At 44.7% G+C, this 576,716-nt stretch overlaps 4 protein-coding genes and 1 long non-coding RNA gene across 15 annotated transcripts; 4 read left to right on the plus strand and 1 right to left on the minus strand.

Annotated features, from left to right (window-relative positions):
- The first annotated feature begins 60,964 nt into the window (after positions 1-60,964).
- On the plus strand, positions 60,965-239,899 carry PIK3CB (phosphatidylinositol-4,5-bisphosphate 3-kinase catalytic subunit beta). Of its 4 annotated transcripts, none has more exons than XM_073674434.1 (24): positions 60,965-61,101; positions 111,557-111,690; positions 167,801-167,982; positions 169,579-169,804; positions 179,629-179,852; positions 180,307-180,489; positions 182,531-182,698; positions 186,668-186,751; positions 187,183-187,431; positions 190,829-190,925; positions 191,009-191,139; positions 193,179-193,232; positions 200,412-200,600; positions 206,830-206,951; positions 207,879-208,022; positions 213,360-213,459; positions 214,750-214,928; positions 218,132-218,241; positions 228,941-229,019; positions 231,980-232,147; positions 232,261-232,384; positions 233,841-233,986; positions 234,235-234,367; positions 237,036-239,897. In XM_073674434.1, exons 3-24 carry the CDS (start codon positions 167,836-167,838, stop codon positions 237,171-237,173), a joined length of 3,195 nt encoding a protein of 1,064 aa, XP_073530535.1. In that variant the 5' UTR covers positions 60,965-61,101; positions 111,557-111,690; positions 167,801-167,835; the 3' UTR covers positions 237,174-239,897. The 4 variants fall into 4 exon arrangements, with proteins under 4 accessions (XP_073530535.1, XP_073530534.1, XP_073530537.1 ...); XM_073674433.1 differs by having other exon boundaries at positions 61,101-61,232; XM_073674435.1 differs by lacking the exon at positions 60,965-61,101 and adding an exon at positions 64,150-64,170.
- A 9,587-nt stretch (positions 239,900-249,486) lies between these two features.
- LOC141258013 (uncharacterized) lies at positions 249,487-264,811 on the minus strand. Its single transcript, XR_012318164.1, has 3 exons — positions 264,679-264,811; positions 257,528-257,706; positions 249,487-252,451 (listed from the first exon to the last, which is right to left on the minus strand). It is a non-coding gene; the product is annotated as an uncharacterized lncRNA (long non-coding RNA).
- A 264-nt stretch (positions 264,812-265,075) lies between these two features.
- Positions 265,076-328,577, plus strand: LOC141258014 (vesicle-associated membrane protein 1-like). Of its 3 annotated transcripts, none has more exons than XM_073673006.1 (5): positions 265,076-265,349; positions 305,724-305,793; positions 321,507-321,665; positions 326,840-326,891; positions 328,401-328,577. In XM_073673006.1, coding segments are annotated over exons 1-5 (300 nt in total). In that variant the 5' UTR covers positions 265,076-265,347; the 3' UTR covers positions 328,418-328,577. The 3 variants fall into 3 exon arrangements, with proteins under 3 accessions (XP_073529107.1, XP_073529109.1, XP_073529108.1); XM_073673008.1 differs by lacking the exon at positions 265,076-265,349 and adding an exon at positions 267,666-267,768; XM_073673007.1 differs by lacking the exon at positions 265,076-265,349 and adding an exon at positions 298,249-298,489.
- A 20,642-nt stretch (positions 328,578-349,219) lies between these two features.
- Positions 349,220-422,152, plus strand: PER2 (period circadian regulator 2). Of its 3 annotated transcripts, none has more exons than XM_073674438.1 (23): positions 349,220-349,288; positions 362,218-362,880; positions 374,950-375,042; positions 375,185-375,339; positions 376,796-376,917; positions 380,235-380,436; positions 385,762-385,813; positions 395,371-395,513; positions 395,987-396,065; positions 396,151-396,257; positions 399,780-399,933; positions 400,028-400,136; positions 402,096-402,224; positions 403,583-403,673; positions 407,621-407,759; positions 408,599-408,696; positions 408,911-409,279; positions 411,441-411,653; positions 411,777-412,624; positions 412,724-412,907; positions 413,028-413,217; positions 413,967-414,117; positions 420,803-422,152. In XM_073674438.1, exons 2-23 carry the CDS (start codon positions 362,264-362,266, stop codon positions 420,899-420,901), a joined length of 4,344 nt encoding a protein of 1,447 aa, XP_073530539.1. In that variant the 5' UTR covers positions 349,220-349,288; positions 362,218-362,263; the 3' UTR covers positions 420,902-422,152. The 3 variants fall into 3 exon arrangements, with proteins under 3 accessions (XP_073530539.1, XP_073530538.1, XP_073530540.1); XM_073674437.1 differs by having other exon boundaries at positions 349,223-349,370; XM_073674439.1 differs by having other exon boundaries at positions 349,223-349,370; positions 375,188-375,339.
- Positions 422,153-511,965: 89,813 nt separating this feature from the next.
- LOC141258016 (transcription cofactor HES-6-like) lies at positions 511,966-553,648 on the plus strand. Of its 4 annotated transcripts, none has more exons than XM_073673009.1 (4): positions 511,966-512,171; positions 536,610-536,705; positions 551,786-551,864; positions 552,958-553,648. In XM_073673009.1, the coding sequence occupies exons 1-4, from the start codon at positions 512,085-512,087 to the stop codon at positions 553,272-553,274; spliced, it is 579 nt and encodes a 192-aa protein (XP_073529110.1). In that variant the 5' UTR covers positions 511,966-512,084; the 3' UTR covers positions 553,275-553,648. The 4 variants fall into 4 exon arrangements, with proteins under 4 accessions (XP_073529110.1, XP_073529111.1, XP_073529113.1 ...); XM_073673010.1 differs by having other exon boundaries at positions 551,789-551,864; XM_073673012.1 differs by lacking the exon at positions 511,966-512,171 and adding an exon at positions 531,293-531,567 and having other exon boundaries at positions 551,789-551,864.
- Positions 553,649-576,716: the final 23,068 nt, after the last annotated feature.

The following is a 576,716-nucleotide window of genomic DNA, read 5'->3' on the forward strand; positions in this document are numbered from 1 at the left end:
AGTGGGCCCCACATAGTCCTCCATACAGAATAGTGGGCCCCACATAGTCCTCCATACAGTATAATGGGCCCCACATAGTTCTCCATAAGTATAATGGGCCCCACATAGTCCTCCATACAGTATAATGGGCCCCACATAGTCCTCCATACAGTATAATGAGCCCCACATAGTCCTCCATACAGAATAATGGCCCCACATAGTCCTCCATACAGTATAATGGGCACCACATAGTCCTCCATACAGAATAATGGGCCCCACATAGTCCTCCATACAGAATAATGGGACCTACATAGTCCTACATACAGTATAATGGGCCCACATAGTCCTCCATACAGTATAATGGGCACCACATAGTCCTCCATACAGAATAATGGGCCCCACATAGTCCTCCATACAGAATAATGGGACCTACATAGTCCTACATACAGTATAATGGGCCCACATAGTCCTCCATACAGTATAATGGGCACCACATAGTCCTCCATACTGTATAATGGGACCTACATAGTCCTCCATAGAGAATAATGGCCCCACATGGGGGAGCGGCAGTGCCGGTGTCACGGGTCAAACATAATCACCCTGCGGGCCAGAGTTTGACTTAAATAAACAGAACAGAGATGTGGAATAATAAATAAACATCTCCCCTAAGGCTTTCTTTTTAAAAGATAGAATTGACGTAATCAATGAATTTCAGGATATTGTTAGAATTAACAAATATTAAATAGTAGAAGCTCTTTCTTGATACATCAGTGCTGCCCTATTTTATAAAAAAAAGTTTGTGCATCCTGAATTCATTTATTTTTAAATCCATCTGTAAAAGGTACGCCTTCACTGCCCCACACTCATAATAGGAAGATATGGCAGGCACTCAGCAGTACCTAAATGTTTGGTGGTCAGTGGTAGAGGAGATACAGGTAATGACAAATGCCACGGTACTCATAGAGATCCAAGTGATATGTGTATTTATTAATGCAGCATGCGTCTGTACAGAAGAGGGTCAACGTTTCAGTCAGCAAACCTTTTTCTCGGCCAGGGAATGATGTCAGACAGGTTAGCACTGCAGAAATGCTGCATTAATTAATATGCATGTCACTTGGATCTCTATGAGTGCCATGGCATCTGTCATTACCTGCCCCCAGTGGTGTAAACTACATCCGATGGGCCCCGATGCAAGACTTGGACTGGGCTCCCCCCTCCATTCTGATATATATATCCCCCATCTTGGTATGTGTCCCTTATCCTGGGATCCATCCTAATTATATATTAGGCGGAGCGGAGCGGGCCCTGGGGCAGGTGTTAGGGCAGATGGTGATGCTGGGCATTGTAGTGCAGAAGAGATGGCGCAGCAGGAGTAACTGACAGAGACAGGAGATTCACTTCAGTACCTTTACTGGTGCAGATGTCAGGTACGGTCCAGGGTACTCAGTAGGAAGGGTGCACTTCAGGACTCTCCCTCCTGGTCCATTTCTCCCTCTCTCTAAGCTCCTGGCCAGCCTGCAACTGGGCCTAGCTTATGTGTGGTGTTGTTCTCTCACCTGTCGCTTGGTAGTAGGACCTTTCTCTTGCAACCACTATCCCTGGATGCTGTTGCCTTCGTGGTTCCTAGTCCTGGAAAGGGTTTAGCTTTAGGTCAACCAGGGATCTGTAATGCTTCTGGTATGCCGGTAATCCCTACTGGGTGTAGAGGACCCTGTAGGCGCGGACCCGGTGTCCGGTTTGTATTCTGGGGTGAGCCTGTGATGCTCCTCTGCCCCCTCAACTCCTTTCTCCTCTCCTCTTTGCCTCTGGCCACACTCGGGGCCCTCAGAACACAGCAGCTCACGTGCTGCTTATTCACTCGTCTAAGTGCCAGCACACTGTCTCTCAGACTGAACTAACTAACTGGCTGCCTAACTCCACCCTCCATATATATATCCCTAACCGGGCTCCCTCTGGTGGTCTGAGGTGGATGGGTGGAGGTGTTTGTTTGTAGTGAGGGCCTCTTGTGGAGAAGTCCGTCCATGCACCCTTTTGGGTCCTGTGGTACCTGTAGTAGTAGGGTGCCACAATTATACTGTATGGAGCACTGTGTGGGGCCATTATACTGCATGGAGGACTATGTGGGACCCATTATTCTGTATGGAGGACTATGTGGGACCATTATACTGTATAGGGGACTATGTGGGGCCATTATACTGTATGGAGCACTGTGTGGGGCCATTATACTGTATTGAGGACTATGTGGGGCCCATTATTCTGTATGGAGGACTATGTGGGGCCATTATACTGTATGGCGGACTATGTGTGGCCATTATACCATATGGAGCACTGTGTGGGGCCATTATACTGTATAGTGGACTATGTGGACCCCATTATACTATATTGAGTGCTATGTAAGCCTATTATACAGTATGGAGCACTATGTGGACTTATTATACTGTATGGTTATTTGAAGTTTGCCGTAAGGCAACTCAACCCTAACTAAAGATTATATAATGATTGAAATATAACCTTTATTTATTTATTTTACCTTAATAACTAATGTGCAAAGTTAAAAACACAAGTTGTGCTGGTCATTGCTAGAAATATTCTTCTTTTTCTGAGTACGGAGTCAACTCTGTGTTATAGTAATCAAAGTCAATATCAGTAATTAATAGGAGCCTCTCAGCAAAAGATCACTGATGTTATTATGGGGGTACAGATGCTGATGAGCAATTCATGCCAGTTGCTCTGTATCTGTTCATTTTCTTAAAAAGTCGACCTATCCTTCAACAGGTAACCTCAATCCATAAAAACAGTAACTGGCATTACTTATATATGTCATCATGTGGATTTATTCTGCCAGTATAGCTCTGGTAATAAGTGACTGACCAATTGATTACTAAATGATCTAATTACCCCCACTGTTCTGAATACACTTGCTGGAGTTCCTCCCTATTTAGTTCACAAGATCGCAAGTCAACTCAGTGCATGGTGTGGACACGGACCAGCACATATTGATTAATATAAACCAATTACCAAACATTGCTGTTAAAATTAAGCAGCAGCTAATTTCTGCCTCGAAAATTATCTTTCAAATTTATGGAACTCAGAACCCGGGAAACTATATTTTCTGCTCGTAGAGAAGAGCTGGGTACAAAATCAGATAGACAATCTATCATATGTCCTGCGAGGAGAAAAATGTCAGATTCAACCTCAGAAAACACATTCGAAAAATCACTAAAACATTCAGGCAAACTTTTAGGGGAAACTAGCAATGAATTTATAGACGGATAAAAAAAATCAGGTAACAATCTAAGTTTTATTACGTAATAACTCATAGTGTCCATGTGATTATTTTTGGCTAGCCATGGCATAGCCAAAAATCAAACTCTTGCTCTCAGCCAAAGCAATCCAGCCTGGTTCATTATACACAAAACAGCGTGGCCACAAAGAAGGCATCTACTGACTGAGGACTATTCTGGGAAAACTGGAGCTGGGGTAAATGCCCTGGTAGACGGTGTCCATGACATAGAGATAGATAGACAAAACCAGAGGAACAATTTGCAACTTTTCCAAAAAGTCACAAACTCCTTATTTTATGGGGAACTTGATGGCTTATGGTTCCTATGTGACCAGAGGTGCGGCAGCAGCTGCATTTAGGCCTGAACAGTATCGGGCAGCTGAAGATGTTCAACAAAGTCTTAAACTAATCGGGCAGGACCTTGTATTTAATTGCCCACTATTTGCAAGCAATAAGTTAAGTTATTCCGCAGTGGTATGGTCAACTGAGAACATGCTTCCACAGTCAGCAGTGGTATGGTCACCTGAGAACATGCTTCCACAGTCAGCAGTGGTATGGTCACCTGAGAACATGCTTCCACAGTCAGCAGTTGTATGGTCACCTGAGAACATGCTTCCACAGTCAGCAGTGGTATGGTCACCTGAGAACATGCTTCCACAGTCAGCAGTGGTATGGTCACCTGAGAACATGCTTCCACAGTCAGCAGTGGTATGGTCACCTGAGAACATGCTTCCCCAGTCAGCAGTGGTATGGCCACCTGAGAACATGCTTCCACAGTCAGCAGTGGTATGGTCACCTGAGAACATGCTTCCACAGTCAGCAGTGGTATGGCCACCTGAGAACATGCTTCCACAGTCAGCAGTGGTATGGTCACCTGAGAACATGCTTCCCCAGTCAGCAGTGGTATGGTCACCTGAGAACATGCTTCCACAGTCAGCAGTGGTATGGTCACCTGAGAACATGCTTCCACAGTCAGCAGTGGTATGGTCACCTGAGAACATGCTTTCACAATCAGCAGTGGTATGGTCACCTGAGAACATACTTCCACAATCAGCAGTGGTATGGTCACCTGAGAACATGCTTCCACAGTCAAACATGGAGCAGATCACTCTATTTCCAAGAATGTTTTCACCCTAGGACTTCTATACTGCACTGCAAGGGCTCCCAGGCTGTATCTGCAGAATAGTCACTAACTGGTGATTAGCTGAATAAAGAAACCAAAATCGGAGTCAGAGCCACAGAATAATTAGTCAATGAAAAAGTCTAAGAGCAAAATTGGGGAAAACAAGCCCAGAATCCAGGAGAAGCAGGTAGAACAAAAAGACAAACAATGTGTTAAAAAGTTTGGGGTTTAAAAAAAAAAGTATGGGAATCAAATGGTTAATTCAGAATAGTAGTAAATAATAGCCACTGATTGGCAGCTTTTCGCCTATGCACTGGGTACACAGAAAGCGGCCAATCAGTGGTGGGGGCAGGGATATACAGGGCTCATGAATATGGAAGACTACCTGGCAGCAGGCTTACAAATCCTCCAGTGATAATCTCCTGCTAATAAAACCTCAGCAAGCAGCCCAGAAAGTGATACATTGCTGGAATCAGTGTCTCTGCCCCTACATCACGCTGCTTTCAGACAGGATAGGAAACACCTGGTGACTTCCGATATCGGGAAATATCAGATCGGATTGGATCGGACCGATACCCAAAAAATATCGGATATCGCCGATTCCGATACCGGAAACCAATGCAAGTCAATGGGACACAAATATCGGAATAAAAATAAACCCTTTCTTTCCTTGTAGGTTAATTCTACATGAAGTAAAACAACTAAGAATAATGTAGAATGTATTACATGAAAAGCGGCAATTCAGCAGCGGCATACACCGGTACCCGACAATTTAGAACAGAAAGAATAGAGCTTCACACATAGATTAGATAGATAGAAACATGTCAGTCACATATATATGAAGTACAGTGACAGTGTTGCTTACTGTACTTGTCATTTAGTGTAAAGGATTTATTAAAAAAAATAACAGTGTTTTCATGCACCGTCTCTTTAAAAATGCCGGCCGGCAATTCAGCAGCGGTACCCGACAATTTATAACAAAAAGAATAGAGCATCACACATAGATTAGATACATAGAAACATGTCAGTCACATATATAAGAAGTACAGTGATAGTGTTGATTACTGTACTTGTCATTTAGTGTTAAAATAAAGGATTTATTAAAAAAAAAATTGGCGTGGGGTTCCCCGTAATTTTAGTCTCTAGCGGAGGTTAAGCAGCTGGTGGTTGGGGGCAGCCCGTTCCTGCCTGCTGTACCTGGCTGGACACAAAAATAGGGCGAAGGCCACGTCAAATTTTTGGTGAAAAATTCAATAAATTAGAAAAAAAAAAAAAAACATTTAGGGACTGCATCTTTATTAACCCCTCCACGTGAGGGGTTAATAAAGATGCAGTCCCTAAATTATTATTATTTTTTATTATTTTTTAATACATTTTTCCCAAAAATTTTGACGTGGGCTTCGCCATAATTTTGTATGCCAGCCAGGTACAGCATCCAGGAACGGGCTGCCCCCAACCACCAGCTGCCTATATGTACCTGGCCGGACACAACAATATAGGGAAGCCCTTTTTTTTTAATTATTTCATGAATTTCATGAAATAATTTAAAAAAAAAATACGTGGGGCTTCGCCCTATTTTTGTTTCCAGCCAGGTACAACTAGGCAGCTGGGGGCTGGAATCTGCAGCGCAGGGAGGCCCAAGCTTTCTGCCCCCCCCCCCCCCGCTGCAAATTGCAGTCCGGAGCCACCCCAGAAAATGGCGCGTTCATAGAAGCGCCATCTTCTGGCTCTGTACCCAACTCATCCAGGTCCCTGGTGCGGTGGCTCACTGGGTAATAAAGGGGTTAGGGCCAGCTTGGCATTATCAGCTGGCCCTAAGCCCGAAATTCATGGGGTCATGCCAATATTAGACATGACCGCCATGAATTTCTAGTAAAGTATTTAAAAAAACACAACACCCAGAATAAAGTCCTTTAATTGAAATAAACACACAATTTTTTAATGTTCTAAATTAAACCATACTTACCATCACGCCCATTCCAGCTGAAGCCAATGTCTTCTGCAATAAAAGTAAAATAATAAAGCAACATCATCCTTACCTTTCCATGGTTCCCACGACAGCTTCGGCTCTGCTACATTGACATGACAGGCTGGACCGCAGCAGAACGCTGCCATCCAGCTTGCCATGCCGCAGATACTGAGAAGCGCAGGCATGCTTGGCTCCTCAGTGTCTCGCTGTGACAGCATAAAGATGAGCCGAGGTCATGTCCAATGAACTCAGCTCACTTCATGCACGTCACTGACAGCGTGGGAAAATTCTCCTGCACTCAGCGCTTCAGCAGGAGAATTCTCCCACGCTGGGATGGCATTGAGATGACAGGCTGGATCGCAGCTGAGCGCAGGCATGCTTGCGCTCTGCAGTGTCTCTGAAGGATGGCATGCTGGATGGCAGCGCTCAGCTGTGATCCAGCCTGTCATCGCAATGCCATCCCAGCGTGGGAGAATTCTCCTGCTGAAGCGCTGAGTGCAGTAGAATTTTCCCACGCTGTCAGTGACGTGCACGAGGTGAGCCGAGTTCATTGGACATGACCTTGGCTCATCTTTATGCCGTCACAGCGAGACACTGAGGAGAGCAAGCATGCCTGCGCTTCTCAGTGTGTGTGGCATGGCAAGCTGGATGGCAGCATTCTGCTGCGGTCCAGCCTGTCATGTCAATGTAGCAGAGCTGAAGCTGTCGTGGGAACCATGGAAAGGTAAGGATGATGTTGCTTTATTATTTTACTTTTATTGCAGAAGACACTGGCTTCAGCTGGAATGGGCGTGATGGTAAGTATGGTTTAATTTAGAACAATAAAGGATTGTGTCTTTATTTCAATTAAAGGACTTTATTCTGGGTGTTTGTGTTTGTTTTTTTTAACTTTGACTATGGAGTTAGTAATGGGGGTGTCTTACAGACGCCTCTCCATTACTAACCTGGGCTTGATGTCAGCTGGCATTATAAGCTGACATCAACCCCAGCCCTATTACCCCACTGCCACCGCTACAGGGCAGTGGGAAGAGCGAGGCTAAGTGCCAGAATTGGCGCATCCTATGGATGCGCCATTTCTGGGGCAGCTGACGGCTGGTGATTCTAGCCTGGGAGTGGGCCAATATTCATGGCACCCTTCCTGGGCTATTAATATCAGCCCCCAGCTGTCTGCCTAGCCTTTGCTAGCTATTAAAATAGGGGGGACCCCACGTCATTTTTTTTTGGGGGGTCCCCCATTTTAATAGCTAGTAAAGGCTAGGTATTCAGCTGGGGGCTGATATTAGTAGCCTGGGAAGCTCCGTGGGTATTACTCCCTTCCCAGGCTTCAAACATCTGCCCCAGCCGTCTGCTTAACCTCCGCTAGAGCCTAAAATTACGGGGAACCCCACGCCAATTTATTTTTTAATAAATCCTTTATTTTAACACTAAATGACAAGTACAGTAATCAACACTATCACTGTACTTATTATATATGCGACTGATATGTTTCTATCTATCTAATCTATGTGTGATGCTCTATTCTTTCTATTCTAAATTGTCGGGTACCGCTGCTGAATTGCCGGCCGGCTTTTTTAAAGAGACGGTGCATGAAAACACTATTATTATTTTTTTTAATAAATCCTTTAACACTAAATGACAAGTACAGTAAGCTGAGCACTGCCATCCAGCTTGTCATCCTTCAGAGACACTGCAGAGCGCAGGCATTATGGGAACTTCCGATTCCGGTATTCTATATTCTAAAAGTATCGGAACTCAGTATCGGAACTCCGATACCGCGAATATCGGTCGATACCCGATATTTCTGTATCGGCATGCTCAACACTACTGGTGACAGATTCCCTTGTATCCGCAAACTTAGACACAATGCATTCACAGTTATGTTACTGTTTATAGAATGTAGAAGGATATGGCCATGTCTCATTCTAATCAGCCGTTTAAATCCTTGCTTTCATTGCAAGATTTATACTACTGTAGACTGTTTGTTCCCAGAACATGTAGAAAATCCTTCAGATGAGAAAACAAAGGGGTTGCAGGGTTGGAACAGGTTTGGTAAATTATATCTAGCACCAGGTTAAAAATTGCATTAGAAACGTGCTGATTTATAACTAGACAACATTTATGACGGCCGCTCTGTGCTGGTAACTGGTGGATTTTATATCGCCTGTTGATATACTGTCAGATGTTTATTTGCAGCAGCAGCTTGTTTTTGCTTGTGGTCTTTCCCACACATTAATGATAATTATTTAGAAACCCAGAAAAAAACAATATAAAAATACACATTGCACTTTGTGATGGACCTTTGTGTTTTTTTGCACAAATAACCACATTTTTATGGGTGGAAACATAAAAAAATGACAATGGATACACGCAATGTTTCTTTTTTTGCACAGATGTAACAGAAACAATGATTGCCTGGGGTAAGAAGAAGAAGAAGAAGAACTCAGTCACTTCTAAAATGTCCAAAAATAAAGTCTATTCTTTATATAATGAATCAATATATAATTGTCCTGTAAAATTTCATTGTTTGTGTTCACGACCCCATTCAATGGGAACTGTTATTATTTTCTTTCCACAGCCCTGATACAGATATACAGAACAGACCAAAAGTTTGGACACACCTACTCATTTAAAGATTTTTCTGTATTTTCATGGCTATGAAAATTGTACATTCACACTGAAGGCATCAAAACTATGAATTACCACATGTGGAATTATATACTTAACAAAAAAGTGTGAAACAACTGAAAATATGTCTTATATTCTAGGTTCTTCAAAGTAGCCACCTTTTGCTTTGATGACTGCTTTGCACACTCTTGGCATTCTCTTGATGAGCTTCAAGAGGTAGTCACCGGAAATGGTTTTCACTTCACAGGTGTGCCCTGTCAGGTTTAATAAGTGGGATTTCTTGCCTTATAAATGGGGTTGGGACCATCAGTTGTGTTGTGCAGAAGTATGGTGGATACACAGCTGATAGCCCTACTGAATAGACTGTTAGAATTTGTATCATGGCAAGAAAAAAGCAGCTAAATAAAGAAAAACGAGTGGCCATCATTACTTTAAGAAATGAAGGTCAGTCAGTCCGAAAAATTGGGCAAACTTTGAAAGTGTCCCAAGTGCAGTTGCAAAAACCATCAAGCGCTACAAAGAAACTGGCTCACATGAGGACCGCCCCAGGAAAGGAAGACCAAGAGTCACCTCTGCTTCTGAGGATAAGTTTATCCGAGTCACCAGCCTCAGAAATCGCAGGTTAGCAGCAGCTCAGATTAGAGACCAGGTCAATGCCACACAGAGTTCTAGCAGCAGACACATCTCTACAACAACTGTTAAGAGGAGACTTTGTGCAGCAGGCCTTCATGGTAAAATAGCTGCTAGGAAACCACTGCTAAGGACAGGCAACGAGCAGAAGAAACTTGTTTGGGCTAAAGAACACAAGGAATGGACTTTAGACCAGTGGAAATCTGTGCTTTGGTCTGATGAGTCCAAATTTGAGATCTTTGGTTCCAACCACCGTGTCTTTGTGTGACGCAGAAAAGGTGAGCGGGTGGACTCTACATGCCTGGTTCCCACCGTGAAGCATGGAGGAGGAGGTGTGATGGTGTGGGGGGGCTTTGCTGGTGACACTGTTGGGCATTTATTCAAAATTGAAGGCATACTGAACCAGCATGGCTACCACAGCATCTTGCAGCGGCATGCAATTCCACCCGGTTTGCGTTTAGTTGGACCATCATTTATTTTTCAACAGGACAGTGACCCGAAACACACCTCCAGGCTGTTTAAGGGCTATTTGACCAAGAGGGAGAGTGATGGGGTGCTACGCCAGATGACCTGGCCTCCACAGTCACCAGACCTGAACCCAATCGAGATGGTTGGGGTGAGCTGGACTGCAGAGTGAAGGCAAAAGGGCCAACAAGTGCTAAGCATCTTTGGGAACTCCTTTAAGATTGTTGGAAGACCATTTCTGGTGACTACCTCTTGAAGCTCATCAAGAGAATGCCAAGAGCGTGCAAAGCAGTCATCAAAGCAAAAGGTGGCTACTGTGAAGAACCTAGAATATAAGACATATTTTCAGTTGTTTCACACTTTTTTGTTAAGTATATAATTCCACATGTGTCAATTCATAGTTTTGATGCCTTCAGTGTGAATGTACAATTTTCATAGTCATGAAAATACAGAAAAATCTTTAAATGAGAAGGTGTGTCCAAACTTTTGGTCTGTACTGTACTCACTTAGGAATAAACCATAGCAAATCACAGTACCGGACAAACAGATGAGATTTTGAAGACATTTTCTGCATATAATATGACTTGATTTGTGGATTTTTATACCTACAGACTTTCGATTCTTTGCAGATTTATTGCAGACTTCACTGGCTTCAAAGGTTGAAAAAAAAGTTGTTGCAGATTTAGTTGTGAACAGTTTGGATTATTCAAGGGAATAACGTCTGAGCTTCAGTTCTCGTGAAATTTATTCCAACATAATAGCGCGAAATGACAAAGTAAAAGCTGACGTTTCGGCCACTGTGTGGCTTTGATCACTGTGTCACTAGAATAAATGAGAACAATCAAAATAAATACAAAAATTCATACATTATTTACAAGAAAAGTACATATTTTATGAACACATGTCAAATCATCATTTACAGTAGAGGAAGATCTAAAATAATCTATGTTCATCAGGTCAACTACCTCTCGGTAATCAGAGAGCAGTTCAAAGGTAGAAAGAAACTATATGTAGATTGTTGTATAAAGGATTTAATTTAATTTAAAGTAGGTGATGGTACCTGTTAGGTCTTGTACCACAGTAATCATAAGGATCCCCCTATAGTTGCAAGGAGGTCTTGGGAACACAAAGAGGAGTAATCAGGTCCCAGGTATAAATTAAAGTACCTTCTTGCGGAGTGGGTTCCTGTTCAATTATGACAATATAAACGCTAAGGTCCACTTGACCTAATCTAAAATTGTGTAAAAAACGTTCAGTCATACCACTGTGCCAAATGAATGGCCTGTTCCTCATCACAAGTATGCAATATGTGGTATATGGACACCTATATGATAGAGAATTTGAAAATAAAATGAACATCCTATTTTACCTTATGGTAGTATTAGTAAAAGGAAAACGATTCCCAGGTACTGGTCCCTACTTTGCTATAGAGAGTATTGTCAAAGTTGAGACACAACTTACTTCAACCCTTAGCAGCACGGACTTCACAAACTTAAAAACAAGGGTAGAAACGACTCTAGCAACACACAAAAGGATCCTACAGGAGTGAAAACGTACCAAGTTCCAGAGAGATACAGAAGATTATCTAACAAATAAGGTATATTGATGGGAGGACCCGACTCCAAGACGTCCATGGTACAAACCACGCAGTCCAGCAAGAATTCATCACCTGCAGGAGGCTCTTCACCGGGATCCGGAAGCGACTTTGGAATGACATCCAATCAGAGATCCATTTTTTTAGGACTGAACAGACACCAATCAGGCGGTCAAGGAGGAAGAGATTCGGATCGACATATGATCACCAGATCACAGGTAGGAGTCCAAACCTAGTTGTTAATATTTCAGATTATTCTCTTTCTCCTCTTGAACTTACGGTACTAACAAGGGTTTATCATTTTGCCCTACACGCAGATGGGATCCTTTTCAGTTAGAAAAAGATCTACAGGGTTTCTATCGGAATGTGAGACTTAAAATACATTTTGAACAAAAGACACAAGTCAGGAGTGGTATTCAAGGCTTAATGCTAATCGAGATCCTGGGCCTATAATTACACTGGAATCATTGGGTCTTAGAAACCCTAGCAATTTTATTCCCCCAAAAACGTATCATGCGGTCGAAACATTTATTAACGTACTTGATAGAGACAACAAACAAGTTATACACGAACAGCGTATTGGTTTACTCCCAGTTCGTAACAGTTTGACACCTTTAGAGAAACAGGCCCTATTATCACTAAAAAGTAATAAAAACATTACAATAAAACCAGGCGACAAGGGTGGAGCCATAGTTGTCATGAATACAAACCAATATGTGAAGGAGCAGGGGCGGACACAGACTGTAGTGGGCCCCTGTGCAAGAATTTTTTGGGGGCCCCCTGCCCTTTATAGGGGGCATGAAGGCCCCCCCCCCGTGCATCTCTCACCCCCCGTGCATCTCTGATTCCCCCCACTCCTAGTTAATTAATTGTATTTAAAAAAAATAAAACTTGTTATACTTACCCCCAGGGCCGGCTCCAGGTTTTTGTGGGCCCTGGGCGACAGAGTTTCAGTGGGCCCCTTTAACACATACCATGATTCATGATGCACAGATACCACAGAGAAATATATATATAATGCAAGGACAAGGATTTCACTTACTACATGACATGAGCGATATCTATTGTAAATTCTACAATAGCTCAGAAACCGGCGAATCCTCACAGCGCACAGTGCAGACCGAACAGTATAGTCTTTCATACAGTATTATGGGCACCATATAATGCTCCATACAGGATACTGACGCCCTTATAATGCTCCATACAGGATACTGGTCCCCATATAAAGCTCCATACAGGATAATGGTCCCCATATAACACTGCATACAGAATACTGACCCCCATAAAATGCTCCATACAGAATACTGACCCCCATATAACGCTCAATACAGAATACTGACCCCCATATAACGCTCCATACAGAATATTGGCTCCCATATAACGCTCCATGCAGGCTGTGCCCCCCTTATAATGCCCCATTACACGAGCGATATCTATTGTAAATTCTACAACAGCTCAGAAACCGGCGAATCCTCACAGCGCACAGTGCAGACCAGACAGTATTGTCCTCCATACAGTATTATTGGCACCATAAAATGCTCCATACAGGATACTGACCCCCTTATAATGCTCCATACAGGATATTGGTCCCCATATAATGCTCCATACAGGATACTGGTCCCCATATAACGCTCCATACAGGATACTGTCCCCCATATAACACTCCATACAGAATATTGGCCCCCCTGTAACGCTCCATGCTGGCTGTTCCCCCCTTATAATGCCCCATGCAGGATGACACCCCCCTTTTAATGCCCTATGCAGGATGTCACCTCTACCCCCCATAAAATGCCCCATGCAGGATGTCACCCCCCCAATATAATGCCCCTTGCAGGATGTCACTTCCCCCCTTTTCAATGCCCCATGCAGTATGTCAGACCACCCCCTCCCTTATAATGCCCCATGCAGGAGGTAACCCCCCCTCCTTATAATGCCCCATGCAGTATGTCACACACACACCCTCCTTATAATGCCCCATGCAGGATGTCAATTCCCCCCTCCCCCACTTATAATGCCCCATGCAGGATGTCAATTCCCCCCTCCCCCTCTTATAATGCCCCATGCAGGATGTCACCCCCCCATATAATGCCCCATGCAGTATGTCACTTCCCCCCTTCCCCTCTTATAATGCCCCATGCAGGATGTCACCTCTCCCCCCATATAATGCCCCATGCAGGATGTCACGCCCACTCTCCCCCCACCATATAATGCCCCATGCGGTATGTCACCCCCCCATATAATGCCCCATGCAGTATATCACACCCCCCATATAATGGCCCATGCGGTATGTCACCCCCCCATATAATGCCCCATGCAGGACGTCACACCCTCTCTCCCCCCACCATATAATGCATCATGCAGGACGTCACACCCACTCTCCCCCCACAATATAATGCCCCATGCCCCCATACATAAAAAAAAAAATCAAATACTCACCTCGCTTCACACCTGATGCTGATCCGGACTCCAGCATCGCCCGCGTCTTCCCGCTGTGACAGCTCAGGAGAGATCGCGCACGCTGTAAACATATCACTGCGCCCTCTGACCTGAGACGTCACAGTCAGAGGACGCGGAAGACGCTGCGGAGGCACGGGGAGGGGTAAGTATTGTGCCGGCGCCGTCACATGACCGGAGATGTCCCTGCGCTCAGCATGGGGCCGGGGGTCCATGCTGAGCGCAGCAACATCTCCGGTCATGTGACGGCGGGGGGTCCTGCGGGGGGACCCCATGAGAAGACGCACAAGATGGGGGCCCCAACGGGGCTCCGAGGGGGCCCCGACAGCCAGGGCTCCATGCTGGAGTCAGGGCAGTCATGCCCTGATGGCGGCCCTGCTGGAGGCTGGAGGGGCCCCCTCTCCCTCGGGGCCCCCGTTCAATGAACCGGCTGCACAGGCGGTAGGTCCGCCCCTGTGAAGGAGATTAGGCGACAACTAGCAGACAACAAGACCTATAAAAAAAAATCTATAGACCCAGTCAATAATATATGCAAAAAAATCTGTATAATTCTTGAGAAATATTGGCAGCAAAAAATTATAGATAAAAAGACCGAGACCCTTTTGTTCAATGAACATACAATAACACCAATCCTATATATCTTACCCAAGATACATAAAGATCTGCATAATCCACCTGGCCGCCCCATAGTGGCCTCAACGGATTCGATTTTGAATCCATTATCTATTTTTCTTGAGAAAATTTCAACACCCTATACTCGCCAGACTAGATAATTTATTCTGGACACAGGTGACTTCCTAAAAAAACTAGAAATGGTTGGTCAAATACCACCAGATAGTATACTTTGCACATTAGATGTCAATAGCTTATATACATCTATTTCACATGACAAAGGTTTGGAAGTGGTATCTCATACCCTTAATGGGTCAAATCTGGACAAGTTCAAAGAACTCTGTGAGGAATTACTAAACTTAGTTCTAAGGGAGAATTATTTTCTCTTTGAGGACGAGTTTTTTGTACAGACCTGTGGCACAGCCATGGGCTCGAATGTAGCCCCAGCATACGCAAATCTCTACATGGATCGTTTTGAGAAAGACTTCAGCTATTCTAATTCTCTATTTCAAAAATATGCCATTGCATGGTATCGGTACATTGACAACATTTTCTGTATTTGGCTAGGGAACGAGATGAGTCTATTAGGTTTCTTTAATACTATTAACACAGTCAGTCCCGAACTCACCTTCACATTAAATCATGATACCAAGGAAGTTACTTTCCTTGACACCAAAGTACAAAGACTTATATGGCCAATTAACGACTGATATCTACAATAAACCAACAGACTGCAATGGTTTGCTTTTGTATGGGAGTTGTCACCCGAAGGCTACCAAAAATAGCCTGCCACATTCACAATTTAAGAGAGTGACATGTATTGTATCCAACACTACGGTTAGGGACATCAGACTTAGAGAAATGTCCAGCAAATTTCAAACTAGGGATTATCCGGAGAAATTATTTAGAGATGAACTGTCTAGAGCATTAACAAATACAGAAGCACCTATGGACAGGCCAACACGTTTAGAGAAACTACCCTTTGTACATTGCTTTCACCCAACAATACCGAAAATACATAATGTGATTCATAAACATTGACCTTTACTAACCAAAGCTTACCCGAATATTCAAATATTTAAAAATCCACCGCTCATGTGTACAAGACGACCAAGAAATATCAAAGATCAGTTGGTGAGGGCTGATCTAGGCCCTCAAAAACAAATATCTACCCGGACACTTACAGGACAATGTAGGAGAGGAACCTTCCCGTGCCTGGGCTGCATGAGCTGTTCAAATGTAATTAAGGGCAATGAAATCATTCACCCACGCACCGGTAAATCATATCCCATTTGAGACTTCTATACGTGTGAGACCAATTTTGTGGTTTATCTCATTAAATGCCCTTGTGGCCTATTATATATAGGGGAAACCACACAATCAATAAGAGATAGGGTTTCGAGCCATAAGTCCACAATTAGGTGTGAAAAGACTTGGTTGCCACTTCCGCATCATTTTAGAGAAGCAAAACATAATGTGGCACAATTGAGATTTCAAGTAATAGAAAGGGTCCCTAGACCTCATAGGGGGGGCAATCATATCAAGCTTTTAAAGCAACGTGAAACTTTCTGGATTTATACTTTGGATACTTTGTATCCTAAAGGCTTGAATAGGGAAATTGAGTGGCTAACATAATTTGTTCTTTTCTCAGATTCATTGATTCTAATATACAAGGTGTCGGGTACTATCCCTTCTAACATGGTAAAGTACAGTCGTATAAATGGGGGGAGGGGCGATTTTATACATTACTCTGATTACTTTGGTTTGGACTCCTACCTGTGTGTGAGCGTGATTTATCTTGTTTATATGAATATGATCTTATAATACATTGTTGAATTATATGGAGATGGAAATGTATACTTTTATCCATAATGGTGGATAAGATTGGATTTGGTTGCAATCTTTTTTATATATACCGGCAATGTACATTCTTAGCTATATTGTAGGTGGTGGTGCCCTTTATTCCATATATCTACTCTTATAGGATTATACATTTTCACCGGTGACTGATTAACATATGTATATACCATCACTTGATGTAGAACAAGATTGACACACGGTATAGCTAGTCTGTCTTATTGTTCTTGTGTCAGATGACTCTATTTCACCCAATGAGTTCTTCTCTTCCTCTTTTTTCCCCTCTTCCCCTTTATTATACTCCAGCGCTTATCTCCTAGGGCTCAATGATCTCCATGACAACCAACTATATCCCCATAGTCTCTGGCCTAGTACATAGCATGGAGCACGCATGCGCAGTGAGAAGTGTCACAGCATCTCCATGGCATAGGAGATGACATAGGAGCAATGCTTCATTAGAGACAGGGCATCGCGATGTCTGCGCAAGCGCCGGCATCTGACGCCACTTCCGGTCACATGACCGGCAGGTCCTTTATTATGGAGCGCTGCTCCACAGTACATACCGCACACCGCCAGGACACGGACCATGCCAGCTACAGACACAGTAATAAGCCGTCTACATTCATGGAGAAATAAGATAAGTTAACTTCATTACCATTCTTATGTACTTTATAATCGGATTTCTTCTACTTTACCAACAGATCTATGCTTTCTTTTGAAACTTTGACAATACTCTCTATAGCAAAGTAGGGACCAGTACCTGGGAATCTTTTTCCTTTTACTAATACTACCATAAGGTAAAATAGGATGTTCATTTATGCACAGATATTGCTGATGATGGCACATATATAGAAAATAAGACATATCTTTTCAAATTCTCTATAATATAGGTGTCCATATACCACATATTGCATACTTGTGATGAGGAACAGGCCATTCATTTGGCACAGTGTTATGACTTAACCTTTTTTACACAATTGTAGATTAGGTCAAGTGGACCTTAGCATTTATATTGTCATAATTGAACAGGAACCCACTCCTCCAGGACGTACCATAATTTATACCTGGGACCTGATTACTCCTCTTTGTGTTCCCAAGACCTCCTTGCAACTATAGGTGGATCCTTATGATTACTGTGGTACAAGACCTAACAGGTACCATCACCTACTTTAAATTAAATTAAATTAAATTAAATCCGTTATACAACAATCTACATATAGTTTCTTTCTACCTTTGAACTGCTCTCTGATTACCGAGAGGTAGTTGACCTGATGAACATAGAGTATGTCACATCTCTCTCTACTGTAAATGATCATTTGACATGTTTTCATAAAATATGTACTTTTCGTGTAAATAACATATGAATTTTTGTATTTATTTTGATTGTTCTCATCTATTCTAGTGACACTGTGATCAAAGCCACATAGTGGCCGAAACGTCAGCTTTTACTTTGTCATTTCGTGCTATTATATTGGAATAAATTTCACTTGAAGCAGAGTTATTCAATACCGAGTAACAGTGATTACTACTACTGACATATAAGTGGACCATTTGATCTGTTCACGAGCACCGGAATAAACATTATTGAGTGCTAGCCATTCACCATATTATATTGAGCTTCAGTTCTCGGCAGCAGCTGCTACACAGTACGCGGAGCTGTGCTCTGTGGCTCTATACATCTAGCTGCCACTGGAGCTGATAACAGCTGATCGTGGTGGTGCCACAATCCTAATTATAGGTCACCAATATCTTTAGCCTGGACAACCCCTTTAAACTGTGACAAGTTGTATGACCATGCGCCCATCACATGACAAGAGAAGTTTCTTATCTAATGGAAGTAACCAATGAAGGTTCCTATTGAATGACAGCAAGCAGAGATCTGGAAAACTGTAACCAATTGATAGGAAAAGTATGTCAGAAAATAATGTACCTTTCCATATACAAAGAAGAAGCTTTATGTTCAATATTCACACAGAATTTAGCCAAAGCTTTTTGTTATTATTAGTGTTGAGCCACCCCCGTAGTGTTCGAGTTCGGTTCGGTTCGTCGAACACCCGTGTGTTCGCCGAACTGTTCGTCGAACACCTTCGAACACCGTTAAAACCAATGGCAGGCAAACAAAAACACATAGAAACACATAGAAAACACCTTCAAAGGTGTCCAAAAGCTGACAAACTGCTCAGAAGACACAACTAACACATGGAAAAGTGACAAGTACATATAGTCATGCAAAAATAAAAGAGGTGGAGGAGTAAAAGGAGGGGGAGACACAGATATAGGCATGTCATGCCCTTCTAAAATCCAAAAAGTGAGAAGCCGACACGACCAGTCCGCTCCTGCCCGTGCCACCTCCGTGTCGCCGGGTTTGTGCCAGAGCCGCGGTGAACCCTGATGGCCAGCCCCCCTCTCCCAATACTGGTGCCTGTCCGCTGGTGGGTCGAGCGAGCCCCCCTGTGGTGGAGGCAGCTCTAAGCTTTTTAATTTAAATTGTCTCTCTAATTTGAATGAATACACTTTAAATCCATTTACAAGGATCTATTGGAGGGCAAGTCTCATGCCAGCAGCCGCGTAATTCCAGCTCCAGTAGCGCCCACTAAAGCTGCTGCAGTTAAAAAGCTTTTATAAGGATCGAGCTCGGCTGTCCACCGCAAGGCATCCTACTGCCAGTCCCAGCCCCTATGCCTTGGGGTGCCTCCTGATGCTCTTCACTAAGTATCCCATGGTCCCGAAGCATTTCCTTTGAAAAAATTAAGTGTCCAAACTACAGGTGGTGTAGCTTGCTTAACAGCCGGGATAATCCGCTGACTAGCAGACACTGCTACTAGGCACAAAGTATTTCCTGGGCTAGATGCAGTTAAAAATTTGTAATTAGATACTCTCGTTGGATGCTGAGAAAGCATTCCATAGAGTCTCCTGGCACGCCATATATGATTCTCTTAAAAAGCTTGGGGTAGGGGTCTAGGGGACCCTTTTATAGCCAAAATCACGGCCCTGTATCACAATACGTCACCTAGGCTGAAGATAAATGGAACTGTAGCACCCTGAGGGCTCGGTTGCTACAGACGTATTGCACCTCACCCAGAGGTGTGATATCTCACTCTCAGGTAAGGATGGAGTGTGGATCAGGACCCGACACCTGCATGCATTACACCACATTGCCGTGGGGCAGGGCGACCAATATGCCCCTGAGATGGGCACGACAGTCCCTGTCCCTGGCTGGAGTGGGGGGAGGGAACACTGAGGAAGGGGAACCCGGTAGTGCAGGAGCAGGGAGGAAGCAGTTCCTGGGTGCATTGAGAAGGGAGTATAAAAGGTGGGCACCATCTTAGTTCAGTGCAGAGAAGTCTGAGCAGAAGTGGCAGGGAGCAGGGGCTCTGCATGAGCTCTGCTCCGGAGGCGGGCCTAGTAACAGAGGCCCAGGCCTGGAAGAGGGAGAAGGAAGGAAGAGGAGCGGAGAAGGCTCCAGGAACGAGGAATGAAGGGATCCCAGGGGTGCGGACGGGCGAGTCGCCACCGCACGCCCGAATCCACCTGCGTGGAGGGGTCAGGCCAAAGGGGGAGACCGGTCCCCGAACTAGTGGAGGCAGGAAACGACCCTCAGCTAGAAACCGGAGGCTCTGACATTTTATGTGGCGCAGCCCCTCGCTACACCCGCTAGGAAGGCACCACATAGGGTCAGGGAAACTGGCGCCAAGTTTACCAAGAGGAGGCCCGAGGCAGCCGGACAGAAGTGTTGGTAAGAAAGGCCAGACAAAGGACACACAAAGGGGGTCCTGTGAAGTGCTCCAAAGTTATCTGGGAGTTGTCTGAGCCCCTCACCTGGTGAGCACAGTACGACGTGGGCAGCCGTTACCTGCAGACGTGGTCTGGATAATAAGAACTGTGAGTAAAGGCCCTGGACTGCATCACTGACTCCGTGTCGTTACTGCTGCTGCCCTGCACCCCCATCCTCCGCATACACTGCCCTGAGGCTATACTCCTCCCGTGGGGAGTTATGCTACGCTCTGCTGCACCCACAACACCAGCCTCAGCGGTCTGCCCTGTAGCGGCGGTTCACTCTGACCGCAATCCACGGGTGGCGTAGTCGTACATTTAAACATCAAAACCACATAAATAGTTCTGCCACTGGTTTGACCACCCTGAGCCACGGAACCGGGTCGCCGCCACGAAGACTACAACCACCAGCATCCACCAAAAAGGGTCCGGCTCCGGGTGTCCCAAGGCCCAGGGGGTGCGTCAGAACATTTTCATCACCTTTCACAATCACCAATGGGACAAGGCAGGGATGTCCTCTGTCCCCTCTCTTATACATCCTAGTGACGGAGCACCTGCTCTCATCAATTCGCCATAACCCCAATATTAGGTGGATTGAGGTGGGAGGCACCGAATACAAGTGCTCTCTATTTGCTGATGATGTCCTAGTATATATCACTCAATCACATATATCCATCCATGCTGTTATGGCTGAAATAGATCACTTTGTTACATGGTCAAATTTTAAAATCAATGCAGCGAAGTCTGAGGCCCTCGATGTCTCCCTCCCCAAATCCATATAGGATTCCATCCAGTCCAACTTTCCCTTTGCCTGTCCCTCACAGGGTATCAAATACTTAGGAATTCCTATTCATAGAGACCTCTCCCATCTATGTTATCTTAATTTTGGGCCCTTTATTGAACAACTCCATACAGACCACGGTTGGCAAGTTAGAACTGTAAGATTCACTACGTGAACCGCTGGTGTTTTGTGGAAAAGCACATGTACACCGCGTTCCAAATTATTATGCAAAAAGTGTTTAGGAGTGATAAGGGAAGAATTTGTTTGTTTGTCAGTTAAACTCATTGATGGTGATGTGTGTCAGGGCTCTTTATATCACTGTAAGCAATTGCAGACACCTGTGCTAATTAGTTTGGCAGGTGTGTCCAATGAAAGGCAAGACTACTTAAGAAGGCTCTCTCACATTATTAAGCAGCCTACATTTTCTGCCAAAATGGGAAAGAAAAAGGATGTGTCGGCTGCTGAGAAGCAACAAATTGTGGAGTGTTTAGGTCAAGGCATGACTACAATCAACATTGTGCGATGATCAGGATGAAGTGTCTTGGCAATCAAGAAGTATGTAGCTGATTCACAGTACACATGTGTGCGTGCTGATAAGGGCAAATTGAGGACTCTTTCCTACAGGCAATTACGTCAGGTTGAAAGAGCAGCGGCAAAAAAGCCTTGTCATAGCAGCAGACAAGTTTTTGAAGCTGCTTGTGCCTCCAACGTCCCCCGAACAACAAGATGCAGGGTCCTTCAGAGGTTTGCAGCTGTGCATACGCCATCCTGTCGACCTCCTCTATCCACTTCACACAAGCAGAAACGGCTCCAGTGGGCCAAACATTACATGAAGACTGATTTCAAAACAGTTTTGTTCATGGATGAGTGCCGTGCAGCGCTCGATGGTCCAGATGGATGGAGTGGAGGATGGCTGGTTGATGGACACCCCACGCAAACACGGCTACAGCGCCAACAAGGAGGAGGTGGAGTAATGTTTTGGGCTGGAATCATGGGGAGAGAGATTGTCGGCCCCTTTAGGATCCCTGAAGGCGCCAAAGATGAACTCCATAATGTATGTGGATTTTCTCAAACAGCACTTCCTGCCATGGTTCAAGAAGAAGAACCGTGTATTTCACAGCAAGATCATTTTTCTGCATGATAATGCACCATCTCATGCTGCACATAAAACATCTGCATCTCTGGCTGATATGGGCATAAAAGGGGACAAACTTATGGTGTGACCCCCATGCTCCCCTGACCTCTACCCCATTCAGAACCTTTGGAGCATCATTAAAAGGAGTGTCTATGATGGCGGGAGGCAGTTCACATCTAAGCAACAGCTCTGGGAGGGTATTCTGTCCTCATGCAAAACAATTGAAGCAGAAACCATCCAAAACCTGACAAATTCAATGGACGAGAGAGTTCAGAAGCTCCTTTCGAACAAGGGGTCCTATGTGAAAATGTAACATCACCTAGAATAAAGTTTTGAGTTGAAAACTGTTTGATTTCAGTTTCTAACAACCTGCTAATGCTTATAATTTCAAAAATGACCATTTTTTTGGTCTTTATTAAAATGAAAAGGTTGATCGAAAAGTTTGGGGGATCTAAGAGTGTGGCAACCCAGTAGTCATGATTACTTCGAATTCTGACAATATGAGGGTCATGCTGCAGGTAGTGCAGCAAGAAGGCACTTATGTGTCTTGCGCATCTCGGAGCCCCAAAATTATTTTCCGGGCTAGATGCAGCTAAAAATTATTTTTAATTTTAAATCTGGTGAAGCTTTAGTATAGATGGCCTAATAGGATCAGTGCTGCACACTGCTACAAAGCCCAAATTATTTTCCAGTCAAGATACAGATAAACATGATTAGTAATTTGAAAGCTTAAAACGGTTGGTAGGGTGATTTTAACCAATCATCAAGCTTTTACTCTCCCCAGGATGACACAGGGGTAGAAAAGTCGTTTCGGATCCATGATTTGTTCATCTTTATGAACGTGAGTCTGTCTACATTATCAGTGGAGAGCCACGTGCGCTTATCTGTCAGCACACCACCAGCAGCGCTGAACACACGTTCAGACAGAACGCTGGCTGCGGGGCATGACAAGATCTCCAAGGCGTAAGTGGCTAGCTCCGGCCATTTATCCAGATTGGAAGCCCAAAAAGAGCAAAGGTCCAGTGACACAGTCGTGGCTTCAATGTTTACTTGGAGATACTTCTGTACCATCGTCTCTAGGCGTTGACTATGTGTCAGACTTCTTGTCTCCTGTGGCCTTGCAAAGGATGGGCTAAAAAAGTGGTGAAATGATTCCGCAAAATTGATGTTACCAGCAGATACTGTGGTTCTGTTACGGTTTGAGTGCTGAACACTTGACGGTCCCACGGTTGGCAAGTTGGAACTGTGAGATTCACTACGTGCACCACTGGTATTTTGTGGAAAAGCACATGTAAGATTCTGCAACAGTCTCTGCTGATACTCCTGCATGCGTGCATCCCTTTCTATGGCAGGAATAATTTCTGCAAATTTACTTTTGTACCGGGGATCTAACAGTGTGGCAACCCAGTAGTCAGGATTATTTCTAATTCTCACAATTCGAGGGTCATGTTGCAGGTAGTGCAGCAAGAAGGCACTCATGTGTGTTGCGCATCCAGGAGCACCAAGTCCCTGTTGTGTTGGTGGCGAGGTAACAATCATGCTTCCTTCCTCTGTCCTCTCCCCCCAACCTCGCACAACAGAAATGTGATCAAGGTCTCCCTCATCTGATGAGTCTTCCATCAGTTCGTCCTCCACTTCTTCCTGGGCTCCTGCACCTTCCTCACTAGTTTGGCTGCTACCATGCGCCCTGGTAAAACCATCTCCCCCACCCTCACATGCCTGCCGCCTTGGTGCTGCCGACCGTCTGGACCTTGCAGATGTTAGCCCTTCCGCATACAACTCCTCCTCCTCTACTTCCTCCACCTCCTCTTGTGCCACCACCTGACTCCGAATTCTGTTTAACATGTGCTCCAGCATGTAAATCACCGGAATAGTCATGCTGATAATGGCATCGTCAGCACTAAACATCTTCGTCGCCATTTCAAAACTGTGCAGAAGGGTGCATAGGTCCCTGATCTGAGACCACTCCTCCAGCGTGATTTGCCCCACCTCTGAATCTCGTTGGCCCAGGCTATACGTCAGAACGTATTGCACCAGGGCTTGTCGGTGCTGCCACAGTCGCTGCAACATGTGCAGAGTTGAATTCCACCGGGTAGGCACATCGCATTTTAGCCGGTGAAGTGGCAGGCCCAACGACTTCTGTAGAGATGTAAGTCGCTGAGCTGCGGGATGCGAACGGCGGAAGTGAGCACACAGCGACCGTGCCCTCTGCAGAAGGCCATCTAGTCTGGGATAGTGGGCTAAAAATTGCTGGACAACCAGGTTCAACACGTGAGCCATACAAGGCACGTGTGTGACATTGCCCCGGCGAAGGGCCGCACCCAGGTTTGCAGCATTGTCGCACACGGCCTTCCCTGGTTTCAGGTCCAGTGGAGACAACCATTCATGAAATTGGTTCTCCAGAGCTGACCACAACTCCTCAGCTGTGTGACTCACATTTCCCAGACATTTCAATGTAAAAACCGCCTGATGACGTTGAGCCCTACTGCCAGCATAGTAAGGAGGTGTGCAGGATCCCTTCTGCGCAGTTAGAAAGCTTGTGGCATGACCAGACAGGCTTTGGGTGCAGGTGGAAGACCGAGAGGAGGTTGAAGAGGCAGAAGCAGTGGAGGAACTTTGACATAAAGAGGATTGACGCACAACTCGTGGGGACGGCAAGACTTGGACAGCAGCCCCTTGTCCTGCTGTCACCATAGTTACCCAGTGCCCAGTCAGCGACATGTAACGCCCCTGTCCATGCCTACTCGTCCAAGTGTCTGTGGTGAAATGCACCCTGTCACACACAGAGTTTCTCAAAGAAGCGGTGATGTTGTGTGCGACATGCTGGTGGAGCGCAGGCTCACCTTTCTTTGAGAAGTAGTGCCGACTGGGCATCTGGTACTGGGGCACTGCGACGGACATAAGGTCTCGAAAATCCTCTGTGTCCACCAGGCGGAAAGGCAGCATTTCTGTAGCCAAGAGCTTGCAGATGGTGAAATTCAACCTCTTAGCTTTCTCATGGCTAGGAGGAAATGGTCTTTTACTTGTCCACATCTGAGGGACCGAGGGCTGGCTATTGTGCTTAGACGGGGTTGATAAGGGTGTCCCCGGCAAACTGCCGGTCTGTGAGGAAGATGCAGGCGGACATGTTAGGTTGCCTTGATCCAAAGGTGGTGCTATCGATGTCGGACAGCGCTCAACACCAGCTGGTGTTCCCACCTCCAAAGAAAATGATGACCTGCCAATCACGCTGGCTGTTGCGGGTAAAGAGGTGGCAGGTCTGCGCCCCAAAACAGGTGTGACTGCTGTCCCCCCAGTCACAGAGGATGAAGAGGCCGCGGATGCACAAGATATGGCAGACGGTGGTTGGCCCGGCCGGCTAGGCCGCATTGTAGCACACTGAGCTTCCCACTGCAACTTATGCTTCATGTCCATGTGCCGGTTCATGCATGAAGTACTCAAACTATGTATTTTTTGGCCTCTACTTAGCTTTTGCTGACAAATGTTACAGATAACACGAGTTGGGTCATCTTTATCGATCTGAAAAAATGCCCAGGCTATGCAAGGCTTAGCACCCATGCGACCTGAAGAGCCACCACGACTTGTGGTGAGAGGCAGAGTTGTGTGTGAGGATGCAGTTGTTGACGTGCTTCCAGTACTACGTCTCTGTCCAGGAAGGCGCAACCTGACCTCGTCGTCACTAGCATCTTCCTCCACCTCCTCTGCTGACCTCATCTCTTGGCTGACTGTGGGTTGACAGTAAGTGGGATCTCCAACCTCATCATCATCACCCTGTGCGTTATCACACCCGTCGTCCTCAGAGCCAACCTGTTCCTGCCCTGACAAAAAACTAAAGTTGTCGCTCCAATCAGGTATTTGAGTCTTATCATCGTCTTCCTCATTGTCTCCACCAACAGGAGTTACAGTTTGGGAATGAGGGTCTACATTATGGTCAGAACCTTCTGCGTCTGGTCCTGGATCCGACTCATAAAGATTCTGGGCATCAGTGCAGATCATTTCCTCGTCTGGATTCACAGAAGCGCTGGAGTCGACCTCTGATTCCCAGGCTATAGTATGAGTAAGCAGCTCTGCAGACTCAACCATCTGTTCTACCTCATACTCAGACGGGCAGCTGGAGATTTGGGAGCTGTGAGGAAGCAAGTGCGATTGGGGTGACACCTTTGAGGACTGGAGTATTTGTGATGTTGAAGTTGATGTGGAGGAGAGCCCACTTAAAGGAGCACTTGATATCCGTTGAAGCACCTGCTGTTTTTGTGCCTCATCTGGAATTTGTAGCGATTGGCGTGGCCGTAAGAAAGGGATCTTATCACATTGTCCGCTAAAAGAAGTAGACATTTTAGTTTGGCTGGAAGATGGTCTTTCTTCTGCAGATGTTACTGTTGCTTTAACACCTACCCCACGGACACAACCTTTTTTCCCCTTCCCAACACGCCTATTCCCCTTTCCACCAGCAGCAGGCCTTTTTCCACTCATTTTGGTGGTTAACTAATTCACAACTCTGGAGTTGTTTGCACAAAAAAACAATGGATGGTAACCGAGCAGAGCTGAGTGGCCAAACTGTGGTATTAGGCCAAAACTATTGGCTGGGTTAGATGCAGAAAAAAATTATTTTGAATTTGCAACCTGATGGAGGTCAGTATAGATGGACTAATAGAACAAGTCCCACACACAGCTAGAAGGCCAAATATTTTTTCAGAGGTAGATGCAGAAAAAAATATATTCAGTTTGCAACCTGATGGAGGTCAGTATAGATGGACTAACAGAGAAAGTCCCACACACTACTAGAAGGCCAAATATTTTTTCAGAGCTAGATGCAGGAAAAAATTATATTCAGTTTGCAACCTGATGGAGATCTGTATAGATGGATTAATAGAACAAGACCCACACACAGCTAGAAGCCCAATATTTTTTCAGAGGTAGATGCAGAAAAAAATATATTCAGTTTGCAACCTGATGGAGGTCAGTATAGATGGACTAATAGAATGATGCTATGCCCAAAAGATTTTACTTCACTAGGTGCAGTAAAAAAATTGGTATTCTATACACAGGTGGTATATCTTGCAACACAGATAGGCTACTCCACTGACTAACACACTCTGCAATAGGCCAAAAAGGATTAGCTTTGCTAGATTCAGCCAAATGCTGTGAAAAAAACTTGCACAGCACTGGCACAGACCTGCCTGGCAAAAACTGATAGGAACTGATGTAACCTAGTCCTGAAAAGGACTCCAATTACAATTAGTCTTTACTCCCACAACCTATCTATTTAAGAGCACAGACCTCCCTGATAAAAGTCGTAGGAAATGCTGTAACCTAGTCCTTAAAAGGACTGCAATCACAACTATTCCCTACTCCCAAGCTATCTGTATATTTGTGCGAAAATTGGCTTGAAATTAACAAGGTATAGCGCACACAGCAACAGCGGTGCCGTCTAACACGCAGCTGCAGCAGTGAGAAAATGGTGGCGACGGGGAAAATGGCTTGGTCTTATAGGGCAAGGACATGTGACATACACTGCCAATCACACATGCCCTTGCTTGTGTGAAAAAAAGCACTTCGCTCCGTGTGTGCGCTGCTGATAGGCTGACAGATTGCACCTCCCCACTGTAAATGCGGGAAAGAGAAAAAAAAATGGAGATCTTCATTGTTCCTGCAGAGATCCATCCCCTGCCCCTCCCCCCACCCCGCTGTACACTCAAACTGCGTATTAACATTAATTTTCATCATTACTGAGAAAAAATCCAGTTATGATTTTGGTGCACGAACAGTTATCGAACATAACCTCGAACAGCCGAATTTTTCTCAAATCGTTCGTGTTCGCCGAACGGCTCGAACACCGCCCAAAACAGCTTGAATTTGAGATTGGCGAACAGTTCGAGTAGAACAACGCTCATCTCTAGTTATTATTGTTTGAGTAAATCAAATAATATAAATACCGTAGGAAATACAGAAAAATGGCAGCTCATCTCTCAATCCTCAATCTCTTTCTTTCTGCTTTTTTTTGTCTCATATTATAGTTTAGAATATCAAGAAAGAAGTGAATTCTTCTCCAAGGAGATCTGCCGTTTCTTCCTCCTCCAGTAAATGTATCAAAATTGATCGCACTTTAGCCAATTTATGCCATATTTACTCCTGAAATGCAGCCTAGCCCCTGACCGGAGTAACATTTCTGCCTGTTGTAAGATCCACCGTGCACCTCTTAATGAATTAGGCGCATATTAAGCCCCCATATGTAGAACAGGCAAGAAAGCTTGTAAAAAAACTTCAACATGACGTTTCAAGGATGGAGCGAGACTGCCATCTACTGGCCAGATACAGTCAAGCGGAACCAAAATATGCAAGGGAAGTTGCAGGGAGAGCAGGTTCAGACGCTGAACCCGATCAGGTGACTTCCAGGAAGGAGTTCCGGGAGATAGGAGGCCAGCGCGCCAAACCTGAGGGGTCTTTGGCGCCAAGCAGCAGAAAGGAACACATGTGCTCCCTGCGTCCTGAGAAACCCCGCGTGACAGGCCAAATCCAGAGGCCTGAGAGGTGCTCCAGCTGGGCACCGGTAAAAGAGCTCCGGATCCCTCACAGTTGTGACCCGAGTGCTGTGCCTGCTGAGGAGACTAGGAACCTGATCGCGGTGCTGAGTGAGTTCGCGGAACCCGACGTCGCCCGCCCACAGACGAGGCCTGGACCCCCCTATCCAAGGCTCGAGAGACTGCCTCCAACGGCCAAGCAGAGAGGAGTTGAGCGGAGGCAGAGGAGCTGCATACGTGAGCAGGGCCGTCACTTCCACTGTTCACCCACGGTACCAGGGACAATTGGGTTTAGGTACTCAGGTTGGGAGGGGAACGGTTGGGGCTAAAGTAGCACAACGTGATTTAATTGAATTTATCCGGAAGAGACTCACGGCCTAGCGAGAATAACCGGTGACCCCCGCTAGGGCCAAATGCACAGTTAAAGAACTTGTGTGGTGTCTCCCATGGTTGAGGGCATCACCTTACTTTGAGAGACTGCGCCTTACTTTGAGAAATTTCGTATTTTTCTGATATTTCAAACCACTGTTCATTACCCTTGTTGCTAATCCCTTGTTTCAGTATACCTGTTGTATAAAACTGTTTACAATCATCTCTGACTGTTCTCGCCTTGTGTCTCTGTGCGTTGCATTCCGGCACCTGCATTACATTTACACATTACTGTAGACTAATGTCGGGCACACCAGTATCAATGGGATCGGCCGACAATGTATGGGGGGTCCCGGACAATAGATTGTCAGGGAAGTTAAAGATCCATCATGTCCAATCTCGGACTGCCAGAACTATAGATCGCTGGAGATGCTTGTAAGTCGGCACTAGACATGTCAGATGGTTGCTTTCTCATGGAGAACACAGGAGCGCTGGGCCGGACTATCGAGCCTGTGTATAGTAGAGCCGCCTGACAGCCATCTAATGTGTATGGCTGGTTGTACTCCAGTGCGCCCTTCATTAAGACTAGCATGTACAATGCCCGCGGTGTACACAATGTGAGGATTCACACGTCTGCACTCACATAGAATGACTGCAGACTTGTGGCTTAAGACCGGACAACCTCTTCAATGGAGTTCAAAAATACCTGGGAAACATCAGAAAAACAACAGCCAAAAGAATGCTGGAGGCAAAAAATGCCACAAAAACTCTTAGAAGAACACCAAAAGAAGTGGAAAAAAAGAGATTTTTTAGGTATACAAACTCCAGAGAGAAGAAGCGTTTTCTGAGCGACTTATGATTGCATCTTTTTTTGACATTTAAAAATGGCCTTGGGGTGTGTTCACACTGAAGTTGTTTTGCTGTGTCTTCCCAACTGAAAGTCCCAAAGGGTATGTGTACATAACATCTTTAAGACATCATCAGAACTGCTAAGGTTTTCCTAGGCGAAGTCACTTCAGGAAAAAGCCGGCAGTCTTTTTCCTGAAGCAATCTCGCTGGCGGTTTTGCTGTAGTTTTTGCAGCCGGCGTCTTTTTTTCTGTTGTTTAAACCATAACTAGGGAGCGGCTTTGAAGAATGATCACTTACTTCATATAAGCGCTTCATTGTTTCCAAACCCCAAACCGATTACATTACTGTGCACATGTTCAGTCAAAACAGTCAGTTTTTACAAAACCTCCTGTGTGAATACCCCCATACTAGTGTGTCAGCCAGATGTCCACTACAAGTCAAAGATGCAATATAAAAGCACACTACAAGCAATACTTTGTGGCATATAGGTGTGTTTTTTTTGTCAGGTGTATTCTTATAAGGTCCTCTTTATACAACTTGAAAACTACATGATAAAAAGGTTTGAATAAGGCCGGGTTCACATTAGCGTATCACATCGGATGCGATATGCTAATGACAGTCAGCTCCTGCTGTGCTGCGAGTGGGACCTGAGTGTTAGTGCTCTGTGCTCCTATTCTCTCGCATGAGAGGATCGCAGCACAGGTTCCTGGTTTCTGTGGGAATCGCACTGCACTCGGATGATATCTGAGTGCAGTGCAATATTTCACACGCACCCATAGACTGTCCAATGTGCGGATGAAATCTGTTTTCACATGCCGAATCAGCATGAGAAAATAATTGCAGATGTGAACTGCACCATAGGGTAACGTTGGGGGCGAGTGCAATGTGATTTTTTTAATCGGATTGCACTCATCCGATTGCATCGCAAGTGGGAGCGAGGCCAAAGGCTGGGGCCATACAGCGACTTTGGCTGCGACAAAAATCACACGACCAGCTGTATCATCAAGTCACAAAAAAAATCAAACTTAGGGCAGGTGCAGATGACTGTAAACTCTCTCATCCGAGAGAATCAGGTCAATTATGCAAATGAAACTATAATCAGAGTGTGATCCGATTTTCTTGGATGAGGAGAAGATGGAGAAAAAAATTCTCCATCATCTCCATTATGCGAGTCCAATAATAAAGATGTCATCCGAGTGCAGTTTGATGTTTTCCACAGATTCATTGACTTGCATGGCTGAGCGCAATCCGAATCAGATCAAACTTGGGCATGCTGCGACTTTTTCCTCAAACAGACTCTGTATAAGGCCCCATAGTCCAACATTGATCCCAGTGTGTTCTGATGTTTTGTCGGATCGCACTGGGACCGAAAATATGGTCGTCTGCACCTGCCATTAGTCATATTACTGATAGGGAATCTAGATTGTGAGCCCCGATGGGGACAGCGATGATAATGTATGTAAAGCGCTGCGGAATATGTTAGCGCTATATAAAAATAAAGATTATTATTATTATTTTCTTTAGATTTGCTTGTCGCGGTCTTGGTCCCCTTTAAGCTGCAATGTGTCACCATTCTCCTGCATTATGCTGCTAAGTTACTAATAACACCACCAACTTTTCTCATCACAGTTTGGGAACCAAAATTCCTGACTTTTTGACGGGAAGAAACATTCCAATTATATTGACAATTTTTTCTCATAGGTCCCTGATTCATCGCATGGTTTTTGCCAGAATCCGGACATAAAACTGTTTGAAATTTTGCATAACTCGTAGCCAACTTTTTGTAACGTGATATTTTTCCACCAGTCCCAGACGGCTCTGACAAGCGCAGTCATTAAATTCTTCATTATTTTACATCTAAATAAAGGTTTAGTATATAATGGGATAAATGGGATTGTCCAAAATGACCTAGAGATGTAATCCTAATATGATTTTAGTTTACTAGGATACTTTTATATCAAAAGTATCTAATCTAGAGACTTTACCCTGGGGATTCGCAGCTCCATCTCACGTACTGAATTTGGAAAGAGTTTAATGTATTGGCCGCTCACCAGTGCTGTGCGTGAAGGGGCTGGCTCACACCTGATCAGTGCTGTGCGTGAAGGGGCTGGCTCACACCTGATCAGTGCTGTGCGTGAAGGTGCTGGCTCACACCTGATCAGTGCTGTGCGTGAAGGGGCTGGCTCACACCTGATCAGTGCTGTGCGTGAAGGGGCTGGCTCACACCTGATCAGTGCTGTGCGTGAAGGGGCTGGCTCACACCTGATCAGTGCTGTGTGTGAAGGGGCTGGCTCACACCTGATCAGTGCTGTGCGTGAAGGGGCTAGCTCACACCTGATCAGTGCTGTGCATGAAGGGGCTGGCTCACACCTGATCAGTGCTGTGTGTGAAGGGGCTGGCTCACACCTGATCAGTGCTGTGTGTGAAGGGGCTGGCTCACACCTGATCAGTGCTGTGCGTGAAGGGGCTGGCTCACACCTGATCAGTGCTGTGCGTGAAGGGGCTGGCTCACACCTGATCAGTGCTGTGTGTGAAGGGGCTGGCTCATACCTGATCAGTGCTGTGTGTGAAGGGGCTGGCTCACACCTGATCAGTGCTGTGCATGAAGGGGCTGGCTCACACCTGATCAGTGCTGTGTGTGAAGGGGCTGGCTCACACCTGATCAGTGCTGTGCATGAAGGGGCTGGCTCACACCTGATCAGTGCTGTGTGTGAAGGGGCTGGCTCACACCTGATCAGTGCTGTGTGTGAAGGGGCTGGCTCACACCTGATCAGTGCTGTGTGTGAAGGGGCTGGCTCACACCTGATCAGTGCTGTGTGTGAAGGGGCTGGCTCACACCTGATCAGTGCTGTGCGTGAAGGGGCTGGCTCACACCTGATCAGTGCTGTGCGTGAAGGGGCTGGCTCACACCTGATCAATGCTGTGCGTGAAGGGGCTGGCTCACACCTGATCAGTGCTGTGTGTGAAGGGGCTGGCTCACACCTGATCAGTGCTGTGTGTGAAGGGGCTGGCTCACACCTGATCAGTGCTGTGCGTGAAGGGGCTGGCTCACACCTGATCAGTGCTGTGCGTGAAGGGACTGGCTCACACCTGATCAGTGCTGTGCGTGAAGGGGCTGGCTCACACCTGATCAGTGCTGTGCGTGAAGGGGCTGGCTCACACCTGATCAGTGCTGTGCGTGAAGGGGCTAGCTCACACCTGATCAGTGCTGTGCATGAAGGGGCTGGCTCACACCTGATCAGTGCTGTGCATGAAGGGGCTGGCTCACACCTGATCAGTGCTGTGCGTGAAGGGGCTGGCTCACACCTGATCAGTGCTGTGTGTGAAGGGGCTGGCTCACACCTGATCAGTGCTGTGCGTGAAGGGGCTGGCTCACACCTGATCAGTGCTGTGCGTGAAGGGGCTGGCTCACACCTGATCAGTGCTGTGTGTGAAGGGGCTGGCTCACACCTGATCAGTGCTGTGTGTGAAGGGGCTGGCTCACACCTGATCAGTGCTGTGCGTGAAGGGGCTGGCTCACACCTGATCAGTGCTGTGTGTGAAGGGGCTGGCTCACACCTGATCAGTGCTGTGTGTGAAGGGGCTGGCTCACACCTGATCAGTGCTGTGCGTGAAGGGGCTGGCTCACACCTGATCAGTGCTGTGCGTGAAGGGGCTGGCTCACACCTGATCAATGCTGTGCGTGAAGGGGCTGGCTCACACCTGATCAGTGCTGTGTGTGAAGGGGCTGGCTCACACCTGATCAGTGCTGTGTGTGAAGGGGCTGGCTCACACCTGATCAGTGCTGTGTGTGAAGGGGCTGGCTCACACCTGATCAGTGCTGTGTGTGAAGGGGCTGGCTCACACCTGATCAGTGCTGTGCGTGAAGGGGCTAGCTCACACCTGATCAGTGCTGTGTGTGAAGGGGCTGGCTCACACCTGATCAGTGCTGTGCGTGAAGGGGCTGGCTCACACCTGATCAGTGCTGTGTGTGAAGGGGCTGGCTCACACCTGATCAGTGCTGTGCGTGAAGGGGCTGGCTCACACCTGATCAGTGCTGTGCATGAAGGGGCTGAGTCACACCTGATCAGTGCTGTGCGTGAAGGGGCTAGCTCACACCTGATCAGTGCTGTGTGTGAAGGGGCTGGCTCACACCTGATCAGTGCTGTGTGTGAAGGGGCTGGCTCACACCTGATCAGTGCTGTGTGTGAAGGGGCTGGCTCACACCTGATCAGTGCTGTGTGTGAAGGGGCTGGCTCACACCTGATCAGTGCTGTGCGTGAAGGGGCTAGCTCACACCTGATCAGTGCTGTGTGTGAAGGGGCTGGCTCACACCTGATCAGTGCTGTGCGTGAAGGGGCTGGCTCACACCTGATCAGTGTGTGACATACAAAAGTAGTGCAGTTGCTTTAAAAGCATTCAGCAACTATTACAAGTATCACAAGCACATGAGACAGGAAGTGTTGTGCTCCAGAAGCATCCAGAAACTAGAGGGGTTAACACAGTCACAGGAGAAGGGGAGTCTTTTAGCAGAGCCCCAGGTAGATTGTGGGGAAGTTGTTTACTGTATGGCTGGAGCCGAAGAGAAAGGTGTTGTGTATGTTCTGCATCTGACATAAGCGCCCCTGCACGTGAAAAGGATTCAAGTCAGGAGTGAAGCTAAGCACAGGTCAGGTAGAGTTCCTGAACTAATAGTGCAGAGTATTGTCAGGCAGAAAGATAAGGACTGGAAGAAATGGTGTCACAGGGATCATCTCCCTCAGCAATCCCTCCCCCATCTCCTCCATCTCACTGTGCTGTAAAGAATGCTGTGTTCATTAATGTGTCTTTGCATTAGAACTGTGCTATCCTGTACTACTGGGAAGACTGTGAGCTGCTGTGCTGCTAAGGAAACTGTACTCTTTGTCACTGTAGCCTATTGCTTATAAGACTTAACTTGCACTGGCTGTGCGGCTTCTTATTAAATGCTACAGTTCTACCGTTTATGAGAACTCTTGTCAAGTGTGTCTGGTCAGCAAGTGAAGCAACCTACGTGTCTGTGCCTGAGGGTCAATACCCCTGTGTGCCTCAGAGAAGCTGCAGCATATGGTCTATGGTCACCCTGAGTAACGGTTCCCCCGGGATTCCAAAGAATTCATGTAATCTGTGTCGCCCCTATCTGAACCTAGCGGCGTGCCTGTAACATTGGTGGCCCATACGGGGAATCCTGAGCGGGACTGGACCGTTAACCTGCTCGGCTTAGATAAATCAGGGAGACAGTCCTCTCTAACACCACAAATCACCATAAGGAAAGAATTCAAGATCCTGGGACAGATTGGAGAGTGTGAACAGAAAGTGAGACTATCTTATAGGAACTTGTTGCACCAGATCGATGCAGGCTTACAGAAAGGCTACCAGCCAGATGAGATCATTAAGGGGGTGGTGAAAGCGATCAGCCCAGGACTGAACCTCCGTAGTATGCTAGAAATGAAAAGTCAATTGACCTTGCAACACCTGAAGATGATTTTAAAAGGGAACTATAAAGAAGAGAGTACTTCAGAATTGTTCCTCTGACTCATTAACCTCTCGCAGAAAAATAATGAATCACGCCAAAATTTCTTGTTCAGAACAATTGAACTGAAGGATAGACTGTTGTTTGCATCCAGAGATGTAGAAGCAGAAGAGAAGTTTGATGCTGGACTAGTCCAGAAGAAGTTCTTGATATCATTGGGAACGGGATTAATCAGCAAAGATATCAAGTTGCAGCTGAAACAGTACCTAGAAGATCCTGGCATTTTGGACAAAGTCCTAATTGAAAAAAAAATGAATGAGGCCGCTAGTTTGGAGTCAGAGAGCGAACATAAGTTAGAGAAAGGCTCTGCTCCTAAAATCACCAAAATGAGTCAGCTGAAGTTGGAGACCCCCGGTGGCCAGTCCGAAGATCATCATAGAGACTCTCCAGTGCCACCTCTGAGAGGGAACCTTAAATCACCAACAAACGAGAGGCCTGCCAGCGCTGACTGGGAGGAAGTAATAGGAGAACTGCGAGCCGAGTTGATTGAGGTGAAAAAGTTGATTTGTTCCAGGCCAGAACCTTTATCCCTCAGACCCAGGAGTGGGATCCAAAACAGAAGATACCGGGCTTGTGAAGCGTGCCGTTCATCAAATCAAAGTACAGTGTGTGTCTCCTGTCTAACATGTGGTGAGGAAGGACATTATGCCAAGGAATGGCAATGGTCACGGTCGTTTGGGTTAAAAGACAGGAGGTTACCAGTGCGGGGCGACTGGTAACCGAGACACGGAGGAGGCCCCAGTAGCAAATCCAAATCTCACTAAACCTCAGAACGGTGCATGGGGTAAAATGACTGTGTCAGTACTATCCCCAAGTGTGTTCCCGTCTACATCAGCTGCAAGGGAGACAGGGGCATCAGCTACTTAATGCCCAGTGTGGAGGTCAAATGATGTACTCCTGGGAGGAGGATTCCTCAGTCAGTAAAGATAGCCTCATCAGCCTAATCGGTGAAAGGTGCTTTATACAGTGCCAGCTAGATGAACTCCTAGTAAAAGCACTGTGGGACACAGGAGCCCAAATGAGCCTTTTAAATGGAGAATGGAGAAGGCGCTATCTGCCACACACTTGCCTTCGGTCAATAAAAGAACTCTTGGGACCAGTGGAACCATCAACCAGACCGAAATCCCTTTCATAGGCTGAGTGGAAGTGACTTTCCAACTAAGGGCCACGAAGAACAGCAACACGATCAAGCTTTTGGTAGAACAGGGGAGCACTTGAGTAGGAGTATAAAAAGAGGAACTATCTTGGGAGAGACAGACAGTCTAAGAGGAGAAGGAGTGGGAGCAGGAGCTCTATAGGAGCTGTACTTTCAGGGTGCAGCTGCTCACTACCGCAACTGTATCGCCAAAAAGGTGGCCGAATAGGATTCAGGGGACTGCATGTTGCCCGCCAAAATCTGAGACTACTGGCTTGGGACACTGGTTGCGATGCGCAGGGCAGGAGGGTGAGAGCCAGCGCAGGAAGACGACCGGACATTATTGTCGATGTTGAGCACTTTAACAGCTGACGAGAAGAAGACTGGAAGACTTCTCTGTCAAAAGTGGTACATGCCTATAACTGTACAAAGAGCGATGCAACGGGTTACTCACCTTTCTTCCTATTGTATGGACGACTGCCAATCGAAATCATGTTCGATACTCCGTATCAGAGACTTACAGAACGTATCCGGAGTACGTTCGGAAATGGAAGGAAAGGATGGCAGAGGCATACAACATAGCGTCCAAAGTGGTTACGCAAGGACAGAGCAAGAGTAAGGAGTACTATGATCAAAAATGTTATGGAGCAGAATTGGCACTGGGAAGGCGGGTGCTGGTCAAGAACGTACATAAGAAAGGAGGTCCAGAAAAACTTTGTTCGTATTGGGAAGACAAGGTGTATGTGGTCGTAAGGAGGAAAGCTGATGACAGCCCAGTGTATGAAATCCGATTGGAAACGAGACAAGAATTCCAGAATTGTCCATCGGAATTTACTGCTACCCTGTGATCATCTCCCCACCACAACAAGATTTCCCATAAGTAGACCGACATCGTCTGAGATGGACTAAGGGACCACCACAGACTGAAACTCTGGAGGTGGATAGTGATCTTGAAAGTTCCGATGGAGAAGAACACACCATTGTATTTCTCGGACCAGCAAGGAGAGGGATGTACCATCCCCAGGAGAATGAACTAAGTCCTGAGGAGTACCAAGGAGTACTGATGAAGTCCAATTCAGATCTGATGATCGAACACCAGACCCTGAAGAGACCGACACTCAAGAGGAGCGGAATTACCAGACTATGCGGAAACAAGCGACTCAGGAGAAGTACAGGAACTTACAGAGGCAGCTCCAAGAGCATCTGAGGAAGCATGGGAAATGAGTGCGACGGAAGAAACTTCTATGACCAAAGAACCCGTGGTCTCTGAGGAACAACCCACCAGGAGGATGTCGACTCGAGAAGTGAGGAGGTCCTTGATGCTGACGTATGAGACACTTGGTGAACCGAGTCAAGTGCCAAGGACTGTCGACTGGAAACAGGTATCTCTGCCTGTGGACCAGGTAAGCCCACTTGAGTGGTATTCACCACCAAGAGGCAGCATGGAAGATGTTGCCTGGTGGGAAGACTTGTTTTCATGCTTTGATTTTCCTTAAAAGACTTTGTAGAAACAAAGAACTGTTAAAGCATAGAGAGAGATAGCTGGTTGAAGACGTATGAAAAGCTCCAGCTGAAGAGATGTTTTAATTGTGTTAATTGTTTATTTATTACAGGCATCCTACAAGAAAAAGGTTGTAAGATTAGGTTATTATCAATGTTTATGAACGTTATACCAATTTCACAATGCCAGTTTGTATATAAAGTTATACAACTTTCACCACTGTCTCAGAATTGGTCAGATTGACCAATTAAGACGAATGTCGAGGACAACATTCAAATAGGAGGGAAGAGTGTGACATGCAGAAGTAGTGCTATTGCAGAGTGTGACATGCAGAAGTAGTGCTATTGCAGAGTGTGACATGCAGAAGTAGTGCTGTTGCTTTAAAAGCATTCAGCAACTATTGCAAGTAACACAAGCACATGAGAAGTGTTGTGCTCCAGAAGCATCCAGCAACTAGAGGGGTTAACACAGTCACAGGAGAAGGGGAGTGTTTTAGCAGAGTCCCAGGGGGATTGTGGGGAAGTTGTTTACTGTCTGGCGGGAGCCGAAGAGAAAGGTGGTGTGTGTGTTCTGTATCTCACAGAAGCGCCCCTGCAAGTGAAAAGGATTCAAGTCAGGTGTGAAGCTAAGCACAGGTCAGGTAGAGTTCCTGAACTAGCAGTGCAGAGTATTGTCAGGCAGAAAGATAAGAACTGGAAGAAATAGTGTCACAGGAATCATCTCCCTCAGCAACCCCCCCCCCCCGCCCCTTCTCCATCTCACTGTGCTGTAAAGAATGCTGTGTTCATTAATGTGCCTTTGCATTAGAACTGTGCTGTCCTGTACTACTGGGAAGACTGTGAGCTGCTGTGCTGCTAAGGAAACTGTACTGTTTGTCACTGGAGCCTGTTGCTCATAAGACTTAACTTGCACTGGCTGTGCGGCTTCTTATTAAATGCTACTGTTCTACCGTTTATGAGGACTCTTGTCAAGTGTGTCTGGTCAGCAAGTGAAACAACCTACATGTCTGTGCCTGAGGATCAATACCCCTGTATGCCTGAGAGAAGCTGCAGCACATGGTCTATGGTCGCCCTGAGTAACGATTCCCCCAGGACTCCAAAGAATTCATGTAACCTGCCTCGCCCCTATCTGAACCTAGCGGCGTGTGTGTAACAAGTGCTGTGTGTGAAGGAGCTGGCTGACACCTGATCAGTGCTGTGTGTGAAGGGGCTGGCTCACTGCTCATTTCAATAGACAAGACCCTTTCTATGCATGGGCGGTGACACATCACACATCTGTCATTTATGTTATGTTACAGGGGTCCAGGCTTGAGACAAAAGGCTGAAGTCGCTTTCTTTGACTTCAGACTGCTGATCGCCCGGTATTGGCGGTGCAATTTGCATACTTGCTGCCATGTACCAACTACATGCGTTTGGCTTCTGTCACTAGTGAATAGAGAGAAGCTGGACACGTCTCATCAGCACGTGAGTACAAGTATAGCGATCGCACGCATGCAGTCATGTGACCACCCACTCGAAGCAGCAATGTTGGCGCGCACCTGCATGTAGTCACATGACTGCCCACTTGTAGCAGCAATGTTGGTGCGCACCTGCATGCAGTCATGTGACCAACTACTCGTAGCAGCAATGCCGGTGAATAGTGACAGTGTGCCCACCTGCATGATATCATGGTTTGGCAGTCATATAGACTGACTGTAGACTTTTGTCCCAAACTGAGATGACCCCTATAATATCAGTTTTTTTCTAATTATTTTACTGATGTCTTCTTGGTTTTTGAGGTTGATGACATAAATCTATTTTGATGTAAGAACAGCTGTGAAAACACGAGTTGGGAATAAAGATGTGACAGAATTCATCAGGAATGTCCTTTGTAGACTCAGAGTTGGAAGATGAAGAATCTGCTCTGCTCGCCAACGTTTACCGATATTTTGGAAACAAACATATTTACAGCCCTGAAGACACAAAATGTTTCCCTTTTCTTGGTTATATCAGGTCCACAAAAGGCACGTTTGTGACTTGGATGTTGAAGGTAGTGTCCACTCTAAAATTAAAAGTCTGCAGTCACTCTGCTGCGAGGGTTTGCCGTTGTCTGTCCCGGGATCAGCGGTGAAGTATGCGATATGTATAGTCCCGGCCTGGACCTGTTTAGTCGGCATGGCATCGCTCAACACACTTGTATTGAGAAAGGCCAAGCCCACTAGACGGGTTCTGCCCGGTAGTATACATATTGTATACTTCACCGCTGGTCCCGGGGCAGACAACGGCAAACCCTCGCAGCACACAGTGCCGACACTGGGAGGATTCACAAGTCTTCAGTCACACAGAGTGACTGTAGACTTTTCATTTTAGATCTGCAACCCCTTTAAGCCCAACCATCAAGTGTAGGCAGGGCCGGTTTTAGACAAAGTGGGGCCCTAGGCAAAAGTTTAAAGTGGGGCCCCAAATGCTCACATATTGCACCATCACACAGAAACATTTTGGTTGTATTTATAATGCACCCCCCATAGTCCGCCATATTGTATGATGCACACCCCATAGTCCTCCATTTAGTATAATGCACTCCCCATAGTCCCCCATATTGTATAATACACACCCCATAGTTCTCTATATGGTATAATGCACACCCCATAATCCTCCATATTGTATAATACTTGTTTAGTATATTGCACCCCATAGTCCTCCATGTAGTATATTGCACTCCCCAAAGTCTTTCATATAGTATAATGCTTGATAGAGTATAATGCAGCCCCCGCCAAAGTATAATGCAGCCCCCCGCCAGAGTATAGTGAAGCCCCCAGCAGAGTACAATGCAGCCACTCCCGCAGAGTATAATGTTGCCACCCCCCAGAGTATAATGCAGCCACCCCCCAGAGTATAATGCAGCCACCCCCCAGAGTATAATGCAGCCACCCCATAGAGTATAATGCAAGCCCCCATAGAGTATAATGTAGCCCCCATATAGTATAATGCAGCCCCCCATATAGTATAATGGAGCCTCCCATAGAGTATAATGCAGCCTCCCCCATATAGTATAATGCAGCATCCCCCATAGTATAATGCAGGCCCCCCATATAGTATTACGCAGCCTTCCCCATAGTATAATGCAGGCTCCCATATAGTATAATGCAGCCTACCATATAGTATAATGCAGCCTCCCACACAGTATAATGCAGCCCCCCCATATAGTATAATGCAGGCCCTCCCATAGTATAATGCAGCCCCCATATAGTATAATGCAGGCCCCCATAGAGTATAATACAGCCCCCACATATAGTATAATGCAGGCCCCCCATATAGTATAATGCAGGCCACCTATAGTATAAAGAAGCCCCCATATAGTATAATGCTGCCTCCCATAGAGTATAATGCAGTCCCCCCCATATAGTATAATGCAGTTTCCCCCATATAGTATAATACAGGTCCCATAGAGTATAATGCAGGCCCCCCCCCACCCAGAGTATAATACAGACCCCCATATAGTATAGGGCAGCCCCCCCCCCAGTCCTGCAGTATTATAGAAACCGTGTACTTAGTGATTTACAAAAAAAATAAATACATACTCACCTCTCCTCGTTTCCCCGCTGCCCCGGTGTTCGCAGCACGTCTCTGCAGCTCCACTGCCGGCACAGTGTAGAACGTCATCGCGCCCGCTGCAAGAAGCGGGGGAATGATGGGAGAGGGAGCGTCACATGACGCTCTCTCCTCCATCATTGCTTTCAGCAGTAACGGCATCATAGATGCCGATACAGTTGATTGTGTGATGCGGAAGGAGGGGAGGCAGGCCAGGGCTGGTGTCTGGCCTCCCTGACTCACGGGCAGCGTGCCACTGGTTGGGGGCCCCTGGGGGTGTGGGGGCCCTAGGCAGATGTCTAGTCTGCCTGCCCCTAACACCGGCCCTGAGTGTAGGTAAACATATCCATGTCCAGCTGACACTACAGAGGGGTGTAACCCTCAGGCTATGTGCACACGATGCGTATTTCATGCGTATTTTGTGCGGAAAATTCCGCAGCGTAAACGCATGAATTACGCATGTTAGCCTTCTGCCATGGTCCCCTATGGCATTCCGCAATTGTAATGCCCACGATGCGGAATTTTCCGCAGCGTTTTGTTGTGCGGAAAATTCCGCAGCATGTCAATTCTTTGTGCGTTTACGCATGCGGAATTGCCATCTACAATGCAGTAGAAAACGCAAGGCAATTCCGCATGTGCAAAACGCGCGAATTACGCGCGAAAAACGCATGCCAAATTCCGCATGCGTTTTCCAGGAAAAAGGACATGCGGAAATGAAGCGGAAATTTCCGCTTCAAATACGCATCGTGTGCACTTAGCCTTAATGTTTTGTTTGATTGCCATATTTTGGTTACTTTCTTAGAAGACATGATTTAGCTTTACTTTCAAATCAAACTAAACGAGGTCTGCAGGGACAGTCTGTTCTTAGGCCCTGTTCACACTGTGTTTCTGAAGTGTATCCAGGGGTTCTGTCTGAATCCTCTTAAAAACGGGATTCAGACGAACAGGGCCATAGAATACAATGACACGATTGGAGTACCGTCAGCTCGCGGTGTCAGGGTATCTGGTGTGCAGAGACCAGTGCTGCCCTCAGTCACTTGTGCTGGTCTCTGAACACTAGGTACTCTGACACCGTGCTGATAGTGCGCTCTCCTCTGTGTTGCAGGCTCATTACTGCTGATTTGAGCTGGCAACACAGAGCGTGCGCAGTGATTGTGCACATTGTACAATGACAGTGCGCCGGGACACAGCAGGGACTAGTCCTGCAACTGAAAGGGGCGTCACTGCTTACGCTTCATTTCAGGGAGGAGGTAGAGGCTGTGACAGTGACCGCAGCATCTGTCCCCTGCTCTGATGACACTTCATTTGAGTATCCCAGGATGCACTGAGATTCTCAAAGTGTCATCACACCAGAAGTAGGAAAAAAATCCACTAGCTGTTAGATAATGGAGTTAGGGAAACATAGGGAATTTTTAATGCAAGTACACTGTGTTCCAAATTATTATGCAAATAATATTTTCTCAGATTTTCCCAAATTACCTATATGAATTGCAGTCATTGTAATTTTCCAGTCAAATAACTATTAGAGTACAATTGAAAGGTTTTTTTACAAACTGCCTATGATAACAGTATATTTTTAAAAAAATGAAAAACTCAAACTGCACTCAAAATGCATGTTCCAAATTATTATGCACAGCAGAGTTTTCAATCTTTTCATTTTAATAAAGAACAAAAAAATGGTCATTTTTGAAATTCTAAGCATTAGCAGGTTATTACAAACTGAAATCAAACAGTTTTCAACTCAAAACTTTATTCTAGGTGATGTTACATTTGCACATAGGACCGCTTGTTCGAAAGGAGCTTCTGAACTCTCTCATCCATTGAATTTGTCAGGTTTTGGATGGTTTCTGCTTCAATTGTTTTGCATGAGGACAGAATACCCTCCCAGAGCTGTTGCTTAGATGTGAACTGCCTCCCGCCATCATAGACACTCCTTTTGATGATGCTCCAGAGGTTCTCAATGGGGTTGAGGTCAGGGGAGCATGGGTGCCACACCATAAGTTTGTCCCCTTTTATGCCCATAGCAGCCAGAGATGCAGATGTGTTATGTGCAGCATGAGACGGGGCATTATCATGCATGAAAATGATCTTGCTGCGGAATGCACGGTTCTTCTTCTTGAACCATGGAAGGAAGTGCTGTTTGAGAAACTCAACATACATTATGGAGTTCATCTTTACCCCTTCAGGGATCCTAAAAGGGCCGACAATCTCTCTCCCCATGATTCCAGCCCAAAACATTACTCCACCTCCTCCTTGTTAGCGCCGTAGCCGTGTTTGCATGGGGTGTCCATCAACCAGCCATCCTCCACTCCATCCATCTGGACCATCGAGATCATTTCATGCATGATTACGGATGTTACGGATGACATCCGACGACTGAACGAGAAAAAATGTCAGAAATTTAAAAACAACCTGAGCAAATCAGAAATAACTGCTATGAAACACCTACAACAAAATAAATAAATTGTTATTCGGCCAGCAGACAAAGGGGGCGGTATAGTGATCCTAGACCAAGAGTACTACCACAAAGAATCATTAAGACTCCTAAGCGACTCCCGAACCTATCAAACCATCCCCTCCAATCCAACCAAAACCTACCAAGATGAACTAAAAGCCCTAGCAAAAAAGGGACTAAGTGCAGGGTTCGTCAACAAGAATGAGTATGAATATATAAACATCCAATATCCCAGATTACCCAAAATACATAAAGATCTAGAAAAAAACCCAGGGAGACCAATCATCTCCGGAATACAGTGCCTCACAGCTAATCTTTCAAGACTAGTGGATCACCACCTGCAAGACCTAGTACCTACCCTACCCTCTCATCTGAAAGATAGCAAACATGCCATTCAGATATTAAATGAAATTCCATGGCAAAACCACTATATTCTGGGCACAATGGATATAACCTCCCTATATACCAATATCCAACACAAGAAAGGATGCGAGGCCTCCCGCCATTTCCTCCAACAGAAGATGTCCCCAGAACAAAGCATGTTCATTACTGAATGTATGCACTTCATTCTCACACACAACTACTTCCTATACAAGGGGGACTACTACTCCCAGCAATGAGGCACCGCCATGGGAACCAGGTTCGCGCCTAGTTATGCCAACCTATACGTGGGGGAATGGGAATCCATTGCCATCCACCCAGGGGGCACTCTACACGCGAACCTGGTCCTATGGCGCAGATTCATAGATGACATACTCTTTATTTGGTCAGGAGACCAGCCCTCCCTAGAAGAATTCTTACAGCAAATAAACACCAACAACTTACAATTCACATACACCACCAGTACTACAACAGTTAACTTTCTAGACCTCAATATTTACATTGAGGATAACCAGATCCGAACCCGCACCTACTGTAAACCCACAGACGCTAATGGATATATCCCATTAGACAGCTGTCATCTTCCCAATTGGCTTCTCAACGTCCCCTGCAGCCATTTCCTACAATTGCACAGAAACTGCTCAAAGAACCTCGACTTTAAGGAAGAAGCTGACCAACTCAGTAAAAAAATTCTTGGAAAAAGGGTATAATGCCCAATTTCTTAGTGACACAGTGAACAAAGTAGCAACCATACCATGAGAAAATCTCCTAAATGTACTCACTAAGAACAAACCCAAACAGGATAAATATAATCTGAATATCCCCATCATTACACCATACTGTTCTCTCTTCAGGAGAATTGTAGAGAAACACTGGAACATACTAAAAGATGATAAAATAATTGGGGACCAGATGGCTAACAGACCAAATTTTATATTTAAAAAGGCACGAAATTTGGGGTCAATTATAGCACCCACCATAAAAAATCATCAATTGAACAACCAACCACATACCCCATTCCATCAGAAAATCAAGGGGTTCTTCCCATGCAAAAAATGTAAAATGTGTAGAACAACATTAACACGAAAACAAAATAACGTTAGCCATCACGAAGAGTCATACCCCATTACGGACTTCATAACATGTACCACCACAGGAGTAATTTACCGCTTGATATGCCCATGCAAAAAGATGTACGTGGGAAGGACCAAACGACCCATGAATATCAGGATAAATGAACAACTATGGAATATCAAGAATAAATATACAGGCCACCCACTCTCCAAGCATTTTCTGGAGAAACACAATGGATCCACCCATGGGATCCAGGTAACAGGCATCCAGACTGTACAAACACACTGGAGATCAGGAGATTTTATTAAAACAATGTCAAAAATAGAAAGCCAGTGGATCTTTAAGCTAAATACTCTAAAGCCCCCGTCTCACATAGCGTGATCGCTAGCGAGATCGCTGCTGTGTCACGGTTTTGGTGACACAACAGTGACCTCACCAGCGATGTCGCTATGTGTGACACTTTGCAGCGATCAGGCCCCTGCTGTGAGGTCGCTGATCGCTGCAAAGTGTCCTGGACCATTTTTTGGTCGTTGCCCTCCCGCTGGTCAGCATACATCACTGTGTGTGACCAGCGGGAGCAGCGATCAGGCTGGTAACCATGATAAACATCGGGTTACTAGGGGCACACGCTGTTCATCATGGTTATGAGCCTGCTAAAGTGAGCGGTAACCTCCCGCTCACCGTAGCAGAGTGGTAACCATGATAAACAACGGGTTACTAGGTGCGCGTGTGCCCCTAGTAACCCGCTGTTTATCATGGTTACCAGCCTGCTCCAGCTTCAGCAGGCTGGTAACCAGCAGCAGGACATCGTGGAAAGATTCTTTCCACGATGTCGCTGCTCCCTGATCGTTGGTGAGCCTGCCTGTTTGACAGCTCACCAGCGACCACATAGCGACGCAGCAACGATCCCTGACAGGTCGTATCGTTGTCGGGATCGTTGCAGCGTCGCTAAGTGTGACGGGGCCTTTAGACCAAGGGGACTAAATAGCGAAATTGAGCTATTTGCCTTTAATGACTGACAGGTGGAATACAAGCATCATATCTCCATAGGGTATATAAGGACACTATGGAGCTAGATAGGACCATCCCTGAAGAAGACAGCAGTGGCTGTTGAAACGCATTGGAAAGTGTCCCTATCCTAGCTCAGCTATCGCAAATGAGCCTCCGCCGCCACGTCACACAGGTCCTCGCGCGCTCTCTGCAGGAAGCGCGAACTCACCACTACCCGGAACTACGCGAGACAGCGGCAGTCACCGCCCGGGACTTCGCTCTTGCTCCCGCCTCTGGAAAATCCGCCCGCCTCCCACCTGTGAGTAATTCTGGGGCTTCAGCCCTCAGCAGGAACTCACCTATCACCGCAGGAACTGTATCACCAAGGCTCCACGCTGCCCTCCCTGGACCAGTACCAGGCATCACAGCCGGAGCTCTCACCCTTAATAGATTTACTTGCCTCTCTAGAAACGGTGACTATTATCTGGACTCTGCACCGCCCGCCCCCCTGGACCACCCTACCTAGCATCGCTGCCAGAACGCACCAGGCACCGCTGCCAATACCTACGGTCCCCCCTATCAGGCATCACTGCCAGTACCCTCGTCTCTTACGGAGCCAATCAAGGCACCGGAACAAACAACAAGAATCTAAAGCACAAAACCTGTGCCACCAAAACTCCCCACCAGGCTACTCTCAGGTACCAGCACCCTAAGTACATTACTACTAGCTCCCTATTGACCACTACACTAACGACCTGACCGAACCTAGGCACATACCCTGTACTTTTAACCAGCTGGTACATCTGGAGACCACCCAGGACTCTCCTGGACACTCCAGCAAACCAAGGAACCGAACTTCCTAAACAGTGATCAAACCAATCCCTACCTAAGCCAATCCACAGGTAAAGCACCCCTCCCCTTAAAACCTAGGAACTTGGCTCTTCACTCCATCTAATCCCTACTATACTACATTACCCTCTAAAGCAGGGGTCTCAAACTCAGCTGGGCATATGGGCCGCACACGGAAAAACATTTAATTTGGGGGGCCGCATTATTTGCATGACAAAGTGACATTTTTAGTGATACCATTTTATTTTCTATACAACTTTTGAACTGGTCCTCCCCTCCAGGTCCCCCATATTGCAGACATGGTCTCCCCTCCAGGTCCCCCATATTGCAGACATGGTCTCCCATCCAGGTCCCCCATATTGCAGACATGGTCTCCCATCCAGGTCCCCCATATTGCAGACATGGTCTCCCATCCAGGTCCCCCATATTGCAGACATGGTCCCCCATCCAGGTCCCCCATATTCCACTCCAGGTCCCCCATATTGCAGACATGGTCCCCCATCCAGGTCCCCCATATTGCAGACATGGTCCCCCATCCAGGTCTCCCATATTGCAGACATGGTCCCCCATGTTGCAGACATGTCCCCCATCCAGGTCCCCCCCCCATAGTGCGCACAGGGCAGCCCCCCCCATACTGCGCACAAGGTCCCCGTCCCCCCATACTGCGCACAAGGACCCCGTCCCCCCATACTGCGCACAGGGTCCCCGTCCCCCCATACTGCGCACAGGGTCCCCGTCCCCCCATACTGCGCACAGGGTCCCCGTCCCCTCCCATACTGCGCTCAGGGTCCCCGTCTCCCCCCCCATACTGCGCTCAGGGTGCCCGTCCCCCCCATACTGTCCTCAGGGTGCCCACCCCCCCATACTGCGCTCAGGGTCCCCGTCCCCCCCCATACTGCGCTCAGGGCCCCCGTCCCCCCCCATACTGCACTCAGGGTCCCCCCCCTCCCATACTGCGCTCAGGGTCGCCGTTCCCCCATACAGCGCTCAGGGTCACCACCCCGCCCATACTGCGCTCAGGGTCACCACCCCCCCCATACTGCGCTCAGGGTCCCAGTCCCCCCCCATACTGCGCTCAGGGTCCCCGCCCCCCCCCATACTGCGCTCAGGGTCCCCGTCCCCCCACATACTGCGCTCAGGGTCCCCGTCTCCCCATACTGTGCTCAGGGTCCCCGTCCCCCCCATACTGTGCTCAGGGTACCCGTCCCCCCCATACAGCGCTCAGGGTCCCCCCCCATACAGCGCTGAGGGTCCCCGTCCCCCCCATACTGCGCTCAGGGTCACTGCCCCCCCATACTGCGCTCAGGGTCCCCCCCCATACTGCGCTCAGGGTCCCCGTCCCCCCATACTGCGCTCAGGGTCCCCGTCCCCCCCATACTGCGCACAGGGCCGCGTCCCCCCCATACTGCGAACAGGGTCCCCGTCTCCCCATACTGCGCACAAGGACCCTGTCCCCCCATACTGCGCACAGGGTCCCCGTCCCCCCCATACTGCGCTCAGGGTCCCCGTCTCCCCATACTGCGCACAAGGACCCTGCCCCCCCATGCTGCGCTCAGAGTCTCCGTCCCCCCATACAGCGCTCAGGGTCCCCGTCCCCCCATACTGCGCTCAGGGTCCCCGTCCCCCCATACTGCGCTCAGGGTCCCCGTCCCCCCATACTGAGCACAGGTCCCCTGTGGTGTATTTCACATGACAGAGAAAAAAAAAAAAGATTCTCACCTGTCCTCCGTTCCTTCGGCGTCCTTTCTGCACCTGTGGCCCGCAGGCTCAGACCCCATAACGATCGCGGCTCTCTCCAGCAGCCACCGACATCAGCGCTGTAATGCAGAGTATTTTCGCGCAGAGACCGGCTCTCTGCACAGCAATACCAATGTCAGCCGCCGGCCTATCAGAGGCCAGCAGCTGACATCTGCGCATAGCAGTGACGTCATACTCCGCTGCGCTGGGACGCCAATGTCAGCTGCTGGCCTCTGATAGGCCGGCGGGTGACACTGGTATTGCTGTGCAGAGAGCCGGTCTCTGCGCGGCAATACACTGCACTACAGCGCTGATGTCGGCGGCTGCTGGAGAGAGCTGCGATAGTTACGGGGTCTGTGCCTGCGGGCCGCAAGAAGCAGCCGGAGGGGCCGCATGTGGCCTGCGTGTTTGGGACCCCTGCCCTAAATTATGTATAGGATGTGGTAGATGATGGATAGATATCCCCACCAAATATCATCGGAGATACTGACGCTCGGTCCAGCGGTGAAGCAGGGGAAATACATTTTTGTTTATTCAATCATGCTGACGTCGCCCCCTGCAGTCTGCCGCCCTAGGCACCCGCTCTAAGGTGCCCAGGGGTAAATACAGCCCTGAGTTACGCCCCATTTCCTTAATCTGTGACCCCGTGTCCCTCGTGCAGCGACCTGTCCTGTCAGGATGATGTTCCCGTCAATCACATGGCTGCAGATGCAGCATTCCACAGCCAGCCAATCAGAGCACTCGCTCACCGACTTATGCAAATGAGCTGGTGGCAAAACCAACAACTTTTCAACAAATTTGCCCTAAATATTCAGCAGGGGCGGGACAATTTGCCCGCAGGGGCGGGGGTCACTGTCAGCAGGGGCGGGGTCACTGCCAGCAGGTCTCTTTAGATATTTTTTTTTAAGTCTCCCTAAGTTAGAAGTTTCTGCCATCACGGGCATATAAATAGAGCTGAGGTTTACCTGTATAATCGGGTGCAGTGCAGAGATCATGGTAGTGTCATAAAGAAAGCATCTGCCAGCGAGCCAGATATCTATCAGAATATAGATAGGATAGATAGGCGGCAGATCGGAGAGTTCTCCTATGTGGCTTGCCCACCACATATGTAGCTGGCAGGACATTGCCAGGGACTCCAAGACATGAAGTGGTCTCGGCCGAAGCACAATTTTTTCCTACAGGTTTGGTGGCTCAGAGCTTAGTGACGGGCGCGGCTCTGGGTTGTGGGTTCAAATCCCACCGTGGCCCCATCCACACAGTATTATAGGCTCGTGCTGCTTTTCTCCCATCTGTTGAATATTAATTCACAGGCTAAATAAATTCAAAGCAGGATTCAGTCATATGCGCTGACAGTGACATTGACTATAATGGTGAAGGTAGAGTCAATGGTCCTATCTGCACCATTATAGTAAATGGCCCTGTCGGCGCATATGCACGTATCCTGTCCGGGGGGTTCGGACGCAAGCCCGAGTGAACGTGGTGAAGAACGCAGTGGGAACGGCCCTAAGGCTATATGGACCGTGATTTCCAGTCCGACTGTGAATCTCCGGACCCCACACTCCACATCCTCAGGCACATATGAAGCTGTTGGGTTCGGGTGAGGAGACTCGCAGCCAGTCCGGAAAATGCATTATGTACCCAGACCATAAAACACAGGCTTGGAATGAATCCTCAGTATAATTATTACTCTCTTCCATTACATTGTTGTTCTTGTTTTTGAGAAGGATTGTCCTGGTAGTATGTGTGAGGGAATAGGCCCCGACAGTCCCTCAGGTATAGACAGCACCTCCATGCTGTGGACAGAAAACTACCTTGTGATATTACAAAATGTATCAACAGAGACAATTGGTGGATACACGGCACCACCCCGGAAGAGTAAATGCGGTACCCGTTATAACCTAACCGGGTGTCCTTGCAAAACACATGGAGACAGGTCTATTTTTTCTGGCAGCACAGATGACAATGGCCAATACAAGTCTATGGGTCCGTGATAAACACGTACAGCTCATGGATGGAGTTAGTGTACCATCAGTGTGCTGTACAGGTTTAACCCCTTTATGACGTCTGCCGTAATAGTACGCCACACATCACAACCCCCTGTTTAGCGTGGGCTCTGGTGCTGAGCCCGCACTTTTCCGGGCACATGTTAGTTGATCTATACAGCTGACATTTTCCCGCAACAGCCGCGGGTGGAATCGCGATCCACCCGCGGCTGTTAACTTGTTAAATGCCGCTGTCAATCTCTGACAGAGGATTTAACTCACACTTATCGGAAACGCATTGTTGGCTCCACCCATCAGCGACCCCATCACATGATTGCAGGTCGCCGATGTTTTGGCATGATAACCCGGGGTTTGCATGAGACCCCTGCGGTTGTCATTCCCAGATTGCTATGAGTGCCACCCAGCAGTCGGCGCTCATAGCCAGTGAGCAATTCTGCTACACACAGTTGATCTGATGATCGCCTGTGTGTAGTAAAGGAGAACAGACAACTGCAGATTCTAGTCTCCCATGGAGACATTGAATCATGCAAAAGGTAAAAAAAAGTAGAAAAGTTTAAATCACCACCCTTTCACCCTATTCAAAAGAAAACAATAAAAAAAACAAATATACACATATTTGGTATCGCCGCGTTCAGAACCGCCCGATATATCAATGTAAAAAAAGAATTAATCTGATCGGTAAACAGCGTAACAAGAAAAAAATTAAAACCCCCAGAATTAATTTTTTTTGGTCACCGCAACATTTAAATGAAATGCAATAACGGGCGATCAAAACATCGGATCTACCCCAAAATAGTATCAATAAAAACGTCAGCTCGGAGCGTAAAAACTAAGCCCTCACTCTGCCCCAGATCCTGAAAAATGGAGACGCTACGGGTCTCGGAAAATGGCGCCATTTTTTTGTTAACAAACTTTGGATTTTTTTTCACCACTTACATAAAAAAGAACCTGTACATGTTTGGTGTCTACGAACTCGTAATGACCGGGAGAATAATAATGACAGGTCAGTTTTAGCATTTAGTGAACATGGTAAACATAACCCTAAAAAACAACTGTGGAATTGCACTTTTTTTTGCAATTTCACCGCACTTGGAATTTTTTTCCCGTTTTAAAGTACACGATATGGTAAAACCAATGGTGTCATTCAAAAGTACAACTCGTCCCGCAAAAAATAAGCCTTCATACGGCCATATTGACCGAAAAACAAAATAAGTTTGGCTCTGGGAAGAAGGGGAGCAAAAAAACGAAAAACGCAAAATCAGAAAATGGCCTGGCCATTAAGGGGATAACATTGTGAAGTATAGGAGAAGCTTTGTCATTTCTTTATCCATACTGGAAAAACAATGATGACTACAATGATCGTAAAAACGGAGACACGGATGAATAACACGGATGGCACCAGTCCCGTTATTTCACGTATGTCTTTAAACACTAATGTGTGAAGGGGGTCTAGCGCCAAAATATATATATATATATATATATTTATATTTATTTTTTATTATTATTATTGCCTAAGGCCTCCTTCACACATCAGTGTTTAAACATGGACGTGAATTAACGGGACTGGTGCCATTCGAGATGTCTATACACACACGGGCCCCTGTGCTTTTATCGGTGGAAGTGGCCTCTGTGAGCACCAATGATATGTCTGCCCCTGTGTATATTATATACCCTAGATCAGGGGTCTCAAACTCAGCTGGGCATATGGGCTGCACACGGAAAAACATTTAATTTGGGGGGCCGCATTATTTGCATGACAAAGTGACATTTTTAGTGATACCATTTCATTTTCTACACACCTTTTGAACTAGTCCTCATCTTGCAGACATGGTCTCCCCGCCAGGTCCTCCATATTGCAGACATGGTCTCCCCTCCAGGTCCCCCATATTGCAGTCATGGTCTCCCCTCCAGGTCCCCCATATTGCAGACATGGTCTCCCATCCAGGTCCCCCATATTGCAGACATGGTCTCCCATCCAGGTCCCCCATATTGCAGACATGGTCTCTCATCCCGGTCCCCCATATTGCAGACATGGTCTCCCATCCAGGTCCCCCATATTGCAGACATGGTTTCACATCCAGGTCCCCCATATTGCAGACGTGGTCTCCCATCCAGGTCCCCCATATTGCAGACATGGTCTCCCATCCAGGTCCCCCATATTGCAGACATGGTCTCCCATCCAGGTCCCCAATATTGCAGACATGGTCTCCCATCCAGGTCCCCAATATTGCAGACATGGTCTCCCATCCAGGTCCCCCATATTGCAGACATGGTCTCCCATCCAGGTCCCCCATATTGCAGACATGGTCTCCCATCCAGGTCCCCCATATTGCAGACATGGTCCCCCATATTGCAGACATGGTGCCCCCTCCAGGTCCCCCATATTGCAGACATGGTCCCCCATCCAGGTCCCCCATATTGCAGACATGGTCCCCCATCCAAGTCCCCCATATTGCAGACATGGTCCCCCATCCTGGTCCTAATCTTGCAGACATGTCCCCCATCCAGGTCCCCATGTTGCAGATATGTCCCCCATCCAGGTTCCCCCCCCCATAGTGCGCACAAATGGCAGCCCCCCCATACTGCGCACAGGGTCCCCGTCCCCCAATACTGCGCACAAGGACCCTGTCCCCCCATACTGCGCACAGGGTCCCCGTCCCCCCCCATACTGCGCACAGGGTCCACGTCCCACCCCCATACTGCGCTCAGGGTCGCCCCTCATACTGCGCTCAGGGTCATCGCCCCCCATACTGCGCTCAGGGTCATCGCCCCCCCCATACTGTGCTCAGGGTCCCGGTCCCCCCCCATACTGCGCTCAGGGTCCCCCCCCCATAATGCGCTCAGGGTCCCCGTCCCCTCATACTGCGCTCATGGTCCCCGTCCCCCCATACAGCGCTCAGGGTCCCCATCCCCCCATACAGCGCTCAGGGTCCCCGTCCCCCCATACTGCGCTCAGGGTCCCCGTCTCCCCATACTGCGCTCAGGGTCCCCCGTCCCCCCATACTGCGCTCAGGTTCCCTGTCCCCCCATACTGCGCACAGTGCCCCCCCCCCCATACTGAGCACAGGTCCCCTGTGGTGTATTTCACATGACAGAGAAAAAAAAAAAAAGATTCTCACCTGTCCTCCGTTCCCTCGGCGTCCTTTCTGCACCTGTGGCCCGCAGGCACAGACCCCATAACTATCGCAGCTCTCTCCAGCAGCTGCCGACATCAGCGCTGTAATGCAGTGTATTGCCGCGCAGAGACCGGCTCTCTGCACAGCAACACCAGTGTCAGCCGCCGGCCTATCAGAGGCCAGCAACTGACATCTGCGCATAGCAGTGACGTCATACTCCGCTGCGCTGGGACGCCAATGTCAGCTGCTGGCCTCTGATAGGCCGGCGGGTGACACTGGTATTGCTGTGCAGAGAGCCGATCTCTGCGCGGCATTACCTGTACACTCACACTATACACTGTATACTATGTACAGAGCTAATGACATGGTAATATTAGTATTGTGTTTTTTTTTATTGATCAGTATTGTAGTATTCGGTCACTATGTGGTGGCAATATGTGGTCTGGTCACGGTGTGGAAATATTTGTTCATTGTATGTGGTATTATTCGGACACTATGTGGTGGTAATATCTGGTCCGGCCATGGTGTGACAGTATTTGTCTCTTGTATGTGATATTATTGGTCATTTTAAAAAATGTACGTGATACATTCCCTTAAAGAAAAATAAATAAAAATATACCTAAAAAGAGTATTGGATATTTTAAGAAATATTTAATAGGTTAGAGTAGAGTAGGGCCCAGCCAAAAGAGTCTACCTTGTCGTGGTGGCGGCTTAAAAAATCTTTTGGCCAGAACCAAAGCTGCTAGCTATGTATGTGATATGGTGTTCCATAGGAACTATTAATGTGTGATTGGTGCAGAAGTGGAGTTTTTCCAAGAATGGGTGGTGGGACTGTGGAAGGTTCGAGGGGAGGAGGCAGAGCTGGGGTGGAGCCTGTGCGGAGTCTTAAGGGGGCCTGAAAATTTTGTTAGTAATGGGCCCCGAAATTCCTGATGGCAGCCCTGTGTGCAAGAACATGGTCTGATCATACGACGGGGTCGGGGGGGGGGGGGGGGTAGCAAAAGGGTATACAGACATTACAGCAGGGGGTCGCAGCTGATTCTTTTTGTGAGGTAAAACATTTTCCGTCTTATTTTTAAACAAAGTTTTACCTCAAAGAATTATTTGTGATCACTGCTGTAATGTCTGTATAGTTTTTTTTCTCCTCCCCTGCCCAGGAGATGTGGTATGATCAGACCATGTTCCTGCACAGTCAGACACAGCCATTACACAGTACACAGCAGGGGCACATTTATAAGATTATCTCAGCACAGGAACATTTTATTTAAAACACATCCAATTGTGGAAGTTATTATTATTCCAAAATCTATTGATTAAAATTAACTTTTGTTAGTAGGAGACCCCCTTTAAATACTTGACACCTTTTAAAAGCCTGAAGCGTTTATAAGGATCTTAAAAGCCTGAACAAATGATGAGCAACAAATGAAAAACAAGTGGGTTTTACACAAAAATGAACATGTTAATTTCTTAGCAGTTTTTTTTATGTTTTCAGAACAAAAAAAGCTCCGAATAAGATGCAGTGTGAACACATCCTTTGGCTATGTGCACAGGACTTCTTTTAAACTCAGGCAACCCCAAGTTTGTTTTTTTAAGCAGAACATGCTTCAATTTTTTTTCTGAAACATCTTTTAGGTCTTTTTTTTGTCGTTTTTCAAGCATTTAGTCCCCTTTGGAATGTTTTCTGATGGTTTTTGTGACAATTTCTTTTACTGTCCATGTCTGCTCATTTTTGTGTTTTTTCACTTCTGCGTTTTTTTAAGCAAAAATTATGTCAAAATGCAAAAAGAAAAGAGACGTCCGGGAATCTTTTGAGCTTTCCCATTGACTTGTATTGTATAGTGCAGCTTGTCTTCCCAGCGGAAAATGACAGAGGAATGAACATGTCACTTCTTTTATCCACTTGGTGTTTTAAGAAACCTGAAAAGGTTAAAAGACGTTCAAAAGCCTGAACTTGTACACAGCAAGTCGCTTCTGTATAGAAATGCATATGGTACCTACAAGAATGTGGAGTATACGAAGCCCAATAATATGGACGAATAATTGCATGAAAAAATACTACTCCTGTCTGTCATGAGTAATTTTAGTATACTTGTTGATAAATTTTTTATCCGATTTTTTGTGGATCTCATTGGGGTTCATATACTCCACACTCTTGTAGGTACCATGTATTATTCAGCAGTTCCCTATATTTAATCTTGTTGGGATCATGATTCCCTTAACTATTCGTTGTATCCATGTTTGGATATCTAGCTATCTACTATATATAAATAAAAATGTAAATGTTCGTTTGTTCGAAATCTTAAATCTCCGAAAGTTCTTCACAGATTGCATTGAAATTTTGACACAACGTTGCATTCGAATACACGCATGTTTTTATATACAGTGGTGGCCAAAAGTATTGGTACCCCTGCAATTCTGTCAGATAATACTCAGTTTCTTCCTGAAAATGATTGCAATCACAAATTCTTTGGTATTATTATCTTCATTTAATTTGCTTGCAAGGAAAAAAACACAAAAGAGAATGAAGCAAAAATCAAATCATTGATCATTTCACACAAAACTCCAAAAATGGGCCAGACAAAAGTATTGGCACCCTCAGCCTAATACTTGGTTGCACAACCTTTTGCCAAAATAACTGCGAACAACCGCTTCCGGTAACCATCAATGAGTTTCTTACAATGCTCTGCTGGAATTGTAGACCATTCTTCTTTGGCAAACTGCTCCGGGTCCCTGATATTTGAAGGGTGCCTTCTCCAAACTGCCATTTTGAGATCTCTCCACAGGTGTTCTATGGGATTCAGGTCTGGACTAATTGCTGGCCACCTTAGAAGTCTCCAGTGCTTTCTTTCAAACCATTTTATAGTGCTTTTGGAAGTGTGTTTTGGGTCATTGTCCTGCTGGAAGACCCATGACCTCTGAGGGAGACCCAGCTTTCTCACACTGGGCCCTACATTATGCTGCAAACTTTGTTGGTAGTCTTCAGACTTCATAATGCCATGCACACGGTCAAGCAGTCCTGTGCCAGAGGCAGCAAAGCAACCCCAAAACATCAGGGAACCTCCGCCATGTTTGACTGTAGGGACCTTGTTCTTTTCTTTGAATGCCTCTTTTTTTTTCCTGTACACTCTATGTTGATGCTTTTTGCCAAAAAGCTCTACTTTTGTCTCATCTGACCAGAGAACATTCTTCCAAAACGTTTTAGGCTTTCTCAGGTAAGTTTTTGGCAAACTCCAGCCTGGCTTTTTTATGTCTCGGGGTAAGAAGTGGGGTCTTCCTGGGTATCCTACCATACAGTCCCTTTTCATTCAGATGCCGACGGATAGTACGGTTGACACTGTTGTACCCTCGGACTACAGGGCAGCTTGAACTTGTTTGGATGTTAGTAGAGGTTCTTTAACCACCATCCACACAATCTTGCGTTGAAATCTCTCGTCAATTTTTCTTTTCCGTCCACATCTAGGGAGGTTAGCCACAGTGCCATGGGCTTTAAACTTCTTGATGACACTGCGCACGGAAGACACAGGAACATTCTGGTCTTTGGAGATGGACTTGTAGCCTTGAGATTGCTCATGCTTCCTCACAATTTGGTTTCTCAAGTCCTCAGACAGTTCTTTGGTCTTCTTTCTTTTCTCCATGCTTAATGTGGTACACACAAGGACACAGGACAGAGGTTGAGTCCACTTTAATCCATGTTAACTGGCTGCAAGTGTGATTTAGTTATTGCCAACACCTGTTAGGTGCCACAGTTAAGTTACAGGTGCTGTTAATTACATGAATTAGAGAAGCATCACATGATTTATCAAACAGTGCCAATACTTTTGTCCACCCCCTTATTTAGGTTTGGTGTGGAATTGTATCCAATTTGGCTTTAGGACAATTCTTTTTGTGTTTTTTCATTGAACACAAATTAAATGAAGATAATAATACCAAAGAATTTGTGATTACAATCATTTTCAGGAAGAAACTGAGTATTATCTGACAGAATTGCAGGGGTGCCAATACTTTTGGCCACCACTGTACCTACTATGTTTTTATATACCAGCTGTTGGACGTAAAAGCAACAGAGAGAGGGGGGTGTTATGAGCTCAGTCCCAGGCTGACTCTCCCCGGCCGCCCGGCATCCCCCCCCCCATAGTGACATCTCATTCATAAACCCTTCTCCCTCTCCTTCATTTGCCCCAGCAGCTCCCTGTGCTCTGCTCCTTTCGTGTCCCCCGTGGGGGTTGGAGGGAAGGGGAATGAGGAGACAGTCTGTTTGAGGCCGAAAGACGCTGCTGCACATCACCACCACCGCCTGAGAGGCGGCCACCTCTGCTCTACGGCACCGCTGCTGCTGCTGCTTCTTCTCCGCCAGGTGGGTCTTATTTCTGACTACACAACAACATTCGGGGGAGGGAAAGGAGACTGCACGGAGAGGCGCAGGTTGCGGCCTCCACTCTGGGCGCTGAGCTGGGCCCGAGCCTCGAAGCAGTGGGTGGATAGAGAGTGAGTGCAAATCTCACTGCGCCACCGGTGGGAGCAGCGTTGTGATCTGGCCGGTACCGGCCCGGGACATCTCAAGCGGATCACCACCTCCTACTCTGCTGCCTGCCTTCATCTCTGTGCACCCTCCTGTCACATTCCCTCTGTACTAGGGAACTGCATAACTAGCAATCCCTGACATGACTGTCTCCATTGTGACACCTGAGAGCAAGTACCGACCTCTTTAGTGACCTATGCAGAGTACAGACCTGAAGGGGTCACAGGGTACAGGCCGCCACTATGACTGCCTGATGGGCACAACTAACAATAGCCCCAGCATTGCCATATCTGATATATATCTATATAAATAAAAATGTAAGTATATATTATATATATATAATCTATATAAATAAAAATGAGCGTTGCATTCGAATACACCTACTACTATGTTTTTATATACCAGCTGTTGGACGTAAATGCAACACACGCTATACCCAAGCTTTGCAACGGCACGCGGCTTGCAGTAAAACAATTAATGAGCAATGTCGGTGAAGCAACAATCTTGACAGGACCTTTCAAAGGTGAAGATGTCCTCATTCCTCCCATTCCTATGATTCCAACGGATATGCCATTTCAATTTAAGAGATTGCAATTCCCAATTCGATTGGCGTTTGCAATCATCATCAACAAAGCTCAGGGCCAATCTTTAGAATTGTGCGGTTTACATCTAGCCACAAATTGCTTCTCACATGGACAATTATATGTAGCGTATGCTAGAATCGGCAAACCAGACAATCTCTGTATCTACACAGACAATGGAACAACAAAAAATATTGTATACCAACAAGCATTGTGAAATTACATATTTTAGAAATGTGCGCTCTCTCTTTCCTTTCTTTTCCATTTAACCAGACTGAGCCACAGCAACACATGGCCGGGTACAGCTGGTTATTTATAGAAATTCTCATGCTCATTCTTTTGAGAGTTTCCAATAACTTTTTCAAAAAGTTTTCGCGGCAGAACCGTTTGAAGAGGATACTGAAGGAAACCGCTCTAAACTAGGTGCCATCCAATCAAGAAGCTGCAAAAAAAGAAAACTCTTGAGGAAAAAAAAACTCCAAAATCTTTCCAGGAAAAAAAGTTTCATTAAAGGTAATCTGACAGTAGGATGAACCCTTCTAAGTCATCTATATGGGCATGTGGGTCATAGGAAGCTGAATAACATACCTTGATTATCAGAGATCCGATCTTATTCCAGAGAATTACACATTTTTCTTAATATGTAAATGAGCTAAGATCTATGGGCCGAACATAGATCTCCCCGAGAATCTGCCTCCAGAGCTTATTATAAATGAAAGGGAATGTTACCAGTGTGAGACAGGTAATGACTGACAGTCTGCTCTACGTGTCTCACCCTGGTAACACCCCCTTTCATTTATAGTAATCTCTAGGGGAAGATTTTCAGGGAGATCTATGTCCGGCCCAAAGATCATTACAGCTCATTTAGATATAAAAACATGGCTGTCTCAGGAATAAGACATTGTATCGCAGATATTAAGGTGTCATGTTATTCCACTTCCTATGACCTCTTAGGAGGGTTTATCCTACTGAAAGATTCCCTTTAAGAAGCTTCTGCTTGAAAAACTCATGGTTTTTGAGTTCCTGAAAGAAAAAACCCTCAGTGTGAACACAGCACAAAGTTTCTTTTTCTAGGAGTACTTAGAGCAGAAACTCATCAAATCCTTCTCAAAAACTAAAAAACAAACTCTTTAAAAACTTGGGCGTTCCTCTCTGAAAACAATCAGCATGCCTACACATCAGGGTGTGTTCACACTGTCTTTTGCAGTTTCTAAGCAGGATTTTAAAAAGTTTTTGCTTAAAAAAAAGAAAGAAAAAATAAGCTATAAAAATCACCACAAAACAAACCTTCATTACTACCCACATATATCACCCTGCCCAGGTCCAGAGAAGCTCTCCGCCTTCCCATAGCTGCTGAGCAGAGGGGTCACTGACCACCTCCATACAGAACGGGAAATCCCTGGCTGTTATAACCTGCTATGATAATGATAGCGAGGAGAGGTATAAAGTCATCACACTAGTCTGGAAGCACTGACGCCACTGAGTAATCGGCTCCGGGACTTTATCTCCCCAGAACTTCTCCTATTCCGCCCTCACACCCATCATCAGCACCGGATACACAGAGGTGTCTCTACAACACGGGCCGGTGAGGGCGGCAGGAAGAGGAGCCGCGGCGGAGCAGGAAGAAGTCAGCAAGACGGGTGAGAAGAAAGGGGGAGGAGCGGGAGCGCGCGTCTGAGAGCACGGCGGGGGCGCGCAGGGTGAGCGAAGAGGGCGGCGCGCGGCGCGGGGACGCGCTTAGGCACTTGAGCTCCAGTCTCCGCAGCTGCCGGTAAGTGCACGGCCGGGGGGTCCGCAGTCCGGGGCTCCCGGGCTCCATGTGTGGTGTCACTCTCCCGGGAGTGTTGTGTGGTCCCCGCCCCTCATGTGGCTCCGGGTCCGGCTGCCGCTCACTTCTGGCTGCACCGCTGTGAGTGCGGGGTAAGAGCCTTCACAGCTGCCCCTGCCCCCTCCATGCCACAGCCGGGAAGCGCCGCTCCTAGCTGCTGGGACTTGTTGTCCGCGTCTGTGCAGCGCTCGTCTGCCCTCACTCTGGGCACGATCGGGATGTTTCCCCCAGCAGCTGTGGATCTGTCCGCACACTCCGCATTCCTGCGTCCTCCGCGCACTGCCGGCTCCACAGCGCTCTGCGACCCCTGATCGCTGATCATCCGGACCGTCTGCACGATTGTATCTGCTGCCTGGTGGCTCCATCAGGAACAGTGTACATGGCTGCACATCGGGGGTACGCCGGGCTGTTATGTCCATAGTGCTCCCTGCACGCTGGGTGCTTCTGACCGGGGTATAGGCAGAGGGGGGCGAGTGCCAGGGGGCATCAATACGCCACTTTGCCTTGGCCACTGTCTTTGGGCACAGCTAACCCATCCTGTGCCCCAGGAAAGATAAAGCTGGCGATGATTTCTATCTCAAGGCAGACCACCTTAGCTGGAAGGGCAGATCCCTTAGTGTGGAGGGCAGACCCCCCTAGTGTATAGGGCACTCCGTCTCCCGAGTGGTGCCATGACTCTGCTTGTTTGGTGGGAGCTTAGTTACCTCTCTAGTCTGACTGATCACATACCCTCTTATTCTATGAAGCAGATGTGGCAGGACACCGCCAGCCTGTGTATAGGGCCCTGCAGCCGCTCCTGCGTATACAGAGGGCCCTTCTGGCATTCTTTTCTGTTTGTCCTGTTCAGGTCACTTTCAGAGACTGCCCCTGTATAAGGACAGTATATGGGCCCTATGTAGCCAAATAGTTCTGTCTTTGACAGAGCTGCTTTGGAGGTGGACGTGGCCCTTGACCTCTTGGGCCCCCATGCGGTTGCCCCAATGATATTTCTGCCTCTGGCTCAGGGATGGTTTTTTAGGAGATCATTTTCTCTGTTAGTTTTAGGGACAAACTGAATTTGCGGCTAAAGTGGATCCGGTCACTTATTGATAGAAACCGGAGACGGGGCCCCGTTATTATGGGATTTGTCTCACTTCTGTTTTCCACATCATGCAGAACTTTTTCCTCCGTTATAATTGACCCATAACGACACAGACAACAGACCCCGTAATAATCAATGGGACCCCTCTACTTTCCTTTGTATCTGTTAGAACACTGGTTCATTTTGGGATGAATTTCATTTCTCTGCTCAGAAAATGGAACAAACAGAATTCCCAAATACACATGTGAACAGAGCCTTACTCTGCTGCATTATTCCTATAATATAAAAGAATTCAGTGTGGTATATGTGTATAATAGGAGCCTATAGGCAGCATATGGCTGTGTATATAGGCGGCACACACTGCACCTGCTGTCAGAGGTAAGAAAACCCACCCAGTGCCAGACCACCAATGGAAATCAAACAATGTTTGAGCTTAAGGACTCTCAGACGGCAGTGATTTTTTTTCACATGAACAGGCCGATATCTATCTGATCTTTGGTCAGTTTTTACCATCAGTTTGGGGGGATACTTTTGCGTCTCTGAAGGTTTCTTAAGCTACTTATAATAGACAAACCTGAAAATCAGACAGCGCTCCGATGTGACGAGGATGGCGGCAGTGCTGGCCAGATTTTCCATGGACTCATAGACTTGTATTACAGCATATGGATCTTTGCAGTTCTCAAAAAAAAAAAAGAAAAATCTCACATGTGAACAGCTACGTAGAACACTTACCCAATATAGATTAAGGCCTTATCCACACGTTCAGTATTTGTAAGCCAAAATCAGGAGTGGAACAATCAGAGGAAAAGTATAATAGAAACTCGTCACCACTTCTGTATTTATCACCCACTCCTGGTTTTGACTTACAGATACTGAGGTAAAATACTGACCAAATACTGAACGTGTGAATGTGGCCTATGAGTAAAAATCGTGGATAGAACTCGTATGTGAAAAACAGAATAAGGCCTAAGGGGGCTTTCACATTGTGTTTAGTGGGTCCCATCGGGGCTTACGTCTGAACCCACCCCCCAAAATGGGATTCGGACATATGCGCCGATGAGACCATAGATTATAATGGTGCTGGCGGAGCTAACATGCTCTCTGACAGGCCTAATTTTCGGGCATATACACCTACTGGAGGCTGACACCTACATGCTGACTACCACATCTGAGTGTCCACCTCCAGTAGGTGTATATGCCCGAAAATTAAACTTGTCACAGAGCACATTAGCTCTGCCAGCACCATTATAATCTATGGTCCCATCGGTGCATGTGTCCGAATCCTGATCAGCTGCTGGGACCATGATACATAATACACCGGCTTCCTTACAGCCCTGCAGGACGCCCTGGTCTAGTTATGAATCTTTAGTGGGGAGACGATGGCTCGTATCACTGTATCCGCGTCTAATAATTGCAGCCATATTAGTCATCTGTGTCACCCGCTTTCACAGACACCTTGACACTTATGGGAGGTTAGATTTCGTTGTTTTTCTAGTAACCTATATTTTCTGTTCGTTTGGAAAGCATTGGATTTTCAGCTGCCATATCATCAGTCCTGCTCCGCTCCCGCACAGGGAATAATGGTCGGCCATTGTTCTGTGCCTAGCAGGATCCTGGCAGCGTAACACAGGATGAGGTGGTGTTACCAGGGCTGCTGGTCTTCCTCTCTTTCTCCGCTCACTCCTGCAGTCATACTTCCTCTTCACACTTCTTCTTTTCAGTACATGAGTCTTGGTGTTCTGATCGGAGAGAAGTCCCTGTATACAGTGCTGGGAGGCGCTGAAGGAAATCCACCACAGTGTAAGATCTTCTCACTCCTAGTTGCTTTAGACACTTCTTTTTATATATCTTAAGGTGAATTTGCCTTCTACTATATGATGGCGTGAAGTTCAAGCCTTAATGCGGATACTTTCTCCTTGTCGTTACACATTAGAACGTCGCTCCTGAGCATGTACTGTACAAAGTAGGTAAAGAGTGAGAAGCAATATTCCCTTTCCTTCTACAGTAGCAAACTCCAGATGTTTAATTATTCTCATTAGATTAAATGGGTAAAACTGCAACGTGCTTGTAAAAATTAGCAAATTTAAATGTTGCTAAAAGTCTTCATTGTCAAGAACAGAGGGATTTTTAATTGTATTGTTTAGTGCTCCTTGCCTGGATTATTGGCCACCGCTGCAGTCTAGCAGAGGTAGTTGGTTTCCTAGGCAAGGAGTGCAATGCTTAAAGGAGTTGTCCGGCTTTAGGCTACAAGTCTGCAGTCGCTCTGTGTGACTGCAGACTTGTGAATCCTTACATCGCGCACACTGCACGCTGTGAGGATTCTCGGGCGCCGACAGCAGGTATGTGGTTTGCATACTACCAGCCACATTCCGACTAGACTGTATCCGACCTCGTTCTGTACAATTGCATTGAGCACTGCTGTGCCCACCCAGTCAGCTCTTGACCACATGTATGCAAATCACATATTCACAGAGGTTTTTTTTAATTTTTTTTTTTTATAGAACTTATTACCTGAGAAATATAAGAATTTATGTAAACAGACATGTCCAGACAACATACTCGGTCAGGAGCCTTTATACTCGCATTTTCATTTTCCTCTCGTTTACTCTTACAGGCTTATTTTTACACGTCTCAACATTGAAATTGCAACACCATGATGGAAAATTCATGGGTTTATGGAAATCACAGGATGCATAGACATGTTAATGATGTGCAAATGGTGAAAACATGGAAATATTGCACTTGAGCAATGCAAATCACCAAGATCCGACCAATGACATCCAAGATGTGCTCAATGGGAGACAAGACCGGAGACACTGTAGGCCATGGTAACACGTTTAGGTCACACAGGCTGCTCACAGCCGTACGAGCAACATGTAGCCTCGCATTCTTATGTGGAAAAATGGCCGCATAATGGTTCTACTAAATCACTGTAAAGCTGAGATGTGGTTTTTTTTTTGCAACACCATAATCCCAGGAGTGGGACCGATTGGGCCGGAGACTGCGTCCTATCTCCTACTATCGTTATGTCCAAGACAAAAGCGTGGTTCATCGCTGATGAGGATAGACCTCCCTTGTCGTCTTGTATAACCAAGGAATACCCAATTATGAAAATGAGAATAATAAGCACAAATTACCAAATATAATAAACTTTATTAAAATCATTGGCTTAAAACATAAAATGACATTAAACACAATTAAAAGCCTTGAAGGCTGGGCAGCAGACAGGAGTTATATTGCATAATGGAAAAATCAAAAAGAAAAGGTCAGAAAGAACAAATTCTAAAACGTACCACATGATTATTAGTTTTGTATAATTGCAATAAATAATTATTAATAATGATAGTGCAAAGTGCAACTGACTAGCAATAAAATATTAATACAACCAACTGGATGTAAAAGTCTCGAAGATATAGAAAATAAGGATTACTGACCCTGCATAGTGTAAAGATCTTCCTATTGCCCAAACCACGCACCCCAACGCGCGTTTCGATAGGCGATAGCCTTTGTTCCATTGATCACCTGTAGCTGGACATTGGGCTTGTAGCCCAGTGTTGTATAAATGCCTTCTGAAGGTTTGTGTGGACGCCTTAGAATCGGAATTTGACGTCCAATTTCACTTGAAGTACAGAATGGATTAATGATGGAACCAGCGGTATTTACACTTTCCAAAGTATCCTTGGTGGCCGATGTATCTGTATCTGTGTAGCCAGTGCTGAGCCTGCTCTTGTGCTGAAAGACTGAAATGATATCGTGCTGTGTTAGCGTCTTCTTACAGACCACATGAGAGAATGAGGCAGGGATCCGAATATGACTTCCTGAAGCGCTGCTGCTTTATTCAATTGTATCTTTTAAAGAAGAGGAGCCATATTTCAACACCACACCAAGCTGCGTGTTGCTCGTGCTACTTTGAGCAGCCTGCATTGTCTCAATGTGCTGCCATGACCTCCAGTGGCTCATGTTGGACTTGTGTTCCATCACATCTGGCACGTCACTGGTCCGCAGTTATAACGGGAGCTGCCAGCAGTGGATCTTGATGATTTCCATGTCCAAGTGCATCTAGTGTAGCATAACTTTCCTCAGACAACCATTAAATCATTGATGGCAGCCCAGACGTGTAAGTGCGGGGATATCTGCACCTGGTGATCATGCTTCCCTTTTTTTCATCATTTGCATATCATTACCATGTCTATCCAGCCTGTGATTTCCATAAGTCCACGACTTCTTCTTGGTGTTCCAATTTTCATGTTGAGGAGGGTATAATATTGTGCCCATTATATAGCAGTGCTGCCATTGGTTTCACCATGATAATAGCGGTCACACAATGTAACACCTTGGTAAACATCCCATAAGTAGGACAATAACTGGCGCATTTAGTTCTAACCGTGTACACAAGTACCCGGCGCTTAGGAGATTAATGGTCGCTTATCTTTGCTCAGCTTGCATGGATAATTTGTTTCATGGATGATGGAAAGGTCCTGTGCCAACTACTTGCATAATACGGACAGGTGGTAGCTATCAGTGTGCTAGCAGCCGTCATGGCTGGCACTGAGTACTACATTATTTTTGGTTTATGTCCTATAGCCTGTATTTTTCAGACTTTTTGATTATAAAAAATAAATTACTTGGAAGACGACACAACTTTTTCATGAAATGCCCATTCAGACTGCCGGTTGGATGGTGTGACTATCCCAATCACATCCTTTCTAAATTAAACCTTATGAAAGATACTTGATGTGATGCACATTCCTGGCGTAATAGGAAGAGCCGGGGTGTCAGATTCAGAACTATGGGCATTCCCAAAACAAGAACATGCACTGCTTTATAAACTCAGCAGGTACTGCAGCGTCTGAAAGACGTCGTGTGAATCAGGGCCGTGGAGTCGGAATCTGTGTCCATTTTGGTGACGTCGGTATAAAATGGACTGACTCAGACTCCTAAAATATATAATAAATTGGGTACAGTAGTTCAGTGCAGTTTGTGGGGAATATTTTTTTCATAAGAATTTGGGAAAGTTATGAAATGTCCTATTCCTGATCTAAGGGTCTAGACTTTTAGCTGAGATGAATCTGTGCTACAGTAAATTTATCACTTAAACATGAGCAATGTATGAGGGAGTCGGAGTCGTGGAGTCGGAGTCATGGAAATTGAGGAGGCTGAGTCGGAGATTTGGCTTACCGACTCCACAGCCCTGGTGTGAACATCCCTTTACTTCACTTTGTGACCTGATAGTCATAAAATTATAGAAGGGAGATGTCATTTAAAGAAACAGAGTGAGTGAGCGAGTGACTGTTCGGGTCCCCATTGACTTCTATGGGGTTCAGGTAGAGTTTTGGTAACTGAACTTTGGACTAAAGTTCAGATAAACCCGAACATCCACAGGTCCGTTCATCCCTATTGGCAAAATCCTGGTGATGATGAACTTGTTACATGGCATGGAACATGGATTTGCCCCTTGCACAAAGCCATATGACTTATTGGCTCAAGTTACAGTCGGAGAATTTTGGTTATAAAAACTACTCCTGAAAGCAGGGCTGTGGAGTCGGTGAGAGATGGAGTCTGTATAAAATGGACCGACTCCTAAAATATATAATACATTGGGTTCTGTTGTTCAGTGCTGGATGTGCTGTAAATGTTCTCATAAGAATTTGGGAAAGTTATGAAATGTTCTATTCCTGATCTAAGGATCTCGGCTTTTAGTGGAGATGAATCTGTGCTGCACTTTATGTACATGCTCAGTAGTGAGTCAGGGCTGTGGAGTCGGAAGTCAAGGAAATTGAGGAGTTGGGGTTTGGCTTACCGACTCCACAGCCCTACTCTGAAACTGTTGTCGGAGAATGTACCTGTGCACCCCATGGTACCCAGCAGGGTCCGGTAGAAGCATAGTTTGTGTAGTTTATGTTAGGGAGCATTACCGCCCTTGTGTACAAGCTATGCACACAACACTGTGAAATGTGTAAAGGATGTTGTGAGGCTGGAGGCCATAAATGGGGTTTGTGCACAGCCTTACAGTCACCGACCTATGATATCTACAGTAAATATTGGCTTAGGACGTACACCAGTGCAATGGTCTCCATACTTCTTGTACGCTGTCATTGTTCTGCGGCTGTATTCTGGGTGCGCTGAGGATCTGGTAAATAAGTAAGTAAACAGAACGGGTATATTGATATAGGCATGTATTCCTGTGTGCGCGATGCTTCCAATGTACAGTGTATTGTCAGTGTAGTCAGAAGAACAGCCACAGTCAGGGCTCAGACATCGCTGATTTTTCTCAGATCCGTGTTTGGTCAGTGTGTCTGTTTTTACTATCAGTGTTTCATAATTTATTTTTCTTATGAGTAAGGGTATGTGCACACGGTCAAGAGATGTTGCGGTTTTAAGCTGCGTATTTATGCAGCGTCAAACCCGCACCGTCCAGATGTTATAGCATAGTGGATGGGATCTCTAGAAATACCATGTCCACTATGCGTGCATCTAAGGCTGATGATCACCTGCGGAAATTGGCATGCAGTGTGTCTTTCAGGACCGCAGCATGTCAATTTCTTTTGCAGAGTCGCTAGTCTCCGCAACAGAAATTTGACCACTAGAAGAAATTTTTTTCAATCTTCCCCAGTTGAACAAACCTGAAAATAGACCTGCGCATGAATACAAACGAAACCATAGACTTGCATTGGCAAGGTAATTTGTTACTTTGATCAGTCATGTCTCTGTGATTTGGTGTGGACTCGGTCATCAAGAAAAGAGGAAACCAAGCTTGTGTGAACAAGGCCTAAAAATGAACTGCCTAAATGAGCTGCTGAAGTTTTGAACGAAACGTGCGTTGGGGCGGTGGGTACACCTCAACTTTCAGTTGCACACTGATGTAAGTACACCATTGGTTATCAAGATCTCTCCAGTTGAAATGTATTGGGGAAAGTAAACGCTTGTTATTAGAGTATATCAGAAGTGCTTTCTGAACTACATGTGCAATGTACGGTGTTCACATGCTGCTTTTACTGAATTAGGTGTTCCCTACATCCATGCTTAGCAGCCTCTTAGTTATTATTGATTTATATGTACTATTTTAAATGACTTAATAAAAATTTGTATTTTTAAAAGGGTATATACTCTAAGGGTCTTTTTTTACCCCCTTCTTGTGATTTGGCAATGGATGACTGTGACGGGACTGATGGATATTGAGGCTTCCATATAGACCAGGGTTGCCCCATAGTCCTGCAGTCTCAGCTATGGGAGTCATCTCCCGCAGGTGCCAGCTTGGCATGTTCTTAGGTTCTGGGCGTCAGGTGGGTAACAACAAACCCTACTGTTTTGGGCCGTGCTTTTAGATACGGTTCTAGGCACAGAAAACTGAACTTTTCCCTAGAAGGCTATAAAGCCAGTAGAGCAGGCAGCTGTGTCATAGCCGGTATGTGCATGTTTCAGCAGAACATGCCTTTCATCTGCATGTTGAAACGTCTATGTCCATGGACTGTGCGGATGTGATCTCTTCGTTAGCTCATTGTCAGCTCTGCGTGCCCACTGTCTTTGCACTTGTAACTTGAAGATTATGGGCCCTGAATAATATGGCAGGGTTGTACCTGCAGCAGACAGTGTGTGCATGTATCATCTGTGTAACGGCCGCTTCCTGAATCTCGCAATATCTGTAATGTCTCTGGCAGGAAGAGAGCAAAGGCATTTGGCAATATAGTTGATAGGGGACATGTTATGGTTTCAGCTGCACCTATGGTTCATCAGGGGAATAGTAGTCAGATTGTTATTTCACCTCGAGCTGCTGACTGTTGTACAGCGATGATGTTATCGGGGAAGATTGTTAAAAGCTGCAAATTCCTCACATTCCAGTTTGCGCTGCCAGGTCCTGTGTAAAGAAACCACAGAGAAGCGTCTCCTGCGCCCAGATTAGCGTGGAGCTGCTGACGTGACCATGTTATTGTTTGTCTGCCGCGTGCTTTGTGAGCCGCTAATGTTCCCGTCAAAACAGTCACCATATCGGAATCTGTCGGAAAGTCTGATCCAGCCAAGCATTGTGGTTCCTTATACTAACACCGCAACAAAATGTGAACATGGCCAAAGGATCTGCACGATAATTAATAAGGCTGGGGCTACACAGCGACTGGCCACAACACAGGTCGCCTGGCCAAAGATCTCTGTACATCACAGCATAATGCAAGCGAATTGGGTCACATTACCGTGACAAGGCAGTCGCAAAGAGTTGGAACGAAAGAGGCCATGTAGCCCTAATGTTAAGGAAGAGTCAGGCAGCTGTATAAATCGGATGAGGATCGCAACGTAATGCTCCGACTGGCCATCGGCTCTCCCAACCACAGTGTGACACCATGTATCTCTCTCTATGCAGCTGTCACACGTGGCTCGGGAGAGCTGATGGCCAGTCCGAGCATTACGTTACGATCCCCGTTCGAGTTATAAGACCATCTATCTGACTCTTGCCTTAATGAAATCCATGAGTGCCAGCCATGTCTAGCTGCATTGTGGGTTTGGCCTAAACGGCATTATGGAGGGGATGTGAATAGACTTTGGGTATGGTCAAGCTAAGTTTTTTGTGTTTTTCACTTATTGAATTGTTTTTTGTTGGGAATACCTCCCAGCTTTGAAAAATGATAGCGGCACTCCTAGTGCTGCTCTTGTAGTACACCACTCCAAGTGACTTAAAAAAATCACAACTGATGAATCGGGCCCTTTGTTTTTCTATCTCCATTAGACGCCAATGGCACATGTACGGGTTGCCTGCTGCTATGCCCATCCATACTAGGTAACAATGAGAGTTGTGCTGTAGTTGGAACACCAGGATTGTATTCGACTCCAATTTGCTTGACTTCGTATTGCTTTTTTGGCAGAACAATTCTTGACATTCTCCTCTGAGTCGTCCATAAGTTCCCCTTTGCTGGATGTGTGATCAAGCCATTCTCCGCACGCTCTTGGTACCATTGGACAAGGTTGGCAGTCTTTGAAATAAGCTCCACTGCTAGTCTAGCATTGATGACCGTGCCTCGTTCGAAGGGCTGTAATAACCACAAGGCCAGTGCCTAAGGCAGCGCATTGCAGGGGGCGTCTCCAGTCGACAGTCACTCTTTTTTTTTTTCTCCTACCTCTTCTCTTGCTTCCAGCTGGTCTATCAAGTGAAACCAGAGTCTTAATCGGGGGAAGGATTGGGAGTAAAACATGGTCTGCAGCTTCAGAGGAAGCCGCTCAATGCACCGATCTCTTGTCATGGCCGACCGATGCTACGCACTGTCCTGGCACCAACGTACAAATACTTCACATTAGCTAATTGCTATGCAGCCCCGCAGCCATTATCACCCAGCTTTCTGAGGGTCCCAACAACTCAAGACACTTATCACTTAATAGTATTTTTTCCCATTTTCAGACCATTTTCTGAGGGAGCGATCTACTTCTCTCAATCCACGTCCCCGGCAGTCCTGGAAGACATTGTCAGTAGCTAGTATGGCCCTAGTCTTGTTGGTCCCTCGGGGGTGGTGCTCCAGTAGAGGGGGCCGCAGCGGAGTCACCAGGGAGCAGCTGCTGCTGAGTTCAGGTGTAGTTCTTCATAGTGCTCCATGTTCTGAGCCTCCTTCTCCTGATACTTTGCACATTGTAGGAACATTATACATTGTAGTTTTTTAATGTGCAATTTCTTTCATACTCCACTTGTCTCTGTGTCTGGGAAAACTGGGTGCAAGGAACATAGCCAAACAATTCCAGCACCTAGAAATGTCACCACCCTGCTTTCCTGCAGTCCACATGAAAAACCCTCCATTTTAAATGAGTGTAATGCACCATTACATATACTTCATCATAAAACTGCAGCCCTCATATTACTGCTATAGAAGCACACAACGTGACCTCTCGCTGCTAGCAATTATCATTGCCCCTCCGGAGCTAAATGCTTTAGAATAGATAAACTCGCTGTAATCCAGACGCTCAGGGCTATAAGGCTGTATTCACACCGAGGTTGGATCCTTCACTAAGAGGCTCATTCACACCTTCCATCGTTTTCACCAGAAGGGAAAGCCGACTATGCAGAACTATCGGGGCTAGTGACTCCAACGTGTCCGCCATGAGACAGATCATTTGTATGAATTTAGTTCTGTTCCATAACGGAACTGGGAATTAAAATTCTGACCCTAGTGAAGCAAGCCTTAGGCCTTAATTTTTTTCTTTCTTGTTTTTGCATACGAAGACAAAAAGTGACATTGTTTTCACCATTGTGCTGGATCTGTTTTTCCGCTCCGTGTAGCATCCATTTTTCTCATACGAAAAAAGTTTCCAAGCGTCTCCTATCCAGTAGGCCTCAGCCAGGTGTCCATGTAGCATGTACTTGTTCTATCCATTTTCTTTCATGGGTAGAACATGTACTCATAATAATTTATGGAGCTGTTCACATGTCCGTGTTTTTTCACAGAACCATGTGTCCATGCAAATCTCACAGCGACAGGTTCGTTTTACTACTGTATCATGGATGAAAAGGGCCAGTACAAGTCTATGGGTCTGTAATAAACACGTACAGCAGAAGGATGGCATCAGAGTTCAGTCTGTGTGCTTCTGTGATTGACATTGCAAAGTATAGAAGAAGCTTTGTAATTTATTTATCCATCTGTGAAAAACACTGATGGTAAAAGCGGACACACGGACCGTACACTGATGACACACTGATGATAAAAATAGACATACAGATCCAACACTGATGGTAAAAATGGACATCGCACCAACACTGATGATACACTGATTTCAAGAGTACCATGTTTTTCATGTACGTGTTTAAATACGTCCGTGTGAATGAGGCCTTGAAACAGTGAACAAATGGACATCACATAATTACATCCAAATGCTCTAGGTTGTTTTGCACTGATTCATTATCTAGCATTGTCAACTAACCTGCAACACAGATCAAAAGCAGATAGAACTACTTTTTTTTTTTTTTAACGTGTGAACCCTGGGTAATCCCCCAAAAAAAGTCATATGAAGAGCTCCATAGACTATAATGGGTATATGTTCCATCTGTGAAATCCGATTAAGGCCTAATTCAGTATGTTGGCGTTCTGTAGTAAAAGGGTGGTATTGTCACTGTGTAGTGATGTTATCCGTTCACAGTATAGCAGTTGCTATTTATTAGTTTTGGTATTTAGTAACAATGTTATTTAATCACAGTTTGTCGGAATTATTTAGTAACTATTTAAAGTGGTTGTCTAATAAAAACAAGTTATAACGTGTCTGTACAATAGGTGATAACTTGCTGATCGGTGGAGGACCGACTTCTGGGACCTGCACTGATCAGTAGTGAACAGTCTGTGCATGGGGGTCTAAGTTTTCTGGACCTCTGCATTTGCCTTTTTACAGTTGTTCAAAAATTAGCAATAATTGGCAAGAGTAAATAGCCCTTTGTGGGGTGAATTCCAGCTCAGTACCTAGGGCAGTGCAAGCTGTAAATTACCCCTGCTCGTTCACAGTCACAGCGACTGCTTCATGTTCACATTCTATTGTAGATCCTCGCTGACTCTGATCCTCGCTGACTCTGATCCTCGCTGACTCTGATCCTCGCTGACTCTGATCCTCGCTGACTCTGATCCACGCTGACTCTGATCCACACAGAACTTGCTCATTTTATTTTCTGCTGCACTCCAGGGTCGCTTGTCTAAATATCATGCAGGGAAGAAGATCACATCATGAAACGGCAGGTGTCACGAATCTGGTGGCCATGCAGTGTGTATGTACATGTACATCTACTTTCTCCTCTAGGAGAGACTAAGAAATACACTATCCAAATTTTTATGAATGTAATGTATCAGTGTCTTGTGCTTTTTGTATACACTTGACTGGACTTAGCCATGACACAAATAAAAATATTTATACAGAGACCAGTAAACCACACCAAAGAGTTTTGGAATCCTATTAAGGGGCAGTTTAATTTTGGTCATTTATGTGATAGAGATATGGCAGAAATGTTTTCTAGGTTGTACCTTTGTTAATAATATTCTGTGCCTCTTGACATTTAAGAGTGGTTTTCAGTGCCCTTGTCATGAAATATTGACCGTTTCGAAAGGGGTAATTGGAAAAATGGGCTGAGAAGAGGTGGTTAAAGTCACTTGGTCAGTCCTGTGAAAAGCTTGTGCATTGGCCCTTCTGCTGGAGGTTAATTGGTAGCTTTTCTCTTGTCTGTGGTGCAGTGGCCCTTTTGGAGGTCAGTCGGTGGCTTTCCTCTTCTCTGGGCTGCAGTGGCCCTTCTGGAGGTTAGTCGGTGGTATTCCTCTTGTCTGTAGTGCAGTGTCCCTTCTGGAAGTAATTTGGTTGCTTTCCTCTTGCGTGTGGTGCAATGCCCCTTCTGGAGGTCAGTCAGTGGCTTTTCTCTTGTCTGTTGTGCGGTGGCCCTTCTGGAGGTCAATCAGTGGCTTTTCTCTTGTCTGTGGTGCAGTGGCCCTTCTGGAGGTCAGTTGATGGCTTTCCTCTTGTCTGTGGTGCAGTGGCCCTTCTGGAGGTCAGTCGGTGGCTTTCCTCTTGTCTGTGAAGCAGTGGCCCTTCTGGAGGTCAACCGGTGGTTTTTCTCTTGTGTGTGGTGCAGTGGCCCTCCTGGAGGTTAGTCGGTGGTATTCCTCTTGTCTGTGGTGCAGTGTCTCTTCTGAAAGTAATTTGGTTGCTTTCCTCTTCTCTGTGGTGCAGGGGCCCTTCTGGAGGTCAGTCGGTGGCTTTCCTCTTCTCTGTGGGGCGGGGGCCCTTCTGGAGGTCAGTCAGTGACTTTTCTCTTCTCTGTGGTGGTCCTTCTGGAGGTCAGGCGGTGGCTTTTCTTCTCTCTGTGGTACAGTGGCCCTTCTGGAGGTCAGTTGGTGGCTTTTCTCTTGTTGCTGGTGCCGAGCCTTTCTACCGGGATCACTACTAAGAGGAGAGTTGTTGACTTACTGGTTTGTTAAATTATTTAGTGGAGGAGTGGCATACAACACCACAGGGACTGTACACTGGTGGTCATTTTGCTCCTTTTTCTTCTTCCTTCCATTAGCCCTGCTCAGGGCACAGCTATATGGGTGCTCAGTGCTTTGGTGCCTGAGGGAGCCGTGATATCCCTCTTGTTACCTTGCTTGATGGGACAGGGCAGGTGTTTGCAGACCTGTGGACAGGACGTGGGACTGAGGTTTAGGATTGTTACTGTTGTACAATTTCCACTTCTCTGTTCCAGCAGCTGAAAAGACAACTTGGCTTTTTTAATAGCCTCTCCCTCCACTGACCTTTGTCAGCGCTGTCACCTGCTCCGCCTGCTGCCCCTAGCGTCTGTCACACTGACCTAGGACGGCTCTGTCTGCCATACTTTATTTGGCATCAGAAGCTTTAAGTATTACCACAATGCCATCAGATGATCCTTCAGTGACAAAGTACAAGGATGAGGAGCAATAGCTTCTCCCGATTCAGGTGAAGATGGCATACTCGCCTCTTCTTACTAAGTGCTCAGATATCATGTGAATTATAGAAGTTCTCGTTTTTATGTATATTTGTGACTTTATATATTGTCATATTTTATGTTTATTTTAATTAGTGTACAATTGACTGGCAAAACCACAAACTTGATGTTCCTGCTGTTGTAAGAAAATTAGCTTTTGTATAAAGGCCCAGTAGAGATGGATCCACTTCTGTCGAATGGTTCAAAAACATGCACCAAGAACTGTTTTGTGAGAAACCTCCCTAATGGCTCCAGGCTTGTATGGATGAAAGCCCCATGCTGTGTCACCATAGGGGCATAGTCCCCCTACATTGAAATAGATGGTAGTCCTGGAATCCTGTGGGAGCGCTCCTCTAACCCCAGGGCCACTAATCATCTGACTTTTATTGCAGATTTGATTGACAGGACATAAACATATTGTAGGGAAAGCCCTTGGGTTCACAATAAAAGATCTGCATATATCAATCTAACGATCACTGCCGAAAGTGGAAGCCATTAGATATCAAAAGTCTGATAGTGAACAAGCCTGATAGGTCGCAAAGACCTAGATATCTAAGTCTTTGCGACCTATCAGGCTTGTTCACTATCAGTTTCTCAATTTGTGGTTAATAAACTTTTTGGGCAACACCAACCCCAGCCTCCTAGACACTGATCAGAGAGGTGACTGTTCTCCTTCACTGTAAATCTCCTGTTTAAGAAGGGCCACAAGTTCTCAATAGGATTTAGGTCAGGTGAGGAAGGGGCCGTGTCATTAAGGCTTTTACTGGCAGCCAAGCAGTGAAGACTTTGATGCATGTGATGGAGCATTGTCCTGCATCAAAATCATGGTTTTCTTGAAAGATGCAGTGATAGAACAAATTGTCTTTTAAAACTGAGTCCATCGTCAACCCGAAAAGGCCCAACAATCTTATCTTTAATAACTTTAACACCAGCCAATATCAGTACTCCACCTCAACCATGCTGGTGTCTGAGTGGAAGTGGAGGTCTGTGCCCTTTACTGATCTGGTCCATCAAGAGTCACTCTCATATCATCAGTCAAAAAAACCTTTGAAAAACCTGTCTTCAGATACTTCTTGGCTCAGTACTGATGTTTCATCGTCTGTGTCTTGCTCAGTGGTGGTCGGTTTCAGCCTCCTCACCTCGGCCATGTCTCTGAGCACTGAACACCTTGTACTCCTGTGTCTTGCTCCGTGGTGGTCAGGTTCAGCCTTCCTCACCTCGGCCATGTCTCTGAGCACTGAACACCTTGTACTCCTGTGTCTTGCTCAGTAGTGGTCAGTTTCAGCCTCCCTTACCTCGGCCATGTCTCTGAGCACTGAACGCCTTGTACTTCTGTGTCTTGCTCAGTGGTGGTTAGGTTTGAGCCTCCTTACCTCGGCGATGTCTCTGAGCACTAAACACCTTGTACTTCTGTGTCTTGCTCCGTGGTGGTCAGGTTCAGCCTTCCTTACCTCGGCCATGTCTCTGAGCACTGAACACCTTGTACTTCTGTGTCTTGCTCAGTGGTGGTCGGGCTCAGCTTCCTTACCTCGGTCATGTCTCTGAGCACTGAACACCTTGTACTTCTGTGTCTTGCTCAGTGGTGGTCGGGCTCAGCCTTCCTTACTTCGGCCATGTCTCTGAGCACTGAACACCTTGTACTTCTGTGTCTTGCTCAGTGGTGGTCGGGCTCAGCTTCCTTACCTCGGCCATGTCTCTGAGCACTGAACACCTTGTACTTCTGTGTCTTGCTCCGTGGTGGTCAGGTTCAGCCTTCCTCACCTCGGCCATGTCTCTGAGCACTGAACGCCTTGTACTTCTGTGTCTTGCTCAGTGGTGGTTGGGCTCAGCCTTCCTTACCTCGGCCATGTCTCTGAGCACTGAACGCCTTGTACTTCTGTGTCTTGCTCAGTGGTGGTTGGGCTCAGCCTTCCTTACCTCGGCCATGTCTCGGAGCACTGAACACCTTGTACTTCTGTGTCTTGCTCAGTGGTGGTCGGGCTCAGCTTCCTTACCTCGGCCGTGTCTCTGAGCACTGAACGCCTTGTACTTCTGTGTCTTGCTCAGTGGTGGTTGGGCTCAGCCTTCCTTACCTCGGCCATGTCTCTGAGCACTGAACACCTTGTACTTCTGTGTCTTGCTCAGTGGTGGTCGGGTTCAGCCTTCCTTACCTCGGCCATGTCTCTGAGCACTGAACACTTTGTACTTCTGGGCTGCAGTTAGAGAATATGACAGTACTGGAGGATAATGGCTTCCTTTTCGCTTCACGTTCGATCTTTCTCAAACCTTCAGCAGTTATTGTTCATCTTTGTTCTCAACACATTTTTTGTGACAATGTTTTACTTTTCAGAGTCGGGTAAATTTTCTTTTTGGACCATTTTGCCTGAGGAAAACAAGCTGCCCAATAATTCTGCACACCTTGACAAGTGGGGTTGGGTTACACAAATACACATCACCTGATCTGCTTCAGCCAATAAGCATTCAAGGTTATATAGCTTGGAGTTGAAAATGTGTATAAAAATGATGATATGGTCATAATTCCTAATAATTGTGCACACAATGTATATTAGTTAGGTCTGGATGGGTCCATCTTGGATATCCGGTGTCATTTAGATACATTTGGTAATTTGTTCTGATTTGGGACAGTCCGCAGTCTGTGATAATAACAGGAAATGTGGGTTTTGGTAGTTTATAAGGTAGATGTTGGTAATATATTTCACAATGGAATTATTGGAATACACATGATTTTCCCCATTGGTTTGTAACCACAGCATATTTCCTACGACCTCCTCCTCCTGAACTCTGTGGGAAATAGGATGTGCCTAGGTTTTGTACGTGAATTCCCTTTGTCCTCCATCTCTGTGGGGTTAGATCAGATAGAAGCAGAATTTATGGTTTGTTCGTAACTGTGAACATGGTTGGATCGGGGTCATGAGAAGACCGGGTTTATCAAGATTATTAACCAGTCACAAGCAACCCCAACTAGTTTGTGCCATATATTACACAGTTCTTTGTAGTCCAAAATGTACAATGTCTGTCCATTGAGATAGAGAGAGAAATCTGGAGCATCTCATAAGGTTTATAAAAGATCAGAGGGGCATACGTTCCTGGAGGAAAGATACTGGAGATGTTCCTTCTGCAAGCAACCATTTTATTATGTGTACCCTGCTCTATAGAAGATAACTGCACCAACCCTAGTTGCTGTACCCCCTACTTTTATTGCCCACACTTTGAGCATACACATTGTTTGACAGCTGAGGCTCACGTCACATTTTATGCGTCAGGTTAAAAGGGTCATACAGGTTCCCTCCCTCCCCCCACCTGCCGCTGCCCTGCGATGATCTCTGAGTCGTCACAGACCGCTCATGCCGGCTATTCTCCTGCTTCCTGTGATTGCAGCGGCTCAGCCTAATTTAGCGGGGAGCCAGCTGCCAATCAGAATTTTTCCCTATATAGGACTAGTTAGCTGAGCACCTCCATACATTTTGGGCTTTGGATGTTAGTCCGAATTCACACAGGAATTTTACATTTAATTATGATAGTGCCGAGTCAATTCTCTTCATGTCACATTTGCAATCAAAATGAATTTTGGCGTGATTCCCCATCAACACAGCAGAGCGGAAAAGATGGAAATGCTCTCACGATGTAATGTCACAAGAAGCAGGAGCGGCGCAGGCAGGTAGTTGGTCTAGTTCTTAGCGCTATAGAAAAAATTAAAAAGAAAAGTCCAGGATAACCCCTTTAAGGGTGCATTTACACATATGTGTGAAATCTCCAATTGCAATCCATTTTTTTTTTTGTAAATCAGACAGCACTCAGACCCATATTGTGTGGAATTGGGTATGAATTCCCAATGAACCGGACAGGAGCACGATGCCTACTGATGGCACATGCATCCCAGTAGGTATCTGTAGATGTGATGTCATTGACCCTATTCACCTTATGATGCGGAAGTGAGTGGAGCCCTTTAAGCCTGGACTTGGCCTGCCGACAGCCTGTTTTTAGGTATCGTTGGTTTAAGGGCTCGTTATTGGTAATTTTGTTTGTACGTTGCTGACCCCTGGATCGTTTACTGACTCTGACTCGCTTCTACTTGACCCCTGGCTTGCTGTGGCTTGTTGTGACACTGATCTTGTTAGCTTGTTCATCAGACTTGTACTGGAGCACCAAAAGAAGACATCGGCTGACCTCACGTAGGCTACCCTTGCTTGCTTGACTATGCTATCTCTACCACTACCAAATAGGACCCCCAATCTAGACTTCTCCATGCTCTTTAAGTCCATACTTCCATAAGGGATTTCAGTGATGAGGTGATTATGCTTAGTGCCCAATGTACCCTACTCAAGGATCCGCCACCATGTCAGGTAGCTCAGCAATCCACCCATCCTCTTCACTTCGCCAATGACCTACGACTCTCATATTTCCTTCTGATATCCGCTCCCTATCGTCTGCCGGACTTATCCTCACCTACACCAATTTGTGCAACTCCCGGCCCGAACCTAAAGACTCCTCACATTGCTTTAAAAATGTGTTACTTTAAGGAGGCCTTTGCCAAGTAGTAGCCATTGTCCATCACCTATGCAAAACCTGACTCTGACTTGGTCACAAATCCCTCCACCCTTCTGTCGTCACGTAGCAGCCCTGGTCACATCGCTCTGTGATGGCTCAGATACTGACTGGGTGATGGGTTTAGGCAGCTGTATCCATGTTCTCTGTGCCAACACATGGAGCTGGTCGCTTGGGCAAAAGCAACAAGTCAAATCCCTTTTGTGTCCTCCCAATCCATTAAGATTGTAAGCTCTTCTGGTGAGAAGGAACTTCTCTCATCATTGTTTCTTTGGTTTGATTTTGTTACTTTAGCTCCACAAAAAAAAATGATTACTGTTGGATGTAATTGTTCTTTGCTTTCTATTGTGTATGATTGGTTGTACGGGATTGCCTCCTTTATTCTCTGACTAGCTTGTCTGTGACTAGACCGGTCTTGTATAGATTATTTTATTTTGATCCCATGAGGTTTTTTTCAGATTCGCCTTGGTTTTTCTCATGGCCACAAACAGGAAACAACAAAGTGGTTCTTCAATCTAAACATTTGTCTTACTTATTTTAGAGCTCTATATCTGGCAGCTGAAGGTCCTCTGTTCCTTCTTGTGGCCTTAGACAGAGACTATGGCGTGGGTTATTTTACAATGCGCCCTGTAGGCATCTCATTTTACATGTAAATCTGTACTTTGTATAATGTGATGATCATGAGATTGCTGAAACTCTTAGGGAGAAATATTACAGCTTTCCACTTTTTGGAACGTGGGTTCCCAAATGCTTTAAAGTAACAGAGCAGGTTCTCTCCCTTTCCTGGCTCCCCTCTGCTTGGATCTCGTCAACAGCTGATTACTGAGCTCCACAGCTGTGCCGAGGTAGATGTGACGTTACCGCCGAACAGCAGTTTTGGTCGCAGTTGCGACCAGGGCTGTGGAGTCGGGAGTCAGTGGCCATTTTGGTGCAGTCTGTATAAAATGGATTGGCTCCAACTCCTAAAATATATAATAAATTGGTAAAGTAGTTAAATGCAGGATGTGCTGTAAATGTTTTCAGAAGAATTTGGGAAAGTTATGAAATGTTCTATAAATGTCTGTTCTCTTCCTGATCTAAGGATCTTGGCTTTTAGTTGAGATGAATCTGTGCTGCACTTTATGTACACGCTCAGTGGTGAGGAGTCGGGAGTCAGGTAAATTGAGGAGTCGGTGGTTTGGTTTACCACCTCCACAGGTCTGGTCATGACGTCACTTTTACCTCAGCATAGCCGCTGAGCTCAGTGATCGTCTACAGCGGTGATGTGCACTGTCGACGTGACCTCACCACTGCAGCCAAAACACAGAGACCCAAACAGTGATGGGGAGCTCTGGCCCTGGACCTGGGATGGGTGAGTACCTGCTCTGTTATGTTAGAATGTCTGGGGTCCACCTTCCTGAAACCTCTTTAGTAGATGGAGATCTTTGTGTTTGGATAGAGATCTCTTTTATAAGGTCCATAGCAGCCATTTACAGTGATGAAAATGATTTGAAACCCTCCAAGGGGATTGACTGATGGCCACGGACTTGGCTCCTGAGATCTCTGAACAGCTGGTTATGTGGAAGGAACTTACATACCTGATTTTCCTTCGCTGCGCAATGCCCTGGGTATAATCGGACACTTTTCTTACTTACTTTTTACTTAACGTGGCAATTGCCCTAATGGTAACATCTATCAGCACCTTGGGTGCCAACGTTTGGGACTAATTGTAATGACACTGGTTCTGTGATCCCTTATCAGAGTAGTTTGGCCGCATTGCTTGTGCACCTTCTCCACTGTGACCGGTGCAGGCACAGAGCCTTTATACCTATATACATGCAATGAGTCCATTCCCCAGAAAGACTAGTCGCGTCGCCCCTTTCATTGTTGAGTACCGTTACATCATATTGTATGGCAGAAATAATTTCCATATGACCACAATGCATCTTTGGCATTACACACAGCACAGGAATCTGCTGCTATTGACTGTAAGAATTTGTGGGTCAGACGCCCTGCACGAGAGAAGCATGTAAAGAGGGTCCATCTATTCACTGCATTGTCCGGGCTGCAGCCGGCTGGCAGGAGGACAGGATGGCACAGACTCGGCACCATGCAAAGTGCCCGGCACCTGCCATTAAGTCTTGTCTTTCACGCTTTCTTCTCCAAGCAGATGTTCAGCTCATCTATCAGATCTTACCTAATATTTTTCATAGAACTTGCTGCTTTTTTTTCTTTTTAGTTATCTTCAAGAGCCTAGAAAAACATAGCCCCTGGTTATTGAAGTCTAGCAGTTTGTGTGCCAGTCTAGATAAAGGGTACTCCAAAGTCACCAAGAAGCTTGTACGTTTTATTAAATTTAGCTCATCTTTCAGCTGCTGATGAGCGCCACTGTAAGGAACGTACGCCACTATTTATTATGCATTGCTTATATTGCGCCATTAATTCCACAGCGCTTTACAGACATTATCATCGCTGTCCCCATTGGGGCTCACAATCTACATTCCCTATCAGTATGTCTTTGGAGTGTGGGAGGAAACCGGAGAACCCGGAGGAAACCCACGCAAACATGGGGAGAACATACAAACTCCTTGCAGATGTTGTCCTTGCACAGTTCTCTAAATTTACTCCAATTTTGTGGCATAACTTAAGCTGAATTTCTTGGCTGTACCTGGCCATGCCCCTTAGACCTGATTAGCCTGACATCCATGTAAGATGTCTCTGTAATCCTTCATGAAGGTTACCTGCCTATTATTATTGTTTGTTAATATGAGAATTATGCAGTTGTTCTGACCATAGCTTTTCAATGTAAATACACCCGCATAATCAGGTCTATGAGATCTGTTTAATAGTATATGCATTTGCATTATGAGATCTGGTGAAATATATTTTCCTATTACACAATTTCAGGTCTTAGGTATTTAATTCTTTTCCTTTTTTCTGTATCATTCCCTCCCAACATTGCCTGGTTTTGCCCAAATATTGTAGTATACAGCTACCTGCCAAGAAGAGTGCAGTGATCCAGCAACAACATGTATGTATTGTGAGAATACACAGTCTACAGGGCAGGGGGACTGATGGGAAATCTAGTGGAGGACATTACTAAGCATATTGCCCCAGACTTTGTGTTTTGGGAACATGCCTACCTATGCTGAGAAGAGGTGTGACATGGACATCAATTATTAAAGTCTTATTACTATCTCCACGTTCAATGGCTGAGATAGGAATAATGTCGTCCAGGTGCCAGACACAAGAGGTGGCGTTACAGAAGCCGCCGAGCGTGGCGGTACTACATTACTTTTGTAGTTCCCATGGCTGTTCTGTATCCCCACCTCCCATGGTTAATGCCTGGGCAGAGTTATTCCCATCTCAGTAGGGAAATATCTGGTTCAGTAAATTGTTGCATTTAGTTACACGCTCAGTGGCTCCATCGGGGCATACGTCCGAACCTCCCCACAAAATGGGATGCGGACATATGCATCGAAGGGGCCATAGACTATAATGGTGCCGGCAGAGCAAGTGTGCCTTGCATCATTTTCGGGCGTATACGCATACTGGAGGCGGACACTTTCAGAGGGAAAGCAAAGAAAAATGTTGGCTACCTGCACAGGGTGGGTATAGTACAGTCAAATTGTGTCAAGTATCTTAATTCCAGTAAAGTAAGTCCCAAAAAAGTAATTGACCTCATAAGTATCCCAAATATAGTATATACAGTGTGAAAATACCAAACATAAAGAGAAACAATAATAATATTACCACAGAAATCCTTCTTATACATGCGTTTCGCATTTACTGCTTCATCTGGCGTTGGGAATAAAAAAAATTGTAAGGTTCTTAGTAAAGGGGAGGGAAAAAAGTGCAAAAATGAAAATTGGCCCAGTAATCGACTAGCAAGTTGCTCCAAATTATCATGCCCTATGTAATCCGATTTTAACCATCTTTTCTGATATTGTTGGGGAAACCTGACCCAGTGTGCCAGAATCGTGTCTGAACACCATGATATCAATTATTCCTTACAGGTTTGTTTATATGATGGCAACAGACGACTTCTTACCGTCACAATGGACAGCATTACTCGTGTCTTGTTATCTGAATCTGATGATTTGTGACTCCTGTTTCTTAAGATGGGTGCCAGCAGCTGGCATCAGGCGTCGGAGCTGCTTGCAGTCAGATTTCTGTGCCAATGTTTAGTTTTTAAACAAAATGTAGATGATTTGTTTTCTCCAAAACTGAAAATGGGGAAATGACAGCTAAAAACATTGTGGAGATTGCTTTTGTTTCGCGTGTGTCTGTGTTGATATGTGACAACACTGAAAAGTGTAAATGGAAGAATTTGCGCCTCTTCCGTGTTTTGGAGCCACTCCTGGTCTTGACTTAGTTATCAAAGCAAAATAGTGATCTAAATACTGACGACTTAAAGGGAGTCTGTCTCCCAAACTGACGGTATAAACAAAGTACGTAGCCTTGTAGGGGATATAACCCCTATAAAAATCACACCTTTTGTGATCTAATCGCTGTCTCCATCCTACAGAAACTGAAGTTTAATCAAAGATGCTAATTAGGATGTTCGATGCACCGTTCTTCCACTGGTTTTGCTTTGCATGTCCCTGTCTCCATCACTGGTGATTGACGGTCCTGACTTGCCTGACATATTGTCACCACTGGGGGCGCATGCGAAACCAGTAAGCAGAACAGTGCACAGAGCCTCTTTATGGTGCTTGGTTCACCCAAGAGGCTCAGTGCACCATTCTGCTCACTGGTTTCGCATGCCCCCTCAGTGGTGACAGCACTGGCTTCCCTTGGCTTTCTCTGCAGACCAAGCTCAGTTCAGGCAAGTCAGGACAGTTAATAATCACCAGTGATACAGGAAGGGATATGTAAAATCAGTGATCAGACTGGTACACAGAGCCTCTTTATGGTGCTTGGTTCACCCAAGAGGCTCTGCAGCGTTCTGCTCACTGGTTTCGCATGCCCCCTCAGTGGTGACAGCACTGGCTTCTCTGGGCTTTCACAGCAGACCGAGCTCAGTCGAGGCAAGTCAGGATCATCAATCACCAGTGATACTAGAGGTGACTTGAAAAACCAGTGAGCAGAAGCTTCTCTATGGTGCTTGGTTAACCAAAAAGGCTCAGTGCACCATTTTGCTGACTGGTTTCACATGCCCCTCAGTGGTGACAGAACTGGCTTCTTTGGGCTTTCTCAGCAGACCAAGCTCCGTCCAGGCAAGTCAGGAGGGGACATGGAAGACCAGTGAGCTGAACGGTGCACTGAGCCTCTTGGGTGAACCAAAGGTGCACCATAATTGGCATATTTGATTGAGCTTCAGTAGATCGGAGGAAGCGATTAAGACACAAAGATGACATTCTTATAGGTGATATATCCTCTACAACTCTATGTGCATGGCTTATTACAGATTTCAAAGCGTTTTTTTTTGTTTGCCAGGTGATTGCCGACATGTTTGCGCAAACCAATTCAGCTCGTCTAAATGGACCTTTTAGATTCCAAGCAGATTTAAGGAAATTGTAGCGTGCGCTATTGGGTGCTATATTATTGAGGTGTTTTCTCCTATAAGCATGTCCTCTAGAATAGAGCGTCTCCCTAACACTGTGCAGCCATGTAATGACTCCACACAGAACTAAGAGCGGACATGGCTTTGTACTACTGTGACCACCGTCAGGCTCTGTGCACATGGCGCTGCTGGGGGTACACAAAGCGTACACTGCACACATGGTTCTGCGTTAGACCAGGCTCACAATAATCCGGTGCTTTCCACTGAGACTTCCGTCTGGGTTTCTGTCGGAATCCCTGAAAATCTGTATTCCGACATGAGCCCCGATAGAGCAATTCACTTGAATGACTCTGACATCACTGTGGCCACTGTCTGCCCACCGACCGGTCAGTATTAAACTTTTTCAGACGTACATAAAACTTGGTTTACCACATTTTTGTGCACGTTTAAAAAATCCGAATATTGCCAAGATGGAAGCCAGAAAGTGTCCACAGTGACCCCGTCAGGCTCATTCATGGTATTGGCACTGTTGCGGCTCCCGCTGGAGTACAGTGTTTCACGGATTCCAAACATACTGTTACATTGTGTTCGATGGAGTGCATTGTATTATTGTTAACCTAGCCTACCACTGCTATAGGTGTGCCGCCATGACACTGTATAGAATTGTTACCTGTCATTTTAATCCTGTCTGTGCTGATAATGAGACTGCTGAAAACTCGTCTATTCAGAACAGGAAGTGTCAGGCTAGTATTAGGCCATTGTGAAAAATTCGAACTTTTTCAACTGTTTCCTATATATAGTGAAATGGAAAATTAAGAAACATGTTACCAAATGAAAAAAAAATACATCTATCATAAAAAAATGATTTATACAATAAGTTATCTTTGATGGCAATTTCCAGGTTTAGATGGACGAATTGCAAACCTGGTTGCCATTTTTACTAATTGCATCATCCAGAAATTGAACTTTTTAATCTGCCGTGCAGCACAATTTCTAAGGTGTGGAGAAAACCCCCCTGGACCCTGAATTAAGAGATAATTAAAAGGAGTATTAAAGAGTAACTGCTGGTTTATTTTATGTGTTTTTTTTCATATATCAATAGTACACATGAAAATATTTTACTTTCTCTTGCTACTTTCTCCTCTGGGATTGATTATTCATTCGGAAAATTTTCAGATCATGGGTAAAAAAATTTTCAGTGAAAACAGATTCTCCCATTACTGAGATAGCAGATGGCAGTTGGTGCTCATGAAGTTCTATGGAGAACTGTACCTGTTGTTCCAGGAGAACTGTGTCTGCCTCTAGCTCCTTCCCGTCCTCCTCTCTCCATAAAATTTTAAAGAGAATTTTTCATCAGGTTTTTGCAGCATGATGTAGGGACAGAGATCCTGATTCCAATAATGTGTCACTTGCTGCTCTGCATGCTGTTACTTTGATAAAATCACTGTTTCTCTGCTGCAGTTCTTTGAATTCTGAGCCCTGTTTAACCCCGCCCACACCACTGAGTGGCTGCTTTTTTGTGTACACTGTGCATAGGCAGAAAGCAGCTAATTAGTGGTGGTTATATAGACTACATGGCATGAGATAAGTAGTCCTATAGTAATAATAATCCTGATGAAACACTGATATTATTAAATCAACAACAAGCAGCCCAGTAAGTGACACATCGCTGGAATCAGGGTCTCAGCCCCTACATTACGCTGCTCTCAGATTACATAGCAAAACCCTGCTGACAGATTCCCATTAAAATCCGATCTCAGGAATGTGAAAATCTGTCATCACTAAATACAGTTTGTGGCCATGAAGTGAGAGTGAAAGTTCAGTACAGCAGGAGAAAGAAGCCGATTTCTCTAAGATATATTAAGGCTATGTTCACACATCATGGTTTTTTCAGCATTCATTTTCTGCAGCAAAACCTGATCTCTTGCCAGGAGGTTGTTCAGGATTTTTGTTGCTGTTTTCTTGTTTTTTTTGTTTTTGGGGGGTGAGTTTTTTTCACTGTCCTTTTGTCTGTATGTACATGCAGAACAAGGTTCAGTGAAAAAAAAAATCTCATTCTGGTTCAGGCACAAAAAGCGCTGAAAGCTTGACACCTGCGTTTTTTTTCACCGCCCATGACTTCCAAAACGCTGAAAGAAGTGGCATGCTCTATTTTGCAAAACAAACCATGCAAATCACAAAATCCTGAACAAAAAAACCCCATGATGTGCGCATGAGATTTCTGGAATCTCATAGACTTTTCTGGTACTGCAAAACCCAGCTGAAAAATTGCATAAAAAAAATTGCTGAAAAAACCATAATGTGTGAACATAGCCTAAGCATGCAATTGATTTGTGAAATAAACACTAAAATGACAGTAACCATTTAAAAATGTTAATTCTGGTTCATGCAATTAGTGTGTGTGTGTTTATTCTGCCATTCTATAACAATACAAATGTGTTACTGGCGACTTATAATGAGATAAATGGGGTGTCCTGAAGGAATATAGGGGGGGCTGCATCTCCCATGCTCTGATCACTAGATCTATATACTATACACACACGCCTAATGGATGGAGGAAAAGAAGCTGGGCAATGGTTTCATACATGGTACATCCATTACCGTTGACAGCTGACGGCTCGTACACGCTGAGTGCTATGAGGAGACGCCGCTTCCTTTACAGAACTAGGACTACCAGTATTGCCAGTCATTATGGATGTCCTTGGACTCTGACCAGAGCGTAAGATGTTTTTCTTCTGTTCAGTCAGCGCTCTCTTCCTGCTGTATACACCCTGCGGGGTGAGATCTCATCTACCGACATTGGTTATTCACTATATTATCATCCAACTGATGTATGTGAATGGGTACAAGCAGGGCTGTGGCGTCAGTCAGTATAAAATGGACCGACTCCAACAATATATAATAATTGGGTACAGTAGTTCAGTGCAGTTTGTGGGGAATATTTTTTCATAAGAATTTGGGAAAGTTATGAAATGTCCAATAAATGTCTGTCCTATTCCTGATCTAAGGGTCTAGACTTTTAGCTGAGATGAATCTGTGCTACAGTAAATTTATCACATGAGCCATGTATGAGGGGGTCAGAGGTTTGGCTTACTGACTACACAGCCCTGGGTACAAAGTACTAAGCATTGGATTGATCATCATGTACAGGTGCATCTCACTAAATTAGAATATCATCAAAAAGTTAATTTATTTCAATACAAAAAGTGAAACTCATATTATATAGAGTCATTACAAACAGAGTGATCTATTTAAAGTGTTTATTTCTGGTAATGTTGATAATTATGGCTTACAGCCAATGAAAACCAGGGGAGGAGTCCTGAGGAGATAATTTGCATATTCCCACTGCATTTTGGGGTAAGTGAAGAGTCTCCGCGAGCTCAAAGAACACTGGATTTTGGCTGTTGGAGCTGAAAAGAGGACATCGGTAAACCAGCTTTTTTTTAAGCTTTTTTCACTGTTTTCAGAACATTAACAATAAGAACATGGAAGAGTCCAGGAGCCATTTGGTGAGCTGCATATCCTGCTACATGTTCACAGACTTGCCAGTGGAAAAGCCAAACTTCACATGCCAGAAATGCAAGCTTGTGTCCCTGTTGGAGGAAAAGTTGCGAAATCTAGAAGAGAGGTTCACTACCTTGAAAATCATTAAGGAAGGTGAAGAGTTCTTAGACAGAGCAGAATTATCTCTTCATGATTCAGAAAGAGAAGAAATTCGAACTGCACCTGATGAAACAGAGGAATGGAAGCATGTGACCCACAGAAGCAGGAGGATCGAGAGGCAGTCAGCACCCATACTGCTCAGGAACCAGTACCAGGCTCTCACGCAGGAGAACCATGAAGAAATACAGCAAAATAAGACTTTGCCAGCAATGAATAACCTTGTAAGCCCTCAGAATCCTCCTGGATGGAAAAAGAAGAATGTTGTGAAGAAAAAACGGAGAGTGGTGGTCATGGGGGATTCCCTGTTAAGAGGAACAGAGGCCGCTATCTGCAGACCAGACATAACCTCAAGAGAAATGTGCTGTCTTCCAGGAGCAAAAATTAAAGATGTGTCTGACAGGATATCAAGACTCTTCAGACCTACAGATCACTACCCATTCCTGCTAATACATGTGGGGACAAATGACACCGCAAGAAAGGACCTGGAAACCATCTGCAGTGACTTTGAAGACTTAGGCAAGAAAGTGAAAGAATTGGGAGCGCAGGTGGTCTTCTCATCCATCCTCCCAGTGGATGGCCATGGAACAATGAGGTGGAATAAGATTCTACAGGTGAACAACTGGCTACGTCGATGGTGCCGTCAACAAGGATTTGGATTTCTGGATCACGGAATGAATTACCTATACGATGGACTACTTGCTAGAGATGGGGTGCACCTTACGAAGACTGGAAAACATGTATTTGGAAGTCGCCTTGCTACACTCATCAGAAGAGCTTTAAACTAGAACAATGTGGGAAGGGAAGCAAAAGGCCAGAAAAAGCCATACAGCTGACAAATACTATTGAGATCTCTGCTACTGGAAGTGGAAAGAAAGAACAAAGACAAAACAATTTAAATAATAAAAATATGGGAGGAAGAGAAACCAATCACAAACTAAAATGTTTTTATACAAATGCACAAAGCATGGGCAACAAACAAGGAGAATTGGAACTACTAATGCAGGAAAAGGAATATGATGTCATTGGAATCACTGAAACTTGGTGGGACGATACACATGATTGGAATAAAAGGCTAAAAGGATACAACTTATTTGCAAGAAACAGACTTGATAAACGAGGAGGAGGTGTTGCATTGTATGTTAGAAAAGCGTATATCTGCACAGAGATTGAAGCTTCAAAGACTGGGAGTTCTGTGGAAACTGTTTGGGTAAGAATACAAGGAGAGAACAACGGAAAGGACACCATTGTAGGCATTTACTACAGGCCACCTGGGCAAGCTGAAGATATGGATGAACTCTTTATGTATCAAATGACCAAGTTCTCCAAAAAATATGACGTAGTGGTCATGGGAGATTTCAACTATCCAGACATTTGTTGGGAATCTCTCTCAAGTAAAACTAACAGGTCAAGCAAATTCTTATCCTCTCTTGCTGACAACTTTATCTTCCAAAAGGTAGGGGAGAAAACAAGGGGATCTGCTACTTTGGATCTAATCCTTATAAACAGGGAGGAAATGGTTGAGGAGGTAAAGGTGGCTGGGACCCTAGGAGGCAGCGATCATGCTATTATAGAATTTTGGATAACTAGAGGAGGAAGACATGTGAAGACTCAGACTTCAAGGTTAGATTTTAGAAAGGCAGATTTTAAGAGACTCAGAAAGAGAATAGGAGGGATCCAATGGCTGGATGTCCTTAAGGACAAAAATGTCCAGGAAGGATGGGAAATTTTTAAAAATGAGATTCTCAAAGCACAATCGTTAACAATCCCGAAAAGTAGGAAGAATGGGAAGCATTTAAGGAAACCAGGATGGATGAACACAGAACTTAAACACATGCTAAAAAGAAAGAAAGAAATGTTTATTAAATGGAAAGAGGGAGGCATATCTAAAGAAGATTATAATGCAGTCTGCAGATCCTGCAGGGCACGTATCAGGTTAGCTAAAGCTGACAATGAATTAAGGCTTGCAAGAGATGCCAAAAGCAATAAAAAAGGATTTTGGGGGTATGTCAAAAGTAAAAGAAAAGTCAAAGATGCTATAGGATTTTTACAGGATGAAAATGGAGAAATGGTAAGAGAGGATGTTGAGAAGGCCGAACTTTTTAATTCCTATTTTGCATCTGTTTTCTCTCAGAAAGAAAATGTAACATCAACTGATCTTCACTGTCCTTTTAAAGGAATAGAGGAATCCAAGTTATCTGTAAACAGAAAGATTGTGAGGGAATATTTAGCTAACATAAATGAGTTCAACTCTCCAGGTCCAGATGAATTACACCCCAGAGTACTGAAGGAGATCGTAGAAGAAATTTTAGAACCACTCTCCATAATCTTTGAAAATTCTTGGAGAACAGGAGAAGTCCCAGAAGACTGGAGAAGAGCAAATGTTGTTCCTATCTTCAAAAAGGGTAAGAAGGTGGACCCAGGGAACTATAGGCCGGTGAGTCTGACTTCTATACCAGGAAAGATCTTTGAACAAATTATTAAACAACATGTATGTAAGTACATGGATAAGAATGAAGTGATTAACCAGAGTCAGCATGGGTTTGTAACTAACAAGTCATGTCAGACTAACTTAATTTCCTTCTATGACAGAATCACTGACTGGGTGGATCAGGGAATTGCTGTAGATATAGTATATCTTGACTTCAGCAAAGCATTTGACAAAGTATCTCACACCATCCTTATTGAAAAAATGACCAAGTATGCAATGGACCAGGCAACTGTTAGGTGGATTCATAACTGGCTTAGTGATCGGACTCAAAGGGTGGTTGTAAATGGCTTCACATCCAGCTGGATGAATGTCTCAAGTGGGGTACCACAGGGCTCCGTCCTGGGACCTGTATTGTTCAACATCTTTATCAATGATTTAGATGAAGGAATTGAGGGTAAACTGATTAAATTTGCTGATGACACAAAGCTAGGTGGGATAGCTAATACTAGAGAAGAGAGAGAGAGGATTCAAAAAGACCTAAATAAACTGGAGCAGTGGGCAGCAACCAACAGAATGGTTTTTAACAGGGAAAAATGCAAAGTACTACATCTGGGCAATAAAAATGAAAAAAGCATATACAGAATGGGAGGAATAGAGCTAAGCAACAGTACATGTGAAAAAGACTTAGGTATACTAATAGATCATAGACTGAACATGAGTCAACAGTGTGATGCAGCAGCAAAAAAGGCAAATACAATTCTGGGATGTATTAACAGAAGCATACAGTCTAGATCACGTGAAGTCATTATCGGTCTTTACTCCTCTTTGGTCAGACCTCAGCTGGAATACTGTGTACAGTTTTGGGCACCACATTTTAAAAAAGACATAGACAAACTGGAGCAAGTTCAGAGAAGAGCGACCAGAATGGTGACTGGTCTGCAAACCATGTCCTATGAGGAACGGTTGCAGGATTTGGGAATGTTTAGCTTGCAAAAAAGAAGACTGAGAGGAGACTTAATAGCTGTCTACAAATATGTCAAGGGCTGTCACATTGTAGAAGGATCATCTTTATTCTCATTTGCACAAGGAAAGACTAGAAGCAATGGGATGAAACTAAATGGGAGGAGACACAGATTAGATATTAGAAAAAACTTTTTGACAGTTAGGGTGATTAATGAGTGGAACAGGCTGCCACGAAAGGTGGTGAGTTCCCCTTCAATGGACGTCTTCAAACAGAGGCTGGACAGACATCTGTCTGAGATGATCTAGTGAATCCTGCTTTGAGCAGGGGGTTGGACCAGATGACCCAGGAGGTCCCTTCCAACTCTACCATTCTATGATTCTATGATTCTATGAAAACATAAAAGTCATTATCTCAGTAAATTAGAATACTTTATAACAGCTTGAAAAATGTTTTTAAAATCTGAAATGTTGGCCTACTGAAATGTATGTTCAGTAAATGCACTCAATACTTGGTTGGGCTCCTTATGCATCAATTACTGCATCAATGCGGCGTGGCATGGAGGCGATCAGCCTGTGGCACTGCTGAGGTTTTATGGAAGCCCAGGTTGCTTTGATAGCAGCCTTCAGCTCGTCTGCATTGTTGGGTCTGGTGTCTCTCATCTTCCTCTTGACAATACCCTATAGATTCTCTATGGCAGAGGTCCCCAACCGCCGGTCCGCGGACCAGGACCGGGCCGTTGGGGTTTTTCAGCCGGTCCGCGGCGCCGCTGACCAGGGCCGGCGTCAGCACCCGGGCAAATGCCGGGGCTCTGAGCAGGCAGAGGGGCCCACTGGCGGTCGCGCACCCCGCTGGGCTATGGGCGGAGGAGAGCGGTGTCAGCGCCCGCCCTTCTCCGCCGCTTGCTCAGGGCCCCGGCAGCCCGATACTTACCTCTCCCCGTGCCTCCGCAGATCAGCTGTCTTCCTGCTCTGCGCTCCCTGTGACGTCTCAGGTCAGAGGGCGCGGTGACGTCTTTACACCGCGCCCTCCCCTGAGCCGTCACAGGGAGCGCTGAGCGGGAAGAAACGACAACGCTGGAGTTCGGAGCCGAGCGGCGGGCAGCAGGTGAGGAGAAGGGAGGTGAGTATTTGATTTTTTTTTTTTTTTTTAATGTATGGAGGCATGGGGCAGTATAAAGAGGGGAGGGGGGGCATCCTGCTTGGGGCATTATAAAGAGGAGGGGTGACAGCCTGCATGGGGCATTATAAGGTGGGGAACAGCCTGCTTGGGGCATTATAAAGAGGGGGGGATTCCTGCTTGGGGCATTATAATGAGGAGGGGTGACAGCCTGCATGGGGCATTATAAGGTGGGGACCAGCCTGCATGGGGCATTATAAAGAGGGGGGGATTCCTGCTTGGGGCATTATAATGAGGAGGGGTGACAGCCTGCATGGGGCATTATAAGGTGGGGACCAGCCTGCATGGGGCATTATAAGGTGGGGAACAACCTGCACGGGGCATTATAAAGAGAGGGGGGGGACATCCTGCATGGGGCATTATAAAGAGGAGGGGTGACAGCCTGCATGGGGCAGTATAAAGAGGAGTTGTGACAGCCTGCATGGGGCAGTATAAAGAGGAGGGGTGACAGCCTGCATGGAGCTTTATAAAGAGGAGGGGTGACAGCCTGCATGGGGCATTATAAAGAGGGGGGGTGACAGCCTGCATGGGGCAGTATAAAGAGGAGGGGTGACAGCCTGCATGGGGCAGTATAAAGAGGAGGGGTGACAGCCTGCATGGGGCATTATAAAGAGGGGGGGCAGCCTGTATGGGGCATTATGTGGGGGGTAACAGCCTGCATGGAGCATTAAAAGGGGGGGGCCTGTATGGGGCATTATGTGGGGGGGAACAGCCTGCATGGAGCATTATAAGGGGGGGGGGGGGCAGACTGTATGGGGCATTATGTGGGGGTAACAGCCTGCATGGAGCATTAAAAGGGAGGGGCCTGTATGGGGCATTATGTGGGGGGTAACAGCCTGCATGGAGCATTATAAGGGGGGGACAGCCTGTATGGGGCATTATGTGGGGGGTAACAGCCTGCATGCAGCATTATATGGGGACCGGTATCCTGTATGGAGCGTTATATGGGGGCCAGTATCCTGTATGGAGCGTTATATGGGGGCCAGTATTCTGTATGGAGCCTTATATGGGGGCCAGTATTCCGTATGGGGTCTTATATGGGGGCCAGTATTCCGTATGGGGCCTTATATGGGGGCAAGTATTCCGTATGGGGCCTTATATGGGGGCAAGTATTCCGTATGGGGCCTTATATGGGGGCAAGTATTCCGTATGGGGCCTTATATGGGGGCCAGTATTCTGTATGAAGCGTTATATGGGGGCCAGTATTCCGTATGAAGCGTTATATGGGGGCCAGTATTCCGTATGGAGCCTTATATGGGGGCCACTATTCTGTGTGGAGCGATTCACCGGTTTCTGAGCTATTGTGGAATTTACAATAGATATCACTCATGAAGTGAAATCTTTGCATTGTACTATATATATATATTTCTCCGCCGTATCTCTGCATCATGAATCGTGGTATGTGTTAAAGGGGCCCACTGAGACTCTTTCGCCCGGGGCCCAGAAAAACCTGGAGCCGGCCCTGCCGCTGACAGCTAGCTCCGCAGCCCTGCGCCTGGTCAGAACTCGCTCTGTGTGGATTTATAATGTTTTCTGCCATAGCCGTGACAGCTCGCAGCTCCCGGCAGAGAACATTATGCAGGACGGGGTGGGGCGTCGGGCGGGTCTTAGTGACGCAGCCCTCCACAGCACAGCATGGTACCTGTTGTACGTCACGGGGCGGGTCTTAGTGACGCGGCCCTCCTGCACAGCATGGTGTGTTCCTGACGGGGTGGGGCGGCAGGCTCTCCTCACTGACACGCCCCCGGCAGAACATGTTATGTGGGGCGTGCTGGGGCAGCAGACTGGCTTCAGTGACTCGGCTCCCGGTACCGGTGTTCAGTGTGTAGCGCTGCTAAGCAGCAGCGCTGTATACACTGACGCTCAATGTACAATGCTGCTACTTAGCAGCGCTGTACACCGAGGTCCCGCCAGCATCCTCCCCATACAGCTCCACCCCTCCATAACCCCACCCCCATATGACCAAAGCCCCGCCCCCACCCCCACCGGGCCATGGAAAACTGGTCTTGCTTAAAGCCGGTCCCTGGTGCAAAAAAGGTTGGGGACCTCTGCTCTATGGGGTTAAGGTCAGGTGAGTTCGCTGGCCAACCAAGCCAGAGATACTGTTGTTTGTAAACCAGGTATTGGTACTTTTTGCAGTGTGGACAGGTGCCAAGTCCTGCTGGAGAATGACATTTCCATCTCCTAAAAGCTTGTCAGCAGAGGGAAGCATGAAGTGCTCTAAAATTTCCTGGTAGACTGCTGCGCTGACTTTGGTCTTGATAAAACACAGTGGACCTACACCAGCAGATGACATGGCTCCCCAAACCTTCACTGATTGTGGAAACTTCACACTAGACCTCAAGCAGCTTGGATTGTGGCCTCTCCACTCTTCCTCCAGACTCTGGGACCTTGTGGAGTGTGTCAGTGACAGCCTTCTGGACATCTGTCAAGTCTGCAGTCTTCCCGATGATTGTGGAGCCTACTGAAACAGACTTAAGCCCCCGTCTCACATAGCGAGATCGCTAGCGAGATCGCTGCTGTGTCACGGTTTTCGTGACGCAACAGCGACCTCACCAGCGATGTCCCTATGTGTGACACTTTGCAGCGATCAGGCCCCTGCTGTGAGGTTTCTGATCGCTGCAAAGTGTCCTGGACCATTTTTTGGTCGTTGCCCTCCCGCTGGTCAGCGCACACCGCTGTGTGTGACCAGCGGGAGCAGCGATCAGGCTGGTAACTATGGTAAACATCGGGTTACTAGGGGCACACGCGTACTTAGTAACCCGCTGTTTATCATGGTTACGAGCCTGCTAAAGTGAGCGGTAACCTCCCGCTCACTGTAGCAGAGTGGTAACCATGATAAACAACGGGTTACTAGGAGTGCGTGTGCCCCTAGTAACCCGATGTTTACCGTAGTTACCAGCCTGCTCCTGCTTCAGCAGGCTGGTAACCAGGAGCAGGACATCGTGGAAAGATTCTTTCCACGATGTCGCTGCTCCCCTGATCGCTGGTGAGCCTGCCTGTTTGACAGCTCACCAGCGACCACATAGCGATGCAGCAACGATCCCTGACAGGTCATATCGTTGTCGGGATCGTTGCAGCGTCGCTAAGTGTGACGGGGCCTTAAGGGACCTTTTTAAAAGCTTAGGAAGCCTTTGCAGGTGTTTTTTGTTAATTATTCTAATTTACTGAGATAATGACTTTTGTGTTTTCTTTGGCTGTAAGCCATAATCATCAACATTAACAGAAATAATCACTTGAAATAGATCACTCTGTAACGACTCTGTATAATATACAGGTTTCACTTTTTGTATTGAAGAACTGAAATAAATTAACTTTTTGATGATATTCTAATTTAGCGAGATGCACCTGTACATGGCACAGAACAATGCACTGGAATGCCCATTCATTCTGCCAGCATTTCAAGGGGTTGTCCACTTTTAGGCTATGTGCACACGATGCGGATTTGGTGCGTTTTTTGTGTGTTTTTTTTCCGTGCGGAAATGCAGCAGAAACATATTGCACATCTTATCCCATGACTTCCTATGACATTTTGCAAGTTCTATGCACAAGGTCAGGATTTTTTCTGCACGGATTTTTGGTGTGGAAAAAAACACAGCATGTCCATTCTTCGTGCGTTTCCGTATGCGGATTTGCCTATATGATGCATTGGAAAAATGCATGGCAAATCCACAAGTAAAAACGCTTAAACGCGTGTAAAATCCGCATGCGTTTTTTTCTGCCAAGGACATGCAGAAATGCTCCGGAAAATTTCTGCATCATGGGCACATAGCCTTAAAAGGGTTTTCCCACGAAAGAAATTTCATTTTAATCAATAGATCTTGGAATAATAATAATTTCCACAATTGGATGTGTTTAAATAAGATATTCCTGTACTGAGATAATCTTATAAATGTGCCCCTGCTGTGTACTGTGTAATGGCTGTGTCTGACCATACAGGAACATGGTCTGATCATACCACATCTCCTGGGCAGGGGAGGAAGCAAAAGAGTATACAGACATTACAGTATGGGATCGCAGCTGATTTTTTTTCTGAGGTAAAACATTTCTCTACCTGTTTTTAAACAATGTTTTACTTCAAAGAAAGAATCAGCTGTGTTCCCGTGCTGTAATGTCTGTATATTCTCTTATGTCCTCCCCTGCCCAGGAGATGTGGTATGATCAGACCATGTTCCTGCACGGTCAGACACAGCCATTACACAGTACACAGCAGGGGCACATTTATAGGATTATCTCAGCACAGGAACATTTTATTTAAACACATCCAATTGTGGATGTTATTATTATTCCAAGATCTATTGATTAAAATTAACTTTTATTCGTGGGAAAATCCCTTTAAGGATAAATCTGTGACAGATTTTTAAACAAAAAAAGTTAAAGGAGCCGATATTGACTCATGCAGTCACATTCATTATAGACCTTTGCCGTTTTCAGCACAGAATCCTGGAGTTTATCTTTGACAGCCATGAAATGACAGAGGAGAAAAGCCTTTCCCAAGTAGTGCGAGCTGTGCCAAATGTATAATGTAATAGCGCCAGGAAACTTGTGCCAAATGAATTCCCCAGCACTAATAATGTGCGCGGTTGTTTCCAGCTTCTAGATTTATTTATTTTCCTGCTTACGGTATATAGCGCCATTAATTTCCACAGACCTCCTCATCACTGTCCCCATCAAGGCAGACCGTTACGATTCCCTACAGAATGCTCTTTGGAGCGTTAGATCTCATCATCTCTGTTACACACAATTTATTCTGGCACTTTAGGTTTGTGCAGTTTCTTAAATTCTGAATGCAAACCTGAAGACTGAGCCGCATCCCCTGAGGTTGTCCAGATTTCCATACCATAAAACCTAATGGACATGGTATAGCGGCAGCTCCTGCCTGGGACATGACAACCTCTCCCATCCTCAATGGCAGGAAGTGCTTCCAACTTCTGTGCCATGCTTCTTTTATGAATTTTCCTGCCTGGAAATTGTTGATTTTCTAGTCTTTTTGACATTGTAGATTATCCATTGGGCCAGTTTCATAGCAAGAGTTTTTTTTTTTTTTCCTATATCAACATATACTGTGTATATATATATATATAGTGGTGGTGACATCACTCCCTTGGTGTGTTCAGCGTTGAGGAAGTCATCACTAGTGTCGTGAATGATTGATGTCGTGTTGGGCATGACAATCGATATAAAGTGCAATAAGTGACAATTGTCTGTGATATATTCTGAATATGTACCTTTAAAGGTTTTGGAACAGGTGGTGATGTCACTACCCAACCTGACACCACTGATGACATCACTGATGACATCAGAAGGGGTGCCAACTTTTAGAATCAAGCACTAGGTCTTGGACCAGGTGGTGATGTCACTACCCAACCGGACACCGCTGATGACATCAGAAGCAATGCCAACTGTTATAATTGAGCACTTGACTTGCGGCCACCAGATCGCTGTGGCACCTGCACCTGGGAGCAGCAGAGATCCAGATGAAAACTTTTGGTGACATCTTTGGGATGTTGGCCTTATTTACTGGGTTAGGGGGTTCTTTGTAATTGACAAATGCATGAGTTGATGTAAGTGAGGTGAAGACAATGTCAATCGCGTCCCCTTTAAGTGGAGTGAGTGGCTTAAATTGTTGTGCAGTTGGTGATGTCAGAAGGCGTGCTAGCGCTTCGAATTGTCTGTACTTGTAAAATTCCTTGATGACATCACACAATGGCACAGCTGTTGACCCAGGGATGACAGCATCTTCTTAAAGGGAATCTGTCAGCAGGTTTTTGCTATGTAATCTTAAGATAGCATGCTGTAGGGGTTAAGACACAGATTTCATGGATGCCTCTCTTATCAAGCTCTGTGGTTTTGTTTGCTTATAGTGATGGTTTTAGCACTAGGAGCTTATCAATGCTGGGACACAGCAACATGCTAGTCCGACACGCCCCCTCCTTTGATAGGCAGCTCACTGTCTATAGACATTGTATATACAGAGCCTGGTGTGGGCGGGGTTAGCTTTCTTAGCTCTGATTCATTGCTAAATCGAAACTTTTTGTGTCAGAACGGCTGCACCCAGTAACCTAAGTGATACATCATTGGATTCAGCTTCTCTTTGCCTACATCAGGCTGCTCTCAGATGAGGGAGCAAAAACCTGCTGACAGATTCCCTTTAAAGGTCCGCTCTAGCTTGCTACTCTCCCTGACAGTCTGCCGTTATACATAGGTTATCATAGATATGATTGAATGGTACTTGGCGTGTGTTCAGCATAGATCACCACGTGATTGCACCGTATATAGGGGGGAAATGTTCCAGTGAACAGACCTTGCATTGTTGGCTGGGCACATCATGTCTGCTCTTCAGTCACATGCTATTTGCTTTGAATACCACACAGATTTGCACTAATATACTGAAAGAATACCCTAATATTGTATATTTTTCCTTTATGTAATAGATGTTTGCAGAAGAGATTGACTTGTCCATCACTATCAGCCGGTAGGGCCTCTCCTCCTGCTGCTAACAAATCTCTTATTATTGAATACCTCATCCGTCCCCCAAAATATTTCTAGACTCTTCCATCCAAGAGGCGAGGGTGCAGTTAAGGCATTTCATGATGTGAGAGTGGAGCTGGGACCCCCGCCTAGTGAAGTCCAGAGACAGAATATCCATTTTTACAACAACAAAAAATGCAGAAGACCCTGAAAATGTTTTTTTTTTCCAGAAGTTAAGAATACATTTTGTGTAACGCCCCGAATGTGCAGACCGCACCTATTTGCTGATGACTATTGCTCATGTTTTAACAGTTTACTACAGAATGTTCTGTATATTTACACATATGAGCAAATATATCGGCACAGTAAATTAGAGCGGTAACTGTGCAGGGAAAAAAATCTATAATAGTCTTTATCTAAGGAAACTTCAGGCCAACCTGTATTGTCCCCTTCAGCAGAATTCTGCAGAGACAGGTCCATTACATTGGGGCCCTGCGGGTACGTACACGTCTGCTTCCTATATAACCCACCTGAAAAAGCGCTTAATAACCACACACAGAATGAATATAAGCACTGCAACAATAAAGCCACGCACTGTCCATACCTCGCGTTTTGGAGCTTCTTTTAACCTCTTCACGTTTGTAAAGTCGCTAAGAGTAGTGACCCGACCATTCTCCAGGCAGCTTCTGCTCGTTATTTCATACATGCGAGGAAGACAACCCCAAAAACAACCACAAAGATGCTGGCGTCTAAAAGATGTCATGCGCACACACACTAAAGCCACATTCACACCTTCAGTATTTGGTCAGTATTTTCCATCAGTATTTGTAAGCCAAGACCAGGAGTGGGTGATAAATACAGAAGTGGTGACGTGTTTCTATTATACTTTTCCTCTGATTGTTCCACTCCTGGTTTTAGATTAGATACTGATGTAAAAACTGACCAAATACTGATCATGTGAACGTGGCCTGGGAGGGGTTTTCAGGGCTTGAGCTAAATTTCTGCAGTCACTCTGCAAATCCTGGCAGTGTGTGGAATAATGCTGGAAAAAGTGGGTGGTCCCATAATCGGCAGTGGAAGTGGATACGAATTTAGGTGGCACATGACTGCCAGTCTGGAGGTCACACACTGCCGATCACGTGGCAAAGCTTCTAGGGTAAAATACTTCCATAATGCAGCATTAATTCATAAGAAAAATCTGTGTATGAAAGCTAAACTCCTTTTTAAATCTTGATTTTGATTCTTTGAACACATACCTTAGGGTTTACAGCATTGGAGGTCAGCATCTGCTTTATAATTATTATTATTTATTATTATTATTATTATTTCATTGTATTTTTTTTTTTTTACTTTTGCACACAACCGTATTACATATCTGTACTAGCGTGTTCATAAATTTCTCTGGGCCCTTATTGTACACCATACATGACAAACTCTGGCCGTCAACACCAGAACCACCACCTCTATGTGGGGCCATTATACTGTATAGAGGACTATGTGAGGCCCATTATACTGTATGGAGGACTACTTGGGGCCATTGTACTGTATGGAGGACTACGTGGGGCCATTATACTGTATAGAGGACTATGTGAGGCCCATTATACTGTATGTAGGACTACGTGGGGCCATTATACTGTATGGAGGACTACGTGGGGCCATTATACTGTATAGAGGACTATGTGAGGCCCATTATTCTGTATGGAGGGCTATGTGGGGCCCATTATTCTGTATGGAGGGCTATGTGGGGCCCATTATTCTGTATGGAGGGCTATGTGGGGCCCATTGCACTGTATACTGATTAGCCCGAGACTTTGTCCAAGTTTTTAATTTTGGCCCTTTGTTGGTTTGAGTTTGACATCCCTGTTGTACACCCATGTGCCCCTAATTTCATACAGAGACAGCTTTTTTTCACCCTTCCATCCTGCATTATGGAAGTATTCTACCCTGGAAGCAATCACCAGGAGAACATTTGCCACTGACTGGCACCATATGGCCTTGCACAGAGGGCCTATGGAGTCACTGTACAGGTGACCATACAGGATCCATATACATGGCTTTGGGATGAACTCTCTTGGCAAGACTTAGTCAAAAAGCCTAGAAATTTGTTACCGCCAAATATTTTGTGGATTGATTTCTAGTAATGTTCGTGAAACTTGCTGCCTCTAAAAACTTTTTTACCTTTTTTTTTTTTTAACTTATTATTATTTTTTTTTTTTTAAAGAATACTAACCTTACCAATCCCTCATCGCTGCCTGGGCCCCTGGTGGTCCCTGTTCTTGATAACTGGACCATATGGGTAACCACTTATACTCTATTTACTGAGGATACCATTTCAACATTGCCTGGCATCCTGCACCATCATCGCTGCAGTCAGTCATTGACTGCAGTGGTCACATGTCCAAACAGGACCGGATGTACTTGTTCTCTGCTTCCTGCTCCGTTCAGATGAACATGTGGTCAATCATTAGCCACAGGGGGTGACACAGCGGGACCTATACAAGGTGTTGGAAGAAGAGTGACTGGTGATCAGCAAGCCAAGTATACTTTGTTCAAGTATTTTATAGCATTCTGGATAGTTTTTAAACAAAAATATTAAGGCATGGACAACTCATTTAATGCCTCACATCTAAAAAAAACCCCCAAAACCCTTCTATCCTGGTGTATTGGCTTTCCACGTGAAGTATTTTGTCTTACACTGATAGGAACTTTACAAGCCCAAGTCAGACTGTGGCTACAGTCAAGTAGATGGAGAGGCATAAAAGTATATGCAAGTGGAGAGCGGCTCTACAATGCTGACACTTGGTATTGCAGACCTGTTGATTGGACGTTGCCAGATGCTTCATTTTTATTTTTTATATATAGTCCTTGGTGGACACGTGTTGGCTGCGCAGATCCACATAGCAAATATAATCCGACAAGAACAGAGCGGCGTCTGTAACATGACGGCTTTAGAATAGGTAATGTGACCATTTGTTTCTTGATCTTTACAGTATGAAAAAAGTAGGTCAGAAAGACTAGTGCCCACAAAGCGTAGTAGACTGTAAAGCTGCAAAGTCTTGGTCTGGTCATAACATTCTATGATTCTATCGTTGGAGGGGACCTCCAGGGTCATCGTGTCCAACCCCCTGCTCAGTGCAGGATTCGCTAAACCATCTCAATGGAATCATAGAATGTTATCGTTGGAGGGGACCTCCAGGGTCATCGTGTCCAACCGCCTGCTCAGTGCAGGATTCGCTAAACCATCTCAATGGAATCATAGAATGTTATCGTTGGAGGGGACCTCCATGGTCATCGTGTCCAACCCCCTGCTCAATGCTGGATTCGCTAAACCATTTCCACCGTCAAAGGCTTATGATGAGCTATTAGACTAAGGCCCATATACTGTCTTGCATTAGGGCTCTTTTCTGTCTTTGCCCGCCAGTACTAAAGATGATAAAGTGCCTTTAATCAATGGGTATAATTGAGTTTAATGGGCCAGTTTGTGCTCTGATTTTATTCTTGCTGCTCCCCGGAGTATTCCATTTTTTCTTCATTATTTTATAACTCCGCCATACGGTTCTAGACATACAGGCCCTTTTATCTACTGCTGATTTTTCTGGTCTTTATTAAGGGGCGTGACTCATGGGGTAAATATGCAGAACAGCCTAAAGATACTCCCCCAGAGAATCCCATGAGCCACGCCCCCTTAGTAAAGGCCATAAAAGTTGGTGCTAAATAGGAAAGGTTCAGATCTCTGGAACCATATGACGGATTCTAAAAAAGAAAAATGCAGAATACTCAGGGGAGCAGTGTGAATGAAATAAGGGTATAAACTGACCACTGTTGATCTAGTTACTGGTCCACTTTAAGTAAAAAAATAAAAAATTGTCCCAAGAGGTGTCGAATTCCATCAATGTGGATCCGTTCAGAGATGGTAACAATTTTTTAAAATCTCCCTCAACCTGTAAAAAGTGGCAATTGGGGATAATGAGAAGTCTTTAAGCTAGGACTCATTCAGACATCGGTCTGAGCATGGATTGCAATGGCTGCAGATCTTCAGACTGGAGCATGACCACTTCATATATCTCTATGAGGCTATCATGCTCGGGTCAGAAGACCCTCGGCCAGTCTGTGCTTGGATCGATTTGCATGGACGTCTGCATGAGCCCCAAGAGTTATTGCCAGATGCCTGTGGAGCAGGATAGGTTTTCTACTGAAATCTGACAAATGGTGGTTGAGTATGCCACTAATGAGAGGAGGAAAGACTATTTTCAACATGTGAAAAAGATGAATATCTTAGCGTAGAAATGGTTGAAAAAACCCTCTAAATCTGAGGCTAGACTGCCATATGCAGCAGTTGAGGCTGTGTATGTACGCGGTGTTGTGTGCTGGCTCCCGGCCTACACTCATGTACTGTACTTAGCGTATTGATCATTTTACAGGTCTATTGGGAATTGAGGGATGAAAGATTCCAATCAATGCTGTACGTTCTAATAGCAAGTCATTTGGGCTCTTCAATAAAACAAGCCTCAGTGTTCACTGTGCAAGTAATGGAGCGGAAGCATTTGTACCAGAAGATCGTCCACCCATCAGCTGTTTATTATCCAGCAGGGAGACGCTGTGCGGAGCCCCGGGAAACATGACTTCATTACCAATCCTCCACGTTGTTGATGCTTGTGTCACGGAGCCATTAAGAAACAATTAATGGGCTTTTAGTTAATAGCGGGCTTTAAATCTGCTTTGTGTGGACTCGTTGAATGTTAAATAGTGGATCTGGTCATTTCTGTGCATTTTACTCTGTATCGTGCACTATTGGTATGTAATACAGAATCGAGCAGTCGGTGCCTCATTCTTATTATAAGGCTATGTTCACACATTGAGTTTTTGCTGCGTTTTATTTTTGCAGCAAAACCTGATCTCTTGCCAGGAGGTTTGTTCAGGATTTTTCTTTCTTTTTTGCTTGTTTTTTGGTGCGTTTTTCTCACTGTCCTTTTGTCTGTTTTATGCATGTACATAAAGTGGAAAAAAAATAAAAAATCTCATTCTGGTTTTGGCACAAAAAAGGCTGAAAAATCTGACACCTGCGTTTTTGGTGCTTTTTTTTATCAGCGTTTTTTTCACCACCCATTACTTCCAATGGCTGAAAAAACGCTGAAAGAAGTGACAGGCTCTATTTTACAAAAAAACATTCAAAGCTCAAAATCCTAAACAAAAAAACCCATAATGTGTGCATGAGATTTCTGAAGACTTTGCTGGTACTGTAAAACGCAGCTGAAAATTTGCATAAAAAAACTCTGAAAAAACAAGATGTGTGAACATAGCCTTACTGACATGAATGGTCTAATCTAATGCACTTTACAAAAATGAGAGATTATTAGAAATAATTGACCGCTTCTAAAAATTTGAAATCGACATCTTCCGCTAATCAATTTATTACCGCTAATTTGCAATGCAAAGGATGCAATGTTTATGCAACCAAATTTGTCGCAGCATGTCCTGTGTGCACATACCTTTATATAATACTAATACTATCTGAGTGATGGTAAATTCTTTTAAAGAGGACTGCCGGTAAGATGCATTTATCACCTAACCGTTCAGTGGGAGATTATTTCTAGATCTGTAGGTGTCTCAGCATTGGGACTTCCACTGAACTTCAGACCGGTGGGCTCCGATCCTCAATTCCTCCTTAGATTTTGGATCAGGCTGGCCAACTTTTATTTATTTAATTATTTTTTTTCAGAACTTCTTATCATAAAATCACAGACTTGCAATATTTTTTTATGGACACATTGGAAAACCACAATAAATCATTATGATTACACTGCTATACAGTGATTTTGGTGCCAACGATGTCTGAATGGTTTTATGTTAAAGAGGTTGTCCACTACTTGCCGAGCTTTCTGTCTTCTGATTTAAATAGGAGGTGGATGTGTAGTTCCCTGCGGCGGCCACTACAAGTAAACGGCCAGTTCGGCAAGTGAGCACTTGTAGCCGCTGCTGCCAACACCAGCTGATCGGCGGGGGTGCCGACTGCTCAGACATTGATGGTCCATCCTAAGGATAGGCCATCAATGTAAAAGTAGTGGACAACCTCTTTAGGTTTATGGTGCTGATTAAGAATATGACATTGGTTTTGCCAGATTAGCTCTAGTTTTTGAGATATTTAATCGTTAATTACAGTAGAATTCTGCCTTCACAAAGTGGCTTTTATAGCATTGTAAACCTACAAATTGAAATGCAAAATAATTATATGGGATATTTCATTACCTAAGACACTGTTAGAGTCAAAAGACCAAAAGTTATTGCATTTGTTTTGTTATCACGCACAAGTTGCATTGGGGGAATGCATTATTTTCTTGGATGAAATTATCTCAAAAACTAGAACCAATTCAGCAAAAGTAATGGAATTTTTTAATTTACTCTCAAAATACCCTAAATCCATTCAAAAAACCTTGGCAACTGAAATAAAATATTTTTAATTGTAGACCTGTGTTTTAAGTGATAGAATTACAGCCCATAATTCTGATAAAACATCAGCTGCATTTACAGTAAAATGAGAATTACAAAATAATCTGTAGGAGTTTCTTCATCTTCAAAAAACATCTCTTACGCCTTAATTTTTTCTAACAGATGGGGCAAAAAAGTGCCTTATTTTTATGGATTGTCCTGTAATTTCTGGATGGTTGGTGCCCATGTCTGGGACCAGGGATAGGATAACCTTGAACAGATAGACGATTCTTTATGCGCCATGTTGGATTCTTCTTTATTTAGGAACCGTAGAAGTAAATGTCACCATTTATTGATTTTTTAATAATTCCATTCACAGATTGCTGTTTAAACTGTGTGAATTTGGGAAAATGTGACCTCAATCCACAACGTGCAGCATTCGTTGCATTTAGTCACACATTTCTAAAAATAAACTGCCTGTGCGCAAAGATTTTTGTATTTCCGAGAACTTCAAGAAAAAAAAAGAACGGGCATATCTGACCTTAGACAACCAAGGACGTGTAATGAAAAAGCAGTTCTGTTTAGCTTTTTCCTTTTTTTAACTAATTTACTACTACTGTGCCTCATTACTGTGACATTGTAGACATACTACTAAATTCTTTACTAAAAAACAGTGACTATAAAAACTTGGGCCTTGACGTTTTGTATATCTCCATTCATAATCTACTTTCTCCACATAGTCACACATTTACCTCAGCGGTTTGGGGTGAAAAACCACAAAAATGTTGACAACCGCATGAACGTCTATATGACTAAGTAGTGTTTGACTTTAGCAGTATAACAATAGCTTAAAAGTATAATTTAAACCAGAACAATTCAATCCCAAAAAATAGATCCATAAAAGAAACTGCATATTGTAGAATCCTCTATTACTCCATCAAAAGGAATCAGTCATGTAGTTCATTCAAAGACGAGCCAGGCAATACCTTTACATGGCCAGTCTGTTCCTCCATTACTGAGAAATCAGTATTTGAATTAATATGGATAGGGCATCAATGTAAAAGTAGTGGACAACTTGTTTAAATGCATAAACCACACCATCCACTGCAAAAAAATAATAGATAAAAGTTTAAGAGACACTCTGGGGTTATCCAGGACTATTTTTTTTTACAATGGAGAAGAAACAATGGAGAGATATTCTGCCTTAGATACCAGTAGATGAAACCAGGAGACCAAGGATATTTCTTTGCGGTTTATGGTTCCATCTATCAGTATTTCCTGATTTCATCTACTGGTATCTTCAGCAGTGCTGTGATCCCCATCTCTCCATTGTTTTTTCTCCTTGCAGGTCTGCTGACATTTTCAAGCCGGTTGAGTTGTTGTGTTTCGCACAACTCCATTAGGTAATTCCCAGCTCCCTGATCCCCCTACTCAGTGTATAAGACCCTTTTGCGCTATTGTTTTTCCAGCTTTTCTTCACTTATTTTTTTACTATAGGCCTACGGATCATTGCTAATGACCTGCCTGTTGTTCCCAGCACCGGCTAAGAGTGCTCCCTAACCGCTCCTGCTGGAGATTCTGCTGCTTCACGCCGACAGAGCAGCTCTTCTTCTTCCGGGCTGTTCTGTTGACGGGTGTGACTGATCGACAGCCGGCTCCCCGCAGATAGGCAGCTTTATTGTCGCCATGTTATCCCCAGCGTTCATGCAGGAAGGAGCTACGTTAGGGAAAATTGCCATTAACTCCCAAGTCTTGGTGTCACGCTCCCTTTAAAAGTCTCTTTTTACTCCCAGTACAGGTTGTAATGCAATTAATGAATTTTTGTTATGCTCTTGTTAATTAATGTTTTATATGTCCCAAGGTGAAGTGTTTATTGATATAGTGAAATACAGTAAATTTATGTCACCTGATGAGGAAGATGGGGTTATTTTGGTTTTAGCAAGTAGTTGTTAGTTTCTGTATAAAGAACATATCTAACATTTTTCAATATACATTTCCTCACAATTCCATAAAGGGGTTTTCCCACAAAGAGAGTAAGATTTTAATCAATAGATCTTAGAAAATTGTGAAGTTCCATGATTGTTGTGTTAAAGAAAATAAATAATGTTCCTGTGCTGAGATAATGTTATAAATGTGCCCCTGCTGTGTACTGTGTAATGGCTGTGTATGACCATACAGGAACATGGTCTGATCATACCACAGCTCCTGGGCAGGGGAGGAAGCAAAAGAGAGAATACAGTCATTACAGCAGGGGGTCACAGCTGATTCTTTCTGTGAGGTAAAACATTGTTTAAAAACAGGCAGAGAAATGTTTTACCTCACAGAAAGGATCACAGCTGATTCTATGATGTAATGTCTGTATACTCGTGTCCTCCCCCGCCCAGGAGCTGTGGTATGATCAGTCCATGTTCCTGCACGGTCAGACACAGCCATTACACAGTACACAGCATGGGCACATTTATAAGATTATCTCAGCACAGGAACATTTTATTTTTAAACACATCCAATTGTGGAACTTATTATTATTCCATGATGTGCTGATTAAAATGTACTTTACTTGTGTAATAACCCCTTTAAGGTGGATAAAAATCTAGTCGCCAAGCTGCTCGGCTCATTAGGCAACGTTCTCAAAACAAGCATTTACAGAGTTTTTGATGTTGCAGATTTTTTGCAGCATTTCTGCACCGCAGGTAAATTAGGTTACTTGCATTTTTTCAGGTTTTTCATTCATTGTTATCTCTTTTTGATACTTCCTGGTATTCAGCTTTGAAAAAACTTTGATCCAGTCATGTACAGATTACGTGCATTTTTTTACCTGCGGATTTTCTACATTTAATGCAAATCTATGGGGAAAATCTGCACATTAAAACTCTGTGTGCAAGCAAGGTAAATTGTCTTGTTGCAGATTTCAAAAATGTACTGAAGGGCAATTTACGCTGAGTAAAAAAAAAAGCGTAGTGGGCAAGAGATTTCTATAAATCCCATCCATTTTGCTGGAACCTTTAAGGGCATGTGCACACGTTCAGTATGTGCAGCAGAAAACGCTGATGTGTTGGTAGGAAATAAATAGCAGAAAATGCATGCATTATTGACTCGTTTTTTGCATGCATTTATGATGCTTTTTTCCCATTCATTAGTATAGGTGAAATCTGCAGCAAAAAATGCTGAAAGAATTGACATGCTGCAGATTTATATCTTAAGACTGTGTTTTTTTGTGCCAGTAGTATGCTTAAAAAAGACCTATGGCAGGTCGAGGCGTCGCATCTATAGCTGAATAAAGAGGTTTCACTGATGTATTTTATCATGTGGACTCCTTGGGATTTCTCTGCCAGTGCGTCTATACTTGCACTGTCTGAATTTTTCTATTTATATGTGTTTTTTTTGCGCATCAAAGCAGTGTCAAAACTCATTGTGGGAGCGGAACCATACAGTGAAGTAGTCATCTGTTAATTAATTAATGGACTGTAATCCGAAATCTTGCAAGCGATACTTGATACAGAGAGCATATTCCAAAATTGTGTTCCATTTCCTTATACAAAGAAGGTAATCGCTGAAACTGGAATAATTATCTGCTTTATGTTTTAAATGGCATCTGTCACCAGGTCTTTGCTACCTAATATGAAAGCAGCAAAATGTAGGGGCAAAAATCCTGATTCTAGTGATGTATAACTTACTGGGCTGCGTTCTGTAGTTTTGATAAAAATCATTGTTTTATCAGCAGGAAATTTTCATGAGAGGACTACTTGGCAAGCTGCCAGGTAGCCCAACCACGCCCCCACCACTGATTGCATAAGCAGAAAGCTGCCACAGTGTACACAGAGAGCAGCCAATCAGTGATGTGGGCGGGGTTATACAGAGCTCAGCATTCAGAGAACTGCAGCAGAGAAAACAGTTTTTAATACTTTACTGGGTGCTGTAGTTTTTAAGTGATACATCATTGGAGTCAGGGTCTCTGCCCCTACATTAGGCTGCTCTCAAATAGGGTAGGAAAAAACCTGGTGACAGATTCCCTTTAAGCATCAAACCACAAGGGAGGGTTGGATCTTTTTCATGGGAGACACTACCAATGTGCTTAACATATGGCGCTTACTCTGCTATAAACTATAGAGAGTACAATGGCGAGGAATTGTGAGTGGGCATCACTGGATCAGGCACTTATTGAATATCCTAAAGTCTTTAATGCATTTTTTTACTGGAAAATCTCCTTTAGAGAACTGGTGCTGCTCTCCAGTTGAAATTTCTGTGCTTATCCTGTTCTTTTTTATATATTTTTTTCTATGTTGTCATTAGACCATTTTCATTAATTATTGTTTATTGACCGTCTATTATGTCCGTACCTGATGTTCCTAAATTCTTCCAGGAACTGACTAATTTGAGTATGTTCTGCCTGTAGTACAGACATGAATTCCAGTAGTTCCATAACCTGCGCTTGAAAAGTCACATTGCCTTAACCATTTGCTTGCACTCTGGGAGACGGTGGAGAAAATGGACTGAAATGACCGATTACCCTTGTATTTGTAAACCTGCACGTCATTGCCTATTGTAGGCAGGTCACTCCTGTATAAGCATGTATGCTTTCCTTCCTCCCAGAGCCCGATAACGTTCCTGCTGATACCATCCGGACCTGGGCTTGCTGCTATGCCTAGCTGACCACAAGACATGTTGAGAAGAATGGAGACCAAGAGTGAGATGTCCTGAAGAGAAGCCGGAAACAAATGCAAACTGTAAGTCTGATTATTCACACCATAATGTTATTATGTGATGCGGAGGGTTAATATCGACATTGATTCATACTGCCAGTAGACGGGAACTGTGTCTTGGCTGAATAGTCCAAAGGCGGGCCCCGGGCTAGTCCAAAGGCGGGCCCCGGGCTAGTCCAAAGGCGGGCCCCGGGCTAGTCCAAAGGCGGGCCCCGGGCTAGTCCCCGTTCTAGAGTAATTGCGCAGCCAGTGTCTGATGCTGCCTGCGGTTCTGGCAGCATGAATCTGATGACTGGTTCCCGTAAAGGAATGTTATGCTGATAGAGGGAGGCTCCTGATGAAGACCCTTCTTGCGGATGATGCGTTGCTGCATTTTGAGCCTTTATAATCTGTTGGTGTCCAATAACTGTAATGTCGTCAGTTTTCTCTGAAATGCTTTAATTTCAGTCTTCCTATTGCTCATCTGCATTGAAATCCACTTCACAAATTCCCATGATGCAGTTTTGATGGTCAGATCACACTATGGATTTTTGATGTATTAATGAGATTTCCTAGAATCTCATTACAATGCTGCTGTAGTATCCATTAGATTTTCTGCCTGGACAGTCAGCCATGTATAAGCCTGATGGGCATATATGATTACATGCCTGGCATCCCTGTAATACATAGATGCATCTGGCTGATTGGTTCGGGGGCCTAAATGGGGACGCCCCTCCGTGATGATATGCTGCAATCGGTCATGGACAAGGGTTGCCTTCAGACTATGGTTTTAGATAAATCGCCATCTATATACTAGATGGCGATTTACAGCCCTCTTCTATAATATGCTGCACTTGGCCAGTGCAGAGGGGGCTCTCCATGAGACCGCCCAGGCTGGACTGTACATGCATAGGGTAGGGCTGCTCTTGTTTTCATTGTATTTGACCATGGCACAAAGGAGTGCAGTGCAGGAGACTGCTGCCCGATCAGGTATCACTTACAATTGAATAAAGCCATTCACATGGAGGGTGTTTTTCATGCAGATTTTTGTGCTTATTCAACACCAAAATCCGTGTGAAAATTCTTCAATATTAAACATGTCGCATATTGAAGCAGATTCTGCCTGGAGACCCTGGTAGGTAATGTATCCTGATTAGAGATTCTCATACCAGTTCAAAATAAAAATCCGCAGCATAACCCAAGGATCAGCCTCTGATTTCTGCCATAGTTCCCACTTTTCTCAGGGTTGATATTCACATTATTTTCTTTTCTCCAATAGGCTAGTCGTGAAGAAGCATGCAAAGGCAGTATGTCAGCCCAAACTGACAGTGCACCCTAAGCACACCTCACTGGTGGCTGACGGTGTACCCTAAGCACACCTCACTGGTGGCTGACGGTGTACCCTAAGCACACCTCACTGGTGACTGACGGTGTACCCTAAGCAAACCTCACTGGTGGCTGACGGTGTACCCTAAGCACACCTCACTGGTGACTGACGGTGTACCCTAAGCACACCTCACTGGTGACTGACGGTGTACCCTAAGCACACCTCACTGGTGACTGACGGTGTACCCTAAGCACACCTCACTGGTGACTGACGGTGTACCCTAAGCACACCTCACTGGTGACTGACGGTGTACCCTAAGCGCACCTCACTGGTGACTGACGGTGTACCCTAAGCGCACCTCACTGGTGACTGGCAGCTTGGCCTGCCTGAGCTTCTTTCTTACACACAGCACTAACTCCAACCAGCGCTGTCCATCACCAGTGAAGGAGGAGGGGGCATACAAAACCAGTCGGCAGCTTAGTGCACTTAGATCTCGGCCACAACAAGGGTGCACTGAGCTTGCAAACTAGGATATTTTACTTAAAGGGAACCTGTCACGTCCTAGTTGCTATGTACACTGCCCCCATTGCTTTGTTAGTGATGCAATGTGCATCACTAACAAGCTTTTTTAATTAAAATCGGTGGTAGTATGATTTTATAACATTATATATACTTTGTCCTACCTGCTCGTATTCAGTCATAGGGGTGTGATCCTGCTATTCAGACAGGGGCGGCGCCGCATATATTCACTGCTGACGTCGCCCATGTATTTCAATACTGCTCCTGGCAAGGTTGCGTCTAGATTGGAAGGGATTACCGAGACCCTCACTCCAGCAACTCCGATCTCGTCTCTTCAGCAGTGAAGCGTCTAGATCAGAGGCTAAAGTGAGGAGCACAAAAAATCACCTCTGATCTAGACACAAACTTGCCGGGAGCAATATTCAAATACGTGGGCAGCGCCAGTAGTGAGTGAGTGTGAGAATCACACCCCTATGACTGAATACAGCAGGTAGGACAAAGTATATATAATGTTATAAAATCATTATACTACCACCGATTTTAATGAAAAAAGCTTGTTAGTGATGCACATTTCATCACTATCACTAACAAAGCAATGGGGGCAGTGTACATAGCAACTAGGACGTGACAGGTTCCCTTTAACTTCAGTTTCTTCAGAAGGGAGGCAACAATTAGAGCATTAAAGGGATGATTTTATAAGGGCTTTATACCCTACAACGCTATGTGCTTAGTGTACACTTTTGGGCTGACGGACTCATTGTAACACCTTTTCACACCTCAATCATTCATTCTTTCCCTCCCTCCCAGTGTCTGGTTATAAGAAAACACTGAACACTTTGTTACAGTGGAACAGGATTGGGGATGTTCGCATGAAGCATTTGGTGTATGATTGCAGTTCCAGCATCTAATTCCGGTTGGCAGTTGTCCTTTTTCAGAAAATCTCAGCACCAAGACGCAGTTTTTATTTATTATTACTTATGCTTTGCTTATACGCGCTGATGAATACTGGCGCTCATCATATTCCATTATCATCGCTGTCACCATTGGGGCTCACAATCTAGATTCCCTATCAGTATATCTTTGGAGTGTGGGAGAAAACCCATGCAAACCCAGGGAGAAGATACAAACTCCTTGCAGATGGTGTCCTTGGTGGGATTTGAACCCAGGACCCCAGGGCTGCAAAGCAACAATGCTAACCACTGAGCCACTGTGCCCCTATAAGAAAAATCAAACTGCACTGTAATCATCCTGCCGTGTCCAGCAACTGCTCCGGTATCTTATAATAGCTGCAGCTCTGACATCACATTGACAGTGTCAGCCAATCAGTGAGCTCAACGGTTCTGCCTGTGAAGCTATAACACCCCGCTCAGAGCTGCACTCACTGATTGGCTTCAGCACAGCAGCCAATATTGGATAACGGGAGCAGCGGCCGAGACTTGGCAGTGGACCTGGTGAGGGGGCCTCAAATTTTGTTTGTTTTTTTTCTTTATATGAGAAACTTTAATCCACACGTGACTGTATCAATAAATTTTTGTCCAAGCCAAATACCAGGAAGTATCAAAAACAAAGCAGCTTTATTTAAATCATGACATACCAAAAAGAGACAAAAACACAGCTTCAAAAAACAGGGCATCCTCCAGGCTATCCCCTTTTCAGTAGTTAAAGCAGAACTTCCACCCACGCACCATCCCCCTGTAGTCAGAGCAGGAACATCTCCCCCCCAGTAGTCAGAGCAGGAACATCTCCCCCCAGTAGTTAGAGCAGGAACATACCCCCCCCCACCCAGTAAACATCCCCCCCCCCCAGTAGTCACAATAGTCAAAGCAGGAACATCCCCCCCCCCCAGTATTCAGAGCAAGGACATTCCCCCCCCCCCCAGTAGTCAGAGCTGGAACCCCCCCCCCAGTAGTCAGAGCAGGAACATTCTTTCCCCCCAAGTAGTCAGAGCAGGAACATTCTTTCCCCCCAAGTAGTCAGAGCAGGAACACCCCCCACCCCAGTAGTCAGAGCAGGAACACCCCCCCCCCCAGTAGTCACAGTAGTCAGAGCAGGAACACCCCCCAGTAGTCAAAGCAGGAACATCCCCCCCCCCAGTAGTCAGAGCAGGAACATCCCCCCCAGTAGTCAGAGCTGGAACACCCCCCCCCCCCAGAAGTCAGAGCAGGAACATCCCCCCCCCCAGTAGTCAGAGCAGGAACACCCCCCCCCCCAGTAGTCAGAGCTGGAACCCCCCCCCCCAGTAGTCAGAGCAGGAACACTCTTTCCCCCCAAGTAGTCAGAGCAGGAACACCCCCCCCAGTAGTCAGAGCAGGAACACCCCCCCCCAGTAGTCAGAGCAGGAACACCCCCCCCCCAGTAGTCAGAGCAGGAACACCCCCCCCCAGTAGTCAGAGCAGGAACACCCCCCCACCCCAGTAGTCAGAGCAGGAACACCCCCCCCCCAGTAGTCACAGTAGTCAGAGCAGGAACACCCCCCAGTAGTCAAAGCAGGAACATCCCCCCCCCCCCCCCCAGTAGTCAGAGCAGGAACATCCCCCCCCCAGTAGTCAGAGCTGGAACATCCCCCCCCCCAGTAGTCAGAGCAGGAACATCCCCCCCCCCAGTAGTCAGAGCAGGAACACCCCCCCCCCCCCAGTAGTCACAGTAGTCAGAGCAGGAACACCCCCCAGTAGTCAAAGCAGGAACATCCCCCCCCCCCAGTAGTCAGAGCAGGAACATCCCCCCCCCCCCAGTAGTCAGAGCTGGAACATCCCCCCCCCCAGTAGTCAGAGCAGGAACACCCCCCCCCCAGTAGTCACAGTAGTCAGAGCAGGAACACCCCCCAGTAGTCAAAGCAGGAACATCCCCCCCCCCAGTAGTCAGAGCAGGAACATCCCCCCCCCAGTAGTCACAGTAGTCAGAGCAGGAACACCCCCCAGTAGTCAAAGCAGGAACATCCCCCCCCCCAGTAGTCAGAGCAGGAACATCCCCCCCCCCCCCCAGTAGTCAGAGCAGGAACATCCCCCCCCCCCCCCAGTAGTCAGAGCAGGAACATCCCCCCCCCCCCCAGTAGTCAGAGCTGGAACATCCCCCCCCCCAGTAGTCAGAGCAGGAACACCCCCCCCCCAGTAGTCACAGTAGTCAGAGCAGGAACACCCCCCAGTAGTCAAATCAGGAACATCCCCCCCCCCAGTAGTCAGAGCAGGAACATCCCCCCCCCCCCAGTAGTCAGAGCTGGAACATCCCCCCCCCCCAGTAGTCAGAGCAGGAACACCCCCCCCCCCCCAGTAGTCAGAGCAGGAACACCCCCCCCCAGTAGTCTGAACAGGAACACCCCCCCCACCCAGTAAACATCCCCCCCAGTAGTCACAGTAGTCAAAGCAGGAAAATCCCCCCCCCCCAGTATTCAGAGCAAGGACATTCCCCCCCCCCAGTAGTCAGAGCTGGAAACCCCCCCCCCCCCCAGTAGTCAGAGCAGGAACATTCTTTCCCCCCCAGTAGTCAGAGCTGGAACATTCTTTCCCCCCCAGTAGTCAGAGCTGGAACATTCTTTCCCCCCCAGTAGTCAGAGCAGGAACACCCCCCCCCCAGTAGTCAGAGCAGGAACACCCCCCCCCCCCCCTCCCAGTAGTCAGAGCTGGAACATCTCCCCCCAGTAGTCAGAGCAGGAACACCCCCCCCCCAGTAGTCAGAGCAGGAACACCCCCCCCCAGTAGTCAGAGCAGGAATATCCTCTCCCCCCCCCAGTAGTCAGAGCTGGAACATCCTCCCCCCCCCCCCCCCAGTAGTCAGAGCTGGAACATCCTCCCCCCCCCAGTAGTCAGAGCTGGAACATCTCCCCCCCCCCCAGTAGTCAGAGCTGGAACATCTCCCCCCCCCAGTAGTCAGAGCAGGAACACCCCCCCCCCAGTAGTCAGAGCAGGAACACACGCCCCCCCAGTAGTCAGAGCATTGACAGTAGAAATTATTTTCTGTCTGCTTTCATAGTCGAGCTCATAGCTAGTTGCCCCCAGTTATAACAGGACAACTTTTCTCTTGCTATTATATAGCACTGTGCACTTACAATTGCTCATTTTGCCTTTGCCCAGTGAGCTCTTCTCCATTAGGTCTATGACATCATGTGATTAAAAGTTGATTAGCTGATTCCTTCTAAGCTCTGTATAGAAACAGGAGGTCTCTTTTCTCTGCATGAGTCAGCGTTAGAACTACAATTCTAGTCACTGCAATGTCCCTGGCAGGGGGAGGCGGGAGCATCTGGGTCAGGAGGTGAAGAGAGGGATGATAAATGCAGGGACAAGAGACTTCCTGTTCTACATAGAGCAGAGAAAAGAGAAGAATTATCTGGGTAGAAAGGCAAAATGAGCAATTGTAAGTACACGGCGCTATATAATATGATGATTGCAAGATATTAAGAGGATAAATACTGTGATGGGAGGAGGAGGAGTGCTTCTTTAACTGCTGTATATGCAACGTGCTTTGATATTTGCTTAAAAATACATGGAGAGAGCGGAAGCTGGCCACCAGGGATGATTTTCTGGTCACCTTGATGGTGTGTTTTGTCCAGCTCTGCCATGGATCGATGCATATATTACTGAAGTGGTTTTGAGAATTCCATTCAAAGTTAATTAGGGTGAGAAGGGCTTGTGCCGAGCTTCTGGGAGATGTTACGTTCAGGCGACTCTGTGTAATTACGCTTTACTTTCACTGCGCCTGCTGGGAAAACAAATCATCTGTGCCCATTACATCAGTGACGCTGCAGGAGAAAGGCTCAGCTCCGCATTTAAAATGTGAACTTGATAACTCCGTTGTGTTGGAAACTCTAGAACCCTCCTCCATATTGCTCTATGAAGCTACGCCGCCATTCACTGCTCATCATCTCATGGTCCATGATTGCTTAATTTCTGTAGACCGGAATCACCTTTACCACTTCTCTGCTCTATAAATCAAAATTGTTAGATCTGGTTTGGCTCCATCACAGAACGCCCCCCTTCTCCTTTGTGGCTGGTAGGATTTGAATGGTCGCACATGACACATTGGAAAAGATAGCCGAGCTTGGCACTGTATGAGGTTATCTTCGTCAGGCTCATTCCCGCTCTTGGTGCACATGACAGTATAGAATGTCTAGGAACCATTCAATTCACAAGGTCTGTAACTTGCCATCCACCTTCACTGGCTCGTTCCTTTTCATCGGCATTCTGCCAGCACTATAGCTGCAGGAATTTCCTTTGTTACTAGCTATTGTCCGATGTTCTGCCTTCCCTGGACTGAAACCCATCTATCTGTATTCTGTTTGACAGACAAGTGAACAGGACAAGAGACAAAATCTTGCCACCTGTTCTGATAATCGTTCTGTGTCTCTGCTGCTGTAAGTACTTTCAGAACAAGGGATCCAGAACTGCCGGGGCCGTGCCTCTTGTTCCAGGGGGAAGACGGACTGCGAGCACAGGAGTCAGGTGACTGGGAAGCTGGGGGTGTGTCCAAAGCCAGATCTCAGGAGTCAGGTGACCAGGGAGCTGGGGGCGTGTCTAGGAAGAGGGAGAAAAAGGAGTTTTGCGCGGGAAAGCGGAGAGTTGACAGTTGGAGTCCAGCCCGACTAGAGGGAGAAGAGACACCGGGTCCGTGGAGCCGAGCAAGTGAGGTGCAGTGTTATGGACTAGGGGCTCAGCGGGTCAAACCGGAGACCGCCAGCTGCCGCCAGAAGACTGAGCGTTGTTTAGGCGGGGAAGCCAGAAGAAAACAACACCCGCATCAGCCTTCAACTGCCTTGTGGGGAACAAGAGTCAGCTAAGTGTAAAACTGCCAATTACAACCGTTACAACTGACAACAGAAAGTGGGAAACACATTAGACAGAAGGAAGATACATAGTGGTCGGCATCTTGGTGTGAAGATTTAAAGGGAATCTGTCAGTAGGATGAACCCTCCTAAGCCTTCTTTATGGGCATGTAGGTCACAGGAAGCTGAATAACATGATACTGTGATATCTGCCATCCAATGTCTTATTCCAGAGAAAGCCACATTTTTCTTAATATGTAAATGAGCTGTTGAGATCTATGTCCGGCCGATAGATCTTCTCAAGAATCTGCCTCCAGAGCTTATTATAATTGAAAGGGAATGTTACCAGTGTAGATCAGGAGAGCCGACCGTCAGTCATTACATGTCTCACACAGGTAACGCCTCTTTCATTTAAAAGAATCTCTGGAGACAGATTCTCTCAGGGAGATCTATGTCCGGCCCATAGATCTTAACAACTCATTTACATATAAAAAACATGTATTTCTCTGGAATAAAACATTGTATCGCAGATATGAAGGTATCATGTTATTCAGCTTCCTCTGACCTACATGCCCATATAGACGGCTTAGGAGGGTTGATCCTACTGACAGATTCCCTTTTAATATGTGGAAATAAAGTATTTTACAGTTTTGTTAGACTCCTCTGATGGAAAATGCAAGGACTATGTTTGTTGAATTGACAGTGATCATTTAGGTAAAAAAAAATAACTCCATATTCATGTTGACTGTGCCATTTCTGATATCCCCTGGTCTGATTTGGTGATGAGTGATGCTGAACCTGTATTTTCTTCATTTTATCATAAAAACTGGGTGTGCAGCTTCTAGAAGTGATATATGGAGAGGAGAACATAGAAGTAGCGTTATGTAATGCCCGCAGGACGGCTGCCAGCTCTGAGCACTCACAGGTATGCTGGGGAGCGTGTCGGCTCATGTCTCCTCCATGCACATCCCGGGGACGTCCTGCATTCTTCTCACTGCCGGGAGAACCTCGGCATATATGGAGAGCTCAGCCGCAGGCTCTCCTAGTAGGGGTGTATGTAAAATATAGCTTTATTTCCATAAGACAGAGAGGATCCTCCGTACAAGTACTAAACCTGCAAGGGGCAAGTATTGTGATTATTGGGGTGTCACAACTTAATTTATATTGAAGGGACAGATATGATCATTCTTCTTTTCACTGACCTCTCCATTCCCAAGTTTGTGCTGTTTATGTATGGGGAAAAAACTGGAGCTATGCATAAGCTGGCATTAAAAAAAAAAATTATCAATAGACTTGTATACATACACCAGTGTCTTGGTGTTCTCCAACCGCTTTGGCCTCGGAACACCCCTGGCGAATATACAGTATATAAAAAATAAACACCGTGTCCCCAGAATGAATGTGTGTGTGCGTATTTACACATACATACATACATACATACATACATACATGCATGCATAGTCATTCTAGGTGTGTGTATAATGTATGTATGTGTGCATATATAATGTATACATATAGAGTCATTCTAGGTGTGTGGGTGTATATAATGTATGTATGTGTGCATATATAATATATACATACATGCATACATACATACATACATACATACATAGTCATTCTAAGGGTGTGTATGTATACTATGTATGTTTGTATGCATGTTTGCATATATAATATACACACATACATAGTCAACCTAGGTGTGTGTGTGTATAATGTACCATATGTAAGTGTGCATAAATAATGTGCGTGTATATATTTACATACATACATATGTAGTCATTCTAGGTCTGTGTGTGTATGTAATGTATGTATGTGTGCATACAGTACAGACCAAAAGTTTGGACACACCTTCTCATTTAAAATTTTTTCAGTATTTTCATAACTTTGAAAATTGTACATTCACACTGAAGGCATCAAAACTATGAATTAACACATGTGGAATTATATACTTAACAAAAAAGTGTGAAACAACTGAAAATATGTCTTATATTCTAGGTTCTTCAAAGTAGCCACCTTTTGCTTTGATGACTGCTTTGCACACTCCTGGCATTCTCTTGATGAGCTTCAAGAGGTAGTCACCGGAAATGGTTTTCACTTCACAGGTGTGCCCTGTCAGGTTCAATAAGTGGGATTTCTTGCCTTATAAATGGGGTTGGGACCATCAGTTGTGTTTGTGCAGAAGTCAGGTGGATACACAGCTGATGGTCCTACAGAATAGACTGTTAGAATTTGTATTATGGCAAGAAAAAAGCAGCTAAGTAAAGAAAAACGAGTGGCCATCATTACTTTAAGAAATGATGGTCAGTCAGTCTGAAAAATTGGGCAAACTTTGAACGTGTCCCCAAGTGCAGTTGCAAAAACCATCAAGCGCTACAAAGAAACTGGCTCACATGAGGACCGCCCCAGGAAAGGAAGACCAAGAGTCACCTCTGCTTCTGAGGATAAGTTTATCCGCTTCACCAGCCTCAGAAATCGCAGGTTAACAGCAGCTCAGATTAGAGACCAGGTCAATGCCACACAGAGTTCTAGCAGCAGACACATCTCTACAACAACTGTTAAGAGGAGACTTTGTGCAGCAGGCCTTCATGGTAAAATAGCTGCTAGGAAACCACTGCTAAGGACAGGCAACAAGCAGAAGAGACTTGTTTGTGCTAAAGAACACAAGGAATGGACATTAGACCAGTGGAAATCTGTGCTTTGGTCTGATGAGTCCAAATTTGAGATCTTTGGTTCCAACCACCGTGTCTTTGTGCGACGCAGAAAAGGTAAACGGATGGACTCTACATGCCTGGTTCCCACCGTGAAGCATGGAGGAGGAGGTGTGATGGTGTGGGGGTGCTTTGCTGGTGACACTGTTGGGGATTTATTCAAAATTGAAGGTATACTGAACCAGCATGGCTACCACAGCATCTCGCAGCGGCATGCTATTCCATCCGGTTTGCGTTTAGTTGGACTATCATTTATTTTTCAACAGGACAATGACCCCAAACACACCTCCAGGCTGTGTAAGGGCTATTTGACCAAGAAGGAGAGTGATGGGGTGCTACGCCAGATGACCTGGCCTCAACAGTCACCAGACCTGAACCCAATCGAGATGGTTTGGGGTGAGCTGGACCGCAGAGTGAAGGCAAATGGGCCAACAAGTGCTAAGCATCTCTGGGAACTCCTTCAAGATTGTTGGAAGACCATTTCCGGTGACTACCTCTTTAAGCTCATCAAGAGAATGCAAAGCAGTCATTAAAGCAAAAGGTGGCTACTTTGAAGAACCTAGAATATAAGACATATTTTCAGTTGTTTCACACTTTTTTGTTAAGTATATAATTCCACATGTGTTATTTCATAGTTTTGATGCCTTCAGTGTGAATGTACAATTTTCATAGTCATGAAAATACAGAAAAATCTTTAAATGAGAAGGTGTGTCCAAACTTTTGGTCTGTACTGTATATAATACATACATATATTATACACATTTGCATGTTTATATATGTGCATTCCCTGCGATGACGGAAAAAACCCAAACATTGATTGGACTCGCTTGGTTGCTCCTGTGCAGCCCAGTGCTGTGCCCGTTCTCATGCTGGATGACGCTGGCACTCCATTGATATTGTGATGCCGGTATCCTCTTGGAGAACACATGAGAGAACGAGGCAGGGAGCCGGATAGGACTTCCTGAAGCACAGCTGCTTTATTCATTTGTGTCTGTGTTTTAAAGAAACCGAGGTAATTGAATAAATGAGGGACCTTGCTGGAAGCCATGAGAGGCCCATTGCTTGGTGCCCTGCACTGCCACCTCCATTTGTAACTGGAATGTTGTGCCATTCATTGATTTTTTTCAATGGAATTATGGAAGGGAAAATGATCCTCATTATATGGTGCATTGCCCTGAAGAAACCGCTGCAGTCTTGTAATGTGTTGATGTTTCAGCACAAAATCATCCAGGATCCGCTAAAGTTTTTTCTTCAAGGAGTGCTGTAAAGAAATCCTTCATTTTCTTTCTTCCATTTTTTTTTTGCATAGAAACCTCTATACAGGGTGGGCCATTTATATGGATACACCTAAATTAAATGGGAATGGTTGGTGATATCAACTTTCTGTTTGTGGCACATTAGTATATGGGAGGGGGAAAACTTTTCCAGATGGGTGGTGACCATGGCGGCCATTTTGAAGTCGGCCATTTTAGGTTCAACTTTATTTTTTTCAATGGGAAGAGGGTCATGTGACACATCAAACTTATTGAGAATTTCATAAGAAAAACAATGGTGTGCTTGGTTTTAACGTAACTTTTATTCTTTCATTAGTTTTTTACAAGTTTATGACCACTTATAAAATGTGTTCAAAGTGCTGCCCATTGTGTTGGATTGTCAATGCAACTCTCTTCTCCCACTCTTCACACACTGATAGCAACACTGCAGAAGAAATGCTAGCACAGGCTTCCAGTATCCGTTGTTTCAGATGCTGCACACAGTTATTACATATATCAAACTGAAATATCTGTTGCAAAAACACCAATTTTAAGAAAACATTAAGCTTAAGATTAATAGGGGTGCCCAAACTTTTTCATATAACTGTAAATTTGGCTGGAATAGTTTGCAGGCACCAGGTCTCATTACAGAGCCCTTGAGGTAACAAAACCGTAGAAACCCCCACAAGTGACCCCATTTTGGAAATCAGACCCCTTAAGGAATTCATCTAGGGGTGTACTGAGCATTTTTAGCCTACAGGTGATTGATGAAACTTTTTACATTTTTTTTTAGATGTGAAAACAAAAAAAATTAATTTTTTTCCACTACAATACTGTTTTAGAACCAAATTTATAATTTACACGAGGGGTAGGAGGAGAAAATGGACCCCATAGTTTGTTATGCAATTTTTACTGAACGTGGCAGTACCCGATATGTGGTTGTTCACTAGTGTTTGAGCTCACGGCAGGGTCGGGTGGGAAGGAGCGATACTTGGCTTTTAGAAAGCAGATTCTGTTTGAATAGATTGTGTCCGAGCCCCTAAGGTGCCAGAACAGCAGAATCCCCCCCTCCCCCCACCATATTAGAAACTTCACTGCCTAAGTAATTCATCTAGGGATGTAGTGAGTATTTTGAACCCATAGGTGCCTCACAGAATTTTATAACATTGGGACGTGGAAATATAACATTCTAGTGGTAAAAATATTTTTTTTTTATTTGTTGCAAATTTGTCCATTACACAAGGGTTAATTATGTGAAACTGGATCCCATAATTTATTGTGCAATTTCGAACACTGGAGGGGTGGAGGGGGTAGGTCAGTATGTCATCATAAACCACTGTTTGGCCCAAGGCTGCCCGCTATCGCGCTTCTCTGCACTTACAGTAGAACCGTTAGCTTGTGTTATTTGGAGACACCCAGGTATAGAGGGTTTTAAGTGTTGGAACAAAGAAGAAAAGATTGCTGTATATGCTGATGACCTATTATTATTCATTAATAACTCTGATAGCTCTATTCCAAACATAATGAACACAATTGAGAGATTTGGGACTGTTTCGGGCCTGACAATAAACTGCTCTAAATCCTCTCTTCTACCTTTGGATTTCAGGAGTATTTCAATTTGGGAGAGTCTGTCCTACATTCCAGTAGTTCAGAAATTTCAGTATCTGGGGATTTACATTACTAATAAAACACAGGAGATTATTCCATTAAATCTAAATCCACTAGTTATTAAAATGAGGAACAAAGTGTGTATATGGGAAAAACTTCCTCTGTTAGGCTGTGTGCCCACTATGCGTTTTTCAAGCGTTTTTGCCCCGAAATTTCCACAGCGAAAACGCTTGGTAATACGTGCCCCATGGTCTCCAATGATAATCCCCATGTGCTGTGCACATGCTGCGGAAATTTCCGCTGCTTATTATCATTTCGGAAAAATCCGCAGCAATTCCATTATTTTTGCGGAAACGCGGTGTAATTGCCGCCATTGAATCTCTTAATATCACTACATGTGCACATGCAATATTAAGCGATTCAATGTGCGGATGGTACCCGGGTCTGGAGAAGAGGAGACTCTCATCCCGACCCGGGTACCATAGTACCTGTAAAATAAAAAAGAATTTAAAATGAAAAAAAAAACAAAAACATTATACTCACCTTCTGATGGCCCGCGGTCTTCTCTCCGGTGGCTCGCGATGGTGTAAAAGGACCTTCCATTACGTCATTTAGTCATGTGACAGGTCATGCAACCGCTAACCTATCACATGACTTAATGACATCACGGAAGGTCCTTTTACACCACCGAGAGCTGCCCAAGACACCGGACGCACCAGAGAGAAGACCGCGGGACATCAGAAGGTGAGTATAATGGTTTGCTTTGGTTTTTTTTTTACCATTTTTATTCTTTTTTTAGCTATTAACTTGGTCACTCTATATAAATCCATGCCACTTTGGACTCCATTTGGCATCTGCTATGGTGGTCTCCATCTTTTTAGGCGTGCACAGATCTGTGGTCGCCCACACTTGTGCACTAAAAAATGCACCTAAAATGATGGGACAGACAAGTTCAAAGTGACACCATACCCACCATATCCTGGGGACCTCAAGGTACCATGGCCACAATTGGCACGTGCGATTACGATCGCGGTGGCTCAGATCCTGCCATAGGGGGTCTTTTAACCACTTAGATACCGCTGTCGGTATTTAAGAGGTTAATCGGCCCTGATTGGTAACTAGACAGTCCGGGGTCGAATCCGCAGGTTGTCAGCTGTCATGTACAGCTGTCACCCGCGGGAAATGTGCCTGTGGAGGAGTGAGGCGCTATTCACTTATTCCTGACCACCGTTTTAATGCGTATTGTTAGTCGTTAAGATGTTAATGAATATTAAATTTATTTTTTTAGAATAACAATCAACCTGTTGTTATACACTTCTATACAGATATTATCTTATATCCAAATATTCTTGTCCATGGGTTCTTAGATCACCAGGATCCCTTCTCAGGGAGAAGCAGGGACTATATTCCGAAATGTCAGCATTTAAATACACGGGTAATGGCGCTCCATCACTGCAGCCGTGGGTTTTTATGACTACTGTTTTGTACCCAATACCAATACTTTATGGCGACTCAGAGCCGTTTCTGCTTAGTAAACTTTCTGTATATTTGGCTTTTTCTGTGTTTTGTAAATATATAACATACCATTCACTGGTCATTACTTGTGACTAATCTGTTATATTAGGGGGCACAATGTTCTTGTACCACATCTGTACGTTATATAATGTGACCCTCATGGACAGTTAATCATTCGCTAAAGGGTTTTCAGCTTAATTTACTGTATCAACACTCCTTATTTGCAGTGTTTCAGCCATTATTGTATTCCAAGAAGTCACGTAATGTAAAGTGTAGCTCCAACTATTCATGTTCACTGCGACATACAGTACAGACCAAAAGTTTGGACACACCTTCTCATTTAAAGATTTTTCTGTATTTTCATGACTATGAAAATTGTACATTCACACTGAAGGCATCAAAACTATGAATTAACACATGTGGAATTATATACTTAACAAAAAAGTGTGAAACAACTGAAAATATGTCTTAAATTCTAGGTTCTTCAAAGTAGCCACCTTTTGCTTTGATGACTGCTTTGTACACTCTTGGCATTCTCTTGATGAGCTTCAAGAGGTAGTCACCGGAAATGGTTCTCACTTCACAGGTGTGCCCTGTCAGGTTTAATAAGTGGGATTTCTTGCCTTATAAATGGGGTTGGGACCATCAGTTGTGTTGTGCAGAAGTCTTGTGGATACACAGCTGATAGTCCTACTGAATAGACTGTTAGCTGCTTTTTTCTTGCCATAATACAAATTCTAACAGTCTATTCAGTTGGACTATCAGCTGTGTATCCACCAGACTTCTGCACAACACAACTGATGGTCCCAACCCCATTTATAAGGCAAGAAATCCCACTTATAAAACCGCCGGAGCGGAGGACAAGGCAGAGCAGAGCGGAACCGTAGGTGCGGTGGACAAGGCAGAGCAAAGCGAAACCGCAGTTGCGGTGAGCAAGCAGAGTGGAGCAAAACCGCAGGTGCGGTGAACAAGGCAGAGCAGAGAGGAACCGCCGGAGCGGTAGGCTAGGCAGAGCAGAGGGGAAGCGCCGGAGCGGTGAGCAAGCAGAGCAGAACTAAACTGCAGGTGCGGTGAACAAGGCAGAGCAGAGAGGAACCGCCGGAGCGGTGGGCTAGGCAGAGCAGAACAGGTCTGACGGTGCAGGCAGAGAGGACAAGGCTCTGTTCACATGGAACAGACTGAAAGATACAGGAAGATGGCTAGAACACAGGAGATAGATACGGAGAAAGGGAAAAAGGGACAAGCAAAACCAGATACACACAAGGTACTTACAATGAAGTAGCGAGTGGACACAAAACTCACAAACCGAAGTACAGAGACTATGAGTAGGAGTTAGGTGCTAGTTCAGACACTGCAGGAAAAGGGAGGGTGCGGACATAGAGATAAAACAGGTAACAGGCTAAGAGACAGTTCAGACAGGAACTGATACTGCAACAAGATACAGGAACGAGCCTGGGTATACGGCCCCCAGGGTGGCGGAAATGGACTAGAAGTCACAGATACAGGTAACAGACCTGGGTATATGCCCCCAGGGTGGCAGAACAGACTAAAAGTCAGAGATACAGGTAAAAGGCCTTGGTATACGGCCCCCAGGGTAGCAGAAACAGACAAGATACAGGACAGGACCTGGCAATTCAGTTGCAAATACAAACTGAGTGAAGGTGTTGCTCAGGCTCCTCCTTCTGGGTGGAGGGGGTTTAAATATCCAGTGACTCACAGAAATAGGCTGGAGACGCATTAGAGGTGCGCCTACAGCAGCTATAAGAATCAGGAAGTAACCGAGCCGCCACCCTAAGCAGTCAGTCAAGAGACATGCACACAGCATGAACTGCAGCAAGCTTTGCAGGCTGGACTGATGGGTAAGATTGCTGTCTTGCATGGTGGGAGGTAGTGCACTATGCAAGCACGCCGCCAGAGATGTTACAATTATTTTTCCATCTTTAAGGCCTTTACTGGCAGCCGAGCAGTGAAGACTTTGATGCTGTGATGGAGCTTTGTCCTGCATAAAAATCATGGTTGTCTTGAAAGATGCAGACTTGTTCCTGTACCACTGCTTAAAGAAAATGTCTTCTAAAACTGGCAGTAGGCATGGTAGATGATTTTTGACTCCATATTCAACCCAAAAATGTCCAACAAGCTCATCTTTAATAATTCCAGTCCATTTGTAGTACCCCACCTCCACCTTGCTGGCGTCTGAGTGAAAGTGGAGGTCTGTGCCTGTTATTGATCCAACCTCAGGCCCATTCATCTGCTCCATTAAGAATCACTTTCATCTCATCACTCCATAAAACCTTTGAAACACCTGTCTTCAGATATTTCTTGGCCCAGTCTTGACATTTCACCTGTGTCTTGCTCAGTGGTGGTTGGCTTTCAGCCTCGTTACCTCGGCCATATCTCTGAGCACTGAACACCTTGTACTTCTGTGTCTTGCTCAGTGGTGGTCAGGTTCGACCTCCCTCAGGCTGCGTGCCCACGTTGCGTATTACAAGCGTATATGCTGCGGAATTTCCGCAGCGTAAACGCTTGTAAAACGCATGTATATCCGGACCCCATGGTCCCCAATGGCATTCCGCAATGTCAATGCCCATGCTGCAGATTTTTCCGCAGCGTATATGCTGCGGTCAAAAATCCGCAGCATGTTCATTAATTTTGCGGAAGCGCAGCGGAATCAATGTGCGGATAGTACCCAAGTCTGGATGAGAGGAGACTCTCATCCAGACCTGGGTACAAAAGAACCTGTAAAAAAAGAAAAAATAAAGTTTATACTTATCTTCTGATGTTTTCCCGGTGTTTTCCCGCCGTCACGCTGTTGTGTGAAGGACCTGCCACGTCATTGAGTCGTGACCCATCACATGACTCAATGACGTCACCGCAGGTCCTGCACACAACAGCGTGAGCCGCTCAAGACTCCGGACGGGGCAGAGAATGCATCGGAAAGTGAGTATAAACTTTATTTTTTTATTTTTTACCATTCTGATTCTTTTTTTTTAACTATTACTTGGTCACACTATATAAATCCATGCCGGTTGCATGGATTTATATAGTGTGAACAAGTTGTCAAGCACTTTCCAAGTGATGCTTAAATCACTTGGAGAAGTGCTTGATAACCCGCATGCGGAAATGCATGCAAAGACGCTGCAAAGACGCCTCACAAACGCTTCTACCTGGCGGGAAAACCGCATGTAAAATCCGCATGCGATTTTCCCGCCAGGGAGAAGCGTAAAAAATATGCTTCAGTTCCGCAACGTGGGCACTTAGCCTAACCTCGGCCATGTCTCTGAGCACTGAACACCTTGTACTTCTGTGTCTTGCTCAGTGGTGGTCGGTTTCAGCCTTCCTTACTTCGGCCAAATCTCTGAGCACTGAACACCTTGTACTTCTGTGTCTTGCTCAGTGGTGGTTGTGTTCAGCCTTCCTTACCTCGGCCATGTCTCTGAGCACTGAACACCTTGTACTTCTGTGTCTTGCTCAGTGGTGGTTGTGTTCAGCCTTCCTTACCTCGGCCATGTCTCTGAGCACTGAACACCTTGTACTTCTGTGTCTTGCTCAGTGGTGGTCGGGCTCAGCCTTCCTTACTTCGGCCAAATCTCTGAGCACTGAACACCTTGTACTTCTGTGTCTTGCTCAGTGGTGGTCGGGCTCAGCCTTCCTTACCTCGGCCATGTCTCTGAGCACTGAACACCTTGTACTTCTGTGTCTTGCTCAGTGGTGGTCGGGCTCAGCCTTCCTTACTTCGGCCAAGTCTCTGAGCACTGAACACCTTGTACTTCTGTGTCTTGCTCAGTGGTGGTTGTGTTCAGCCTTCCTTACCTCGGCCATGTCTCTGAGCACTGAACACCTTGTACTTCTGTGTCTTGCTCAGTGGTGGTCGGGCTCAGCCTTCCTTACTTCGGCCAAGTCTCTGAGCACTGAACACCTTGTACTTCTGTGTCTTGCTCAGTGGTGGTCAGGTTCGACCTTCCTTACCTCGGCCATGTCTCTGAGCACTGAACACCTTGTACTTCTGTGTCTTGCTCAGTGGTGGTCAGGTTCGACCATCCTTACCTCGGCCATGTCTCTGAGAACTGACCACCTTGTACTTCTGTGTCTTGCTCAGTAGTGGTCAGGTTTGACCTTCCTTACCTCGGCCATGTCTCTTTTTTTTTAACTATTACTTGGTCACACTATATAAATCCATGCCGGTTGCATGGATTTATATAGTGTGAACAAGTTGTCAAGCACTTTCCAAGTGATGCTTAAATCACTTGGAGAAGTGCTTGATAACCCGCTTGCGGAAATGCATGCAAAGACGCCTCACAAACGCTTCTACCTGGCGGGAAAACCGCATGTAAAATCCGCATGCGATTTTCCCGCCAGGGAGAAGCGTAAAAAATATGCTTCAGTTCCGCAACGTGGGCACTTAGCCTAACCTCGGCCATGTCTCTGAGCACTGAACACCTTGTACTTCTGTGTCTTGCTCAGTGGTGGTCGGGCTCAGCCTTCCTTACTTCGGCCAAATCTCTGAGCACTGAACACCTTGTACTTCTGTGTCTTGCTCAGTGGTGGTCGGGCTCAGCCTTCCTTACCTCGGCCATGTCTCTGAGCACTGAACACCTTGTACTTCTGTGTCTTGCTCAGTGGTGGTCGGGCTCAGCCTTCCTTACTTCGGCCAAGTCTCTGAGCACTGAACACCTTGTACTTCTGTGTCTTGCTCAGTGGTGGTCGGGCTCAGCCTTCCTTACCTCGGCCATGTCTCCGAGCACTGAACACCTTGTACTTCTGTGTCTTGCTCAGTGGTGGTCGGGCTCAGCCTTCCTTACCTCGGCCATGTCTCCGAGCACTGAACACCTTGTACTTCTGTGTATTGCTCAGTGGTGGTCAGTTTAGGCCTTCCTCACCTCGGCCATGTCTCTGAGCACTGAACACCTTGTACTTCTGTGTCTTGCTCAGTGGTGGTTGTGTTCAGCCTTCCTTACCTCGGCCATGTCTCTGAGCACTGAACACCTTGTACTTCTGTGTCTTGCTCAGTGGTGGTCGGGCTCAGCCTTCCTTACCTCGGCCATGTCTCTGAGCACTGAACACCTTGTACTTCTGTGTCTTGCTCAGTGGTGGTCGGGCTCAGTCTTCCTTACCTCGGCCATGTCTCTGAGCACTGAACACCTTGTACTTCTGTGTCTTGCTCAGTGGTGGTCGGGCTCAGCCTTCCTTACTTCGGCCAAGTCTCTGAGCACTGATCACCTTGTACTTCTGGGCCTCCAGGGAGGTTGCAGTTGTGAAATATGGCAGCACTGGAGGATAATGGCTTCCTGGTTGCTTCAGATTTGGTTCTTCTCACATCTTTGGCAGATAATATGCCTCTCTTTTTCTCAACACTTGTTTGCCACTCTGACTATTTGCAACAAAACTTTTGATGATTCTGTGATCTCGCCCCAATATCGTATCAATTTCAAGAGTGCTGCATACCTCTGTAAGATTTGTAACAATTTGTGACTTTTCAGAGTCCGATATAGAATCCTAGAATGTTCGAGTTGGAGGGGACCTCCAGGGTCATTGTGTCCAACCCGCTGCTCAATGCAAGATTCACTAAACCATCCCAGACAGATGACTGTCCAGCCTCTGTATGAAGACGTCCATTGAAGGGGAACTCACCACCTCTTGTGGCAGCCTGTTCCACTCATTGATCACCCTCACTGTCAAAAAATGTTTTCTGATTTCTAATCTGTATCTTCTCCCTTTCAGCTTCATCCCATTTTTTCTCGTGTTTCCATGTGCAAATGAGAATAAGGATGATCCCTCTACACTGACATCCCTTCAGATATATGTAGACAGCTATTAAGTCTCCTCTCAGCCTTCTGTTTTGCAAGCTAAACATTCCCAGATCCTTTAACCGTTCCTCATAGGACATAGTTTGCAGTCCGCTCGCCATCCTGGTAGCTCTTCTCTGAACTTCTCTGAATTTGCCCTAGAAGGAGTTGTCCAAGTAGTGGACAACCCCTTTAACTATGAATCTTAAAGTATTGCATGCCCCCATAGAATAACGCACGCGAGGCCTAGCTTCAGAAATATGTACAATCCCTGCCATAGTTGCCACCTCGCCCCTGACATGCATGTAGCATGTTTTAAGAGAGTAGATGGGTGCCAGACATCTTCCTAGTTTCTCTAGGTATTAATTTACATATGAATTATTAATATCCATATGTCATGGAAATTATTTTTTGGAATGATCAGTTATCTCCTCTCCATTATATACAGTAATAATCCGGAGAGGAGAACCTATTTTGTCCTGTTTTTCTTTTGCAGAGCGTTATACAGAATCCCACTGGAGAAGCGTTTCCTCATCTGCTGGCAGGACAGCGGTCATGAAACATTAATGTGACTCTCGGCAATCTCCACTACAGCGCTTCCTCTATTAGTATCTCCACCATGTCCTGCTGTGAAGCCTCCGCTGTGTCTGTGTGTATAGCAGGTCCCAGCAGAGGTGGCGGGCTCTGCACATTGTGCCGTTGTGATCCAGACCCCAATCACAGGGGCTGTGGCTCACACTGAGACATCTCCGTTTTGTCTCCGGATAACTGCAGCGTTATGGAGAATTGCGTTATTTCTGGGGTGTTTGTCTTGACCTCTTTACTGCCACATGACCCCTCCGCAGTGAGACGAACACTCTCGTAAGTTACACAGCTCTTGAAATGGCCATTCAGCCAAATGTACTGTGAGCACACAGGGCCTCTTTGTTACCGCTTTGCTCACTAAGGACATAAACTACCTAAAATATCCTCTGCAATTCTGTAATTCCCCAGATGTCCTGTTCTTGTATATTCAGCTGGAATATTTCATTTTGGTTGGTCTCCTCACACGCCGCGCAGGTGATTCCCACCCATTCCATGCTGAGATAATTACAAGCCTCCCCGTGCAAAACTGACTTTTCCAGTTAGGGAAATGGTGGGGGGGACATAATAGAAGAAATTACAGCTTTCCACTAAGTGCTTACCATGGAGCCCTGGAAACTCCTGGCACAGAATACTCCGTGCCGCTAGACGCCCAGAAATGGGCTATCGATCTGTTGTGAAGTCATTTTCCTTTTGTTTTTCTGCACTATGGATCGCCGCATTAATTATAAATGAATCGTCCTCGCGCTGCTCATATTCGAGATGTTATTCAGATTTAGTTTACTTTATACTCCACTATAAGTGGTTTTATAGAAAGGAGTTATTCTGTGGGTTTTTTTTGTCTTTCTGCTTGGGATTCAAGTTCTTCTTCCGAGATTTGATTGTATCAGTAGAAAAATAAATTCCCAAGTGATGCTAAGGCGGCTTCATGGATCTGGGGCCCTGCAAACTGCAGCACGGATCATAGCTGATTACACCCAGGATTACTTCACTTCCAAAACAAGTTTTCTGCAAACTAATAATAATAATTTACCTTGCAATCTAGTACTGTGTCTTCTCCACTTCAAACCGCTCTTCTTTGCATTCTGATGGCTTTTTTCTCTCCAAGAGTCACTTTACGAGGACCTGTCTCTTGCTCAAAGTCATTGAGTGTAATACCTTGTAAAAATTCCCTGATTCTGCCACTCTTTTTTCCTTTTTGCTCTACATCACTTCATTGCAGAAATATTCACATTTGTGTCTTCCAGAGCGCACTATGTGAAATCTCTGCTTATAGTACAACTTGGTGTTTCTGCAGACTCTTCTCCTGGGGTATGCGCTTCCACCCTTCCTTCCCAGACAATGCCTATCTTGGATACCGCCAAGCATTTGTTTTTCTTGTACAGCAAAATTGCCGCCCTTAAACAGTTGTATGACAGCAGGATGCACAGTGTTTGCACAAATGTTTTTGGCCTTGCGATTTGTCTGAGAATGGATGGTAAGTGACACAGGCGCTTCGGCCTACATTGCAGTGTAATGCAGCCGGATTGGCTTGTATTGCGACCTATAAGGTGCTAGGACAAGCAACTCGCAAAAATTCTGAATTGGATTTTTTTGCAACTTGCTTATTGCAGTCGTGGTACTCTGCAGGTTGCAATGCATCTACATACCCCTGCGTTATGCTATAATGTGGCTGTGCATCCTCTTTCACAGCCAGATTTGCCATTTAGTCCTGGTTTTAAAGGAGTTGTCCACGTTTGGCACGAAAGTCTGCAGTCACTCAGTAATTCTGAGCAGGGTCCGGGCATCTCTAGTGGGAATGTGGCCGGAAGTATGCATATTGCTTCCCGCCCGGGTCTCACCGCCGGCATCGGAGAAGCCTGACAGTATATGCAATGTGAACATTCTCAAGTCTGCAGTCACACAGAGTGACTGCAGACTTTTGTACCAAATTTGGACAACCCTTTTTAATGTTGCAAGCTACACATGCACTCACTGTGGTCTCTGGTAGTAATTCTGTGCAGCATGGCATCCATCATACAGCAGTGATTTACAAGCTTTACAGCAAATGACATCCCAACATCAGGGCACATAAATGTATATGGAGAAGTATTTGATTTTTCCAGCCCCCCCCCCTTCCCCACCACTATTTTACTATTCAAAGCGCACCTCTCAGCAGGATTGTGCTCAGTAAACTACATACTCTATCAGGTCGACGCAATTACACTGAGTAAAATGATACCTTGGTTGATGAAATCTGTCCTGTGGTTCTTGTGTAATCTTTATTTTCAGTTCTGCCATAATGATATGCATGTGCTCTCATTATGTATTCATGTAAGTGATGTCTGTGTCTGGTATGTAACTCCTTCTTGCGTACAGCACCATGGAATCAATGGCGCTATATAAATAATAATATTCCTATCTGTGCCTTGTGACAAGTCATTGTGCTTTCAGTGACCTGCATACTGTTTTAAATACGGACTGTGTCATTTCTGTTCAAAAGTAAAAATTTACATCCCCCAATATGGCCTCTGCGGCCCGCGCATGCCGACACATGAACCAAAAATGGGTCCGGAACAAGGAAGAAGAAACGAGGACTGATTTTCACTTACTGAGTCAGAAGAAAAAGTAATGTGTGTGGCCTTGGGACTGAAGCACGAATCCTCAAAAGGACCAACGTTTTTATTATTTGTGATGATCGAAAGGGAACCCGATGACGTCCCCGGCCGGCTTCCCCCTGTCCAGCTCCATTTGATTGACAGGTCTCTCCCTTTGTACACACATGGGAGGGGAGCAGCGGGCCGTGGGCCGCACTGGACTAGTCCGGTCTCTCCTTATAGTCCCCGGTCGGCTCATCAAACTATGTTTTTTCAAAACTACATTTCCGAGTAAAACCTCCCTTGTGCGGGCGGGCTGTGATCGATGCTGTCCGGGGTTTGGGCAGCATGGATCTAATGACTGCTTCCCCTCATATATTAATTTTCATAGCATATCAATATTTCATTTGATTAGTTTATCATGTTTTGCATTGAGAATACTTGTTTTCTTTTCATCTATTGAAGTTTTTTCTTCTCTTCTTCTCTGTCTGTTATGGAAAGTGTTCATCATTTGAGTCGGTGTTTTCTGATTGAGAAGGTCACAAATGGGCTTAGTAGCCGCTGACTCAGCGCCGCGCAGCAGACGGGATCTGGGCTCTGCACATACCATTCCATTGTGATACTGTTATAATAGGGAGCTTTATCACCCTGTTCCTGCTATCTTTCAGAAGTCTTTTCAGTGGCATGAGCGGAAACTGGCAAAGGTTATTAACCCCTTCAGGACTGTGCAATTTAAAAAAAAAAAATTTTTTTTACGGGATGAGTTGTGGTTTTGATTGACACTGTTCATATTACAATAAAATGTACAGAAGGGAACAGAAAAAAATGCAATTCTGCTATTTGTTTTTTGGCTTTTGTTTTTGCATGATAAAAATGACCTGGTACCATGATTCATGTGGTCAGTACCATTACAGCAATACCAAACTTGCATAGATTTTTTTTTTTTAAGTGGTGAAAAAAAACAACTTGGTTTGTGTCGCTATTTTCCAAGACCTGTAATGTTTTTATTTCATTATAGATGGAGCCGTGTGAATCTTTTGTTGTGTGACAAACTTTATTTTTATTCATTGATACCATTTTGGGGTACATGTGATGTTTTGAAAAATTTAAAGTTTTTTTTTCTTTTTACTGCGTCTACCACATGGGTTTAGTCTGGGTTCAGTCATATTGATACAAAAATATTGTAGAATATAGTGAAATCGCGATGGAACTCAGCCTGTGCTTGAGCTTCGTAGGACGAACAAGATGGCAACAATGGGAGGCCTGCAGAAGGTCTCTGGCTGTCAGGGTAACCTATCTGACCTATGATTTTGTTACGGGGGGCTGTGGGAGCTGGTGTGCTTGCGCTCTAGCAGTGATGTTGTTTAAATACTGCTGTAAAAGATTGACAGCAGCAAATAAATGGCTAACAGCAGCCATGAAGTTGCCAGCTGTGTACCACACTCTGGCTGTTGTTAGACACAGATGCTGGCTGTGTAAGGCAGTGTGCTCACTATGCGTTTTTTTAAGCGTTTCCGCAGCGGCAATTCTGCTGCAGAAACGCTTAAAAAACGCTTGGTAGAAGGTCTTCAATGTTCCCCAATGATAATCTGCATGTGCTGTGCACATGCTACGGAAATTTCAGCTGCGGATTATCATTGCGGAGAAATCTGCAGCACTAACAATTATTTTGTGGAATCGCGTCGTTTTCGCCGCCATTGAATTGCATTGAATCGCATAGTATCCACATCACTACATGTGCACATGCGGATATCATGCGGTTCAATGTGCAGATGGTACCCGGGTTTGGAGAAGAGGAGACTCTCCTCCAGACCCGGGTACCATAGAACTTGTAAAAAAAAAAAAAAAAAAAAAAAAAAAGAGTTTAAAAGAAAAAAAATACATTATACTCACTTTCTGATGGCCCCCAGTCTTTTCTCCGCATCGTCCGGTCTCTTCTACAGCTCGCGATGGTCTAAAAGGACCTGCCATGACGTCATTTAGTCATGTGACGGGTCATGCGACCGCTGATGTCGGCGGTCGAGTGACCTGTCACATGACTAAATGATGTCATGCCAGGTCCTTTCAGACCACCGCGAGACACCGGGAAGACCGGACACAGCAAAGAAAAGACTGGGGGCCATCAGAAGGTGAGTATGTTTGTTTTTTTTTGTTGTTTTTTTTATATAATTTTTAATCTTTTTTTCAACTATTAACTTGGTCACACTATATAAATCCATGCCGGTTGCATGAATTTATATAGTGTGACCAAGTTGTCAAGCACTTTCCAAGTGATGCTAAAATCTCTTGGAAAGCGCTTGTCAACCCGTATGCAGAAATGCATGTGAAGAACGCTTCACATCCGCATGTCATTGGCAGGAAAAACGCATGTACAATCCGCATGTACAATCCACATGCGTTTTTTTTCTGCCAGGGAGATGCAGAAACGCTCAGGAAAAATGCGGAGCATTTCTGCATCGTGGGCACATAGCCTTACACAGCCTACCTCTGCAGTGTGAGGAGAGAGCTCAGCTCCTGTGCTCCCTCCACACTTGCTGTCTGCTCCTTCAAGTAGGCGATTAAATGGAGCACCCTTTGTGCTTCTGCGGAGCTGCTGGACTAGCAGAGCAGACCTAGGACAGCTCTCCGCCATCTTTAATCCCTGGCAGAGATCAAATTGAGTGGCAGTGGCTGCTTTATTCAGACGAGGGAAAAAAGTCCCTAATCCTGGCTGTGGAACCTCCGCGGGTTTAGTAATTATCAGCCATAGTGCGTATAGGTGATAACTTGTGATAACGAGAACATCCCTTTTAATATTGATGTGCGGCTGTATAAAAAGATTAAATAAATGACCCTGTTATGCTTATCTCACTTAAAAGTTTTTTTTTTAAATTTTAACTTTTTTTTCCCCCCCACACTAAACTGCATGAACCTACCTTTGTTGCCCATAGCAACCAATCACAGCGCAGCTTTCATTTCATATTCTTCTCTAGAAAAATAAAAGCAGCTCGCTGATTGGTTGTTTTGAGATTCAAAGGCTGTTTTGCTTTCAACAGTTTCATAATTGTGCCTCAATGTTTTTGTTAAAGGGAATCTGTCAGCAGTTTATTGCTATGTAATCTGAGAGCAGAACAGTGTGATGTAGGGGCTGAGACACTGATTCCAGCGATGTGCCACTTGCTGGGCTGCTTGTTGTTGATTTAATAAAATCATTGTTTTATAAGGAGATTATCACTAGAGGACTAGTTGTCTCGTGCCATGTAGTCCTCTGTGTAACCACGCCCCTCCACTGATTGGCAGCTTTTTGCCTATGCACAATGTACACAGAAAACTGTCAATCAGAGGTATGGGCGGGGTTATACAGAGCTCAGCATTCCGAGACCTGCTAGATATGCTGCAGAGAAAACTGTGATTGTATCAAAATGACAGCAAGCAGCTCAGTAAGTGACACATTGTTGGAATCAGAGTCGTAGCCCCTACATCATGGTGCTCTATGATTACATGTCAAAAACCTGCTGACCGTTTCCCTTTTAAAATAAAAAAAACTTGTTGCAGATTGGTCCAGTCATTTGGCCATGCATAAACAACAGGGATCAGACAACAGAAATGAATTTTTATATATGAAGATAAATGAGTAGAATAATCCCCGTGCCCAGATCTAGACTGATGGGGAGGTTCTGTGTATGGACATGTGGCGCTCGCCCCCTCCTCTATGTGTCTTACGCTTTGTCGTCCTGCTACACTGTGTGCAGGGAGGTGCAGCCTCCTCTAGTGGTGGGAAGCTTTGTTGCAGGAGCTGTATTCATACGCCATTTTTTATAGTAATTTATTCTTATTTATTTATTTTATTATTGATCATTGATGCAATGATTTGCCAGTTTAATAAATATGCTACCTATGATCAATTAACCAAGTCACAGTATAATGTCCCCATTGTATGTCTTTCTCCGCGTCCTAATTGCTGCACATACTTCAGATAATAGCTCAAATAAAAGCATTTGACAGAACACACGTGTAGTGAACACTCTCAGGTCTCAGCACAGCAGCCCCAGTAATCCCTGACATAATTTGTAGTGTTGTGCTAGGAATACTGTATCAGTTTCCTATTACTTTGCTGAGCGCAGGCTGGAAATGCACAGATTACGGGGTAAGCGCCACTCATCAGTTTAAGCACTTGGTGATTGCAGAGTTAACTCTTTCTTTAAAGAAATTGCATTATACAGCGGTTAGAAGACAGTCTTATTCAGTCTGTAGCTCTTCTGAATTGTCAGGGAATGCTGAGAGTTGTAGTTCCATACCCTCCCCTGGTGCGGTGTGGTAAGTGTATGGCTGGGACCCCTGGCAGGGGTGACCCCTCGCCCTGGTGCAGGCTCTCTGAGGTCTCCTGGCTTCCTCTTAGTGACTCAGTTTCCCACCAGCGGCTCGTGACTGCCCTCATTCTATATTAAGGGTAGAGCCTGTGTCACTGCTGCGCGGCTATGACTACACTTTGTGTTATTCTTTCTTATTCACTTTTTCGGCTCCCAAAAAAACCCCATCTCCATGAGTCACGTCTATTTTTGCTTCCTGGAAATGTTGTTCAGCAAAGTTCTGCAACGACAGCTTGGTGATATGGGCAGGGGGGGGCGCCGCGGATCCATGTGGTTGTATCTTGTGGCACAGTGAGATCGCTCTAGAAAATAAAAATCTGATGGACTTGAGTTAAAAAAAACAAACCCTCATCTTAACAGTTTTGACTTCTAATTACTTCTCATAGATTCGGCTGATTCCATGAGCTCAGACCATCATTGCTTCTCAGAACTTAACAGCTGCTCTAAAAAGAGATTCTGTTATTTTTTTTTTCTTTCTTGATAATCTTCTATCAAAATCCCATTTTAAAGAGGATCTTTTATTTGCTATAAATATGTAATTCTTATTCCCTGGTGTAAATGTCGCTGTTCTCCTGAATCCGGCCATGTTTTTCTTTTGTTCCTGCACCTCTCCATTCTTGAGGTACGGCCCTCTGTTCTTTGTATATAAATTTTGTCTTTTTTTGCCAAGTGGGTGTAGTCCTCAAATTTCTATGAGAGTCATTTTGGGGACCACGCCCAGTTGGATAAACAGACTGGAATTATATGCGGGGAAGAATGGACTATATCTCTGGAATGGAGAGGAGCAGAAACAAAATATCAACAATTCCAGACTAAAGCAGCTTTACACCATGTAAGAAAACGACATATTTCTGCCAGGTGACAGGTCCTCTTTACAGAAGCACTCCCATCTATTTTTTTTTCATTAAATCTTTGTATATGTACATGTAATGTAGTGTGAATGTGTTTAATATACAGTAATGGCCTACCGCCGGGATCCAGCGCTGTTCTTCTCTTCTCAGTGATATCACCGCTCTTCAGACTGTTCAGGTCATGCTGCGCTCTGCATGACGCGGAAGTGGCTTTCAGGGCTCTCACACGAGGCATGACACTCTAGAGAGTCGAATCGATTATGGTAATAACACTTGGCTCAAACTCTGAAAAGGGTTCGAGCTGAGTATCCGATTAGTGTGATCTGATTTTTTCGGATGAGAAAATCGTAACAGTTGTGGAAGAGATGGATAACTTAATTTGTCCATCTTCTCCATTGTATGTGTCCATGTATATCGGACTGCACTCAGGTGACATTAGAGTGCAGTCCAATGTAACGCACCCATAGACGTGAATGGGTGCTTGCGATCTGAATTGAGGAGGCACTCGCAGCATGCTGCCATTTGTTTTTCATGCCGAATCGGTATGAGAAAAAAAAATGCAAATCTGCTCTGCCTCATAGTATAACATTGGGTCAAGGCCTATCTGATAAAACATCGGATAAAACTCGTCCGATGAATATGCTCATAGGAGCGAGCCCAAACGATGTAAGTCTATGGAGCGTCAGGAGGAGGCCCTATAGGGTTTCATTGTAAAAAAAGAGTTAGCCAGCTTCTTGCAGTTGCGGTAACATCAATGAGAAGTGGAGCAGAACGGCGCTGGATCCCGGAGAGAGCAGGGGTAGGTGAGTATATACTTCTGTGGAGCAGCAGACTCCTTTCTGTTCCACGGACCTTCTGTAGCGGGTGACGTCACACCATGCAGGGCAGATCGCTCACAAGTAGACAACCAACAGGAGATTAGACCCCTAAAATATAACTTTTATTTGAATATGCTAAAAAGGACTCAATAGTCACCACAACAACAAACACAAAAACAAGACAAAATGCCAGGGAACAGGGATAAGTCACACATCAGTCAGGAAGGATTACGGGCTCTATCTGTCCCTATTTTGTCCCTAAATTCTCTCCCTTCCTGACAGCGGAGGTTGGCACCCTAATTTTTGCTCCGTGGCGCCCCCGCTCAACGTCTGTGTCCCTAATATCCCTGGTAAATATCTATCTTTATATTTAAAAAACCACAATCGTGAATAAAAGATAGAGAAAAGTGAACGTACAGATTAAGAAGCCGACAATTCATCATAGATATGCATTTAAGGAGACCCAAGTCTGTATATTGCGACAATAATAATAGCCCTGGGAATTTTTAGAAGGTAAGATTTGTCTCAAGATAGCTGGTTTATTACATTCATACATAAACCAGCATATACTAAATAACCAAAGCTAATAAAGCAGGTTCTGTTATATATGAGACTAATCCCCAGAAGTAATGCCCACAGGAGGAGGAGGAGGTGTGATGGTGTGGGGGTGCTTAGCTGGTGACTAGTGTTGAGCGATACCTTCCGATATCAGGAAATATCGTATCGGATTGGATCGGGCCGATACCCAAAAAGTATCGGATATCGCCGATTCCGATACCGGAAACCAATGCAAGTCAATGGGACACAAATATCGGAATGAAAATAAACCCTTTCTTTCCTTGTAGGTTAATTCTACATGAAGTAAAACAACTAAGAATAATGTAGAATGACATGAAAAGCCGGCAATTCATCAGCGGCATTCACCGGTACCCGACAATTTACAACAGAAAGAATAGAGCTTCACACATAGATTAGATAGATAGAAACATGTCAGTCACATATATATGAAGTACAGTGACAGTGTTGCTTACTGTACTTGTCATTTAGTGTAAAGGATTTATTAAAAAAAATATTAGTGTTTTCGTGCACCGTCTCTTTAAAAAAGCCGGCCGGCAATTCAGCATCTGTACCCGACAATTTATAACAGACAGAATAGAGCTTCACACATAGATTAGATAGATAGAAACATGTCAGTCACATATATAAGAAGTACAGTGACAGTGTTGCTTACAGAACTTGTCATTTAGTGTAAAGGATTTATTTAAAAAAATAATAGTGTTTTCATGCACCGTCTCTTTAAGAAAGCCGGCCGGCAATTCAGCATCTGTACCCGACAATTTAGAATAGAAGGAATAGAGAATCACACATAGATTAGATAGATAGAAACATGTCAGTCACATATATATGAAGTACAGTGATAGTGTTGCTTACTGTACTTGTCATTTAGTGTAAAGGATTTATTTAAAAAAATAATAGTGTTTTCATGCACCGTCTCTTTAAGAAAGCCGGCCGGCAATTCAGCATCTGTACCCGACAATTTAGAATAGAAGGAATAGAGAATCACACATAGATTAGATAGATAGAAACATGTCAGTCACATATATATGAAGCACAGTGATAGTGTTGATTACTGTACTTGTCATTTAGTGTTAAAATAAAGGATTTATTTAAAAAAAAATTGGCGTGGGGTTCCCCTTAATTTTAGGCTCTAGCGGAGGTTAAGCAGACAGCTGGGGCAAATGTTTGAAGCCTGGGAAGGGGGTAATACCCACGGAGCTTCCCAGGCTACTAATATCAGCCCCCAGCTGAATACCTAGCCTTTACTAGCTATTAAAATGGGGGACCCCCCCAAAAAAATGACGTGGGGTCCCCCCTAATTTAATAGCTAGCACAGGCTAGGCAGACAGCTGGGGGCTGATATTAATAGCCCAGGAAGGGTGCCATGAATATTGGCCCCCTCCCAGGCTAGAAACACCAGCCGTCAGCCGCCCCAGAAATGGCGCATTCATAGGATGCGCCAATTCTGGCACTTAGCCTCGCTCTTCCCACTGCCCTGTAGCGGTGGCAGTGGGGTAATAGGGTTGGGGTTGATGTCAGCTTATAATGCCAGCTGACATCAAGCCCAGGTTAGTAATGGAGAGGCGTCTATAAGACACCCCCATTACTAACCCCATAGTCAAAGTTAAAAAAAACACAAACACCCAGAATAAAGTCCTTTAATTGAAATAAAGACACAATCCTTTATTGTTCTAAATTAAACCATACTTACCGTCACGCCCATTCCAGCTGAAGCCAACGATCTCCTGCAATAAAAGAAAAATAATAAAGCAACCTCATCCTTACCTTTCCATGGCTCCCACGACGGCTCCAGCTCTGCTACATCGAGATGACAGGCTGGACCGCAGCAGAACGCTGCCATCCAGCCTGTCATCCCGCAGACACTGAGAAGCGCAGGCATACTTCCACTCCTCAGTGTCTGGCTGTGACGGCATCCAGATGAGCCGACAATGAACTCGGCTCACCTCATGTACGTCACTGACAGCGTGGGAGAATTCTCCTGCACTCAGCGCTTCAGCGTGAGAATTTTCCCACGCTGTCAGTGACGTGCATGAGGTGAGGTCATGTCCCATGAACTCGGCGCACCTCATGCACGTCACTGACAGCGTGGGAGAATTCTCACGCTGAAGCGCTGAGTGCAGGAGAATTTTCCCACGCTGTCAGTGACGTGCATGAGGTGAGCTGAGTTCATTGGACATGACCTCGGCTCATCTGGATGACGTCACAGAAAGACACTGAGGAGCGCAAGCATGCCTGCGCTTCTCAGTGTCCGCGGGATGACAGGCTGGATGGCAGCGTTCTGCTGCGGTCCAGCCTGTCATCTCGATGTAGCAGAGCTGAAGCTGTCCTGGGAACCATGGAAAGGTAAGGATGAGGTTGCTTTATTATTTTACTTTTATTGCAGGAGATCGTTGGCTTCAGCTGGAATGGGTGTGGCGGTAAGTATGGTTTAATTTAGAACAATAAAGAATTGTGTCTTTATTTCAATTAAAGGACTTTTTTCTGGGTGTTTGTGTTTTTTTTAAATACTTTACTAGAAATTCATGGCGGTCATGTCTAATATTGGCGTGACCCCATGAATTTCGGGCTTAGGGCCAGCTGATAATGCCAAGCTGGCCTTAACCCCTTTATTACCCAGTGAGCCACCGCACCAGGGCCCTGGATGAGTTGGGTACAGCGCCAGAAGATGGCGCTTCTATGAACGCGCCATTTTCCGGGGCGGCTGCGGACTGCAATTTGCAGCGGGTGGGACCCAGAAAGCTTGGGTCTCCCTGCGCTGCAGATTCCAGCCCCCAGCTGCCTAGTTGTACCTGGCTGGACACAAAAATAGGGCGAAGCGCCACACATTTTTTTTTTTAATTATTTCATGAAATTCATGGAATAATTAAGAAAAAAAGGGCTTCCCTATATTGTTGTGTCCGGCTAGGTACAAATAGGCAGCTGGTGGTTGGGGGCAGCCCGTTCCTGCCTGCTGTACCTGGCTGGACACAATTATAGGGCGAAGCCCCACATAATTTTTTTTTAATTATTTCATGAATTTCCTGAAATAATTAAAAAAAAATTGACGTGGGGCTTCACACTATATTTGTGTCCAGCCAGGTACAGCAGGCAGGAACGGGCTGCCCCCAACCACCAGCTGCCTATTTGTACCTAGCCGGACACAACAATATAGGGAAGCCCTTTTTTTCTTAATTATTCCATGAATTTCATGAAATAATTAAAAAAAAAAAAACGTGGAGCTTCTCCCTATTTTTGTGTCCAGCCAGGTACAACTAGGCAGCTGGGGGATGGAATCTGCAGCGCAGGGAGGCCCAAGCTTTTTGCCCTCCCCCCCCCCCCCCCCGCTGAAAATTGCAGTCCGCGGCCGCCCCGGAAAATGGCGCGTTCATAGAAGCTGGATGCTGTACCTGGCTGGCATACAAAAATATGGCGAAGCCCACGTCAAAAGTTTTGGGAAAAATTTATTAAAAAATAAATAATAATTTAGGGACTGCATCTTTATTAAGTCCTCAAATGTCATTTAGTGTTAAAATAAAGGATTTATTTAAAAAAAAAATGGCGTGGGATCCCCCATAATTTTAGTCTCTAGCGGAGGTTAAGCAGACGGCTGGGGCAGATGTTTGAAGCCTGGGAAGGGGGTAAAACCCACGGAGCTTCCCAGGCTACTAATATCAGCCCCCAGCTGAATACCTAGCCTTTACTAGCTATTAAAATGGGGGACCCCCCAAAAAAAAATGACGTGGGGTCCCCTCTATTTTAATAGCTAGCAAAGGCTAGGCAGACAGCTGGGGGCTGATATTAATAGCTCAGGAAGGGTGCCATGAATATTGGCCCCCTCCCAGGCTAGAAACACCAGCCGTCAGCCGCCCCAGAAATGGCGCATCCATAGGATGCGCCAATTCTGGCACTTAGCCTCGCTCTTCCACGCTGCCCTGGTGCGGTGGCAGGGGGTAATAGTGGTGGGGTTCATGTCAGTGCCAGCTGCCATGAAGCCCAGGTTAGTAATGATGGCCGTCTATATGACACCCCCATTACTAACCTACAAAGTGTTAAAAAGAAAAAACACACTACACCCAGAAAAAAATAATTTATTTGAAATAAAACACCATTTTATTTAATTCTTAGTTTACTAAAAAAAAAATAGTTACCTGTCCACGTTCCTGCGCTGATCTCCCATGCACAGCTGTCACATCTGGAGATGGTGACAGCTGTGCATGGCTGCTGTAAGCTCACGCTGCCGGGAACACGTCCGCTCCCGGCAGCGGGAGCCACTGACTGAGGTCACCGGAGTGCATTCAGGCAGCGCAGCTCCGGAGACCTCCTTTACGGCAGTGCTGTACCGTGGGAATTTCTCACGATACAGCAGTGCCGTAAAGGAGCTAACCGGAGCAGCGCTGCCTGAACTCCGGTGAACCCTTACGGCCCCGTCATTCTAGCGGCGGCAGCGGTTCAGAGCGGTCACATTCTATGTGGCTGCTCTGAACTGGAGATCTTCGTGGGACACTCGTGGACTACTACGGAGGGGTAAGGATAAGGTTGTGGTTTATTATTTTATATTTTATTACAGGAGATCGATGGCTTCGGGGAATTAGGTGTCTAGGTGAGTATAGGTGTAGTTTTTTATTTTTTACTTTATTTTAGGTGGCGATCGGCGGGGACAGGTAATGTATGAACTAATTTCTTTTAGGTAACCACTGGCCACCAATGACATGTATTTAACATTTATTGGGGACACAGTAGGGCAATTTAAATAGCAGGATCAGGCTGATGGGAACTACTGCTCCCATCGAGCTGATCCTGCTGGCAGGAGTGGACGGGGGACAGACATAGGCCGATGGGAGTAGTAGTGTCACATCGGCCTATGTCTGCCCGCACACACACCCGCACACACACACCCCGCACACGCACACACACACACCCCGCACACACTAATCATGACGGGTCTGGGAGGTGAGGCTGACCTGTGCGGCCGTGGGAAAGTTGATGTGAGTTCATGCAGTCAAGCATGAACTCACATGAACCCTCTGAGGGCACCGCGGCTACTTCAAATGAACAGCTGATCGGCATCACCTGATACCTCAGCTGTTCATTTGAAATAACCGGCGGGAAAGCGCAGCACAGAACGGGAAAGCCGGCGGTGAAGTCTTTTCACTGCCGGCTTCCCCGCCCGGGTCCTTCGCTCCTTGGTGCTGCGCTCCCCGCCCGGTCCTAATTTACGATCGGGATGGGAGGTGGCGAGGGGAGCAGAGGATCGGGGTGGGAGGCTGCGGGGAAGCAGTATGGGGCTGCGTGATTGTTTAAAAGCCGGCGGCTTTTTACCGCGCGTCGGCTTTTAAACAATCAGGAGAATTCTCCCACGCTGGGATGGCATTCTGATGACAAGCTGGATCGCAGCTGAGCGCTGCCATCCAGCTTGTCATCCTTCAGAGACACTGCAGAGCGCAGGCATTATGGGAACTTCCGATTCCGGTATTCGATATTATAAAAGTATCGGAATTAAGTATCGGAATTCCGATACAGTGAATATCGGCCGATACCCGATATTTCAGTATCGGAATGCTCAACACTACTGGTGACACTGTTGGGGATTTATTCAAAATTGAAGGCATACTGAACCAGCATGGCTACTACAGCATCTTGCAGCAGCATGCTATTCCATCCGGTTTGCATTTAGTTGGACCATCATTTTTTTTCAACAGGACAATGACCCCAACACACCTCTAGGCTGTGTAAGGGCTAGTTGACCAAGAAGGAGAGTGATGGGGTGCTATGCCAGATGACCTGGCCTCCACAGTCACCAGACCTGAACCCAATCGAGATGGTTTGGGGTGAGCTGGACCGCAGAGTGAAGGCAAAAGGGCCAACAAGTGCTAAACATCTCTGGGAACTCCTTCAAGATTGTTGGAAGACCATTTCCAGTGACTACCTCATCAAGAGAATGGCAAGAGGGTGAAAAGCAGTCATCAAAGCAAAAGGTGGCTACTTTGAAGAACCTAGAATATAAGACATATTTTCAGTTGTTTCACACTTTTTTGTTAAGTATATAATTCCACATGTGTTAATTCATAGTTTTGATGCCTTCAGTGTGAAGGAACAATTTTTATAGTCATGAAAATACAGAAAAAACTTTAAATGAGAAGGTGTGTCCAAACTTTTGGTCTGTACTGTATATATTTTGTAAATGTGAGAAAAAAGAATGCCTGTCTAATTTGGAAGGTTTATATTTTTGTAGATTGTCTATGAGATTCGCAGAGCATATAAACCCTCCACGCTTCAGTCAGACTACACCTCCTCATCACCTCATTTGTTTATTTAGTATTGATCTCAGTAATTCAGCTGCAGGGAAGACATTTAACCATCGGCCAAGCCTTGATGGGCACCAGCCATTATTCAGTGACTGAGGACTTTGTGGGCGTCTGTTTGTTTATCCTATTTGATTATCATTGGTGTCTGAGTACATGGCTGTAATACGATTACTCACTGCCTCTTGATTTATGGGATAGACCACAATTATATAGTATATCGGTCATTGTTCTGCTTTATTTTGCTCAGTAGATATTGGCGTATAATTTGCTGTTAGATGTTGTTGATTCTGTCATAGTGCACCAATGAGCCTCTCTGTGATCCAGAGACCTTAAAGGGAATCTCTCACCAGGTTTTTGCTTTTTAATCTGAGGGCAGCATGATGTAGCAGCTGAGACACAGATTTAAGCAATATGTCCCTTATTAGGCATTGTGCTGCTGTTTCCATACTACAATGAATGTTTTATCACCAGGAGATTTTTTTCATAAGAATTTGGGAAAGTTATGAAATGTCCTATTCCTGATCTAAGGGTCTAGACTTTTAGCTGAGATGAATCTGTGCTACAGTAAATTTATCACTTAAACATGAGCCATGTATGAGGGAGTCGGAGGTTTGGCTTACCGACTCCAAAGCCCTGGTGCCAAGTGGTCCGACCACACCCCTCCTGTGATAAGCAGCTCGCTGTCACTATACCATGTACACACATAGCTGTGGTGTGGGCGGGGTTAGCTTTCTGAGCTCTGCTACATCCTCTAAACTCTGTTATCCGAAAAAGGTCAAAAAGATTATTACTTTCAATCAAAATTTATCAACACAAAAACCTCAGGCTATAAACCCACGGCTACAAGGAAGTAAAAAGAGAAAAGACTCATAAAATAAATAATTTATTTCAATATTATTAAAAATACTAGTAGAAGTTAAAAAACAGGTGCCTTCAAAACAGCCCACAACAAACATACATCCCTCTTGGCTATTAAGAAAAATTCAATCAACACCCTATTTAAAGTAATAGTATATTACATCAGTAACTGATATTGCACATGCCTTTAGTAAAGTGCTATAATTGCTGAACAAAGTGTATATACACATTTAAGGAAGCCTTCAATAATTAAAGTGCCAATGTGCACATATACACATTTAGTAAGCAGAAAAGGTGCAAAAAAGTGTACATATAAATAAAATTTAGGGCAGTGCAGACAAATATAATAGTATGTATGCTCTATGCAGCCTATTCACTCAAGTGGTGAAGTTAAACCTGTAAGGTGGATGCATTAGAGTAAAGACTTTTTTTTCAAAAGTACATGCCCCTTTTTGGAAAAGCTGAAGGCGAAACGGCGTCGTCGGGGTTTACAACGGCACATCCCCCCAGGCTATTTCTTTCCTTTATAAACATTATGTAAGTAACCCTTGGGAAAGATCCTAGTTACTTACCGGTAACGGGATTTTACAGAGCCCATGACAGCACCACCTGAGAGAGGGTATCCGCCCACCAAGGACAGGAACCTACTGAATAAAAAGGCGGTACCTCTCCTCCGCATCAGTTTTTTGTTTCAGAGCATGAGAGGGCCTCCTGGGAGTCATCAGCAGGGGCCCTTAAACCGGCAGTAGCAGCGACCTGCACTGCTAGATCTATGATGATCTGGCTTCAACAATTGGAAGACCAGATCAGGGGAAATGTGTCCAGGGAGAAAATTCTATCAGACCTTCCTCTTGTGCAGGGAGCGGCTGCATTCCTGGCAGATGCATTCCTGGCAGATGCATCGGCAGATTCAGTTAGGCTGGCTGCCCGGTCTGCAAACCTCTCTAATGCAGCCCGTAGGGCGCTATGGCTCAAGAGCTGGCCAGGAGATGTGCAGTCAAAGTCTAAACTGTGCTCAATCCCTTGTGAGGGGGACTTCTTGTTCGGCAAAGGTCTAGATGACATCCTAGATAAAGCCGCAGTCAAAAAACATGGATTTCCCACGGTGTCTGGTTCCCGATTTAACAGTTCCTTTCGGAAGAGAAAATACAGCCGCAGTAAAGCTCCCAGAGACCAAGGTAGCTGGAAAGACCGAAAGCCGTATAGCAGAGGCTTCATGTTTGGGGGTCCCTCCTCCGAGAATAAGAAAGCCCCTAAGTGACAGTTCCCCCCAGGTGGGAGGAAGATTGTCCCACTTCCTGCCTGCCTGGAAGAAAATTTCATCCAATTCTTGGATCTTAGGGATAATCAGGAGGGGGCTCACACTAGAGTTCAAGAGCAGGCCCAAGAACACTGTCAAAATATCAGCCCCCAGAGGTTTAGCGGAACAGATAGCCTTACAGCAGGAAGTTCTCTCTCTGCTCAGGAAAGGAGTTCTGGTGGAAACACCTGCACCCGAGCAAGGAAGAGGATTCTATTCGACCCTCTTCCTAATAAAGAAGCCGGACGGCTCCTTCAGGACCATTGCGAACTTAAAGAGACTGAACGACCATTTAATCTACAGGCCTTTCAAGATGGAAACAATAAAATCAGCCATAAAGATGTTATTTCCGGACTGTTTTATGTGCGTCCTCGATCTGAAGGACGCCTACTACCACGTCCCGATTTTGCCAGATCATCAACAGTTTCTAAGAGTAGCTGCACAATTCGGATGCCTAGGTTGGCTGTTAAATCTGGAGAAGTCAAGGCTGGAACCAAAGAGGGTTCAGTCTTTCCTGGGTCTCATTCTGGACTCGGAAAACCAAACCTGTCTTCTGCCAGAGGAAAAGATACTGAAGATCAGATCCCTAACATCTCAGATTGTCAGCAATCCGACCATCACCCTGAGGAGTGCAATGTCTCTGTTGGGTACAATGACGTCTTGCATTCCGGCGGTTCAGTGGGCCCAGCACCATTCCAGATGTCTTCAACAGGAGATTCTGGCAGCGGACAGGCGGCTCAAAGGTCGCCTGAATGGGAAAATATCTCTTCCAGATGTTGTGATCAACTCCCTGGACTGGTGGACATCTCCGGTCAACCTATCTTTGGGGGTTCCTTGGACCTTCCAGGTGTCGGATACAATTACAACAGACGCAAGTGCGGAAGGTTGGGGAGCTCACCTAAGGGATCGTTCTGTACAAGGCCTCTGGTCGGACAGCGAGACAAGCCTCTCTTCCAACATGAAAGAGCTGTTGGCAGCCAGAAACGCGCTAAAAGAATTCAGTTCTGTTCTTCAGGGTCCTCACGTCAGGATAATGTCAGACAACAGATCAACAGTCGCCTACATCAATCATCAGGGGGGTACCAGGTCTCTCCCTCTGATGTTAATAGCGGATCAGATCTTCAGGTTTGCCGAGAGTCGGCTGGTTACGCTCTCGGCACTGCATATAAAAGGGGAAGAGAACATAAAGGCCGATTTCTTGAGTCGTCACATCTTGAAACAAGGAGAGTGGGAGTTGAATCCAGCCGTTTTTCAGCAGATTGTGGATCGGTGGGGACAGCCCCAGATAGATCTGTTTGCAAACAGACACAATCGGAAGACCGAAACCTTTTGCTCCCTGAATCCAAAAGAGGGGGCGTTTGCGGTGGACGCGCTGCAGATTCAGTGGGATTTCACTCTAGCTTATGCCTTTCCCCCTTTAGTACTGATCCCTACTATCCTGAGGAAGATCCGAGAGGAACGGGCGAGGGTTATATTGATCGCCCCGTTCTGGCCCAAGAGACCATGGTTCACTTGGATGAAGAGAATGTCCCAAGCAGATCCATGGGTTCTTCCGGACATCCCGGATCTCCTCAGGCAGGGCCCAGTCTGTCATCCCCAAAGAGCGGGCCTGCATTTGACGGCTTGGATTTTGAGAGGTCGCTATTGACGCAAAGGGGGTTTTCTCCAGATCTTGTTACTACCCTTCTAGCAAGTAGAAAGCCGATAACAACTAGAATCTATGGTAGAACCTGGGCTAAGTTCTTGTCTACCTCGGGTCAGTCTGCCAAAGGGAGGGTTCCTATTGAGGCCATACTAGAATTCCTCCAGAAGGGGTTAAACATGGGACTAGCCACCAGTACTCTTAAGGTACAGGTATCGGCTCTGGGGGCACTGTATAATTATGACTTGGCAGCAAATAGATGGATCATTAGATTTATTAAAGCCTGTCATAGATCCAGACCTATTCCTGTTCCAAGAATGCCTCCTTGGGACCTTTTAATTTAGTTCTGGAAGCATTAACCAAACCTCCCTTCGAGCCCTTAGAGAAGGTTTCAGAAAAAAACTTAACTTTAAAGACTGCGCTATTGGTGGCCCTGACATCAGCTCGTAGAGTCAGTGACTTACACGCACTATCCGTTAACCATCCATTCACTCAAGTATGTATGGATAGAGTAATCTTACCAGACCCGGCCTATCTTCCAAAGGTAGCCTCCAAGTTCCATAGGACGCAAGTAATCACTCTCCCTTCCTTCTATCCTAATCCTAGGGATTCTGAGGAATATAAGCTTCACACCTTAAATGTTAGGAGGGTGTTAGTCCAGTATTTGGAAGTGACAAAAGCCTGGAGAAAGAGTGACGCTTTATTTATATCCTTTCAGGGGGCTAGGAAAGGACTTAAGGTTACAAGGGGGACCATAGCTAGATGGGTCAGGGATACTATTACCTTAGCCTACTCTTCTAGCAATCTGCCGGTTCCTGAGAACCTGAAGGCCCATTCCACCAGAGCGGTAGCTGCTTCCTGGGCTGAGAAGGCGGATGTGCCCATCGACATTATATGTAAGGCGGCAACTTGGTCATCCCCTGCTACATTTTACAAACATTACCGTCTTGACCTTTCCTCTTCTACTGATCTGTCCTTTGGTAGAAGGGTGTTGCAAGCGGTGATCCCTCCCTCTGGTATTTAATCTCTATAAATCTCTCAGGTGGTGCTGTCATGGGAGAAGGGGAAAAGATCCTAGTTACTTACCGGTAACGGGATTTTACAGAGCCCATGACAGCACCCTATTAATTCCCTCCCCTTTATCACTGTGGTGTGCACTTTTTTTAAGGTGTTTAGTACATATGTTGAGGTGGTGGTTATGTATTAACCTGTCTTCGGAGGCCCTCTCATGCTCTGAAACAAAAAACTGATGCGGAGGAGAGGTACCGCCTTTTTATTCAGTAGGTTCCTGTCCTTGGTGGGCGGATACCCTCTCTCAGGTGGTGCTGTCATGGGCTCTGTAAAATCCCGTTACCGGTAAGTAACTAGGATCTTTCCCAAGGGTTACTTACATAATGTTTATAAAGGAAAGAAGTAGCCTGGGGGGATGTGCCGTTGTAAACCCCGACGACGCCGTTTCGCCTTCAGCTTTTTCAAAAAGGGGCATGTACTTTTGAAAAAAAAGTCTTTACTCTAATGCATCCACCTTACAGGTTTAACTTCACCACTTGAGTGAATAGGCTGCATAGAGCATACATACTATTATATTTGTCTGCACTGCCCTAAATTTTATTTATATGTACACTTTTTTGCACCTTTTCTGCTTACTAAATGTGTATATGTGCACATTGGCACTTTAATTATTGAAGGCTTCCTTAAATGTGTATATACACTTTGTTCAGCAATTATAGCACTTTACTAAAGGCATGTGCAATATCAGTTACTGATGTAATATACTATTACTTTAAATAGGGTGTTGATTGAATTTTTCTTAATAGCCAAGAGGGATGTATGTTTGTTGTGGGCTGTTTTGAAGGCACCTGTTTTTTAACTTCTACTAGTATTTTTAATAATATTGAAATAAATTATTTATTTTATGAGTCTTTTCTCTTTTTACTTCCTTGTAGCCGTGGGTTTATAGCTTGAGGTTTTTGTGTTGATATCCTCTAAACTCTGATTGTGTCACAACTGCTGCACCCAGTAAACTACCATATTTTGCATAATATAAGACTCACCTAGGTTTTAGAGAAGGAAAATATAACAAAAAAATTTGAAGCAAAAATTTTTTGTCATGACATACTATTATGGGGGGGAGGGTGCAGGCATATAATGTATGTATATTTATTTGACTAATGGTAAATGATTGCTTCAGATAAATTCAGTATGTATATTTGCTACATAATTGCCAAGTCAGTAAGAGCCTGGTAGCCACTCTTGTGTGCCCTGTAATCGTCTTACTGTTGTGACTGTTTTCTTGGAACCAGATACGATTAATGTAATATCTGCACTTGAAACATCCTGATTTTTCTGATTCTGGCATGATTCCTGTCGTCATAGTGTATACAGTATTTGCATCCATGGGTATACACATGCACAGAATGGAGATACCAGATCTGCAGTTTCCCAGTAGATTCTCATTTTTCCGCTCGCTGTCTTGGCATGTAATAAATGTTTAGAAGTAATTAGGCTTTGTGTGCTGACGGCTTACAGACACGTTCCACTTCTTTCTGTCACTGAGCAGCTGTCATCGGGAGCGGTGATTGCTCCTACTTGTAACCGGCAAGTGTTTGGTTTGTGGTTTTGTATCCTCCAAGAGTCTTAGGGAGAGGATCCGGCCTCCTGATGGTGTTATGGATGATGTGCTCCTCAGGACTCCAGTGTTGGTCTTACCCCATGTGTCTGTCACCTTCTTCCTTTTATTTGCATGAACAGGAAGAAATGTTGCATTTCCTGGAAATGTGTCATGGTAATGAATCTGTATCCATTTCACTATGTGAAGACCCGGGGTCTTCCGTGGGTGTAACTCTACTCAGACATCACAAGGTGAGGGTAAAACAGTGCAGCAATACTTTATTGAACCACAAAGCGGACAATAAATACATAGAACAGTCCCAGCAAATACCCATGATGGTCTCACCCTTCCGCTGGCCCGCCTGGGATAGAACAGCTACAACTTTGGGACTTCCAGGGCCAACTACCTCAACCAGTAGCCCCCCGCTTCTGGCGGGCCCCCACAGGGAGAAGGTAGCGGCAAGCTTAGGAAGCTAGCAGTCCATCGAGGTACAAGGCCAGGAGACCCGAGGGTCCCACTCTGTCCTCTCCGAGAGATTCCATGGGGCCAGATGACCGGCGGGTCCCAATCTGGCTTCTCCGAATGTCTCCATGGGTTCCAGGCTATCGGAGGGTCCCACCTGGAAACCCCAAACAACATATCCATGGGGCCAGGTGACTTCATCATTCCAACCTGGTCTCCCCAAATGTATCCATGGGCTCTCTGATGATCAGTGGAGCAGATCCGAATCTTTCCAGTCAGGGCCTTGTATCCTTAGACCGTAATCATATAGAATCCAAATCTAGGTCTCTTTAGGTATAGCCATACTACCAAGCTGATGGTGTGACAGAGTCTATCATCTTTTCCTTCTCCTTGATTCTGTCTCTAGTACTACAGACATCCCTGTTTATATTTACATCTGTGTAAAGTCATCAGTCAGAGGTAAGAGGTAAAGGTGCAGGGCTCACTCAGGTCTCATTGTTTGAGCTAATCAATTTACATAGCTGGTATAGCAGGGGCTCTTGTAAATAAACATCTAGCTGGTGGCTTTTAGTACAATGTGTCATTAGCATAGTAAACCTCATTGTTTCCAAAGGAATAGAAGTCAACATTCAGGGTTATACAAATAGTGTGACCTTTTTGACCAGCAACAGAAATGCACATACATTTACAAGTCAGTATAAACATAATGGAGTATTTCTCTTGGGTAAACAAATCTATTGTCTGGCTTATTAAGATTATAGGCTGTATCGTCACACACTACTTATTACTTTAGGCATACAAAATTAAATGTCATTAAAGTGAGTCACCCCCAAAACGCTAATTGAGCCACTTATACAGGTCTGTAGGAGACTTCAAGTTAAAAAAACTATATCCACAAATATTAGGCCAGAAATAACACTGTAAAAGTATGTATTATTTAATCAAATAAAAGATATAGAACATACAATGTGCATAAGAGGGGGACAAAAGGGGGAAAAAAAGGTGGGAAAGGATAACATGAGGAGGGGATGGACGTGCGTTGAAATAACTCAGAAATAACAATCCAAAGGCCAAAAATGATGACGTGATATAGCATCATAAATATGCTATGCCACCATTCAAAATAATAAAATGGTGTAATAATCATGACAAACTTTTATTTATCAACAATTTATTGGTGATCTATTTACTGTGTGACCTTGATTACTTTGTCATTATTATTACACCATTTTATTATTTTGAACGGTGCATAGCACTTTTTTATTACTATGTAATCAGTATTCATATCGTATTGATGATGTCGTATCATATCATCATTTTTGGCCTTTGAATTTGTTATTTCTGAGCTATTTCCGTGCACATCCATCCCCTCCTCATTTTATCCTTTCCCACCCTTTCCCCCCCTTTTATTATGTACATTATATCTTTATATGTTCTATTTGATTAAATAAAAATACATAAGTTTACAGTAGTATTTCTTGCCTAATTTGTGGATATCATTTTTTTAAGTTTATATTCTATCTATAGGCTTTGTATAAAATTTTACATTCTTGGAATTTCCTTCTTGTGTAGGGTTTGTGTCTGTAGGGGGCTTAACCCCTGTAAAAATGTCACCTTTAGTGTAGGGTTTTAGTTTCCAAAAAAAAATAAAAATGTTATTTTGTATGCAAACGAGGGGGTTTTGATGCACCCTTGACATGGCCCCATTGCACTGTTACCCCTCTGCATTTTGCATACTGAGCACTTTCATACCTTGATTGATCGTACTCAAGCACTGAGTGAGCTGACTGCAGCCGGGCTGACAATGTTATTACAGGATCTCCTCATTGTCTCCTGTCAGCGGCTGCCGCTCAGTACTGTACTGCAGAAAGGAGCCGAGTCAATCAAGGTATGACGAAGAGCTCAGTATGCCAATTGAGGGGGTGTAACAGTACCTTGAGCCCTTGGCCAAGTTAAGGGTGCACCAAACCCCTCTTACTTGCTTACAAAATAACTGTGTTTTTTTAATTGCAGCTAAACTTCTAAAATGTATAATTGCTATAGGGGCTGAGCTCCCTACATACCCTTGCATGAGCCGCGATGACCATACCGGCTGTCACTAACGACTAGACCATAGTGCACATTATGGCTGTATTTTTTTTCTTCCTTGCACTATTATAACTCAAATGCATATTGGATGATTGATATTGTATCACGGAAGGTGTAGCAAAGACTAAGTGCAACACGAAGGGGAAAGGGGAAGGGAGCCCAGACCCTAGGGAAAGGGGGAGTGGAGACCTCCTAGACTGATCTGATATCACCCTGTCTCCCCTGTCGTCCCTATATTGGTTCCTCACCAATCGCCGCACAGGAACCTAAACCCTTTATTTCCCTAGAGCTTGGCCCTGGATTGGCAAGGGAAGGGGATGAGCACTAGTCAGTCCTTACTAACAACTAAATACAACAAGGGAGACAAACACGGGGGGGAAAGTAACTTCGCTTGAGCCGACTTCAGAGAAATTACACCAAACGTCCTCCTAGGCACCAGAGAGGAAGTAAGCAAACTGCAATAGCTACAAGGGAATATGTGAATATCACCAGCACCTCCCTGTAGCAAACAGAGTATTTAAACACCCAGGCCTGGGTGTCAATTAGCAGGAAGGAGGTAGCCGCTGGGTCCCAGAGTGAGACAGATCTAAGTAGGTGTCTGTAATGTCAAAGAAAGAGATCTCCTGCAAGCAACTGCAGGGCGACTGTTTGTTACATCTGACGTACCCATGACATATTGTTGCTGTGATGTTCACAGCTTTCTTTTAAACAGTTTGTGTGACCACAAGGCCGTCCCTTTACCATGGGAGTAAGCATTGGTGTTGTCACAGACCAGACTCTAGATGTGCTGGAATAAGAAATGGCAGCCTGACATTCCCTTGCAGAGATCTCTGCAGGGGAAATGTAGTTATTACAGTAGTAGCGCTCTCTGCTCTCACCCAGAAAGGGGTGTCCTAATGGAGGATATGAGCAGGGAGCTTTTTTCTGATGAGTGAACCTCTAGAGAACAAAGTCTTTTCCTTCTATTAAAACAAGAAACAGTGTTTCCTTTATTCTTAGACCTGACACCCACCTGACGCACATTTTTTCTTTTAATCAAGCTGTAATTAGTTAGATAATGAAATGTCACAGTCACGTTCTGCAGGAACACTAAAAATAAGTCCGCTACACAATGGAGAGGAAATGGGCAGTCCCAGCGTCATATTCTAGATCTCATCTAATCATCATTTGGGCTGTTATTTGCCGCATTCTCCTGCAACCAATTAGCTCTGCTGACAAGCTGCATCCAAACCGAGAAATCAGCGTGCTGTTTGATGTTTGGGCTTTGATGCTGCAACAAAGGACCTGGATCTTGTGGTTTGAGTGGTTTTCCTTTCTCTGAGAAATGGAGATACCATGATGTCATAGACCCCAGTCTGCACAAAGCAATATGGAGAGTTCAGGAAGATTGAACTGAAGCTTTGTACTTCCGAAAGGCAGAAAATGAGCTCAGGGCCTGCGTACACCAGCGAGGGCACTACTGCCTGCCTACACCAGCGAGGGCACTACTGCCTGCCTACACCAGCGAGGGCACTACTGCCTGCCTACACCAGCGAGGACAGTCAGTCATAAAAAGAGCCATAAACAAGGGCTGATCAACTTGGAATTCTACCTAATATGTACAACACTTGCAGGTGCATATGGGCACCGTTCTGTTTCCAAAATACTAATCCTAGCTTATTTTTATTCTTTTTTTTTTTTGTACTCCTTTTCTAATTTTTGGTGTCTGCATGTCCTCAATTTTATTCACAGCTTTTTGGTTAACCAATCCAGCTGTGAATCAAGCATTTGGGTGATATAAACACTTACTAGAAAGCAGCAGCACTAGCAATTCCTTGTCTGTGCCTGCTTCTCTCTGTGCTCCCCCTCTTACTCCTATTCCCCACTTTGTAGACTTCGGTAGCCACCTGCAATCTGATCCCTCAGTGAGCTGGCAGTCCATCTTGGCCAAGACTGATTTAAAGGGGATGTCCACTACTCAGACAACCCCTTATCAATCACTATATTTCCCCCATGTAAAATAATAACTGCCTATATTTGCCTCCTGTGCAGGCACCGTTCCAGGTCGCCGCCTGCTCTCCCGAGGCTCGTGTGATGTTATGTCACGCGACCCCTGCTGCCAATCAGCTGCCGCTTCACTCTCACTTCCTTCGGTTGAAACTGCCACCCAGAAAAAGTGAGGGCTGCTGCTCTGTCAGTTACATCTCAAGGAAGTGAGAATGAAGCTGTCGCTGATTGGCTGCTGTCACGGGAGCCCCAGGAGAGGAGGCGCCGACCTGGAACGGGGCCCTCACCAGGGGTGAGTATAGGCGGTCATAGGGGAAATGTAGTGATTATGAAGGGGTTGTCCAAGTAGTTGACATCCCTTTTTAAGCTGTGTTTTTTCAGAATGAATGATAAATGCATAAGCCGGGGGGGGGGAGAGTAAGAGGCTCATAAGTGGAGAAAGAAGTTTATTTCTCTGATAAGATATATTATAAAGTTCCTTTTAGTCACTTGTACAATTGAGGACTATGTGGGGCCAGTATTCTCATTATTCTGTATGGAGGATTATGTGGGGCCCATTATTCTGTATGGAGGACTATGTGGGGCCCATTATACTGTATGGAGCACTATGTGGGGCCCATTATACTGTATGGAGCACTATGTGGGGCCCATTATACTGTATGGAGCACTATGTGGGGCCCATTATACTGTATGGAGCACTATGTGGGGCCCATTATACTGTATGGAGCACTATGTGGGGCCCATTATACTGTATAGAGCACTATGTGGGGCCCATTATATTGTATAGAGCACTATGTGGGGCCCATTATTCTGTATGGGCGACTATGTGGGGCCCAATATTCTGTATGGGGGGCTATGTGGGGCCCAATATTCTGTATGGGGGGCTATGTGGGGCCCAATATTCTGTATGGGGGGCTATGTGGGGCCCAATATTCTGTATGGGGGGCTATGTGGAGCCCAATATTCTGTGTGGGGGACTATGTGGGGCCCATTATTCTGTGTGGGGGGCTATGTGTGGCCCATTATTCTGTGTGGGGCGCTATGTGGGGCCCATTATTCTGTGCGGGGGATCACAGTTGGGGCCCATTATTCTGTGCGGGGGATCACAGTTGGGGCCCATTATTCTGTGTGGGGGATCACAGTTGGGGCCCATTATTCTGTGTGGGGGATCACAATTGGGGCCCATTATTCTGTGTGGGGGATCATAATTGAGGCCCATTATTCTGTGTGGGGGATCACAATTGGGGCCCATTATTCTGTGTGGGGGATCACAGTTGGGGCATCATACTGTGTTTGGGATCACCATACTTTGCTTGGGGGGGGGGGTGGGGTACAGTAGGGTCATCAAAAGCATGTAAGGATTTTATCATGAAGTATTTTCCTGCATTTTTCATGGCACCAGGAAGCTGCTGTCAGGGTTTAGGCTAATATTGCTAATGTTTAGTTTTATTCTTTGTGCTACTGGGCTACAATTCCACATTCTCAAATCTCTAGGACCAAACTTGGGTAATGTAGATTTGTTTAGATTTAGCCAAGAAGCTCATAAAAAATGTTACTGGAGAACTTTTTATTCTGAACTTAACAAAGTCAAAAAGTTAGAGCATCTCTTGTGTATGTAATCCGATTTAATTTGTGTCACGTAATGAATCTATAGCCGGTATCATTGCTCTGGAGCTTCTCTGTTTCCTCAGTGTCTTGGCTGCTTCATACAAACCCCGCGTGCAAACCTCCGGATGAACTTTGCTATTCTTTATACATTATCGTCCAGGTATTCATTACAACGTAGTAATAATGTGAGTTGTAAATCAAGTCTGCACTGATTACCTGAAGCCACAATGCAAGATTGGCCTTGAAATGGGATACAATAATTTGCCACAATGTATCGTCAGAGGAAAGTGATGGAGCCATCTCCACGTGCACACGGCTGCATTACTACTTAGTGTTGTAGGGAGGCGCCATCATAGGGACATGTTAGAGGTTGAATGAACCGGTGTGTCAAAAAATTGTCAGCGGTTCCTTTGAATGCTGTATTCACCGAGCTAGCTCCATGTATATGGCACGTGCTCATTGTGGGGATGACCACATAACTTTTACTGTATCTGTTGCAGTAAAAAATACACCAAATTTTCAGTTTTTTTGTTGTGCAGAAATGCTGAAGATTTGCCACACTTATGTATTTGACTTTTTGCTTTACAAGGGATAAAATCTGGAGTAAAAATCTGCAGCATAAATTGACTTGTTTTGGATTGAAAATCGTGCTTTGCGGATAAATGTGTTCTGCAGGTTTTTTATGCAGCGTGTAGACCACATTTTGTAAAATCTCAACCACAAATCTGCTACTGTGATACATGGCAGACTTTCCATCTACAAATTCGCAGCATAGTTGCTACATAGTAATATACCGTAAGGTTACATTCACAGTTTTTTTTTTTTAGCGTAACCTCTCCAGAATCCTCCCGAGATCTCAATCTGCGCATGCGCCGACTCCAGTGTCCATTTTCCCGAAGCCCACCACCGGGACACCCCCTGTTCCCAGCTCAGGGCCCACAGCATCGCCCCACTCCTGCCGCCTGCTTCCTGTGACCCCGCTCCACCGCCGCCAGTAAGCTACATTCAGATTATAAGACGCACCCCCATTTTCCTCCCAAATTTTGGGGGGAAAAGTGCGTCTTCTAATCTGAAAAATATGGTACTTCATGTTCTGGAACAATTTCAAGGGTGCCAACACTTTCGGCCATGACTGTATGTGTGTATACACACACACATACAGTGGGTACGGAAAGTATTCAGACCCCTTTAAATTTTTCACTCTTTGTTTCATTGCAGTCATTTGGTAAATTCTAAAAAGTTCATTTTTTTCTCATTAAAGTACACTCTGCACCCCATCTTGACTGAAAAAAACAGAAATGTAGAAATTTTTGCAAATTTATTAAAAAAGAAAAACTGAAATATCACATGGTCATAAGTTTCCAGACCCTTTGCTCAGACACTCATATTTAAGTCACATGCTGTCCATTTCCTTGTGATCCTCCTTGAGATGGTTCTACTCCTTCATTGGAGTCCAGCTGTGTTTAATTAAACTGCTGATAGGACTTGATTTGGAAAGGCACACACCTGTCTATATAAGACCTCACAGCTCACAGTGCATGTCAGACCAAATGAGAATCATGAGCTCCAAGGAGCTCAGAGACAGAATTGTGGCAAGGCACAGATCTGGCCAAGGTTATAAAAGAATTTCTGCATTACTCAAGGTTCCTAAGAGCACAGTGGCCTCCATAATCCTTAAATGGAAGAAGTTTGGGACCACCAGAAGTCTTCCTAGACCTGGCCGTCCAGCCAAACTGAGCAATCGTGGGAGAAGAGCCTTGGTGAGAGAGGTAAAGAAGAACCCCAAGATCACTATGGCTGAGCTCCAGAGATGCAGTAGGGAGATGGGAGAAAGTTCCACAAAGTCTACTATCACTGCAGCCCTCCACCAGTCGGGCCTTTATGGCTGAGTGGCCCAACAGAAGCCTCTCCTCAGTGCAAGACATATGAAAGCCAGCATAGAGTTTGCTGAAAAACACATGAAGGACTCCCAGACTATGAGAAATAAGATTCTCTGCTCTGATGAGACAGACAGAACTTTTTGGTGATAATTCTAAGTGGTATGTGTGGAGAAAACCAGGCACTGCTCATCACCTACCCAATACAATCCCAACAGTGAAACATGGTGGTGGCAGCATCATGCTATGGGGGTGTTTTCAGCTGCAGGGACAGGACAACTGGTTGCAATTGAAGGAAACATGAATGTGGCCAAGTACAGAGACATCCTGGATGAAAACCTCTTCCAGAGTGCTCTGGACCTCAGACCTGGCCGAAGGTTCACCTTCCAACAAGGCAATGACCCTAAACAAACAGCTAAAATAACAAAGGAGTGGCTTCAGAACAACTCTGTGTGCTTCTACTCAATACTGAGCAAAGGGTCTGAATACTTATGACCATGTGATATTTCAGTTTTTCTTTTTTAATAAATTTGCAAAAATTTCTACATCTGTTTTTTTCCAATGAAGATGGGGTGCAGAGAAAATGAGAACAATGAGAAAAAAAAGAATTTATCAAATGGCTGCAATGAAACAGAGTGAAAAATTTAAAGGGGTCGGAATACTTTCCATACCCACTGTAAATACTGTATATATTCGGTGTATGTATGTATATATATATATATATATATATATATATATATATATATATATATATATATATAATCTTTATTTTTATATAGCGCCAACATAATATTCCGCAGCGCTTTACATATATATACTGTATTTTATCAGTCTTCATGTTTATATTGTGTCTTACAATTATGTGAATTTGAGAAGCCCTTTTTACTTTACCTTGTCCAAAGGGCAGAACCACCAACCCCTTAGTACCATATTAGACACTATTTAACTTATCCTTGTCTGTTGTGTTGTATTCTGTCTCTTTGATAAAGGGGACTGTGTGTCCTGAAGTGCGTTGTTTATGGAAACTAAGTATTCTTCCATTTCATCTCCTCTGTTGAATGTCCTGGGTATGGGGAGTGCGCCTCCTACATCCCTCCCTATTTGATAACAGGAGAGTCAGTAACTCCTTTATCTCTTTTTCTCAGCTGATTTATTACTACAGACCACATCAAAGTTGACTGTGCAGGGAAATAAAGAGCCTGTGAAAGCTATATAGTGCAAAATTTTTAATGAAACCCAGTTGCAAAAATTATCTTTAACCCGAAATACATGTATTTTAAGTGTAATTTTTCCTGAAGATGGACAACCTCACTTGATCCTTAACTCTACTGTCTCTGTAGCTGTCACAAGGAACACTATGAGACTTCACGTGGTCTCGGGTGGTCTCTGTAGTGAATGCTGTCCTGTCATATTTCCTGCTGTGACACCCCCATGGTGCATACTTTTAATCTCACGTATTCCCTCCCGCGCAGCCACGAGCCCTCCTTTGTATGAGGTTTGCTGTGTGGGATCTTGGCCCTGGACCAGGATCACTCCCCGTCTTCCAGTCTAGGACAATGCCGGCTGTGTTTAGCTGACATGATCTCGTTTGTTGTTGTACACAATTAAGGGAAGTGATATTATTAGTATTGCCTCATGACTGGGTGACGCATTAACCCTTACCACATTGGGTCAGGCAGCAGCACGCAAAGTTCAGCAGTTCTCTCCAGCTAAGGTAAAGGTCTAGGTGCTTTATTTTATTATGTAAAATCAGAATCCTGCTTTTATTTTCTTAAAGGGGTTGTCCAAGGGCAAAAAAAGTGAAAGCAAATATAAAAGAAAGCACACATGGGACTCGCCCTTCTCATCACTGATGCCAGTTAGTATGGCACGTGACCACTGACTGCAGGGACTGGCGGTAGCGGAGCATGCAGGGATGGATCAGCGAGAGATTGAAGGTTAGTATTGAGGTTTTTTTTTTTTTTTGCAAAGATGTCAACAAGGGCATAGTTATAGTGGATGACGGGATTGCACTCCCACCTTGGCCCTGAAGCCTAATGGGGTCAAAAAGTTCCTTTATCCCATATAAGATGAGCAATATTATTAAAGGGAATCCATCACCATGTTTTTGTTACCTCATCTGAGAGCTGCATAATATAGGAAAAGAGACCCTGATTCCAGTGATGTCACTTAGTTTACTGGGTGCAGAAGTTGTGACATAATCAGAGTTCTTAGCTGTAGTATGTAGAAGAGCTGAGAAAGCTAACCCCACCCACACCACTGGAAGCTTTCTGTGTATTTCACAGTGAGCTGCTAATCAGTGGTGGGGATGGAGTAAGACTAGGATGCACAGGGGCTGTAGTCTTGTGGTGTTAATCTCCTGCTGATTAAAACATTTGTTGTATTGGAACAACAGCACACAGCCTAATAAGTGACACAACTCTGGAATCAGTGTCTTAGCCCCTATCTCATGCTGTCCTTGGATTACATAGCAAATCCTGCTGACATATTCCCTTTAAAGACCCATGATTGTTGGGGGACCTGTTGGAGGTTACATTGCAGCCCACAAGTTTCAGGTTATGTCTCAGCATGTCAGTATCAGTCAATCTTTTTTTCAGTCACATTTATGCGGTATATTTTATTGTTTGTGCATGTTCCTATAAGGTCTAATGGTTGGGATTGGCGGGGTTAGAATGTCTTGACGAGTGCAGGGTAACGAAAGAGTGTTACTCAGTCATATTTTGCACTATAGTCTCCTTGATAAGTCCCCAAACTTTACATACTTTAGCTTTACAAGCTTTAGATACTTTTTACAGATTACTAAATATTAGATTATCGGACAAACAGGTATTGAAGGGGGGTTTTCAAGCCCTTGAGAAGTATTAATGCAGTAGAGATTGTAAGATCGGTAAAATGAGTACATGTCATAGAGTGAGGCCACGTGGCTGTCAGTGTAGGGCAGTGTGTCAGAGAAAGCCTACTGACAAAGAATGGAGTAAGCTGTACAGTGGGAAGACTTGAGAAAATCAAAGGCTCTTCTTTTGTGGTTAACCAGGATCCTTGCTGGCAGAGCTTAGGCGGGTTCTGCTGTCAACACCCCGTACAGTTAGCTGCAGTATCAGAGATTTCACTGAGATAGCGAGCAAATGTAACATCTGAAAACCACCGATGTATCATTAAATGATGTGTAGAAATCGTTCCTGATTATTTCACGCAATGTGGCCGCACAAGTATAGTCCGCCTTTAAGTTTAAGAAATACTTTGTATTTCTGTGACGTGTTTCCGTATCCTATGGTTCCTGTCGGGGAAAGTGACTTGGAGCTTGTTCCAGTTCTCAACACAGGAAATACCTGGACATCCATTGTCCGACTACAATTGTTTCCTCGCTCACTCTTCATACATTACTTTTCAGTCTTCTATAATTATTTACATCATATCACAGACCCCTAAGTCTGGGCACAGGGTGCAGAGGTAGAGGCCCAGCCCCGGGGGCCTGAGGTGGCTCAAAGTCTCCTCCACAAGTTATGTCTCCGCATAGGCGTTGTATATGGTTGGCTTTCACCATGTGCATTGGATCCACTGGATCACTGAATCACTGTTTTGGAGTATTTCTGCTGTAAAAACTCAGCGAAAAATGCAGGAACTGAGCATGAACGTAGTCTGGCAGATACCAGCTGTGTTACGCATGCCAGCATGTGACTAACAGCAGCGGCCGGAGCTACCTGTAATCGCTGCTTTTTAACCAGTTAAATGCCACTGTCAATCACTGATAGTGGCATTTAAATGGCTGAGTTGAAAGTATGCACAGACCCTAACCCTGCGTGATGCAATCCTGTGGTGCCAATGGGCTACCAGGGAAGCTGCATGTCTGCTGAAGTCCTCCATGGCTGCCTTGTTGGTCTTCCTATGAAACCCTGTGTGTGGCTCAGCTCCAAACTTACAGTAACTATATACTTCAAAAGCTGTTGCACTATAGATTATTTACCCTAAGTGATCGCAGGTTGAAGTCCCCTAAGGAGACTAAGAGATGAAATACAAATAAAAAAATATATATGTGAAAAAACAAAACAATTGTAGTATAGCTGTGCTCGTACTGACCTGAAAGGGGCTATCTGGGACTGTGGTTATATTCATCTATGGGGCGAAGGACTTTCCGGCAGGAGGTAGTTTCTGACTACCTGCCTGTTCTGCCCAGCAATGATCTCCCTCCGCTCAGGCGGTGACTCGCCTGTTTCAATCCATCTCGTGTCAACAGAGCAGCTCTTCTCTTCTACTCTGCTCTGTGATGGGACATGACTGTCGACGTCCTAATGGCCGACTCACTACAGCTAGGCAGCATGGGGGGCTGCCAACCGACATGACTTCGGCAGTGACTCTCCGTCGACAAAGAAGAAGCTGTTCTGTCGACGTGACGTCACTGGAAGCAAGAGAGTTGCCGGCAAGAGCAGTCTGTGACCACTCTCAGCTGGTATACATTGTCGCCAGCTCCCAGCCTGTAAGTTCTTAGCCCTATAGTCCTGGATACCACACAAAATGACAACTTGTTCCATAAAAAGTCCAAATACAGCTCTGTTGTTGAAGGACAATTAAAAACGTCATACTTCTTGGAAGAAGAGGAGAAAAAAGATCCAAAACCAGAAAATCAGTGGTTAAGGGAGGAGGAACTGCTGAGATACTTTAACATTCTACGTGCCAGAAATCACATCTGAATGCCTTGGTATAAAACCGAAGACAAAGAAGTGCAATGGAGGCCCAGCTCTTATACGGGGGTCCTGCACAATACTAGTAGATGTCAAGAATATTTCCAGAGTTGTTTGCCATAAATATGTTATTTGTCGCATGATATAAATGCCACTCTCCTCATGGCCTACTCCTCCTTGTGTTTAAGTCTGGTCTTGTTAGTCAAGGGGGTGTGATCCTCATGGACTAGAGAAAAGTCTAGGACTGCACCCCCTTGCCTAACAAGATCAGGTTTACATACATTGAAGAGGGAGCCATATCTCTGCAGTGGAAAGGGACAGACACTAAAAAAGAAAAAACACTGTCATATTCCTGAGAAGGGCAGCATGTAGATATGTTAGTGGCACAATAGAAAAGTAGTATTGTATGTTACATCCATAATGAATGTGCAGCATATGTATCACTGAGAGAAGTCGCCATTATTCTGTTCTTGTGGACAGCCTTGTGGTTATATTGCGTTGTGCCACATAACGACACTAATTCTGCGGGCCTCCTTTCAGGGCCATGTTTCACAGGTAGTACCTCATCCTACAAAATGCCTCCCACCGTGTCGGATCCCATGGACATCTGGGCAGACGATACACAGCTTTCACCAAAAGTGTCAGTGGATATCTTGCTCCCCACTGGAATCTACGTGCAGATGAAGGTGCCGCGGGACGCGTCCATATCACAGATCAAGCAGGTAATGCTAATACTCAATCAGTATACTTGGCACACCGTGTACAGTGAGTCATACAAGTTGTGGCTTAGCGTTTTGCTTCTGTATGGTGGCCACTGGTCCTGGTATTGCAGTTCACTGCGTCTGTATGGTGGCCTCTGGTCCTGGTATTGCAGTTCAGTGCGTCTGTATGGTGGCCTCTGGTCTTGGTATTGCAGGTCATTGCGTCTGTATGGTGGCCACTGGTCCTGGTATTGCAGTTCACTGCGTCTGTATGGTGGCCTCTGGTCCTGGTATTGCAGTTCAGTGCGTCTGTATGGTGGCCTCTGGTCTTGGTATTGCAGTTCACTGCGTCTGTATGGTGGCCTCTGGTCCTGGTATTGCAGGTCATTGCGTCTGTATGGTGGCCTCTGGTCCTGGCATTGCAGTTCACTGCGTCTGTATGGTGGCCTCTGGTCCTGGTATTGCAGGTCATTGCGTCTGTATGGTGGCCTCTGGTCCTGGTATTGCAGGTCATTGCGTCTGTATGGTGGCCTCTGGTCCTGGTATTGCAGGTCATTGTGTCTGTATGGTGGCCTCTGGTCCTGGTATTGCAGGTCATTGCATCTGTATGGTGGCCTCTGGTCCTGGTATTGCAGGTCATTGTGTCTGTATGGTGGCCTCTGGTCCTGGTATTGCAGGTCACTGCGTCTGTATGGTGGCCTCTGGTCCTGGTATTGCAGGTTACTGCATCTGTATGGTGGCCTCTTGTCCTGGTATTGCAGATCACTGCGTCTGTATGGTGGCCTCTGGTCCTGGTATTGCAGGTCATTGTGTCTGTATGGTGGCCTCTGGTCCTGGTATTGCAGGTCATTGTGTCTGTATGGTGGCCTCTGGTCCTGGTATTGCAGGTCATTGCGTCTGTATGGTGGCCTCTGGTCCTGGTATTGCAGGTCATTGTGTCTGTATGGTGGCCTCTGGTCCTGGTATTGCAGGTCATTGCGTCTGTATGGTGGCCTCTGGTCCTGGTATTGCAGTTCAGTCCTATTCACTTGGAATTAGATGCACTGACCTGCAGTATCGGGCACCGCCACAACAATACATAAAGCATTAACCAGAAAGGATCGCGCATCAGCCTTTTTATTCAGGTGACTGGTGAAAGTGGCAGGAGTCAGAGACATGCCCATCACTTTGATGACCGATCTTAATGTTGAGCTATTCATATTAAAGGGGTTTTCCAATTGCCGAAAACCTCTTTTTCCCAGCAAAGTTTGTTTTAAAAAATCAAACAAACTATACTTTACTCATTCTTCCCAGGTCTAGTGCTGAGTCCTGACCCACTGAGCTCACTATTAGCTGCAGCGCTGTCACTGTGATGTCAGCAGTACGGACCAGAACAGGAGCAGCGGTGGAGACTCTGAGCTCGACTTGGCAGCTTGTTAACAGCTGTTTTCTGATATCAGAATACCCCTTTATAGTTCTGTAAAACCAATATCAGTATTGCCAGTAGAGGCACATTTTTTTCTGACATTGTAAGTCTTTTGAGCCGTTGGCTAATCTAGGTTTGCTTTTCTGTGTTGATTAATGCATATGGACCTGGTATAACCCCTTTTCAACATTGACACTGTGTTCTGTTCATAGCTTGCCTGGAAGGATGCAGAAACTTACCCCCTCTTCCATCTGCTCCTGGAAATTGACTCCTATATGTTCCAGTGCGTCAACCAGACGGCTGTCCACGAGGAACTGGAAGATGAGAGTCGGCGGCTGTGTGATGTACGACCCTTCCTGCCTGTCCTGAAGCTGGTGACCAGAAGCTGCAACCCTGCGGATAAGCTAGACTCCAAGATCGGAGTCTTGATAGGAAAAGGTAATGTGTGGTCAGACCTCACTTTTGGGCATCTCCTCCATCTCTCCACTGCCCTTGCCTTGTAGACCGGGGGAGGTCATACCATAGAATTAATGGTCCTTATTATACCATGCTGGAGAGAAAGGTCCACACATCTCCTCCACTGTGCCCTTATCTGCTTCTCTATTTAGCACTTTTATAGATCTTTTAACTTCAAGACTAGAAAGCAAATTGTCAATCAAGTGCACACTAGAAATAGCATTTCTTATCAAAGTTCAGTTTTTACGCTTTTCTGTGAATGAAATATAATTGCGACAAGCCTTGAGCCTCGGAAAGTATTTCTTTGGGGACTTTGGGAAAACTCCAGCTAGGACAGGAAGGCCCCCTTTGCCAGTACTGCTTACTGGTAATGGCATGAATTCCTTTTGTATCAATAAAAGACTGTATTACAATTTAGACATCACTGATTGAATACTGCGCCATTTAGTTTAAATCCAGAATCCAAAGTGTTTCTTTCAGTTTCATACATTGTAGAATTACAACTTGCTCTGCAATCAGCCATCTGCCATTGTGGCTCATCCTGTTCCTTACGGCGGCTATAAGAACGGCTTGGCATAGCCAATAGGTTAGTGGTCAGACATGGCTAGTCCCAGAATCTAGATTGCAGTCATCCATTAGATCCAAGGACATCAAAAACTGTATTTTTGTTTTGCCTGTCAGTAGGCGATCAGTGTCCTCTTGGTGGAGGTCTAACCGGCATAACGTCTTCCAGTCACTAGGAAAAAAAGGTGACAGTGGCTTTTGGAAAGAGCGGTGTCCTCTTTGGCTGCTGTCAGCTCCTTGTTTTAGGGAGACAATATGGTTGGCTTATTATAGTCAGTAGTAGAGATGAGCAAATTGAGTCATAGGATTCGGGTCCAGCATCCAGGTCAGTAGTACTTGATGGCTAAACGGAAGGCTGCAGATTTTTTACCTTCCGTTGTCCCCGGCGTGGCATTTGATTTTTCATGGCTGGCACGATGTCATCTGTGTGGTGTGACGCACAGATAACATCTCGCCAGCCACGTTGGGCACACCAAAAAAGAATTGATTTGTGGACCTCCCGCCACCAGATACCACTGACCTGGATGCTGGACCAGAGTCCCGCAAATCAATCCGCTCATCTCTAGTCTGTGGCTAACCATGGTCTCCAAAGTAAGGTGGGTCTAGCTGAAGTTTTCAACGTTATTCTCGCAGCTAGTTGGTCCTCGCCAGTTGGACTTTAATTACATGAGATTTGCCATCTTTCATGGTAAGAGAACTCCTTTTAAAGAGCTCAGTCAGCCCATTTTTACATGTGGAAGTAGTGTATGGCTGGAAAAGTGCTTGTCCTTCATATAAATTATAGCTTTTTTTGTTGAAATCCGATGTGCCAGTCATGAGGAATCTAGTGTAGAAGCTATATGCAAATCAGGTAATAGGTGCGTTGGGGGTGTGTCAATGCATTGGCACTGCTTCTTTCAAGTATATTGTCCTGCCAGTGCACTTCCATCCTGATTTTGCATATGACATTGAGTCTCTACAGCTTTTCCTGATGCCCTACACTGGTCCTACCGATCTGGGGGAGGGAGAGCTGTGCAGCCATTAACAGCTGCACAGTTCTCCGTGTGGCACAGAGAGCTTTTCTTTAGTACATTATCCAATCGTTAAGGAGGAGGTCGGGGTGTTCTCTAGTGTTTATTTCCAAAAATACAGTCATTGAAAGTTTTGAAAATACAAGAATAACCGTGTGAGCACAACTCCATAAGGTCTTGAGTAGTTCAGGTGCTCTAGGTGCTTTTTTACCTAGAGAAAAGACAATCAGTAATGCAATGGCTCAGATGTAGCAGTTGTCCAGTTTGAGGATCGGAACAAAGAATTTGTCATATCTTCTAGAAGTCCTGCAAATCTGGCATAAGGGAAGTGTGAAGTTTACTGCATCTACATTTATAAGAAGTCAAATTTTTTTAGGAACAAAAGTGATTTTTAAGAATTTAATTAAGGATCAGGAATCTGGGGCTGACCTGTAATACAAAAAACAGCCAGTGGACAGAAGTGGCGCTATTTTAAAAAATAAACATATTTTTAACAATTATCTCTCTCTAAAAGATCTAGCATAGAGAGCTCATTCATTTCAGTAATTTTCCTTGAACTGGCACTATAGGGAAACTGAACAATGCTAGGTTCCCTGCAGATTTTTTTTTTAAAGTTGAAGGGCAGATTTAAAAAAAAAAAAATTGCCTATCCAGAGCAGACAGGATCCCGGTTTTGCCCGTGTATATCTGGGGTGTATATCTGGGGTTTACCTTCTAGAGCTTGTAATGGATTGTCACATGCAGTGAGGCATCAGATGCAGGTATAGGCCATGGTCCGGAGGTACGTGTGGCTGCAGCATGTATCCGATAATACATAGAGACCTCTGCTTTCTATCCCTATGTGCCGTGTGAGCCGGGTAACTCCAGTCACTTCTCGGGTTAGGGGAACACAGTGAAGTAACGCTGGCACATCTCCCACCATCATCTCCCCGAGATCTGCAGGCTCTGCCCTGAATGACAAGCTCTGACTTGTCTTTGGCAGATGAAGAAGAGAACGTTTGACTTTCCAAGCCTCAGCATGATCCTCTCCCAAACCTATTTCCCATCTCTCCTCAAATCTAGAATTCACTGCTAAACCTGGCTGCACTCCGCACACAGTGAGTGACATGTGGTCTTCTATAGAAACCATAATAATGGTGATCTAATAGGGTTTGTAACCATGGCCCTATGAGAAATGTTATGCTTTTCATGTGTGTGCTGCTTCTCAACCTCCTTTACAGTTTCAGATTTTTTGCCCAATCTTTGTTTTCTCTATTATTAATTGAATTGGAAGCGAATACGAGTCCATATTATACTTTTGTCTCCAGATCCCAGAGCTTTTAGCGGGTGCAACAAGACCATCACACACAGCTAGGTGCCTGCTCCTGGGGGATGGCAATTAGATGGGTTGGATTTTTCCTGTCCGCCTCTGTTGTTTTCTTACTAGATAATCTGCTGTTCAGCTTTCCACTCTTCATAGAGATAACTGTGAAATATTAACTCTGCGTGGTGCGGAGCCTAGTACTGCACCCATAGAAGTGCATTCGCTCAGCGCAATAGGCAATATCATAGATATAACACCCAACTAAGCATAGTATGTCATATGGCACTGTAAGGAGTCCCTGAAAATCCTATTACAGAGCTGTGGCACCCCATGTACCACTGTAGGGTGACTTAGAGAAATACGGAATTTGATGGAATATGCTGAGGGGAAACAAAACACTTTGTGTGTTTCAGAATCAAATCAGATGCATTCCTTTAAAACATACAAACCCCATCTATAGCCCAGTGATAAAATGACTAAGAGATTAGAGCTCGTGCACATAACCGTCCTTTCAGTCCAAGCGCGATCCGACAAGACAATGGGTCCATCAGAAAAATCGGACCGCCCATGGATGAAATTTTCATGGACTGACAGTATGGAGAAGGAGAATTTTTTTCCAATCATCTTCTCATCCGAGAAAATCTGATCACATTCAGATCACACTTTGATTACACTCCTCTAATCTCTCTCTGGTCGTCCGCTGGTCGCTCTCTGGTCGTCCGCTGGTCGCTCTCTGGTCGTCCGCTGGTCGCTCTCTGGTCGTCCGCTGGTCGCTCTCTGGTCGTCCGCTGGTCGCTCTCTGGTCGTCCGCTGGTCGCTCTCTGGTCGTCCGCTGGTCGCTCTCTGGTTGTCCGCTGGTCGCTCTCTGGTTGTCCTCTGGTCGCTCTCTGGTTGTCCTCTGGTCGCTCTCTGGTTGTCCTCTGGTCGCTCTCTAGTTGTCCTCTGGTCGCTCTCTGGTTGTCCTCTGGTCGCCCTCTGATCAGAGTGTGATTAGCATAATCAGACCGATTTTCTTAGATGACAGAAAATCCGATCATGTCACCCTAGCCGTGGAGTTTTCATAAATTGCACTTAATACTGGGAAAAAAACATGCGTTTTTATCACAATTTGCAAAAATGTAGCCATGTTTGTAATTCGATGCACATTATTTTACATCTAATGGGTGTCACATTGCAAAACTGCATCAAACTGTGGTTAAATGCATATTTCTTTTGTTTTTTTTTTACCGACATGCTTTTAGGCAGGGCTGTGGAGTTGATAAGCTAGGGTCCTGACACCGACTCCTCTATTTTTCCACGGTCCAATAATCCGTAATCACAGATATACAGTACTGCCATTTCTAAAGATGTTTAAATTCTTCTGAAGCATAATAAATAAATTAAGCAATTTAATAACTGATAATATTTTTGTAAAGTTGGAATTGGTATATTTTTTCCGACACAGACTTCACCCAAAATTAACACCAACTCTTTTACTCCGCAGCCCTGGTTTCACCATACCTCATCCGCAATGTGTTCCTGTGCCCTTAAGGCATGTACACATGGGGTGGATATGCCGCAGATTTTCAATCCTGGTGGAAGATCTTCTGTGTAATAGATTATCAGTATTGTCTGAGATTTTCTGAATGATAAAATCTGCAGCATGTCAATATATGCTTTCTATATTAACTGCGAGTTTACCCTATTGCAATGCAAGTGTCCAGCAGTTCCGCAATAAAGTCATTTTGGTGCAAATTTCCCTATGTAAAAAAGAAACAAACTGCTACATATACAGGTGCTTCTCACTAAATTAGAATATCATCAAAAAGTTAATTTATTTCAGTTCTTCAATGCAAAAAGTGAAACTCATATATTATATAGAGTCATTACAGAGTGATCTATTTCAAGTGTTTATTTCTGTTAATGTTGATGATTATGGCTTACAGCCAATGAAAACACAAGTCATAATCTCAGTACATTGAAATACTTAGCAAGAAACACCTTCAAAGGCTTCCTAAGCGTTAAAAAGGTCCCTTAGTCTTTTTCAGTAGGCTCCACAATCATGGGGAAGACTGCTGACTTGACAGATGTCCAGAAGGCAGTCATTGACACACTCCACAAGGTCCCAGAGTCTGGAGGAAGAGTGGAGAGGCCACAGTCCAAGGAGCTTGAGGTCTAGTGTGAAGTTTCCACAATCAGTGATGGTTTGGGGAGCCTTGTCATCTGCTGGTGTAGGTCCACTGTGTTTTATCAAGACCAAAGTCAGCGCAGCCGTCTACCAGGAAATTTTAGAGCACTTCATGCTTCCCTCAGCTTTTTGGAGAAGAAAATTTCATTCTCCAGCAGGACTTGACCCCTGTCCACACTGCCAAAAGTACCAATACCTGCTTTAAAAAAAACTGTATCACTGTGCTTGACTGGCCAGCAAACTCGCCTGACCATAACCCCATAGAGAATCTATGGGGCATTGTCAAGAGGAAGATGAGAGACACCAGACCCAACAATGCAGATGAGCTGAAGGCTGCTATCAAAGCCACCTGGGCTTCCATAACACCTCAGCAGTGTCACAGGCTGATCGCCTCCATGCCACGCCGCATTGATGCAGTAATTGATGCACAAGGAGCCCCGACCAAGTATTGAGTGCAGACACTGAACATACATTTCAGTAGGCCAACATTTTGGATTTTTAAAACATTTTTCAAGCTGTTGTTATAAAGTATTCTAATTTACTGAGATAATGACTTTTGTGTTTTCATTGGCTGTAAGCCATAATCATCAACATTAACAGAAATAAACACTTGAAATAGATCACTCTGTTTGTAATGACTCTATATAATATATGAGTTTCACTTTTTGTATTGAGGAACTGAAATAAATTAACTTTTTGATGATATTCTAATTTTGTGACATGCACCTGTATATTTAGTATTTTTTGTATTTGCTATATTTAGTATTGGTAACAGTTTTGTAGTTCTAAAACCCGGTGCTGGGTAAGTGTGGTGCTGTATTTGGGCAGCCTTTCTATAACACACCTATACGCACACGCACATGCAAATATAGTTGACATGTCTATTAGCGGCCTATTAGGAGACTCCAGCTTCAGCCCCCAGTACATAATGTGCTCGTTTGTTTTTAATAAATGCCTATTTCCTCCGTCCGCCCCCCCACCCGCCTTTACCTTCAGGGTGCTGTCAGATGTTTGAAATCACTTAAAACAAGTTTCATGGAAATGAGCTTGTGATCTCTCTTTGTGCCTGAGAGAGAGATGGTGCTGGTTATCCACAGCTCTGGGTTTGGTTTAATACAGAGCTGTGCCACAGAGCTGTCAGGACTTGGGGGAGAGAGATCACATGCAGGAATGCATAGATCAGGTCCCCAGATGCTCGAAACTCTAGAAATCCGGGGTCTGGAACCACTAGGAACCTGCACCTGTGTGCACGATCGTCCTATCAGTTTTAACTCTGTCATGCCTTAAGGACCAGAGTGCTTACTCTGCTTCTCCTGTTACACCCAACGGTGACGCACACGGATTAGTGGACCCACTGTGCCACAGGGCCGGGTTTGCCTAGGGGCGTAGCTAAGCGACTACCAGGTGTTCACTGAAGCTCCTGATGGTGGAGGCAGACTGGGCTGCAGGTAGCCACCAGCTACCACTCCTAGGCAGATCCTGGTACTGCAGCAGCAGACCCCAGGGGTCAGGTTGGCTGACACAGACTCAGGCACAGTTCAGACTAAAAAGTCCAGGTTCATTGATTCGGAGACTTGTTTTAGCAGACTGAGAACATATGGACTGGAGGACGAGGTTTCAGGCTCTGGCCGCACTCGAACCAGAGGAGCAGGTTCGGACACTGTCCGCACACAGACCAGGGGGGCAGATTCAGGCTTAGGCTGCATACGGACCAGGAGATCAGGTTCAGGGTCAGGCTGCACTGGGACCAGGGACTTTGGGAACAGGACTGGCCGGATCAGGGGACAGTGTTCAGGTACTGGCCACACCAGGGCCAAGGGACTACGGGAACAGGACATTGGCCACATCAGGATCAGGGATTAGGGTTCAAGACACTGGCCTCACTGGGACCAGGAGACCTAACAACTCACTAGTAAGAGACACTAAACACTAATGAATGTTGTTGCTTCGGCGACTTCCTAAGGTAGAGGGAGTCTTTATACAGGATGACTTTCAGTGATAGGCTGAGAGCCATGCAGCAGTTGAACGTATTATGCTAAATGCCTCTCAGGAACAAGCTGAGGCATTTACTATATGTGCACACTGCCCCTTTAAGAGAAGGAGAGCAAGCACGTGCGCACGCACACTACATCAGAGGACAGGAAGCACACTGGGCACCATGCCCAGGGGCCAGAGCAGTGAGTATGTCAGTGTCTCTGCATGGAGGGGGAAGGGAAACCATGCAGGGTTGCTGGCAATAGTGTTATACCTTCCTTAAAGCATGATATATAAAGAAGATGTATCTAGGCACATTTGATTAAAAGGGCTCTCAAGTTTTCTCTTGAGCAGCTCACAGTTCTGCATTCTCCTTACCTCTTGGCTACTTGGGGGAGGTGGATGCCCCTCTCTGAGTGACAGTTCTGGTAAGCAGCTTCATTCTACTACTACACATTAATTGTCTGTCAGTGTTTGTTCTGAGTCTACACATTCATCGGTATATTTACATATGGGACATAACATGGAATTTGAACATACATCCAGACAATGAGCACCATGAGTAGGAAAACTTCAGTGGAAACTGACCATGCTCGGTGGCCAGGGAATTGTGATTCTGCAGGACTGACGACAGTGGTCAGGAGCTGAAGGAGAGGGAGGTGATCAGATAACTGCTATAAAGAAATCAGTGAGCTGGAGAGAGCTGACTGGTATGTTAGGAGTTAACCCCTTTCCTGGAATGTAACTACTGTGCATGCTTGGCTAGGTTTTGGTGGCCAAGCTCCTCCCTGGAGTTTGGCCTCTAGACCCTAGTCAAGCATGCACAGTAGTTACATTCCAGGAGAGTGGTTAACTCCTAACATACCAGTCAGCTCTCCCCAGCTGAAAGATAAAAGCAAGAGAATGATAACCGATGGAAAAAGAAAATTAATTGCAAACTATCTTATTTTCATGCTGTCTAACAAAATACAACAATTTAATAACATGAGATTACCCCTTTAAGGTCATGTTCACAGAAGTGAAAATCCTTCTATGAAATCCGCTGCATATTATAATGCCAGCAATGAGATTTTAGGAAATGTCAATGGCAATATAAAGTGAGAAGAACTGGAGATTTTCACTGCATAAAAAATGTGCTTTAAATCCACAGCAAAACCTGTGCTATTTGGTGCGGATTTTGCCACCTACAGGTCTGGTGTGGAGAATCGGGAGCATATCTTTCCAATATGGATTTACTTTCAGAAGTGTGAAAAAACTGGGTAACTTCCCCTGTGGGAACAGTAATAATTGATTCTGTTTGTCCCAAAGCATGAAGAAAATATTGCTTGAGGACAAAAACAGGGCCATATTCTCAAGATAGATGTAGGTCCTAGTAGTGGGACCCATATCTACTGTACATTTATAGCATAAATGTATGGGACAGGATTACCCCTTTATCTAGTAGAATTTGGCTGTATGCAGCCCTATGGAATCCTTAATTAATCAGTGGAGTCCGTTGCGTATATCCATCATATGACAGATTCAGCACCCCGCCTCTGCTTCCATTGTAAATGGTCACTATGACACAACTTAACCTTTGAGGTTTCTTTCGTATCTCTTAAAATGAAACCACAAATGTTTATACCATTCAGGGTGCAGAAACGTAACTTGTTTCTGAATTTTCCTTTTACATTTAGTAAATTCAAGACAACCCTGTTTGGGAGTGCGGAATAAATTGGCATTAACATCTCTATAATGTCCCCCCCAACTAATATCTTTGGTTGTGTATTGTAACCATATGGATGAAATTTTCGTCCAAGAAACCTCTTTGAAGTTTGGGACCCACAGCAAAATGCCCTTTCTGCCTAACCCCTTAAACCGTCACAGACTAGCGATTACTCATAAGAGCTGTCAATAATATTGAAATCTGATTACACAATGGCCTTTAGGACGGTTTTATTCCATAGAAGAATGACTAATGCGTGTATTTATAAAAACAAAGGGAGAAAATGGCGAAACTGTGTGCGTCTTACGTTATTTATCTGCTAATGTGCTATCTTAGTGTAGTACACGTCGTCTCAATCAGCATTTCATGAAAAGTCCATGGTAAAAAGTTGGAGGCCTACGCCATATCGAAGTCTTACAATTTCAAAACATCAAGTTTATTCATTATACAAGGAAAGAGTTAATAAGTCCTCCCAGTTTTTAAAATCTCCTGCTTGGAGATATTTGACTGGATCCTTAAACAGAATCTGTCAGTAGGATCAACCCTCCTAAGTCGTCTATATGGGCATGTAGGTCATAGGAATCTGAATAACATGATATCTTCATATCTGTGATTCAGTGTCTTACTCCAGAGAAATCCATGCTTTTCTTAATATGTAAATAAGCTGTTAAGATCTATGGGCCGGACATAGATCTCCTTGAGAATCTGCCACCAAAGCTTATTATAAATGAAAGAACACAGCACGGCAGAGCTGGCACTGCACGGCAGAGCTGGCACTGCACGGCAGAGCTGACACAGTAAAGCAGAGCAGTGCTAACAGTACAGCAGATCTGACACCGCATAGCAGAGCTAATCAGGGTCTTTGCTCCTATATTATGCTGCTCTTAGATGGGGTAGAAAAAAACTGGTAGCAGATTCCCTTTACTTATTTTGTAGTTTAGTGTTGTTGTTTTTTTACCCTAAAGAATTAATAGTCTATACTCAGTAGCAGTTTTAACTAAGAATTAAATTTCATATTTTGGTCTTTGATTTGACCCAGTCCACTGTATTATCTGATTTTTAATTATTAATTTATTGACACAGGTCTCCATGAATTTGATGCTCTTAAGGATAACGAGGTCAAGGAATTTCGGAGTAAGATGAGAAAAATCAGTGAAGACAAGATCCAGTCCATGCTTAGTCTGACCTGGATGGAATGGCTTAAATGCACTTTTCCTCCTGAACTCGAGCCTTCCATACAGGATAACATTCAGGACAAGTTATTTGGTGGAAACTTGGTGGTGGCCATCCACTTTGAAAACTGTCAGGTACAATGAGATTTTATAAAAAAAAAAAATTCTGTGGTAAAGCAAATAATTGCATAAATTCCAAAGTCATGAACTGAAGAAACAGCATTATATATTTGTGGAGTCCTAGTATTAGGAACCCTCATTATTCTGTAGTTTTCTGTGGTGTACAAGGATATACTGACCATATGAAGATGAAATGAATGCTCTTTGACCCCTATTGGGCTAGTGCAAGCCTATGGACACGTATAGCTTGTACACCGGGACGATTCCTACATTATATACTAAATGAACATCATAAATAGGATGTGAACTGGGCCTAAAACATGATATTCTCATCTTAATAATATATTGTGACCCAAGTCTAATAGAATTGAATGATCCTATAGCCACCTTGGTCCGTTTTTATGATACTTGGCATTTGCTTTCTCAGCACTTTTTTATTGTTTTTTTTGTCTTATTTTTATCTTTACAGGATGTCTTCAGCTTCCAGGTATCCCCAAACCTAACCCCTGTAAAGTTGATTGAATTAGCTATTCGCAAAAGGCTAACCATCCATGGTCGAGAAGATGAGGATGTGGATCCAGAAGATTATGTGCTTCAGGTCATAGGGAGACTGGAATATGTGTTTGGGGACTATCCTTTAATACAGTTCCAGGTGAGTGTTTAACACGAAGGGTCTTTTTCTATTAATCAAACCTATAGTGTGATGATGAAATATCATATTAAATAGCTGCAAGTGTGACAAAACAATATTGGACAATTCTGTATCAAAAATTGTAAAAACTACAAGGAAAGGTGAGCAGATGGTAAATGCAACCACAATTAGAAGTCTGGTAAAAAGTCACAGCTAAGGTGGTAAAATATTTAGATTTGAGAGTCCTCAGTGGTTGATACCTTTTAATGGCTAACTGAAAAGATGGTAACAAATTGCAAGCTTTCGAGACTACTCAGGCCTCTTTATCAGGCATAGAATAACACAAAATCTGAAGAGTCACATATTTATACACAATAAGACACACAAAATATGCAATAGGTGAGACAGGTGATGAAAAGCAGAGTTATTATGGAAGAGATAAACAGTTCTGGCTATAAATATTTTAGCAGTTAATAGATAAGGAGTGTGAAGGTTTTATGGTCCTGTGTCCAGTGTTGTGATTACCTCACAGGTCTGAGAGTCTGAGGAGCACATTCCTTAGTTGATGTAGAATGACATAAATCCACGCGACACATTCATCTTGAAAGTCAATTTAGAAATAATGCAGTGTGCGCAGTTTAGGACTTATGTGATCTTCACAGTTTTGTATTGCCGAGTAGATGGGACTCTTATGATCTCATTCACACCTTCACTTAAGCGTAGGTACAAAACAGGTGTTTAGTAATCCGCACCGGATCCACCATCAAGTTTCAGGTTCCTTTCATTTCGCCTATCACAAAATAAGGCAGACTGGTGACACGTCTTCCCAATAGTGAAGCTCCGTGGAAATTGGTTTACAGCAAGAAAGCTTTTATTATACACACAAGAGAAAAAATTGTTACGGTGTACGTAAAAAAAAATCATGGTGGGGACAGCTGCCCAACTCAGAGATTCGGAATGGAAGAAGCTGCAATGGCGAAATGCTGAGTCTGGCAGCCGACCTCACTGTAATTTTATATGCGCATTTTAACAATTTTTTATCTTGTCAGTATGAATGAATGGTTTCTTGCGGTATACTAATTTCCACAGAGCTTCACTATCGGGAGGATGTTTCCCGTCTTCTGTTGCAATACGTGAAACTTGATGGTGGATGCAGTGTGGATTAGCAGAGAACTGTTCCAACACTTCATTGAAGGTGTGAATGAAGTCATACGAGTCCCATTTCGGAAATGAAGGACTGTGAAGATCAGATGAGTCCTAATATGCACACATTGCATTATTTTTAATTATTTTAAAAAATGAATTGCCTTAAAGGAAAATTGCACAAATGTATCAATTGGCTCGTATCATGAAGCCATTGTGTGCGTCATCATTTTGCTGCAGTGCCACGCGGGTAAAATTAAGCTGCCGGAGAAATGTCTGGCGGGCTGCTTCTCTCCTCTGGTACGATCAGTTGCTTGCCTGGGGTAAGGGGTCTCTGTAACCAGACTAGTTGACCGTTGGGGATATTCTGTGTGCAGATGTGCTGGCCAATTTGCAGCAGATTACAGATTTGTCCTAGGGAAATCTGCAGTGGATGTGCCATGTGAACACGGGATTGATCACAAATTGTTTCTGTGCCAAGTTTTTAATAATGTGCGCATTTCCTATGACAAGTCAGATATTTCGGTGTGGAAACTGCAAAGAATCCATTTACATTTTTACCGCCAGTACATCAGGGGAAAAAAAAGTGCATGATCAAACATGAACATTGTCAAATCTCGAGCATAAAAATTATTGGTGCAGTTTTGGTGCTGAAAAGTTCCGGATTAGCTGCATTATGTGGCAGCAGAGGTATTCACTATATGGATTCACACGCCAATCCCCTGTGTTGCCATGGCCCAGTGCTAATCCCAACCATGTGAACATACCATTAAATTAAGATTTGTCTTGTCCTATAGAGACATTAATAATCCTGCACTTTCTTTGTAAATAACTTCATAAAAATGATTCTGTGCACTTTGTATTTTTACATTTTTCATCTGGAAGATGCTTTACCAATATGTCTCCATCTGATTTCCAGTACATCACAAGCTGTGTAGTGAATAAGACGCCGCCTCGGCTCACACTAGTTGAGCGCTGTAATATTAAGAAGATGTTCGACCAAGAAATGAGCGCCATTGAACTTGCTGTGAGGAGGAAACCATCTGCGCCACCCTTGCCGTTGCCCCCCAAAACTCGTGGTGCCTCTGTAAGTAACCTGATCAGTGTAATGAATTTATTTGACATTAATATCTCTGTTGCATTGTGAACAGGACTTCCTGAAGTGCATGACACATATTTTCAGATTTAAAGAGTAACCATCAATCTAATTTTTATTTCCTAAATCAATAGTAATCAAGAAAATAAGCAACTTTGTAATATATCTTATCCGAGAATTTTTTTTCTTTCTTTCTCCTCCTAGATTGATCTTTTACTCTCAGTTCAGGGGTAAAAACTGTAAATTCTGTATTCAGAGAGGACCTATGTTCACAATACTGAGAGAAAAGATAACAGTTGGTGCTAATAAGATTCTATGGGGAGGAAAAGAGGGAGAAGGAGCTAGATGCAGATACATTCTGCTGCAAGTTCTCCTGAAAAGACATTTACTGTAACCCCTTCACGACCTTTGACATATATTCACATCAAAGGTTTAAATCTTTCCCCGCACTTGATGGGTCTGCCTGTTAACCAGTTAAATCCCGCTGTCAATCTCTGACAGTAGTATTTAACATGCACCGACAGGAAGCACATCAAACATCCCACCGTGTTACGTGATCGTGGGGCACCGATGGATTGTCATGACAGCTGAGTGTCTGCAGAAGACCCCCGTGCCTGCCATTACGATACTCCTGTGAACGCTGGCTCTTGGCCAGCGTTCTTAGAAGATCGTCATTTTTGCTATACATACCAGTGTTGAAGCCTTTCTGTGTACAGTACAGGCGATCGCAGCTTCAAGTCTCCTAAGGGGAGATTACATTACAATTAAATAAAGTAAAACGTTTTTAAAAATGTGAAGAAAAAAACAACAACACAGAAGTTAAAATCGCCCCCCATTTTGCCCCATTTAAAATAAAACAATAAAAAATACACATTTGGCATCGCTGCTTTCGAAAATGTACGATCTATCAAAATATAAAATAAATTAATCTGATCGGTAAATGGTGTAATGAGAAAAAAAAATCAAAACTCCAGAATTAGTTGTTTTGTTTTTTTTTGGGCCGCCACAAAGTTGCAATAAAAGGCGATCAAAACATCCTATGTACCCCAAAATAATATCAATAAAAATATCCCCTTGGGGCGCAAAAAAAAGCCCTCACCAAGCTCCAGATCCTGAAAAATAAAAATGTTGCTGGTCTCAGAAAATGGTGACACAAGTGAATTTTTTTTTTTTTTGACCTGAGGAATCATTTTGTCAGGTCAGTTTTACCATATAGTGAACATAGTAAATAAAAAACGCACTTGGTTTTTTTTTCCCGCTTTCCAGTACACTATATAGTAAAATAAATGGTGTCATTCAAAAGTACTACTTGTCCTGCAAAAAATAAGCCCTCATACAGCTATGGGGACGGAAAAATAAAAAGTTATGGCTCTGGGAAAAAGGGGAGGAGAAAACGAAAGCGCAAAAAGCGGAAAATCACAAGGTCATGAAGGAGTTAAGTCTCTAGTTAAAAAAAAAAAAAGAAGTTAACTGAGAAATTGCAGCAAAATGTCTATCTGCCTCTAGGTCCTCCTCCTCCATACAATGTTATGGGATGACAGTGGCCATCTCCTATCTCAGTAGTGGGAAAATCTGTATTCACTGAAGATTGGGATTGTACCCGTGAGTTGAGAATGAATAATCAATGCAGTATGAGAAAAGGGCAGATTTCTCTGATAAGATATATTATAAAGTTGTTTATTTTCAGGTGTACTATTGGTTTCCGAAATTGAGTAAACGCCGGTTTAATTTTTAGCTATAGATGGAGTTTGCCCACCTTTGGCTCCTTACCGGTGTCTGTAGCATCATGATACACTTGGCTTGACTAATATTTTTTTTGATCCTGAAAATTTACACTTAAGGATGACTTAACATTTGCACTTTATCTTTGTCTCATTTTAACAACTCCTTTTTATATTGATTGAATCTGGCCCATAGATCAGCAAAATGGCCCCAGGTCCAGCTTTATATCCCTTGGCTATTGCTTACTACGTGGACAGTTTGGCCTGCCGTGAAAAGAGGGCCACGGCTTAAAGTGTCCAGTTAATAGAAAGGACCTTTTTCTTTTAGGTCCATATAGCTAATAGTCTTGGGGAGAAACCTCCTTAAACTGTAAATTGGTAAGGGGCCATTGGGCCACTCTGACTGTAGCCACTTAGGATTGGACTGACCATGTATTAGGGCAATGCCTATTTCCAATCATAGGACAATGTTTGCCGGTATATTCTTATCATTGCTGTAGGTGTCAGACTATCCTTCCCTGCTCGCTGTGGATACAGCCATACAGCTTTGTCAGTGCCGTTACCTTGTGGCCTTTTGTTGCCGATGCTGCATTTTACGCTAATTTTCCGAATTAGTCAATGAAAACAATAAAATGAAGAACTTAAATAGGAAGCAAATTATCAAAGTCAGAAGTCCGAGTCTTTTTTTTTTTCCCATAAAAGGAAGTGTTTAGTTACTCAGGTTGGGTTTCTTATCACACCTCTGTCCATTATTACTTGGGAATTTCCACAGTTTTGGCCGCAATAAATATGAATCATATATTAGACCGTGTAGTCAGTTTTTACCAAAAATATCTCTAAACTGTTTAGCATGTGTAATGATGATGCCAAAATCCATTTATGAGTTCTGATCCATATTCTTATTGTTTCTGGGGCTAAAGTCTCCCCGCTCTGCTGTTTCTCAATGTATCCATGTATACATTTATCAATGTATCCTCAGCCTGGTCAGTCAGGAGACCTCCATTCTTTACGTAGACGCAGATCCCTGAGGTGGGAGCTGCACCTATTACATGTATGCCATATACTATAAAGATGCCAGAAATAATCCAAGAGGGAAATGCCCCTTTAATTTGCAGCGACAGTACAGCCTGATCTGCCAGCTGCGTCTCCCGCTGTCAAAATCTAACTTGTAACAAGGGACAGGAGCACCAGCTAAATATTAGGCAACCTCTCTAAGGTAGGCAGTTGCACAGAAGTCAATATAAAATGTGTTAGTTACCCTTTGAATTCTCCACCTCTCTACTGTCTCCATTCTGGTGGTCTCCGCTGAGACCAGAAGTCCTCCCCATGAGTTACCTGAACTGGTGAAGAAGACATCATCCCTTGTATTGAGAATAATGATATCCTTAGTTTAGGTGCTCGGCCATAAGAGGACACCAAGGAATCCAAGAGGTGCAGGCTTTAATGATCCGAGAGGAGGAGTGCTGGACTTTCTGCGTTGCCCATTATTTAGAACTTGTGCCATGTATGACAAATTGTAAAAGTAGAGTAAAAAGTGTGCATGTCTTACTGCATGGCCAGAAATAAGATACAGTATATGTATGAGATGTGACTCTTAAAAAGTTGCAAAAATGTGAGCGATACATTTCTACTCCACACCGGCTCCGGCTTACAAAGAAGTGCTGTGTGGACGTGTTGGGTGTTGTGATTGATTTGTCAAATGAGGCCCCTTCAATCATAAATTCGTGGCAACGTCTGTTAGTGATCTTATCTGAGAGTTGACTTAGAGTCTAGATATAATTATGCCACTTTTTAAGGGACAAGTTATCACCCATTCACACGATAGGTGATAACTCGCGGATTGGTGGGCGTCCACACTGGTCGGAAATCAGGGAATTTTTATACCCAAATGGGCACTTTTATCTCCGTTACACAGCGGAGCGGCAGCTCACATACCCAACCCCCGCTCCATTAATTGTCTGTGGGACTGCTAGAAAGTGCAGAGCATTCTGCTCAGCAGCCCCATAGGGAATGAATGGCGCAGTGGTCGAGCATGCGCACTACACGCCATTCTAACGAGGATTAGCGTTCCCTGTTCTGTCGATCGGTGTGCGTAACAGCGGCTGTAGACCCTCCATTCAGTAAGCCATCGATAACTTGTTTTTAATGGACAACCCCTTTAATGTGCCACTTTAGGTTTAACTCTATTCCTGCTGTATAGATAAGCTTTCCTAATGGCTGGGTTTGGTGTCTCCTGCAGATGGTATCTAAGAGTGTGTGGGATTTAAATGAAACCTACAAGATTACTCTAATAAAAGGGAGCAAACTGAACACAGAAGATACGGTAAGAGTCACCCATTCATTAATAGATTGATAAATCACTTTTATTTTTTTTTCTCATCTTTGCTATGACTTTCCAGACACACTTGCATCTATTATTACCTAGAGGTCTAATTCGTATGCCGCTAACTAAAGCTTTTACTAAAAGGCGATGTGTTTGTATTCACTACTGGGGCATATGGACGCCATAGGGTTGGGGTCTCTCTAGCCCTCCTTATGAAACAGAACGTGAAGCTGCTCTGTAAGACCAATGCCATCTGTGTAGTCCATAGATGGGCATTCACTTATTTACCCTCCTATAAAAGATACTTAAATGTTTTACCAACTTTAAATTGTAACTTAGTTAAAGGAGTCATCTTTTTTAGGAGTGCTGGACTCTTGCATGGTGCACTGAATGTTCTCATTATACATAATGAATCTGTTGTGTGTCCTCAGGTTGTGGTTCGGGCAGGCTTATTCCATGGTACCGAACTGTTGTGCAAATCCTTCATGACCTCTGAAATTGCGGGGAAGAGCGATCATCAGTGGAACGAGGCTCTGGAATTCGACATTTACGTGTGTGATCTACCACGAATGGCTCGTCTGTGCCTGGCTATCTATGCCGTACTGGACAAGACCAAGACAAAGAAAAACATCAAAGCTTCTAACCCCAAATACCAAACCATTAAGAAAGCAGGGAAAGTGGTAATTATTTATTTTCTTCTGAATGATGCAAGTAATTCTGGCACGTGACTTCTGAGACTTGTGTTTGGCTGCAGCGGTCAAATGGCTGCTTAGCACCATTGCTGGCAGTCTGCAAAGAAACAATGACTGGTGGCCACCGGGGCATCTGCCCCGAATCAAAGGTGGATTGAAGAATACAAGCGTATTCTCCGATGTACCAAAACCTCTAATACACGATTTTTGTATTTATGTATCTTGATTATAGTCACGTTACGTAGAACTCAACTGCGGATATTTCTTTAGGGCTGGAGGTCAGATGCCTAACCAGACATTGTCATGCAGAAGCCGCACACCCATGGACCTCCGTTCCCTCTCGCCACACACTTTTTAACACTGTAGACTTGTAACAACCGTCTGCAAATTTCTGCCATCTATAAAGCCGCTTACATTTTATGAATATGGTCAACTGATGTGGACTGATGTCCACTGTTTTTGCTTATTACCTTTCATCTGTTGCTTCATTTTTTATACCATTTTTTTTCTTTTTATATATAGATAAGTCGCACTGTGATAACACATCAACAGCACTCACCCCACATTTTCAGACTTTATATTGCAATACACATATAGAATGCAGGTGAGGGTTAAGTCCACTAGACTATGCTCGGTTCACATGACCACATGCAGGCTTTGCCAAGGACCTCTAATTATTTATACAGAAATGTACAAAATAATGAAGGCCCTGATTCATCAAGGCCGTCGTATGAGGAGGTGTGCTGGAGTCTGAGGCTCTTAATCCATTTACAGCCACACGCCTGGTAATGAGTCAGAAAAAGTGACGTGCGCTTCTGAAGTGTTGTACACTTTACCACAAATCTTGCTCCAGTCGGAGACTGGAGTAAGGAACACTGCCATTCATCATGAATTTGATGAGCTGGGGTTGCCTCAACCCTGCCCCAACTCCTCCACCTCCACCAACTGTGTCAGAGCTGGGTGAAAAAGGTGTGAGACTAGCAAAAGGTGCGAGACTAGCAAAAGGTGCCAAATTTTAGCACAGCCTCACATTACTCCAAAATTTTCAAAGCTTTTTTCGACCGAATCCAAACGGAGAAGCCAAAAACCACAGCGATGATCAGCCATTGCAGTTTTTGGATTGCTTGTTAAACAATTACTTGATTTTGCAAAGGAATAAGTGCTTCACCTGTGAAACCATGCGGCTGACTGTAATGGCGACACGGTGTTATGGGTGAAGCCACTGATCTCCTGTAAAATAAAGGAATTTGATAGGGAGTTCTATAAAAAAAATAAAGCGCAGCTGCTGACTTCTGCGTTTTGCATCCGTGTCATGGTTATAATACACTGCTCAAAAAAATAAAGGGAACACTTAAACAACAGAATATAACTCCAAGTAAATCAAACTTCTGTGAAATCAAACTGTCCACTTAGGAAGCAACACTGATTGACAATCAATTTCACATGCTGTTGTGCAAATGGAATAGACAATATATGGAAATTGTTGGCAATTATCAAGACACTCTCAATAAAGGAGTGGTTCTGCAGGTGGGGACCACAGACCACATCTCAGTACCAATGCTTTCTGGCTGATGTTTTGGTCACTTTTGAATGTTGGTTGTGCTTTCACACTCGTGGTAGCATGAGACGGACTCTACAACCCACAGAAGTTGCTCAGGTAGTGCAGCTCATCCAGGATGGCACATCAATACAAGAATGTTTTCTGTGTCTGTCAGCGTAGTGTCCAGAGGCTGGAGGCGCTACCAGGAGACAGGCCATTACACCAGGAGCAATGGAGGGAGCCGTAGGAGGGCAACAACCCAGCAGCAGGACCGCTACCTCCTCCTTTGTGCAAGGAGGAACAGGAGGAGCACTGCCAGAGCCCTGCAAAATGACCTCCAGAAGGCCACAAATGTGCATGTGTCTGCACAAACGGTTAGAAACCGACTCCATGAGGGTGGTATGAGGGCCCAACGTCCACAGATGGGGGTTGTGCTTACAGCCCAACACCGTGCAGGACACTTGGCATTTGCCACAGAACACCAGGATTAGCAAAGTCTGGAGACTCCGTGGAGAGCGATCTGCTGCCTGCAACATCCTTCAGCATGACCGGTTTGGCAGTGGGTCAGTAATGGTGTGGGGTGGCATTTCTTTGGAAGGCCACACAGCCCTCCATGTGCTCGCCAGAGGTAGCCTGACTGCCATTAGGTACCGAGATGAGATCCTCAGACCTCTTGTGAGACCATATGCTGGTGCGGTTGGCCCTGGGACCATCCGCAACCTCATCAGGAGTATGCCCAGGCGTTGTAGGGAAGTCATACAGGCGCGTGGAGGCCACACACAATACTGAGCCTCATTTTGACTTGTTTTAAGGACATTACATCAAAGTTGGATCAGCCTGTAGTGTGTTTTTCCACTGTAATTTTGGGGGTGACTCCAAATCCAGGCCTCCATTGGTTAATAAATTTGATTTCCATTGATGATTTTTGTGTGATTTTGTTGTCAGCACATTCAACTTTGTACAGAACAAAGTCTTCAATGAGAATATTTCATTCATTCAGATCTAGGATGTGTTATCTGAGTGTTCCCTTTTGTTTTTTTGAGCAATGTATTTGGCTTCATATATATATATATATTATATACAAAATGGAGGCAGCACACAGATTAAAAATTTAGAAAAAGACTTTTGATTTAATAGCCCGTAGTAGTGGCATTTTGGCTCCTGCCACTATGGGCTATTAGACCACAAGTGCTTTTCTAAATTTCCAATCTGTGTGCTGCAGGGTTTCTGACCCGGGAGCGGAGGGTAGGTATGGGTTGTACATACTCCCAGTCAGGGCCCATCTAGTGGGCGTGGCCTTGCTTCATACACTTGTATGGAGCGAGGCTGTGCCCACTGGATGGCCATGTAAATAGTCAGGGTGCCGGCCTCGCTCCATACAAGTCTAAGCAGCGAGGCCATGCCCACTATACGGGCTCTGGCTGGGAGTATGTATAACTCGTACCCTCCGGTCCCAGCTCAGAAACCGGCGAATCCCCCGCAGTGCACAATGCGCTGGGGGGATTTATAAGTCTGCATTCACACAGAGTCACTGCAGACTTAGCAATTTGGACCGGACAACCCCTTTAAACCTACAGTTGACATACTGGTACTGAGCCTAAGGAAGGCCACAAAGCAACAAAGATGCAGGAAGTCCTAATATATATGTGTGATATGTATAGTATAATATAGATTTCACATCTATATTATGACCTTCTGTATCTTTGTTGCTTTGTGGCATTCCCTCGGCTCGGTACCAGTAACTGTAGGATTAATTTGCTGACTTCTCTCGCTATGTAGCAGATTCCAGTGATGTGTGAGGTTCTGTGTGTTCTCTGTATAATGGGTGACGTATGTCTTCCGCAGCACTCTCCTGTGGCCTGGGTGAACACTATGGTGTTTGACTATAAGGGACAGCTGAAGACGGGTGAACATGTGCTGCACGGCTGGTCATCGTTCCCTGGTAAGTATGTACTGTCCTGGGAGAACCATCATGTCCTAATTAACGCAACAAATTAATTTTCATGTGTCATGTTTTCCTTCCAGATGAACTTGAAGAAATGCTGAACCCAATGGGAACGGTCCGGACCAATCCTTTCACTGAGAACGCCACTGCGCTGCACATTAAGTTCACGGAGTACTCTAAAGTAGGCATTTATTACCCTCCATTTGACAAGGTAATAATTTTCTACTGTGAGGAATTATCTATTCCCTGACTGTGAAAAGATAATTGAAGTCACGACAGCGTTCCATCTATTATGTAAAAATGTATGGCACATTATTCCCGTTTTAATGAGGATGAGATCTGAATATTTTAATTAGCAAGATATAGAAATCCTAACGTTGCCATCTTTTGTGAGGCTGTTATAGTTTCAGCCTTAGGAGCCTGGAAAACCTCATTATACACATATTTGTCCGTGTATATGGCGTCTATGCGATCTTTGTGCATTGGTAAAAGTGATGTTACCCACCGCTTTAAGACTTCTGAGTGACAAATGTATCTGACCATGCAGTGATCGGATGGCCGTCATATGAATGCCAGTTCAGCCAATGACTATTTTGCCCAATTCTTGCCCATTTCAATCCCCTCCCCACTTCTCCAAACACATACTTGCTTGCCTCAGCCAAATTTTCCTCTGTTCTGTTTGAGGAAAATAGAAATAAGCTTGCTGTATACATTATATAGCTGTCAGACGAATGTGATCTCACCCCAACTCCCCAATCCACAGGAACGTTTTACATGGCTGCCCATTCCCATCTTCTCTGTGAGAGGACCACTGCCGGACTCCTCTGGTGGTGGATTATCACCCGGAAATCCAAAGTGCCAGATCCTTCTCTACCCCGCCATCATCTGTTAGGGTAGAGTCGGGAGCCCCCATATACATCAGTTTCTCGGCCAATTTCGCCAATATCTGCTGGTTTTGGTGGCTTTATTCTAATTTGTTTGGGGGCCTGTAGTTTCTTCGGGAGTTTGTCTTCAGGAAGAACAAAAGGATCAGGTGCCTAAATTTACAATTCTCAGTCCTTTTCCCGATTCTGTCAGATGAATGTCAGAACGCCCTCATGAGCATTATAATAATTATAATAATCATGTTTATTTCTATAGCACCAACACATTCTGCAGCACTTTACAATGAAGCGGGGACATGTACAGATAATAAAAACATTACAAACTAACACATAGTTCAGCAGGAGGAGTGAGGGCCCCACTCGCAAGCTTACAATCTAGAAGGAAATAGGGGAACACAATAGGTAAAATTTTTTTGTCTTGTATGGTTCAGCCATCATTATAATAAATAGGGCATTTCAAATAAGCTGCATGAGCCGGTCATCAGCCAGTAGTGCAGTTACCAAGTGCTAATGGGTGTATGGAGGATGTGGGGACAGATAAATAGGAGGGACCAGATCCTGAGGAAAATGTAGAAAGCTGGAACTGGAGAGAGTTAAGTTGGTGAACAATGGTCATAAGCCTGTGTAAGGAGATGTGTTTTAGAGCACGCTTAAAAATGTGCAGGATAGGTATTAGTCGGATCATCTGGGGTAGTTCATTCCAGAAAACTGGTGCAGCATGAGAAAAGTCTTGGAGACGGAAGCTGGAGGTTTGGAATATGGAGGATATTAGTCTTGTATTAGTTGCGGAGTGGGGAGCATTGAATTGAGTTGGCCAAAATAGGCAGATTAGATCAACTTTAGACTAATTTGTGTGACCTTCAGTCCTCCCTGTTTCTGTCATTCATGAGTTTAGGAATGTTAGGACAAACTTTGGTGCTTGCTGTACTGGTGGCCGCTCGCTGTCACTCATTTAGGCCAGAGGAAATGATCTGCTGCCAGAAAAGTTTAATAGCGGCTTCCTCTCCTCTCTCCATTGAAAACACATAAATGCTAATCGTACATCTGTATAGGGGGTCAGCTGAATATGCATTTGCCCGACAATTGCGGAGGTGTACGGTTATAAAACCCCCTTTGAAGATAATGCTGTGGCCAGTAGTTCTTCACCATCAGCGGTGAACTCCATTACTGGTGTCATAGATAATAACTGCAGAACAAAACTCCTTCCATCCTTTTCACCCTGCAGATTACCCCGGGGCTATGTATGGTGCAATCGCATAGAGCTGCGGTTCCGTTCCTTTATGATTTGTCTTGGTCTATGTTGTTACTATCGATCTCGATGTGTCACCTGAATCCAAGGTCTAAACTAACACATTTCTTTGGGCAGATACTTGAAAAAGCTGCAGAGATTGCTCGGCACAGTGACAGCCTGAATATGTCGGTGAGTTCGGGTACATTATGGGATATTACGTGCGGGGTCTGTATCACAACCTAAAGTGAACATCCGGAAACTGCTGGACCTGTCCTGGGAGCTGAGCGGTATACAGTATATACTGTCTGTGGACTCCCACAATGCACTGCTCCCAGGGCACAGGAAAGCAGCAGAATTCAGCAGCCGTATACATAAACTGTAAGGCTATGTTCGCACATGTTGGGTTTTCCAGTGTCACAAATCTGCAGCAAAATCTAATCTCTGGCAGGAAATCAGCTGTGTCAAACATGCAGGTTTTGCTGCGTTTTTTCAGCGTGTTTTCACTGTCCTTCTGTCTCTATTTATGCATATACATAAAGTTCTGTAAAAAAAAAAAAGAACCGCATTCTATTTTGTCATCAAAAACGTTGAAAAAACATTAATGCAAATTTTGATGCATTTTTTTTCACCACCCATTACTTCCTATGGGTGAAAAATTGCTGGAAGAAGTGACCTGCTCTATTTTCCAAAAACCCAACCAAGGCACAGAATACGCAACAAAAAAAACACAAGATGTGTGAACAGAGAATTCTGGTTTCTCCTAGACTTTGCTGGTACTGAAAAACGCAGCTGAGAATTTGCATAAAAATCTGCAGCAAAAAATGCTGAAAAACCCAACATGTGTGAACATAGCCTAAGAGAGAAGTGAAGGATTGAGAAAGCCGAGTAATATCTGCTGGAATGTTGTAAAGAAGTGCAAAAGTGAAAAGTCCCTTTTATGTCTAACTTCACCTTTGCCCATGTGTGTATGCAATCTACTGAGATCTGAGCAACTCTGCAGCAACCGGATATCTTTATCTTCCTCACGTCCACACTTACATGTCTTACAGTTCAGACATTTATTTGCTGGCTACTGCTGACAGTAATTAATCACCAAGTTGGCCTCTGGTCACAGACACAACACTATTCACGGCTTTTTTTTCTTCTGATTCTGCTTTAACATAGTTGGTCCCATCTCCGATATCAATGGCCCATCCTAACGACCGGTAATTAACATCTGTGTATTAATATCAGGTCCGACACCCCGCCACAGTTGTTTGCAGCTCCAGTGGCAGCTGGTTGTCAACTATGTATAGAGCTCCTTACACTGCCTAGTGGCCATTATTGTGTACTGCTGATGAGCTCCCATTCACGTCACTAGAAGATGAGTTGTAGTACCTAGAAAGGCCACTAAACAGATTGTGGAGCTGTGCTGTTCCTGCTTCATACAATGTTTACATCCAGCCATTTTGAGACCTGCAAACAGTTAATCGGAAGGAGTGCATGGGGTTGGACCCATACCCATCTTATAGAACTACTTAAAGGGGTTTTCCCACGAACAAAGTACTTTTTAATCAATAGATCTTTGAATAAAAATGCATTTCACAATTGGATGTATTTAAATAAAATGTTCCTGTGCCGAGATAATCTTATAAATGTGCCCCTGTGACCGTGCAGGAACATGGTCTGATCATACCACATCTCCTGGGCAGGGGAGGAAGGAAAAGAGGATACAGACAGGACAGCACGGGATCACAGCTGCTGGATTCTGTAATGAAAAACATGTCTCAGCCTGTTTAAAAACTTGTTTTACATCACAGAAATAATCAGCTGTGATCAGATGCTGTCCTGTCTGTATGCCCTCCTTTGCTAGTAGTGACTGGAGCAGTAGTCACACATTGACTGTTATGTTCTCGGGTTGGGAGTCACTGCATGTGTTGGACACCTTTATACGTTTGGCTAAAGAAGTCCATGGACAAGTTAATGTATAAGCTCCAAAGCGCTTCTGATACATTGTATATACTGAATGCATATTACAGACTTAACAGGGCCAAAGTCTTAGATACTTAAAGTAACATTTTTACAAGACTGCTTTCTCTCGTGTGCAGGATTTATGTGTTATCAGTGTCGTAAAATGGTTTCCAAAGGTGAACACTTGTATGTAATAAACCAAGAGCTTAGGATCCAATAAATGTCTCTCCTGCCTGCCATGTAGTAAAAAAAGAATTGCTCATCATATATTCCTCTGCAAATGCTTGGGATTGCTCATTTCTCTAAGAATTAGTGTTGAGCGAGTATGTTCTGTCAGAGTATGCTCGGGCCGAGCTCCGAGTATTCATAGCTGCTCGGTGATATGGTTGAATCGCTCCTGTGTGCATGATTTGCAACTGTTTGACAGTTTTATTACATGTGAGGAATGTGTAAGAAATAGACATTCCTCACATGTATTAAAACTGTCAAACAGTTGCAAATCATGCACACGGAGCGATTCAACCAGATCACCGAGCAGCTGTAAATACTCGGAGCTCGGCCCGAGCATACTCGGCGAAAGAGTTAATAGAACATACTCGCTCAACACTACTAAGAATCTTTGTACTTGACAAAGTAGTTGTCCCAGAAACAAAGTACATTTTAACTAATAGATCTTAGAAAATTACTAAGTTCCTTAATTGAATGTGTGAAAAAATGTTCCTGTGCTGAGATAATCTTATTAATGTGCCTTGCTATGTACTGTGTAATGGCTGTGTCTGACCGTGCAGAGCTGCTCCTGTTCATGTTCAGCACTTATCACATACCACAGCTCCTGGCCAGGAAAGAAAGCTCACAGACAACACAGCAGGGATTCGCAGCTGCTTCTTTCTGTAAGGTAACACATTTCCCTGCCTGTTTTCTCACAGGAGTGAGTGTTTCTGCCGTTTCTCCAGCTCTCTGAGCTCATCATAAATCCAGTCTGTGACGTACGAGCCCTGGCAGCCACTCCGCTCATTTGTTACTGATTGGATTTATGATAAGCTCAGATGACTGGAGAAGCGGCAGAGACTCTCGCCACTATGATAAAACAGTCAGGGAAATGTGTTGCCTATATAAAGAAGCAGCTGTAAGTCCCTACTCTATTATATATATACTCTCTTATGCTTCCTTCCCTGGCCAGGAGCAGTGGTTTTCATCGACCATAAACTGGAGCAGCTCTGCATGGTGGGATACAGTACATAAGACCGCACATAGCAGGGGCACGTTTCTAAGATTATTTCAGCACAGGAACATTATTTTAGCACATCCAGTTGTGAAACTTATTATTTCAAGATCTGGTCATTAAAATGTACTCTGTTCCTGGAACAACACCTTTCCTAGGACCACATCAGAGGTGACCGATGACATGTGTTGAGATGCATGTACGGAGAGGAGAGCTACCTAGCGTCTCAGTGGGTCACAACCCTTTACAGCCAGAGTACAGCAGAACAGACAGATTACTGGTCACCCAAACCCTCACACCGGGGCACCAGATCTATTACACTTGGAGGAATGTGTTACTTTTATTTCTTGCTGAGTCTTGTGGTTACAGAAAATGTTGTTTAATGGTACACCAGAAAGTTAATTAATAACATGGCCTGGGGACAGTTCCATCCCACTGAGTGCAGGAAGCGTGTGTCCCCTGCTGAGCTTTTCAGGCTATGGTTACCATTAGGACATTTACAACGCCAAAGGGAAATTCTTCTTGAAAAAGAAATAAATAAAAAAAAGTAATAATGGTACGCAAGTATCTAATAACTAACGGAGGGCCATTACCTCCTCGTAGACACCTATTCTCTAAATGTTATAGTCCAGATATTAAAGCTTTGGTATTGCAGCTTTAAATGTGTATTCATTAATAGAACTGATTTGCAAAATGTAAAATATTTCATCCCCTGGGAGCCAACAGCTTGTATTGTGTCCAGGGGCGGCAATTCTCACCCTTCCATCACCTTGACATTATATAGTCCTGGATGAGTAGTTTTAATAGTTTAATCTTTTCCAATGAATGTAGTTTCTCGTTCACTATTGTACTTTTTGCATCAACTTCTTAAGAATCTCTGTTTGCTGTGTTTGAATTTGAAAGTCATTACTTATTCCCAGAGGAGCAAAATCTGTCTGTGTGTTTAGCCAAGCTTTAGTGTGTCTATCACATAAGGACAGATTTTTATCCTCCGGTAGCCTAGTCTAAGGGGTAACGTTTCTCCTTGTGGAGAGTGACTTGCCTGACATCCCAGTGTAAGGAGACTTAAAAGCCATGCAATGCTTCTCTGTCAATATCGTCCCTTTAACAAGCCTTGCCACATGACTTAGGATAAAAGCCACACCAGAATGTTAATTTTCAGATACATTTCCGTATGTTGCCCCTCCTCAGTTCAAAAGTATGAAATCTGATTTGGCTGTATGAGAGGCTTTTGATCGAGGTCTACGGGGTACCGTCTCTTCTTGTGGAGAGTGACATGCCAGTGAAGGAGACCTATAGGCCACACAATCCCTTAGACTCCGGTCAAATTTCTCTCATACAGCTAAATCAGATCTCATGCTTTGTACTGAGGAGGGGCAACACCCCGAAACATATATGTGCAAATTGAGATTCTGGTTTTACCCCAAGTCATGTGGCAAAGCTCGTTAAAGGGTCAATATTGACTTTTAGGATTGCTATTTTCAATAGGTGGCACCAGAGTTCAAGTCCTCTTCCTCTCTGAAGAAGCAATTTGCATATCCTCTAGGAGAAAACACAGAAGATTCCAATTTGAAGACAGCAAACAGATTGATGAAACCATGAGGAATTGCGATAAAAAGTACATTGGAAAATTGCAAAAAATGTATATATATATATTTTTTTTAACATAAAATGAATAAGACATATGTTAGGAACCTAAAATACCCACGTGGAACTGGTTTTAATGCATTTTTGCGCAAGTTAACAAAAAATACACCAACATACATTTAAAGACAGAACCAAAAGTGGATCCTAACTCAAACTTTTCTTTTAAATATGCTTTCAGGTTTTGGATCCACCAAAAAAAAAAAAAAAACTATGCCAAGCTGCTCTGTGAATCAAACCTTACTACGTTAATCAGTCCAGGAATTTCTAGTAGGAATAATACAGAATATAAAAGTGTCTTTGAGCTTAAAAATCCATTCTCAGAAAAGATGAACTGTGTTCTTCATATTTTAAAAAAAAAGATATATTCATATGGTCATAGTTGAAACTAAAAGATAGCAAATCATAATTAGAAAGTTTTACTTCTTTTATTTCCTTATTTCATTTAAAGGGAAAGACACAAGTCATTTTGAGATAATATAACACTGCCACCTAGTGGAAAATCTGATGAACAGACTAAAGCAAACCGTATAACATGTACCTACATACGTAAACTTGTGACCAAAAGTGTTCAGATTAAGACTAATTTTGGTATTCACAAAGTTTGCTGCTTCAGCGAAGCATAAAAACATCTGGCTAAAAGATCTACAATTACTGAAGTACAATTATAAGTTTTTCATAAGTTTTTAAGCTTTTATTGACCAGTACATCAAGTTTATGTATAGACTCAATATTTACTGTGTTGACCCTTCTAATTCGTCCTGCCATGCTGTATACAAGCTCTGGGCCAAATCCTGACTGATGACAGCCCATTCTTGCCTAATCGGTGCTTGGAGTTTATCACAATTCCTCTGTATTTGTTTGTCCTCCTGCTTTTTGAGGATTGGCCACAGGTCCTCAAAAAAATTGAGATCTGGAGAATTTCTTGGCCATGGGCCCAAAATTTCAAAGCTTTGTTCACCAAGCCTTTTAGTTATTACTTTCTGCCTTGTGACATGCTCTTCATCATGTTGGGAAGAGCATTGTTCATCACCAAATTGCTCCTGGAACTTTGGGAGAAGTTGCTCTTGGAGGAGGTTTAGATCCCATTCATTATTGATGGCATTGATAAAAGGCAAAATTGTGAGTGAGCCCCCTCCTTTGGCTGAAAAGCAATCTCTCACGAGTGTTCTTGAGATGCTTAACTGTTGGCAAAACACAGGACTGGTGGTAGCACACACTTTTCTTCTCAGTACAATTATTCTTCCAGACATAACAAAGGGACTTCATCAGAGAAAATGACTTTACCCCAGTCCACTGGAGTCAAATCCATGTACTTACTGCAGTCAGTCCTTGATGTTTTTCTTGGAGAGAAGTAATTTTTGTTGCCATCCTTGACCTCAGTTGAGCCTTTGTCTGCCGATGTACTGACACCTACCTGCTGCCATTCCTGAGCAAGCTCTGCGCTGATGTTGAACTGATCCCATAGTTGAGTCTTTAGGAGACAGTCCTGGCACTTGCTGGACTTTCTTGGGCACCCTCAAGTCTTCTTCACACCAATCGAACTCCCTCATTCTTGATGATCCAATAAATAGTTGCTTTAGGGGCAATCTGACAAGCCGCAATGTCCTTGACTGTAAAGCACTTTTGATGCAAAGCAATGATGACAGGTAGTGATGAGCTCAAGTGCTCATTACTAGAGTGCTCGGGTATGCACAGTGTAGCACTGGTGCTCGAGTGACATGTTTGCGTCCTCGCGCCCGCATGTTTCATGGATGTTAGACAGCCACAAAACATGCAGGGATTGCCCTTGTTTGTCAGGCAATGCCTGCATGTTTTGTGGCAGTTTAACAGCCACGAAACATGTGGACACGGAGACGCAAACATGTCATTCGAGCACCTGCGATGCTTGGTGCATACCCGAACACTCTAGGCAAACTCAAGTAATGAGCACTTGCGCTCATGACTAATGACAGGATGTGTTTCCTTGGAGGCAACTATGGTTAACAGAAGAAGACAATGATTTCAAGCACCAGTCCCCTATTTAGGCAACCAGTCTGCTGTCATAATTCAATGAGTATAACATAGAGATATCAGCTGCCTTGTCCTTGTTAACACTTTCTCCTGAGTTAACTAGAAGATCACTGAAATGATGTAAGCAGGTTATTTTGTGACTGTGCTGAAATTCAGTAGAAATGGAGTCTGTGATTTAAGTTAATTTTCATGGCAAGAAAGGAATGACTTTGCAACTTTTTGCAATTCATCTGATCATTCTTCATAACAGTCCAAAGTTAATGCAAATTGCTGCTATAAAAACTGTAGCAGCGAACATTGTGAAACCAAGATTTGTGTCAGTCTCAAAACTTTTGGCCACGACTGTAGCTAGATTTTCTGATGCAAAATGCAGTATTGTGTACAGAAAACACAATTACTGTGAAAAATCCATTAGTCAAATCTGTTTTTTTTTTTTTTTTTTTTTATTTCTCTCAGGCCTGGAGAAGATGTCCATCAGAACATGTAATCTATTGACCAGCTAACTAATCTTCATTAATGTTATTATGTCCATATTACAGGGGCGTGGAGGAAAGAAATTTAATATAGAGTTGAAGGAAATCATGGAGAGGGACCCGCTGTGCCAGCTGTGTGAGAATGAGAAGGATCTGATTTGGACTTTGCGATACGACTGCCGGGAAAATTTTCCTTGTTCACTTCCTAAATTATTACTGTCTGTAAAGTGGAACAAGTTAGAAGATGTTGCCCAGGTGAGTGAGATTAGAAAGGATCGTGCACGGACTGTATTAATATTGCTACTAATAGTAACACTAAGTCCATGACCCGACGTGCAATAACGCTGAGCTTTTACCCATGTGTTGTTCAGCGGGTGTCTGCACCAAAATTCGCAGTAGCAATCTATTATGATTATTGCATTTTTGCAGCATTGTTTCAATGAGTTTTCTCCTTTTTTTATATTTATATATATTGAGTATTTACAACAGATTTTTCTCATTAAAAACAGATTAATTTAAATGGGTGAAAACGCTGCAAAAATGCTGAAAGAGTTGAAATGCGACAAATTTGAAAAAAAAAACACGTTGGTTTAAATCCGCAAGTAACAAAAAAGAAGCCGTATATGTTCAGATTTCCGAAATCTCGTTCACTTTGCTGGTACTATAAAGTGAAGAGCTTTTTACCCTTGAGATGTGAATGGAAAACAACTTAGCTAGTACACAGGGTTTGAACAAGCGGTTTTGGTGCAGATTTGATGCAGTATTTTTTTTAGTGAAGAAACTTCTGCACCTAAAAAATGCAATTGTGTTTTTTACATGCATTTTTTTCAGGCTTCCCCATAAAAGCTTGTAGGGAAAAAAAACATGAACACTCATTCATTGGATGATTGGACTATTCATGGCGACTTTAAAATAATAGTTGTCGGCAGCACGTAATCCTGAGTAGACAGGTGATGTGCTGCCAATAATGCACAGAATGATTGCACAACTCTGGTCGGTCCGTCTAAATAAGCATACATCCACTTTAATTAAACCATTAAACGCAGCAAATTTCCTGCATAAAAAATTGTGCAGAAAAAATGCAGCGTTTTTGCGATTTGGAATCATGACCTCGTTGCAACATTAATAATAGCAATAATAATACTAGTAGTACTAATAATAATAGCAATAATAATAACTATAATAATACTAGTAGTACTAATAATAATAGCAATAATAATAACAATAATAATACTAGTAGTACTATAATAGTAATAGTAGCACTAATAATAGCAATAATAATACTAGTAGTACTAATAATAATAGCAATAATAATAACTATAATAATACTAGTAGTACTAATAATAATAGCAATAATAATAGCAATAATAATACTAGTAGTACTATAATAGTAATAGTAGCACTAATAATAGCAATAATAATACTAGTAGTACTAATAATAATAGCAATAATAATACTAGTAGTACTAATAATAATAGCAATAATAATAGCAATAATAATACTAGTAGTACTATAATACTAATAGTAATAGTAGCACTAATAATAGCAATAATAATAGTATCAGTAATAATAATAGTAATACTAATAATACGGGCTCGTGCAGATGACGATATAACGACGGCTATTCTTCATGTTGACGGTTAGCACTCGTCCCCGTGTTATTTTATGGGGCCGTGATTTTTTTTTCTTCTTCAGACCAAGTTGGTCCAAGGAAAAAATCGCAGCATGCACAACTTGCCTCCGAGAAACAGTTGGCACTCATTCATTCAACTCTATGGGTCACTCGGATTACAATCAAGTGTAGTCTAATTTTCACGGACTGCCATTATAGAGAAGGTGGAGAATCCTTTTTTTTTTTTTTTCCTCTCTGCCTCCGAGGAAATCGGATGAGTGTGATTACCATAATCGGACCGTTTTTCTACGATGCAGAACATACGGTCGTGTGACCCTAGCCTCATCGTAATACTACTACTAGCACTAATAATAGCACACTAAAAATAAGAATAATGGTAACACTAATATTAATTATTTTATGGCAGTGTTTCGCAAACTCCTGTCCTCACGGCCCCCAACTTGTCATGTTCTCAGGATTTCCTTAGTTATTGCGCAGGTGGTGGAAGTATCATCAAGGCTTCAGGATCTCTCACCTGTGTAGCACTAATGAAATCCTGAAAACATGACCTGTGGGGGGCCAGGAGGATTGGATTTTGGGAAACACTGTCCTATGGGGTTGTACACATGTCCAATTTTTCCTCTGACCGACTCGGCCTGAGGAAAAAGACGCAACGTGCACAATTTGTTACCAAATTTGTATTCTAGCTTTAGTCCTAAACTACAGGAGGATTTTTCCTTACTCTCACCTTTTTTCCAAACGAATGTGGAGGAAAGTGTTGATTGGTATACGTGTCTGGTACAAACACTTGCTTGAACAGTGTGGAATTCATTACCTTGCTTTTAGTCCTTAACCCAAATATGATCTAATTTCTGACTACATCTCAGATGTGGGGTTACAGAAATGTATGACAGGTTTCCCAATGTGAAGGCCTAAAGGCTCCTTATGTTACAATCCATACGTTGTGCAGTTTATGCATTTTACTTTCTGCCTCTATAGATTAGCATGCTATTTTATACAGCAATAAAAAAAAAATGTAGACTGTCACGTAAAAGGACACTATGGATACTCTTTCTTAGTGCAAGGAGCTTTCCTAATGATTGCACCATACATACGTGGCAAGCACAGAAGACTAGTGCAGTACCGGCATGTCTTGGCCTATTTTACATTGTTAATCAGAATATACTGTAGGTTGTGTTTAGTATACATTGTAGCAATTTTTACCCTAAACAGAAGAAATAATATATATTTTTTAACAAATTCTGAACATTTTATCACAATCTATCCAAAATGTAAGGGCGGTGTCACGGGGATACCGCTACAGAGAGGGGCCAGAAGATCTCAGCGTCTGGTTACACAAATTCCTGATTAGAACTTCTTCACCATCCTATTAAACAGTGCAGGTTTCCGTTGCTCTGTCGTTGCAAGGGTTAATCAGTTCAGTTGATCTCCTGGAGCTCTTTGTCCTGAATTGTATCAGCTGTTCTGTGTTGGCCACTCCTCTCAGGTATATATGCTCGCCATTGGTACGTGGGAATTGCTGGTGATAGTTACAACTTACTGGTTTGGTGGTGAAGGAGAGTTCTGAATTAGTAGCAGTCGATTGGTGTAGTTTACAGGAGATATCTGTGTTGATTTGGTTTTGTGTGTTTATCCTAATTCTTTCCCATTTGGTTTACCCCTCCTACTATTCCTTTGATTTCCACTCAGTTGTTTGGTGAGTGTATTTGTATAATTGTAGTCTTCTTTTTTCCTTGTCTGTTTCTCCTCTCTGTCAGGTTTGTGTTTTCCTATACACTTCTGTTCCATACCTCAATGGATGAGGGTGGAAACAGATCAGCGTGCATTTGGGAGCGGAGCAAGGTACGAGACCCCAGCATCTCCACCTTCAGAGTAATCTGGGGTACAGGGATAGCCTATGGTCCTTCTAGCTTGAGTGACAGGGAATGAGCCAATTGCCCCGGGGAAATCCTGCTACAGTATCGTGACAGGCTGCTAGTCCTTTCTCTTGCATAGGAATAAGGGGAAATGAATTTGACAGCTTGGATTTTTCATGTGCAGTTGTATTGCGAACCTTGACAGAGAGCCAGCACTTCTCTTATATTCTCTTAAATTTCCTGTTGCATAGAATTAATATGAGGAAATCTCATATGTAATAATTGTGGTTTGCTAGTCTAGTTACCGTTGTTTCTCTTTTATTTTCTTTTTTCTATCACCTTTCAGTCGGAGACCATGTTATACGACAATTCCAACCATGGAGACATTGCACCAACACTCTGATATCAGTCCATTTGCCAAACCTGTTGCAGACTGAAGTGCATGAATCCTTCCCATATTCCCCATCTCATCATGATCGGGGGTTATTCTTGATAATCCACGAGGGTCTTGCCTTTCTGTTTTTTGAACCCTTCAAATGATTTGATGTCAGAAGAAACACAATGAAATTGACATTTCACATTAAAAGAAAACACAGCTGGAATAGGCTTTAATAAGATGGTTTCCTGTCTGTGCTCCATGATTGGAGGTCGTATGTGTGCAGAGCTGTTTTTAGACATCCTTTGGTCTCTGGACGTCCTCCGGCTTTCACGTTTTGATGGCTGATTATCTCTCCTGGTCACAGAGCTCCTCTGTAGCCTTAACTTCCCTTCCAGATTTGCAGCCGTGGAATGTCAACATGTTACAAGCTGTATTTTTGGAATTTCCTCGCGCCTGTCAGGTCACTTAGACCTCTGCTTCCTTCCAAACCACGGCTTGCAGACTTACTTTCCAAAATACATAAGAAACCATTTCCTCCAATCATAGATTGTACTGGGGGTACGGACGATGACTATAGACCTATAGTCTTTCATTACAGCGAAGCTTTTAAGTATATTGTTTTGAAATTCTTCTTTGATCTGAAATATAAGGTTTGGAGACTCTTGATTTAGAGATGCAATAAATTCTTTGGATGAAAACTAAATATCTCAAGTGTTTGTCATGGTTTTGTATTGATTTGTTGATTTTATTATTTTAACAGAATTCTTTTTAGTTATATAACCCCAATTCCTAAAACGCGTGGGACTTAATACATTTGTATAAATGGCACTGATGCTGCAAAATAGAGCGGTCTTTGTATCATTGGGTTGGAATAGTGAAGTGAACCGGAGTGTTGTGCCCTGTTTTGGATGCAATTGGTTCTATATCTAGAAGTCCAGGTGCAATGAAAGGAAAGTGTGGCCCGATTTCATACACAACAACTTCCCGACCCGTCTGAGATAAGACATCCAGACAATGAACTGATAAACAGGAAGGTAAAAGAAGCTCACTGAGGTCAATCAACTTTTCTCTGGAAAATTCCCTAGGCTTCGCCGAAGGATGACTGGTCATAGTACATGTAGAAACTATCGTAACATATGGCGGGATAATCAGGCTTTAGGAAATTTGTAGAAAGTAATAGGGATCTATGAGCTGTTGGACATCATGAAGGTCTACAGATACGTTAGATGTATGCTCTTCTTTTCTGGCATATATACCAAACATAAGCTGGTCAATACTGGACTGGTGACTAGACCCCCGGAACCACTATTGGTTCACTGTTAGGGGGCTCAGTACTTGCCTTGCCACAGGCTCTACTTACCCTCAGTATGCCATTGACTATGCCATCTAGGCTATAGCGCTAGTGCGTAAAAATCTCTAGGCTTTAGATGTACTACAGCATATGATTGGGACTTCTGGGCAGTAGCTTTATGGTATTGTAGGCCATATATAGTGCATAAATAGTCTACAGCTCTAGTAAATGAGGATTTTAGCTCATGTTTCTGGAGTTCTCTATTGCAATATAGCAAGTATTGATCAAGATTCATTTTATATTGGCTGTAGATTTAGAATGTATTGGGAATATTACATTTTTCGCTTTAGCATAAGGTGGACATATCTAGGCTGTAGTTCTTATGGGCCTATCTAGGCCATGACTTTGATAGAGCCAATAGATCCCTAGCTTAACCTTCTAGAGGTTCGGCTGACCATAACCTAATGTGTATGTGGCCTTTAGTGTCTGGTGACCTCTGTACAGTATTACTAATATGCTCTACTATATAAGCAATGAGAAATTAATAAAATAACCAAGTGGACATGTCAACCTCTACAGATGATGGTGGACCCTCAGAATGTCCACATTCAGTTTCTGTTATGTACAGGATGGAGATTTCCAGACTGGAGTGCTTGCATCTGATGGTTATCTTGTTCCTAGTACTTGCATTATTGGGATATTTAGCTTTTCATTCTGATGGGCAATAACTCTGCTGCTAAAAAAAAATATTGAGATTGCAGGTGTTTTCCCAAAATCGCAAGTTATCATCTTTCCATAGGATAGGGAATCATTTTCTGATTCCTGGGGAAGTCTGGACTTGGGACCCCGAGTCATCCAGAGAATAGGGCTCTGCAGAGCCCATCTTGAATGGAGCAGAGGTGCAAATGCTCGGCCTCTGCTCCTTTTGTTGTTTGTGGGACTTTTGAAGAGGGCAGAACTCCACTATTTCCGGCAGTCCCATCGACAATGAATGGAGCAGTGGTCAAGCATCGCATCTCTGCTCCATTCAGGACAGGGCTGCGGATCCCTATTTTTGGGATCAGTGGGGGTCCCGGCAGTCAGACCCCCCCAGTGATCAACAAGTTATCCCTCTTCCTGTAGAGTGGGGATAACTACTAGGGATATCTTCTCATTCTCTACAGAGCCTACCCTGCAGCTTTGGTACATTAGATTCACACTGTCGCCCTAGAACATGATGGTATTATCTGACCTGTGTTACATCATGGATATTATTCTGCACAATTTCCACAATTGGTTTGCGTGATTTTTCTAGACCTATTTAATCAGTAATTTCCCCTTTACAGCTTCAGGCGTTGCTGCAGATTTGGTCCAAACTCCCCCCCAGAGATGCTTTAGAGCTGCTTGATTTCAACTATCCTGACCAGTATGTAAGGGAATACGCCGTCAACTGTCTGAGGACCATGAGGTAGGTCAATCCGCAGGAGTATACATGTAGAATAGATACTGATCTACATAGCCCTGCAGAAAAACCAACCATCTGTGAGATCTACCATTACCTGCCTCTAGACCATGCAAATTCCATTTTTTATCGCACAATGTAGAATTTTGAGTATTTCCATTGATGACCGAACAGTCAGGTCATTACACACGGCCCATACATGTAATTGGAGTCTGTTACCTGCATAGAAGATCTGTATCCATCAGATATCGGCTACCTGTCAGTACATACATACGTACATCACATCTTATCACACGTGAAGGTTTGGGAATAGGCAACAGTCTCTGTAGACCACATTTAATTAGTTTTTTAGTAATCATGAAATGTATATATAATAATTCTAAGATTTGTGTAATAAAGATTATATACATTTTTTTTTTTTTTAAGTTTTCCATAAATTTTTCTGAAGAGCCCAATCATCAATGGATCAGTCTCATAGACAATGAATGGAGGTCGAGCATGTGCACCTCCTCTGTGCCCAGGACGGAGCTGTAGGAGCCTGGTTCTTGGGAGTCCAGAGCTTTGTTCTTGGGATCACTGGGAGTCCCAGTGATGGGATCTCTACCTTCACCTGATTAGTGAGTTATTCCTTAGCCAATGAATACAATGAGCAGGGGATAACTTGCTATTTTGGAATAACTTTTTAAGGTTTTTTTTTTACACATCAAGACTATTTGTCCCCATGAGTACCGAATGGCCATGTAGCACTTCGATCAGCCCTCATTTATAACCACATGCTACTAACAAAATAATAATGAATGAACAAAATAGAATGAGTCATTGAGGGGGAACCAATGACCCAGATATAAGCGGAAATAAACTCTACGTGTGAAGTTAATTAGTTTATGCTCCATGACGTCAGTCACTTTCTTACACCTTCCTCTGTGTTGCCAGTGATGAGGAGTTATCCCAGTACTTACTACAGCTGGTCCAAGTTCTCAAGTATGAGCCCTTTCTGGATTGTGCGCTCTCACGTTTCCTGCTGGAGCGGGCCCTGGCTAATCGCAGAATCGGACAGTTCCTCTTCTGGCATCTCAGGTTGGTTTATACCTAAATCCAATGCAATTATTATTTAGAAAGTGTAAAATGATTGGGTCCTGCACACAGCCTAGCTACAAAGTCACCAATAATATTGGGTTGGGATATTTAATGTTTGTAATCTTGTATTCCCTCTAAAGTGAGAACAGAGTTGTGTCATTAGAGAGTCATTACATCTCATACAGGAGTAGCTTGTTGAACTCTCACTGCACAGCGATTACAAGATGGAGAAGGACCCTGCCCTTCGGGGTTATAGTCTACAAGATGGTAGATGCAGTACAGCAGAGCGGACAGTGCTAGTTGAGGAGGAAATCTAATAGAAGGGTTTGTAATGTGACACCACTCTACTCTGCTGTGCTGCCCCTTCTTCCACAGTCATTTGTGCTTTCTAATCCTGCAGGACATTAGGCTTGTATAATTACATCTCACATAGTGAGAAACCTAAGCTATGGTGGGTGCCTACTGCTTTCCTGGTGTTATGCTGCCTGGACACCAAGCAGTCCATTGAGAACTATGATGGATCCAGAAGCAAATTTACCTACAGCTCCACCACAGACAAAATGAAGCATTACACAGCTGTTTTGCATCCTTGGACATGTTAGGTCCACTAAGTAGAGAGATACTCTTTGTCGCTGTATTGGCTAGTAGCTAGATGAGGGTACGGAGTAGGGATCCCATCACTAATAATTCAGAATTCTCTATAACGACATTTGTCTATTTTATAATTATTTTCAAGTTTAGGAGAACCATTTCTGAATGTAAATATGACAGTATAGACCCTTACATCAGAGTCTCTGACCATGTTATATCCATTCCCAGGTATCACCTTCATTTTCTATCTATAATTGTGGACTGGGAAGGAAACGCAGCGTCTGTTTTTGATTTTCTCTGACTTTCAGAATACCCTTTATATCAAGCGATCTTACACTTTCAGTGGCGACCAAAAGTTTTGCTTTTTTTTTAAAAGTGTAATTACTTCTGTCTGGTTGTTGTGATGCCATTTTCCTGGTGGTGAATTGAAAGTGCATGAAGTTGTCATCATACAAGACCTTAATTTTTTACCAAAATCCTTTTGAATATAGGTATAGTCATTTAATTAAAGAAAACTGGCTGCCAGACATTTTGCATATACAGTACTATTTATTGATCACAACATAGAGAGTAATTCATTGTTTACAATGCCATAACGAAGTATTTTGTAGCATAACCTCTTGCTTTAATTATTGCACCGCACCGACGGGGTATTCAAGACATCTTGAGGGATCTTGCTTCATTCTATTTGCAAATCTGCAAACAATTCATCTTTATTGCTATAGGTACGAGCCCCAACTCATCGCTATAACTCATTCAAAAGGTGCTCTATAGGGTTTAAAGCAGGTAATTGGCTTGGCCATTGCAACAGGCGAACATTTTTCTTTGCTAATCAGTTTTTGACTAAATTGGATGTGTGCTTAGGATCATTGTCTTGCTGGAATCTCCATCCCCTGCCTACTTTGGTTTTACCATGTGGCAGCATTACATTCTCCAGTATATCATTGTAGATGGTAGCATTCATATTTCATTTAATTCTATTCAGAGGGCCAATAGAAGATGGAGAAAAGCAGCCCCAAAGTATGACATTGCCACCACCATGTTTCACTGTAGGTGTTTGGTTCCTCACACCGTTACGTTTTCAAATTGGGCGGTATATATAGTGCTTGCCTCCCTACCAAACTGATTGAACTTGGATTCATCTGACCACAACACCTTAGACCAATCTGTCTCTTTCCATTGGCTGTGTTCTTTGGCAAACTCAAGTCGGACCTTCCGGTTCTTTGCGGAGATGAAAGGCTTCTTGACTGGAACTCGTGTATTCAACCCTACTGTTCTTAGCCGTCGCACCACAGTTTGGCGACTCACTTTGACCCCATATTCTTCGTTCATTTTGTGTGAAATCTGTGCAGCACTTTTATGGACATCAGATACTGACTTTTTCTTAATAATGTGATCAACTCTGGAGGAAGTTTTCTGTGGTCGTCCACTTCTAGGTTTGTCAGCTGTTCCATAACCTTTTTCTTTCTTTAATATACGGGATATTTGACTCTGAGAACAGTTGAATTCCATAGCTTCCTCTTTTTGGCTTTTGTCTGACTTCGCTCTCAGAATAATAAGCTTCCTGACATCTGGTGATAAATTTGGCTTTGTCTTTTAGGTGTTTTAACCTAAAAACACACACACAAAAAAAATGTAGCCAAAATTCGACTACCGGTGACAAAATATGCAAAACATTTGTACAGCAAATGATAAAAACTAACACCTAGGCTTTGTGCCCACGATGCAGAAATGCTCCACATTTTTTCCTGAGCTTTTCTGCATCTCCCTGGCAGAAAACATTCATGTGGATTGTACATGCGTTTTTCCTGCCAGGGACATGCGGATGTGAAGCGTTCTTCACTTGCATTTCTGCATGCGGGGTTGACATGCGCTTTCCAAGCGATTTTAGCATCACTTGGAAAGTGCTTGACAACTTGGTCACACTATATAAATCCATGCAAACGGCATGGATTTATATAGTGTGACCGTAAAGAATGTTAAAAAATAAAAAAATAAATCTATACTTACCTTCCGATGGCGCCTGCAGTCTTTATTCGATCCGTCCTGGCTTGCCGGCAGCTCGCGGTACACTGAAGGACCTGCCAACGTCAGCGTCGCGTGACCCGTCACATGACTAAATGACGTCAGCACAGGTCCTTCAGTCCACCGCGATCTGCTGGCAAGCGAAGACAAGCACACCGCAGGCTATCAGAAGGTAAATATAATATTTATTTTTTATTTTAATCTTTTTTTTACAGGTTCTATGGTACCCGGGGTCCGGAGGAGAATCTCCTCTTCTCCAGACCCGGGTACCATCCACACATTGAAACGCATGTACAGATGCAGTGATGCAGAATCCAAGTGTTCCAATGCAAGTGAATAGCGGCGAAAACGCAGTGCTTCCGCAAAATAATTGGTAGTGCTGCGTTCTTTTCCGCAATGATAATCCGCAGTGGAAATTTCCGCAGCATGTGCACAGCACATGTGGATTATCATTGGGGAACATGGCAGGTCTTCTACCATGCGTTTTTTAAGCGTTTCTGCAGCGGAATTGCCCCTGCAGAAACGCTTAAAAAATGCACCGTGGGCACACAGCCTTAAAGCGATAAAAAATGTCAAGCACAATTTTCTTCCTTATAGCTGACAACCATTTGCTTCCGGTTTACTAAAATCACCAGGAAAATGGCATCACAACAACCAGACAGAAGTAATCACACTTTAAAAAAAAAAAAAGCAAAACTTTTAGTCGCACTGTATAAAATGGTCTCATTTGGACAGAAGGAATTATCTTACAGCACAGGGTCTATGGTTTTTAAACATGCATATTCTATATATGACTGACATTCAAGTATTCTAATGCCCACGGCTAGAAGTATGGATCGCCACGGACAAGGCCCCTGCTTGCCAGTGACATATTTGGCTATTCTCACATGTGGCAATAATTTGTCCAAAGGCTCATACACTACCATTACTCTTCTGTGTGTGTATGTATGTCATAGTACTTCTATAAAACTTGGGGTAAGGGCTGAAGTGTCCTGGAATAAGCAAACTGCATCCATTTCTGGCCGACAGGTTTATGTTCTGTTAAAGTTTGCAATGTAGTCTGATTTACTGGCTAATATACATTAGGTCATTGTTCACGCAATTCCCTTACAATAAAGCTCTCTTATAATGCCATGTGTAATACGTTACCTAGAATCATCCTAGAATTTCCATTTCAGACCACTGAAATACAGGGGTGGTCTATAGTTGCTATTGTTTCCTCACAGGGATCCACCATTGGTTGACTCCATCCTCATAATTACTGGGTGTCCATGATGTCCCTCCCCAGAGGAACGGCATTATGATCAGACATGCCACAGATGTGGAAATCCAATACCAAACCACCTGTCGTGTGTGGCCTGACACTATAATGGAGAGCCCATTTTAATGTTTACTATGGTTCCTCCTGTTTTTATATACGCTGATGTTAGACTGCCCCTGTCACTTATATTAGAGGACTCCTATTATTGGAATGTCAGAAATGTGCTCCCAATTAAAGAGATGGGAAATGTAATCCTCTCCATTCCTCTCACTAGACTTCATAGCTCACCTTTTTCTAGAAAATAATAAAAATGTCTTCAGGCTCCTTGCTGATTTTTCTAAATAGATTCCCCGTCTTGTCTTGAAATTTGAAGTTTGATTTTATACCTATAGTCCAGAGCAACAACTTGAAGCTCCTAAACAAAATCTGTAACAGTCCATCACTATGTGCCATTTATAATACTGGGGTCTTTTTAATTGCCTACTTTTTCCTTTTTACCACCTAAATTTGTGCCACTGTCTTAGTTCCTCTTTAACAGTCAATAGAGTAACTCTTGCTCACAAATATTGAGTTAAATACCTTGTGAAAATCTTTGAGCTCCTTTTATTCTGCCATATTTTTCCATTTTGTGCTGCATTGCTCCATTACAGAGATATTCACATTTGATGCTTTTTGAGCGCAGCATGTGAAATCTCTGCTTGTAGTTCAACTGGACATTTCTTCAGAGTCTTCTCTAGGGGTAAGCACTTAGACTCTGCCAATCACCGCTCAGCAGCTGATCTAGCAGTCTCATACACAGCGAAGCAGTGATTAGCATCGTCTGGGAGGACGCCCAATTAGTCTCCAAGTAGAGATTTCACATGCTGTGCTCCAAAAGCAACAAATAGAAATATTTCTGCAATAGAGCAACGCAGCGCAAAACCGAAAAAAGCAGCAGAATCAGGAGAGCTCAGGGAATTTTACAAGGTATGTATCTCAGTTTTTTTTTAGCAAGATACATTCTCTTTAAATGTTAATTTTTTTTCTCTGTACCAGCTAAAGGTTACACAGAATCTATCTGATATGCACGTTTTGTAATGTATATCCAAATCTAATGACTGATAATACTGCAGATTATCGTAGCAGCCCTCATGTAACCAAAGTGTGCCCGTCACCATATCGTCGCCACTTTACTCCTATGACTTTGATGGATAGACCCTTATGTGTTACAATGAAGCCCACATAATCCTTGTACAAGGAATTCAAAAAATGCTTCTGGTACTTGACTTGGCAAGACATATAAGCCTCTTCGCACACAGGGGAAAGGGGAAGAAATGGAGCTGCGTGTATAACCTATGGCAGATAGCAGTAGGGAATGTATATATTTGCAGTATTGCTCTATGGGGATGATGTTGTTGTAATTGGCATAAGTATATCATATGTTATATCTGCTCTCCTCTTTCTGATGTTTCTGGCTATAGGGCTGAGATTCACACTCCCTCTGTGTCAGTGCAGTTTGGTTTGCTGCTGGAAGCTTATTGTCGGGGCAGCGTGGCTCACATGAAGGTGCTGTCCAAACAGGTAACCATCATAAAGTGCACGCTGAGCGCTCATATGCAAGATCATCCACATATACATTATTAATTTCCTCTGATCTTTAAATAAAATGTTCATATATTAATCTAGAAATTCATTCTTCTCTACACTCTATACCATACAAGGATCCAGAAGATCTAATCTGGCACAGTTAAGATGCCATTAAAGGGGTATTCCTACCCTATATATTCATGACCTATACTCTGGAAATGCCATACACATTTGATAGAGTTCTACCCTTATTCTGGGTGGGTTTAATGACTCCAGAAGCCGCAGACACTCACTGCATCCTGTCCCTTCATTCTTCACCTGGATGCAGCGGCCTCATCAGATGGGACGACGGGCTGTAGTTTTGGGAAAAAAAGGTGCAGGTTTAAAAAGTTTAATAGATCTGCCATAAATGTCAAAGTAGTAAGGAAGCTGGAGAGAAAGTAGGGTCTTATCCGGCACACTAATTTAGGTTAAAAACAGATTATACTAACCTGATCTGTTAAGGTATGCGCTTGGAAACGTTATTCAGCTGCTGCAGATCCACGGGTTATCAAACCAGTTGTAGATATAGGATGGAGGGTTTGTGGAGTTTTTCCACGCTGCTGAAAATTGAAGATGTCAAATGCCAGGAGATATTCATCATGCGGTTTTATTTGACGCTTTTTGAAGTATAACACACTTCTTCTTTCTGAGGAAGACGTGCATTATACCACGAAAAACGCGTCGAATAAAACCACATGATGAATATCTCCTGGCATTTGACATCTTCAATTTTCAGCAGCGTGGAAAAACACCACAAACCCTCTATCCTATAAATGTCAAAGGTAAGAATATCCCTTTTAGACGGGCTTTCCAGTCTAAGATGAAAAGTCTGCTAATTTGTGACTGTGTGCTGTCACAATTCCTATTTTGTATTCCCCATGCGAGTGAGCGCTCACTTTGCCACATGTGTGTGATTTGCACGCTGGTGGTCACATGCTGACTAGTCTCAACCACTTTCTCTCAATAGAAGAGCATGAAGAGCAGCTGGATGAGACTAGTTGGTTTGTGACCGAAAGTGTGCGAATCACATACATGTGGCCAAGAGAGCGCTAACTCGCATGGGGAATACAGGGCAATAGTGACAGCACACAGCGCAGCGCACACTTCTGCGATTCGGCAGTCACTTAAAAGGATTTTCCAGTCTCAGAAATCACTTTAAGCCTGATACATTTTACTGTCCTCTATGGTAGGATTTTTCCTTCACGGACTTCAGATGGCAGGTAATTTTGTTCCTGTTCTTAGGTGGAGGCTCTCAACAAGCTGCGTACATTAAACGGCCTGATTAAGCTGAATGCAATGAAGCAAAGCAAGGTGAAGAACAAGGAAACCATGCATGCCTGTCTGAAGCAAAATGCTTACAGGGAAGCCATCAGTGATGTCCAGTCACCCCTCAACCCCAGCGTCACCCTCTCTGATCTTGTGTAAGTTCCACTTTCTTCTAGGTGGGCTCACGGAAGTGGACCCCCTTCATCAGGAATAAGAGAGTAAATGGAAATTTGATGGTGTGATAACTATGGGAAGTCACTGACCAGTCCTTTGGAGATTTATATATTTCTCTGTGGTTTAGATCAGTGGTATATACAGTTAGGTCCATATATATTTGGACAGAGACAACATTTTTCTAATTTTGGTTCTAGACATTACCACAATGAATTTTAAACAAAACAATTCAGATGCAGTTGAAGTTCAGACTTTCAGCTTTCATTTGAGGGTATCCACATTAAAATTGGATGAAGGGTTTAGGAGTTTCAGCTCCTTAACATGTGCCACCCTGTTTTTAAAGGGACCAAAAGTAATTGGACAGATTAAATAATTGTAAATAAAATGTTCATTTCTAGTACTTGGTTGAAAACCCTTTGTTGGCAATGACTGCCTGAAGTCTTGAACTCATGGACATCACCAGACGCTGTGTTTCCTCCTTTTTGATGCTCTGCCAGGCCTTCACTGCGGTGGTTTTCAGTTGCTGTTTGTTTGTGGGCCTTTCTGTCTGAAGTTTAGTCTTTAACAAGTGAAATGCATGCTCAATTGGGTTGAGATCAGGTGACTGACTTGGCCATTCAAGAATATTCCACTTCTTTGCTTTAATAAACTCCTGGGTTGCTTTGGCTTTATGTTTTGGGTCATTGTCCATCTGTAGTATGAAACGACGACCAATCAGTTTGGCTGCATTTGGCTGGATCTGAGCACACAGTATGGCTCTGAATACATCAGAATTCATTCGGCTGCTTCTGTCCTGTGTCACATCATCAATAAACACTAGTGACCCAGTGCCACTGGCAGCCATGCATGCCCAAGCCATCACACTGCCTCCGCCGTGTTTTACAGATGATGTGGTATGCTTTGGATCATGAGCTGTACCACGCCTTCGCCATACTTTTTTCTTTCCATCATTCTGGTAGAGGTTGATCTTGGTTTCATCTGTCCAAAGAATGTTCTTCCAGAACTGTGCTGGCTTTTTTAGATGTTTTTTTTTAGCAAAGTCCAGTCTAGCCTTTTTATTCTTGATGCTTATGAGTGGCTTGCACCGTGCAGTGAACCCTCTGTATTTACTTTCATGCAGTCTTCTCTTTATGGTAGATTTGGATATTGATATGCCTACCTCCTGGAGAGTGTTGTTCACTCGGTTGACTGTTGTGAAGGGGTTTCTCTTCACCATGGAGATTATTCTGCGATCATCCACCACTGTTGTCTTCCGTGGGCGCCCAGGTCTTTTTGCATTGATGAGTTCACCAGTGCTTTCTTTCTTTCTCAGGATGTACCAAACTGTAGATTTTGCCACTCCTAATATTGTAGCAATTTCTCGGATGGGTTTTTTCTGTTTTTGCAGCTTAATGATGGATTGTTTCACCTGCATGTAGAGCTCCTTTGACCGCATGTTTACTTCACAGCAAAACCTTCCAAATGCAAGAATCACACCTCAAATCAACTCCAGGCCTTTTATCTGCTTAATTGAGAATGACATAACAAAGGCATTGCCCACACCTGTCCATGAAATAGCCTTGGAGTTAATTGTCCAATTACTTTTGGTCCCTTTAAAAACAGGGTGGCACATGTTAAGGAGCTGAAACTCCTAAACCCTTCATCCAATTTTAATGTGGATACCCTCAAATGAAAGCTGAAAGTCTGAACTTCAACTGCATCTGAATTGTTTTGTTTAAAATTCATTGTGGTAATGTCTAGAACCAAAATTAGAAAAATGTTGTCTCTGTCCAAATATATATGGACCTAACTGTACACTGAAGCTTTTCAGATTTTGCAAAACTACAACTTGCATTATTCCCCGAAATTTAGAAACTTTTGAAGAGTCATACATTATCACTAGCCTAGGCTAACCTCCACATACAGGTGCATCTCACTAAATTAGAATATCATCAAAAAGTTAATTTATTTCAGTTCTTCAATACAAAAAGTGAAACTCATATATAGAATCATTACAGAGTGATCTATTTCAAGTGTTTCTTTCTGTTAATGTTGATGATTATGGCTTACAGCCAATGAAAACACAAAAGTCATTATCTCAGTAAATTAGAATACTTTATAACAACAGCTTGAAAAATGATCTTAAAATCCGAAATGTTGGCCTACTGACAAGTATGATCAGTAAATGCACTCAATACTTGGTCGGGGCTCCTTTTGCATCAATTACTGCATCAATGCGGCGTGGCATGGAGGCGATCAGCCTGTGGCACTGCTGAGGTGTTATGGAAGCCCAGGTTGCTTTGATAGCAGCCTTCAGCTCGTCTGCATTGTTGGGTCTGGTGTCTCTCATCTTCCTCTTGACAATGCCCCATAGATTCTCTATGGGGTTAAGGTCAGGCGAGTTTGCTGGCCAATCAAACACAGTGATACTGTTGTTTTTAAACCAGGTATTGGTACTTTTTGCAGTGTGGACAGGTGCCAAGTCCTGCTGGAGAATGACATTTCCATCTCCAAAAAGCTTGTCGGCAGAGGGAAGCATGAAGTGCTCTAAAATTTCCTGGTAGACGGCTGCGCTGACTTTGGTCTTGATAAAACACAGTGGACCTACACCAGCAGATGACAAGGCTCCCCAAACCATCACTGATTGTGGAAACTTCACACTAGAGCTCAAGCAGCTTGGATTGTGGCCTCTCCACTCTTCCTCCAGACTCTGGGACCTTGATTTCCAAATGAAAGCAGGAACTCTGGGACCTTGTGGAGTGTGTCAATGACTGCCTTCGTGGAGCCTACTGAAACAGACTAAGGAAACTTTTTAAACGCTTAGGAAGCCTTTGCAGGTGTTTATTGTTAATTATTCTAATTTACTGAGTTAATGATTTTTGTGTTTTCATTGACTGTAAGCCATAATCATCAACATTAACAGAGATAAACGCTTGAAATAGATCACTCTGTTTGTAATGACTCTATATAATATAGGAGTTTCACTTTTTGGATTGAAGAACTGAAATAAATGTAACTTTTTGATGATATTCTAATTTAGTGAGATGCATCTGTATATTACTATTGGCATAGATTGGTGCAAGAACACTGTTCTCTAAATTAGTAATAAATAGTACAGATCAGTGACTTTGTCCACATTGCACCTTTGTGCACAAGAAAATGACCCTAATACTTGCTGCTCCCATTTTTTCTCTTCTGTGAACAGTATAGACAAGTGCAAGTACATGGACTCCAAGATGAAACCTCTGTGGATTGTGTACAGCAATAAAGGCTTTGGGGGAGAAAATACTGGCATCATCTTCAAAAATGGAGATGGTAAGTTAGCTTGTATATAGATAGGTTCATATGCACGTGGGTTCTTATTGATGAAAGAAAAAAAGGGGTTTGGCACTGTGTTAGCCAGTTGAAAAAAGATTGCTCTCAGTGGGAAAAACAAGATAATCTTTTAATTATGATACCTTTTAATGGCTAACAAAATTAAAATAAATGATGTTACAAGGCAAGCTTTCGGGAAAACTTAGGTCCCTTCCTCAGGCATGATATGGCAAGGTATATGAAGAAACACAAATATATGCACACAAAGGGAAAAAAAAGGAAACGAAAAGCAGATGCATCCCATAATAAATTGACATTTAAGTAAACAAACAGACTGAGCTTGTTGAGTGAGTCCTTAATTAGATTAGATTAGTGGTGTGAAAGTTTTATGGTCCCAATATCCATGTAAGATCATAGGTCTGGTGCCCTCACTGTCTCTGGAGCAGATTCCTCAGATTTTGTAGTGAGACCTAAATCCTCCTGACAGATTTATTCCTGTGTGGAAGGTGCCAAAGACTCTAATTAGTTTGTATTCCCAAACTCTTCTGTGTTTTTGTGATTTTAAAGTTGCCTTTCAATATGACAACTTTCATATTGTTGATGTTGTGTCCTGGACCACAGAAATGTTTGGCCACCGGTACCTGTTTTTTTTTTTTTTTTTTTAATCTGTAATCGTGTGGCGATGAGACCTCATCCTTTCTCTCAGTTTCTGTCCTGTTTATCCCACATAGAGACCCCCAATAGAACATAGTGCTCAGAATTAAGTACCCCGCATTGAAAAAGGAACATGTGAATGTCCCTGGAATCTTGTATTCCTGCTGTGTGTTGGGAATCTGAATCCTGTCTTTGGTCTCTACATGGGTGCAGTGAGTGCACTGAGAGCAATCTTTTCTTATTGATGAAGCGCACACCCAATCCTATACACTGCTGATGTGTCCTATACATAAAATGTTAGAGTTGGAGGGGACCTCCAGGGTCGTCATGTCCAACCCCCGGCTCAATGCAGGATTCACTAAACCATCTCAGACAGATGTCTGTCCAGCCCCTGGATGAAGACTTCCATTGAAGGAGAACTCACCACCTCTCGTGGCACCTGTTCCACTCATTGATTACCCTCACTGTCAAAAAGTTTTTTCTAATATCTAATCTGTATCTTCCCCCTTTCAGTTTCATTCCATTGCTTCTCATGTTTCTATGTGCAAATGAGAATAAGGATGATCCCTCTACACTGTGACACCCCTATAGATATTTGTAGACGGCTATTAAGTCTCCTCTTGGCCTTCTTCTTTGCAAGCTAAATATTCCCAGATCCTTTAACCGTTCCTCGTAGGGCATAGTTTGCAGTCCGCTCACTCTCCTGGTAGCTCTTCTCTGAACTTGCTCCAGTTTTTCAATGTCTTTTTTTAAAATGTAGTGGCCAGAACTGGACAGGGTATTCTAGATGAGGTCTGACCAAGGGGGAGCAGATAGATGGGATGTATGTCACTCTATATAAAAATACGGTGCCAGGATAGGATACCACTCCATATACTCAGTGAAGAAAGAATCCAGCACTCATCGAGTTGCAGAAAAATAATATAAGATTTATTAGCAAAGCAATCCAAAAACAGTGACGATTCGGTCAAAAAGACCTTCTTCAGACAGATTGCATATGCTACACTGCGTCTGAAGAATGTTCTTTCAACCAAAATGTCACTGTTTTTGGATTGCTTTGCTAATAAATCTGATATTATTTTTCTGCAACTCGATGAGTGCCAGATTCTTTCTTCAAAGAGGAGTAAAGGGGGATAATTACTTCACATGATCTAGACCAGCGTTTCCCAAACCCCATCCTCACGGCCCCCCACAGGTGTCATGTTTTCAGGATCTCCTTAGTATTGCACAGGTGAGAGAATTCCTGATGCCTTGATGATACGTCAATCACCTGTGTAATACTAAGGAGATCCTGAAAACATGACCTGTGAGGGTCCGTGAGGATGGGGTTTGGGAAACACTGATCTAGACTCTCTGCTTCTCTTAATACATCCCAGAACTGTTTGCCTTTTTTGCTGCTGCATCACACTGTTTACTTGTGTGCAGTCTGTGATCTATTAGTATACCTAAGTCTTTTTCACACGTGCTGTTGCTTAGTTCCATACCTCCCATTCTGTAGATGTCATTTTAGTTTTTCTTGCCCAGATGTAGAATCTTGCATTTCTCCCTGTTAAATACCATTCTGTTAGTCTCTCCCAATTGTTCAAGATCATCTAGATCCTTCTAAATCCTTTTTCTGTCTTCTCTGGTGTTCACCTACAGCTAGGTGAACCAAATCCAAATTTTGGACATGACACGTTCTTTTTAATATATAAAGCTTGACTTTTCTACTAAATGATATGTTACAAACTATAGAAATGATTAGTGTTGAGCATTCCGATACTGAAATATCGGGTATCGGCCGATATTCACTGTATCGGAATTCCGATACTTAATTCCGATACTTTTATAATATCGAATACCGGAATCGGAAGTTCCCATAATGCCTGCGCTCTGCAGTGTCTGTGAAGGATGACAAGCTGGGTGGCAGCGCTCAGCTGAGATCCAGCCTGTCATCAGAATGCCATCCCAGCGTGGGAGAATTCTCCTGATTGTTTAAAAGCCGGCGCGCGGTAAAAAGCCACCGGCTTTTAAACAATCACGCAGCCCCATACTGCTTCCCCGCAGCCTCCCACCCCGATCCTCCGCTCCCCTCGCCACCTCCCATCCCGATCGTAAATTAGGACCGGGCGGGGAGCGCAGCACCAAGGAGCGAAGGACCCGGGCGGGGAAGCCGGCAGTGAAAAGACTTCACCGCCGGCTTTCCCGTTCTGTGCTGCGCTTTCCCGCCGGTTATTTCAAATGAACAGCTGAGGTATCAGGTGATGCCGATCAGCTGTTCATTTGAAGTAGCCGCGGTGCCCTCAGAGGGTTCATGTGAGTTCATGCTTGACTGCATGAACTCACATGAACTTTCCCACGGCCGCACAGGTCAGCCTCACCTCCCAGACCCGTCATGATTAGTGTGTGCGGGGTGTGTGTGTGTGTGTGTGTGTGTGTGTGCGGGGTGTGTGTGTGTGCGGGGTGTGTGTGCGGGGTGTGTGTGTGCGGGTGTGTGTGCGGGTGTGTGCGTGCAGGCAGACATAGGCCGATGTGACACTACTACTCCCATCGGCCTATGTCTGTCCCCCGTCCACTCCTGCCAGCAGGATCAGCTCGATGGGAGCAGTAGTTCCCATCAGCCTGATCCTGCTATTTAAATTGCCCTACTGTGTCCCCAATAAATGTTAAATACATGTCATTGGTGGCCAGTGGTTACCTAAAAGAAATTAGTTCATACATTACCTGTCCCCGCCGATCGCCACCTGAAATAAAGTAAAAAATAAAAAACTACACCTATACTCACCAAGACACCTAATTCCCCGAAGCCATCGATCTCCTGTAATAAAATATAAAATAATAAACCACAACCTTATCCTTACCCCTCCGTAGTAGTCCACGAGTGTCCCACGAAGATCTCCAGTTCAGAGCAGCCACATAGAATGTGACCGCTCTGAACCGCTGCCGCCGCTAGAATGACGGGGCCGTAAGGGTTCACCGGAGTTCAGGCAGCGCTGCTCCGGTTAGCTCCTTTACGGCACTGCTGTATCGTGAGAAATTCCCACGGTACAGCACTGCCGTAAAGGAGGTCTCCGGAGCTGCGCTGCCTGAATGCACTCCGGTGACCTCAGTCAGTGGCTCCCGCTGCCGGGAGCGGACGTGTTCCCGGCAGCCTGAGCTTACAGCAGCCATGCACAGCTGTCACCATCTCCAGATGTGACAGCTGTGCATGGGAGATCAGCGCAGGAACGTGGACAGGTAACTATTTTTTTTTTAGTAAACTAAGAATTAAATAAAATGGTGTTTTATTTCAAATAAATTATTTTTTCTGGGTGTAGTGTGTTTTTTCTTTTTAACACTTTGTAGGTTAGTAATGGGGGTGTCATATAGACGGCCATCATTACTAACCTGGGCTTCATGGCAGCTGGCGCTGACATGAACCCCACCACTATTACCCCCTGCCACCGCACCAGGGCAGCGTGGAAGAGCGAGGCTAAGTGCCAGAATTGGCGCATCCTATGGATGCGCCATTTCTGGGGCGGCTGACGGCTGGTGTTTCTAGCCTGGGAGGGGGCCAATATTCATGGCACCCTTCCTGAGCTATTAATATCAGCCCCCAGCTGTCTGCCTAGCCTTTGCTAGCTATTAAAATAGAGGGGACCCCACGTCATTTTTTTTTGGGGGGTCCCCCATTTTAATAGCTAGTAAAGGCTAGGTATTCAGCTGGGGGCTGATATTAGTAGCCTGGGAAGCTCCGTGGGTTTTACCCCCTTCCCAGGCTTCAAACATCTGCCCCAGCCGTCTGCTTAACCTCCGCTAGAGACTAAAATTATGGGGGATCCCACGCCATTTTTTTTTTAAATAAATCCTTTATTTTAACACTAAATGACATTTGAGGACTTAATAAAGATGCAGTCCCTAAATTATTATTTATTTTTTAATAAATTTTTCCCAAAACTTTTGACGTGGGCTTCGCCATATTTTTGTATGCCAGCCAGGTACAGCATCCAGCTTCTATGAACGCGCCATTTTCCGGGGCGGCCGCGGACTGCAATTTTCAGCGGGGGGGGGGAGGGCAAAAAGCTTGGGCCTCCCTGCGCTGCAGATTCCATCCCCCAGCTGCCTAGTTGTACCTGGCTGGACACAAAAATAGGGAGAAGCTCCACGTTTTTTTTTTTTTAATTATTTCATGAAATTCATGGAATAATTAAGAAAAAAAGGGCTTCCCTATATTGTTGTGTCCGGCTAGGTACAAATAGGCAGCTGGTGGTTGGGGGCAGCCCGTTCCTGCCTGCTGTACCTGGCTGGACACAAATATAGTGTGAAGCCCCACGTCAATTTTTTTTTAATTATTTCAGGAAATTCATGAAATAATTAAAAAAAAATTATGTGGGGCTTCGCCCTATAATTGTGTCCAGCCAGGTACAGCAGGCAGGAACGGGCTGCCCCCAACCACCAGCTGCCTATTTGTACCTAGCCGGACACAACAATATAGGGAAGCCCTTTTTTTCTTAATTATTCCATGAATTTCATGAAATAATTAAAAAAAAAAATGTGTGGCGCTTCGCCCTATTTTTGTGTCCAGCCAGGTACAACTAGGCAGCTGGGGGCTGGAATCTGCAGCGCAGGGAGACCCAAGCTTTCTGGGTCCCACCCGCTGCAAATTGCAGTCCGCAGCCGCCCCGGAAAATGGCGCGTTCATAGAAGCGCCATCTTCTGGCGCTGTACCCAACTCATCCAGGGCCCTGGTGCGGTGGCTCACTGGGTAATAAAGGGGTTAAGGCCAGCTTGGCATTATCAGCTGGCCCTAAGCCCGAAATTCATGGGGTCACGCCAATATTAGACATGACCGCCATGAATTTCTAGTAAAGTATTTAAAAAAAACACAAACACCCAGAAAAAAGTCCTTTAATTGAAATAAAGACACAATTCTTTATTGTTCTAAATTAAACCATACTTACCGCCACACCCATTCCAGCTGAAGCCAACGATCTCCTGCAATAAAAGTAAAATAATAAAGCAACCTCATCCTTACCTTTCCATGGTTCCCAGGACAGCTTCAGCTCTGCTACATCGAGATGACAGGCTGGACCGCAGCAGAACGCTGCCATCCAGCCTGTCATCCCGCGGACACTGAGAAGCGCAGGCATGCTTGCGCTCCTCAGTGTCTTTCTGTGACGTCATCCAGATGAGCCGAGGTCATGTCCAATGAACTCAGCTCACCTCATGCACGTCACTGACAGCGTGGGAAAATTCTCCTGCACTCAGCGCTTCAGCGTGAGAATTCTCCCACGCTGTCAGTGACGTGCATGAGGTGCGCCGAGTTCATGGGACATGACCTCACCTCATGCACGTCACTGACAGCGTGGGAAAATTCTCACGCTGAAGCGCTGAGTGCAGGAGAATTCTCCCACGCTGTCAGTGACGTACATGAGGTGAGCCGAGTTCATTGTCGGCTCATCTGGATGCCGTCACAGCCAGACACTGAGGAGTGGAAGTATGCCTGCGCTTCTCAGTGTCTGCGGGATGACAGGCTGGATGGCAGCGTTCTGCTGCGGTCCAGCCTGTCATCTCGATGTAGCAGAGCTGGAGCCGTCGTGGGAGCCATGGAAAGGTAAGGATGAGGTTGCTTTATTATTTTTCTTTTATTGCAGGAGATCGTTGGCTTCAGCTGGAATGGGCGTGATGGTAAGTATGGTTTAATTTAGAACAATAAAGAATTGTGTGTTTATTTCAATTAAAGGACTTTTTTCTGGGTGTTTGTGTTTTTTTTAAATACTTTACTAGAAATTCATGGTGGTCATGTCTAATATTGGCGTGACCCCATGAATTTCGGGCTTAGGGCCAGCTGATAATGCCAAGCTGGCCTTAACCCCTTTATTACCCAGTGAGCCACCGCATCAGGGCCCTGGATGAGTTGGGTACAGCGCCAGAAGATGGCGCTTCTATGAACGCGCCATTTTCCGGGGCGGCTGCGGACTGCAATTTGCAGCGGGTGGGGCCCAGAAAGCTTGGGCCTCCCTGCGCTGCAGATTCCAGCCCCCAGCTGCCTAGTTGTACCTGGCTGGACACAAAAATAGGGCGAAGCTCCACGTTTTTTTTTTTTTTAAATTCATGAAATTCATGGAATAATTCAGAAAAAAAGGGCTTCCCTATATTGTTGTGTCCGGCTAGGTACAAATAGGCTGCTGGTGGTTGGGGGCAGCCCGTTCCTGCCTGCTGTACCTGACTGGACACAAATATAGGGCGAAGCCCCACATCAATTTTTTTAAATTATTTCATGAATTTCCTGAAATGATTTAAAAAAAATTGACGTGGGGCTTCGCACTATATTTGTGTCCAGCCAGGTACAGCAGGCAGGAACGGGCTGCCCCCAACCACCAGCTGCCTATTTGTACCTGGTTGGACACAACAATATAGGGAAGCCCTTTTTTTCTTAATTATTTCATGAATTTCATGAAATAATTAAAAAAAAAAAATACGTGAAGCTTCTCCCTATTTTTGTGTCCAGCCAGGTACAACTAGGCAGCTGGGGGATGGAATCTGCAGCGCAGGGAGGCCCAAGCTTTCTGCCCCCCCCCCCTCCCCCCGCTGAAAATTGCAGTGCGCAGCCACCCCGGAAAATGGCGCGTTCATAGAAGCTGGATGCTGTACCTGGCTGGCATACAAAAATATGGCGAAGCCCACGTCAAAAGTTTTGGGAAAAATTAATTAAAAAATAAATAATAATTTAGGGACTGCATCTTTATTAACTCCTCAAATGTCATTTAGTGTTAAAATAAAGGACTTATTTTAAAAAAAATTGACGTGGGGCTTCGCCCTATATTTGTGTCCAGCCAGGTACAGCAGGCAGGAACAGGCTGCCCCCAACCACCAGCTGCCTATTTGTACCTGGTTGGACACAATATAGGGAAGCCCTTTTTTTCTTAATTATTCCATGAATTTCATGAAATAATTTTAAAAAAAAATGCGTGGGGCTTCGCCCTATTTTTGTGCCCAGCCAGATACAACTAGGCAGCTGGGGGCTGGAATCCGCAGCGCAGGGAGACCCAAGCTTTCTGGGCCACCCCCGCTGCAAATTGCAGTCCGCAGCCGCCCCAGAAAATGGCGCGTTCATAGAAGCGCCATCTTCTGGCGCTGTACCCAACTCATCCAGGGCCCTGGTGCGGTGGCTCACTGGGTAATAAAGGGGTTAAGGCCAGCTTGGCATTATCAGCTGGCCCTAAGCCCAAAATTCATGGGGTCACGCCAATATTAGACATGACCACCATGAATTTCTAGTAAAGTATTTAAAAAAACACAACACCCAGAAAAAAGTCCTTTAATTGAAATAAACACACAATTCTTTATTGTTCTAAATTAAACCATACTTACCATCACGCCCATTCCAGCTGAAGCCAACGATCTCCTGCAATAAAAGTAAAATAATAAAGCAACCTCATCCTTACCTTTCCATGGTTCCCATGACAGCTTCAGCTCTGCTACATCGAGATGACAGGCTGGACCGCAGCAGAACGCTGCCATCCATCCTGTCATCCCGCAGACACTGAGAAGCGCAGGCATACTTCCACTCCTCAGTGTCTGGCTGTGACGGCATCCAGATGAGCCGAGGTCATGTCCAATGAACTCCGCTCACTTCATGTACGTCACTGACAGCGTGGGAAAATTCTCCTGCACTCAGCACTTCAGCGTGAGAATTTTCCCACGCTGTCAGTGACGTGCATGAGGTGAGCTGAGTTCATTGGACATGACCTCACCTCATGTATGTCACTGACAGCGTGGGAGAATTCTCACGCTGAAGCGCTGAGTGCAGGAGAATTTTCCCACGCTGTCAGTGACGTGCATGAGGTGAGCTGAGTTCATTGGACATGAACTCGGCTCATCTGGATGACGTCACAGAGAGACACTGAGGAGCGCAAGCATGCCTGCTCTTCTCAGTGTCTGCGGGATGACAGGCTGGATGGCGGCGTTCTGCTGCGGTCCAGCCTGTCATCTCGATGTAGCAGAGCTGGAGCTGTCCTGGGAACCATCGAAAGGTAAGGATGAGGTTGCTTTATTATTTTACTTTTATTGCAGGAGATCGTTGGCTTCAGCTGGAATGGGCGTGATGGTAAGTATGGTTTAATTTAGAACAATAAAGAATTGTGTCTTTATTTCAATTAAAGGACTTTACTCTGGGTGTTTGTGTTTTCTTTTAACTTTGACTATGGGGTTAGTAATGGGGGTGTCTTATAGACGCCTCTCCATTACTAACCTGGGCTTGATGTCAGCTGGCATTATAAGCTGACATCAACCCCAGCCCTATTACCCCCTGCCACCGCACCAGGGCAGCGTGGAAGAGCGAGGCTAAGTGCCAGAATTGGCGCATCCTATGGATGCGCCATTTCTGGGGCGGCTGACGGCTGGTGTTTCTAGCCTGGGAGGGGGCCAATATTCATGGCACCCTTCCTGGGCTATTAATATCAGCCCCCAGCTGTCTGCCTAGCCTGTGCTAGCTATTAAATTAGGGGGGACCCCACGTCATTTTTTTGGGGGGGTCCCCCATTTTAATAGCTAGTAAAGGCTAGGTATTCAGCTGGGGGCTGATATTAGTAGCCTGGGAAGCTCCGTGGGTATTACCCCCTTCCCAGGCTTCAAACATTTGCCCCAGCTGTCTGCTTAACCTCCGCTAGAGCCTAAAATTAAGGGGAACCCCACGCCAATTTTTTTTTAAATAAATCCTTTATTTTAACACTAAATGACAAGTACAGTAATCAACACTGTCACTGTACTTCATATATATGTGACTGACATGTTTCTATCTATCTAATCTATGTGTGATTCTCTATTCCTTCTATTCTAAATTGTCGGGTACAGATGCTGAATTGCCGGCCGGCTTTCTTAAAGAGACGGTGCATGAAAACACTATTATTTTTTTAAATAAATCCTTTACACTAAATGACAAGTTCTGTAAGCAACACTGTCACTGTACTTCTTATATATGTGACTGACATGTTTCTATCTATCTAATCTATGTGTGAAGCTCTATTCTGTCTGTTATAAATTGTCGGGTACAGATGCTGAATTGCCGGCCGGCTTTTTTAAAGAGACGGTGCACGAAAACACTAATATTTTTTTTAATAAATCCTTTACACTAAATGACAAGTACAGTAAGCAACACTGTCACTGTACTTCATATATATGTGACTGACATGTTTCTATCTATCTAATCTATGTGTGAAGCTCTATTCTTTCTGTTGTAAATTGTCGGGTACCGGTGAATGCCGCTGATGAATTGCCGGCTTTTCATGTCATTCTACATTATTCTTAGTTGTTTTACTTCATGTAGAATTAACCTACAAGGAAAGAAAGGGTTTATTTTCATTCCGATATTTGTGTCCCATTGACTTGCATTGGTTTCCGGTATCGGAATCGGCGATATCCGATACTTTTTGGGTATCGGCCCGATCCAATCCGATACGATATTTCCTGATATCGGAAGGTATCGCTCAACACTAGAAATGATCCCTGAAATTATGAATATTATAGGATAGGTGATAAATGTATGATCACTGGGGGTCTTACTGCTAAGAGCCCCACCAATCTTGAAAACGGGTCGTAGTGTGAGTGGCACAGTTCTGCACCTGCTTGATCATTGCTCCATTCACTTCTATGGCACTGGAGGAGATGACTGTAGATGACTGTTCCATCATTCCTGTACAAGTGACTAGAATGGTGGTCGAGCAGACACATAGGGGAATTTAAGACCTCTGTTCTCGTGATTGATGGGAATCTGAGCAGCAAGCGCCCCCAGCCATCATCCATTTATCACATATCCAGTTGATAGATGTATTTAGGGGGATAAGCTATTGAAGTTGCTGCATTACGTCAGGCTGTAAGGACCCTTACCTACCAGTTGCCATTGGGGTGAACCTCTTTTAGACTACATCTACTATCCGACAAGGGAACTTACATTTCTGGGGTAATTTCTGTTCTTTCTTTTCTTTTTTTTTTATTCCCGGTAGAAAGTTAAATTTTGTTTTTTAGCTGCTGTCATCCCAGTGACTAGTAGTGTACTTAGAGATCCCCTTTACATGTCTCTGCACAGATCTACGTCAGGATATGCTCGCTCTCCAGCTCCTCCGCCTGATGGACATGCTGTGGAAAGAGTCGGGGCTGGATCTCCGGTAAGCTTCCTCCACATAGACCTGATATTTGTTCTAGACCAGGAGGGTGGGCATGATGTTTTTTCCTGGTCATGTTTAGCTTTGGGCGCAGTCTGTCCTGTATAGGTATCATATACATTAGTAGTTGTCCCTGTTCCCTGACCATGGGATCCCACGCATGGGAAGTGTCCGTACAGATGCAATGTCTGTGTGGTTTCCTAATCTCTAATAACCTGACAGGTGAGATGCGTCTTCCCTCTCTTCTCCCCAACATGTAGGACTTGTCCTCCCGCTGACTCCTGTCAGAGCTGCTCTTGACAAGGATGTTTTTATACTCCCCTCCTGCTGCTTCTCTTGGGAGCTCGGCTGTCAGCGCTCGGCCTCTGGACGGGAAGTTACTGGCCTAACGCCCACAACCTCCATAGTATGGGTCTGACAAACGACTGTGGAATGAGGCCAAGTGACCCAGTGACCCTGGCAGCACTTAGCACCGAGCTGTCTACTCCGCAGAGCACCGTGTGATGCCAGCTGTACTGACACCTATGTACCCAGAACATTTTTCCCAGCGTATAAATAGCCATATGGCCACCTGTATACAGCCAAGCCTAGGGAGCGAGATAAAATGCTTCGCTTTAGCCTTATCAGCTAGAATCAGTCGTATTCACTTATTACTGTTTAACTTTTAGACTAAATTCAAGGAATAGATTCTCCGGTGCAGCAGGAGTCGGCAACCTGCAGCATTCTAGATCTTGTGCAGCTACAGCCCCCAGCATGCTCTGACAGTTGGAGTGCACAGGTTACTGACCTTAGCGGTAGGGGGATGTTGGTGTTCACATATAATGTGTTCTCATCACTTTAATGGCCTTTATGTAATGTATACATTGAGCATAAGTCTTTATAATATTCTATGGTACAGTGGATATAAAAAGTCTGCACATCCCTGTCAAAATGCCAAGTTTTTGCCAGGTAAAAAAAAAAATATCATACCAAGAATAAGCATTTCAGAATTTGTTTCCATATTTAATGTCATCCATAATCTGTACAGATCCATTGAGAAGCAAACTGAAATCATTGAAATAATTTTATTTTCCTTCTCAAAATTAACAAAAACTAATATAATGTGGTTGCATAACTATGAACCCCCACTTATAATAATTGGGGATGTGGTTGTGTTCAAAATTAGCTAATCACATTTAAACTCATGTTAAATAGTGGTCAGTACCCCGCTGCCATCATTTACAGTGATTCTGATTAACCCCATATAAAGTTTAGCTGTTCTAGTAGGAATTTCCTAAAATTTTCGTAGTTGAATTTTACAGCATAAGACAAGGTCCATAAACAGCTCACAACACAGCCAAGGGATCTTCTTGTTGACAGTTATAAGTCAGGGGAAGAGTACAACATTTTTTCCAAGGCATTAAATATACCGTGGAACACTGTGAAGACAGTTTTCAAGAAGTGGTTGAAATTTGGCTCAACAGTAATATTACCTAGAACTGGACATCCCTCAAAAATTGATGAAAATACAAGAAGAAAATTGGTCCAAGAGACCTACAGCAACATTAATGTAACTGCAGGAATTTCTGGCAAGAGCTAGTTGTGTACTGTATGTGACAACAATCTCCCATGTTCTTGTCAGGGTAGGATGGCAAGAGGAAGCTTTTTCTTACAAAGAAACACATCCACATTGGCTATGTTTTGTCAAAACCTACATCAATTCTGCCAAAAGCATGTGGGACAACGTCTTATGCTCAGATGAGACCAAGGTTGAATTTTTGGGCTATAATTCCAAAAAGTATGTTTGGCATAAAGCCAACACTGCACATCACCAAAAGAACACAGTACCCACAGTGAAGCATGGTGGAGGCAGTATTATGCCTTGGGGCTGTATTTTGGCAGTGCGAACTGGGGCTTGAGTGAAGATAGACAGACATAATTTGAATAACTTCAAATATCAGTCATTTTTGCAACAAAACCTTTAGGTTTTTTAGCTGAAGGTAAAGAGGACTTTCACCTTTCAGACAGATGACAGCCCTAAGCATACCTCCATATCAACAAAAGAATGGATTTGTCAGAAGAAAGTCAAACGTTTGGAATGGACCAGCCAGAGTCCAGACATGAATCCAGTTGAGAATCTGTGACCGGAAGAGGGCGCTGTACACAGGAGATGCCCTCGCAGTCTGACATATTTGGAGCTAATGCAAGGAAGAGTGGGCAAAGACTGCCTTTCTAGATGTGCAATGCTTATAGAATGAATGCTATCATAAATTCAACAAAAGTATTAGTTTAAGGGTGTGCATATTTTTGCTACATTATTTTAGTTCTTTATTTTTCTTTTTCCACCTGAAAATATTTCAGTTTATTATTCACCTGAATTGTACGAGATACTGGGTGACATTAAAAGTGGAAAAAGTTCTCAAATTATTATTCTTGGTATGTTTTTTTTTTTTTGTTTGTTTTTTTACATGACAAACATTTTAACGGGTGTGTAAACTTTTTATACCCATTGTATACTGCATGTAGAAGCATCTGTCACCCCTAAGGTCCCAATGTATAAAAAAAGAAAAAAAACAACTGTCACCATTCCACACTTTTTGCTTCTCTTTTAAGATACACTGACATGTAGTAGGCAAACGAAGGCCCAAATATACTCTTATGGTCTCTGTCTGGATAATCTAGCACCATAAAAGCACACAGCCTGTACATTGTGTGGTTTTTCCGCGTACATTATAAATGTGATGTGAACCCAGCGCTACATGTATAATAACATTGCATTGATGCGTGCCCTCTAAACCTGCTAATTATATCCAAATTCATTGCGTATGCTGATGTTATAATATAATAATAAGTATGACAGCGCCATCTGCTGGTGGTATATAGAATGGCTGACGTTCTGGAAGCCACCGCACATCTGTGTCTGATCTGCATGTTCAATCCGAGAATCCCGGCTGTATTATGGGGCTAACACTCTTATGTTTCAGGATAATACCTTACGGATGTCTGGCCACAGGAGATCGCTGTGGGATGATAGAAGTGGTATCGGCCGCCGAGACCATCGCCGATATCCAGCTTGACTGCAGCAACTTGGCGGCAGCGGCTGCCTTCAACAAGGACGCTCTGCTAAACTGGATCAAGGAGTACAATGCAGGGTAAACGCTCACTTTTTGCTTTCTTCATCTAATTATTTTGTGTGTTTTCTACCACATCATGTCTTAGTATGTACAAGGATACCTCATTACACTGTTCCTTCCCGTCTGTATAGAGATCACCTGGAGCAAGCTATTGAGGAGTTCACCCTATCCTGCGCTGGCTACTGTGTAGCTACTTATGTCCTCGGCATCGGGGACCGGCACAATGACAACATTATGGTCAGAAAAACAGGACAGGTGAGAAACTAGTTGTAATGATTGCGGTGACGTGACGAATGAAGGGTGCGTGCCGGCGAGTATTTCTGGGCCATGCAGGGCTCGTGTAGAGCATGGTGAAACACTTGTCTGTTATGGTGATCCACAGTGCAAGGGATCATGCACAAAGCGATGTCAGAGTACATCAACACTTGTAGTCATAGGAAAGGTCAATGATGTCATAGTATGAAAGTAGTGTGCACAGTGATGTCTCAGAACTGGGGTAACGTCTCAGAACTGGGGTAACGTCTCAGAACTGGGGTAACGTCTCAGAACTGGGGTAACGTCTCAGAACTGGGGTAGCGTCTCAGAACTGGGGTAGCGTCTCAGAACTGGGGTAGCGTCTCAGAACTGGGGTAATGTCTCAGAACTGGGGTAACGTCTCAGAACTGGGGTAATGTCACAGAAATGGGATAGTATAACATGATGTCACAGCACAAGAGAAATGACCACAGTGAAACAACAGTATAGGAGCAATAGCCACGGTGATGTCACAGACTGGGATGATGCACACAGTAACAATGTATCACAATACGGCATAATGCACAATGGGATTTCACAGAACTGGGACAGTAAAGCTAGTGATGTAATTGCAGTGTTTTAAAACACAGTGAAGTCACAGGCAAGAAAATAAGCGCTAGTATAAAGTAGCAGGGTGACCATCCCATTGCTATTATAACATTTGCACCCCCTAACATTAGAGCTCTGGTTCCCTCCTAGTTATTCAATAAAAGTCCCTCTTTACACTTGTGTATCTTGCTTTTTAAAATATAATGATAATTTTCGTAAAAAAAGAAAGGAAAAAATAATTGATAAGACACTATTGCTGCAAAAGAAGCCTTCTCTCCTTACTCTGTTCTAACATTTTAAGGCACAATGTTCTCTTAAAGAAAGAGAAGAGCCTGTGTTGGAGGCCTTTCTTGAAAAATATATTACCAGTTAATAACCCCGACACTTCGTCATGTATGCCTCCTGCTGCAATAGTGACAGCGGGCCGACTAATCAGACCAGGCACCAGGGAAGCCGGCAGGATGGAGCAGTTTCGTAGGGCCCTGGCCCAGCGGCCACAGACTGCCAACATGGGAATATTTTGCTCAACTCCAATTATGGGCACTAGATTTTGGAGATGGGACGTTGATCCAGAGAACTAGTCTGATTGCCAGGAAGGAATTTTTCCCCTGTTAAGGGGAAATTTTCATTTGTCTCATGGGCTTTTGCCTTCCTCTGGGTCAATATGTTCCGTAATAGGTTGAACACGATGGACTTGTGTCTTCTTTCAACCTGAAAACTATGTAATTATGAAAGTTCTCCTAATATGGATTTTTACTTTACCCTTGGGGTATGGGGGGTCTTTATATCTGTCCACCTTCATGAAGTGTGTGTATCTTCAATGAGAGCGATACATGTCTGTAAATCCTTGTGTCTTGTGATCTTTCAGCTGTTCCACATTGATTTTGGTCACATTCTGGGAAACTTCAAGTCCAAGTTTAAAATTAAGAGGGAGCGCGGACCCTTTATTCTTACTTATGACTTCATTCATGTTATCCAACAAGGGAAACCAGGGAACACAGAGAAATTTGGCAGGTAATTTGCCCCCATGTTTGTATATTGTACTTCAGTAGCACTAGCGCTTGGTCCATTGGTAAATATGACAAATCGTGAATTTTCATTTTGATGCCCCTTCTGGTCCACGGACATCTTGGCAGGACCATGCCATAGTGTGAATGCCATAGAAAAGTCAGCATTGCGTTAGAATGGGTCAAACCTTGGTTGTTGCTTCTGCTCTGCAGATCCTGGCAAGGCTGCCTCAGTTTTTGGTTGCTTCCATGCAGGTTTCGGCAGTGCTGCGAGGATGCGTACTTGATCCTTCGTAGGAATGGAAACCTCATCATCACACTCTTTGCACTCATGCTGACAGCCGGCCTCCCAGAACTTAGCTCCGTAAAAGATATTCAATATGTCAAGGTAACGTGACCAGAGGTTTAATCCATAGATCAGAGTCATGAGCTTTCTTCTGTAATGGTTGACACTAGTGGCGTATATGGAGCAGATACTTAAAGGATATGGGCGCAATGGGGACAATTTTATTTTACATAAGTGCATGTATTTTGTGTTTTGAAAATCATTTTTGCAATTTAATCAAAAATGTTAGCCCTTAGGTTTTTTACAGGCTCTTTGTTTCCCTACACATTGCTGGCTGCGGAATTAGTTAACTGAGAATCGGTCCATGAGCTCGTTCTGATGGGAAATTCATGACCATTTTTATCTATTTTTTTTCTGAGCTATCACCTGATTTATGACCACATCAAAGATGAACTCAACTTCTATGTGTTCTCTGGTCGTAAATCAGTTCAGAGGAGTTCAGAAAAGAGACTAGATGTACAAACTCCCCATGACATTGGCTCATTGATGGATTCCAAATTAACTTATTCTACAGTTGTCAGCAGAAGTTTTGAGATTCAAACAAATTTTGGTTTTCACAAAGTTTGCTGCTTCATTGTTTTTTTTTATCTTTTTAGTCGGATGTTTCTATGGTTACTGAAGTACAATTAGGAGTATTTTATAAGTTTTTAGACTTTGTTCAATGCACCAAGTTTATATAACGACCCAATATTTACAGGGTTGACCCTTATTTATCAAGAATTCTGCTCTTCGTCTTGGCAGCTGGATATCAGCTTCTGGGCCAAATCCTGACTGATGATAACCAATTCTTGTCTACTCAGTGCTTGGGGTTTATCACAATTTCTGTGGGTTTTTATTTGTCCTCCTGATTCTTGAGGATTGACCACAGCTTCTCAATGGGATTGAGATCTGGGGAGTTTCCTGGCAAAGGAACCAAAGTTTAATTGTTCACGAAGCCACTTGGTTATCACTTTTGCCTTGTGACATGGTCTCCATCATGCTGGGACAATTATTGTTCATCATCAAATTGCTCCTGGATCGTTGGGAGAAGTTGCTCTCGGAGAAGGTTTAGATCCCATTCTTTACTCATGGCGGTGTTCTTGTGTGTGATCCCAGTCCACGGATGAAAAGCGACTCCACATATGAGTGGGTCTCCTCATTCCTTAGTATTGGCAAGACACAGGACTCATGATAGCAATCACCTTTACGTCTGTGGACACTCATTTCTCCAGATGTCCCAAACTGTCTGAAGGCGGCTTCATCAGAGAAAGTAACTTTACCCCAGTCCTCTACTGTCCAGTTCCTGTACTTCCTGCAAAAAACGGGTGGACAACTAAAAACGCAGAAATTGTGATAAACCCCAAGCATTGAGTAGATGATAATGTGCTGTCATCAGTCAGGATTTGGCCCAGAATCCGATATCCAGCTGCCAGGGCGAAGGGCAGAAGTCTTGAAAAATAAGGGACAACAGTGTAAATATTGAGTCTTTAGGGTATGTGCACACGATGCAGAAATGAAGCAGAAAATTTCTGCATCATTTCTGCATCTCCCTGGCTGAAAAAACGCATGCAGATTGTGCATGCGTTTTTCCTGCAGAATACATGCGGATCCACATGCGTTTCCGCATGTGGATTGACAAGCGCTTTCCAGGCGATTTTAGCATCACCTGGAAAGTGCTTGACAACTAGGTCACACTATATAAATCCATGCAACCAGCATGGATTTATATAGTGTGACCCGAGAGAGTGTATATACTTACCTCCGATAGCCCGCGCTGTCCTGCTTTTACACTCCGTTCTCCCGGCTGCCGGCAACTTTGAATTGAAAGACCTGCCGACGTCAGCGTCACGTGACCCGTCACATGACTCTGACGTCAGCGCAGGTCCTTCAACTCACTGCAAGTGCCGGGAATCAAGCAGGAGCGCTGCGCGGGCCGACAGATGGTAAGTATATATATATTTTTTATTTTATTCTTGTTTTACAGCTTTTTTAATGGTACCTGGGTGTGGATGAGACTCTCCTCTTCTCCACAGTCGGGTACCATCCGCACATTAGAACGCGCCAATAACGCAAGTACAGATGCAGTCTTGCGGAATTGGCGCGTTCTAATGCAAGTCAATGTCGGCGAAAACGCCGCGTTTACGCAAAATTAATTGACATGCTGCGGATTTTTGAGCGCAGCGTTTACGCTGCGGAAAAATCCGCATCATGGGCACAGCACATGCGGATTTCAATTGGGGAACATTGCTGCCCTTCTACCATGCGTTTTTCATGCGTTTCCGCGGCGTTTACGCAACTGCAAAAACGCCGCGGAAACGCATTAAATACGCATCGTGTGAACTCAGCCTTATATAAACTTGATGTATTTGTCAATAAAAACTTATGAAACACTTACAATTGTACTACAGTAACCATAGAACCATCAGACTTAAAAAGTAAACCCTTCGGCAGCAAACTTTGTGAAAACCAAAATTTGTGTCAGTCTTAAAACTGTTTTCCATGACTGCATCTCCAGCAATGTGCAGGTTAATGGAGACCCTGTAAGAGTCAAACTGTGCAACATGTTTAGTGGAACCCAACTGCAAAAAAGAATTAGTAGCCCAAAATACATACATACATTTAAGTAAAAATACAAACATTCTCCCCGGAGGCTTTTAGTCCCATGACTCCTTTAGTTCCAGTCATTACCTGACATTTTTGTTACTGAGATGTTCTCATTTTCCATCTTCAGGACTCTTTGGCCTTGGGAAAGACAGAAGATGAAGCACTTAAACAATTTAGGCAGAAGTTTGATGAAGCTCTAAAGGAGAGTTGGTCAACCAAAGTCAACTGGATGGCGCACACTGTGCGGAAGGATTACAAGTCCTAGCGGCAGGCCGATGGCTCCACATTTGTATCCTGGTTGTGGCCATCAGCTTCCATGGTGGATGGTGCCTGAATGTGCGATGTGAACACTGGATGTGGTCGCTCACCCTGATCCAGGGAAACTACAAAAGAAGAACTGAATGTGAGACTTTATGTGCTCAACACACAGACATTACTGCCCGTTATTGTACAGCAGAGATCGGTGCGGTCACTTCTGATGGACATAAATGGGATATGACAACGACTGCTGGGTGAAGAGTGGAGGCAGAGTCTCCTTGGACCTCAGCGAGGCTAAGGATTTGCACACTTTCAGTTTTGATGGCCTACTTGAGCCCTTTGTTTGATAATCTATTTTTTTAATCGACTTGTTTTTTTTATGAGATTGTGTCGCCCGCGTGGCTCAGCCCTTACCAATATTCTCCAATTGTTTTATGTCTTCCTGAGTCCAGGTTACTGTCAGCTCTGCACTGCCGTGTCTTCGTTAGTGTCCGGTGCTTAGGGCCACGAGTGAATGTTTCCCATCCAGGCAGCAGATTGGGGGGATCCAGTTTCCATTACTTTTGCTTGTCTGCTCCTTCAGTTTTTTTTTTTAGCAGACTGATCACTACATATAGTTCTAGTCTGGTTGCTGTCCTGCCTTAGCACATGGTACCCTTGTACCATGGGTATACACCTCACCAGTAGGGGGCAGGCTTTACCAGCCAGTCTTAACTCTTCCATGGCGACTGTACTGCACCTGGTGAACTAGTGTTAACTTTGTGACTACTTGAATGAGGGGAAACCAGCACTTACTCACCAGGATGGTAAGGACGGGGTGGTAACAGTGGTAGACCATCTTTATATTGCTGAGAGAGTCACTGTAAAGCCGCTTTGTATGATGCTATGAATTCCATACATGCAGGGCTACATTTCAGAACATCTCATGTCTAACATTTGGATTTTGCAGCACTATCTTCTGTATTGTTGCAATGCTGCCATAAACCAAGGTACAGCATTGCTTTGCTGCAATGCTGCGCTGTCTTATCCCTCATGCCTCAGCAGCAACACTCCTCCAGGATATCCCTGTGATTAAACATTTCTGCTCAGTCCCAGACCTACTGAGATCTAGTCTTCTGAATGAGGCTAGCCTAATGTGCTTGATTCCTTTCAAAGATGGAAGGCTAAGACGATCAAGCGATACTTGATATGAATATGCAATGTAAGAGAGTTAGAGCATTTGTCGCTTTAATTATTATTTCATAAATCAATAGTACACATGAAAATGAACTTTCTAATATCTCTGATTGGAGGAATCTGCTTCTTTATCCTTCTAGATTGATCGTTCACTCTCAATTCATGGGTAGAATCTGTATTTAACGAAGGCTGATGTTCACATTCCTGGGATAGGAGATGACAGTTGGTGTTTTTAAAATTCTATGGAGGGGGAGGAAGGGTTAGGAGCAATCTGCAGCAAGTTCTCCTGAAATGACAGGTACATTTCTCCATGGAACGTTACAAGCACCAACTGTCATCTCCTATCTCAGTAATAGGAAACTCTGTCTTAAAGGAAATCTGTCAGCAGTAGAGAAAGAGATCCTGATTCCAGCGATGTATCAATTAGTGTCTTTAGGTCTTCCGCAACCTGATGGCTTGATACTGTCAACATAACGGCAAAGAAGGCCCCCATGGACCTAGCTAGGCTTGCACAACATCGATCTTCCTACAAATAATTCATTTATCAAGTCGCCATAGCTCGAAATCGAGTCGTAAAAAAAAAAACAATCACAGTTTACTGACTGCAGCAATTCAGATTTTTTAGATGTAGCAGAGCTCAGAAAGTTGCCTCTGTCCACACCCCTGATTAGCAACTTTCTGTGTACATTGAATAGTGGCAGTAAGATGCTAATCAGTGCGGGGGTGTGGCTGGACCAGGAAGCAGGAGAGATATAGTCCTGTAGGGATAATCTCCTGCTGATAAAACAGTCACTGCATGGAAACAGCAGCACAATACCTAATAAGGGACACATCGCTGAAATCTGTGTCTCAGCTGCTACATCATGCTGCCCTCAGATTACATAGCAAAAACCTGCTGACGGATTACCCTTAACCGAAAACAGATTTTACCCATTAATTGAAATTTTTAAAAGTTCAGTCCAGGAGAAGTAAAAAGCAGATTTCTTATTTCTCTGTGTAGTATTGATGTTATGAAGAAAAAAATAAAACGACGGTTACTCTTTAAGTCATATCTGCTGCCAATTGTATTTTTAATATACCTGTATGACTCGAGACTGAATGCAATGTGACTGACTACTAGTTAGATTCACATAAGGCAGAATATAGTGGAAAAAAATTATTTATTCCAACTTTTTTTTTTTTTTAAGGAGAAGAGACTATTTTATTATGATTTGACGGTTGTCACATGACTGATATTTATTGAACGCTTGGGCGTTTCAGCTTTGCTGTGATTTCCTAGGCAATAGAATATTGTATTTTGTACAGAATACGTTACCTGGCAGCGGCCTCATTCACAGCGCGCCCGCACAGGAGGCTCCGCGACCGCTGCCTGCGCGACCGCTGCCTGCGCGACCGCTGCCTGCGCGACCGCTGCCTGCTTCTGTTGCACACGTCTTACACTGGAAAACAAGTTTGTGTACATAGGATGGAGTAATCCACTGTTTTAATGAGAATGTATCCGCGTTGATTTTACACTGTAAGCAGGACAAGAATCTGATTCAGATGCTGAATAAACATAACCGATGTTCTGTACCCCGCGGATGATTTGTCTTACTTTTTTCTTTAGCCATTTATAAATGGTTTATGTGATGAATTTTCTCTCAGGGCATGTTCACACAATGTTTTATAGACTCCGGCGTACCTGCATTTTATTTTTAATTCAATATATCATGTAGTGGCGGGCTTCCAAGCAGAAGAATGGACGGGTCACTTCTTTTAGCAGCTTTGCAGTTTTTGAAGCCTAAAGTGATGAAAAGAAATGATAAAAGACTGAGCATTATATGCACAAGTCTCCTTTACATTTCTGCGCATACAGTGCTGGCCAAAAGTATTGGCACCCCTGCAATTCTGTTAGATAATACTCAATTTCTTCCTGAAAATGATTGCAATCACAAATTCTTTGGTATTATCATCTTCATTTAATTTGTCTTCAATGAAAAAAACGCAAAAAGAATTGTCCTAAAGCCAAATTGGATATAATTCCACACCAAACCTAAAAAAGGTGGTGGACAAAAGTATTGGCACCCTTTGAAAAATCATGTGATGCTTCTCTAATTCGTGTAATTAACAGCACCTGTAACTTACCTGTGGCACCTAACAGGTGTTGGCAATAACTAAATCACACTTGCAGCCAGTTAACATGGATTAAAGTTGACTCAACCTCTGTCCTGTGTCCTTGTGTGTACCACATTGAGCATGGAGAAAAGAAAGAAGAGCAAAGAACTGTCTGAGGACTTGAGAAACCAAATTGTGAGGAAGCATGAGCAATCTCAAGGCTACAAGTCCATCTCCAAAGACCAGAATGTTCCTGTGTCTTCCGTGCGCAGTGTCATCAAGAAGTTTAAAGCCCATGGCACTGTGGCTAACCTCCCTAGATGTGGACGGAAAAGAAAAATTGACGAGAGATTTCAACGCAAGATTGTGCGGATGGTGGATAAAGAACCTCGACTAACATCCAAACAAGTTCAAGCTGCCCTGCAGTCCGAGGGTACAACAGTGTCAACCCGTACTATCCGTTGAGGTCTGAAAGAAAAGGGACTGTATGGTAGGATACCCAGGAAGACCCCACTTCTTACCCCGAGACATAAAAAAGCCAGGCTGGAGTTTGCCAAAACTTACCTGAGAAAGCCTAAAATGTTTTGGAAGAATGTTCTCTGGTCAGATGATACAAAAGTAGAACTTTTTGAGAAAAAGCATCAACATAGAGTGTACAGGAAAAAAAAAGAGGCATTCAAACAAAAGAACAAGGTCCCTACAGTCAAACATGGCGGAGGTTCCCTGATGTTTTGGGGTTGCTTTTCTGGCACTGGACTGCTTGACCGTGTGCATGGCATTATGGGAGTCTGAAGACTACCAACAAATTTTGCAGCATAATGTAGGGCCCAGTGTGAGAAAGCTGGGTCTCCCTCAGAGGTCATGGGTCTTCCAGCAGGACAATGACCCAAAACACACTTCCAAAAGCACTATAAAATGGTTTGAGAGAAAGCACTAGAGACTTCTAAGGTGGCCAGCAATGAGTCCAGACCTAAATCCCATAGAACACCTGTGGAGAGATCTCAAAATGGCAGTTTGGAGAAGGCACCCTTCAAATATCAGGGACCTGGAGCAGTTTGCCAAAGAAGAATGGTCTACAATTCCAGCAGAGCATTGTAAGAAACTCATTGATGGTTACCGGTAGCGGTTGTTCGCAGTTATTTTGGCTAAAGGTTGTGCAACCAAGTATTAGGCTAAGGGTGCCAATACTTTTGTCTGGCCCATTTTTGGAGTTTTGTGTGAAATGATCAATGATTTGATTTTTGCTTCATTCTCTTTTGTGTTTTTTCCTTGCAAGCAAATTAAATGAAGATAAGACCAAAGAATTTGTGATTGCAATCATTTTCAGGAAGAAACTGAGTATTATCTGACAGAATTGCAGGGGTACCAATACTTTTGGCCAGCACTGTATGTTCATTCATTTTGGAGAGGTTTTTTTGGAGATCCCACCTGAAAACGTCTTTTAGCTGATTTTTTTTTTAAGCTGTCAATCAAAAGGAGGGTAGAGATGGATAGATAGAATACAAATAGGTGGAAGGTGCACTGAGCTGCTCAGTCAGCCAAGGGTGCACAAAGCTCCTATGTTTAATTAGAACATTGATTTTTATTTTTAAGTTGACAGACTCCATTTAAAGTGAAGCCATCACTTCAGAATTGCCCAGATAAGTAAATCTGGAGCAGTCTAGGGCTTATTACCATTTTCGATTACCCTATTTTTTGAACTACAAGACGCATCGGACTATAAGACGCACCTAGGTTTTAGAGGAGGAAAATAGAAAAAAAATTTAAGCAAAAAGTGTGGTCATGATACCCTGTTATGGGGGAGGGGGTCTGCTGCTGACACTGTAGGGGTAATATCCCCCAATTCTGTATCTATATCTCCCATCCTGGTATAAATGGCCCCCTCCTTCCTGTTATACACCGTGTGCAGAATTATTAGGCAAATGAGTATTTTGATCACATGATATGTTTTATACATGTTGTCCTACTCCAAGCTGCATAGGCTTGAGAGCCAACTACCAATTAAGTAAATCTGGTGATATGCATCTCTGTAATGAGGAGGGGTGTTGACTAATGACATCAACACCCTATATAAGGTGTGCTTAATTATTAGGCAACTTCCTTTCCTTTGGCAAAATAGGTCAGAAGAGAGATTTGACGGGCTCTGAAATGTCCAAAATTGTGAGATGTCTTGCAGAGGGATGCAGCAGTCTTGAAATTTCCAAACTTTTGAAGCGTGATCACCGAACAATCAAGCGTTTCATGGCAAATAGACAACAGGGTCGCAAGAAGCGTGTTGGCCAAAAAAGGCGCAAAATAACTGTCCATGAATTGAGGAAAATCAAGCGTGAAGCTGCCAAGATGCCATTCGCCACCAGTTTTGCCATATTTCAGAGCTGCAACGTTACTGGAGTATCAAAAAGCACAAGGTGTGCGATACTCAGGGACATGGCCAAGGTAAGGAAGGCTGAAAAACGACCACCTTTGAATAAGAAACATAAGATAAAACGTCAAGAATGGGCGAAGAAATATCTGAAGACTGATTTTTCAAAGGTTTTATGGACTGATGAAATGAGAGTGACTCTTGATGGGCCAGAGGCTGGATCAGTAAAGGGCAGAGAGCTCCACTCCGACTCCGACGCCAGCAAGGTGGAGGTGGGGTACTGGTATGAGCTGGTATCATCAAAGATGAACTTGTGGGACCTTTTCGGGTTGAGGATGGAGTGAAGCTCAACTCCCAGATCTACTGCCAGTTTCTGGAAGACCACTTCTTCAAGCAGTGGTACAGGAAGAAGTCGGTATTGTTCAAGAAAAACATGATTTTCATGCAGGACAATGCTCCATCACATGCATCCAACTACTCCATAGTGTGGCTGGCCAGTAAAGGTCTAAAAGAAGAAAAAATAATGACATGGCCCCCTTGTTCACCTGATCTGAACCCCATAGAGAACCTGTGGTCCATCATAAAATGTGAGATCTACAGGGAGGGAAAACAGTACACCTCTCGGAACAGTGTCTGGGAGGCTGTGGTGGCTGCTGCACGCAATGTTGATTGAAAACAGATCAAGCAACTGACAGAATCTATGGATGGAAGGCTGTTGAGTGTCATCGTAAAGAAAGTTGGCTATATTCATCACTAATTTTTTTTGTTTTTATTTTTGCATGTCAGAAATGTTTATTTCCAAATTTTATGCACTGATATTGGTTTACCTGGTGAAAATAAACAAGTGAGATGGGATTATATTTGGTTTTTATTAAGTTGCCTAATAATTCTGCACAGTAATAGTTACCTGCACAAACAGATATCCTCCTAAGATAGCCAAATCGAAAAAAAGCCCACTCCAACTTCCAAAAATATTAAACTTGGATATTTATGAGTCTTTTGGGTTGATTGAGAACATAGTTGTTGATCAATAATAAAAATAATTCTCTAAAATACAACTTGCCTAATAATTCTGCACATAGTGTACGTGGCCCTCATCCCCATCCTGATATGATGGCACCCCAATCCACCATCCTGGTATGCATGGCCCCCCTCATCCTTCTTCCTGGTATGTATGGCATCCTTCATCCTGGTATGTATGGCCCCCCCTCACACCAATCTTGGTATGTATGGCACCTTCATCCCTCTTTGTGGTATGTATGGCACCTTCTTTCCTCTTCCTGGTATGTATGGCACCCTTCATCCCTGTATGTATGGCCCCCCTCATCTCTCTTCCTGGTATGTATGGCCCCCCTCATCCTTGTATGTATGGCCCCCCTCATCCTTGTATGTATGGCCCCCCTCATCCTTGTATGTATGGCCCCCCTCATCCCTCTTCCTGGTATGTATGGCCCCCCTCATCCTGGTATGCTTGACCCCCCCCCTTGATCCCCGTCACGCTGTACAGAAAAACAAATGTACTCACCTCCTCTCTGCTCCAGTGCTGTGTCCCTCTGCCGCCGACAGGGTTCACACTGTGAGAGCCGCACATGGTGTAACTGCCTTGCGCCCTCAAACAGCGAGATGCTGTGCCGGAATAGTCACTGCTCCCCACGCCCGGACTGCGTGCGCGGGGAGCAGTGACCATTCATTGTCCCTAATAGCGTGCACACTGTAGCCGCAGGGTGGCTCCTGCTGCGCTAGGCGGTCAGTGTGCCCAATATTAAAGTCCATGAATATTCACCACACCCATGGGAGTGGTGAATATTCATGGACTTTAACCCCTTTAAAGCCCAGGGCGTACTAATACGTACCTGCACCCTGGGACTTAAGAGCCTAATACGTATTTGTACGCCCTGTTGATTTTGCCCGCACACAGGCTGTGCGGGCGCGATTGCCGCCGGGTGTCAGCTGATTGTCACAATGTGCTGGGAGCGGTCCCACACCGTTCCCGGCACATTAACCCCCCCACAATGCTGCGATCAAAGTCGATCGCAGCATTGCGAAGGTAAGCGCCGATACTCACCTCTTCCCCACTGTCTCGCGCTATCTGAGGCCTGGTTCCGTGGTTGTCATGGTGACCCAGATGTCGTCATGACAACATCTAGGTCACCAGACAGCAGGAAGATACTTTCATCATGCGCAGTGCATGACCAAAGTATCTTCTGCATCTGCAGCGCTGACAGCCTGTATAGCACAGGGATGGTTCTCCATTCCTGTGCTATACAGGTGATCAGAGTAAAAAAAAAGTGAAAGTCCCATAGTGGGACAAAATATAAAAGTAAAAACGTGTCAAAAAATGAAAAAAAAAAAAATAATAATCCACCAAAAATAAAAATATAATATACCCCATCAATAAATATTATTATAAAAAAAACCAAAACAATAAAAGTACATATATTTGGTATCGCTGCGTCCTGACCTATAACACTGTCCCATTAGTTAACCCCTTTAGTGAACACAGTAAAAAATAAAAAACTAAGCAAAAAACTATGCTTTATCATCATACCGCCAAACAAAAAATGGAATAAAACTGGAATGTAAATAAAAATGGTACCGCTGAAAATGTCATCTTGTCCCGCAAAAAACAAGCTGTCATACAGCTCCATCAGCCGAAAAATATAAAAGTTATAGCTCTCAGAATAAAGCGATGCAAAAAAATATTTTTTTCTATAAAATATCTTTTTTTGTGTAAAAGCGCCAAAACATAGAAAAACGTTATAAATGTGGTACCGCTGTAAACGTACTGACCCGAAGAATAAAGCTACTTTATCAATTTTTCCACACGCGGAACAGCATAAAAAAATTCAGCAATTGTTTTTTGTTTTTTTTTCTGCCTCCCAAAAATCGGAATAGAAAGCGATCAAAAAATGTCACATGCCTGAAAATGGTACCAATAAAAACGTCAACTCATCCCACAAAAAAACAAGCTGTCACATGACTGTGTCGGCCAAAATATGGAAAAATTATAGCTCTCAAAATATGGCGACGCAAAAACTAGATTTTGCAAAAAAATGTGTCTTTTAGTGTGTGACAACTGTCAATCATAAAAACCCAATATGATTCTGGTATCGCTGTAATCGCACCGACCCGAAGAATAAAGTCGTCTAATCACTTATACCGCACAAGGAACGGCGTAAAAAATAAACTCTAGGGTTGGGGTTAGGGTTGTGCTAGGGTTGGAGTTGGGGTTAGGGTTGGGGTTGTATTAGGGTTGGGCTAGGGTTAGGGTTGGGGCTGTATTAGGGTTGTGCTAGGGTTAGGGTAGGGTTAGGCTTAAGGTTGGGTTAGGATTAGGGTTGGGCCTGCCATGCACGAGCGATCCCCGCATGTTTTTTTTGGGTGTCTAATAACCGTGAAACATGTGGGCGGGGACTCGAGCATGTCACTCGAGCACGCGCGATACATGGTGCATACCTGAGTACCTGATGCAAACTCAAGTAGCGAGCTCTTGCGCTCAAGACTAATGACAACTTATTCAATATGATGACCTAATGTTATCAAATTCTGTGTCGTACCTCTGGGTTCAAAATGTTCACTATACCCCTTGATAAAATCCTTGAGGAGTGTAGTTTCCAAAATGGAGTCACTTGTGGGGGGTTTCCACTATTTAGGCACATCAGGGACTCTCCAAACACGACATGGCGTCCGCTCTCAATTCCAGCCAATTTTGCATTCAAAAAGTCACACAGTGCTCCTTCCCTTCTGAGCTCTGCCGTGTGCCTAAACAGTATATTTTCCCCACATGTTTGGTATTGGCGTACTCAGGAGAAATTGCACACAAGTTTTTGGGGTCTATTTTCTCCTCTTACCCTTGTGAAAATAAAAAAATTGGGGCTAAAAGATCATTTTTGTGGAAAAAGTTGAGTTTTTTATTTTCATGGCTCCATGTTATAAACTTCTGTAAAGCACTTGGGTGCTCAGGGTGCTCACCACACATCTAGATAAGTTCCCTGAGGGGTCTAGTTTCCAAAATGGTGTCACTTGTGGGGGGATTCAACTGTTTAGGCACATCAGGAGCTCCCCAAACGCAACATGGCGTCCGCTAATTATTCAAGCAAATTTTACATTCAAAAAGTCAAATGGCGCTCCTTCCCTTCTGAACCCTGCCATGCGCCCAAATAGTGTTTTTTCCCCACATATGGGGTATCTGCGTGCTCAGGGGAAATTGCACAACAAATTTTGTGGTCCATTTTTTACTGTTACCCCTGCAAAAATAAAAAAAAATTGGGTCTAAAGTAACATTTTTGTGAAAAAAGTTAAATGTTAATTTTTTTCTTCCACATTCCAAAAATTCCTGTGAAACACCTGAAGGGTTAATAAACTTCTTGAATGTGGTTTTGAGCACTTTGAGGGGTGCAGTTTTTAGAATGGTGTCACTTTTGGGTATTTTATGTCATAAAGACCCCTCAAAGTACCTTCAAATGTGATGTGGTCCCTAAAAAAAATGGTTTTGTAAATTTTGTTTGAAAAATTAGAAATCGCTGGTCAACTTTTAACCCTTATAGCTCCCTAATAAAAATAAAAAAAATGTTGGTTCCAAAATTGTGCTGATGTAAAGTAGACATGTGGGAAATGTTATTTATTAACTATTTTGTGTGACAGATCTCTCTGATTTAAGGGCATAAAAATTAAAATTTTGAAAATTGCAACATTTTCAAACTTTTCACCAAATTTCCGTTTTTTTCACAAATAAACGCAACTAATATCAAAGAAATTTTACTACAATCATGAAGTACAATATATCATGAAAAAGCAATCTCAGAATCAGGGGGATCCGTTGAAGTGTTCCAGAGTAATTACCTCATAAAATGATAGTGGTCAGAATTGTAAAAATTGGCCTGGTCATTAACGTGCGAACCACCTTAGGTAGTAAAGGGGTTAATAGCGGGCACACTGACCGCAGAGCGCAGCAGGAGCCGCACTGCAGCTACAGTGTGCACGTTATTAGGGAGAATTAATGGTCACTGCTCCCCACGCACACAGTCCCGGCGTGGGGAGCAGTGACTATTCCGGCACAGCGTGGGACACAGCGCAGGAGGAGAGAGGAGGTGAGTATAATTGTTTATTTTTTTCTGTGCAGTGCGACGGGGATCGGGGTTGCCAAGCATACCAAGATGAGGGGGGCCATACATACAGGGATGAAGGGTGCCCATACATACCAGGAGTCACGCTGCAGGCACCGTGTGCTGGCTATTAAGTAAAATGAATATTCACTGCTTCCCACCCCCACGTAGCGGGCATAGTGTAGGCTGCAGCAGGCGGCTGCTGACTCCTGTGTACCGCTACTCCACCTCTGTCGCTTCCCCCACCACCCAAAGCCACAGTATTTATGTATATCGGACTATAAGACGCACCCTCCACTTTCCTCTAAAATTTTGGAGGAAAAAAGTGTCTTATACCATATTTTTCAGACAATATCTTTTTAGTTTGTAGGCAGCGCTGAATTTAGAAAATAATGTTATAATCCCGCACTTGCTCGGTTCCAGTCACCTGGACAGGGTCCAACACGGCAGTCACGGCACTCCTTCCAACCACTCTGCCAAATCACAGACTAAGTGAATAGTCAAATGTGAGCATGATCAATAGAAAATAGTTTTCTCCTTTCTCCACTGCCTGCAAACTACACACTGGACTTAATTGAAAAGGTAATAATAACTAGTGGTGCGCGGACGTGCTCGGATAAGGGGTTATCCGAGCACACTCGAGTCTTAACCAAGTATCTTCGGCATGCTTGGAAAATATTTTAGACAGCCGCAACACATGCAGGGATTACCTATTTGTCCAACAATCCTTGCATGTCTCGCGGCTGTTTGACAGCCACGAAGCATGCAGCCGCGGCGATGCAACCATATTTTCCGAGCACGCCGAAGATACCCGGTTAAGATTCGAGTGTGCTCGGATAACGCCTTATCTGAGCACATTAGTGCAACACTAGTAATGGCAAGTCCTAGACTGCAAGAGCTTCACTTAGATTAGGCAACTTTGAATCCAACAATTTTTTTCCGTACAAACAGGCTACTTTGCAGATCATTTCCTTTGAGGAGCCCATGTTAAAGGGACTCTCAGCACGGAATGACTGTTCAAACTAGGTACCACCGCTCAGTGCTTCACGGCGGGGCCAGTCATTTAAATACAACTTCCCACCTGCTTGTTTTCCCTCTATCTCCAACCCCCCCTTCCTTCTTTGTTTGCAGCTCTGGCTTCATATGGCCAGAGAAGGAAGGAGATGGTGCCGAGCGGTGGTACCTAGTTTGAACAGTCATTCTGTGCTGACAGTCCCTTTAAACACCCTAGATGTTGGGGTCACTTTTGAAAACTTCACTCCTTGCTGTGTGATATTGGCTATATATTACAGTTGACACTCGATCCTAATAGCACATACAGCACTCAATGTGGATGGTACTGGCACATATCTAATAGTACCACCTTTTGCATCAATGCTGCATTTCGATGTGGGCGGAAGAAGCCCAGCCGAGTTGATGTGCAAGGTCGGATTAAAGTTGTTGTGAAGAACGAGCTTGGAGAATAAATAGACAGCACACACACGTAGTGTCCAGATTCCGCTTTAATAAAATGCAGGCGGAGGTTATGTACACCCCTGACAGAATGGGCTTCATGCCAAGAAACAAGCAACTGTTTTGTGGTTTTATTAAGTTTCTCAGGCACTTTGAATGGGGGGGGGGTTCTGTGTAAAATTGCTATGTGATAAATTTAGAGCAAAAAATTGATATTTCCCATTAATGGGGTCCTACGCATATGCATAAACAGACACCTATGCAGACACAAGCTCTATATGTCAGGTTTGGTCAAATATGGGGCTTCCCCCTGCTGTTCCCCATTCAGGGATGGAAAGACCATTGGTGCAACCTGTGCAGCCTCACAATGGCCCATGAGGTAAGGGGGCTCACGTCCAGCTCCAAAGCAGGTGGAATTGTGCATTATGATGAGCTATTGGACTGCAAGGGGCCCATACACTGTTCTTGCACAGGGGGCCCTCTTCTGTCTGTCTGCATTTGCCTAAACAACTTCAAGATACAGTTATATATTCTATATGGGCTTAAAATGCCAACTCTCAGCTTTAATTTGAGGGTATTCACATGCTCATTGGAGTAAGGGTTTGGAAATTACTACTCTTTAATATGTAGCTGCCTCTTTTTAAAGGGATCAAAGGTAATTCGACAATTATCTAAAAAGCTCTTTCATGGGCTATTACCTTTTTAATCCATCATCAATTAAACAGGTAAAAGGTCTGGAGCTGATTCCAGGTGTAGCATTTGTATTTGAAAACTGTGAACCACAACATGCGGTCAATGGAGCTCTCAATGGAAGAGAAAAAGACCATCATTAGGCTGAAAAAAATCCATCAGAGAGATAGCAGAATTGTTATGAGTAGCAAAACCAACAGTTTGGTACATTCTGCACAATAAAGAGCTTCACTGGTGAGCTTGGGAGCTCAAAAGACCTAGACATTCACAGAAGACAACAGTGGTGGATGATCACGGAATCCTTTCCATGGTGAAGAAAAACCCCTCACGACACCCACCCAAGTGAAGAACTACCATAAAGAAAAGACTTCATGAGAGCAAATACAGAGGATTCACCACACGTTGCAAACCATTAATCAGCCAAAGGCCACTGCCCTCTATCAGTATTTGGTCAGTATTCGGTCTGTATTTTTTCTCAGGAGTGGAAGCCAAAACCAGGTGAGAAACAATCAGAGAAAAGTTGTAATAGAAACAAGTCACCAATTCTGCATTTACACCCACTCCTGGTTTTGACTCCCACTGCTGAGAAAAAATACTGACCGACTACTGATAGTGGGGCCGTGGCCTTACAAATAGAAAGCCCAGATTAGACTTTGCCAAAAAAACATCTAAAGCAGCCAACCCAGTTCTGGAAAAGCATTATTTGGACAGATGAAACTAAGGGTGCTTTCATATAGAGTTTAGTACACGCTTGGTGGCTCCATTGGGGCATACATCTGAACCCCCCAGCAAAATGGGATTCGGACTTTTGCGCCGACAGGGTCATAGGATATAATGATGCTGGCAGAACCAACGTGCGCTCTGCTGTGCATCATTTTCCAGCATGTAAGCCTACTTGAGGTGGACACCCCAAACGTAGTAAACTGATTCTGGGTGTCCGTCTCCAATAGGTGTACACGCTTGAAAATGATGCATGGCAGAGAGCAAGTTCACTCTGCCGGCACAAACAATCCCGTTTTGCGGTGGTCTTTGGATGTATGCCCCAACAGGGCCACCGAGTGTGTTCTAGACACAATGTAAAAGGACCCGAAGATCAACCAGAATGACGAGAAGAAGAAAGTATAGCATGGCTTCCAATGGCACATGGCCACAACTGTTTATTGATGATGTGACTGAAGACGGAAGCAGCCGGATGATTTCTGAAGCGTACAGAGTGATACTTTCTGCTCAGATTCAACCAAATGCTGCAAGGTTGATTGAACGGCGCTTCAGTGGAATTTTCTGCAGTGGCCGAGTCAATCTCCAGATCTCAACCCCATCGGGCAGCATTTCACATGGTTAAGACAAAACTTAAGGCAGAAAGACCTACAACAAGCAACAACTGAAGTCAGCTGCAGTAAAGGCGGCAAAGTGTCACAAAGGAGGAAACCCAGCGTTTGGTGACGTCCATGACTTCCAGACTTCAGGCAGTCAATGCCTGCAAAGGATTCTCTACAAAGTATTAAAAGTGAACATTTTATTTATGATAAAGTTAATTTGTCCAATTACTTTTGAGCCCATGAAATAAGAAGACTTTGTAGAAATATGGCTGCAATTCCTAAATGTTTCTTAGGATATTTTTGTTCAACCCCTTTAATTAAACCAGAACGTCTCCACGTCAATTGCATCTCAGTTGTTTCATTCTAAATAAAAAATAGTGGCCTGAAGAAGACAAATCCCGAAGATTCGGTCACTGACCATATGTTTCTGGACATAAGTGCGTGTGTGTATGTATAAATATAGATATATAGATAGATATATATATAATTATGTAATTTATATCTCAGGTGACTTCTGAGCTGAATTTTTTTTAAGCTGTAGAAACTATTTGCACGACTGTCAGTGTGAGTGGAGGTGAAGATAGAAGAGGAAGGCACAGCGGTAGACCTAGAAGCTTCTGAATTAAAATGCAAAATCTGTGATAGCGCTCTGCACCTACCATAATACTAACCCTCACTGAGCTGGGACGCCCAATGATCTCTAAAGCTGACATGTCACAGAAAGCTGACCTTGAGAACAAACAGTTCAATGCAGAAATTGGTCATATGGCAACTTAAATCTATCCAGAAACACATATACATTTCTTAAAATATTTTTGCCATACAAATCTTATTTGTTAGGTTCTTCAGAAGCTGCCGTCATTAGGATTCTTAGTAATCATAGTGATCTAGTAAACTGTGTGCCACAAACAGAGAGTTTGCATGCAGAGTGTCACACTTTCTGCAAGTGACGATCTCACACTTGGAGCACATCGTCTTGGACCGTCCTGGCTGGCGGCAGCAAGTTTCTTCATGGGAGACCTTTGGTTCTTTGGGTCCAGCTCTTCTCATTGGCTTCTTATTGTCTTCTGGTGCTCGTTTCTTCACTCTGAAAGAAAGGTTGGTTGTAATTTTCTTATATCTTTACTCACAGTCACAGCATGAAATCCTTTTCAGAGCATCTTTTATTATGACTGTAATATAACCCACTTGTCCTTCAAAAAATCCTCAAAGCATTATTTTTCACCTGCCAGAAAGATAAAAGGTTAATAGGGATTATGGCCCCGATTCATCAAGACTGGCATTCTGTAAACTGCACTGGAGTAAGATGCAGCAGATTCATTACCAGACATGCACTTCCTAATGAATTTAGTGCATCTTTTCATTTCTGACAGGGACTGGAGTACAGTAGTGTTCAAAATAATAGCAGTCCAATATGACTAACCAGATTAATCGCTGTCTTTGGTATATACCATATGTCAAACCATTTACCAGTTAGTGCAGTAGATTCTAAGAAAACCAACAGACTCAGCATTCATGATCTGCATGATTTGAGTCTGTGTATCTGAATAATTAATTGTACGGGGGTGTGTTCAAAATGATAGCATTGCAGAGTTCAATTAGTGAGGTCAATCATTCTGTGAAGAAACAGGTGTGAATCAGGTGGCCCTTATGTAAGGGTGAAGCCAGCACATGTTGTACATGCATTTCTCCTTGAAAGCCTGAGAAATATGGGTCGTTCAAGACATTGTTCAGAAGAGCAGCGTATTTTGATTAAAAAGTTGATTGGAGAGGGTAAAACTTATAAAGAAGTGCAGACAATGATAGGCTGTTCAGCTAAAATGATCTCCAATGCTTTAAAATGTAAAACAAAACCAGAGAGATGTGGAAGAAAATGGAAGACTACCATTCGAATGGATCGAAGAACAGCCAGAATGGCAAAGGCTCAGCCAATGATCAGCTCCAGGATGATCAAAGACGGTCTTAAGTTACCTGTGAGTACTGTGACAGTTAGAAGATGCCAGTGTGAAGCTGTAAGGGTGTGTTGGTGCCTGCGCATGCTCTTCATCCCTTCCTGATAAAACATTAATGTTTTTATGTACAGTACTTTGGAATTATAAAAATGTGTTTTAAATATAATATAGGGAAAGAATAGGAATAATATAAGATTAATTGGAGATTAGGAAATGCAGAAGACGGCACTGCAGTGGAAGAAGTAAGGTAACTGTAATGTATAGTTATTAGGTCCAGGGACTTTCCCAGTTGGGAGGGGGAGTGAAGTTATAAATAGAAGGAGTACTTCCTGGTGTAGTCAGATAGTGTTCAGTAGTGATAGATGCAACGTGTAAGTGAGTGCTGGAGAGGAGAGAACTGAGGAGAAGCAGATTACGCCAGAAGCCTGAGAAAGTACAAGAAGCATGCTGCATATAGTATGTGGACGGCCGCCACTTTGTTCAGTGGGAAATCCCAGCAAAATCCGGGGCCCATGGCCCGAATTTGGCATGGAAGCAGATGCCTCTTTCACCTCCCTAAGGGAGCCGGCCGGGATGCTGAACCAGCAGAATAGTGGGTCAGGAAGCATGAAAGCTGTACTGAAAGGAGAAGACATTGCAGAGCCTGAAATGACAGAGAATGAAGGGAGAGCTCAGGATGAACAACAGAACATGTGCTGTACTGTATCTGCTATTGAGACTATAAAATTGTTAAGTAAAGTTGGACTGTTAAAAAAAGTCTGACGCATGTGGAATAAAGCCTGGATCTGGAATCATGGAGCCAGCAGCAGCCACAAAAATGAATGTATTGCACTACACCCATACCACACGTCAGACAGGACAATATTTACTCTTTGTGGGAAGTCAGGGTGTGGAGGAACATCAGCAGCCCCTCACCACAACTACCATATCCAGGACCCGTATAACTCATAGAAGCCTTGTGGAAACGTGAAATGGTCGTCGTCCACTCTTCTCCTGCACACCCCCTGCATACCATGTGTATGTCCGAAACTTGGATCAGAAGACTTTTATTTTTAGGATACGATAGCGAGTAACACTTTTCTTTGCCTTCATTCAGTTATTTCCCCAGACCTTAGCAGAGCACCATCAGCAATCCTTTTGTACTGACCAGACTCACATTGGAGGGACAGGAATTGTCAGAATATGGTTGCCCAGTGCAATAAAGCTTAACTTTGATACTTATTCTATTCATCAAAAAGTTTGCGAAAAAAGAAAAACCAAAACATGATGTTTCCTTCTTTTTGCTATAATCTGGTAGCGTGAATATGCTGACTGGTTTCTTTTAAAACAGAAGAAACTGAATACAAAGGAGTCCTGCACTGCAGTACCATAAATGCTATGTCATCAAACCTTATGTTGTGCTGTATCGGCTGAGCACTATCAGCAAGGTGATATTAGTGATACAACGCTCTTCTGGTTCAGTATGTTTCTGCCAAGTAGGCATTACGCTCAATGAATGCCAAAGCCAACAGCCGGATGCGTGGCTGGAACTCCATCCACCAGTGGTGCCAATGAGTGCACAATATGGTTTCATCCTAAGCTTCTCAGGTATCGCTTTGATGGAGAAATGCCAGTACCATTACATAGCTACCAGTGGGTTAAACACTTGATAATATGATGTAACATCCCAGGATTATGAGAGGACCACAGAGGAGCATGTAAGGGGCTCCAGCGTTAGCTTTACTGTGCAAGGTCTGCTCCAGGTAGAGGAGACCAGCCCACCTGCATAGAGGAGCCACCTTTAGGCTAGGGGGCAACACCGACGTGTCACACGACAGCAACTCTCAGAAAAAGTCGTGTGACAAAAATATTTGCGTGACTTGCTGTTGTGTAACTATTTTAGAGCTCTGATTTTGCAGTAAATAAAAAAGACAAGTTTCAAATATGTGACTCGCGAGACGCATGTCACGGGCGAGTGAAGCTTGCAACCAGCGACAGAAATTCCACAATATTTGGAAACATTTGCAGTATTCCCAGGTCGTAATGCAACACCATGGGAAACCGTTGCGTCCAATGTTGCAATGTGTGGCTGCGATTTCCGTGTCACGCTATACATGTTGCCGTGTAACCCTAGTCTTAGAGATGCGAGGACTGAGGCCTTTTGATTTCACAGAGCCTAGTTTGGAGCATTTTTCTGTTTCAAAGCCGTGACGTGCACTCTCTTTTCTCCTACTAAGCGTTTTTCAAAATCTGAAGCGGAAAAAAAAATGCTCAAAAGATTTAACATGTGAACAGCAAAGTGGTTTTATGAAAGAAGCTTTTAAGTGATTTTTCAGATTTTTTTTGCAAGGTTCCACCCCAAAAAATTCTCAAACTCGGTGCGTATGTATGCTAAGTGTAAGTGTATACACCTGCATCCCCTCCATCCCTGAGAAGGGAGCATCTCTACCACCAAGAGCCAGTACAGAACATGCAGAAGTTAAAGAAGCACAACTCTTTTATAAAGGGGTTATATCTATACCCCGCATCATCCAATCCTAACCCCTATACAAGCCCATATTAACAGTTATATGTACAGTGGTGGCCAAAAGTATTGGCACCCCTGCAATTCTGTCAGATAATACTCAGTTTCTTCCTGAAAATGATTGCAGTCACAAATTCTTTGGTATTATTATCTTCATTTAATTTGCTTGCAAGGAAAAAACACAAAAGAGAATGAAGCAAAAATCAAATCATTGATCATTTCACACAAAACTCCAAAAAAGGGCCGGACAAAAGTATTGGCACCCTCAGCCTAATACTTGGTTGCACAACCTTTAGCCAAAATAACTGCGAACAACCGCTTCCGGTAACCATCAATGAGTTTCTTACAATGCTCTGCTGGAATTGTAGACTATTCTTCTTTGGCAAACTGCTCCAGGTCCTTGATATTTGAAGGGTGCCTTCTCCAAACTGCCATTTTGAGATCTCTCCACAGGTGTTCTATGGGATTCAGGTCTGGACTCATTGCTGGCCACCTTAGAAGTCTCCAGTGCTTTCTCTCAAACCATTTTATAGTGCTTTTGGAAGTGTGTTTTGGGTCATTGTCCTGCTGGAAGACCCATGACCTCTGAGGGAGACCCAGCTTTCTCACACTGGGCCCTACATTATGTTGCAAAATTTGTTGGTAGTCTTCACACTTCATAACGCCATGCACACGGTCAAGCAGTCCAGTGCCAGAGGCAGAAAAGACAAAACATCAGGGAACCTCCGCCATGTTTGACTGTAGGGACCGTGTTCTTTTCTTTGAATGCCTCTTTTTTTTTCCTGTACACTCTATGTTGATGCTTTTTCCCAAAAAGCTCTACTTTTGTCTCATCTGACCAGACAACATTCTTCCAAAACGTTTTAGGCTTTCTCAGGTAAGTTTTGGCAAACTCCAGCCTGGCTTTTTTATGTCTCGGGGTAAGAAGTGGGGTCTTCCTGGGTATCCTACCATACAGTCCCTTTTCATTCAGACGACGACGGATAATACGGGTTGACACTGTTGTACCCTCGGACTGCAGGGCAGCTTGAACTTGTTTGGATGTTAATCGAGGTTCTTTATCCACCATCCGCACAATCTTGCGTTGAAATCTCTCGTCAATTTTTCTTTTCTGTCCACATCTAGGGAGGTTAGCCACAGTGCCATGGGCTTTAAACTTCTTGATCACACTGCGCACGGAAGACACAGGAACATTCAGGTCTTTGGAGATGGACTTGTAGCCTTGAGATTGCTCATGCTTCCTCACAATTTGGTTTCTCAAGTCCTCAGACAGTTCTTTGGTCTTCTTTCTTTTCTCCATGCTCAATGTGGTACACACAAGGACACAGGACAGAGGTTGAGTCAACTTTAATCCATGTTAACTGGCTGCAAGTGTGATTTAGTTATTGCCAACACCTGTTAGGTGCCACAGGTAAGTTACAGGTGCTGTTAATTACACGAATTAGAGAAGCATCACATGATTTTTCAAACAGTGCCAATAGTTTTGTCCACCCCCTTTTTTAGGTTTGGTGTGGAATTATATCCAATTTGGCTTTAGGACAATTCATTTGGTGTTTTTTTCATTGAAGACAAATTAAATGAAGATAATAAGACCAAAGAATTTGTGATTGCAATCATTTTCAGGAAGAAACTGAGTATTATCTGACAGAATTGCAGGGGTGCCAATACTTTTGGCCACCACTGTAACTTTCAGATCTGGAAATAATACTTGTGCTTCTTCAATGATCCACAGATTGCAGTAATGGAGGACACTTTCTTGCGGAGGATCCACTCCTGCTTCTTTCTGGCATTCCTGTCCAAGGATGTGTTCGCCTCCTTGTCCTTCTCTAGATGGTTCTTGTTATGATTGCTCATGTCCGGTGCAGCAAGTAAATGTAAGACGATAACCTGCATCAGAAGAAATAAGGAGGATTTATTCAGTACAAGTGCAAAGCCTCTGATCTCAGTCTAGTAAGGGTCAAAAATATATATTATTTATTTTACTCACTTATACAGCACCATTAATTCCACAGCGCTTTACAGACATTATCATCACTGTCCCCATTGGGGCTCACAGTCTACATTCCCTATCAGTATATCTTTGGAGTGTGGGAGGAAACCCACACAAACACGGGAAGAACATACAAACTCCTTACAGATGTTGTCCTTGGTGGGATTTGAACCAAGGACCCCAGCGCTGCAAGGCTGTAGTGCTAACCACTGAGCCACCGTGCTGCCCAAAATATGATATGACTGCTTCTCCGCATGGCTAATACAGCATCATGTGCGCCCTCAGTCATGGCACAACAACTCTAGTCTCTTGTACCCTCTCCTAGAAATTGTAGGAATATTACATTTTACAAGTCATCAAACGAGTCCAGTGACCGTATAAGAGCCCAAGGCTGCAAGCTGAGCCTAATTATAATAGTGACTTCTGATATCCTTTATAACGCCTTAAAATGTGTAGTTAGTGGTACATTATTCATAATAACATACACCTTACCTGCTGCAGAGCCTCTTTTCAAGTGGTAAGAAATTAAGATACTTGTCTGCTGATGTGAAACACTCATTCCTTTCAAAAAGAAGGTTTGAAGCATCTAAGATTTTGTTTGTCAGCTGAGACATTTAGGCTAAGTGACCACGATGCAGAAATGCTCCGGATTTTTCTGCATCTCCCTGGCAGAAAAAACGCATGCGGATTTGTGGCGCCCCTGAGGGTTCGGTCGCCACAGAGGTATTGCATCTCACCCAGAGGTGTGGTATCTCACTCTCAGGTAAGGAAGGAGTATGGCTCAGGACCCCAACACTACATCCACTACACCACATTTCCGGGGGACAGGGCGAGATTGCTCCTACGGGAGAGCACAGTCCCTGATCCCTGGCTGGAATGGGGAGGAACCACTTAGAGAGGGGGAACTATGTAGTGGATGGGGTGGAGGACGTAGATCCTGGGAGCACTGGAGTAGGAGTATAAGTAAGGATCCATCTTAGATCAGAGGAGAGAGTCGGTGGAGTTCAGTCAGAAGTGACAGGAGCAGGGGCTCTGCATGAGCTCTGCTCCACAGGCGGGCCAAGGCAGGAGGCCTGAGCCTGAAGGAGAAGGGAGAGAGAAGGGGAGCAGGAGAGGCTCCAGGACGAGAAGAGAAGGGACCCCAGGGGTACGGGCCGTGCAGCAAGCCACCCGTACGCCCGCCGCTGCCAGGAGGTAGGGGGGTCAGGCCGGAGAAAGGGAACCGGTCCCTTAACTAGCCAAGAGCTACAAGGCCTAACTAGGGAACCGGAGGCTGTAGCATTTCAAATACCGCAGACCATAAGTCCATACCAGTGTACTAGGAAGGTAGCCGCATAGGACCCAGGGGACGGAACACACCTCGCCCACCAAGGCCCGAGGACACCGGACAGGAGTGCTACTAGGCGTGAGGTGCAGGTAGAAGGCCAGAGAGGACACACAGAAGGGGGTCCTGATAGATACTCTGGAGATATCTGAGGGTCGTCCGAGTCCCTCACTGCGTGAGCACAGGACGCCGTGGGCTCTTACACTGGCCCTGTAACTGGAACCGCTTTAACCGTGAGTAAAGGATCTGGGACTGAATCGTTTGGCCTCTGTGATTATTCTTGCACCGCAACACCTTGCACCATCACCACCATCATCCATACACGCTGCCCTGAAGCTCCACTCTTCCTGTGGGGAGTTACATCACCTTGCTGCACATATCACCAGCTTCAGCGGACTGCTCCGCAGCGGCGGTTCCCAATAACCGCATTCCACAGGTGGCGTAGTCGGACTATACATAACAGACACACATAGACTACCCTGGTTTGACCGCCCTGGGTCACGGACCGGGTCGCCGCCACGGTGACTACAACCCCCAGCATCTACAGGCCCGGCTCCTGGTATCCCCACGGCCCAGGGGACGCGTCAGATTGTACATGCGTTTTTCCTGCCAGGGACAAGCAGAAGTGAAGCGTCTTGCACATGCGATTTCGCATGCGGGTTGTCAAGCACTTTCCAAGCGATTTCAGCATCACTTGGAAAGTGCTTGACAACTTGGTAACACTATATAAATCCATGCAACCGGCATGGATTTATATAGTGTGACCGTAAAAGAATAGTAAAAAATAAAAAATAAATATTATACTTACCTTTTGATGGCCCCCGGTGTCCTTATCCGATCCGTCCGGTGTCCTCGAGGTCTAGTGGTGGTCTAAAAGGACCCGTCATATCACTACATGACGTCTTGGCAGGTCCTTTTAGACCATCGCAAGGTGCCGGCAAGCCAGGACGGATCGCTATGGAGACCGGGGGCCATCAGAAGGTAAGTATAATGTATATTTTTTATTTTATTCTTTTTCTTTACAGGTACTATGGTACCCGGGTCTGGAGGAGAGTCTCCCCTTCTCCAAACCCGGGTACCATCCGCACATTGAACCGCATGATATCCGCATGTGCACATGTAGTGATGCGGATATTATGCGGATATTATGCGATTCAATGCAAGTCAATGGCGGCGAAAATGCAGCGATTCCACAAAATAATTGGTAGTTCTGCGGATTTTTCCGCAATGATAATCCGCAGCGGAAATTTCCGCAGCATTATGCGGATTATCATTGGGGAACATGGCAGACCTTCTACCAAGCGTTTTTTAAGCGTTTCTGCAGCGGAATTGCCGCTGGGAAACGCTTAAAAACGCATAGTGGGCACACAGCCTTAACCATATAATATTTACTTCAGCTGCTGAGGAGCCTCTTCTTAAAGGAAATATGTCATTAAGTTTGGCTATGTTATCTGGGAGCAGCATGATGTAGAGACTGAGACCCTGATTCCAGTGATGTGTCACTTGCTTGTCTGCATGCTGTCATTTTAACAAACAATCACAGTTTTCTCTGCTGCAGATCTACCAGTTTTCTGAATACTGAGCTCTGTGTAACTCCGCTCACACCACTGATTGGCAGCGTTCTGTGTACACTGTGCATAGGCAGTAAGTTGCCAGTCAGTGGTGGGGGCGGGGTTACACATATAAGTGGACAAGGAGACACGAGAGACCTAGTCCTGTAGTGATAATCTCTTGCTGATAAAACTCTGGTTTTATACACACATGTGGAATCAGGGTCTCAGCCCCTACATCATGCTGCTCTCAGATTGCATAGCAGAAACCTGCTGTCAAATTCCCTTTAAGGGCAAACTAATTTCCAACTATGCAAATTTTTTTGCAGAAATTTCTGCAGTTGAATACAAGTTAGGCTAAGTTCCCATGAAGAGTATTTGGTGTGTTTTTGATGTTGAAGATATTCTGCACGTATTAACTAACTTAACCCTAAACAGAACTTATCAGCACGATTTTGTAATGTAAAGTAAAGACATGGCTGTAATGGCGCTGTAATACTGATTATATTGATACTGTTAGTGGAGAAATCCTCTTTGATCTTTTTTAGGCTGTGTGCCCACGATGCGTTTTTAATGCGTTTCCGCAGCGTTTTTGCAGCTGCGGAAATGCATTAAAAACGTATGGTAGAAGGGCAGCAATGTTCCCCAATGATAATCCGCATGTGCTGTGCACATGCTGCGGAAATTTCCGCTGCGGATTATCATTGCGGAAAAAAAAGCAACACTACCAATTATTTTGCGGAAGCGCTGCGTCTTCGCCGCCATTGACTTGCATTAGATCGCATGGATTACGTATCACTGTATATATAGATGCGTAATCTAAGCGTTCTAATGTGCGGATGGTACCCGGGTGTAGATGAGAGGAGAGTCTCATCCACACCCAGGCACCATTAAAAAATCTGTAAAAAAAGAATAAAATAAAAAATAAATGTATATTTACCTTCTGTCGGCCCGCGCTGCGCTCCTACTTGCTTCCCGGCACTTTGCAGTGAATTGAAGGACCTGCGCTGACGTCAGAGTCATGTGACGGGTCGCGAGACGCTGACGTCGGCAGGTCTTTTCAATTCACTGTTGCCGGCAAGGGAGAACGGAGTGAGCGGGACACCGGGGGCCATCGGAGGGTAAGTATACATTTATTTTTTTATTTTTACCACTCTCTCGGGTCACACTATATAAATCCATGCTGTTTGCCTGCCTGCCTTCAGTCTGTGATTTCCCAGCCCCCCCGCCTGCCTCCGGTCTGTGATTCCCTGGCCCCTCCGCCTGCCTCCGGTCTGTGATTCCCCAGCCCCTCCGCCTGCCTCTGGTCTGTGATTCTCTGGCCCCTCTGCCTGCCTCTCTGGTCTGTGATTCCCTGGCCCCTCCATCTGCCTCCGGTCTGTGATTCCCCGACCCCTCCGCCTGCCTCCGGTCTGTGATTCCCCGGCCCCTCCACCTGTCTCCGGTCTGTGATTCCCCGGCTCCTCCGGCCTGTGATTTCCCGGCCCCTTATCCTGTCTCCGGCCTGTGATTCCCTGGCCCCTCCACCAGCCTCCAGTCTGGGATTCCCCGGCCCCTCCGCCTGCATCCAGTCTGGGATTCCACGGCCCTTCCGCCTTCCTCCGGTCTGGGATTCCCCGACCCCTCCACCTGCCTCCGGCCTGTGATTCCCCGGCGCCTGCGCCTGCCTCCAGTCTGGGATTCCCCGGCCCTTCATCCTGCCTCCGGTCTGGGATTCCACGACCCCTCCACCTGCCTCCGGTCTGGGATTGCCCAACCCCTCCACCTGCCTCTGGCCTGTGATTCCCCAGCCCCTGTGCCTGCATCCAGTCTGGGATTCCCTGGCCCCTCCTCCTGCCTCCGGTCTGGGATTTTCCAGCCCCTCCGCCTGCCTCCGGTCTGGGATTCCCCAGCTCCTCCGGCCTGTGATTCCCTGGACCCTCCATCTGCCTCCTGTCTGTGATTCCCCGGCCCCTCTGCCTGCCTCCGGTATGTAATTCCCCGGCCCCTCCGCCGGCCTCCGGTCTGGGATTCCCGGGCCCCTCTGCCTGCCTCCGGTCTGGGATTCCCCGGCCCCTCTGCCTGCCTCCGGTCTGGGATTCCCCGGCCCCTCCGCCTGCCTCCGGGTCTGTGATTTCCTGGCCCCTGCTCCTGCCTGCGGCCTGTGATTCTCTGGCCCCTCTGCCTGCCTCCGGTCTGGGATTCCCCGGCCCCTCCTCCTGCCTCCGGTCTGGGATTCCCCGGCCCTACACCTGCCTCCGGTCTGGGATTGCCCAACCCCTCCACCTGCCTGCGGCCTGTGATTCTCTGGCCCCTCTGCCTGCCTCCGGTCTGGGATTCCCTGGCCCCTCCTCCTGCCTCCGGTCTGGGATTCCCCGGCCCCTCCACCTGCCTTCGGTCTGTCAAATCCCACAGACCCGAGGTAGGCGGAGGGGCCGGGGAATCACAGACACGAGGCAGACAGAGGGGCCGGCGAATCACAGTTTGTAGCAGAAAACTCAAGGTACAGCAGTCCGGCCCCTTTGCACCCAAATACAATTAGCAGAAAACTACAGATGGTCATCAAAAGTATCAATAGAATCAGTATTACAGCGCCATTACAGCAGTCTTTACTTTACATTACAAAATCGTGCTGACAGGTTCTCTACATTTTTTCATTGCATTTTTGATTAAGTTTTTACATGCAAGTCATGTGCGGATTACTTTCATTTTTTATTAAGCTTCCAAAAACATGCTAAAACACTAAAAACGCATATGATTTTTTTATCTGCAGACTTTCCTCATCTCACTCAAGTATATGGGGAAAATCCCCCCAAAAAACAAATATTTACCACAAGAAAAATTCACATGTTGCAGATTTCAAAAACGAACTGCAGATTAGTATACGCTGTGAAAAAAAACGCACAGTGGGCACGAGATTTCTGTAAATCCTGTTCAAGCTGCTGGAACTGGATGATGCTGCATTTTTTTGCACAATAAAAATAATCAGCTTCTAAAACTCACCAATATACTCAACGTGGGAACTTAGCCATATATTTATCTGAATGGGGTTGTTTCAGATAAATGGGGCAGCTGCAGAAATTTACTTATGAAAATTCCCAGCAAAACTGCAATGTGTGAACACATCCTACAGAAAGCAGGAGCATTAAATCTCAATCAGTGATTGGTACAAGCAATGGAACTTCTTCCAGAAGTGATCTGTAAGGGTGTGATGACTCGTGAGTTATTTTCAGGGGGGTTTTTTAGTAGAAACTTTACAACTCTCCGAAATTCCTGTTTGAAATCATGTTTATGAATTTCTTTTCCAAAAACTCCTAAAAAAAAGTCAGTGTGAACTTAACCTAAAAGAAAGCTTCTGCAAAAAGTACTCCTATAGGAAGATATAGGTAAAGTCCATTTTGCACCACTGACCTCTTTACAATCATCAGGTTCTGACGTCAGAATGTGACGTTTATATGAATATTATTATTTTCAGATGTGAGTTGAACATTTTCTTTGATGCGCATTATAGTCCAATAATCCACCACTCCATGCTAGTATAAAGTTTACCCCTATTAGGTTCCTCTATTACCTAAATAAATGAACAATGACCAAATAATCGTCCTACCTTATAATAATTTAGCCCAACTGCCTCCTTCTATCAGAGTCTTCTGTCCTTGGTCCTGTAGTTCTATTTCATTACAAAATGGTGTCCTGGCCCTTTTCTGACCAAATAAAAAACTCATAAAAATGCCCCAAATCAGGTTCTTCCAACCCTTTGTAAGGCTCCATTATTAATCTAGTTTTTCTATATCCCTTATTAGTTGGATCACATTGCCGTTTCCAAAAGTTATTTTCTATTCCAAACTCTAAAATTAACTGTAATCTGTCCATAAGGTCATCAGTTCAAGGAAACACAACTAAACTCCCTCACTGACCACTGAAGTCATTACATGAAATAATTGGCCATTTGTCAGTAAGTGTCATGTCAAATATGGTCAGGTGGTCAGCAATTTACAAGTCACAGAAGTACAAACCTTCCTTGTGGTTGCCCTGCTCAGCCTCCTCGTCTGGATGGACACAGTGGTCAGATGTGACTGGCAGCAGGTTCTCCAGAAGTGTCCAGGGAGCTCCAGCACAGCCTCCTGCCCCCCTCACTGATCAGTCTTCATTTCCTTATTTTCATGTTCTAGTTCAGATATAATTGCCCATTCAGTCTTTATAACTGAATTACCGGCCTCAGTAGGAATGTGTAATTTACTAATTGTATTTTGGCCAGGATGGATTCTCCTCCGGCCCAGGCTTCTGCTACTTGTTGCCCCCACATTATGCTGCCTACAGTGTAATGGCTTAATGTCATTTTCAGCTGTGTTTTGTTTTGTCAGATGGCATTGCCATAGACAACACAGGTCATTAGCTCCTGTTATTAGGACATGGAACAGTGAGGGCTCCTGTGGGTACCTGCTCAGTGGCCCACCAGTAACAGTAGTGCCTGAACTTTGCTTTATGCCCCTGAGCTAGTGCATGTCATGACTCCACCATTCACAGCTTCTCACACCTGCATCTATGAGCTGGGGAGCCCCCATGTATTCTCCCACCTCCTCTTACACAGAGACACTCCCAGGGCTGGGTGCTGCCTGCTCCATCACACAGACAGATCCCTGTGAGCTGAGAAGAACACAGATCTGTGGACACTCCAGAAGACAATGTGAGTAGTAGACATGGTAGCTGTCCATGCACTCAGTGCTGATCCCCTTGTATTGTAAGGATGTGCCCTGATACTATGTGCTGTGCAGGCATCCAGTATGTATTGTCTATGCACTGAGTATTCATCATCTTCACATCTGATCAGACCCTTGTTCTTGCATACATATATTTATATATATGTACATATAAATATATATAATGCATATGATCGCTGCTGAGGCCAGCTCCATAACTAACTCAATGGACCTCAGCACTTTTGCACCCTGACTTCCAGTACCAATATTCTTATCACTCTTTCCATGAGCTGATTGCATCCTTCTCTCACTCATATGGCCGGAGATCTGAACCCCTGGATTTATTTTCAGCTCCTCGGTATTGACACGTCTGTTATTGATAATACACTTGATAATGCTATGTTTATTGTCTTGTAACATTTATAGCTGTAGTGATGGTATATAGTGATTTACAATGCATATTACTATTCTTATTTCTCAGCTATGATAATGAACACTAGAACACTCATCATTCAGTTCTTCTGATTGCCCATGATGAGGGTGGTAGCCTTTTATCATGGATATTTATACTATGGAAACACTATCAATACAATTCAGACTACTCTAACTTCACTGCACTGCTGTCGTTCCTCATGTATCCAGAGCTGGTATACTAATAGCACTTGTTAGTGACACTAATTGTATTATTTATTTTATATCATCACAGTTTTCACATCCAAGGCTGGCGGATTAATCTCCCCACTCTCATCATATGTCTCCAGTGTATACAGTTATCACTCAACACTAAGAGATTTGCAGCAGATACATAAAGAGGGCCGGTCACCAAGACAAAAGTGGCTAACTTGCTCTTATTTTTTACCCATTGCTCCTCTGAGTATTCTGTTGTTTTTTTTAATGTCACCATAAGGTTCCAGAGATGTAGGACTTTTTATTTAGTGCTAATTTACATCGTCTTTGCCCATATAAGAAGATAATGCAGAGCAGCCTAAAGACTCGCCCCAGAGAACCTCCCACTTGTTAAAGACTATAAAAATCAGAACTAAAAAACAAGGTTGATATCTTTAGAACTGTATGGCGGAATAAAAAAAATGGATACTTAGGGGAGCAGTGGGAATAAAATAAGAGTAAAACAGGCTACTATTTACATGGAAACAGGTCCTCTTTAAAGAGTAACCAAATTTCATTTTTTTATTTTAATAATATATATGTATTGATTAAAATGTACTTTGCTCTTGGGTAAAATGCCTTTAAATGAACAAACCATGCTGTCCTTTAAATTATCCCTCTTATTTGGCAGGTTGCGGGGGTGGCAACTGGATCAAGATTTAAAAAAAACAGTATGGGGAAGAGGCTGCAGGGGGGCTCAACAATGAAAAGGGGCAGTGTGCGGGGTTCAGTATGGAGAAGGACTAGTGTGGTGGGCTCAGTATGGAGTAGGGGTTGCTCAAGATTCTCAGTAAGGAGAAGCAGTTGCTTCAGGAGGCTCAGTATGGAGAAATAGAGATGCCCAGTTTGGAAAAGGGGCAGCATGGGGGACTCAGTTTGGAGAATGGAAAGCATGGGGATCAGTATGGAAAATTTGTCAGAACGGGGGGCTTAGTATGAAGAAGAGGTAGCATGGGGGCTCAGTATAGAGCAGGGTAAGCATGGAGGTTTCAGTATGGAGAAGGGACAATGTGGCGGTCCAGTATAGAGAAGGGCAATGTGGAGAAGAGGAGCATGGCGGGCTCATTATGTACAGGGGGCAGTGTGGGGGGTTCAGTATAGAGAAGTGTTTGCATGGGGGGCTCAGTATGGAGATGGGCAGCGTGTCAGGCCCAATATGGAGAAGGAGCAGCATGAGTGGCAAGCATAGGGTCTCAGTATGGAGATGGGGCAGCATGGGGTGCTCAGTATGGAGAAGGAGCAGCATGGTGGGGCTCAGTATTTAAAAGGGGTATGGTATAGGGCTCAGTATGTAGAAGAGAAAGCATGGGGGGTTCAGTTTGAGGAAGGGAAAGCTTGGGGGTCAGTATAGAGTAGGGGAAGCATGGGAGGCTCAGTATGGAGTGGGGCAGAAAGGGGGCATAGCATGGAGAAGATCAGCATGTGGGGCTCAATATGGAGAAAAGGCATAGTGTCGAAGATGTACCATAAAAGGGACTGTGTGTCTTTGTGGGTGGGAGTGGCATAATGTTTTGTGTAGAGAGCACAGTGAGGGGAAATTATTTATTCAGGGGCATACCAAGGAGTTTATTTAGGTCACAGCATGGGTTGTTATTTTGTATTCAAGTGGCACTATAATGACACTTATTTTTAAGGGCACTGAGTCGAGATGTGCTGAAGAAGATGAGAGAAGAGGGACGTCTGCAAGGACAAGCTGTGGCTGTGAAAAGTCATCCTGGCGTTAAGACCAGGACCTATAAGGTTTGTAGATCTAAAGATGCATTTAAATTGTACAATTGCAGATTTAAATAACCGTCAATCTGCTATATGAAGCTGATCATCCGTCTTTTGATAGCATGTTTAGATAGGCTGTGTCCGCACTTTCATGTGCAGAGAACGATTGTTATCATGATCGTACTGTGTGTATAGAATAGCATTGTCCTCGGCAGCACATGTGTACACAGGACAATGTGTTGCCAAGAATGGTGATTTTTTTTAAAGGAGTCTTTCACACCAAAAATGCCAGTTAAACTGCATAAATATTTATATAGGGAATGTAGCCCCTATAAAAATCATACCAGGCATATACAATTTAGTTTAAAATTTGCTGAAAAATATATTTTAATATGCAAATGAGTCCACTTCAGTCCACCCTTGTTTTGGACTATGCCTTAGTGCACCATTCTGCATATTAAACTCAGTCCCTTGTCTTGATTGACAGAGTTTGCATGGTGTAGTGCAGCGGTGTTCACACTGTGCGGTAAGGAGGCAGTGACCCAGTGAAGTTCAACTTAAATGTCATTATTTTCCAAAAACTCACAAAGTAAAGGTAAACGGTATCCCCCGGATCGCAGCTGTGTCGTAACACAGTCAGTCTCCAAACCCGTTACCGTGGGCGACTGTATCGCCATATCACGCTGAGGTGCGCCAGGAGTTTTGTTTTTCTTGGCTCTGTGTTTGCTTCACTCAGGCCTGTGTTGCAGAGTCACCTGCTCTGCAGCTTGCAGACAAACCACTGACTTACCCAAACCTTTGCTGCAGGTTTTTAAATGAAAACTGTGGACATGAGCCACATGCAAGACCCGGGCTGGAGGGAGTGAACCGCCCCACTGCCATCCTGTATTTCACCCCGAAAATAAAAGCCCATGCCGGGCTTTCTTGAATCCAACTTGGTCAGAATAGCTTGACCAAGTCAAAGATTACTTTTATTTTGCACTGCAACCACAGCTGTGTCTGTGATTGCAATGCACTCCAGCGGGTTCAATAGTTCTCTATGTGCATCCTAGGGGATGCATACCGACCCTCGCATATGATCCCCCTCACTGCCTCACAATGGTAAGAGCGAACATTTTCTAAAATCAATTTGCGTTCCTGCACTTACGCACCGACACTGTAGGAGCACACTGGCGTGCTTCATGTGTCAGTGCGGTCATGCACACCAGGTGGCAAGCGTGTTCTAACACCTGGTTCCTGACTGTCTTTAGCCATCCCTTGAACAGCTCCAGTAGGAGGGGTATTGAAGCGAGCAGACAGCATGCGCACGTCACTACACCGTCTGCTCACTGAAGCCAATGGCTAGCTACACTTTCGGGTGCATTGAGCGGTGGCCATAGACAGGCAGGATACAGGCATCAAAACGTACCTGCAGGCACATTCTAAGAAGTCTTTTGATTAATCAATGGGGGTCTCAGGTCCCAGAGTTACACCAATCTTAGAATTAATGGACTAAAACATAAGATAGCTCCCAAAAGTTTTTTACTTTTTAAATGTTTAATAATGCTACTGCCTTTAATAAGTACTGTGGACTGCAGTTTGAAGATAGTGGGTAATAACAACTCCCATCATCTCCTAACAATTGTTAAGGACATACTGGGTGTTGCAGTTTAAATCAATACAATTGTATATGTCAGGTGCTGACTTGACACTTTAATTAATCACTATACTATGCTTGGTGTTGTATTCATATACTGATGATCGTTCTGATGATGGTTCTAGTGCTTTAGCCATGTACTGATTGTGATCCTGGTGATGTATTCACATACTGATAGTGGTTCTGGTGATGTAGTCATGTAGTGAATGATGGTGATTCTGGTGATGTAGTCATGTACTGATTGATGGTGGTTCAGGTGATGAAGTCATGTAATGACAGTGGTTCTGGTGATGTCATCATCATTTTGCCAGCTGATGACTTTCCCATATATAGGACTGTTCACTCTATCAAGCGCTCCTGTGTTTTCTATGATAGAGCCGTTGCCAGGCATCTCTAGCAGTGGCTTATTACTTAGAGCAGAGAAGGTCTGCAGTCTGAAATCATACCCTTATCTCTTCAAACAACCATCTGTCAGAGGCACCCATACAGAAAAGGCTACCGGCTGAGCCTTTCGGCTGGTTCAGCCAACTTCAGTCTGTGCATGGAGGTCTTAACTACTATCTAAAGGGGATGAGCACACAATGTCTTTCAGATGTTTGTGAGCCCCAAGAATTTTTCAGGACATGCAGGCGTCTTCTTTTGCTTTTTTTGTCGTCTTTACAAATATCTTTTTTTAGTGAAACTGTATTTATTAAACTAGTGAAGTAGTGGGCAGCTTTCAAGCAGAAGCTGCCAGAAGAATGGTCAGATTGCTTCTTTTATCTGGTTTGTGTCTCTGAGAACCTGAAGCAGTTAAGAGAAGCTCAGAAGACTGAACATATGAACAGTAAGTAATTTTTACATTGCAGTGCATGTGGTCATTCTTTTTAGCATTTATTTAGCGCTTTTTCTTACAGAGAAAAACCAAAAACAAGCAAAATACCCAAATAACTGGAAGTAAATGGATAAATCGCACAGTGCAAAAATAATTATAAATATTTGGGTATTTAGTTAACATAATTTTGATCAAAATAATGTAAAAGCCATCCCACCACGTCACGGTAAACCTTATGGGACAGTCCTAACTCTAATATTAAAACCTTACCATTTGTCAAGTGACATACATATGGATAAGGACAGAGAGACTGAACCCGTAGTAGAGGCATAGACCTAAGAGGCAGAATGAACCTTTCAGCTCAGACAAAGGGCGGCCACACCCTTAAATGCACTAAAGCACACTAAACTGCAAAGAAAAAACCTGGGAGTCTGAACTGAAAAGTAAATTGATGTGCATGCAAAATGTAAATGGATGTTCACACAAGGCCACTAGACAGAGAAAAACCAAAAACAAGCAAAATACCCAAATAACTGGAAGTACATGGATAAATCGCACAGTGCAAAAATAATTTCTCTGTCTAGTGGCCTTGTGTGAACATGCATTTACATTTTGCATGCACATCAATTTACATTTCAGTTCAGACTCCCAGGTTTTTGCTTTTTCATACAGGTTACGAAGTGGATCCACCTGAAAAAGATGTATGCATATTACCCTTACCTGTTTTACCAGTAGGGGATTTGGCCACTAAAAGTACCTAGAGCAACATGAAGGCCAAGTACGGTTCTGATCGTAAATATGTTGTACTTCATGCCAAGAGCTGTGCCCCTTTTTTTCATTTTAAGCTTTATCATGGTGTAAGAAATGATGTAAAACATTTTATCAATTTGTGGAAATATGAGCAGAAAATGGAACAAACGCAATATAAATGGCTCCAATTATGTTACTCATTTCTATGTACATAAATTCAGGTGTAAAAAATCACCATATATCATGTCAATATATCATGTCTTGTAGCTGTACAATGTATGTTGGCACAAAGGATTGAGATTTGGTATGCCCCTACTTACTGTTCTTAAATGTGTGATAATATTTTCTCTCCTTAATTGCAAGTTAATTAAAATTTCACACTGAGCTCCTCTCAAGGCTGACAAATCAGGGTATTTTTAGTGCTTTTATAACAACTCATTTTAAATGTGTGAATGTAACAAGGGGGAGATTGGAACATTCCCAGGACCTGGCGTTAGGTTCTCTGTAACACAGGTACTGTGTGATTCTGAAGTCGGAAGCTAAACCATGTAGGAATTATGATGCACATTTACCAATATCAATTAGACTAATTCCAAAATTCACCAGTACCTATAATAAACCCTTGTTCATTACTGAGATATTGCATAGTAATTAGGGAAGAGCAGACCCTTACCTGCAAAACTGCACAATTCTCCCATTGGTTATGTCATGGGGATACCGCAACAGAGAGGGGTCAAAAGATCACGGCGTCTGGCTACACATGCACCTGCACTGGATGGATCTGATTTGCCTTCCAGTAAGCAGTGCAGATTTCCCTTGTTCTGGTGTTGCAAACACACAGTTGTTTGTCTCCTAGAGCTCTCCTTCCTGAGTTATCTCAGCTGTTCAGAGTTTGCCACTCCCCTCTGGTATACATGCTCACCTCTTAGCTTGAGTAGTTGCCAGTAATAGCTTGCTATACCTTGGAATTGGATTGGGAGCTGTTAGACGTGGACATTAGAAGTCGTTTCGAGTTGTCCCTGGGGATTGCTGTTTGTTTTTTGTCATCCTTCTCCTTATCTTCCTTCTTGGTTTGCTTCATCCTTCTTCTGACGTTATATACCATTCCTTAGTCTGGGTGCACTGAGTGAGATTGCGATTTTCTTTACCCTTGTATGTCTCCCTTTGTGTCTGTATTATATAGCAAGACTAGCATTTCTGCTGCCCCACACAATAGCCAGGGCCGTGCTTAGGGCAAGACAAAGATTAGGAACGTGATCGCAGCACGGGTGAAAGAACCCATCTAGGGACGTCAGGGAGCTCAGGGTTGCGCAGGGCAAGATTCATGGGTGCCCCTTTAATCTTTCCCTGGTTGCAGTCCTTCCTTCCCATCCATCTCACCGCGCGCTGTCTAGCTCTTTAGTGGAGCGTGACAGGTTACCTGGAAAATCTGAGCCACAAGCTTTACATGCCTCTATGAGACACTCCCTGAATTCAAAGGACCAGAATGATAACATATTGGGGAATATTTTGGATTGCGCATGAGCAGATCCTACCATCTCTGCCTCTGTCATTAGGTAGTACCGCAGTTAAACAAACTGGGACATGTGGGGCTGCCCAGCCAAGGAACTTGTGTGCAGCTGCTGAGAATTATCAGCTGTAATTAATTCTCCATTTTAATCCTTGGGTGGGACCACTCAATATTTAAAGGACATCTGTCAATAGGATCAATCTTCCTAAGCCGTCTATATGGGCATGGAGGCCATAGGAAGCTGAATAAAATGATACCTTGATATCTGCGATCTGATATGTTAGGGTGCTTTCACAATGCGTTCAGGCACCTGTTCCGTGGCCTCATCAGGGCTTACGTCCGAACCCCCCGCAAAATGGGATTCGGATGTAAGTGCCAACGGGGCCGTAGATTATAATGGTGCCGACAGAGTGAACATGCGCTCTGCCGTTCATCATTTTCGGGCGTATACACCTACTGGATGTGGACACTCAGACTCAGTCTACTATGTCTGAGTCGTCGCCTCCAGTAGGCGTACATGCTCCAAAATTATGCACGTCAGCGCACGTTCGCTCTGCTGGCAACATTATAGTCTATGGACCCGTTGGCGCATACATCCGAATCCCGTTTCACTAGGGGTTAGGACGTAAGCACCAAACGAGTGCCTGAACACAATGTGAAAGCACCCTTATTTTAGAAAAATTCACATTATTATATGTAAATGAGCTGTTAAGATCTATGGGTCTATTCTCCCTGAGAATCTGATTCCAGGGAGTTACCAGTGTGATTTGTATATGAAATGGCCGCTCTCTGTTCTCCTGATATCACTGCAGAGCTGTGCATGATTATACCTTCCTCTCAGCTTCCATCTCACAAGCAGACAGTGTTGTAATAGTGTTGAAATACATCAGAGCTCAGAGAGCTGCAGCTGCTAATGTGATTGATTGTAAGGAGAAAAAGTTAAGATCTACTGTTCTGTGTTAGTTATATGTTTCACTCTAATAACACCCCTATTCATGTAAAATAAGCCCTGGAGGCAGATTCTCAGAGAGATCTATGTCCGGCCATAGATCTTCGGAGCTCATTTACATATTAAGAAAAATATAGATTTCTCCGGAATAAGACCTCAGATTACAGATATCAAGGTATACTTTTATTGAACTTTCTTTGACCTACATTCCCATATAGATTGCTTATGAGGGTTAATCCTACTGACAGATTCCCTTTAAACCCACAGCTGCAAGTTGCCGGTTTTCAGTGTATTCTGATCTGACTTTGATTATTACTTTGTCCTGCTGGTTTTTACTTCAGCTATATCCTACCTCACCTCTGTTTTCCGAATTAGCTCTGTATTTGCCCTCTCTAATTTAGACCCAAGTAGATGACCCTCCTCTGCCAGCTTGCTCCTCCAGCCAGCAACCACTCTGTGGATGTAACCCAAGAAGTCCTGTGTAAGTCCAGTTTCCTATGTAGGGGTTTAAAGGTGAAAGCGTTCCTCTGGGACCTGATCAACAAAGACTACCAGGCTTCAACACATTGCTCATCTTTGCAGGGACTGTGTTCTACCTGAATGGGGGGTCCACATGCCTTTATCCTCTTTATCCTCTAACAGGCAGCTGTCATCTGCACACAGTGGACATTAGAAAAAGTTATATGAAGAGTGCCCAAAGGCAGATGGACTTATTGCTTTTAGGACCTCTGTGTCACGGGTGTGTCAGAAGTGACAGACAGTCGCCCTGCAGTTGGTTGCAGGAGATCTCTACATTTGGCTTTACTGACCTCTTTTTGAGGCTGTCTCTAGGACCCAGCGGCTACCTTCCTCTGGCTAATTAACACCCTGTCTGGGTGTATACCTGCTGTGTTTCAGAGGGAGGTGCCGGCGATATTCATTACTACTTGTGAAGGCTTTAGCAAGAGCAGTACTTCGTCCTCTCTTGAGCTTGAGGACATGTGCGCTTTTGTTTGGAGTCATCTAAAGCTAAGCAATTTCCCCCTGTTTGTGTTACCCTTGTGGTCTATAGTGTTTAGTGGAGATCGACTAGTAATCATCTCCTCCAGGCGAGGAGTCCTGAGGAGATAATTTGCATATTCCCACTGCATTTTGGGATAAGTGAAGAGTCTCCACGAGCTCAAAGAACACTGGATTTTGGCTGTTGGAGCTGAAAGGAGAACAAAGGGAAAATCAGGGGAGGAGTCCTGAGGAGATAATTTGCATATTCCCACTAAATTTTGGGATAAGTGAAGAGTCTCCGCGAGCTCAAAGAACACTGGATTTTGGCTGTTGGAGCTGAAAGGAGGACATCGGTAAACCAGGGTAGGAGTCCTGAGGAGATAATTTTCATATTCCCACTGCATTTTGGGATAAGTGAAGAGTCTCCGCGAGCTCAAAGAACACTGGATTTTGGCTGTTGGAACTGAAAGGAGGACATCGGTAAACTGCGCGCTTCAGCGTTTTCACTGTTTTCTTAACACATTAACAATAAGAACATGGAAGAGTCCAGGAGCCATTTGGTGAGCTGCGTATCCTGCTACCTGTTTACAGACTTGCCAGTGGAAAAGCCAAACTTCACATGCCAGAAATGCAAGCTTGTGTCCCTGTTGGAGGAAAGGTTGCAAAATCTAGAAGAGAGATTAACTACCTTGAAAATCATTAAGGAAGGTGAAGAGTTCTTAGAGTAGAATTATCTCATCATGATACAGAAAGAAAAGAAGTTCGAACTGCACCTGACGAAACAGAGGAATGGAAGCATGTGACCCAGAGAAGCAGGAGGATCAGGAGGCAGTCAGCACCCATACTGCTCAGGAACCAGAACCAGGCTCTCACGCAGGACAACCATGAAGAAATACAGCAAGATAAGACTTTGCCCATAATGAAGACCCTTGTAAGCCCTCAGAATCCTCCTGGATGGAGAAAGAAAAATGTTGTGAAGAAAAAACGGAGAGTGGTGGTCATGGGGGATTCCCTGTTGAGAGGAACAGAGGCCGCTATCTGCAGACCAGACATAACCTCAAGAGAAATGTGCTGTCTTCCAGGTGCAAAAATTAAAGATGTGTCTGACATGATATCAAGACTCTTCAGACATACAGATCACTACCCATTCCTGCCAATACATGTGGGGACAAATGACACCGCAAGAAAGGACCTGGAAACCATCTGCAGTGACTTTGAAAACTTAGGCAAGAAAGTGAAAGAATTGGGAGCGCAGATGGTCTTCTCATCAGAAGAGCTTTAAACTAGAACAATGTGGGAAGGGAAGCAAAAGGCCAGAAAAAGATATACGGCTGACAAATACTATTGAGATCTCTGCTATTGGAAGTGGAAAGGAAGAACAAAGACAAAAAAATCTAAATAATAAAAATATGGGAGGAAGAGAAACCAATCACAAACTAAAATGTTTTTATACAAATGCACAAAGCATGGGCAACAAACAAGGAGAATTGGAACTACTAAAGCAAGAAAAGAAATATGATGTCATTGGAATCACTGAAACTTGGTGTGACGATACACATGATTGGAATACAAGGCTAAAGGGATACAACTTATTTGCAAGAAAAAGACTTGATAAACGAGGAGGAGGTGTCGCATTGTATATTAGAAAAGCGTATATCTGCACAGAGATTGAAGCTTCAGAGACTGGGAGTTCTGTGGAAACTGTTTGGGTAAGAATACAAGGAGAGAACAACGGAAAGGACACCATTGTAGGCATTTACTACAGGCCACCTGGACAAGCTGAAGATGTGGATGAACTCTTTATGTATCAAATGACCAGTTCTCCAAAAAATGTGACGTAGTGGTCATGGGAGATTTCAACTATTCAGACATTTGTTGGGAATCTCTCTCAAGTAAAACTAACAGGTCAAGCAAATTCTTATCCTCTCTTCCTGACAACTTTATCTTCCAAAAGGTAGGGGAGAAAACAAGGGGATCTGCTACTTTGGATCTAATTAGTGTTGAGCGAGTATGTTCTGTCCGAGTACGCTCGGGCCGAGCTCCGAGTATTTATAGCTGCTCGGTGATATAGTTGAATCCCTCCCGTGTGCATGATTTGCAACTGTTTGGCAGCTTTATTACATGTGAGGAATGTGTAAGAAATAGACATTGCTCACATGTAATAAAACTGTCGAACAGTTGCAAATCATGCACACGGGAGAGATTCAAGCATATCACCGAGCAGCTATAAATACTCGGTGCTCGCCCGAGCGTACTCGGCGAAAGGGTTAACAGAACATACTCGCTCAACACTAGATCTAATCCTTATAAACAGGGAGGAAATGGTTGAGGAGGTAAAAGTGTCTGGGACCCTAGGAGGCAGCGATCATGCTATTATAGAATTTTGGATAACTAGGGGAGGAAGACATCTGAAGACTCAAACTTCAAGGTTAGATTTTAGAAAGGCAGATTTTAAGAGACTCAGAAAGAGAATAGAAGGGATCCAATGGCTGGATGTCCTTAAGGACAAAAATGTCCAGGAAGGATGGGAAATTTTTAAAAATGTGATTCTCAAAGCACAATCGTTAACAATCCCGAAAAGTAGGAAGAATGGGAAGCATTTAAGGAAACCAGGATGGATGAACACAGAACTTAAACACATGCTAAAAAGAAAGAAAGAAATGTTTATCAAATGGAAAGAGGGAGGCATATCTAAAGAAGATTATAATGCAGTCTGCAGAACCTGCAGGGCACGTATCAGGTTAGCAAAAGCTGGCAATGAATTAAGGCTTGCAAGAGATGTCAAAAGCAATAAAAAAAGGATTTGGGGGTATGTCAAAAGTAAAAGAAAAGTCAAAGATGCTATAGGATTTTTACAGGATGAAAATGGTGAAATGGTAAGAAAGGATGTTGAGAAGGCTGAACTTTTTAATTCCCATTTTGCATCTGTTTTCTCTCAGAAAGAAAATGTAACATCAACTGATCTTCACTGTCCCATTAAAGGAGTAGAAGAATCCAGGTTATCTGTAAACAGAAAGATTGTGAGGGAATATTTAGCTAACATAAATGAGTTCAAGTCTCCAGGTCCAGATGAATTACACCCCAAAGTACTGAAGGAGATCGTAGAAGAAATTTTAGAACCACTCTCCATAATCCTTGAAAATTCTTGGAGAACAGGAGAAGTCCCAGAAGACTGGAGAAGAATGTTGTTCCTATCTTCAAAAAGGGGAAGAAGGTGGACCCAGGGAACTATAGGCCGGTGAGTCTGACTTCTATACCAGGAAAGATCTTTGAACAAATTATTAAACAACATGTATGTAAGTACCTGGATAAGAATGAAGTGATTACCCAGAGTCAGCATTGGTTTGTAACTAACAAGTCATGTCAGACTAACTTAATTTCCTTCTATCACAGAATCACTGACTGGGTGGATCAGGGAAATGCTGTAGATATAGTATATCTTGACTTCAGCAAAGCATTTGACAAAGTATCTCACACCATCCTTATTGAAAAAATGACCAAGTATGGAATGGACAAGACAACTGTTAGGTGGATTCATAACTGGCTTAGTGATCGGACTCAAAGAGAGGTCGTTAATGGCTTCACATCCAGTTGGATGAATGTCTCAAGTGGGGTACCACAGGGCTCTGTCTTGGGACTTGTATTGTTCAACATCTTTATCAATGATTTAGATGAAAATTATTGAGGGTAAACTGATTAAATTTGCTGATGACACAAAGCTAGGAGGGATATCTAATACTAGAGAAGAGAGAGAGAGGATTCCAAAAGACCTAAATAAACTGGAGCAGTGGGCAGCAACTAACAGAATGGTTTTTAACAGGGAAAAATGCAAAGTACTACATCTGGGCAATAAAAATGAAAAAAAGCATATACAGAATGGGAGGAATAGAGCTAAGCAACAGTACATGTGAAAAAAGACTTAGGTATACTAATAGATCATAGACTGAACATGAGTCAACAGTGTGATGCAGCAGCAAAAAAGGCAAATACAAATCTGGGATGTATTAACAGAAGCATACAGTCTAGATCACGTGAAGTCATTATCGCACTTTACTCGTCTTTGGTCAGACCTCATCTGGAATACTGTGTCCAGTTTTGGGCACCACATTTTAAAAAAGACATCGACAAACTGGAGCAAGTTCAGAGAAGAGCGACCATAATGGTGACCAGTTGTCACGGGTGTGTCGCCACGAAGATCGTCACGATTACACAGCCTGACTTCTCACAGCTGAGTTTTTGGTGTTTTGTGTTTTTCGGCAGTGAGGGAGTTAACTCTCTCTGTCCTAGACGAGGTCCTGCCTCGCCCAGCTGCAATCAATTCTGCAGTAGTGGGACTCCTTCAAATGCCTGCCGGTCTGTTAGGGAAGTGTCGGTGAAAGCATTTCATACAGACAAACAGAGCGGTTCGTGGTATTTTGGAGTTCTGAGCTAAGTGTATTTGGTGTGGTTTTTCCCTTCCTCGCTTTATCATTTATCTCCTTTCCCGTTGGTGTTCCCTCTGTAGTTGTGGTGTAGTTTTTGTATGCAAGGTGGTTTTTGGTTTGACCCTTGTACTGTCTCGTTCGTCTAAGTACTGTGTGTTGGCATATTATTTCCTGTCCCCTATTGTTGTGATCGGGGTCCTTCTCAGGACTAGATTACTGAGGTGCAGGGATCCTCAGGAGGTAGGGGTTACGCTGGCGGCCTGGACCTCTGTACCTTTAACAGTACCTCCAGGAAGAGGGATTAGTCAGGGCCCCAGCTTAGGGTCAGCTTAGGCCCCTGACCTCCTGTACGCAGTGTCAGTGTGACATTTTCACCGACCCACTAAGATTCTCTCCAGCTACCATGGATCCAGTAGCCAGTCTAGCTCGGCAGTTGCAGAGTTTGTCCATGGAGCTGGCGGACGTTAGGTCCAAGGTTTTGTATCCCCAGGAGCAAGCCGGACCAGAACCTAAAGTAGCTCTCCCTGACAGGTTCACTGGGGGGCGGGACAAGTTTTTTGTTTTCCGGAAGGCATGCAAGTTGTACTTTCGGCTGCGGCCTCGGTTGTCGGGGAGTGAAGAACAAAGGGTGGGAATTGTCATCTCGCTCCTACAAGGGGACCCACAATCTTGGGCGTTCTCTCTTCCCCCGGGCTCCCCGGCTCTCCAGTCAGTGGATAGGTTTTTTGCAGCTCTGGGTCTCGTATATGATGACCCGGATCGGATCTCCCTTGCTGAATCTAAGTTACGTAGGATCCAGCAGGGAGATCGTCCGGCGGAGGAATTCTGTTCGGAGTTTCGTAGGTGGGCCACGGACACCCAGTGGAATGACCCGGCTCTTAGGAGCCAGTTTTGTCAAGGTTTATCCGACAAATTAAAGGATGTGTTGGCTCAGTATGACCCTCCCGCGTCACTGGAAGCCGCTATGGCTCTTGCTATTCGCATTGACAGACGGCTTCGGGAGAGGTGCGGGGCAACTCCGCCCCCTGTGATGACTCCACCTTCTACAAGGGTTCCTTATATGTAGGGTCCCCTGGTCAGTCCAGAGGAGCCTATGCAATTAGGAGGGACATCATTTCGGGGGAGGGGACCGGTGGTGCGCCATAAGACAGGAAGGTGTTTCTTCTGCGGGAGAAAGGGACATTTTATTGGGGGCTGTCCATCCCGTCCCTTGCAGAGTGAAGAGTCGTTGGAAAACTGTTGATCCCAGGTTGTGTGGTGGACGGCAATCTGGGAGTAGGTGTTTCGTCCCTAGGTTCATCTCAGTTTCTCATACCGGCGGAGGTGGTGGTGGGTACGAGAACTGAGAGGATATCTGTTCTTCTGGATAGTGGGGCCGGGGCTAATCTGGTGGACGCTCGGTTTGCCCGGGTTCAAGGTATGCGATTGAGTGAGTTGGCTAAACCCATCCCCATATTCTCGATCGATGCCAGGCCCCTCGGTCAGGGAAGTTTTTTGCAAGCTGTGCATAACGTAAAACTTCAAGTGGGGGCGATACATAAGGAACTGTTGTCTTGCTACGTGTTGGAGGGTCTTCCCACTCCTATAGTGTTGGGCCTTCCTTGGTTAACTAAGCATAACCCGGTTATTAATTGGCAATCTAGAGAGATAAGCCAATGGAGTAAATTCTGTAATAAAAACTGCATGAATACGGTCATCGGTGCGGTTACTCCTAGGGTCTTACTTCCATTTCTGGCGGACTTTGAGGATGTATTCTCGGAGAAAGGGTGTCAGGAACTACCTCCTCATCGCGAGTATGACTGTTCTGTAAAACTGCTCCCTGAGGCCAAGTTACCTAAAGCTAGGTTGTATAACCTTTCTGGTCCTGAGAGGCAGGCCATGAAGGATTATATTTCTGAAAGTCTGGCTAAGGGGCATATTAGACCTTCATCTTCACCGGTGGCCGCGGGGTTCTTCTTTGTGAAGAAGAAAGATGGAGGCCTACGCCCTTGCCTGGATTTCCGTGAACTTAATCGGATAACGGTCCGAGATCCGTATCCGTTCCCACTTATTCCCGATCTCTTTAATCTGATCGTGGGCGCCAAATGGTTCTCTAAGTTGGATCTCAGGGGGGCGTACAATCTGATTAGGATGAAGGAGAGGGATGAGTGGAAGACGGCGTTTAACATTCCGGAGGGGCATTATGAGAACCTTGTCATGCCATTCGGTCTGACTAATGCCCCGGCGGTGTTCCAACACTTTGTTAATGACATTTTTCGCCGCCTGGTGGGACAGTTTGTTGTCATATATCTGGATGATATCTTAATTTACTCGCCGGATCTGGTGTCTCATCAGGAGCATGTTAGGCAGGTGTTACAGATCTTGCGGGATAATAAACTGTATGCCAAATGGGAAAAGTGTGTGTTCGCCGTACAGGAACTCCAGTTTTTAGGCTTCCTGGTTTCAGCGTCCGGTTTTCGTATGGACCCTGGGAAAGTGCGGGCAGTTCTTGAGTGGGATCTGCCAGAGAATCTTAAGGCACTACAACGTTTCCTGGGGTTTGCTAATTATTACCGGAAGTTCATTCGTAATTTCTCGTCCATGGTTAAACCTCTCACAGACATGACAAAAAAGGGGACGGATTTTTCTAGGTGGTCTGACAAGGCTTGTCAAGCTTTCTCCTCCTTGAAAAAATGTTTTGCCTCGGCACCCATACTCATTCAACCTGATGCATCACAGCCATTCATTGTAGAGGTAGATGCTTCCGAGGTAGGGGTGGAAGCAGTATTGTCACAAGGTTCGTCCCCTGGTAAGTGGCATCCGTGCGCCTTTTTCTCTAAAAAATTGTCGTCCGCTGAGAGGAATTACGATGTCGGCAATAGGGAACTCTTGGCCATTAAGTTAGCCTTTGAGGAGTGGCGCCATTTTTTAGAGGGGGCAGTCCATCCGGTCACCGTCATCACCGATCACAAGAACCTGCTATATCTGGAGTCCGCTAAACGTCTGAATCCCAGACAAGCTAGGTGGTCATTGTTTTTTACCAGGTTTAATTTTGTCGTTACATATCGTCCTGGGTCAAAAAATGTAAAGGCGGATGCCTTATCTCGTAGTTTCCCTGGGGCCGGGAATACGGACGACCTGGTTCCTATCCTTCAGGAGGGGGTGGTGGTTTCGGCAGTATGCTCTGAGCTTGAGGAGGAGGTATTGGAGGCTTAGGGGGACGCCCCTGTTGGACCTCCAGGGAGACTGTTTGTTCCAGATCAGTTGCGACAAAAGGTGATCGAGGCACACCATAACTCAGTTTTTGCAGGACACCCGGGGAGTAAAGCAACGGTGGATCTCCTCTCGCGTCGGTTTTGGTGGCCTAACTTACATAGGAAGGTGGTAACTTTTGTCGCGTCCTGTGGGGTTTGTGCGCGCTCTAAGACCTCACATACCCGTCCGTCTGGGGCCCTCTTACCTTAGTAGATCCCAGAGCGTCCTTGGACTCATCTGTCTATGGACTTTATTACGGACCTCCCGCCGTCTTCGGGTAAAACGGTCATACTCGTTGTAGTGGACAGGTTCAGCAAGATGGCACATTTTATCGCTCTTCCTGCTCTTCCTAATGCTAAAACTCTTGCGCAGGTGTTCATTCGGGAGATTGTGAGGCTTCACGGGGTACCCTCCGATGTGGTGTCAGATCGGGGGTCTCAGTTTGTGTCCAAATTCTGGAAGGCATTTTGTACACGGCGGGGGATGCATTTATCGTTCTCATCGGCTTTTCATCCTCAGACCAATGGTCAGACGGAACGTATGAACCAGAGCTTGGAGACATATCTCCGGTGTTTTGTGTCAGAGAACCAGGAGGACTGGGCTTCTTTCTTACCTCTGGCGGAGTTTGCTCTTAATAATAGGCGGAGCGAATCCACTGGTAAGTCCCCGTTTTTTGGGGCATATGGTTTTCACCCCCAGTTTTATACTTTCAGTAGAGGGGGCTCTTCGGGGGTTCCTGAGGAGGAACGAATTTCGTCATCACTCGCTTCAGTATGGAGTGGGGTGCTGAAGAATCTGAATACTATGGGGAACCGATACAAACGTATGGCTGATAGGAGGAGAGTGTCTGGTCCGGACCTAAGTGTGAACGATCGGGTATGGTTGTCTACCAGGAATATAAAACTTAAGGTTCCCTCCTGGGAACTGGGTCCCAGGTTCATCGGGCCGTACAGGATCAGTTCTATAATTAATCCAGTGGCATTCCGTCTTGACCTCCCCCCTACGTTTAAAATTCACAACGTGTTCCACAGATCGTTGCTTAAGAGGTATGTGGCGCCGGTGATACCGTCACCTTTACCTCCCCCTCCAGTGGTGGTCAATGGTAACTTGGAGTTCCAGGTATCGAAGGTCATCGATTCACGCTTTAATCGCCGGTCCCTTCAGTACCTGGTTCATTGGAAGGGGTATGGTCCTGAGGAGAGGATGTGGGTTCCTGCGTCGGATATTAACGCAGACCGATTAGTTCGGGCCTTCCACACGACTCACCCAGATAAACCTGGCCCTGAGGGTCTGGAGGCCCCTCGTAGAAGGGGGGGTACTGTCACGGGTGTGTCGCCACGAAGATCGTCACGATTACACAGCCTGACTTCTCGCAGCTGAGTTTTTGGTGTATTGTGTTTTTCGGCAGTGAGGGAGTTAACTCTCTCTCTCTGTCCTAGACGAGGTCCTGCCTCGCCCAGCTGCAATCAATTCTGCAGTAGTGGGACTCCTTCAAATGCCTGCCGGTCTGTTAGGGAAGTGTCGGTGAAAGCATTTCATACAGACAAACAGAGCGGTTCGTGGTATTTTGGAGTTCTGAGCTAAGTGTATTTGGTGTGGTTTTTCCCTTCCTCGCTTTATCATTTATCTCCTTTCCCGTTGGTGTTCCCTCTGTAGTTGTGGTGTAGTTTTTGTATGCAAGGTGGTTTTTGGTTTGACCCTTGTACTGTCTCGTTCGTCTAAGTACTGTGTGTTGGCATATTATTTCCTGTCCCCTATTGTTGTGATCGGGGTCCTTCTCAGGACTAGATTACTGAGGTGCAGGGATCCTCAGGAGGTAGGGGTTACGCTGGCGGCCTGGACCTCTGTACCTTTAACAGTACCTCCAGGAAGAGGGATTAGTCAGGGCCCCAGCTTAGGGTCAGCTTAGGCCCCTGACCTCCTGTACGCAGTGTCAGTGTGACCAGTCTGCAAACCATGTCCTATGATGAACGGTTACAGGATTTGGGAATGTTTAGCTTGCAAAAAAGAAGACTGAGAGGAGACTTAATAGCTGTCTACAAATATCTCAAGGGCTGTCACATTGTAGAAGGATCATCTTTATTCTCATTTGCACAAGGAAAGACTAGAAGCAATGGGATGAAACTGAATGGGAGGAGACACAGATTAGATATTAGAAAAAACTTTTTGACAGTTAGGGTGATCAATGAGTGGAACAGGCTGCCACGAGAGGTGGTGAGTTCCCCTTCAATGGACGTCTTCAATCAGAGGCTGGACAGATATCTGTCTGGGATGATTTAGTGAATCCTGCTTTGAGCAGGGTGTTGGACCAAATGACCCAGGGGATCCCTTCCAACTCTACCAGTCTATGATTCTATGATTCCTCCCTTCCATAGCCTTAGCCATACGCCAGGGAAAAAAATGGCGAGGCACATGTGCGGCGATTGGTGAAGAGCTAATACAGGGACGTTAGGGGAGACAGGGTGACGCTAGATCAACCTAGGAGGTCTCTACTCTCCCTTTTCCCTAGAGTCTGGGCTTCCTTTCCCTCTTCCCTTTGTGCTGCACTAAGTCTTTCCCACACCGTGCGTGACAGTCTGATCCTTTCTTCTGCTGGAGAAAAAACATTGGCAGAGCGGTCTGCCCTTGACTTGTCTGCCCCTTCCCAGTGAAATGCACATCTATGCTCAGCTGAGCCAAGCATGCAGGTTTAAAGAGAAGCAAGGGCGGTAGCTGTCAGCGAAATGATTATGTGACCGACAGCAATGCGCGCAATGGGTTAGACATTGTCTACATACAATATCTAATTTTTGTGATGATCTGGCCTAAAATTAAAGTGGGTATTGTTAGAACTCTCCTGTTAGGTTTTTTCTATTATGCTGGTCACATGACCGTTTTTGCCTATTTTATCCTGCTCCGCCCTTCTGGCCTTGCTGGACTTCATTGTAATTTCTACTCTTAAGCTAGCCTGGTGCTTTGTTACCTTTCTCAGTCAGTTTAGCTAGGTCTTTTGACCTCTATGTTCTATGTTGTTTGTTTGTCTTTTACTGCTACAATTTCTGCTAGGAGGTGTCCATCTTTCTCCCAGTCCCTAGTTCTTGTAGGGATCCCTTCCTCGCATCTATAGGTCTTCGTTCAGACTAGCTGAGGACTTTAGCGGGTCTGATCGCAGGATCAGGTTCCCCGTTACATCGTAGGGATCTAGCTTAGTTCTATTGTAGGGACAGATCTCCTGTCTTTCCTTAATGCTTGTAGCAGATCACAACAGTAAGTCCAGCACAACAACAACAAAAAAATTTCTCTTAGGAAAGACCTCCAGTTTCCATCATGGTGTCGGTTCAGGATTTGGCTCAACGCCTGCAGGGACTCTCTCTGGAGGTGGCCGAGCTCCAACAACACGTGAGTAGCTGTTCTGGAGCGCATTTTGTGGAGCCAAAGGTACGATTGCCAGATTTATTTTTTGGTGAACAACAAGATTTTTTTTCCTTTAAAAATGCTTGTTTATTGTATTTTCGTTTGAGACCCAGATCCTCTGGTGATGAATCACAGCGCATAGGGTTCATAATGTCACTTTTGCGCAAAGAACCTCAGGGATGGGCCTTTTCTCTCCAACCTAGTGATCTGTGCTTAGATCAGTGGATAGTTTTTTTTCTGCTTTGGGGTTGTTGTATGATGATCCTGATCGTGTCTCATCAGCTGAGACGGAATTGAAACATTTGAGGCAGGGATCAGGTAATGTGGAAAATTATTGTACTCACTTCCGTTGGTGGTCTGCTCAGGTGGGGTGGAACGATTCAGCTCTGAAAAGTTTGTTTCTTGCTGGGCTAGGTGAAAGGGTTAAGGATCTGCTGATTGCTTATCCTGCACCTGGAAACTTGCAGGAGGCAATGCAATTAACTATATGTGTGGAAAGGAGACTGCGTGCAAGGGTTAATGAGAGTAAATCCCCTGCCATGTCAGCTCCGAGTCTTGAGAGGGTCTGTACTAACACTGGAGAGCCGATGGAGATTGGGGCAATGTCACCCCGCTCTCAGGAAAAAGACTGCAGGTTTTCTGAAGGTTTGTGCTTTTATTGCAGCAAATCTGACCATTTCATTAAGAACTGTGTGCTTCGTATGAACAAAGAAAAAAAAAAAGGTCAGTTACGCCCGTATAGCCTGTTTAAACACTAAGGGTGTATTTCTTTCTGCTACTACCGCAGCTCAGGAAGAATTAATTGAATTTCGGGTATTTGTGGATTGTGGTTCTACTCTGAATGCGATTGATGGGGGATTCTTGGAAAACTTAATTTAAAACCCAAACCTTTGTCATCCCCTATTGCCGTGGTTTCTGTCGATGGCTCTCCCTTGAAATGTGTTACTCACAAGGTTTATGAATTTCCCCTCACTATTAATGGTATTCACCAAGAAAATTTGGATTTGGTGGTATTAAATAATTTGCCTTCTCCAGTAGTTTTGGGGTTGCCCTGGTTAAAATTGCACAATCCTGTATTGGATTGGTCTACCAATGAAATTAAGTCCTGGAGCCCTAAGTGTTATGACAAGTGTTGTAATGGGCGCATTGCTGCGGTGGATAAAGGGGAATTACCTGTACCTATTCAGGATTTTTGGAAAGTTTTTTCTGAGGAGGAGTCGCAAATTTTGCCTCCCCATAGAGACTACGATTGTACCATTGAATTTGTCCCTGGAGCGACTCTTCCTAAAAGTCGTTTATTTAATCTGACTATTCCTGAGAGAAAGGCTTTGGAGGAATACATACAGACGAGCTTGGCCGCCGGTCATATCAGACCCTCTAAGTCACCTGTGGCTGTTTGATTTTTTTTTGTTAAAAAAAAGGACGGCGGTTTACGTCCTTGTTTGGACTTTCGCGAGATTAATAAAATTACTGTATGCAATCCCTACACACTGCCATTGATTCCTGATTTGTTTAACCAGTTAGTGGGGGCCAAGTGGTTCTCTAAAATTGATCTCCGGGGGGCATACAATTTGTTGCGCATGAAGGAGGGTGATGAATGGAAGACTGCTTTTAACACTCCTGTGGGTCATTTTGAGAATTTGGTTATGCCTTTTGGTCTTACCAATGCACCAGCATTTTTTCAGAATCTTATTAATGACATCCTTAGACCTTTGATCGGCAAAAATGTGGTTGTGTATTTGGATGACATTTTGATTTATTCGCCTGACCTGGAGTCTCATTGGCGGACCGTACGTGAGGTATTGCAGTTATTGATTGAAAATTCGCTTTTTGCTAAGCTGGAGAAATGTGAGTTCGCTGTACAGAGAATTAGTTTTTTGGGCTACATTATCTCCAGCGAGGGCTTTGAGATGGACCCGGTGAAAGTTCAAGCTGTGCAGGAATGGCCTAGGCCTATTGGTTTGAAATCGATACAGAGGTTTTTGGGTTTCGCCAATTATTACAGAAAATTCATTAAAAATGTTTCTATTATTGTTAAACCACTGACCAATCTCACCAGGAAAGGTTCTAATACGGTTCAGTGGACTGCTGAGGCAATTGAAGCGTTTGTGTTTCTAAAGGAGAGGTTCACCTCTGCTCCCATCCTTATGCAGCCTGATGTGACTAAGCCGTTTTTGGTTAAGGTTGATGCTTCTTCTGTGGGGGTCGGTGCGTTGTTGTCTCAGGAAAACAAGGATGGAGTACATCCCTGTGCCTTTTTTTCAAAAACATTTTCTGAGACTGAACTTAATTACGATATTGGTAATCGGGAATTGATGGCTATTAAACTCGCATTTGAACACTGGCGTCATCTCTTGGAAGGTGCTGATTTTCCCATTCAGGTTTTCACTGATCATAAAAATCTGATCTATCTTGATGCTGCCAAGCGCTTGAATGCCCGTCAGGCTAGGTGGGCACTTTTTTTTTTGCGGTTTAATTATTCCGTTACTTACATCCCGGGTACCAAGAATGTTAAAGCTGATGCTTTGTCTCGCAGCTTTTCTCCCATGGTCGGTGCTGAGGAGGAGGAGAGCATTTTACAAGAAGGTGTTGTGATTGCTGCATTGGACTCCGTTTTGGAAAATGAGATTCTTAAAGCACAGGAGAATGCCCCATCTAACACTCCCCATGGGAGGTTGTTTGTGCCTAGGACCTTTAGGAGAGATTTGTTTGTTGAGTGTCATGAGTCTCGGTTGGCAGGTCATCCTGGAATTTCTGAGACCAAGAGACTTGTGGGTCGCAGTTTTTGGTGGCCTGGATGGCAGAAGGAGGTCATTAAGTGGGTGCGTCAATGTACTGTGTGTGCTAGATCTAAGTCTTCACATGCTCCTGCTGCGGGGTTGCTTTGCCCTCTGGAGGTTCCTAGTGCACCTTGGACACATCTGGTTATGGACTTTATTACTGACCTTCCCCCCTCTGAGGGTTTCACGGTCATCTGGGTGGTCGTGGACCGTTTTAGCAAGATGTGTCACTTGGTTCCCTTCATGAAACTGCCCTGCGCTAAGACACTCGCTAAGGCCTTTGTCAAGGAGATTGTCAGACTCCATGGTGTTCCTACTGACATTGTTTCTGATAGGGGACCTCAGTTCGTGGCTCGTTTTTGGCGAGCCTTTTGTGACAGGTTGGGAGTTCATTTGTCATTTTCATCTGGATATCATCCTGAGTTTAATGGCCAGACAGAAAGGAAGAACCAGGATGTTGAGCAGTTCTTGCGTTGTTTTGTGGCAGACAATCAAGAGGGGTGGTCTGAGTTTCAGCAGCTTGCTGAATTTGCTCTTAACAACCATACATCCTCTTCTGCTGGGTGTTCGCCTTTTTTTTGTTGTTCTGGGAGACATCCATCTTTTGGGTCATTCTCCAAATTGGTATCGGCTGTGCCTGAGGAGGAGAGTTTTTCCGGTGATTTGGAAAGAGTTTGGACGGATGTGCGTGGTAATCTTCAGGAGGCTAACAAAAAATCTAAGAGGTACTTTGACAGGAAACGTCAAGAGGTTTTGTTTACGGTTGGTGACATGGTTTGGTTGTCCTCTAAGAATCTGCGGTTGAGGATTCCTTCTAAAAATTTGGGTCCCAAGTTTGTAGGGCCCTTTAAGGTGCTTCAGGTAGTTAACCAATCTGCTGTTAGGTTGGAGGTTCCTACCTCCTGGAAGATTAATCCGGTGTTTCATGTTTCTCTATTGAAAAAAACTTATGTATCTGATAGAGACGCCACTGCCACTGTTCCTCCGGTGGTGGAGGACGGGGAATATGAAATTTCCCGCATCCTTAATTCTAGACGGTATAGAGGGAGTTTGCAGTATCTCGTCGCTTGGAAGGGTTTCGGTCCCGAGGATAACTCATGGGTGAGGGCAGATGATGTTTCTGCTTCCAGACTTGTCAGAGCGTTTCACAAGAGGTTTCCTGATAAGCCTGGGCGTAGGGGATCCGGAGGATCCGCATAGAAGAGGGGGTACTGTTAGAACTCTCCTGTTAGGTTTTTTCTATTATGCTGGTCACATGACCATTTTTGCCTATTTTATCCTGCTCCACCCTTCTGGCCTTGCTGGACTTCATTGTAATTTCTACTCTTAAGCTAGCCAGGTGCTTTGTTACCTTTCTCAGTCAGTTTAGCTAGGTCTTTTGACCTCTATGTTCTATGTTGTTTGTTTGTCTTTTACTGCTATAATTTCTGCTAGGAGGTGTCCATCTTTCTGCCAGTCCCTAGTTCTTGTAGGGATCCCTTCCTCACATCTATAGGTCTTCGTTCAGACTAGCTGAGGACTTTAGCGGGTCTGATCGCAGGATCAGGTTCCCCGTTACATCGTAGGGATCTAGCTTAGTTCTATTGTAGGGACAGATCTCCTGTCTTTCCTTAGTGCTTGTAGCAGATCACAACAGGTATTCTGGTTGTAAAGCGATATGGCCACTGGATAAGTGGTACCTGAAATGTTCAAAGGGAATAAAAACCTGGTAACTCCACCGTTCTTAAGAAAGAGGGGTCTGAAATCCCTTGTGGATGGAGCAGCAGTCGAGCATGCATCTATGGGATTGGCGGACATAGCCGTGCATATTTTCTGTCATGCTGTTGTAGACAGACTGATACAGAAAGCCTGTGTTATTACCAAACACTAAAAATAAATCTGTTGAGCTGATGAATTCATCATCACCTTGTAAAACTGTGTGATGGAGGAACCTGAGCATGTGTAATTGTTCGCAATAAATGGATTCTTGTGCTGATTATAACCAACTTTGTCTGCAACATTTAAAATATATTTATAGAGACAGAAAAACACGAGGTTAGGATGCTAAACAGTAAGGGAGAGCTTCAGCCAAGATTATTATCATACTACGGAGGTATCATGGTGGCTCAGTGGTCAGCAATAAAGGAAATAATGAACAAATACTTGTTGGAATCTCAGGGAAAAAAGATGTGACCCACCAATATCACTAGTGAAGATTAACTAAGTAAAACAGTTACAGATCTGTGCAAAACTATACACAGGAGTGAAAAAATGCTGCAAAGTAAGAATGCTTTAAAAAGTAGAATTTAAAGGGAATTTGTCAGCAAGTTTTTGCTATTTAATCTGAGTACAGCATGGAGTAGGGGCAGAGACACTGATTTCACGGTTGTGTCACTTATTAGGCTGTGTGCTGCTGTTTCAATACAATGAGTGTTTTATGAGCAGGAGATTACACTACCAGGACTACAGAACCCGTGTATCCTGGTCCATCTCCTCCCTAAGCCCTGATTAGCAGCTCACTGTCACTATAGAATGTACACAGACAGCTGTGGTGTGGGCAGGGTTAGCTTTCTGAGCTCTGCTACATGCTACATCTAAAAAGTCCAATTATGCCACAACTGTTGCACCCAGTAAACTAAGTGATACATCGTTGGAATCAGGATCTCTTTCTCTACATTATGCTCCTCTCAGATGCAGTAGCAAAAGCCTGATGATATATTCCCTTTAATTGCTTTTTTTTTTTTTTTTATCAATTAACAAAATGCAAAGTAAATGGACGAAATACAAATCTTAATACAAATCAATTTTTGGTATGATTACCCTTTGCCGTAAAACAACATTAATTCTTGTAGGTAACTGTGCACACAGTTTAATTACGCAGTGTTTACATAAAACCATCTATAAAATAAATCTCCTTATTTAATCATCGTGACCCTTTAATGTCCAAAATTGTTTACTGATTAATATCTTTACAACAGTCAGAGCCCCTGCATAGCTGCCACTAGAGGGATCTTGCTTCATATGGAGTTGTCATTGAGTTCAGTGTACATCAGTAAACAGTAACGCCCTCTAGAGGTGGGTGCAGGCATGTGTCATGTTATCCTTGTAATCCATTTCTATGTAGGGAATTTTTAACTTTGTTTAATAAAAATACAGCTATATTCACAATAAAGATAAATTAATGAGCACAGAATTTTGAACCTGCTGAGATTTACACTAATGTTCAATACATATTACCTCCTGCAGACTCTTAACGGATGTGTGGTATCCCACAAAGTGGCCATTTCTATGGGATACGGATAGTGTGTTTCATATAAATGCTGTGTGTTTTTTTTGGGGGTAAACTGTGCATTTTAAATACATGGTGAGACCTGCTGACAGGCAGCACAAAAAGGGTTAATCTTCCTCTCACAGGCTTGATCATGTGACCCAGCTCTGTTTAATATGCAGAAACTTCTGGAACAAACGCCTCTGGGCAGTCAGCCAATGACTGCAGCTCTAACAGTCACATGGGAGTGGGAGGATCTAAATCCTGTGAGGTAGTTAAGGATTGAAGTGGCAGTTGGTGGTCAGACATTTTGAGCAGAGGAAGCCATTTTGTAGGTGAAGGAGTTACCTACCTTCTCCCTGACTGCTGTGCTTAAAAAGGGGACAAACACAATAAGGGGAGCTAATAGTCTTCATATTAGGAAGAATTACCTCAGGGCAGAAACAGAGCACAGTGCTGAGGAAGAAATATTCAGATTTGATGAAACCAGAGGTTACCAAGATCTGCCTGTCTGCAGGTGCACAGCAGTCTGCAACCGTGAGTGTAATCCTGTACCTCAGTTCCCTACCGTTTGTGAATAAGAATTTGCCCCATTATCTTCAGTAAAGAGACTTCTGTTCTTAAGGCTTCTTGATGACTGGGGCTCGGGTGCACAGACTACTACCACCATCATCACCCTCTACCTGGAGGCATTTACTGGAAAAACATATTGTGGAGTTTCATGTGGGTGTGTAATTTGAGAAGAGAGGACTCTTCTCCTTACAGAAAACTGGCCACAGCGAGATACATTGTACACTGCCAGGAGCACAGCACCCTGCCATACACCACATAAGATTCCCACAAGAATTGGCGTCATGAACAGGATTTTCCTCTGTGCCTTATACACTGCTCAAAAAAATAAAGGGAACACTTAAACAACAGAATATAACTCCAAGTAGATCAAACTTCTGTGAAATCAAACTGTCCACTTCGGAAGCAACACTGATTGACAATCAATTTCACATGCTGTTGTGCAAATGGAATAGACAATAGATGGAAATTATTGGCAATTATCAAGACACCCTCAATAAAGGAGTAGTTCTGCAGGTGGGGACCACAGACCACATCTCAGTACCAATGCTTTCTGGCTGATGTTTTGGTCACTTTTGAATGTTGGTTGTGCTTTCACACTTGTGGTAGCATGAGACGGACTCTACAACCCACAGAAGTTGCTCAGGTAGTGCAGCTCATCCAGGATGGCACTTCAATGCGAGCTGTGGCAAGAAGGTTTGCTGTGTCTGTCAGCGTAGTGTCCAGAGGCTGGAGGCTCTACCAGGAGACAGGCCAGTACACCAAGAGACGTGGAGGGGGCCGTAGGAGGGCAACAACCCAGCAGCAGTACCGCTACCTCCGCCTTTGTGCAAAGAGGAACAGGAGGAGCACTGCCAGAGCCCTGCAAAATGACTTCCAGCAGGCCACAAATGTGCATGTGTCTACACAAACGGTTAGAAATCGACTCCATGAGGGTGGTATGAGGACCCGACGTCCACAGATGGGGGTTGTGCTCACAGCCCAACACCGTGCAGGACGTTTGGCATTTGCCACAGAACACCAGGATTGGCAAAGTCGCCACTGGCACCCTGTGCTCTTCACAGATGAAAGCAGGTTCACACTGAGCACATGTGACAGACGTGACAGAGTCTGGAGACACCATGCAGAGTGATATGCTGCCTGCAACATCCTTCAGCATGATGGGTTTGGCAGTGGGTCAGTAATGGTGTGGGGTGGCATTTCTTTGGAGGCCTGCACAACCCTCCATGTGCTCACCAGAGGTAACCTGACTGTCATGAGGTACCGAGATGAGATCCTCAGACCCCTTGTGAGACCATATGCTGGTGCGGTTGACCCTGGGTTCCTCCTAATGCAGGACAATGCGAGACCTCATGTAGCTGGCATATGTCAGCAGTTCCTGCAAGATGAAGGCATTGAATCTATGGACTGGCCCGCCCGTTCCCCAGACCGGAATCCGATTGAGCACATCTGGGACATCATGTCTCGCTCCATCCACCAACGTCACGTTGCACCACAGACTGTCCAGGAGTTGGCGGATGCTTTAGTCCAGGTCTGGGAGGAGATCCCACAGGAGACCATCCGCAACCTCATCAGGAGCATGCCCAGGTGTTGTAGGGAGGTCATACAGGCACACGGAGGCCACACACAATACTGAGCCTCATTTTGACTTGTTTTAAGGACATTACATCAAAGTTGGATCAGCCTGTAGTGTGTTTTTCCACTTTAATTTTGGTGGTGACTCCAAATCCAGGCCTCCATTGGTTAATAAATGTGATTTCCATTGATGATTTTTGTGTGATTTTGTTGTCAGCACATTCACCTTTGTACAGAACAAAGTATTCAATGAGAATATTTCATTCATTCAGATCTAGGATGTGTTATTTGAGTGTTCCCTTTATTTTTTTGAGCAGTGTATTTATTGAAGATTGAGTTAATAAATACTGCTGATATTGAGGGAAGTGTCAGTCTTTACTGCTGTAAAGAATTTGTACTGCACCACAGCTGTTGTTGGACTGTACACATCCCAGTGGCTGCTTTATTGGGAACAGTGATCTGATTTGATTGTAATACCCTGAGATTTAAACGGTGTTTTCCAAGTTTTTGCGCAGATATCTTGTATATAAAGTCGGTGCCCTGCAGGAATGAGCAACTGAAGTTGAAATTTTCTCTCCTGCACCCCGACAAAGAGGGGAGAGACATACAGCAGCCGGAAAGGTAAGAGGAATTACTGCATTATACATACAGTGCTGTAAACCTGTCTTCAGAAGAGGAGAATGAAGTGACTAGCCCATAAACTCCTATGGCTCAAGCAATGCCATTAACAATGCCTTATTACTTTGGGGCACCCTGGCTCCCCAGCTACAGTGGAGAACCCAACACATTAAAGGACTTTAAAGAGAAAATGCAGGCAATGTTCAGACTGTACCCAGTGAGTCCTGCACAAAAAAATGGAGATATTGATTGGTCAGCTAGGGGGCATTGCACTAAGGGAAGTTAAATCTTGGCCTCCCAGTATAAGGAAAACTCCTGAACAGATACTAGACAGGTTAAGAGTTACATTTGAAACCAAAACCCTGTCAGAGTTAAAGATGAGATTCTTGGGGAAAAGACAACAGTCCTATGAATTTTTAAGAGATTTTGCCCTCAGTTTACGGGAAGCCTGGTGTGCCCTTAACCAAGCTGACCCCGCTGAAGCTGTTAATGCTGATCAAATTTTAAAGGAACAATTTATTGAAGGAGTAATGTCTGATACTACCAGGTTACAATTGAGAATGCTGGCACTACAACACTCTGATAGTGATTTTCTGGATCTTAAAGAATCTGCCATAAAAATATGAAGCCCAAGGGATAAATGGTTCAATGACCAAGAAAGTGCTGTGTTTGCCCATGTCAAACCTGTTGTTGTTCAGTGTGCTCCCCAACATGTAGAAGGCTCTACTGAAGAGATACGTAATCAAATTCCTTAGCTAACCAAAAGTCTTGCACTCCTATGCAAAGAAGTAAAGGAATAGAAGCATTCAGCCCCCAGTCAAGAAAACCATCCTCCTTTTATCCAGAATGTGCCACTCTACAGTCCCAGAGACAACTACTACCAGACAGGTAGGAGACCTACCGACAGATTTGATTACTTAGGTCGACCGATTTGCTGCAGATTAAATCGTAGTGGTCACATAGAAAGAGAATGTCAGTCTTTAAATCTGGAATTTCCTGAGGCAAGTACCGACCCTCAGGAGAAGAACGCATAGGTCCAGATGACCCTAACTGGGACTTGAAATATGTCATCTATCACCCCATAATGCCGATCACAATAGATGGTAGCCCTTTTCCAGCACTACAGTACTTGACACTGGATCACAAGTTATGACAATCCAGCTACCACAATATAAGCGTTATTGGAAAACAGACCATCTAGCGAAAATTACCTCGGCTGACCTCAACATTATAAGCTAGTAACGGACAACCTGTTCCTCAAGAGGGCTACTGGACAGCTACTTTTAAAATTGGCAGAACTGAACTACCTGACCAAGGACTTATTGTAGTCGATACAGGAGAAGATGATTTCCCACCCGTAGTTTTAGGGATGAATGTACTAAAAAATTGTTTTGACGAACTGATTGAAGGCATGACTTACGCTCTTAATGCTGCGTCCCCCATGAAGAAGAGAACCATTCAGAAAACACTCTGCATACTCGTTAGTCATCAGAAATTCACTAATTCAAAAGGGGAGATCGGCCCTGCCAGGATAATGGACTCCAGGCCTGTAATCCTGAAACCTAGCACAGAAACTATGGTGTGGTGCAAAACCAAGATGGGTCTAAAGGGTCAGGACTATGAAGTTCTAGTTGAGCCAAATGAACACAAAGATGATACAGTCATTATAGCTGCAAGAAGTTTGGCTACTTTAACTCACAGTCGAGTACCAGTGCGTCTCATAAATTGTGGGGACCAAGCTGTGACCCTGCATAAATATACCACTGTAGCAAAACTGAGTAGACTCAATTTTCAGGATATCCTTCAAGAGTCCCAATGCTCTATCCAAGTGAAACCTTCCGCAAGTGTAGAAACTAAAAAGGAGTGGTGGCACAAACTTGACATAGGCACTGAAGAGACCCCCCTCAAGCAAAAAGATGGAGTACTTAGAGTTGCCAAAGAATATCAATATATATTCAGCAAGTTTGCCTTTGACTTCGGGAGAGTCCGTACAATCGAGCACCCCATTTCCACTAGTTCCCATCCTCCAATCAAAGAAAAGTACAGGCCTATACCTCCATCCATGTACCAGCCAGTAAAGAAGATGATACAAGAAATGAAAGTTGCTGATGTGATTAAGGATAGTCGCAGTCCTTGGGCCACACCAATTGTTCTTGTCAAAAAGAAGGATGGGAGTATTCGTTTTTGTGTGGATTATCGCAAACTTAACAACATTACCCACAAAGATGCATTCCCCCTGCCCAGAATAGAAGAATCATTGACTGCCATGAAATCAGCAGCCTATTTCTCCACCCTAGATCTCACCAGCGGATACTGGCAAGTACCAATGGCCCAGAGGACTAAGAGAAGACCGCATTCACTACCCCCATGGGTTTGTTTGAATTTAACTGCATGCCCTTTGGCCGGTGCAATGCTCCGAGAACCTTCCAGAGACTCATGGAATGCTGCTTGGGTCACAAGAATTTTGAAACTGTGCTACTGTATTTAGATGATTTAATCAGCTATTCCAAAACCTACAAGGAACATCTCCAGCATCTTGCTGAGGTCTTGGAAGTCCTAGCTGAGCATGGCCTGAAAGTCAAACCGTCCAAGTGCCATCTTCTAAAATCCAAGGTCCAATACCTAGGGCACATAGTTAGTGCGGAAGGAGTTATTCCAGATCCTGAGAAGATTGCTGTGGTAAAAGACTGGCCTATCCCAACTACCATTAAAGAAGTCAGCGGATTCCTCGGATTTGCTAGCTACTACAGAAGATTCATCAAAAACTTTACTCGGACTGCTGTCCCCTTACAAGACCTCCTAAAAGGACAACCGTGCCGGAAAACGTACAAAAGCCCCTCCATTCAATGGACTCCAGTGCTAGAACAGTCCTTCCAAGAAGCTAATGAAATTGTGGAAGACCGAATGAAAACTGTCCGCCAAAGGCAGGAGGATGATTTCAATGCAAGGGCCAAGGTGAAACCCTTACAAGTAGGAGACAGAGTTTGGGCTAAAAAGAACCACCGCTCCCACAAACTGGATGACCAGAGGGAATCATACCCTTACGTCATTACCAGTATTCCGTTCCCAGGGGTGGAAGTGTACAAAATTGTCAGAGAGAACACTCATCAAGAAAAGGTGGGCCATCGTAGCCAGATCAAGATTTGCATACCCCTGGAAGTTCCAGTCCCACCAGTTTCTAACCCTATTGCACCAGAAGAGACTTCCTGAACCACCACCACCCCATTTGTTTGGCTTAATGAGCCCTGTCTTCAGTTTGTGCTGCCACAAACCCAAGAAGAAAGGGAAGTGCCTGCTCTGTGGATATCCAAACGAGCGACCAAGGGACAGTTACCTGCTCGTTACCAGGACTAGTTGGTCACTACTTATCTAAATGGGAGAGACTTTGCATGTGTGAATCCGATGGAGACGTATTTGTACTACGTAATGAGAGACTCCGTGGCTTATGAGAGCCTTATTACTGCCATACTGTTTCCTAGCCCTCCCAAAAACAGATGGTGCAGAAAGTTTCTTTATGGTCTGTGTGCCCCGACTGCACCTGGGGACAAAGCAAAGAAGTTATAACGGGTTATCTGTTATCCCGTTCCCCACTTAGTAGGGGTTGTTCTTGCAAGGACCTACTCCAGGACCCAAAAGACTCTTTTATTACGTTTACATGTTGTTTTACCTTTGTATTCAGATGTTGCATAGTTTTATGTTTCTTCACAGGTACTCAGGAAACCAAGAATATTTTAAGCAACAGTATGGACTGAATATGTGTACATATATGCTGTTTCATTTTGTATTACAGACGCGGATGTGTCAGGGACGACACACTTCAAGAGGGGAGACATGTGATATCCCACAAAGTGGCCATTTTCTATGGGATACCGGATATATAGTGTGTTTCATATAAATGCTGTGGTTTTTTGGGGTAAACTGTGCATTTTAAATACATTATGAGAGCTACTGACTGTAGCTCTAACAGTCACATGGGAGTGGGAGGAGCTAAATCCTGTGAGGTAGTTAAGGATTGAAGTGGCAGTTGGTGGTCAGACATTTTGAGAAGAGGAAGCTATTTTGTAGGTGAAGGAGTTATCTACCTTCTCCCTGACTGCTGTGCTTAAAAAGGGGACAAACACAATAAGGGGAGCTAATAGTCTTCATATTAGGAAGAATTACCTCAGGGCAGAAACAGAGCACAGTGCTGAGGAAGAAATATTCAGATTTGATGAAACCAGAGGTTACCAAGATCTGCCTGTCTGCAGGTGCACAGCAGTCTGCAACCGTGAGTGTAATCCTGTACCTCAGTTCCCTACCGTTTGTGAATAAGAATTTGCCCCATTATCCTCAGTAAAGAGACTTCTGTTTAAGTTCTTAAAGCTTCTTTATGACTGGGGCTCGGGTGCACAGACTACTACCACCATCATCACCCTCTACCTGGAGGCATTTACTGGAAAAACATTATATTGTGGAGTTTCATGTGGGTGTGGACTCATGTAAGTCATGTGGACTCTTCTCCTGACAGAAAACTGGCCACAGCGAGATACATTGTATACTGTGAGGAGTACAACACCCTGCCATACACCACATAAGATTACCACAGATGATCTTCAGGCAAAATACAACCCCATCTGACACATAAAAAATATTGTAAACTAGTATATGTGTTGTCAAAACTGTGAATGCATACAGTAAATGGAGAGAATTCTGAATATCTTTGTTCCATACTGGTAGAGTAAGGGGTTTTCTGGTTATTTTCCTTCAATCCATACCTTCAGGGTTTGTAATAAAAGAAGAGCAGACCAATAAAAGTCAAACTGTTCATTACTGAGAACAACTGCAGATTCAAAGGCACACAAGGTGTTTTGTTCACTTTAAATGATTATTGGTTATAACTCACTTATTAGGAGCAATTGTTAAACTTTGCAGAATAAAGAAAACTAATAAGATGCAGTGTAATCTTCTTAATCAGGTTTCTGTTCACTTCACAAGAACCACATCACCTCCGTGTTACTTCACACAGTCTCACAATGCTACGTCTGCTATGTATCTGGAGACAACCTCTCAGGGCTTGTTCACACTGGCTGATGGCAGCCATGTAAAAGACAGCTGATCAGTTATATGGTTGCCTATCGGCTTGTCTAAACAGATTTTGCTGAACACTGATTTACAATTTTTTTCATTTCCTTGTTCTGATCTAAAAGAGGACCATTGCTGCCACCCCACTCACCCAGCCAGCAGCTACTCCAAGGATTCAATGCAGGGCCATGGTGTAAGTCCACATTCCTGTGTAATGTGAATGATGACAGCCAGGATATCCCCTGGGACCTGATAGACAGAGTAACTAGTGCAAATCCTGTCCATGGAAGCCCTATTTAGGACGACAACAGACAATACACACATATGATGGCACAACAATCCTTGGTCCTGCATATGGGCAAAATAAAACGTTAGTACACTGCAAAATATACATACATGACATAACTTATGAGTAGTCCCTCAAAAATGTATAGACCTTTAATGAACAAGCAAAATTAATGGACACAAAAGTAGTCCACAAGCTGCAAATGGAGGACCCCATAGTTCACCCTCCTACTAGTCAGGAATGGTTCTCTTTTCACAGTGGCTGGATGTTAGCAAAGTGGCAGAAGTTGTGTTAGTCTCCAGGTCTAAATATGGCGGCTAAGTGAAAGCTCCAAAGCTTCTTAGTAATTCTGTGCTCATTTCCATATAGACATAACTAATAAAGAGACAAACAGATCAATACAACTAAGAGCTCTTTAAACCCTTTAAAGCCCATGACGTACTAATACGCGTCTGTGCCCTGGGACTTAAGAGCTTGACCCTTATTAGTAAGTCATGGCGATCGCGCACGCACACAGGCTGGGTGTCAGCTGATTGTCACAGCTGACACCCGGTACTATGTGCAGGGAGCGGTCCCGCACCGCTCCCGGCACATTAACCCCCGAAATGCTGCGATCGAAGTTGATCGCAGCATTGCGGTGGCTAAGGGGAGGTGATCGGGATACTCACCTCCTCTTCCGGCCTCCAGCGCTGTCTGCCGCGGCTTCCCGGATGTTGCCATGACGACCCAATGTCGTCATAACAACATCCGGGTCACCAGACAGCAGTAAGATTGTTTGGTCATGCGCAGTACATGACCAAACGATCTTCTCCCGGTGCAGCGCTGACTGCCTGCATGGCACAGGGATGGTGCTCCATCCCTATGCTATGCAGGCGATCAGAATAAAAAAAGTAAAAGTCCCATAGTGGGACAAAGTATACAAATAAAAAAAGTGTCAGAAAGTGAAAAAAAAAAAGTAAAAATATTAAAAAATAAATAAAAAAAATAATCCACCAAAAATAAAAATATAATGTACCCATCAATAAATATTATTATGAAAAAAAAAACAGCAAAAAATAAAAGTGCACATATTTGGTATCGCCTCGTCCGGAACGACCTGACCTATAAAACTATCCCACTAGTTAAAACCTTCAGTGAACACGGTAAAAGAAAAAATAAATAAAATGAAGCAAAAAACAATGCTTTATCATCATACTGCCAAACAAAAAATGGAATAACACGCGATCAAAAAGACAGATGTAAATAAAAATGGTACCGATGAAAACGTCATCTCGTCCCGCAAAAAACAAGCTGCCATACGGCTCTAACGGCCGAAAAATAAAAAAGTTATAGCTCTCAGAATAAAGCGATGCAAAAAAATAATTTTTTCTATAAAATAGCTTTTATTGTGTAAAAGCGCCAAAACATAGAAAAACAATATAAATGTGGTGCCGCTGTAAACGTACTGACACGGAGAATAAAGCAGCCTTATCAATTTTACCACACGCGGAGCAGAATGAAAAAAAAAAAACAATTCCTGAATTGTTGGTTTTTGTTTATTCTGCCTCCCAAAAATTGGAATAGAAAGTGATCAAAAAATATCACGCGCCCGAAAACGGTACCAATAAAAACGTCAACTTGTCCCGCAAAAAACAACCTGTCACATGACTCTGTCGGCCAAAATATGGAAAAATTATAGCTCTCAAAATATGGCGATGCAAAACCTAGATTTTACAAAATATGTGTCTTTTAGTGTGTGACAGCTGTCAATCATAAAAGCCCGATATGATTCTGGTATCGCTGTAATCGCACCGGCCCAAAGAATAAAGTAGTCTAATCACTTATACCACACCAGGAATGGCGTAAAAAATAAACGTTAGGGCTGGAGTTGGGGTTGGTGTTAGGGTTAGGGTTGGGCTAGGGTTAGGGTTGGGGTTAGGGTTGGGGTTGGAGTTGTTTTTTTTTTCAAAAGTAAAAAAAAAAAAAGACGATATGGCAACTAGTGTTGAGAGCAAGTGCTCGCCACTTGAGTTTGCATCGGGTGCTCAGGTATGCACTAAGTATCGCGGGTGCTCAAGTGACATGCTCGAGTCTCTGCCCCATATGCCTCGCGGCCAAAAAAATCTCGCGGGGATTGCCTGCCATGCATGAGCGATTCCCGCATGTTTTTTTTTGGGTGTCTAATAACCGTGAAACATGTGGACAGGTACTCGAGCATGTCACTCGAGCACTCGCGATACATGGTGCATACCTGAGTACCCAATGCAAACTCAAGTAGCGAGCACTTGCGCTCAAGACTAATGACAACTTATTCAATATGATGACCTAATGTTATCAAATTCTGTGTCATACCTCTGGGTTCAAAATGTTCACTATACCCCTTGATAAAATCCTTGAGGGGTGTAGTTTCCAAAATGGGGTCACTTGTGGGGGGTTTCCACTATTTAGGCACATCAGGGGCTCTCCAAACCCGACATGGCGTCCACTCTCGATTCCAGCCGATTTTGCGTTTAAAAAGTCACAGTGCTCCTTCCCCTCTGAATTCTGCCGTGCGCCCAAACACTGTATTTTCCCCACATATGGGGTATTGGCGCACTCAGGAGAAATTGCACAAAAGTTTTTGGGGTCCATTTTCTCCTCTTACCCTTGTGAAAATAAAACAAATTGGGGCTAAAACATCATTTTTGTGGAAAAAGTTTGATTTTTTTTATTTTCATGGCTCCATGTTATAAACTTCTGTAAAGGACTTGGGGGTTCAAGGTGCTCACCACACATCTAGATAAGTTCCCTGAGGGGTCTAGTTTCCAAAATGGTGTCACTTGTGGGGGGTTTCCACTGTTTAGGTACATCAGGGGCACATCCGCTAATTATTCAAGCAAATTTTACAATCAAAAAGTCAAATGGTGCTCCTTCCCTTCCGAACCCTGCCGTATGCCCAAACAGTGGTTTTCCCCCACATATGGGGTATCTGCTTACTCAGGAGAAATTGTACAACAAACTGCATGGTGCAATTTCTCCTATTACCCTTATGAAAATGCAAAAGTAGGGGCTGAAAAACATTTTTGTGGGAAAAATGTGAAAATTTTATTTTTACAGCTCAATGTTATAAACTTCTGTGAAGCACCTGGGGGTTCAAGGTGCTCACCACACATATAGATAAGTTCCCTGAGGGGTCTAGTTTCCAAAATGGTGTCACTTGTGGGTGGTTTCCACTGTTTAGGTACATCAGGGGCTCTCCAAACACAACATGGCATCCGCTAATTATTCAAGCAAATTTTACAATCAAAAAGTCAAATGGCGCTCCTTCCCTTCCGAACCATGCCGTGCACCCAAACAGTGGTTTTCCCCCACATATGGGGTATCTGCTTACTCAGAAAAAAATGCACAACAAACTGCATGGTACAATTTCTCCTGTTACCCTTATGAAAATGCAAAAGTGGGGGCTGAAAAACATTTTTGTGGGAAAAATGTGAAAATTTTATTTTTACGGCTCAATGTTATAAACTTCTGTGAAGCACCTGGGGGTTCAAGGTGCTCACCGCACAACTAGATAAGTTCCCTGAGGGGTCTAGTTTCCAAAATGGTGTCACTTGTGGGAGGTTTCCACTGTTTAGGTACATCAGGGGCTCTCCAAACGCAACATGGCGTCCGCTAATTATTCAAGCAAATTTTACATTCAAAAAGTCAAATGGCGCTCTTTCCCTTCCAAACCCTGCCGTGCCCCGAAACAGTGGTTTTTCCCCACATATGGGGTATCTGCGTGCCCAGGGGAATTTGCACAACAAATTTTGGGGTCCATTTTTTCCTGTTACCCCTGCGAAAATAAAAAAAATTGGGTCTAAAGTAACATTTTTGTGAAAAAAGTTAAATGTTAATTTTTTTCTTCCACATTCCAAAAATTCCTGTGAAGTACCTGAAGGGTTAATAAACTTCTTGAATGTGGTTTTGAGCACCTTGAGCGGTGCAGTTTTTAGAATGGTGTCACTTTTGGGTATTTTCTGTCATAAAGGTCCCTCAAAGTGACTTCAAATTTGATGTGGTCCCTAAAAAAATTGTTTTGTAAATTTTGTTGGAAAAATGAGAAATTGCTGGTCAACTTTTAACCCTTATAGCTCCCTAATAAAAAAAAAATTTGGTTCCAAAATTGTGCTGATGTAAAGTAGACATGTGGGAAATGTTATTTATTAACTATTTTGTGTGACATATCTCTCTGATTTAAGGGCATGAAAATTAAAATTTTAAAAATTGCAAAATTTTCAAAATTTTGGCCAAATTTCTGTTTTTTTTTCCACAAATAAACGCAAGTGATATTGAAGAAATTTTACCACAATCATGAAGTACAATATGTCACGAAAAAGCAATCTCAGAATCAGGGGGATCTGTTGAAGCGTTCCAGAGTAATTACCTCACAAAGTGACAGTGGTCAGAATTGTAAAAATTGGCCTGGTCATTAACGTGCAAACCACCTTGGGTTGTAAAGGGGTTAAATGGAATCTGTCACTAGCTTTCTGCTACCTAATCTGAGAGCAGCATAATATAGGGGCAGAGACCCAGTGATGTGTCTTTTGGGCTGCTTGCTGCAGGTGTGATATACTCACTCTATTATCAGAAGGAAGTTATCACAAAAGAACTAGTAAGCCTGCTGTCATGTAGTCCACTGTATTCATGAGCTTTGCACAATCCCAACCCCACCACTGATTGACAACTTTCTGCCTATGCACAGCGTACACAGAAAGCCGTCAATTAGTGGTATGGTGAGGTTACACAGAGCTCAGCATTCAGAAAACTGGTAGGCAGTGGCATAACTAGAATCCGATGGGCCCCAGTGCATAATTTGCACCTGCCCCCCCACATGTTGGTAAGATATATAAACCCCTGTAGCATTCTAAATCCAATAACAACATACATATTGCCCCCCCTCTTCCCCATTATGTAGTAATGTCTCCCATCCTGTACTAATGTCTTCCATCCTGGCATACAGCAAGTGAAATAAGTATTGAACACGTCACCAATTTTCTTAGTAAATATATTTGTAAAGGTGCTATTGACATGAAATTCTCACCAGATGTCGATAACAATTTATCCTCTTCACACAGGCAAAGGATGTGCAAGCAAATATTAAGTTGAGGGTGCCAACAATTTCGTCCGGCCTATTGTTGGAGTTTTGTGTGTAATTATGTCCAATTTGCCTTTTTTTCTCTGTTTTTGTGTTCTCCCAATACACACAAAGGAAGTAAACGTGTACAACAAAACGTGTAATTACAATAATTTTCTAGGAGAAATACTTACTTTTCTGGAACAATTTCAAGGGTGTAAACACTTTCGACCCTGACTGTATATGTCTCCCATCTAATATATATGCCCACCATCCTGGGCCCTTTTCCTGGTATTTGTCCCCCATCCTGGGTTCCTTCCTGATTTATATTTCCTCTGTTCTGCCTCTGTTCTCTAACACATAATAAAAAAACAAAAACATTCTACTCACCTTCCCCCACTCCCCCGTCCTCTTCTGTATCTGACACAGAGGCTGACATCGGCATGCCTGTTATAATATCTGAAGTCACTGGCAGGCACAGCATGGCCAACGTCAGCTGCTGGCCTCTGACTGCCCAGCGGCATTTATTGCGCTGCAGCAGAATTTTTTTTTAATCAAAACTGCAGCAAGCAGCCGAGTAAGTGACACATCACTGGAGTCAGGGTCTCTACCCCTGCATCATACTGCTCTCCGATGGGGTAGCAATATTCTACTTAAAGGTGTTCTTCATAATAATTTCTTTATTGCTCAGTTGGCATGAGCTGCTAATCCCAATAATTGGTTGCACTGTAACGTCCCGGTTGCAGTCTGTTAGTAATGACCGGACAGTAAGAGAGAAGTAGCGCTGGAGTGGGGGAAGGTGACTATAGCGGAGTTTATTTTCAACAGCTGCAACTTTATGGACAAAAAAGTGTGAAATTATTTTAATTGCCAGTAGTTCTATAAAGTATTTTACCCCCAGCCCCACCCCAACCATGATTAATAATGGATAGTTAGTTATGAAACTGATGGTATTACAATAGTCACTGAAACTCTTGTAACCTCACTGAATATGACAAATAGCTGCTGCACTCTTCTTCAATTATGTGATTATTAATTGCAAAAAAAAATAGTAATATATTTCATTATTTCATCTTTTAGGTCGGGTTCAGGTGGCATGCCCCAAACTAGCAATCGCAGACTCCTCCAAACACAGGCCCAAGTCAATGAGGTAAGTTATAGTTGACTATTCGTAGACTTAGGCTACAGCCCCACTATCAGTATTTGGTCAGTATTCGGTCAGTATTTTTTCTGAGGAATGGGAGCCAAAACCAGGAGTGGGTGATAAATGCAGAATTGGTGACTTGTTTCTATTATACCTTTTCTGTGATTGTTCCTCACCTGGTTTTGGCTTCCACTCCTGAGAAAAAATACTGACCGAATACTGACCAAATACTGATAGTGGGGCCGTGGCCGAAGAGTGCTATTGTGTGTCATTATACCGCTGCAGAGCCATGATGCCTTCAGATGCATCCGGAGAATGCCCAGTACATGCAGTATGTAAGGACCTTAATTTGACAGCAACTTTTCTGTGCGTCTGTCCTGTTTGCTTTTATTTCTGTATCGCACTTGGGATGTAAAAAAGAAAAGGATTTTTGTTATTGGGAATGCCACAAAGATATTGGTATTATCCACATATCACTTTTCTGTGATGTAAATCAAACAAATTTATGAAACGTTCAATTACATTATCAGAACTGTAATAAAAGTAGTGAGGGGAACCCAGCCGTTCTCTTGAGTAGTATTTTTGGTACAAAAACATACTCAAAATGGGTGATGTCTATATGTCACCTTGTGGGCACATAAGCATAGCATTGCAAAGACTGCAGCCATTTCTCGTTTTGATCACCGCTAGTAGCAGCAGACCACGTGGTTGTTATAGGGCCCATGACGCAGGGCGGCTTGGTGCTGAATGGCACTATGCCCCTCCCTGACTCCTGTGTCACAAATTCATCAGTATTTCAGCATACAGATACAGTTACAGCCAGGTCCCTGCTCTACTATTCAGCCTGTGCATCAGGCATGTGACATCACGAGGTCGTGCCTGCTGCACAGAGCCTCAGTTCACATGTGCAACAGGGGACATCATACTGTTTTAGGGGCACTGTAGGGTCATCATACTCTGCATATGGTTGTACTGTGGGGGAAATCGCTATGGGGGTATCATATTGTGTGTGGGGGCATAATAATGTGTGTGTTGGGCTGTGAATGCAATATTATGGGGAGAGCTGGAAAGCCATCATACTATGAGTGGGGGCCATCATACTGTGTGCGAGAATCATACTGTGTGCGGGAGCATCATACTGTGGGGTGGGGGGGTTGTGGGGTTCATCAGACTGTAGGGGAAATCATACTGTCTGAGGATTCACTGGGGACATCATAATGTATTGGGGACATCAAACAGTACATGTGTGTGGTACTGTGGGGGAATTCACTGTAGGGATATTCTGTGTATGGGAGGCTGTGGGAGATCATACTGTGTGGGAGCATCATACCGTGTGTGGGGTGGCTGTGTGGACATCATACTGTGTTAGGGGGATGTGGGAGCATCATATTAAGGTGGGGGGGATGTGGCGGTCATCATACTGTAGGAGAAATCATACTGTGTTGGGATTCACTGGGGGACATCATGCTGTACAAGTGTGGGGTACTGTGGGGGAATTCACTGTGGGAATATTCTGTGTATGGGAGGCTGTGGGAGATCATAGGGTGCCCTCCTTGGTGCCCCTGTGTTTCCCTTCTAGTATCGTTCTTCTACCAGCTGGAGTTACATTATCGCCATCTGGTTATTTTTAAAAAATTCTAAATAAAAGACATTTGTTTTTACTATTGGAGTCTGTGGAGCTGGATCATCGTTTTTCCTATTACCTGTCTACTGAGCGCAAGCAGCAGCGCTGATCACAGATCCCGGAGACACCCAGCTGGTTCATGGAGGTGAGCTGTTTTTTTTATTTTCCCTTTCCATCATCGTACTGTGCATGTGGTGATGTGGGGGGCATCATACTGCGTGTGTGGCTAACATACTGTATGTGGGTGGCTATGGGGGCATCATACTATGTGTGGGGGTGTGTGAGGGCCATCATACTGTGTGGGAGCATCATACTATGTCTGTGGGAGGCTGTGGGGGCATCATACTGCTTGGGCATCATTGTGGGGGAAGGCTTGGGGGGGGGATCATCCAGTATGTCAGGGTGGGCTGTGGGGGCCATCATACTGTGTTAAGAGTCACTGTTGGGATATCATACTGTGTTGAGGTCATTGTGGGGGCATCTTACAGTGTTTAGGCCACTGTGGCAGCAGTAAACTGTGTTGGGCCACTGTGGTGTCATTCACCTGCTCATGTGGGGAAATTGACAGTGGGGTATCATACTTTATGGGAGGGCATTTTTTGGGGGATCATACTCTATGCTGGCCATGAAAGGAGTATCATAGTGGGTGAGAATACTAGGGGGCTTCAGTAGAGGCATAATTACTGTGTTCGTGCTGCAATGTATGTTCCTCTTCCTGCCTGTAAAAGTTCTGAGGTATACCCTTTTGGGACTACATCTGTGTCTACTTCAATATTATTTTGGTGGGAGTGGAGCTTGTCTTAATGTTAAAAAAAATGTTCCAGTTCCAAACATTGTTGGAATGTTTGCATTTATTATAAAATTATAAAAAAAAAACTAAAACAATATGTCTACAACAACGAATACATTTTCAATCCAAGACCAGAATCTTCATTAGGTTTAAGATCATTTTATAACATAAATACACAGATTCTGACATTGCTTGGAATTAGAATCTTTTATGAACTGCTTCAGGGCCGCCCATTGACTTTAAACACCCGAGTGGTGCTTCTCTGCAGAGACATTCTGAATTGTTACTGCAAAGTAATGCAGCTACATGCAATCGTGAAGCTGCGGGCGCAGCATGTGATCCATTCACTTGAACAGGTGAATCCTGCCACAGTATGTCTGTGTGCACACGTTGCATTTTTGCTGCGTTTTTTCAGTGCAGATTCTCATGCACATGTTGCTTATTTGCGACTTGCGGATTTGGTGCAGATGTAAATCTGCAGAATGTCAATTCTTTCAGCGTTTTTGCTGCAGATTTCACCCATATTAATGAATGGGGAAAAATCTGCACCAAAAATGCAAGCAAAAAACGCAGCAAAAATGTGTTCTTTCCCTGCCAAGAGATGCAGAAATGGTGTAGAAATGTTTGCACCGAATACTTGATGTGTGCACATACCCTATTGGTCAGCAAAAAAATACAGAGGTGCACAGGTTTTGGACAGTAAACACTGACATCTGCCTCTTGGCTGTTTCACACCTGACATGTTGGTTTGTACTGTAAAAAACATATTTAACCAGATTATATTTCCATAGAATATAATGGGGAAAACATGTCAAATAGATACGTGTGACATGTTTGTGAATGTATCGGTTTAGATCCATTTCTCACAGTATGCATAAAATGCAGTCTGCTGAACTTATTTTTCCTTTAAATCTTGTTTTAGGACCTTGTAGTCTAAGAAAAAATGATGCATACATATTGTCATACTTATTTTTTGTGCAACAGATAAAAATGCAGGACAAAAATATGCATGTGAAGGAGGCCTAAGATCAGCTTTACATGAGTGTTTGACCACAGTAAATAATATACTGCTATAAGGCTAGCTGCACACAGAGTTTTTTGAGGTTGTTAAAAACTAAGAGTTTTCTCTTCAAAAATTGTTCCATCTTTTTGGGGAGTTTTTGGAGAAGATTTTTGCCTTCTGAAGCAATTTTGAGGAGTTTTTCAACATTTTTGGAGAGCTTCATGGATAAGCTGCAGACTTTACTTGTGGAATTCAGCGTATTTTCTGCAGAACAAATCTGCAGCAAATGTGACACGTTTGGACTAATACATAATGTGACTTGTTTGAGCTTAAGATCCCATGATTCTCTTGTGTCTATATACTGCCGAGATAGAGGTTTGATGACTGGAGAAAAGAAAACATTTGTGAAGAATAGAAACAGTTGCAATTAAAATATAGACATTGCTTGAACTACAAATAATATTACATAAAATATTACCATTAATTATGGGAAACTCAATCTGTGACTAAATTTTTGGTGAAGCAGTGCACTGGTCATGAGGCCAGCACTGCAACCAATTTTGGATCTGATTTCAAGTCTCTGGTCATGCAATGTAATCTGTAACCACTAGATGGCAACAAAGTCCTAATCTGTCATCATGATGCACTGAGATTAATACAAATGACACACAAGCAGTTTCTAGCCGCAGCATGCAGTTGGAGATGTGTTACTATATGTTCACCCAGGGGTGGACATAACATTGGTGCAACCACACAAGAGCCTAAGAGGTAAGGGAGCATCTACCATCTCCAAATCAGGTAGAAGTGTGATGAGCTATTGAACTGCAAATGGCCCATAACCTGCTCTTGCACATAGGCCCTCTTCTGTCTGTGTTCACCCATATGTTTATACCTTTTCCCATGATCTTTAAATTACTCAGAACACCCTGCCATACCGAGGAGAGCGACGAAGCAAACCGTTCCGCCTCAGGAACTCCTCCCCCACTAAAGGGACCAAACTGTGGGTGATAACCGTCTGCACCGAAGAACGGTGACCTGCCAGCGGATTCTTGACGATGATTATTAATGGCAAATTCTGCCAGCGGTAAGTAGGATGCCCAATCCTCCTGATTTTCGGAGACAAACACCTGAGGTAGGTCTCCAAATTCTGATTGACATGCTTGGTCTGTCCATTCGACTGAGGGTGGAAGGCGGAGGAAAAGGACAGCTGCACCCCCAGTTGAGAACAGAATGCCTTACAGAACTTGGAAACAAACTGGATCCCCCTATCTGACACCACATCGGAGGGAACCCCCATGAAGCTTCTCATTTATGAACACCTGAGCAAATGTCTTGGCATTTGGAAGTGCAGGTAAGTAATGCGATGAAATGAACCATTAGTGATAGGTAGCGGAAGAAGAGTACCAGGCGGATGGGTATGCGAAACCTTAGAACGTGCGCAAATACTACAAGCAGATACGTGTTCAATCACATCCTGATGCAACCCCGGCCAAAAAAAACGACGAGAGAGGAGGTCCGTGGTTGCCTTACCACCTGGATGCCCAGCAAGCACAGAGTTATGATGTTCCTTAATTACTTTGCGGCGCAGATTAGATGGTGCAAATAACCTTCCTGAAGGGCAGGAGGCAGGGGCGTCTTCCTGAGCCTCCAACATCTCACCCTCCAGTTCAGGATACAGTGCCGGAATGACTACCCTTTTCTGTAATATCGGGGCAGGGTTCTCATGGTCACCACCACGAGGAAAGCTCCGGGACAAAGCATCAACCTTGACATTTTTGACCCCTGCGACGAAAAGTGACAACAAAATTGAACCTAGTAAAAAACAGGGACCATCTGGCTTGCCTAGGGTTGAGACATTTAGCTGACTGGATATATGACAGGTTCTTATGGTCAGTAATAACAGTAATAGGATGGACAGCCCCCTCCAACCAGTGTCGCCATTCTTCGAACGCCAATTTGATCGCCAAAAGTTCCCTATTACCCACGTCATAATTTCTCTCAGCCGAAGACAATTTTTTACAAAAGAAGGAGCATGGATGCCATTTACCAGGGGACGGACCCTGAGACAACACAGACACAACCCCGACATCCGACGCATGAACCTCCACAATAAAGCATTGGGAAACATTGGGTTGACTGAGTATAGGTGCAGTGGCAAAATGATTCTTTAAGGAAGAAAAAGCCTGGATGGATGTATCCGACTATTTGGAAAAATCAGACCCCTTCTTAATCATGTCAGTAAGGGGTTTCACAATTACAGAGTAATTTTGGATGAATTTCTGGTAAAAAATTAGTCAAGTCCAGAAAACGTTGTAGAGCCTTCAGGTTTTCGGGACGGTTCCAATCAAGGACTGTACTGATCTTCTCCGGATCCATTCGAGAACCCGAAGATGACAACAAGAACCCCAAAAACTGCACCTCCTGATCAGCGAAAACACATTTTTCCAGTTTGGCATAAAGTTTGTTATCCCTTAATATCTGGAGCACCTGCTTAACATGCCTCCGTGTCTCAAAATCAGGTGAGTAAACCAAAATATCGTCCAGACAGACCACCACAAACCTCCCCACCAAATGATGGAAAATATCATTTATGAAATGCTAGAATACCGCAGGTGCATTGGTCAAACCGAAAGGCATAACCAGACTCTCGAAATGCCCTTCAGGGGTATTGAATGCTGTTTTCCATTCTTCCCCTTCTCTTATTCTAATCAGATTGTAGGCTCCCCTTAAATTCAACTTGGAAAATACCTTAGCTCCTACAATCTGGCTGAACAAATCAGGAATCATAGGAAGAGGGTACGCATCACAGATGGTAATTTGATTTAATTCCCGGAAATCAGGGACGTAGACCGCCATCTTTTTTCTTCACAAAGAAGAACCCTGCCATCACGGGCGTAGATGAGGATCTGATATGTCCCTTCTACAGACTTTCCGCAATGAAATCCTTCATGGCTTGTCTCTCAGGGCCAGAAAGATTATGCAGTCTGGACTTAGGTAGTTTAGCTCCGGGGGTCAGGTTATTAGGACAGTCATATGCATGATGAGGAGGCAAATTCTGACACCCCCTCTCAGAAAAAACGTCCTCAAAACCAGACAGAAAAGCAGGTAATATTTCCGTAGAGACAGTAGCAAGGAAAATATCTAAACAGTTCTCATGGCATTAATCTCCCCATTCAATAATCTCCCGGGTTTGCTAATACACCAACGGATTATGTTTAAAAAGCCAAAGAATACCCAAAACAATAGGTGTCGGAAGATTGTTAAGGACATAGCAAGGGATTATTTCTCAATGAACTGACCCCGCTCTCAATTTTACAATATGTACAATTTGAGTAAATGCTTTCTGTGCAAGTGGCACCGAGTCGATGGCGGAGATTGAAATAGGTTTAGCTAAAGTACAGCAAGCAAGACCATGAGTCTTCACAAACTCAGCATCAACCATGCTGACTCTGGGTCCACTGTCAACAAACACAGAAATTTTCTCGGTTTTGCTCTCTAGCACCACCTCTGCTGTCAGGACAAACCGGGAACCGCAGGTTGGCAACAAATGCACCCCTTGTTTATCCAACTCCAGACTACCAAGAGTTAATCGAGTCTCCTTTTGTTTAGGAATTGAAGGACAGGTCCCAACAAAATGTCCCTTTTTTCCCACAAAGAAAAATACGCCTTTTTTCTTGCGAATGTCCTGGGAAATGTATGATGCAGAGACACCCCCTAACTGCATGGGTTCCTCCACCTCCCCCAGTACTGGTTCACCCCCAGACCGCTCCCCCGGCAGAGTTACACTACCCCGACAAGAAGGCCTCGGAGAAGGTGGTCTCACCTGTCTATTCCGACGGCGTCTATCAAGACGTATGGTCAACGACATGGTAGCCTCCAAGGACTGAGTGGTTTCATATACTGCCAAGACATATTTCAACCTTTCAGTAAGACCCTCACAAAATTGACTTCTAAGGGTGAGTCATTTCATTTGGAATCCGTTGCCCATCTACGGAATTCAGAACTGTACGATTCCCTGCTGAAGGCGACGTAGCCTAGACTCAGCCAAAGCGACTCGGTCAGGATCATCATAGATGAGGGCCTGAGCCCCTAAAAACCCCTCCACAGTCTGGAGACAAACCGAGTCCTGTGGTGAAGAAAACTCCCACGACTGAGGATCTCCCTGCAGTAGAGAGATCACAATTCCAACCTGTTGCTCCTCATTTCTGGTGGAGTAAGGACGAAGCTTAAAGTACAGTTTACAGGCCTCTTTGAATACAAAAAACTTGTCCCTACCTCCTGAAAACCTGTCCGGGAGGGCAACCTTGGGTTCAGACTGGACAGGCCTACCTGCAGAGACCCCACATTAGCGACCTGTAGCTGCTGTTGCTGAACCTCACAGTGGAGGTCATTCACCTCCAGAGACAGACTGCACAGCCGCTCTGTGAGCTCTGCAACTGAAACCATACCAAGGAGAAAAGAAAAAAAAAAACACGCCCAAAAAACACACACAAAAAAAACCAAAGTATCAGTTTTTTGTTTTTTTTTCCTTTTCAAAATGTGCTCGGCCGGCAATAATGTCACGCAAGGTGTGGAAAAGACTTAGTGCAACACAAAGGGAAGATGGAAAGAGGGAGTTTAGACCTCCTAGGCTGATCTACTATCACCCTGTCTCCACTAACGTCCCTATAATGGCTCTTCACCAATCACCGCACGTGAACATTGCTGGCATCTCCCTCTAGCAGACAGCAGGTATTTATACACCTGGGCCAGGGTGTTAAATAGCCTGAGGAAGGTAGCCGCTGGGTGCTAAAGAGACAGCCTCTAAGAAGGTGTCTGTAATGCCAAACGTAGAGATCTCCTGCAACCAACTGCAGGGCGGCTGTCTGTCACCTCTGACACACCCGTGACACCTAATGAGTTAACTTTAGTGAAGGCCAAGTTGGTGTTATCAGACAATTTTCACTGGGGGCGTAAACTTCTCCCTGTATGAATTACAAGTGGGTTTTATCAGATAGCAACTCATACAGGGAGAGGCAGTGCAAGCCTCCAGTGAAAACTGTCTGATAACACTCACTTGGACTTTACTAAAGTTAGCTCATTAGGTGCCAAACAATTTGATTGCTTAATTAATTGCTAATATCTCTACAACGGAGAAGTGAAATTAAAAAAAACAAACAAAATAACAACAACATTTTATTCCAGCTCAACATGAAAAATTTGGTGAAAGTTCCACTTGTCAGGAATAAGACTAGTGGTATGGGATATACGGGTCGTAGAACTATAAAAATGCCTTTAAAGCCAAGTGCAAATTAGCCTAGAAGTGCATTGGAAGTGTGTCGATGTACTATCACACCCCCATTGCACTTCCAGGATAATTTGTATGTAGCTTCAAAGACAGATTTTTTAGTCCGGTCACCTATGCAGAATTCCCTGGGCCATCTCCGGCATTTTATAGTGCCCGTCATGACGTTGTGGTCTAGTTAGCGGCAGATGCCAAAGATGTTAGGCGCCGGCAGATGAAAAAAGATGGTTCAGTGAAGTTCACATCGGTGACCGGACTGAAAGAGTCAGGTGAGAAAAGGATATTCAATGTGTTTTTATTTTGTTGTGCTTTGTATTAGAGCTCGTGCAGACAACTGGAGTTTTTGTCCAATAATGGGATCACACGCAGATGAAAAATATCAGACTATGGTCATATTTTCACAAGCTAACAAAATGAAGAAGGTGGAGAAACTTTTTTTTTTATCCTCCACATCTGAGAAAAATGGATCCCACTCTGATCAAACTCTGGACAGTCTGATCAAAGTAAGATTAGCACAATCGGAGCGCTTTTCTTGGATGGAGAACATCCGATCGTGTGACCCTAACCTAACTTAGGGAGTTGGATTCGCTGGAGACCCTGTAAAAAGCACATGGAGTATCTCTGCATCTCCACATCTGTGGGAATGCACTAGATGTCACTGCATGCTGATACTTCTAGTTCTCCAGCCATCAGATCTCATATATCTGCCTTTTTGTAGTAGAAGCTGGTATGAGAGTCCAGACAATATAAAATTGCTCAGTGTTTAGCTGTTTCTCATACTTTGGGGGTGCTTAGCCTCAGCCCTCAATATCCAGCATTTGCACCTTTGAAGTCAGGTACTGATCGTATCTTTACCAGATGTCCCCATAGACAAAAGCTGAAATCTGGTAAAAGGCCTTTTTTTACATTCTGTGGTAAAAAAGAGAAAATATGAGTTTTAGGTTCCGATTAATAAAGGTTCCAATACTTGTTATTTCGTCCAGTGCTTCTGCCATGACAAGCTCCCCGCGCAGTGAATGTCACAACTAGAAATCATCTTTCCAGTTCCAGATGCCTCCGGGTCAGCGGCATTGTCGTCACTGTCACAGCATGACTCGGTCGTCAGGCAGACCTTCACATTTTCCATTATTAGCTTCACAGAAATAATTTAGGTCAACTCCAGAGCGTTTTTGGTCGTTGTTGCACCGTTTTTTGCCGCCAGTTATTTTATTTGCTCTTTCATTGCCTGCCTGACACAGAATACTACATTGTATTGATGACTCCCTGTCTCCTGACTGCATCTTTATAACTTCCATTCATTCAAGTCTCTGGAGCACAATAGGTGCCGGACCCATCCTCTGCCTCCGGACTAGACCTACTAGTGTTTTATGACCTAGATCAACCTGTCGTCATCTGATTATAGTGGGAAAGCTCAAATATTATCTGAAATAATGCCCATGTAAAAAATCATGTTACCTTACTTCATTTACCAATTTTACCCCGATTTCTGAAAGCAATTCTATGAAATTCCCTAGTCGCTATGTAAGCCTGATTAAATCTGTTCATAAATTCTACCTCTTTCCATCATTTACTCATGAAGCCAGTAATAATATAATTTATTATAAGTAAATCAAAGGTTATTATTTCATAAACCCCAATAAAACTATTCAGAAAAAAAACCTTTTTATGTTCTCTCATATTCTACTTTCCAGTATATAGAGTAAATACAGGTTAAATGACATGATGGCAATGACTGCATGAGGTTCTTCTTCATCCATTAGCTGAAAGACTACACTGATCAGCAGTGAGAACAGTTTGGTAGCCTGGGATTAGTAGTGCAATACCAGGCTGCCGGACCTGTGCTCACCACTCGCTGCCCTGATTCTCTGCTCACCTCCGCTGCCGGGCCTGCACTCATTGCTCGCTGCCCTGATGCTCTGCTCACCTCCGCTGCTGGGCCTGCGCTCACCGCTTGCTGCCCTGATGATCTGCTCACCTCTGCTGCTGGGCCTGCGCTTGCCGCTCGCTGCCCTGATGCTCTTCTCACCTCCGCTGCTGGACCTGTGGTCACCGCTTGTTGCCCTGATGCTCTGCTCACCTCCGCTGCTGGACCTGCTCTCACTACTAGCCGCCCTGATGCTCTGCTCACCTCCGCTGCTGGACCTGCTCTCACCACTCGCTGCTTGATGCTCTGCTCACCTCCACTGCCCTACACATTCCGTCACCGCTTGACGCAGGACACCGCTCTGAACTACAACAAAATTGCATTGCCTCCCGCCAGAGCTGTGAACTGGACAGCCCAGGGAGCCTACCAGGTCACAGCTGGAGGCAGCCACAGTGTAGATGTGGTCAGACACCAACCGCAGTCTCCTATGCCCAGAGGCTGTTGTATTTGCAGTGTGTAACGCCAACATAAAAAATTGGAAGCCCCCAGCAGCTGCAGAAAAAAATAATATATAATTTAATGTTAAAACGGTATATTTTATTGTGTATTAAAAATAATTGATTATGTAATAATTATTAATACAAAAATAAAAATTGCAACAGATCCCTGTAACAGAGGTCAAACTGGTATATATAGATGACTGGCTAGTATCTTCCAAATAACAAAATGCACAAATGTTACAAGACAAAAGAGGGGTCTAGAGGATCATAGTGCAACAGAAGGAAGTAAACATGTACCTGTCTCCTTGTCTGTATTATTTATTCTACACCATTAATTCCACAGCGCTTTACAGACATTATCAGCATTGTCCCCATTTGGGCTCACAATCTAAACTCTCTGTTTATGTCTTTGGAGTGTGGGAGGAAACTGGAGAAGGAAACCCACGCGAACACAGGGAGAACATACAAACTCATTGCAGATGTTGTCCTTGGTGGGATGCAAAGCTGCAGTGCTAACCCCTGAGCCATCGTGCTGCCTGTCACAGGCTGTTAAAGTGTGAAGGGCTTTATATTATTATATAAGGAAGGAAGCCTGCACTCCAGGTTTGGCCTGACTTAATTTTATGTGTAATAATAAGATAATCCGTTCAAAATGTCACGCCATTCTGGTTCCTCACATAGTCTTCTGGTCTTTGAGATAGAAGGAGGTGCAGAGGGTAGATGTAATACAGTAGGATTTGTAAATGTTCTTGTTATTCTTTTGAAAAAATGCATCAAAACAATCTATATGAAAATTTGATATTTTCTGGATACTATTCAGGATGCATGGCAATCATCTGGTAAACTTCGTATACAGTAAAGGGGCAATATTTGTTTTTTTATAATTAGGTCCATACATTGTGCAGCAATAACAGAGCATAAAATAACTGAGGCCCCCAGAGGCACAAATAGATTTTGCATGACCTAAACATATTCTATGTAAAACATACAGTGGGGAAAATAAGTATTTGATACACTGACGATTTTGCAAGTTTTCCCACCTACAAAGAATGGAGAGATCTGTAATTTTTATCTTAGGTACATTTCACCTGTGAGAGACGGAATGTAAAAATAATCCAGAAAATCACATTGTATGATTTTTACATAATTAACCCCTTCACGGCATGCGCCGTATATATATATATATATATATATATGCCACATGTCGTGTCTCCCCCTTTGGTGCTGGCTCAGGAGCTGAGCCTGCATCTTTACAAGCACGACAGCTGATTTGACAGCCACAGGGGGAAACGCGATCCACCCGCGGTTGTTAACATGTTAAATGCCGCTGTCAATCTCTGACAGTGGCATTTAACATGGCCACGCCAGAAGAGCATCACAAACCACACCCATCGGTGAGCCTGTCACATGATCGTGGGGTGCCGATGGGTTGGTATGACAACCCGGCAACTGCAGGAGACCTCTGTGGTTGTCATAGCTGATCTGCTATGAGCGCCGCCCAGTGGTCGGCGGTCGTAGCAGATGAGCATTTTTATTACACAAATCATTCCCCTTTTGCCCCATTCAAAATAAAACAATAAAAAAATACATATATTTGGTATCGCCGGTTTCAGAATCACCCGAACTATCAATACATAAAAAGAATTAATACGGTCAGTAAACGACGCAATGAGAAAAAAAAATCAAAACTCCAGAATTATGTTTTTTTAGTCGCCGCAACACTGCAATAAAATGCAAAAACTGGCTATCAAAATATTGTATATATCCCAAAATGGTATGAATAAAAACGTGAGCTCGGCGCGCAAAAAATAAGCCAAAGATCACGAAAAATGGAGACGCTACGAGTTTCGGAAAATGGCATCATTTTTTTTTATTACCACTTAAATAAAAAAGAACCTATACATGTCTGGTATCTACAAACTCAAAGACCTAGAGAATCATAATGGCAGGTCAGCTTTAGCATTTATTGAACATGGCAAAAAAAAAAAACAATTGTGCAATTGCACTTTTTTTGCAATTTCACCGCACAAAAGAAAAAAAAAGTTAAAACAAAAGCACAAAAACGGGAAAAGGCCCGTGGCGTGAAGGGGCTAAATTGCATTTTATTGCATGAAATAAGTATTCGATCACCTACCAACGAGCAAGAATTCGGTCTCTCACAGACCTGTTAGTTTTTCTTTAAGAAACCTTCCTACTCTGCACTCATTACCTGTATTAATTGCTCTTGTTTGAACTTGTTACCTGTATAAAAGACACCTGTCCACATACTCAATCACACTCCAACCTCTCCACCATGGCCAAGACCAAAGAGCTGTCTAAGGACACCAGGGACAAAATTGTAGACCTGCATAAGGCTGGGATGGGCTAGGACAGGTGTTTTTCTGCAAAAGGGACAGAGCGATTGCACTGTATTGATGGGGAGATGGATGGGGTCATGTATCGCGAGATTTTGGCCAACATTCTCCTTCCCTCAGTAAGAACATTGAAGATGGGTCGTGGCTGGGTCTTAAAGCATGACAATGACCCAAAACACACAGCCAGGGCAACTAAGAAGTGGCTCAGTAAGAAGCATTTCAAGGTCCTGGAGTGGCCTAGCCAGTCTCCAGACCTGACCCCAATAGAAAATCTTTGGAGGGAGCTGAAACTCAATGTTGCCCAGTGACAGACCCAAAACCTGAAGGATCTGGAGAAGATCTGTATGGAGGAGTGGGCAAAAATCCCTGCTGCAGTGTGTGCAAACTTGGTCAAGAGCTACAGGAAATCTCTGATGTCTGTGATTGCAAACAAAGGTTTCTGTACCAAATATTACGTTTTTTATAGTATCAAATACTTATTTCATGCAATAAAATGCAAATTATGTAAAAATCATAGAATGTAATTTTCTGGATTTTTTGTATATTCTGTCTCTCACAGATGAAGTGTATCTACGATAAAAATTACCGACCTCGCCATTCTTTGTAGGTGGGAAAACTTGCAAAATCAGCAGTGTATCAAATACTTATTTTCCCCACTATATGTAAGATAAATTGTTCTAATATGAAAAAGTATGAACACATTATAGTATGTTATTGCAAACCAGTACTTTCTTGCTACCAGGAATGTCATTGTCATGGTGTTACCGTGATAGAGAAGGGCCAGAAAACCACAGTGTCTGATTTCACGTACTCCTCCACTGATTAGAAGTACTTCACCATCATATTAAACAGTGCAAGTTTCTAGCAGTGCAGGGGTTAATCTGTTCAGTTGAGAGCTTCTGAAGCTTTCCTGGTCTCAGGTGTTCAATGTTGGCCACTCCCCACTGCTATAAATACTCACCTCTGACAATCAGGGATTGCCAGTGTTAGTTTTATACTGCCTGGTTCTGGAGTTGGGGGTGTTGGTTGTTTGAGTAGGCGTTTGGAGTGTTGTTCTAAAGACTGTTGCTTGGTGGTTCGTCTGTGTGCAAATCCTCATCCTCTCGTATTTGTTATTTTTCTTCCTATACTTCCCGGTGTTCCACTCTGTTGTTCGTGAGTGCATATTTGTATGATTGGTATATTCATTTATCTCTGTACGTCTTCCCTTGTTTGTCTGGTTTGTGCATATTTATACACAACTACTCCCCACTTCCCTGGGTGGGGAAGGGGACAGAAAAGGGCTGATTTAGGAGCTCAGCAAGGGACGTGGCCCCGGCGTCTTCACTATTAGACGTAATCTGGGGAGCAGGGATAGCTAGGGCACCTCTAGCTTTAGGGTTAGGGAAGGAGCCACTAGCCCCGGAACAACCGACAACCGTGTTGTGACAGTCGTATATAGAACTGTTTGTTCTAAATATTCTAGTGCATGAATACAATGCAAGTAAAGAACTGCTAGATTGACTGTGATACAAGCAGGAGAGTAAAAAATAAAAAGTAAGACATAAAGCAAAAGGCACAATATCCATCAAAGTGCTGCAGGTTTATATGGCAGGTTCGATCTGCGACACATTGAGTGATCCTGCACTTGATGGGCCCATGACTGACTAAAGGATTAGGTTGACGTGTTAAATGTGACCTTAGTTTGGTACTCCACATGAGGAAGGCACAATGACTTTCATGGACTGGATAAGGTTCAGCTGAAATAGACATTAATTTGGCATGAGGAAACAAGCATAACCTCCAGATGAAGGAACAATTTGGGCCCTTACACAGCAAGGAGGCACAGAGCTTGGCGGTTACACTTCAGAGTTGAGGGACAAAGCTTGGTGGCATACAGAGACTAAGTTTAGCATAACATAGCAAGGCAATGACCTACCATTACGTCAGTGATGGTCCATGGCTTAAGGACTATGTCTATAGGTCCCCATAGAGCGTGCCCTTACAGGCAGGAGAAACAAACCGCTTCAGGCAGTAGGACCCACCTCAGGGACTGGTGAGATATGGGGGGTGCTCTCTATAATGAATTATTCTTGTATTCAGTGCAGTTATTGTAGCTCAGTATCTGCTGTCATGTCCACAAAGCAGCAGAATTGTGACCATGTGTTATTGTGACTGCTGACATATGGCACACACAACAAACATGAACTCCGGGGGTCACACACTTCTTGTTATGCTGATTTGTCTCTTGCGCCACATTAACTTCCTTTGTATACTGCTAATTCTTGCCATGTCTGTGTATTTGTTGATGGTGGTGGCAGGTGGTGGACATCATGCGTGTTAATGTAGACAAGGTCCTGGACAGAGATCAGAAGCTGTCGGAGCTGGATGACAGGGCTGATGCCTTGCAGGCAGGAGCGTCCCAGTTTGAGACCAGTGCAGCTAAGCTGAAGAGGAAATACTGGTGGAAGAACTGTAAGGTGAGCGCCTCGGCTTACACTTGTACAGGTGCCTGTAATAAACATTTTATATTCAATGGTTTTAAAAGGGTTTTAAAAGTTTTTAAAAGGGTTTCTACTCAAATGAATGGCCACCTATAATATGCCACAGTCATTATAAAGATTCTAGACTTCAATGCAACCGGCCCATACATTACTCCTTATCCATAGTACTGTCATTATAGCATGGGCAGAAAATTGATACGTTCTCCTATGACACAGATTTTTTTTTATTTCTTTACTTTTCGTTTCATTATCTATATTAAAAATCTCCAAATCACTCTAGCTACTGACACTTCTAATAGACTTGTTGGAGTATACAACAGCTTCAGGCTTGAGCTGACAGCAGATGGTGTTGTGTTACATTTTACAGTTTGCTGGTAGTTGTAGTAATTCCTGTAGTCTGTATTATGCCAACTCTCTGTATTGTTTTTCACCAGTTCTTTCCTGCAATCCTCCATGCTGTGGTTATAATGGTTGCACTTTCTATAGGCCCCAAGTAAAACAATATATTCTGCTAAAATCCGCAACAAGACTGACACTTCCTGTTTTGCAGACAGGCTTGGACTGGCCCACGGGAGAACGGGAGAATCCTCCGGTGGGCTCCTGTGCAAAAGTGGCCCACCACCCTCTTATATGAGCAGCATGTTACGGGTCCGGGTGGTGGAACCTCTGTGCCGAGGTGCAAGGAGGGACCCAGAGGGGCGTGACTAAGTATCCACCCGAACCGACCCTGGTCGTACAGCAGCTAACGACACCGTGACCAGGGAGGATCCGGGCAGAGGGACCAGGTGCTACTCTGGAGACGACCTTGTAAGAGAGCAGGTGGCTCCCACGGGTCAGAGGGCTGGGACTGACCGGTATGGTGGATGGACACGGCAAGCAGGCGGAAGTCTCTGGTAGCTGACAGGAGGTCACAGTTCGAGAAAGCAGGGCAAGTAGCAGACTTTAGGTTTACCAGGAAGGTGGTCACAGCAAGTGACGGCAGGGTCTCCAGGCAGGCTGGCAGAAAGCAAGCAGGTGCTCCCAGGTGAGCGGGCTGACGGACACAGCAGGTAACAGGCAGGTAACTGGTGGACGCTTCCAGGTGAGCGGTCTGACAGACGAGACAGGTAACAGGCAGGTAACTGGTGGATGCTCCCAGGTGAGCGGTCTGACAGACGAGTCAGGTAACAGGCAGGTAACTGGTGGACGCTCCCAGGTGAGCGGTGTGACAGACGGGGCAGGCGGATGCTCCCAGGTGAGCGGGCAGATAGCCAAGGCAGGTAACAGGCAGGTAACAGGTGAGCGCTCCAGGTGAGCAGGCTGGCAGGCTCGGCAGGTAACGGACGGATAACAGGCTGGCAGGCAGGACGAGAAGTTAGGCTAGCAGCGGAACCTGAGGGCTGAAGCACAGGTAAGACACTGTGCAAACAACTTTGCTCGGGCACCTCCATTTTGGAGGAGGTGCCTTAAATGTGGGAAGTCCTCTGGCCATTGGCCGGGGACTCTTTAGGAAGACGCGTGCTGTCCCTTTAAGAGGGGGGGAGTGCGCGCGCCCTAAGCACTCTGTTGGAGGAGGAACGTGCTCCGGCCACAGCAGGGAACGGACCGCAGGGAGAAGCCGCGCCAGGAGCCGGGGGGCGGGAGAGACGGTGTCCCTGTCTGACAAGGGGCAGGGACGCCGCTGCGCCGACAGAGACAGGAGCGCTGGAGGAGCCCACGCGAGGAGCGCGGAGGTGAGAGGGACGGCGTCCCTGCCTAGCAGAAGGCAGGGACGCCGATGCTACACAGCACTTGGCACAATATACAGGAATCACTATCAGGGCCGGCTCCAGGTTTTTCTGGGCCCCGGGCGAAAGAGTCTCAGTGGGCCCCTTTAACACATACCACGATTCATGATGCAGAGATACGGCGGAGAAATATATATATATATATAGTACAATGCAAAGATTTCACTTCTTACATTACATGAGTGATATCTATTGTAAATTCTACAATAGCTCAGAAACCGGTGAATCGCTCCACATAGAATACTGGCCCCCATATAAGGCTCCATACGGAATACTGGCCCCCATATAACGCTTCATACGGAATACTGGCCCCCATATAAGGCCCCATACGGAATACTGGCCCCCATATAAGGCTCCATACGGAATACTGGCCCCCATATAAGGCTCCATACGGAATACTGGCCCCCATATAAGGCCCCATACGGAATACTGGCCCCCATATAAGGCTCCATGCGGAATACTGACCCCCATATAAGGCTCCATACGGAATACTGGCCCCCATATAAGGCTCCATACGGAATACTGGCCCCCATATAAGGCCCCATACGGAATACTGGCCCCCATATAAGGCCCCATACGGAATACTGGCCCCCATATAAGGCTCCATACGGAATACTGACCCCCATATAAGGCTCTATACGGAATACTGGCCCCCATATAAGGCTCCATACGGAATACTGGCCCCCATATAAGGCTCCATACGGAATACTGGCCCCCATATAAGGCTCCATACGGAATACTGGCCCCCATATAAGGCTCCATACGGAATACTGGCCCCCATATAAGGCTCCATACGGAATACTGGCCCCCATATAAGGCTCCATACGGAATACTGGCCTCCATATAAGGCTCCATACGGAATACTGGCCCCCATATAAGGCTCCATACAGAATACTGGCCCCATATAACGCTCCATACAGGATACTGGTCCCCTTATAAAGCTCCATACAGGATACTGGCCCCCATATAACGCTCCATACAGGATACTGGTCCCCTTATAAAACTCCATACAGGATACTGGCCCCCATATAACGCTCCATACAGGATACCGGTCCCCTTATAACGCTCCATACAGGATACTGGCCCCTCTTTATAATGCCCCATGCAGGATGTCCCCCCCTCTCTTTATAATGCCCCATGCAGGATGCCCCCCCTCTCTTTATAATGCCCCATGCAGGATGTCCCCCCTCTCTTTATAATGCCCCATGCAGGATGCCCCCCCTCTTTATAATGCCCCATGCAGGATGCCCCCCCCCTCTTTATAATGCCCCATGCAGGATGTCCCCCCCTCTCTTTATAATGCCCCATGCAGGATGTCCCCCCCTCTCTTTATAATGCCCCATGCAGGATGTCACCCCCCCTCTTTATAATGCCCCATGCAGGATGTCACCCCCCCTCTCTTTATAATGCCCCATGCAGGATGCCCCCCCTCTTTATAATGCCCCATGCAGGATGTCCCCCCCTCTCTTTATAATGCCCCATGCAGGATGTCCCCCCCTCTCTTTATAATGCCCCATGCAGGATGTCACCCCCCCTCTTTATAATGCTCCATGGAGGATGCCCCCCCCTCTTTATACTGCCCCATGCCTCCATACATTAAAAAAAAAAAAAATCAAATACTCACCTCCCTTCTCCTCACCTGCTACCTGCTGCCTGCTGCCCGCTGCTCGGGTCCGAACTCCAGCGTTGTCGGCGTTGTCCCGCTCAGCGCTCCCTGTGACGGCTCAGGGGAGGGCGCGGTGTAAAGACGTCACCGCACCCTGTGACCTGAGACGTCACAGGGAGCGCAGAGCAGGAAGACAGAGGATCTGCGGAGGCACGAGGAGAGGTAAGTATCCAGCTGCCGGGGCCCTGAGCAAGCGGCGGAGAAGGGCGGGCGCTGACACCGCTCTCCTCCACCCATAGCCCAGCGGGGTGCGCGACCGCCAGTGGGCCCCTCTGCCTGCTCAGGGCCCCGGCATTTGCCCGGGTGCGCCGGGTGCTGACGCCGGCCCTGATCACTATGTACAGACAAACGCAGCATCTTATTCATTTACAATCTACCCAGTTCACTGTTATATACATTTGTGATTGAGGATAATGTCACATTTGCATGTAGCTGAAAAGTGGGGCCCTGGAGTTAGTTACTGGTGGGCGTTTGGCACCGCAGTCCGACATTTTTTGCGGAGATCACTTTTCAGTAGTAATCTTGTTATCATCATAGGCAAGATTACAATAAAAAGGTATCATCTACATAAAGATATGATAGGATCCACCAGTCACAATGGTTGATGGTCACAGCTCACCTTCTCCTCATCCCTGCACAATGACCTCTGCACAGGTAACAGAACATGCCCAGAACATACAGTACAACTCAATGATTCATCTCTAGACTATAGACTTACTGGCTTTCATGCTACTACTGTACAGCTGCTCAGGCAAGTTGGCTGCCACCATTATCATGTACAGAAAATAGAATAAAAAAATCTATAATCAGAAAGTAAAAGAATATATTTCAATATGGAAGAGTAATAGAATAGGCATACAAGTAAGAATTAGTAATACAAAATATAGGTGATACATTTCCTCTGTTTTTTGAGCTAATTGGCTACATAAAAAGAAGCAGGAGGTTGGGGGCTGAGTAGATAAAAAATGAGTTGCCCCTCTTCAGAAAACGTGTCCTGATATGTACAGATGGTTGTAAAAAACAACAACTGTGCCTTACTTATCCTCCTGGGTCCAGTGCTGAGTCTCCACTGCTGCCCTAGTCTCTGTTATTTGGCTGCAGCGGTGGAGACTCTGCACTGGACCCAGGGAGGGTGAGTAAGGAAAAGTCTTTTGTTTTTACGCTAAGGAGTAATTCAGACATCTGTTTTTTTGTGTGTGAGTCCTATCCGTCTTTTTCACTTGATAGCACTTGCAAGTATGATTTTTCAGTCTGCTCAAAATTTGTGCACATATGGCCGATATTGATCCGAGGGTCTTTTTTTGTTTGTTTCTTATCTTTTTTTTTGTTTTTTTATTCAAGAAAAACTTATAAAATTAGATCAACCTTTGATGATAAAAGCTTAAACTCTGACCAAACTCTGATGATGATGAAAAAAACACACTGATTTTCTTGTCTGAATGAGCCCTAATTGTACATATCAGGAAAAAATTTCTACGTAAAAAGTGACATTTAATCACAGAGCGATTAATACTGATTCAATTATTACAAGGGAGGGAAACTTTAGTTATTTGCTTTACAATGGTGGGTGTAATTTTGCATAATTTGGGGTTTTGATCTTCGCTGTTGTTACCTAAGATAATTTTGCATAATTTGGGGTTTTGATCTTCGCTGTTGTTACCTAAGAGACAATACCTGTGATCCAGAACATGTGACTATCACCCTCTTTCTCTCTCCAGATGATGCTTGTTATGGGAGCGGTAGGCGCACTAATGTTCATCATTCTCATTAGTAAGTCATTATTTTGCCTCATTAACAATTAAGGAATAAAATAAAATAAAAATATGCTGCCTAGAAATACAAAATTACATAAATGTTGCACTTTTGCATCTCAGAAACAATCACCATAAAATTCTATATGAAAAAAGTGGATTGGCTGCTCCTATATCATCGGCCATTATGAGAGCAGATGAGCCCAATACTGCATGATTGTGGAGCTGGACCTAAGGCTGGGGTTACACAACAATATAAAAACATCCATCCCATTCTCATCCAGAAAAATGGGAGGATTTTTTGCTCACTTTTCATCCGTATACAATCCGTTTTTTTACAGCAGCTATTAATCATTTATAAGATTATATACAGTTTCCTATGTTACAGAATTGCAATCTATCCGTAAAAATCCCATGCTATACATAGACTTGAATGGGTGAGTCTCAAGTCTTGTTCATTGAGTCTCTTATTTCCATTATTGGACTTGTTATGGGGGTTGGCATGGTGTGTGCAGCTAGAGGTGAGCGGCCGGCTGTTACTATAATAACCGGTCATAAAATTCTCTCTAAATATAGTTGCATTAAAGGGGTTGTCCACTACTAGGACAGTCCCTTCTTGAACTAATTGTTTGGCCCCAATAAAATAAAAACACTTATGCTCACCTCCGGTGCTGGCGCTGTTCTCGCGGTGTCGGCACTCGCGTTCCGGGGCTTTGGTGCGGTGGAATGACATGTGATGCCCGGCGCAGCTGATCCCAGATTTCCTCTTCATGTTCAATTCATACGAAGGAGGAGACTGTGACGCCAGCACTGATTGGGTGTCAGGCTTCACATGTCATTCCACCGTGTCACAGCCCCAGGACCGTGAGTGCCGACACCGTAGGAACAGCACTGGCACGGGAGGGGAGTATAGTTTTTTTTTATTTTATTGTGGCCAAACAATTAGTTCAAGAAGGGGTTTTACAAGTAGTGGACAACCCCTTTAGAGGTTCGGTCACACTAGTGTATAAAACGGCAGTGTGTTATCAGATGTTTTATCGGATAGTACTCAACCCGATGTTATTCTACGAGGCAGTGCAGATCTCCGATTATTTTCTTATGCTGATTCGGTATGAGAAAACAATCGCAGCATGTTGCGACCCATACAAGTCTCATGCGAGAGAATCGGACCACAGTAAAATATCCCTCGGTTCACGCTCGCTGCAGACTTTGAGCCAAGGGTCATTTACAAATAGCATCCGAATCTCCTTCATGGGAGAATCTTCAGATGCTACTCAACAGTGTGAGCGAGCCCTTAATCCTTCCTGTACATAACACACTGAGAATCTAAGCCAAGGTTCAGTCTCCTCCAATAACAAGGATATCAAGTGTTCACACACAGCCCTAGATAATTCTTGGCTCTGATTAATGATGTGCACCCCATAAGTCACGATGAAACAGAAACCACTATACATGGATGTCTGTATAGACTTTATGTGAGTTTGCATTATCGGGCCCATTTCCTAACCATATTGTCCTTCTCTTACAGTTTATTTCTGCACTTGATGCCGTGGTCGTCCGTGCTTGTATCCTCCTTTCTGTCCACCTCTTCCTAGTTCCCTTTTTATTGTCATCTTTTCTCCCTCTGATCTTATCTCAGTGACTTCTTCATTTGTTAATACACTTGTGTTCTGAAATTGATAATAAATCATTAAGCTATAAATAATGCGATTTAAAAATCAATGAACAAATTCTAATTTGGTTCTGGCCATAGCAGTGCATTTATAAAAAAAATGTGGGATTAAATGGGAAAGGTTTGGGTGTGTCAGTGGTTTGTTTGCTAGCTGCAGAGCAGGAAGCTCTGTGCACTGCAAGCCTGTGTCGAGGCATAACACAGGCCTGTGAAGGCAACGTAACTAGCGCACCTCAGAGCAAAACAGTGCTGCCGTCGCCCACAGCAAGCAGTTTATACGGACTGTTTGGACCACCAGCTGAGATCCGGAGGACATCATTTGCACTTAAATTATACGTTTTTGCAAATAAAGACATTTAAGTCGAACTTTCCTTGGGTCACGGCCTCATTATCGCACAGTGTGAACACCACCGCGCTACAAATGGTGGAGAATGCGGGCAGTGTGAACTGAGGCATACCCCGAAAGCTGCATGTCCGTGATCAAGCCTGCAAAGCTACAGCTCAGGCCTGGAGACAACATGGAGGAGCTACTAAGAGATGCTATATTAGAGTATCTGAAGAAGAATAACCTCATGACCCAATAGCAACATGGGTTTACGAGGGACCGTTCCTGTCAAACTAACCTGATCAGCTTTTATGAGGAGCAAAGTTCCGGACTGGACCAAGGAAATGTAGTGGATGTTGTGTATATGGACTTTTCAAAAGCTTTTGATACGGTTCCGCACAAAAGGTTGATACAGAAAATGAGAACAATGGGGATAGGGGAAAATATATGTATGTGGGTTAAGAACTGGCTCAGTGATAGGAAACAAAAGGTGGTTATTAATGGAACACATTTAGACTGGGTCTCAGTTAACAGTGGGGTACCACAGGAGTCAGTATTAGGCCCGCTTTCTTTTTAACATATTTATTAATGAACAACCACTCAATCATTTAAAAAAAAAATTCATTTAATAAATATAAACATATACCGTATATTCCGGCGTATAAGACGACTTTTGAAGACTGAAAAATCTTCTGTCTAGTCTGGGGTCGTCTTATACGCCGGTAATGCTTTTGAACTTTCAGAAATTGACATGCGGGGATACTCTGGGGGTGTTAATAAGCTGCCGTGGCCGTATCCCTGCCATGTCGGAGTTAATATAAGGTGGAGGGAGTTAAAATACGGCGGCGGTAGGTCCAGACAGTCAGCACTTCTGTGCTGAAACTGACACATCGCTGCGTATTCCCAGCTCCGGACACAGCGCAGGGCTTCTGTGCCGACAGCTTTCACTTGTCACAGAAGCGCTGCGCTGTGTCCGGAGCAGGGAAGTTCGCATCGCTTCTGTGACAATATATGAAAAGCCGGCAATTCAGCAGCGGCATAAGCCGGCACCCGACAATTTAGAATAGAAAGAATAGAGCATCACACATAGATTAGATAGATAGAAACATGTCAGTCACATATATATGAAGTACAGTGACAGTATTGCTTACTGTACTTGTCATTTAGTGTAAAGGATTTATTAAAACAAATAATAGTGTTTTCATGCACCGTCTCTTTAAAAAAGCCGGCCGGCAATTCAGCATCTGTACCCGACAATTTATAACAGAAAGATAGAGCATCACACATAGATTAGATAGATAGAAACATGTCAGTCACATATATATGAAGTACAGTGACAGTGCTGGTTACTGTACTTGTCATCTAGTGTTAAAAAAACGGATTTATTTAAAAAAAAATTGGCGTGGGGTTCCCCGTAATTTTAGTTTCTAGCGGAGGTTAAGCAGACAGCTGGGGCAGATGTTTGAAGCCTGGGAAGGGGGTAATACCCACGGAGCTTCCCAGGCTACTAATATCAGCCCCCAGCTGAATACCTAGCCTTTACTAGCTATTAAAATGGGGGACCCCCCCAAAAAAATGACGTGGGGTCCCCCCTAATTTAATAGCTAGCAAAGGCTAGGCAGACAGCTGGGGGCTGATATTAATAGCCCAGGAAGGGAGCCATGAATATTGGCCCCCTCCCAGGCTAGAAACACCAGCCGTCAGCCGCCCCAGAAATGGCGCATCCATAGGATGCGCCAATTCTGGCACTTAGCCTCGCTCTTCCACGCTGCCCTGGTGCGGTAGCAGTGGGGTAATAGGGCTGGGGTTGATGTCAGCTTATAATGCCAGCTGACATCAAGCCCAGGTTAGTAATGGAGAGGCGTCTATAAGACACCCCCATTACTAACCCCATAGTAAAAGTTAAAAAAAACACAAACACCCAGAATAAAGTCCTTTAATTGAAATAAACACACAATTCTTTATTGTTCTAAATTAAACCATACTTACCATCACGCCCATTCCAGCTGAAGCCAACGATCTCCTGCAATAAAAGTAAAATAATAAAGCAACCTCATCCTTACCTTTCCATGGTTCCCAGGACAGCTTCAGCTCTGCTACATCGAGATGACAGGCTGGACCGCAGCAGAACGCTGCCATCCAGCCTGTCATCCCGCAGACACTGAGAAGCGCAGGCATGCTTGCGCTCTGCAGTGTCTGGCTGTGACGGCATCCAGATGAGCCGACAATGAACTCAGCTCACCTCCTGGACGTCCGTCACTGACAGCGTGGGAAACTTCTACTGCGCATGCGGGGAGCAGGAGAATTTTCCCACGCTGTCAGTGACGTGCATGAGGTGAGCCGAGTTCATTGGACATGATCTCGGCTCATCTGGATGCCGTCACAGTCAGACACTGAGGAGCACAAGCATGCCTGCGCTTCTCAGTGTCTGCCGCATGGCAAGCTGAACGGCAGCGTTCTGCTGCGGTGCAGCCTGTCATGTGAATGTAGCAGAGCTGGACCGGTCCTGGGAACCATGGAGAGGTAAGGATGAGGTTGCTTTATTATTTTACTTTTATTGCAGGAGATCGTTGGCTTCAGCTGGAATGGGCGTGATGGTAAGTATGGTTTAATTTAGAACATTAAAAAATTGTGTCTTTATTTCAATTAAAGGACTTTATTCTGGGTGTTTGTGTTTTTTTTAATTACTTTACTAGAAATTCATGGCGGTCATGTCTAATATTGGCGTGACCCCATGAATTTCGGGCTTAGGGCCAGCTGATAATGCCAAGCTGGCCTTAACCCCTTTATTACCCAGTGAGCCACCGCACCAGGGCCCTGGATGAGTTGGGTACAGCGCCAGAAGATGGCGCTTCTATGAACGCGCCATTTTCCGGGGTGGCTGCGGACTGCAATTTGCAGCGGGGGGGGGGCCAGAAAGCTTGGGCCTCCCTGCGCTGCAGATTCCAGCCCCCAGCTGCCTAGTTGTACCTGGCTGGACACAAAAATAGGGCGAAGCCCCACGTCTTTTTTTTTTTAATTATTTCATGAAATAATTAAAAAAAAAAGGGCTTCCCTATATTGTTGTGTCCGGCCAGGTACAAATAGGCAGCTGGTGGTTGGGGGCAGCCCGTTCCTGCCTGCTGTACCTGACTGGACACAAATATAGGGCGAAGCCCACGTCAACATTTTTGGGAAAAATTAATTACAAAATTAATAATAATTTAGGGACTGCATCTTTATTAACCCCTCAATTGTCATTTAGTGTTAAAATAAAGGATTTTTTAAAAAGAAAATTGGCGTGGGATCCACCATCATTATAGTCTCTAGCGGAGGTTAAGCAGACGGCTGGGGCAGATGTTTGAAGTCTGGGAAGGGGGTAATACCCACGGAGCTTCCCAGGCTACTAATATCAGCCCCCAGCTGAATACCTAGCCTTTACTAGCTATTAGAATGGGGGACCCCCCCAAAAAATGACGTGGGGTCCCCCCTATTTTAATATGTTTATGAGTGACAGTTTTCCTGCTATATACCTGCATGTCATAAGAATTTAAATTAAAAAAAGGACCATGTTAAATTCAAATCTGTTTTTTTTTAATTTTTTCCGGTGTTTGGTATGCGTTGGAAAAGGGGTAGTCTTATACGGTGAATATATCCTAAACTCTATATTTTAACAGGAAAGTAGGGGGGTCGTCTTATACACCAGGTCGTCTTATACGCCGGAATATACGGTAAATCAAAGAAGACATAATTACAGGAAAAACAGACTCAGGGATATACAATATAATAAATACCCAATAAATAAATTTATTGTGGGGCATAGATCAATGCAGGAGAAAATCATAAATAACAAATCCAGACTATGTGTTAAAGTGCATAGTGCAAATAGCTACATATGATAGCAACCCAAAAATAAATAAATCACAGTGGATAATATATATATTATATTAAAGTGCTAAATCAATGCATCAATAAGTGCTAAAGTAAACACATAGAAGGGAATAAATTCATTATAAATACCATATAGCTATGCCCCAAACACCTCCAACGCTGTTTCGCCGGATGGCTTTCTCAAGGAGTATATGACAGCAGAGGTTACCTTTTCCACACCATGCGGAGAGATTAAACATGTGGTGGGTGTGGTAAAGACTCTTCCCTACGGGACTGTGCTGGGAAGAGACTTACCCCTTTTTTGGTCCTTGTGAGAGAGTAAGATTAAATCTCCCAGGATAAAGATGTGTCTGGGTGCGGAACCCGAAGATCCTGAGTCAAGGATACCTGCTGTAAGGGTTGCCAACCTAAGGATAGAGTGTATACCCGATAGGTGTCCCCTAGAGGTATTGGCAGGAGAGGTTGAGGAGATCCCATCGATTCCAGAGCTAGAAGAGTCCTGGGGAATGTTTGGGACAGCTCAGTCACAGAATCCTACCCTGACCCGGGCATGAGAAAGGCTGATAGAGGTAAATGGAGTGGCTCCGCAACCGGGTGCAGAGGCGGTTTTTCCGCGCATGGCGGTCAACAAAAATGTACTATACGAGGATTGACAAGATCCGGGACGAGGTCGTGGAACAGCTGGTAGTGCCTCAGTTCAATCGTTAGGCGGTACTTGAGATGGCCCACACACACACACACACACACACACACACACACACACACACACACATGCTGGGTGGGCATCCAGGGGTTAAAAAGACTCAAGAACGTAACTTGCAGCGGTTCTTTTGGCCCCGGATTCACGTCGAGGTACAGAGGTATTGTGAATCTTGCCCGGAATGTCAGCTGACCACACCCACCGCAAGCTTCCGTAGCCCATTGGTTCCTGACGGTTATAGAGGTACCTTTTGATCGGATTGTGATGGATTTGGTGGGGTCCATTGTAAAGTCAACTCGTGGCCACCAACACATACTCGTGGACATAGATTATGCTACTCGTTACCTGGAGGCCATTCTGCTTCGCCGCACCTCGGCTAAACTTATTGCCTGGGAGTTATTTGCCGTGTTCTGTCACCTTGGGTTGCCTTAGGAGGTCCTTACAGATCAGGAGACTCCTTTTATGTCCAAGGTAATAAAGGAACTGTGCAAACTGCTAAAAATAAAACAGTTGCGCACGTCGGTGCACCATCCACAGACCGACGGTTTAGTCGAACGGTTTAATAAAACCCTCAAATCCATGTTGAAAAAGGTGGTTTCAAAGGATGGGAGGGATTGGGACATGTTACTGCCCTATTTAATGTTTGCCGTCCTCGAGGTACCACAGACTTCCACGGAGTTCTCACCCTATGAGCCATTGTACGGCAGGCATCCTAGGGGTCCGTTGGATAAAGCCAAAGAGACATGGAAACAGGAGCCTACTCCGCATAAGAGTGTAATAGAACATGTGGCTAGTATGCAGGACCGGATCGCGGTGGTCATACCTATAGTAAAGGAACACCTCCTGGATGCTCAGGCAGCACAGAGCTGAGCATATAATAGAAAGGCCACGGTCAGGTCCTTTAAAGAAGGGGATCGGGTATTAGTATTAGTGTCCACTGCAGAGAGTAAGCTCTTGGCCAAGTGGCAAGGGCCATATGAAATCCGGGAAAAAGTGGGAGAGGTAAATTACAGAGTATACCAACCCGGGAAGAGGAAACCTGAACAGATATATCACGTTAATCTACTTAAAGCCTGGAAAGACTGTGAATGTATGATTATGGATGCGACTCCGGTCATTTCATCTGTGGACCCTCCAACGCCGGCACGGGAGGAGGCCAGGGTAGAGGTAAAGATAAGTGACACTCTCACTAAACAGCAGCGATGGGAGGCTCGGAAATTAGTGCAGCAGAATAAGGACGTATTCTTGGACCTGCCCGGCCGCACATCTGTGGTCCTACATGATATTGTTACCGAGCCTTGGGTAAGGGTGCGAATGAAACCATACCGTGTGCCAGAGGCAAGCCATCACGGCTGAAGTGAAACAAATGCTCTAGTGAGGAGTCACTGAGGAGTCCAGGAGTGAGTGGGCTAGCCCCATTGTGCTGATTCCGAAGCCGGAAGGATCATTACGAATTTGTAATGACTTTCGAAAATTGAATGAGGTGTCAAAGTTTGACCTTTATCCAATGCCCCGGGTAGACGAGCTGATCGAGAGACTGGGGCAGGCCCGGTACTTCACCACGCTCGATCTGACCAGAGGTTACTGGCAGGTGCCTCTGACAGAGTCAGCGAAAGAAAAGACCGCCTTTGTAACAGCAGAGGGTCTCTATCACTATGTCGTCTTGCCTTTTGGATTACATGGGGCCCTGGCCACATTCCAGAGGTTGATGGACATAGTCTTAGAACCTCATCAGAAGTACGCGTCAGCATATTGGATGATATCATCATCTTTAGTGCGCGATAGGTCTCGAGTAATACCGGTACTTAGGGAATGTGATTGGCTGTGAGGTTATTAAACTCCAAATAAACAAGATCGAAGCCATTCAAAACTGGCCACGGCCTCTTACTACTAAACAGGTAAGAGCGTTCCTCTGCATCACTGGGTGCTACCGACAATTTATACCTAATTTTGCTGGGAGATCGGCACCCCCTGACCGATCTGTTAAAGGGTAAGAAGTTGGTTACGGTTCGGTGGAACCCTCAAGCTCAGGAAGCGTTCCAGTCCATAAAGTTGGCATTGTGCGGACAGCCGGTCCTCACCAGCCCCAACTTCAAGAAAGGCTTTATAGTGCAAATGGATGCCTCTGAGGTAGGCCTAGGAGCGGTACTGTCGCAAGAGGTGAACGGAGAAGAACATCCGGTCACCTACTTGAGCAGGAAACCTACCCCGGCAGAGAAAAATTATAAAAATTAATAATATATAATAATTATATATTATAGTGGAGAAGGAGTGCTTGGCCATTAAATAGGCCTTGGAGTCCCTATGCTATTATTTGCTAGGGTGACACTTCGATTAGTTACGGACCATTCACCCTTGGTCTGAATGAGAAATGCCAAGGAGAGGAATGCTAGAGTCACCCACTGGTTTCTGTCCTTACAAAATTTCAGTTTTTCAGTGGAACATTGAGATAGGGAGTCGCAAGGGAATGGGGATGCCCTGTCACGGGCACCCTGTATTGTGACAGTTGTTCAACCCCACAAGTTTATATGTGAGGCATTGAGGGGAATTATATGCGAGGGACGGCATGTATCCCCTAGGATGCGCATAGAGGTATACTGAACCCGCTGGAGTGCATTGCAATCACAGAAACAGCTGTGCTTGCAGTGAAAAGTAAAAGTTTGGACTTGGTCAAGCTATTTGACCAAGTCGTATTTAAGAAAACCTGGCCTGGGCTTTTATTTTTGAGTGATCTACAGGATGGCAGTGGGGCGGATTAACCCTCCAGCCTGGGTCTTACGAGTGGCTCATGGTCACAGTTTTCCAATTAATCCTGCAGCAAAAGTTTTGGGTGTGTCAGTGGTTTGTTTTCTAGGTGCAGAGCATGAAGCTCTGTACTGTTAGAACCCTCCTGTTTGTTTTTTCTATCTTGTGGTTTGCGGTCACGTGACCATCTGCCTTTATATTCCAGCTCTGCCCTTCTGGCTGTGCTGGACTTCAGTGTTTTACTGTCTCTCTAGCCGGGTGCTTCTGTGCCTTTCTCTGTCAAGTTCGCTTGGTCCTCTGGGACCTCTAGTACTTTTTGTCAGTTTGTCTTTTTGTGTTCTGCAACAACTTCTGTTTAGGAGGTGTCCCATTTTTGTTCCAGTCCTTAGTTCTTTTAGGGACCCCTCCCTTAATTCTATAGGTCTTCGTTCAGACTAGCCGAGGACTAAGGCGGGTCTGTTCACTAGGAACAGGCAGCCCGCTACATCGTAGGGATTCAGCTTAGTCTTACTGTAGGGACAGCTTTCCCCTATCTTTCTTTAGTACTTGCTGCAGATCATAACATGTACACTGCAAGCCTGTGTGGAGGCATAACACAGGCCTGTGAAGGCAAAGTAACTGGCGCACCTCAGAACAAAACGGTGCTGCTTTCGCCCACGGCAACCAGTTTATACGGACTGTTTGGACCACCCGGCTGTGATCCGGAGGACATCATTTGCACTTAAATTGTGAGTTTTTGCAAATAAAGACATTTAAGAAGAACTTTCCTTGGGTCACTGCTTCATTACCGAACAGTGTAAACACCACCGCCCCACTATATGGATAGCTTGTAGATCAGAACGGAATCTATGGCCAACATAAAGGGGTTGTCCGGTGAAAATAAGTTATTGCCTTACCAGAGGATAGGGGATAACTTACTCATGGGTGGAAGACCTGCACCAATCAGAAGAACAGAGAATTGTTATCCCCGATGGGGCACTTTTATCTTCTTTGCAAAATGGAAAAACCTCCATGACATTAATTTTTTATTGGGCTGCTCGAAGAAGCACAGCGCTCGGCAGCCCCATTGGGAATGAGTGGAGCAGTGGTCGAGCATGTGCACTGATGCCCCATTCAAACGGTGATAAACGTTTATCATTCTCGCAATTGGTCCCAGCGGACTCTCACCGATCAATAAGTTTTTTTCATCGGACAACCCATTTACAGCTAGCAGGATCTGCCAACTATCCAATCAATATTGCAATAATTTCACTGTTGGAGTCATAGATCAGATATGTTAGATTGTTGCTATCTGAAGCAATAATCAGTGCCAGAGCCTTATCGCCCTATTAACTTAAACATGACTTTTTCAACCTGACGTCTCGCTGTTAGTCATGTGCAGTGTTGCCTCTTGGACTAACCTGCAGCTCCGGGCTCTAGGGATCCAAATACAGCCAATCCAAGGAACGCCTGCAGTCAGCATGTTTGGGTTTCTTCTGGGTTCTCAGTTTTCCTCCCACATATTAAAGAATAACGATAACGAGTACACCCCAACAGACTTTTCAAAATCAACATTTTCTGTAGGATTCCATACTACAAAATACTCCTACAGATGTGGGCTAACAAGATTTGTTATTTCTCACAGCCAAAAAAGTAATTTTCCTAACAAACTGATTCAAGACCATGTTACAAAAATGAATACACTTCAATAAAAGAGCAAAGCTAAAGTTTCGACTACAAAATTCTAATTAACAATAATTCAACCACAGTTAAATCTAATTCAAACAGGTATCCAGCAGACAGTTGAATATAAAAGGGCTTTACTCCCCCCCCCCCCCCCAAAAAAAAAACCCTTCCTATTTCATGCTGTCAGCCATGGCACCACATGGAAGAGAAATGTGACAAGACCTGAAAAAGAAAATAATTTCTTTACATAAGAAAGGTGAAGGCTACGAGAAGATCATCTAAGCTTTACTTATCAGTCAGAATGCTGTAGAAAAAGTGATACAAGTATTTAACAAAGATGGAACTGTAACCATCTCACAAAGACGTCCAGGCAGACCATGGAAGTCAACGCCTAAACTGTAGCATGTTCTGTTGAGAAAGGTTGAAGAAAATCGACATTGGCACCACATGGAAGAGAAATGTGACAAGACCTGAAAAAGAAAATAATTTCTTTACATAAGAAAGGTGAAGGCTACAAGAAGATCATCTAAGCTTTACTTATCAGTCAGAATGCTGTAGAAAAAGTGATACAAGTATTTAACAAAGATGGAACTGTAACTATCTCACAAAGACGTCCAGGCAGACCATGGAAGTCAACGCCTAAACTGTAGCATGTTCTGTTGAGAAAGGTTGAAGAAAATCGACATGCAAGTTTATTGCAGTAAGCTAAAGAAGTAGAAAGCCAAACCGGGGTGTGTCCCGTGACACAATATGGCATACACTGCAGAGGAATGGCATGCATGGGTATCATTCACAAAGGAATTTGTTTTATCCTGTGTGATCCTACATGTCAACCCAATAAAATAATAAAAATCCTGATATCCAGGATATATTACTCAATTAAAGAGAACTTATCAGCACAATTTAAGTAAAGACAAGGCTGTTATGGCGCTGTAATACTGATTACATTGATACCTTTGGTGAAGAAATCCGCTTTGTTGTTCTTCTTTAATCACAATTTGAAGTTTTCTGCTAGTTAGATTTCGGTGCACAGGGGCCGGACTGTACACTGAGTCTTCTCCTTCCTGTGATTCCCCGGCCCCTCCGTCTGCCTCCAGACTATGATTCCCCTGCCCCTCCACAGGCCTCTGCTCTGTGATTCCCCAGCCCCTCAGTCTGTGATTCCCCTGCCCCTCTGCCTGCCTCGAGTCTGTGATTCCCCGACCCCTCTGCTGCTTCCGATCTGTGATCTCTTGGCCCCTCTGCTGCGTCCGATCTGTGATCTCTTGGCCCCTCTGCTGCTTCCGATCTGTGATCTCTTGGCCCCTCTGCTGCTTCCGATCTGTGATCTCTTGGCCCCTCTGCTGCTTCCGATCTGTGATCTCTTGGCCCCTCCGCTGCCTCGAGTCTGTGATTCCCCGACCCCTCTGCTGCTTCCGATCTGTGATCTCTTGGCCCCTCTGCTGCGTCCGATCTGTGATCTCTTGGCCCCTCTGCTGCTTCCGATCTGTGATCTCTTGGCCCCTCTGCTGCTTCCGATCTGTGATCTCTTGGCCCCTCTGCTGCTTCCGATCTGTGATCTCTTGGCCCCTCCGCTGCCTCCGGTCTGTGATTTCTCAGCCCCTCTGCTTGCCTCCGGTCCGTGATTCCCTAGCCCCTCCGTCTGCCTCCGGTCAGTGATTCCCTGGCCCCCCCTCTGTCTCCGGTCTGTGACTCCCCGGCCTCTCCGCCTGCCTCCGGTCTGTGATTCCCCACCCCCCTCTGCCTGCCTCCGGTCTGTGATTCCCCAGCCACTCTGGTCTGTGATCTCTCCGTCCCTCCGCTGCCTCAGGTCTGTGTTTCCCCGGCCCCTCCGCTTGCCTCCGGTCTGTGATTCCCCGACCCCTCCGCCTGCCTCCTGTCTGTGATTCCCCAGCTCCTCCGCCTGCCTCCAGTCTGTGAGTCCCCGGCCTCCAGTCTGTGATTCCTCGGCCCCCCTACCTGCCTCCGGTCTGTGATTCACCGGCCCCCCTACCTGCCTCCGGTCTGTGATTCACCGGCCCCTCCGCCTGCCTCCGGTCTGTGATTCCCCGGCCCCTCCGCCTGCCTCAAGTCTGTGATTCCCCAGCCCCTCCGCCTGCCTCAAGTCTATGATTCCCCTGCCCCTCCTCCTGCCTGTGATTCCCCGGCCCCTCCGCTGTCTCCGGTCTGTGATATCTCGGTCCCTCCGCTGCCTCCGGTCTGTGATTCCCTGGCCCCTCCGCCTGCCTCCAGTCTGTGATTCCCTGGCCCCTCCGCCTGCCTCCAGTCTGTGATTTCCCGGCCCCTCCTCTGCCTCCAGTCTTTGATTCCCCTGCCCCTCCTCCTGCCTCCGGTCTGTGATTCCCCAGCCATTCTAGTCTGTGATCTCTCGGTCCCTCCGTTGCCTCAGGTCTGTTTCCCCTGGCCCCTCCGCTTGCCTCCGGTCTGTGATTCCCCTGCCCCTCCGCCTGCCTCCAGTCTGTGATTCCCTGGCTGCCTCCGGTCTGTGATCTCTCGGTCCCTCCGCTGTCTCCGGTCTGTGATTCCCTGGCCCCTCCGCCTGCCTCCAGTCTGTGATTTCCCGGCCCCTCCTCTGCCTCCAGTCTTTGATTCCCCTGCCCCTCCTCCTGCCTCCGGTCTGTGATTCCCCAGCCATTCTAGTCTGTGATCTCTCGGTCCCTCCGTTGCCTCAGGTCTGTTTCCCCTGGCCCCTCCGCTTGCCTCCGGTCTGTGATTCCCCTGCCCCTCCGCCTGCCTCCAGTCTGTGATTCCCTGGCTGCCTCCGGTCTGTGATCTCTCGGTCCCTCCGCTGTCTCCGGTCTGTGATTCCTCTGGCCCCTCCACTTGCCTCCAGTCTGTGATTCCCCGGCCCCTCCGCCTGCCTCCAGTCTGTGATTCCCCGACCCCTCCGCCTACCTCCAGTCTGTGATTCCCCGGCTCCTCCGCCTGCCTCCAGTCTGTGATTCCCCTGGCCCCTCCGCCTGCCTCCAGTCTGTGATTCACCGGCCCCTCTGCCTGCCTCCGGTCTGTGATTCCCCTGCCCCTCCTCCTGCCTCCGGTCTGTGATTCCCCAGCCACTCTGGTCTGTGATCTCTCGGTCCCTCCGCTGCCTCAGGTCTGTGTTTCCCCTGGCCCCTCCGCCTGCCTCCGGTCTGTGATTCCCCTGCCCCTTCGCCTGCCTCCAGTCTGTGATTCCCCGGCTGCCTCCGGTCTGTGATCTCTCGGTCCCTCCGCTGCCTCCGGTCTGTGATTCCTCTGGCCCCTCCGCTTGCCTCCAGTCTGTGATTCCCCGGCCCCTCCACCTGCCTCCAGTCTGTGATTCCCCGACCCCTCCGCCTACCTCCAGTCTGTGATTCCCCGGCTCCTCCGCCTGCCTCCAGTCTGTGATTCCCCGGCCTCCGGTCTGTGATTCCCCTGGCCCCTCCGCCTGCCTCCAGTCTGTGATTCCTCGGACCCCCCTACCTGCCTCCGGTCTGTGATTCACCGGCCCCTCCGCCTGCCTCCGGTCTGTGATTCACCAGCCCCCCTACCTGCCTCCGGTCTGTGATTCCTTGGCCCCTCCGCCTGCCTCAGGTGCGTTCAATGGTGCCTTTGGCATTGAAATGATTTGTGTTCCAAAGACATAAAAAACAGCCATCCAATAGAAATATTTCAACATGCAGTTCCTTGCATGTTGGAAGATATTATTTGGGTTAAAGTCCCCCCTACCAAACTATTTAGTGACCTGTGTCCCGTTTGCACCGACATCTCCATGGGCACGGCTTGTGCAGATTGATTTCACAGTAAAATGGCGCCATTGGTGTCGCATGCGAATGTCTCCAAACACATACTGATAGGGAATTTAGATTGTGAGCCCCAATGGGGACAGTGCCGATAATGTCTGTAAATTGTCTGAATTGTTAAGCGCTGCGGAATATATTGGCGCTATATAAATAAAAAGATTATTATTTATTTATATAGCGCCATTGATTCCATGGTGCTGTACATAAGAAGGGGTTAAATACCAAGTAAAAATATCACTTACAGTAAACAAACTAACAATGAATAGACTGGTACGGAGGGAAGAGGACCCTGCACTTGCGGGCTTACATTCTACAGGAGTGGGGAGGAGACAGTAGGTTGGGGGTTGCAGTAGCTGTTGTTGAGGAGGCAGCAGGGTCATTGCAGGCTGTAGGCTTTCTTGAAGAGATGGGTTTTCAGGTTCCGTCTGAAGGATCCGGATGTGGTGGATAATCAGACGTGTTGAGGCACAGAATTCCAGAGGATGGGGGATATTCGGGAGAAATCTTGGAGGCGATTGGGTGAGGAACGGATAAGTGTGGAAGAGAGAAGGAGGTCTTGGGAGGACCGGAGGTTACGTGAGGGAATATATCGGGAGATTAGTTCGGAGATGTACGGAGGAGAGAGGTTATGGATGGCTTTGTAGGTCAGTGTTAGTAGTTTGAACTGGATACGCTGGGGGAATGGGAGCCAGTGAAGCGATTTGGAAAGGGGCTTAGCAGAGGAGTAGCGAAGCGAGAGATGAACAAGTCGTGCAGCAGAGTTGAGGATAGACTGGAGGGGTGCGAGAGTGTTAGCAGGGAGGCCACAGAGGAGGATGTTGCAATAGTCGAGGCGGGAGATGATGAGGGCATGCACAAGCAGTTTAGTAGAGTTAGGGTTGAGGAAAGAACGGATTCTGGAAATATTTTTGAGCTGGAGGCGACAGGAGGTGGCGAGAGCTTGGATGTGGGGTTTGAAGGACAAGGCAGAGTCTAGGGTTACTCCGAGGCAGCGGATTGTCGGTACAGCGGAAAGAGTGATGTCATTTATTGTGATAGAATGATCAGGTGGGAAGGATATGCGAGATGGTGGAAAGATAATAAGTTCAGTTTTGTCCACATTAAGCTTGAGGTAGCAGGAGTAGAAGGAGGATATGGCTGATAGACATGCTGGGATTCTGGACAGCAGAGAGGTGACGTCTGGGCCAGAGAGGTAGATCTGGGTGTCATCAGCGTACAGATGGTACTGGAAGCCATGGGATTTTATGAGCTGTCCCAGGCCAAGGGTATAGATTGAGAAGAGTAGGGGTCCTAGGACAGAGCCTTGAGGGACTCCAACAGAGAGGGGGCTGGGTGAGGAGGTAGCGTGGGAGTGGGACACGCTAAATGTGCGGTTAGAAAGGTATGAGGAGATCCAGGATAGGGCAAGGTCTTTGATGCCAAAGGAAGAGAGGATCTGTAGTAGGAGGCAGTGGTCAACTGTATCGAAAGCAGAGGACAGGTCAAGAAGGAGTACAGAGAATTGTCTGTTAGCTTTGGCTGTGAGTAGGTCGTTGGTGATTTTGGTAAGGGCAGTTTCGGTGGAATGGTGGGGGCGGAAGCCGGATTGTCGGTTGTCGAAGAGAGAGTTAGATGAAAAGTGGGAGGAAAGCTCAGCATGAACGTGTTGCTCAAGGAGTTTGGAGGCAAATGGGAGCAGCGATATGGGGCGATAGCTGGACAGGGCGGATGGGTTGAGGGATGGCTTTTTGAGGATGGGCGTGATTGTGGCATGTTTGAAGGCAGCAGGGAAGGTACCAGAGGATAGTGATAGGTTGAAGAGATGGGTTAGGGATGGGACGAGTGTGGGGGTGAGGTTGGGGAGGAGGTGGGATGGGGAGGAGGTGGGATGGGGTCGAGTGCACATGTGGTGAGGTGTGATTTGGAGAGGAGACGAGTAAGGTCTCTTTCCGTGATGTTGGGAAGGGAGGTTATGGGGTTATGTGTGCATGCACTGCCCATGGCGCTAATTTACAGTAGACCAGCCGGGCAATGACGTTGCTGGTGCCAGGTTTTAAACAGGAGGCAGGTCACTCAGCAACAGAAGAATGGACTGGCCATGTAAAGACATTGCTGTGCTTGTCTTGAACAAGCTACATGTGTATATAGTGTGAGGGGTGAGATTCCCTTTAAGTCTATCTGCCTCCTGCCATTTGTCTTCAGAGGAAATCTAACAGGTTGGCTTTCAACCCATAAAATTACTATACTTCCCTGAGTTTCTGGCACTTTAATGGTGCAGTCAGAGGGGCCGTATAAAATGGACAAAGAGCAGACTGCGGTGCTCGGACTGGCCGACGGCTCTCCTGACCTGAGCGTGACAGCTACATAGAAATATACGAAGCTGTCCTGCTTGGGTGGGAAGAGCCGCCGGCCAGTCCGAGCACCGCCGTCCGATTTATACGGTCGTCTGAATGCGTTCTACCCCCGATAATATCTCCCAATACATGGAACTGGTGCTGGTTTGGGGAATATTTCTGTTGGATGACTGTTTCTTTATGTTTTTGGAAAACAAATAATGTACAAATAAGTTTTCTGAGACTTAAGTATTAATGACCTTACACTTAGGACAGACCCTCGGTATCAGATCGAGGGGGGGGTTCTGGCTTCCAGGCCCCCATTAGCGGTCACCATCTAATATCTGACTCGGTGGTTACAGGTGGACATCCCTGAATTACCCTCATAATTCCAGTAGCTTCTATCGTATTTTTCCATTATCAAACCAAGTCTGGAATAAGAATTTCTTACATTTTTTGCTCATTCAAAGCTGACAGCAAAAAAAGATTAAACAGTAGTTCCTATGGCAACATTACTTTTCTCTCAATGCCAAGAATATTGCATTATTTTTGACAATTACAAGTGTCACAGAATTTGCCAACCCCGTCACAGTTACATGCGTGTCCTGAAGATGGCGCTCCTTATGGTTCCGGTGTCATTATAAAGGTCACATTTATATTTTAGTAATTTCGTTTCCATCCATGTGTTTAGTTATTCTTAAAATAAAAATAAACCTACAAATAATTTAGTTGTCTTTATTTCCACCAGTTTAGACAAATATAAATGGAGCTCAGGGTCCCAGTAGTGGGATCCCCAGCTATTAGTAAGTTATCCCCATCATTCATGAGAGGACAGCACTACTATCCCCACCATTCATCAATACAGCACTACTATCCCCATCATTCATGAGAGGACAGAACTACTATCCCCATCATTCATGAGAGGACAGCACTACTATCCCCATCATTCATGAGAGGACAGCACTACTATCCCCACCATTCATCAATACAGCACTACTATCCCCATCATTCATGAGAGGACAGAACTACTATCCCCATCATTCAGGAGGTCAGCACTACTATCCCCATCATTCATGAGAGGACAGCACTACTATCCCCATCATTCATGAGAGGACAGCACTACTATCCCCATCATTCATGAGAGGACAGCACTACTATCCCCATCATTCATGAGAGGACAGCACTACTATCCCCATCATTCATGAGAGGACAGCACTACTATCCCCATCATTCATGAGAGGACAGCACTACTATCCCCATCATTCATGAGAGGACAGCACTACTATTCCCATCATTCATGAGAGGACAGCACTACTATCCCCACCATTCATCAATACAGCACTACTATCCCCATCATTCATGAGAGGACAGAACTACTATCCCCATCATTCATGAGAGGACAGCACTACTATCCCCATCATTCATGAGAGGACAGCACTACTATCCCCATCATTCATGAGAGGACAGAACTACTATCCCCATCATTCAGGAGGTCAGCACTACTATCCCCATCATTCATGAGGACAGCACTACTATCCCCATCATTCATGAGAGGACAGCACTACTATCCCTACCATTCATCAATACAGCACTACTATCCCCATCATTCATGAGAGGACAGAACTACTATCCCCATCATTCAGGAGGTCAGCACTACTATCCCCATCATTCATGAGAGGACAGCACTACTATCCCCATCATTCATGAGAGGACAGCACTACTATCCCCATCATTCATGAGAGGACAGCACTACTATCCCCATCATTCATGAGAGGACAGCACTACTATCCCCATCATTCATGAGAGGACAGCACTACTATCCCCATCATTCATGAGAGGACAGCACTACTATCCCCATCATTCATGAGAGGACAGCACTACTATCCCCATCATTCATGAGAGGACAGCACTACTATCCCCATCATTCATGAGAGGACAGCACTACTATTCCCATCATTCATGAGAGGACAGCACTACTATCCCCATCATTCATCAGGACAGCGCTACTATTCTCATCATTCATGAGGACAGCATTACTACTCTCATCATTCATGAGGACAGCACTACTATCCCCATCATTCATGAGAGGACAGCACTACTATTCCCATCATTCATCAGGACAGCGCTACTATTCTCATCATTCATGAGGACAGCATTACTACTCTCATCATTCATGAGGACAGCACTACTATCCCCATCATTCATGACAGGACAGCACTACTATTCTCATCATTCATGAGGACAGCACTACTATTCTCATCATTCATGAGGACAGCACTACTATCCCCATCATTCATGAGGACAGCACTACTATCCCCATCATTCATGAGAGGACAGCACTACTATTCTCATCATTCATGAGGACAGCACTACTATTCTCATCATTCATGAGGACAGCACTACTATCCTCATCATTCATGAGGACAGCACTACTATCCCCATCATTCATGAGAGGACAGCACTACTATCCCCATCATTCATGAGAGGACAGCACTACTATCCCCATCATTCATGAGAGGACAGCACTACTATTCTCATCATTCATGAGGACAGCACTACTATCCCCATCATTCATGAGGATAGCACTACTATTCTCATCATTCATGAGGACAGCACTACTATCCCCATCATTCATGAGGACAGCACTACTATCCCCATCATTCATGAGGACAGCACTACTATCCCCATCATTCATGAGAGGACAGCACTACTATCCCCATCATTCATGAGGACAGCACTACTATCCACATCATTCATGAGAGGACAGCACTACTATTCCCATCATTCATGAGAGGACAGCACTACTATTCCCATCATTCATGAGAGGACAGCACTACTATCCCCATCATTCATGAGAGGACAGCACTACTATCCCCATCATTCATCAGGACAGCGCTACTATTCTCATCATTCATGAGGACAGCATTACTACTCTCATCATTCATGAGGACAGCACTACTATCCCCATCATTCATGAGAGGACAGCACTACTATTCCCATCATTCATGAGAGGACAGCACTACTATCCCCATCATTCATCAGGACAGCGCTACTATTCTCATCATTCATGAGGACAGCATTACTACTCTCATCATTCATGAGGACAGCACTACTATCCCCATCATTCATGAGAGGACAGCACTACTATTCCCATCATTCATGAGAGGACAGCACTACTATCCCCATCATTCATCAGGACAGCGCTACTATTCTCATCATTCATGAGGACAGCATTACTACTCTCATCATTCATGAGGACAGCACTACTATCCCCATCATTCATGAGAGGACAGCACTACTATCCCCATCATTCATGAGAGGACAGCACTACTATTCTCATCATTCATGAGGACAGCACTACTATCCCCATCATTCATGAGGACAGCACTACTATCCCCATCATTCATGAGAGGACAGCACTACTATCCCCATCATTCATGAGAGGACAGCACTACTATCCCCATCATTCATGAGAGGACAGCACTACTATCCCCATCATTCATGAGAGGACAGCACTACTATTCTCATCATTCATGAGGACAGCACTACTATCCCCATCATTCATGAGGACAGCACTACTATTCTCATCATTCATGAGGACAGCACTACTATCCCCATCATTCATGAGGACAGCACTACTATCCCCATCATTCATGAGAGGACAGCACTACTATCCCCATCATTCATGAGGACAGCACTACTATCCACATCATTCATGAGAGGACAGCACTACTATTCCCATCATTCATGAGAGGACAGCACTACTATTCCCATCATTCATGAGAGGACAGCACTACTATCCCCATCATTCATCAGGACAGCGCTACTATTCTCATCATTCATGAGGACAGCATTACTACTCTCATCATTCATGAGGACAGCACTACTATCCCCATCATTCATGAGAGGACAGCACTACTATTCTCATCATTCATGAGGACAGCACTACTATCCCCATCATTCATGAGAGGACAGCACTACTATTCTCATCATTCATGAGGACAGCACTACTATCCCCATCATTCATGAGAGGACAGCACTACTATTCTCATCATTCATGAGGACAGCACTACTATCCCCATCATTCATGAGAGGACAGCACTACTATCCCCATCATTCATGAGAGGACAGCACTACTATCCCCATCATTCATGAGAGGACAGCACTACTATCCCCATCATTCATGAGAGGACAGCACTACTATTCTCATTATTCATGAGGACAGCACTACTACTCTCATCATTCATGAGCGAACAGCATCACTATCCCCATCATTCATGAGGACAGCACTACTATCCCCATCATTCATGAGCGAACAGCATCACTATCCCCATCATTCATGAGGACAGCACTACTATCCCCATCATTCATGAGGACAGCATTACTATCCCCATCATTCATGAGAGGACAGCACTACTATTCTCATCATTCATGAGGACAGCACTACTATCCCCATCATTCATGAGGACAGCACTACTATCCCCATCATTCATGAGAGGACAGCACTACTATTCTCATCATTCATGAGGACAGCACTACTATCCCCATCATTCATGAGAGGACAGCACTACTATCCCCATCATTCATGAGAGGACAGCACTACTATTCTCATTACTCATGAGGACAGCACTACTACTCTCATCATTCATGAGCGAACAGCATCACTATCCCCATCATTCATGAGGACAGCACTACTATCCCCATCATTCATGAGGACAGCATTACTATCCCCATCATTCATCAGGACAGCACTACTATCCCCATCATTCATGAGGACAGCATTACTATCCCCATCATTCATCAGGACAGCACTACTATCCCCATCATTCATCAGGACAGCATTACTACTATCATTCATGAGGACAGCACTACTATCCCCATCATTCATGAGGACAGCATTACTATTCCCACCATGTGCGGTTTTCCTCCGTGTGGCAGCTGTTGGGTTGTGTCATCACTGGGGCAGTCTCCGGCCCCCACCTCGCAGCTCTGCTGCCGCCGTCCCCGGCTCTGGCCGCTGTACACACCACACGCCGAGCACAACATATAACTCCTTTCGCTTTATCTCATGGGTTTCCACGTGAATCTTATGCAATGAAGAAAACTACTCCCTAAACCAATCAGCGATCGTTCCCTAATGACTGACGTCAGATACGGCCTATCAGAGGAAGGCTTGGGTGGGGAATATCAGCGATGGGCGTAAGAGAAATGCGCAGGAGACGTCCCTCATCCTGATGACCAATCACTGATCAGTAGGGGAGGGACTGTTCTTAAGGAGACCAATGAGAGGGCGATTTGGGTGGAGCGTGGAGCCGCTTACACGTTGAGCGCTGTGTGAAGCGGAGAGTTAGTGCTGATCTGGAGAGGTGAGTGTTGTACCGGGGGCAGGAGCGGAAGTACCGGAGGGGGCTGCACTTCTCCGGGCCGTGAGACCCTGCGCGATAACCGGTAAGAACCGCAGTGTGTAGCCAGTAGTGTAGTCGGTCAGTGCACAGCACAGTACACAGCACGGCCTCTTGTGTTACTACTGTTACATTACTGCTGATCACTATTATTTATCCTCCCATTATCACTGCTAGTGACTTTCACTGTATTATTTATGAGTATTAGGTCTCTTGCGGTTATTATTTATACTTCTACATTGCTACTTTTATACTAATAAGTTATTCTTATTTATTGTACTATTATTTATGTTGCTACTAATCACGATCATTATTTCTACTGTTCTATTTCCAATATTTCTTGCTACCACTTGATCTTATTATAGTGAGAGTAGTAGTATATTTATTTATACCATTATTTTCTATATTTAATATACTATTAGCTTTCACTGTTCTTGTACTTTCTGCCGTGAGTATTCGGCCATTCAGAATTCTGCTAATTATCATTATTTCCAAACGTCTTCAGTTATTATTGCTGCTGCTGCTACAATGGATGAGACTATCTGTTCACTCAGTTGTTTGAGGAGTATTTGATCAGATTCTCATTAAAAACTGCATTAAAGACATTTGCTAAACTCTTTGTATTAGTTTCTATGGGAAATCCCTTTCTCTATCATGACTGTTGTGTGTTTGTGTTTTGTTTTCTGAAGAGGTTTTGGAAACGTTCATGTCACTAGACTGAATGATTCCAAACTAGGCACTGTCCAATCAAAAGATTACAAAAGCAATTTTCGGGGAAAAGGTTTTCAAAATCAGTTTCTGCTTTAAAAACTGTGTGAACACAACCATCAAGCATTCTGATTCTTTTTTTTTTTTTTTTTAATTTTCAAAAATTAAAGAAGCAGATATATATAGCTATAACGCACTGTATTGCTGTATTCCCCAGGGGACATTATATTGTGGCTCAGATTGTGACCATGTATTTTGCTCCATTTGTTACTTTTATATTGGATGGGTTATAAATGCTTCTGGGCTGAATACCACTTTTTAAGCATTATGGGAAATCCTGGAGATTTCTGTTGGTTGAAATCCATTATTTTAAAGTGGCTGTCACCAGGTTTCACATTACAAACTGTATGCATTATTAAATAGTTCACTTCGACCTATTGAATCTGGTGTACTTACTCTGAAAATTCACATCAGAATGGCCGTATAATCCTGTTAGGCCACAGCCCCACTATCAGTATTCGGTCACTATTTTTTCTCAGGAGTGGGTGATAAATGCAGAATTGGTGCATTTGTTTCTATGATATCTTTTCTCTGTTTTGGCTCCCACTTCTGAGAAAAAATACTGACCAAATACTGATAGTGGCGCTGTGGCCTTAGAGCTGGACTAGAAGAAGCATGTTAAAAATGATCATACAAGCACTTTGACATGGATTTTCATAGTAAGTACACTAACTTCATCATATCTGAGATGTATGCAGTATTGTAGAATATGCCAACAGAACCACATTTTAAAATTATTAATAAAGTTGAGCAGAAAGTTTTGCAGGATTCTTGACTGTGTAGGTAGCCCATAGCCATCGGACCAGAGCTCTGTGAACCTCCTCCTACTAGTTAGCATCATCAGCGCCTCTTCTGATTAGTAGGCCCCGTGTGACATCATCGTGACACTTGCATGACATCACTCTGGGCCTACTGATCAGGAGATGCATCGGGGAAATGCCTACACAGCTATTCCACTATTTCCATAAAGGGAAAACTAGCTGACAATTCCCCTTTTAGCAATCTTTCCTCAATACAATGATTACACTTTATTTGCAGAGCATCAGATGAAGAATTAGAGTGTAAGGACACTGTACACTTTAGGCAGCTGTCAGCCCTACTGTCCACAGTGACATACAATCTGCTGTAGGTTCCCGCGGTGCAGATTCTGGCTCAGACTGAATGGCTGGTCTGTCCCATTCACATCAAGTCTCATTGATGCCAACAATAACCTTTCTATAACAACTGCTGCGTTTCTGATTAGTGGAGCAGTACTTTTCCCCCATAGTGCTGTGCATGCTGCCGAGGTCAGTGACGGTGATAATTGGGATAATTACATCTACCTAGTGTCCTGCATGTGGTTTGTGTTAGCAGCGCTCTGTGTATTAGTGTCAGTGCTGCGTTCAGGGAATGCCGAAGAAGTGGAGCGCTTACTCTACCGCCATTATTTATTACCCCACGTGCCCTGTAATGGGGGAGGCAGCTGTCCCAGTTCTCCCTCCTCCGTCCCTTCTATGAATGAAGGCTTTCGATGATACCACAGAACGAGGACAGGGTGTAATAGGGTCTTGTGGAAACTTTAGGGGATGGGAAGAGGTGTGATGAGCCAGGAACAGCAAACTTCTGGGCGCTTTAATACAAACAGACATTCCTCACATGTATTAAAACTGTCAAGCAGTCGCAAATCATGCACATGGAGTGACTCGAACATAACATTTGAGCACACCACGCCAAAGATACTCGGTAAACACCCGAGCATGCTTGTAAATCTCGAGTAACGAGCATGCTTGCCCATCACTAATTATAGGCTCTAAGTACTACTGCTGATCGGTGGGGGTCCAGGTCCTGAGACCCCACTGATGGGTCAAAGAACTGCTCTGATGTGCGTAGCCCCTGGATCCATAAACACCTCTGAGAGTGAATGTTTGGACCTATAGACTTAATATTGAGTCTGTACACCGCACTTTGTGCACAGAATACTTCAGAATGGTTCTCTGACTGACCGTGGAAGGGTCTTATGACCTGGACCCCCCCCCCCTTCCCCCGGGATCAGTAATACTCTTCAGAGCCTATAACGTATAAAAAGTTTTATCACGTGACAGTTGCACTTTGTGATTTGAACGTTTGACCATTCCAACACTTTTAACTTTCTTCTTCTTTAATCATTCTTTTTTAGAATGACTTGTGCGCTTTGGGTCGTTGTCTTGCTGTGTGACCCACTTTCTGTTCAGACGCCGCTCATTGACAAATATCCTGACATTTTCCATTATAATTTCCTGATAATATTTAGAAGTTATTGTTCCATCTTGGCCTAGATGCCGTTAAACAGGTCCAAACCATGATACTAGCATCACCGTGTTTCACGGATGGTGTGAGATTTTTATGTCATTGTTCTGTGTCTTTCTTTCTGCAAACATAACTTTTGGCTTGGTTAGTTGATAGTTAGTAAACTGTAGTCGGGCTGCAATGTTCTTTTTGGAGATCACTCTTTTTATCCATGCAATCCTGCTTTGCACACCATTGTTGTTCAGTGTCCTACTGATGGTGGATTCATGAACATTAACATCTGTTAATGTGAGAGAGACCTTTAGTTGCTTAGAGGTAACCTTGAGCCCTCCGAGTGATCTTTGTTGGTCGACCGCTCCTGGATAGTGTAACATTGGTCTTGAATTTCCTCCATTTGCACCCAATCTGTCTGACTGTACATTGATTCATTGAGTCCAAACTCTTTAGAGATCGTAACCTTTTGCAGCCTACTAAACAGTAACACTTTTTTTGTGGTCCTCAGAAATCTCATTTGTTCGTGCTGTTATACACTAAGGCTAAGTGCCCACGTTGCGGAACTGAAGCATATTTTTTACACTTCTCCCTGGCAGGAAAATCGCATGCGAATTTTACATGCGGTTTTCCCGCAAGGTAGAAGAGTTTGTGAGGCGTCTTTGCATGCATTTCCGCATGCGGGTTATCAAGCACTTCTCCAAGTGATTTAAGCATCACTTGAAAAAGTGCTTGACAACTTGTTCACGCTATATAAATCCATGCAACCGGCATGGATTTATATAGTGTGACCAAGTAATAGTTAAAAAAAAAAAGAATCAGAATGGTAAAAAATAAAAAAAATAAAGTTTATACTCACTTTCCGATGCATTCTCTGCCCCGTCTGGAGTCTTGAGCGGTTCACGCTGTTGTGTGCAGGACCTGCGGTGAAGTCATTGAGTCATGTGATGGGTCACATGACTCAATGACGTGGCAGGTCCTTCACACAACAGCGCGACGGAGGGAAAACATCAGAAGATAAGTATGAACTTTATTTTATTCTTTTTTTTACAGGTTCTTTGGTACCCAGGTCTGGATGAGAGTCTCCTCTCATCCAGACTTGGGTACCATCCGCACATTGATTCTGCTGCGCTTCCGCAAAATTAATGAACATGCTGCGGATTTTTGACCGCAGCATATACGCTGCGGAAAAATCCGCAGCATGGGCATTGACATTGCGGAATGCCATTGGGGACCATGGGGTGCGGATATACATGCTTTTTACAAGCGTTTACGCTGCGGAAATTCCGCAGCATATACGCTTGTAATGCGCAACGTGGGCACGCAGCCTTACACAAACATAGGTTGTGACTATCAGACTTTGATAGATCCCTGTTCTTTAAATAAAACAGATCACCCACTCACATCTGATTGTCATCCCATTAATTGAAAACACCGGACTCTAATTTTATCATCAGATTATCTGCTAATCCTAAGGCTAAGTGCACACGATGCAGAAATGCTCCGGATTTTTCCTAAGCGTTTCTGCATCTCCCTGGCAGAAAAAACGCATGCGGATTGTACATTCTTTTTTCCTGCCAGGGACATGCGGAAGTGAAGCGTTCTTCACATGCATTTCTGCATGCGGGTTGACAAGCGCTTTCCAAGCGATTTAAGCATCACTTGGAAAGTGCTTGACAACTTGGTCCCACTATATAAATCCATGCAACCGGCATGGATTTTATATAGTGTGACCAAGTTAGTTAAAAAAAAGAATAAAAATGGTAAAAAATAATGATAAAAAAACATATACTCACCTTCCGATGGCCCCGGTCGTCTCCTCCGATGCATCTGGTCTTCCCGATGTCTCGCGTTTGTGTAAAAGGACCTTCCATGACATCATTTAGTCATGTGACGGGTCACGCGACCTCCGACGTCAGCGGTCGCGTGACCCGTCACATGACTAAATTATGTCGTGGCAGGTCCTTTTACACCATCGCGAGCCGCCGGGAAGCCAGGACACATCGTACAGGAGACCGGGGGCCATCAGAAGGTGAGTATAATGTATATTTTTTTATTTTAATTTTTTTTTTTTTTTTTTTTTTTTAAATGTACTGTGGTACCCGGGTCTGGAGTAGTCTCTTCTTCTCCAGACTCGGGTACCATCCGCACATTGAATCGCTTAATATCCTAATGTTCAGATGTAGTCATGCGGATATTAAGTGATTCAATGCAAGTTAATGGCGGCGAAAACACTGCGATTACGCAAAATAACTGGTAGTGCTGCGGATTTTTCCGCAATGATAATCCGCAGCATGTGCACAGCACATGCGGATTATCATTGGGGAACATGGCAGATCTTCTACCAAGCGTTCTTTAAGCGTTTCTGGGCGGACTGGTGGAAGTTTGGGTTCTGGTACCTGACCTGAACTTTATATAAAAGTTCAGTTTAGGTACCAGACCCGAACCCCATTGAAAATAAATGATGACCGAACTCTGAAAGGGAAAAAAAATTGTCTGTCTGTCCCCGGCGTTCTGCCCCAGACAGTAACCGTACGAACTCTGAACATTTCTGGTGAGGTTCGCCCATATCTTCTCCTGACCAAACTTTCCAATTAAAGCATGTTGCTTTTTTTTTTTTTTTTGCACAGTTTTTGCTCTGAATACACAGCGAGAAAAAATCTGTGAGCAAATAAGTACAGTGATGCTGATTGACAACAGCACAAAATGATGGCGCCTCCTAAATGAACTTATCAGCCAAATACTGAACATGGCATACAAACCAACCCAAAATCTGAGTGTAATAAGGCACAGTCCCAAATACAAGCGGTCAGTTCAGTAACATCACTTGCACCGACTTCATCCCAATCCTCTGCAGGGGAGGGGGTTATGTTGAGCTGCAATACCAAATATAACTTTTCGGCATGAGTGGCATTGTTCTTTGGGTTGCTGCCATACCCAAGTACAAGTGTGATGTAGAATCTTAAAGGAAATCCTGGGGGTTCACCAGTATTTTGCACCTGTGCTGCCGCCACCTTTTATAATTGGGGTCTTCTGCATCCTGCAGTGCACTATTATTCTGAGCTGGTGTCTGTAAGTGTGGCCATTGTTTTGTGATGGTTTTTGGATTTTATGTATTACTCGTTGAATTGCTTCTAACTTTTGGTGGATTCGCCACAAACTTCACTCTTTATGGTGCGAAGGCGCATCTGCATGTACCCACTGTCCAGTGCGATACCGATATCTAGGATCTCTCTGGCATTCGCTCGCCATCTCCTACTAGAAGTGCACTTGAATTCCTGGACATATACAGGCGTCTTAGGAGACTTCTGATGCAGGGGTTAATAGGAGCGGCAAGCTTCTGAGAATTTGGGTCCCTGCAGAGAGAGAATTTGTGTGATTAGAAGGGATCTGGCGTTGGTGAGCTCCAGTCACATGGACACATAGCCTAGATAGGAGAAGGGTTTATATAACGTGTTTGTTGGGGAGGGGGGCGGTGAGCGGCCACGTCTGTGCTGGTTCTGTGAGAGATGAGCGATGGCCCCAGATGTAGGTTGCCCGCTACCGCTTACACAACAGCTGTTATATTCCAGGTCATTTGGAGCCACGCGCTTGGAGACATGCTATTCTGTACTTAACATTTTCTGGAATTTGGTACAGTAAGACGCTGGCTGTTATCGCAGACACTGGGGTATTTATTGGACTTTGATTCACACTTTGTAGAAATCCACATTGATTTTTAAGCTTAAATCTTCTAGTCTGACGCTCCGTACAGAAAGCTGCAAGGGTCTGGTAGGGGGATAGTTTTGGGTATCTGACATTTCATTTTATACAGACGTAGGATGAGTAGCGCACTTGTTTGGGGCTATGGCTTTTTACATATCATAGTGGTCTTATGCCAAGGCGTGACGTCTGCTTGTGAGCATGGGCATGCTGACCCATCCTTTTTGATATGTTTTTTTTCTTTCTTTTTTTTTAATGAACAATTAGTATAAAAAAAAAAATCCCGAACTTGTCTGATTGTTGGCTAATAGTGTGGTGGTGGCGCTGGGTACGTTCACACAGAGTTGATACTGCCACATTTTTTCCCAATATGGATTCCAGATGGATTCAACCCCCCAAAAAATGATAATTTATATATTAAAGCGTCTTTAAGAAAGATGGATATATCTATCTACAGTGCTGGCCAAAAGTATTGGCACCCCTGCAATTCTGTCAGATAATACTCAGTTTCTTCCTGAAAAATGATTGCAATGACAAATTCTTTGGTATTATTCTCTTCATTTAATTTGCTTGCAAGGAAAAAACACAAAAGAGAATGAAGCAAAAATCAAATCATTGATCATTTCACACAAAACTCCTAAAAAGGGCCGGACAAAAGTATTGGCACCCTCAGCCTAATACTTGGTTGCACAACCTTTAGCCAAAATAACTGCGAACAACCGCTTCCGCTAACCATCAATGAGTTTCTTACAATGCTCTGCTGGAATTGTAGACCATTCTTCTTTGGCAAACTGCTCCAGGTCCCTGATATTTGAAGGGTGCCTTCTCCAAACTGCCATTTTGAGATCTCTCCACAGGTGTTCTATGGGATTCAGGTCTGGACTCATTGCTGGCCACCTTAGAAGTCTCCAGTGCTTTCTCTCAAACCATTTTATAGTGCTTTTAGAAGTGTGTTTTGGGTCATTGTCCTGCTGGAAGACCCATGACCTCTGAGGGAGACCCAGCTTTCTCACACTGGGCCCTACATTATGCTGCAAAACTTGTTGTTAGTCTTCAGACTTCATAATACCATGCACATGGTCAAGCAGTCCAGTGCCAGAGGCAGCAAAGCAACCCCAAAACATCAGGGAACCTCCGCCATGTTTGACTGTAGGGACCGTGTTCTTTTCTTTGAATGCCTCTTTTTTTTTTTTTTTCCTGTACACTCTATGTTGATGCTTTTTGCCAAAAAACTCTACTTTTGTCTCATCTGACCAGAGAACATTCTTCCAAAACGTTTTAGGCTTTCTCAGGTAAGTTTTGGCAAACTCCAGCCTAGCTTTTTTATGTCTCGGGGTAAGAAGTGGGGTCTTCCTGGGTATCCTACCATACAGTCCCTTTTCATTCAGACGCCGACGGATAGTACGGGTTGACACTGTTGTACCCTCGGACTGCAGGGCAGCTTGAACTTGTTTGGATGTTAGTCGAGGTTCTTTATCCACCATCCGCACAATCTTGCGTTGAAGTCTCTCGTCAATTTTTCTTTTCCGTCCACATCTAGGGAGGTTAGCCACAGTGCCATGGGCTTTAAACTTCTTGATGACACTGCGCACAGAAGACACAGGAACATTCTGGTCTTTGGAGATGGACTTGTAGCCTTGAGATTGCTCATGCTTCCTCACAATTTGGTTTCTCAAGTCCTCAGACAGTTCTTTGGTCTTCTTTCTTTTCTCCATGCTCAATGTGGTACACACAAGGACACAGGACAGAGCTTGAGTCAACTTTAATCCATGTTAACTGGCTGCAAGTGTGATTTAGTTATTGCCAACACCTGTTAGGTGCCACAGGTAAGTTACAGGTGCTGTTAATTACACAAATTAGAGAAGCATCACATGATTTTTCAAAGGGTGCCAATACTTTTGTCCACCCCCTTTTTTAGGTTTGGTGTGGAATTATATCCAATTTGGCTTTAGGACAATTCTTTCTGTGTTTTATTCATTGAAGACAAATTAAATGAAGAGAATAATACCAAAGAATTTGTGATTGCAATCATTTTCAGGAAGAAACTGAGTATTATCCGACAGAATTGCAGGGGTGCCAATACTTTTGGCCAGCACTGTATATACCGGTATGTATATGTGTAATAAATATATCTAATAATTTCACTAAACAATCTCAGACAGATGTCTGTCCAGCCTCTGTTTGAAAACTTCCATTAAAGGAGAACTCGCCATCTCTCATGGATGCCTGTTCCACTCATTTACCACCCTCACTGTCAAAATTTTTTTTCTAATAGCTAAGCTGTACCTTCTCCCTTTCAGTTTCATTCCATTGCTTCTAGTCTGTTTTTGTGCAAAATGAGAATAAGGATGATCTCTCTACACTGTAACATCCCTTCAAATATTTGTGGACAGCTATTAAGTCTCCTCTTGGCCTTCTTTTTTTGCAAGCTAAACATTCCCAGATCCTCTATCCGTTCCTAGTAGGACATAGTTTGCAGAACGGTCACCATTTTGGTCTCTCCTCTCTGAACTTGCTCCAGTTTTTCAATGTCATTTTTAAAACGTGGTGTCAAGAACTGGACACAGTATTCCAGATGAGGTCTAACCAAGTGGGGGTAGAGACAAATAACGATAGGGATATCCTTTTTCTTCCTGGTACGAGATGCGTCTGCTGTTACATCATAGCTCCATACAAGTGAATGACGTAGTGCCAGAGGGGGCTCATTTTAGGGTTGTGGGGAAACAACCTTGTCTAAAGTTTTGCACACCTATTTATTTTAGCAGTCTGGGACCTCTTTTGTTAATGATAGTTGTAGCATTTTTATTTTTTTGTGGATATATGGACAGAATATACAGTTATGCTCAAAAGTTTTCATACCCCAGCAGAATTTTTCCTTTCTTAGCCTTGTTTCAGAGAATATGAATGAAAACCAAAAACCTTTTTTTCCACTCATGGTTATTGGTTGGGTGAAGCCATTTATTGTCAAACTACTGTGTTTTCTCTTTTTAAATCTTAATGACAACCAAAAACATCCAATTGACCCTGATCAAAAGTTCACTACCCCAGTTCTTAATACCGTGTATTGCCCCCTCTAACATCAATGACCGCTTGAAGTCTTTTGTGGTAGTTGTTGATGAGGTTCTTTAATTTCTCAGATGGTAAAGCTGCCCATTCTTCTTGGCAAAAAGCCTCCAATGATATTGAGGTCAGGAGACTGAGATGGCCACTCCAGAACCTTCACTTTGTTCTGCTGTAGCCAATGACATGTCGACTTGGCCTTGTGTTTTGGATCGTTGTCATGTTGGAATGTCCAAGTACGTCCCATGCGCAGCTTCTGGACCGATGAGTGCAAATTTACCTCCAGTATTTGCTGATAATGTGCTCCATTCATCTTTCCTTCAACTGTCACCAAGTTTCCTGTGCCTTTGTAGCTCACACATCCCCAAAACATCAGCGATCCACCTCTGTTCTTTACTGTAGGAATGGTGTTCCTTTCATCATAGGCCTTGTTGACCTCTCTCCAAATGTAACGTTTATGGTTGTGGCCAAAAGTTCAATTTTGGTCTCAAAACTTCTGGAACAAGGTAATTTGGAGTGATGAGGCTTGTCTCTGTGCTGTTTGGCATATTGTAGGTGAGATACTTTATGACATTTGCGCAGTAATGGCTTTCTTCTGGTGACTCGACCATGCAGCCCATTTTTCATCAAGTACCTCCTTATTGTGCATCTTGAAACAGCCACGCAGCTAGTTTTCAGAGTCCTGAATTTCAGCTGATGTTAGTTGTGGGTTTTTCTTTGCATCCCGAACAATTTTCGTGGCAGTTGTGGCCGAAATATTTTTTGGTCTACCTGACTGTGGTTTGGTTTTTACAGAGCCCCTGATTTTCCATTTGTTAATCACAGTTTGAATGCTGCTGACTGGCATTATCAATTCCTTGGATATTTTTTTTGTATCCCTTTCCTGTGTTATATAGTTCAACTACCTTTTCACGTAGATCCTTTGACAATTCTTTTGCTTTCTGCATGACTCACAATCCAGAAATGTCAGTGGTTGGATGAAAAATGCAAGAGTCTGTCTGGATCCCAGAAACTCGCTCAGCTTTTATGCACACACACTGATTACAAGCAAACAGGTCACAGGTGAGGATGTTACCTTTAGTAGCCATTCAAACCCATTTGTGTCAAATTCTGTGCATGTTATCAGGCCAAAATCACCAGGGTATGTGAACTTTTGATCAGGGTCATTTGGATGTTTTTAGTTGTCATTAAGATTTAAAAAGAGAAAACACAGTAGTTTGACAATAAATGGCTTCACCCAACCAATAACCATGAGTGGAAAAAAAGTTTTTTGGTTATCATTCATATTCTCTGAAACAAGGCCAAGAAAGGAAAAATTCTGCCGGGGTATGTAAACTTTTGAGCACAACTGTATAATATTTTATTTTAAATCACGTTTTATTTTTGTGCGATGATGTAAAGAATTGCAACTTTTTTCCCAACTTTTGACATTTTTAGATCAGAAATAATTATGTCTGAAAGATGGTTTTCAATGAGGTCAAATGTCTGTTACCGAATTACTGTCTCCTCATTTTAGGGAAAAGTGATATCGGAAATCTAGGTAGTTCAAAGGCGGGCTGCTTGATTATTACATGGAATGGAAGCTCTCTTCTATGGTAAAAAGTTGGAAAAGTTTGGTTTGTTTAGCTTATAAATACGAGCGCCTCTGAGACATCTTTGCTATGTATAAATACATGTGTGGTCAATACAAAGGACTGGAACATGACTTATTCCTTACAAAGGACCAGGGGGCACTCATTATTTATGGATTAAGTCCAAGGTCCGCTATGAGTATTTGGTCAGTATATTTTCTCAGGAGTAGGAGCCAAAACCAGGAGTGGGTGATAAGTGCAGAAGTGGTGCACTTGTTTCTATTATACCTTTTGGCTATATTTACACAAGGTATTTTTTCAGCTTTTTTTTTTTTTTTTTTTTTTAATGCAAATTTTCAGCTGTGTTTCACAGTACCAGCAAAGTCTATGAGATTTCATAAATCTCATGCACACACATTGGTTTTTGTGTCATCAGTATTTTGTGCTTTGCATATTTTCTTGTACAATAGAGCATGTCACTTTTTCAGCGGTTTTCTGCCATTGAAAGTAATGGGTAATGAAAAAACGCCTAGTGTGAACATAGCTATCATGTTTTGCTGCGTTTTTAGTGGGTAAAAGAAAAAAAAGTAGTACTGCAATATGTGAAACTCATTTATTTTTGTGATATTACCATCTTGTCTTGGTTACCTGAGATGGCAGTTTGGATTAGGCCCGTTTAATTAAATTAGTGATGTGCACAATGTAAACATTGGCTGAGCTAGGTGTGAGATTGAACAATACCTGTGGCCCACGGAGGTGTGACGTTGAACTATCTCTGAGGAACTCATTGGTAGACCATAGTGTGAAAATAAATAGTGTCCTACAAACTCAATACACTGCCAGTGTCTTAGGTAAACTGTTTCTGAACAATTCACCTCCCCTCACTGTTACATTTGTAATTCTGGTTAATATGATTTCACATATGACTTGCATTAGTGACCTTTGTTCATACTTCTGTGGTAGAAGCAAAGCTGAACTTTGAGATCCTGAAAAATGCACCAAAAACTGCGTTTTTGACATAGCTTCTTTCCTGCCAAGAGATCAGGTTTTGCTGCAGAAAAAAAAACCCGCTGAAAAAACACCTAGTGTGAACATAGCCTTTCTTTAATTGTTCCTCACCTGGTTTTGGCTCCCACTCCTGAGAAAAAAATACTGATAGTGGGGCCGTAGTCTAAAGGCTATTCTGGCAGCTAAAAAGAAAAAGGTTCTTGATTTTTCATCCGACAATCGGTCAATCATTGCAGATGATGACAGTCTGTGATTGATCAGCTAAAACCATTTTTTGTTAAGCTTTGTCCACCGAAAGATCTTTATGGTTGAAATCATCTGTTGATCGGGGACCTTCACAATAATAAAACCATTGATAGTTGGTTAGATGAAATGATGTGACATGAATTTGGTTATTCTCAATGTAATAATCGTATGAGTTGCTCACCGTTTGGTAAACTTTGCATATTTGTATCCTACAAAAAATTGTTGTTGTAGCTTGGATCAGATAGAAAATGTTTATTCTTTTTTTTTTTTTTTTTTCTTTAGGTTTTTCTGCATTGTCTAAGCCTGATGAAGCTTTTTATTTAATGCAATGCCCATCCAGAATAATAACTTGCAAAAGCAAGATCTCACATTACCAGGTCAACATGGCCACTTTGGATCGGTGACACATTTACCGGAAAGCGTACTCCCTCAGCCTACAGAATTTCTCTCCAGCCATCATCATGTGTCTACAGGCGTGCCTAGTACCAGCATGTCTTATGCACAGGGAGACTCATTTCGCCAGGATTACAAGACCTGTCATGCGCCAGTTTCACAAAATGTAATGTGTAGCAGGCAAAGGTCCAATCACTTTGTGAGTTCACCAGTAATGGAGCCAATAAAGATTATCTCGGCTGAGGGTGAAGGTCATTCAAGTGAAGGATGCCTTCAAGTCAGCAAGGCTTCAGATAGAAGTTGGTCTCCAATGGGAAACGAGCTGCTAGTAATGCAGGAGCACTATGGCACATTTGGGACTATTCTACCAGATGGCACCTCAAAGGCCCACCAGAATGAAGATGCGCAGATGCATAATCCCATAGAAGACTTTGTAAATCCAGCCATGCCTTCACAAGAGGACATGGAAACATGCAATGACTCCAGCAGTAATGAACTTCGAAACGAACCGATGGATTCTGATGAAAATGGAAAGGAGCATACACCAAGAAGGTAGGAGACAGGCTGTAGGGCCAGCCTAGAAACGAGTGGCAGCTCATCTAGGACTTGCCAAACTAGGGCTCTTGCCTAAACCCTTACTCAGTTCATTTTTTGGGATATAAAAGAAACAATCACCCAAAAGTTGGAAATCGACCAAATTTCTTGATTTTACAATTAATGAAGGGTTGTCCAAGATTTGAAATAAATAAATGTGGCATTACCATGTGCTGTTTAATATTGCATCTCCATAATAGAGGTGGGCTGCAATACCAGACAAAACCTGTGGACAGAAGTAGTGCTGTGTTTGAGATAAAAACCAAAAAAGTGCTTTTTTTTCTTCTTTTTTTTTTCCTTCTCTCCCTCTACTTTTTTTCATTTTTGGACTGTTTCATGTTCTATTTCGCTAAGCTTACCAATTCCAAAGTGGATGTCATTGTCTAATTTCCAAAACTCTCCTGTGAAGTTTGGGCTCCCTACTTCCAGAGCAAGTGGCTATCAGCCGTCCATGACAGTGTAGATGAAAGTTGAGCCTAGTTTTACCCCTGGTGGTCTGGTGATGAGACAAGACCACTTTAAATGACAGGTCATGGCCATGCACACAAAGGAACTATCTCTATTCTCTCCTGAACTTTAAGGGAAGAACTATGAGGCAGGGCAAAGACATGGCTGGCCAAGGTTAAGTCCATACCAGATTTTTGTGTAGAGTTTATTTATTTTGCAGCTTGCCGTGATTCGCCTGTATTACCTATGTGGGCAGTCATGTAACATAGTAACAGTTTTTAAGGTTGAAGGAAGACTAAGGCTATGTGCCCACGTTGCGGAAATGAAGCAGAAAATTTCTGCTTCATTTCAGCATGTCCTTTCCTGGAAAAACGCATGCGGAATTCCGCAAGCGTTTATCGCGCGTTTTCGACATGCGGAATTGCCTTGCGTTTTTTATTGCATTGGAAAGGCAATTCCGCATGCAGAAATGCAAAATTAAATGACATGCTGCGGATTTTTGTGCGCATCAAAAACGCTGCGGAAAAATCCGCAGCATGGGCATAGAACTTGTGGAAACTCATTGGGGACCATGGGGTGCGGATTAACAAGCATTTTACAAGCGTTTCCGCTGCGGAAATTCCGCATCAAATACGCTTGTAAAACGCTTCGTGGGCACATACCCTAAGTCCATCTAGTTCAACCCATAGCCTAACATGTTGATCCAGAGGAAGGCAAAAAAAAACCATGTGGCAAACACTAAGCTCGACATTGGGGAAAAAAATTCCTTCCCAACTCCATACGACAATCAGACTAGTTCCCTGGATCAACACCCTATCAAGGAATCTAGTATATATAACCTGTAATATTATACTTTTCAAGAAAGGCATCCATGCCCTTCTTAAATTTTAGTAGTGAATCACTCATTACAACATCATGCGGCAGAGAGTTCCATAGTCTCACTGCTCTTACAGTAAAGAATCCGCGTCTGTGATTATGATTAAACCTTCTTTCCTCCAGATGTAGAAGATGCCCCCTTGTCCCCGTCTCTGGCCTCACAGTAAAAAGATCAGTAGAGAGGTCTTTGTACTGTCCCCTCATATACTTGCACATAGTAATAAGATCACCCCTAAACCTTCTTTTTTCCACAGTAAATAACCCCAAGTGTAATAACCTGTCTTGGTATTGCAGACCCCCCAGTCCTCTAATAACCTTGGTCGCTCTTCTCTGCACCCGCTCTAGTTCAGCTATGTCTTTCTTATACACCGGAGACCAGAACTGTACACAGTATTCTAAGTGTGGTCGCACTAGTGACTTGTATAGAGGTAAAATTATGTTCTCCTCATGAGCATCTATGCCTCTTTTAATGCATCCCATTATTTTATTTGCCTTTGCAGCAGCTGCCTGACACTGGCCACTAAACGTGAGCTTGTCGTCCACCAATACACCCAGGTCTTTTTCAGTTACAGTTTTGCCCAGTGTTTTACAATTAAGCATGTAATTATACATTTTATTTCCTCTGCCCAAGTGCATTACCTTACATTTATCCCCATTAAAGCTCATTTGCCATTTATCAGCCCAAGCTTCTAGTTTACATAGATCCGCCTGTAATATAAAATTGTTCTCCTCTGTATTGATTACCCTGCAGAGTTTAGGGTCATCTGCAAGTATTGAAATATTACTCTGTATGCCCCCTACAAGGTCATTAATAAATATGTTAAAAAGAAGCGGGCCCAATACTGACCCCTGTGGTACCCCACTGTTAACTGAGACCCAGTCTGAGTGTTTTCCATTAATAACCACCCTTTGTTTCCTATCACTGAGACAATTCTTAACCCACATACATATATTTTCCCCTATCCCCATTGTTCTCATTTTATGTATCAACCTTTTGTGTGGAACCGTATCAAAAGCTTTTGAAAAGTCCATATACACAACATCCACTGCATTTCCTTGGTCCAGTCCAGAACTTGCCTCCTCATAAAAGCTGATCAGATTAGTTTGACAGGAACGGTCCCTCGTAAACCCATGTTGATATTGGGTCATGAGGTTATTCTTCTTCAGATACTCTAGTATAGCATCTCTTAGGAAACCCTCCAGGATTTTACCCACAGTAGAGGTTAAGCTTACTGGCCTATAATTTCCAAGTTCGGTTTTTGTCCCCTTTTTGAATATTGGCACCACATTTGCTATACGCCAGTCCTGTGGTACAGACCCTGTTATTATGGAATCTTTAAAGATTAAAAATAATGGTCTATCTATGACGTTACTTAATTCCTGCAGTACTCGCGGGTCTATCCCATCCGGGCCCGGGGATTTGTCAACTTTAGTGATTTTTAGATGTCGCCGTACTTCCTGCTGGGTTAAGCAAGTGACATTTAATGGAGAATTTTTGTCATCACTGGTCATGTTTTCTGTCATGCGATTTTCTTGTGTAAATACTGTTGAAAAAAAATCATTTAGCATATTGTTTTTTTCCTCATCCTTATCCACCATTTCACCCAGACTATTCTTAAGGGGGCCAACACTATCGTTTTTTAGGTTTTTACTATTTATGTAGTTAAAGATTATTTTTACTTTCTCTGGCAGGGAGTCTCTGTCTCAATCTTTGCTGCCTTGATTTGGGTTTTACAGAATTTATTTAATTTTCTGTATTTTTTTAATGCCTCATCACTACCTACTTGCTTTAGTTCTCTAAATGCTTTCTTTTTGTCATTTATTGCGCCCCTTACAGCTCTATTTACCCATAGTGGTTTCCTCCTATTTCTAGCATGTTTATTCCCATAGGGTATATATTGTGCACAGGTCCTATTCAGGATGTTAATAAATGTCTCCTATTTGCTTTGTGTAGCTTTATGTCTCAGGATATCGTCCTAGTTTATTGCACTAAGATCATCTCTCAACCGTTGGAAATTTGCCTTCCTGAAGTTTAGTGTCCTTGTAACCCCTCTACTACACATCTTATTAAAGGATACATGAAAACGTATTATTTTGTGATCACTATTACCCAAGTGACCCCCAACTCGTATAGTGACCCTCAACTGGCCTGTTGGTTAATATTCGGTCTTGCAGTGCCCCCCTTCTTGTTGGGTCCTGAACCAGTTGTGAAAGGTAATTGTCTCTCATAGTTGTCAAAAACCTATTACCTTTGCTTGTTCCCCAATGTATTTCAGGGTAGTTGAAGTCCCCCATAATAATGACTTCTCCTTGAGTCGCTACTTCATCTGTTTGCTTTATGAGGATATTCTCCGCTACTTCCATTATTTTTGGAGACTTGTAACAAACCCCTATCAGTAATTTATTATTTTTCCTCCTCCCCTTATCTCCACCCACAGGGACTCTACACATTGACAACATTTATGCAATTTCTATACTTACGGTTACGTGCTGACTAGACTTGTGCACTTCTCTGTTCTCTTCTATTGAGAGAAACTGGGAGAAAATGGTCATCACATCACCACCTACCAAGATGGGGGAATACAGTGAAACCATGATGGCATGCGCATCGCAGAGTCTCAATTCAGCAGTCTGCAATCAAATAGAATGGCTGCAGACTCTTCTTCTGAGTCCGGGAAAATGCCCGGGCTCACATAAGGAGGGAAGGCCTGCTGCTCTGCATTTACTGTCCTGCAGTATTCCTACCTCATCTGTAAATGCTCTTACATAGGACACGAGAGAACTCTCCCTGGAGGAAGCATTTATATTTGTGATTTACTTTACAGCCTTCTGATCTATCAGGTCTTTGTAAAACTTTAAGGGATTCAGTCCCTTTGACTGTTCAAACCAAGTACAGGCGCTCGATGCACCCTTGGTGTGACCAAAAAGTTCAGTGCACCTTTCTACCTACTTGTTTTCCCTCCGCCTCCACCCTCCTCTTCTTTGATTGACAGCTCAGACTTTGTAGAGCCAGAGAAAGGTGGAGATAGATGGAAAACAAGCAGGTGGGAAGGTGCACTTATGGTTGGTCATACCAAGGGTGCACTGAGTGCCTGTACTTGATTTCAACAAACATTCTGTGCTGACACATCCTTTTAGGGTATGTGCACACGATGCAGAAATGCTCAGGATTTTTTCCTGAGCGTTTCTGCATCTCTCTGGCAGGAAAAAACACATGCGGTTTCCTGCCAGGGACATGCGGAAATGAAGCGGTCTTCACTTTCATTTCCGCATGCGGGTTGACAAGCGATTTTTAGCACCACTTGGAAAGTGCTTGTCAACTTTACACTATATAAATCCATGCAACCGGCATGGATTTATATAGTGTGTGAATGTCAAAAAATTAAAACTAAATATATACTTTACCCTCTGATGGCCCCCGGTGTCCTGCTTCCCTCCGTCCCGGCTGCCTGCAGTGAAGACTTTAGGACCTTCCGACGTCAGCGTCACGAGACCCGTCACATGACTCTGACGTCAGCGAAGGTCCCTCTTCATTCAACCGCGAAGTGCGGGGAATCAAGCAGGAGCGCTGCGCGGGCCGTCAGAAGGTGAGAATATTTATATTTTTTATTTTATTCTTTTTTTTTTTTAATGGTACCTGGGTCTGGATGAGACTCTCCTCTCCTCCACACCCAGGTACCATCCGCACATTAGACCGCATGAAAAGCGCATCAACATATACAGTGATGCGGATTCCATGCGGTCTAATGCAAGTCAATGGTGGCAAAAGAGCAGCGTTTCCGCAAAATTGACATGCTGCGGATTTTTGACCGCAGCGTTTACACTGCGGAAAAATCCGCATCATGGGCACAGCACATGCGGATTTCAATTGGGGAACATTGCTGCCCTTCTACCATGCGTTTTTCATGCGTTTCCGCGGCGTTTACGCAACTGCAAAAACGCCGCGGAAATGCATGAAAAACGCATCGTGTGAACTCAGCCTTAAAGGGAACTTGTCACCTTCAAAAAACAGTATTTACCCGTGGATATAATGTTAACCTGTAGGTAAATAGCATTTTAATCCTGTTTTAGCTGTGTTACTGGAGCAGCGGCTACAGGGAGAAAATTAAGTTCTATTCTCTCTGCAGCTGCTCTCTTCTAGTCGTCGGGGCGGTGCAGAAGTCTGTAACAGTCATCGATTGCACACCATCACACCCCCTGCACAGCTGTCACTCATGGTGCAGAGGAGTGATATAACTGCGCATTGCTGTGCAAAAAAAATATTCTGCGCTAGAATTTTGCAACAGCTCAATCAATTTTATGCAAGAATCCTAGTAAAAACTGATTGATAAATTTGAGGCTTTAGTTCTGACACCGATTCTTTGTTATAACATGTCCCTGATGCTCTTTGTATTGTCTCTCTGCTGTGTTCTGTTCTCGGGATGATTTGAGCCTTTTTACTATTGTTCTTTGCTGAAAACCTGAAGTCCTTGCACAGAACTGTTACCATATCGAACACAAAGCTGAAAATGCTAAACACAATAAATGACTTCAGCTCCAGGTATTGCAGGTCAATGCGGTGTTATATAAATAGGACATAAAAGCCTTTTTTTTTTCTTTTTTCAATGGCTTCCAGTTTTTTTGTTCCTTAGTACAAAAGCAGCCATCTCCCATTTTTCAGAAGCAGGCCGGCGCAGTGTAAAGGGACTCTTCTTGGTGAAACCTTTTTACTAGCTCAGAGATTGTGGCTGTCCGCTATGGAGCCAAGACCCAAGTGCTATATATCGGGATGCGTGTTATATATTTTTTTTGTCTTCCCATAGAAGTTTGTGGAGGGGGGTGGGACCCAAAATCCAAATTTCCAGAGTGTTAATTAACACAGTTTGACTGCGTTTTTATAAAAATCACATCTACTTCGCTCAAACTAAAATGCAGCACAAAGAAACACCGGGCGGCAATCCATTGGAATGTACTTTTTAAGGAAATCTGTCTGCAGGATTTCACATCCTACACTATTTATATGCACTTGTAACTCTCTAAGACAAGTCCAGCAATACCTTTACATAGCTGGTCCATTCCTCCATTACTGAGAAATCAGCATTTGAATTGATATGCAAATAAGGCCGAAGGCCTATGGTACATCTGAAGCCTCTGTCACTCCAGCTCTAATGCTGCTTCTCTAACTTCTTCTTTTCCTGAAGTCACACAGCATCGAGGCTGTCAGTCAAGCAGGAGGAGGAGGTGGTGGTGGCAGGGAATAGAGCTGTAGTGACCAAGGCTTCAGATCTACAATAGTATTTCAGCCTCATTTGCATATCAATTCAAACACTGATTTCTCAGTAATGGAGGAATGGTCTGGCCATGTAAAGGTATTGCTGGACTTGTCTTTGAGAGAGCTACATGTGCATGTAAATAATGGGCTGTGAAATCTTCTGTGACAAGTGCCTTTGTCTGAAATAAAGCCACAGGGACTTTGTGTGCTGCCATGTAAATTTCCATGCATGTAAGGCTGTTTTATCTGCATTTCTAGATCAAACCTCGGGAGAAGTTGTGACCTTTTTGGCTCTGTAGTTTCTACGCTGGCTTTGATTAATGGCCAAAGTTTGTTATCTAATGCGAAGTCCCGAGTTACTTTGTCCCCGAATTTAATGTTTTTAATGACTCTGAAGGCTGTTATGTGGACAGCAGAGAAAGGTGAGCCAATGGTCCATGTGTGTTCGCGTCTTTAGTTACTCCCTGTTATTTGTGCGTGCCAGAAATGATAAAGCTTTACTTACCACCTCAAATAATAGAAGATTAGAAAATTGATAGAATTAACCAGACCATAATGCACAGGTGGCTGAAAACCTCTGCAAATAGGTTATCCACGTAAGCAGCGTCGTCCGCTGGCCCTGCTTTATATAAGGTGATTCCCTATGAACAGCTGTGTTCTGCTTCATGGTCACATATTTGGCAGCTATAGAGCGTCTCCACTTAATCCACAATTGTGTATACAGGAAATGCTCAAAATACAATGTCTGTTGTGCTGAATTTAGGGTTGTGAGAAGTACCTCCAATCTGAGGAACACTCCTGCCCAGGGAAGAAGTCCTGTCCCCTTCAGCATCTTGGAAGAATTGGGAAGTGGTGATGGCACAGTTCACACTTCTGCATCACAGCTGCTGTTCTCATAGCCAACTGATAAGCTCTCTGTCCTGTAATTTGTATTGGGGCCCTCTAATTGTGCGATGGATGTCTGGTTTCTACACACTGATCCCTTAAATTCTGCTAGTGATGTGCACAGAAAGAACCACTTTAGAAGAGGATTCATAATCTGTTATAATGGGACTGGCCGGGCGACCAGCAGAGTTTCCTGGATTCCGCTCCTGCTGCCCCCAGAGAATGCTGCTAGATGGCAGCCAGGCTTTATTTTCTGTGTTATTACATGGTATACAAGTGAATAGTGGTTCTTGTAACGCAAGCATGACTTTTGTCTGACAAAATGGACAGCGCCTCCGTTCAGGCATAAAAATCTAGGGGGTACCCTGAGCACGAGACCCCCAGTCTGTAATGTCCATATGTTTTACAGAGTAATTTAAAGAGGACGTCACCAGGTCAGAAGTTGTTATTCTTTGATCTTCGTTTATTCCTTCCGCTCCCCCGATTTTATATAGATATAGATAAAGATAGAGATCTCTCTCGATCTCTAGCTTTCTCTCTATTCTCGCCTAAAGATAATCCTGGAGTCGACATCCCCTTGTAAAGACCATAAAAATCAGCACTAAATGAACAGGCGGTATCTCTGGAACCGTACTGCGGATTTCTCAGGGGACAGCAGGAAGAGCAAAAATTAGCACCTGATTATTTTTTTTGTGTTCTGCATAATAAAGTTAACTGTTGGTGTGCCACTGGCTCTTTTTCTTAGGCCTCTTTGACACATCAGTATTTCCGGTACATGTAGTGACAGTTTCCACACATACTGGAGACACTGACACACGTAGACCCATTCAAATGAATGGGTCTGTGCACTTGTCAGTGTATTTACACAGACGTGTGTCCGTGTGACCCACACGGAGACATGTCCTTTTTTGTCCGGCAGCACTTATCACACGGATCCATTCAAGTCAATGGGTCCATGTAAACAATTACCGCACACGGATGCCATCCGTGTGACACGTACCAGTGCCTGGGAATCAGCACTACAGTTAGTGTTGTTCCCAAGCGCCGGTGCTGAACACTGCCCTCATCATTGTCCCCTGCCAGCACTGCGATCAGCACCTGCAGGGACAATGATGAGAGTAGTAGTGTCTGCTCCCGCAGTGTCCACCTGTAAAAATAAGAATAAAATAATGAAATCCTTATACTCACCTGTCCCAAGTGTCCCCCAGTGTAATCCATGCGATCTCTCAGCAGAGGAGCTGGGGAGAATGACTCCTGCAGCGAGCGGTTCCGGAGCTGTGCTCAGTGAGTGACAGGACACCACTCCTGAGCTCAGTGCAGGGCCCTGCTCGCTGCAGGAGTCATTATCCCCGGCTCCTCTGCTGAGCGGTCGCATGGATTACACTGGGGGACACTTGGGACAGGTGAGTATAAGGATTTTATTATTTTTATTCTTCTTTTTACAGGTGGACACTGCGGGAGCAGGCACTACTACTCTCATCATCCTCCCCTGCTTGTGCTGATCTCCGTGCCGGCAGGGGACTTTGAGGGCAGTGTTCAGCACCGACACTAGGGAACAGTCCTAACTGTACCGCTGATTCCCAAGCACTGGTACGTGCCACACTGATGCGGCACATGGACACGGATATCTCCGGTACGGGTTTTTACGGTACCGGAAATATTCGGACATGTGAAACCGGCCTTAAATGTACCCTATTAAATAATGGAGTCATCAGATTTTTTTTTTTTTTTTTTTAAGTATGTATTCTGAAAAAGATCTAAATCCTGGGCTAACAACCTGCTTCACCTCTGCTTTTATTAAACGTCCTCCACCAGCATGGTCTGACAACAGCCCGACAACCTGCTACCGTGCCGCATGCTGCTGTCTGCTAACCTAAACACTCTATATACAACCATACATGTCATTACACTTTATTAAATTGCTGTTTCTTCAGTTTTTTTTTTTTTTCCTGAAAGCTGAAGTTAGAATCTGCCTACATTACTGGTCATGAGCAGAGGAGAGATTGCCGTGTGGTCCTTGCTGTATCTGCCCGGCATGTTCATCCTATTACTGTGGGATTGTAATGGGCTTCTTCCTTCAGTACAAGGGTTTATGGCTTAATACAGGTGAATGTTTGTGTACTGGATGTGCCTGACCTCTTTCTACTGGAAATCTTAAACATCTTCACCTCTTGTTAAACAGGTCATGGGCCTAAAAATAGCTGGTAATCCAAAGTTAACGTGGTTTACACTCCTGATTTAATGTCGAACTCAATGTAACGTTACTGAGTAACACATGGGCATGACGGAAGGGTATGGCAACTCTAGAGGTATACAGATACTTTTACCAAAAGTGTTATTTTAGATACAACACCTATTTTTGAGAATAAATATAATATATATATTTCTATGACAAAAAAAAAAAAAAATATATATATATATATATAATACATACATACATACATACATACATACATACATACATACATACATACATACATACATACATACATACATTTGAAACCAGAAGTTTACATACACTATATAAAAATACACATATGCATATTTTTCTCAATATCTGACATGAAATCAGAATAAACCTTTCCCGTTTTAGGTCAATTAGGATTACCAGAATTTTTAATATTTGCCAAATGCCAGAATAATGAGAGAGAGAGAATGCTTTAAGGCATTTTTATTACTTACTGTAGCCTGTGCTTACACAGCTACATAGCGCTCTTCTGGGTTAAACTCCCAACTGGAAGGGATCTTTCTTTATTTCTGGAAATTGGGGCACCCATCATAAGGCTATGTGCCCACGATGCAGAAATGCTCTGGATTTTTCCTGAGCGTTTCTGCATCTCCCTTGCAAAAAAAAACACATGCGGATTGTACATGCGGATTGTACATGCATTTTTCCTGGCAAGGACAAGCGGATGTGAAGCGTTCTTCACATGCATTTCAGCATGCGGGTTGTCAAGCGCTTCCCAAGTGATTTTTAGTATCACTTGGAAAGTGCTTGACAACTTGGTCACACTATATAAATCCATGCCGGTTGCATGGATTTATATAGTGTGACCAAGTTATAGTAAAAGAATGCTAAAAAATAAACATTTATACTCCCTTCCGATGGCCCCTGGTCTCTTTGTCCGGTGTGTTTGGCAGCTCGCGGTGGTCTAAAAGGACCTTCCATGACGTTATCTAGTCATGTGACCCGTCACATGACTAAATGACATCATGGAAGGTCCTTTTAGACCACCGCGAGCCGCCCAACACACTGGACAAGGAGACCAGGGGCCATCGGAAGGTGAGTATAATGTATTTTTTTTATTTTAAGTTCTTTTTTTTTTTTTTTTTTTTTACAGGTACTATTGTACCCGGGTCTGGATGAGAGTCTCCTCTTCTTCAGACCTGGGTACCATCCGCACATTGAATCGCTTAATATCCGCATGTGCACATGTAGTGATGCGGATATTAAGCGAATCAATGCAAGTCAATGGCGGTGAAAACGCCGTGATTACGCAAAATAATTGTTAGTGCTGCGGATTTTTCCGCAATGATAATCCGCAGCGGAAATTTCTGCAGCATGTGCACAGCACATGCGGATTATCATTGAGGAACATGGCAGACCTTCTACTAAGCGTTTGTTAAGCATTTCTGCAGCGGAATTGTCGCTATGGGAATGCTTAAAAAACGCATAGTGGGCACACAGCCTAAGTCAAGTACGTCATGGAAGGTCCTTTTAGACCACCGTGAGCCGCCCAACACACCGGACGCACCGGCCATCGGATGGTGAGTATAATGTTTTATTTTTTACTATTCTTTTCGTCACACTATATAAATCCATGCCGGTTGCATGGATTTATATAGTGTGACCAAGTTGTCAAGCACTTTCCAAGTGATGCTAAAATGGCTTGGAAAGCGCTTGACAACCCGCATGCGGAAATGCGTGTGAAGAACGCTTCACTTCCGCTTGTTCCTGGCAGGAAAAACGCATGTACAATCCGCATGTACAATCCACATGCGTTTTTTTTCTGCCAGGAAGATGCAGAAACGCTCAGGAAAAATCCGGAGCATTTCTGCATCGTGGGCACATAGCCTATCAGTAAGTTGTGTGGATATTTTAAATGTGTCTGAAGACTTTTTTTTTTTTTTTTGTAAAATTCCCTCCAACTTCCATCAGGTGAAACTTGCAAGCAAATCTTTGTAATTGGCCAAACAGATCTTTATCTTTCCTCTGTTGTTGATTCTTTAACTCTTGTGCCAGAAATGCAGGTTCTTGACGTGCTCAATTCTGTATACGTAACGTCTCCTGCTGCATGATGCTGAGTTGTACATCAAAATTTTCAAAAATGCCAGTCTCTCCTATGTGTGGCATTTCCATTTGCTCTGTTTATGCCAGTTTTATGGTACTGCCTGTAGAAAGCTTAATGAGTCAGGGTTGGGTGCATCTGCGGTGTAAACAGATCTTGCGTTATCGGTCAGGGAAGTGGGAGTAGTGATGAGACTTCTGACTTCATAACTTGACATTTCACATTCTGTTAACACATTTTTTTGTGGTTCCCCCCCCCCCCCCTCTTTTTATTTTCTAGCTATTCAAGCTGCCAGCCCCCTCCTTGTAGCTCCAGTACATTTCCATTAATGATGGCGGACTCTGAACACAACCCCTCTACTAGCGGCTATAGGTAAGCCACCATTAGTGATGACTTTCTATGAAACTTTCATTCCTTCTTCTGCTCACAAGTCATGGTCTTCTAATGTCTAAGCTGATGCCTGCATTTTTTTTTTTTGCTATGATGGTATCCACAGCATTTCTTATTTTTGTAGTAGTGAGCAGCCGGCAAAAGCCAAGACTCAGAAGGAACTCATGAAGATGCTCAAAGAACTGCACTCTTATCTGCCACCTGAAAAGCGATCGAGTGGCAGATCCAGCAAAATGGCCTCATTATGCTACGCGCTGCACTGCATCCAGCAGGTGAAAGGTAATGCAGCTCCATATGACCCTGTGCACGGTCTACATGGAGAGATTATTGTAATTGAACATCAATCCGTCACACGTCCTTGTCTGAAAAGAGGTCTGTCATGTTTTTTGTAATTTTTGTTTGTCTGATGTAGATTGATTTCATTTTAAATGCTGCCAGGAATTGATAAACCTTCCTCCAGAAGGGAGAACAGTCTTTTTAGTGCCTCTTATTTCAGGTGGCTAATAGAAGTCCCAAGTCTGACCCTTCAGCAAGTCTTGGACACGGCCATTAGGGTAGCACGGGCTAGTGTCTGGTGCCATGCACAGTGCTGTAGTGCAGGGCGTCACCACCCCGGATAGGAGCACCATACTGTCAGAAACTAGACTACTCAATGAGGGGGTTGCACTTCACTAATGAGGATACCTGTGCTGCTCATCTGTAAAAATAATATTGTCCACATACACAATGGCCCCGATTCATCATTGCTGTTTCTCCACTTTTCTGGAGTAATTTTCTCCTTTTTAGTAGCTTTAGTATTTGCACCTTATTTTCTATAAGATTTTTTTGCTGTTTTTTTTTTTAAGTCTCATTTTAAAAAAAATATATATATATATTTTTTTATTATTTTTTTTTTTCTTCAACCACTTTGCTTATCCAGATGCTTTAGACAGATTCATGAAATGCAGATTGTACTTTTTTTTTTTTTTTTTTTTTTTGACGCTCTGGAGGAGTTTTTAATTTGGTGAATTTTTTTGCAACTTTATTAAAGGATTTGTGACACTTGGTCCTGAAAAGTCGCTTAAAAAAAAAACAGGCTATGTTTACACATTGCGGTTTTGCTGCATTTTTTTAATGCAGATTTTCAGCTGCGTTTTACAGTACCAGCAAAGTCTGAGATTACAGAAATCTCATGCACACCTTGGGTTTTTTTATCAGGATTTTGTGCTTTGCATGTTTTTTTGCAAAATAGAGCATGTCACTTCTTCTTTCAGTGTTTTTTCACCCATTGGAAGTAATGGATGATGTAAAAAGAAAAAAAAAAACACTGAAAAAATGCACCAAAAACGCCGGTGTCAGGTTTTTCAGTGTTTTTTTGTGCCAAAACCAGAATGAGTTGTTTTTTTTTTCACTGAACTTTATGTACATGCATAAAGAGACAAAAGGACAATGAAAAAAAAAAACAAGCCAAAAAAACAAGCAAAAAATCCTGAACAAACCTCAGGTTTTGCTGCAGAAAAAAAAAACGCAGCAAAAACGCAATGTGTGAACATAGCCATTAAGGCAAATATAAATAGCATTTTTGATTTTTGCACCAGATTCCGGAACCATGCACGCCATTTCGAGGAATTTGGAGCAAAAAAAAGGCAACAAATACCACGACACAAAAAGAAGAGTGACTTTAATCAATGGAAAATGCTGGACTGGGCTGAATATCTGCAGTTATTGAGCTAACCTGTTTGCTTGTGTTCTGCAGCTATTGAGGAATACTATCAGCTTCTGATGGTTAATGATGAGCACCCGTATGGCCAGGATCTGTCATGCTACACAGTTCAGGACATTGCTAACATTACCTCGGAGTTCACAAAGAAGAACATGGTGAGAAAAGCGTCGGCGCGGATATTTGTTTATCTTTAAAAGGAACGGAGATCTCCGCTATATAACCATGGGGTGTTAGCACTTGTGCTTGTGGAAATCCATTGACTGTAAGCTGAAAAAGGAATGGAGATCTCCGCTATATAATCATGGGGTGTTAGCACTTGTGCTTGTGGAAATCCATTGACTGTAAGCTGAAAAAGGAACGGAGATCTCCGCTATATAACCATGGGGTGTTAGCACTTGTGCTTGTGGAAATCCATTGACTGTAAGCTGAAAAAGGAATGGAGATCTCCGCTATATAACCATGGGGTGTTAGCACTTGCGCTTGTGGAAATCCATTGACTGTAAGCTGAAAATCAACCTTTTAACCTTTTGTTGCTTGATTGACGTCAGCTCCAGCGTGTGCTGAGTGTGACTGTAGGTAAGAACAGTGAGCGTGATTGCGGCTCGCGGACGCAAAGTACCGCAATGGACGGTCAGTGATGCAGGTCCCCCGAGATGACTGCTGTCAGGAGGTGTGTGGGGGAGGTGACGAAAGTATATTTCCAGCTTCCAGTAAAACTGATTTCCACAAGCAAAAATAGTGGTATATCCCGTTATTTTTTAATGGCAGGAGTTAATAATGAAAAAATCTGACAGATTCTAATACAACATGATATATACTATACCTACAAATACTAAAGCCATAAAATTCAATGTGTCATAATAACCATACTATATTTGATACAAACATGCAAACTTTATTAAGTATAGAATAATCGCAGACAATTGCCAAAAGGAAAAAAAATTTAAAAACCCATACAGGCAGTGTGATCACGCTGGTAAATCCCACAATGGCACCATGTAATATCAATCAGCAACAATTTAACATATAATCAAAATTGTCAAGGCACAATGATGGAAACTGCACACAAAAAATATAACCACCATAATGTTAAGGGGTTGTCCACTATTCGGACAGCCCCTTCTCAATCACTATGTGGCCCCAAAGTAAAATAACGGCTATATTCATCTCTGGTGTCAGTTGTGGCTCTCCCGGGGCGCATGTGACATTGGTTGCAGGGCTCACATGGCATAACAATGTCACGCAAACACCAGGAGAGCCAGTTCTGACACCCAAACAATTAATAAATAGGTACAATAATGGAAACTACGCACAAAATAATATAACCACCATGATTTTAAGGGATTGTCAACCATTTGGACAATCTCTTCTCAATTACTATTGTCTCCCCAAGTAAAAGAATAACAGCTACTACAATAGCATACTTTAAGGGTATGTACACACGTTAAGTATTTGTTGCTGATATTTCTGCATAAAAAATGTGTCTCTTGGCTGGAAAAACGCTCTATTACAAATGCAGCAAATATGCACATTTATTTATGCTTTTTTATTTCCTAGCCATTAGAATGGGTGAAAACCACTGGAGGAACCAACATGCTGCAGATTGGAAACTGTTTCACATCTGCAAGGAAAAAATAAGCAACAAGTGAATCTCATTCCCTTTGCTGGTACTGGGAAATGTTTGTTTTTGTGACAACTTCACAAAAAAACCAAGAATACTTAACGTGCACATGCCTTAAGGCCAGATTCAGATGGATAGATTTCATTGTCCATATGTGATCCGCAATGCCCAGACTTCCAATCTGAACTTGTATCCTCAAACACATATGATGCTGTATGTTTGGGTGGGGAGACCTACGGTCAATCCGGGCACGCAAGTGTGTATACAGACCATGAAACATGACTTTCGAAATCCAAATTAATATGAAGCCTGAAGATCAGTGTTCAAAGCAACAAGTTCCCGTTTAAAGTAGGGGTGCACAGCCTGCTGCTCGGGGGCCACGTGTGGCTGCTATGCCTTTCAGTGCGACCCCAACCATGTGGTCACAAATGCTTGCCTGTCTGCGTCTATCTTCAGTAACAAAGAAAAGGGGTCAGAGTCATATGTCCCCATAATTTGTAGGAGAATGGAGTCCCTTGATCATCATTATTTTTCCCAGAAAGAAAAGTTTACAACGGAAAGGGCCACAATCGATCAAGGCCTTTCCATCTCTTAGGCGCTAACTGGGGGAATAAAAGGGACCCATTTTATTCCCGCAAGTGCAGGTTCCACTTCCTGGACTATAATCTCAGGCTTTTGTAGCATATAATTTTGATATGCCAGAAATATCTCTGATGGTAATAGGCTTAAGTTTTATTGCGTATCTTAGGAGTGACCCAATATGACAATGTGGCCTTCGGATCAAAATAGTTGTGCACACCTGCTTTACAATGTTTGATGACTTTTTGAGCTCCGTTTTACTATTTCATATATAAACTTTAAAAAATGATCCAAAGCCAATTATTTAACATCAGCTATTTTATCTTAGAAGGGTCCTTTAAAGGTATGCGCATACAGCGTCTTTTTCTGGCGGATTCCGCCTAAGAATGTGCTTTACAAAAAAAACATAAAAACAGTGAACATATTGCACTGCAGTGTAAAAACTGCTTGCTGTGCAGATGTTCAGTCTTTTTAAGCTTCTTTTGACTGCTTCAAAAGTTGTGAAATGGTTAGATTGTGACCTGACCATTCTTCAGGCGGCTTTCCTTTTGTAAGTCACTCACTAGTCTTTATAAAAAAAAAAAAAAAAAAAAAAAAAAAAAAAAAAAAATCAGCTAAAAATGACCAAAAGGATGCCAAAGAAGAAGCTTCATGAAAAACTAACGTATGTGCATACCCCAAGACTGACAAAGGAGCTTCTTACTGCCAAGACTCCCAGCAATCAGCAAGTGCTAATTTTCCTTGCAGTGCCACCACAGGGTAAATGAAGCATTGCAATTAGTGGGCCTGTCCATCTAATGCATTGATGTGGCCTTAAATTTTGAACCCCTCCCAACATTGACTCAGAAGGCCCCATTTGGGAATTTGATAGCTTTTGTAGACCAAATAACCTCTTTAATTCAATGTATACACTGTAAAAATGTGGTTTGGGTGTGGGAATGCCTAAATCAGATTTTTGGGTATGTGTTTGGTCGTACCTTATGTTACTTCGTCCACTTGTAGAAAAGTCATATGCATTCAATAAATACTGACTTTTAAAATCCTAAGTTCTGCTTTATTAAAACCAAAGAATGTTGTGACTGTTGTTGTGTGAGGATGTGGAAATGAATGAGTTAAAGGAATATAGCATTTAACTCTCGAACTTCTATGTATAACTTGGTTATGACTCCTACTTGTTATCTGCCAAGGAGAATGTTCTGCACTTTTGCAGTCTTGTTTTGGCTGTGCCCATTCCTGGACTACTCGTAATGTTCTGCCTCGCTTTGCACGCAGGATGTATTTGCTGTGGCCGTTTCCTTAGTAAATGGACGGATACTTTACATCTCGGAGCAGGCCTCGACTGTGCTGCGCTGCAGTGCAGACCTGTTCTCCCAGGTTCGCTTTGTGGAGCTCCTTGCACCGCAAGATGTTAGCGTATTTTACAGCTCGACTACTCCCTACAGGCTGCCATCATGGAGTATGTTCAATGGACCTGGTAAGATATGTCTGTACACCTCGTGCAGTTGGGGGGTAACCACTGATGTGATCTGCCTCTTTTCTATCATCTTGATACATAATTTTTTTGTCTAAGGTGCTAATTTTGGTGTTCTGTGCAGTAGGAACACTCATGTTTCATGTGTCAAACTTTTCCCAATCTTTGGTGGTAAATAGTATAACTATAAAATTTACTTTGCAATGATTTCGAAAAATAACATCCAGGGCAATGTCCTTTTCCTTTTTGGAAAAATCATTTGCATCATAGAAAAATCTCTTCCTTTTAAAATGTACTAAAACAGAATCTTGATGTTTTTCCAATTGCAAATTAATTATTTTTAAAGGGAAAAAGTTCAAAACAAATCAAGATAAAAATGACTAAAAGCGAGGGGAAAAAAAAGTTAGGCCACCTATATAATGCCGCCAATTGTTATCACATACTCATAAGAGTTACCGTAATGCAAATGAATGAAGAGGGTAAAAAGAGTGTAACGCTGGTGGGGGTGAACCCGCAGCCCGGGCTTACCCTGGAGTGGCATAACTGTCTACTTGATATTCACTAGAGCCTCTGACGGTGAGGATAGGCTTGGCCACAGGTAGTCACCACGTACCACTCCAAGGCAGTCCCAGAGTCTGCAGCAGTTGACCAGAGTATCAGAGACATGAGTACAAGGTACAGGTGGATGAAGGCCGAGATGTGGTCAGACAGTCCGAGGTCAGGGTAGGTAGCACAGGTTCAGTATAGGTAGCCGAGATCAGGAGTGGAGAAATCAGAATAAACATGAGAGACAGTACAAGAGAGCACCTTACAGGAAACTAGACCGGATCTGAACTAAAACCTTAGATCAGCCGAGGAGTGATGGGAGAAGCCACCTAGTGAACCCCCCAATGCTTGGGATAGGCCAGGGAAGCTAACCTCTGCAGAACACAGTGAGGTTAAGTTCCTCAAGAATCTGGCTGTGCCGCCTTATAGCCAGGAGGATCCAGCAGTGTTAGAAATGCTGCAAGAGGCAACTCCGCAAGACAGCCCGAGACTGGCAAGAGCAGAGCAGTGAGTAGGGCAGCGCTTGCCACCTGTGCGGCATCGGCAAAAACAATTTAGCTCCCAGTGCAGTAATGAATCATTCCCACTATACAATAGTGCACAATACAGTCAATAATGTTTAGTCCCCATGTGATTATTTTGATATTATTTGGAGATACTGCCCTCCAAAGGAATCCAAGTATGTAGTTATATTCATGCTTTCACAGAATGCCCTACCTGTTTCACTGTTTTTTACAGCTTCATCAGAGGTGCATATGCACAATATATGCCTTAAATATCTAATAGCTGTGGGTCCCACCTCTCAGATCCACACCAATCTTGAGAACAATTCCCTGTCCTTTCTAATGGCGCATTGAATGGAGAGACGGATGCACTTGCTTCAGTAGGAGTTCAGCATACAGCCAAACGCGCCTCTCTGTTCACCATGACACCAGGCTGGTCATGTGGCTAAGGGCCCACACTTCATAGAGGTTGGACCTAAATCTGGCAGACATTTATTGCATATCATGTGTCTAAGATGAGACTATTAATCAAAAGGAATTTTGTATTGCCCGGTCCTAGTTTCATAATGCCAGTGTTAAAACGGTGTCATGTAGTAATTGTTGCATTTGTTTTATGCTGTCACTCCCATCGATGTGTACCCTGCATGTCGCCAAGATCTTATCCATAGATTGAATATTTCATAGTGTTTCATTGGGTCATATCATGTTTCTTATTTTTGATATAAAATTGCTCACTTGAAGGTTGACGTCAGTTATCTGCATAGTTACGTTCGTATGTTTAAAGAAAGTTGTAAGGTAAATAATTAACAAGAGTAGGAGAGAACACTTAAGCTGCGTGCTCCAAAAATATCTGAGATCTAGATATAGATTTTGGGAGTTTAGATAACATTTCACATCGTGCTGCTTTGTCTCTTTAACATGCGAATATAGGGAGAAAATCAATCACCCAACATTTACAGAGGCTAAGAAGGACTCCTGACAGTGCCATGTTTAAGGCCCCCTGATATCCGGCCACACTTGCTCTTACTTTGAACTCCTACATATTAGACTTAGTGCACATTGGGGCAGATTTGCTTTTAGAAAATGCAGGCTTACACTAGTCTTACAGTGAAAGAAAATAAAGCACTGAAAGCCACCAAATTCTTTCCCAAAACTTGGTGAAACATCATTTTATTGAGACACATTAAAAATACCTAAGTTCAAAAAGTCTTGATTAAGATCCAATGTACGTTTTGCCCATCTTCATCAGAGTGTGTGGATCTACCAATGTGGTGCATGCTCTTTGATAAATTTGCCACATTTTAGATGGTCTAGTCTAAGTTAACACCATAGACAAGTTGGCTTACTTTGGTCAACTAAGTTGCACCATATTGTGGTGTAATTACAGTGGGTACGGAAAGTATTCAGACCCCTTTAAATTTTTCAGTCTTAGTTTCATTGCAGTCATTTGGTAAATTCTAAAAAGTTCATTTTTTTCTCATTAAAGTACTGTACACTCTGCACCCCATTTTGACTGAAACAAAAACAGAAATGTAGAAATTTTTGCAAATTTATTAAAAAAGAAAAACTGAAATATCACATGGTCATAAGTATTCAGACCCTTTTGCTCAGTATTGAGTAGAAGCGCCCTTTTGAGCTAGTACAGCCATGAGTCTTCTTGGGAATGATGCAACAAGTTTTTTCACACCTGGATTTGGAGATCATCTGCCATTCTTCCTTGCAGATCCTCTCCAGTTCTTTCAGGTTGGATGGTGAACGTTGGTGGACAGCCATTTTCAGGTCTCTCCAGAGATGCTCAGTTGGGTGTAGGTCAGGGCTCCGGCTGGGCCAGTCAAGAATGGTCACAGTTGTTCTGAAGCAACTCCTTTGTTATTTTATCTGTGTGCTTAGGGTCATTGTCTTGTTGTAAGGTGAACTTTCTGCCAAGTGAGAGGTCCAGAGCACTCTGGAAGAGGTTTTCATCCAGGATATCTCTGTACTTGGCCGCATTCATGTTTCCTTCAGTTGCAACCAGTCGTCCTGTCCCTGCAGCTGAAAAACACACCCATAGCATGATGCTGCCACCACCATGTTTCACTGTTGGGATTGTATTGGGCAGGTGATGAGCAGTGCCTGGTTTTCTCCACACATACCGCTTAGAATTATCACCGAAAAGTTCTGTCTTTGTCTCATCAGACCCGAGAATCTTATTTCTCATAGTCTGGGAGTCCTTCATGTGTTTTTCAGCAAACTCTATTCGGGCTTTCATATGTCTTGCACTGAGGAGAGGCTTCCGTCGGGCCACTCTGCGATAAAAGCCCGACTGGTGGAGGGCTGCAGTGATAGTTGACTTTGTGGAACTTTCTCCCTTCTCCCTACTGCATCTCTGGAGCTCGGCCACAGTGATCTTGGGGTTCTTCTTTACCTCTCTCACCAAGGCTCTTCTCCCACGATTGCTCAGTTTGGCTGGACGGCCAGGTCTAGGAAGACTTCTGGTGGTCCCAAACGTCTTCCATTTAAGGATTATGGAGGCCACTGTGCTCTTAGAAACCTTGAGTAATGCAGAAATTCTTTTGTAACCTTGGCCAGATCTGTGCCGTGCCACAATTCTGTCTCTGAGCTCCTTAGGCAGTTCCTTTTTGAGCTCATGATTCTCATTTGGTCTGACATGCACTGTGAGCTGTGAGGTCTTATATAGACAGGTGTGTGCCTTTCCAAATCAAGTCCTATCAGTTTAATTAAACACAGCTGGACTCCAATGAAGGAGTAGAACCATGTGACTTAAATAGGAGTGTCTGAGCAAAGGGTCTGAATACTTATTACCATGTGATATTTCAGTTTTTCTTTTTTAATAAATTTGCAAAAATTTCTACATTTCTGTTTTTTTTTCTGTCAAAATGGGGTGCAGAGTGTACTTTAATGAGAAAAAAAAAAGAACTTTATTTCATTGCAGCCATTTGGTAAATTCTAAAAAGAGTGAAAAATTTAAAAGGGTCTGAATACCCACTGTAGGCCAGACCTTTTCCTGGTGACTTTCCAGTGGTGACCCTCCCTCTTCACCCTTGCCAAAAACTGTCTAATACACGTAGTAGATTTGATGCAAAGCAAGAAAGGCCTTTTTTTGGCATAAAGTAAGCTAGATTTCCAGTGCATTTAGGTTAGTAAGATGGCTCCAGTGTATCTGACTCTTCCTTTGGTGGTATATGTTGGCGATATTCCCTGACGTGTACCTCCAGGAGAGGCTCTGTATAGGCACACCATGGTTTACCATGACTTTTACTGGTGGTCTTCTGTGTCTCCACAGTTCAGCAATTTGTGGGATGGTTTTGGAGGTGTAACACCAGCTCTGGGTGGCTGTTAGTGGAGCATATGCTCATGTCGTGCCTGTTGATTGTGTCTGGGGCATTCAACTCTGTGGTTTTTCACTTCTTGGTGAAAAAAAAACCCTCCTTTTAATAATCTATTTAATGGAAAATAAGTGGTCAGTTATTTGCTGGTGCCTGGATTAGAGGATAATTTTCTGATGTTTGTTTAGCTGATTGCACCTTGGCAGAACTAACATGCTTGTGTGTAGACATTATGAAATGTGTAAAGGTCACTTTGTCTCCATGATCACATACACCAGAAATGTTTTCTGTATATACCGTCATCTCCCTGGCGGACACGGACATAAGAGGACCCCTGTGCAAGAACTGTATATGGGCCCTCTGCAGACCAGTAGTTCATTATGCACGATGCCACCTGCTTTATGGGCCTCCTTACCTCTTGGTCCCTTGTGCAAGTTGCACCATTGCTAAATTCGCCCCTGTGTCATCTGTTGCAAAATTGAGCTGTACTGAATCTTTTGACGTGAATATGTAATTTTGGTTCCTAAAGTCTTGCATGTTAAAACCACCCTGCACCTTGGCACTGCAAAGCGACGACTACATTTCTCATGTGCATGGTGCCCTCTGATTGCCTCCCGCTTCCTCCTTCGTTCAGATCGGTGTTCTGTTCCTTTTGCATCCAATATGGCTACCGCAGTGGTGTGGGGTATATAATCGTAAGTCTAGGTCTTCCCTGCCTTTCCTATATTACTCATAAGGAAGTCAATGGAGGAGAGGTTTAGATTCATCACTACACTTCCAAAATCTGTGCCGCACCCAACTTGGATGCGGAGGAACATGACGCCGACCTGAGCGGTTGAGGCACGAGAATGAGAGAGGCATAATCCCTTTTCAGTCTTTATTCTTTTTCACATGGTTGGGCTTTGCAAAAATCCTTGCAACTCTAAAATCTGACCGTTTCCTTCTTTTCTCAGATTCAGGATGTCCGGATGGTTTGGAAGAAAAGTCATTTTACTGCCGTATCAGGTAAGCTTTAATCTCTAGTATGAGGCTCCAACAAGCAGCAGTTGCCCTAAAGATTATATATAAGCCTCTGTTCTTTAAAAAAAAACAAAAAAAAAAAAAACCTTGTGGCCATTACCAATGAATTACTAGTGATGCAGTGGTAAGCTATGGCGAAAGTTTCAGACCACGTAAAATTAGAGCGTGAGGGCACTGAGTGCAGAGGAAGGAGCAAAGTGTGTAAAAGTCACCAGCGCTCTGCAGAGTTAATAACTGCAGAGCTAGAGTTAATAACTGCAGAGCTACAGATCTCCCCTGGCCTTAGCATCAGTAATAGAAACCCATACCATGAAGCTCTCCAGTAGTTTTTATGACTGAGCTGCTGTATGCAAGCCTTCCATCACCAAGCACAGTGCAAAGTGCGGGATGAAGTGGTGTGATGTACACCACCATTAGACTCTGCAGTGGAAACGTGTTCTGTGGGGAAAGAAGTGTGATTCATCAATCTGGTAGCCTGTTGGGCAAGTCTGGGTTTGGTGAATAGAGGAGAGGTAATGCTATGGGGTTCTTTTTCTTGAGGTGGCCCAGGCACCTTACCTTCAATGAAGTCAAAATCTTAATATTTTAGACAGTTGTAGCTTTCAACTTTTGTGGGAAAGGAAGACCCTTTTCTACTCCCCATGACTGTGCCCAGTGCACAAAGCAAGGTCCATAAAGACATGGATGGAGGAGTTTGTGCAGACCGATCAAATTCTTTTCATCATAGCCCAGACCTCAACCCTATCCTTTGGGATGAAATGGAATGGAGACTGTGAGAAAGTCTTGTCCAGCGTCAGTATCTGACTCTCACATGTGGTCTTCTAGACAAACTCCCACAAACACCCTCCAAAATCTTGTAGAAAGCTTTCCCAGGAAAGATGAATCTATTATAACTGCAAATGGACTAACTCCATATTAATGCCTATAGATGTAGAATGGGAGGTTATAAAAGTGCCAGTAGGTGAACCAAAGTGCATATAGCATACATACATACATACATTTCCCAATGCTCAATATGATTGAGGATCTACTGATAACGTTTTGATTAGTGATGAGCTAGTATGTTTTGTTAACCCTTTCGCCGAGTATGCTCGGGCGAGCACCGAGTAGTTATAGCTGCTCGGTGATATGTTTGAATGACTCCCATGTGCATGATTTGTGACTGTTTAACAGCTTTAATACATGTGAGGAATGTCTGCTTCTTACACATTCCTCACATGTATTAAAGCTGTCAAACAGTTGCAAATCATGCACACGGGAGTGATTCAACCATATCACGGAGCAGCTGTAAATACTCGGTGCTCGCCCCAGCATACTCGGCGAAAGGGTTAACAGAACATACTCACTCATCCCTAGTTTTGATGCCAGATACTATGGAACCCCACAACTCAGTGGCTGAGGCACATAGACCATTTTGGACTGGTGGTTTTTCTGTCCTCTGTGATCAGTGCACACAGTTTATTTCTTTTGGCTGTAAACCTGAGCTTAACATTAAACTTCTGATGGTTGGTTGTGAATGTATTCTCTTGGTAGATGATCCTGTATAGAGCAGGTTATATTGCCTGTTTGTTATCCCATTGTATGCTGAAGCTTTACCAGTTTAGAACATTACATGATTATTTTACTATCTTTACTACTATCTATTTTCCTGACTGCATTTCTGTAATTCTGCCGCCTTTACAATCTGTAATGAAATTCTGCTCATTCACAGCTCCTGCAGGAAATTGGAAAATTATTTATCTGCAGGGACTTCTTATTAAAGGAGTTGTCCATCACTTTTTATTACCCCCCAATGTATTCAGCCGGTGCCCATAAGGGTTTTTGTAATTACTTTCTGCTGTCCTTATCGCCTGTGAGCGGCGCTATCACTGGCCTCTCACAGGCATCATGTGACCCCCCCCCCCCCTGTAGAACACATGACATCAGTGCTGTGTTCTACAGTGGCTGCTGGTTTGTAAGCGGGGTTTTCCCGCGTGTCACACCCGGCATCCACCGCGAGCTCTGTCTCTCCTAATTCATTGGGAAAGCGTGCGGTGGATGCTGGGTGTGACGCGCATGGTAACCCCGCCCACAACCCAGCATCCACCGCGGGGAGCGCGTCACTGATGTCACACCTCATTTGACGTGACATCAGCCGGGGCTCACGTGATGCCTGTGAGCGGCCACCGATAGCGCTACTCACAGGCAGAAAAGACAGCAGGAGGTAATTAGAAAAACACTTAGGGGCACCGGCTGAATACATTGGGGAGGATAATAAAAATTTGTGGACAACTTCTTTAAGCTGACTAACGTGGTTGTGAGAACTGTGCTGTGTGGCTGTGACTTTTTTTTTTGCTTTGTTTTGTTCCACTAGTGACATATGTCTTAATCCACTCCTAATTTTCTCCCCGCGGAGTCACGAGGGCTCGGGTCTGACAACTTCATATCAATTCTCCTATAAGTTTGATCGATTAGACACCAGTCTGTAATAAAGCCTATTCTAGGTGTGCTGTTCAAAGTCTTTTATGTTATATTCTGTTGGGCTTCATTTAAGACTTTTATTGGAATTGTTTGTGTCGCTCTTTGTAATTTTTGTAGCCTTTTTTGTTAATATGTAGTTCCCCGATTATTTTAGAATCTAATTTTTTCAATAAAACTACAGCAAAGCTATATTCATTTTTTTGTTCCTCTTGGGGGGTTTGAGCCTGTGATTGTGCAATTGCTGGTATAGTAGACTACAGTAGTTGTGTATTGTCCTGTTAATGTACTCCTATTACTAAGATGGTAGACATGTGGTCCTTCATTAGACCCTTGGCTGCCATGACAGCCAATTTTTTTTTTTGTGGGGGGGGGGGGGGGGGGTTGAAGGAGAGTTTTGTACCAAACTCCACATCTCTATCAGTTGAATAGGTCGGGATAGGTTTTTGGCTGTCGGTAAATAGGAACATTTCTTTTTCACCTGCAGATGCCAACGCATTTTGATATTAAAACTACCCTTCCAATTCTGGGTCTACACTTCCTTTGCATGCTTATGTGTATCCACCAAGTGGTCTGATCCTGCAATCCACACCCTTCAAATCAGTGGCTTAAATAGAGTCCCCGTAAGTTGGTCAGATGTATGGACCTTTGTAGCGTTGTAAATCCTATAAGGACATATGTGTTGGCCCCCTTCCCCATTATGTAGTAATGCAATTCATCCTGGGCACCTTCCAGATGTATGTCCCCCATACTGGTATATATGTTGTCCATCCTGATATCTGTCCCTAATCCTGGGATATATAACTCCCATCTTGGGCCCATTCTGGTATATATGTCCCACATCCGGGCCCATCCTTGTATACATGTCGCCCACCCCGGTATATATGTTCCCCCATCCTGGTGTCCCCCCTTCTGCCACTGTTCTGTAACGCATAAAAAAGTTAAGGAATTGTACTCGCCTTCCTGCCGCTCGGCGTCCCCTTCTGAAGCTGGCTGCAGACTTCTGCGTGTAAGCGACGTGTCATGCATAGTCTGTGACTGCCTCGCCGATGTGATCTGCTGCCCTCTGATTGGCTGGTGGTTTGTATTGCTGTACAGGGACCCGCGTCTGCAGACCCCCCCACCCCCACTCCTGCGTTGCCTGGTCTCGACCTCTGTGATCGTTTAGGCCCCCGCTTCAGTTTATCCCTTATAGGTTTTCAAACGGTAACAAAGATGAAGAGAGACTGATAAAGGAGAGCGAGACTATACGATTCACACTACACAATGGAGATGTGACCAATATAGGGGCTTGATGAGGAAGAAAAACAAAGAAGACAATGATACTGCTATAATCTTTCATCAGATTTAATGTAGGGTAGCGTGTTACTTGTCCTTTCTAGGTCAAATGACAGCGACGTCCACTTTATCACCGTTTGGCTGTGTTTATTTACAAGAACTACTTTCAGAATAAGAAAAAAAGTGGCCAAACCATGTCCACATTAAACCTACTATTGCTGCGATTTTGACAATTAAACCCCCCTTCCTTTCTGTATGGCTGTTAGTTTGGTCATGTTGTGATCAGAAAGATAATGTCAGTTTGGTGAGGTGGGGGTGAACCGTGACTTATTTAAACTAAATAAATGCATAATGGGCACTTTTCTTTATTGCCTGTTTTAGGTGAAAATTAACAAAAGGGGGGTACCTTCTGATATATTTGCAAATAACTCCCACTACTGCCTGTTACATATTTACAAGCAGCCCTTATATTGTAATTTTTTTTTTTTTTTTTACATTCTGCCAATCTATACAAAGCCCGGACCTGGGCACCATTCCTCTAACTAAACCACGTTACATATGAAAATAAATATTAAAACACTCAATAAAATGAGAGCAAGGAATTGCTGGCTGCTTTACCAGACTATGAATGTTATGAATGGGTTTCCAATGTTGCGCTCTGACTCATGAATGACTCGGCCGCCTGTCTGAACAATGGATGCTTTGATGCGGGCGATCGGTGCTGTGTACAGGCCTCTACAGCCACAGGATGTCATTGATGTCCAAGTGCTTTTTATACATGGCAGAAGCACAATGCTTGGTCTGATATTTTACTTACTAAATGACTGAGCTTCAGAAGCAAATATGCAGAAAATGTTCTAGCACTTGGTTATGTGTGTGGGCACAATGATGGCATGAGGTTACCTGGGTATAATACTCAGGAATAGCGAAATCCTCTCCTGATGTAATCCCGTCATCCATGTAAAGATTAATGTATTTGTTGTAAGTTCTGATAATTGCAAGAATCAGAGAGGCGCTCACATAGTAGTAGGAGATATTGATAATGAGATAATGAGAACAGACCATGACGTTTAATTGATGATTTTGTGACCGCTATATCCATGGCCAGATAAATGCCGGTTTGACAATAGTTTATGGTTCCCTATCTCGGAGTAGCATTAGAATGAGCGATCCGCAGGCTGCTGTCTTGTAATGATTGATCATCTGTCTGTGATTTCTACCCCCCCCCCCCCCCCTCCCCCCTCCAACCTTTTCTTACCTTGAGGCAAAGTCAGCGGTGACAGGGGGTCACAAGCCACAGCCAGAGACCCCATTATCTGTATTATGACTCTCAGTCCAAGCTTCTCCATAGACATCTTACAAAGGCAGTATACTTGTATTTATGAGTTCCCACCTTACCGTCATTCAGTATTCTTGCCTCAAGCATTCCCACCACGCTATTGCATCCAGCTTTAAGGCTGTCTGAGTGTTTGCCCCTGTTAAAATGAAAACACTTATACTGACCTCCGGTACCAGTGCCGTTCCAGCACTGTCCGCACTCGCGTTCCTGGGGCTCACTTGAGGTTGTTGTGACTTGTGAGCACTGCGCCCAATCACCGCTGGCGTCACCTTCTCCACCTTAGAACGTATAAGTAATCAAGAGTAGGTGAGCAGTCGCAGATCTGGCTTCCTGTTGATAACTTATTTGTCTGAAGTTGGGGGACAGTAAATCCGGTGCTGATTGGTCACAGGGCTCTCGTGACACAACAATGTGACCTAAGCATGGGAACGCGAGTGCCGACACCGCTGGAACGGCGCCAGAGGTCAGTATAAGTGTTTTTATTTTAACAGGGCAAACATTCAGATTGAGAAGGGGTTGTCAGAGTAGTGGACAATACTTTTTCATTTATCTCTCCAACTGCAAGGCTGGTGTATGCACATCCAGATCTGCTCTTCTGTGGGGCTGCTCACCAAGGTCATCATCCGGAGACCTGCTCTACATAGCTGTTTGCTAGACCTGGTGCTAATGCACCAAGCTGACAGCCACGAGCCACACATATCATGGTCTCTCAAGTCACAGGTTGGGGGATCTCTGATCTATGTGATGAGCACTTGCTTAGGTTATGGATGTGACAGATGATCAAGCTCTAGGCAAGTGCCACATTTAAAGGCTAGTAGTAGTAGTAGTAGTAGTAGTAGTAGTAGTAGTAGTAGTAGTAGTAGTAGTAGTAGTAGTAGTAGTAGTAGTAGTAGTAGTAGTAGTAGTAGTAGTAGTAGTAGTAGTAGTAGTAGTAGTAGTAGTAGTAGTAGTAGTAGTAGTAGTAGTAGTAGTCAGATTATTACATTACTAAGATAGAAGCTGCTATGGATACAAGTCTGTGGATGGGAGGAGCTGGAGGCAGAGCTCCTCCTTTCTCTTCTATCTCAGTAATGGGAATGTCTGTCCTCACTGAATACAGATTTTACCTCAGAATTGTGAATTTTGATAATGACTGTTCAATTCTGTCAGAGAAAGAGGCGGATTTGTCTGATAACATGTATTACAAAGTTCCTTATTTTCATGTGTACTATTGATTTATGAAATAAAAATTAAACTACTGTCGCACTGGACTGTCACAAACTATATAAATATATATATATATACACTGCTCACAAAAAAATAAAGGGAACACTCAAATAACACATCCTAGATCTGAATGAATGAAATATTCTCATTGAATACTTTGCTCTGTACAAAGTTGAATGTGCTGCCAACAAAATCACACAAAAATCATCAATGGAAATGAAATTTATTAACCAATGGAGGCCTGGATTTGGAGTCACCCCCAAAATTAAAGTGGAAAAACACACTACAAGCTGATCCAACTTTGATGTAATGTCCTTAAAACAAGTCAAAATGAGGCTCAGTATTGTGTGTGGCCTCCATGTGCCTGTATGACCTCCCTACAATGCCTGGGCATACTCCTGATGAGGTTGCGGATGGTCTCCTGTGGTATCTCCTCCAAGACCTGGATTAAAGCATCCGCCAACTCCTGGACAGTCTGTGGTGCAACGTGACGTTGGTGGATGGAGCGAGACATGATGTCCCAGATGTGCTCAATCGGATTCAGGTCTGGAGAACGGGCAGGCCAGTCCATAGCTTCAATGCCTTCATCTTGCAGGAACTGCTGACCCACTCCAGCCACATGAGGTCTGCCATTGTCCTGCATTAGGAGGAACCCAGGGCCAAACGAACCAGCATATGGTCTCACAAGGGGTCTGAGGATCTCATCTCGGCACCTAATGGCAGTCAGGCTACCTCTGGCGAGCACATGGAGGGCTGTGTGGCCTTCCAAAGAAATGCCACCCCACACCATTACTGACCCACTGCCAAACCGGTCATGCTGAAGGATGTTGCAGGCAGCAGATCGCTCTCTACGGCGTCTCCAGACTCTGTCACGTCTGTCACATGTGCTCAGTGTGAACCTGCTTTCATCTGTGAAGCGCACAGGCCGCCAGTGGTGACTTTGCTAATCCTGGTGTTCTGTGGCAAATGCCAAGCATCCTGCACGGTGTTGGGCTGTGAGCACAACCCCCATCTGTGGACGTCAGGCCCTCATACCACCCTCATGGAGTCGGTTTCTTACCATTTGTGTAGGTCATTTTGCAGGGCTCTGGCACTTCTCCTCCTGTTCCTCCTTGCACAAAGGCGGAGGTAGTGGTCCTGCTGCTGGATTGTTGGCCCCCTCCACGTCTCCTGGTGTACTGGCCTGTCTCCTGGTAGCGCCTCCAGCCTCTGGGCACTACGCTGACAGACACAGCAAACCTTCTTGCCACAGCTCGCATTGATGTGCCATCCTGGATGAGCTTCACTACTTGAGCAACTTTTGTGTGTTGTAGAGTCCTTCTCATGCTACCACGAGTGTGAAAGCACAACCAACATTCAAAAGTGACCAAAACATCAGCCAGAAAGCATTGGTACTGAGATGTGGTCTGTGGTCCCAACCTGCAGAACCACTCCTTTATTGAGGGTGTCTTGATAATTGCCAAAAATTTCCATCTACTGTCTACTCCATTTGCACAACAGCATGTGAAATTGATTGTCAATCAGTGTTGCTTCCGAAGTGGACAGTTTAATTTAATAGAAGTTTGATTTACTTGGAGTTATATATACTCTGTTGTTTAAGTGTTCCCGTGTGTGTGTGTGTGTATATATATATATATATATATATATATATATATATATATATATATATATATATATATATATACACACGTCATACTGATTAAAATGATACCTCAAGTGAAGAAATCCATTTTGCAGACTTTCTTTCATCTCTGAAGTTTCCTTGCATTCATTTCTTTGTGGATGGGACTGTGGACAGGGTCTTCTTCTTTGTTTTGTCCCCTCCGCTGTGTCTGGGTGTCGTGGTTTGTTTTTTTTTGTTTTTTTTTCTATATTTAAAATTTTGCAGCGGCTCCGTCCTAGCCTCGGGCGGCACGTGCGCAAATTGAGCTCTTGGAAATCCTTAGCAACATGGTGCCAGCGTAGATTGATTTAATGATGGGCTTCAGTAAAATGGCACTGGTAGCGCTGAGCAATCTGCACAAGTGCCGCCGCGGCTAGGACTAATGGTGGGCTTCAGTAAAATGGCGCTGGTTGTACTGAGCAATTTACGCATGTGCAGCGGCCCGCGCCATTTTTCTGAAGACTTCCAAGAGCTCCATCTGCACAAATGCCATCCTATCCGCTGGCGTGAAATTTTAAATTTTATTACCTTATAGCAACAGAATTGAGGGTTTATTTTTCCATAGTTATATATACTTAGAAGGTTTTTCCACGTATAAATGCTGTAAGCACAGGAACCTCCAGGCCATGTATGCCGCTCTCTTCCCCTTATAGTAGCATTGATCGTGCCGTGCTCTTATTGTACACCCATGCTGGTAGGGTCTAATGTGATGTGAAAAGCCCATTAGAGGCAGTGGTCTGCACTGATGATTTTCCATTTGCAGGTGAGAGTTTCATATAATTTATAAAGAAGATTTTCCACCTCTGAATGCTTTAATTTACTTGTATGGAGCTGAGCTGTAATACCAGACGCAACCTACTGATGATGATGGCCCTGTTCTTCTAATAAAACCAAACTCTATTATATTCTACTAGATGGTGGCCCGATTCTAACGCTTCGGGTATTCTAGAATATGTATGCTGCCGACCGGGCGCAATCAGCAGAGCGGTGTTTAAATTTGGCGCCAATATTGCTGATTGGTCGCGGCTGCCGGCCGAGACCAATCAGCGAACCGTATTAGTGAGGACTGGGGAGCGGCGCTGCCTGTGCGAGTACTTCCGCTGCGAGCAGCCGGGAGATGACAGGCTAGCGCCGGGCATCTCCCGGCTGCGCGCAGCAGAAGTATCCCGACCGGCGGCGCCGCTCCCCGGTTCTCCCTTCACACTTACCGTCGGGAGATCAACAGCCCTAGCCTCTGATCTCCCGACGGTAGCCACATGGAGGTCAGCGGCGCCGCCGGTCGGGGTACTTATGCTGCAAGCAGCCGAGAGATGACCGGCTAGCGCCGGTCATCTTCCGGCTGCATCGCCACTGACCTCCGTGTGGCAGATGAGCCGCTAACGGCCGCCATCTTGTTCTGAAATCCTGCGTCGCTGATTGGCTGCGGCCGGACCAATCAGCGACGTGGGATTTCCTGGACAGACAGACGGGATAAGACGATTATGTATATTAGATTTGGAAGTAGTTAGCATTTTTTAGGTTGGGTATTTGGATAAGGTTTGTTGTTTCTTTATATTGGTGCACACTAACTATATTTTTATTTTTTTTTCCTTTTTTCAGCTGTGGGCGCGAGTCTCGGAAGGAAATATGTTACCACCCTTTCCGCCTGACACCATATCTGATCCGTGTACGGACCGGGCAGAGCGCTGCAGAGCACATGTGCTGCTTACTGTTTGCAGAGCGGGTCCATTCTGGGTATGAAGGTACGTGCAGCCCTCGGTTATAGGGCTCCCCAGTACCCGCCATCTACTAAGATCAGTGACTTGTAATATCACCAGGATAATGGCGCTTGATGTCTGCCGCCTCTTCAGAAATGCCTGGGTGTCAAATTAGTGCCGGAGTGGTTTATAGTGATCTCCTTATAAGACATTGCTTCTTCCTAGGAAATGATTTACCGCTTCTCTCTGGTAGCACTGGAGCAGCGGGGGCATCCGGGACATCATGCTTTTTCTTTGATCCCAGAGACCTAATTGCAGAACATCATGTCTATATATTCCTCGGACATGCCGCCAGAGACCCTTTTGATCTTCTCTCAGATATTGTTAAAGTTGCTTTTAGGCCACAATTACGTGCTGCTTTAAGGCCATTGATAGCAATAGGCGGCTGCATCCTGCGCTAAGTCCGGTGCGTTGTTGGAGATGAGGAAATTGTGTTCCTTTCTTGTTTTTTGTTTTAGCTCCTCGGATCCCTGCAGATAAGCGCATCTTCACTACCACGCACACGCCTGGCTGTCTGTTCCAGGATGTCGATGAGAGGCGAGTAGACTACAAGGAACCTGCCATAATAGTTAGATCTGGTTATCTTCTTCTTATCCTCCTCTTTCTACTTTTCTCCCTGCAGAGCCGTGCCCCTGTTGGGTTACTTGCCTCAAGACCTCATTGGCACTCCCATCATCCTGCATTTGCATCCCAGCGATCGACCCCTCATGCTGGCCGTGCACAAAAAGAGTACGTGTACATGACGTTCATTATTGAAGCAGACCTGGCATTGATTTTGTGTCACTCCAGATCTATGTCCACCAACCTTCTTGCCTGTTTTAGCAAATGCAATGTACTTTCCCCTATTTCTAGTGCTATTATACTAGCCACCAGACCTTAGAGTAACTAAACGTTTTTGTTTTTTATAATTATTTAAAACTTCTGAAGTTATGGAATTTTACTAATTACTTTTATTTGGTGATTTTGTCTTTATTTTGTTTAAAAAAAAAATTGCATGTAAGTGGCTTCCAATCCCCTGCTTTTCCCAAGTCTATTTGGCTGCCTCGAGTTGCATTGATGGCAGAATTTACTTGGAGTACAGGTGCTGGCAGTGAAAGATCAGTGTCCTCCTCTGCATATGTACATGTAGGTGTAAATCAGAGTTGGTGCCCATTGATTCACAGGATCCGGTCCATCGACCACGTCCGCAAGCTCCCAGCTTCTGTGGCCCTTCTTTTGATTTGCTGTCCTGATGCGATGACGCACGTCCTTTATACTGTAACAATGACATTGTGCCAGGCTAGCTAATCGATGAAGGAGCTGGGAATGCCGTCAGGTACGGGGAGTTTCTAAAGGCTCCCATCTAGCTGCCACCAATCACTGATTTGGCCTAAGTATCGCGTCCTGCGAATTCACACTCAGAGGAGGACACAGGTGCTGAACTATCACTGCCATCAACTGTACTCTAAATAAGTACATTCTCATATCCATACAGCTGTAGACTGGGGAGAAGCCAGGTTTGGAAATTTTATTTAAAGGAATGAAGACAAATTACTTTAGTCGGAAATTTGCAAAGTTTCATAACTTTCTATTCTGGACAAAACTAATATTAAAAAAAATAACTAAATAAAAAATATAAAAGTTTAGTTACTCCTTTAAAGTAGTAAATGAAGATTGAGATCGGTTGGGGTTCATCACTTTACACAGCAAGACATAACTATAATGTTTTGCTATGTACAGTATTTTCCTCCGGAGATGCTGGAGCTGATGGGTGGTGCTGCCGGATATCAGACTTTCACTGATTTAATATTGATCACCACTCATCTATATCAAAGCAATGTTAAACCCTTGTCTGTACCCATAACACATCATGTAGTGGAGTCTGTGTCCGGAGCTGAAAAATACTGTCCCTACGCTAAATTGCTCAATAGAAATGATTCTGGTTAGGTGATGATGTGTACACTGCCCTTTAGCGCTGGTCTTTAAAAACTTTCCCTAATGTGCTTCGGGTGCTGGCCTGGGTTGGACTGGAATCCTTGTACTCAGGCAGCAAGGCTTTGGTACTGCTAATTTGCATTTTTTTCTGGTCTCAACCTTGACCAGAGTATTCCTTTATGACTGAAGACCTTTTGTGGGTCTTAGAGTATTCTCACTAGTAGTTGCTGTTGTTGTGTTTTTGGTGTTTTTGTTTTTTTCCAATATTTGCAATGCTGTCATGATTCCTGAAAGAGGTTAAATGGATATAGATTAGACCACAAACACCATGTATCACATTTCCACAGGATGCGTGATTAATATACAGTACAGACTAAAAGTTTGGACACACCTTCTCATTTAAAGATTTTTCAGTATTTTCATGACTATGAAAATTGTACATTCACACTGAAGGCATCAGAACTATGACTTAACACATGTGGAATTATATACTTAACAAAAAAGTGTGAAACAACTGAAAATACGTCTTATATTCTAGGTTCTTCAAAGTAGCCACCTTTTGCTTTGATGACTGCTTTGCACACTCTTGGCATTCTCTTGATGAGCTTCAAGAGGTAGTCACCGGAAATGGTCATCCAACAATCTTGAAGGAGTTCCCAGAGATGTTTAGCACTTGTTGGCCCTTTTGCCTTCACTCTGCGGTCCAGCTCACCCCAAACCATCTCGATTGGGTTCAGGTCTGGTGACTGTGGAGGCCAGGTCATCTAGCGTAGCACCCCATCACTCTCCTTCTTGGTCAGATAGCCCTTGCACAGCCTGGAGGTGTGTTTGGGGTCATTGTTCTGTTGAAAAATAAATGATGGTCCAACTAAATGCAAACCGGATGGAATAGCATGCCGCTGCAAGATGCTGTGGTAGCCATGCTGGTTCAGTATGCCTTCAATTTTGAATAAATCCCCAACAGTGTCACCAGCAAAGCACCCTCACACCATCACACCTCCTCCTCCATGCTTCACGGTGGGAACCAGGCATGTAGAGTCCATCCATTCACCTTTTCTGCGTCACACAAAGACACGGTGGTTGGAACCAAAGATCTCAAATTTGGACTAGACAGACCAAAGCACAGATTTCCACTGGTCCAATGTCCATTCCTTGTGTTCTTTAGCCCTAAAAAGTCTCTTCTGCTTGTTGCCTCTCCTTAGCAGTGGTTTCTTAGCAGCTATTTTACCATGAAGGCCTGCTGCACAAAGTCTCCTCTTAACAGTTGTTGTAGAGATGTGTCTGCTGCTAGAACTCTGTGTGGCATTGACCTGGTCTCTAATCTGAGCTGCTATTAACCTGCGATTTCTGAGGCTGGTGACTCGGATAAACTTATCCTCAGAAGCAGAGGTGACTCTTGGTCTTCCTTTCCTGGGGCGGTCCTCATGTGAGCCAGTTTCTTTGTAGCGCTTGATGGTTTTTGCAACTGCACTTGGGGACACTTTCAAAGTTTGTCCAATTTTTCGGACTGACTGACCTTCATTTCTTAAAGTAATGATGGCCCTGTTTTTTCTTTACTTAGTTGCTTTTTTCTTGCCATAATACAAATTCTAACAGTCTATTCAGTAGGACTATCAGCTGTGTATCCACCAGACTTCTGCACAACACAACTGATGGTCTCAATCCCATTTATATGGCAAGAAATCCCACTTATTGAAACTGACAGGGCACACCTGTGAAGTGAAAACCATTTCCGGTGACTATCTCTTGAAGCTCATCAAGAGAATGCCAAGAGTGTGCAAAGCAGTCATCAAAGCAAAAGGTGGCTACTTTGAAGAACCTAGAATATAAGACATATTTTCAGTTGTTTCACACTTTTTTGTTAAGTATATAATTCCACATGTGTTAATTCATAGTTTTGATGCCTTCAGTGTGAATGTACAATTTTCATAATCATGAAAATACAGAAAAATCATTAAATGAGATGGTGTGTCCAAACTTTTGGTCTGTACTGTATGCTCACTGGGTGTCCTGCCCCTGATATCGTACCGATCATGGGATTGGGGTCCCATGTCTTTCATTTATAAAGAGCAGTGGTCACTTATGTGCATCAACGATCTAATAAATGAATATAGCTATGACCGAAAAGCAGAATACAGCAGACCCCCACTCTTGTGATCAATTGGGGGGAGGGGAACCCGGTGATTATCTCTTTTTTACCTGTCCTGTGATAAAGGGTTCTGCGCCAATCCCTTTAAAGTGATGGTGTTTGGTCCTTTATCAATTAGTCTGTATTGAGGCCACCTGAAAATGTATAGAGCAAGATCCCCTTACACATGAATCTGCTCTTCTCCTTAGTTCTGCAGTATGGAGGACAGCCATTCGACTTTTCTCCAATCCGGTTTTGTGCTAGGAGTGGAGAGTACATCACTATAGATACCAGCTGGTCCAGCTTCATCAACCCCTGGAGTCGGAAAGTGTCTTTCATCATTGGCAGGCACAAAGTCAGGATGTGAGTGCGGCTTGTAGTCCTCTACCCTTTATTATCCTATATAATAATGTGATCTGCTCTGTAACGTGGCTCATAATTCTATGTCTCATAATAGGGGTCCTGTTAATGAAGACATCTTCACTGCACCTATCGGTCCAGCAGATCGGTCGCTGCAGCCAGATGTCCAGGAGCTCACGGAGCAAATACATCAACTTCTCATGCAGGTGACTTCAGGGACTTGTAAACCGCATGACTTGCTGCTGGTTGATCAAGTTCTATTTAGCCGTCCTGGTTATTGAAGGAGATCTATAATAGTGTGCAGAGAAGCCTTCTGAGATGTAAGGGAACCTGTCCGATGATTTATGCTGTCCGAACCATGGCCGGCACAAATCGGGGACAGGCGCCCTCATTGCAGAATCAAAACTCTTAATCTCTAGCAACTATACATAGATAAATCAATTCATTTTTATACTGCTTTTCCATTTTTTTCTTCAGCTCGAGTTTTTAGTAACTCTTTAACAAATTGTATTGAGATAAATATGTAAAACTTTTTTCTTTAAATAAAATATTATATATTTTTTTTGTGGCAGCAAATAAGAACATTTCTGTTTCCATGAAGTTTAGGGTTCAGTGCAACAAAAAAACACAATTTAATTTTTGTTGCTTTATGTGCAGATTTTCAAGAAGAAACATAGCAGTATGCATTACCATGAAAGTAAACCTAGCATTTTGAAATGGCATGTACATATTGCGGTATTTGAGCTATGGTTCCGGTTTTAAAGTTCAGGATCTCCGTGGTTTTTGACAATTTCCATGTGAATTTTTCTCTTTGGAAAGCATTAAATTTACTACAGATCTGCTGTGAGTGATGTTGCCCCAAAACCTGTAGAAAGCTGTTCAGGGGAGAAGGGTCCACAATTGTATCTAATGTAGACAATTTACTGCAAGCTTAAAACCTCAGCGGCAGCAAAGGAAGGTATCCGTATGGCACTGTTCACATCATGTTTTGCCTAGTTTAGCGTCTACGTGATTATTGACAGAAATGCGACAAACCAGTTTCCTTTTGGCCTCCATCTGGCCTATATATGTCGGTACTTAACAAAAAAAAAAAAAAAAGGTATTGCATATCATAGTAGACTGGGGGCTCTGGCTACCAGGAGGTGGTCACAAGGCACATGCAGGTCCCCTGTGCCCCTTCGCCCGTTCTTCTGACGCCATGTTTCCCATTGCCACCTCTACCAAGTGGTGGAGCGTGGTACAATCCACATATTCATTACATTATGCCTACTCCGTGTATCGCAGGGAAATGTTGGAAAACAAGATGTGAACAGGAGCTTCTAGGTTAACACAAGGCATTGATTTTTTTTTCTCAGAGGATCTAACTGTATGTACATCACATCTGAGAACTGCCGACGTATGTGCATTTTCAGGAAATCCGATTTCCATTGATTGCCAGTCTACACCTAATAGAGTCGGAGCATAAGTTGGTATACGTGTCATGTGTAAGAGCACGTTCACATTGGCCATTTCACAGACAAAACCCAAGAAAAAAAAACAAAAAGCATACATCCTGTAGTAAGGAAGTAAATAATAGTACATGTATATAACATACGATACTTAGTTAATGCTATATTTTTTATTTAAAAAATAGTATAAAAGCTATTCCACCACGACAAGGTGTACCCAATTGAGGTGGTCCTATCCTGTTTCTAGTATTAAAACCTCACCTTGCGTCTGCAGATCTCCGTGTCTGACTATTCAGACATCTGCCCCAGGGCAGTTATCTAAATGAAATACTCTTATCTATGCCCTCTGCCCTTATCTACATTGAGATCGACTGACACCAGGTAAGGTTTTAATACTAGAGATACGACCGTCCTGATTTGGTACACCTTGTCACAGTGGGATGACTTATGCTTTATTTTATCACAATAGTGTTATCTATGTACCCTATGCTATTTACATGTACTATTTATTTACTACAGGGTATATGATCATTTTGTATTTTTCTTAGGATTTTGCTAATGCAGACGCTGTTATATTCTGTCAGTCTGCAGTTGTAGGCAGCTACAGGCTGTGATGGAAGGGGGGGTAGGAATTTTTAACTTCTAATATTTCCTACATATGAGCGTTTTCATATATAAATATAATCCAGATTAATGCATGTTCTTTGTCTCCTCCAGCCTGTCCATAACAGCGGCTCCAGTGGATACGGAAGTTTGGGCAGCAATGGTTCTCATGAAAACCGAATGAGTGGAGCTTCATCTAGTGACAGTAATGGGAATCTCAACGAGGACATTAAAGAGAAACGTGTACGTGGCGTGATCGACGCAGTCTGTTTATTCCCCTTATTTACTCGCTCTCTATTCTTGCTTTCAATCCTTTACTTGCAAATCCAGTTTTATTATTTGTCTTGGGGCATAAGCATCGTCATGTCCCTCCCTTTCTGGTCAGCCGATAATCGTACCCTCTGAACTCGTCAGGATGCCAATCAGTGTAATAACCCTGCTCGTTTATTCTGGGGGCGATCTGTGACCTTGCAGTGACAAGTTCTCCAGTCTTGCTCCTGCCCCCTCCTCCTTGCACTTCTATTCCATGCTGTCTTCCCACTCGTCTTGTGTGGACAGGGAGCTGACTTCGGCCTCTATTCCCAGTGACAGCATGGTGTATAATCCATGTATATAATGAGTGTCCCTCCTGCCTGAATGTACGTCAAACCCGGAGCATGCCGTTATGTTTTGGAAGTACGGCACAGGCTCGGTGCATCACCACGAGTGGGGTGTGCTATTTAAGGGAAAATTATAGTGTTCCTCGGAGTGTGGGCTGCACTCCACTGTAGCTTGATTAGTACTGTATCTATTGTGTGACTGCAGCATGCAATCTGAGATCTAGGTCCATATAGCCTAACCATAGTAATGCATACAAAATAAAAAAAGCAGGGAGCTACATAGTTAAGAAATCCTGAATAAATTGGAGCTGGTGAGGGCTGACGGAAGGGCACATGGTAGTGCGCCATCTTGGAGGGATGGGCAGATACCAGGCTCAACCCTACAGCCACAGATTGAAGGAATCAGCTGCAGCTGCCCCAGATGATGGTCCAGTCCAGGAACTTCCATGTATCAGAAAAAAAATCTTAAAAAATGTATATAAAAGGGGGTGATAAAAGCGCTGCTGAGTGCAAAAAAACGTTTTTTGTTGTACTCAGCAGCACTTTAATTACCCCCTTTTTTATCTCAATTTTGTTACATTTTTTTACAGTAATGATTTAGTGCAGCCATCACATATAATTCCTGTATATAACATGCACTGCCAAATACATGTTATGTACACAATAAAGAACTACCTTCACAAAGCTCCTCTTGATGTAAGCGTCATAAATACAGGGACCCGGGGAAAGATAAGTAGTGCATATAAGAGCCAAGCTTTTATAAATCGAGATGAGGGAATTGATCATCCAATTGCCGCAGCACAGAACACATTGGGGGGGAATCAATCTGTGTATTGGTGAGACTTGTGTGACGCACCCATCTTCTGCTCTGACTAATAACGATGGGGAATAGAATGGTCTTTCTCTGTAGAATATTGTGATTTATTCTGATTCGTTCCTGCAGTTATTGATTATATACAGTATAGCAGGTTCTGTAAATAGCTCCTTCAATTGTTCTTGCAGGGTACACATCCAGGTCGAAGATCAAAAGACCCCTGCTCTAGCAGTCTGCAGAGTACAGGTCACCGCAGTGGGGAGGGCAGCCCAGGAGCAGGTAGGATGTGAACCAGCATGTTACTTGGCGGTTCTCCTAATTTGTTTTCTTAAAGGGAACTTGTCAGGTCAAATAACACTATTAACCTATATACTGTTAATCTGCAGGTTTAATAGCGTTGGGAAGTTTCCTGGCTGCAGTGCTGAAAGTGCGACCTGGGGGAGAAAATGAGCTTTATTTCTCCTGGGAGCCGCCGGCTATCTCTCATGCAGGTGTGCCTGGAGCAATTAGTCACCGTGCACACTACTGAGCGCAGCGTCTGTAAGCACGCCTCAGCACTGACTGACATCTGGCTCTGCAGTCCATCAGTTTGGAGCCGGCTGTCATTCCGTGCTGGGGTGTTATTACAGCTGTCGTTCACAGTACAGTGTGCAGTGACTATAGTCACTCTAGGTACGTCTGCATGACTGAAAGACAGCAGCTCCCTGGAGAAATAAAGTTAATTTTCTTCCTTGTGGGTGCCGCACCTTCAGAGCGCTATGAAGCCTTATCTGACCTCACAGGTTCCTTTTAAATTGTCAATGTTGTTTCAACAAACTTTGCATACATCAATATTATAGGTGAATATAAGAAACTTTGAGCCTACTGGGAGAAAATCAACTTTGTTCCTCATGGGAGTCACCAGCTTTCAGTCAATGACATGCTGAGCAAAATGTCAATCAATCGGAGTCCTGAAGTGTGCTTACAGACGCCTCTCACCATACTGTGAGCAGTGACTGTCGCCACTCCGGCATCCAGATATCTATGACTGAATGCTGGTGGCTCCCAGGAGGAAGAAAGATAATTTCCTCCCAATATGCTTTCAGTAAGGTTACGATAGCATTGTAATGCTATCTACCTGCATCTGTAAGTTAATGCCGTTTAGAGACAGAACAGGTTCCCTTTAAAGCAAAGCAGACTGCCAGCATAATGTGGTATCAGGTTATACAACATAATAAACTATATGGATAAGTGACGAGCACATTGACATGACGGACCGAACAGCAGCTTCATGCAACTGTTTCTCCAGTGCTGGATTCACAGCCACACAGCTCATTACTGCTGTACATTGATTGTCATGTGTGCCTCTGCGGCTTCTGTCTGTGTTCTCTCTCTCTTTTTCTCTCGCGCGCTCTCTCTTTTTCTCTCGCGCGCTCTCTCTTTTTCTCTCGCGCGCTCTCTCTTTTTCTCTCGCGCGCTCTCTCTTTTTCTCTCGCGCGCGCTCTCTTTTTCTCTCGCGCGCGCTCTCTTTTTCTCTCGCGCGCGCTCTCTTTTTCTCTCGCGCGCGCTCTCTTTTTCTCTCGCGCGCGCTCTCTTTTTCTCTCGCGCGCGCTCTCTTTTTCTCTCGCGCGCTCTCTCTTTTTCTCTCGCGCGCTCTCTCTTTTTCTCAATACAATACTAATAGGCTTTATTGGCAGGACCAAAATACAATGACACTGTGTTCCAAATTATTATGCAAATAATATTTTCTCAGATTTTCCCAAATTACCTATATGAATTGCAGTCATTGTAATTTTCCAGTCAAATAACTATTAGAGTACAATTGAAAGGTTTTTGTACAAACTGCCTATAACAGTATATTTTTAAAAAAATAAAACACTCAAACTGCACTCAAAATGCATGTTCCAAATTATTATGCACAGCAGAGTTTTCAACCTTTTCATTTTAATAAAGAACAAAAAAATGGTCATTTTTGAAATTCTAAGCATTAGCAGGTTATTACAAACTGAAATCAAACAGTTTTCAACTCAAAACTTTATTCTAGGTGATGTTACATTTGTACATAGGACCGCTTGTTCGAAAGGAGCTTCTGAACTCTCTCGTCCATTGAATTTGTCAGGTTTTGGATGGTTTCTGCTTTAATTGTTTTGCATGAGGACAGAATACCCTCCCAGAGCTGTTGCTTAGATGTGAACTGCCTCCCGCCATCATGGACACTCCTTTTGATGATGCTCCAGAGGTTCTCAATGGGGTTGAGGTCAGGGGAGCATGGGGGCCACACCATAAGTTTGTCCCCTTTTATGCCCATAGCAGCCAGAGATGCAGATGTGTTATGTGCAGCATGAGACGGGGCATTATCATGCATGAAAATGATCTTGCTGCGGAATACATGGTTCTTCTTCTTGAACCATGGCAGGAAGTGCTGTTTGAGAAACTCCACATACATTATGGAGTTCATCTTTACCCCTTCAGGGATTCTAAAGGGGCCGACAATCTCTCCCCATGATTCCAGCCCAAAACATTACTCCACCTCCTCCTTGTTGGCGCCGTAGCCGTGTTTGCATGGGGTGTCCATCAACCAGCCATCCTTCACTCCATCCATCTGGACCATCGAGCGTCGCACGGCACTCATCGGTGAACAAAACAGTTTTGAAGTCAGTCTTCATGTATTGTTTGGCCCACTGGAGCCATTTCTGCTTGTGTACAGTGGGTAGAGGAGGTCGACAGGATGGCTTACACACAGTTGCAAACCTCTGAAGGACCCTGCATCTTGTTGTTCGGGGGACGTTGGAGGCACCAGCTGCTTCAAAAACTTGTCTGCTGCTATGACAAGGCTTTTTTGCCGCTGTTCTTTTAACCTGACTTAATTGCCTGTAGGAAAGAGTCCTCAATTTTCCCTTATCAGCACGCACACGTGTGTACTATGAATCAGCTACATATTTCTTGATTGTGCGATGATCACGATGAAGTGTCTTGGCAATGTTGATTGTAGTCATGCCTTGACCTAAACACTCCACAATTTGTTGCTTCTCAGCAGCCGACACATCCTTTTTCTTTCCCATTTTGGCAGAAAATGTAGGCTGCTTAATAATGTGGGACAGCCTTCTTAAGTAGTCTTGCCTTTCATTGGACACACCTGCCAAACTAGTTAGCACAGGTGTCTGCAATTGCTTACAGTGATATAAAGAGCCCTGACACACATCACCATCAATGAGTTTAACTGACAAACAAAAAAATTCTTACCTTATCACTCCTAAACACTTTTTGCATAATTATTTGGAACACAGTGTAATGTTGACAAAGCAAGAAAAAGTAAGTGTGATGGGGAGGGTGCTTGTGGGGATTGGATGTTGGTGGGGCACAATTTGGGCAATAATAGTTCATTCGGATTGCGAATCTCCACTGTTGATTCCTCTTCCCCAAGTAGGATGCGGCCTTCTCCCTCTCCCTCTTTCTCTTCCTCTTTCTCTTCCTCTTTACCTCTCTCCCCCCCTCTCTCCCCCCTCTCTCTCCCCCCTCTCTCTCCCCCCTCTCTCTCTCTCTCCCCCCTCTCTCTCTCTCCCCCCTCTCTCTCTCTCCCCCCTCTCTCTCTCTCCCCCCTCTCTCTCTCTCCCCCCTCTCTCTCTCTCCCCCCTCTCTCTCTCTCCCCCCTCTCTCTCTCTCCCCCCTCTCTCTCTCTCTCCCCCCTCTCTCTCTCTCCCCCCTCTCTCTCTCTCCCCCCTCTCTCTCTCTCCCCCCTCTCTCTCTCTCCCCCCTCTCTCTCTCTCCCCCCTCTCTCCCATTCGGTCTCGTATTCGGTACGAACACCGAACTTGTAACTTTGGGTTCGCTCATCTCTAGTTAGCACCATTGCACTATTTTCTCCATGGTAAAGATGTAATATGAGGTTGCCAAAAAGTGCTTCTTTTTCACAAGTACCAGTCTTGTATATAGGGTGCATGAAATAATGCAGATCTGTTCCATTTACCAAAATTAGTATGAGCTGAAATACCACACCAAGCCATTGGACAGGAGTTGTGCGGTTTTTGGTAAAAAGCAGCCATGGTTTTCTAATGGTAACTATATATTCGAGAACATGAGCTGTTCTTTCATGTAGCCTCTATGCACTGAGATTTTTTGAGATGTGCAACAATGGACATGAATGAGAATTGGAAGATGACTGGACAGTCTACCTGTGACTAGAAGATGCTGTACCGCTCATGATTTCGTGCTCCTTGCACACCTCGTCATTGTTGTTTTTCTCTCAGGTACCAGCCATAGTGGGAATGGTGGCAGTAAAGACCTCAATAGTGAAGGTTCAGGCATGGCTGCCAGCCCCCCGCAGCTTCCAGCAAAGCAGCCCCCCTACTCGTACCAACAAATCAACTGTCTGGATAGTGTGATCAGGTGAGAGCAAGTTTATAGATTCAATTAATATATTGTTAGAAGCAAATGTTTAAGATGTGACATTGTGCGAAACCCCTGAATGCTATATTACATAGTGAGTGAGCGTGAGATTACAGAGCTCCACCATCATGGTGCGCTCCATGTTTAGGAATGGAAACCTGTAAAAGCAATCATCTCACTAGAGGGAAAGATAGCATCTTTATTGTCAATCCAGGGGCAGATCACACAGAAAAATACTGACCATAGATGAAGATGATGGCTTGGCTCCTTTTTCCCTGCACAGAGCATGCCCACAACTCTCCCATTAAAGTCAAAGGGTTTGTTGGGGTTATCCAGATGCCTGCTGTAAAGTAGATTGCATTGTTTTATAGCAGTGTACTTCTTAAAACCATGTTGGCTGAGATATTCCATCGTATGGACGGACATCTAGTAAGGTGCTCTTATCTATGACGTGTGATGGACTGGGTGTTGGGAATAATTTGCTTCCAGCCTTTGACATGGCATCGTCAAGCAGCGTGTCTTCATAATTTCCTTGGATTACTTATGCCTCCTCAGCTGAATGTGGTTGAGGTAGAGGAAGGATTATTGGCAGCGCCATTTCCATATCTTTAAGGCTGACTTCTCACATCCGTGTATCACAGTACGGACCGCAATATCCGGACCGGCTGCAGATTTCCCAACTCATAAGCATACACAGGGCTGTTGAGTTCTGGTGAGACCCATCCGGACATCGTGGTCTGTGTATGCTAGTTGGATGTGTGAAACCCGCCCTGTAGTTACATGAATCTGTTTCTGTGAAGACCCTCATTATTGCATTTTATCTGCTTTTATCGGTTTAGATACCTTGAGAGCTGTAGTGCTTTAATGTCTGATAGCCATGACCTTGTTTCGCTGGAGAACACTACATCTTCTGCATCCTGCGACCAAAGGCAAGAAGGTGAGATCGGTCAACAAAGGCTCTTATCTCCCAGCTTCATACCCTGTTACATGTGGAGCAATTTGCAGTCTGTGTAGAAAGTAAGCATGCTTGCTTGCCCTAAACACTTTGGTAAAGGTGGGGGATCTTTTTAACTACTTGTCTTGTTTTATTTGTGATCCTTGTACATATTCCAGAATTTAGTTTAGCTTTAACCTTACGTTTCATGCTCCAGATGACCGGCGTCTGTCAGGAATTATTCCGAAACCGACACCAATTCCTCGAAACAGTCTTCAGAACCCTCAGACTATGCCGGATTGTTGTCCAGGCCCTACAATCAATCCCATTTCTGGTGTGACAAACCTTACTCATGGCCGACAACCTGTAGTGCTCTCCACCAGCATGACTGGATTCACCGCCAGATCCCAAACTGTTCCAGGCTCTTTGCCGCATCCATCTCTTGCATCCTTGTCCGTTCGTGGCACTGCAATCACACAGCTTTCGATGGCAGCCAAGGCTGAGAGTGTGGTGTCTCTTACCAGCCACTGCAGCTACAGCAGCACCATTGTGCATGTGGGAGACAAAAAACTGCAACCAGAAGCAGGTAAATATTACCAGTAGGTATATAGAAAAAAGCAGGACCGTGTACTAACAGCACCTATGGACACAGATGATTAAGGATTTGTGGCATTTGTTGTTCTTGAGCATGTCACCAAATAGAGAATTCCCCAAACTTCTTTACTTAATATAAGTGCTATCCATAGCACTTATATTTTCAGGAATAGCACTCATATCTATGATATTTGATGGGGCTGTGCACCTGTCTGATATGTTTATTTTCTTTGGACCTAGTGGTTTGTGGAAAAAATATTGGCAACATGTCCGATTTTTGATCTGCGTGTAAATCGGGAATGCACATCTATAGATTCGGGGGAAAAAAATTTGACCACACTGATGACATCGAAGTGTGGTCTGATTTTCACAAACTGACAGAATGGAGAAGATGGTCCAACTCTGGTCGGACATTTTTTCTCAGACAGTGAGAAAACAGTCGTGTGACACTACCCAAAGGCCACGGCCCCACTATCAGTATTCGGTCAGTATTCTTTCTCAGGAGTGGGAGCCAAAACCAGGAGTGGGTGATAAATGCAGAATTGGTGACTTGTTTCTATTATACCTTCTCTCTGATTGTTGCTCACCTGGGTTTGTCTCCCACTCCTGAGAAAAAATACTGACCAAATACTGATAGTGGGGTTGTGGTGTAAGGCTCATACTATGCAATCAGTAAAATTGCCACAATTACTACCGTTTGGGTGCGATGTTTTGTTGGGAAGGTTACAGGACCATTTCCTGCTTGTGGCTACTGTATAACTGTATATTCCCTATAATGTGACTATTACGGAACCTCTTTTGTTAGAATTTTCCATCGGTGACTTTCATTTTTTTTTGTTCTTCCTGGAATTTTATGAAAACTAAACAGACAGCTGTGTGTAGCTTGTTTTTCACACGGGGAGTAATAATGGCCAGCGGTTAGTTCTATCATACATTTCTAGCAGAAATGTCAGGGGAACGGCACTGCATGGATTTATAAAAGAAATCATCTACAGCATTGTTAGGATTCACCGTGTCCTTTCATGCAAGTATTTTCTTCTACAGAGTGAGGAGAGCTGCTGGGCGTTTTACTATCATTAATGCTGGAGGGGTCAATGGTAACCCCGATCCAGAGTCTAATATGCTTACTGGTTAAGGGGGTTTTCTGGCTTCCTCTCTGCTTGCCATTTATGTGCCGGTGTTAAAAATAAATAAATAAATACATTTTTGTGGGAAAAGTTTCAATAAAAAATTGCATTTTATTCATTGAAATCCCTGGTGTGTGTATAAATGAGTCCAGTGAGCAGTCCTATTCCGTGATTGACTGTCTTTCCATGTATGACTGTAAGAGATGGCTGTCAGTCACTAGTAGGACCGCCCTTTGGACTCAAAGAACAAAATAAAAGTTGTATCAAGTCTTCTTTTTTTAACGTGTGTGTGTGTGTGTGTATGCATATAATATAATATATATATATATATATCTATATATCTCATTCTGCTCAGCTTCTCCTTCATACCACGCTGTCCGCAGATTAGATTGCATGTACAACGTGACAGGTTCCCTTTAGTCTCGCCTAGTCCAGCACTGTGGTTACTGGCTGCAGCAGTTACGTCACCGCTGCAGCTCTGCCATGTGACTACCAGATGAATTAATTGTTCTTAATACAGGCACCCTGATGGCAAACAGTATGGTGAAGCTGGAAAAACCCTTTTAGAGTCTAATGCAGTACAAATGCTACATAATCTTTCTTTGGTTTGTCTGAATGTGTCCTCTGTTTGATTAGAATTAATTTAGACTTTTTCTGCTTTATCGACTGCTTGTTGGAGATCAGTATTGACATATCTGGAGGTGTCCTGGGCAGAAATGAAGTAATTTACATGTTCTCCTTTTATCTGGCCAAGCAGACCTCTAATTAGGGCTGATAAAACTCCATTACTGATGTGTCCTTCACCCTGCAGTGTCGCTCATTAGCAGAGTCCTCAGTCAGGCTCTGGAGTGCACTGCATGGGGGTCTGTGCTGGTGGGCTTTATATAGGAGGAGGACTCGCTGAACTACACAGCCAAGGGTGTTTTCCGTAGATTGAAAACAACTCGCTCTGACAACTTAGACTGAACATTTCTGTAGACTACTCGTGTGACATTTTCTAACACATCTGCTCTTGTATCTGGATAGAATTGGAGGACGCGCAGTCACATTCCGACGTCCCACCAATTCCACCGGGCAACACAGAAAAGGAGCCTTATAAACAGCTTGGGTTAACCAAAGAAGTGCTTGTAGCTCACACGCAGAAGGAGGAGAAAGATTTTCTCAATGGTTTCATGGATGTAAAGCGGCTTAGTGCCTTCCAGACTCGGTGCAACACCTACATGCATGAGAAGTCAGGAGGTGAGTCCTAAAAGTGAGATGAAGTTTGTGGATAAGTATATCTGTGAGCATCTTATAACTTTTTTCTTTTTTGCCATATGAAGGTGAGAGAGAGCTTAATAAATGTTTTCCTTTCCTTTAAAGTCCTGAGGTCTCATGCTGCACAAGGAGCAGATATTGCTGGAAGAAGAGGTGGAAAAACACGAAAGCCTAAAGTGAAACGTGTGCGGCCAGAATCCTGGGACAGCAACAGTTCTGGTGTCCCCCAGGCCCATCGCTGCCCTCTCACAGGGCTCAATATCACAGCTTGGTCTCAGTCGGACACGTCCCATGCCAGTTGTCCTCCCCTACCTTATCCAGTGTTGCCTGCTTATCCTTTGCCAGTTTTTCCTTCTCCTCAGATCCCAGTGCCAAGTGATAATGGAATTCCAATGCCTTGTGGAACATCATCCAATATGCCTCCTTTTCCTGCTCCTCTGCTTTCACCCATGGTAGCTCTTGTGCTGCCAAATTACATGTACCAACCTAGTCTGCCACCCAATGTTTATCCCATGGCACCGCCCTCACATCCATTCCCGGTACCTCCACCATTTTATCCACCACAAGCAACATTTCAACCATCAACTCCCATCTTTCCTGTTCCCCAAACCACCTTCCCTGTCCCCCAACCTGTATTCACTCCTGCACATCATGGCTTCCCTGGCCCTCAACCATCCTGTGCCCCTCAGCCATTGCAGAGCCATTGTCCATTGCAGCCTTTTTCATGTCCAGCCCTCCCAAGTGAACCAAAGAAGGGAGGAATTTCTCACTCATCAACTCCACGAGAGCCTCCATCTCCCCCTCTTTTCCAGTCTCGCTGCAGCTCTCCTCTACAGCTCAATTTGCTGCAGTTGGAGGAGTCTCAAAAGGCTGATCGCTCAGAGGAGGGTACAGGTGTCGGAGGTGCTGTGAACAGTACATTCAGGCCGCAGCCCTGTGAAGCTCCAGACTTGGTACTTACAACACAATTTAAAGCACATTTGCACATAATGGGCTTTAGACTTCCAGTTCAGAGACTCATAACCTTCATTTTTCTTTTTCTAACCCTTCAGTCTGTAGCACAGACAGAATTTCCCGCAGATGGCCACACTAGTGATGCTCTTTCTACAGGCAGTGACCTAATGGATATACTTCTCCAAGAAGACGCATGCTCTGGGACGTGCTGGGGTTCATCTGCAGTTTCCGAATCGCTGACCTCGGGATCCAATAGGAATGGCACATCCGGCAGTCAGACAGGTGAGTCGGCAACACTAGCAGGGAAATCACTTTACCTGATGTCGCCACTTTGCCAGACAAATGTAATATTCAGTATAGTATTTATTCATTATGATGCTCCAATTTGCCTCTTGTTTCCAGGGAGTAGTCGGACCAGTCACAGCAGCAAGTATTTTGGAAGCATTGACTCTTCAGAGAACAATCAAAAAGCAAAGGGGTCAACATCCGGAAGTGGCGAGTCGGTTATGAAGTATGTCCTACAAGATCCCATGTGGCTTCTAATGGCCAATGCAGATGAAGATGTTATGATGACCTACCAAATTCCTTTACGGTAAACTTGGGGTAATTGGTGGAAATGTAGAAGAATAGTTATATATTTTCCAGTGTGCAGCCGGTCACCTAGACCGGAGCCGCCATCACTTTCTCTACACATTTCACTGCAATGATCTCTGTAGAAATGTAGGTCATAGAGCATAAGGCTCTGTTCACATTTTCTTCTGTTTGCAATGGATTCAGTATTACAAAAAAAAAAAAAAAAAAAGACCAAAAACACATGCACTTTGGTTTACGTTTTGCATCCATCTTTTTCCTTTTTTAACAGATCCGTTTTTACTAGTGGGGTTTCTGTACACCTCTGTACACCTCCACTGTTCTGGACATGTGCAAAACTGATCCATTAATGGATTGTATAATAGATGCGCATCTGTTATGATCTGTTTTCCATAGACTTCAATATGAAAAAAAGAAATTTGACTCAGTTGCCATTTTTTTGGGGCTGGACTAAAAAGTTGGGCAATCTACGTTTTTTGATCCTTTTGACTGCAGTTTAACTCCAATATGGTTTTTAACTGGAAGACCTTTCATTTAATTTGTTGTAAAAAAAAAATCGCCCTTGAAAAACAGAAATACGTACTGGACGTGACCAACATGGTCTTACTATTGTGGTTGTAGATGTGCCCTTGAGGTCTTTTTTTTTTTTATAAAGCAAAGACAAATGTGAACATCCTAGAATAAAACTGGCATTTGAGAGGATACTTCTGTATGTGTCAATGTTTGTATATTATGGTCTCTCAATAATAGGGACATTGATGTAGTTCTGAAAAAGGATCGTGACAGACTGAAATCTATGCAGAAGCTTCAGCCACGTTTTACAGATGACCAGAAGAAGGAACTAGGAGAGATTCATCCGTGGATGCAAAGAGGAGGCCTTCCATGGGCAGTACAGGGCACGGTGAGTTAACATAGTTTAACGCATATACTTCAAACTCTGGCCCATGGACCAAATCTGGGCCGCAGGGTGGTTTTATTTGGCCCGCGACACCAGAACCGTCACCCCTATGTGGGGCCCATTATTCTGTAAGGAGGACCATGTGGGGCCCATTATTCTGTAGGGAGGACCATGTGAGGCCCATTATTCTGTAGGGAGGACCTTGTGGGGCCCATTATACTGTAGGGAGGACCTTGGGGGGGGGGGGGCCCATTATACTGTAGGGAGAACCTTGTGGTGCCCATTATACTGTAGGGAGGACCTTGTGGGGCCCATTATACTGTATACTGGTTGTCACGCGTTTTGTCCTAGTTTTTCATTTTGGCCCTCTGTGTGGTTGAGTTTGACATCATGGTTTAAAGGCTTGTCCAGGTAAAGGGAATGTGTTTTGTAAACATTTTTGCTAATGTTTTGTGTTTTTTATTTAAAAAAAAAAGTTGGAAATCTTGCAATTTTCAAGCCTTGTACTGACTGTTCTGTCAGAACATACACATGTACATTAGCAGCAATAGACTAAGTCAGATGCTAATTTTTATTGAAGCATCTAGTTAGCTCGTGGAGAGGTCGTTGTGAAAGGAGGGCAAGCAGGGTCAGCTGTGACATCTCCTATTAATGATAATGAGGTTGCTGAAAAGACTTCTGTAAAGGACAAGAAGTTTTAGGTCTAATGACCTCAGTGACCAGTGTGAAAATATATATATGTATTTATTTATTTATTTTTTTTAAATCCAGATTGTGACATGGAAAAAAAAAATTCCCGATTTTATAAAAAAAAAAATTGTGTCCTGATTTATCCTCCTTTAAGTGACAATTATGATGAGTAGCAGAGCTGTACTATTAGTAGAACTATAAAGATCAGCACAATTTCTGCTGTAACACATTGAGCAGTAAGGGGTTTGTTCTGGAGTGTACACTGTTACCACTAGGTTAACACACAAAAATATAGATAATACACATATGAACAAGCACACGGCTCAGGAAAGTGAGAGCTGTGATTACGAGACCTGATCTGGGAGAAGCGTAAGGTGGGGGCTGGTGAATTTGCAAGATTTATAACAGCAGTGTTTTAGGAGCTGAGTGGGATGGAGATGAGCCGATAACTGCTGTATAGAAATCAATGGGCTGGAAAGAGGTGGATGGGATGTTCGCAGTTAACCCCTCTCCTATCATGTAGCTACTACGCACTTTTAACCAGGGTTTGGGCAGGCATTAGTGGCCAAGCTCCATGGAAACCAGCTGTACACTATGAAAGATAAAAGCTCATTGCAGGAGAATGACCACAGACAGAAAAAGCGAGTAAATTGCAAATTTGCTTATTTTCATGCTGTCCAATTAACTAAATTAATTTAATTACTTGACAGTAACATTTTAACACAAAAACATGATTTTAAAGGGAACTTGTCACCCAGTTTTCCCAGTATAAACTACATCTTTACCACTTCTTTTACAGTAGTTTAGCAACCTGCCTATAAGCCCCTAACCTCCTCTTCATAGCCCAAAAAATAGGCTTTATATATGGGATTACTGGTCTAGTTTGGCGCCTCCTCTCTTCCTGCCCTGCTTCATGTGGATAACGTGTCCTACATCATCCACGCAGCACCCCCAATCTCTCTCCTGCACAGGCATACTTCGCTCTGCCATGCTGCGCCGGGAGAGGACAAAAAAAAGCTGATGACCCGAAAGTAAAGCAAGGTAGCTTGAAGTATGTCTATGCAGGAACAAGATTGGGGGTGCTGAATCCATGTGAAGTGGAGCAGGAGGACGTCGACTGAGAGGAGAAAGAGGGCGCCAAGCAAGACCAGCAATGGCCATTGGACACCTGACTGTTCCTTGTGAGGGGATTAGAAAAGGTATTTTTGGGCCATGCACAAGGGTTTGGGGGCTTCCATGCAGGTTGCTAGACTACTGTAAAATAAGGTGGTTAAGGTGGTGGCTGTAGTTTTTAATGGGATATCCTGGTGACAGGTTCCCTTTTAAATTGATCATTTTCTGTTTCCACATTCCCTTTAAGAAAACCAAGTTAATAGAAAGAAATAGAGATCTGAATAGATGTCCCTCTCCCCCATTATTGTATAGATCGTCTCCTGCTATAGAGGGCCTATCCTGTCCTGCGTTAAACACAGCCCATTGATTTGGATGAACACTCTGTTATTTTGTCTCCGATGCCTCTGCTGGGAAACTGGACGCTAACTGTTGGGTTTTCCTACCGATTACATTTGAGCACTGGGGGTCCCAGCCGGAAGACACTTTATTGCTTGTTGTTAAAGAGGCTTTCCACTTCGGACAATCCAGATGTGCAAAATAAATTTAATCTCATAATCATGTCTAAGGGGCTCAATTCTGCTTATGAGGGAACTTTTACAGTGTGTTGTATGCAGGGCCGGACTGACCATCTGGCAATTCTAGCCAATGCCAGATGGGCTGGTGCCAGCTGTGGGCCTCTCCTTCACACCAGGGACGTACATGCAAACCTTCCCCTTGACGCCCCATTTGTTCTATTTAGATTCCATCACTGTGCAGGGATTAACTCCAGTGGTGACCTGACCTTCATTTCTTCCTATCCGCATTCAGTACATGAAGGAAGGAGGGCATGACGCCGATGCAGCCAGTTAGCTTAAAGGGGTCTAAAATGAAAACTCTCCTCGCTTTTGGACAAATCCAGACATGCCGAGAAAGTGAGAGCTGCGTATGCTTTCTCATCTCCTTTGGATGTAGGTTACATCCAAAGGAGGGTAGAGTGAAGAAGCCGCTAAATTGCTACAGGGATCATCTGGAACGGCGTCGGCACCAGAGGTGAGTAAAAGTGCTATTTTTTTTTACTGGGAGGAATAAAATAATAGTGATTTAGAAGGGGTTGTCCGAGTAGTGGACAACCCCTTTAATTTTAGATATATCATCAATCCCTAAGCAACAAATTTTATCTTTGTCTTTTATCCATTTCCGCTTTGATGTTTGAAAATCCCCATTGCATGCTGGAATACTCAAATGAGTTGTCATCAGGAGGCAGAGGCTGGCGTCAGTGCCACAGCCTCTGTCCCCACCCTGAAACGATGTGCCATCTAGGGACGGACATATCATTGATGTAACCTGTGGTGTTGCACAGGGTCCCAAAAGATCAGGGGGCCCAGTTCCACCTCCAAAACAGGTGGAATTGTGCATTATGATGAGCTATTGAACTGCAAAGGGCCCATATACTGTTTTTGCACAAGGGCCCTTTTCTGTTTGTGTCTGCCAATGGCATCATTAGTGACATCCATTTCAGGGGGCTTGGCTAGTCCCTGCTCTACTGAGCATGTGTCAGTTGTAAATTCTGATGTATGCTCAGTAGGACTTCCCTTGTCACTGTGCTATATTCTTGTCAGTGCACCGTGACAGTGCACAACCTCGCTGGCTCTAATGAGAAGTGACAAGCCAGAAAGAGAGGGCACTGTTAGTGCGCATTGTAAGGAGAAAACGGGGAGAGCAGAGACCAGACCTGCCCCCGATAGTGAAGTCACTTTTGTGGGTGGGCCTGGTCTCTGTTCGCTGCTCTTTTTCATTGACTGACAGCCAGCTGTGCAGCAGTGCACAGCCGGCTGTCAGTCAAAGTGCTAGGGCGTGCTTAAAGCTGCTAATCTCACTGCTGTGTGTGCGGTGACTGTAATTACTCCGGAAACACCTTCATGACTGAAAGCTGTTGGCTCCTAGGAGAAATAAAATTTATTTCGTCCCAGGCACCGCACTTTTAGTACAGCAGCAGGGCACCTTCATAATGCAATTAACCTGCAGAGTAACCCTTTATTTTCAAGTAAATAGTTATCTGACCTGACAGGTTCCCCTTAAATTTCACATAGCGTTATTCTGGCTTCACAGCAGTTTGTATATCTTGAGCGATCCACAAAAATTGATGAACATATATCACATTCACTTCATAGCAAGTGGGCCTGTGTGCTTTCAAATGCCAGGGCTGAATTTAAGTCCCAGGCCAACCCTGGTTGTATGTGCACTTTTTCTAACAAATCCTCTTATAGAGAAGGCAAAGCTTGACTGACCACTGCATGGCCCCTTTATTCTCAGGGTTAATAGCTGAATTCTTGCAGCTTCCCCTATTATAAAGTGATTGCATATCCTGATCTGTCAGAATGTCATAAAATGGTAAAAACCCTTTTAAAGTGGTGACCGGATTGTTTGGATTGTGACCAAAACGAGGACATTTTCTGATTTTTACAACATATCCTAGCAATGTGCTGCAAAGGTCCACGATTGGACAACACCTTTTCCGATGAAAGGTCTAAAATTGTTTGGGACATCCAATACATCTATTTGAACATGTGACAATTATTAGTCTCTACAAACACTGAAGACAGTTGTTATAAACAAGCTCAGAAATAACATAACTAGGCTCTCTAAGCACTCTTGGGTGTAACCCATCTCGTCTTGAATTTTATTTAATATTAATTTGATCCCATTGTATCCAAATTGAGAAAATTTAAAGAAATGTTCACACGTGGCAGATTCATTGAAAAAACACCTGAGGCTGAAATCTGTTTCATACCTGTTTAATGATGTAGCTTCTGCAAGCTCCGATAAAATAACTGGGACGGTCCACAGAAATTTCTAAAACAAATCGAATCATCACTGCAATGTACATTATTAGGGGACCAGGAACATTTACGTATATCAGCATCACAAAAAATAACTGATTTATTATATACGACCGAACATTTCAATGTTTATACTCTCTGTGATCGCTGCGATCACTTCATAGCATAGAAATATTAAGATGTAAACTTGGGCAGATGCCTGACTACAGCAGGACTATATACAAAGTTCTGCTCGGTAATTCGCCAATCGGATTGTCCTCAGCAGATGCTGTAATTGGCTGCGGGATAAGTCTGTTCTGGAAATAGCCAAGTCTGTCTGGAACGGCACAATTTCGGGACACAGTTTTCCTGAGCTGAAAACACTAGTGCCTACATTTAGACCTGCGTGTGGATTAAAGATCCTGAAATGTGCGGACTGTACACATGGTTGTGACAGGTGGTGATTGCTTTTATAGGTGGTGTCCTGTAAGTAGTACACAAAGGGATTAGGCTATACACGTGCGTTACTTACTGTGAATATACTGGGATCAGGCTAAACTCTGTGAACTTTGCTTAAGTAGTAATTCCATAATATTCTTACACATGGAAGTGGTCCGGTAATGGCCTGCAAGATGCCGTAGTTGTAGACGTCCTCATCTGCCTGCAGTCTGCTAGGGGCAAGTTATGGCAACTCTCATAAAGCAATTCTATTAAATACACTGTTAAAGGGGTTGTCTATTGGAAACAAGTATCGCATATCCAGAGAATAGGTAATAGCTTGCTTATCGGAGGGGGTCTAACTGATGGGACCCTCACCAATCACCAGAACTTTTATCCCTGTTATAAAGGAGCGGCAGTGCGCATGCTTGACCGCCGCGCCATTCATTTCTTATAGAAATAATCTCCAAAAGTGGTGGTCTAGTGCAGTCAATATGCACAGCAGACACCTGTTCCCAAACATTGTGGTACTGCTGTTCCTGAGCAGCAGGTCAATCGTTCTGGTGGGGAGGAGAACCTGAGTAAACTACGTAGGTGCAGCATTAGTACTGTAGTAGCGGCATTAACGCAGCGCTATATTATTTTTACATAACTTAAATGGAAAAAAAAAATAGTTTTGGCTGCCTACATGGCACAACCCCCTAATAACACTTGGTAGAAATGTACATAAGGGTTAGTGACAACTTGCGACTAATGTAAGCTAGTGATACTCGGGGCAAGAGTTGTATTTAGTGTTTGCCTGGAGTTGATATGGCCACTGCCGCCCCTACATTATGCGTGACAGGGTCAGTCTTTCTTTCCTCATATAGGTGGTCTACACCTACTTGTGGGACTAGGTGTACAAGGCAGGCCGCAGGAGTGGTCTTCCAAAAAATCTCATAGGATTCTCAGTTTGGTGAGGGCCAGACTTGATCACCCAGAGTTATAGCTATTGGCAGAACTGGGCGCTCATAACTGATGAAGTTAGAGGCAAAACTAATGCATCCCTACTGAAGTTCCCATTAAAGACAATCCTTGTAAAAAGTTGTCTTAGCTCAGGCTATACTTAAGGCATGTTCACACCGGCATTTTTGCTGTGTTTTATGCAGTATACGAAGTAAAATATATACAGCGTTTTAAAGTACCAGTATAATCAATGAGACTTCTGAAATCTCATGCACACGCGGTTTTTTCCTTTTTCTTAATTTGTGCATTTTTGCAGCATGTTTCACTCATTCAGTTGAATGGATGAAAAACTCTGTAAAAACACGAATAATATATACCGCATCTTTCCTGCCACCACTCTGAATTCTGGTGCAAAAAAAAAAAACACTGCAAATTGGCCATTTGTGAACATACCCTTATAGTTTCATGGACCACTTTCAATATTGTGAAACATTGGTGCAAACCTTTACTATAGAGGAGATTCCCGTAGCTTCAAAATCAGATTCCACTTCTAATTTCGCTCTTCCTTGGTGCCATTTTGAGCCATCTCGTCCATTTTCCTTTATTTTTTAGGTATGTTGTAAGTGTGTGACCTCTACCTTACTCTCGCTGCTGCTCCTCGTCTATGTCGTCCCATTCATCCAGTGTTTTACATTGTTTTCCAGGGCTGCGTTTTCTGTAAGGACAGAAGTCCAGGTTGTGAAGATTGTCCAGATATTCTCCAGGAGCTGGAGCTCAGCGGGATCATGGAGTCATGTGATTGAAAAAAGGCAATAAAGTTTGGGGTTAACCCCCCCCCCCCTCCCCCCGACATTTCTCTCCTGATGCCCTAATGAACTCCTGGATGCATAAAGTGACTACAGATCTGTCAGAAACACTCGTGTGCGGACATTGTATTTTCGTCTCCTCTCGTCCGGACAGCAGAACTTGGTCGGCTTACATTTCTCCCCGCTCGCAGGACTCGAACACAATGTGACTTTCTTGGCTGGTGCCATCCTTACCCTCTCCAGCTGGGACCCTGGATTACCAATGCACTCTATTATTTATTTATGTGTGGCCTATCTCAAATAATTTTAACCGTCTTCGATATCTACAAGTCTAACACTGGATTATTGCCCTCCCTTATAGTATCTCACGTTAGGGCTTCACACTGCATTTTACATGGAGGAATTTTAGATTTCTGATTTTCTTTACATTATACAAAACCAATTTTTCAGGCGTTTGATAATTATAAAAGTTGTATTTTTTTTATAATTCTCTCTTGGAGCGCTGGATATTATTGTTGCAGCAGATAGAGGATAGCAGTTTTACTTTTGACACAAAGATTCTGAACTCTTTTCTTTTTTTTATGTGATCTACTTAAATTGTGCTGACACTTTTTGCTGCCTCACATACTTTTGGCTTTGGAGGCCGTGACCCGTTATATAAACTTTAATGTCTCTTCTCCACCAAAAATGTCTGCCCAAACAACATCCTCTTGGCATTGTCCAGTTCCGTGGACTTTACTGCTCCTAAACTTGTGCATTTGTCATGACCTTCTTGGTAAGTTGATGACCAGCAATCCATTAGTAATGAGGGAGGTTATGTGGTGGGACTGGGTTGAAGATTTTCAATCCACCTCCATTCCTCAGTAACCTTCTTTCTAGACCCAAAGATTAGTGTACAAGGTGGTGTATGGAGATGCAGACCACCGTGCTTGTCTCTCCGTCTGCGCTATGTTTTATGTATGTTCCATGTAGAAAAATGAATATACCGCACTGTGGTGTGTCATCATTGAGGCGGTATCAATCTGTCAGGTTCATAAGGAGTATGGATCTTACATATAGTAAAGTCATCAGCTGTATACCTGCACTGTGGACCTGACCATGTGTACTCATTACTGCGACTGTTACCTTCAAAGAGGTTGTGACCAAATGCTTCTCCTGTAATTTTTGTTTTGTGCCCCTGATCTATTTCTGTCCTGTCTGTCCTAACTTTGGTAGACCAAATGACAGTAAAAAACATTTTATTTTGTAGTGTGTGGTGAATTATTTGGTATTTGTATGTTTTTTGTTATGACACTTTTGAATATTGTTGAGTGCTTTCTTCTGTTAATAATAAGCAGATCGTGGGTTGTCCAGGGGCACCCAGTGGTTAGCTATAATCAGCAGGGAACCTAGCAGCAAGTAATTTATTTTTCTACAAAGCCATCACGGACAAAACGAAGCATTATACATGTACATCCCCAGGCAAAAATTATGGAATCACCGGTCTCGGAGGATGTTCATTCAGTTGTTTAATGTTGTTGAAAAAAAGCAGATCACAGACATGGCACAAAACTAAAGTCATTTCAAATGGCAACTTTACGGCTTTAAGAAAACCTAAAAGAAAAGAAAAAAAATGTGGTACTCAGTAAGGGTAATTTTTTTCAGACCAAGCAGAGGGAAAAAATGATGGAATAACTCAATTCTGAGGAAAAAAAATGATAGAATCACCCTGTAAATTTTCATTTCCAAAACTAACACCTGCATCAAATCAGATCTGCTCGTTAGTCTGCATCTAAAAAGGAGTGATCACATCTTGGAGAGCTGTTGCACCAAGTGGACTGACATGAATCATGGCTCCAACATGAGAGATGTCAATTGAAACAAAGGAGAGGATTATCAAACTCTTAAAAGAAGGTAAAGCATCACGTAATGTTGCAAAAGATATTGGTTGTTCACAGTCAGCTGTGTCTAAAATCTGGACCAAATACAAACAACATGGGAAGGTTGTTAAAGGCAAACATACTGGTAGACCAAGGAAGACATCAAAGCGTCAAGACCGGAAACTTAAAGCAATATGTCTCCAAAACAGGAAATGCACAACAAAACAAATGAGGAACGAATGGGAGGAAACTGGAATCAATGTCTGTGACCGAACTTTAAGAAACCAGCTAAAGGAAATGGGATTTACATACAGAAAAGCTAAACAAAAGCCATCATTAACACCTAAACAGAAAAAAAAAAGGTTACAATGGGCTAAGGAAAAGCAATCGTGGACTGTGGATGACTAGATGAAAGTCCTGATGAATCGCAAATCTGCATTGGGCAAGGTGATGATGCTGGAACTTTTGTTTGGTGCCGTTCCAATGAGATTTATAAAGATGACGGCATGAAGAGAACATGCAAATTTCCACAGTCATTGATGATATTGGGCTGCTTGTCAGGTAAAGGCACTGGGGAGATGGCTGTCATAACATCTTCAATAAATGCCCAAGTTTACATTGATATTTTGGACAGTTTTCTTATCCCATCAATTGAAAGGATGTTTGGGAATGATGACACCATTTTTCAAGATGATAATGCTTCCTGCCATAGAGCAAAAACTGTGAAAACATTCCTTGAAAGAAGACACATAAGGTCAATGTCATGGCCTGCAAATAGTCCGGATCTCAATCCAATTGAAAATCTTTGGTGGAAGTTGAAGAAAAAGGTCCATGACAAGGCTCCAACAGCAATCAGAGAAAGTTGGAGCCAGATTGATGAAGAGTACTGTTTGTCACTCATTAAGTCCATGCCTCAGAAACTGCAAGCTGTTATTAAAGCCTGAGGTGGTGCAACAAAATACTAGTGTTGTATTGGAGTGTTCTTTTGTGTGTTTGTTTTCCATGATTCCATAATTTTTTCCTCAGAATTGAGTGATTCCATAATTTTTTTCCCTCTGCTTGGTCTGAAAAAAAATTACCCTTACTGAGTACCACATATTTTTTTTTCTTGATTTTCTTTTAGTGTTTCTTAAAGCCATAAAGTTGCCATTTGAAATGACTTTAGTTTTGTGCCATGTCTGTGATCTGCTTTTTTTCAACAACATTAAAAAACTGAATGAACATCCTCCGAGCCGAGTGATTCCATAATTATTGCCAGGGGTTGTATATTAAAATGCATTGGCCATGTATGTGTAAACCGCAGGACTTACAGAATTTGACTAGGGAGGTATAAGCCTGACCATTGCCTCTTAGACATCCTTCTACTTAAAGGATCCATTGTGCGGTAACCAGGGCTGTGGAGTTGGTAAGCCAAACCTCTGACTTCTCAATTTCCATGACTCCCGACTCCACAGCCCTGCCTCACTACTGAGCATGTACAGTTGAAACCAGAAGTTTACATACACTATATAAAAAGACACATGCATGTTTTTCTCAATATCTGACATGAAATCTGAATAAACCTTTCTCATTTTAGGTCAATTAGGATTATTATAATTTTTTTATATTTGCCAAATGCCAGAATAATGAGACAGAATGTTTTTGGGCATTTTTATTACTGCAAAGGCAAAAGTTTACCTATACTAAGATTTACTATGCCTTTAAACAATTCTGGTCTGCCCATATGATGATGTCATGTTTGGAAGCTTCTGTTTTTTGGTAACATCTGAGTTAATTAGAGACACACCTGTGGATGTATTTTAATGCACACCTGAAACACACTGCTTCTTTGTGTAGCATCATGGGAAAGTCTAAAGAAATCAGCCAAGATATCCGGAAGAGAATTGGGGACTTGCACAAGTCTGGCTCATCCTTGGGTACAATTTCGTGGTGATCACACCACTTCCTCAGGACAGTCTATACACATACAGGGTCTGTTACTTATAGCAAAAGAATGCACATGGAGACGCATCCCTTCAAAAAAATCACCACACCCAGTGGGCTTGGAATCAGACTAAACGCATGTAACACCGTAAAGCACACACAAAACAATCATAAAGCATAATGGAATATATCACTTAAAAACATTACTCATACATTTAAAAATATAAATGCAGATTTTTTTTTTCAATATATTAAAAAATATATTCAAGTAGTTAAATGAATAAATACATTTTACGAGCTAGGGGAGTGCTTGAGCCTATGATGTTGACCCATTCGTTCTTTGTCAGCTTGTGGAAGGATATCCCAAACGTTTGACCCAAGTCATTCAGTTTAAGGGCAATGGTACCAAATACTAATGAAATGTATGTAAACTTTTGACTTTGCAGTAAGTAATAAAAATGAAGAGAAAAGGGGAGTGGTGGAGCTAATAGGTAGAACTTTGATCTGCTGCAAGGGAGACAACTACCACAGTTGTCTAGTGGGTAAATAACTGACGAAAATAAATATATATATATATATATATATATATATATATATATATATATATATATATATATATATATATATATAGAATTATATATAAACCTGCACTAGTCTCAAAGTTTGTAACGTATAAATTCTAAAGAATAAAAGAGGAGATGTTGGCTGCATAAAATATGAATTTATTTAGATAATCGGATAAAAAATATTTTGATAACAGCAAAGGATAAATAGATTTATAGGCAAATCCTGATGATCCTAAGTAAAGTGCGTAGTGCACGATTCTGTTCTAAAAATCAAAGTAGAAGGATAGTTTTTGGTTAAACAGGACCAAAAACTATCCTTCTAACACCAATTCAGGTAAATATACTCGCCATAAATTCGAGAATTAAGAACCTAAATCCTAAACATCTACTTTGATTTTTAGAACAGAATCGTCCCTCAAACTGATCCTCTACTGACCTATCATATCCCTCCAACCCCAATTTTCAGGTAAATATCTTCTTATAATTTCACCCCCAATTAGGCCACCCACTAGAATACTTTCATTTATTATCTTTCTTTCTTCCCATAGTATATTCTCTCCGTGTGGAACCAACCACTACAAAACTAAGAAGCACGAAGCACTTTACTTAGGATCATCAGGATTTGCCAATAACTCTATTTATCCTTTGCTCTTATCAAAATATTTTTTATCCGTTTATTATTGTTCTAAATAAATTCGTATTTTATACAGCCAACATCTCCTCTTTTACTCTTTAGAATTAAGCACTTATACGTTACAAACTTTGAGACTAGCGCAGGTTTATATATAATTCTATATATATATTTTTCGTCTGTTAAGTAATAAAAATGCCTTAAAACATTCTCTCTCTCTCTCTCTCTCTCTCTCTCTCATTATTCTGCCATTTGGCAAATATTAAAAATTATGATAATCCTAATTGACCTAAAACAGAAAAGGTTTATTCTGATTTCATGTCAGATATTGAGAAAAACCTGCATATGTGTCTTTTTATATAGTGTATGTAAACTAATGGTTTCAGCTGTACATGAAGTGCAGCACAGATTCATCTCAACTAAAAGCCGAGATCCTTAGATCAGAAATAGAACATTTATAGGACATTTCATAACTTTCCCAAATTCTTCTGAAAACATTTAGAGCATATCCTGCATTTTACTACTGTACCCAATTTATTATATATTTTCGGATTCAGTCCATTTTATACCAACTGACTCCACCACTCCGACTCCACAGCCCTGGTGGTAACACACTACATGGGAACGCTTAGTCTGCTGCGTTTTCCTATACAGAACCTAGGATAAAAACAAAATGAGCAAATACCCTGCAGTAAGTAAAAAAGTAATAGTACATGAAAATGACATGGGTTATTAACTTGACACTGTTAATCAAAAGAGTGTAAAAGCCATCCCACTGCGACAAGGTGTACCCAATCGGGATAGTCCCGAACTCATGTAGTTCATCACTCTTTGTCAGTAGACCTCAATATAGATGGGGCAGGGCAGGACCAAGATCTGACCATTCAGACACCTGCCCATGGAGAGCTATATAGACAGAATATCCAGCCCAAAAAGGGGGTAGCCACACGCCTGTTTGTACAAAGTCCAAAAAATTAAAGCCAAGAAATGAGCTGGAACACATGTTTGTATAAGTGCAATGGGTAGATTCATATTCACACTGTGGCTCCCCCTCTTTGAGCTGGGCACAGCGTGGTGAACAACAAGAGTTAGTGCCCATCCCGATTAGGTACACCTTGTCATTGTGGGATGGCTTTTACACTCTTTTTTTTTTAATCAAAATTGTGTACTATTTATTTACTAACAAGGTATTTGATTATTTTTTTTTATCCTAGATTCTGTCTGAAATGGTCACAGTGTGAATGTGTTTCTACATTATTGCATTTATACCAACATGTGTTGTGGGCGGCTCTTTTCTTTGGTTTTGCACTTTCCTATACAGTAGAAGAAATTATATGCAAACGAATGACTGCCAGATGCAGAAGAAAAGAACATACTTTTGTCCTCCGACTGGTGATTGGGCCTATGGGAATGTTAAATTATATGTTGGTAAAAGCTCTTAGTGTATAAGGTCGGCCAATTGCACAGACGCCTAAGGCTAAGTTCAGTGTCTTCGTCGGGGCTTGCGTCCGAACCCCGTCCGATTCAGGTGTATACGATAACAGAGCCATTGCAAGTAATGATGCAGACAGAATCGCGGTGCGCTCCTGTTGAACGTCATTTTTGACAGTATACACCTGTTGGAGGCGGGCAGTAAGACGTATTAAACTACACATTTATTGATTTTATTCTAGGTTGTGTTTGCCTTAAGCTGGTTAAGTTACGCCACATTTCACTTGCAATACAGAATGGATCAATCGTGAAACCAGTGGTACGGCCCTTTCTCCAAAGTGTTGAGACTTTATAAAGAACGTCAGGTCGTATTTTGCTCGTGTTACCGTGAGCAGTCTGCATGGCCTAAACGTGTCACCACGGCCTGCAGAGTCTCCAGACTTGTCTCCTCTCAAGCATATCTGGGACGTTATTAGTCGGCAATTGCAAAGGAGGGAGCTGCCAGCAGCGGATCTTGATGCCCAAGCGCATTCAGCACGGCAGAACAGTCCTCAGGCAACCATTAATAACCTCATTGATAGCAGCCGAGGCTGTAAGTGCAGGGATTTCTGCACGTGGCTCTTAAACTCCTTACTGAATAAATTGAGATGTTTTGATTATTTTGTTTCCATTTTTTTCATGATTTGCATATCATTAGCATGTCTGTCCTGTGATGTCCATAAGTCCACAAAATTTTTGGCCTTGGTTTTGCAGCTTTACTGTAGAGGAATGACTGATATTTTTAGATACGAGTGCTTAACACTCCTAGGACACCAGAGAGCAGGCTGAAAGAACTCCCAAAACCTTACCGACATCACTCCGGAGGCAGAGTGGAGTGTGTCGGAGCGGAGGCGTCTCCTGCTCTGATGGATCGCAGGTGGGAAGTGAATATGGAGGGGAGTTGTTTTTTTTTTTAAATCCCTTTTTGACATCCTCTGTACATGTCTGGCGCGGTGGGACGTGACAGAGTCAAGTCAGCACCATCATCAGCTGGTGCCAGCTGTATACCATAGCTGACACCCTCTTACAACTGCCACGATGGGTATTAGCATTTTAACCCCCTAGATACCGCTGTCAATAGTGATCGTGGTATTTAGAAGATTATGTGGGAGGGGGCTCTCTATTTAAACCTAACACCACCCCTACAATCGTCACACAATGACCTTTATGTCAGCCATCTACAGTGACCTGTAAGACTCCAGAATAAGCAGAGTCTAAGAGGGGAAGTGTCAATGAAAAGCCACGTTAATCACTAGTTACACCCCGTGGTGTGACGGCAGTGAGTGGTCCTAAACATCCGCTTTAAGTCTGTTTTCTAGCTAAACAGCTATACAGCTTACTGATATAATTTTATTAGCCCTGGTGCCCCAATCATCTAGCAGCTTCTCCATAGATCACATACATCTTTTATATTTTTGTATAGAAAACTGTGTGTGCCATCTGCTGTGCAGGGGGCACAACATGGGGCATATTCCTATTTGGGGAACAGCGAGCGCAGATATTTTATTTGTGGGACACAATTATGACAATTGTTTTCAAGAATGCAGTGTTGGGCGGCAAAGTCTGTTAAGACAAGTTGTGTTGGGGAGAAGTGATCATGGCACTGTATACTCCATTGAGAAAAAAAAAATCCACTCAGAGTGGATGTCACCTGAAAGGTAACTGGATGGAAATCTTTATTTTATCTACGGCCTGCATCTGATCAGTGCTGTAGTCACTGTATAGTTTGCAGTCTAATGATGGATGGTGACTTTCTTGTTTATGAAACGGCTCTCAGCATATCAAGTGTAACGGGTCTGGGAGGCGGAACCTCTGAGCTACTATACAAGGGGGCGGTCCTTGTAAGGGAGCGGGTGGCGACCAGGCAGGCAGTCACAGCAGGTGACCGGGACAGTCTCTAGAAGAACGGGCAGGAGGTCACGGCAAGTAACCGGGGCAGTCTCTGGATGAACGGGCAGATGGTCACGGCAAGTGACCGGGGCAGTCTCTGGGTGAACGGGCAGATGGTCATGGCAAGTGACCGGGGCAGTCTCTGGGTGAACGGGCAGATGGTCACGGCAAGTGACCGTGGCAGTCTCTGGGTAAAGGGTTGGTACGACCTGTGGCGGCTGATGGTAGACGTGAGCTCCCAGGTGAGCAGGCGAGAGTCTCTGGATAAACGGGTGGTCACAGCATGTGACGGCGGAGCCTCCAGAAAGACCAACAGACAGGCGGCAGATGAGCGCTCCCAGGTGAGCGGGCAGAAGTCTCTGGACAGGCGGGTGGTCACAGCACGTGACGGCAGAGCCTCCAGGTAGGCTAGCAGACAGGCAGCAGATGAGCGCTCCCAGGTGAGCGGGCAGGAGTCACTGGACAGGCAGGTGGTCACAGCACGTGACGGCAGAGCCTCCAGGTAGGCCAGCAGGCAGGTAGCAGATGTGCGCTCCCAGGTGAGCGGGCAAGCTGGTCCATAGACAGACTGACAGGAGTTGGAAGGCAGACCGTCGGACCTCAGGCAAGCAGGCAGGTAGCAAAATATTAGGCAGGAATAAGACAGCAAGCTGGCAGGAATCTGGCAGGAATCTGGCAGGTATCTGGCAGGTAACTGGCAACGGGACCTGAGGGCTGAAGCAGAGTAGTGAACAGTGCAACAACATTGCTCGGGCACCTCCATTTTGGAGGAGGTGCCTTATATATGGTGAAGTCCTCCGGCCATTGGCCGGGGACTCCTTAGGACGGCGCGCGCGGCCCCTTTAAGAGGGAGGGAGAGCGCGCGCTGCCAGCAGAGCGGGAGGAGGACGCCGGGCACGGAGCAGAGAGGTGAGGGGAACAGCGTCCCTGCCTAGCAGAGGGCAGGGACGCCGGCGCTACAGTACCCCCCCCTTTAGGCCCCCCCTTTTTTAGGCCAGACAGAAATTTAGCAAGGATGAGCGGGGCATGGATGTTCTCCCGGGGCTCCCACGTTCTCTCCTCAGGACCAAACCCCTTCCAATCTACTAGAAAAAAGGTCTTTCTTCTTACCCTTTTGGTGGCAAGAATGTTCTCTACCTCAAACTCGTCCTCAGCAGAAACCGGAGCAGGAGGCGTACCTGTAGACTTGGAAAAAGAGTTAAGTACCACAGGTTTGAGGAGAGATACATGGAAGGAGTTAGGGATCCGTAAGTTGGCCGGGAGTTTCAATTTATAGGCCACCGGGTTGATCTGACTGATGACCTCCAGAGGACCGATGAACCGAGGCCCTAACTTGTAAGAAGGTATCTTGAGTCGGACATATTTAGATGAGAGCCAGACTTTATCTCCAGGACGAAATTGTGGAGGATCCAGGCGTTTTTTGTCAGCGTGTCTTTTCATCCGTTCGGACGACTGAAGGAGTGCGGATCGGGTACTCTCCCAAATGGAGGAAAATTTGCTAACGAGAGATTCCGCAGCCGGGTTGTCCACAGAGGTGGAGACAGGAAAAGGAATCCGAGGATGCTGACCGAAGACTACAAAAAACGGGGATTTGGAGGAGGATTCGCTCTCGTGATTGTTATAAGAGAACTTGGCCCATGGTAGGAGATCCACCCAGTCTGAATGATGGGCATTAACGAAGTGCCGGAGGTAACTGGTCAGGTTCTGATTGATCCGCTCCACTTGACCATTGGACTGTGGGTGGTAAGCGGAAGAGAAGTCCAGGGTGACGTCTAGCAATTTACAAGTGGCTCTCCAGAAGCGTGAGGTGAACTGTACCCCACGATCCGACACGATGTGGAGGGGCAGGCCATGAAGACGAAAGATGTGACGAATAAAGTCTTTCGCTAGCTCGGGTGCAGACGGGAGGCCTGGCAGGGGAACGAAATGAGCCATCTTGGAGAAGCGGTCAGCGACCACCCAAATGACCGTACAACCGGCAGAGACTGGGAGGTCAGTTATAAAGTCCATTGCTATATGCTGCCAGGGGGCAGCAGGTACAGAAAGCGGAAGGAGGCGACCGGCTGGCAGATGTCTCGGAACCTTGTTGCGGGCGCAGGACACACAGACAGAAACAAAGTCTATTACGTCCTTGTGCAGGGTAGGCCACCAGTAGTGCCGGGTAATAAGCTGGAGGGTCTTTTTCTGACCGGCGTGGCCAGCCAGTTTAGACGAGTGACCCCAGTGAAGGATCTTCTCCCGATCAGGTACTGATACGAACGTCTTTCCGGGAGGGAGACGATTTAGACTCACGGGAGCCACCTGCATTACTCTGGCGGGATCGATGATGTGTTTCGGATCTTCCTCGAGATCAGACACCAGAAAGGATCGAGACAAGGCGTCCGCCTTGACGTTTTTGTCAGCCGGGCGAAAATGAAGAACAAAATCAAAGCGAGCAAAAAACAAGGACCACCGGGCTTGGCGCGGGTTAAGTCTCTGGGCATGCTGGAGGTAAGCCAAGTTCTTGTGGTCAGTGTAAATTATTACCGGGTGAAGAGCCCCCTCGAGCAGGTAACGCCACTCCTCCAATGCCAGTTTGATGGCCAATAACTCTCGGTCTCCTATGGAATAATTGCGCTCTGAGGAGGAGAAGAGTTTAGAGAAGAAGCCGCAAGTTACCATCCTCCCGGAAGATGATTTTTGAGTAAGTACCGCTCCGGCTCCAGAGGAGGAGGCGTCAACTTCCAGGAAGAACTGCTTGTTGCCGTCCGGGCGATGCAGCACCGGGGCGGAAGAGAAGGCCTGTTTTAAGGAAAGAAAGGCCTCCTCTGCTTCGGGCGGCCACTCTTTGGGATTAGTACCCTTACGGGTGAGCGCGGAAATTGGGGCAGTCCGGGAAGAGAAGTGCGGTATGAAGAGGCGGTAGTAGTTGGCGAAGCCCAGGAACCGCTGAATGGCCTTCAACCCCTCCGGTCGAGGCCATTTCTCGATGGCAGACAGTTTCTCTGGATCCATTCGTAGGCCGGTCTGAGAAATAATGTAGCCCAAAAATGGAAGCGAGGTCTGCTCAAAGAGGCACTTCTCGTATTTAGCGAAGAGGTGATTCTGCCTGAGCCTGAGCAGGACCTGACGAACGTCCCTCCGGTGAGTCTGGAGATCCGGAGAGAAGACCAAGATGTCGTCCAGGTACACCACTACGCAGGAGTAGAGAAGGTCCCGGAAGATGTCAATGACCAACTCTTGAAAGACGGCAGGAGCGTTACAGAGACCAAAGGGCATTACCAGATATTCATAGTGGCCGTCCCGGGTGTTGAATGCCGTCTTCCATTCATCCCCCTGACGGATACGAACCAGGTTGTACGCCCCACGGAGGTCCAGTTTGGTGAAGATTCTAGCCCCCCTCAGACGATCAAATAACTCCGGAATGAGCGGAAGGGGGTACTTATTCTTCACCGCGATCTGGTTAAGGCCTCTATAGTCTATACAGGGACGGAGAGAGCCGTCCTTCTTTTTGACGAAAAAGAAGCCTGCTCCCGCCGGGGAGGTAGATTTCCGGATGAATCCCCTGGCCAGATTCTCCTCAATATATTCGGACATCGACCGGGTCTCAGCAGCGGATAATGGATAAATACGCCCACGGGGAGGAGTAGTACCAGGTAACAGGTCGATAGGGCAGTCGTATGGTCTATGAGGGGGTAGTGTCTCTGCCTCCTTTTTATTAAAGACATCAGCATAAGACCAATAAGGAATCGGAAGTCCAGGTAGATTAGCTGGGGTAGGAGAAGGACGGACGGGATGGACGGGAACCAGACAGGTCTTATGGCAGTCCTGTCCCCAGCGAAGGACTTCTCCGGTCTGCCAGTCAAGCACGGGTGCATGTCTCTGGAGCCAAGGTAGACCTAGCAAGAGGGCGTGAGAGAGTCCAGGCAGAACATGAAAGGAGATACTCTCAGAATGCAGCATTCCCACCTGCAGAGTAATGGATTCGGTGATGAGTTGGATGGGGCGTGGTAAGAGACCCCCATCCACGGCAGCAACAGACAAGGGTACAGCCAGAGGTTTGGTGGGGATGCGGTATTTCTCTACCAGGGACTGTGAAATAAGATTCCCGGCTGCTCCAGAGTCAAGTTGGGCTAGTTCGAAAAAACGGTTCTCCCCGCAGACAATTGAGACTGACAGCAGCAGAGATGGAGAGGATTTATTCTTGTCTAGGTCGACCTCTCTGAGCGAACCTAGACACAGGCGTTTCCCGACCTCTCCGGGCAGGCACGGATCCGGTGCTCCTTACTGCCACAGTAGAAGCAGCTCCCCTCGGCACGGCGTAAGTCCTGACGGATTTTGACCATCTTGGTCTGGTCGACCTGCATAGGCTCAGGAGAGTGTACCTGGGGAGAGACGGATTTCTGAAAAGTAGGAGCTAGACGTGGAAACCTCCTCTCACGGGTGACCTCTTTGGCACGCTCCTGGAACCGTAGGTCAATCCGGGTGGCAAGAGTTATTAGGTCATCGAGAGTGGTAGGAATGTCCCGACCGGCAAGTTCATCTTTAATACGGCCGGACAGACCCTCCCAGAAGACGGATACCAGAGCGTCGTTATCCCAGGCCAGCTCCGAGGCAAGGGTACGGAACCGTATGGCATATTGGCCCACGGTGAGACTTCCCTGACGGAGGCGTAGCAGTGATGATGCGGATGAGGTCTTCCGTCCGGGTTCGTCGAAGACTTTCCGGAAAGCCATGAGAAAGGCAGGCAAGTCGGACACCAGGGGGTCTCCTTTCTCCCATAGAGGATTTAGCCAGGCCAGGGCCTCCCCGGTGAGATGGGACATGATGAAGGCAATTTTGGCCCGGTCGGAGTTAAACTGGTGGGACAGGAGTTCAAAGTGCAGGGTGCACTGATTTATGAAGCCCCGAGCCTGGGCGGAGTCGCCTCCGAAGCGAGGAGGTGCAGAAAGCCGGGGTCCGGGGTAGGATACCATGGTATTAGTGGACAGCGGAGCTGCCGGATTGCGAGTCATGGCACTGGCGGAGGTTGCTGGCGGAGCAGTCAGAGTGTCCAGGCGAGAATTGACATTCCGCAGGTGACCCAGGATGGACTCCTGTTGGGACCTCTGACGGGACAGTTCATGACACAGGTCCGAGAGCGAGGGAGCTTGGGTGCCACCGGGTTCCATGGCCCGAGCAAACTGTAACGGGTCTGGGAGGCGGAACCTCTGAGCTACTATACAAGGGGGCGGTCCTTGTAAGGGAGCGGGTGGCGACCAGGCAGGCAGTCACAGCAGGTGACCGGGACAGTCTCTAGAAGAACGGGCAGGAGGTCACGGCAAGTGACCGGGGCAGTCTATGGATGAACGGGCAGATGGTCACGCAAGTGACCGGGGCAGTCTCTGGGTGAACGGGCAGATGGTCACGGCAAGTGACCGGGGCAGTCTCTGGGTGAACGGGCAGATGGTCACGGCAAGTGACCGGGGCAGTCTCTGGGTAAAGGGTTGGTACGACCTGTGGCGGCTGATGGTAGACGTGAGCTCCCAGGTGAGCAGGCAAGAGTCTCTGGATAAACGGGTGGTCACAGCATGTGACGGCGGAGCCTCCAGGAAGACCAACAGACAGGCGGCAAATGAGCGCTCCCAGGTGAGCGGGCAGAAGTCTCTGGACAGGCGGGTGGTCACAGCACGTGACGGCAGAGCCTCCAGATAGGCTAGCAGACAGGCAGCAGATGAGCGCTCCCAGGTGAGCGGGCAGGAGTCACTGGACAGGCAGGTGGTCACAGCACGTGACGGCAGAGCCTCCAGGTAGGCTAGCAGGCAGGTAGCAGATGTGCGCTCCCAGGTGAGCGGGCAAGCTGGTCCATAGACAGACTGACAAGAGTTGGAAGGCAGACCGTCGGACCTCAGGCAAGCAGGCAGGTAGCAGAATATTAGGCAGGAATAAGACAGCAAGCTGGCAGGAATCTGGCAGGTATCTGGCAGGTAACTGGCAACGGGACCTGAGGGCTGAAGCAGAGTAGTGAACAGTGCAACAACATTGCTCGGGCACCTCCATTTTGGAGGAGGTGCCTTATATATGGTGAAGTCCTCCGGCCATTGGCCGGGGACTCCTTAGGACGGCGCGCGCGGCCCCTTTAAGAGGGAGGGAGAGCGCGCGCGCCCTAAGCACAGTGGCCGGGAAGGAGCGCGCGCTGCCAGCAGAGCGGGAGGAGGACGCCGGGCACGGAGCAGAGAGGTGAGGGGAACAGCGTCCCTGCCTAGCAGAGGGCAGGGACGCCGGCGCTACATCAAGTCATAATAGTAGGTGTTGGTCCATGTGCTGCAAAATATTTGTGGCAGTGGATGTCCTGACATTGCAACTAATCGCAGTATTGTAAGGGTGTGTTGGTGTCTACACATGCCCTTTCGTCCCTTCCTGATAAAACAATGGTTGTGTTATGTGAGTAAAGCCCGGATTTTAGTTATGTTGAATAATAAAAATGTGTTTAGTAATGTAATGATATAGGGAAAAAATGGGGTATAAGCGTAGGAATAAGATGGGGATAGTTAAGAATTAGGAAGTGCAGTAGGGGGCACTGTAGTGTAAGGAATATGAAGAGATAGTTATTAGGTCCAGGGAATTTCTCAGATGGGAAGGGGTTTGAGGTTATAAATAGTGGGAGCGTTTCCTGTTTGGGTCTGATAGGGAAATATAGATGAATGCGTTGGAAAGTTGAAGTATGTGCAGGAGGGATAATTGAGAAGAGTGAAGAAGTTCAGGGCCAGTGGGCTGAAGGTCAACAGAGATGCAGAAAGAGGAAGAGAGAGAGAAGCCACATTATGGAAACGGAAGCGGCTAACTGCAAGGAAACTTCCCTAAATGTCCTACGGCTCGGAGAAGGCATGGAGGAGCCAGCCTTACTTCCCAAGAAGCGGAAACGGACAAGGATGTCTCTACCGTACCGTACCGTGTTCTGGAAAGCTGCGGTACCGAGTGGATCATACCTGCCAGATAAAGAGACAGGATAGAGAGGGATATTAAAGTCAGCTGGAATTGTGACTGCTGAATCATGTTGTGCTGTAACTGTGACCAAAACTGAACTGAAGGAGTTAAGTAAAATTGTTCTGTTGAAAAAGGAACAAGTCTTTGCTTGATTGTGTGCCTGCAACTGAGGTCTGTGCCCTGGAGCAGATGGGACCCTCAAAGGAAAACATGAGTGTTATACAATATACACAAACCACAAGAAGAACAGGACATTATTTATTCTTTGTGGGAAGCCAGGGTGTGGGAGAACAGCCCCTCATCACTACTACCACCCTGTACCCCTCACACTACTAAGCTTAGTTCCGGTGCTGTATGCATATACTGATGTTTTGGTGATGTATTCATGTACTTATGGTGGTTCTGTATTCATTTTCTGACATTGGTTATGGTGCTATATTCACTTTGAACATTGACGATGGTTCTGGCGATGTATTCATGTACTGACGATGGTTCTGTTGCAGTTTCCATTTACTGACAATGTTTCTGGGTGCTGTATCCATTAATTGACAATGGTTCTGTTGCTGTGTTCATGTTCTGGCAGAAAGATTTCGAGCGCACATACAAGTATAGAATGAAAGCAATGGGGCAGGGCACCGAGTTTGGATATATTTTAAGAAATTACTGTTATATTCAATAACATTTAATTAGAATCTACATTAAAGGGAATCTGTCACCCCCTGGGCGATATCGGACCGCTACTATGGGCATACAGGTTATAGAAAAGTAAATCTACACTTACCTGTATGGCCCATGGTAGAGGTTTGATTGCAGAGAAAAGTAGTTTTATCTTTTTGGTTTTCAACAGGCTTGGTATCCGGGGGAAGCCAATCAATGCCCGCATATCTGATTATTATTCCCCTAAATCGCAGCCTATCAGCCTAGTTACCATTTTCCCTCCCTCCCCTGTGGTCAAGACAAAAATTCTTGAATTTGTAGCTGTGAGTCAGCTCAGGGGAAGCATACAGGGTGAAGAAGCTGAAAGTCAGTTGTCCCTGAAACCTGAGCCGGTTGATCGTCTGGAAACCACTGGTGAGACAGAAACATCTCGGTACAAGTGCCTCATAGATGTACCCGAGGATTTGAAAGAAGAATGCACCAGAGAGTCAGTGCATGAAGAGTTTAAGAAGGCCGTGGGAGCCTGTAAGATGTACTCGACCTCAGAAGCTAATCAGCTGTTGGTCCTGTCCACAACCGAAGTCACAGTGAAGAGGGTGGCTATCCTAAGTGACATGCACTGGCGATGTATTAGCACAAAGCGGTTTCTCCGGTCGAAGACGGAACAAGCCATTAGACAACTGGAGCTTATGAGAAAAGCTCAAAGTCTGTGTGAAGAGGTCATCTGGGTGCCTCATGCTCTGGTAAGAAAGCTCATTGGGAGAAATGGCCGAGCCATGCAGATGATGGTAAAGAAGTCTGGTGTGATGAAAGTAAGCAGTCCACGTGATCGACAGGACTGGATACCAGATGAAGATGGCATGGTGTCATTCTCCACTGTAGGATCGGAAGAAAGTCTTGCATATATACGCATGCTGATGGAGTACCGAGTGACCTACTTGCGAGAGGTAGAATAGTTGAATCTCGCTAGACTGCGAGTGGAAAGACAGAATCGCCTGGGCAGCAGAAGATGGCAGCCGTCTAGAAATTGTGAGACCAGACAGAGAAAGGGCCCTTCAAATAACAGAACGGCTACAGTAGAAGTTAGAGACTTTCCAAGATGTCCTGAGGATAGTGGGCATGGGTTTAGAGGTAGTGAGACCTCCAGTAACTCAGGTCTGAGTGGCCCATACAAACGACCCAATAGAGTACGGGACAGTACGGAGTCGAACCGAACCTTAGATACCAGGGCATGTGAGTCACACTGCTGTATTGACCACTGGGAGTGGGGGAGGTCTGACAAGGTTACTACTGACCGCTGGGAGCGGGGGAGGTCTGACAAGGTTACGACTGACCGCTGGGAGCGGGGGAGGTCTGACAAGGTTACGACCCGGAAATGTGACTTGACGAAGTCTGTGACAATGACAGATGGTAGGTCTCTAAGGAATGGGCTAAGGTCGATGACTAATGTTCCAGGGGCTGAGCAGCGCAATTGCCAAGTACATGGTCTCGGTGTGAACTATGGGTTATAATGTGATTGTGTATATTATGTGTTCAACCCCACAAGTTTGAACAGAGGGGGGGGATATGTAATGCAGCGGCTTGCGGCATTACTGTAATGGTCCAGGGTGTGTTCTGGCTGACTATGTACCTCTCCCTCAGGTGACTGATCACATGACTGTGACATCAGCACAGGTCCTGTGCACACAGAAGGACTGATCACATGACTGTGACATCAGCACAGGTCCTGTATGCACTGAAGGATATATAAATCTTGGTGCTTGTGAGACAGTGTGAAAAGGTGTGAGGCCTGTTCCCTGTGTGTGGGACACCGTTGGCCTGGTGAGGCCTACAAAGAGAGGCCTGGTGAAGCCTAGAAGGCAGAGGCTGGATCCCCCTGTGTTTAGGATGCCAGTAGCCTTGGAGGGCGAGAGGCCTGGTCCCTGTGTGGGACTCCACTAGCCTGGAAGGCAGAGGCTGGATCTCCCCTGTGTTTTGAGATACCAGTAGCCTTTGATGGTACGAGGCCCGGAGGCCCATCTGGGAAGCCGTGAAGCCACAGAGGTGGCAGAACCGAACTGACTGAAGCAGCTACGACCCGGCAAAGGTAAAAACACTGCTTGATGTGGACATTTATATTGTTATCTTGCTGAAGGCTGTATCTGGAGCCAAGTGGACATATCTGTCACTGGAAAGGCTCTTGGACATTATATGTGTAATATGTCGGCGAGCCCCTGAGATGGACTCGGATATGAGCGGTTTATGATAAATAATAAACTGCTGGATTGTGAAATACCGGAAAGACGTTGCACGTGTGCTTTAATTGACCCGGTGAAGCGAGTGCCCCTCAGCATGATGAATAGCGCTGCCTTACACTAGGCTGATAGGCAGCGATTTAGGGGAATAATAATCAGATATGCGGGCATTGCTTGGCTTCCCCCGGATACCAAGCCTGTTGAAAACCAAAAAGATAAAACTACTTTTCTCTGCAATCAAACCTCTACCATGGGCCATGCAGGTAAGTATAGTTTTACTTTTCTATAACCTGTATGCCCATAGTAGAGGTCTGATATCGCCCAGGAGGTGACAGATTCCCTTTCAAGGGAATCTGTCACCAGGTTTTTGGTACTCCATCTGAGAGCAGCATGATGTAGGGCAGGAGTCATGATTCCAGTAAGGTATCACTGGGAGTATCAGTTTTTATTAAAAACTGTTTTGTCTGTTGTAGAGCTACCAGATCTCTGAATGCTGAGCTCTTTATAACCCAAAGGAGTTTTAAGGCAAAGGGACCTTTTGGGCCCCCTACCTTTCAGGGCCCGGGTGCAATTGCAACCCCTGCACCTATTATAATTACACCCCTGCTATTACCAACTATTAAAAAGGTTATCAGGGATCACTTGGTAGTTGAGAAAAAAAAAAAATTGCTCTTGTTTTATCCACCATTACTCTCATGATCCCCACCAGTATTTGTTTAATTCCCAGCAGTGATGACATTTTGCATATGTATTTGACCGCTGCAGCCTATCACTAACTCCAGCAGCAATGCTTGCATGTATCACATGAGATAGCTGAGTTGAATAAGTAGACTTTTACTAATTGTAGTTGAAAATCCTCAAAGTCATAGCTGGAATACATAGTGCCCCATAGCAAGATGAGATGCGCTCTCACCACCAAGTGGAAGAAAAATGCACCATTGGCATAAGTAGCAATAATTAAAGGTTTGGATTATAAAGCCTTATGTATATCCGAGAACACGCATGGTAGTGATAGATACATGAGCCAATTTAATTTTCCTTTGTTGTGAAAAATTAAAAAGGGGCCCCATAGCTGCTGCTATGGTTATAGTTATACCCATGAAGATCCACATACAGTACAAATGCTTAGAGCCATGTGTTGGCATTGCTTCCCCACTAGAGGGCAGACTGTGTATAGAGTTGAAGGGATACATTAGTATTGTTAAAATAATCTCAGATTCTTGGCTACAAATGTTTTTGAAATAGATTAGTACCCAACACTATTACAGCCCACACAGGATGCCACCCTGACTATCTGCTCTGCCTAATGTTACTATAATGCATGTTTTTCATGTCACCGCAACACTGCAATAAGAGGTGATCGAAACATTGTATCTACCCCAAAATGCTATCAATAAAAATGTCAGTTCAAGCCCTCACATCCCCATTGACCAAAAATTGAAAATGTTACAGATCTCAGAGAAAATGTCTTTATTCAAGAAAGGTGAAGCCTACAAGAAGATCAGCAAAGCTTTACTTATCAGTCATAATGCTGTAGGAAAATGATACAAAACTGTAACAAAGATGGAACTGCAGCCATCTCACCAAGACGTCCAGGCCGACTATGGAAGTTCCCACCTAAACCGGATTGTCTACTGAGGTGAAGGATTGAAGAAAATTGGCATGCAAGTTCACTTCAGTTGGTTAAAGAAGTAAAAAGCCAAACCATGCTGAATATTTCCAGTGACACAATATGGTGTACACTGCAGAGCAATGGCATGCTTGGGTTTTGTCCACGAAGGAAACCTCTCCATGCACAAAAAGCTTGCCTAAAATTTGCTGGGGCCCATGTTAAAAAATATGAAGACCACTGGGACTCTATACTCTGGAGTGATGAGATCAAGATAAATGTTTTTGTAACTGATGGCTTCAATACTGTATGATGTTGCAAAGGTTAGGAGGAGTACAATGAAAAATGCATGGTGCCTTCAGTGAAACATGGTGGCAGTGACCTTATGTGGGGCTGCATGAGCGCTGCTGGTGTCAGGAGCTACATTTCATTGATGGTATCATGAATGCTCTATATTGAAAGAGAAGATGCTCTGTGCCCTTGGTAGACGTGCACTTTTCCAACATGACAATGTCCCAAAACACACATCTAAAGTCATTGTTGTATTTCTGAAGAAGAAAGTGATTAAGTGGCCAAGTGTCTCCTGACCTGAACCCATTTGAACACCTATGGGGACTTCTGAGGAGACCAGTTGTCATCAATTTCCATCCAGCTTCCAGACTCTAAAAGAGGTCGGTCTTAAAGAATGCAAAAATATAGATGTTGCAACTTGTTGCCAACTTGTCATTCCATGCCTAAAACACTTGGTGTTGTCCTTTAAAAATCATGGAGGTCAAACAAAATTTTCATGTAGGGTGTATTCATTTTTGCATCAACTAATTTGAGTAAAACTGAAGATTTTATAATGAAAGTTCTATTATTAACCTTACTTTTCATGTTATGGGCTAAAAATATGTTTAATGAAATTCAGTCTTGTCAAAAAATGTTCTTGTATTCTGTGAGATAGTGATTAAAATTTTACTTTTCAAAGGGGGTGTACTCATTTATGCTGAACACTGTATCTCTTCTCTTCTCTAGCTCTATAAAGTCAGAGGTGTTACTCAAAGAAAAGGGAGGGCAGTGAAGATGGAGGTAAAACAAGTAGGTGCACTTAAATGTTTGACTTCGTCAAGGGTGCACCAAGTGCATGTGCTTTGTTTGAACAGTCATTCTGTGCTGATAGTCCATTTAAAAGCTAGAAAATTACATGGCTGGCAGCTGACAAATCTATATTTAGCCATCATTTATGTCACTGCCTCCTATAAGATCACATTTTCAGGATTGCACAGGTGACAGACCCTGTAGTAATTTCTGATTCCTTGCCCATTCCTTCTCCTGTGCAATACTAAGGAAATCCTGATAACACCATCTGTTGTGAGGATTGGAGTTTAGGAAACACTAATTTACTTGAGAGCTGGAGTGAATCGCTGGCCTCGGTGCTGATGTGTAATGGGCTGTCACAGCGACTCATCACAGGCAAGTGCAATTTCATATTGACCGTGATGACTCACGGAGGGTCATTAGCGAGCGCGAGTGAGTCAAAGGCACTCGTGGACACGTATTGCATCACGTCATTATGCTTTGGTGCTGATTTCACCTGTGACAGTTTCTTACGTACGAATAAGAAAATACGTTAGCAATCTGCTAGAGAGAGGCTGGTTTACTAGTGGGACTTTATGCCTTTTAATAGTATATTGATTTATTAATTTATCATTTATTGATTCAATTCCTTTTCCCAGATCAGTCATTCCCTTTTATGGTTATTTTTTTTAATTTCTGACAAGCAAGTACACTAGTCTCATCAGGTCTAAAATATCTATTTAATAAAGTAGGCCGTTTCTAAAGTGAAATCTGTTGACGGATCTGATTTAAAAGGACCCTTTCACTATGAAAATGCCGTCCAATCTGCAGGCACCATGTTATAGAACGGGAGGAGCGTAGTAGAATCATATACAATTTTTGAGAATAGATTTCATATAACCTGTGCTTTCTTCATTTAATCCTCTGCTCGTTCTGGGATGTTTGGTCAAGTGGGCGGACCTATCAGTGACTGACAGCTACTTCTATATACACACCTGTACAAAGAAAAGCTTTCAGTCATTGATAGGACTGCCGACCCAGAGGTTCCGCACCAACACGGGGAGAACATACAAACTCCTTGCAGATTTTGTCCTTGGTGGGATTTCAACCCTGGACCTGCAAAGCAACAGTGCTAACCACTGAGCCAGTGTGATGTCCATGTTGGTGCCCAGTAGATTGTACAGGAGATGAAAAAAGGAAGTGCCTGCACAAAGTCACTGAGCATTAGGGACATGTCAAGCAATATTTTGCCAAAGATACACTTTAGGATTCATTGTGTACTGATGCTCTGCACATGTAACTCCGTACGTTATACCGCCATAATGCGTTTTTTTGCTTACGATGAAAAAGTAATGCCTTGTTTGTGAATTGATTCAATGGTTCATGTGTTTCTCTGACAATCAGAGTCTCAAACACAGATCAGGAGCAGACAAAGAGGAAAGGGATCTGAAGAGCTAAAATAAATCTGTGGCCTCCCTTCTGGTGTTGGCTAAACCTACAACACCCTAAACATCGTGACCCTTGAACCGGTTCCTCCTAGACGTCTCAGTGGCTGCCTATATGACATATGTGCCCTAGGTCCTGACCGCATCTTGCACAGACTGATAGACACTCACCGCTCCTTACAGTGTGTGGCAACATCTTAGGTCGTATAGAAATACTGTCTTGATAATTCCTGCATGCACAATGAGTCTTTATATACAGGGGCTTTCCTTCGGAGATGATAAAATGAGTGCACGAAGCTCATGTATCTGCATCACAGATTAGCCATAGTCTGCTCTATATCGCAGTGTGAACAATGCAGCGGCCATCACGTCAGGTGCCTGTGCGTCACTGGAGGGACATCTGCTCCTCTACAGCAGATGTGGGCTCTTGTATAGGGCAGAGCGAGCGTGAAATGCAGACTAATAGCACAACACATCTTATGGCTTTTTTTCTGACCTCGAGGACGATTTAACCATTGAAATGCCAAGGGAATTGTCACATTCCGCTGCAAGCCAAAACTATGCCAGTGCGTGATATGAATTGATAAATTAGTCATACGCCGTCCACGAAGAAGGATTTTATATGCACTGTCAAAGTCAACTAAAAACCCTACTATAATGCTGGGCCACCCACCGGACAAACCACAGGGGAAATATATTAAATCTTCACGTAACTGAAGAGAATGTTTAGAAAAAGCACTAGTCGCTCTTTACTTTTTGTCAAAATAAAAAATAAAAAAAAAGCAAATGCACAACCTTCAGTATAATTCAAAGTGTAGGTGTAAAAGGTATAATGTGGTGAAAGGTGGGGCAACCCTTTTAAAAAAGATGACGTGGTGTGCCCCTTTAAGATTGTGGATACAATGTCCCTTGGTGACCATGTGGTTTCCCACTTTAGTAAAAGATGAAGAAATGCCAGTGAGCACATGACACAATTCAAGAGCTTTATCCATAAGGAAACACAGAGTTTAAAGGGAATCTGTCAGTAGGGTTTTGCTATGTAATCTGAGAGCAGCATGATGTAGGGACAGAGACCTTGATGCCAGCGGTGTGTCACTTACTAGGTTGTATGTTGCTGTTTCAATAAAATCAGTGTTTTATCAGCAAGAGATGATCACTAAAGTATTAGGTATCTCATGCCTACTGATTCAAATCTTCCCCCAGCACTGATTAGCAGCTTTCTGCCTATGCACAGTGTACACAGAAAGCAGCCAATCAGTGATGTGGGCGGGGTTGTATAGGGCTAGTCATTCTGAGAACTAGTAGATCTGCAGCAGAGAAAACAATGATTGTATCAAAATGACAGCAAGCAGTCCAGTAAGTGATACATCGCTGGAATCAGGGTCTCAGCCCTTACATCATGCTGCTCTCAGATTACATAGCAAAAACCTGGTGAAATATTCCATTTAAAGGGACTCCGTCAGCACAGAATGACTGTTCAAACCAAGTACAGGCACTCAGTGCACCCTTGAAGTGGCCAACCATTTAAGTGCACCTACCCACCTACTTGATTTCCATCTATCCACACAGGGACCCTTCTTTGACTGCCAGTTCTGGTTTTATAGCTCCATAGAAGGGCAGAGATAGATGGAAAGCAAGTAGCGCTTTTATTTTACCTGTGGAAGTGCTGCTCTTTTCACTCTTCCATTGTTGCTGAGCCACATCAGCTGGAGTCATGCTGCATATTTTTTCCGCTTCTCCCTGGCAGGAAAAATGCATGCGGATTTTACATGCGTTTTTCCCGCCAGGTAGAAGCTTTTGTCAAGCGTTCTTCACATGCATTTCTGCCTGCAAGTTATCAAGCGCTTTTCCAAGCGATTTTAGCATCACTTGGAAAGTGCTTGACAACTTGATCACACTATATAAATCCATGCAACCGGCATATATAGTGTGACCAAGTAATAGTTAAAAAAAAATAAGAAGAATGGTAAAAAATAAAAATAAAAACATTATACTCACCTTCCGATGGCCTTTTCTCCCCTGCCTCCGGTCTCTTGCACTGCTCGCGGTAGTGTGAAAGGACCTTTCATGACGTCATTTAGTCATGTGACAGGTCACGCGACCGCCGACGTCAGCAGTCGCGTGATCTGTCACATGACTAAATGACATCATGAAAGGTCCTTTTAGACCATCGCGAGCTGCCCAACACACTGGACGCATCGCTGAGGAGGCCGGGGGCCATCGGAAGGTAAGTATAATCTTTATTTTTTATTTTAAATTCTTTTTTTTACAGGTACTATGGTACCTGAGTCTGGATGAGAGTCTCCTCCCCGGGTACCATCCGCACATTGAATTGCTTAATATCCGCATGTGCACATGTAGTGATGCGGATATTAAGCAATTCAATGCAAGTCAATGGCGGCAATTACGCCGCGTGTCCGCAAAATAATTGGTAGTGCTGCGTATTTTTCCGCAATGATAATCCGCAGTGGAAATTTCTGCAGCATGTGCACAGCACATGCAGATTATCATTGGGGAACATGGGGCACGTATTACCAAGCGTTTTTTAAGCTTTTTCGTTGTGGAAATTTCGCAGCAAAAACGCTTGAAAAACGCATAATGGGCACACAGCCTGAATGTGTTTCTATCAGGAGAGACTATGACTGTTGTGGAGGGCCAATCCACAGCGCGGTGCAGTACGCACAGCTTCCGGTATTTTGTCTCTCCTGGTTCGGACAGGAACAGCCAAAGTGCTGAATGTGGTCTATGGGCCGTAATTTGTCCACGGCTGGGCTAAATCATGGCCAAGCACAAGTCATATCTACTTATTACTGCACTTTGCATGGAAAAATGGCTCCAAATTACAGTGTTTATGTATTTTTATATTTAAAAAAATGTCCAGAGCAGATTAGACACAATATTGGCTTAAAATGCATCAAAAAGGGCATAAATACAATGATATTACTACTTTGCATTCAGAAAGAACTTAGTTAAATCTTTGTTGCAGATCTGGCCAACAAGCAGTATTGCCGTCATTCCAGCTGTCATTGTGATGTGACTTAGCATTCAATGACTTTTGAGAAGCAAAAGTGCCACTTTATAACTTGTGAACTTTCCAATGGTAAAAATTCATTTGGCAATCATACCGGTTGTCACTAATTTTTTTTTAAAACCTGAAAGAGCTAAGGGCTTATTCACATTGCGTTTATGGGTCACTTTCAGTGTATATGACGCGCCCCTGGGCCTGTGTCGCGCTGCGTTGCGCACGCGGGAGCTTACCCGGAGCCGGATCTGTTGAGGGTTGAAGTCTCGTGGCGGTGACCCGGTCCGTGCCCAGGGAGTCAAACTGAGCGGCGATGTATCAGCGGTAGATGTTGGACGACTACGCCACCCGTTGAGTATAGCTAAAGAGCTGCTGCTGCAGGGCAGACCGCTGAGGCCGGTGGTAGGATTGTGCAGCGTGATAGTATAACCCCCAACGGGAGTGTTATGGCCTCAGGGCAGCCGACGTGGATGATGGGGGTAGCAGGAACCACTCGGAGACGGTACGGTGTAGTTCAGGGTCTTTACTGGTGACAAAGATAGACCCTCCCGGAGTACTGGCTAGCGATTGGGGCCTGGTCAATCCTTGAGCAGATGGGATCTCCCCTGGCCAGGCGGAGTTGTAGGCCTCCCAAACTAACTGTACTCTTCTGGCTACCTTGCTAGAGGCGGGTATAAGTAGCCCACGTCCCTGAGTGTACCGTGTGGTGCTCACCCGTATGGCCGGTGACTCGGGGCCTTCTAGTAGCTTCCGCTCCACGACGGCGGTGCTGGTCCCATGCGTGTGACCGTGCCTTCGGGTTTCTTGGCCAGAGGACCTGGAATCCCCTGCCTGACGGATTCTGCTGCTGGGTAGGAGTTAGTCCCCACAGCCTCGGACTCCGGGTCCGGTAAGAAATCTTCTCAGTCAGGGCGAGCTCTGCAGCTGCCAGCCCCTGACTCCTTGTAACACTGCTCCCACAGAGCTCCTGATGTTCTGTTCCTATATTTGCTTCTTTTCTCTGTCTCTACTTCTTCTCTACTCACTAACCCTGCCTCAGCCCTAGGTTTATATAGGGGAAGTTCTTCCCCTCCCAGGACTGGGCAGGAGGTGTGGCATGCATAGGATTCCTGACCAAGAGACCTCCCACCTGCTCTCAGACATAACATTGCTGTTACTGTGGAAACCAGATCCCTGGGGTGCCACATTCCCCCCTAGTGAAATTTAGTACTCCGGGACTAAACATATTTTAGAAAAACATAACAAGATATAACAATAACAATACAATAAAGAAACACATAAAGGTGGTCACGGCATGTCCGTAACCGGGTGCAGTATTTGAAGAAAGCAAGGTGTCCATTTCACCAAAACAGGGAGACGTAACCAGGTAGGGGTCTGTCCTGCCCCGAGTCCTTAACAGTCTTTAGTCCGTCCTGGGTTACGCTCCAACTATGTACACAGGATTCCCGGTAAATCCACCAAAGACTCCTATAAACAACTAGAAACACATAATTATACACAAGCAACAAGAAAAACAGGTAACCACAAATAAAACAATTTATACACTTCAAATCCTCCAACGTGCGGGTAACTGGCCTCTAGTGGCCCTAGTGGACCTACGGAGCTGACTGTCTGGCCCTGAACTACAGGGTGTAGGAGCTGTTAAGGGTAAACTGGGCAGCGGTCTACGGGCCCTTTGGCTCACTAGGGATATGGCAGGCTCACTGCAAGCAGAGGGTTGATCCTCCTGGTCTGCTGGTGTGGGGTCTTCTGCCTCCTGGACCGGCTGTTCTTCCGGCTCTACCTGTTGCTCCGTAGGTGCTTGGGATGCTGGTTGGAGGAAGGTGAGTACGGGTACCACAACTGCACCATTGACTTGAGTCCAAGACCGAGGGAAGTCTCCGAGCACAGTACTAACCATATCTTGCCTTTCCTCTACGGGTCGATGGTCTTCTTGTTCCTCTTCAGGGTTCCGTAGCTGTTCAGGACACTTCTTCAGGTGATCCCGGGATACAATGGCTGTGGTCTCCCCTCCGTCTTTACTGATGGTACAGACCTTCGGGTTCTCATGGCTTGAGGGCAGTACGGTGTACGGGTCCTTCTCCCACTGGTCGTCCAACTTGTGGAGCCGTCTTTTCCTCTTCAAGACCTGCTCTCCGGGCACCAGGGGAACAGCGGGAGCATACTGGTTGTAAGTTTTCTCTTGTCTCTCCCTAGCCTGACAGAGACTTCGCTCCACGCTCTCCTGTACTTTCCGGTACTGCTGCTGCCTCTCTGTGTCCCAGTCTGCTTCTGGTGAAGCGTCCTCGGGTGTCAGGACTCCCATTTCCAGGTCAACAGGTAACTTACCAGGTCTCGCCCTCATTAGGTAAGCCGGGGTACAGTTGGTGGAACCTACCGGGATGTGGTTGTATAGGTCCACCAGATCGGGCAGCTTCTCAGGCCACAGACTGCGTTCTTCCAGGGGCAACGTTTTCAGAAGATCCATTACCACCTGGTTCATTTTCTCACAAAGTCCATTAGTTTGCGGATGATAGGGTGTCGTCCTTATCTTCTGGCAGCCATACAGATTGCAGAATTCCTGGAAGACCTCCGCTTCAAAGGCAGGTCCCTGGTCCGTCAGCACTTGGTCCGGGTACCCGTGTGGACGGCAGAAGTGCTGCTGGAAAGCTCTAGCTGCTGTTTGAGCCGTTAAGTCCTTGACGGGGACGACAACCAAGAACCGGGAGTAATGATCCACGATGGTTAACGCGTAGACGTAGCCACTTCTGCTTGGGGTCAGTTTTACATGATCCAAGGCTACCAGTTCCAACGGCTGCCGGGTGACGATGGACTGCAGAGGAGTCTTCTGGCTGGCACGGTCTTTCCTCCTCAGGTTGCACGGGCCACAGTCTCTGCACCACCTCTCGATGGTTCCCCTCATGCCTACCCAATGGAACCGCCCGCGCAGCAGGAACTCCAGCTTCTTCCATCCGAAATGCCCAGCTCCATCGTGGTATGCCTCCATCACCATGGCTGCGTCTCGTCGTGGCACCACTACTTGCCAGATTAGTTCATGCGTCCGGGAGTTAACCATCCTGCGGCACAACTTCCCCTTGTAAAGGAACAGTCTACTCTTTTCTGCCCACAGTTGCTTGGCTTCCTCCGGAGCGTCTGGGTCAAGGCGAGCCTCTGGCTGAGTCAGCATCTCCTTCACCAGCCGGACAGCAGGGTCACTGTCTTGCGTTTCCGCCCAGCTGTAGTGAGGTAAGGGGTTAAGCGTAGCGCCTTGCTTACTCCTTACCCGATGGGAATACTGGATAGTCCCATGACGGTGAAACGCGGGGAGTTCGACTTCTTCCAGTCCCTCTGGATCTTCTCCTACGTCCGGTAGGTTTGGCATCCTGGACAGGGCGTCCGCGTTGGTATTGGAGCGTCCTGCCCGGTATTTGATGGTGAACTCGTAGTTGGACAGGCGGGCCATCCATCTCTGCTCTAGGGCACCGAGTCTTGCCGTGTCCAGGTGTGTCAACGGGTTGTTATCCGTGTACACGACGAACCGGGAAGAAGCGAGGTAGTGCTTAAAGCGTTTGGTGACTGCCCACACCACTGCCAGGAACTCTAGCTTAAATGAGCTGTAATTCTCAGGGTTTCTTTCGGTGGGTCGCAGTTTTCGGCTGGCGTAAGCGATTACTCGCTCTTTCCCCTGCTGGATCTGGGACAGCACGGCTCCTAGCCCGATGTTACTTGCGTCGGTGTAGAGGATAAAGGGCTGGCTGTAATCCGGGTACGCCAGGATTTCATCCCCCGTGAGGGCCATCTTCAGCTGGCGGAAGGACTCTTCTTCCAACTTCTCCCATCTGAAGGGCGGCTTCTGGTTCTTGGCCTTCCGGGACTGGCCTATCAGGAGGTCCTGCATAGGAGCTGCCTTTTTGGTGAAACCGGGGATGAACCTGCGGTAGTAGCCTACCAACCCGAGGAACTGCCGCACTTCCTTTACACTGGAGGGACTTGGCCATTCCTTAATTGCGGTGATCTTATCAGGGTCGGGAGCCACTCCGTCAGCGCTCACCACGTGTCCCAGGTACTGCACCTTTGGTTTCAGGAGGTGACACTTGGAGGGTTTCACCTTTAGGCCGTAGCTTGCCAGAGCTTCGAACACTTCCGCCAGGTGTTTCAGGTGGTCCTCATAAGTCTTAGAATATACGATGACATCGTCCAGGTACAACAGGACCGTCTCGAAGTTTCTGTGGCCCAGACAGCACTCCATTAATCGTTGGAAGGTTCCTGGTGCGTTGCAGAGTCCGAACGGCATGCAGGTAAACTCGCTAAGTCCCATCGGGGTGGTGAATGCGGTCTTCTCCCGGTCCGCCTCTGCTACAGGAACCTGCCAGTACCCACTAGTGAGATCCAAGGTAGAGAAGAAGTTAGCAGATCTTAAAGCAGCCAAAGACTCCTCTATCCTTGGTAAGGGGTACGCATCCTTGTGTGTGATACGGTTGATTTTCCGGTAATCTACACACATCCTCATGGTGTTGTCTTTCTTTTTGACTAAGACTAGTGGAGCTGCCCAGGGGCTACAGCTATCCCTGATCACCCCAGCCTCCTTCATGTCTCTAAGCATCCCCTTGGCGTGTTGGTAGTGTGCAGGGGGTACGGGTCGATACCTCTCTTTTATGGGAGTATGGTCTCCCGTGGGTATGTGGTGTTCTACCCCCTTGACTCGCCCGAAGTCTAACGGGTGTTTACTAAACACTCTCTCGTACTCTTGAACCACCCGATAGACTCCCTGTTTCTGGTGTGAGGGAGTGGAGTCAGTACCCAAATGTAGTTGCTGACACCAGTCCTCCATTGTTTTCTTAGAGCCGTTACCTTCCTCCGGGTGAGATGGAGGCAAGGGTTCCACAGATTGTATAGCATTTTGGTTAATGGTATATAATTTGGCTAGCGTGGCATACCGGGGCAGGTACACTTCCCTCTTCCCGATATTGATTATGCGAACGGGCACCCTCCCATGGCGTACATTAACCACCCGCCGTGCTGTCAAGATGGTGGGCCTACTGTCTGAGTAAACTGGTTCTACCATTGCCTGGTAATCTCTACCTCTCAGACCAATAGCTGCCCGGCACCAAATCATCATTTCACTTTTTGGGGGCATGGCAATAGGGAAAGGGTCACACATTCTCACGCTACCAATCTCACCGCCGGAGAGTTCCACCTGTTGCCGTCGCATCAGTGCCCGGATCTCTTTTTGGAGCACTCGCTACTCGCCGGAGCTGGCGTTCTTGGCAACCTGCTGTAAAAAGAAAATCACCTCTGCAAGACAATTTTCAATTACATTAGTTCCTAGAGTTATCTTTGGGTGACTCTCGTGTTTGTCAATGTCTACAATGATCAGTCCCTGTGCTGCCAGTTCAACTCTACCAATTTTAATGGTCACCTCTTTAAATCCGATCTGTGGCACGGGCTGACCATTGCTGGCGATGATACTCAAGTCGTCGTCAGGGTAGCGGGTAATATCCGAGTCATTCCAGTACTGCTTGAAGAGCACGTACGGGATGGTGGTGACCTGTGACCCGGTGTCCAGTAGGGCACTCATAGGAATGCCATCCAGTACCACAGGCAAGACTGGACGTCCTCCCACATATTTGTCGCGCCAGTTCGATGGGCCTGATGATCTTTTTCCTAGGGGTTGGCCCTCTACCCTAGGTTGTGCCAGTTTAAAGGACAGTACCTTGCCATATGTCCGGGTTGATTACAGCGGCGGCAGATGGGTCGTCCGTCCTCGTTGTATCGGTCGCTGGGTCTTCCTCTGGCCGGTGGGGTCCTCCTTGGTCGACGCCACGGGATGTCCTCCGGTCCGGATGCCAGCTGGATCTTCCCTGGAGTAGAAACCTGTAAAGACTGCACAGTTCGGGTTAGCGCAGCAACGCTTTTAGCTAGCTCTTGGACCTGATGGTGCAGGTCTGGAGCCGGGTCATTGCTCAAAGCCTGCGCATCAGCTCCCACAGGCCCTGCCGACAAGGGCGCCGCTTCTTGGTGGTAAGTAGTAGTGGGGCGTCTGTGGGTCACAACGCCACCTGGTGCCGGTTCTCGGAGCACCCGGATGGCTCTGTCCTTGAACTGTGCAAATCCCAGATGAGGGTCCTGTAAGGCCATTGCCCGCAACTGGGTTCGGTGGGCATTGCAATATAAACCCTCTATAAATTGTTCAGTCAACAGCCTGTCCTCGTCTCCCACGCCGTCAGGGTCGGTCTGCTTAATGGCTCTCAGGGCCTCTTGTAGGTTCAGGGCATAGTCCCTTATACTCTCATGTGCCCGCTGTTTGCACCCGTAGAATCTAAGCTTGATCTCGGCTGAGGTGTGGGTATCAAAGGTGTCCCTCAGCCGGGTTAGTATCCCTGCGACAGTCCTCCCCCCAGGTGGCCAGGACTTTACCTCCCTTCGGGCTGCCCCAGTTAATTGGGCCACCAGGATGCTCACTTTTTGCTCTTCTGTGAGGGGGTACACCTGGAAGAGGCTATCCAGCTTTTCTCTAAAGTCATGCAGGGTATGTGACTCCCCTGAGTACTGGGGTAGCCAGGCCGCTCCCGGGATATAGGGCATGGTGAAAGGCATGACTGCAGCAGCGATGGCGCTGGCGGGGGTTGAGGCAGTGAAGCTCTCCTCCGTATCCGACATCCTCCTCCCCCCTAGTGGACCGTGGCCTACCTTGCGATGATCCTCTTCCGTAGGCCGCGGCTCCGCAGTAGATCGTCAGGGTTGAGGACCTTCCGTCGCGCTCCTGTGACGTCGGCGTCTGCTGGGCTCCTTCCAGGACCTTACGCGACGTCCGGACGTGAGGCGGGGCTTCAGTTCTCGCGCGCTTTCGGAGTCCACGCCCCTCTTCTTCCCGTGCGACGTCTTCAAGATGGCGTCCAACGGCGGGAAAACTCCACGGAAGGCGGGAAGAAGGCTGAAAATGGCGCCGGATGGCGGGAATCTTCACCACAGGTAAGTTTGAACAGTCTCTTTCAGGCACGCAGTACCCGGTGGTTGCGGGCACGAAATCCTGCCGACTACGCCAAAAGTTGACGCGCCCCTGGGCCTGTGTCGCGCTGCGTTGCGCACGCGGGAGCTTACCCGGAGCCGGATCTGTTGAGGGTTGTAGTCTCGTGGCGGTGACCCGGTCCGTGCCCAGGGAGTCAAACTGAGCGGCGATGTATCAGCGGTAGATGTTGGACGACTACGCCACCCGTTGAGTACAGCTAAAGAGCTGCTGCTGCAGGGCAGACCGCTGAGGCCGGTGGTAGGATTGTGCAGCGTGATAGTATAACCCCCAACGGGAGGGGTATGGCCTCAGGGCAGCCGACGTGGATGATGGGGGTAGCAGGAACCACTCGGAGACGGTACGGTGTAGTTCAGGGTCTTTACTGGTGACAAAGATAGACCCTCCCGGAGTACTGGCTAGCGATTGGGGCCTGGTCAGTCCTTGAGCAGATGGGATCTCCCCTGGCCAGGCGGAGTTGTAGGCCTCCCAAACTAACTGTACTCTTCTGGCTACCTTGCTAGAGGCGGGTATAAGTAGCCCACGTCCCTGAGTGTACCGTGTGGTGCTCACCCGTATGGCCGGTGACTCGGGGCCTTCTAGTAGCTTCCGCTCCACGACGGCGGTGCTGGTCCCATGCGTGTGACCGTGCCTTCGGGTTTCTTGGCCAGAGGACCTGGAATCCCCTGCCTGACGGATTCTGCTGCTGGGTAGGAGTTAGTCCCCACAGCCTCGGACTCCGGGTCCGGTAAGAAATCTTCTCAGTCAGGGCGAGCTCTGCAGCTGCCAGCCCCTGACTCCTTGTAACACTGCTCCCACAGAGCTCCTGATGTTCTGTTCCTATATTTGCTTCTTTTCTCTGTCTCTACTTCTTCTCTACTCACTAACCCTGCCTCAGCCCTAGGTTTATATAGGGGAAGTTCTTCCCCTCCCAGGACTGGGCAGGAGGTGTGGCATGCATAGGATTCCTGACCAAGAGACCTCCCACCTGCTCTCAGACATAACATTGCTGTTACTGTGGAAACCAGATCCCTGGGGTGCCACATATACACCGAATTAAATCTCCTGGCATTTGTGTCAAATTTAAAGCATAGTCCTGTGCCATGCAATACCACTCTTAGGCTGTGTTCACACACGTTGTGTTTTGCTGTGTATTTTGCAGGACATTGTTATGCAAATTTTCAGCTATGTCTTGCAGTACCAGCAAAGTGTATGAGAAACCATAACTCTCTGTTCACACATGTTTCTTTTTGCTTGTTGCATATTTTCTGCCTTGCTTGCGTTTTTGGAAAATAGAGCATGCCTCTTCTTTCATTGTTTCTTCAGCATTTTTGCAGCATTTTTTTCCCCCATAGGAAGTAATGCGTGGTGAAAAAAAAAGCTGCAAAAACGCAGCAAAAATCGCACCTGCGTTTTTGATGTCAAAATAGAATGGGATTCTTTTTTTTCACAAAACTTTATGTACATGCCTAAATAGAGACAGAAGGACAGTAAAAAACACGCTGCAAAAACACATCAAAAAATGCAGGAAAACCTGCATTTTTGATGCAGCTGTTTTCCTGTCAGAGAAAAGTTGTAAGCAGATTTGCCGCAGCTTTAGCTGCAGAAAAAAACACAACGTGTGTGAACATAGCCTTAGGCCACAATGCAAAAATATGTATAGTGGCCAGTGTACAGTTCTGAGCAAAAGTTTGCTACAAAGTAAGAATGGTTTAAAAAATATAAATGTTAATCTTTTATTTTTATCTATTAACAAAATACAAAATGAGTGAACAAAAGAGAAATCTGAATTAAATGAATATTTGGTGTTAAGCATCTAATTGGCTCCAAATTTATTCTGAAGCTGGACATCAGCCCCAAATATACAGCCAAAGTCAATAAGAACTACCTTCAGTCTAAAGAAGAACAAGGAGAGCAGGATATGACCCCATAGAGCCCAGATCTCAACATTGTCGAGTCTGCGTGGGATTGCATGAAAAGACCGAAGGATTTGCACAAGTGACATCCACAAAAGATCTGTGGTTAGTTCTCCAAGATGTTTGGAACAATTTCCCTGTCAAGTTCCTTCAAAAACTGTGTTTAATTGTACCTAGAAGAATTGATGATTTGATGTTGGTTTGAAGACGAAGGGCGGTCACACTGTAGCGTAGCGCGGGGCTGCAGCCATGAGCAAGGTACTCATCTCTTACCCCCCGGCATGTTACATGAAGGTGGGGTCCTGGTTGGGTGTGTGGACTTGTGCTGTGGGGGTGCTATGTCCTTGCAGGCTGCATGTAACCAGTGACTTTGGTTGGCCAGGACCAGATGTTTGACAGTTGAATGAGGGATACCGCTAGTGAAAAATAAACTTTTTACTCAAAGACAACTTGGAGGAAATTATGTACAGTAGATAGCAGGCACAGAACTTGATGAACATTTCCGTCACAATACGGATCATTTTCCACACACAGTTTCAATTCCTTCCTCTTTCCTCGCTTGTCCTCTGCCTTCAACGTTCCTTTCTAATTCACCACAGCCCAGCTCAGTACTAAAGTCCAGTTAGCAAGAGTCCTATGCTCAACCCACGGTTCCATGTCTTGTTTCCGCTCTAGGGAACTATATTGCCAGTATGACTGGTAGATATCATCTCTGTCTCTGATGCTCTGGAACTCCCACCTGCGGCACTATCTTTGTCTTACGTACCCTGCCCCGCCTTGGCCCGTTACCTTTATGAGTTATAAACTTTAGGCCGTACTGCTTGGTGTCCTTTCCTAGGACCTGTCTCTGATCGATCACTCTATTCCTTTGGTCACTTTTCTTCTACTCTCCATTATGATGTCGCTATCTCTTTCTCTCGGTCTCCTATTATGTTAGGGACACCCACGTTATGCGGCACTGCTCACATTAGACCTTAGGTCTGCTTTCTACGCACACTGGGCCTTTACTGACGTTCTGCCAGGAAACGGTCTCTCTCCCTTCAGCTTGGCCCTCCCAGCCTGGGCTAGTCCCAACCATTAACTCTCACTTTCCCTACTGTCGAACAACACACATCATTAACACCATTAACATATAGCACAATTAACATTACACATTACGATAACACACTTGTTCCTAAAGGGGGAAATTTGATTTAGATTTCTCTTTTGTTCCTTTACTTTAAAATTTGTTAATTTATAAAAATAATTTATTAAATATTCAATTTTTTTTCTATTCAAAGTATACATCTGGCATAGCTCCCTCGCAAAAATGTAAAGTGAGCAGAGCCTAAAAATTGACTAAACAATATTTTAAAAATTTAAATTTACAAGTAGACTTTTAATATTATATAGCAAAACAATAGAATATTCATGAAGATGATGTCAACCAGGCTGCTGTGGCATCTAGTAAAAACAGGAACAATGATACATAAGGGTATTATACCCTCCATCCCCAATACGGAAAATAAGTGGTGGCATTGTTGATTCTGCTGAAGCCAGAATGCAGCCTGGCTAATTATCATACCCCCATGACATACATACCAATGATAATATAGCCATGAAACATGTAGGCATGGCCTTGTACATCTGCCATGTAACCTCCTGCATAATTAATCTGCCCTTGACCAAAGAATCCACTTTTTTCCTTTTAGAATTCTGGGCATTCCCTTCCTCGGCATCTGGTGTCCGTCTTGGCAGCTGTCGCTCGCTCATGGGAGAGGAGGTAGAACCAAACCCTCAGTCTCTTGTGCTGAACAGAGAATCCCCAGAGTTTTGTGAGGAGTTTTTGGGGAGGGGTATGTTATTGTTCTGCAGGGGAGGCAGGTGCTGGGGGTAGAGGGCGAGCCGCTGTGGTTGGGTATGAGCTGTCTACTTGGTGCCAATGTATACAAGTTCCTTTCCCAATCACTGGAGTAACACAGAATACTATTCCACTTCAATGTGAGCAATCGCATATTTTTTTCTGACACAAAGTACATGACCGCTATTTGAGATATTACCCGCAGAGGTGTGTCTCACCCTCACCTTGTTATAAGTGGACATGTCATTTCTGGTGACTGCTCAGAATTAGCTGTCATATGTGTACATGAGGAATAACTCTACACCGCGTTGCAAATTATTATGCAAATTTGATTTAAGTGTCATAAAGATGTCATTTTTTTTGTTTTTCAACTAAACTCATGGATGGTATTGTGTCTCAGGGCTCTTTGGATCGTAGAAACAGAAACATAGAGGAGACTTAACCCCTTCATGACTGGAGCATTTTCCGTTTTTGCATTTTCGTTTTTTGCTCCCCTTCTTCGCAGAGCCATAACTTTTTTATTTTTTGATCAATATGGCAGTGTGAGGGCTTATTTTTTGCAGGGAAAAGTTGTACTTTCGAACGACATCACTGGTTTTACCATATCGTGTACTGGAAAACGGGAAAAAAATTCCAAGTGCAGTGAAATTGCAAAAAAAGTGCAATTCCGCAGTTGTTCTTTGGAATTTTTTTTAACCACATTCAACTGAATGCTAAAACTGACCTGCCATTATCATTCTCCAGGTCATTACGAGTTCATAGATACCAAACATGTGTAGGTTCTTTTTTATTTAAGTGGTGAACAAAAATCCAAAATTTTCTAAAAAAAAAAAAAATGCCACCGTTTTCCGAGACCCATAGTGTCTCCATTTTTCATGATCTGGGGCCAGGTGAGGAAGCTGATGTTTTTATTTATACCATTTTGGGGGGGGATACAATGTTTTGATCGCCCGTTATTGCATTTTGGCGTTTAGAATTTTTTTCTCGTTATGCAGTTTACCGACCGGATTAATTCTTTTTTTATATTGATAGATCGGGCAATTCTGAACGTGGCGATACCAAATATGTGTATGTGTGTTGTTTTTTTTACTGTTTTATTTTGAATAGGGCGAAGGGGTGTGATTTAAACTTTTATATTTTTTTTCTATTTTTAAAAACATTTTTTTTACACTTTTTGCATGTTTCAGTAATCTTCATGGGAGACTTGAAGCTGCACTTGTCTGATCTCCTGTGCTACACACAGGCGATGATCAGATCGCCTGTGTATAGCAGATTTGCTCACTTGCTATGAGTGGCCGCTGGGTGGCGCTCATAGCAATCTGGCGGTGACAACGACAGGGGTCTCCTGCAAACCTCGCCCCATACAATTATATGGAGAGCGAGGACGCGCCCACTGGCTGGGGTATGTATAACTTATAAATACCCTCCGTTACCGAGGCAGAAGCCGGCGAATCCCTGTAGCGCACAGTGCCTGCACTGGAGGGATTCATAAGTCTGCAGTCACATACAGAGACTGCAGACTTATCACTTTTGACCAGACAACCACTTTAATAGCGGTCTACAAATATCTCAAGGGCTGTCACATTGTAGAGGGATCAGCTTTATTCTTGTTTGCACAAAGAAAGACTAGAAGCAATGGAATGAAACCGAATGGGAGAAGATACAGATTAGATATTAGAAAAAACTTTTTGACAGTGAAGGTGATCAATGAGTAGAACAGGCTGCCATGAGAGGCGGTGCATTGAGCAGGGGGATGGGCCAGATAACCCTTGAGGTCCCCTCCAGCTCTACCCTTCTATGTTTCTATGAAAAGTGTCAGGTAGTGCAATGCCTTGGACATGGTATGAAAACATCTATATATATAATCGTCTTATCCCGTCTGTCTGTCTGTCTGTCTGTCTGTCTGTGTGTCTGTCTGTCCAGGAAATCCCGCGTCGCTCATTGGTCCGGCAGCGGCCAATCAGCGCCGGGGGATTTCTAAAAAAAGATGGCGGCCGTTAGCGGCTCATCTGCGGGACAGAGCTGAGCGGCGATGCAGCCGGGAGATGACCGGCGCGAGGCGCTCATCTCCCGGCCGGCAACAGCAGAAGGAACCCGACCGCCGGACCCATCTGCGGGACGGAGATGCAGCCGGGAGATGAGCGGCGCGAGGCGCTCATCTCCCGGCCGGTAGCAGCGGAAGGACCGCCGGCGCCGCTGACCTCCATGCGGAAGGGAGGACTGGGGAGCGGCGCTGCGGGTCGGGATACTTCTGCTGCGAGCGCCTGCTATGTCCCGGGTTCTGCAGCGGAAGTATCCGCACAGGCAGCGGCGCTCCCCGGTCCTCACCAAGATGATTCGATGATTGGTCGCGGTCTTCGGACCCGACCAATCACTGATCTTAGCGCAAAACTTAAACACTATTGTGCTGATTGGTCGCCGACGCTGCCCGCGACCAATCACCGATTTGGGCGCCAAATTTAAATATTGGCCGCGACCAATCACCACAGCGGTGTTTAAATGTGGAACCAAGATCGGTGATTGGTCGCGGCCGATATTTAAATTTGGCGCCCAAATCGGTGATTGGTCGCGGCCGATATTTAAATTTGGCGCCAAAATCGGTGATTGGTTGCGGTCAGCGTCCGCGACCAATCAGCACAATAGTGTTTAACTTTGGCGCCAAGATCAGTCATTGGTCGCGGGCCAAGACAGCGACCAATCACCGATTTGTGCGGCAATTTTAAATAGCGTCCGCGACCAATTGGATGTCAGCGCCGCTGCCTGTCCGGATACTTCCGCTGCAAGAACCAGGGACATGAGCGGGCGCTCGCAGCAGAAGTATCCCGACCCGCAGCGCCGCTCCCCGGTCCTCCCTTCACACCCTAGCCGCTGATGTTCCCACAGTATCCGCATGGTGTTACAAAGGTCCGGAAATTTGTGTTAAAAATCGCTGATTGGTCGCTGGCGCTGCCCGCGACCAATCACCTATTTGGGCGCCAAATTTAAATATAGGCCGCGACCAATCAGCACAGCGGTGTTTAAATGTGGAGCCAAGATCGGTGATTGGTCGCGGCCGATATTTAAATTTTGCGCCCAAATCGGTGATTGGTCGCGGGCAGCGTCCGCGACCAATCAGCACAGTAGTGTTTAACTTTGGCTACAAGATCAGTGATTGGTCGCGGGCCAAGTCCGCGACCAATCAACGATTTGTGCGGCACATTTAAATAGCGGCCGCGACCAATTGGACCCACAGCGCCGCTCCCCGGTCCTCCCTTCACGCCCTAGCCGCATGGATGTCAGCGGCGCTGCCTGTGCGGATACTTCCGCTCCGAGAACCTGGGACATGAGCGGGCGCTCGGAGCAGAAGTATCCCGACCCGCAGCGCCGCTCCCCGGTCCTCCCTTCACACCCTAGCCGCTGATGTCCCCACAGTATCCGCATGGTGTTACAAAGGTCCGGACATTTGTGTTAAAAAACGCTGATTGGTCGCTGGCGCTGCCCGCGACCAATCACCGATTTCGGCGCCAAATTTAAATATCGGCCGCGACCAATCACCGATCTTGGCTCCACATTTAAACACCGCTGTACTGATTGGTCGCGGACGCTATTTAAATGTGCCGCCCAAATCGGTGATTGGTCGCGCACAGCGTCGGCGACCAATCAGCACAGCGGTGTTTAACTTTAGCGCCAAGATCACTGATTGGTCGCGTGCGGAGAGCGCGACCAATCAGCGAATCGTATTGGTGAGCGGGGAGCGGAATCGTATTAGTGAGGACCGGGGAGCGCCGCTGCCTGTGCGGCTACTTCCACTCCGAGAAGCCGGGAGATGAGCGCCTGCTCGCAGCAGAAGTATCCGGACTCGCAGCTCCGCTCCCCGGTCCTCCCTTCACACCCTAGCCGCTGATGTCCCCACAGTATCCGCATGGTATTACAAAGGTCTGGACATTTGTGTTAAAAATCGCTGCCCGTGACCAATCACCAATTTGGGCGCCAAATTCAAATATCGGCCCGCAACCAATCACCGATTTAGGCGCCACATTTAAATAGCGGCCGCGACCAATCACCGATCTTGCCGCGACATTTAAACACTGCTGTGCTAATTGGTCGCGGATGCCAGCCGCGACCAATCAGCGAGCTTGGCGCCAAATTTAAACAACGCTCTGCTCATTGGTCGCGGACGCCAGACGCGTCCAATCAGCGAGATTGGCGCCAAATTTAAACAACGCTCTGCTGATTGATCGCGGTCTCTGGCCGAGATCAATCAGCAGTATTGGCGCAAAATTTAAACCCCACTCTGCTGATTGGTCGCGGTTGCCGGCCGCGACCAATCAGCAGTATTGGCGCCAAATTTAAACCTCACTCTGCTGATTGGTCGCCGGCCGCGACTAATCAGCGATTTTGGTGCCAAATTTAAACACGCTCTCCATTCCTCACTAACACGGTTCGCTGATTGGTCGCGGCCGCCGCCCGTGACCAATCAGCGATTTTGGCGCCAAATTTAAACACCGCTCTGCTGATTGGTCGCAGCCGCCATCCGCGACCAATCAGCCAGATTGGCGCCAAATTTAAACAACGCTCTGCTGATTGGTCGAGGCTGGCGACCGCGGCCAATCAGCAGAGCGATGCAGAGCGGGGTTTAAATTTGACCGCGACGGCCGCGACCAATCAGCAGAGCGTTGTTTAAATTTTGCGCCAAAATCGCTGATTGGTTGCGGCCGGCGGCCTCGACCAATCAGCAGTATTGGCGCCAAATTTAAACACCGCTCTGCTGATTGGTCGTGACTAATCAGCGATTTTGGTGCCAAATTTAAACACACTCTCCAGTCCTCACTAACACGGTTCGCTGATTGGTCGCGGCTGCCGCCCGCGACCAATCACCAATATTGCCGCCAAATTTAAACACCGCTTTGCTGATTGGTCGCGGTTGCCGAACGCGACCAATCAGCGAATTTGGCACAAAATTTAAACACCGCTCTGCTAATTGCACCCCGTCGGCCGCATACCTATTCTAGAATACCCGATGCATTAGAATAGGGCCACCATCTAGTTACTAGATAATTAGATAGTTCACCAAAACTTTAAGTGTGATCATCATGCTGTGAATAGATTTGTGGCTTATGAAGAGCACAGAAGGGGCCATGCAAATAAAGGCATAATGAGGAAGGTTTCTGCTAGACAAAATCATCGGATTAAGGGCTCATACTCATTTGAGTTTAAATGGGATGAGTGCAATCAGATAAAGAATTTGATTGCCGTTAGACTAATGTTATTTTATGATTCTCTGCTCATCTGCAGTTTTTTTTCTCAGCTCGGATCGGACTGAGAAAAAAATCGTAGCAAGCTGCGAGTGGCCGCATATATTGCACGAGACTCACCAATGCAAGTCATAGGGTGAGAGAAAAAAAATCGCACAGCACATGGACCATGCATGTGCCATGCGATTTTTACGCACCCATCTCATAAGAAACCCGACATATCATCAGCCGCGTACTGAAAATTTACAGCGTGAACCGTCAGAATATAATAGATATATAGATAGAGGTCATTGAGATATATAATTAATGCAGTGTGTATTGTTTACTGTACATGTATTTAGCTAATACATGAAAGAAAAAAATGGCTTGGGGTCCCCCTTATTTTTCTTATCCAGCTGAGGGAAAGCCAACAGCTGGGGACTGTTGTTTATAGTCCGGGAAGGGAGTAATAAACATGGAGCTTCCCAGACTATCAATATCATATCACAGCTGTTTACTTCGTCTTTACTGGGTAATAATAAGGGGGGACCCCCAAAAAATGATTTGTAGTCCCCCTAATTTTCAATAACCAGAAAAGGTTAAGCAGACAGCTGCAGGCTGATAATAATAGGCTGGGAAGGTGACATGGATATTGCCCCCTCTCAGACTAATAACATCAGCCCTCAGCCTCCCCAGAAATGGCGCATCCATTAGATGAACTATAGACACCTTACTGACGTCACCATTCATCACTGCAGACACGTTCTTGTGCTACTGTCAGTGTGTTCCAGCTAGCGTGATGTGTGGTTGCATTATGGCACCACTCAACACACCATCCAAATTCAGTTTATCGTGGGACATCATCTTTGTGGATTATCTGCGGGCAGGTGAGGATTACTTTGTTTTTTTATTTTGATTTGGAAATTAATAAATGGGTAAAAGAGGGTTGGGGAGTATTTTGTTCAAATAAAGGACATTGCTCTGTGTGTTTTTTTTATTAAACTTACGGGGTTAGTAATGGGGGGTATCTTATAGACGCCTCTCCGTTACTAACCCATGGGCTTGATGTCAGTGGAGATAAAACATCTGATATCAACCCTAGAACCATTACCCTACTTGCCAACGCACCAGGGCAAGTGGGAAGAGCCGAGGCTAAAAAACAGAATTGACGCATCTAATGGATGCACCATTTTTTGGGACGGCTGAGGGCTGATTTTATTATTCTGGGAGGGGGCCAATATCCATGGTCCCTTCCCAGCCTATTAATATCAGCCCATAGCTGTCTGTTTAGCCTTTGCTGGTTTTTAAAAATAGGGTGGCCCCACATCATTTTTTTTGGGGGGGGTCCCCCTTTTTTATAACCAGTAAAGGCTACGCAGACAGCTGGGAGCTGTTATTAATAAGCTGGGAAAAATCTATGGATAGTGGCCATTTCCCAGAATAATAACACCAGCCCATAGCCGTTTGCTTTCCCTCAGCTGGTTTATAAAAATAAGGGGTGTGACAGGGTCACTGGCAATGTGTGTGAGGGGAGATATGTATCACAAATATTGCTATCTTCCGTGATGTGAAAACCAAGGCTAAATACCCTTTAGTGACACATAAAGGCAATAAAAGGTGCTAGTTTATTATATGTAGAGGGCTTGTGACATTAAATATCGACAGGACATATATTCTATTTATTCTACCTATCCTATCTATCTATGTCTATATATACAATTGCTTTATTACTTAGAAAGCTTTAAATGACAGAGAATGACAGTATGTAAAAGCTAATGTTAAAAACGCATTGTATACTGATTGCATAAGTATGTCACATGTAACACACGTGCTGGAATGCAACCACTTTATAGATATAACAATTATTTTAAAGGGGTTCGTAACAATGGAATCAACAATAACTTGAAATAACAATAAGAAGTCTTTCAGTAAGTAACAGTAAAGTTCTTTGCATAAATGTGATGCACCCAGTAGTGAGAGTCACCATGTGAGTTCTCTTTCTATCTCTATTGCCCTAGCGGGTGTCGCCGGTTCTTCCCGCTAGGCCGCAAGTCTCTTCCGGATATAGCCAATCAGGTCCCGTTGAGCCTCCCAAGCACCAACCGGCCCCCTCCCAACCTGAAGTCCTAATCCTAACTGTCCCCAGTACCGTAAGTGAAAGTTGGAAGTGACGGCCCTGCTCACTCACGCTGTTCCTCCCCTACTGCTGGCGCATCTCTCCTGTCGCAATCTTCTCTCAGCTCTTCTCGGCTTGACCGTTGTCAGTAGTCTCTCAGGCATAGGGTAAGGGGGTCCAGACCTTGGCTCTTGACAGGCGATGCCGGATACCGGGAACTTAATCAGTGTAGAGCGCAGGTCCTGGCTCTGGCCAACATGTGCAGCACTCGGGGCACTTCTGTGAGGGGTCCGGACAGGGTTGGACTGGGGTGTCTGGGGCCCACAGGTGGAATTGAAACTAGGGGCCCACCCTATGTGCAAATATCTGTTAGCCGTTATCCTTGTTATAGTGGAGTGCAGACTGTAAAAACAAGTTATCACCGATCCACAGGTTAGGTTTGTGATGACTTAAGTGGCTCAGGAACTGGTGTAGGAAGGAGGGGTTTGGGTTCCTGGAGAACTGGGCCGACTTCTCAGTTGGCTACAGATTTTACGCTAGGGACGGGCTGCACCTCAATGGGAAGGGTGCAGCTGTGCTGGGGGAGAAAATGGCTAGAAGGTTGGAGGAGTGTTTAAACTAGGGATTGTGGGGAGGGTATTAATTTTATAGGTGGGGAAGATAGTGCAGATAGTGACCTGGGTACAAATAAAGAAATTGGGGGTGGGGTTAGAAGAGTCAATATAGTAAGAAGGAATAGAGGTACAGAGAGATACATAAAATGCATGTACACTAATGCCAGAAGCCTCACCAACAAAATGGATGAATTAGAATTAATTTTGTTGGAAAATAATTATGACATGGTAGGGATATCTGAGACGTAGCTGAATGAGAGCCATGACTTAATTTACAGGGCTATAGTCTGTTCAGAAATGACCATACAAACAAGCGAGGGGGGTGTTTTATATGTAAAATCATCCTTAAAACCCATCTTGCATGAGAATATATGTGAATCTAATGAAAATGTAGAGTCCCTGTGGGTGGAGATAAATGGAGGGGGAAAAAATAATAAATTACTAATAGGGGTTTGTTATAAGTCTCCAAAAATAATGGAAGCAGCGGAGAATATCCTCATAAAGCAAATAGATGAAGCAGCGACTCAAGGAGAAGTCATTATTATAGGGGACTTCAACTACCCTGAAATACATTGGGGAACAGAAAACTGTAGTTCAAGCAAAGGTAATAGGTTTTTGACAACTTTGAGAGACAATTACCTTTCACAACTGGTTCAGGACCCAACAAGAAGGGGGGCACTGCTAGACCTAATATTAACCAACAGGCCAGATCGCATATCAAATATACGAGTTGGGGATCTCTTGGGTAATAGTGATCACAAAATAATAAGTTTTCATTTATCCTTTAATAAGATGTGTAGTAGAGGGGTTATAAGGACACTAAACTTCAGGAAGGCAAATTTCCAACGGTTGAGAGATGATCTTAGTGCAATAAACTGGGACGATATCCTGAGACATAAAACTACACAATGCAAATGGGAGACATTTATTAGAATCCTGAATAGGACCTGTGCACAATATATACCCTATGGGAATAAACATGCTAGAAATAGGAGGAAACCACTATGGCTAAATAGAGCTGTAAGGGGCGCAATAAGTGACAAAAAAAAGCATTTAGAGAACTAAAGCAAGTAGGTAGTGATGAGGCATTAAATAAATATAGAAAATTAAATAAATTCTGTAAAAACCAAATCAAGGCAGCACAGATTGAGGCAGAGAGAATCATTGCCAGAGAAAGTAAAAATAATCCCCAAAATATTCTTTAACTACACAAATAGTAAAAAACTAAAAAATGATAGTGTTGGCCCCCTTAAAAATAGTCTGAGTGAAATGGTGGATGAGGATGAGGAAAAAGCCAATATGCTAAATGATATTTTTTCAACAGTATTTATACAAGAAAATGGCATGACAGAAAACATGATTAGTGATGACAAAAATTCTCCATTAAATGTCACTTGCTTAACCCAGCAGGAAGTACGGCGGCATCTAAAAATCACTAAAGTTGACAAATCCCCGGGTCCGGATGGGATACACCCACGAGTACTGCAGGAATTAAGTAACTTCATAGATAGACCATTATTTTTAATCTTTAAAGATTCCATAATAACAGGGTCTGTACCACAGGACTGGCGTATAGCAAATGTGGTGCCAATATTCAAAAAGGGGACAAAAACCGAACTTGGAAATTATAGGCCAGTAAGCTTAACCTCTACTGTGGGTAAAATCCTGGAGTGTTTCCTAAGAGATGCTATACTAGAGTATCTGATGAAAAATAACCTCATGACCCAATATCAACATGGGTTTGCGAGGGTCCGTTCCTGTCAAACTAATCTGATTAGCTTTTATGAGGAGGCAAGTTCCGGACTGGACCAAGGAAATGCAGTGGATGTTGTGTATATGGACTTTTCAAAAGCTTTTGATACGGTTCCACACAAAAGGTTGATACATAAAATGAGAACAATGGGGATAGGGGAAAATATATATATGTGGGTTATAAACTGGCTCAGTGATAGGAAACAAAGGGTGGTTATTAATGGAAAACACTCAGACTGGGTCTCAGTTAACAGTGGGGTACCACAGGGGTCAGTATTGGGCCCGCTTCTTTTTAACATATTTATTAATGACCTTGTAGGGGGCATACAGGGTAATATTTCAATATTTGCAGATGACACTAAACTCTGCAGGGTAATTGTAGAACGAGCTAAAAAGCTTGTAACAGAACTTCAACATGACGTTTCAAGGATGGAGCGAGACTGCCATCTACTGGCCAGAGACTGTCAAGCGGAACCAAAATACAAAAAGGAAGTTGCAGGCAGGAGAGATTCAGAGGCTGGACCCGATCAGGTGACTTCCAGGAAGGAGTTCAGAGAGATAAGAGGCCAGCGCGCCAAACCTGAGGGGTCTTTGGCGCCAAGCAGCAGAGAGGAGCAGACGTGCTCCCTGCGTCCTGAGAAACCCCGTGTGACAGGCCAAATCCAGAGGCCTGAGAGGTGCTCCAGCCGGGCACCGGTAAAAGAGCTCCGGATCCCTCACAGTTGTGACTCGAGTGCTGTGCCTGCTGAGGATACTAGGAACCTGATCGCTGTGCTGAGTGAGTTCGCGGAACCCGATGTCGGCCGCCAACAGACGAGGCCTGGACCCCCCTATCCAAGGCTCGAGAGACTGCCCCCAACAGCCAAGCAGAGAGGAGCTGCATACGTGAGCAGGGCCGTCACTTCCACTGCTCACCCACGGTACCGGGGACAATTGGGTTTAAGTACTCAGGTTGGGAGGGGGACGGTTGGGGCTAAAGTAGCACAACGTGATTTAATTGAATTCACCCGGAAAGAGACTCACGGCCTAGCGGGAATAACCGGTGACCCCCGCTAGGGCCAAATTCACGGTTAAAGAACTTGTGTGGTGCTTCTCATGCTTGAGGGCATCACCTTACTTTAAGAGACTGCGCCTTATTTTAAGAGACTGCGCCTTACTTTAAGAGACTGCGCCTTATTTTAAGAGACTGCGCCTTATTTTGAGAAATTTCGTATTTTTCTGATATTTCAAACCACTGTTCATTACCCTTGTTGCTAATCCCTTGTTTCAGTATACCTGTTGTATAAAACTGTTTACAAACATTTCTGACTGTTCTCGCCTTGTGTCTCTGTGCGTTGCATTCCGGCACCTGTATTACATTTGGCGTAGTCGGCAGGATGCAACATTCAGACGCAGAGATGGCGGATCAGTCTATGGCTGGGTCCGGCCGGAGCCATATACCCCTGGGGGCTATGCTCAGCCATCTTCCCAAGTTTACAGGGGATGGCATGTCACTTTGGGACTGGGCAGAAAGACTGAGAAGTATGCTACGTATGTATCCCCTTGACCCTCTAGCCCAGGCGGAGTTGGCCCTCCTAACCCCCGATGGAGAGGCCCGACAGACTGTGATGTACCGCCCACCTGGGGACCGTGACACCGTGGATAAAGTGATAAAAATTCTAGAGGACATGCACGGTGACACTACAGATTTGGGACACTTGCGCTTACGGTTGTTTCAGCGGGTCCAAGGGGAAAATGAGACAGTAAATCAGTATGTTAATGCATTACAGGAAGTGACGGCCCATATCACTAAGAAAACTCGAGATGGGAACCGAGGACTGGGACCATTGGATGAGGTGTTGCGTGACCAACTGATTGCTGGCTTGAAAGACCCTTCCCTGAGGCAGATCCTGAAGGAGCGACTGCGATTGAGCCCTGATATGGGCTTCCTGGAGGTAGGGGCTGAAGCTAGAGTCCTGGAGAGAGAAGTTCCTGTTCTCAAAGCCACAGTTAGAAGTCATGAGGCAATTGCTCCTGGATTCACCAACCAAGAGCCTGATTGGGTACGGGAAATACGTCAGGAAATTCAAGACATTCGGGGTGAGCTGAATTCTATTAGGAAGACTCCTACTGCCCCCTTGCCGACGGACCGTACTGCTCAACGCGGACGGAGACCAGAACGAGAAAGACGTTCCTATCCGGCCCCAGCACGACATGTACCCGACCTATCGGCAGAACGAGGACCGGAGTGCTGGACCTGCGGAGGTAGGGGGCATATCTCCAAAGACTGTCCCAACCGAGAAAGGAGGAGGAGGGGACAGCCGTTAAACTAAAATGCCCCACGGTTGTGGAGCATACCGTGGGGTCTCGAGCTTCAGAGAGTAGAAGAGGGAGCTCTGAAGACATTGTTGCCGAGAGGCCCATTATCTGGGCTGAATTCAATGGGCAGCGGATCCGTTGTTTGATGGACACCGGGTCTCAAGTGACCACTATGCCTGAGACGTACTTCCAAAGTCACTTTCCTGAAGTCGCTCGTTCCTGCCGGGAACCCACTGTCAAACTGGTGGCGGCTAATCAACTACCTATCCCAGTAGCGGGAGTAGTATGGATGTCTGTGCGGGCATGTGGAAAGGACCTCGGTCGAAAAGGGATTGTACTGACCACCGGGCCCGGAGGCGATGGGCCCATTGTAACCCTGGGCATGAATGTGCTGAAAGAAGTCGGACAGTTCCTGGCTGAGGGCTGTAGCAAAAACAACTGGACCCGCGCCACTCGAGACCCAGCTAACAAGAGAGTGTTCCAGCACCTCGTGCGGGTCAGTCAGATTCAAAATTTGCCCACTACCTCCCAGTACCTTGGTAAGGTATCGATACCGCCCGAAGCCACAAAAACACTGCCGGTGGGACAGACTGTACTCACTTTGCCGGTGCTGGCACATGTGTCCTTAGAGGGCGTGGACATTCAAGTTGAACCAATGGAGGGAGAAGAAGCGCCCTCTGGACTCCTGATTGCTCGAACTCTGGCCACCGTGCGGCACGGTCGAGTACCCGTGCGCTGCATCAATTTAAGTGGCACCAGTTTACAGTTGTTGCCCCGACAAGAGGTGGCGCGAGTGTGCGTAATGCCGGAGGCCCTTACTAGAGCTGACGCTATAGGGCTGGCACCTGTGGAAGGAAAGCCATGGACCCTAGAGGTGTCCCTCAATAGCCAGGAACATGGAAGAGAACCGTTGGCTGGACGCCACCTCCTGGAAGAAATGGAAGCTAACCTGACTGAGTTTTCTGCTGGACAAGTGAGGCAGATCGAACAACTTCTACAGCGATATCAGGGAGTGTTTGCACAGCATGAAGATGATTTCGGGTGCACTCGGGACATTCAGCACGAAATACCCACCGGAAATACTGCTCCCATCCGAGAGAGATATCGGCAGATCCCGCCTCAAATGTACCAGGAGGTGAAAGAGCTATTGGCCCACATGTTGCGGAACGGTGTGATCCGTGAAAGCCAGAGCCCCTGGGCGGCTCCGATCGTGCTGGTCCGAAAGAAGGACGGTACCCTGAGATTCTGCGTAGACTATCGGAAGCTGAATGCCTGTACAGTACGGGACTCCTATCCACTCCCCCGAATCGAAGAGTCTCTATCTGCACTAGGGAGCGCCAAATTCTTCTCCTCCCTCGACCTGGCCAGTGGCTATTGGCAGGTCCCAGTAGCTGAGAAGGATCGTCCGAAGACAGCTTTTGTTCTCCCTATGGGCCTGTTTGAGTTCAATCGAATGCCGTTCGGACTAACAAATGCGCCAGGAACCTTCCAACGGCTGATGGAGAGATGCTTGGGGGACCTCAACTTTGAAGCCACTTTAATATATCTGGACGATATAATTATCTATTCCGCAACGTTTGAGGTTCATCTCCGCCGATTGGAACAAGTGTTAGAACGGCTACAAAGGCACGGCCTGAAAATTAAGCCTCGTAAGTGTCGTCTCTTCAAACGAGAAATTGAATATCTGGGGCACACTGTGTCCAGTGCAGGGGTGCACCCCACTGCGGAGAAAGTAGCTGCCGTGCAGAAGTGGCCCACGCCCGCCAATCTAAGGGAACTAAGGGCATTCCTGGGGCTCGCTGGATACTACCGCAGATTCATTAAAGACTTCGCTAAGATTGCGAACCCGCTCAATGAATTGCTGAGAGGAACAGCCGGGGGAGCCAAGCGGCAGCCCATTCAGTGGGGCCCACGACAAGAAGAGGCATTCCGAGCATTGAAAATGGCGCTAACAGATGCCCCGATTCTGGCCTACGCTGACTTTTCGCAGCCGTTCATGTTGTACACTGATGGAAGCTTGCATGGGCTGGGAGCAGTGCTGGCTCAAGTACAAGGAGGGAAAGAGCGAGTGATCGCGTATGCCAGCAGGTCACTCCGAGATACGGAGAAGAATCCGGACAACTACAGTTCGTTTAAGCTGGAGCTACTGGCACTGGTGTGGGCCATGACCGAGAAGTTTGCTGAGTACCTGTCAGGGTCAGAAGTGCAAGTGCGGACAGATAACAACCCTTTGGCCCACTTGGAGAACGCCAAACTGGGCGCGTTAGAACAGCGGTGGGTCGCAAGGATGTCCAAATTCCAGTATAAAATCGCCTATCGGTCCAAGGCCCTGAACACACATGCAGATGCCCTGTCCCGGGTCACTCAGGCGGGGCCGAAGAAGGACAGAGATGAGGAGCTCGAAGGCGACGAGATCCCGGATTTCAGCCAGTTCGCCGCTGCTGTGGTCGACGCCCAAGAGACCAGAGGGGAGCCGAGGCCCACTCAGATTCTGGGACGTTCAAGAGACGAATGGATACATCTGCAGCAATCCGACCCGGAGCTAGCAAAGTTGAGAGAATGGGTCGCCCTTAATCAGAGACCCGACCAGGAAACCAGAGCCGCTTCACTTCCAACTACCCTACAAATCCTAGGCCAGTGGGAGAGGCTCCTCCTGAAGCATGGCTTGCTATGCCGAAGAATCCAGCTGCCTCGAGAGTTTGATGTTACCTGGCAAGTGGTAGTTCCAGGAGCACTAGTAACACAGCTAGCCCAAGAAGCTCATAGAAGAGGTGCTCACTTCGGAGTAGAAAAGACCTTCCTGTGGTTGCAACGGCTGGTGTATTGGCCTCAACTGCGACAAGAAGTCGAGGGGGTCTGCCGAACATGTTGCCAGTGTGAGTTGAACAAGCCCCCGGAGCAAAGAGCTCCCATTCAGACCATCCGAACTTCTGCCCCCTTGGAAGTCTTGATGATTGACTACTTGATGGTAGGAACTTCATACAACGGTTATGGACACTGTTTAGTCATGACTGATCACTTCACCAAGTTTGCAGTAGTGACGCCCACTAAAGATCAGACGGCAGAAGCCGCAGCCAAGGCCATCTGTCAAGATTTCATCCGGATTTATGGGTGCCCGAAGCGAATACATTCTGACCAGGGGGCCTGCTTCCAAGGACGAGTGATGGATGAGCTATACCGCATCTATGGGATCGACCGTTCCCGGACAACGCCCTACCACCCGCAAGGGAACGGGGCTTGCGAGCGCTTTAACCGAACCCTGTTGCAAATGTTTCGAACACTGGAAGCGGACAAAAAGATGAAGTGGCCCGAATTCGTGTCCGAGCTGGTGTGGGTGTATAATAATCGAGTTCATGCAACCACCGGCTACACCCCCTACATGTTGCTGTTTGGAAGAAGTGGCCGAGAAATCACCGAACTGGAGCTAGACTCAGAAGACCCCGGTCCGGGCAGTAGCCCAAGTACCTGGATTCGAGAACACCAGCGTCGACTCCATACCGTGAGAAGACTGGTTGCTCAGAAGTTTCAGGAAGTAGAGCATGCAGTTTGGCCCCCGACCACAGGTGGATCGCTTCAGCCAGGAGACCGAGTGCTGGTGTGGGCTAAACGAATTGGGAGTAAGCTGGACCATCGTTGGGAGGCAATACCATATCGGGTGGTGAAGAAGGTTCACCCAGACAACCCCGTCTACGAGGTTAGGCCCGAAGGGGATGACACCGCGACATCCAGGGTGTTGCACCGTAATATGTTGCGACCTTGCTCCTCTGAAGCAGAAGTCTGTAACAGGGCTGGGCCCTCAGACGTGTTGGCTGAAGTGCCACATACAGGAACCTTGGGGGATGAAGAAGGGTGGGCCACAATGCAGTTGGGCCCGTCAGAACCGTTGGTGCCACTCCCGAGTGGAAGTCAGAATGAGTCAGGAAATGATTTGCAATCCCCAGTAGTTGATTCCTCGGATCTCCCGGAGTCTCCTCCGCAAGAAGAGCCCCGCAGAACTGAGCGGGCTAATGCCGGAATTCCTCCTAACCGGTATGCTCAGGAAGAGTTTATCTGGTCTCGAATCCAACAGAAAACGCAGGAGTGTGCCCAACTCCTGTCTGAGCTTGCACTGCCTGGAAGGAGACATCAATTCTGCGAGGGGTCCACTCGCCCGAGGACTGGCGAGCAAAAAGGAGGGAGGAATGTAGAACGAGCTAAAAAGCTTGTAACAGAACTTCAACATGACGTTTCAAGGATGGAGCGAGACTGCCATCTACTGGCCAGAGACTGTCAAGCGGAACCAAAATACAAAAAGGAAGTTGCAGGCAGGAGAGATTCAGAGGCTGGACCCGATCAGGTGACTTCCAGGAAGGAGTTCAGAGAGATAAGAGGCCAGCGCGCCAAACCTGAGGGGTCTTTGGCGCCAAGCAGCAGAGAGGAGCAGACGTGCTCCCTGCGTCCTGAGAAACCCCGTGTGACAGGCCAAATCCAGAGGCCTGAGAGGTGCTCCAGCCGGGCACCGGTAAAAGAGCTCCGGATCCCTCACAGTTGTGACTCGAGTGCTGTGCCTGCTGAGGATACTAGGAACCTGATCGCTGTGCTGAGTGAGTTCGCGGAACCCGACGTCGGCCGCCGACAGACGAGGCCTGGACCATAGAATCATAGAATCATAGAATGGTAGAGTTGGAAGGGACCTCCTGGGTCATCTGGTCCAACCCCCTGCTCAAAGCAGGATTCACTAGATCATCTCAGACAGATGTCTGTCCAGCCTCTGTTTGAAGACGTCCATTGAAGGGGAACTCACCACCTCTCGTGGCAGCCTGTTCCACTCATTAATCACCCTAACTGTCAAAAAGTTTTTTCTAATATCTAATCTGTGTCTCCTCCCATTTAGTTTCATCCCATTGCTTCTAGTCTTTCCTTGTGCAAATGAGAATAAAGATGATCCTTCTACAATGTGACAGCCCTTGACATATTTGTAGACAGCTATTAAGTCTCCTCTCAGTCTTCTTTTTTGCAAGCTAAACATTCCCAAATCCTGCAACCGTTCCTCATAGGACATGGTTTGCAGACCAGTCACCATTCTGGTCGCTCTTCTCTGAACTTGCTCCAGTTTGTCTATGTCTTTTTTAAAATGTGGTGCCCAAAACTGTACACAGTATTCCAGATGAGGTCTGACCAAAGAGGAGTAAAGACCGATAATGACTTCACGTGATCTAGACTGTATGCTTCTGTTAATACATCCCAGAATTGTATTTGCCTTTTTTGCTGCTGCATCACACTGTTGACTCATGTTCAGTCTATGATCTATTAGTATACCTAAGTCTTTTTCACATGTACTGTTGCTTAGCTCTTTTCCTCCCATTCTGTATATGCTTTTTTCATTTTTATTGCCCAGATGTAGTACTTTGCATTTTTCCCTGTTAAAAACCATTCTGTTGGTTGCTGCCCACTGCTCCAGTTTATTTAGGTCTTTTTGAATCCTCTCTCTCTCTTCTCTAGTATTAGCTATCCCTCCTAGCTTTGTGTCATCAGCAAATTTAATCAGTTTACCCTCAATTCCTTCATCTAAATCATTGATAAAGATGTTGAACAATACAGGTCCCAGGACGGAGCCCTGTGGTACCCCACTTGAGACATTCATCCAGCTGGATGTGAAGCCATTTACAACCACCCTTTGAGTCCGATCACTAAGCCAGTTATGAATCCACCTAACAGTTGCCTGGTCCATTGCATACTTGGTCATTTTTTCAATAAGGATGGTGTGAGATACTTTGTCAAATGCTTTGCTGAAGTCAAGATATACTATATCTACAGCATTTCCCTGATCCACCCAGTCAGTGATTCTGTCATAGAAGGAAATTAAGTTAGTCTGACATGACTTGTTAGTTACAAACCCATGCTGACTCTGGTTAATCACTTCATTCTTATCCATGTACTTACATACATGTTGTTTAATAATTTGTTCAAAGATCTTTCCTGGTATAGAAGTCAGACTCACCGGCCTATAGTTCCCTGGGTCCACCTTCTTCCCCTTTTTGAAGATAGGAACAACATTTGCTCTTCTCCAGTCTTCTGGGACTTCTCCTGTTCTCCAAGAATTTTCAAAGATTATGGAGAGTGGTTCTAAAATTTCTTCTACGATCTCCTTCAGTACTCTGGGGTGTAATTCATCTGGACCTGGAGACTTGAACTCATTTATGTTAGCTAAATATTCCCTCACAATCTTTCTGTTTACAGATAACTTGGATTCCTCTATTCCTTTAAAAGGACAGTGAAGATCAGTTGATGTTACATTTTCTTTCTGAGAGAAAACAGATGCAAAATAGGAATTAAAAAGTTCGGCCTTCTCAACATCCTCTCTTACCATTTCTCCATTTTCATCCTGTAAAAATCCTATAGCATCTTTGACTTTTCTTTTACTTTTGACATACCCCCAAAATCCTTTTTTATTGCTTTTGACATCTCTTGCAAGCCTTAATTCATTGTCAGCTTTAGCTACCCTGATACGTGCCCTGCAGGAACTGCAGACTGCATTATAATCTTCTTTAGATATGCCTCCCTCTTTCCATTTAATAAACATTTCTTTCTTTCTTTTTAGCATGTGTTTAAGTTCTGTGTTCATCCATCCTGGTTTCCTTAAATGCTTCCCATTCTTCCTACTTTTCGGGATTGTTAACGATTGTGCTTTGAGAATCTCATTTTTAAAAATTTCCCATCCTTCCTGGACATTTTTGTCCTTAAGGACATCCAGCCATTGGATCCCTCCTATTCTCTTTCTGAGTCTCTTAAAATCTGCCTTTCTAAAATCTAACCTTGAAGTTTGAGTCTTCACATGTCTTCCTCCTCTAGTTATCCAAAATTCTATAATAGCATGATCGCTGCCTCCTAGGGTCCCAGCCACCTTTACCTCCTCAACCATTTCCTCCCTGTTTATAAGGATTAGATCCAAAGTAGCAGATCCCCTTGTTTTCTCCCCTACCTTTTGGAAGATAAAGTTGTCAGCAAGAGAGGATAAGAATTTGCTTGACCTGTTAGTTTTACTTGAGAGAGATTCCCAACAAATGTCTGGATAGTTGAAATCTCCCATGACCACTACGTCATATTTTTTGGAGAACTTGGTCATTTGATACATAAAGAGTTCATCCATATCTTCAGCTTGCCCAGGTGGCCTGTAGTAAATGCCTACAATGGTGTCCTTTCCGTTGTTCTCTCCTTGTATTCTTACCCAAACAGTTTCCACAGAACTCCCAGTCTCTGAAGCTTCAATCTCTGTGCAGATATACGCTTTTCTAACATACAATGCAACACCTCCTCCTCGTTTATCAAGTCTGTTTCTTGCAAATAAGTTGTATCCTTTTAGCTTTTTATTCCAATCATGTGTATCGTCCCACCAAGTTTCAGTGATTCCAATGACATCATATTCCTTTTCCTGCATTAGTAGTTCCAATTCTCCTTGTTTGTTGCCCATGCTTTGTGCATTTGTATAAAAACATTTTAGTTTGTGATTGGTTTCTCTTCCTCCCATATTTTTATTATTTAAATTGTTTTGTCTTTGTTCTTCCTTTCCACTTCCAGTAGCAGAGATCTCAATAGTATTTGTCAGCTGTATGGCTTTTTCTGGCCTTTTGCTTCCCTTCCCACATTGTTCTAGTTTAAAGCTCTTCTGATGAGTGTAGGAAGGCGACTTCCAAATACATGTTTTCCAGTCTTCGTAAGGTGCACCCCATCTCTAGCAAGTAGTCCATCGTATAGGTAATTCATTCCGTGATCCAGAAATCCAAATCCTTGTTGACGGCACCATCGACGTAGCCAGTTGTTCACCTGTAGAATCTTATTCCACCTCATTGTTCCATGGCCATCCACTGGGAGGATGGATGAGAAGACCACCTGCGCTCCCAATTCTTTCACTTTCTTGCCTAAGTCTTCAAAGTCACTGCAGATGGTTTCCAGGTCCTTTCTTGCGGTGTCATTTGTCCCCACATGTATTAGCAGGAATGGGTAGTGATCTGTAGGTCTGAAGAGTCTTGATATCCTGTCCGACACATCTTTAATTTTTGCTCCTGGAAGACAGCACATTTCTCTTGAGGTTATGTCTGGTCTGCAGATAGCGGCCTCTGTTCCTCTTAACAGGGAATCCCCCATGACCACCACTCTCCGTTTTTTCTTCACAACATTCTTCTTTCTCCATCCAGGAGGATTCTGAGGGCTTACAAGGTTATTCATTGCTGGCAAAGTCTTATTTTGCTGTATTTCTTCATGGTTCTCCTGCGTGAGAGCCTGGTACTGGTTCCTGAGCAGTATGGGTGCTGACTGCCTCTCGATCCTCCTGCTTCTGTGGGTCACATGCTTCCATTCCTCTGTTTCGTCAGGTGCAGTTCGAATTTCTTCTCTTTCTGAATCATGAAGAGATAATTCTGCTCTGTCTAAGAACTCTTCACCTTCCTTAATGATTTTCAACGTAGTTAACCTCTCTTCTAGATTTCGCAACTTTTCCTCCAACAGGGACACAAGCTTGCATTTCTGGCATGTGAAGTTTGGCTTTTCCACTGGCAAGTCTGTGAACATGTAGCAGGATATGCAGCTCACTAAATGGCTCCTGGACTCTTCCATGTTCTTATTGTTAATGTTCTGAAAACAGTGAAAAAGGCTTAAAAAAAAAGCTTAAAAATGCGCGCGGTTTACCGATGTCCTCTTTTCAGCTCCAACAGCCAAAATCCAGTGTTCTTTGAGCTCGCGGAGACTCTTCACTTACCCCAAAATGCAGTGGGAATATGCAAATTATCTCCTCAGGACTCCTCCCCTGGTTTACCGATGTCCTCTTTTCAGCTCCAACAGCCAAAATCCAGTGTTCTTTGAGCTCGCGGAGACTCTTCACTTACCCCAAAATGCAGTGGGAATATGCAAATTATCTCCTCAGGACTCCTCCCCTGGTTTACCGATGTCCTCTTTTCAGCTCCAACAGCCAAAATCCAGTGTTCTTTGAGCTAGCGGAGACTCTTCACTTACCCCAAAATGCAGTGGGAATATGCAAATTATCTCCTCAGGACTCCTCCCCTGGTTTACCGATGTCCTCTTTTCAGCTCCAACAGCCAAAATCCAGTGTTCTTTGAGCTCGCGGAGACTCTTCACTTACCCCAAAATGCAGTGGGAATATGCAAATTATCTCCTCAGGACTCCTCCCCTGGACCCCCCTATCCAAGGCTCGAGAGACTGCCCCCAACAGCCAAGCAGAGAGGAGCTGCATACGTGAGCAGGGCCGTCACTTCCACTGCTCACCCACGGTACCGGGGACAATTGGGTTTAAGTACTCAGGTTGGGAGGGGGACGGTTGGGGCTAAAGTAGCACAACGTGATTTAATTGAATTCATCCGGAAAGAGACTCACGGCCTAGCGGGAATAACCGGTGACCCCCGCTAGGGCCAAATTCACGGTTAAATAACTTTAGTGGTGCTTCTCATGCTTGAGGGCATCACCTTACTTTAAGAGACTGCGCCTTATTTTAAGAGACTGCGCCTTACTTTAAGAGACTGCGCCTTATTTTAAGAGACTGCGCCTTATTTTGAGAAATTTCGTATTTTTCTGATATTTCAAACCACTGTTCATTACCCTTGTTGCTAATCCCTTGTTTCAGTATACCTGTTGTATAAAACTGTTTACAAACATTTCTGACTGTTCTCGCCTTGTGTCTCTGTGCGTTGCATTCCGGCACCTGCATTACATAATCAATACAGAGGAGGACAATTTTATATTACAGGAGGATCTATGTAAACTAGAAGCTTGGGCTGATAAATGGCAAATGAGCTTTAATGGGGATAAACGTAAGGTAATGCACTTGGGCAGAGGAAATAAAATGTATAATTATATGCTTAATTGTAAAACACTGGGCAAAACTGTAACTGAAAAAGACCTGGGTGTGTTGGTGGACGACAAGCTCACGTTTGGTGGCCAGTGTCAGGCAGCTGCTGAAAAGGCAAATAAAATAATGGGATGCATTAAAAGAGGCATAGATGCTCATGAGGAGAACAGAATTTTACCTCTATACAAGTCATTAGTGCGACCACACTTAGAATACTGTGTACAGTTCTGGTCTCCGGTGTATAAGAAAGACATAGCTGAACTAGAGCGGGTGCAGAGAAGAGCGACCAAGGTTATTCGAGGACTGGGGGGTCTGCAATACCAAGACAGGTTATTACACTTGGGGTTATTTACTTTGGAAAAACGAAGGCTTAGGGGTGATCTTATTACTATGTACAAGTATATGAAGGGACAGTACAAAGACCTTTCAACTGATCTTTTTACTCTGAGGCCTGAGACGGGGACAAGGGGGCATCTTCTACATCTGGAGGAAAGAAGGTTTAATCATAATCACAGATGCGGATTCTTTACTGTAAGAGCAGGGAGACTATGGAACTCTCTGCCGCATGATGTTGTAATGAGTGATTCACTACTAACATTTAAGAAGGGCATGGATGCCTTTCTTGAAAAGTAAAATATTACAGGTTATATATACTAGATTCCTTGATAGGGCTTTGATCCAGGGAACTAGTCTGATTGTCGTATGGAGTCAGGAAGGATTTTTTTTCCCCAATGTGGAGTTTAGTGTTTGCCACATGTTTTTTTTTGCCTTCCTCTGGATCAACATGTTAGGCTATGGGTTGAACTAGATGGACTTAGTCTTCCTTCAACCTTAAAAACTATGTTACTATGTTACTATGTTATTGATCGGTGGAATCCGAGCATTGGAAACTGCACAGATCAGAAGAATGGGGAACTTTTATCCCTGACAGGGCACTTTTATTTTCATTTTAAAATAGAGCGGCAGATGCGGTATCTGACTGCAGCTCCATTCATCCTCTTTGGGGCTTCCAGAAAAATCCAAGTGCAGCCACTGAGGGAATGAATGGATCAGTGGTCGAGTCATACATGATGCTTCATACTAATGGGGATAAAAGCTCCACATTCTGGAGATCGACTGGTTTCCAGAAGTCAGACCCCCCACCAATCAATAACTTATCACTTATCCTTTGGCCATGTTCACACGTTCAGTATTTGGTCAGTATTTTATCTCAGTATTTGTAAGTCAAAACCAGGAGTTGAACAATCAGGGGAAAAGTATAATAGAAACACGTCACCACTTCTGTATTTATCACCCACTCCTGGTTTTGGCTTACAAAGACTGTTAGTGTGAATGTGGCCTTAGGCTAGGTGATTACTTGCTTTCACCGTAGAATACCTGTAAGTGCATATTTGCTACTGAGTAATAATCACAGGACAGGGAGGGGTTAAATGTGACACCCCAGGGGTCTGGTTGCCACAGTAATAGAGATATTATGTCTGAGAGCAAGTGGGAGGTTTCTCTGGTCAGGAGCCCTAAGCATGCAACACGGTCCGCCCAGACCTGGGAGGGGAGGAATCTGCCCTTATAAACTGGGTCTGGGGCGGGATTAGGGGAGACAGAGACAGAGCCTGCAGAACAAGCAGAGCAGTCAGAGCCTAGAGTGAAGCTGCAGACACAGGAAAAGATACATCAGGAGCTCTGTAGGAGCAGAGGCAGAAGGCCAGGGGCTGTGAGCAGAGATATATCTCGCCCTGGCTGAAGTTACTAAAACCGGACACAGGAGTCCGAGGCTGTGGGGACTGATATATACCCAGCAGCAGAAACCAACCGGCAGGGGATTCCAGGTCCTCTGGCCATAGAAGCCCGGAGGCTCAGTCACAAAGAAGGGACCAGCGCCGCCATCCAGGAGCGGAGGCTAACAGAAGGCCCCAAGTCACCAGCCATACGGGTGAGCACCACACGGTATACTCAGGGACGTGGGCTACTTGTAACCGCTGACAGCAAGGTAGCCAGGAAGAGTGCAGATAAACGGGGAGGCCTACAACTCCACCTGGCCAGGGGAACTCCTGCTTGCTCGCAGACTGACCAGGCCCCTTATACTAGCCAGTACTCCCGGGAGGGTCTGCCTTGTACCATCAGTAAAGACCCTGAACTGCACCTCACGTCTCTGTGATTCCTTGCCGCACCAGCACCATTAGCACTGGGACCCTCACACCATTACTCCCATCATCTCTCACATTAGCTGCGCCGAGGCAATACTTCTCCCGTGGGGAGTTATCCCACACTCGGCTGCGCAAACAACATCAGCCTCAGCGGTCGGCAGCGCAGCGGCGGTCCCCACTGACCGCAATCCACGGGTGGCGTAGTCGGACATTTGCTATACATTAAGACTGCCACTGGTTTGACCACCCTGGGCACGGACCGGGTCACCGCCACACGGAGACTACAACCCCCAGCGATCCGGCTCCGGGTATTCCCCTGCACAGCACAGGCCCAGGGGGCGCGTCAACTTTGGCGTAGTCGGCAGGATTTCGTGCCCACAACCACCGGGTACTGCGTGCCTGAAAAAGAGACTTTTATACTTACCTGTGGTGAAGTTTCCCGCCATCCGGTGCCGATTGCCGCCATCAGACGCCATCTTGGACCGTTTCCCGCCATCTTCTGCCTTCTTCCCGCCATCCGCAGCTGCTTCCCGCCTTCGGACACCATCTTCGGGACGCCGCACGGGAAGAAGAGGGGCGTGGACGCCGAAAGCGCGCGAGATCCGAAGCTCCGCCCCACGCTCCGCCCCACGCTCTGACGCTGCGCAAGGTCCTGGAAGGGAGGAAGAGCGACGCTGACGTCATCGGAGCGCGACGCCAGGTCCTCAACCCCGACGATCGACTGCGGAGCCGCGGCCTACAGAAGAAGAGCATCGCAAGGTAGGCCACAGTCCACTAGGGGGGAGGAGGATGCCGGATACCGAGGGGAGCTCCACTGCCACAGCCACCGCCAGCGCAACCGCTGCAGCAGTCATGTCATTCACCATGCCCTATATCCCGGGGGCAACCTGGCTACCCCAGTACTAAGGGGAGTCACATACTCTAAATGACTTTAGAGAAAGACTGGATAGCCTCTTCCAGGTGTACCCCCTCACAGAAGAGCAAAAAGTGAGCATCCTGGTGGCCCAATTAATCGGGGCAGCCCAAATGGAGGTAAAGTCCTGGCCACCTGGGAGGAAGAGGACTGTCAGAGAAATACTAGCCCGGCTGAAAGACACATTTGATACCCGCACCTCAGCCGAAATAAAGCTCAGATTTTACGGGTGTAAACAGCGGGCACATGAGAGAATAAGAGACTATGCTCTAAACCTACAAGAGGCCCTGAGAGCCATTAAGCAGGCAGACCCTGACAGCATGGGAAATGAAGATAAGCTGTTGACTGAACAATTTATTGAGGGTCTACTGTGCAATGCCCACCGAACCCAGTTGTGGGCAATGGCCTTACAGGACCCTGACCTGGACTTTGCACAGTTCAAGGACAGAGCCATCCGGGTGCTCCGAGAACCGGCACCAGGTGGCGCTGTGACCCACAGGCGCCCTGCTATCACTTACCACCAGGAGACGGCGCCCTTGTCTGCAGGGCCTGTGGGAGCTGATGCGCAGGCTTTAAACAGTGACCCGGCTACAGACCTGCACCATCAGGTCCAAGAGCTGACTAAGAGCGTTGCCGCGCTAACCAGAACTGTGCAGTCTTTACAGGTCTCTTCTCCAGGAAAGATCCAGCTGGCATCCGGACCGGAGGATGTCCCGTGGCGCTGACTGAGGAGGACCCCACCGGCCAGAGGAAGACCCAGCGACAGATACAACGAGGACAGACGACCCATCTGCCGCCGCTGCAATCAACCCAGACATGTGGCAAGGTACTGTCATTTAAACGGGCCAACCCCCAGGCATAAGACCATCAGGCCCATCAAACTGGCGTGATAAATACGTAGGGGGACGTCCAATCTTGCCTGTGGTACTGGATGGCATTCCTATGAGTGCCCTACTAGACACTGGGTCACAGGTGACCACCATCCCGTACGTGCTCTTTAAACAGTACTGGGATGACTCGGACATAACCCGCTACCCAGATGACGACCTGAGTATCATCGCCAGCAATGGTCAGCCCGTGCCGCAGGTGGGATTCAAAGAGGTGACCATTAAGATCGGTAAAGTCGAACTGGCGGCACAAGGACTGATTATAGTGGACATAGACCGTCATGAGAGTCACCCTAGAATAACCTTGGGAACTAATGTGATTGAAAATTGTCTTGCAGAGGTGATTCTTATTTTGCAACAGGTTGCCAAGAACGCCAGTTCCAGCCAGCAGCGTGTGCTCCAAAAAGAGATCCGGGCACTGATGAAACGGCAACAAGTGGAACTATCTGGTGGTGAGATAGGTAGCGTGAGAATGTGTAACCCGTTCCCTATTGCCATGCCCCCAAAAAGTGAGATGATGATTTGGTGCCGGGCAGCTATTGGTCTGAGAGGTAGAGACTACCAAGCAATGGTAGAACCCGTCTACTCAGACAGTAGGCCCAACATTTTGACGGCACGGGGGGTGGTCGATGTACGCCATGGGAGGGTGCCCGTTCGCATCATAAATATCGGGGAGAGAGAAGTACACCTGCCCCGGTATGCCACGCTAGCCAAATTGTTCACCATCAACCAGAACTCTGTACAGGCCGTGGAACCCTTGCCTCCATCTCAACCAGAGGAAGGTAACGGCTCTAAGAAACCAATGGAGGACTGGTGTCAGCAACTGCATTTGGGTACTGACTCCACTCCCTCACACCAGAAACAGGGAGTCTATCGGGTGGTTCGAGAGTACGAGAGAGTGTTTAGTAAACACCCGCTAGACTTCAGGCGAGTAAAGGGGGTAGAACACCACATTCCCACGGGAGACCATCCTCCCATAAAGGAGAGATACCGACCCGTACCCCCGGCACACTACCAACACGCCAAGGGGATGCTTAGAGACATGAAGGAGGCTGGGGTAATCAGGGACAGCTGTAGCCCCTGGGCAGCTCCACTAGTCTTAGTGAAAAAGAAAGACAACACCATGAGAATGTGTGTAGACTACAGGAAGGTCAACCGTATCACACACAAAGATGCGTACCCGTTACCAAGGATAGAAGAGTCCTTAGCTGCATTAAAATCTGCTAACTTCTCTACTTTGGATCTCACTAGCGGGTACTGGCAGGTTCCTGTAGCAGAGGCGGACCGGGAGAAGACCGCATTCACCACCCCGATGGGTCTCAGCGAATTTAACTGTATGCCGTTCGGGCTCTGCAACGCACCAGGAACCTTCCAACGGTTGATGGAATGCTGTCTGGGACACCGGAACTTCGAGACGGTCCTGTTGTACCTGGACGATGTCATCATCTATTCCAAGACCTACGAGGACCACCTGAAACACCTGGCAGAAGTGTTCGAAGCTCTGGCAAACTACGGCCTAAAGGTGAAACCCTCCAAGTGTCACCTCCTGAAACCAAAGGTGCAATACCTGGGACACGTGGTGAGTGCTGACGGAGTGGCTCCTGACCCTGATAAGATCACCGTGATTAAGGACTGGCCAAGACCCTCCAGCATAAAGGAAGTGAGGCAGTTCCTCGGGTTGGTAGGCTACTACCGAAGATTCATTCCCGGTTTCACCAAAATGGCAGCCCCTATGCAGGACCAAAACCAGAAGCCGCCCTTTAGGTGGGAAAAGCTGGAAGAGGAGTCCTTCTGCCAGCTGAAGATGGCCCTCACGGGGGATGAAATCCTGGCATATCCAGACTACAGCCAGCCCTTTATCCTCCACACGGACGCAAGCAACATCGGGCTAGGAGCCGTACTGTCCCAGATCCAGCAAGGGAAAGAACGGGTAATCGCTTACGCCAGCCGAAAGCTACGGCCCACGGAGAGGAACCCTGAGAATTATAGCTCATTCAAGCTGGAGTTCCTGGCAGTAGTGTGGGCATTGACCGAACGTTTCAAGCATTACCTTGCCTCCTCCAAATTCACCGTGTACACGGATAACAACCCGTTGACACACCTGGACACTGCAAGGCTTGGTGCCCTGGAACAGAGATGGATGGCCCGCCTGTCCAACTTTGAATTCACCATCAAATACCGGGCAGGACGCTCAAATGTCAACGCGGATGCCCTGTCTAGAATGCCGAACTTACCGGACGTAGGGGAAGATCCAGAAGATCTGGAAGAAGTTGAGCTCCCTGCGTTCCACCGTCATGGGATTACCCTGTATTCCCACCGTTTGAAGGACAGGCGCTCCGTGACGTTCAATCCCTTGCCCCACTACAACTGGGCGGAGACGCAAGATAGTGATCCCGCAGTCCATTTGGTGAAGGAAATGCTGACCCAGGCCGATGCCCGTCTTGACCCAGATGCTCCGGAGGAGACCAAGCAACTGTGGAAGGAGAAAAGTAAGCTGTTCCTCTACAGGGAGAAGCTGTGCCGGAGAATGGTTAACTCTCGAACACATGAGTTGACCTGGCAGGTAGTAGTCCCAAGACGAGACGCGGCTATGGTTCTGGAGGCATACCACAACGGAGCAGGGCATTTCAGATGGAAGAAGCTGGAGTTCTTGTTGCGTGAACGGTTCTACTGGGTAGGCATGAGAGGAGCCATCGAGAGGTGGTGCAGAGACTGTGGCCCGTGCCACCTGAGAAGAAAAGACCGAGCCAGCCAGAAGACTCCCCTGCAGCCCATCATCACCAGACAGCCACTGGAACTGGTAGCCCTGGACCATGTGAAACTGGCTCCAAGCAGATCTGGGTATGTCTACGCCCTCACAATCGTAGATCATTACTCCCGGTTCCTGGTGGTGGTCCCGGTCAAGGACTTAACGGCTCAAACAGCAGCTAGAGCCTTCCAGCAGCACTTCTGCCATCCACACGGGTACCCGGACCAAGTGTTGACAGACCAAGGACCAGCCTTCGAAGCGGAGGTCTTCCAGGAGTTCTGCAACCTGTATGGCTGCAAGAAGATAAGAACAACGCCCTATCACCCTCAAACCAATGGACTCTGCGATAAGATGAACCAGGTGGTGATAGATCTGCTAAAAACATTGCCCCTGGAAGAATGCAGTCTGTGGCCTGAGAAACTGCCCGATCTGGTGGACCTGTATAACCACATCCCTGTAGGTTCCACCAACTGTACCCCGGCTTACCTAATGAGAGCAAGACCTGGTAAGCTGCCTATTGACCTGGATATGGGAGTCCTGACGCCTGAGGACACCTCGCCAGAGGCAGACTGGGATACAGAACGGCAGCAGCAGTATCGGAAAGTACAGGAGAGCGTCGAGCGAAGTCTGTCTCAAGCTAGAGAAAGGCAAGAGAAGGCTTATAACCAGTATGCTCCCGCTGTTCCCCTGGTACCTGGAGAGCAGGTCTTGAAGAGGAAGAGGCGGCTCCACAAGTTGGACGACCAGTGGGAGAAGGACCCGTACACCGTACTGCCATCAAGCCATGAGAACCCAAAAATCTGCGTAATCAGTAAGGATGGAGGAGAAACCACAGCCATTGTCTCCAGAGACCACCTGAAGAAGTGTCCCGAGCAGCTGCAAAGCCCTGAAGAAGATCAAGGAAACCCTCAACCCGCAGAGCAAAGGGAAGAAATGATCAGTACCGTACTCGGAGACTTCCCCCGGTCTTGGACACAAGTAAACGGCGCTGTCGTGGTACCCGTCCTCACCTTTCTCCAGCCAGCCTCGCAAGTGCCTACAGAGGAACCGGTAGAGCTGGAAGAGCAGCCGGCCCAAGAGGCAGAAGAGTCCACACCAGCAGTACAGGAGGATCAACCCTCTGCTAGTAGTGAGCCTGCCGTGCCCCTAGTGAGCCAAAGAGTGCGCAGACAGCTGCCCAGCTTACCCATAACACCTCCTACACCCTGTAGTGCAGAACCAGTTAGTGAGCTCCGTAGGTCCACTAGAGTCACTAGAGGTCAGATGCCCGCTCGCTGGAGAATCTAAACTAATGCACTGTGAATTTAACTGTTAACTGTTTATGGTTTATGTTTGTTGCCTGTTATTAATTATGTTTCTCAGTTACCCTGCAGATTTTTATGGACTAACAGGTTATGGACGCTGGATAACCGGAACAGTTTTGTAGATAGTTGCACCTTGGTGCCTCTTGTGAAGACGGCCGCGGAAGAGAAAACCTGTCTGGCGTGGCCTCCTTGTGGCCCAAAGTAGTTAGTCTACCCTTGCAGCCACGCCCAAGGCCAACGCAAGGGGTTTGCTTTGGACAGGTCCCCTATTTCGCTTAAAGTTTCACCTTGGGTGACATGGACACCCTCTTGTTTCAAAAAACTTCACCTTGGGTGATATGGACACCCGGTTGCGGACACGCCGTGACCTTTAAAGAACTAAAGCTTCTTGTAAAAATGTTATCGTATTATTGTTTATACCCTGTTATTATGTTTTAAAAATGTGTTTAGTCCCGGAGTACTAAAATTTACTAGGGGGGAATGTGACACCCCAGGGGTCTGGTTGCCACAGTAATAGAGATATTATATCTGAGAGCAAGTGGGAGGTTTCTCTGGTCAGGAGCCCTAAGCATGCAACACTGCCCACCCAGACCTGGGAGGGGAGGAATCTGCCCTTATAAACTGGGTCTGGGGCGGGATTAGGGGAGACAGAGACAGAGCCTGCAGAACAAGCAGAGCAGTCAGAGCCTAGAGTGAAGCTGCAGACACAGGAAAAGATACATCAGGAGCTCTGTAGGAGCAGAGGCAGAAGGCCAGGGGCTGTGAGCAGAGATATAGCTCGCCCTGGCTGAAGTTACTAAAACCGGACACAGGAGTCCGAGGCTGTGGGGACTGATATATATCCAGCAGCCGAAACCAACCGGCAGGGGATTCCAGGTCCTCTGGCCACAGAAGCCCGGAGGCTCAGTCACAAAGAAGGGACCAGCGCCGCCATCCAGGAGCGGAGGCTAACAGAAGGCCCCAAGTCACCAGCCATACGGGTGAGCACCACACGGTATACTCAGGGACGTGGGCTACTTGTAACCGCTGACAGCAAGGTAGCCAGGAAGAGTGCAGATAAACGGGGAGGCCTACAACTCCACCTGGCCAGGGGAACTCCTGCTTGCTCGCAGACTGACCAGGCCCCTTATACTAGCCAGTACTCCCGGGAGGGTCTGCCTTGTACCATCAGTAAAGACCCTGAACTGCACCTCACGTCTCTGTGATTCCTTGCCGCACCAGCACCATTAGCACTGGGACCCTCACACCATCACTCCCATCATCTCTCACATTAGCTGCGCCGAGGCAATACTTCTCCCGTGGGGAGTTATCCCATACTCGGCTGCGCAAACAACATCAGCCTCAGCGGTCGGCAGCGCAGCGGCGGTCCCCACTGACCGCAATCCACGGGTGGCGTAGTCGGACATTTGCTATACATTAAGACTGCCACTGGTTTGACCACCCTGGGCACGGACCGGGTCACCGCCACACGGAGACTACAACCCCCAGCGATAAGGCGATAAGTATTCCCCTGCACAGCACAGGCCCAGGGGGCGCGTCATTAAACATCTAAGTATTTAACCTCTATTGGAAATCAATAATCTTCCCCTTATTGATATCAGAGAGAGCAAGTGACCTCCATACACAACATAATTGAGGGGATGAGGGATAGATAAAGGCTGCATGCTCTCGTCACCAGTCAGTATTTGTAGTGCTTTGGAGTGCGGTGGAGTTTGGTGGAGAGTTATGTTTGGAGAAATAGGGAATGTGAAAGGCCACCCTAAACAGGTGTGTTTTTAGGGAGTGCCTAAAACTGTGTAAGTTGTAGTTCGTCCTAATTTCTTGGGGTGGAGCATTCCAAAGAATAGGTGCAGCTCGGGAGAAGTCTTGGAGCTGGGAATGGGAGGTACGGATTACAGCGGATGTTAGTCGAAAGTCGCTTTCGGAGCGTAGAGAAAGGATAGGCCGATAAACAGAAATGAGGGAGGAGATGTAGGGGGTGCTGCGCTGTGGAGAGCTTTGTGGGCGAGAACAAGCAATTTAAATTGGATCCTATAATGTATGGGCAGTCAGAGCAATGACTGGCACAGAGCGGAGGCATCCGAGTAACAATTAGCCAGATAGATGACCCCGGCTGCTGCTTTAAGGATGGACTGGAGAGGGGAAAGTCGAATGAGGGGGAGGCCAATTAATAGAGAGTTACAGTAATCAAGACTGGAGTGGATCAGGGCAACAGTGAGGTTTTTGTTGTTTCCAAGGTGAGAAAGGGGCGGATTCTAGAGATGTTCTTCAGGTGAAGCGACAAGAACGGGCTAGAGATTGTGTATGGAAGGTGAAGGAAAGATTGCTCTCAAACACAATGCCCAGACAGCGCGCTTTCTGGCTTGGCGTTATTGTGGTGCCACACACGGAGAGGGAGATGTCAGATTTAGGGAGGTGAGTAGATGGTGGAAGCAGAAGTTGTTAAGCTTTGGAAAGTTTGAGTTTCTACAGCTGATCACTTCTAGAGCACATTCCCCACTTTTTTCTCCAACTTCTACACTACGTCAGATGAAGTAAAAAAGTGACATAGTGCCGCCCTGCACATTAACAGGACCCCCTTTTGTTACCCCCACGAAAGATAGTATCATCATAAGTAAATTAAATTACAGCAGTAATAATGTTCACTGATTGGGCCCTACAGTAATTATGTCCCCACTTGCCACCATAAACCAATAATGTATGTTCCTCATCCTGATCCCCATACAGTAATTATGTCACCCCTTTATGTAATAAGGTTCCAGATCCAAGGCCTCTTTATTTAGCGTCCCCATCCTAGGCTCCTATGTTGTCCCCATCTATGTCCACTTTAATAATGTCAACATCCTGGGCCCCTTCCAGTAATAATGTCCCCATCCTGGGCCCCTTCCAGTAGAAATGTCCTCATTCTGGGCTCCTTCCAGTAATAATGTCCCCATCGTAGGCCCCTATGTAAGCCTGTATGTCCACTACCCTGCCCAATCACTGAGGAAGGAAAAAAAAAAAGATTCTTCACATCTTCCTGAACTCCCCACCCCCGTCCTCTTATGCCTTCATATTCGGTGTGGTCGTTAAAATGGCCGCCGACTGCTGCTGTGACAGGGCACTCTGCGCTGTGACAGGCCGCTCACTGACGTCGCATAGCAGTAACATTGAAAAGCAGCCGGCCAATCAAAGGCTGTAGGTGTCAGCATGCGGCCTCTGACAGGCCGGCGGCCATTTATCGTAACTGCTTTGTGACGTCAGCGTGCGGCCTGTCATAGAGCAGATTGCCCTGTCACAGCTGCAGCCAGCGTTTATCTTCAGATTTTCGTGGGCCCCGGACGAAAGAGTCTCAGTTGCCCCTTTAACACATACCATGATTGATGATGCACAGATACGGCAGAGAAATATAGATATATAGCACAATGCAAAGATGTCACTTATCAGTCATGTAATGTAAGAAGTATCTATTGTAAATTCTACAATACCTGAGAAACTGGCGAATCCTCGCAGCGCACAGTGCAGACTGGACAGTATAGTCCTCCATACAGTATAATGGGCCTCACATAGTCCTCCATACAGTATAATGGGCCCGACATAGTCCTCCATACAGTATAATGGGCCCCACACAGCACTTCATACGGTATAATAGGGCCCCACATAGTCCTCCATATAGTATAATGGGCCCCACATAGTCCTCCATACAGTGTAATGGCCCCACATAGTCCTCCATACAGTATAATGGGCCCCAAATAGTCCTCCATAAAGAATAATGGGCCCCACATAGTCCTCCATACAGTATAATGGGCCCCACATAGTCCTTCATTCAGAATAATGAACCCCACATAGTCCTCCATATACAGTTTAATGCGCCCAACATAGTCCTCCATATACAGTAAAATGGCCCCACATAGTCCTCCACATAGTATAATGAGCCCCACAAAGTCCTCCACATAGTATAATGGGCCCCACATAGTGCTCCATACAGAATAATGGGCCCCACATAGTCCTCCATACAGTATAATGGGCCCCACATAGTGCTCCATACAGAATAATGGGCCCCACATAGTGCTCCATACAGTATAATGGGCCCCACATAGTCCTTCATACAGAATAATGCGCCCCACATAGTCCTCCATATACAGTTTAATACGCCCAACATAGTCCCCAATATACAGTAAAATGGCCCCACATAGTCCTCCACATAGTATAATGGGCCCCACATAGTCCTCCACATAGTATAATGGGCCCCACATAGTGCTCCATGCAGTGTAATGGGCCCCATATAGTCCTCCATACTGTATAATGGGCCCCACATAGTCCTCCATACAGAATTATGGGCCCCACATAGTCCTCCATAAAGTATTATGGGCCCCACATAGTCCTCCATACAGAATTATGGGCCCCACATAGTCCTCCATACAGAATTATGGGCCCCACATAGTCCTCCATACAGAATTATGGGCCCCATATAGTCCCCCATACAGAGTAATGGGCCCCATATAGTCCCCCATACAGAGCAATGGTCCCCACATAGTCCTCCATACAGAATTATGGGCACTGCAAAGTCCTCCATACAGTGTAATGGGCCCTACATAGTCCTCCATACAGTGTAGTTGTGTCACCCCAGGCCTGGATGCCACAAGTATTAAAGGCTGTGTCTGAGAGCAGGAGGGAGGTCCCCTGGTCAGGGACCATTAGCATGCAGCACCTCCTGTCCCAGGCCAGTAGGGGGAGCAGGCTGCCCCTATAAAAGCTGGAACTGAGGGCAGGGTTAGAGAGACCAGGACCCACTTCTGAAGCATCCAGAAGGGTTCCCAGAGGAGAGGGACAGGTCAGCAGCAGCTGAGGAGTCCGGGAGGCAAAGGAGGAACAGCAAGCTGGGGACAGAGGCGACGAGAGCCGGTCCTGGCTGAGAGAGAACTACCGAACCGGACATTGGGGTCCGAGGCTGTCAGGGTTGCAAGCCCGGCAGCAGATAACCAACCCGCGAGGGATTTCAGGTCCCTTGGCCTAAGAAGCCTGGAGGCTCCGCCACACAGAGGGACCGGTGCAACACGGAGAAGCTACAGGTACCTAAGGCCCGAGTCGCAAGCCATACAGGCGTAATACACGGCCAGGTCAGGGACGTGGGCTATCACACCACGAAAAGGGGGATAGTCAGCAAGGGCAGAGAGGGAACGGTAGGCCTACCCACTCACCCTGACCAGTGGGGCTCACCCCAATGCCCTCAGACACCCAGGCCCATTCCTACCCTGTACTCCTGGTGGGTCAGTGATAACATCTGCAGTAAAAGACCCTGGACTGCATTATTGGACTCTGCGTGATTTCTGCTGCGCCTGCACCATCACCCCCAGCATCCTATTACACTGCCCTGAGGCTACACTCTTCCCGTGGGGAGTTATCCTATCCCTGTGCTGCATATTTACATCAGCCACAGCGGTCTGCCTTGCAGCGGTGGTCATCCCTGACCGCAATCCACGGGTGGCATAGTTGGACATTCAAAACCCTACAAATAGACTGCCACAGCATTTGGTCTGACCACCCTGAGCCACAGGATCGGGTTGCCACTACTACCCCCAACATTGCACTGAAGCCCGGTTCCAAGTGCCCCACGGCCCAGGGGGCGAGTCACAGTGGGCCCCAGAAAGTCCTCCATACAGAATAATGGCCCCACATAGTCCTCCATACAGTGTAATAGGCCCCACATAGTCCTCCATACAGTTTTATGGGCCCCATAGATTGCTCCATACTGTATTATGGCCCCATAGATTGCTCCATACAGTATAATGGCCCTATAGATTGCTCCATACAGTATAATGGCCCCATAGATTTCTCCATACTGCATAATGGCCCCATAAATTACTCCATAAGTATAATGGGCCCCATAGATTGCTACATACTGTATAATGGCCCCATAGATTGATCCATAATGCATAATGGCCCCATAGATTGCTCCATGCTGCATAATGGCCCAATAGATTGCTCCATGCTGCATAATGGCCCAATATATTGCTCCACAAGTATAATGGTCCCCTAGATTTCTCCATAAGTATAATGGCCCCATAGTTGCTCTATAAGTATAATGGCCCCATAGATTGCTCCATAAGTATAATGGGTGCGCCTTCAGACTCTGCAGTGCTTAAGACAGAGGGCGCACAGTAGTGACGGCAGAGTCAGAAGACGTTGACGCTGAAGACACTGGAGCTGCTGGGAATGGGAGAGGTATTTGAGGAGGGGCCCCGGTGCCAACGCGGGCCCCATAGCGGACCGTCGTCTCCACCCCTGGGTTCCAGTACCTGCCTGGTAATGCCGCCGGCCTTGGTCATCACAGCGGGTGAACTCTGCATGCGCGCGCCGCTGCCTCCCGCGCTTTTAAAGGGCCCCTGCCCTTAAAAGCTTTTTTTCCCTTCTCCTTCCTCTCTCTGGGGCAGTGGGGCCCACCAGGAATTTTACCGGTACCGCACCAGGCCTGTCCAGACCTTATCAGGTAGCGTCCGGCACTTAGGCGACGCAAGCCTCCGGCTGAGGCCTGTCGCGCAGGGCTCTGCGGTACCTCTGGATCACGTCTGCTCTGCAAATCTGCCTGCGGTTTGGCACGCAGGGCTTTTATACCCAGGAAATCCTTCCTGTGGGTCACCTGATCAGATCCGGCATCTGTATTTACTCCCCCTTCAAATCTTCCAGCACAATTTGGTTCCGCTTGATTTCGCCTAGCCAGCAGATGGCAGTCTCTCCTCACTAATGGCACATCCCGCAAGGGTTCTCCTGATGTTTCACTGTCTTCTGCTACACATACAGATGTCATACGGATGCTCATGCATTGTACTCGCATGACACTCGTCCTACTTTTCAGGAACAACATCGGAGCGATTTTATTTACACTGATGAGTGCGAGCCCCAAGAGAGCAGCTGCTAAAATACCATTACAAAGCAGCAAACAGGTATTTGAAGCTGCTGGTGTCTCTGAAGTTCCGCAAACTTCAAGGTGTAGGATCCTCCAGAGGCTTGCAGTTGTGCATTGCAGTTGTGCATAAACCTAGTATTCCGTCACCCCTAAACAGTGGGTCCAGACATGCATGAAGACGAATTTTAAAACAATCTTGCTCTATCTCTAATTCAGTCCTTTCTCAGCTAGTGGGTGGAGACTAGCTACAGTGATGTCTGGCCCATGAGTGGCGCTGCTCATCCTTAGGCTTGGATCTCATGTAGCACTCTGAGCGTGTGTAAAGGTTGCATGAGCAAAGGTGTTCTGCTGCGACCGCAGACACTAGTGAAACTAATCCCTTTGTATGTGTGTGACAAAGTATTTTTGAAAGAAATTTACTTATGACCGCATACTGCAAGCACCACCATTTTATTCAGGAAGGAGTCATATCAGGATGTAAAAATAAATTTGTACAAACAAAATTATAATTTACTGGTAGAAACGATGAAATGTATATACAACAAGTAGAAGGTAGAAAACTTGACTTCTACCTCTTCTGCTTTATACGTTACAGGTGCTGGCACATAAATTGTGATCTCAGGATCCCCACTAAGCATGTAGCATGTGTAAAAGATGCAGTTAATAATAACTCATTTCATAAAATACAGTGGGGAAAATAAGTATTTCGATTTTGCAAGTTTTCCCACCTACAAAGAATGGAGAGGTCTGTAAGGGGAGTGCAGACAAATGGCAGCAGGTTCTGGACCGATGAGTCAAAATGTGAAATATTTGGCAGCAACAGAAGGCAGTTTGTTCACTGAAGGTTTGGAGCGCAGCACAGGAATGAGTGTCTGCAGGAACAGTGAAGCACAATGGAGGGTCCTTGTAAGTATGGGGCTGCATTTTATTATCATTCCTAATTAGCAAGGCTATTTAAATCTGTTCTACCTGGGTGGGTCACATCCTGAGGAAGAAGGACAGCGTCTTCTTTTGTGGCCACACCAAGGTCCCATAGCCTTTCTGACAGTGATGTCACATTGGACACGCCACCCCGATTGTGCCGGCAGCAAGCAGCAGCGCTTCCTGCAGGAGCACGCCGCGATTGGAACATCTTCTGGCACAAACGGACAGGGGTATTTACGGGAGGACGCTCCCACAACAGACATTTGCTGGTAGGACCTTGCTCTGGACTTCATGCCTAGCTGGGGAGCTGTTTGATCGCTAACAGTATGTACCGCACCTCCAGCAGTAACCGCCACCAAGTCTGCTATACGCACTGTATCACGCCGCAATCTTTTAGTCTCCCTGCAACGGATCAGGGGACACTTTGGGGACTGTGATCCCCTGGCTTTTATCAATAGCAAGTACTTTGGACATATATCTTCTAATTAGTGGAGATATCTTTAGCCATTTGGATTGCGCCACAACATGGCATACATCCATGAAATATACACGTGTCCTGTAGGTGTATCACCACCATATGTGTATGTATGACACCCACGTGTGACCCATTCACATATTTGATTTAAGTTCACCCTGCTCCATATCTTACTGGCTGTAATTTTTAGTAGTGTGGTAGGTTACTTTGTTATCACTGTAATTATATCCCCCATCCTGTAGTAATGTCCTCCATCTTCTCACCTGTCCTGTAATAATGACCCGTGTCCTGGACCCCATCCTGTAATAATGCCCCCCAACACCCTCCAATATGCACCCTCACTCTCTTAAAGCCCCCAATGTCATTCATGAACCCTGAATATATGACATAAAAAGTAGCTTTTACACCTGAAAACAGCATGGGCGATGCTCCCTCATTCTTTTCTGGCCATAGGCAAGTGAGTGTCACGCACGGTGAGGGAAGGAATAAGTGTACAATGACAGGAAGAGGGGGAAGGGAGCCCAACAACTAGGGAAAAGGGGAGTGGAGACCCCTAGGCAGATCTAATATCACCCTGCCTACCCTACCGTCACTATATAGGTTCTGCACCTATCGCCGAGCAGGAACCTAAACCCTGAATGTCCCGAGAGCTAGGCCCTGGATAGAGAAGGGGCGGGGTGAGCACTAGTGAGGTCCCACTACAAACTAAAGACAACAAGGTAAACAAACAAAGGGGATAAACTTAGCTTGAGCAGACACCAGAGAGATAACGCCTACTGTCCTCCAAGGGCACCAAAGACGAGACTAGCTGACTGCCAGTACACCAAGCCTGCACAGAGGTACATAGAACTATCACCGGCGACTCTCTGGAGAAACTGAGAGTATTTAACTACCAAGCAAGGGTGTGTCAATCAGCAGCAGAAGGTGGAGGTCACTGCTGGGTCCTAAAGGAAGAAGGATATAGCTATACTACAGAGATGAGAGGATCAAGAAGGCATCTGCAATGCCAAGTGCAGTGACCTTCTACAGCCGGCTCCAGAGCGACTGTCTGTCACATCTGACACACTCGTGACAGTGAGTCTGCAATCATGGCTGTAATAATTGCTTGCATTCAGCTATCTAGCACATTATGGAAACATGTTGCCTGGGAGTGTAGAATTCACTGTAAATCTTTCTTCTTTGTAGTTTTGCATTTGGGAATGATAACTTTACTTTGCTGAGAAATAACTATATTGTAATACTTTTTGGATAGGGAACAATCTGCCAGGGGGTCTTCATCACATAAAAATGAGAACCGTTAATAGAAATAAACTTGCAAAAGACATTCTATGGTAGAACAGGAGTCATACATATGAATTATTGATGTTGCATTGGAAAACCACTATTCTAATAATGTTCTATTTATACATTTTATCCAATATACGAAACAATCAATATCTGACACCTTTCATTGCTGGAGAAGATGGATAACCACCAATATGGCTCCCACTCAGGTTGTCACTTATCATAGTTGGAATCATTGATTTGTTGAGTTATGGAGTAATGTATCCCCTGTTCTAATATCAGTATTTAATACAGCCCCGGCGGGTTTGTCACTTTGCCATTCGGGACAGAAACTGGCAACCCCACTTGAGGGCTATATTTTTTTTGTATCTATGCAAAGCTGGAAGAAAAATTGATCTATTCTAATGTGTATAGTATATTCAGTCAGTTCTATATAATCACAGCACTAATGGATGCTAACATTATAATTGGACATTGAGGCAGAAATCAGTGTGTGGGTATGACTTGAATACGTAGGAAAACAGTGCGTGTCTGTTCTGTATGTTTTTGCAGTGACAGTTGCACTCCATACTACAGTGTGCTTATTCAATGCTATAAAATATTCTTATGTTTAGCTCAAAAACTAATATTTAAACTGCTTATTCACTAAAATAAGTTCTGACATACAGTACAGACCAAAAGTTTGGACACACCTTCTCATTAAAAGATTTTTCTGTATTTTCATGACTATGAAAATTGTACATTCACACTGAAGGCTTCAAAACTATGAATTAACACATGTGGAATTATATACTTAACAAAAAAGTGTGAAACAACTGAAAGTATGTCTTATATTCTAGGTTCTTCAAAGTAGCCACCATGTGCTTTGATGACTGCTTTGCACACTCTTGGCATTCTCTTAATGAGCTTCAAGAGGTAGTCACCGGAAATGGTCTTCCAACAATCTTGAAGGAGTTCCCAGAGATGCTTAGCACTTGTTGGCCCTTTTGCCTTCACTCTGCGGTCCAGCTCACCCCAAACCATCTCGATTGGGTTCAGGTCTGGTGACTGTGGAGGCCAGGTCATCTGGCGTAGCACCCCATCACTTTCCTTCTTGGTCAAATAGCCCTTACACAGCCTGGAGGTGTATTTGGGGTCATTGTCCTGTTGAAAAATAAATGCTGGTCCAACTAAACGCAAACCGGATGGAATAGCAGGCCGCTGCAAGATGCTGTGGTAGCCATGCTGGTTCAGTATGCCTTCAATTTTGAATAAATCCCCAACAGTGTCACCAGCAAAGCACCCCCACACCATCACACCTCCTCCTCCATGCTTCACGATGGGAACCAGGCATGTAGAGTCCATCCGTTCACCTTTTCTGCGTCGCACAAAGACGCGGTGGTTGGAACCAAAGATCTCAAATTTGGACTCATCAGACCAAGCACAGATTTCCACTGGTCTAATGTCCATTCCTTGTGTTCTTTAGCCCAAACAAGTCTCTTCTGCTTGTTGCCTGTCCTTAGCAGTGGTTTCCTAGCAGCTATTTTACCATGAAGGCCTGCTGCACAAAGTCTCCTCTTAACAGCTGTTGTAGAGATGTGTCTGCTGCTAGAACTCTGTGTGGCATTGACCTGGTCTCTAATCTGAGCTGCTGTTAACCTGCGATTTCTGAGGCTGGTGACTTGGATAAACTTATCCTCAGAAGCAGAGGTGACTCTTGGTCTTCCTTTCCTGGGGTGGTCCTCATGTGAGCCAGTTTCTTTGTAACGCTTGATGATTTTTGCAACTGCACTTGGGGACACTTTCAAAGTTTTCCCAATATTTCCGACTAACTGACCTTCATTTCTTAAAGTAATGATGGCCACTCGTTTTTCTTTACTGAGCTGCTTTTTTCTTGCCATAATACAAATTCTAACAGTCTATTCAGTAGGACTATCAGCTGTGTATCCATCTGACTTCTGCACAACACAACTGATGGTCCCAACCCCATTTATAAGGCAAGAAATCCCACTTATTAAACCTGAAAGGGCACACCTGTGAAGTGAAAACCATTTCCGGTGACTACCTCTTGAAGCTCATCAAGAGAATGCCAAGAGTGTGCAAAGCAGTCATCAAAGCAAGAGGTGGCTACTTTGAAGAGCCTAGAATATAAGACATATTTTCAGTTGTTTCACACTTTTTTGTTAAGTATATAATTCCACATGTGTTAATTATAGTTTTGATGCCTTCAGTGTGAATGTACAATTTTCATAGTCATGAAAATACAGAAAAATCTTTAAATGAGAAGGTGTGTCCAAACTTTTGGTCTGTACTGTATATCATTCAGACAGGACCATGCGGAACTAACTGGAAGAGAAAGAGTTGCAGGGAGGACGAGTTTGGATGTAACACCTAGTCAAGTGCCATCGATGATGGAGTTCCTGAGTATAAAAGGTTTGCGCGCCAAACCAGAGCGGGCTTTGGTACCAAAGGAGAGAATGGTCCAGACGTGCACAGGAGAAGACACTGCAGCTGGAGTGACAGGCCTATGCAGGAAGCGTGTGCCAGCGGGCTGCCGTTCGCATGCAGACAGGACCCGAGCGGCACTAGGTCAAGGCCCAAGGACCCGATCTATGCCAGTCAAGGGCCACAGCCCAGGCTCTGCTGGAAAAGGCTCGAATCCCAGACCTGCGCCAGTGAAGACCCAGAGCCCAGACGGCGCCAGTCAAGAGCCAGAGCCCAGCCCTCTTTTTCCCAGACCTGGGAGACACCCACCATCGGTCAAGCACCGAAGATCCATGAGAAGACTTCGCCTGGTAGAGGACGCTCTGAGGGGGTGGTTGAAGATTCCCACTCCACTTCCCTCTAAAGCTGTTTTAGTAGATATGTGTTACATGTATAAACAAGAGATGTTATTGCTGTTTTGGCCATTAGATGGCAGCGGTTGGCACATTCATACTACTGTCACCTGTATATCAGTTTGAACATACAGGAAGTTAACCAGTTTGGGCCGCCCCCAGTGACAGGGACTGAAGGATTACTGGGAGTTGGGATCGGCCATCTTAAGTCAGTTAGTAAATGAGTCTAGAAGAGGAAGAGAAAGAGGCAAGACAGGTTGTTCCTAGTGTAGAACTACAAGGCTCATGAGGAAAAGGATCTAGTTACAGAGGCAGCAGGACGACACAGGAAAGTGGGGAAACCTGCAGAAAAGCTTAGAAGTCCAGGAAGCGTACTGCCCAGCAAGAAAGGGGACCTTGGAATGAGATAGCACCCTGTTGTGGGTACTGAAGCGTACTGTCCAGTGAGAGAGACCTTGGGACAAGGTATCGCCCTGCTGTGGGTACTGAAACAGGGAGCACGTCTCTATGAGCGGCCCCTGGGACTGATATAAGCAAGGACACAGGGGATCAGGACATAGCGATACATGTGGACCCGTATGACTCTACCCGTAAGGAAAATGCAGGCATTTAAGATCTCTCTTTACTACTGTGCCGTACCTGTTGCCAGAAACAAAGTGCAAACTGTAATTCTGAGAATGGAGCCTGTGTACTATGTGACAAGTGATGAAGAATGCATAACCTGTTACTCTATGTTCACCTGTATGACTGTGCATAAAAAGAACACCATTTATAACAGCCGGTTTGGCTTCTTGACTGAGAGGGTGAAACAGGACAGTTCTGCACCCAGTGCATTAACAGGGACTGTGGAGATCTCAGATCTCGAAGCATCATCACAAATGCAACCTCACAATACACTATTTCCTGTAGGGGGCCGGGGTGTCAAAGAAGCAACACTCACCCATGACTACCACCCTGCGGCCCATTACACGCCTGTGGTGGTGAGCTGGAGACACGAGTGAGCTGGGCCGTCGCTTCCAGCACTGACGTACGGTACAGGGGTTGGCCTGGGCTAGGACAAAAGACAGGGTAGGGGTCGATTGAAGAGAAGGAGGCCCAACGTGCCCTGGTATACTTTGCCAGGAGGACTTGCGTCCTAGTGGAAATAACCGGCGGCCCCCTCTAGGGCCTTTACCAGAGGAGAAGCCAGCACGTTAGCTCCCCCTGTTAGAGATTTAAGAGAATAATCAACAAGACATTTAAAAGTGAATTCTAGGACTCTTGATATATTGTGTGTTGTATAATTCACTTTTGATTGTTCCATTTCCATTGTTTAAATGTTGCTTTAACTACTGCAATTCTCCGCAGTATCAAAGGAAATAAATAGTTCATTGGCTGTTCCTACCTCATGTCTATCTGTGTGTTGCATCCGATTAACTAAATAACAATAATATGTGGTCTGGTCATGGTGTGGTGTTATTTCTCCCTTGTATGTGGTATTATTCTGTCACTATGTGGTCGTGATATGTGGTTTGATCATGGTGTGGCAGTATTTGTCTATTGTATGTGATACTATTTAGTCACTTTGTGGTGGTAATATGTGGTCTGGCATGGTGTTGTGGTATTTCTATCTTGAATGTGGCATTATTCGGTCACTATGTGGTGGTAATATGTGGCCTGGTCATGATTTGGTGGTATTTGTTCCTTGTATGTGGTAATATTCCTTTCTGTCTGGTGGTAATATGTAGTCTAGTCATTGTGTGGCGGTATTTGTCCCTTGTATGTGATATTAATCTGTCACCATGTGGTGGTAATATGTAGTCCAATCATGGTATGGCAGTATTTGTCCCTTGTATGTGGTATTATTGGCATTTATATAGTGGATTGTGTTGTGTATGGAAATCATTTGTTACCTTTGATATTAGTAAGGAGGAGATTCTTTATTTCCATTAGCGATTAAATACTTGGAAGTTTAACCCCTACCTGTCATGTGATTGTTACACAGTGGCAAATATGCACTGACAGGGGTTCTCCGGTGCAAATAAGTAATCGCCTATCTTCAGGGTAAGTGATAACTTATTGATTGGTGGGGATCTGACTGCTGGGTCCCAGCTGATCTGCATCATGTGGAACTTTTATCCCCATTAGAATGGGGCGGCATGTTCAATTCGACCACTGATCCATTTTTTACTAAGTGGCTGTCGAGCACTGCACTTGGCTTTTTCTGGAAGCCTGAAAGAGGATTAATGGAGCTGCGGTCAGACACCCCACCTGCTGCTCCATTTTAAAATGGAATTAAAAGTGACCTGTCAGGCATAAAAGTTCCTCATTCTTACAATCGGTGCGATTTCCAATGAGTGGATTCCACCGATCAATAAGTTATCACCTATCCTGTGGAACCTGTGTATCGGTGATAACTTTCACCAAAGAACCCCTTTAATGCAAACTACCGTAATTGTACATACCAGATATGGTGTGCGCACAGTAGATGTGCAGGATCTGCCTGTATTTTACAGGTGACGCTCCACTATAACGGTGACGCGCCCCTGGGCCTGTGTCGCGCTGCGTTGCGCACGCGGGAGCTTACCCGGAGCCGGATCTGTTGAGGTTTGTAGTCTCGTGGCGGTGACCCGGTCCGTGCCCAGGGAGTCAAACTGAGCGGCGATGTATCAGCGGTAGATGTTGGACGACTACGCCACCCGTTGAGTACAGCTAAGGAGCTGCTGCTGCAGGGCAGACCGCTGAGGCCGGTGGTAGGATTGTGCAGCGTGATAGTATAACCCCCAACGGGAGGGGTATGGCCTCAGGGCAGCCGACGTGGATGATGGGGGTAGCAGGAACCACTCGGAGACGGTACGGTGTAGTTCAGGGTCTTTACTGGTGACAAAGATAGACCCTCCCGGAGTACTGGCTAGCGATTGGGGCCTGGTCAGTCCTTGAGCAGATGGGATCTCCCCTGGCCAGGCGGAGTTGTAGGCCTCCCAAACTAACTGTACTCTTCTGGCTACCTTGCTAGAGGCGGGTATAAGTAGCCCACGTCCCTGAGTGTACCGTGTGGTGCTCACCCGTATGGCCGGTGACTCGGGGCCTTCTAGTAGCTTCCGCTCCACGACGGCGGTGCTGGTCCCACGCGTGTGACCGTGCCTTCGGGTTTCTTGGCCAGAGGACCTGGAATCCCCTGCCTGACGGATTCTGCTGCTGGGTAGGAGTTAGTCCCCACAGCCTCGGACTCCGGGTCCGGTAAGAAATCTTCTCAGTCAGGGCGAGCTCTGCAGCTGCCAGCCCCTGACTCCTTGTAACACTGCTCCCACAGAGCTCCTGATGTTCTGTTCCTATATTTGCTTCTTTTCTCTGTCTCTACTTCTTCTCTACTCACTAACCCTGCCTCAGCCCTAGGTTTATATAGGGGAAGTTCTTCCCCTCCCAGGACTGGGCAGGAGGTGTGGCATGCATAGGATTCCTGACCAAGAGACCTCCCACCTGCTCTCAGACGTAATATCTCTATCACTGTGGCAACCAGACCCCTGGGGTGTCACATTCCCCCCTAGTGAAATTTAGTACTCCGGGACTAAACATATTTTAGAAAAACATAACAAGATATAACAATAACAATACAATAAAGAAACACATAAAGGTGGTCACGGCATGTCCGTAACCGGGTGCAGTCTTTGAAGAAAGCAAGGTGTCCATTTCACCAAAACAGGGAGACGTAACCAGGTAGGGGTCTGTCCTGCCCCGAGTCCTTAACAGTCTTTAGTCCGTCCTGGGTTACGCTCCAACTATGTACACAGGATTCCCGGTAAATCCACCAAAGACTCCTATAAACAACTAGAAACACATAATTATACACAAGCAACAAGAAAAACAGGTAACCACAAATAAAACAATTTATACACTTCAAATCCTCCAACGTGCGGGTAACTGGCCTCTAGTGGCCCTAGTGGACCTACGGAGCTGACTGTCTGGCCCTGAACTACAGGGTGTAGGAGCTGTCAAGGGTAAATTGGGCAGCTGTCTACGGGCCCTTTGGCTCACTAGGGATATGGCAGGCTCACTGCAAGCAGAGGGTTGATCCTCCTGATCTGCTGGTGTGGGGTCTTCTGCCTCCTGGACCGGCTGTTCTTCCAGCTCTACCTATTGCTCCATAGGTGCTTGGGATGCTGGTTGGAGGAAGGTGAGTACGGGTACCACAACTGCACCATTGACTTGAGTCCAAGACCGAGGGAAGTCTCCGAGCACAGTACTAACCATATCTTCCCTTTCCTCTACGGGTCGATGGTCTTCTTGTTCCTCTTCAGGGTTCCGTAGCTGTTCAGGACACTTCTTCAGGTGATCCCGGGATACAATGGCTGTGGTCTCCCCTCCGTCTTTACTGATGGTACAGACCTTCGGGTTCTCGTGGCTTGAGGGCAGTACGGTGTACGGGTCCTTCTCCCACTGGTCGTCCAACTTGTGGAGCCGTCTTTTCCTCTTCAAGACCTGCTCTCCGGGCACCAGGGGAACAGCGGGAGCATACTGGTTGTAAGTTTTCTCTTGTCTCTCCCTAGCCTGACAGAGACTTCGCTCCACGCTCTCCTGTACTTTCCGGTACTGCTGCTGCCTCTCTGTGTCCCAGTCTGCTTCTGGTGAAGTGTCCTCGGGTGTCAGGACTCCCATTTCCAGGTCAACAGGTAACTTACCAGGTCTCGCCCTCATTAGGTAAGCCGGGGTACAGTTGGTGGAACCTACCGGGATGTGGTTGTATAGGTCCACCAGATCGGGCAGCTTCTCAGGCCACAGACTGCGTTCTTCCAGGGGCAACGTTTTCAGAAGATCCATTACCACCTGGTTCATTTTCTCACAAAGTCCATTAGTTTGCGGATGATAGGGTGTCGTCCTTATCTTCCGGCAGCCATACAGATTGCAGAATTCCTGGAAGACCTCCGCTTCAAAGGCAGGTCCCTGGTCCGTCAGCACTTGGTCCGGGTACCCGTGTGGACGGCAGAAGTGCTGCTGGAAGGCTCTAGCTGCTGTTTGAGCCGTTAAGTCCTTGACGGGGACGACAACCAAGAACCGGGAGTAATGATCCACGATGGTTAACGCGTAGACGTAGCCACTTCTGCTTGGGGTCAGTTTTACATGATCCAAGGCTACCAGTTCCAACGGCTGCCGGGTGACGATGGACTGCAGGGGAGTCTTCTGGCTGGCACGGTCCTTCCTCCTCAGGTTGCACGGGCCACAGTCTCTGCACCACCTCTCGATGGTTCCCCTCATGCCTACCCAATGGAACCGCCCGCGCAGCAGGAACTCCAGCTTCTTCCATCCGAAATGCCCAGCTCCATCGTGGTATGCCTCCATCACCATGGCTGCGTCTCGTCGTGGCACCACTACTTGCCAGATTAGTTCATGCGTCCGGGAGTTAACCATCCTGCGGCACAACTTCCCCTTGTAAAGGAACAGTCTACTCTTTTCTGCCCACAGTTGCTTGGCTTCCTCCGGAGCGTCTGGGTCAAGGCGAGCCTCTGGCCGAGTCAGCATCTCCTTCACCAGCCGGACGGCAGGGTCACTGTCTTGCGTTTCCGCCCAGTTGTAGTGAGGTAAGGGGTTAAGCGTAGCGCCTTGCTTACTCCTTACCCGATGGGAATACTGGATAGTCCCATGACGGTGAAACGCGGGGAGTTCGACTTCTTCCAGTCCCTCTGGATCTTCTCCTACGTCCGGTAGGTTTGGCATCCTGGACAGGGCGTCCGCGTTGGTATTGGAGCGTCCTGCCCGGTATTTGATGGTGAACTCGTAGTTGTACAGGCGGGCCATCCATCTCTGCTCTAGGGCACCGAGTCTTGCCGTGTCCAGGTGTGTCAACGGGTTGTTATCCGTGTACACGACGAACCGGGAAGAAGCGAGGTAGTGCTTAAAGCGTTCGGTGACTGCCCACACCACTGCCAGGAACTCTAGCTTAAATGAGCTGTAATTCTCAGGGTTTCTTTCGGTGGGTCGCAGTTTTCGGCTGGCGTAAGCGATTACTCGCTCTTTCCCCTGCTGGATCTGGGACAGCACGGCTCCTAGCCCGATGTTACTTGCGTCGGTGTAGAGGATAAAGGGCTGGCTGTAATCCGGGTACGCCAGGATTTCATCCCCCGTGAGGGCCATCTTCAGCTGGCGGAAGGACTCTTCTTCCAACTTCTCCCATCTGAAGGGCGGCTTCTGGTTCTTGGCCTTCCGGGACTGGCCTATCAGGAGGTCCTGCATAGGAGCTGCCTTTTTGGTGAAACCGGGGATGAACCTGCGGTAGTAGCCTACCAACCCGAGGAACTGCCGCACTTCCTTTACACTGGAGGGACTTGGCCATTCCTTAATTGCGGTGATCTTATCAGGGTCGGGAGCCACTCCGTCAGCGCTCACCACGTGTCCCAGGTACTGCACCTTTGGTTTCAGGAGGTGACACTTGGAGGGTTTCACCTTTAGGCCGTAGCTTGCCAGAGCTTCGAACACTTCCGCCAGGTGTTTCAGGTGGTCCTCATAAGTCTTAGAATATACGATGACATCGTCCAGGTACAACAGGACCGTCTCGAAGTTTCTGTGGCCCAGACAGCACTCCATTAATCGTTGGAAGGTTCCTGGTGCGTTGCAGAGTCCGAACGGCATGCAGGTAAACTCGCTAAGTCCCATCGGGGTGGTGAATGCGGTCTTCTCCCGGTCCGCCTCTGCTACAGGAACCTGCCAGTACCCACTAGTGAGATCCAAGGTAGAGAAGAAGTTAGCAGATCTTAAAGCAGCCAAAGACTCCTCTATCCTTGGTAAGGGGTACGCATCCTTGTGTGTGATACGGTTGATTTTCCGGTAATCTACACACATCCTCGTGGTGTTGTCTTTCTTTTTGACTAAGACTAGTGGAGCTGCCCAGGGGCTACAGCTATCCCTGATCACCCCAGCCTCCTTCATGTCTCTAAGCATCCCCTTGGCGTGTTGGTAGTGTGCAGGGGGTACGGGTCGATACCTCTCTTTTATGGGAGGATGGTCTCCCGTGGGGATGTGGTGTTCTACCCCCTTGACTCGCCCGAAGTCTAACGGGTGTTTACTAAACACTCTCTCGTACTCTTGAACCACCCGATAGACTCCCTGTTTCTGGTGTGAGGGAGTGGAGTCAGTACCCAAATGTAGTTGCTGACACCAGTCCTCCATTGTTTTCTTAGAGCCGTTACCTTCCTCCGGGTGAGATGGAGGCAAGGGTTCCACAGATTGTATAGCATTTTGGTTAATGGTATATAATTTGGCTAGCGTGGCATACCGGGGCAGGTACACTTCCCTCTTCCCGATATTGATTATGCGAACGGGCACCCTCCCATGGCGTACATTAACCACCCCCCGTGCTGTCAAGATGGTGGGCCTACTGTCTGAGTAAACTGGTTCTACCATTGCCTGGTAATCTCTACCTCTCAGACCAATAGCTGCCCGGCAACAAATCATCATTTCACTTTTTGGGGGCATGGCAATAGGGAAAGGGTCACACATTCTCACGCTACCAATCTCACCGCCGGAGAGTTCCACCTGTTGCCGTCGCATTAGTGCCCGGATCTCTTTTTGGAGCACTCGCTGCTCGCCGGAGCTGGCGTTCTTGGCAACCTGCTGTAAAAGGAAAATCACCTCTGCAAGACAATTTTCAATTACATTAGTTCCTAGAGTTATCTTTGGGTGACTCTCGTGTTTGTCAATGTCTACAATGATCAGTCCCTGTGCTGCCAGTTCAACTCTACCAATTTTAATGGTCACCTCTTTAAATCCGATCTGTGGCACGGGCTGACCATTGCTGGCGATGATACTCAAGTCATCGTCAGGGTAGCGGGTAATATCCGAGTCATTCCAGTACTGCTTGAAGAGCACGTACGGGATGGTGGTGACCTGTGACCCGGTGTCCAGTAGGGCACTCATAGGAATGCCATCCAGTACCACAGGCAAGACTGGACGTCCTCCCACATATTTGTCGCGTCAGTTCGATGGGCCTGATGATCTTTTTCCTAGTAGTTGGCCCTCTACCCTAGGTTGTGCCAGTTTAAAGGACAGTACCTTGCCATATGTCCGGGTTGTTTACAGCGGCGGCAGATGGGTCGTCCGTCCTCGTTGTATCGGTCGCTGGGTCTTCCTCTGGCCGGTGGGGTCCTCCTTGGTCGACGCCACGGGATGTCCTCCGGTCCGGATGCCAGCTGGATCTTCCCTGGAGTAGAAACCTGTAAAGACTGCACAGTTCGGGTTAGCGCAGCAATGTTTTTAGCTAGCTCTTGGACCTGATGGTGCAGGTCTGGAGCCGGGTCATTGCTCAAAGCCTGCGCATCAGCTCCCACAGGCCCTGCCGACAAGGGCGCCGCCTCCTGGTGGTAAGTAGTAGTGGGGCGTCTGTGGGTCACAACGCCACCTGGTGCCGGTTCTCGGAGCACCCGGATGGCTCTGTCCTTGAACTGTGCAAATCCCAGATGAGGGTCCTGTAAGGCCATTGCCCGCAACTGGGTTCGGTGGGCATTGCAATATAAACCCTCTATAAATTGTTCAGTCAACAGCCTGTCCTCGTCTCCCACGCCGTCAGGGTCGGTCTGCTTAATGGCTCTCAGGGCTTCTTGTAGGTTTAATGCATAGTCCCTTATACTCTCATGTGCCCGCTGTTTGCACCCGTAGAATCTAAGCTTGATCTCGGCTGAGGTGCGGGTATCAAAGGTGTCCCTCAGCCGGGCCAGTATCCCTGCGACAGTCCTCCCCCCAGGTGGCCAGGACTTTACCTCCCTTTGGGCTACCCCGGTTAATTGGGCCACCAGGATGCTCACTTTTTGCTCTTCTGTAAGGGGGTACACCTGGAAGAGGCTATCCAGCTTTTCTCTAAAGTCATGCAGGGTATGCGATTCCCCTGAGTACTGGGGTAGCCAGGCTGCCCCCGGGATATAGGGCATGGTGAAAGGCATGACCGCAACAGCGGTGGCGCTGGCGGGGGTTGAAGCGGTGAAGCTCTCCTCCGTATCAGACATCCTTCTCCCCCCTAGTGGACCGTGGCCTACCTTGCGATGATCCTCTTCCGTAGGCCGCGGCTCCGCAGTGGATCGTCAGGGTTGAGGACCTTCCGTCGCGCTCCTGTGACGTCGGCGTCTGCTGGGCTCCTTCCAGGACCTTACGCAACGTCCGGACGTGAGGCGGGGCTTCAGTTCTCGCGCGCTTTCGGAGTCCACGCCCCTCTTCTTCCCGCGCGGCGTCTTCAAGATGGCGTCCAACGGCGGGAAAACTCCACGGAAGGCGGGAAGAAGGCTGGAAATGGCGCCGGATGGCGGGAATCTTCACCGATGGCGGGAAGAAGGCTGAAGATGGCGCCGGATGGCGGGAATCTTCACCACAGGTAAGTTTGAACAGTCTTTTTCAGGCACGCAGTACTCGGTGGTTGCGGGCACGAGATCTTGCCGACTACGCCAAAAGTTGACGCGCCCCTGGGCCTGTGTCGCGCTGCGTTGCGCACGCGGGAGCTTACCCGGAGCCGGATCTGTTGAGGTTTGTAGTCTCGTGGCGGTGACCCGGTCCGTGCCCAGGGAGTCAAACTGAGCGGCGATGTATCAGCGGTAGATGTTGGACGACTACGCCACCCGTTGAGTACAGCTAAGGAGCTGCTGCTGCAGGGCAGACCGCTGAGGCCGGTGGTAGGATTGTGCAGCGTGATAGTATAACCCCCAACGGGAGGGGTATGGCCTCAGGGCAGCCGACGTGGATGATGGGGGTAGCAGGAACCACTCGGAGACGGTACGGTGTAGTTCAGGGTCTTTACTGGTGACAAAGATAGACCCTCCCGGAGTACTGGCTAGCGATTGGGGCCTGGTCAGTCCTTGAGCAGATGGGATCTCCCCTGGCCAGGCGGAGTTGTAGGCCTCCCAAACTAACTGTAATCTTCTGGCTACCTTGCTAGAGGCGGGTATAAGTAGCCCACGTCCCTGAGTGTACCGTGTGGTGCTCACCCGTATGGCCGGTGACTCGGGGCCTTCTAGTAGCTTCCGCTCCACGACGGCGGTGCTGGTCCCACGCGTGTGACCGTGCCTTCGGGTTTCTTGGCCAGAGGACCTGGAATCCCCTGCCTGACGGATTCTGCTGCTGGGTAGGAGTTAGTCCCCACAGCCTCGGACTCCGGGTCCGGTAAGAAATCTTCTCAGTCAGGGCGAGCTCTGCAGCTGCCAGCCCCTGACTCCTTGTAACACTGCTCCCACAGAGCTCCTGATGTTCTGTTCCTATATTTGCTTCTTTTCTCTGTCTCTACTTCTTCTCTACTCACTAACCCTGCCTCAGCCCTAGGTTTATATAGGGGAAGTTCTTCCCCTCCCAGGACTGGGCAGGAGGTGTGGCATGCATAGGATTCCTGACCAAGAGACCTCCCACCTGCTCTCAGACGTAATATCTCTATCACTGTGGCAACCAGACCCCTGGGGTGTCACAACGGTAATAAAGTCTAACAGGTATTTGCATATAGCTGTAGTGTGGTCATACCCTAGTCCGACCCTGTATGCGGTTTGGGTGGAGAATGATCTTAAGGGGCATTTACACTGTAAGATAATCGTCAACAAGCTTTGTTAAAAATGCTTGTTTCATGCCAATCACTCAATGAACGAGCAAAATATACATTGATGAGGTGAAATGATCTTTTACAGATCGCTCAGTGCTCATCCTTTACTTTGCTTTGCTTGTGTCCAAAGGCATTTAAACAACTTCCGATCGATAAAAGTTCACAGATTGGTGGTCGTATTGTCTGTGTAAATAGACCCTTAATGACAGATTCCCTTTAAAAGTCACATGCCGCAGATGTCGCTGTCCATGGTACTGAATACAAGAAATGACAATTGAAAGTGGAAAGTGTCATTGATTTTTATTCTTTTTACATATTTTTCTTAACGAGTTATCTGATTAGATGATTAAGCCAATGTCTATACAGAAAATAAGTTCTTATTACTATAAAACGTATTATGTCTGTCAGTATTGTGTAAACCATTATAGTTTTGTTTTGAAAACTGACTAATTCCTTTGATTCTCTAAATCTTCACTCATAAACTGCCATAAATGAAGTGTTGGTGGTGGAGTGGAGGTGGAGGTGTTGATGGGGAGTTATACATTTTTTATGTAGCACGGATGAAAGTGTGACAAAATGATAGCTCATAGTTTTCATTTATGAATAAATATGTCCTTTAAAGGGATTTTCATGTTTCAAATCTTATTAGTCTATAAGCTTACTGACTTACAAAATAACAAACTGATCTTTTACGTAAGTTCCCTGGCTCCAGTGATGCATCACCCCTACTCTGATCTTTGTTGATCGCCTGCAGTGCTGGTGTCATGTTTACAGTGTTGAAGCCAATTTCTGGGCTTAGTGGCTTGTGCTATCTGGATTGCAGAGTCAGAGTTTATTGGCTGCAACGGTTATGAGAACTGTAGACGTGACCTCACCACTGCAGCCAATCGACAAAGACCTGAGCATAGTGTTGATACAACACTGGACCAGGGGAGGACAAGTAAAACCTCAGTTTGTCATTGAGGTGCTTTTGCAATATCTGTGTTTAGTTAGTCTGCAACCTGTTAAGCTGTTGTCTGGTCCCTTTTTTAGTTCTGTCGTTTGGTACCCATCTAGCCTGAACCTGAAACTGCCTTTTGGTCCCTGAACCTGAAACCGCTCTATCAGTACTTGAACCTGACACCACTTTGTCCAAAACCGCTCTGTCGGTACCTGAACCTGAAACTGCTCTGTCGGTCCCTGAACCTGAAACCACCTTGTCGGTACCAGACCCTGAAACCGCTTTATTGATCCCTGAATCTTAAACTGCTCTCTTGGTACCTGAACCTGACACCGCCTTGTTGGTACTTGAACCTGAAACCGCTCTGTTGGTACATGAACCTGAAACCGTCTTGTCTGTCCCTGAACCTGAAACAGCTCCGTCGGTATCTGAACTTGAAAGCGCTCTGTCGGTACCTGAATCTGTCCTGTCAGTTCCTGAACCTGAATACCTGAACCTGGATCCACACTGTCTGAACCTGCACAAGTGTCCGTCCTGTCAAGTTTTGAGTATCTACACTGTCTGAACCTGCATCAGTGTCCATAATGTCAAGTGTTCCAGGATCTGCACTGTCTGAAACTGCACCAGTGTCTGTCCTGTCAAGTGTTCCAGGATCCGCACTGGTGGAACCTTCCCCAGTGTCCGTCCTGTCAAGTGTTCCAGAATCTGCACTGTCGGAACCAGCAACAGTGTCTGGTCATGCCTTTGACTCTGAGTCGGTATCTGCGTTTCTGACCCTTGGGGTCAGCTGCTGGAGTACCGGGAACTACAGTGGACTAGTACTTGGTGACTACATGCAGCTCAAGCCTAATGCCACCATCAGGGGCTTTAGTGAAAACCAGGTAGCCTCCTAAACAGGCCACTTCAGGGTAAGCCTGACCCGGGGTGCAGTAGGTCCATGATCCACCAGTATGACAAGATGCAGATCAACATCCATACAAATTGACTGGTACAACCCCATATGTGGTGTATAAGCCTGGCAGACTATGGCAAAAAAAAACAAAAAGCAGGTTCCCAGAGACCCACAAGGCAAGGATGGGAAATAGCCAACCGTAACTTTGGGTGTAACTTTGTAAAAGGTGGAGAAGTTGTCCAAATACCCTCTCTGAAGACTTCTGTTATTGCATGAATTTTCTGTGTTATGTGACATAGTTATGTGATTTTACATTCATTAGTCTGCAAGAAGCTTGTTAGCCTAGGACAGGGTTAACAGCTTGTGTCAGTCCAGGTGGGGAGGAGTTACACAGGCATTTTGTACAGGAAGCTAGTTCCTGTTCCAGTTTTATGATTGAGCTATACAAGAAGCATCAGATAGCTATAGGCCACAAGTTAAAGTGTGCTGTGATAAAGAATTGAAAGGTTAAAGTGCAGAACAGTGTACAGAAGATAGTTACAATCTAATGGCTGGAGTACAGAGACAGAAAAGGAAGTCACAGCGACACACATTGACCCCTGTGACTAGTATACAGGGGGATTCTTCATTGATTGTAAGTACCTGCAGTGGCATTAAATAGAGCTGATGGAGGTGTGATTCATGTTGGCAGCTAGTGTGAAGTGGGCTGGTGACAATGTTTCAAACCGCTTCTGGAGGAATAAGTGAGTCTTTATCTAACCAGGAAGGAACATGGAGTACTGAACCATAGTGAGGGATATTGAGTGGGCGAAAAAATACTCTTTAAGGCTACGGCCCCACTATCAGTATTTGGTCAGTATATTTCCTCAGTATTTGTAAGCCAAAACCAGGAATGGGTCAAAAATGCACAATTGGTGCACTTGTTTCTATTATACATTTTCTCTGATTGTTCCACTCCTGGTTTTTGCATACAAGTACTGAGGAAAAATACTGACCACATACTGATAGTGGGGCCGTAGCCTTACTCTGCAATCTGCACTGAAACCATCATTATACCGTTTACTAAGAAACTAAAACTAAGTTATGAGTCTCTGCCTTATGCAGAAGAAATGGTTAAAGAAATGCATGCCATTTACCAGATGTTGGAGAATGTTATCAGGAATGTCAGTAAAGCTGTTTTTCACATTTTAAAACAGTTATTGGCCTCCAAATTCATTGCGTGAACTTAAGGTCCCCACTACATCCTAACACTTGTGGCCTGGAAAGGGGCAAGCAACAAGTCCCCACAAAGCACACACACACTCGGGTACCGTAGCAGGGTGTTTAGGGGTTTTCTCAAAGTGTTGCCAGCCAGTTCCCTCCCTTACACTTGAATTGGCATAGTCGGCAGAATGGAAATGCCCTGCAGAATTTTTTTTTGAGGAAGACATATGGTGTATTGAAGATGGCACCTGAGTACAGTGCCAAGATGGCAGTAGAAGGAGTATACCGCCCATCATGGGAGTGAGGATGCGGAAGAGTGCAAAGGTTTTGCCCATCCCATGCTGAGGAAGAAAATGCCCTATGGAGAGAGCCCATCTCGATGTGGGAGGTGTACCTAGGCGAAAGGCGCAAAGAGGAAAGTTCTACCCATCGGGAGGTAATCGACGATCACAGGAAGCGTGGCTGAGTGACGCATCAAAGATGACAACTGAAGAGAAATTCTTGATAGGGAATAGTGTCTCAGAAGTAAAAGAAGGTTTTGGCCATTGTGGGAGTGGAGGGCACAGGAGACCCCGAAAAGTAGTCCAGCCCACTAGCAATCCGACCCAGAAGAGTGTATGCCCTGAAGCTAGGAGGTGGGAGGTGCACACCGACGGAAGGTGCGATAGAAGAGAAAGGCCTGCCCACCAGAGAACAAGTGGAAAATTCAGGAGAAGTGGCCAGAGGTGGAGTGACAAGTGACATTGTGAGCGTGTCAGAAGTACAGCTCGAAGGGAGGGGTCAGAAGATAAAGACCGCCTGGAAGTTGGAGCTGGTGCCTTCATCCTGCTGGAGTGTGAGGAGTGAGCAGCGTGTGATCGGTACCTGTTCGATGGCATCTAAGATGATGAAGATGGTGTATGTGGGAGCAGAGGACGACAGCGAGGACATGGGGCTGTCCGCCCTGTTTGCAGAGAAGGAAGCATTGGAGTCAGAGACTGCAGAACCTGTACAAATCGTATCCCCAGGGCTGAGAATGGCAGAAAAGGGCTGCGAGACCATTGGCAGAATCAGCTGATGGTCTTGCTACAAGAGTTCCGGGTCCTGTGTTGGAACTAGGAAGAGGCACCCGAGGAGAGTACTAGTTCGCAGGCAGCTGCAGCTACCTGAAAGATGACCAGTCAGTCAATGGCGGAGCCCCTGCAAAGAAGGCCGGTGAGTCAAGAGTGATCGCTGACTGGGAGGAAGAGAGGCAGCAGACGGTGAGTAAGCGAAGACGACATTCCTACGTGACCCAGACCGTTGATCATTGAACCAGAGCAGTTAGCCCACATAGCACCGGAGCAGGTACAAACCGACTGGATGTCAAGAGAGATTATTTACCCCAGAGGATGCATAGCCTGTATCCTGGTGAGATGGTGAATTTCATATAGATAGATGGACCGTGTGGCTGGTATGCCAGGTATGGAGCACCCTTTTTCTGCTGCCAACATGGAAAAGTGGAAGAGAGAGAGAGAACAGGATAAGGCCAGGAAGAGAAAAAGATGTCTCAGAGAAGTAGAAGAGTGGGTAGAGGAGGAGAACTGGATTTGCTGACATCTCCTGCAGCAACGAGTAGGGTCACGACCGACCTTCACATCCACACAAGCCAGGAATGCAGCAGGTGCGCCCAGTCAGACAGGCCCTGGAACAAAAACCAGTTCCAAATTCCATAAACGTCAGGGTGACCAAACGTGCGGTAGCATATGTGTACATCAACTAGCCTCATGCCGCACCACTGCCGACTAAACAACCCTGCAGGTGTAGATATCACCATTCAGACCTGCTCCTGACAGCTGGAGTGATCCAGAAGAGGAATGAATAGAAGACCTCTTTTTACTTCTACAGCCTACAGTTCAGTTTGGCCGTTGGGCCATGTTGTTCTAAGGGGCCAGTTCTGGAGTACCCCTTGCCTGAAAATGGCTGGAGACTGGTCGGGTCTCAAAACACGTTTATACGTTGAAGGCTGAGAGTCTTGTTGAGGGTTTGTATTGATACCCTCGTGGCGCTATGAAGACCTGTGTGTTGTTTCAGTGTGTTGAAAAGAATTGGTGGGACTGTTCTTGATACCCTCGAGGCCAAGTGGGCATGCGATAGCCAAATGAGCTTAACTTTTATTTTTGTTTTTTTTTGTTGTTGCTCCCTTTTCTGCTGGATCAAGGGCGACAGCGCAACTGGAGGGATGTGCACCCTCAACAATGGACTGTTTGTGATGTACTGGATTGTGTGCTACCTCATTCCATGGTCCTTAACCGAGAACGACCGGATCCATCTGCATTTATGGACTTTGTTCATTCCTTTTTTTTTGGGGTCCTTAACCAAGAAGGACCAGAAGCTGTGCCAGCTTGAAGAAGTTCCAGACTTCACCAGTCCAAGAAGTTGTTGTAATGTTTATACTGCCATGCTGCTTTTATGTTTTACAGATCTGGATTGTGTAAGGCGGCGGTGTTCACACCGTGCAGTAACTGAGGCAGTGACCCAAGCAAGTCCAACATGAACAGCTTTATTCAGCAACTAACAGGTAAACAGGACAGTCCTCCGGTTCATAGCCGGGTTAACACAAGTCTTTACAAAACGGTTGCCATGGGCAACGGCCGCGCCGGGCCGCTCAGAGCCTAATAGGTGCAGAGGCTTCCCAGGCGTGGGTTCAGCCACACTCAATCCTGCTGAGCTTTCCTGCTATGCTCCTAGCAGGTTCCAATATAGACCACCACTAATCCTTAGTGCAGGGATTTTAAAGGACCTGTGGCAAGAGCCACTGGAAAACCCGGATTGGAGGGAGGAGGCCGCCCCACTGCCTCCTGTGACCTCCTCCAAGAAATGAAGGCCCTGCCAGGTTTTACTTAATCTGCCTTAGCCAGGTAGTCTGACCAGGTCATTGCTCACCTTCATTCCTGCATTGCAGCCACAGCTGTGTCTGTGACTGCAATGCACTCCAATGGATTTAATAGGTCTCTGTACACATTCTGGGGGAGATATAACGTCCCTCGTATACGATCCTGGTCACTGCCTCACATATCCCCCCCCCCTCTGTTCAAACTTGTGGGGTTGAACATTTGCCACCATACAGGGTGCCCGGGACAGGGCATCCGCGTTTGCTTGCAACTTCCCAGGGCGATGTTCTACAGAGAAACTGAAATTTTGCAGTGACAGGAACCACCTGGTGACTTGCGCATTCCTCTCCTTGGCATTCCTCATCCATACCAAGGGTGAGTGGTCCGTCACCAAGCGGAACTGACGCCCGAGTAAATAATAACGTAGTGAATCCAAGGCCCACTTAATAGCCAAACACTCCTTCTCTACCACGCTATAGTTTTTCTCTGCCGGGACAAGTTTTCTACTCAAGTAGGTGACCGGGTGCTCTTCACCATTCACTTTTTGTGACAATACCGCCCCTAGGCCTACCTCCGAGGCATCTGTCTGTACAATGAAGGTTTCCTTGAAGTTGGGGCTGATGAGGACCGGCTGTCCACACAGGGCCAACTTCATGGACTGAAAAGCTTCTTCTGCCTGAGGGTTCCACCGAACCTTTACCGATTTTTTTCCTTTCAAGAGATCGGTCAGGGCCGCCGTTCGCCCAGCAAAATTAGGTATAAACCGGCGGTAATACCCAAGGATGCCAAGGAACGCCCTCACCTGTTTTGTACTTGACGGTTTAGGCCAGTTTTTTATGGCCTCAACTTTATTGATTTGGGGCTTGATAGCTCCTCGGCCTATCACATACCCCAAATATCGGGCTTCCTCTAGCCCTATCGCACATTTTTTGGGGTTTGCCGTTAACCCAGCGGCTCTGAGAGAATCCAGCACCGCTTGTACCTGTGATAGGTGCGTATGCCAGTCAGTGCTAAAGATGATAATCGTTACAGAAGCGTAACGATCAGTCTGGTTTCGGAATCAGTACGATGGGGCTAGCCCACTCACTCCGTGATTCCTCTATGACGCCTAACTGAAGGATTTGTTTTACCTCAGCCGTGATGGCTTGCCTCCGGGCACCCAGTACAGTCTTATTCGCACCCTTACCCCAGGTTCAGTGACAATGTCATGTTGGATAATCGTAGTCCTACCTGGTAGCTCTGAGAACACGTCGGTATTGTGCTGCACCAGCGAGCGAGCCTCCCGTCGCTGCTGTTTAGTGAGGGCATCACTTATCCTGACCTCCCCCTCGGATGCTTCCCTGGCTGAAGGTAGAGAACTCTCTGGTGATATGCCCGGCGTGACGTCTGTAACTAAACACTCTCGATCTTTCCAAGGCTTTAGCAGGTTTACATGGTAAAGCTGCTCAGGTTTCCTCCTTCCGGGCTGATACACCCGGTAATTTACCTCCCCCACTTTTTCTCGAATCTCATATTACTCTTGCCACTTGCCATGAGCTTACTCTCGGCTATGGCTACCAGTACTAACACCCGATCGCCCTTGTTAAAAGACCTGACTCTGGCTCTTTTATTATATGTGCGCCTCTGGGCTGCCTGGGCATCTAACAGATGTTCTTTCACGATGGGCATGACCGCCGCGATCCAGTCCTGCATACTAGCCACGTGTTGAATTATACTCCTATGTGGAGTCGGCTCTTGTTCCCACGTCTCTTTGGCTATGCCCAAGAGACCCCTAGGGTGTCTGCCGTACAATAACTCAAAGGGAGAGAACCCTGTGGAAGCCTGGAGTACCTCACGGACGGCAAACATCAAATAGGGTAGCAACATGTCCCAATCCCTTCCTTCCTTAGAAACCACCTTTTTTAACATGGACTTGAGGGTTTTATTGAACCGTTCTACTAGCCCGTCGGTTTGAGGGTGGTACACCGAGGTGCGCAATTGTTTAATTTTTAGCAATTTGCACAGTTCCCTTGTCACTTTGGACATAAAAGGGGTCCCCTGATCCATCAGGATCTCCTTAGGTAGTCCAAGGCGACAGAACATGGCAAACAGCTCCCGTGCAATCAGTTTTGCCAAGGTGTGGTGTAGTGTTATAGCCTCCGGGTACCGGGTGGCATAGTCGATGACCACCAGTATATGCTTATGGCCATGGGCGGATTTTACAATGGGCCCTACCAAATCCATTGCAATCCGTTCAAAAGGTACCTCTATCACTGGCAGGGGTACCATTGGGCTACTTAAACTTGCGGTGGGTGAGGTCAACTGACATTCGGGGCAGGATTCGCAGTACCTTTTGACCTCCGCGTAAACCCCAGGCCAAAAGAACCGCTGCAAGATACGTTCTTGCGTTTTTTTTCCCCTAAGTGTCCACCCAGCAAGTGTGTGTGTGCCAAATCTAGAACCACCCGACGGTACGAATGAGGTACTACCAACTCTTCCACGACCTCGTCCCTGATCTTATCTATCCTATAGAGCAACTCACCGTTGACTACCATGCGTGGAAATACAGTATCTGCATTGGGCTGTTGGGCTACGCCGTTTACCTCTACCACCCTTTCCCGCGCCTGAGTCAGGGTGGGATCCTGTAGCTGAGCCGTCCCAAACGTGTCCCGGGACACTTCCAGCTCAGGGATCGATGGGGTCTCCTCGACCTCTCCTGCCAGCACCTCTAAGGGAAACCTATTGGGGTCACACTCTGTCCCTAGGTTGGACACCCCTACGGCAGGTTCGCCGGGTACAGCGTCTGTAATATATTTTACCGGGGGAGAGTGGATTTTGTTTTTCCACAGAGTCCAGAACAGGGGCAAGTCTCTTCCCAACACAGTCCCGTAGGGAAGAGTTTTTACCACTCTCACCACATGTTTTATGTCTCCACATGGCGTGGACAAAACTACCTCCGCAGTTGGGTACTCTCGGAGGTCCCCATGGATACACACAACCCCGACTGGTCGTCCACTGGGGTTGTCTCCTGCCACCAGCGACCCATGTACCAGAATCACGAGGCTCCCTGAGTCCAGGAGGGCCTCCGTGGGGTACCAATTAACCAGTACTTGGCATAGTTGGAGTTCACTATTCCGGGGGTCGGCGTTCGCTGTGCAGACGGTCTGGGCATACATTGAGACCCGGCGGTTATATCCGCAGTCCATGGGTTCCGTAGTCAGGGGACAGTTAGACCCTGACACCGCCAGCACCTAAGGGTGGAGGTACTGTTAGGTCTTATGACACTTTGGGAGGGAATCGGTCTCCTGCCACTCTCACTCTGAGGTTCCCCTTCAGCACGGGTACGGTGCTGACAGGTCCCAGCAGAGGGAAGCGACCCCTTTCCCAACTCCTGGGTTGGCAGGGATCGGCGTGACAGCTGCGAAGGGGCAGAGTCCCAGATAAAGTCCTGAGTGGCCGAGTAGCGCTCGATCAGGCTGACCACCTGGTCGAGTGTGCCAGGGTCCCCTTGCCCCACCCAACGTTGGATAGCGGCTGGCAGAGTCCTCACCAGCCGGTCAACCACCACCCTCTCCACCATCTGGGCTGCAGACAAAGTCTCAGGCTGGAGCCACCTCTTTACCAGCTGCAAGAGGTCATAAGCCTGAGACCGAGGCGGGTTGGGTCTCCACATAGGCTCATGAAAACACACGCTGAGCCCTCACGTATGTATTGACCCCCAGCCGGGCAAGGATCTCACCATTGAGCCTCTGGTAGTCCTGGGCGTCATCTCGACTTAGGTCGAAGTAGGCCTTTTGGGCATTGCCGACCAGAAACGGAGCCACCACTTCTGCCCACTGGCCGGTCGGTAGGTTTTCTCTCTCCGCTGTGCGCTCATAAATGGTCAGGAAGGCTTCCACGTTGTCCTCCAGTCCCATCATCCTCATCGCTGAGCGAACCTTGTCCCGGGCCTCTCGACGTTCCGGGGCAGATGCCGTCGTTGTCTCCCGCAGGGCAGCAATCTGTTGCAGCAGCAGTTTGTTTTTTGCTGCTGCTGGTACAATAGCTGTTGCTGCTGATTACGCTGCTGTTGCTCCTCCTGCTGTTGCCGCTGAGACTGCAGCAGCTGCTGCTGGGCCAGTGTCAGCTGCTTTAATAGTTCGCGTCTATTTTGTCCATGGGGTGGAACTGAAAGGTGGCAGGCCGGATTGTGGTCATGCAGCTGCCGGTGGGGTATGCCTCAGTCACAATGCCCGCATTCTCCACCAAGCTGTAAGGCGGCGGTGTTCACACCATGCAGTAACTGAGGCAGTGACCCAAGCAAGTCCAACATAAACAGCTTTATTTAGCAACTCACGGGTAAACAAGACAGTCCTCCGGTTCGCAGCCGGGTTAACACAAGTCTTTAAACAACGGTTGCCATGGGCAACGGCCGCGCCGGGCCGCTCAGAGCCTGATAGGTGCAGAGGCTTCCCAGGCGTGGGTTCAGCCACACTCAATCCTGCTGAGCTTTCCTGCTATGCTCCTAGCAGGTTCCAACATAGAACAACACTCATCCATAGTGCAGGGATTTTAAAGGACCTGTGGCAAGAGCCACTGGAAAACCCGGGTTGGAGGGAGGAGGCCGCCCCACTGCCTCCTGTGACCTCCTCCAAGAAATGAAGGCCCTGCCGGGTTTTACTTAATCTGCCTTAGCCAGGTAGTCTGACCAGGTCATTGCTCACCTTCATTCCTGCATTGCAGCCGCAGCTGTGTCTCTGACTGCAATGCACTCCAATGGATTTAATAGGTCTCCGTACACATTCTGGGGGAGATATAACGTCCCTCGTATACGATCCCGGTCACTGCCTCACAATTGCCAAGGATGGCAATCATTAAAGAGGGGGGGGTGTTAAGGTGGAAAAGTTGTCCAAATATCCTTCACGTCATGAATGGCCGCCCGCCCTTCAGTGATGTGTGTTTTTCCCTCCGCTCTGGATGTGCTTGAGATGTGAATGCGCGGTCGGCGGCGTATTATGGCATTCCTCATTTGTAATTATTTGCAGCTTACAGTACATCTTAAATACGTCTCATTTTCCCCTTCACCACACTCCCTGATGAAGCAGGAGCGAAACGGCGTTGTAGTGGTGTGAAGGGGTTGTGGTATGTTCTATTCCCAGTATTTTTAGCATATTATATCACCATTGCTTTGCATAGTTGTTATTATTGGTAATACTGTTATATTATATTTGCAATGCTGATTTGTTATTATACAGTGGCATGTAGAAGTTTGGGCACCCCTGGTCAAAATTACTGTTATTGTGAACAGTTAAGCAAGTTTTAGATTAAGTAATCTCTAAAAGGCCTAAAATTAAATATTACACATTTCCTTTGTATTTTAGGCAAAAATATATTTATATTGTCATTTTTTACATTTTATAAATTACAAAAAGGTAAATCGGCCAATGCAAAAGTTTGGGCACCCTTGCAGATTTATGTGCTCAGATAACTTTGACCAAGGTTCCAGACCTTAATTAGCCTTTTAGGGTTACGACTTCATCACTATCAATATCATCGTTAGGAAAGGCCAGGTGATGCAAAAAACCCAGCCTCCTCTAACCTTGTGCCAAAGAACAGAAGCCACAGAAGCCATAGGTTCTTCTAAGATGCTGGCTTGCACTCTGAAAATGAAAATGGTGGAGGCCCTCAAAGCAGGAGAAGGCTATAAGAAGATAGCAAAGCGTTTTCAAGTTGCCCTTTCCTCAGTTCTAAATGTAATTTATAAATGGCAGTTAACAGGAACAGTGGAGGTCAAGATAAGGTCTTGAAGACCAGGAAAAATGTCAGTGAGAGCTGCTCGTAGGATTACTAGAGAGGCAAATCATAACCTCCGCTTGACTGCAAAAGACCTTCAGAAAGATTTAGCATACTCTGGAGTTGTGGTACATTATTCTACTGTTCAGAGACTCCTGCACAAATATGGCCTTGATGGAAGAGTTATCAGAAGAAAACCTCTCCTGCTTCCTCACAATAAAATTGAGCATCAGAAGTTTGCAAAAGAACATCGAAACAAGCCTGATGCATTTTGTAAACAAGTCTTGTGGACCAATGAGATTAAAATAGAACTCTTTGGCCACAATGATCAAAGGTATGTGTGGAGAAAAAAGGGCACAGAATTTCAGGAAAGAACATCTATCCAACCATTAAGCATGGGGGTGGATCAATAATTCTTTTGGGTTGTGTTGCAACCAATGGCACGGGGAACATTTCACGGGTAGAGGGAAGAATAGATTCAATTAAATTTCCACAAGTTCTTGATGCAAACATAACACCATCTGTAAAAAGCTGAAGTTTAAAAGAAGATGGCTTCTACAAATGGATAATGATCCTAAACACACGTCAAAATCCACAATAGACTACCTCAAAAGGCGCAAGCAGAAGGTTTTACAATGGCCCTCACAGTCCTCTGATCTAAACAGCACTGAAAATCGATGTCTCAACCTCAAAATAGCAGTGCATGCAAGGTGACCCAGTAATCTCACAGAACTGGAAGAATTTTCCAAGGAAGAATGGATGAAAATCCCTCAAACAAAAATTGAAAGACTCTTGTCTGGCGACAAAAAGCGTTTACAAGCTGTGATACTTGCAAAAGGGGGGCTACTAGGTACTAACCATGCAGGGTGCCCAAACTTTTGCTTCGGCCCATTTTCCTTTTTGTAATTTATAAAATGTAAAATATAGAAATATACATATTTTTTAGAGATCATTTCATTTTCAAATTGCTTAACTGTTCACAATAACAGTAATTTTGACCAGGGGTGCCCAAACTTTTACATGCCACTGTAGCTATCACTATTTTTATTTATCCTGCTTATACTTATTATTGTGGTATACTCTTCTTAATATAAATACTTTTCACTATTTTCATCTCTATTTCATCTCTATTTATGTTTTATTATCCATCCGGCATTCAGTCATTGTAGTTTTGATTTTTAGATATTATATTGCTTCACTTGGGGTCATTGTTTCTTATTTATGACGTGATATTGACAGGGGATTCTTTGGAATTTTTTTTAATCTATTGAAACATACCTATCCCCCTCTCATGCAGTTTTAACCCCTTTACGACCTTGGGATTTTCCGTTTTTGCATTTTCGTTTTTTGCTCCCCTTGTTGCCAGAGCCATAGCGTCTTTATTTTTTTGGCAATATGGCCATGTGAGGGCTTATTTTTTGCGGGACAAGTTGTACTTTTAAACGCCTTTACTAGTTTGACCATATCGTGTACTGGAAAACGGGAAAAAAATTCCAAGTGCGGTGAAATTGCAAAAAAAATGCAATTCCACAGTTGTTTTTTTTTCTTTCCACGTTCACTGAATGCTAAAACTGACCTGCATTATTATTCTCCAGGTCATTACGAGTTTGTAGACACCAAACATATATAGGTTCTTTTTTATTTAAGTGGTGAAAAAAAAATCCAAAGTTTGCTAAAAAAAAAAAAAAAGTCGCCATTTTCCAAGACCATCAGCGTCTCCATTTTTCGGGATCTGGGGCCGGGTGTGGGTTTATTTTTTGCGCGCCAGGCTGACGTTTTTATTGATACTATTTTGGGGTAGATACGATTTTTTGATCGCCCGTTATTGCATTTTATTGCAATGCTGCATCGACCAAAAAAACGTAATTCTGGCGTTTGGAATTTTTTTCTTGTTACGCCGTTTACCTATCGGATTAATTCTTTTTTTATATTGATAGATCGGGCGATTCTGAACGTGGCAATACCAAATATGTGTATGTGGGGTTTATTTTTATTATTTTATTTTGAATGGGGCAAAAAGGGGGTGATTTAAACTTTTATATATTTTTTTATTTTTTAAATATTTTTAAAAACATTTTTTTACACTTTTTGCTTGCTTCTATTGTCTCCATATGAGACTAGAAGCAGCAACTGTTTGATCGCCTCTGCTACATAGAGTTGATGAACAGATCAGCTCTATGTAGCAGAAATTCTCCGGTGCTATGAGCGCCGACCACTAGGTGGCGCTCATAGCGATCTTTACATGACAACCACTGGGGCCTTCTGCAGACCCAGGGTTGTCATGCCCACCCATCAGTGACCCACGAACACGGGCGTCACTGATGGGCGGGGTAAGTGACTGGGCGGGGCATTTAACTGGTTAACAGCCGCTGGTGGATCGCGATTCCACCCGCGGCTGTTGCGGGCACATGTCAGCTGTAATAATCAGCTGACATGTGCTCGGTTCAGTGCGGGCTCACCTCCGGAGCCCTCACTGAAACGGGGGTGATGGCCTGGGGCGTACTAATACGCCTCAGACCAGAACGGTTTAAATGTCCTTGTTTTCATGTTGTTTTTAGATGAGGTTGAGTCTCTATTAAAGTTGTCATTTTATATAAAATTGCTCTTTTTTTAAATACATTTTTGGGGTTTCTATGTTTTTGGTATTCTAGGGCTCATACCTATTTATTACTTTTTTTGTATTTCCTTCTTTTATAGGATACAGAAATGAAGGGTTAAAGTGCAGAACGGTTGGCTGGAGTACAGAGACAGGGAAGGAAGTCATAGCGATACATTGACCCGTTTGACTAATATACAAGGGATTCTTCATTGACTGTGAATACCTGCAGTGGCATAAATAGAGCTGACGGAGGCGTGATTCCTGTAGGCAGCTAGTGTGAAGTGGGCTGCTGACAAGGTGTGACACTGGTCCTGGAGGACTTAGTCAATCTTTATCTGACCAGTATAGAGCATGGGGTACTGCACCATAGTGTTGGATATTGACAGTGGTAGAAGAAATACTCGATTACTATTACTCAGCATTCTGTACTGAACACCATCATTATGCCGTCTACTAAGAAACTAAGATATGAGCCTCTGCCTTATGGGGAAGAAATGGGTAAAGAAATGCGTGTCATTTACCAGATGTTGGAGAATGTTATCAAGAATGTCAGTAAAGCTGTTGTTAAGCTTTTAAAACGGTCTCCCTGATTCATCACGTGAATGTAAGATCCGCATCACATCGTAACACTGATGGCCTGGAAAGGGGTAAGCAACAAGTCCCCACAAAGCACACGAACACTCAGGGGTACCGTAACAGGGTGTATAGGGGTGCGGAAAGTGTTGCCAGCCAGTTCCCTCCCTTACAAATTGACAGTGGTACTAGTGTTGGAGTATTAATCAGTCCCTAACCCAGTGAAAGAACCACTTAGAAAAGTAAAAAGCCTTAGTTACTTACTGGTAATGGGATTTTTCGGAGCCCATGACAGCACCACGAGAGAGGATCCGCCCATCATGGACAGGAAACCTACAGGTTAAAAAAGGGGCGGCACCTCTCTCCCGCCTCAGTTTAGTTAACAGAGCATGAGGGGACCGCCAAGGTTAATAACAACAACACAAATTCATTTTAAGCCTATTACTTTAAGTAACTTCCCCCGAAGGTGCAAAAAAGAAGAAAACAACTCTACGGGAGTGCAATAACAACACCAGTGTAGGGAGGGAATATAAGGGTGCTGTCATGGGCTCCGAAAAATCCCGTTACCGGTAAGTAACTAAGGCTTTATTCGTACTCCCATGACAGCACCACGAGAGAATTACAGAGACGAAAGGAGATTAGGGAGGGACCACAGCTTGAAGCACCCTTCTCCCAAAGGTGAGGTCAGAAGAGTCACCCAAGTCCAATCTATTATGCCTATAGAAGGTGGAGGGAGAAGACCAGGTGGCAGCCTTACATATGTCCTCGATGGAAACTCCCGTCTTCTCGGCCCAGGAAGTCGCTACCGCTCTGGTGGAGTGTGCTCTCAACCCTTCCGGTGCTTCCCTATCCCCCGAGGAGTAAGCGAGGGAGATGGCCTCTCTAATCCACCTTGCGATTGTGGATTTTGAAGCTTTAGAACCTTTTCTGGCCCCCTGATAGCATATAAATAGGGAACTATCTTTCCTAAATTTGTGTGAAACCTCCAAATATTTAAGCACGCACCTTCTCACATCTAATGTATGTAGTTTCTCCTCTTTCTGATTTTTAGGGGGGAAACAAAAGGTTGGAAGATTTACCTCTTGAGTTCTATGAAACCGCGAGACTACTTTTGGGAGAAAAGCTGGATCAGGCTTTAACACAATTCTATCATCCATAATTTGGGTAAATGGAGGGGATATTGAAAAGGCCTGTATGTCACTTACTCTTCTGGCCGAAGTCAGGGCCACTAACAGGGCTGTTTTAAGAAATATAATTTTATGAGTGGCTGAATCTAGAGGTTCGAAGGGGGGTTAGTTAAGGCATTTAAGACTAGGTTTAGATCCCAGGGAGAGGGTTTGGATTTAATGATAGGTCTACATCTGAAAGAGGCCTTTATAAACCGTGCTACCCAATAATTTTCTGCTATATCAGATGCAAATAAGGCCCCTAAAGCCGACACCTGTACCTTCAAGGTACTAGTGGTTAGACCCTGTTCTAACCCCCGTTGTAGGAACTCTAGTATCTTCCCAATAGGGATCCCATCCTCCAGCTTGAATTCTGTAAAAGATAGGAATTTTCTCCAAGTTCTAGCATAGATGCGGGTAGTAACGGGCTTTCTGCTACTTAAGAGAGTGTTTACCAAATTTGAGGAAAACCCTTTGCTGGCTAACAGTGCCCTCTCAAATTCCATGCCGTCAAATGGAGATTTGGGGCTGGAGGATGGGAAACTGGGCCCTGAGTAAGAAGGTCCGGGATTTCCGGAAGGATCCAGGGGTCTGATACTGACATCCTGCGGAGACAAGAGAACCATGGCCTCTTGGGCCAAAAGGGGCATATGAGGATCACCCTGGCTTCGTCTGTCCTGATCTTTCTTAGGACTGACGGAAGCAGGACCATAGGAGGGAAGGCGTACGCCAAAGGAAACTCCCAGGGTATCATGAGGGCATCCACCGCCAGGGGCTTTTCTCTGGGGTCTAGAGAACAAAATGCTGTCACTTTCCGGTTGGACTTCATTGCAAACAAGTCCACTGCTGGAAGACCCCACATTGCCACGATCCTGGAGAATACTCGAGGGTTCAAAGACCATTCTCCTTCCTTTAGGGAATTGCGGCTGAGAAAATCTGCCCTGATGTTTTCTTTTCCTCTTAGATGCACCGCAGAAGGGGAGAGAAAATGATCTTCTGCTTTTTGAAGAAGTCTGTCTGCCACTCTCATTAAGTCCTTTGAACGGGTCCGCCATGATGGTTTATATACGCTACTGAGACTTGATTGTCCGAGAGTATACGGACATCCTGGCCCTGTAAATATACAAGGAACCCATTGAGCGCATAATCAACCGCCAAAAGTTCCTTAACATTTGAGGAAAACCGTACTTCATTTTCTGACCAGGTTCCCTGAATTGAGCTGTTTTCAAAATGAGCTCCCCAACCTGTAGCACTTGCTTCTGTAGTTACAACTGACGTAGGTTAATTTTCCCAAGGAACTCCCCTAGAAAGATTAGTGTAAACTAACCACCAGTGAAGAGATTGTAAGGAGCGAGGGCCCAAGGTAAACTCCCGGTCTAGATGACCATCTAGGAGTGAATCGTTATACAAGACATCCCATTGAAGAGCCCTTGAATGAAATTGGGACCAGCGTACCGCCGAAAAACTTGAGGTCAGGGTCCCCAATAAGGACATGGCTTTGCGCAGTGTCATGGAGGGACTATCTATACAGTGTTTCACTAGTCCCTGAATTTTAGTAATTTTCTCATCTGATAAATGACATATCTGTTTGTCTGAATCTAAAATGACCCCCAGGAACTGTTGGACTTTTTGTGGAATTAATCTAGATTTTTCTAAATTTAGGAACCAACCTAGTCTTTGTAGGATCGAAATTGTTACCTGAAGGTGGGCTTCGCATTGCGCAAAGGAGTCCCCCACTATCAGGAAATCATCGAGGTACGGGATTATTAAAATATCTTTTCCTCTTATGTGGGTCATCACTTCTGCCACCAGTTTAGTAAAAACTCTTGGGGCTATAGCTAATCCAAAAGGAAGGGCGATGTACTGGAAGTGTTTTATCACCCATTTGATTTGATGGCTAATCTTAAATACTTTTGATAATCCTTATGAATGGGGACATGGTAGTAAGCGTCTTTTAGATCCAGGACAACCATAAAACAGTGGGGAAAAAGCAATTTTATTATTGTTTTTAACGATTCCATTTTGAAGGTGTCTATTCTAAGAAACCTATTTAAAGATTTTACATTTATGATAGTCCTGAAACACCCATCCGGCTTGGGAATCAAGAAGAGCGAGGAGTAGAATCAGTCTCCCTCTTCTGTTTTCGGAACCTCAATCAAGACGTTTTTCTTTGTTAGGTCTTGTATTTCCGATATGAGCCTGCCACTCTGGGGAGGAACTAGAGGGAACAATTACAAATCTCCTGTAAGGAAGGGTTTGGAATTGAAATTTATGACCAAATCTAATTAGGCCCAAAATCCAACCGCTATGTGAGATACATTCCCAAGCCGGAAAAAACAATGACAATCTCCCCCCCACCTGGGTGGATTGTGGTTCCCCTGGCTTCTGCTCATCTCTGGAAGAAGAACCAAAGAGTAGGCCTCTACCTTTGCGACCCCTTTCCTCGAATTTCTCCTGTTCTCTAAAGAATCGCCTACGGGCAAACTTCTTTCTCCAAAAGGATCTTTTAAAAGAGGGTAGAGGTACAGATGGAAAGCCCTTCTTAGGATCTCCTGCTTTTTCCAACAGATCATCCATAGTCTGGCCAAAAAGATATTCACCCTCACAAGGAATTGTACAGAGTCTAGACTTTGTTTGTACATCTCCCGGCCAGCATTTTAGCCAAAGGGCTCGCCGAGCAGCATTTGAAAGAGCTGACGATTTTGCTGCTAGTCTGACAGAGTCCGCAGATGCGTCAGCAAGAAAGGCCGCTGCCCCCTGGACTAGGGGGAGAGAAGAAATGATTTCCTTCCTGGGGACACCTTCTTTCAATTGATTGTCCAGCTGTTCAAGCCAGACCATCAGGGCCCTGGATGTGCAGGTGGCAGCCACTGCTGGTTTCAGGGCTCCTGTAGTGGTCTCCCAGGTACCTTTTAAAACGGTATCTGCTCGTCTGTCCAGGGGTTCTCTTAAAGCTCCCATGTCGTCGAAGGGGAGGGAAGCCTTTTTTGAAGCTTTGGCAATGGCTACATCAAGCCTTGGCGCCTTTGACCAGGAGGAGCATGCGGAATCGTCAAACGGATATCTCCTTTTGAAAGAGGGAGGGATGCTGCCTTTTCTGTCCGGCTTCTGCCATTCTCTTTCAATAAGATCCTTAATTTTTGTGTTCATGGGAAAGGATCTTTTCTTTCTTTGACCTAAACCTCCAAACATAACATCTTCCCGGGACTTCTCTGGTTTAGCGTCCACAATGCCCATAGTAGAACGGACAGCTTTCACTAAGGCATCTACCTCATTTAAAGGGAAACATTGTCTCTCAGATTCGCTATCAGAGGAGGATATGGAAGAGGAAGAAATGTCCGAGATGTCGGAGTCTGAGTCCGGTCGAGGGTCCTGAGGGGAATGCCTGACCTCAGAATTCTCACGCAAGGCCTTGCCTACTTCTTCTTTAATTAAGGTTTTAAGGCCTAAAGAAAACCCCGGGGTCTCTTCCACCATCACCTTGTCAATACAAGGCTGGCACAATTTTTTAGTATATGCATCAGGGAGCGGGCTGCTACATAGGGCACATTCTTTATGCCTAGCTTTAAACGTACATTTCTTGCTCTGAAAAAAATTCCATAGACAGAGAAGAAAAAAAAAGAGCAATTAGTAGAACTTTCACAGAGAGTCCACTTACCCCCTGGCATATGCGGTACCGTAGAAGCAGAGGAATCCTTCTTAACGGGCGGAGGATCTCGTCGAACGACAGGACCTTCCTTCCTGCTCTTAGCGGTAAACTTCTTAGTAGAACGGCTGGACCCGGTTCGGGAACGACGTTGTACCGCCTGTTGTCAGGGCTCCCCAGAGGGCTGCTCTTGCAGCAGTTGTTCTTGCTGAGGTGAAAGCTCCGGTGTATCTCCCATTGTATACGAGAAAACAAAGGGCTGGGAAGCACCTCTGCATGTAGCCAGCCTTCTTATATACTGGCCATGCAGGTACCTTTTTTTTTTTTTTTTACACGGGGGGGGGGCCTCTTTTTCCTCCTCCCCCCTACCCCCTCCCCGGGCTGGGCAGAACACCTGCGGGCTCATCCGTTCCGGGACGCCCATACTGTTCTGGCATCCCCACCGCTTGCATGCGGCCCGTACTTCCTGGTTGCGCGCGAGCTGCGTCCACTTCCGGTGGAGGCATAGGCCCGCCCCAACATGGCCGCGCCTGTACGTTCCCCGCCGGCACGGCCGCGATCTCTTGTAGGAAGCGGGGGGGGGGGAGAAAGTCTTACCCGCATGCGGCCTCCATCCACACATATAGCGGACCATCCAGCTCCAGTGAGGGGAAGTCACGCTGGCCGCAACGCGCACGGAGGTGCCTCAATGAGCCCTGCCGTGGCGTCTCCAGGAAGAAGAGGACTGACCAGGGGAGGAACCTCATCGCTCCAGGTACCCTGTCTATCCCTCTGGGCAAGAGACCGCTCCAATATTCCTCCTGCAGGAACCTGATAGGTCTCCCATCATGGACAGGAAACCTAAACTGAGGCGGGAGAGAGGTGCTGCCCTTTTTTAACCTGTAGGTTTCCTGTCCATGATGGGCGGATCCTCTCTCGTGGAGCTGTCATGGGAGTATGAATAAATAATGTTTAGCTGTTCATCTGCAGCTACATTGTTGGTATCTTCTAAAAAGAAAGCCTCTCTACAAGTGCCCCTACATCTATTACAGCTATCCCTTCCTCCAGACACATGCACTCTCGATTTGGCCGAGTGTGCATGTGTTTTCAGCAAAGAAAGGGCTGTAAGTGACTGCCAGCAGCCTAGCTTCCCTGAGAACAAAAAGATTGGACGTTGAAATTCAGTATGTCTGATCCTTCTGGCTCCAAAAATCATGTCAGGAAAAAATCGGCCTGTCAAACCCAAAATTGTCCAGTACCTGCTAACTTTTCTCTGATGCATACAGTCACTTTTACAGGCAACCTAAAGCACTACCACCTGGAGAAAGTAGTATGTAGTACCATCCGGGACGGCGCTCCATATTGTATCCCACCTGATATGGTGTATACCATCCCTCTGATGCTTCACTGTGCACATGTGAAAAGAGGACATGCAAGTATAGAAGGTATTATATTACGACTGATAGGTGGAATCTTGACAGGTATACAATCTGCCCTATGTCACACATGTGTAAATGAAAGTATGTCAGAAAAACCACCATCGAATAATTCAATAAAAAAAAATGCAGAAAGTGCTACTTGCATGTTGGATGTGTGTTCCCTACCCCAGGGATTTTGCTTGTTGCTATTTTGCCTGTCCTGGTTATTTGTAAGAATGTTTTTAACCAGTATTTAATATAAATGTATATTTTATACACACTGCCTTTGCTCCTCCTCTTTTCAAATCTTCATTTAGGAGTGTTCTAGATTTCTTTACATGCATTAATGATCTATGATGATCTAATTATTTGTACCTCAATATGCCTATGGGACTTGTATTTCTAAACTGTGCACATGTGCATCTGGATTGGCCATAACCCCTCATGTCTCGGCTTCTTCACTCTGTTTATCTACAAGTTGCATTCTTTTGATGAGGTTACATTGTGACATGGGGGCGTCAGGGGGTTGGTTTTATCTTCACAATAGACCCTGATCTGGACATCTGGTCTGAGGATTCTTGAATAGAAAGGGAAAGAGTGAGCTATTCACATGCTAATGGAGGCCTGTATATAATGCTAGAGCGGGAAACTGTTGTAGAGACATAGAAAAAGGCACAGACCCAGGGAGTGGAAGGTTAGAGAGGCACAACACAGATACAGGACAAGGGTAGAGCCAATCTCAGCCAGGGATCACACTGGGAAGCTGGACAGCACAAGCTGGAGGCAATGTCTGCAGCAGCTAAGGATCCCCTGAAACTATCCAATTCTAAACAGGAAAGAAAGGTAAGACCTCGCTCGGTGAGGAGCTAACAGTATAGACGCAGAACTTATTGGCATGGGAATCTGTGCCGCCAGATTACATATTGGAGATCCGCAGTATGGCACAGTTCACACACTTGCAGCTGGACCCATTTAAATTTTGCAGGCAGGCTCTGCCTAATGGACATTGGGAAGGTTCACACACAGCAAGAAGCAGCTTGTCAAGTCTGTGTATTTCAGAATCACAGCATGCGGGGTAGAAAAGCCTTCCATGTGACTGCTGCACAGCTTTGTGTTATATTCATGTATGGCATAATAAAGGAAGACTGCAGAAATCAGCTGTAGCATGAAATCCGTCTATCCTATAATGTATGGACTATTAATAAGTATACCCATTAACTACAGGAACAATACTTACTACTGCCTTGTGGCATGTGTTGATTGTGTGGATTTTCACTTGCCACAATTGTGTACGTGGCGCTGGCAAGTGCAAATTCACACATTGATGGTAGGGAAATCACAGCTACATTGGCCGGTGGACCTAAAGTAATATGTAATAAAATGTCAGTACGGCACTAAAAAATAACCTCAGTGATATATAAAAATAGCGACTTACAAAAACTTACAGTATATGGCAAGTGTTTAAAACTTCAGTAGTTTCTTAGGTTGCGTCCATCGCTTCTGATCATAGCAAAGTTATGACACCTATGACATATCTGTTTCCAAATGGACTTAATTGGGCGTATAACACTTCACTATATAATTTGTGCTGTCAAAAATACTGTAAATCCTGTCAGAAAGGATAATGACAGAAAGAACAGCTGGGCGACCACCAATATGGCTGACATTTCAGCTCTCAGAAAGGTTGGCGCACTAGTTCTGGGACAGATTAGACTAATTATACAATGGTACAAATACAAAATTGTTGGATAAATACGGACACATTAAGTCCCATTCATTGTAGAAAGGGTGTCTATAGTTTCACTATACTTTTGTAGTTCTCTTTTCAGAAGAAAGAAGTCACTCAGGAGTTAATGAAAGGCTGCCCACGTTATTTGCTGGCTGTCAGTGGAAGGAGTGACATGTTAGTGTGGCCAAGGTAAGTATGAGACTGCTGTGGCTGGCACTTAAAGGGGCTGTCCACTACTCAGACAACCCCTTCTGAATCTCTATGTTTCCTCCCAGTAAACTAATAACATCTCTTCTCACCTCCAGTGACGGCGCTGTTCCAGCAGTGTCAGCACTGTCTCTCCCGGGGCTCACATGACATTGCTATGTCACGCGACCCCTGCTGCCTGCCAGTTAGCGCTGGCTTCACTATCCTCTACGGCATCAGATGTAAGTATAAGTGTTATTATTTTACTGGGCGGTAACATAGGGATTCAGAAGGGATTGTCCGAGTAGTAGACAACCCATTTAAAGGGAACCTATCATGTCCGATAATGCTATTAACCTGCAGATGAAAGGTTAATCTGAAGGTGCCAGGCCACTGTAATGAAAGTGTGACACCCAGGAGAAAACAAACTTTATTTCCCTTTGGAGCCTCCAGCTTTCAGTCATACAGGCGTGCGAACGCAACTTCAGTCATCACTCACTATAAAGTGAGCAGCGGCTGTACGCACGTCCTCCTGACACTTTGACTATTAGTTGGGTTTAGCATGCAAAGTGACCTGTCAGTCAAAGTGCCGGGGCGTGTTTACACCTGCGACTCACAGTATAGCGATAGATGCTGGAAGCCGTGTTGGCACGCCTGTATGACTGAAAGCTGGAGGCTCCCAGGAGAAATAAAGGTTAAGGTACGGCGGCCAGTTACCTTCATAATGCTAATAACTTAGAGATTAACCCTTTATCTGCAGGTTAATAGTGTTATTGGACACGACAGGTTCCCTTTAATTTTCTAGGTACAGCTGTGTCTTGGACTATACATTATAAAGGCATTGGTGTTGTGCATGTCAGCCTTAATGAAGACACCACTGGAGTGAAATGTGCCTAATTCATTAAGAGATACACTCTAGTTAATGGATTAGGTTTATTTTACAGCTGCCTTGTGCCTGCACCAGAAATGTTAGTTCAGTCAGAGACTGGATTACATTTCTGGAGTAAAAGTAGCCAAAATGTAAAAAAATATTCTTTGCCACACCTCATCCCGCTTAAGTTCATCTCACTTTGGTAAGGCTTGCCAGGACTTACGTAAAAATACAAAAAGTTGCAAAATTTTGTTCAGCTTCAAGTTGCACAAAAATTTCAAGGTCTTTTAGATCACAAAACTGACAAAATACCTTAATAAATCAGGCCCTATATATTTTATATGTGTACTTCTGTGGCTGGATTTATCATATGGGCAAGCTAAGGCTGGCGATATACATTAGATAGCTGTCACCTGGGCATTCATCTCCTCCAATCCCTCCATACATACGCATGTTCAGCCAGACACATTTTCTTAGTAGGAAGAGGGGAATAAGCTTCCCTATGTACACACAAGGGAGAGACCTGTCAATCACCTGCCGGAGTGCTTCAGATGTAAGTATACCTGACTGCCCGCGGTTTGGACAGCACGAATCAGGTGACAGGTTTCCTTTACACCGCTTCAGGACCGGGCAATTTCTCATTTTGCATCTTCATTTTTACCTCCTTTTCCAAAAATCATAACTTTTTTATTTTTCCAGCAACATAGCTGTATGAGGGCTTGTGTTTCTGCAGAACAAGTTGTAGCTTTGAATGACATTATTCATTTTACTTTACAATGTACTAAGTATTGGGAAAAGAATTCCAAGTGTGGTGAAATGGTACAAAATGTGCAATTCCAACAATATTTTTTGGGTTTTGTCTTTTTTAGCGCTCATTGTGCAGTAAAAATGATTCAAATTTTTCTAGATTTTTTTATTTTCTCTATATTTTTAAAACATTTTGTTCATTTTTTTAATTTGTTTAATTTTTAGTATTGCAGTATATAGTGTAATTCCCAGTATCCTCTAAAACAGTGGTGGGGAATCTTTTTTTTTTTGGGCAATGGCCATTTGGATATTTGTACCATCCTTCAGGGCTGACTCTGCCCACAAAGTATGTCCTGACGCTGGCACTGGTGTCAGGATGTAATCTTTCATTGCACGCGCCTCAGTGTTCAGTAGTGAATGCACGTGCTCACAGAGGAAGGAAAAATTAATGGGCCGGCGGCCATCAAAATACAGCTGCCGGCCCAAGTATTACAGTCCCCAGGAATCTGCCTGGGGTCCAGATAAAATGTCATCGAGGACCGTAAACAGCCTACAGGCCTAAGGTTCACCACCCCTGCTCTAAAGCATCAGAGGAGTACCAGGATGACACCAATGGGAGCCTTCAGTAGGCCCCTGTGTGCCATACTAACCCATTGGCACCCCAAGATCACGTCGTCGTAGGCTGATAATAGCTGTAGCATGCTCGCACCTGGTGTGACGTCATTGAAATGAGTAGATTAACCTCAGAAATAGTCCATATAAAAAAACACAGCACACTTCATTCTTCTATTCTTGTAATACAGGAAATATTTATTCCAAAAATCTATTTAAGTCCAAAAAAATGATATGGAGACACAGTCGTAAACGGCTTCAAAGGATTCAACGATCTGTGACAAATAGTGTTGCGTGAACTTGCTCGGATAAGAGGTTATCTGAGCACGCTCGAGTCCTAACTGAGTATCTTCGGCGTGCTCGGAAAATATATTCGCATTGCCGCGACTGCATGATTCGTGGCTGTTAGAGAGCTTCAATACATGCAGGAATTGCCTGTTTGTCAGGCAATCCCTGCATGTCTCGTGACTGTCAAACAGCTGCAAATAATGCAGCCGCGGCGACTCCAACATATTTTCTGAGTGCACCGAAGATACTCAGTTAGGACTCGAGCGTGCTCGGATAACCTCTTATCTGAGCATGTTCGCGCAACACTAGAGGAAAAATGTGATGTTTCGGATCTTCAAAAGCCTTGTTCGCATTGTCACAAAATGCTGAAATAGTAGAGTATAAAGTACTAGTACTGCTATGGGTCTCCAAAGTAAAGTAAAATGGAGCCACTGTCAGGATTGCTGGAAAAGCGTCATGCTTGGTGAACAGGCGGCTCAGTTTTGTGTTCACTGAGTGCGAGGGTACGTTCACACCAGTATGGCATGTTGTGGATTTTAATGCAGCTGTGGTTCAACAGAAAGTCCGGTAAGAAAATCTGCAGCATATCCAATCTGTGTGGACATAACCTACCTCAGTAACACATGGCTTCACTTATGGCGTAAACATCATTGGTAAATTTGCCTTTTATTGGGCCAACAGATTCCCAAAATCTTGTAAGTAATTGAAGCATCTGTTAGACCAATAAATCACACTGTTGACGTCATGAATACTTTTGATTGGGTTTTATGATACTGGACAACCCTACTAATAGCCCAAGGGCCAGCATAAAGAACTCTATACTTATCTCCCACACAGGTACAGTTCCTTTGTTACGAGGTGTCAGATGACTGCTGCAGTCAATCAGCAGCTAGTGATCAGCTCCAGCCTCGACAATTACATCTCAGTGGAAGAACAATTTTTCTTCCGCTCTGATGGAATAGTTTATGCTGCAGTCGATCAGTGGCTGCTGACTGGTGGCAGTGGTCATTTGACAATGTTTAGGTCAGGTGACTGGAGAAGGACACAATTCTAAGATCAGAGGCATGGTGCTAGTCCAGATAGCAAGTATAGAGTTTTTACTTCACCCTGGGGCTATTATTAAGAGGATCACCTTTAAGATATGGAATAATCATATGTAACAAATGGTTCTACCAATCAGGTAACTAGCTGCTTATGCAGGTCGATTTTAAGGTCACTGCAACATACTTAGTCCATCATACTTTTTGGAGCTGCCTAGCCAGCAAGGTGCTTGCATAAATTATTCATTGTAGCATTGGTCTCTAATCTGTTGCTCTACAGCTACTGCATAACTACAACTCCCAGCGACACCCTCACTTTTGTGTCGTCATTTCTAAAACTACCATATGTTAGATGAAACTTATGACATCATTCTCAAAATCAACATACATTTTTTTTTCTCCCTCAATTCAGCTCAGAAAGCCGCTCATTGAACGAAAGAGAAGAGAACGAATTAACTCCTGTCTGGAGCAACTGAAAGAAACTGTGATCAGGGCATTTCATCTTGATGTAAGTAAGATGCTTATAGGACATTTCCTCCTAACATTAATAATCAGGTGGAAACTTTTCTCACCTTTCTAGTGAGACAATTTTAACACTTTATAGATATATTATGTATGTATGAATTCATAGACTACTCAAAGATCTATATTTTCAAGGGGAAGGTTTTTAAAGTGTTATTCTTTGTAAAAGTTAATCTATCACCTCCAGGAAAACTGAAGTAAAAGGAGACCACATAAAAAAAAACTTTTCTCAAATATAATGTTATTAGGAAAGCTAATAAAAACAGATTCATTTAGAGATAATAGCTCTGGTCTGTTAAAACAGAGAGACTGAAAAAGAAGGGGACTCCCTGCTGTCTCACTGTTTGACAGCTGGGTGAGACTTCCTGATTCTCAGCTCAGATATCATAGTGTGGTGGAAGACTGGTAGTGTGCAACATGGAAACACAGGGGATTTCTTTTCTGTTAACTTACTTCATGCAGGATGTTGTTATGTAAGAAGAGATGAAAGATGGATTCCTGTGTATAATGGAGCAGCAGTAGGAGCCTAGAAACAGTAACTGAGGTAAATCCTGTCACAGCTTCTCCTCATTGTGTTGTGGTTGTCTCTGTATACTATTTCCGAAAAACTCAATTAAACCATTGCAGGCAAATAATTCCTTCATTTGCAGATTGACCCTTTATAAACAGTTATGTCGCCCACATGCACATTAACTGTTTATATGCAGCTGTAGCCTCCTCTGACTCACTGTCCATTGGGATACATTGGTAAATGAATTTACTATGTTTGGAATTCTTTTTGGTGAATTTATGAGAAAAATATGTTACAAAACTGCCAGTATATTCTCTGGACCAACAAGTCTACAAAACAGTGAAACAGGCTAAAGCAAGTCATACCTTATCACAGGGCTCCACTTTGATCCTGTATATAACCAGCTCTCCCTCACAGTCGGTACGTTCCAGATAAGAGATTCTCTCCATATGTTACACTCACTCTGGTAAAGAAACAGTTAAACCTGCTTCCATGTTATACTGACTGGAAGTGATCCGCTTTGTCAAATTTCAAAAGTTTTAGGCAAGTGTGGAAAAAAATGCTTTACAAAATAGAAGACTTAAAGGGAATCTGTCAGTAGGATCAACCCTCCTAAGCCATCTAAATGGGCACACAGGTCATAGGAAGCTGAATAAAATGATACCTTGAGAAATACTTTTTCTTAATATGTAAGGGTTCATTCAGACTTCAGTGATTTTTCAACAGTGTTTGTATGCCAAAACCAGGAGTGTCTCACATAGAACAGGTGTCAGTCTTTCAATTATAGTTTTTCTCTGTATGTTCCACTTTTGGTTTTGACATTTAAACACTGATTAAAAATCACTGACATCTGAATGAGCCCTAAATGAGCTGTTAAGATCTATGGGCAAGATATAGATCTGCCTGAGAATCTGCCTCCAGAATGTATTTTAAATGAAAGGGGGCATTACCAGAGTGAGACAAGTAATGACTGACAGTCTGCTGTCATAATTACACATGGCTCTGCAGTGAGATCATTAGTAACATAGTACAACAGAGCTAACAAATTGCAGCAGAAGTGAACTTTGTCTCATCACAAACATATTTGCAGTTGTCCTCACACAGTCCAGTCTGCTCTGCTGTACTGCTCCTTTCCACCACAAAGTGGCTGCAAAGTTCACTTCTGCTGTACTGTGTTAGCTCTACGTACTGTGTTATTTTTGATCTCACTGCAGAGCTTTGTGTGATTATGATAGCAAAGTGTCAGTCATTACATGTCTCATACAGGTAATGCCCCTTTTCATTTAAAATAAACTTTGGAGGCAGATTCTCAGGGAGATCTATTTCTGGCCTTTAGATCTTAACAGCTCATTTACATTTATGTGGATTTCTCTGGAATCAGACGTCGGATGGCAGATATCAGGGTATCATTTTATTCAACTTTCTATGACTTGCATGTCCATATAGACGGGTTGATCCTACTGACAGATTCCCTTTAAAGCATTATTCCCAGACTCGTAAATGCATATGTATTGTTAGTATGCAGACTAAGCCCAACATAGCATTTCTTCCTTGTGTCTTTGTGTCCCTTTTCATCTCTATCTGCTCCTCAGTGCATCCAGCTTCACACAGCTGGATGGGCAGTCCTATCCTTACACTGCTAAAACTACATCTCCCAGTAGCTCTTGTTTCTCCTCAGTGCTGCAGCCACCTCTCTAGTGCTTTCAGGACATAACCCCTCCTCTCTGAGTTATCATCAAGCTAATCTAAGTGTTGAATTCATTGGCTTAAAGATAACAAAGTCAATGTTGTGGAGTGGCCATCAGAAAGCCCTGATCTCAATCCTATTGAAAATTTATGGGCAAAGCTGAAAAGGCTGCGAGCAAGCAGATCTACAAACCTGGATCAGTTACACCAGTTTTGTCAGGAGGAATGGGCCCAAATTCCAGCCAACTATTGTGAGAAGCTTGTAGAAGGATATCCCAAATGTTTGACCCAAGTCATTCAGTTTAAGGGCAATTGTACCAAATACTAATGAAATGTATGTAAACTTTTGACTTTACAGTAAGTAATAAAAATGCCTTAAAACATTCTCTCTCTCTCATTATTCTGCCATTTGGCAAATATTAAAAATTCTGGTAATCCTAATTGACCTAAAATGGGAAAAGTTTATTCTGATTTCATGTCAGATATTGAGAAAAAGATGCATATATGTCTTTTTATATAATGTATGTAAACTTCTGATTTCAACTGTATCAGTAATGTGAAACTGTAAATGTTGCTCTATTGATGCATATTGCAGAATATAATCCTCTACAATATGCAGCAATATAGAGTGTAGGGATGGTACTCACTCAGGTGCGTTGAGAGGCAAACAGGAGGCTGGTTCCTTTAAATGTCCACAGCGGTTTATTAACTTCATAAACCGGCAAAAGTTAAATGTGCAAATAAACAGCCTTTAGTTCAGGCACAACAAAGCAGAACAGTACTTTGAACAAAGTTTCTGGTACACCAAACCTCTGGTCACACAGGCTGGTGAGTGTACAGCACACAGCTCAGTCTGGAAACAACACACTGGAGGCCATCTCCCTCCAAAACACAGACCATGTGCCAAATAAACAGCCTCCATTTTATAGGCTGTTAACCACACCCAGAGGTGAGGTATGTGGGCTTGTGAACCCGCCCAACTCTCCTAGCAATCCGTACCCCGACTCCCAACTACACCAATTAGTCCTCTTAGTGCTTATGTGCACTAGAGAAAATGCACCAGGTTACATCCCAGAGACCAGCCATCTCTGGGATACATACCTCCCATCGATTACAAGACCATTAGCCACCTTACAAGAGGCATTTACAGCTTCACCTCACTTGTCTTTCAGCAGTAAGCAATAAACACTGCTGAACTAATCTAAGCCCTTGTACACTGTTTCATCCTACAGTATATCTCTCATCTCAGCCCCATCCTGCACTATATTTCTCCTTTATATCATCTCTATATACAACTCATTCTGCAGTATATATCGCTCCTTTCTGTCCCCTGTATATACAGCTCATCCATTGGTATAGCTCTCCTTTCTGTCACCTCTCTTTAAAGCCCATCCTGTTGAATATCTCTTCTTTCAGCTCCCTCCTGTAGTATATCTCTCCTTTATGTCCATTCTATTTCCAGTCTATCCTGCAATATATCTCTCCTTTCTGGCCCATCAATAAGCAGCCCATTCTGCAGTATATTTCTCCTTTATATTCCCTCTGTATTCAGAACATCCTGCAGTATATCTCTCCTCTGCCCCCTGTATTTATAGCCTATCCTTCAATATATCTTTACTTTCTGTCCTCTCTATATGTAGCTCATCTTGCAGCATATCTCTCCTTTCAGCCCCCTCCTGTAGTATATCTCTTTTTTTCCACTCTATATACAGCCCATCCTACAGTATATCTCTCCTTTTATATAGAGTGAATGCACTGTATATACAGCCCATCCTACAGTACATCACTCCTCTTAGTTACCAGCACACAGGCAACACTGCGTCCTGGTATAAGCTTTGCACTGTAATGAAGGAGGTTTCACCCCTTTGCATGACATCATTCCTCAAAGTATACATTTTGCTCTAGACATAGCACAGCTATACTGGCAGAATGGCAGCTGAGAGAGACAGCTTTGTGCATGTTCAGCCATATGTTGGAACAATAGAACAGTTTCAATGGCAACTGAATAACTTTGATCAGGGTCATTTGGATGGTTTTTTTTAAGATTTAAAAAGAGAAAACACAGTAGTTTGACAATAAATGGCTTCACCCAACCAATAACCATGAGTGGAGAAAAAGTTTTTTTGTTATCATTCATATTCTCTGAAACAAGGCCAAGAAAGGAAAAATTCTGCCGGGGTATGTAAACTTTTGAGCACAACTGTAAATAGTACCTGTAAAGGCATCCTTAGAGGGTGATATATGCAAAATGGGGCAGATTTAAAAATGGGTTATATCGGCACAAATTAATAAATATATGTTTAAATGTTTATAAGACCACATTGTGATTTGGGAATACCCTTTTAATAAAAACTGAATGAAAAAAAGAGAAATCTAAATCAAATCAATATTTGGTGTGATCACTGACAAAATTCAAATTTGCCAAATTGTGCCGATTTTACCGAGAGCTGTCATTCTCTATGAATTAAATGTTCCCTATTATGCTTAGGGGTCTCTCCAAATCCCATAGCATAATAAACGTAAGATGTAACATGAAAGAAAAACTCATACGAACCTCACTGCTCACTTCTGTTGTCTCCCTCGCTACTTCCTTCCACTGCCCGATTTTCTGCGCCATATCTCCAACCCAGTGTTCACTCTGTGCTGGGACTTTCATCCGCGAAAAAACTCCAGAGGTCATTACGCATGGAAGTCCTAGCCTAGAGTGAACACCGGGCAGGAGATGCATCACAACCGAGGGGCGGAGAAACAGACATGGAGCAGGGAAGAGCGGGGGTATTCGGAGAGGTGAGCGGTGAGGTATGAGTTTTTTGGTTTCTTTTTACATCTTACTTTTATCATGCCTTGGTGTCTACAGCATAACACAGAACATTCAATGCAAGGAGAATAACTTTGCTGCAAATCAAATTTTTCAGTAAAATCCACGATTTAGCAACTTTGAATTTTGTCAGATCCGGTGAGCTGAGTGGTGAAGCGAGTGTTTTTTTTTTTACTTTTCGCCGGCTCTCTACTGTTAAACAAGATGCCAATCGCAGATGGCTGCCATTTTCTGAATTCGTAAATATATAGATTGAAACACCATCATTAACTAAAACAGAGACATCTGGGTAGGAAGTGTAAAACTGGGTGAGGAACAGCCAAACCCTGCTACAAAGGTGAGGTGGTGAAAGATAGTTTCATGTCACAGGCAAAACACCTTCACAAGAGTGAGCACTGCAAGAAGACACCAGGTAGTTATACAGAACCATTAAGGTCTCACCCAGGAAAAGATTTCAAACCATACTGGGGTTTCTAGTGCTGTTCAAGCTCTTGTGATGAAGCACCAAGAAATAGCCAACAACGAGAACCATAGACGCAACAGTTGGCCAAGGAAACTTAGTGCAGCAGATGAAAGACACATAATGCTTACTTCTGTTTGATCCTCGCAAATCAAATCCCAGAGTGTTTAAACTTGCGTGGAACCGCGACTTTCAGGAAATTCTTTCTAACTCAATCTTCTGCGGATCAATCCCCTCATTTGTACTCAACATCATTGAGTCTGTGTGGGAATATGTTAAGACACAGAAGGATTTTCGCGAAGCTTACATCCACAGAAGATCTCTGGTTATTGCTCCAAGTTGTATGGAACAATGTCCTTGCCAAGTTCCTTCAAGAACTGATAATTTAACACTGTTTTTGAAGCAAAGGGTGATCACACCAAATGTTGAGTTGATTCAGATTCCTCTTGTGTTCATTAATTTAGCATTTTGTTAATTTATAAAAGTAGACTTAACACCTTAATTTTTTTTAAAGCATTCTTACTTTGCAGCATTTTTCCACTTCTGCTGAAAACTTTTGCCTAGTACTAAATGCAGTATGTAAAAAAGTCTTATAATTTCATCTGCTGTCCCTTTTTATGGTTTTCTCATAACCATATATCACCTTTAAAAGTCTAATTTTGCTCTGAAGTGGAACAAAGGAGGCAGTTTTAACCTCAGGTTGAGGTAATTCTTAATCTTAAAAAAATGTATCTGTCATTTCAACCAGTGTAAAGACATAGAGTTGTTTTTATGACCCACAAGTTAAAACTGCTTTGGTTTACTTGTCAGGCTAATATGTCCGGGAACTGTCCCAATTTTAATGCTCCTTAATTTGCCATCCATTCTATTTGATTGTGTCTTTCCCCATTAGCATTCTTCTAGGACTATACAGTAGCTTGTAAAAGTTTGGGCACCCCTGGGTCAAAATTACTGTTATTGTGAATAGTTAAGCAAGTTGAAGATGAAATGATCTCTAAAAGGCCTAAAGTTAAAGATGACACATTTCCTTAGCATTTTAGGCAAATATACAGTACAGACCAAAAGTTTGGACACACCTTCTCATTTAAAGCTTTTTCTGTATTTTCATGACTATGAAAATTGTACATTCACACTGAAGGCATCAAAACTATGAATTAACACATGTGGAATTATATACTTAACAAAAAAGTGTGAAACAACTGAAAATATGTCTTATATTCTTCAAAGTAGCCACCTTTTGCTTTGATGACTGCTTTGCACACTCTTGGCATTCTCTTGATGAGCTTCAAGAGGTTGTCACCGGAAATGGTCTTCCAACAATCTTGAAGGAGTTCCCAGAGATGCTTAGCACTTGTTGGCCCTTTTGCCTTCACTCTGCGGTCCAGCTCACCCCAAACCATCTCTACTGGGTTCAGGTCTGGTGACTATGGAGGCCAGGTCATCCGGCGTAGCACCCCATCACTCTCCTTCTTGGTCAAATAGCCCTTAAACAGCCTGGAGGTGTGTTTGGGGTCATTGTCCTGTTGAAAAATAAATGATGGTCCAACTAAACGCAAACCGGATGGAATAGCATGCCGCTGCAAGATGCTGTGGTAGCCATGCTGGTTCAGTATGCCTTCAATTTTGAATAAATCCCAAACAGTGTCACCAGCAAAGCACCCCCACACCATCACACCTCCTCCTCCTTGCTTCACGGTGGGAACCAGGCATGTAGAGTCCATCCGTTCACCTTTTCTGCGTCACACAAAGACACGGTGGTTGGAACCAAAGATTTCAAATTCGGACTCATCAGACCAAAGCACAGATTTCCACTGGTCTAATGTCCATTCCTTGTGTTCTTTAGCCCAAACAAGTCTCTTCTGCTTGTTGCCTGTCCTTAGCAGTGGTTTCCAAGCAGCTATTTTACCATGAAGGCCTGCTGCACAAAGTCTCCTCTTAACAGTTGTTGAAGAGATGTGTCTGCTGCTAAAACTCTGTGTGGCATTGACCCGGTCTCTAATTTGAGCTGCTGTTAACCTGCGATTTCTGAGGCTGGTGACTCGGATAAACTTATGCTCAGAAGCAGAGGTGACTCTTGGTCTTCCTTTCCTGGGGCGGTCCTCATGTGAGCCAGTTTCTTTGTAGCGCTTGATGGTTTTTGCAACTGCACTTGGGGACACTTTCAAAGTTTTCCCAATTTTTCGCACTGACTGACCTTCATTTCTTAAAGTAATGATGGCCACTTGTTTTTCTTTACTTAGAATTTGTATTATGGCAAGAAAAAAGCAGCTAACAGTCTATTCAGTAGGACTATCAGCTGTGTATCCACCAGACTTCTGCACAACACAACTGATGGTCCCAGCCCCATTTATAAGGCAAGAAATCTCACTTATTAAACCTGACAGGGCACACCTGTGAAGTGAAAACCTTTTCTGGTGACTACCTCTTGAAGCTCATCAAGAGAATGCCAAGAGTGTGCAAAGCAGTCATCAAAGAAAAAGGTGGCTACTTTGAAGAACCTCGAATATAAGATATATTTTCAGTTGTTTCACACTTTTTTGTTAAGTATATAATTCCACATGTGTTAATTCATAGTTTTGATGCCTTCAGTGTGAATGTACAATTTTCATAGTCATGAAAATACAGAAAAATCTTTAAATGAGAAGGTATGTCCAAACTTTTGGTCTGTACTATATATATATATATATATATATATATATATATATAATTTATTTTTTTCCATCTTTTACATTTTAAAAATTACAAAAAGGAAACTGAGCTGATGTTAAAGTTTGGGCACCTTGCATGATTTTTACCTAATAGCACCCTCTTTTGAAAGTATCACAGCTTGTAAACGCTTTTTGTAGCCAAACAGGAGTCTTTCATTTCTTGTTTGAGGGATTTTCATCCATTCTTCCTTGAAAAATTCTTCCAGTTCTGTGAGATTCCTGGGTCGTCTTGCATGCACTGCTATTTTGAGGTCTAGCCACAGATTTTCAATGATGTTCAGATCAGGGGACAGTGATGGCAATTGTAAAACCTTCAGCTTTCACCTTTTGAGGTATTGTGGATTTTGACATGTGTTTAGGATCATTATCCATTTGTAGAATCTACCCTCTTTTCAACTTCAGCTTTTTTACAGCTGCTGTTATGTTTGCATCAAGAATTTGTTGAAATTTTATGGAATCCATTCTTCTCTCTACCCATGAAATGTTCCCCATGCCATTGGCTGCAGCACAACACCAAAGCACGATTGATCCACCCCCATGCTTAATGGTTGGTGAGATGTTTTTTTCCTGAAATTCTGTGCCTTTTTTCTCCACACATCCCTTTGATCATTGCGGCCAAAGAGTTCTATTTTAACCTCATTGCTCCGCAGGACTTGCTTCCAAAATGCATCAGGCTTGTTTAGATGTTCTTTTGCATACTTCTGAATTTTATGGTGAAAACACAGGAGAGGTTTTCTTCTGATGACTATGAAGGCCATATTTGTGCAGGAGTCTCTGAACAGTAGAATAATGTACCACAACTCCAGAGTCTGATAAATCTTTCTGAAGGTCTTTTGCAGTCAAGGGGGGTTCTGATTTGCCTCTGTAGCAATCCTATGAGCAGCTCTCGCTGAAATTTTGCTTGGACTTACAGACTTTATCTTGACCTCCACTGTTCCTGTTAACTGCCTTTTTTTAATGACATTTCGATCTAAGGAAAGGGGCACTTGTAAACGCTTTGCTATCTTCTTATAGCCTTCTCCTGCTTTGTGAGCCTCCACCATTTTCATTTTCAGAGTGCTAGAAAGAAGAGCCCACGGCTGCTGATTTTTGGCACAAGGTAGGGGGGGTGGGGGTTTTATAAATCTGGGAAATTTGCATCACTGGGCCTTTCCTAACGATGATAGTGAACAAGCCAATAAACCTAACAGGCTAATTAAGGTCTGATAAATCCTACAAAATAGAAGGAATTTCCAAAAAATGACAAATACGTCAAGTCCAAATATCAAAAATAAGCTAGAAAACCACAAAATTGATATGAAAAGCGGACACAATAAATAACATAAATATCTTTTATTTATCAATTCATGTTTAAAAAACAGAAACACAATACAAAGACATATTAAAATACACAAGACAATACAAACAACCAAGAAAAATAAAAAGTAGCTCAAATGACGGGAACAGGGGGCATGTCTGTTACAGGTATAATATATATAACAGATTGGGGGAGATCCATTAATATTTCAACATTTGAATGGCCATATATTAATTTAGTGCATATATGGAGAGATTAAAATATAATATAAATACCCTTAGGAATTATATATGAAAAAGGAAAATTAGTTGAAAGCGCAAGTGCAAATAAATAATATAACCCCAAGGTGATTTTATCTCATAAAGGATGGTAATAATCCATCATATCCACTGGAGTGTTGAGAGGGGGCAGTGGGATGTCTGTCTAATGCACTATTCATGTATTTTCGTGTATGAGCACCTTTTGGTTGAGCATAGAGACCTTTCTTGTACTTACCTTAGCATAATTGTTGGCTGTTGATCTTTGCCTTATTAATATGAATATGACAGATTATTACCATCCTTTATGAGATAAAAATTTGGAATCACCTTGCGGTCATATTATTTATTTGCACTTGCACTTTCAACTAATTTTCCTTTTTCATATATAATTCCTAAGGGTATTTATATTATATTTTAATCTTTCCATATATGCACTAAATTAATATATGGCCATTCAAATGTTGAAATATTAATGGATCTCCCCCAATCTGTTATATATATTATACCTGTAATGGACATGCCCCTTGTTCCCCTCATTTGAGCTACTTTTTATTTTTCTTGGTTGTTTGTATTGTCTTGTGTATTTTAATATGTCCTTGTATTGTGTTTCTGTTTTTTAAACATGAATTGATAAATAAAAGATATTTATGTTATTTATTGTGTCCGCTTTTTATATCACTTTTGTGGTTTTCTAATTAAGGTCTGAAGCCTTTGTCAAAGCTATCTGAGCACACAAATCTCCAAGGTTGCCCAAATTTTTGCATCGGCCCATTTTCCTTTTTTTAATTTTTAAAATGTAAAACACGATTATAGATCTTTTTTTGCCTAAAATACAAAAGAAATGTGTCATCTTTAACTTTAGGCCTTTTAGAGACCATTTCATCTTCAACTTGCTTAACTGTTCACAATGACAGTAATTTTGACCAGAGGTGCCCAAACTTTTACCTGTCACTGTATGTGCTGAAACTTCATTTCACTTAGAATCATCATAGAATCATAGAATGGTAGAGTTGGAAGGGACCTCCTGGGTCATCTGGTCCAACCCCCTGCTCAAAGCAGGATTCACTAGATCATCTCAGACAGATGTCTGTCCAGCCTCTGTTTGAAGACGTCCATTGAAGGGGAACTCACCACCTCTCGTGGCAGCCTGTTCCACTCATTAATCACCCTAACTGTCAAAAAGTTTTTTCTAATATCTAATCTGTGTCTCCTCCCATTTAGTTTCATCCCATTGCTTCTAGTCTTTCCTTGTGCAAATGAGAATAAAGATGATCCTTCTACAATGTGACAGCCCTTGACATATTTGTAGACAGCTATTAAGTCTCCTCTCAGTCTTCTTTTTTGCAAGCTAAACATTCCCAAATCCTGCAACCGTTCCTCATAGGACATGGTTTGCAGACCAGTCACCATTCTGGTCGCTCTTCTCTGAACTTGCTCCAGTTTGTCTATGTCTTTTTTAAAATGTGGTGCCCAAAACTGTACACAGTATTCCAGATGAGGTCTGACCAAAGAGGAGTAAAGACCGATAATGACTTCACGTGATCTAGACTGTATGCTTCTGTTAATTGTATTTGCCTTTTTTGCTGCTGCATCACACTGTTGACTCATGTTCAGTCTATGATCTATTAGTATACCTAAGTCTTTTTCACATGTACTGTTGCTTAGCTCTATTCCTCCCATTCTGTATATGCTTTTTTCATTTTTATTGCCCAGATGTAGTACTTTGCATTTTTCCCTGTTAAAAACCATTCTGTTGGTTGCTGCCCACTGCTCCAGTTTATTTAGGTCTTTTTGAATCCTCTCTCTCTCTTCTCTAGTATTAGCTATCCCTCCTAGCTTTGTGTCATCAGCAAATTTAATCAGTTTACCCTCAATTCCTTCATCTAAATCATTGATAAAGATGTTGAACAATACAGGTCCCAGGACGGAGCCCTGTGGTACCCCACTTGAGACATTCATCCAGCTGGATGTGAAGCCATTTACAACCACCCTTTGAGTCCGATCACTAAGCCAGTTATGAATTCACCTAACAGTTGCCTGGTCCATTGCATACTTGGTCATTTTTTCAATAAGGATGGTGTGAGATACTTTGTCAAATGCTTTGCTGAAGTCAAGATATACTATATCTACAGCATTTCCCTGATCCACCCAGTCAGTGATTCTGTCATAGAAGGAAATTAAGTTAGTCTGACATGACTTGTTAGTTACAAACCCATGCTGACTCTTGTTAATCACTTCATTCTTATCAATGTACTTACATACATGTTGTTTAATAATTTGTTCAAAGATCTTTCCTGGTATAGAAGTCAGACTCACCGGCCTATAGTTCCCTGGGCCCACCTTCTTCCCCTTTTTGAAGATAGGAACAACATTTGCTCTTCTCCAGTCTTCTGGGACTTCTCCTGTTCTCCAAGAATTTTCAAAGATTATGGAGAGTGGTTCTAAAATTTCTTCTACGATCTCCTTCAGTACTCTGGGGTGTAATTCATCTGGACCTGGAGACTTGAACTCATTTATGTTAGCTAAATATTCCCTCACAATCTTTCTGTTTACAGATAACTTGGATTCCTCTATTCCTTTAAAAGGACAGTGAAGATCAGTTGATGTTACATTTTCTTTCTGAGAGAAAACAGATGCAAAATAGGAATTAAAAAGTTCGGCCTTCTCAACATCCTCTCTTACCATTTCTCCATTTTCATCCTGTAAAAATCCTATAGCATCTTTGACTTTTCTTTTACTTTTGACATACCCCCAAAATCCTTTTTTATTGCTTTTGACATCTCTTGCAAGCCTTAATTCATTGTCAGCTTTAGCTAACCTGATACGTGCCCTGCAGGATCTGCAGACTGCATTATAATCTTCTTTAGATATGCCTCCCTCTTTCCATTTAATAAACATTTCTTTCTTTCTTTTTAGCATGTGTTTAAGTTCTGTGTTCATCCATCCTGGTTTCCTTAAATGCTTCCCATTCTTCCTACTTTTCGGGATTGTTAACGATTGTGCTTTGAGAATCTCATTTTTAAAAATTTCCCATCCTTCCTGGACATTTTTGTCCTTAAGGACATCCAGCCATTGGATCCCTCCTATTCTCTTTCTGAGTCTCTTAAAATCTGCCTTTCTAAAATCTAACCTTGAAGTCTGAGTCTTCACATGTCTTCCTCCTCTAGTTATCCAAAATTCTATAATAGCATGATCGCTGCCTCCTAGGGTCCCAGCCACCTTTACCTCCTCAACCATTTCCTCCCTGTTTATAAGGATTAGATCCAAAGTAGCAGATCCCCTTGTTTTCTCCCCTACCTTTTGGAAGATAAAGTTGTCAGCAAGAGAGGATAAGAATTTGCTTGACCTGTTAGTTTTACTTGAGAGAGATTCCCAACAAATGTCTGGATAGTTGAAATCTCCCATGACCACTACGTCATATTTTTTGGAGAACTTGGTCATTTGATACATAAAGAGTTCATCCATATCTTCAGCTTGCCCAGGTGGCCTGTAGTAAATGCCTACAATGGTGTCCTTTCCGTTGTTCTCTCCTTGTATTCTTACCCAAACAGTTTCCACAGAACTCCCAGTCTCTGAAGCTTCAATCTCTGTGCAGATATACGCTTTTCTAACATGCAATGCAACACCTCCTCCTCGTTTATCAAGTCTGTTTCTTGCAAATAAGTTGTATCCTTTTAGCCTTTTATTCCAATCATGTGTATCGTCCCACCAAGTTTCAGTGATTCCAATGACATCATATTCCTTTTCCTGCATTAGTAGTTCCAATTCTCCTTGTTTGTTGCCCATGCTTTGTGCATTTGTATAAAAACATTTTAGTTTGTGATTGGTTTCTCTTCCTCCCATATTTTTATTATTTAAATTGTTTTGTCTTTGTTCTTCCTTTCCACTTCCAGTAGCAGAGATCTCAATAGTATTTGTCAGCTGTATGGCTTTTTCTGGCCTTTTGCTTCCCTTCCCACATTGTTCTAGTTTAAAGCTCTTCTGATGAGTGTAGCAAGGCGACTTCCAAATACATGTTTTCCAGTCTTCGTAAGGTGCACCCCATCTCTAGCAAGTAGTCCATCGTATAGGTAATTCATTCCGTGATCCAGAAATCCAAATCCTTGTTGACGGCACCATCGACGTAGCCAGTTGTTCACCTGTAGAATCTTATTCCACCTCATTGTTCCATGGCCATCCACTGGGAGGATGGATGAGAAGACCACCTGCGCTCCCAATTCTTTCACTTTCTTGCCTAAGTCTTCAAAGTCACTGCAGATGGTTTCCAGGTCCTTTCTTGCGGTGTCATTTGTCCCCACATGTATTAGCAGGAATGGGTAGTGATCTGTAGGTCTGAAGAGTCTTGATATCCTGTCAGACACATCTTTAATTTTTGCTCCTGGAAGACAGCACATTTCTCTTGAGGTTATGTCTGGTCTGCAGATAGCGGCCTCTGTTCCTCTTAACAGGGAATCCCCCATGACCACCACTCTCCGTTTTTTCTTCACTACATTCTTCTTTCTCCATCCAGGAGGATTCTGAGGGCTTACAAGGTTATTCATTGCTGACAAAGTCTTATTTTGCTGTATTTCTTCATGGTTCTCCTGCGTGAGAGCCTGGTACTGGTTCCTGAGCAGTATGGGTGCTGACTGCCTCTCGATCCTCCTGCTTCTGTGGGTCACATGCTTCCATTCCTCTGTTTCGTCAGGTGCAGTTCGAGTTTCTTCTCTTTCTGAATCATGAAGAGATAATTCTGCTCTGTCTAAGAACTCTTCACCTTCCTTAATGATTTTCAAGGTAGTTAACCTCTCTTCTAGATTTCGCAACTTTTCCTCCAACAGGGACACAAGCTTGCATTTCTGGCATGTGAAGTTTGGCTTTTCCACTGGCAAGTCTGTGAACATGTAGCAGGATATGCAGCTCACCAAATGGCTCCTGGACTCTTCCATGTTCTTATTGTTAATGTTCTGAAAACAGTGAAAAAAGTGAAAATTACATCACCAGCAAGTGATGTAATTGTCATTGTCCAATGTCTTGCCTGCCTTGACCACTTCTCAGTTATGCCTGTATGCAGGTTGACAGACAGAAGAGTAAGAGCAGAGAGACAAAGTGCAGCCACTACTTCTTATAATCCATCTCAGGTTAGATAGAAGGGAGACACCTAATAGCTGAAACTCTTGAGTGATTTTTTGAGGGCTGAAAACATAATCAAATAAATAGATTGGGTTGCCCCTCCATGCACCATGCCACTTTGTATTTCCATGCTGGGTTTTCAAGTTGTGTCAGAAATGATGTATGAATTGAAGCCAAATAGCTACACTGTCTTTTTATATTTTCATATTTTCAGCAGTCCAAGTTAGAGAAGGCAGATATCCTGGAGATGACAGTGAGATATCTGGAAAATATCCAGAAAACCAGAACAACAGGTGAGAAATCACAAAGACTAATGCATTCACCTTTTTTTTATATTTGTGTTGCATTTAAAGGTTTTTTTCCCCACAAAGTACATTTTAATTAAAAGATCTTGGAATAATGATAAGTTCCACAATTGTTTGTGTTAAAAAAAAGTTCCTGTGCTGAGATAATCTCTAAATGTGCTCCTGCTATGTACTATGTTATGACTGTGTCTGACCGTGCAGACCTGCTCCTGTTCATGGTCGGCACATACCACAACTCCTGGCCAAGGAGGGAACATAAGTCGCTTGCACCTTCTGCTTTCTGAGGTAACACATTTGCCTGCCTGTTTTATCACAGGAGTGAGTGTTTCTGCAAAGTCATCAGTACTGTGAGCTAATCATAAATCAAGTCAGTGACATATAAGCTCAGCGGCCACTGGAGCACCTACGTCACTGACTAGATTTGTGATGAGCTCAAAGGGCTGGAGACAAGGCAGAAGCACTCACTCCTGTGATAAAACAGGCAGGGAAATGTGTTACCTCAGAAACCAGCAGCTGTGAGCCCCTGTTGTTACATCTGTATACTCACTTATCATAAGTGACTTATTCTTCCTCTCTTGGCAAGGAGCTGTGGTTTGTGCAGACACCACATATAACAGTATATATAAGGGCCACATTTATCTCAGCAGAGGAACATATTTTTACCACATCCAATTGCTTATTATTCCAAGATCTAGTGATTAAAATGTACTTTGTTAGTGGAACAATCTTTTTAAATTGTTGCCAGAAGTAAAAATAGATCCTTTAACACAATTCAACAGTGTAAGTTATTACAGACCAATCATGTAGTCGTCCTTCTTGCATTTCTTGGACTGAATTCAAATCTCCAACATTTGGATGATCTTTTGTAGAGTGACCGTGCACCTCATTGTGTGGAGGCCAAGGATTGAAATCCATTTACCAATTGGCGGCCATCAGTGGTGGGATCAGTGGAAGTTCTAGCTCCTAAATGACACTGAATAGCCCACGTATGAATGTTTCTTGGGTAGTCAGTTCTGTGTCAACCTCCAGGTCATAAATGGCTGAATTTACCTGTGTGACATCCTTTCTTTCCATCCATCAGGTGAGACCTCTCAGATTGTAGACAGCCAGCTGAGATTCAGCACGGGGTACATTCAGTGTATGCATGAGCTCCACAATCTGCTTCTAAACTGCGACTGGATGGATCAAGCCCTTGGTGCGCGGCTTCTCAATCATCTCTTAAAATCTCTTCCCAAAGCTATGGATGCAAAGTCTGAGCTGCCCTTTATGAATGAGGAAGGTGCCGGGAGGACTCCCTCACCCATCCTGAAACCTGAAGCTGGCACAAAATTACAAGCTAATATACTGCAGAAACATTGCCCTCTTATGGGCTCGCTGCAGATGTGGAGACCCTGGTAACCATGTCGTGCCACCTTAGTTAAAGGGGCCATATAGTGCAGACTGGGTGACACCATAGGCAGACTCACTGTAACCCTCTCTCCTTAGCGTGTTTATCCACCCTTACTGTGTATTTCACTTGTACCCGGCAGTTACATTGGATATAGGAGCAGAGAGTGAACCTGTTGTTGGCTGTAGCTTGTCTTCCATACAATATATATATATATGTATCTTATAGATATGCTTTAACACATTGGAGTGCATACCCCAGTAGGTGTACTAAAGACCAGGTGCTTCTGGCTGGAGCCCTACGTTTGTAGCCTGCATTGTAGAAGGCTTCTTTTCCCCTATTTATTACAGAACATGTAACATTTCTATTCACATGATAATCTACAGCATCCGATTTCTGAATAAAATATAATATATTCATCAAACTGTATCTTGTTTTTCATTTACTTATAAGTCATATGATTTTTTGATCCACGGATGAATTAAGTGACTGAACGTGTGAGATTCCAAAACTCTTATCTCTTCTCCTTATACAGCGGAAATGGATGCACCTGTGCCTGCAACTGGCGGCTACAGGAAGAGAACAGCTCTCTGGTGCCACCTACTGGAGGCAGCAATCTTCAACTTCAAAATTCACCCTTTAAAGAGCCTTGTGCATGAATTATATATAGAACTTACTTAGAAGGAACTACCAAAACAATCAAAATACTGTTGAAACCTACGAATAAATCAAATATTCAACCTATAAACTATATTCAAAAATTAAGCGAGAAGTACAATTTGATTAAAAATATGTATTGCTTTATTTTGCAGTATAAAAATTAAAAACACACAAGGAAACAATAAAAAGGGGAAAGAGGGAACAAGGGGGTAGGAATGGTTAAAAAGACGGAAAACCATGTACTGTGAAAAGATACATTACATATCCATGAAAAAAGTAATAAAGATTCAATTATTCTTTACTTCAAGACTATCAGAAAATTAACTCATTTAATTACTGATGCTAAGAATCAAATCTCGACTGTACCAGATAAATGATATAAATGCTGTAAACAAAGGGGCTTAGTGCCGTGGAGGATGAATAATACATATAGATTTGCATAATATGAGAAAATTAATTCAGTAAGTGCCAAGTATAGATATCCCCTAAGGGGACAATATAAGTATGCAAACTAAGAATATAGAAACATGAATTACTCCATATTGCACTACTTTTTTCATGAGTATGTAATGTATTTTTCACATACGACCAGTACATGGTTTTCCATCGCTGAACATTAGATCATTACCTTATGTATGCATTCATTGGTGCACATTCATCCCCCTCCCCCATTTTTTATTTTTAACCATCTCTACCCCCTTGTTCCCTCTTTCCCCATTTCATGGTTTCCTTGTGTGTTGTATTTTTCATACTGCAAAATAAAGCAATATATATGGTTTTTTTTTTATCAAATTGTCTAATTTTTGCCTAATTTTTGAATATAGTTTATAGGTTCAAAAATTTTGCATGAATTAGCGCTGGAGACCGTGTTCTCTCTTTGAATAGGTTATTTGCATACCTTTTTATCTCGGGGTGCATGGCCTGGCCTATAACCCTCCCTATGCTAACTTGGTGCTCCCTACAAGGACAAATTTGAACCCCTAGAATTGTGTAAATGCATATAATGGAACAGTCTACATCTCTTTTCACAAATTTGCCTCAGAACAGATATGTATTAAAAGCACAAATGCATACAAATAGTAAAGATTCAACACAAGGTAAAATGTGCACCTATAGCATCAAATCCGCTGATAAATGAAGTGCATAACATTGATAATTTACTTGCAATGATACCTGACATATGAACAGTCAGTTCTTGAAGTTGATGTATAGGAAGCAAGAAAAATAGAAAAGTGTAAGGACCTGAGCGACTATGACAAGGGAAAATTGTGAAATTTAGACGAATGGGTCAGAGCATTTCCAATACAGCAGGTCTTGTGTTGTGTTCTTAGTATGCAGCAGTCAGTACCTGGCAAAAGTGGTCAAAGGAAAGGCAATCATTGACCCGGAGTACATTGATGTTAGTGGGGGAATGAAGGTTAATACATTTGCTATGATCCCAAAGAACTGCTAATGAGGCAGCAATTGCTGAATTAGGTAATGCTGGCTATAATAAAAAGAATACACATTGCATCTCTGCTAGATGTGTCCAGAGCTCGATAGCCACAGACCGGTCAGAGTGCCCATGCTTCTCCATGTCCTCCGATGAAAGCGCTTACAATGGGCACATGGGCATCAGAATTGGACCATGGGGCAATGGAAGAAGGTGGTCTGGTCTAATTAATCATTTTTGCTTTTACATCATGTGGATGACCGGGTGCAGTGGCGTAACTAGAGTCTGATGGGCCTGGGTGCAAAATTTGGACCAGGGCCCCAAACTGCATATTCATCAGATGCATGGACCCTTGTAGCATTCCAGATCCTGTGAAGACACACGTGTTCACCCACCATGTGATAACATTCCCCATCCTGTAGTAATGTCCTCGATCCTGGACCTTTCCTGAAATAATGGGCCCCTTCCTGTAATAATGTCCCATCCTGATATAATGTCCTCCGTCCTGGGCCCCTTCCTAGTATAATGTCTCCATTTCCTGGTATAATGTTCCCCATCCTCAGCCCCTTCCAGTAATAATGTCCCTATTCTGCGTCTCTACTCCAACAAATGTAAAAAAAATAAACAAACGATTATTCTTACCTTTCTCCGCTCTCACGACGTGTGGCATCCTCTTCTATAGCCAGCCCAGGAACAGGCAAATGGCCTCACCATGCAAGCAATGGGCAACACATAATGTCACCATCCATTACTGGCACGCTGACGTTAACTACCGGCCTCAAGGAGCCAGCAGATCTCTGCACCGCAATACATTTCAGCTGAATGAGTGTCCTCGGATGCACATCCAGCTGAACTTACCGTTGGCATCAGGGGGCCCCCCTCCAACACAGGCACGGTCGCTGCGATCATTCCACCCCTGACCGGGCGCATGTTACCAGGGAAAGAGGTGGCACCAGCAAAGAGATGGCACCTGTCTCCCTATGCCAGTTGGCATTCTCCAAAAGAGCTGTGTGTATGCATGTAATGGACCAGTCTACATGTCTTTTTACACATTTGCCCCAGGCAACAGATGCAAGTCAGAGGAGGTGATGTGATGATCTGGGCAATGTTCTGTAGGTACCTGGCATTCACATGGATGTTTCTTTGAGGGTTCGCTCAGACCAGCGTATACATCAGACTAGTGTTATCCGATTTTTTTTATCAGACAGCACTCAGACCAATGTTATTCAATCTGTCAGTGAAAAAAAATTGCAGCATGATGTAGTTTCATTTTGAAATTGGATGCCACGCACCCATTCAAGTCTGAGGGTGCGTGGAAAACATCAGACTGCACTCGGATGACATCTGAGTGCAGTCCGATTTCTGCAAACTCGCAGAATGGAGAAAATGAACAAATTTTATTCTCCATCTTCTCCTTACAGGATAGTTCCCAACTATCCCAGATTCAGCGGGACAGTCCCAATTTGAGGGCTCAGTCTCGCCATGTCAGGACTTTGTCCCAACTTCTAATACTCACCTCGATCGACGTGCTCGTTGCTCTGTATATTTCTCCTCCTTGGAGGGCGGGGCTGCATTGCTCTGCATTGACATAAATTAAGACTAACACAGCGACGCAGTATATAAGCGCATGCGCACAGCAATACAAAATAAATATATAAAAAGAGTATTAATTTTCAACATATACATATTGAACCAATAAAGCAGAGACAGCCTCACACGAGTCAGAGTAAACCACTGTGAGTAGCAATGTGCAATGGACGCAGGGGAACAATACAAAAAATGCAAGAAATAAAAAGTGTTAAACTAATTAGGCATAAAGTATATGTATGGATTGATGCAATCAATATATGAATGTACAAATGCACATGCGTAAAAGCGTCCAAATAAGACACTGGCAGTAAAGCAGCCAATGATGTAGAAAACAAATACACGATGATGTAAAAGATGCATGCACATATATTTTAAAATAGTAGGCATGCACACTATCACGCATCCCAGGACATTGATATGAAGGATGTATGCACATAATTTGATAATTTGGAGTGCTGGGTGTGACGTTGATATGGAGGATGTGACGACACCGCATTTATTCTTAATTATGCCAGACATATTATTCAGCAGGTCAAGAGACATAAAGCCATTGTTTATATGAGCCTGAATGTTGACTCTTGTTGCATATTGATTTGTTGCTGATTTGTTGAAGGCTTGCTGATTATCTATTGTATCAGCCCTCACAATTTATTCTTCTAAATAACCTTGGAGGACAAAGACGCAGGTTACTTGAACAATTGATGTTTCTTAGTATATTGAATACCCATTATATCAGTCCATGCAGCTTGTTGATCTGCAAACATTAAAGGACAAAATATGCAGGTTAAGTGAACACTCGAACAATGAGAGATGACCCCTCCCACCTTCCCCTAATCCTGAGAAAAATGGTTGAATAAGAGCTGTGAACTATAAAAGGGGGATCTGCCTTTGTTTCTAGAGACTCTATGGGACAGCAGGCAAGGCACAATTTCTCTAACCGGAGGAATACAGATTATTTGATCCACTGCCCATCACCAAACTCAAGGAGACGTTTGGAGAACCCAGGTTGGGCCAATCAGGTCACCTGTCCACATACCTCAATGTACTCTGTCAGCTTCCTAAGCTTGCCACTACTTCCTCTCTGTGGGTGTCCGCCAGAGGCATAGCTAGGGGTTTGATTCAGGGGGGTGAAACTTCTGAGTGGGCCCCTAACCATGTAACCTTGATTATAACTATGGTGGCGCCATAGTGGATCTAGGAGAACTTCAGACGAAGATCACGCTGTTACTAAAAGAAATCTCTACAAAGACCAACACTGATATTTCAGCCAAATAGTGGTAGATACCAGTCCTGCAGAACATATAAGAGATTTCAGTCCAGTTATAGATGGTGACTTACAGCTGATGTTCTTTCTGGTGGAGTCATTCACTTTTCCCATTTTTTCCATCTGGCCCAGACCGACAAGGCAACTTCTTCCAGCCAGGACTCAGCTGCAAAGATTACAACAAAGACCCATATGTACAGTGTCCATTTTAGGACATGATCAGATATAAAAATCTCACATCAGAATGATGTCACTTTGAGGCTAAAAACCCTGTCTGAGAACTGATTTTGATAAGTGATTCTGACAAGTGATTTTGATGAGTGATTCTGACAAGTGATTTTGACGAGTGATTTTGATGAGCGATTCTGACAAGTGATTCTGACAAGTGATTTTGACGAGTGATTTTGACGAGTGATTTTGACGAGTGATTTTGATGACTGATTTTGATGAGTGATTCTGACAAGTGATTTTGACGAGTGATTCTGTCAAGTGATTCTGACAAGTGATTTTGACGAGTGATTTTGATGAGTGATTCTGACGAGTGATTCTGACAAGTGATTCTGACAAGTGATTTTGACAAATGATTCTGACAAGTGATTCTGACAAGTGATTTTGATGAGTGATTCTGACAAGCGATTCTGACAAGTGATTTTGATGAGTGATTCTGACAAGTGATTTTGACGAGTGATTTTTATGAGTGATTCTGACAAGTGATTTTAACAAGTGATTCTGACAAGTGATTTTGACGAGTGATTTTGATGAGAGATTTTGACAAGTGATTCTGACAAGTGATTTTGACGAGTGATTTTGATGTTTGATTCTGACAAGTGATTCTGACAAGTGATTTTGACGAGTCATTTTGATGAGTGATTCTGACAAATGATTCTGACAAGTGATTTTGATAAATGATTCTGACAAATGATTCCGACAAGTGATTTTGATAAGTGATTTTGATGAGTGATTCTGACAAGTGATTCTGACAAGTGATTCTGACAAGTGATTTTGACAAGTGATTTTGATGAGTGATTCTGACAAGTGATTTTGATGAGTGATTTTGATGAGTGATTCTGACAAGTGATTTTGACAAATGATTCTGACAAGTGATTTTGATGAGTGATTTTGATGAGTGATTCTGACAAGTGATTCTGACAAGTGATTTTGATGAGTGATTTTAATGAGTGACTCTGACAAGTGATTCTGACAAGTGATTTTGACGAGTGATTTTAATGAGTGATTCTGACGAGTGATTCTGACAAGTGATTTTGACAAATGATTCTGACAAGTGATTTTGATGAGTGATTCTGACAAGTGATTCTGACAAGTGATTTTGATGAGTGATTCTGACAAGCGATTTTGATGAGTGATTCTGACGAGTGATTCTGACAAGTGATTTTGACAAATGATTCTGACAAGTGATTTTGATGAGTGATTCTGACAAGTGATTCTGACAAGTGATTTTGATGAGTGATTCTGACAAGCGATTTTGATGAGTGATTCTGACAAGTGATTCTGACAAGTGATTTTGACAAATGATTCTGACAAATTATTTTGACAAGTGATTTTGATAAGTGATTTTGATGAGTGATTCTGACAAGTGATTCTGACAAGTGATTTTGATGAGTGATTCTGACAAGTGATTCTGACAAGTGATTTTGATGAGTGATTCTGACAAGTGATTTTGACAACTGATTCTGACAAGTGATTTTGATGAGTGATTTTGATGAGTGATTCTGACAAGTGATTTTGACAAATGAGTCTGACAAGTGATTTTGATGAGTGATTCTGACAAGTGATTCTGACAAGTGATTTTGATGAGTGATTTTAATGAGTGATTCTGACAAGTGATTCTGACAAGTGATTTTGACGAGTGATTTTAATGAGTGATTCTGACAAGTGATTCTGACAAGTGATTTTGACAAATGATTCTGACAAGTGATTTTGATGAGTGATTCTGACAAGTGATTCTGACAAGTGATTTTGATGAGTGATTCAGACAAGCGATTTTGATGAGTGATTCTGACAAGTAATTCTGACAAGTGATTTTGACAAATGATTCTGACAAATGATTTTGACAAGTGATTTTGATAAGTGATTTTGATGAGTGATTCTGACAAGTGATTCTGACAAGTGATTTTGATGAGTGATTTTGACAAATGATTCTGACAAGTGATTTTGATGAGTGATTTTGATGAGTGATTTTGACAAGTGATTTTGATGAGTGATTTTAATGAGTGATTCTGACGAGTGATTCTGACAAGTGATTCTGACAAGTGATTTTGACAAATGATTCTGACAAGTGATTCTGACAAGTGGTTTTGACAAGTGATTTTGATAAGTGATTTTGATGAGTGATTTTGATGAGTGATTCTGACAATTGATTCTGACAAGTGATTTTGACAATTGATTCTGACAAGTGGTTTTGACAAGTGATTTTGATAAGTGATTTTGATGAGTGATTTTGATGAGTGATTCTGACAATTGATTCTGACAAGTGATTTTGACAATTGATTCTGACAAGTGACTTTGACAAGTGACTTTTACAACTGTAATAATAATAAAAAAGTAACTGTTGGCTGATGGGACTTGAACCCAAAATTCTGTATCCCAAAGCCAGTGCACTAACCACTGAGATATCAACTCATTTGTAAAAACCTAGGAGTTCTATTTGGTTATATGATTTTCAGTCTAAAACTCATTGGGACTTATGTACAAACTGCAAGCAAGCCAAATTCAAATGATGTTTGATTTTGATGTGTGAGTCTGATGTGTGACTTTCTTCAAACTTCAGAATCACAATGACTTTTAGTCACCCTGAGTATTTTCATGGTTGATCTCATAAGACAAGAAAAGCTATCAGTTAGTATCACTTGATTGGATCAGTTCTCAGACAGGGTATTTTGCCTCAAACTGACATCATTCTGATGTTTGATTTTGATATCTGATCATGTCCTAAAATGAACACTGTACATATGACTTCTCACATTTCAGACACCATTTTCCCCAACCTGCACATACTCCTTATCCTGCTGATACCCCAATACTGAGCTGCTGCCATATATGTCCCTATTACTGCACTTACTGTGTGCCCTCTAATTTTCCTCCTACTGCAGCCCTAGATTCCCCTTTCATTGCAGTCGTAAAGTATATGGCCCTACTGTACCCCACCACTCAACTGCCCCAGAAAAGTATAGTGACCTCAACATAGTATGATCCCCCAACTGTGACCCGCACACAGCCCTCCATGCAGTATAATGGGCCTACATACAATATAATGCCCCCCCCACCTCTCCACACTGTATAATGGTCCCCACATAGCATGATGGATCCCACACAAACCTTGTATAATTGCTTGCATATAGTTTAAAGGCCCCACATACTGTAGTCCTCCATACAGTATTATGCACCCCAGAGCCTATACAGTATAATGCACCCCCATATAGTATAATGCACCCCATATAGTATAATGCACCCCATTCAGTATAATGCACTCCATTCAGTATAATACACCCCCATATAGTATAATGCACCCCATAGCCCATTCAGTATAATACACCCCCATAGCCCATCAGTATAATGCACCCTATAGCCCATTCAGGATAATGGACCCCCATATAGTATAATGCACCACATAACCCATTCAGTATAATGCACCCCCATATAGTATAATGCACCCCATTCAGTATAAGCACTCCATTCAGTATAATACACCCCCATATAGTATAATATACCCCCATTCAGAATAATGCACCCTAATTCAGTATAATACACCCCCATATAGTATTATACACCCCCATTCAGTATAATGCACCTCATATAGTATAATGCACCCCCATTCTGTATAATGCACTCCCATTCAGTATAATGCACTCCCATTCAGTATAATGCACTCACCTATAGTATTATGCACCCTCATGCAGTATAATGCACCCCATATAGTATAATGCACCCCCATTCAGCATAATGCACCCACATATAGTATAATGCCCCCATATAGTATAATGCACCCCCATTCAGTATAATGATCCCCATATAGTATAATGCACCCCCATATAGTATAATGCACCCCATAGCCGATTCAGTATAATGCACCCTCATAGCCCATTCAGTATAATGCACCCCCATAGCCCATCAGTATAATGCACCCCCATAGCCCATTCAGGATAATGGACCCCCATATAGTATAATGCACCCCATTCAGTATAATGCACTCCATTCAGTATAATACACCCCCATATAGTATAATACACTCCCATTCAGAATAATGTACCCTAATTCAGTATAATACACCCCCATATAGTATTATACACCCCCATTCAGTATAATGCACCCAATATAGTATAATGCACCCCCATTCAGTATATTGCACTCCCATTCAGTATAATGCACCCACCTATAGTATTATGCACCCTCATGCAGTATAATGCACCCCATATAGTATAATGCACCCCCATTCAGCATAATGCACCCACTTATAGTATAATGCCCCCATATAGTATAATGCACCCCCATTCAGTATAATGAACCCCATATAGTATAATGCACTCCCATATAGTATAATGCACCCCATAGCCCATTCAGTATAATGAACCCCCATAGCCCATTTAGTATAATTCAGCCCCATAGCCCATTCAGGATAATGCACCCCCATATAGTATAATGCACCCCATAGCCCATTCAGTATAATGCACCCCAATTCAGGCTAATGCACCCCCATTCAGTATAATGCACCCCCATATAGTATAATGCACCCCATTCAATATAATGCACCCTATATAGTATAATGCACCCCCATTCAATATAATGCACCCCCATTCAGTATAATACACCCCCATATAGTATAATGCACCCCATTAGTATAATACACCCCCATATAGTATAATGCACCCCCATTCAGTATAATGCACTTCCATTCAGTATAATGCATCCACCTATAGTATTATGCACCCCCATTCAGTATAATGCACCCCATATAGCATAATGCACCCCTATTCCGTATAATGCACCCCATATAGTATAATGCACCCCAATTCAGCATAATGCACTCACATATAGTATTTTGCACCCCATTCAGTATAATGCAAATACATATAGTATTATGCACCCCCACTCAGTATAATGCACCCCATATAGTATAATGCACCACCTTTCAGTATAATGCACCCCATAGTCCTCAATACAGCTTAATGGGCAACACAATTGTTCCAAAAAACAAAAATACAATACTCACCTCTCCTCCTCGCTCCCCACTGATCCGGTGTCCGCAGCTTGTGTTCTACGCACATCTCAGTGTAGAAGACACCACTTAGTGACATCATCGCGCTAAGACGTCAGACGCCGAGGAACAATGATGGGGGAGAAAGTGTCAGCTGACGCTCCCTCCGTCATCGCATTTAACTGTATCAGCAGATGCCGGTACAGTTGAATGAACCCCTGTGAGCTGGGGGCCCCACACAAGTTTAACTGTACAGGCATCTGCTGATACAGTTGAACTTGTGTGGGACCCCCAGCTCACGGGCCTCATAGCAGCAGTGCAGGCAGATTGTGTCTCCCTGCACTGCCGCAGAGTTTAACTGTATCGGTGCACGCTGATACAGTTAAACGTAGTGTAGCTCCGGACAGGCCCCTCAGAGCGTGGGACCCGGGGCGGCCGTATCCTCTGCCCCCCCTGTAGCTACGCTACTGGTGCCCACCAAAAGCGGGGTGACACTGGATGGGGTAGTTGGTCCCAGAGGCCGCGAAGTCGCAGATATTCTAATTACTGATCAGCCAGTGGAAGGGTGAGACTGTCAATCTTACCATCTTGTGTACTTGCTGGGACTGTACTATATGTTATTGTCAATTGATGGTTCAATAAAGTATTGCCACACTGTGTTACCCTCACCCTGTGCTGTCTGAGTAGTATTCCGCCCCCAGAGAAGGAGTGCAGGCATTGAGTTGGATGATTCCTGGTCCATGCAGACTTTCAAAAGACAGCCAGGCCAGCGCACAAGAGCACCCACTGTTCCTCATGTCTCCACCGAGGACGTATGCACATAATTTGCAACGCTGGACATGACATTTATATGGAGGACGTATGCACATAATTTGGATCAATGGGTGTGACATTGATATGGAAGATGTATGCGCATAATTTGGATCGCTGGGTGTGACGTTGATATAGAGGACGTATGCACATAATCTGAAACGCTGGGTGTGACGTTGATATAGAGGACATGTGCACATAATCTGAAACGTTGGGTGTGACGTTGATATAGAGGACATATGCACATAATTTGGAACGCTGGGTGTGACATTGATATGGAAGATGCATGCGCATTTTTTGGAACGCTGGGTGTGACGTTGATATAGAGAACGTATGCACATAATCTGAAACGCTTGGTGTGACGTTGATATAGAGGACGTATGCACATAATTTGACACGCTGGGTGTGACGTTGACATAGAGGACGTATGCACATAATTTGGAATGCTGGGTGTGACGTTGATATGTAGGACGTATGCACATAATTTGGAACGCTGTGTGTGACGTTGACATAGAGGACGTATGCACATAATTTGGAATGCTGGGTGTGACGTTGACATGGAGGACGTATGAACATAATTCAGAACTCTGGGTGTGACGTTGATATAGAGGACGTATGCACATAACTTGGAACGCTGGGTGTGACGTTGACATAGAGGGTGTATGCACATAATTTGGGACGCTGGGTGTGACGTTGACATGGAGGACGTATGCACATAATTTGGAACGCTGGGTGTGACGTTGACATGGAGGACGTATGCACATAATTTGGAACGCTGGGTGTGACGTTGACATAGAGGACGTATGCACATAATTTGGAACGCTGAGTGTGAAGTTGACATGGAGGATGTGTGGACATAATTCAGAACTCTGGGTGTGACGTTGATATAGAGGACGTATGCACATAACTTGGAACGCTGGGTGTGACGTTGACATAGAGGGTGTATGCACATAATTTGGGACGCTGGGTGTGACGTTGACATGGAGGACGTATGCACATAATTTGGAACGCTGGGTGTGACGTTGACATAGAGGACGTATGCACATAATTTGGAATGCTGAGTGTGAAGTTGACATGGAGGATGTGTGGACATAATTCAGAACTCTGGGTGTGACGTTGATATAGAGGACGTATGCACATAATTTGGAACGCTGGGTGTGACGTTGACATGGAGGACGTATGCATATAATTTGGAACGCTGGGTGTGACGTTGACATGGAGGACGTATGCATATAATTTGGAACGCTGGGTGTGACGTTGACATAGAGGACGTATGCACATAATTTGGAACGCTGAGTGTGATGTTGACATGGAGGATGTGTGGACATAATTCAGAACTCTGGGTGTGACGTTGATATAGAGGACGTATGCACATAATTTGGAACGCTGGGTGAGACGTTGACATGGAGGACGTATGGACATAATTCAGAACGCTGGGTGTGCATTCTGCCAAACAGCCCAAAGCATGAAATGTATGTATAGGATCATAAAAGAGAACAAAGCAATCATGTCAAGATGCAAGTTATATATAATGGTGCACATAAATGTGTCAATATGGCTGATCAAAAACAATCAGCAAGCTAAAAGAGCAGTGCGAACATGCAGCCATGTTTGTAAGCAAGTGTGAATAAGACACACATATAGACATAATATATAAACAGAAAATAATTATCAACATGAAATATATTTGGCATGATGGAAAAAAGTAAGTCTAGCAAAACGGCCAAAGTGTCAATAAAATGCACACATGTGCATAACATAATTGCCAGCATAAAATATATGTGGCACAGTCCTAGATGGACAAAGGTAAGTGTTGTCATGCAGTATATGGCATTAGCCAATTAAATAAAAGTTAAAGTTATAAAAATATATGCATGGATTGAACCCAATATGTATAGCGATCCTGAATTAATGTCAATAAAGCGCACATATGTAAATGAGGTAAATGCCACCACAAAATATGTGTCCGATACCCAGATGGATGAAAGTATGTGAAATATGGCTTTTTAACCAAGATGAAAAAGGTATATTATAGAATTACACATGGAGCTAGTCCAATATCCAGGGCTACCATGAATCAAGGTTATGGACAACGTAAACCACCACATGAAACAAAGATGTAAATATTATAAATAAATCTATAAAATATCAATACTCAGAGCAGAAAAATTTGCGATAAGGCATGTTCCAAATAACAAAGTAACATGCATTCATTAAAAATATATACAGTACAGACGAAAAGTTTGGACACACCTCATTTAAAGATTTTTCTATATTTTCATGACTATGAAAATTGTACATTCACACTGAAAGCATCAAAACTATTAATTAACACATGTGGAATTATATACTTAACAAAAAAGTGTGAAACAACTGAAAATATGTCTTATATTCTAGGTTCTTCAAAGCCACCTTTTGCTTTGATGACTGCTTTGCACACTCTTGGCATTCTCTTGATGAGCTTCAAGAGGTAGTCACTGGAAATGGTTTTCACATCACAGGTGTGCCCTGTCAGGTTTAATAAGTGGGATTTCTTGCCTCATAAATGGGGTTGGGACCATCAGTTGTGTTGTGCAGAAGTCTGGTGGATACACAGCTGATAGTCCTACTGAATAGACAGTTAGAATTTGTATTATGGCAAGAAAAAGGCAGCTAAGTAAAGAAAAACGAGTGGCCATCATTACTTTAAGAAATGAAGGTCAGTCAGTCCGAAAAATTGGGCAAACTTTGAAAGTGTCCCCAAGTGCAGTTGCAAAAACCATCAAGCGCTACAAAGAAACTGGCTCAAATGAGGACCGCCCCAGGAAAGGAAGACCAAGAGTCACCTCTGCTTCTGAGGATAAGTTTATCCGAGTCACCAGCCTCAGAAATCGCAGGTTAACAGCAGCTCAGATTAGAGACCAGGTGAATGACACACAGAGTTCTAGCAGCAGACACATCTCTTCAACAACTGTTAAGAGGAGACTTTGTGCAGCAGGCCTTCATGGTAAAATACAGTTGTATGAAAAAGTTTGGGCACCCCTATTAATCTTAAGCTTAATGTTTTATAAAAATTGGTGTTTTTGCAACAGCTATTTCAGTTTGATATATGTAATAACTGTTGGACACAGTAATGTTTCTGCCTTGAAATGAGGTTTATTGTACTAACAGAAAATGTGCAATCTGCATTCAAACAAAATTTGACAGGTGCATAAGTATTTAGTAGATCCTCCTTTTGCAAAAATAACAGCCTCTAGTCGCTTCCTGTAGCTTTTAATGAGTTCCTGGATCCTGGATGAAGGTATTTTTGACCATTCCTCTTTACAAAACAATTCCAGTTCAGTAAAGTTTGATGGTCGCCGAGCATGGACAGCCCTCTTCAAATGATCCCACAGATGTTCAATGATATTCAGTCTGGGGACTGGGACGGCCATTCCAGAACATTGTAATTGTTCCTCTGCATGAATGCCTGAGTAGATTTGGAGCGGTGTTTTGGATCATTGTCTTGCTGAAAGATCCATCCCCTGCGTAACTTCAACTTTATCACTGATTCTTGAACATTATTGTCAAGAATCTGCTGATACTGAGTAGAATCCATGCATCCCTCAACTTTAACAAGATTCCCGGTGCCGGCATTGGGCACACAGCCCCAAAGCATGATGGAACCTCCACCAAATTTTACTGTGGGTAGCAAGTGTTTTTCTTGGAATGCTGTGTTTTTTTGCCGCCATGCATAACGCCTTTTTGTATGACCAAACAACTCAATCTTGGTTTTATCAGTCCACAGGACCTTTTTCCAAAAAGAAATTGGCTTCTCCAAATGTGCTTTTGCATACCTCAGCCGACTCTGTTTGTGGCGTGCTTGCAGAAACGGCTTCTTTCGCATCACTCTCCCATACAGCTTCTCCTTGTGCAAAGTGCGTTGTATAGTTGACCGATGCACAGTGACACCATCTGCAGCAAGTTGATGCTGCAGCTCTCTGGAGGTGGTCTGAGGATTGTCCTTGACTGATCTCACCATTCTTCTTCTCTGCCTTTCTGATGTTTTTCTTGGCCTGCCACTTCTGCCCTTAACAAGACCTGTCCCTGTGTTCTTCCATTTCCTTACTATGTTCATCACAGTGGAAACTGACAGGTTAAATCTCTGAGACAGCTTGTTGTATCCTTCCCCTGAACAACTATGTTGAATAATCTTTGTTTTCAGATCATTTGACAGTTATTTTGAGGAGCCCATGATGCCACTCTTCAGAGGAGATTCAAACAGGAGAACAACTTGCAAGTGGCCACTTTAAGTAGCTTTTCTCATGATTGCATACACCTGGCTATGAAGTTCAAAGCTCAATGAGGTTACAAAACCAAAAAAAGTGCTTTAGTAAGTCAGTAAAAAGTAGGTAGGAGTATTTAAAACAAGAAAATGATAAGGGTGCCCATACTTATGCACCTGTCAAATTTAGTTTGAATGCAGATTGCACATTTTCTGTTAGTACAATAAACCTCATTTCAAGGCAGAAACATTACTGTGTCTAACAGTTATTACATATATCAAACTGAAATAGCTGTTGCAAAAACACCAATTTTTATACAACATTAAGCTTAAGATTAATAGGGGTGCCCAAACTTTTTCATATAACTGTAGCTGCTAGGAAACCACTGCTAAGGACAGGCAACAAGCAGAAGAGACTTGTTTGGGCTAAAGAACACAAGGAATGGACATTAGACCAGTGGAAATCTGTGCTTTGGTCTGATGAGTCCAAATTTGAGATCTTTGGTTCCAACCACAGTGTCTTTGTGCGACGCAGAAAAGGTGAACATGGAGGAGGAGGTGTGATGGTGTGGGAGTGCTTTGCTGGTGACACTGTTGGGGATTTATTCAAAATTGAAGGCATACTGAACCAGCATGGCTACCACGGCATCTTGCAGTGGCATGCTATTCCATCCGGTTGGCGTTTAGTTGGACCATCATTTATTTTTCAACAGGACAATGACCCCAAACACACCTCCAGGCTGTGTATGGGCTATTTGACCAAGAAGGAGAGTGATGGGGTGCTACGCCAGATGACCTGGCCTCCTCAGTCACCAGACCTGAATCCAATCGAGATGGTTTGGGGTGAGCTGGACCGCAGAGTGAAGGCAAAAGGGCCAACAAGTGCTAAGCATCTCTGGGAACTCCTTCAAGATTGTTGGAAGACCATTTCCAGTGACTACCTCATCAAGAGAATGGCAAGAGGGTGAAAAGTAGTCATCAAAGCAAAAGGTGGCTACTTTGAAGAACCTAGAATATAAGACATATTTTCAGTTGTTTCACACTTTTTTGTTAAGTGTATAATTCCACATGTGTTAATTCATAGTTTTGATGGCTTCAGAGTGAATGTACAATTTTCATAGTGATGAAAATACAGAAAAATCTTAAAATGAGAAGGTGCGTCCAAACTTTTGGTCTGTACTGTATATTATAAAATATGAAAACAAATAAGTCTGTATTGCTTTTTCTTCGTCCTATTTAAATTTATCAGCAGGTTTTTGCTATGTAATGTGAAGACAGCATGCTGTAGGGGTTAAAACACAGATTTCAGCGATTCTTCTCTTATCAAGCTAGTTTTGTTTGCTTACAATGATTGTTTTAGCACCAGGAGCTTATCATTCCTGTGACTAGTGTGAGCCTTGGTCCAACATGCCCCCTCCTGTTATGAGCAGCTCAGGGTCTATAGACATTATACATACAGAACCTGGTGTGGGCGGGGTTAGCTTCCTCAGCTCTGCTTCATTCTAAATCTAAAAGCTCTGATTGTGTCAGAACGGCTGCACCCAGTAATCTAAGTGATACATTGTTGGATTCAGCTTCTCTTTGCCTACATCAGGCTGCTCTCAGATGAGATGATTATATAGACATAAGCATATAAAAAGCCTCAACACTGACGAGTATATTAACCAATTATATACATTTTTATTAATTGCATAAAATTCAAACAATAATAATACATAAACCAAGTGCTGCTACGCAGTAGCAGTCATGCACAATGTATCTTTTGGTAAACTGAATGCACAGGTTATAGTATTCTCATAGAAAATGCAAACATGATCATGAAAGTAAAGAAAAGTAATTTTACTTCAAATAAAAGATACACAATTCATAGTGTTATCATATATGTTCTTATACAAGCATGATCATGGGAGTAATAATTAATAGTCCGTTTGCTCAAATAATGAATCAATATAAATCAGGTGAGCATACCATACAACACTAGACTTAGTGATCTGATCAAGCTGAGTGACTAGTTATGCAGCCAGTTTAGGTAAATGAAACACTTATGGTACATGTGAACATGTGAACATAACGTATAAGACTATACTTAGAGGCATGATCAAGTTATGGGACAGTCTGTGCAGCCAGTTTTAGAGAATGATACACTTACATACAGGCTTCCAGTACCATCTGTACGCTGATGACACCCAGATCTACCTCCCTAGCCAAGATGTCACCTCTCTGTTGACCAGAATTCCAGCATGTCTATCAACCATATCCTCCTTCTTCTCCTCTCGCTTCCTCAAGCTCAATGTGGACAAATCTGAACTCATCATTTTTCCCCATCTCGCTTATCTTCCCCATCTAATCTTTCTATCATAATAAACGACATCACACTTTCCCCTGTACCGGCAATCCTCTGCCTCGGAGTAATCCTTGACTCGGCCCTGTCCTTCAAACCCCACATCCAAGCTCTCACCACCTCCTGTCGCCTCCAGCTCAAAAATATTTCCAGAATCCGTCCTTTCTTCAACCCTCAATCTACTTAACTGCTTATGCATGCCCTCATCATCTCCTGCCTCAGCTACTGTAACACGCTCCTCTGTGGCCTACCTGCTAACAATCTCGCACCCCTCCACTCTGTCCTTAACTCTGTTGCGCGACTAGTTCATCTTTCACCTCGCTACTCCTTTGCTACCCCCCTTTGCAAATCCCTTCTCTGGCTCCTAATTGCTCAGCGTATCTAGTTCAAACTACTAATGCTGACCTACAAAGCCATCCATAACCTTTCTCCTCTATACAGCTCTGAACTAATCTCTCGATAAATTCCATTACATGTTAGAATCTATGTTGTTTTACTTTTCGGCCATATTTTTGGTTTATTACTCAGCACATGTCTCCCATTCCTCACTGGACATCAGTGTTGTTACGCTTGTGCTCTGGCTAAGTTGTCTTGTCAGTTCTTTGTGCTTAGGACAATTGATATCCTGGGACTTCTTGTTCCACCAGTTTTGTTTCCTTTTATCTTCGTTTCTGCAACTAACTTTTCTTTAGGAGGTCACCAGTTTTTGCTCCCAGTCCTTAGATCTTTAAGAGACACCCTTTCCCTTTCCTTCAGGTCTTTGTTTGAGTTCAGTGCAGGAGTTTCGGTGGGGCTATTCACAAGGAATAGGGCACCCACCCCAGCGTAGGGTTTAAGCAGAGTTTCAGTGCAGGTACAGCCTTTCCCTCCTATTCCTTAGTTCTTAGTTGCAGAACAAAACAGTATGTCCAGCACCGTTTAAAAGGCAAAAAAAAAAAAGTTTTTTTTTTTTCTCCTCTTCCTGGGTTTTCTTCAGTATGAGTACCATCCAGGAGCTTGCTCAACGCTTGCAAAGGTTGACTCTGGAGGTTGCCGGACTTCAGCGGTACATGAGTAAATACCTTGCAGAACGCTATGAAGAACCTAAGGTCGGATTACCTGAGTGTTTCTTGGGGAAATGACAGGATTTTTTTTCATTTAAAAATGCTTGTTTGTTGTATTTTTGGGTCAGACCTAGATCTTCTGGGAGTGAACTACAGCGTGTAGGGATTATTATGTCTCTATTGCGTAAAGAACCTCAAATCTGGGTGTTTTCCTTGTCTCCTGATGATCATTGTTTGAGGTCTATGGAGGCATTTTTTGATGCCATGGGTTTGCTGTATGATGATCCTGTTCGGGTTATATCAGCTTAGGCAGAGCTCAGTCATCTCAGAGTTCTCTTGATGCTGAGAGTGATAACACCCTGTTCAGACGATGGTCTGCAGAGGTCAGGTGGAACGACCCTGCACTCAAGTTTCAGTTTCTGGCAGGCTTGAGTGAAAGGGTTAAAGATTTGCTCATTGCATTCTCTGCACCTGATACTTTGCAAGTTGCCATGCAGTTAGCTATCCGTGTGGATAGAAGGTTGAGGGCCAGACAGAATGAGAAGTTTCCTACATTGCTGGATTCTGTTTCTCACGATAATCCTGCCGACACTGGGGAACTTATGCAGGTGCGGGCAATGTCATCCCATTCCAAGGAGAGGGACAGGAGGTTCTCTGAGGTACTTTGCTTGTATTGCGGTAAGGCTGATCATTTTTTAAAGCAAGGCGAGGTTCGCTTAAGGAAAGAAAAAAAAATGGTTAGTAGAAATAACACTCCCGTTCGCATTGCGTTTTAACGTTCTGCTGGGGTTTTTTTTCCTGGTAATACCACCTTTCAGGGTCGTTCGATTGAGTTTCAGGCAATGGTGGATTGTGGTTCTGCACTTAATTTGATTGATCAACAATTTCTTGAAAAGTATAAGTATGGTTCTGAACCTTTGTCGTCTCCTTTTCCTGTGGTGGCGATTGATAATACTCCCATGGAGCATGGGAGCTTTCTTCGAAAGGTCACTGGGTTTCCACTTACTATGAATATGGAACATCAGGAGCAGATTGACTTATTTGTACTTGCTAAGTTGCCTTCCCCGGTCGTCCTGGGGTTACCCTGGTTAAAAGTGCATAATCCTTTGCTGGACTGGTCGTCTGGTTCCATAAGATCCTGGGGTCAGTAGTGTTATGGTAAGTGTTGTAATGTTCACATTGCTGCTGTTGTGAAGGGGGAGTTACCTGAACCCATTCGGTATTTTTGGAGGTTTTTTTCGGAGGTGGAGTCGAAAGCTTTACCACCTCATAGAGATTACGATTGTGACGTGTGACGCCTCTCAAGCCCTGCCCTGGGAAGATGGGGTACTCTTAGCCGGGTCAGATGTTGAGAAGGGGGATGCAGTCGTGGCCTTGACCCGTTCCGTGCCCAGGGCTGTCACATTGAAAATGATGTTAGGGCTATCCGGGTTGAGTGGTAATTTGTCGACTACGCCACCTGTGGTGTCTGGTGATGCGCCACCAGCGCCGCTACAGTCCGCTGAGGCCCGGTGTCATGGCGGCTAAAGTTCTCGCTGCTCCCCACAGGCGGAGCGCGGCCTCAGGGCAGGCAAGACAGGATGAAGGGGGGGTAGTAGTGCGGGAGTAGGGCACCGTGTCGCGTGGTATGGCGTGTAATGAACAGTCCTGAGGCCATAGGGATGAATTTCCAAGGCTTTACTCACAGTTCTCATCAGCAGCGCAAGGCTTCTCCCTGCTCCTCGCGGAGTCCTGCGGCCACCAGGGACGGGGGTCCGACTACCTCCGAGGAAGTCCAGTGTTTGGTAGCGTCCCTACACCAGAGTGTTCCTGCACTACAGACTTTACCCCTTCCCGTCTGTGCGTGTGTGGATAGGCCGAGTCTCCCTCTGAGCTCCTCTCAGGTGTACGGCTCGGGTGGCAATTCCTCTCCATCCGAAGCCCGGTGGGATCCTCAGGGCCTAACCGGGCTTTCCCGTCCTGGACATAGAGTATGAGGTCGGCTGTCGGGGGCCGGTACCCCTCTTGCAGCCGGAATCCCTCTGAATAGATCAGGTAGAAGAGGACAGGTGGCGTGCTCCGCTCCGTCTGCATCCTCCCCGGGACCCATTTGCTAGGGAGCCACACTCTAAAGCTCCCGGGCCTTCTTGATCCTGGTCTTTGGTCGGGTTGAGACATTCCTCGTCTGCAACCTCCCTCTTGTCCCATAGATCTAGGTACGAGGGCTGTGTCCCATGCTGGTGCAGGCCCACACAGGATCTGCGTTCCCGGAGGGAAGTCACTTAACACACAGTATTTTGACAGCACAGTACGACCACTAAGAAGGACAGGTCCACACAGGACCAGGCTTGAACCAAACAGCACCAACCGAAGACCAAGATCAAAGATGGCATACTATTAAATATGAAATTAGAAGTGTAACTATCTAACTGTTCCTCCACCCACACCCACTAACTGGTTCCTACCACTTTGTGTTCCCCAGTCTCCCTGTAACCAGGGGAGCAGCAGCTAGTGCATACTAGCTCCCTCTGGTGGAAATGTGGTGTTGGATGCAAAAAGCTAGGTAACTACCATCGCACCGGACTTACCTCAGAGGAGGAACACCACGCTCCAATAAAGAAGTGCAGCATTCCTGTGGCGGCCGAACCCTCAGGGGCGCCACATTCCCCCCTGGTAAAACACAGCACGTCCGCGGGCTGCAAAGGAATATCACCCAGGGAAATTATTTTTATATATAAACAAAACTATCATCCCTTTATGGGAGGCACATTTCTTATAACGTTGCATAACAGTATAAAAGTACAAAAGTATAAAATTATAAAAGTGCAAATATATAAAAGTGTGAAATTATAAATTAAGGCAAGAGACTTTCTGATTTAGGACAGCGGGCTGCTTAAAGTGACAACTACGCCGGTGATGCAACGGCGGTAAGTTCAGTAGCAAGAGGGACCTGCCCTAAACCCTCTACGTGGGCCCTGGGGTGGCTGCAGGGCATGAAGATCCGGTTCTGGACCCCCACACGTGCCACTCCAGACAGGTTTTGCTTCTGAGGTCTGGAGGTAGTAAGAAAGGCACGGTTTTGTATAAAACCAATAGGGAGCACCTAAATAGGTGCATAACTATTTACAATGCACAGTCCGCCGCCTGCCATAGTCCGCAGGGACCAAAGTCTCTGTAAAGAAAGGATCACACAGTAATGGAAATAGCAGCAACAGTCAACTTCAAACAGTAACAACAGCAATAGCAGCCGGGGCTGCTTCAGACTTGGGGCTCACGAGGAGGGAAGGGCTCATTCCTCCCGACAGAGGGCAGCCAATCACTCGAGGCTGAGGAGGTGGTGGCGTCACTCCCGGACACTCTACGGACGTCCAGGGCGTACCACCCACGCTCCCCCTGGTGGCGAGCGAAAGTCACCGTATCGCCCGGGAACAGGTTCCGGCCTGGGTGTCCCTTCCTCAGGCGCGGCTCGACGTCCCGCCAACTGACGAACACGTCATCACGGAAGAGGGGACACCGAATAAACCCCCACCCCACCTCGTGGTGAAACCGCACAACCTTGCCTTCATACCGGGGACCGGGATGGGCAGCCTCCTCCAGTCGCGCCCGAGTCTTGGAAGCCTTAGTCCGGACTTCAAGGTGCTCGCAGCGTTACTCCCTCTGACATTGCTCCCTGGCTAGTTGGGAGACCTGCTCACTACACCAGCGGCTCCTCCTCTGCCCTTCCGCTGCGGTCTCTCGCGGGAAGCCCATCAGGTCGCCCCCCTGGTTTTCCCAGGCCCACTCTTCGGCCTCGGGCCAGGTCACCGCCGGTGCAGGTAGCGGTGTTAGGACGGGCTGCGGCAAATCCTCCAGCATCGCGGACCAATCCGGGTTGGAGTCGGTGGTCTCCTCCGCAACTCCAGGCACCTCCGTTAGAGCACGTTCGGGGCAGTGCAAACCCCCACCGATAGCTGCCGCCTGCAGCTCAGGAGCCAACGCTTGCTCCCAGGTGACGGCTTGGGGATGTACATAATCCGCCATAAGGTCCAGGATCAGCTCTGAGGGCTTCACAGCCGGGGCAGGGGTTGCCTCCTCACCTGCCGTCAGGTCGGTTTCCACCTCGACCTCCGGGCCGACTGCTTCCGGAGCCTCCTCTCCTCGGCGGTGGTCTCGGATCCGCTGGAGCATTTCTGCCTTCCATGCAGCCGTCGCCGCCTCCTGGGCCTCTCTCTGCCGCCTAGCCAACTAGAGTAGGTCTCCTGGTTCAGAAACGCGAAGTCTCCCGGTGTCAACGCACTGCCGCTAGACTCTCCTCCGGGTGAAGGGCCTGGACTGGGTGCAGCAGTCGCATGGCTTGTTTCTCCAGGGTCATCCATTACCGCTTCCGTTCAACACCAAACTCCAACTGCAATGGCCGCACCTTGTTGCTTTCCTTCTTCTCCCTCCTCTTTTGGGCGGCATGTTGACAGGCCCGCCTTCGTTCAGCCCATCCTGTTTGACGGGCATTACCCCGCCGACAGTCTCTGCTGGAAGGGGCAGTCCACACTTTTGGCGCCAAGCGGGAGCCCAGCCCACGATGGGAGGTGTACAAAGTCAGTCTTTTCACTGCGTGATGGTGCCTGTTCTTCTAGGGGAGGCGCCATTTTAAGTGTAAAAACAACAGTCCAAGGTGTAAGGCACACAGTACCCGATAGCAATGGGCACTTTTCTCCGTTGCTGCGGGCACGATAATCCTGCCGACTACGCCAGTGATGTGACGCCTCTCAAGCCCTGCCCTGGGAAGATGGGGTACTCGGAGCCGGGTCAGATGTTGAGAAGGGGGATGTAGTCGTGGCCTTGACCCGTTCCGTGCCCAGGGCCGTCACATTGAAAATGATGTTAGGGCTATCCGGGTTGAGTG

The sequence above is a fragment of the Phyllobates terribilis genome, unplaced genomic scaffold (assembly GCF_046119375.1).
Source record: "Phyllobates terribilis strain yellow unplaced genomic scaffold, ASM4611937v1 Scaffold_3__8_contigs__length_932513732, whole genome shotgun sequence".
Classification (NCBI taxonomy): domain Eukaryota; kingdom Metazoa; phylum Chordata; class Amphibia; order Anura; family Dendrobatidae; genus Phyllobates; species Phyllobates terribilis.

Excerpts from the sequence above, each read along its gene's own strand:
- PIK3CB (XM_073674434.1), top strand. The coding sequence starts at position 167,836 with ATGCCTCCCACCGTGTCGGATCCCATGGACATCTGGGCAGACGATACA. Across the intron at positions 179,853-180,306 it reads TCCACTTTGAAAACTGTCAG|GATGTCTTCAGCTTCCAGGT; the intron begins GTACAATGAGAT and ends TTATCTTTACAG. Across the intron at positions 229,020-231,979 it reads GAGTCGGGGCTGGATCTCCG|GATAATACCTTACGGATGTC; the intron begins GTAAGCTTCCTC and ends CTTATGTTTCAG.
- LOC141258014 (XM_073673006.1), top strand. Across the intron at positions 305,794-321,506 it reads CACAGGCCCAAGTCAATGAG|GTGGTGGACATCATGCGTGT; the intron begins GTAAGTTATAGT and ends TGGTGGTGGCAG. Across the intron at positions 321,666-326,839 it reads ACTGGTGGAAGAACTGTAAG|ATGATGCTTGTTATGGGAGC; the intron begins GTGAGCGCCTCG and ends TTCTCTCTCCAG.
- LOC141258016 (XM_073673009.1), top strand. The coding sequence starts at position 512,085 with ATGGCTGGAGTACAGAGACAGAAAAGGAAGTCACAGCGACACACATTG. Across the intron at positions 536,706-551,785 it reads TCAGGGCATTTCATCTTGAT|CAGTCCAAGTTAGAGAAGGC; the intron begins GTAAGTAAGATG and ends TCATATTTTCAG. Across the intron at positions 551,865-552,957 it reads CCAGAAAACCAGAACAACAG|GTGAGACCTCTCAGATTGTA; the intron begins GTGAGAAATCAC and ends TCCATCCATCAG.
- PER2 (XM_073674438.1), top strand. The coding sequence starts at position 362,264 with ATGCCCATCCAGAATAATAACTTGCAAAAGCAAGATCTCACATTACCA. Across the intron at positions 385,814-395,370 it reads TCATTTTACTGCCGTATCAG|CTGTGGGCGCGAGTCTCGGA; the intron begins GTAAGCTTTAAT and ends TCCTTTTTTCAG. Across the intron at positions 396,066-396,150 it reads TTCCAGGATGTCGATGAGAG|AGCCGTGCCCCTGTTGGGTT; the intron begins GCGAGTAGACTA and ends TTCTCCCTGCAG.